Below are 576,716 nucleotides of genomic sequence, written 5' to 3' on the forward strand. Positions count from 1 at the left end.
GGCCTGACCTGATGTCCTTCAGTTGTCCACGGGGCAGGAGAGAGGTGTGAGCCTGGAGGTGGAGTGCCGGGGACATCCGAGAAACATCTTAGTTTGTGTCACCAGTCCCGGAGATTTGGGTGAGGAAGGCAGACGAAGAGAAGTGACCATTCAAGAACTATCAACCCTCACTCACTTTTTGGAAACTCCTAACCAATATTCGTACTGCCAAGATTTTACACCTGAGGTCACCTGCATCTGTGTGGATCCTGGCACCATCGATGGCCCTGAGGCAAGGTAGAGAATGCCCTAGACTAGGACTGTGGTGCCCTCACACAACGGTTCAAAACGGCCCTCAGCCAGCCCAGAAATTTCCTTTTTTTTTTTATTGTTCTTTTTTAACATTTAAATTCAATTGATGAACAAATAGTATTAGTTTCAGAGGTAGAGGTCAGTGATTCATCAATCTTCTATAACACCCAGTGCTCAGAACATCACGTGTCCTCCTTGATGCCCATCACCCAGTTACCCCATCCCCCTACCCTCTCTCCTCCAGCAAACCTGTTTGTTTCCTATGATTAAGAGTCTCTTATGGTTTGTCTCCCTCACTGATTTCGTCTTGCTTTATTTTTAACTCCCCTCCTATGATCCTGTTTTGTTTCTTAAATTTCCACATATGACTGAGATCATATAATTCTCTTCTCAGATGGACTTATTTCACTTAGCATAATGCCTTCTAGTTCTAGTTCTATGTCATTGTAATAGGTGAGATTTTATTTTCCGATGGCCAAGTAGTTTTCCATTATATATATTATATATATACACCATAATATATATAATATATATACCACATCTTCTTTATTAATCCATCTGTTGATGGACATCTGCCACCCAGAAATTTCTGACAGCTTCATGTCTATCCTTACGTTTCTACTTCCGTTGACCCTGATCTGGGGGGAGTGATCTTATGGTGCTTCATGGCACAATGCCTAGATTGGGAGGGGTGATTAAAATTTGCTTTACTCCAACTCCATATAAGATCCTTTGTAGCATTCCAGCACTTCATAAAAATGGTTAACATTTTGTATAGGCCTGCAGCGATAAGATGCTTGATTGCAATGTGCAGATAATTGCAACGTGGAACCTTCAGGCATGTAAATGGTCTTCCATGATAATATATATTAAGGATGCGAGATTGGAGATGGTAAATCAATGCATACCGCCAAAACACGTGGCCGTGTTTATTTATCTCTTCCATCCGACACGCATGATTGTCTTGTTGTTCCGATCCAGAAAGAGAAAGTCCTTTAAGACGGCATCCTACCTATTTGTGAACAACCACAGGCCCACCAAAATCGGGCTGGCGGAAATAGCTTTCGCTGCTCTGATACATAACAGTGCTAACTTCTGGCTTCCCTTATTAGTCAAGACAGCTACACGTATGCTTTAAAAACACTCAACCCTCAAAGCCCAGTCCTTTCACACCACACAAGTTCACATTTCTCTCTCATGTCACATGTCACCATAAAAATTCTCCGCTTTGTGTAGTCATTCAAGGACACAGGCTGATGGATGTTCCAATAAGCCAACTTATGGTGGGAGGAGGACGAGAAGGGACATCATAAATCTGCTCTTCTGTGCCTGGGCAGAGTTGACACCTGCCACCGCCGCTCAAAGCTCATTGGCTAGAACTAGTCAAATTACTGGGTGTGCCTGCAGGAGGGCTGGAATCTGCTGTTTTCCATATGCCTGAAAGGAGAGGAGATTGGATATCGATGAGCACTGGTGTTGTCTACCACAGGTCCTCGGTGCTGTGTCAATATATTTATGATATAAGCTTGATTTCCAAGATGACACCCTGCTCAGATGCACCTCTGAGCTTTTTTACCCTTTTTTCCTGTTTTTCAGTGGATTTACTTCTTCTACATTTTTTATGTTTCCCAAGGTTCAGTTTCTAGCCATATGCTACTTTTCTCATGCACTATTTTTCTTGAAGCTTTAAGAATCATCTATCATGGTGTTTCTCATAGTTCCTTAACTATAGAAGTTCAATAAATAATGAATTATTGATGAACTAATTAAATATCAGCTCATTTATCAGCTAAATGGTGACTATAGGAATTCCGTATTTGGTAGGCATATTCAGTGATCTTTTATACTTCATAGTAGAAATTTTCAACACCCTACCTCTTTTTCCTCATAATACTCTCCTCTATACCTTTATTCACCTTAACACTTTACTATTAAAAAAAAATTATTTGCTCTATAATGAATTCTGGCCTTTGAGAAACCAGAGTTTGTAAATAATAATAGCATGAGGATATTTGAATGATAAAAAGGAAACAAGAAAACCAAGTACTATTTTTTATTTTTTATTTCAAACCATTGACTATCCTCATTTTTAGTTGTCTCTAATCAATGTTAAACAAATAATGCTAACTTCAATGCCAAAATAAGTTTGGAAACAGTATTTAATTTTTTTAGTATCTTCAATTAGAAGCTGTGTAAGAGTAGTGTTTTTCATAAATAGTAGCAACTTTTAGGGCTATGGGGCCAAAAAACCCAATTTTTAAAATATGGAAAGTTAGGGGTACCTGAGTGGCTCAGTCAGTTAAGCATCTGCCTTCCATTCAAGTCATGACCCCAGGGTCCAGCCCGAGCTCCGAGTCTGGTTCTGGTTCCTGGCTCAGTAGGGAACCTGTTTCTCCCTCTGCTGCTCCCCCTGCCTGTGCTCTGTCTCTCTCAAATAAATAAATAAAATCTTTTAAATATATATATTGAAATTTGGGGCGCCTGAGTGGCTCAGTTGGTTGAGCCTTGGAATCTTGATTTTTGGCTCAGGTCATGATCTCAGGGTTGTGAGATCGAGCCCTGCATCAGGCTCTGCATTGGACATGCAGCCTGCTTGAGAATTTCTCTCCCTCTCCTTCTGCTGCTCTCCACTCATGTGCTGCCTCTCTCTCTCAAAAAATACAATGTTGAAAGTTATTTTCATTATGACTTTTGCATGAATACATAATTAAAAAAAGAAGTTCGTTGATTTACTTTTTAAAGGTATCTGTTGAACACAACTGTACTTAAGGCATCTTAATAAATTGACTTTGAAATCTCTGACATTCAAAAAAAAGAAATCTCTGACATTCAGTTACCAATGAATAGGTTTCTAAAAATCTATCTAATCCTCTTAGATGGATTTAAATTTGTACGTTTCTCAGTGTGTAATATGTATGAACATATATAGACACATGTACATATATGTATCTATATCCATATATTTAGAGATGATGTGGCTCTTGTTCTTGCTGTTTTGCCATTGGGTTCCATGGGCCAGAAAAACTCATTTGTTGTGTTGTTTTTCGTTTGTTTAGTTCAAAAATGTATCAGAAGAAAACTGGGATTCTCTATGCAATTAGAAGTAAACCTTTTACCCCATACCAAACATTTTCATTGAAAGATTATTTATAAAACAGATTTGTTTTCAACTAAATTATATTGCATCTCTGCTATAACTGCTAGAGTGCTAAATGCTTTTACATATCTTTCCTACTTTTTATAAGGAGCTAGAAAACAGTACCTGATATACAAAAAAATCGTATCTATTATGAATTTTTATAGATTTATTGGAGTATAATTAAAACAAAACAAATCACACTTATTTAAAAAGTACCATTTGATAAGTACTGATATAGGTACATACTTGTGAAGCCATCGCAACAATCAAGATAACGAAGCTATCCATCAGCTCGAGGGTTGCCTCATGCCTTTGTCATCTTTCTTCCACAGTGATCTGCATCGCTGCCCCACCCCCCACCCAGGCAGCCAGTGATCTGCTCTGTCATTAGATTTGTTTTCATATTTTAATATGTGACATACATGGAATGAGATGTGTGATGTGTGGATCCTTTTTTTTTTTTTTTTGGCCTGGCTTTTTACACTCATCAGTTATATGGAGACTCGTTCCTGTTACTGCGGGCATCTATAGTTTTTTTCTATTTTAATGCTGAATAGTATTCCATGGTATGGATATCACAATCTGTTTATCCCTTCACCTGTTTGTAGACATTACAAATGAAGCTGCTATGAGCACTCAGTTTCAAGACTTTGCATGCACACACTTTCATTTATTGTGGTTGGATATCTAGGAGTGGAAGGACTGGGTCATATGATACGTATGTGTGTATTTTTTAATGCAGGTGTCAAGCTCTTCTCCAGAGTGGCCATAACATTTTACACTCTCACTAGCAGTGGACAGGAGTTTCAGTGGTTCGGTTTCCCTGCCAACACTTAGTACAATCGGTATTTCTAATTTGACTCATTCTAACCAGGGAGTAGTAGTATCTCACTGTGAGTTTAATTTGCTTCTCCTTAAGGACTAATAAATCTGTTTTGCAGTTTTCATATGCTTTTTGCCATCTACACATTTCTTTGCTGAAGTATACAGTGTGATATTTTGCAACTCTCGTATAGGAGTGTTTGTACTTTCACAAATGTTTATACATCTTTTTGTGTTTGCAGTATTGTGAAAGTCTGAAATTATTTCTGAATAAAAAATTAAAAAAGAAAAAATCATTATAAATATGGCCACAAGAATTATACGTGGTAACAAATCATCTCTAAAGATATACTTGAATACACAAATACAATAAATTTTTAAAATATAAATATACACAATATAATATTAAATAAAATATTATATTAAATAATAGTTTAAATTCCAAATGCTGCTAGCGAAGATCAAGAAGTGGAGGAGGACAGGTGTGAAGCAATAGAAACAGAGAAAGCTTCCCAATCATTGAGGTGGGCTGAGTCAACAAATAGTTTCAGTCTTGGCTTGCATAACTAGAGATCCGTTTGTTCACTGCAAGTTCAAGCAAGAAGTGAAAATAGTACAAATCACTGCAGAAGACAAAAGCAAAGGAACCGTATTCCTTATACGGAAAGAGAAAGAACACAGGACATGACACAAAACATAAAATTAAAAAATTAAAGCAACGTGACAGACAAAACAAACATCACAGTTAAAGATTTTTTGAGAAATGCAAAAATGTTCACAACGTGATGTTAAACAAAATGTGTAAGATCCAAAATGTATTCAGAATGACCATAATTACGTTGAACACACACATATATATTCGGCACAGAAAAAAGAATGGAGTTGTTGTCTTTGGGTGGTAAAATTATGCACCATTTTTATTTTATTTATTTTATTTTTATTTTCTTAATCGTAATTTATGTGTTTTCAAACTTGTCTACAGTAAGCATGAATTACTTTTACACTAAAGATATAAGTTATGTGTTTTTAAAAAGAAAAATATAGCTTTCCATCTCTCCCTGTTTCTCGAGCGAAACCTGATTAAATGGTGCATGAAATGGCATCGGGACCTTCTGCCGAACATCTCCCAGGAAAACTCTGAAGTCTGCCCCTCGGGCAACATTGCCGAGGTAACAAGTTTTATCACTTAAGTTGTTTTACCTGGAACGCTGTCCCTCACATGAAATTCAGTTTCATCTTGAGCATATGAAAGGTCATAGCAAGAAGTTACAGGAGTAAACATTAACGCCAGTCAGTTTTGATTAAAGTGGAGAATTTTCTCCCATTTCCGAGGACCTAGAAGGGGAAGGGGGGTTTGGGGGGGATTTTCCCTTTGCACAGGCAGTTGCTGTTCATATTATTAGATGACTTGAGGTTGCCTCCTGCAGGGCCCCATTTGACTTTATGGCCTCACAAAGCAGCACAGAGCAGAGACTAGGAGCTCGGACTGTGAGGACAGGATCTGGCCCTGCGTCCCAGCCCTTGGGGCAAGCTAGTCTCTCTGCCCCTAATTCCCTCATCTGTGAAATGGGCCTGATAACCACAGTGCCCACCTCACAGTGGTGCTGAGAATCTGAGGAGTTCAGATTTGCCACGTGCTGTGCACGGTGCCCGGCACCGGCGAGCGCTATAGAAGCCTTACTGGAATAGATAAATGATTAAAATAGACAACTAAATTGTAGTCTATGGCAGTCCCTTTTGTCTCCCTGAGTAACACAAAGTACTATTTCTGTATCTTGCCACGCACGGGAGCGTGAAGCACACCGCATTCCCCCACCGGGCTCCCGCTCCCTCTTGGCCTCCCCGTCTTCTAGCTACGGTGGTTTGCAGCCCTTCGCCTTCCTTGGCCTCCTCAAAAGCGGCCTCTTCCCAGGGATCCTGCATCCTTGCCGTCCTGCTTTCTGCTTTCCAGAATCCTGGGTGGGGATAATCCACACCGATGCGTTTACACGCTGTTCCTCTGCGCAGGGCCTTTCTGGAGCATAAGGCCTCGATCCTATGCGTCTAGAATGGTTGTGACAAAGAGCATTGGCCAGAGGGATGCTAACAAGTATACTAGGAGAGAAGGAAACTCTGTTCCGAGCTCCTAAAAAGTCAGTAAATACACGCTGGTTTAGCAAAACTAATCTGTGCAAGCTTTGAGGACTCTGACTCTGTGCGTGTCCCGGTGGGGAGGACAAAGCGTGTGCCATTTCTCGAGTGTATTTGCCTGACAGAAGCCTCAGTTCTCTCTCTGGAGTCCTAGTAACCGTCGGAAAAGTGGGTGGAACACCACTTTGAAAAATGCCCTCCGTCTTTACTGGGAGGAGTGACACTGGGCGGTGAAAACTCTCCACAGTCTTGCGGGGAAGAAGTGTTTCTGAAGACACCCTTCGAGTGACGCCATTTTGCTTTGGTGGCCAGAATGGGCTCATCATCACAATCCCAGAGGTAACTCGCCCCCCCCCCGGCCCCAGGCCCCCGGGCCTGTGCTCTCACTCTACACATATTTAGGGAGGCCCCAGCACGGCGGGAGCGCCCTGGATGAGCAGCTCTGACTTTGCCCCTGAGGGAGCACTGCAGAGCCTTGCCTGACAGCTCCCGAGGACTCGGTGCCGAAAGTTAGAAAACGGAATCAGACATTCAGGTAATAGACATTCCCCCTCCTATGGGGCGCTCAAGAACAGAGCCAGCCCCGACGCGTGGATGGAAGGGGAAGGAACAGCGCTGTGAGCTCCCCTCGGTCCATTCTTCCCAGCTCGCCATCTTGGCGTCCTTGGCAATGTTCATTCAACCTTCAGTCATACAAGAGTCCGACAAGTTCTACGGGCTGATAAGAAGAACAGTGATGAAAATGGAAAATATTTACTGCGTTAGGCACTTTATATATGCTAAACCCGCTTTTCCTCTACTTGGAGAGCTAAGTATTTTCCTGTCCCTGGTTGACATGCCAGGCAGATACCATCATTTTTAGAATCGGAACAAAGACATACATCCTCTCTAGTCCCTTCTAGGGGCAAGAACAGTCTCGCTTTAGTAATGAAGATGCTCAGTGCAGTGTACTAAGTAATGTTCCAGACTTTCTTCTAGATCGCACCCTGTCCCAGTGTGGGCCACCCCTCCTGTCCTCACTCCAGGCGTGAAGTAAGGGGCGGAAGAGCTCTACTTGGCTGGCACACATGCGGCCTCTGGGGCTCCCGAGCTGCTGGAGCTCCTCGAGGATACTGCTGCTGGTGCCCTCACGCTGTGAGGCTCACTGCGCCTTGCCCCAACTGCTCACCATCCTCCCTCCCTCCCTGGCCATCTACCTGGTGGCCCATCTCCTTTGTGGTGTTCAAGTAATTAAACAAGGAAGCCATGCGACTGAGGCGGCTGTCATGCCTTGGTAGCCTACATAAGCCAGCAGCAACCTCAGGCTGAGTTGATTCCTGTAAGTGCACTCCTTCAAGGAAAATGAAATGTAAGAACAACCACGCACAGCCAACTGGTTGTTCCTATCACGAGGCAACCACTTAAGCTGTAGCCACTCAGATAATTCCTTTGCTTTCCCTCCAGGTCTCTTCTAGAAAAGCCTTTCCCCTCAAGTCTTGTCCGGGGAGTGCTCCTTGCACGGCTTCATGCCAGTCCACGCCTGCTCAAATAAACTCTTGAAAACCCTAATGGGCCTCCAGCGATCTTTTCACAGTGGGGATCAGATCATCTTTCCAGATAGGGGTTCTTCACATAGTTGGAGTTCACGTCTTGCCCATGAGAAACACTCATGCTTTTCTGCTAGTCAGCAAAGAAATGTACTTTGCGTGCAGTTCAGCTCTCCTCTCTCAGCTCGGCCACCTCAGGCCTAAGCGGCCACGGCCTCTCACATGACCTTAATGTGCTTTGATTTTGGGAGACGGGTGTCAAGCCTTCCCAGTGCTTCTCTCGAAGGTCCCCTTCTCACGTAGGTGACAAGGAATATTGCCCACTCTTCACCGTGGATGCTCAGTCCTCCAGCAACCGTCTCTCTCTCTCAAAACAGTTGATTCGAACAATTCTCAAAACAATAGATTCTCAAAACAATAGATTCTCTCTCAAAACAATTCTTCCTTTAGACACACCCGAGCTCTCTTACATGCTTGTGGTAGATATTGAGCTGAGGCTTGCAGGGCTTGACAACTCTTTGCAGGTACTGTGTCAGTGGCCTCTTGAATATGCAGAGATACGTCGAACCTATGATTTAGTTGTAGGCCTCTGGGGATTTGGTGAAAACAGAGATAGAGAGAGTCTCACCCGAACGGCCTGGTATACAACCAGTGTCTGATCTTAAATGATACAGGTTCTCTGATTATTCACTAGACTCTAGTTACTGGAGAGAGCGTCTCACAGGCAGGATTTTTTGTCCTTTTAAAAAGTGATATATCTGCAGCTGCTAGAACAATGCCTGACACACGGTGGCTCCACAAAATTTTGTCAAATGCATGTATTATTTTACAGATAAGAAAACTGGGGCATAGGAAAGGTAAGTAACTTGTCCAAGCTTATTCGCCTAGTACACCGTGGAACCATGATTTGAATAATTAGTGACAGAAAGCAATTAATGGTCATCGGATGTATTTTATTTAAGCTTTTCTTTTTTTAAAAAGCCCTTCTTTTATATACATATTTATGTGACCGTGTATAAAAGTATTTGCATGGAACCTGTAAATTATTCTTATTTCCACAGAAACCTTCAAGAATTCGGTTACCCTGTAATTCAGGTACTCCCAGGGGTTCACCTGTGGGACTTCTGGGCAACCTGACCTTGGGTGGCCACACTGCCATCTGGTGTTGAATATGTGAATTGCAAGCCTAACATTACACACCTTTTGGATTGTGGTTTCTTAAACTTTATGTCCATTAACTCATTTAATCTTCACAACAACTGCAGGAAAGGGGTACTATTTGTATACCCATTTTACAGATGATTTGTACACCAGCAGGAGGACCAGGACTTGATCCTAGGCTACCTAGCTCCAAACCTCTTATCACATCGTCCTGTTTCTCTAGCAGAGAAATTCCCTAAACTAATTCCCTCTATTTCAGTCACGTTAGAGATCTTAGGCCCTCTGCTTCCTTCCTCTTCTCCAACCTGCATGTTGTCATTTCATGGGGTTATTATGATCTCCACCGGCCATCTAGTTGATGCTAGGAGGAAACTCAAAACCATCATGCTATTTACTTACATAATTTTCTTTTCCTCATTTCTAAGTATTTTACTGCTGATCCAAGTGAGAAAAGTTCTAGTCTGATAGTTCATCAACGGTAATGAAGCTTACTCTTTAACACCTATCATTTCTAGTTCAGTAAGCCCCATGTAAGAATTCACATGTGATACTGTTAAAAAATGACCCATATGGAAACCTTTGCCTCATTAGCTTATAGTTATTTCTCCTAAAGTTAATAATACTTCACTACCTGAATGGTTTGGGAGAGAATAACTCTTCTTTGTTGAATCAGGAAATCTGATCATTTACATATAATTCATCTAATGTCAAAGCACATAAAAAAAAAAAAAAACGAGTGGGTCAGACATTCTTAGAACAACTTTTAATGCTCTACCCATTATTTTTGTGATGTTTTTATATTCAAAATGCCTTGCAATTTACAGGGCACTTTGACACAGTTTTTTTTTTTTCTTTTTTGTTTTTTAATTCTTTTGATGATAGTTTGAAGTATTTTTACTCTTATTTACAGAGGAGGAAATTGAGACCCAGAAAGGTTTTTGTGACATGTCCAGGGACACAGTTAATAAGCAGCTGAGCTAGGACTAGAACTGTCTGATTCTAATCCAGAGCCGACCATTTTAAAGGCCTTCCTAATATCCATGCTGATGTCAATTGGTAACTTATCTTTCCTTCCCAAGAGATGCCTTCATGAGAAAAGAAGTTTAAGGTCAAATGCATTTGGGGAAACACTGTCTATTAAACTCCCCATCAGAATAATCACAAACTTGTTATCATTTTTAAAGGCTCTGAAGGACGCCCGCATTAATGAAGCTCATTTGCCTTTGTTTAATCTAAGCTTATTCCCAGATTTAATTAATCATTGGACTTTTTTCCCCAAGTAATTGCTAATAACATCCAGAGGACCTGCATTAATAACTATCCAGTGTTAAATGAACAGCATATTACCGACCATTCAAAAAGGGCTACTCCTACCAACATTACATGTGGACAGGCTGTATTTTGGGTGAGGTTAGCAAAGATTAGAGCAAGAGAGTAGTCATAAAAGAACAGAAATAGGTGTATGCTTTTGTTTTTTAGTTCTTAGTCACAGGGACTTGCTACACTATAAATACTATGGAAGTAAAACCGTTTCTAAACTTTTTTTGTGAGACATGTAGTGCAATCCACTCTCAAAAAAAATGTGTTTGACGGAGAAAGTGGCATTAATTTCTCACATCAGTTTTATTAATCATAAATAATTGTTCTATCAGAAAATTGAAAAATTAAGCCTATTTTTCTACTTAAGTGGCATGACACAGGGCTATTCTGATCCAGAAAGGTCATTTGCAAAACTGCTAGATGCTTAAGGGACCTCTGAACACTATCATTTAATGACTTGACCAATGTCGCTTATGCAATTTTCTTAAAGGGCCACACTGATGCTAATAATACACTACAGAGTGTTCACATATATTAGAAAATAAGTTATCCTGCCAATGGAAAAACAAATAGTTCCTTCCTATGGCACTTTTTTGACTTAAAAATAATTTCTCTTTCCCTTTCTTCCTCTTTCCTATTCTCTGTTATTCCCCTACTTATTGATCCAAATTTCTGATCTCAGAACGCTCCAGTAAAGGAGCTTCAAACGTCAGGCAGAGTGGGGAGAAATGGCCACTTTGATATATCCTCAGGGCAGTTAAAGCACTGGGACATTTAAACCACCCCAGATACAACCTGCCCTCAGATGCATATTCACTTGGCAGGCTCTGGTCTCCTTTTTCTCCACCCAACTGGAACAGGAAACCTAAATCTAAACTTATATTATACCACATTTAGTTCTTGCCTACATGAGGACCTGCATGCACGCAGATACACACAAACGTAGAGTTGTCTAAATTATTGTTCTTCCAAAAGAATACTCTTTACTTAAGGTACGAGACTTTGAAAATCCAGCAGCCAGATAGAAAGTCTAAAAGCAAGTCGTAAACTACCAAATTACGGTGAACTCAGGTTTAATCTTACAGATTGCTCCCTATTCCTCTCATCCCTAGAGACTGGGAATTCCAACCAGCTCTAACTGGTGTACTTTGGTACTTTGTAAAGAGACGCCCGGCTGATTGTGAACTGCCACCCTTGAATTGCTTTCATGGTGGAGATTTTTACTAAAGGTCAACTTGTATCATTCAAGCAAATAAATCCTACCAACAGCTCAGGCTGAAATGTCTGAAATGGGCTCCCACTTCTGCTCTTCTATGACCTTTGAGGCATCTCTTCACCTGTTCTGTGGCATTGAGGAAAGAACAGCATCTTACCTTGGTGGGGTGCTTTGCAGTCTACCAAGCGTTCCCTCATATTTCATCCTAGTGTTGCTTATCACAAACAGCCTGAGAAGGCAGCAAAAGAAGCTATTATTCTGAGTTTTACCTATGAAGCAACAGAGGTTAGAGGAAGGTGACGAGGGAGGTGCGCTAGTGGAGAACAGGTTTGAGACAGACAGGCCTCCCAGATTGTCCTCCGTTCTCTTCCCGTGACCACTTTGCAGTCAGAGTGGAGATACAGGCTGAATAAATGAAAGACCAGATTGAGCATATCTATTTCTTGAATGAAGGCTCCTGAAACCCAGTCAAGCTACCAGAATTTCCGTGCACTAAAATACTTCTGATTTGAGATATATATGTCTTTTCAATAAATGCATCATGAATTACAAACTGCAGATGAAAGTCCCCGAGAACCTCAGCCACCCAGTGAGGTGAGCAAGTTGAAGCAATGAACAATGAGAGAGATGATCATCAAGAGACGGTTCTGTGCAACAAAAATGCCCAGGAGTTGGGGTGCCTGCATTTTTTTTCCAGCTATGTCACTGACTTACTGTGTTTCCACTGGCCAACTCTCGGGACGTCAACTTCCTTATCTGTCCAGTAAGAACAATCATACATGCTCTGCTAACCTCCCCGGGCTCCTCGAAGAGCTTGGCAAAATAATTTACGATGAAGTTGAAAAGAGTATGTCTCTATTCAAATGAAAGGACTGTAGTTGAATTACTTGACTAGGACTTCTCTCTTTGATCACGTGAATAATATATAGGTTTAGTGTTCTTAAAATTGTGTCGTTCATTTCAGGCAATACGAGTAACATTCAGAAAAATATAATTCAGTTTACATTCCTTTCGGATGCTCTCATGACTACCCCCGTTTGCTCACTTGTGATTTCACTTGTGCTTTTCTTTCTAATAAAGGTGCCAAGTGAAAGCGGAATGTTTACTCAAGGAAACAGTCAATGCTTCATCTGTAGGCTGAGGACAGGGAAGCAAAAACCAAAAACTGGGCGGGCTTCAATCTTAAAAAAAAATGCTATAGTAAACTGGTCTCTTCAAAGTGAAAATGGAAACGGAAAAGCTAGGAACCTATTTTTTTTTTTTTTAATTTATTTGAGAGAGAGATAAAGAACATGAGCAGGGAGGGGGGTAGTGGGAGAGGGAGCAGGAGAGGGAGAAGCAGACTCCCTGCTGAGCAGGGAGCCAGCCGATGTGGGGCTCTATTCCAGGACCCAGGGGTCATGACCTGAGCCACCGAGGGAGCCACCCTCACACCCCGCTAGGAACCTATTCTGTGCAGTCTGAGCAATCAACTTGTCAGTAACACAAGTAGGACAGTGAGGCAAGGAAACCGTCCTCCTGTTCATGCTTACTTTACTCACCTTCTCAGAGCTGGCAAGAGTCCAGAAAGGTATAATCACTTTATATGAATTGCAAAGGCTGTTAGAGAAAGAATTTGTTTTTACTATAATACCACTTGCAAAGGTCTAATTAGGTGCCAAGAACACTGTTCAAATTTCAGATACATGCCTTAGGGAGCCTTGAGGGTGTGCGCGGTTTGATAAAACTTAGAAGTGACTTGATACATAGAAATTGTCAAAATTAGAGACTTTTTAAGAAAGGAAAACAGTCCATAATGGAATTAAATTTGTTAAGGAGGTTATAAGGAGATTAACACCAAGGAGACTACTTTACTTTTTATTTTTAAGCCATATTTATACTTATTTTACATCTTATTTACTTTTATTTTATTTACTATTTACTAGTAAAATACTTTGCAGAGCATTTTGATTTTTGGAATATACATTCTGTCTTAATCTGAATTTGGGTTCTGAGACTCAGGCGGACCAAAACAACAAATCGCTTCTCACACAAATAGCAATGAGCAGAATCAGGAGTTAAACTATAGTTCATATCAAAACCCATACTTTTTGACTGCCCCACAGTGTAGCACTTTACAACTTTCAACCTCATGATTCCACCTTTTGTGTTTTACTGCCAGGAAATAATTTATCAGAAAAAAAAACAAAATAACAACAACAAGCTGACAGGAAAGAAAAGAAAAGGAAGGAGTCTCTATAATAGAGGAGACTCTATAAAAGAGGAGACTCTTTAAAGTCTCTATAATAACAAACATTTAAACAAATTATGGTAGATGGATCTCATAGACTATTAACCTATTGTGAAAATGAGATTTCCTGTTAACGAAAGTCGAACCCTGGCAATGTATCCACACTTCCCTCCCCAACCACCACTCGAAAAGGACAAGAAAGGAAATATATATATATATATATATATATATATATATATATATATATATATAATAAGCTAGAAAGTGCATATGAATGAAAAGAACATCAGGTGAGAGGTGGCAACAGATTTATGGAAAGCAGAAAGCACACCACATTGTGTTGCTGGATTTAAAGAGCAGAGGCAAGGGCAAGTCACTGCAGATGGGGAACCCAAAGCAAACAAGCCACTCCAGGAAGTAGGGAGGGCTTGGGGCACATGGTTCAGGGGGAGGCAAAGAGGGGATGGGGCTGGAGGGAAAGGCTGTGTACAGACCCCGGTGGTTTTCTCTGATACATCTGCTTCTTACTCAGCCCTCTATATTCACCCTTTTTCTTTCCTGGAGGAACTCTGAGTCCTCCGAGAGTGACTGTGCGGCCATGCGATTCATAGAAGGACCCGGGCAAAGAATGTGGGAAACTTAAGAGCTAAGGCAGGGAAGCAGAGGAGGTAGGTTCAAAGAGGAGGGGCCCAGAATGCGGCAAAGGGCAGGGGACTCTGTTAATTGAGCTCTGTAATGTCATCAAGGGCAGCGTGGGAGCACAAGAAAGATCGTTCAGAGAACACTTTGGTTTTTAAAATGCTCAATTGAGGGGATCCCTGGGTGGCTCAGCGGTTTGGCGCCTGCCTTTGGCCCAGGGCATGATCCTGGAGTCCTGGGATTGAGTCCCGTGTCGGGCTCTCGGCATGGAGCTTGTCTCTGCCTCTCTCTCTCTCTTTCTCTCTATGTCTATCATAAATAAATAAAATCTTAAAAAAAAATAAATAAATAAAATGTTCAGTTGAATAAAGTTACAAGTCCGGAATTACCAAGCACTTAAAGCTGACTTATAGATTATAGCATTTGATTGAAATGAGTCAATCGGAGAAGGACAAACATTATATGGTCTCATTCATTTGGGGAATATAAATAATAGTGAAAGGGAATATAAGGGAAGGGAGAAGAAATGGGTAGGAAATATCAGAAAGGGAGACAGAACATGAAAGACTCCTAACTCTGGGAAACAAACTAGGGGTGGTGGAAGGGGAGGAGGGCGGGGAGTGGGGGTGAATGGGTGACGGGCACTGAGGGGGGCACTTGACGGGATGAGCACTGGGTGTTATTCTGTATGTTGTAAATTGAACACCAATAAAAAATAAATTTATTATTAAAAAAAAGATTATAGCATTGTGTGTGTAAACCTAGTAACTTTTAATCACTTTTGAGGGATCCTTTTTATTAATCTTCAGTCCCCTTTAGTAGCTTGGTTCGCAAGACTTGTGTAAGCTTTATAAGCTGCATTTTAAATACTTTAAATGTGTGACAAATATTCCAAGGTTCTCATATAATCCTTATAAATTTAATAATTTCGACGAAAAATCGAATCAACCACATACCTTAAATGAGAACCACAAGGCTGATTTATTAACTCTAATTAGCCAGGTCTTCTCAGATACTAGTTACCTAAAACTCTAAGCTGCAGAGATTTGTTAACAACAACAAAAAGTTACTGTAAGTCTGATTCCTTAAATATTCCTCTACCTTAATTCTAAGTCTTCCCAAGGTTAAGAGATAAATGGTTCTTTCTTACCTAGGCAAAAACTGTTACCCAACAACAAAATATTGAAGCCAGTATCCCATTTTTATGGTCATCTTGTTAGCGTGTTCAAAGTTTCTTTCTGTTCCAAGACCTGGGACTAGGTGAAGATGGGATGATGATGATGCCTTCCACTTTGATGAGCACAGTGGCTATACCCAGTATGCCATGGCCTTAAGAAGGAAGCCTGCATCTCTTAGATTGAAAATACACGTTACCTAATTTTTCTGCCTCTTCAAAGAAGTCTGTGAGTTGGCCACCTCTATGTAATTGGCTATGTGACTTGGGATTTTGAATTTTGTTGGCCCTTCTTCAAGTATAATTATTCCCCTAAATCTAAGAACTGAACTTTATGAATCCTTCCTTCATTTCAAATTTTTCCTGACTGGTAGGACCATCCAACTCTTTGTGACAGTAAGATGTCATCGGATTGACTCCAGAGTATCTGTCATTGTTTTTTGTCTGGTTTTGTGAGCCCAACTTCTAAAGTCATCCTACTGACAAGACACAAGAAGGAGCCGTTCAGGGGTAAAACTGAAAAGTAATTAGTTACCTGATTGTTGAAAATAATATTGAACTCTGCTTTACATAGCCACAGGAGAATTTAAAGGACTCATAATACATCCACTGAATGGAAACCAGTGAAAATTTCAAGAAGAAACAAGTATTTTACAAGAAAGGGAACAATCAGAGCATACTACTTGGCTTAGCAATAAGCAATATTTACGCAGCCACATATGGTATATGCACCGATTAGTGATTTAACAGCATTGTTAGAGAGTAGGAAGGAAAAGTAGAGTTTAGAAAGGTAAATTCTTACTTAACCAGCATAATAAGTCAACAGATAATATCTAAAACTGATGCGATCAAAACACAGTTGTATAAGATCATCAATATAGAAATGTGGAGGTGAATATCTGAAGAAAGAACTGGAAAACTTGTAAGGAGATGTCTTTAGAAAATGAGACTTGGGGTACATGTGGGCAGAGGTCAAAGAAAAAAAGAGGAAGCAAAGTGAAGATTTTTTGTTACATTTAGTAACATTTGACCTAATGGGACCTAATGTGTGTATATATATAATATATACACATATTATATATTACATATATTATAATATATACACAATATATATAAATATATATTATATTTTAATAAAATTTTAAAAAATTAAATGAAGTGAAGATTTTAAAGTGATAATTATGACTGTGATAAATACCATGGCTCATAGGACAAGGTCATGTAATATGGAGTAAAAAACTCAGGAAAAACAAAATTTTCTGTGTGTGGCCCGATAATTACAATTATGCAAAGACACCGAAGAATACTAACTGGAAGAGACAATGAACAAATGAGAACAATCTTACTAGGTTACTGGAATAAAAATGACTTAAAACCTTTTTAAACTTCATGTTACAATGTTAGCTCGACGTCACTTACTTTGAAAAGCTACCACAATGTACAGAATGCCACTTCATCAGAGTTCCCTCTGAGACTGTATTCGCACGGAAAGCGTCCGTCTCCAGTCATTTATACTCCAATGTTAATGAAATTCTTTAAGCCCCCTAAATTAAAGCCTCCCACTCAATGCCACCTCAGGCTCATTTATGAAGCCACCATTGTTTGCCTTTCCTATCTTCCCCTTTAACTATCTCCTCCCGCCTCAGCCTGATTCTGTTCCTTTTAGGCCACAATAACACACCACCATCTACTTCCTCGGATAAAAAGTCTCCTAGGATGCCAAATGTCTCCTGTGGTTTTCTCATGGGATTTGCAAGTTGTTTTTTAATGGTGAGATTCTTTTCAGGGTGATTTCCTATTGTGGGAGTGTGCGTGCCCTGGATTGTGAAAGTGTCCCAATGGTGAGATTCAGCATTTGCATCTTTTTGTGGATTTGCAAGGCTTTTCCAGACAAGGAGTAGTAATGAGAGTTTACAATTCCAGTTTGCACGGCGTTAGAGCCCCTCTTTCCTGCTCTCTTTTATGAATGGAGCCCGGCTCCAGCGACTTGCCGTGCATACAGTTTGCAACCTCAGTCCCTGTCATACTTCCTCAAGAGTACCCTTCGCTATATATAGCTCATGCTGATCGAATAAATTATCCCTGAGAAATCGGGGATTGAGGTACCCTTTGAGTCCCTCAGACAAAAAGACTTCAAGCTTGATTTAGCGGCTGATTTCTTTTGTTTCTGGTACCTCTGGTCTTAACATCTTGCTTTTGAGCTGTTACATGCTTTTCCAAAATAAATATTTTATCCAGAATTTTTAAGTGTTTGGAATTTAAGAGTTAATTACGCATTCTGCCAGTAATTCTCTGTGTAGCTTGAGAGCACTTGGTCCCCAAAAGACAGTAAATTCCTGGACGAATGCTAGCAGGACTTCTCATACCACTGGGGCTTAGCACAGTAATGGGTTTATAATCTGCATGCAGCACACAGTTGGTGAAGAGATGCCTTTCTCAGATGACTGTGAGAAAAGCATTTGATAAATTATGGGGTTAATGGCCAGATTAATGATGTAAGCCTTCCAAGGGTATTTGCATTTTAAAAGAGGCGATCTATGTGTCTGGCAGGGAGTTCACTGAGCTTTCTCAATGATTTTCGCCATATGATCTCCACTGTTGACATTTCAGACACTGTATCTAGCACGTAGGTGAAGATTTTGAGGAGATAAGCTCCTCCCAAATTCCCATCCCTTACTTAGCAACCAACTTTTCTGCGTACGTAGTAGCCTTCTAGCACAACTCAGTAATATGAGGTCATCTGATTACATGGAGTAACTCTAGTTTTTTAGGGATAATTTTTTTTTGTCAAAATGAGTTATAACCATGTTATGATGGTATCAGGTCTACTGTTTCTCATACAACAAGACAGATACATATTTGTGGTTGCAGTATAGGTCAGAATATAGAGGGCAGAGGGTAACAATGAAAAGAACTTTCTTAGAATCGCATCATTATAGACTGTAAAAAGGGCTGAGAACCTCAAAGATCATTTTACAGAATAACTGCAGCTGTCCATTTAAACCACCAGACAAGGTAACAATGCACAGGTAGTAGAAATATAACATATTCCACACACTCAAAGATTTCCTATTAGTCATCTGCTTTCATACGATTGACAGTACTCCAACATCAATAAACTGGGTATAATTTGTTTCTTGTTCTTGCTGTAAAACATTTCTACGACTATATTCCATACTGTTTAGGCTAATATATAGTTTGCATTTACAATATCAACTATTATCTAGGAGTAAATGCACTCAGGGTAATACGTGAAAGCTACTAAATATTCTCAAGGAGATAATTCTAAGATTATAATTACAAGTATTGTAGCATCAACTGCATGAACAGTCAGTTCCTTAAAAGACCATCTGGGGAGCAAGGAGGAGTAATGATGGACATCAGTACCACTAATTCTTATTTTAGTTAGTTATGCCCATCTAAGTACGTTAGTGTTCAAAAGGAGGTAGATGTTGCATATGGCTTATTAGAAACTTTCAAAAGGGTTTCTAAGTGATCAATAAAAAATCAGGTACACAAAACTGTTTTGAGTTATAGCATTTGGGACTCCCAGGTCTTGTTTTCCTATAGGACAAATTAGCCTTTCTACGTACAGTGACAGTCTTTATTATCTGGCCTCCAGTTTCTTCACATCCGCAATGTTGTTTTGGTAATACAGTGGTAAAAACCTATGTTCTTTCATCCTGGCTCACCTCTCCTTAATTTTCTTTTCCTTTCACTTTTCCATCTAGCCATCCATTCACCTTTAGCACTGAGCATTCTATTCAATTTGACCAGTTTGAGAAAAAACTACAGTTTTTTAAAGTAGCAAAACACTTTCAGAAAGCACATTGTTTTTTTTTTGTTGTAGTTTAAATCATCTTTTATATTTCAAGTACTCATGAAGCACGTCACATAGGATGAAAAGTAGCCCACTTTCTTCAAGATACATCCTTGTAAGGGTTTTAAGATGGTTACCTAAACCATACATCCATTATCCTACCAGGATCACACAATTGTGTCATTCACACCACACATGACAGGAGATGGATGGGTGGGAGGGCAGCCCTCATTTTGTTTTGTTAAAACTGTGGGTTTTTTTTTTTTTTTTACACTGCTTTAAGAAGGAATGTTTTGTCTTATTTTAAAGATTTTATAAATGGATAAGATGCCAAAATAACCTTGATTTTTTTTCTTTTCTTTTCTTTCTTTTTTTTTTTTTTTTTTTTGGTTTGTCAGAATGTTACTAGGCAGGCTGTTCCCGTGGCAACAAAAGCAACCATGAAAGACTATTGGGAGCTGTCTTGAACATCCTTGACTGCAAAAATGCTGAAATGCCATTGAAAACAGAGGCCTGGTTGACACTTGGACTATATACAACTCCATTACAACAAAATAACACAAATAACGCTTCAAATTTATTCTTCCTTCTGCAGTTTACCAAATTACCATTTCATTTGATTCTGACAACACTGGACTTTAGGCAAATGGCATTATTAACTTCATTTAAAAATACTGTGTTAAGAAAACAAAAGCTTCTCCTTTTCTTCCTCTTCCTTCTCTTCTTTCTTGTCAAAGGAGAGTAAGAAAAAAAGAAGTGATACTCCATTTGAAAATGGAGAAATCACATAGAACAGAGATATAAACTGTCTTCAACAAAACTAGAAAACACGACTTTATGAGAAAGAGCTGACAAATGAAATACAGGTCTAACAGGAAGATGCCTGGAGAGGCTGCTTCTATCTGCAGCATCTCAAAGTCATTAGACCCAAAGACTCCAACATTGCTGGCATCTTCTGAAGGACACAACCAATTTCTTGTCTGAAACAATGGAAATGGGGTGAGCACCAGCAATTGGCAGTTTTCTGCATCCCGCCTGGTGCCACGGAAAGGCAAGAGAGGCAAGGCCAAAGGAGGAAACACAGACATGTCACTTCCAAGAAGCTGTCTGTGGATGAGACAAGAGTGCAGCAAAGAGGCTCCAAAGGGGCGCGGCTCTGCAGTTGTCAATTATTGTTTGCTGGAGAGAATAAAAGGCTAAAGCAGCTGTCACAGAACCACAGCTCTGTCCTAAGTAGCTCCTCTATTACCCAGGAAGAACTGTTAGTCCAAAATACTGCACTACCTGCCATATGGATGTGTAGCAAAGAGGTCAGCCAGAGAGAAACTTATTTCAAGATGAGTAATAAATGAAAACGAACCTGCATGGTACTTGCACAGACATGCCAAGAAAAGGAGGACAGGAACAGGAGAAACAATAGCAGATGAAACCATTGTTGACAAAACCATTCAACAGCAAAAAATGAATCCACTGAGCGTATTAAATATAGGAATAGATATATACTGTCATAACTCGACTTAGGGCAACAAAAGTTTACCCGGAAGTAAGATGTGATCAGAAACACAACCAAAGGAAATGCAATAGGAGTGAACAGAGTTCAGGAAAGAAATGGAGAAGTCATCCCCCAAAAAGATGCCACATGAGGGAGTACAAAAGAAGCAAGCGAAACTGAGAGAAGGCCAAGAGGGCATGTTGTGGAAATGATTTGATCTTGATTAATCAGGGGTTCAAAATATGGCATTTAAATGGATAACCATGTAATAATGGCATAAAATATTTATGGGTATAAAACTAAACACAAGGAGAACCAAGGTAATAATAAAACTGCTCTAAAGGAAAAGCAGAAAAAAATATACTAATTGGACACTGCTCATAGCAGGGAGTCAATAGCATCTAAAGAATGAAATACATAAATCAAAATTACAGTTAAGAAGAAAACCACTAGTGGAACAAAGGGAACTATTGCAAACACAGATAATATAATGAAATTGCAGTGTAGGGTCTACTGTTGATTACTCACCCTTTATTCATCCCTCAACTCCTCTTTCTTTTCTTTTTTTTTTTTCAACTCCTCTTTCTAACAGAACCTTAATTTTGGGCATATGTCATCCTTTCTTCATATGCTCATGTGCTTAAAGGAGGGCTTCCTAACTGGGAGTGATTCTGCTTCTCCAGGGGATCTGGCAATGTCTAGAGACACTTTTGACTCTGTGTGTGTGTGTGTGGGGGGTAGTTATTGGCCTTTAGGCTAGAGATCAGGATGAGGAGACTGACTTTAGGCCAAAATTCTATGTATAATCTTTCAGGCCTTATCATGGGCAATTACAAAAGCTTTGCCTGGTTGGCTTTATGAGGGAAAGCTATCTTTTCCACATAGTCTTGAAGGGAGTTATAGTCAAGGACTCAGGACACCAAAGGCCACCATGCTCATATTCATATCTGCATTCCTAGCCCTGACACCTCCATCCACAGGCCTCCTTCTCAGGGACCTTGGCTAAGGCCATGTGCAGGTGTCTCCACTGAGACCTTCCTACTGGGCAGAGGTCTTGACCAAGGTACTTGTCTCCATAGTTTTCTGCACTTGTAGCCTTTCTTTCTTTCCCTGTCCCTAGTTCTCTGGGTTCACAAAATCACAGGAACCTTTTGCTCAGGGCTCCTCAGCAGTGAGACAGTTTCCTCCATCTGCATTGCACGGCATTGGATTGACCCTTGCCAAGTGCCGTTCGGTGTGGGGGGTGGGGTGGGGCAAGGGGGAAGGAAGGGCAGTAGGAGCCAGTACTACTTTTCCTTTTGGCCTCTTGCTTATATTACCACAGTAAGTCATCAGAGACTTGATTATTTTGGCCCATTGTCTTAACTGACTACCTCAACTCTTGCAGCTTAACAGAGGAATATCGCGAAACACCCTACTATGCACAGAATAGCCTTCCACAACAAAGCATTAATTGGTCCAAGCTAACCACAGTGCCGAGGTTTTTGGGGGAACTTAACCCCATCATCAGCTCCACAGCCAACAAACCTATGGAATTCTCCTAGAAAATGTTATTCATCCAGGAGTGGATAGATGACCAAATGAGTTTGGCCCCATCACATTGAAATGAAAGATTTACTATGGTTAAGGGAGAATTTTCCTCAAGTTTTGTTGTGCTGGACTCGAACAAGGGAACATATAACTCTGACTACCACAGGCAGCCATTTTGCAAACATGAGGGAAAACAGCTTTGGGACAAAGCTTGTACTATGCTATAGGTGTGAGGGAGAGTACCTGGGTCCCTGATGACAGTATGACTGAGAGTACTGTGGCTGGAGCCCATTCCACCACAGAAACACCTAATAAACTTCCTTATGGGGGATCCCTGGGTGGCTCAGTGGTTTAGCACCTGCTTTCAGCCCAGGGCGCGATCCTGAAGTCCCGGGATCGAGTCCCACCATCAGGCTCCCTGCATAGAGCCTGCTCCTCCCTCTGCCTGTGTCTCTGCCTCTCAGTCTCTCATGAATAAATAAGATCTTTTAAAAAATAAATAAACTTCCTTATGATTTTAAGTTTCAACTGGAGTTTTTCTTTCTTGCAATGAAAAGTATTCTTTTACAAAAAGATTAAAAACAAAAGCAATAAAGATAGAAAGCACTAACCTAAAAGCAAAGATGTATTCCATATAAACAGACTACACTGATGTATGAAATAAGAGGAATCCTAAAATCGAATCACAAAGCAAAACTTACTATATGCTATTTAAAATATTTAAACAAAGTGACAAAAATATTAAAAAAATCCAGGGACGGATAAAGGTGTGTCAAAGCAAATGCAAGCTACAATAAAACGTTAAGTCATATCTTAATATCTGACATTTTAAATTGCAGGGCAAAAATATCCAACGGAACACACAACACCAACAAAAGATGTTAAAGGGATAAACATTGGAAGTCTAGCTAGCGGTCATGAATTCATATGCGACAGAAAACACAGCCACATACAACATAGAAAAAAATAAAAATCAGACAAAAGAGAAGAAAATATCTAGGTGGGAAGTTAACATTTACCTCTCTCTCAAGTCATGAATAAGCATATGGCCTAAAGGAAAGTTACAGAGAATCTAAAAAATAATCGAGAAATAATTTATATATGGTATAAAATAATAGACCTTAAATAGTTCTCCATTCTCTGAAAACAGAGTAGATCTTCAAAAAAAATTGACCCATATAAAGAAAACTTCACAAGGCAACAGTCTGGTACCCATGATTCTATACAAAGGGAGAGCTGTTTCTACTTGGGACTCCTTATGACAAGCGACTCCTTTAAGAAGGAATATAAAAATTGTCCCCATGGGTAAGAATGCTGCTGGTGGTGATGGCTCTAGGGACAGTTTATGAGAATCAGAGGGGATAGAGGGAACTGCTGAGCCATCACAGAAGTGATCCCAACAGTTTATGCTGTCCAGATAAGCCAAGGAGAAAATGATGTCATATTAATGAACACTACATGGAAAGCAAACTTTGATAAGCACAAAAGAAAACACTGAGGACTTTCCATTAAGGTATAAACACAAGACAAAAAAGTAAAATCTCAGGTCAAACTGGCATGAAATTAGGTAAGAGTGGACATGCAGATGAAAGTCAGCAAAACCTGGAAGGGAATCTGGGTAATACTGTTCAAAACAGACTTTGTCTAAAGAGTTTCAATTAAGTATTTCTTGAAGAACTATACATTTAATTTTTCTCTTAATTGCCATTTATTGCCCTTTTGCTGCATGTATATAGTAAGCACCCTGTTACAAGTTCTTTGTCCCTTTATGTCTTCTCTTCTGCCTCCGTTTCCTGGTCAAAGGAAACATGAGATAAGCTGTTTGGCATATTTTTCTCCTTAACCCAAGGCTGGTAAAACACCCCCCAAAATATTTCCTGGTGTTGAAGATGGATTATGAGAACTCAATAGAACCAGAGCAGCAAAAGCTAACAGCACAACTTCAAGGGCAAGGTTAAGTCTGAGTTCAGATGTATGATTAAGGATGGAAAGAATGAATAATGTGCTATGAAGACTAACATCCTAGAATGTCTGGGCCGTTCCCCAAGCTGTGCTTTCTCATCTCCTTGCTGGTTGGAGGACTAGGCCACAAGAAGCAATTTCTTCCAGTATTTAAAACAGATGAAAAACATATCTTCCGGAGATAGAATCATGTGAGAAACAGATGGTTCAAACTTCCACTAAACCATGATAACTATCATTTCTTGCTCTTATGTATAAGGTTTTTTGTTGTTTTAGAAAATGACTCAAAGATTCTTTCAAATCAGACCGTCCAGTCTACACAAAGATATTACTGAGTTTAGTGACTACAGTGAAATCATAGTTCTTATGTAAGAATGGAAAAAGTGAGCTCCGTTGAACTTTTCTAGTTGATTCCTAGTGAATATATTGCAATGTGTGCGGCCAACAGTGAAGTTTTATTTCACATCTAAGATAGCATTATGTTTAATACTCAAATAGTTTTTTCCTTTATTTCTACTTTGAAAGCTAAAAGGAAAGAGATAAGGAATAGGAATAAAAAATAATCTGCCATTTAAGCCATTCTCTGATTCTGGAAATACGATATTTAATTCAGTTCCACTTAAAAAATAAAAGTAGTTTCTTACTCCCACACTGAGCACATTAACATTTTCACATACAGAAAGCTTAGGTACATTCAACTGTTTACAAGACATGTCTCCATATAATACAATTACATTCACGTGAAGTATACAAACTTATATAGTTGTATATAGTTTGTGACTTCTGTATCTGGTACCTCTTAAAACTAACATATAATATGCTTATTTTCTAAAAGTCAATTCATAGATGATGATCTAAAGCTAGGAGAGTCTTCTGAAGAATTTTAATAGTTGTGTTCATACGAGAATTCAGTAATTTCCTAAACGTAAGCTTCAAACTAAAACTTTAGCAATTTAAGGTACCCGACTGGCAATGTATGGAATTCTTATCAGGTTGTACTGTTTGGTTTACAGTTTAAGTCATTTCAAGGGGCTTATAATTATTTGTACATTAGGGGGAAAAAAGCACCAAGTATAATAAATACCTTTTTTTCACATCATGGATGAAATCACAAAACAATGATCTCAATTTCCTTTCAAAATCTAATCATTTGAAAAGAGCATTTACTTCAAATGTTCAGTCTTTAAGCTTTCTTAGTGAGATCAACAGATATACTAGAGATAAGAATGGAAATGCTAAAAAGAGGTGCTATACATAATATCTACTAACTACAGAATTCAGACATTCTTCTTACAATGATGACATTCATTTTTGAACTGATTTCCTTAGATCTAAAAAGAACTCTGAAAATAAGTGTAACATTTATAAACTTGTCAACTGTATCTCTTAAAAAAAAACAACAACAAAACTAAAGATGTCTTTCTCCCCAATACATGAAGCAAAATTTTCCTGATGAGCAAAAGCACCTTATGGCAAGGAAATATATAAAGAAAGTATTTTCTACAAATTAATATAGAAATTTATGTGCATAAAGGTGTAGTTATCCCAGCTGTATATGTAATATTTTAAATAAAAACACAATAAAAAAAATCTCAAAGCACATATTGAAAAAATAACCCATATGCTAATACTCCAGTTATTAAACATTGCAGCATATATGTAATTCCAACAAAAGGAGGAAAAAACTTTCTAATTTCAATGGTCAATGAAATCTCTTTGGAAATATACTTTAAAAATCTGCAGTAGGTAATCCTGACTATCAAATTCTAACCCAAGCTATAGGTTTTTCCAGCTAAGATAAAATTCCATGAAAATGAAAGTGTACAGAGAGATTACCTCACAGATTCTTGAGTAAACAGCATTACTGGTGTGACACTGGTACAAGTTAGCCGGGCTTTTCTGTCTTTGTCTTTACCAGGGGCACATGGTAAACCTAACATTAAGAATGACAGACCTTCATCACCATAACTTTTGCTGCTCATTAAATATTAATAAGCATTGTCTTAAACATTTCATTCAAGATCATGAGAAACGTTCCTTACCCAAATATATACAAAGAATTCTCTGGACTTAACATATTTTAAAATGAATACAGAGATGTATACGGAAAAACATAAATTATTACTTGCTTTGACAGTTTTCAGTCAAGGTTTATTATGTGTCCTTTTCTACTGAACACGTGATTTTTATATGTTTAAGGAGTTCCAGCTTCTGCTAAGGTTTCATTTCTTTTTCCCAGTGTTTTTTTTGTGTTCATGCATTTCTGTTTTGCCAGTTACACTCTTTTTTCGAGATGAGGTATTAGGAACAACTGCATTAGAAGGTCCGCTGGTAGCTACACACAAAAAAAAGAAAACTATTGCTTAGATTTTCACAAGCAATTCATGTTCATTTTATTTAAAGATTTTTTTTTATTTATTCATGAGAGACACACACAGAGAGAGAGAGATAGAGAGAGAGAGAGAGGCGCAGAGACACAGGCAGAGGGAGAAGCAGGCTCCCTGCAGGGAGTCCGATGTGGGACTTGATCCCAGATCACGCCCATATGCCCAACCGCTGAGCCACCCATGCGTCCCAATTCATGTTCAAATAATACTGCTAAGTGACAAAATAATTACTTTATAATTGTGATGTAAATGAAACACTGTTAACATTTAAAGGAGCATTTTTAACCTTTTAACTTTTTAGAATTCAACACTAGTACAGAAAAGTAATGTCAATGGGCTGTGCTCACAAAACAAATTTCTTTTTTCACTCTATAGTCTTTCTGGAAAACTAATTTATTCATCATTTTTAACCACCATCTATTGTGCTAACAATCCTCAAATGTACAGTTCTGTCCTAGGTCTTTCCCCTGTATATCCTGCTAGAAATCTCCATACAGACAACTGACAGGAAACATAAACTTCATATGTTTAAAACTGAACTCATCATTTTCCTATAAGCAGCTATTTTCTCCTCTATCTCTTATGTCTCTAATTAAAAAGTCCAAAGGTTAGGAATCTATAAACATTCTTGACTTAGAATTCATCTTTCTGTATCCAAACCAAAGTCAAGCCATAATGAATCATTAGAAAATTATTCTAAGCCAGGTTACACTTCTGGTCGGATGGGAAGCTTCTGTCAGACCAATTCTGCAAATAACAAGTATAAACTCTGGATAAAATATGAAAAATAACTATTTGAAGACAATGAAGAGTAAACAAAAGGAGGTATATACCAGAGAAAATCAACACTTGGAAGAAGAGAGCCCATGCTCAGTCCTCCCAACACACACTTTAAAAAAAGCTTTTGGCCTTAAAAAATAGGATGGGCTGCTTGAGTAGCTCAGTTACTTGAGTGTCTGATTCTCGTTAGGCCGTGATCTCAGGGTTTGTGATCACATTGGGCCCTGCACTGGGTGCACTCTCTCCCTTTCCCTTTGCTCTTTTCCCCACCCTGCCCCCTTGCTGGCAGCTCACAAGCTCAATCTTTCAAAAAAAAGAAAAAAAAAAAAAAAAAAGCTTTTGGCCTAAGGACAGTATCCAGAGTATCCAATCCACACCATGGGCAATGACTAAAACTCCAACATAAAACTCATTCTTAGTAGCACTAAGAATCAGAAGTATTGGAGCAACTATAGCTGCTGGATAGTTAGGTGGGAGATGCCAGAAAGGGAGAGCCCCCAATTCCTTGCATACACTCTGATCACACTTATGGCATTAGCAGGGTAAGCTCCAAGAAGTCCAGCTGAGGCTAAAAGAAATGAGGTGAAATCTGAGCTGCCAATGACTTTAAGGAACACAGTTTTGCAATCTGAGTTCAGCCAAGGTTAACTCTTTGCTTTAAAAGAACCCAAACAATTCCATACTCTTGGGAGAAACAGAACAAAAATAACAATCTGTAGTTTATAGAACATCTCATTCAAAATGTCTAGGATGCAATCCAAAATTACTCAATGTATGAAACAACAGGGAAACATCTTTCTTCTTGAGAATGGATAAACTGATAGAGACCAATCCTGAGATCAATTACTTACACAAGAATTTTAAAGTACTTGAACTGTACTTTAGAACAAAAGAAAATATTGCTTATAATGAATAATATAGGAAATCTCTGAAGAAAAAAAATTCAAAAAATCAAAAAGAATGTCTAAAACTAAAGAATAAATACCTGAAATAAAAATCCTCTGATAGGTTAACAGCAGAATGAAGAGGTAAGAATGGACATCAATCTAGATTATCACCAAAATAAATAAATAAATAAAATTCCTAAGCATGCTTGCCATACTCAAACTGTTGAAAGTCAAAGATAAAGGAAAATACTAAATATTAAAAAATATTTAAAATATTAAAAGGCAGAAAATAATAATCATTAACCCATTGCATACATCGGGACAGTTCAAATTAACAAAGATTTCCTACTAGAAACAGAGGGAACCAGAAACAGGGGAACAACACCATTAAAGTGCTGATAGAAAAAACTTTTTTCCTAGAATTGTCTATCCAGCAAAACTACCTTTCAGGAATGAAGGTAAAACAATGACTTTTTCAAATACAGCAACAGATCTGCATTATAAGAAATGCTAAAAAGATTCAGGCTGAAAGCAAATAGAATCAGATGGAAACAAAGACTTGTTAGGAAAAGGAATAAAAACTGATGGCTAACGTGTGGATAAATAAAAGACTTTTTTCTCTTCTTAATTTCTTTAAAATACACATGACTGTTTAAAGCGAATATTCTAACACTGTATTGTAGCCTTTATAACATATGTGGAAGTAACACACGTGTGTTAAGGATGAGAGGAGAGGAAGGTAAACGAACCTATAGCTGCAAGGCTTCCACATTTTACTTTGAAAAGTATAAAATTATCTCTAAGTAGGCCATAAAAAGTAAGAGATATATATCTACAGCTACCAATAAAAGAATAGTGCAAAAAGATAAACCTAAAAAGTTAATAAGTAAAATAAAGTGCTAAAAATACAGAATTAATACAAAACAAGGCAGGAAAGAATAAAAGAAAAACAACCAGAAGGTATAAACAGAAAATATAATAAACCAATAGATCTAACCCAACAATATCAATAATTACATTAATGAAATGTAAACGTTGCAACTATAAGGCAGATAGTGTTAGAATGGGTTTCTAAAAAAGCCAAATAAATATATGTTGCCTACAAAAAAATATCCCTTAAATACAAAGACACAGATTGGAAAAATATTCCATGTAAGTGTAAGAAATGTGAAGTAGCAAGATTAAATAAACTTTAAGACAAAGTCTTACTAAGAATCAGAGGGAAATTTCAGGATGATAAATGGGTCAATACATTAAAAAGTCTTATCAAATAAGAAAGACATAAGAAAAAAGCTCCAAAGCACAGAACAAAAACTGACTGAATTAAAGGTCTGCATTTAGACATATAACTCCACAGCTGTGAGTGGAAACTGCTCTGTAAGCAGCTGATACAACCATCAGAACTTCTCCTTCCTTGCACGTGTTCCCACCCCTCAAAACGGTAAAGACAAAGAAGATCTGAATAAGATTATCAGCAATTCTAACCTAATGGGTACTGATAGAACATTATATCAATGAACTATGGAACAAAAGTTCTATTTTTAGTCCCCTTGCTACATTTAAGATGTACCAAGTCCAAACGGAAGCCATAAAAAAAGTTTCACATGTAAAAGACTGAAATCATACAGCGCATGTTTTGTAAATGCCACGCAATGAAATAAAGAATTGTTAACGAGATATTGAGATATTCGAACCTCCACCTCTAAATATTTCAAAATTAACCAGTATGTTTCTAAATGCTCCATCAGTCAAATAATAAATTACAAATTAGAAAATATTTTTAACTGCATGAGAATGAAAATAAAATGTTAACTTTTGCTGAGATGTACTTACAGGGAAACTTGTAGCTTTAATGTTTATATAAGGGAGAAGCAATGTCTAACAAAAAGTGATTTAAGAAACTAGTAATAGAGGATGAAAGTAAACCCAAATTAGTAGAAGGAAGACAATATTAAAGAGCAGAAATCAGTGAAATATAAAACAAACAGAAAAACAAACAGCGAAAATCTAGTTCTTTGAAAACATCAACGGAATGGATAAAACCCTAGTGAGAGTAGTGAAGAAAAAAAATGAAATGTAAACGTTGAACACAACGTTTCATTTGTGTTTCAGAACACAAATTATCAGTACATTCATTAAAAGGATAGTAAAGTAATGAGAAAGTTGACAACCTAGATAAAATGAACACGTTCCTTGAAAAATACAAATTACCAAAGCCATCACTAAAATGAAACAGAAAATTAATTCTATCAAAATTTAAGAAATACCTAACAAAAACTCATTCAGAAAATAGAAGAAAACTTCCCAAATCATTTTATGAGGCCAGCATCAACCTGATACCAAAATCTGGAAGACATTACAAAAACAAAAAAAAAAGAAAACAAACCAAAAATCCAACTACAGACCAATCACTATCTTTCACAAATGCAGGTGCCCAAATCCTCAAAGTCAAATTGAATCCAGCAATATATACATAAATTATTCATCATGACCAAGTAGGGTTTATCCCAGGAATGCAAGACTGGCTTAAGCTGTATTTGAAAAGTCAAATATATTATTATTTCCTCTTTATTATTAAAAAATGCTTATGAAATAATGCATTTATTATGTGTCTAATATATAGAGAACTGTGATTCAAAGCGTATTCAAATCCTAGATCTACCAATTGCTAGCTCTGTGAACAGGGATAAGTCATAACCTGTCTACAACTTTTTCATCCCTAACAGCATGGCCAGGAGGCATGTTTAGAAATATGACTAAAAAAGCACTTTGCGGCATAAAAAAACACTATACAAATGTTAACTTTGAGTTGTGTATGGAATGAATATACCACAACTTATATTTAAGATACTTTTTCAGTTGTCTGTACCTGCATATTCTGATTATTTAGAATGTACTAAGTTTAAATATATTTAAGATATTGCCTGTAACTCATAAGGCCTGATAATCTGACAGAGCTGTAATCAGGTATAAATAATCAAGTCAGCAGTACAGTGTCATCAGAGTTCTTGTTTTGGTAATCATATAAATATATCACCAGTGGAGGGGGCTGGGTTGGGTCTTGAAGATAGGCAGTAAGGGGAGAATATTTTAGAAGAAGAAAAATGACAGGGATTTATTCGGAGAGAAGTAAAGAGAACGGTTTGGCAACACTATAGCAACAACGGCAGCTAACATTTAGTGAGTGTTTACCACATGTGTCAAGTGCTTTATATATATTATTGGATTCATTTCTGATAACCTTTAAGATACACTATTACCCTGATTTTATGACTATGAAACTGACGTTCAGAGAGGTTAAGTAACTTACCCAAGGTTAAATAGCTAATAAGTAGTAGAGCTGAGATTTTAATCTAGGTTCCTCCCACTCTCAAGCACAAACTCTTAACCAAGAGAATATATGAGAGCAGTAACATGAGGAAAAGAATTAAGAAATTTCCAGTGAGGATACAGTCAAAACCTCAGAGCTATCCAGATTCTCTGAAGAATAAAAGTATAGGGTAAGAAAAAAGTCAATGGTTGAGGTTGAATGTCCTTGTTTGGCATAAGAATGTAGGATGAAGAAGGACCATCAAACAAGAGTAGAAGAATCAGATAAATGGAAAGAACATCAAGACAGAGTGCATTGTGGAAGTTATAATGAGATAAGAGAAAAAAAAAAAGAATGAGATAAGATTTCAGGAAGGATCAACAACACAATCAAATATATCAAAAAATAAAAATAGAAAAAAGCTGGGGTGCGTGCCTGGCTCAGTTGGTAGAGCATATGACTCTGGATCTTGGGGTTGTGAGTTCCAAGCCCCGGGTTGGGTGTAAAGATTACTAAAAAAATAAAACCTTAAAAAAAAAAAAAAACAGAAAAAGTTGACAAAAGACAGTTGAATTTGATATTCACATCATTAGACTGAGAATAGAGAAGTAAAAACACTGTAAAGAGGGACGCCTGGGTGGCTCAGCAGTTGAGCATCCGCCCTCGGCTCAGGGCATGATCCTGGGGTCCTGGGGTCGAGTCCCACATTGGGCTCCCTGTGGGAAGCCTGCTTCTCCCTCTGCCTATGTCTCTACCTCTCTCTCCGTATCTTTTATGAATAAATAAAAATAAAATCTTTTAAAAAAAAACATTGTAAAGAAAGAAAAAAAATTCATATGACTAAAATAATGCCTAGGCTCAAAAGAAAAGCAAAAAGAGTTCATAAGTTAGTTTGCAGAAAAGTATGACTATGAAATATATTAAATTAACAGATACAAGGGTGGGGGAGAGAATTAAGAGAAAAAATATAAATACATCAATATACTACAATAACAGTTTTTACCTCTAAGAAGTATAATGATCCTTCTTAAAAACAGATTTTAAACTCAAAACACAAGCTATTATTATTCCTCCAATTGCTATACAGAATCCATAAATTCACACATACTCCTAACCTGGCTTGCTGCTTGCTTTCGTACTCTTTAAGGTAGCTGGTGGTGTTGGGAGGATCTTTGCAGGTGTATATGTATTTAAAGATATTTTTCTTCTCATTACTGGACTGGTACGTGAAGCTGCAGAGGCTGAAAAAAAAAAAAAAACCCAGATATGGCAGTTCAATAATTTCTTGCTAAATCCTTACATTTTAGAAATTTCTAATTACATATTTAGTGGAGTTATGAATATACATTACAGGTGAAAAAAAGACAATGCAAGGTTTATAGAGTAAATTCAGCAAAATCATCTTTCCTATAAAAAATTCTTGTGTGCTCTTATCCAAATAGATGTTCTGTTTATACTGTAAATTATTAATAAGCATTTAGCGGTATTTACTAAAGGTATGCCAACAAGAAATAGAGCAACAAACATAATTTTATCCTGCCCTGATAGAATCTCAGATGCTTAAGGGATGGCAGAGAGCTGATGGCACAAGTTGTACTGCCTGGTTTAAAAAAAAAAAAAAGAAAAGTGTCTCAAATTGTTTTTTTCTTAAAAATATGAAGTAAAGATTCGAGGATAGTTAATTTACAAACACTATGGTCTACTAAACTATTATATTTAAGAATAAACTAATAGATTATAAATAATAAATTAAACTGTCTTCCTATATTACTGTTGGGATTTATCTTAATGCAAGGGAATTTTATAGATTTTTTTTCTTCTTTGTAATCAAGTGGGGCAATTAAGAAGTGTAAAAAGAAAAAGCTGGGATAATTCTTAAGTATGAAGTCCTCTGGGGAAGGACAGGCCAGAGCAGGAAGCTCCTGGCATGAGCTTCTTAGTTCCTAACTGAAGGGAGATGAGGAGTCAAGAAAAAACACATTTGCTAGGATGCCTGGGTGGTTCAGCAGTTGAGTGCACCTGTCTTCGGCTCAGGGCGTGATCCTGGAGTCCCGGGATTGAGTCCCCCATTGGACTCCCTGCATGGAGCCTGCTTCTCCCTCTGCCTGTGTCTCTGCCTTTCTTTCTGTGTCTCTCATTAATAAATAAATAAAATCTTTAAAAAAAAATTAGCTAAAACACATTTGCCTACTTTTGCAATTTTGGGGGAGGATCTGATAGCAATAAACAGCATGTCTCTAAAAAATAAATATGTGGGCCAATTATAGCAAATGTGCCTTAGATGGTTGGTATTTATCTACACTGAATGAATATAAATCCCATTGGCAGAAGCTCCAAGTAGTCATTAATGATACAATATGCAAGCGATGAAAAAAAATCCGTAAAGTACTACGTAAAACACTATACCACTACTAAGCTCCTTCCTGCTAGCATATTTTATCTTGTTAACTTCTATCTCTAACTTGTCCAATTAGCATTTCCACACCTTTCCCCCCAACTGATATGGTTAGTCTCCCATTGTAAGTTACTACTAGTTACCACAAAATTGATTTTTTCCTGAGGAAAAAGCCTTTCTGAATGACAGAGCATTAACAATGTCAGCTTCTTTGTTATAAACAGTACAAAATCAATACAGTTTATATTATAATGCTAATTCCTTGATAATTCAGGGAAGTAAGTATAAATAGTGTAAAAATACTGTGATTACAACCTATTAATTCTACAGTTACAGTATAAAATATAGGACTCAGATAATTTTTATTATAATTGGCATCTATTTTCTTTACTATTCAAAAAGAAGTAAAAAACCATACACTTTAGAAGACCTGGGTTTGCTTGACCACTAACTACTTGATTTCCTCAACGGTATCTAAGCTTTTTTCTTTCAACAGTAAATTTTTCTCAAATGAAATCTTAAATAAAATGATGAAAACTGATAACTCTGGTTGAAGCAGCCACACAGACATAAGGCCTAACCACTCCACATCCTCTTCCTCATGGAACTTCCAAAAGCTCCTGGCAATACAGACCCAAGACCAATGAACTACATGGACTTAAGCTTTATCCAACTCTACGAGCTGCGTTAACTGTATTTATATTCTCATCTAATTCCCTTAGTAAGTAATGAAATAAAATTTTAAGAGAGCTAGAGGCCTTGGGGTACAACTTGCATCCATGATATAGAGAAGAACTAATCTGAACTGGAAAAGGAATTTAATATCCTTCAATTCAACAATATACTTCAATAATACGCTCTGATGAACTGGATTCACTAACCACAGAAATAAAGCCAACATAATGTAATGGAACCACATAATATACCTTCAGAGATGATCTTTTTGTAAATATTTCACAATTTTCTTTCCAAAAGAAACAGATGTTATTACTGCTATTTCCCTTAAGTCATTCACTGAAAATCTTCTAGAGTCTAAATGGCATTGATATCTATCCTAAGTTCTAATTTAATAGAATCTTTCTTTGATCTCTTTTTTTAAGATTATAAATCTTTGCCCCAGGGAAGCAGTGAAACATCAAGTATAAAGGGGGTAAAGGGTAAATGAGAATGCATTCAGGTTCCCTATTGCATGCTGGGGAGAAGCACTATCTATCCTATCAGCTAACAAAGAAAGGGAGCCGAACATGCTTCGTTTTCCTGACTTTGACTTCATACTGCTCAGAGAAGTTATTTCATCTGGTTATTATCGGTTCTCAGAATCAGATATTCATATGCAAATTTGAAATGAAAACCTACTTCATAAAACCATTCCTAAAAGTATTTTAGAATGCCTAGATATCTCTCCATTACCATTAAGGATTCAATGTTGACCTCTGCTATCACAAGTAGGAGAAAAGGGAAGGCTACAAGACTGCAGAAATGCAGGGGGTACCATTCAGACAGCATACAATGTGAACAGAACACTGTATAATAGAATAATACAATGTGGCAGCCCAAAAAAGGAGGATAACAGCAAGGCATGGAAGTGGCTTTCTTTCCAAGACCTTGGCTTTCATTCTTCAGAGAAACAGATTTGCAGAATGTACTTTATGAAAAGGAGATCAGTATACACTGACAGTTTTTGACTTTCCAAAGATATGATTAGTCCCAGCACGATTCTTAACAGAGCAGAGCATGCTCGCCCCAACCTGATGCTTCCTAAACTGGAAAATCCAATGTGCTGAAGGATCCAAAAGAGCTGAGAATGACAGTAGCCACTGGACTTCTCATACCCCAAAACGGTAGCCCTAAAGGTTTCCCAAAATGATGTTCCTCACCACAGCACAAACGAATGTTTAAACGTGTCACCAAAAACGTGTTTTCTCAAAAGGGAAGTTTTGGAAAATCTGGGTTTGCAGCTTTCCTTGCAGAGAAACCTTAGCTGTTTCTACACTAATGCAACTCTCTCAAAAGGGAGGTGGGATATGATACACGGTTTCTAAAACTTACTGAGCCATGAATCTCTTTTCTTCACACAATGAATAAACCTTTTCAGAATATTTTCTAAAGAACTTGAAAACCCTTTTGTCCTAATTTGCTCTCTTTAGTTTTTAGTCAAGGGCTTCATCTTATTCATTTATTCAACACCCAAAGGTGTGGGGATGGGCATGTGTGCATGTGTGGGTTACCGATGAATGATATTTTGTAATTTTTAAGAAGTTTATTATAAAATGACACATGATAAGAATGTGAAAAAAAGGCCATGACTCTATATTGTTGACTTCTATCGTTGGGTCTTAGATTTTTCTTTTTCCTTTTGGGAAGGAAAAAGATTTTGAGGAGGAGTCAAGAAATGTGGCACACTGCAAGTAATGCTCCTTTATACCTCCTTCTGTCCTAAAATTCTATTCATTACCACTACTTGAGTTTGTTGTCATAATTCTTCTTATGTTCAGATAATATCTACTGCCACAAAATAACAACAATAATAATAATAATAATAAAAATAATAAAATAATAATCCTACAGATTTCAGGGCTCTTCCGTGGAACTTCACTTGATGGAGAAGCAATGGAAGCAAGAAATTCATCCACCTGCTTTAAAGACAGGGCATTGTGAAGAGTCTCTAGAGGACAAATAGATGGCACCATGGAATACAATTCAAAGCCTGAAAAAAAAATGAAAAAAATTTGGATATTTAAAAAAAAAAATCATTAACTAAGAAGAAAGAAGACCATTGCTTAGAACTGTATGGGTTAGGTCTTTCCAATCTATTACATGCAAACACATGAGATCTCTGAAGTCATGACACCAGATGCTATGCGATATGGGGTTGGAACAGGATGTGACAAAGATTTCATTTTAAATGTAATCACATAGTACAGCATGCACACAATTTTATACTATATTTTGGTAAAACCTAAGAATGATACTTAAAGAAAAACCCTGGGGGAAAAACAGAAAACATTATATTGTTTCAGTTTTTACTTTAAAAAAAATCAGGTCTACTTGACAGGTGAATTAAGTTGATGCCATGATGTGTCCCTGATGCCAGGATGCTAAAATTAACTTCTTGTTGAAGAATAATTATGTTGTAATTACTTGTGAAGTAGTGATTTAAAATAGCTTTTCTAATCATACCAAGGCCAACAATAACTCCCTTAGTGTGACCTGAAAACAACATTCATTCAATTATGCTGAAAATCAAATTTCAAAACACATTTTACCTACCTTTATTGAATTAACTCAATAATTCTATTGTTGAAATTGCTAGCTGAATAAAGTCAGGCCAAGTAAAAAGCAATACAAAATACAGACAAATTTGCATTCAACAATGGCACAGAAATACAAAAATTTCATGAAACAAACCATGCACATATATATTAATACCATCAGTGAAACAAAAACCCTTAAATATACAGTTTCTTTAAACAAATAGGATATTGGTTATTTGCTTTTTATAAAAATTGCCTATTTATTTAAACTTTATTCAACTGAATGGCTTTTAAAATTGCTTTCATAAACAACTAAAATAACAAGTCCTTCTGTATCTATTCTTTCCAAAATTCAAACTAATTTTCCTCCAAAGGAAATATTTTTAATACTTAAGATTTTATATAAAGGCTAGTATTATTAAATAAAAAGTAAAAATTAATCAAACTCAAATAGACTGTAAACCCTCTGCTTCAATACGCACGTGCTCATTTTAACAGTGACTGGTATTTACTAAATTTGGGGAGGAAATAGTGACCTGAGAACTGCCTAAGTATTGACTGAAGTAGGGAAACTATGGTTAAGAGAGAACCTAATCTTCCTATGAATATAACAAAAAAGTTTATAAAACCAGTATGTTTGATTTTCAGGTGCAAACCAAAGCATGACGGAACATTACATATACTCAAAAACAAAACAAAACAGAAACTATATACCATAACAGCAGCTAAAGCACCTAAAATAAGCATTAAAAAAATTAGGCTTGCACAAGTATTACATTTTTTTAAAGTACAAGATTCATGCAAATACACGCAAACCCTTTCTTTGCATTACACTAAACTTAACAATGTGATTTTTTTTTTTTATCCTCTCCTCAGAATGCTTGCAAGTGTTTTGTGACAACTATTTCCTTGCATTTGCCTGTTAGATATTTTAACAGACAAATAACAACAGAATCAAGTTCTTCTGGACTACATTGTTCCCCCATTTATCTTTAGTAAACTTTGTAATTAATCCACAATGAAAGGGTTAGCGCAGCAATTTAAAAAGCCACCCTGCTGTCATGTTTAGAAGCTATAAAAACATACCACTGGAGCCTAGACATTCCACAGAGGAAACGGACCAGCACCTATAGAGGTGTAGGTGTTCTGCACAGAGGCCCAGAAAATAAGGTAAAGCACTGTCAGAAGATACTTGTTTCACCATGTTCCTTGAACTAAAGATGAAGGGAGGGGTAAGTCCATGATATGTATTAAGATGGAAATAACATAAAAGTTAGGGGAAATAAAAAGTGAAAGAGTCAAATGACAATTCATAGGACAGATAAGACAACACAGAATAAAAGAGAAAAAAATCTTGAAAACTCAAAAGAAACATTTCTAGAGTTGAAAGGAATGCATTTTACATGCATTAAGTCACACGGGTGGAAAACCCACATTTAAAAAAAAAGTCTTAGCCAAAGGAATATAAAGTTACTCTATTTTCTGTTAAATTTAACCATTTTTTTTTAAAGCTTCAGTAAACAACAGATTTCTCCTATATAAAATTTGCAATACTGGCTATAAATACAAAAGCATTCCACACAAAAACTATAGTCAGTCTTAAACCTGCAATGTCTCTTCTTAGAATTTTGTGGCTTCTGTTTTTCTTGTGACTTTGGTTTTTCTTCTAAGAGGTTCTTATGCATGTGGGTTCTTTAGAAGCTGCAGCTGTATCAAATAAGGATCTTTTTCTTCAGAAAGTAGCATTTAAAGAGCTACAAAGGAGGGAAAGCACATCAGGCTTTAAGGGCTAAATTTTCTCTTGTTGAGGATAAGATCTTCTTACTTCACCTCCAGGAAATATTTAGTGCACTGTTATTTAAGTGTACTGTTAAAGGATCCAGAAAGGAGGACAATGACTATAAACTGTGTTTAATCCTTTAGTTTCATATAAGTTTTTCAAAGACTTGACTTGAGTTTTTGAAAGATTTATTTGTAGTTAAAAAGAAATCCAGGGATAAAAGTTATCTTCATTCCAAATAAAAGCAGAAATCTGTATGTTTTCTTTCAAATTCTTTGATCCTCAATTATTTAAAAATGATCTGTAAATACTCCCTCTTGTCCAAGAAGAACAAGTTCTGTGTAAGAAAGCTGTAATAGTGTAACGATTCAGTTTATAAACAATGGCCATGAAACACTTCACTGTTCAGCCTCAGAAATTGAATTGAACTAGCTTTCTAGATTTTTAGCTTAGTCGTCTTCCTATTGTGAGTTCTCCAAATTTTAACAAAAAGCGGTACCAAAAAAAAAAATCGGTTGCTTGACAACAGCAAACCATATTGCTATATGAGAACAAAGTGAATGCTAGATGAAGTTATTGGAGTGCTCCAGACCAAATTGAGTTTTGCTTTAGACAAAGAGCCACAGATAAATGATATTACACAGTGAAATCTGCATCTCCTGGTTCCCAAGAACTTTTCAAAGACACCTCTCTTTTGGTTATTTGACAAGTGTGGCTGTGTATTTTTATTAAGTAACTCAATAAAACAACCATGTGATCAGAAAACAAATTAGGAAGAAAAAACATTAAAATGATTAAGAATTAAAAAGAAAACAATACTAATTGTTGTATTTTTAAAATTTGTGTAGACTGATCACTTGAGAAATTAGAAGGGATTTTTAGGTGCTAATTTAATATTAATACTCATCATTGTGATCATTTAAAACTTTGATGAGTGATGTTAAATGATTGTGTAAATTACAACTGAAAAAGGGAGCTAGACAGTATCAATACTTTGGATGAATAAGTTGGAATTATATGCCAACTGAAATTTAAGAATGGAGAAATGAATGATACTGTATACCCCACAGTTTGAAATAAAAGAAAAATAAAAAAGGATGAAGCAGGGGAGTATCTTTTAAAATAAAAGCAAAACGTACCATTGGTTGGGTGTCGAGCAAATGAGATAGAAAACCTTTTAACAGCAGAACCGCGTGTGGCGTCTGAGAAAGAGAAAAACAGGTACCTGAAATTCGTAACAGCTACCAAAAGAAGGACACTTAAAAAAAGAGGGAAAAAACAAATATATAAGGAGGTTAGAATTAGGTGACATGCAGAAGGGAATGAAAGAGGGTACTGGTTAAAAGTAAAATGGCTTGATGATAGAGGCAAAGTGTTTAATGAAATATACAAAAGAAAGAAAAGCAGGATGAGCCAGCAATTCTGGTAAATCCATGTTTTACTGACTTAAGTAAATTTGTGGATATATGAGAAAAAGTTTTAAATACATCTAATCCAGAAGGGGCTAACAGAAGGCACAGGTTTCCATGAGCCTCAAAAGACAATTTGAATATATACCCTTAAGGTATATTAACAGTGAGAGGCTCTCCAACTAGGGATTCTAAAATATTCTCATCCTATGTTTATTTCTATAAAAATATTACCAGAAGATTGTCTTCTACTTACAAATATTCTGTTCACTTTATTTCGTTTAGATCACTATCGCTAAGTAAAATGAGGGATAACAATGAACAAATGTTTAAAAGATCAAAGATTTATTCTTCATAGTATGGCTTACTGACCGTCTAAAAGACCAGTACACCTGATGCAGTTCTAACTGTCACATTTCGACAAACTGTTCATTGAATGAGTACTGTATGTCTAACTACAATTAACTCTGATGAAACATGGATCCAAGCCATAGGTAAGAGAGCAGTGATTGTCATTTAGGAGCTGGGTGTCACCAAAGGGTGCTACAATTCCAGTTGAATCAGTGGACTTAGGCTTGCCTTTGAGAAGTACCGTATGCTCATGGGTGTGTGCAGGAGTGTGGATATGAATCTGTGTGTGCATGTGTGCACATACCATCTATGCAGCCAGAAGAAGTCAGCTTTTTACGATGAGTACGAGCATAATCCTGTAGGTTAGGTGCGCTTGAAGAACCCCCGAGCACCGAGGTGCTAAACAGGCCCGCACAGTGAGACCCTGATGGGAGTTAGAGAAAATACATACACAACGGGTGTTCTTCCATTCACATTGGGAATTCATGCAGCATGCAATAACATGGCTCTTACCACACTTAGCTGGCAGTGCCTTGAACAGACTCACAATTCATTTGTAATGTAGACTTTAATATAATCACTACCACCACTTATCATATGTACAAATGAGGGTATTTAACACTGGGTAAAATGTTGCCTTTAGAGAAAATAATATGTCTACACCATAATTAGACATACATATATTAAAAGCATTAAAATACTAATACAGAAATTAATTTAGGTTGATAAGGGATACTGTCAGTTTGCATGAACAGTTCATATAAAAAAACATTCCTAGCACAAATGTAGCCATAATAGAGCAATATTTTTTAATGTGTGTCTGTAAATGAAGAATCTTTTCTGATACCCCTGAGTTAAAAATCATTAATGCATGTTACAAAATGAAGCAAATTAAAGCTTACTAATTTGTGAGAAGACCATGTGAGAACAATTCCTTGTAGGTCATCCAGGCCTAAACACCTTAAATTTCTAATACTTAAATGTCTTCAGATCTTAATTAATAAGACCCCATGAAACACATTATTAACAAATAAAACACAGCCAGTATAAACTGACGCTTAATTTGTAGGAAAAGTATTTACACCCAAGCAAAACTTTTACCACTTGGTAAAGATTAAATAAATTTCTATCAAATATGTTATGATACATAAAGTAAGATAATGTGGGAATATTAAAAGCTGTCAACATAAACTATATATAATTAAGGAAGATCTTTAATAGGCATCAACAAATAGTTCATATACTTAGTATGTAGATCAAAGTATATAGTTGAAACTTATTTATGCTTTTATTAAAACTATTTAGACAACTATTTATAGAGAAAATACTATGCCACTTACTCCATATAGTTTATCAACAATGAGCTTAAAACTGATAAGTTTCAGTGTTGCTTTGCAATACTATTTGCAAAGAACCAATTATGTTCTACAGGTCAGTAATGAGTAACAACTGCCCCTATGCATTAGTTTTGCTTTGGTTTTCCTTAGGAGATAATCAAAAGGAAAATTAACACACCAAGAAAGGGCTTAAAACACTCCCCACTTTTTTTATCAGGAAAGAAGAAGGTTCTTTTTTTTTTTTTCTTTTTCTTTTTAGCAGAAGGTTCTTTTTTGTATGCAATGGCATATTTACAATTTTATCAGCCAGGAAAAATGAAATTTCCTTCCTCATTAAAATATTTTGGGATTTTAATGTATAGAATACAAAAACTAGCATTGGTAACTGGACTAAGTAGCTTACACTGCAGACATTCAAAACAGTTATAAATCAAATTAAATGCTGTTTCTTGTTCATTCTATTGAAACCTTACTGTATACTTTGAGTTGTACAACACATTTTTAAATTAATACAGGTTAAATAAAAACTAAAGCATAGCATTTGGTCATGCTTTCATCACTGAAGAGTTTTACATGTGTGCAAAATAGCAAGTTGAAGAAGGTTTGGAATAGAATTTCTTTTAGACCACATACCTACAGTAGGGTTCTGCTTCTGTTCCACAAGAGTTCTTGGTGTTCTCAAATAATTAGCATTTTCAGATACAACCTGTGCAAGGAAAGTAAAATAAATGAGGTAAAACAGTAAAATCAATTCAAAAGTCCATACTTCATTTGCAGCCTGTTCCAGACAGACAAAGGTTAATAAGCTGTATGATAAATATTAGTAGAAATACATAAAACATGAAAGATCATGCAAGATCCCCTTCTGAAGGGAGTCCATTTCATATGAAGTCCTTGCAATGAAGTGGTGCGAAGCAGGCATTCAGAATGAAATATCATGTATGAAACAAGACAGATGAAAAGAAACAATTAATAGATTGATATAATTTCACTCTTAAAAGAAGCCAAATGCCCACTCTTAAACAGCTCCTGTATTTGAAGGGGGGAAAAACAATCACAAACAAAAGAAAAGACAGACAGAGACTGTTGAGGTCACCATACAATTACTGATCCATGCACGGGCTTTATCAGAGTAACCTTTAAATATTCACAGCCTTAATGGATACCATAATCCCTTTTCCTATAATCAAATGCATTATATTTCCAAAAGGAAATTGCTGAAATTCTTGGAAAAGTCATGTATAACAGCAGACCTTCCATTGTTAAGACAGAAAAACCAAAAAAAACCCCTAGTATTTTAAATTTCCAAATGTCATCACAGAAAGTCCTTCTGAAGTCCTTTTATTTTGGCCCATATTGCTGATGGGCACCTATATATTGCATTCTCTTATAAAGAGAGCGTTAAAATATACAACTCAAAAAAACACCAAACTGAATGTATCCTTAAATTAGATACTTCCAGATAATGGAATAGTGAGGGAGAGAACAATTAGTATTAGATGTACCCTGCTAATTAACACAGGACCACATAAATTTTGATACTGTAAAAAATGTTCATATTCTCAGCAAATTCCAAATGGAATCTAATTTTTCAATTATGGGCAAAAAGGCTATTAAATTTTCTTACCATTAAATTAGGTAATCTTGTTTCTGAATGTTTTAAAGGACAACTATGTCAAAAAAGATTTCTTTCCTTTTTAAAGTTTTTTATTAACACGCTAAAGTTCCAGGAGTGTAAAATTTATTGATTTAATTTTTAAATCCTGGATATTTAAAACCCTCCCAGTAAAAATCCTAAACACATGCACTATAAGAGGTTTTTTTTCCTCTTGAATATTGTCCGGTATCACAAACATTATTCAATGATGTAAAAATTAAAATACAGAAGGATTTACTCTGATGTTAAATATAAGGGATTAGATGTCCTCAAAGACAGCTGTTTGTTGCTCTGAATGCGGGTAGGAAAATGTTTAATGAAGTAAAGTTTAAAAACCTGTTGCCATGAGCCAAAAATACTGGATGTGAAAGCCAATGATTTGGGGGAGACAGGGGAAGAAGTGATTTGTTCCCCTGATCTGCGTCTTCGACGCCCAGTACCCACACCACTGGTATAATGCAGCCAGGTACCAGTACCCTCTGGGCTAGACACACTCAGGGGGCTCTCTTCCTGGAAGTGAGAAAGGGGGCAAAAAAAAAAAAAAAAAAAAAAAAAGCAGAGCATGCAAAGTTAGATACAACAGAGCCAAATGATCAGAAAGAAAAAAAAATACAGTTTGTTTGCATTTGTTTACCAATTTTTAAGAAACTATTAAACAGTAATTGGGAGCCAAATATTTCAAATATTTGAGAAACTGACAGGAATGACTTATAAATCTAATTGTATGTGATAACAATGACAAGAATTACCTTATCTTAAATATACAAAATATTGATACTGCTTAATAGTTGTCCCTTCTCCCTTAAATATGGAAAGATTTAACAATTATCTGTTTTAGCAACTTTTAGAATATTAAAGCATTATGCTTAATTTTAAATATTCAAGATGTTCTACGCTATAACTCAGTAACCTTTCAACCCAAAGCACTAAAGAACCGTGCAAAGGGTTAAAGAAATTATATGATGTAGAAGACAACCTGTCTGCCAGACATTAAAAGAGAGATAAGATGGATTCAAATTGCGCTTGCTTCCACTTTCAAGCTATTTATTTGTCTACCCCCTCCAATAATTATTTATAGAGTTCAGTAAGCAAAACATGCAGCAAACATCATCAGTTACATGTTTGCATGTTCAGGTTTCAGACAGTGAGGACAGAGTAAAATCTACTTGCACAAAATGAAGAGAATAGTCTTTTTCTCTGTGTGTCTTTTGGAAGTACAAACTTCTGATATCCATGGAGATGGTGGACGCTGGAAAAAGTCTTCAAGGTTTTACTTGAATAATTTACCTTATGGAAGTAAAAGTTTAGCATGGCATAGAAATAATCTCTTGAAAGCAACTATTTAAGTATTTATGAGAAAAAGGTTTATAAATGTGTTCTGTGTCTTAAAAATTAACAAAGGGCAGTGATTTTGTTGAAGATTTTACAAATACAAATGTGCTGCAAAATGAAGACTCACAACACAGTTGGCTGTATCAGTGTGCTTTGAGAAGGTTTAATGGTGAAATTTCGAACAATCTGATTAATTTACAGATTGCTTTGTTCAACAACATCAAAATCACTGCCCTCACATGATGGTAGTTTAAGTTATATTAATGTCATTTCCCAAATTTCTGAAATTAAAGATACCTGAACATAACCCCAGGTTTCTCATTTTTTAATTAAGCTATACTAAAACATAGATCCAAATTCTAGTTATTAGTCATCCTCTTTTATGATTTACTTAAAATATCACAAATCACAGAAACCCTAACCAGTAATTCTCCATTATAAAATTACCACAATCTATTTATTGATGAGTGTTTTTCCTACATAATTGTTAAATTGGCTCACATATATATTTGAAATTTGAGAGTCATAAAGCACTTTTGTTTATATAATTTGGGGCTACAGAAATGAGCATAATTCTTCTGTTGTTGTTTATGTTCTAACTCACCAAATGCTAGATAAATGTTATACTTAATTATTACAACTCAGCATATTTAATTATCAACAAAAATATTTTTCTAACTTAAAAATTGAGGGCTGTTTCCATCTTAAAATCTTGCTCTATACATTAACTTGAGAATTTAGAAAACATTTTTATAAGCTGGGAGAATCATCCTATAGAGAATATAGATAACTTAAAATAAAGGCATTTAAATTATAAAAATGTATACTGGTGTTAAAGATTTACTTAACAAGCTACATTCCAACTGTTCAGCTTTCCTGTTAAATCTTATTTTGGTAGTTATTTACATGTTATTCTACTAGAGAACATAAGAATTAGCCTTCCTTAATTGTAGATCTTAATACAAAAGCAAATTTTCAACTGAATTTTCAAATTCTTATACTGATTTTTCAATCAGGCTAAAAACTTAAGAGTTTCATCTTAATCTACAGTATCATTGGAATCAGTTGTTGAAGCATTTCCGGCAGTTCCTCTCAACTTTCAGGTAAATATTATTCTCTGCCTATTAAATCAGACTTTTAAAAAAGTTCCTTATTAGAATAACCTAAAGTGACAGGACAGAAAAACAGATCAGTTTTCAAAGGTCTCGTTTTACTCTGTCTATTGAACTTTGTTATGAAAACTATACATAAAGCTCCAGATTCTTAATCCTTTTTTAACAGCCTCTATATTTTAAAAATATTTATTAGAAAAAGAGGCAAAGTTGACAATTAAAAATCTCTTAGGTTTCCACACTCCATAATTAAAGCTGTATTTTCTTTTCTGTTTTATTAAAATATAGTTAGTTTATTTTATGAAAAACATGCTCTGACACATACACTTACTTCATTTGTAGCCATCTTCCTAGATCTTGGAAGTGGAGACTTCCTGTGTATATGAATTGGCTCTGATACCATAGGTTTGAACAGTATCACAGCACGATCAGTCTCATCTTTTTTAGAAGTATGTGGTTCATCATCATTATCAATTTTAAAAGATCTCCTGCCTTCATTCTGTGGGCAAAGAATACAACATTTAAAATTCAGGTAAAGCAAGAGTTTCTTATGATAAATTTAATCACCAATTGGGGAAGTCAGTTGAAGCACATGTACAAGTTTGCTGATTCAAATGAATCAATATTAATTGAATTTTTACAATAGCCTAGTATTATATGGGTACCATAAAACAGATGACAGAGTTCCTGACTTTAAGAAATACACTAAAAACTAAACAGTGACAAAAACAAGGAATATAAAACCAAATGCTTAATTATATTTCATCAAATGCCAACATAAATAAGAAATAATAATAAAGGACACTAATAAAAAACAGAGATGAGCTTTTTTATACAGCAATGTCATTGGCATGAGCACAAAGTAAAACACCATTTTAGGGCAGCCCCGGTGGCGCAGCGGTTTGGCACCGCCTGCAGCCTGGGGTGTGATCCTGGAGACCTGGGATCCAGTCTCACATCGGGGTCCCTGCATGGGGCCTGCTTCCCCCTCTGCCTGTGTCTCTGCCTCTCTCTCTGTGTGTCTATGAATAAATAAATAAAAGGTAAAAAAATAAAAAACCCCACCATTTTAATTTATAAATTTCAGAATATTTAAATTCTATTCCAAATATTCCCAACACATGTGATGACTACATACACAAATAATCTTATGATGACTTACTAAATATTTACTGGGTTTGTACCAAGACAAATAGGATAGAGTCCGAGATAAAAAAACAAATTTGAAAAAGTTATATCAAATATTTATCTATAATAGAATGGGTAAATTGGGGTATAGTCATACATTAAAACATATATTTTAAAGCAATAACAATGAATAGGCTAAAAGTAAGTACAATTACATCAACGAATCTCACAAATATAACATCAGCCAAAAGAAGTCAAGCAGAAGTACAGAAAAACACGCATCAAAATAAGGAGTATAGGAAATAAAGAGGACCTTCTTTAACTGGTTAAAGGATATCTAAAATCTTGACAGAATCATCACAGTTAATGAATCATTGAAATATTACTGAACCCACCATTACTAATTCTACTCAATACCATTTGTCATCATTCATAGGTATGATCATATCTGCAGAAAATCCAAATGACTCTATGGATAAATTACTAGAATGAGTAACAGCATGTTAGTAAGGTCATTAGTTATAAAATCTTCACACAAAAATGAGTTAAAATTCAATACAATAAGAAACAAAATGAAATTCATATTTTTTTTAAAGATTTATTTATTCATGCGAGACATAGACTGAGAGAGAGAGAGAGAGGCAGAGACATAGCCAGAGGGAGAAGCAGGCTCCCTGCAGGGAGCCTGACTGTGGGACTCAATCCTGGATCCCGGGATCATGATCTGAGTCGAAAGCAGGCGCCCGATCACTGAGCCACAGAAAATGAAATTTAAATAAATCCTTTATGATAGCATAAAAACATAAAGAACTAGGAATTAATGTGATAAAGATACAAGACATACAAACCCTTAATTTTATCAAAAAGATACAAAAAAGCTAAATAAATTCAGAGATAAATTGAGTCCTCAGAATAATGGATCTACTATTGCTAAGTGTTATTTCCCTCAAAACTGATCTGCAAAATTTATGTAATCTCAACCGAAATCCCCCAAAAAGTTCTCTTTGGAATATTTTGCTTTAGTTTGAGAATGAAGAAGTATTTACTTTTTTTTGGAGGGGACAGAGAAGGTCAGAGAGTAGCCTTCACACCCAGCCCAGAGACAAACTTAGGATGGATTTCATGACACTGAGATCATGACCTGAGACCAAATCAACAATCGGATGCTTAACTGACTGAGCCACCCAGGTGCCCTGAGAATTAAGTGTTTAGTGTCAACACTTCTACTCAACACCATATTGGTCCAAGCCAGGAGCACTTCATAAAAAAGCACATCCACATGGCCAATAAACATGGAAATTGCTAATCCTTACTGGTCATGAGGATAATGTAAATTTAAAACTACAACAAAATCCCTCAAAATAGCCCCATAGTGATCATACCAAGTGCTGACAAAGATATGGCTGTATCATTAGAAAACTATTTGATTGTATTTTCTAAACTTGAACATATGCATACTCTATGACCTAGTAATTTTACTTTCTAATGTATATCCAAAAGAAATGTGTATACACGTTCACCAAAAGACTTTTACAAAAATGTTCATAAAAGCACTCATCTTCATAGCTTGAACTGGAAATAAATGATTAGAGTGAAAAAGATGAGCACACTGCACTATATTTATTTATATTTGTTGTTGCCATGTAATCCTACATGACAACAAAAGTGAAGAACAGACTGGATAAATCTCATAAACATAATAAAAGAAAGAAGCTAAACCCACCCCACATCCCCCCAAAAGCATGTATTTTGTGATTTCATTTATAAAAAGTTCAAACAATAGGCATAATTAAAATATGGTACTAGGATAGCCTGGGTGGCTCAGCGGTTGAGCATCTGCCTTCGGCTTAGGGCGTGATCCTGGAGTTCTGGGATCGAGTTCCACATCGGGTTCCTGTGAGGAGCCTGCTTCTCTCTCTGCTTGTGTCTCTGCCTCTCTCTGTGTTTCTCATGAATAAATAAATAAAATCTTAAATAAAATAAAATAAAATAAAATAAAATAAAATAAAATAAAATAAAATAATAAAATAAAATAATAAAATAAAATAAAATAAAATAAAATAAAATAAAATAAAATAAAAAATAAAATATGGTGCTAAAGGTCACAATAGTAGGTATCTTTGGGGAGAAGACAGAGGTTGTGATAGGAGGGGCAATCTGGGTGTTTTGGAATGATGATATTATTCTATCTATAACCTAGCTGGCTGTTTTGTAATTGTGTTCATTCTGTAATACATCATTAAGCTATACATCTATGATCCATCAATATGAATTATAACAGTAAAAAGTTTTAAATTGAGTTATGTATTTAACTTCATAAGGTTATTATGAGGATTAAAATACAATAATTTCTGCCAAGTGTTTAGCACAGTGTTTACCACGCACTAGTCCTCAAGTAATACAACAACCAAAACCAGAACTAAAACTATAGTTAAGCATTCTAAATACTGGCCTGAAAAATAGAAAAAATCTAAATAAAATAAAAAAATTTTAGCATGCTTAGGCATATTGTCTGCTCAGGGTGCCTGGATGGCTCAGTCATTTAAGCATCTGCCTTTGGCTCAGGTCATGATTCCAGGGTCCTGCTATTGACCCCATGTTGGGCTCCCTGCTCAGTGGGGAGCCTGCTTCTCCCTCTGCCAGCCTGCCTACTCATGCTTTCTTGCCTTCTCTCTTTAAATAAAAAAAAAAAAAAAAAAAAAAAAAGTTGTCCCAAATCATACATAAAGAAATGATATTATCTTGCTACTTAGTAGTTGGGACAAGAATTGAAGGACATTAATAGGAAATTCTTAAAGGAACCTTATGAAAATCTAGAAAATGAGAGTTGCATCTTTATTACCTCTCTTGAAGCTGGTCTATAGCCATAGCCAGATGGTAAATTTTTGTCTTCTTCGCATCCTTTAGCTCCTGGACTAAAATGTAATTCAACATGAAAACGTTCCTCTGAGGAGAGATCCTAAAAAATATAGAATATTTCCAAAATGAAAAGCTACAGGCTATTTAATTACCCTGGTAAAACACACAAATCAAGAACTCTCGTTACCTTATTAGGATCCTCATAAAGCATGATCACAATCTGAGTCATGTAATTGAGTTCATTGACAACATTTAAGTAATCCATAGCTCGTTTCCACTGTTCATCCTTTGATTCCTAAACAAAAGGTATATGGTAAGCATTTTCTCATATCGCTTTACCTGAAAGTCACTTTATTTTCATTATGGTAGTTTGTTTAATCCTGAGTGACACCACACAAATAAGGTAAATACATACATGTTCAACCTGTCAAAATAACTCAATTATATGTAAGTCTTGGTAAATTACTCATGTTTAGGTAAATTATCTTAAAAATCTTTTACCAGCAGTATTAGAAAGTCTAATGGTATCTTTTTGAATAGCTTTTAGAAAGTAAATATAGAAATCTCTTGAAATACAAACCTGTCATTAAATTCTGAGAGTAAGAGACAGTTAGTTAACCTGAAGTCCCAAAGTCTCTATTGTGGAATCATGCTTTATAAACTGAATACTATCCTCTAAGAGTAGAGCTACTCCCACTCTCATAAGTCAATGTACATTATACAGTAAATATGCCTCATTATTCTGCAGTGGTATCTAAATCAGCAGGATGTGGCATATGTAGGTTCTATCAATCTTACCATCTCCTTCATGTATAGATGACCATTGGTCTTTAAACATAAATCATTTCCATCAGAACTGAAAGGGATCCTACAGAACATGTACTAGAAGCATTCAAAGTGGAAATTTCTATCTGAAAAGGAAAAACTACTCAAAGTCTACAGTCAATGGTCAACAGAGTCTACATCACAGATAACTTTTCTTCATTTCATAGGTCATAAACTTTGGAAATAAATGAACACAACATTTTTTTGGGAGCATACGGTAAGAGTATATGATATTTTGGACTCCAGTACAAAATGTGTGTTACTTTATAAAATGAAATCTAACACACATGTTGATTACTTATTTAAAAAAAACAAACCCAAAACAGCACGTTTTCACATTTAGACATTATCCATCTCTGAGAATGCATTCCCCTTTTGAAGTTTCTGGAAGAGTAAATATACATCATATAATTTGTATTCTTCAGTGTGTGCTTAGCATCATTTTAATAAATGGCTAGCCACACCTCTGAGTGCTCTAATGCCAAGCCATCAAAGTAGCTACTCCTAACCTAAGCAATACTGCAGAGAAAAAACTGCATCTGTGTGTGTTTGTGTGTGTCCGTCTGCCTATGTATTTGGAGGAGGGATAGGTGCTAAGATGTATGTACATGTTTTCTTAAAATAATATTAGCATAGCATTTGAGTTTCACTAAATGTGAATTACTATAAATAATGGATTTAAATATCAAAAAATTTCAATAGGTAAAAAGATGTATTAGACTTCGTGATCCTACATTATTTATAAGAACACCATCTAATATCAAATTCAGTGCTGTCAAACAGGTGTTGCTAGGTCTGTTCTAATGAACATATGAAATTAAATAATATTTAGTAGCATCTTCCTAAACACAATTAACATGCAAGAATCCATAAAAAGCTTTTTTTTTTTTAAAATAAGGCTTATTAAATATATTCTCTGAAATCTTACTTATAATCTTGTTTCCTTAACAAACACCTTTAAAAATAACCTATTGTGGAGAGCTAGATTTTACCCTGTTCACACTGAAAAATCAAAAAATTCAACTGGGAGAGACTGAACAAGGTTTTATTATATTAGTTACAGGGCCTTATAAAGATAACATGAGTTGCAATGAGTTACAGTTCAAATAAATTTTTTAAGTTAGAAAATGAGACATCATGTTGATATTAAAGACTTTACATATACTTACTAATGTAAAAAAATAATTTTTTTTTGAAATTGTGGAAGCAGAGTTTTCAAAGAATGAAGTTGTTCAGCTTCTGTTTTAGAAATGCAGCTGAATGTAATATATACTTAACAAGCTCTAGTTCTACTACCACTACTCCAGTCCAATTATATCATCTTTCTTTAGATCACTGCGAGAGCTTCCTGTTTTCTTATCTACTCCAGCCTATCTGCTGTCCACACAGCAACCAAAGCCATTTATTTCCCTGCTTAAAAATGGTTTCCCAATTCCCTTAGGATTCCCAAGGCACTGGCTCCCCAACCTTATCTGTTGCCAACTCATCCACTGCTCACTATGGCCTGTTCTGTGGAAGCATCGTCCATGGTTTTTCCACCTTCTAAATAAGTGTAAGAGAGCCAAAAAGGAACCACATAAGAGATGTAGTTATCCTCCCCAAAACAATTCCATCATTATGACTCAATATGGAAGTTCTTGACTTGCTGTCATTTTTTTAAAAGATTTCTCTTACTAAAGCTCAACTAATACACATATGTATGCAAGGGATGTCACTTTGCCATTTCTTAATGGGACAAAAAAGAAACCAAAAGTAGAGGGAAGAACATATGAATTAGAAAATTTGATGAAAACAGAGGATAGAAATAACTTGGGTAACTTTAATATTAACTATTCATCAAGGCTAATAATAAAATTAAGAATCAAGAGACATAACAAATCTCCATTATACATCTAACAGCCCTTTATTAAAAAAGTAAAACAAAACTGAATTTTCTTTTAAGAACTACTTTGTCAATAGATGTGTACTGATGTATTCAGCAATATATACATAGAAACTTGAAGGAAAATTCTTATTTTTTGCTATTTTAGAGATGGATGAAAATACATTTTTGACATATAATAGAGTGACATTGTATTCTGGGTAATCTATGGTTTGGGTGTACTGAGAAACAAGATATTAAAATCTCTAAGTCTCTTTGTACATTATCACTTCCGTTGCCAATACTTATGATGTCATTTTATCATTTCAAATGCAAACTTCCTGGGAATCTTACTACTAGCTACCACCTTAGCTGTCATTAATGTGTTGGCTTCCTTACTCTATACTTTTAACTTAAACCTCTATTCTCACATGCGAACATACTCAAGCTGGCTAAAACCAAACTTATTACTTTCCTTCTTAAGATACGATCTTCCCCCCTCAAGTGTTACTTTCATCAGTGAATGGTAGGATCATCTGCTGAATTACCAACATTAGAGATACGGAAATATTTCCTGACTCTTTTCTTTCTCACCCTCCCTACCTGTGAGCATTGGAGGGGTCTCAAGGAGAGTGTTAGTGAAAGCCTAACAGGCTGGAGGAAGTTGTTGGTAAGGGATTATACAAAGGTAAGAAAAATGTTACTGGAAGCTACAGGAAAATCGACTCTTGCTATGTAGGGGCATAAAGTGTAGAAACACTACACTGTAGTCAGTGTACCTAATGAACTAGCTCTGGAGATTTCTAGGAAAAGTACTGAACATGTCACCAAGATTCTTCTCATTGCCTGTGATAAACTAGGAGAGAGATACGCTACAGGAAAATTGTCAATTATAAAGAAGCTTGCTGACTCCAAAAATTAAACTGTTTCTCATTTCCAGACATTTTGGGGACCAAACAATACTGTAATTAAAAAGTGGCTTTCAGGAAGAAAGAAACACAAGACTCTACCATGAAAACATTGTGTGATCATAAAAACACTTGCTAAGACCTCATAAAGATATGAGGTGCTTCACAGACCTTCCAAAGAAACAAAAGACATCCTCAGGACCTTAGGAGTATGCTCTCTCAGATGCTCAGTATTAAGCAATAAGTATTGCTGAGTGTCATCCCTCAGTAACCACAGAGGGAACCCACGGTAGAAAAGGGCTTATCCTTAAGAGATCTTTGGGTGTGATGCGTTTAATACAATATATTCTAAATGACTCCATTTTGTTTTGTTTTTTAAATTATACCACCTTCAACTAAAAATAAACAGACCTTTGGAACCCCAAACTTCTTTGAGCAGGAAGCAGGATGAAGAAAATTACTCAACTGCCAACAAGAGCTACTTTTTATTTTAAAGGAAGGATGACCCATGAAGCAATCAAGAACCCAAATTATGAAGACATGAGCCAAGGGAAACTACTGCCTGGCAGCATGACAGAGTCCCATTTAAAGAATGGGCAACATAGACCTAGGCAGATTTCAAAATTGCTACAGGCTAGTGACTACAGTGTCCCTTCTATTTCAAACTCTTTTGAAAAGTTCACCTACAGCAGTGATGTCTAACCCACCACTGTATGTTGGGCATTTCAAGGACAGATAATTTTTCTCTTCAGTTCATACGTCACTGAATTAAGGTTGAATGCTCTTGAACATTCAAGGAGTTATGTCCAAGGAGTCCCATCTACATCTGGACTTGACTTAGATGAAGAAACCTGGGATGTCAAGTTTATGATATAATAAAATAAGAGGAGTAATACTGGATAAGAGGTTAAGTGAATTTTGCATATGGGAGAAATATGGACTGTATAGACAGCAGACATATGATGGATCCTGTTTTCCAAAGATGGCCACCACAATGTATCTACTCCCAAGTACTCATCTTACAATGTGACAGCGACACTCTACTCATGTAGTAATGTAGATGAATTTCCGCATCCCTCGAACCTGGATGAAACTCTGTGACTGCCTCAATCAATATAGCTCAGTAGAAGTGATATCATGTGACTTCATAAGTTAGGTCATTAAAATATCTTGCACTTGCACCTTGTTCCATTATGAAACTCAATCTTATAACTTAGCTACCCTGTTTTGAGGAAGCAGGTCACAAGAATAGGCCAGATGTAGGTACTGTGGTCAACAACCCCAACTGAAATTCTAGGCAACATACAGCATCAAGCACCATACAGGACAGGAAAGCTTTGAGATGATTCAAGCCCCAGCCACTGTCTTAACCACAACCTCATAAGAGACCCAAAGTGAAACTAAGTATATCACAGTCAATCCTTTAAACTGTGAGAGATACAAGTAACTGTGATTGTTTTAAGCCAAGGTGTAGTATGATTCATTTCTAACAGTAGATGAGAGGTACAATATCCAACCCAACACCAAGTTCTTTCTTATCCCTAAATAACTCAAATTCATCAGCTTCTCTTTATCTTATTAACACCAGCCTATAACATCACCTAAAATATTTTATGTTATTGTTTACTTAAATTAAACTTCTCTAAAGGGAAGAGAACATGTCTTTATCTCCAACATCTAGCACAGTGCTTGGTATATAGTAGACCCTGGAAAAATTATGGCAAATGGTCAATTAGTGAAAATGCACAGTAAAAACCAGTGTTAGTGACTTCATTACAAATTCAAAGAACCATATTTGTTAAGCAGATTGGAATAGCTTTTTCTACTTACATTGCATAAGGCACCATAGCGAAGAATAGATAGTAAAGAATGTACATGACTTTCACTGGTAAAATATAGCCTGGTACGAACATGACGTTCAGGAGACAGAACACCTCTGGAATACCTAAAGTTAGCAGCAGACAATGTTAGAACATGGCCATCTAGTCAAAACTTAAGTTTTGAAATTACTTGGTAAAAATAAAATTTAATCTTACTAGAAGTGAAAGACTGTACTAAGTGAATCTTTCCCTCTTCCAACCACAATGGAGGGGTTATCTTAGTAGATATTCCTCTAACATGAAGATTAACTAGAACTAATTGGGACCTCTGAGATTAGTTAATCTAATCTAAAAGGAGTTAATACTAACCAAGTTCACTGTAAATGGGTCATTTTAGCTTCTCTAATAGCAATGACAAAGGTCATAGCCCTAAAGAAACTCACCAATATTTATGCTGTTGACTAGGGTAAACACTGACAATCCCATGTGAAGAGGACATATATCCCCTTTCCCTGTTCATCTCAGTTTTTCCTCAGTTGGGAGCCCTCAAGAACCTTGGTGGGAAGTCAACTGTTGGAGTACCTAGGTAATCCTTATTTCCACAGTGCACTAAGTGACACATTCCTGATTTCTTCACAGGAACATTAGGTTTGAAATACGAAAAAACAGACGCCTATAGATTTAAATACCAGTACAGTCTCTTACACAGGGTGGAGTTTATTTACAGTGTCATCATCTTGTGTCCTCTGGAGGTCTGAGCGAATTTTTCTAACTAGAGGAGTACAGTAGCCTTTGGCAATCTCCAGTTTTTCAGCTTTAGTTATACCATATTCCTGAGCAGAAAATACATGTTATTAGAAAAAAGATATAATGACAAAGCACTCTAATACATGTACTGCTAAATTAACTCTTACATTCTAGTAAGAGACAAATATCTTTAGAAAACTTTTTATGAACATTACAAAATTCCTACTTTATATTTTTTGCAACTACAGGTATAGTATCCTAAAACTATTACGTATAATTGGAAAATTTTTTTGGTAGAAGTGAAAAAAAAGCAAGTGGTTTTTGAAGGGGAGGATGAATGGATGAATGTAATCTTTATGGATAGTACTTCAACTCAATCCTAAGGTTTTAAATGTAGAAACAATCCTAAAAGAAAGATGGATTAAGGATATAAACACTAAAGCAAAGAAAACATTCAATAAACCTATGAAAAGAAATATAAATGAAACAATGAGATTTTGTTTATTTGAATGTCAAAGACTAAGAAGGCTAACAGATCATTTAAAAGACTTTGGCTAATACTTTTAAAGACTTACCTAGTGGTGAGCAAAAATCTAATGAAATTCATCAAATTTAATGACTTCAATAATAATTATGAGTTAATTAATTTTACAATGAGGAATTACAATATGGAATGTTAAGAAAACATAATCATAGTAATAATTATAATAAAAATTACAGTTCAAAGAGGTAGATTAGAAAATGACCTGATATGTAAAGAGAAAAAGCTGTGATAGGTAAAGAGAAAAAGAGGGAGAAAGGCAAAGAAAGCAGAAAATGGAGAGGGAGTGACAGAGAAAGAAAAGAGAGAGTAGAGATGAGGGTAGAAACAGGCATGCCCTCTTTCTTCAAATTCATTCTAGGATACCTGAATTTAAAGGCTACTTCCTAGTATCAGGTACTTTCTAGACAGCAAAAACTCTATACGGGTAATAGATTTGAAAACTGTCAAATAAAGAAAACACTGACTAATTACAGATGGAAGGCCCATGAAAATAGGACTTCTTGGAGTCATTTACCTTAAACTAAAGCTTGGTTGCTTCAATAATCTTGCCAGTATAGATGACTGTGAAATGGGTATGCAAAAAAGATATATATGTAATTGTATATGTGTAAATTAAAGAAAAATGTTGAAATTAAAAATTATCAGACGGGAATCCTCAGGTGGTTCAGCGGTTTGGTGCCTGCCTTCGGCCCAGGGCGTGACCCGGGAGACCTGGGATTGAGTTCCACATCAGGCTCCTTGCATGGAACCTGCTTCTCCCTCTGCCTCTCCCTCTATCTCTCTGTGTCTCTCATGAATAAATAAATAAAATCTTAAAAAACAATCATCGGACGAAATTTTTTTTGTGTTGTTAGCAAGGAACGAGGAAACGGGTACTCTCAAACACTGTTTAACTGGAAGAAAACTGGTAAAAGATTTCTGGAGCTACAGAAATAGTCTTGAGTATATATAAAGATGTGTAAAAAGAGTGAAAGAAATGAAGAATCCAGATTCTCAAATATGAAATTCTCAAATATAAATTATTTAACCAAATAATTATTTAACCATTTAGCCAGTAGAAGTAATGAGGTACATATAGCTTGAATGATATGGAAAGAAGTTCTTGGTGCTAAGTGAAGGAAAAAAAAAATCAGTTTGTAAAAGAATATAGTATGCTTTTCCCAGTTTCATTTTTGCAAAGAATATATTTGTTACATGTATTGAGAAAAATTCTATCTTCATGAATTTAAAAGAAAAATCCTTTAAGAATTTTCTAAAGCATTAAAATGTTTTTCCCTAGTTAGTAATATCAGTGATTTTTTTTTGTTGCTATTTCTACATTTTCTAATTTTACACAAAGATATATAAATTTTGTAATGAAGGAATTTTTTTCCTTTAACACACTGACGTATTTTGTTCACCTGCCAACACCAACTAGTATCAAATAATTAATTTTTAGATATCCTAGTTCTCCTATGTAATTACACCATTTCTGCCATAAACAGAACTAATTAAAATACCACATGAAGCTATATGAAAGCTTATTATGTGGTTATATTTAATGAGAATATCGATGGACTTTATGTGGCAAATGCTAGTATGAACATTCTTCTCTGCATTTCATAACCCACAAATAACTAAACAAATTGTCTTCAAACTTTCATAAGTGTGATGGCAGTTAAAAGAACCTCAGTACGAGATTTAGTCTTGAGTTCTTATCTACCACCATCCCATCATGTCTATTTTAAAGTATTGTTTGTAAGCCATGACCTTTATTTGATGAAAATTGAGACTGGTTAAAAAGTGGAAAGTTAATTCTATCATAGCAAAAGTATCTGTAATTAATTAAAATTAGTTTAGCCGTTAAATAAAATAATAAACACTGTTCTATTTAAGCTTAACTATGATTAGAATTATATAATTCACATAGTATAGATGTAAGAACTAATCAATTCAATGTAAGCATAGACATTTTTAGAGGCATAACAACACTTGGAAGTATACCAGAGAATATACCCATTTTTCTTGCACAGATAATAATATTTTCTAATTCTAAATTAGTATATTCTAAACAAGTCAAAATTTTCATTATTTGACAGAATCATCAAGTCTCTAAGCTTGAAATATTCTTTATTTCCTTGAGAGTTAAGTAGGCAAAATTTTCATTTTTTCCCATTATAAACTGTACTATCATTATAATTACCATAAATACATTTATAATTTTTAGTTTAAATGATTGAAAATGCCTGCATTTTATCCACAGTTCTGGATTTATGAAGGCTAAAGTAACAAAGCAAAACAATATTTACTGGACTGAATTCAACACTCCATTAAAAGAAGAAGAAATTCCAACTTTTTCCATAGTAAGGAACGACAAACAGAAAAGTTAGGGAGTTAAGCCTAAAGCTGTCCTCTCCTTAAGTTATACTCTCAGAAATACAGGAAAGCATGTAAAAAGATCTCTTACTTTTAAAGTTATAACTTTACTCAAATGTAATTATGAATTTACCAAAAATAAGACTGATGCTTGTAAGCTTGAACAAAATGTTGTCTGAAATATCCTAACATTTCAAAGATAAATAATTTAGCCAAGCAAGAAATTCTGAAGGTGTCTTCAAGTAAGTTCTCAAAATGTTGATATCTAAATTAACTGAATCCAAAGATAATTATTGTAATAAAGACTGAGAACAGTTGAGCATGACAATTACTTTAAAAGATATAAATGATGTTTCAAATCTTCCAAACTCATTATCATTTTTACTGATTGTTCTAATTATACTACTTTAAAAAATTCATTATAAATATTTAAGTTATAAGGAGATAGTAAGAAATTTCTTCAGGGATATAAGCAATAAACCTGAAATACATACAGGATACATAGGAGAAATTAACATCTAAAACCCTATTAACACCTGAGTATATTTTTACGCCCAACTCTTAGAAACCAACTTTTTAGTCCCAATTCTAGAACATTTAGTATCCAGAACTGAGAAACGAGAGATTAAATAATTCATGTAACAAAACAGACAAGATTATATGGTAACAAATCATTTGTGTATTTAGCCACTGAGGTGGAAAGTTAGGATATACTGAAAATCTACTCTGAAGAATACATACAGCCACACTTAATGTTTAAGACTGTCATATTTACAGTTTACCTAAAAAGCATACCTTTAAATAATCTTCATTGAAAGAATGAGTATAACTAACATGCACTGAGCCTGGACTAATGTCAAAGCAATCCAAAACAACGAAAAACACCTGGATCTTATTTGTACTTCCAAGACAAACTAATTATATGGTTAGCAGAATTAATAGCAACCATTCCGGGACACCTGGTTGGCTCAGATGGTTAAGCGTCTGCCTTCAGCTCAGGTTATGATCTCAGGGTCCTCGGATCGAGCCCCACATTGTGGGGGGGTCCCTGCTCAGTGGGGAGTCTGCTTCTCCCTCTCCTGCCCCTTCCCTGCTCATGCTCACTCTCACTCTCTCTCTCTTTCCACCCCCCTCAAATGAATACATAAAATCTTAAAAAAACAAAACAAAAACAAAACAGCAACCACTATTTTCAGAATAGTTAAGAAAAATCTGAATAAATTCTATCTTGAATTTTATTAACAAAGATGAGTCCAACTTAATTAACTTCAGAGTTATAATCAAACCTGTGTTGACTCAATGACTATATATTGCAGCTAAAACTGAGTATGCAGAATTAAGTGTGTTCACTTTGATGATAATCTTAAAATATCTTACTCTATAAAACTTTTTATTCTGTAAAATTATATCTCTCTCTTTTTTAGATTTGTTTATTTCAGAGAGAAAGAGAGAGCACATGCACCTATGGAGAGGGGCAGAAGGAGTGGGAGACAAGCAAACTCCCTGCTAGGAAGTCTGATGTGGGGCTTGATCCTAGGACCTTGAGATCATGACCTGAGCTGAAATCCAGAATGCCTCTAAATTACTTTTGCAGAATAAAACTTCTCTTCCATTTAGTAAAAAGAAGTTGTCAGATAATAATTCCTTGTTTGCTAAGTCAGTGTTTTTTCTAAGTAGATACTTTGATCTACTTTTTAAATAATTCATTTTGCAAATCACCGAATCAAAAAATATACTTAAGATCATCTATATTATACATCTGACCAAACAAATACTGTTCTCAGGCTGAAAGAATAAGCTAATCCTTAACCTGTACACAAATAATTATAGGTAAGTTGTACACTGTCTGAATTTCCAGTTTTTCAACGTCTATAGTTTTTCCTGAATTTTCTGTGAATATTAAGAAAGGGACACTGATACATTAGCTATTTTTATTTGTATTTTTAAGAAAGGCTACTTTGGTTCAGCATCTTCATATTTTTCATGTATTCCATTTTTTTTCTGCTTTTTAACTTCGGTTCATAGTTGGATATCTGATCTACTCCAATCTTCTCTTTACAATATCCAAATAATCTTTAATAGTTGAGTTGAAAACAAGTCCCAAAAGGGAATCTGGAATCATTTTCTGCTATGTTCTGTAACTCACTTGTTTTGTCACTTGTCTTTTCATTATCAAGCTGATTCTCTGCCTAATTACATTTCTATTATTTAAGCTTTGGTTACACCTTTTTTATAAATCTTATAAATGAAAAGACTCATGACTTACAATCTTCCAAAAATAACTTACACTTTGACCTCTAAGTAATTAGTATTTGATTCTTGATTTTGGTTCAGGTCATGATTGCAGGGTCATGAGATTGAGCCCCATGTTGAGTTCCATGTTGGGCATGGAGCCTGCTTAATATTCTCTCTCTTCCTCTCCCTCTGCCCCTCCCTCCTTGCTCTTTCTTAAAAATATTTTTTTTTCAAAATGCTTGTACATAAAATAAAAAGACTTGTAAAATTTACATAGGGCCACAGCTACCTTTTGCTCCCACTCCCCAGATACTTCATAGCACAGAATTGGTACATAATAAGTAGCCAATAAATATTTAAGTAATATATTCCATCCTGTTTTCAGTCGTCTTGTTAGTATATTATTTTTCTTTAGGAATATGAATTCTTAAGTTTTAAAGGCATTATAATCAAACTATTAGAAAATCAAGTAATGATTTAATACAATAAAAAGTCTGATTTAAAAAAACAAACAAACAAACAAACAAACAAACAAAAAAGTCTGATTTATAAATTCATAATTACTTTCCTGTTAAAAGTTATGGGTTTTATAGAGATGAAAACCACTATCTTTTATCCAGTGATAGACATTTTAAAAGAAGCTACAGAACACTGTAAGAAAATTGATCCTAGATTTACTCACCTGAGGGATAACAATATCTGCTAATGCCTTCGAAAGCCTATATAATTCCATTGTATTTTCTAATTTCAAGGAACCATTATGCTGGACATCGTATTTTATACAGTCATATATGTCAGGGATTTTACTAATGTCATATCTTCCATTCTTTGTTTTAAAGTCTTTCTCCAACTTGGACCATCTACGTAGCATAAGCTCTAATGTTTCACTATGGTAAAGCTGAATATCTAAAACAACATAACATATTTAACATATTAAACTTAGAATCAGAGTAAAGGTATATACTTAAAAAAAGGTATATACTAAAAAACTGATAATCAGAATTTTTTAAATGTCAGAGGTAGAACTATTAAGAAGGAAGGGAATGATACTATAGGCATATACCATTAGCAACCATATATTCTGTAGACTTAAATAAAAGATATATATAATTGGCTTAGGACTTCGGTTTATAAAAGGCCTTTCCTTATGTTACACATTTCAATAATCAGAGGAAAAAGAATAACAATTATAACAAAACTCTTTTAAGGCTATTTTCAATTCTGAATTTTAAATACTATTTTCTTACTATATTCACAGAACTAACAGGATAGTCTCTAGCAGAAAAGAACATTAGGAATTAAACAGCTCAGAGGATTTATTTTTATCAGTTAAAATCCTAGATTTCAAAGTTGCCCAAGTTAATCTGAGAGTTAGAGTCCAGATCATCTTCCTATTGCTTGTTTCTTATTATGCTATTTGCTTCTAACTATATGGCAATGCTACAGAATTAATAGTAATATTTTACTATCTTTTTCATGCTATCATGGGGAAAAGAAACTATAACCTATTATAAGCTATTATTCTTTTGTTGCACGTATGTTAACTCATACCTTGAATAGTATGAGGGGCTTAATTTCTTAAGATTGATGCATCTTATTTAAAATGTTTATAGTAATTGGATAATAATTTTCATTTGTTTCACATTCAAAGGAACATATATTTACCTGATGATTTGGGATCTTCCATTCGATGTCTGATTTGAGAAGTCAAACTTTGTATCAAGGAATAAACTTTATCACAAGTCTTCACAGGATTTTTAATTAAATGCATTGATTTGATAAGAGAAATGCTTCCGGATGGAGTAAGCTATAATGAGGAAAGTATAAATTTTACATCTAGTTATGCCTAATTGTCTAAAAGATCAATATACAAAATTTTCCAGTAGCTGGAGACCAATTCCATATCAAAACTGAAAATGACCCCTAAAATATAGTAATAAGATCAAAAAGGAAGTAAAAATCTCAGAATTTAACATTAAAAAATAGTAATTATTAATAATCATGAGAGTACTCACAGAGAAAATTTAACAGAACTACTCTTACAATGAAATTTTATTCTTACAATGACAAATTGCTGACTCAATATGGTTCTAACCATTCGACATATATTTACATGCAATTTCCCTAAGATGCTATTACTATCGCCATCTTCCTTCAGATGAGGTATTTAACACTTGCCTAAGATCAAGCCAATAGTACGTCAAGAGTGGGAGAAAAGAAGCAGGTGGTCCGGCTATAGATCTGGTCCTCTTAAAGATCATGCTAATGCCTTTGTGATGAGATTTTCTTAATAAAATCTATTAACAACAACATAGTTTCAAATTCCAGTTTTGATACTTAGCATGGCGAGTTATTTTATCCCATTAAGTAAGTTTCTTTAAAGTTCATAAAGTGAATTACACCTATTATTACAAACTAGTTAGTTTGGATCAATCTAACCATCAAAGAAAAGTAAAAATTCTGGGCAAAGAACTTCTGTATTTTTGCTGTAAGGTATCCAAGAGATAACACGGTAAGAAACTAGGAGAGCAAATCTTATAGGTTACAGATCCAGAGAATGATCCTGGCATTTAGGTCTACTTTGGCACTGGAGACATTTGTTGATTCTGAATAGACAGAAGAGAAGTAGAGTTTTAACAGTCTTGTTAGGTTAACGGACAAAAGTCAAGTCTAAGGTTCCCAAAAGTAGAACTTGGAAAGCTATGCATATAAGGTTTGAAAAAAAAAAAAGAGGAATCAGATGCAAACCAATCCATGAGCAAACTGCAGACCATGTTCAAGTCAACTCTTGGCTCAGAAAGATCTGTTCTGGGGACGCCTGGGTGGCTCAGCAGTTGAGCGTCTGCCTTCGGCTCAGGGTGTGATCCCAGAGGGCTGGGACCAAGTCCCACATCAGGCTCCCTGCATGGAGCCTGCTTCTCCCTCTGCCTGTGTCTCTGCCTCTTTCTCTGTGTTGCTCATGAATAAATGAAAGGAAGGAAGGAAGGAAGGAAGGAAGGAAGGAAGGAAGGAAGGAGGAAGGAAGGAAGGAAGGAAGGAAGGAAGGAAGGAAGGAAGGAAGGAAGGAAGAAAGAAAGAAAGAAAGAAAGAAAGAAAGAAAGAAAGAAAGAAAGAAAGAAAGAGAGAAAGACCTGTTCTGAAACTGGACTAAGGCAATCTTAGATTGCTATGTCAACAAGGCATGGAGCAGGAACAAATTAAGAAAACTTCACTGGAAGATAGTATAATCTTAAGATAATTTAATTTCCACAAACAAATATGCACCCATTATTCAAGATATTCAGGCACGAAAGAAAACAGGATGGTATATGAATGACAAAAGGCAGACTAAACAACAGAACAGAACCTAGGTATAAGAATGATAAAAAAAAAAAACAAAAAATGAGGAAACCTAATTTAACAGATACATGCAGCCCTATATCTACTGCAGCATTATTTACAATAGCCAAATTAGGAAAGCAGCCCAAGTATAAACATATAGATGTAGACACTGGATAAAAAAAGATATGGTGTATACAGACACACACACACACACACACACACACTCACACACACTCATATTATTCAGCCACGAAAAAGAATAAAATCTTGCCATTTGCAACAACGTGGTTAGATCTAAAGAGTATAATGTTAGGTGAAATAAGTCAGAGAAAGACAACTACCACATGATTTCACTCATATGTGGAAGTGAAGATACAAAACAAATGAAGAAAAAAAAAGGGACAAACCAAAAGAACCACTCTTAGCCACAGAGAATAAATTGATGGTTACCAGGGTAGAGGTGTGTGGGGGGTAAAATAGGTAATGGGGATTAAGAATACACTTATCATGATGAGCACTGAGTGATGCACAGAATTGCTGAATCCCTATATTGTATACCTGAACTAATAAAACAGTGGAATATTGGATTTAAAAAGAAAACAATATCAAAATAAAACAACTGAAAATGAGGAAACTTTCTGTATTCAAAAAAAGTAAACACTAAAAACAAAAAAATGCAAATTACTGAAAAAAATGACAAATTATATATTAAAAAAGCAAAAAGAAACTCTAGGATTGAAAAATGTACTGGCTGAATTAAAAGCACATTGAATACAGCTGAAGAGAGATTTAATAAATTGGAAGACTAGTGAGAAAATTTTATCGGTAATGAAGTATAGAGATCAAAGGACAAAAAAAAAAATTTTAAAGGATAAGAGAAGAGAAAGTTCTAACAAACATGTATTTAAAGACCCAGAAGAAGGTAACAAATGTTACATTAAAGACAAAAACAAAACAAAAGAACAAAAAAAAAAGACCTTCCCCAAACTGAGACTACAAATCCAAGAATCTTAATCAGCTACTAGCAGGATAAATTTTAAAAAGCAAATTACAATCTACAACTAAACATACAAGAGAAAAATTGCTGAAAATCAAAGTTAAAGATGTTCAAAGTGGCCAGGAGTAAAAAAATAAATAAAAGATTATCTTCAAAGGTACAACAATAAGATCAACAAACGACTTCTCAAGGGAAACAGTATAAGCTAAGAAGATGGTGAAGCAGTACCTTCAGTGCAATGAAAGAAAATAAATGTTACCCTAGAACTTTATAACCAGTGAAAATATTCTATGAGAGTAAAGTTGAGGGGCATCTGGGTGGTTCAGTTGGTTAAGTGCCCATCTCTTGATTTCGGCTCAGGTCATCATCTCAGGGTTTTGAGACTGAGCCTCAGGTCAGGCTCCACACTGGGTGTGGAGTCTGCTTAAGATTATTCCTCTTCCTGGACGCCTAGGTGGCTCAGTGGTTGAACACCTGCCTTTGGCTTGGGTTGTGGTCCTGGGGTCCTGGGATTGAGTCCCGCATCAGGTTCCCTAAGGGGAGCCTGCTTCTCCCTCTGCCTCTTGGTCTCTCATGAATAAATAATCTTAAAAAAAAAGATCCTCCTTCTTCCTCTGCTCCTCCTCACACCAACCCCTTTCTTAAAAAAAAAGTAAACTTGAAATAAAAACATCTTCAGATAAACAAAAAAGAATTCACCACCAGAAGACTAATACTGACAATTAATTTGGTTGTTCAGACAGAAGGAAAATGGTCTTAAATGGAAACTATGAACTTCAGAAAGAATGAAAGGTAATTTAAAGGGCATATGTGGGGCACAGTCAGTTAAGTGCCCAATTCCTGATTTCAGTTCAGGTCTTGATTTCAGGGTAGTGAGTTTAAGACGTGCATGGAACCCAAGCCTAGTGTGGAACCTATTAAAACGAAACAAACAAAAAAAACGAAAAAGGGTGAATTAATGGGCAAATCTAAATAAAAAACTCCTTGCATAAAATAATAAAAGTAATATTGTATAGCTTAAAAGATACAAAATTAAAATAATATTAAGAGCATATAAGTTGCAGGCTTAGCTAAATGTTACAAGAATTTTAAAGCTCACTTCTAAATGTGTGGTCTAAGGACTAGCAGGCATTGGCATGAACTGAAAGCTTATTAGAATGGGAATCTTAGTCCCTATCTCAGATGTGAAGAATCAGAATCTGCATTTTTAACCAGACTCCAGATAATTCTTAGGCCAAGTTAACATTTGAATAGTATTTTTCTAGAGTCCTTGTATTGTCCAGGAAGAGTAAGAGCACCATGTATGTAAACATCTAACTTTAAGAAGTCATAGAAACCTACAGTTATCTCTAGGGTTAATGACAAAACAAATAATAAAATCAAATATAATTTTTAAGCTAACAGAGAAATAAGTAAATAAAAAGTACCATCTTCAACAAAGGAAGAGAGAAAAATAAAAAAGGCAGTATAAACATAAAGTACTTGAAAATCTAGTGGATTCATACGTAGATTTATCAATCACTTATAATGTAAATAAAACTGCTCTAAAGATTTTCATAATACATTTTTAAAAATCCTGGCTATATGCAGGTTGTAATAGATACACCTAAAAATGTAATTCCAGGATGATTCAAAGTAAAATGATAAAAAAGATATACAATGTAAAACCAAATAAAAAGGGGGAAGAAACTGTTGTTGCTATATTAACTGCAAACTTTGAGGCAAAAAGTACCGATGGAAATACATCATTTCTAAATTTGTATCTATCCAGTAACAGGCATCAAATATGTAAAGATTAGAAGAAATACAAAGATGGGAAAATCCACAATTAGAGTGCAAAATTTTATTTTATTTTTAAAGATTTTACTTATCTGACAGAGAGGGAGAGAGTGAGCACAAGCAGGGGGAGTGGCAGGCAGAGAAAGAGAAGCAGGGAATGCCTAGCAGGGAGCAGAATGCAGAATGTAGAGCTTAGCAGAAGCAGAATGCTTAGCAGGGAGCCCAATGTAGGGCTTGATCCCAAGACACTGGGATCATGACCTACGCCTAAGGCAGACACTTAACTGACTGAGCCATCCAGATGCCTCAATTTTACAAAACATTTAATTAAAGATATGTACACAAATTCTTTCCCCAAAATAGGACTTCCTATCTAATTTTATTAAACTAGCATAATCCTGATACTGAAAGAGGACTAAGACATAAGAATATAAATGTGAAGGTCAATCTGACTCATGTACATTGATATAAAACTCCTAACCAAAAACAGTAAACCCAAACCAGTGAGATATATTAACAAGAACAACAAAATACGTACACACATATATATAAGTTGAATTTATTCTAGGAACCAAGATAGCTTTACATCTCCCAAAAATCATATGATGCAACAGATGAAAAGGAAATCATGATAAAAATCAGGAACTTTTCATTTAGCAAAACAGGAACAAAATGGAATTTCCTCATTTCAAAAAGGAATAATTATTTAAAAAAAGAATAATTATTAAAAGATCTACAGAAAACATATTTAATGGACAAGTATTAAAGCTTTCTTTGAGAACATGGACAAGAAATGTTACTCCTATTTAACAGTTTTCAGGGTGCTAATTACTGAATTCAGACAAGAAAAATAATAAACAAGATGAGAAAGGAAGAAAAAACTTGGGGGCATGCGCCTTTAAAAGATAAAGAAAAGGGGATCCCTGGGTGGCTCAGCGGTTTAGCGCCTCTATGTCTCTCATGAATAAATAAATAAAATCTTTAAAATAAAAAAAAAAGATAAAGAAAAATCCACAGATAAGTTATTAAAGTAATAAATGAGCTCAATAAGGTTGATGCATTTTATAAAGTCAATATTAAGAAGCTATTTCTACATAGCAAGAGGATAAAATTTTTAGAGGTAGTATTTACAACAGCATTAAAAATACATTAAAAGATGTAAATTTTCAGAAACTACAGATTTGATCCATGTAAGTCAATACTGCAACAGGATTTTTGACAGTTTATTTTAAAATTTATATGGAAATGAATGAAAAGCCCAGATAATCTTGAAAAAGGACCCATATAGGACTCAGGAGATCTTATTCAGTGGCACAGGATCAAGGAAAGAATATAGTGTAGAAATAGACTACACTATATATATTATAAAGACTACTTAATGGGGAAAGCACAGTCTTTCAGTATGTGGTGCTGAAATATCAGCATGTATATACAATTGGGCAAAAATCAACTGTGTCATCCTTTCCTTGTAGCACACACAAAAATCAATTTTAGTGGATTACAGATAAACATGAAGGGCAAAACAGTAAAGGTTACAGAAGATCATACATAAAAACATCTTATGACCTCTAATTAGAAAAAGATATTATAAGCTATACATTAAAATATGCTAATCACAAAGGGGAGTGGGAGATTCAGGCATCCAGTTACTGAACGAGCAAGTCATGGGGATAAACGGTACAACACAGGGAATACAGTCAATGGTATTATAATAGCACTTTATGGTGACAGATGATGGCTACACTTGTGGTGAGCATAACATAACATATAGTCTTATCTGTCTTATCACTGTGTGGTACACTTGATATTAATGCAACATTGTGTGTCAATTATACCTAAATAATTAAAAAAAAAGAAAAAAGATATTAGACAACATAAAAAATGCAGTGACCATAAAGGAAAAAATTAAACTTAGAATTCATGAAAAATAAGAACCTCTGCTTATTGAAAGACACCATAAAGGGTCATAGTAGTATTTAGAACACATATAAAGAGCTTACAACCAAAATAATTTAAGAACATCTACCACTCACTAAGAAAAATGCAGACAAGCAGTAGGAAAAAAAAAAAGGGGGCAAGAGACTTGAAGAGAAGGCCTCATAAAATGGTATCTAAACAGTCAAAAATATTAAAACCACACCAAGCTACTATTACACATCCATCTTCACAGTGGCCAAAACTGAATAGTCTGAGAATACCAAGAAGAGAGATCATTTAGAATAACGATTATTCTCATGGACTTCTGGTGCAAGTGTAATTTGGTTTAATGACTTTGGAAAACAGTTTGACATTGTCTGCTAAAAGTGAAGCATAAGCAAACTGTGAGTCACAATAATTCCAGTCCTAGAATGTGACTAAGATAATGTATGCTCATATGCAGTAGGAGCTATACAGGACAGTCATAACAGTATTAATCATAAGAGCACAAAACTGTAATAACAGTACAAAGTATATACAAATTTTAGTGCATTCATAAAATAGAACATGGGTCATCAAACTATGTCCTACAGGCCAAATGTGGACTGTGGCATAGCCCAAAAGCAAAGAATAGTTTTTACATTTTTAAAAGGTCGTTAAAAAACAAAAAGAATATGCAACAAGAAACCATATGTGACCCACAAAGCCTAAAATTTACTATCTGGTCTTTTACAGAAAAAGTCTGCCAATCCCTCAAATAAAATGTTACATAGGTGTAATGAGTGATTAACCACAGAAATTCTCAAAAATATGAGTGAATATCACAAACACAATATTGAGCAAAAGAAGCCAAACATAAATGAAAACCTACTCTATTGCATGAAGTTTAGACAACAGCCAAAAATGAGATCACAACAGTTGGGTCTAAATCTAAATCTAAATCTAAATAATCTAAATCTAAATAAGTTTTCTTGATATGAGAAGCCTACAAAAAAGAGCAATATAAAGCCAGGATAGTAATTATTTCTAGGATGTTGGAAAGGAGTTTCAATTGAGAAGGGACACACAGGGGTCAGAAGTGTCCCACTGTTCTATTTCTGTATCTGGATGGTACCTACAGGAGTATTTGCTTTAAAATACAATAGGATCTAAGCTTATGTTTTATATACTTTTCTGCATGTGTGTGATATTTCACAATGTAAAAGTTTGCTAAGACCCACCTTTTCATAGTCTTCAGCAGTAAAATCTCTATCTTTCTGAAGTATTTCATGAAGTCTTGCTTTCACACGTTGCTGACAACTGCTCAAAGAGTCACTGTCACTATCCAAAAGACCATTCATATTTGCACTCTTTACCATCTGAACAAGAATGGGTGTAAGCTCTCCTTCTAGAGCTAGGAGCCCCTAAACATATTAAATAAAGGCAACACAGATTTTAACGTTAGTATACAAATTAACAGAAAGTATTATAATAATTACTTTGTTACATGCTGAATTTCACAGGGTATTAGCTAACTATTTGCAATAAACAAACCTTACTAATAATATAGCTAATCTACCATTTCAGGACTAGAGTTCGAAATTTCAAATTCAGAATATTTAAATATTTAAAATATTTGCCTTGGCAAAATATCTTTTAAAATGTAATATTAGACAACATTTCTACTAATTTTTTAAAAAATTATTTATACCTTTGCAAAAGCAGCCGCAGTCATCTGGACTCGTCCCTCATCAGAGGCATATATTTTGAGGTCATGTCGGTAGGTACTATGTAATCTAAGTAAACCACAACCAGGAAATCCTGCATAATCTCCTGAAAATAAATACTCAAATCACTTAAGCTATATTTTTGTCTCACTATATTTCTATAAATATTTAGTAAGATCTCAAAATAAATGAAGATTTGAAAACATAATGCATAGACTTAGCCAAATTAAAGAAACTCCAAATTACCTTGACCTCCAGGATACATACACCTGAAAGCTCTTCCAAGTTCTTCAGCCTGGACCCTGCCTGCAGGAGTTAGTTCTCCTCCCCATTTTAGAACCAAAAGTAAGGATGGTTCTTCTCTTCGGCTGTCTAAGATACATGTGAATGGATAAAAGGCAAATGTCAAGTTTGGTTCTTTTACAAAGACACATTTCAAGATGAATTTTTTCTTTGTTCTATCTTCTGCAGTGGAATATAGCTTTTACATACATTATTTTGTTCCTCTGAACATACCTACCTTTTTAGGCCTTTGCTTCTGTCACGAACACTCTTTGCTAATTTCCTCTACTTGTTAAAATCTTACTAAAACTTCAAAACCTCTTCCATACTTTAGGAAGAAGGCTCTTTCCCAGTTCTCTGAAAGAATTGTTTCTACCTTCCCTGCTTTCATAGTGATATGGCACCAATAGTATTTGCCCAATATATTTAATTTACTTGTGCTAGTGATGCTAGATTAAGAGCTCCTTGACCACGGGATGAGATTTTGTCTTTACATCAAGAATCTCACATAAAAGGTAATGATAGCTGAAGTGAAGATGTATACATTTTTATGATTCACATTTTTATGATGAGGAATCAACGACTTGCATAATTTTTAGGAAGACGTGAGATCAGAAAGCCTAAAATTTGTTACAATTTAAGTTTATGAATGAGATATAGAATAAAATGCAGCCCAAGGGCAACTTTTTTAAATTTGGAATTGTGCAGTCTCTTTATGTCCCTGGCCAAAAAGTTTTTTCTCAGATATTAGGGAACTTCCACACGCAAATGAGTTTCTATACCTAATTTATCTGGCCTTTATCATGTCCTAAGATCTGCATTGGGCTACAGAAACAAAGGTAATTTAAAAACAAACAATATAAGTGCTGAAAAATTTAATGATGATTCATTAAAGTGAGAGAAATCAACTTTTCTCTTGGGACTAAATAGTAGTTGTACGTACTTTTTTATGCAGGCCAATATTAATTTATGGAAGGACAATTAATTAACACACTTCTTCAATCATAGTTATTTACAGAATGTTTTTTGATCACAAACATTAAAATTCAAGGAACTGACCTATCTTGCTATTAATCACTAGTGTGACAAAATAGCAACACTTAAAATTTTAAGATAAATTTATAACATAATCACACCTGTGCTTTATAACATAATCACACCTGTGCTTGCATTTAAGATAATCACTACTTCAATTTATGCTACTATAAATACTGACATTGTGAATATCCCCAAAGATCAATCTTTTCCTGAATGTCTGACCACTTCCTTGGGATATATTCTTACAAGCAGAATTAAGATCGAAGTGTATGACCATTTTTTAAAATTTCTAATATATATTGACAAATTACTTTTCAAAGAGTTAGTCAATTTATTCTCCTACCAATATGACTGAAATCCAATCACATTGCATTCTCATCAACATTCTTCATCATACATTTGACCAATGAATAAAACACTTTACTAGTGTGATAGGCAAAAGTAATTATTACTATTATTATCATTATTTTATCGGGGATCACATTCCTCAATGAAATGGTTTCTCCAACCCTTGCCCATTTTTCTTTTAAAGGGTAAATAGATTTATGGATTTCTATGCTATTTAAATGCTCATTCTGATTTATTCAGTGGAAGAAAATAGCTATATCAGAAACATGTATATTACGTATTTCTTCAAATAGTCTTTTTGTATTTTTTGAGTTTTCTTCCAATATACTCTGTCCTCTTCTACTTAAAAGAGGAAGAAAGGGGCCCATTAAGTAACATTTAGTTATAAATAAACTTTGTGAAACAATCTTAAAAGGGAAGTCCTAAGCAGTTTCCAAAACAATGAAGTCTATCCTTTACTTAAAAAATAAAGAATAAAATCTATCCTTTATTTAAAGGATAGAAGTCAAAGTTAACAGAACTTCATTTTTCAATTATTCAGCATGTTAGTCCCTGAATTATTACACAGATGAGGGTCTAAAGGTAGTAAAATGAGTGGTAGGTCCCTACACATAATTAAAACACAGTAAGTATTAATAGTGATATACCTTCCTCTTCACTAGATGTTTTAGGACAACCATGAGGGAGATAAGTTAATTGAACTTTACGATTTATTCCAGAAAAATGGCCATACCTGAAAAACAAAATGATAAGCAGAATAATATTCAGTAAGTATTCAACGTAACCTCCTAAAGAAAAACTAAAGTCCATCTAGATAAAAACTAAAATCCATCTATAGAAAAACTAAATCTATGTTTAAGTGCCACCTTCTATTTGTAATTAATTGCTGAATTCTCTAACATATCCCAGAAGAAAATCTGTCCTAAGGTAGTCATTCTAATCACATTAAAAATGAAAATACAAAATTTTCTCTATAAAACTTGGACAATTCTGAAGAGATGGCAAAGTACAGAAGTATAAAAAAATATAAATGTATGTATATCTAAAAAATAAAGGAAATAAAATTCTAAGTGGTCAAATATGTAAAGCTTATAATAGGCATACTGGTGTTATCAATTTTACTTTATTTATTTTATTTTATTATTATTATTTTTTTAAAGATTTTACCTATCTATTCATGAGACACATAGAGAGAGAGGCAGAGACACAGGCAGAGGGAGAAGCAGGCTCCATGCAGGGAGCCCAACATGGGACTCGATCCCAGGTCTCCAGGATCACACCCCAGGCTGAATGTGGCACTAAACCGCTGAGTCACCAGGGCTGGCCTCAATTTCACTTTATTAAAACATAGTTCAAAACTGTTTTTTAATAAAACAACATTTAATCCATGGTCTTTTAGCAATTTGGTTTCCATCCTAAATACTACGTCATAAAATATCCAAAATCTTCTCATCAAAATAAAAAGTAAAACTAAAACAATAACCCTCAACACAACAATCTATTTTCTTACAGGTGTAAATAAAAATCTCACTAGACTTTCATTAATTTCTCTTCATCTTTAGCAATAAAGTGCAGAAAGATCAAACTGTGAAAGAAATTTAACAAAGCCAGATAATAAAAAAAGAACACTCTAAGTAGTTATCAAAATTAAAGATTTCAAAAAGATTCTCACATTTCTAATACAGTCTTAAGTTGTTCAAGTTTTGACTTGTTTTCTTCAATTTCAGAATCATTATTTTGCCCCAGCTCCATAAGAAGTTGTCGGGCAATGTCCAGTACTTCCTATAAAATAATAAAGAACTGAATTTTTTATGTGACTTTGCCATTAGTGATTTAAAACCAACAAGATGATGGGCATTAAGGAGGGCGCATGATGAGAGAGCACTGGGTGTTATACTGTATGTTGGCAAACTGAATTTAAATAGAATGAATGAATGAATAAAAAAATAAAACTAATAAGAAAACAAATGTACTTGCCTGTAATTGTTTTGGCTTTTTGAGTTTTAATTTCCCAGATTTGTATCCATCACACTTTTCAAAAAGATCGAAAAATCTTATAAAAAAGACAGCACAGTTAGTTCTTTGCCGTAATTAATATTAACACCATAAACCTACACAAGTCAATTAAAAATGAAGACATGGGACTCAGGGTCTATGGATTTCAGATACTGTGTGTCCTCTTTCACTATACAAGGTGAGTGATCACTACTTTGAGTGATAAAACTTAGTATTCCCCTAACCACATCAAAGTAACAATGACTAGATTGTTTTTAAAAGTTTTCTCATGATGGAAACTGAATATATGATTATAATATTAAATATTATTTTCTGAAGTCACCACATACATATTCATGTTAAAAAATGTTTTAACACTTATTTTATTGGTTCAATTTTTAAATTTTATGATTTCCAAATCAAATACTGAAGAGAAGTAAGACAAACTTACATTCTACTAATTTTCTTCTAGAAGGTTGAGAGGTTAAGGACTCAGAGAAAGTAATGAAGAGAATAACATGCTAAGATTAAACAGAACACCTCTGAATGGTGACACCTTTACAACCGTAAATGAAAGTCAGATCAGACAGACAGTAATTTATAGATACTGCCATAATAATTTTCAGTTGCTGATACAAACATACATGAATTTTGTTTGTATCCAGTGGTTTAAATTAATGGCCAAGAAATAAGAAGCCAGTTTTTCTACATGATGTGTTAATCAAATTAGATCACCTATCAGAAATCTTAAATTATCCCAAGTGTTATATTATTCCCCCTAAAACATACTTTTGATGCCTAACTTCCATTTTCATTTTTTGTTTTGGTGTTCGATCCCCATGCCGTATCACAGCTATGACACATCTAAGTTCCATCCTAAAATAACAAAAAAAAAAGTCTCAATTTTCAAACAAAGATTTGTGTTATGTAATTCAAACTAACACAGCATCTCATCACTTATTTAGAACCATCTTTTACCATTTCAAAATCTTTCCCATGAAGAACACTACATGTAACAACCTGTCGATTTTATCAAATTCAATCTTCAGAAGACTTTAAGAAGCTGGAAGGGGAGTAATACGAAGCTGTATATCAGCTTCCTGTCTAGAGATGGCTATGCTCACACTGGGTTAAGAGTAAACGAATAGCAATCCTGGAACTTCATTAAGTACTTGCCCTGTAGCACAGATCATCACAGACTGAGATTTCATTAAATCAAAGCAAAATAAAGCTTTACTTTATAGCTGCTATATTTATTTTGCCCTTATAAGAATAAGGATGAAATAACAAGTAAAGAATAAGTTTGAAATAACAAGTATTTCAAACACAAATTACTAGAAGATGATATTACTAGGGTATAATTTCACATGTGCCAAATTGTAAGCCATAGAATACAACCCTACAGGATTTTAATAAGCGACCTTAAAAAAAAAATTCTGTTAAATAGTTTGAGAATACTGGCTTAAAAATAAAATTAAATATTTTAATACCAAGACCCCAACTGGGACTTCTCAGAATATTTAACATGCTAATGTAAACATCCAAGCTGTGAATATGAAACATTTGGTCCACTCATCTGAGTAGCAGGTAAGTTTCAAGCAGTTATTTTCACTAGCAGAATGTTATCAGATTCTTTGGCAATACTGGTCTAATTAATTTACCTCAAGATATACCTGTTTTTCTTTACACACTCAGAGAACAGAAGTTGTATGACCACTGAGTATGAACCTTTAAGTGACATACCTACTAGCACCTCCTTTATTTTTATGACTTAATTCAATAGTTCTATAATATCTAAGCATTTTTCAGGATTTTTTTCCAGAATTTTATTTTTACCAATATAAAAGATTTTTAATCTAGGTGGACCCCTCAAAAGCATATAATCAATTTCTCTAACTGCAAAGTTAATCATATGAAAACATACACAGTAACGTGTCCAAAAATCATTAAAAAATTTACTCTCTAATGTAGTAGCAGAGACTGATGTACAAAACACAAGGAATTTCTAAATGAAAATATCCAAACTTACATAGTTCCAGATGTAGTTGGTACAATCGGGATATCTTCAGCTTCTAAGGGTATTGACCAGGGGATATGAAATTGTGGAGCAAGCTCTCGCATTACAATATTGCTTTGATACAAAAAAGAAGAGACTATAAATTAGCTCACTTTAAGACAAAACTTAGTACTTAATGATAAATGATACAGAATCATAAAAGTTTAAGTCAAACTAGTGATTCTATTATAGTGTAATAAAAAGTAACTCAAAGAATCAGTCTTGATTAAAAATTAGATTAGCAGGTCTAAACTGGTGCATTAGAACACACTGAAGAAATGCCATAAATTTGGGATTATTATTTTAGTTCCAAGAAATAAATTACATTAGATGCAAATAAATCATTGTAATTGCATTATATCTACTTACAGATCAATTCTGAAAACCAAGATGGTCTCTTCTTTATGGCCACAGATCATTTCTTCTTTTTTTAAAAAAGATTTTATTATTTATTTATTTAGAGTGTGTGCATGAATGGGGGCAGGGGGAGGAGGAGAAAAAGAGAATCTCTAGCAGACTCCCCACTGAGCATAAGCCAATATGGGGCTCAATCCCATGACCTGAGAGAGTGACCTGAGCCAAAACCAAAAGTTGAATGCTCAAACCAACTGAGCCACCAGGTGCCCCAGGAATCATTTCATACCTGTTTACTGATCATTTTTGAAGTTACTCTAAATACCATGGCTCTTTTTAAACAAATTTCCATTATATTTTACTAATACAGTTAACAATGGAAACATGTTAAGCAATTATAAAACATTTTTATATTGTTTAAACTGAGCATTTATTCATGCTAAAATTTAGTAAGCTCCCCCAAATTTCACCTTAAGGCAAAGTTCACCAATCTCGAAAATATACTATAAAAGCTGATTCCTATTATGACAATACATTTTAAAGTATAAGTTTCCTACAACTTTGTCAAATATACTTTGAACTGGTTTAAAAATATTTGTCTTGTGAATCTTCAAAGTATAAGAAAATAGGTCAAAGGATATAAAAATGGATTTCTCCATGCAGTAATTTCTTTTGTGTTCACTTGATAATCTCATGAGATAATCTTTAAGTGATATATGATAATAGAAAGCATCATGAGATAATCTTTAAGTGATATATGATAATAGAAAGCAGTATTTTTTTTAAGATTTATCTATTTATTTATTTGACAGAGAGAGAACAAGAGAGCACAAGCAGGGGGAACAGCAGAGAGAGAAGAAGCAGGCTCTCTGCCAAGCAGGGAACCAATGTAGGGCTCAGTCCCAGGACACTGGGTTCATGACCTGAGCCAAAGGCAGATGCTTAACTAAATGAGACACCCGAGGCGCCATGAAAGCAGTATCATTCAAAGGAACCCTGAGTTCCAAATATTTCTATTTTACTCTGCTTACTTTCATGAATGTTCATTTTATATCTTAAAAGAAAATGAAGCCTTTTCAACTGTAATCATATTGCAGAACAAAGTAACCTAATAAATTATCTATAATAATCATTATATAACACTTCTAAATCTAAAAGTTAAAATATCGTTAAGCCTTCATCTATACTGGCCACAAATCAATCTGCCTTTGCTAACCCAAAGTATAATTCAGGATTTGGCATGGTTCTTTGAGGATGTCATTTTTATGAACATTGATTTTTATTCTAGAATGCTTATAAGATCCTGATCATTTGATATTTACAATTATTTGGATTCTGAGTAGCTGGTATGCATTAGCTGTAACAAAGATAAAGAGGAGAAACATAAAGAAAAAAAATCCTTACCCAAGTATTTTTGCACAATCATCATAATACTTCATGGAGTTTTTCACAAAACTGAAGCCATTGACATCACAGACATAGGACTGTCCATTGGCCCGTAACAAATCAAAACCACAAACTGTTTGCTATTTAAAATAAATTATAAACTTTAAAGTTACATTGAATTAGGATTCACAGTTTTTCTTATTACAACATATCAAATTTTATAAATGCCTAAAAATGTACTATTGCTTATTAGTTTATTTCATAGTAAGTAATAAATGAAATTATTCATCTGTAACTTGAGTACTCTGAAAATACATAAAATCTACCATATGATCATTTGAGTTCCCTCATGAAATAAATACAGAACAAAAATGATTAAGAGATAAGAGGAGCCAAAAAATAACATACTATGTTATTAACATAATAACAGTAATGTTATACTATTATAAGATGTTCTTCAAGCAACAATTAAAAAATAAGAGTAAAACTTTCTAAAGGCTTTGTTAAATTTTGTGATAGTTGAAATTATATCACTTTAAAACAAAAAAGTATAGGGATCCCTGGGTGGCGCAGCGGTTTAGCGTCTGCCTTTGGCCCAGGGCGCGATCCTGGAGACCCAGGATCGAATCCCACGTCAGGCTCCTGGTGCATGTAGCCTGCTTCTCCCTCTGCCCCTCTCTCTCTCTCTCTCTCTGTGTGTGACTATCATAAATTAAAAAAACAAATTAAAAAACAAAAAAAAACAAAAACAAACAAAAACAAAAACAAAAAAGTATAAAGCAAAAAATAGTCTTAAAGATATGTCCCACAGAAAATGTTCAATTATCTCTATGAATCCTTTTTTAAGAGATTTTATTTTTAAGTAATCTTTACATCCAATGTGGGGTTCAAACTCACGAACCCAAAAATCAAGAGTCACAGGCTCTATCAACTGAGCCAGCCAGACATTCCTCTCTCTGGATCTTTTAAACCCTGACAACTACATCCCTGTGAGCACCTGAAATAAATTTACTTTATTTGGGAGAAGAGAACAATTAGTTGTGAGGTATGAATTTCCTGCTCAGGCTCTAAAAATTTTCTATCTTCTGCATTTTATATTCAAATCCTCATGTTAGTATAATGTGATTTTAAGTCATGTCTTTTGGAATCCTATATTATAAAACTAAAACAATTTATATATAGCTCTTAAAATGTATTTAAAGGCCAATATTCCTTCTACAAAAGTGACTTCAAATTATTAAAACATAAAGTATTTATAATTTAATACCCAGTAACACACTAGTCTTTATGCTATATATCCAAGAAAAGACTTCAAGAGGTAAAATTTATCCTTTAATAGCTGCAAGTTGTACTACTTCTGTATAAGTCTTTACCACAAACATTAGTGGAAGCCTAATATATTTATATAGACTGAGGGAATGAGTCAAATGTTAGAAAAATTTTCTTTAAGAAACATATTTGTATTGCTTTTATGGACACATTTTATAATACACAACAAACAGGCTAAAGGATGTACTGACAAAGGTAGAAGACTGCTAAGGACCTTTTTTATTCAAAAAAGCCATCATTTATCAATTCTGAGTAAATAGTACTAGTACTCTTAACCAGTTGTTTTTACCATGTTAAATAATACCTCTAAACACTGGTTAATGCTATTGTTTTAGTTAAGTTTTCCTCCATCATTTCAATTTCTGAATTGGAAAAATTCCTTTTTATATTAATACAGAAAGAATATAGAGAAACAGTATCTTCTCATTTTACTTCTCCAATTAAATGCCCATATAACATTTCTTCTACTCAAAAAAGAAAATTAGAATTTCTTTTACAGGGGTCTGTATGGCCTGTAAAACATCTTACCTTAAATGCAAGGCAGACTTTCCAGGCAATTAATTTCTCTCGTGCATTAAGAATAACAGGGTATCTAACTTCTTTTCCCTCACTGTCTCGTTCCACCTTGCCATCAAGAGCTGGAGATTTTCGAGCTTCAGCATGTGCGTAATCTGGACCCACTGTATAAACCTTTCATAAATGTTAAAATACGTATATTAAAAATTTTATATATTATTTTAAATGTATTAAATGAAAAAAAACAGCAGACAACAAATCAAAAGATAATCAATAAAAATACTTCAATCTTCAGACTATTCTTTTCACACTTCTATTTCACATGCCAAAATTTTTAATACATTGGAAATGTAATTGATTACATAGCAAAACAGGTAACGTGAAGGATGCCTGAGTGGCTCAGTGGCTGAGCATCTTCCTTTGGCTCAGGCCGGGATCCCAGAGTCCTGGGATGGAGTCCCACGTCGGGCTCCCTGCAAGGAGCCTGCTTCTCTCTCTGCCTATGTCTCTGCCTTTCTCTATGTGTCTCTCATAAATAAATAAATAAAATCTTAAAAAAAGAAAAAGAAAAAAAGCCTGGAAACATGAAGTTCCATTCTCTACAAAGAATGATTATACTATGCATTATAAAGGAACATGAGGTTGTATGGCATGTGATCTTTTCCAAATTTTTTTAGCTTAACCAAAGGGAGGTCCAAATAATTTAAAATATTATAAGTGGAAGTCATGGCCAAAAGAAAGAGTAAAAAATGGGAGGGGTGGTGAGGGACAGTATATACTGAAAGGCAGACACAAGAAAGCAAATAGCACCGTAAGCAAAGGTAATTAACACAGAGGTCAGAGGCATGAAAGAGCATGATGCATTCAGGTAAGTTATCTGGTGTTATTTATACTGTAAGAAATAAGGTCCATAGGGCAGACAGAGGACAGATTGTGAAATATTCTGTATGCCACCCTTATGAACTGCATTATTATTCTATGGTCAACAAAATCCACATGAGAAATTTTTAATGAGGTTCATGATAAGGTTTATACCTTAGAAAAAAAGGACATTGTCGTTAGAGACTTGCTAAAGGCAAAACAATTAAGACCTTATCTGTGACCAAAGGAAATCAAACATATTTTTATATTACGCTACAGTTGCTGCAGATCTCAGATCATTTACACTAATCAATGCTTAGAAACTAGTGGCTATTACACCCTTACCCACTATATTTTATTGTTTAGTGTTCTTTTATTTTTTTATTTTGTTTTAAAAATTTTATTTACTTATTCACGAGAGACACAGAGAAAGGCAGAGACAGGAGAAGCAGGATCCATGTAGGGAGCCCGATATGGGACTCGATCATGGGACTCCGGGATCACACCCTGAGCTGAAGGCAGATGCTCAACTGCTGAGCCACCCAGGTGTCCCTTAATGTCCTTTTAAAAAAGCACATATACATATTATTACATCACAAAGTTGGTTTTTAAATACTTTTCTAACTATATTTTAATAAAATTTGTCTCCTCTGGCAATCCTGCTTTAAACATTTAAGAAAACTATTCTTAAAAAAGGGTCCAAAGGCTTCAGACTGCCAAGGGCATTTATAATACAAAACAGATTAAGAATCCCTAGTCATAAAGAGATCCAGAATAGAGTCTATCCCCGGGGTTAATCACTTTTTCTGATATCACTGGTAAACTAAATACAAAATTAAAATATAGTGTAATCAATCCTACCTTTACATCAGTACCATCTGTGGGCATAAACTCTTCATATATATATGAGCCTGTTTTTCGTACATTGCTTTCTGGGGAATAAACACTACTTCTACTGCCGATCTGAAAAAGAAAGATATCCGTAAATATAAAAACTAAATTATTCATCTCATTTTTATAATATAACCTTCTTACCATGTATTTCCATCTTAGATATTACCAAAAAAATAAAAATAAATGTTTGACATTTATTATATAGTTGACACTGGATTATTTTCTGCTGTAATTATAACTTACATGTAAGTCAAATCGTAAAAAAAATACCAAGAACAGTAAGAATAATGTTCCTAAGAGTGGTTCCAATCAACCATGTTGTTGCATGTAACCCTCATTTGTTCACTTTTACCACTACAGAATTTTCCACTGTATAAGTACACCATAATTCATTCATTCTATTAACAAGTACTTAGGTTGTTTTCTAAGCTTTAGCCAGGAGAAGTGTGTTGCTTTGAACATTCTTGTAAGTGTTCCATGTGCAAGAATATTTCTAAGGTATATGCTACAAGTAGAATTAGCAGGTGACAGAATTACTAAGTGCTCATATTCAACTGACAAAAATAATGCCAAATATTTTATGAACAGTTTTAACAATTCAGCGTCTTCTAGCAATGTATGTAAGCTCCCACCACTCTATATCCTTGTCTATAATTGGTATTGTTAGACATAACACTTGCCACTAATGGATATAAAGTAGTATCTCACCGTGTTCTTACTTTGCATTTCCATGGTTCCTTGTAAATGTACGTGCACTTTTAATCTTACTGCATGGTCAAATTATGTTGCTAAGAGGTAAGAGGCTCTATTAATTTACATCTCTACCAACATTTGGGTTTGTGCTTGTTTTCCAACTATCTCAATGTTTTTGATCCTTGCCAATCCAAAAGGTACTTCAATGTCATTATCTTTTAGACTTCATTTGCATTTATTTGAGCATATTTCACGTATGTAAAAGTTATTGATACTATTTTTGTCTATGAATTTTCTATCTTGGGGGCCATTTTTTTAAAGACTACTGACCTTTACCCAAATTTCTCATAAGCCAGATACATAAGTGGAAAGTAGAGAGAAAAATAATTTTCTTGGTATTTTGTAAGTAGAAATTTTGCATAAACAACAGTAAATAACTAAAATGATGCCTTGTTTTTCTAACAAAGAAGGGTATCAGTTTTAATTTATCCCTGAATGATACAGTCTTATTTAATCTTAGTTCTACTAAATACTTGATTACTTTTAGAAAAATTTGTACAAAGTATGAAGAACAGCATTCCCTAGGATAACAAAGATTTACCTTTCGAAAAAGTCTTTGACTTCCACCACCAGCAGATGTGGGATAGTAAATGTAAACATTGTGATCCTCTGCACTGACTGGCTTTTCTACAAACGGCTTTTGAAAAACTTCACCATTTACTTCTACATGATCTTCCCCTTCAATCAGATTGCATTCTAAAAATCAAACAGTGGGAAAAATTACATATTGCATATTGTCTAGATATAACATTATTTTAAAAGCTTTTACTAGAATAGATTATATAAAGAAAACCTTGGATAATGTACGATTTGATTTTAATTAAACATTTATGCAGGGGCAGCTGGGTGGCTCATTAGTAAAGTGTCTAACTCTTGGTTTGGCTCAGGTCGTGATCTTATAGACTGTGTGAAATAGAGCCTTAGTGTTGGGCTCCACACTGAGGAAGGAGTCTGCCTGAATGAAGATTTGCTCCCTTTGTCCCTCCCCCTATCTCTCCAAAATAAATAAATAATTCTAAAAAAATATTTATGCAAACAACATACCCCACTATTTATGATTCATGACATTAAAAACTATAGTTATTCTTCAAAATCTTACAAACCTGTCATTTCACTTTATCCCACAGAATCAAAGTTACATATGAAATGATACCAACAAAAAAGATTGAAAAATTTTTTTAGATTGCTACCATATTCTGAAAGTTGTATGGAATCAGTTGTATCATAGATACCACAAAACATGAAATTGTTATTAATGTAACCTATATAAGGTAATCCAATCAGGAAGTTAATTTTTTACCTCTAGAAAAATGAGAGAAGTTCCCTGTTACTGATGATAAATGCTATATCTAGTTTTCAACAAAAGTTGCTTTAAGGTACAAAAAAGTCATCAAAATTCTCCAAAATAGTCTTACCAGAATATTAAATAGTAAAGCAGATAAACATTTATCTTGGCTTGTTAGACTGTTATATATAACTTACATGCTATGTTTCAGATAACTAGAAAAATGAAGCAAAGGGTACTTTAAGGTATTAAGTAATATTTCTAAGTTTCTAGTCATCAGAAATTTAATTACGGTATCCTAGCATAAAGTTTCTAATCCTGACTTCAATAGTCATAGATAAATCACTTACTTATCCCCAATCAATACAAGATGATGAAATATGTAATTTAAAAACTCTTCTTGATTCCCAGATGTCAAATGTAGACCACAGAAAAGTAGGATAGATAACTCTTAAATTATTAGTGGGCCTTTCAGTTTATTTATTTATTTTTTATTTTTTTTATTTTTTATTTTTGGCCTTTCAGTTTATAGTGCCAAACTTGAACTGAATGTAATGCTTACTTGGCTTTTTTTTTTTTTTTTTTTTTTAAGTAAGCAGAACTATGAGTTCTCTGAATTCCTTCTACTTAATTATAGAAAAGAAGTGCCTCGAAAGTATGTTGGTGACAAAAGGTAGCTTGCTCAAAATCTCATATTCTTACCTTTGGGATTATTTGGGTCACGGTTCAAAATTGCATAACGAGGAAGTAAAATACCTTCAGCTTGAAGAATACTATACACTTCTCTTCTGAAGAAAAAGAAAACATCTTTTATTGTTTTATTGCTTTACTTTAATGGTACATTATTACTATTGTATTATTTAAAAAGGCATAGATTTCAAGTCTTTTATTTTTTAAATAAACAAATCACGTAAAATATTGAAAATGTCTAAGGGAATGTTCAGCCATATTAGAACAAAAATGGACACACAACACTTTATGTGGCATATTAAAATACTAATGTTTAAAACTGGGAATGTAAATGTATAAAAAAAGAAAGGGTTAAAAACAAAGTTGCTACAGGGCAATGACAGACTATTACCTATTAAAAACTTTATACTCAAAGATTATTTAATGACATAGGAAAATGTTCATAGTATTGTAAGACAGAAGTGACCCTAATTTTGTAAAATGTGAATGTATGTACATATTGCTTTTTATATGAAAAAAAATTATATAGGGACACTGGGTAGCTCAGTGGTTTAGTGCCCGGCTTTGGCCCGGGATCCTGGGGTCCCGGGATCAAGTCCCACACCGGGCTCCCTGCATGGATCATGGATCCTGCTTCTCCCTCTACCTGTGTCTTTGCCTCTCTCTCTCTCTCTCTCTCTCTGTGTCTCTCATAGATAAATAAAATCTTTAAAAAAAAGAAAAAAATATGATATAGTATCAGGGTTAAATGCCTTTAATGCTTTTATTTTTCAAATTTCTTAAATATGTATTATGAATATATTTATAACATAAGCATTTATTAATATGTAAATCTAGGAACAATATTTTAAAGTGTTAGATATTGGGGATCCCTGGGTGGCTCAGCGGTTTAGTGCCTGCCTTCGGCTAGGGCATAATCCTGGAGTCCCAGGATCGAGTCCCACATCAGGTTCCCTGCATGGAGCCTGCTTCTCCCTCTGCCTGTGTCTCTGCTCCAATCTCTCTGTGTATTTATCTCTCATGAATAAATAAATAAAATCTTTAAAAAAAATAAAAAATAAAATGTTGGCTACTAATAATGTTACTACCTGGAGGAACAGGAAAAACCCCAAAACTATAGGGCCTTATACTTTATAAAGCATTTTCACACATGTAATCTCATACTGCAATGCTAACACAAAAGAAAATTGAATGTTGGTGAAATTATAAAGGTAGCCATCAGAGTGAAACATCACTCAAACAAAATATATAAATTTATTTGTATTCCAGTTTCTCTCAGAAATTCATGCTTTTGGCTTATAATATGAGTGCTAAGATATGTAATGAAATATTTTTCAAAAGACTTGCATTTTACCATTAAAAAAAATCTAGTTATATTGAGTATAACCCTAATTTCATCATCAGTCACATGGCAGAGAAGTTGCTCATAATTTTCAATGGTTCAGTAGGCTATGGAAATTAAACAAACCTGGTTTAAGTCCTTGTTCCATTATTGACAGAACTACTTGTGACTTTGGGCAAATTAATTCATCTTCCTGATTCTCAAGTTTCTTCATCTATAAGACTGGGTATAAATACCTATTTCTAAGTATTTTAGAGGATACCACAAATTAATGTATATGAAAACACCTGATGCCAGCTTATAGTAGACACTAAATAAACGTTAATTTTCCTTCCCTTAATTCAGCCATCTTCATCACTCACCTATCTTGTATGAGATACTGCATATTCAAGTCATTGATTACAAATGGATTCCTGAGTTTTGCATAGGCAACTGCTTTGTCCAGTGGAAATCCTAAGAACACATATTATTAACATACTCTGTACAATCTCAAGGTAAGTTGATATCTATAGCTTTATCAATTTGAATTTATGTCACTTCCCATAAAAGGTTAATTTCATTATGCTTATAACTGCTTTCCATATAAATCGTGGAAAAATAAATATATAAAACTTAACTTGTACTATTAGTCTTATTTTTTCCTAGTTAATTTCATTGATAAGGCACAAGTCAGTGGTTATATAACCAAATTCAAACCCACTGACATCTTAGCCAATGACTAATTATTCAAAGTCCCCTAATAAAAGGTTAAGATTATCTCATACACAAAGAGAAATCTGTATATAAGTATATTACAATTACTTGGTGATTTTTTAAAAAATATGTGTAATTTCTTTCATTTTAGTTTGATATTTATACATAAAAATTGCTGATAATTCAAAGAACTGCATCTTTAAAAACAGCAAAAACAAAAGTTAATTTACATACAACAGATATGCCGTAAATATAAAATATATGAGCAGAATCATACTTGCTGTTCCTAGGTCAATGTTAAGGTATCAGAAATTAACTCCCTAAAATTTCTAGACTTTGGTAAAATTACTACTTACATGGACAACAAATCAAATGGCAGATATGGTAAGAGGTCTAAAAAGATTCTAAAGCATTTTAATGATTATACTGTACTCTCTGTATTGACAATTTTATCCATCAATACATACTATTAAGAGACGGTTTGTCAGTATACCAGAGAGTCTAACAAAGCAGGAAAATCCTGGCTCCTTCTTTCATTAGCTATGCAACTCTGGGCGAATTTATTCAATATCTCTAAGCCCCTGATTCTCAGCTGTAAATGAGTATTATACTTGTCTTACCTAGTAGAGTTTTTGAGCAACTTGATAAAGGAATGTATATAAAACACTTAGCATAGGACCTGACAGTAAGCTCCCAATAAATATCATTATTCCTTAAATGACAATATCTTAATGAATAGCTTATCTAAGGAAAAGAGTAAAAATCAGTAAGCATGCACAACTTTAGAATTTAACCTTGCCTATTACAGTATACCTGTGAAGACACTGTTATCTTGTATCATTATCAGAACAGTTGGAGGGGAAGTAAGTACTAAGGCATTAGTTAATAAAACTAAACAAAAAACTATGGTCAGTTAAAAAAGACTTATTCCCTAAATTCCTCTTGGTTTTTAAAATTTAATAAAAGCTCTCTATACCAAGAATCACTTCCACAAATTATAAACCCTTCTAGGTTTGTAAAGACTCTGAGAAGAATTAATCACTTGTCATCAAGATACCTCCAAGTCTATGATTTAAAGCATCCTAACAGAATTCAGCACAGAGGATCCTCTGTAACAGTTCCCTGCTTCCGTGTTGTTAAAGAGGAACATTTTCCTTACAAAGAGACAGTATATGGAATATGACCTTAGACAGCACCTAGTTTTTACAGGCAAAAAATTAGCTTTGGAAGGAAGAACCATGTGGTAGTAAGGCAAGATCACCTTACCCTCAGGGATAAGCCAATTTTAAGATTCCCTGAAATAAAAGACTTAAGTTTAATAAAACAGACCAGGGCCTTGGCTTCTCTTCTCTACAGACTATAGGAGCACATAAAGTCTCAGCCATGCTCCATCCCCTTGCTGAAGGAAAAGTTTCTTGAACACCTAGCTAAAGTGAAACTTTAACACAGCTGGAGATTACATTATTTTGGTAACAAAGTGATTTAATATGAATAAAAATAACTATACACACATCTTTTAAATTACAGTTCTTAGAAATTCACTTAATTCACAGATTCTGAGGTTACAAATTTTCAGATATTCAGTAATGATTTTGATTAGTGGGTCTCATTATGAAGGCATACTATACCATTAAGTAATACTTAAGTGTAATTAATATTTGTTTGATTTACAAAAGAAACCAAGTAAAATTGAAATTTCAAATATTAAGTTCTTTGAAAATAAAATATGAATATTTGCATTTGAGGAAAGATAGATCATTTTATATAGGGCAAAAGTATAGGGCTTAAAATATCCAATAATTCATGAATTCAAAAATCAGGTCTTGGAAGAATGTAATGGAGGGGAAAAAAATTTCTTGGTATAATTGATGAAAAAATGAAATATAAAGTTACATATACACTATAACAATAAATTTGTTTAAAAAATACAGACAAAAAAATGACCAAAAGAAATTTATCAAAATGGTAACATCACTGATCTGTGAGAATGGAGATTAATTTTATTTATTTTATCTAATATTCTACAATTAATATGTATTAGGTCTATTATAAGAGAGGATAAAGGGAGTTCCCATTCTTTAATACCTTTAGAATGGAACGAAATAAGACAATCACATAAAGGCCAGTTTTCTACTGGTTCATTCAAAATAACATCTTCTTCAAATACTACTACTGTGATATATTTAAATAAGGAGATCCGTTCAAGAATTTCCTTCATTGGTTTGGATTTGGACTTCTTTGCCATGGAACATATTCCAACCACAATCTGCCTTTCCGGTGGCTGAAACAGAAAGAAAACAACAAAAAAATTAGGTTGACTTAATACAAACTCTAAATATGTTTTTCAGAAGCAGATGAGTGATGTGATCAATACAAATGACACCTTAACCAAAAAAACTCCCACATTTTTCAAAACTATATTTTTGTTATAATAAATAACAAATAATAGTTGGCTAAAAAGGTCTGGAAAACTTTCACTTTCAGGACATCATTACTATTTTCATTCTAATTTTAAACTTAAACAGATACTCTTTCCTTAATTGTCTCTAGTACTTAATTACCTTCCCCACAACAGAAAGAGGAAAATGAAGACCAAAACCTATCTACTCCAAGTGAAAAGACCAATGAGAGTGAGATAAAGAATTCTCTTGCCTAAAAAAAGATATTCTGACTATATAGCTATGTTATACAGTGTTAAACTATTTTTGTAGCTTGGCTTTGAATTGGTTGATCACCAACGACAACCTGGAAGAAAATTTTGGAGAAAGCCAAACTGCTAACCAAGGTGTCAATGCTCTTTGAAATTCCAATCTTCATACTCAATATTCCTATTTAATGGTGTTGCTCATCTTTGGTACCCGTGCTACAGCTTAAAGGTTATGGTTTGTCCTAAAACTAAAAAAGCAGGATATAGAAATACCTTATGAGTAGCTCGTAGATTTACAAAATTACTCAAGATTCATTCTGAGATCTTTGCATTCAAGTAATTAAGAGTTTTATCAAATAAATAGAGCTGTGCCCAGTTGTTTTTTTTTTTTAGTTCTCCCTCCTCCATATTTTTATATTTCATATATTATAATCTTGAGCTCAAAAGTGTTTTCCTAGACTTTCTCTTGTTATAAATCTTAAAATTGGGTAACATCAGATTTAAACTACTATTCTTCTTTACACCTAAAATTAGATTTCTCCATTGCCTCTTCTGACTCATATGCAATTTAGAGATCAAATTAGTATTGAATTTGATTGTAAATCCTAATCTCCCTGGGATCTATTTTTCCCACCCTGATCATCCACTTTTATGTTCCCTTATTTAATTCTTTCCTGATCAAAAGCCTCTACATAGTTCATGATGTTCCTAAAGAATACTTCCTCAGCTAACAAAAGATATTTGCAAATGGTATATTCATTAAGGGGTCAATTTTTAAAATATAAAAAGAATTCATACAACTCAACACCAAAAAAAATCAAATAATCCAATTAAAAAACAGGCAGAGGACCTTAACAGACATTTCTCCAAAGAAGACATACAGATGGGCAAAAGATTCTTGGAAAGATGCACAAAATCACTAATCATCAGGAAAATGCAAATCAAAACCACAATGAGGCATCACCTCATACTAATAAGAATGGCTAGTATCAAAAAGACAAGAAATAGCCAAGTGTTGGCTAGTATGTGGAGAAAAGGTACCCTTGTGCACTGTTGCTGGGAATGTAAAATGGTGTGACCACTGTAGAAAATAATATGGAGGTTCCTCAAAAAATTAAAAATTGAAATACCACACACATGACCCATTAATTCTACTTCTGGGTATTTACCAAGAAAACAAAAACACTAATTCAAAAAGATATGTTCATTGTATCATGATTTACAAGTGCCAAGATACGGAAGTGACTTTAAGCGTCTGTCAATAAATATGTGGATAAATATGTAGTATATATATATTACTCAGCCATAAAAAAGAATAAAACCTTGCTATTCACAACAACATGAATAGACCTACAGCATGTTATGTTAAGTGAAATAAGTCAGTCAGAAAGACACCCTATGATTTCACTTATATATGGAATCTAAAAACCAAAATGAATTAAAAAAAAAAAAAAACAGACTCTAATACAGAGAACAAAGTGGAAACTGCCAGAGGGAAGAGGGGTGGTGGGATGGGTAAAAATGTTGAAGGGGATTAAGAGGTACAGACTTCCAGTTACCATACAGGTAAGTCACAGGTATGAAAAGTACTGCACAGGGAATATAGTCAATAACGGTAACTTTTTAAGGTGACAATGGTAACTACACTTATCATGGTCCACATTTTTATATAATTGCAGAATCACCACGTTGTATAGGTCAAACTATTATGTCAATTATACTTCAGTAAAAAAAAGCATTCAACCTAACATACCCTATTGCTTTACAATTTAAAAAAAGCTACTAAGTTCCATTTTATTTATTATAGATTTAATTAATATCTACTATTAGCTAAGATGAACTAGAAACTGCCAAGTTTAAAATGCACAAATAAGCCTGCATTATTAAGACAAAATTATAGAATTTTCCTATTAGGTAAAACCTTGGAAGTGAAATAACTCTTTAAAGAGATTTATTTTGTTAGATTTAGTGTCTAAAATGAAATCCATACCTCTTTTTTATTTTATTTTTCTTAAATTCATACTTTTAATCTTAAAAACAGGAGAATGAACTGGAACAAATTATTAATCTATAGGCCAAATAAACCAAATCGAGTTCCTCAAAAGTGACAACTATGCGCCACAAATGTGAACTCAATTTAATTAGTACCAAGGTTCCAAGAATTACACTAAGTGCCTAAAGTTAGATACATAGAAACTACCTAACCTCAAAGTGCTATGAATCGAAAAGATCACAGCAATAATGTAGTATGTTATGGTACATGGAATACAAGTATGTATGTCAAATATAGAAACAGTACTGAGGGGGCACCTGGATGGCTCAGGTCATGATCCTGGGATGGAGCCCCATGTCAGGCTCCCTGCTCAGTGGGGAGTCTGCTTCTCCCTCTCCCCCTGCTCGTGCACTCTCTTTCTCTAATAAATAAATAAAATCTTAAAAAAAGAAAAAAGAAATAGTACTGTGGAAGAAGTATGCAAGTCTACAAGGAGAGGGAGAATAGGGAATATGAGCAAGGTTCTGAAGAATGAAAAACAGTTTACAAAGTAACCCCCAGAAAAGGGCATTTCATAGAGATAAAAGAGTACAACAGCAAAGAGGCATGGTACAACATGGAATAACATGTGAAAAACAAAAATTTGATATTGCCGAAACATAAAAGGTAAAGGAGGAGAGACATGTACAGTTCTAGATATAAGGGACAGACAAAAGTCCTTATGTGTAAGAAATGGACTTGACGTGTCAGTGATGTTTACGGTATGTTCAGATGATAGGGGCAGTAGAGGCTGAGTCAATAGTACTTTCTAGCTTAAGTCAGAGAAAAGCTGCTTTTCTGTTTCATTTACTGGACTTCTAGATAACACTTCAGATGATAGTTTTCTGAAAATCATTTTTTTTTCTGGGGTGAGGTGGGGGTGGGATAGGTTTTCAGATATGTGTAAGCACACTGTGAAGTGTTAAATAGCTATGAAAAAGGATTTAAAGGATCACCCATTAGGTATTTTTGGGTTTTTTTTTTACTACTTTACCAAGTATAACAGGTTTTGGTTTGAAAACAAAATTCTCAGGATGCCTGGGCAATTCAGTCAGTTAAGTGTCCGACTCTTGATTTCGGCTCAGGGTCCTGAGGTCAAGCCCTGCATCAGGGTCTGCGCTCAGCATGGATTCTGCATGGGATTCTCTCTCCCTCTCCTTCTGCCCCTCCCTACAGCTCTCTCTCTCTCTCTTTCTCTCTTTCAAATAAGTAAATAAATCTTTCTTAAAAAAATTATCTTTTCAACTGGAAATACAAGAAAAAACAAACATAAGTCTGTATGTTAAATCAGTTTTCACAGTAAAGCAATCTTAAATCTAAAGGGAAAACAATAAGAAAAATATTGAGCTAATATAACTAGAGTAAAATGAACATAATAAATGTGTTATTCCTAAAGATGCACCTATGGCTATATATCCTAGTAGATCAGATCAAAAAGATAAAATTTGTGCACTTATATACTCCTCTGGATCCTTGAGGTAGCCTCTCCTTCTAGTGACACAGTTATAGGCTTCTGAAGAGTTAATAATAAATAAGACTATATTTGGGTCAACCACCACTTGTACTGACAATGTGACAAACTTAACAAAGTTGGCGAAGTCCTTCTTCAGTACCTTTAAAGTTATTTCTTTCAACTTACTTCTTTATGTTGATGTACTCTTTAGGTACTTCTACATACAAGAAACCCTTTTGGTACGGCCCTGATTATTCTCTCCTTGCCATGTTTTCAACTGAATCTTCTGTTATGCTGGGCCTATCAGTGAACATTTGTGAAAGACACTGAAGTTAACATAATCAAACAAATGAGAAGTCTGACCCCTAACTGGATTTCTTGATGCACACCGTAGGCTCAATAACGTTACTAAAAATATGCTTTTCAGCACAGGCAATTTCCAACAAATTTCCATGTGCAAAAATGTCTTCACAATTTAGAGAGTTTATTAGTTCACCTTACAGTGATTAGTAAGAAGCCTATACGGTATTGGTCTTCTCTCACCAAACAAACAACTTACAGACTCATCCTCTTCCTCCTCATCTTCATCTGCATGGTGGAAGAAATGCCGATAATTTCCCGAGCTTATTTCTGTATCTTCGGGCCCAACAAAGAATCTAGGGGCTTCACTCATTTTTATTTCATTTGATACAGATATAAAGCACTATACTAAAACTGCTTCTAAATAAACCATTCTCTCTAAACTAGCTGACACATAGGCTGCAGCTTGTTTCTGCTTATACAATCACTTGAAATTGTGATGACAGCTAGTTGGCAAATGTTCTTCTGGTCTCAGATACCACTGCTTCGTTCTTGATGTTTAAAAGACAAAGAGCGAGTTTACTGCTTCACTGAGTTGATGCCGTAGTCTTTCTACCTAAAATGCAATGAAAAATTAATTTTGGAGACTGTACTTCAAAAACATTCAAGTAAAAGTAAAATAACACTCGTAAAATCAGGACCAGTAACTTGATGCATACCTTCAAATGAAATAACATTTCTTTCATAAAATTAAAAAATTAGGCTCTGATCTTCAATAATTACATTTTAGCAATTTGACAAACTGATTCAAAATAACAAAAGGAAAAAAAATAACAAAAGGATAGTAACAAGATAATGAAGTAACAATAACAAAAAATACTAAATTCTTTAAGTCCAGAAATATCTAACAAATGAGAAAATCATTCAAATTATAACAAAAGTCCATCGAAAGCTAAACACCTTTCTAGGAATACCTGAACAGAATGGAAAAAAAAAAAAAACAGTAATATGGGTTTAAAACCCACTGACAGCTTTAATCAATTTTTAAAAGAATTTAACTTGAAAGTTCAGTTTGCAAACAGGTTTTATTTTGTTTTTGTTGTTGTTTTGTTTTTTTTCTTAATGGAATAAAACCTTTCTGGATTCTAGTCTCAAAAAAAAAAATCAACTAAACAAGATTAAATATAAGATTTCATTATAACAGCTCTTAAACTTTTACAAGTCAAAAATTCTTTGGCTAACCTAATAAAATCTACAGATCCTCTCCTCAGAAAAAAAATGTACATGTATAATAAATTCTGCACACAATTTTTATGTGATTGACATCCAAGCTTTTCCGTATAAACAAACTGATGCCTATCAACATCAGTTTAAGAACTCTCGTATTAGGGCAGCCCCGGTTGGCTCAGCGGTTTAGCACTGCCTTCAGCCCAGGGCCTGATCCTGGAGTCCTGGAATCGAGTTCCACCTCAAGCTCCCTGCATGGAGCCTGCTTCTCTCTCTGCCTCTCTCTCTCTGTGTCTCAAATGAGTAAATGAATAAAATCTTAAAAAAAAAAAAAAAGAACTCACATAATAATGATATCTCAAAATATTCTTTACCAAAGCTATGTATATTATTGTTCCTTGGTCACATTAAAACTAATTACCTACCAAGATGAAACTACATAACAATCAACTTGATTACTGGTAATATAATTATTTGATCAAATATTCTTAAGAGTTGGATTATAGGTTAGCTAAAACTGCAGTGCATAACACCAAAACTCTTATTCCTAAAGATCTAATTCTAGTTTAACTGGTGGCTCCGTTAAATATTAAAACCCTCATGTACATAGCCAGACTTGACTTTATGGAACTTTCAAATTAAAATTTCACAGTGTTATGAAATATTAAACAGTTGATTTAAAAATTAAAGTAGGAAATACCGATTCAAAAGACAAACACTACTCAATTCTGATTTTTAAATTGGAAAGTACCATGCTACTAAAGCATCTACACTCAAAGAAGTGGTTCTCAAACTTCATACATCAGAATCACCAGGAGGGCTTGTTAAAATACTAAACTAGAAAGTCTTAAAGGAGGACTCAATACTCGAAAAATTCCAACATGCTGCTGCCGCTGCTCTGGAAATCAATCACACATTGAGAACCACTGCTCTAGACCTTGACAAAAGTGAGTTAGAAAGCTTTTCCTGATAGTTGCTCAGTTCTGCGTCCTTCATGCCACCATCTGTAAAATGGGATAAACATCCTAAATTATTCTGAAAATGAAATGACAATGAAGACACAACAGCAACTAGCACAAGGTAAGCATTTAGTAAATGTTAGCTATTTATCTATCTTGTTGGCTTTTATAATTAGGACTGAGATTCCTGACCTAACTTAACTGGCACAGAATAAATACAAACAACTCAACTTAGAAGGGTGCCTACTTACCACCCATGTAATGATGCTATAGAAACTCTTTTTTGCCATTGCTGCTGCTGCTGGAGACCTCATTACATGTTTTCCAGTCTTACCACTACTGGATAGTGCTTGTCACTATCCTGAACACTACTGCCTGGAGTAAAAACACTCCTCTCCTTCACAAACCTACCATGGTCCAAGCTACTCAATCCTTAAAATGACAGCATGGGTCATCCATCAGTCCTACGTGGTATTCAAAACCCTCCTTTTTTTTTTAAATACTTTATTTATTTATTCATAGAGACACAGCTAGAGAGAAAGAGGCAGAGACACAGGCAGAAGGAGAAGCAGGCACCATGCAGGGAGCCTGACGTGGGACTCGATCCCGGGTCCCCAGGATCACGCCCCGGGCTGCAGGCAGCGCTAAACCGCTGCACCACCGGGGCTGCCCAAAACCCTCCTCTCTTGATGAGCTGGAACAGACACATGACCAATTTTCCTGAAATCCTAAAAGCATTTTCCACTGGAAACACTGTTGTCAATGTTGACTCCAGTTCCAGGGCACTATTACTAATAGCTCCATAATAGATTATTAAAAAGGCTTCTGCATGCTGGCAAAGGCAGCCAAGCATCAGTTAAAAGTTCATACAAAAAAGTCCATGCCAAGTTTCACAAAATCCTGGAATTGATGTTTTCCTTCTTTCAACATTCATGCACTATTTTTTTGCTGAGCCCGCTTCTCCTCCTCCTTTTAATTCACTATTGTCCTTGAGAGTTCCAATTTCTCCTTTCATAAACTCCGAAGTCCTCAATAAATGCTTTTCCGACAACTGCCTTTTCCGACAACTGCCGACCCTACGTGCACATCAGCATCTTTCCCACGCTCCATGACCCACAGCATTTGGGATATATCTTTTCAGTGACCTGTTTCCATTAGAGTTAGGGTTTCCCCTCCTCAAATTTTTATTGCGAAAGATTTCAGATACTCAAAGAAGCTGAAAGAATGGCTCACCATACATATGCACTCACACATCCACCACTAGTAGCCTCAACGATGGCTAACGTTTTGCTGTATTTACTTCCTCCTTATACATACGTATACAGGTAATCTTGCTCTATCATTTGAAAGGTACAGACATGGATATACTTCGTTTCTGTATACCCTAGCATGCATCTCCTAAAAATAAGGACATCCTCCAATATAACCAATTATCATTTCCACTTAGGAAATTTAATAGTTCCTTATTAGTAGTAATATGTAGTTGTGTCGGGGGGTTTTGGAGAACAAGGGCCTCCTCTGTATATTCCCAGTACTTGATCGGTTGGTGCACAGCACTTACGTGGGTGACCTACAAATGTCCCACCAATCGTCAAGTGTAATATCCTTCCAGCTACCACGAAAGGCACGAGTTTAAGACTTAAAAGAGCGATATTTGCTGTGCAACTTTGACATCTTCTCCACATCAGTTTCATCACCTGCTTTAAACCAAACCACGCGGCTGTCAGTATTTTGGTTTCTGAACTGTTTGATTCTGTGCCACGACAGGAAAGCTCCAGGAGGACAGACATCATTTCATCAGACCCATACACAGGAATACTGAATTTTTTTTTTTTAATGAATACGTCCAACCACAGAAAAATGTTAGCGAAGAAACTGAAAGCAACGAAGCATCAATGGCAAGACAACAATAGTACAGCAGTTAAGAACACAGATTCTGGAATCTGAAAAATGTGGTTTCTAATCCAGGCTCACGTGTTTACTAGTTTAAAAAAAAAAAAAAGCTTAGGACAAGTTATGTGGCCTAAGCCTCAGGACCTACTTCTTGGAAAATAATCATAATTTAATCTACCTCGTGGGACTGTTATAGGAAAGACATATAGGAGAAAATATGTAAAGCACTTGCCACACTTTAAGAACTCAGTTAACGCCAGTTATTTATTTATTTATTTATTTATTTATTTATTTATTTATTTATTTATTTATTTATTTATTTATTTATGATAGTCACACAGAGAGAGAGAGAGAGAGAGAGAGGCAGAGACACAGGCAGAGGGAGAAGCAGGCTCCATGCACCGGGAGCCCGACGTGGGATTCGATCCCGGGTCTCCAGGATCGCGCCCTGGGCCAAAGGCAGGCGCCAAACCGCTGCGCCACCCAGGGACCCCAACGCCAGTTATTTTTAATATTCAATCGTCCTGGGGCGCCCGGGGGGCAGGGGGGGTAGGTGGGGGCGGGGCTCAGCGGGTGAGCATCTGCCTTGGGCTCAGGGCGGGATCCGGGATCGAGTCCTGCATCCTCCCTGCAGGGAGCCTGCGTCTCCCTGTGTCTGTGCCTCTCTCTCTCTGGGTCTCTCTTCAATAAATAAAACGTTAAAAAAAAAAGTTCAACCTGCCTGAAACAAAAAGTGTGCTTTTCACGGAAGAATTTTCAAGAGCAAAAGCAGATGCGGAGCGAGGATGCCAGCGAGGATGCCAGCCACGCCTTCCTGCTTCCCCCGCCAGTCCTTCCAGCAACCCCAGGGCAACACAAGCATCACCCACAGGAGTGCGAAGGTCGCCACGTCCCAGGAGACAGGCTCCAGGGGCGCCCACTTGCGGTCCTCCCGGGCAGGCAGTCCCCGAGCTTCTGTCCTGTCGGGTCCTTCACACCCGAGGGGGAGGGGGGACGAGGGGGGGAAAGGGGGAGGAGGGGGAGGGGAGGAGGGGAAAGGGGGAGGAGGGGAGGGGAGGAGGATGAAGGAAAGGGAGAAGGGAAGAGGGAAGAGGAGGGAAGTGGGGGGGAGGAGGGAGAGGAGGAGGAAGGGGAGGAAGAGGAGGGAAGAGGGAGGAGGGAGAGGAGGAGGAGGAGGAGTGAGAGGGGGAAGAGGGAGGATGAGGAGGGAAGAGGGAGGAGGAGGGAGGAGGAGGGAAGGAGAAAAGAGAAGAGGGAGGAGGAGGAGGAAAGAGGGAGGAGGGAGGAGGGGGAGGAAGAGGAGGGCAGAGGGAGGAGGAGGGGAGGAGGGAGAGGAGGGAAGAGGGAGGAGGAGGGGAGGAGGGAGAGGAGGGAAGAGGGAGGAGGAGGGAAGAGAGAGGAGGAGAGAGGAGAGAAGAGAGAAGAGGGAGGAGGAGGAGAAGGGGGAAGAGGAAAGAGGGAGGAGGGGGAAGAGGAGGGAAGAGGGAGGAGGGGAAGGTGGGGAGGAGGGAGGAGGAGGAGGGAGGAGGTAAGAAGAGAGAAGAGGGAGGAGTAGGGGGAGGAGGAAAGAGGGAGGAGGAGGGAGGATGGGGAGGAGGAGGAAGAGGAAGGAAGAGGGAGAGAGAAAAGGAGGGAAGAGGGAGGAGAGGGAGGAGGGAGGAGAGAAGAGAGAAGAGGGAGGAGTAGGGGGAGAAGGAAAGAGGGAGGGGGAGGGAGGAGGAGGATGAGGAGGAGGGAGAGGAAGATGAGATGGAGGGAGGAGGAAGAGAAGGAGGGAGGAGGGGGAAGAGAGAATAAGGAGGAGGGAGGAGGAGGAAGGGGAGGAGGGGGAGGAGGAGGGAGGATGGAGGGGGAGCGGCCGCGGAGCCCCTGGGGCCGGGGGTCAGCGCCCCCCCCCCGCCCCCCGCCCCGAGGCTCGGCGGTCCGGACTCCGCGCAGCCCCGAGGACACGGCGGCCCCGCGCTCCGGCAGCTGCTCCGGTGCGTCCCGGGGCTCCGAGCTCACCTGCTGCCGCTGCAGCCGCCGAGCCCGTGCGGCCTTCGGCTCCCCTCGGATGGCCGAGAGGGACGGAAGCGTTCCTGAAGACTGCGGCCGTCCCGCTCCACGGAGCCGCCCCCCGCCCCCCGCCCCGCCGCCTCCAGAAGCCGGGGAAGGGCCACGCCGAGCGGCCGCCGAGCCCGCGGGAGCGCCTCGCTCGCCGCCGCCACGCCTCTCCCCCCGCCCGCCCGGGTCTCACACACAAACCCCACCGGGCGGAACCATTTCCGGCGAGGGCCCCACGGCGCCGCACGGCCCCTCCACCCCGCCCCACCCCATAAAGGCGCCCCACGCTTCAAGACGCCGGCACTTCCGCTTCCGGCAGCACCAGATAAGTCGCGAGAGGACGCTTAAAGGCTGTCGTTTGCGTTTAGGACCACTTTCGGTGAGTGGTCGCTCCACCGTGCTTTGTTGTAGCGGCTGACTTTTTTTAATTTTTTTTATCTTTATTATTATCACGTTAAAGTGAGGCGCCACCTGACAGGAATTTCAAAATGATTTGCATCGACTAGTTTTGAGGACGGGTTTCGCTGAGCGTGGAGAGTGCGCAGGCGCTCTGGCGGCGGGCGGGCCGTGGGCGGGCGTGGCGGCGGCTCCCGCGGCCGCCGGGCGGGAAGGGGGAGCCCCGCGGTCGGGCCGGGCGCGGGCGGCGGCCCCGGCGTCTCCCCGGCGTCTCCCCGGCGTCTCCCCGGCATCTCCCCGGCGGTGGTCGTGCCGAGCGTGGCTGCGTCAGCGCCCTCCGACGTCGACCGACGAGCCGTTAGGAGTCCCCGGGAAAGGAGCGGCCGGACCCTGCCCCGGGCAGGCTGAGGAAAGTTGGCCGCCGCCCTCCGCCGACGCTGAGGCAGCCCCACCCGCCCCCACCCGCCTTAGCGTAGCCGCCCTTTGACCTGAAGTGTCACCCTTTTGCCCCAAACTAAAAGTCTCCCATGTGGGGGAGACGGGCGAACCCAAGGGAGTATCTGGCCCCGTCGTTTTTAAAGGAAACGGGGGAAAAAATGCTACCTCCACGTGGGGTTTCCTTCCATGAGCTTTTCTGAATCAAAGCAGAGAAGTAATTTTTGTGGTTTTTTTTTTTGTTTTTTTTTTTTTTAAGATTTTATTCATGAGAGAGAGAGGTGGAGGAGCAGGCTCCATGCACGGAGCCCGACGTGGGACTCGATCCCGGGTCTCCGGGGTCGTGCCCTGGGCTGCTGAGCCACCCGGGCTGCCCTGTCCTGAGATTTAGAAGTCACAGTTTCTTTTTTAAAGATTTTATTTATTTATTCACGAGAGAGAGAGAGACACACACACAGGCAGACGGAGAAGCAGGCTCCATGCAGGGAGCCCGATGTAGGACTCGATCCCGGGTCAGGTCACGCCCTGGGCTGCTGAGCCACCCGGGCTGCCCCCCAAATCAGTTCTTTTTTTTAAGATTTTATTTATTCATGAAAGACCTAGAACACAGGCAGAGGGAGAAGCAGGCTCCCTGCAGGGAGCCCGAAGTGGGACTCGATCCCCGGTCTCCGGGGTCACGCCCTGGGCTGAAGGTGGCGCCAAACCGCTGAGCCACCAGGGCTGCCCTATCCTGAGATTTAGTTAGGAGTCAGAATTCCTTTCTTTTTTAAATATTTTTTTTTAATTTATTTATTCATGAGAGAGGAAGATTCCATGCAGGGAGCCAGGTGGGACTCGATCCCAGGTCTCCGGGGTCACGCCCTGGGTCGAAGGCAGGCATTGCTAAACCGTTGAGCCACCCTGGCTGCCTGAGAAGTTGATTTTTTTTCAGGTGGAAATGCGTTTTATCACGTGCGGCCGGGGAGGCATCGTCGTTGGTGGCATCTGCAGGTTGAGGAGGAGCGTCGGGGCCGTCGGTTGAGGCTTCGCAGGCCTCGGGGGCCTTGCGTACAGTTTGTGCTCTTTTTTTTTTATTATTTTTGTTTTTTATTTTTCAGAGACGGGAGTAGGCTAATTCAGAAGCGAAAAGTCTGACGACGAGTTAAATCCTTTTGTCGAGCTGTTGCGGATTTTTGAGTCTTCCACTTAAGAGGGGACACGGGCGGGTCACGACCTTCTGGAGACCCGGGTGGTGGGGCTTGCAGGGGTTTTGCCCGGCGCGCCCCTCCCGCGAAGCGATGCCTCCCCGCCTCCCCTCCTGGCGCACGCGAGACCCGAGACCCGAGGTGCGGAGCTGAGTGATCAGTGTCCCCGCAGGTACTGACTGCGGTGTGTGACGTGGGGTCACACCTCCCCCACATTCGACCCTGGCCGCCCCCTGGCTGGCTAAATGAGGACGTGCCATCCGCCACCTTCACCCCACCCCCTTTTTCTCATCCCTACGTGTCATAACACACAAGTACCCGTTTTAACACAAACTCTTAAAAATAAGAGCATGTTGAAGGAAGGCTTGATCTCCGTTTTTTTGTGTGACTTGAGCGACTTACCTCCGCTGTCCAGGATACTTTGGTTCAATGTTTGGATGTAGGAAGACATTGATGTTTGTTTTGATACTACCACAGCGTGAAGTCGTGTCTTATCGCATTAACTACTCAAAAGGTTTTTAGGGATCAAGTCGTGGGTGTGCTTTGAAAAGGAAAAAACAAAACAAAACAAAACAAAACACCTGCTGGTCTTCACAGTATTCCTGCATATTCCTGCATATGAAGGCCGAGTATTAGCGGCCTACTTTAACCTGTGTAGGTGGCTCTCCTGTTTGTGAACTGATTTCTCCTGTTGTACTTAAGCCCGCGGACCCTACTAGACGGGAAACTCGTTATTCAGTGTACAACTTTTTTTTTTAAGATTTTATTTATTTATTCATGAGAGACACAGGCAGAGGGAGAAGCAGGCTCCATGCAGGGAGCCCCATGTGGGACTCGATCCCAGGACCCCAGGGTCATGCCCTGGGCCTAAGGCGGCACAAAACCGCTCAGCCACCCAGGGATCCCCACAATGTACAACTCTTGTCTTCGGAGATTCCTTATTAGCAGTAGAACATAAATAGACATTACGGTAAAACATTGATCATCAGTGAAAAGGAGATCTCCAAATATCTTTCCTGGTAGATAAAGGTTTTGAGAAAAGAAAGTGTTCCGTCTTACTTTGAACAGCTTGGTATGAATAACAACGCCTAAATGTTTTAGTGATAATTGTATATTGAATAACCACTTGCAGAGGACTTCTTTAAAAATATTTTATTTATTTATTCATGAGAGCCACAGAGAGAGAGGCAGAGACACAGGCAGAGGGAGAAGCAGGCCCCATCCCAGGTCTCTAGGGTCACGCCCTGGGCTGAAGGAGGCACAGAGCCACCTGGGGATCCCCTTTTTCGGACCCTTAATCTCGTTCATCCTGTTACTTATGAAAAAAGAGGGATAACTATTATTTTCTTCTTTGAGATGTGGATGTTGAAGCTCAGGTAACTCATCCACTAGCAATTTTGACTCCCAAAAGCCATGGCTTCTTAGGCATACCCTACTTACTCTGCCATGTATATGCGAGTGAGTAATATGTCCCTAAGTGAGATAACAATTATCTTTGGAACGTGTGGTTTTTTTTTTTTTGTTTTTTTTTTTTTTGATTCACTGCCATCTTTCCTATGAGGAAATGGCAAATAATTCTTTGTTCATTTACAAATAGTTGAACGGCCCACTGTATCCCAAACTGTGTGAAACAATGTAAACATTAAAAATTAATAAGACTTTCTCGTTTCTTATATGTGATCTGAATTATTAATTACATAGTCATTTTATAACCTCCTTAGCAGAGGCCTGAACCAAGTATTAGAAATCTGAGGTTGACAATAATTATGTTACCAGTGTAGGGGGGCGGGGAGGGGGGAGCCAGCAGGAAACTGAAGCAAAAAAACAAGGTATAAATGTAAGTGAATGGAGATTCATGTTGTTGCTTTGAGTAAATTTGATGTCTCTGAAACTCTTATTTTCTTGTCTACAAAGTGGATATATGACTAGTATCCACTTTACATGATGTTGTGAGGATCATCACAGTGAAGAACTGTATAAATGTCTGCAATTTTTAAGAATTGCTTTTGCAGTTATTTTAAAGAAAATCTCCTTTAATTAAAAAAATTGTTCCCTGCCGTTGTAGTTTTGGCTTTCCCAGTTGTCCTACAGTAGCACATAGTGTGTAGCCTTTGCTGTCTGACTTTTTTCACTTAGCATAAAAATCATGATTTTTGAGATACTTATCTTTTTGAGATACTATTGTTAAGTATATTTTTAGTTTGTTCCTTATCTGTACTGAGTTGTGTTTCCCCATATGGATCTACCATAGTTTGTTATCCATTCACTAGTTGATGAACATTTGGTTTGTTTTCAGATTTTAGCTGTTAAGAATAAAGCTTCTAGAAACAGTCTCATACACATTTTTGTGTGGACATACACTTTCATTACTCTTGAGTTAAAACTGTTTTCTGACATGTTTATACCACTTTGTATTCTCACCAGCAATGCTCTATATTCTTGGTAGTACTTAGTATTGCCAGGTTTCGTTTCTTTTTTATTGTATTTTGCCTCTTTGATGGATGTGTAATAGTATCTTAGTTTTTACTTGCGTTTTTAAAATTTTTATTTATCTGACAGAGTGTGCACAAGTGTACAAGCAGGGGAAGTGAGAAAGGGAGAAGCAGGCTCCTCACTGAGCAGGGAGCCCAATGCAGGGCTTGATCCCAGGACCCTGGGATCATGACTTGAGCCTAAGGCAGCAGCTAAACTGATTGTGCTACCCGAGCACCCCTTTATTTGGGTTTTTAAATGTCTGATTGTGTTGAGCATGTTTTCATGTGTTTATTTGCCAATCATATCTTCTTTAATGAAAGGTCCATTTAAATCTTTTGCTCATTTTTTAAGTTGGTTTGTTTTTGCTGATTGAGATTTAGGAATTCTTTACAAATTCTTTGCAATGATGGGGATAGAGCTAGAGTGCATTATAGCCAAATTAGAGAAAGACAACCATATGATTTCATTCATGTGGAATTTAAGAAATAAAACATGAACATAGGGGAATCATAGACTCCACTATAGAGGACAAACAAGAGTGAGGATTGATGGAAGGAGGTGGCTGGGGGATGGACTAAATGAATGGGTATTAAGGAGCACATTTGTAACAAGCACTGGATGTTACATATAATTGATGAATCACTGAATTCTGTACCTGAAACCAATTTTACCATATGCTAACTAATTAGAATTTAAATAAAAACTTGAAAAAAACAAGAGTTGTATTTACAAGTTCTAAGACACAAGTTTTTATTGTATATGCACTACAGATATTTTCTCCTAGCTGTGATTGCTCCTTTCACTTTCTTAACATTGCCCTTAAAAAAAACAAGTTGTGAGAGGTGCCTGGGTGGTGTAGTTGGTTAAGCGTCCAACTCTTGATTTTAGCTCAGGTCATGATCTCAGGATCTTGAGATCAAGCTCCTGCAATGGGTTTGGTGCTCAGGGGGGTTTCTGCTTGAGATTCTCTCCCTCTGTCCCTCCCCCTGCTCTCAGTCTTCCTTTCTCTCTCTCTCTCTCTCTCTCTCTCTCTCTCTGAAATAAATCTTAACAAAAAAAGAAAAGTTTTTTGATTCTTTTTTTAATTTATATTCCCATAACCTGGTTCATATAAGGATTTAAGGACTTGGTAAATGAATGAACAAATGATAAGTTGTATGGATGAAAAACCTAGCAACTATAATAGTAAAACAGGAAGTTCTACAAAGGTACAAAGAAAGTCAGGAGAGGTTGAGATCACTTCAGATTCAGGTATTATGGAAGGCTTGCTTCAGTGAGGAGCTAGAGCTTGACCTTGAAAAATGGTTAAGACTTAATCAGAATTAGAAGGATAGGCCATTCATGAGGGAAATGGTGACATAGATCAGGTACAGAGAATAGTTGGAATGTTAACAAAGGTATATAAAGGAGACAAGAGGGGGATCCCTGGGTGGCACAGCGGTTTGGTGCCTGCCTTTGGCCCAGGGCGCGATCCTGGAGACCCGGGATCGAATCCCACGTCGGGCTCCCGGTGCATGGAGCCTGCTTCTCCCTCTGCCTGTGTCTCTGCCCCCCTCTCTCTCACTGTGTGCCTATCATAAATAACTTTAAAAATTAAAAAAAAATAAATAAAGGAGACAAGAGGAGAAACTATAGGACTTGTACAGGTTGTAGGGGCTTGGCTAAGTAGTTTTAGACTTTGTCAGTAAGCAGTGGAGATGACCAGGGGCAGTCAAATAGTGTCTACTCTTAGTAATTCATTTGGAAAGTAAAAATGTGTTGAGGATGATAACAAAAACCAAAAATCTCAAAGAACTCAGTCTCCAAGATTCTGTTTATTAGATTTTTATCTACTACTTGACTTTTATACTATGGGCTTGCTCTGAGGAGAGTGAATTATTCTATTTTGATCTATTTTCAGTTCTTCAAAAGTTAAGGGTTTGAAAGTGGACAGGTTAATTTCAGCCAATAGGCTTTCTGAACATGAATCTTGGTTCATGTATTTTAGATAGGACAGCCAAGGGTATCCTGATAGCACAGATCCTTGAATGTACTGAGGGCTTCACTTACATTGATTAAAGATTTTCTAGTATTCCCAGTGCTATAGACTGAATATGTGTCCCCCCTCATCTGTATGTTGAAAACCTAACCAGTGTGATGGTATTTCAGAAGTGATTAGTTCATGAGGATGTAGCCCTCAACCATGGAATTAGTGCCTTTTTTTTTTTTTTTTTTTTTTTTAAGTAGTTTACATGCCCAGTGTTGAGGCTTGAACTCACAGTCCTGGGATCAAGATCAGGTGCTAATGAGCCACTCAGGCACCCCAGAATTAGTGCTCTTTTTAAAAGAGGTCAAATGCTCCCCAGCACTGTCTGTTGTGTGAGGACAGAGCAAAGAGGTGATCTATGAACCAGGAAGCAAGCTTTCACCAGGCACTGAATCTGCCAGCTTGTGCTTGGGTTTTCAGACTCCAGAAATGTGAGAAATAAATGTTTGTTGTTAGTTAGCCACCCAATCTATTGTAGATTGTTACAGCAACCCAAATGGACTAAGACATCCTAGAGAATCGGGGAGAGCAGTTGGGGGAACTTAGAGAAGTTTTAAAGTAGAAGGACAAAATATGGCTGTCACTGTGGATTATGGAGACATTCATGTTGTCCAACGGCCAGTTTTTTCCTACCAGTTAAAATTGCTCATACCCCATATGTTACGGGACCTGTACTTTCTCTGAGGTGTAAAAGTTTGGTCTTTTGCTCCTGGGGGCTTTTTATAGGCTTGAAAAGGCTTCTTCTCTTTTCTTTTTAAGATCCTTCAGATTTTGCAACCATTACTGATCTCTGAAAGGGAGGCAATAGAGGATTTTATCTTTGTGTAAATCTTTTCTTTTTCTTTGTGTAAATCTTCTCTTCCTCCAGATACCATACTCCCAGATGATTTTCTTTTAGATGATATAGAACATTGTTTGTTCGAAAAGCCATTCATAGAAAACAGTAATTTGGAATCCTCTGTTTTACAGAACACAGACCCTAGTGATTTGATCTAAAAGAGAAAGGGGAGAGGTGCCTGTCTGGCTCTGTGGGTGGAGATTGTGGCTCTTGATCTGGAAGTATGGGTTTGAGTCCCATATGGATGTGGGGGTAGAGATAACCTAAAGGCAAAATCTCTAAAAAGTAAAATTAAATTGAGAAAGGGCAATTCTTTATGGCCTTTGGACTTGGAAGAGCTTGTGTCAGTGTAACCTGGAGTTGAAAATAGGACAAATGATTTTTGCTTGTTGGTTTAAGAGTTGAGGAGATTTAATACAGAGCTCAAGTGACAGGCAGGCAAATGGATAGGTAGACCAGCATTGTCTATTCCCTACCTGATGTCATACAAGTCTTCCTAAAATGGAAATCTATGAAGGGTGGAAGTTTGTCACAGAATCATTTGGCAGGGGAAAAACTAGTGAGGAGACATTAAAGTAAAGAGGTCTAAAGAGGCATCAAGAGGTCTTCTGTGACAGATTGGGTACGTGGTGGAGGTAAAAGAGAATGGTACTTTACCAAAGACAGTTAGAAAGAACTAAGATTTAGAGCATCATGGAACTTAAAAATAGGGCCACAGGACAAGGACTGAGTATATACGTAGTAAATTCTCTCTGTCCTGTTACAATTTCCAGTAGGGGCTATTATGACTATGAAAAGTCTGTGAATGTTCTTGTGCACATCTTCTGATAGTCCTGTCTTCATTTCACTGGGGTATAAACTTGAAAGAATTAAGTCATTAGGGTAGCCAAGTGTTCAATTAGAAGAAACTGTCAGTTTGCTAGGGGAGCTGTAGCCTTTTAAACTCCCACCATGTATAGGGGTTTGATTTGTTACGTGTCCTTACAACTAATGTTGTCGGTGTTTTTAATTTTACCCTTTGTAATGTGTGTAGTTATAAAATCGTGGGTTTTTAATTTGCTTTTTGGAGTAATGATGTTGAGCACATTTTCACTTATTAACCATTTGGATATTTTCTTTTTTGAAGTGCCATGTAAGATTCCTCCCCCCATTTTAAAGGGAGGTTTTATCCTTTTCTTTTTGTAGTTTATATATGCTGAGTACGAGTCCTTTGTTAGATATATATATTAAAGATCTCCTAGTCTTTGAATTACCTTTTCCTTTCCTTAAAGATATCTCTTAAATAGGTTTTAATTTTGATGAAGTAGAATTTGTTACAATCTTTTTCTTTTAAGAATAGTGTTTTTGTGTCCTGTTTAAGAAACCCTTACATATTCCATAAAATAGCTTATACTTTATTGTCAACCCGAGATTAAGAAACATAAATGTGCTGATATTCTCACTGGCTGTTATGTAAAGATCAGAAAGATAGTTATTGAATGTGGAAAGTGCCGTGTCATAGGGGAAGAGAACAGGCTATTTGTTTAAGCCGTATGTTCCTAGGCACAGACTATTCTTTTTTGTTCTAACATTCCCTCTGTAGTAATACTCTTTTATAGCCTCATCCGTACATCTCCTAGTGGTCAGTAAACATTCATATTGTTTTTAGAAATTAAAAATGTTAATTAAGCATTTGTATCAGAATCCTAGCAGGAAATAGAAGATACACTCTCCTGAAAATTTGAAGAAAATTTAATGAAGCTCCTATTTAAAGACATAAGAACAGAGTCAAAGAAATCAACATGGCACCTGGAGATTAGTAACAACAGGGAATAGTGGTGGAATAGTGCCCTCTAATTAGCAAACAGAAGAAATGATGTTATAGACTTCCAATGAAGTTTAGAGACCTGAAAGATGGGCTACTCAACAGAAGCTATAGCTGCAGAGGGTTGTAGCCTAAACTAAGGAAAGACCTGGGAAATAAATACCCTGAACTCTTCTGCATTCTGATTTGCCTGTTGGTACCTCCCACTGGACAAGCCGAATCAGAAAACTAAATGTAGTTCATAAGGATCAGTCTCTGAGGGCACAGGAGCAGAGAAAGAAAGGAAAGGCCAAAAATTTTCTGGATGGGTAGAGGTAGTGGCAAGCAGAATAATCTGCACAGAATAGTTCCTTTCAGTTGAAAATACGAAAAGGGCTTTTTTCTTTTTAATTTAATGGTTTCCCTTATAATTTGTGGTCTAAAATAGACGAATTTTATTTTGTTTTGCTTTTGTCAGTGTAGCCAGAGTTTTCTTCATAACAGAGAAAGTGTGTACAGGACCGAAAATTATTTCTGTTCAAGAATAAGCTTATATGTAGTTGAGAAGAATATATGAGATCTAGCATAGCTAAGTATCTTCTCTGTCATTTATCATTGAAGCATTTCCAAAATAGATCTTTCTCATAAATTATATGAATGGACTATTTTTTTTTTTTGCATTTCACAATGACCATGAATATTTTTAGAAGGAAAAAAACCTATATCTCCCCTTTATAACATATCATGTATTTAAATGTCACATAACAGAACCATCTTTATAAGTAATATTTCATTTGATGATAATGAGAGACTTGAAGCAAAACTTTTTGAAGCGTAATTGTTTATTTTCTTTTTTCCCAGTATGTGGAAAATTTTCAACATTTCTTTTCACATGGAAAGAGCAAGATAATGTGTCATGATGTATCTATCTCAAAAATAGCTTTTGAATATATTAGTTCATATACATCACACAGTTCCTTTTCTGTACTATATTTATCTCCATCACAGATAATATTCCGGGAATGTTCAATTCATATGTAAGCAGAAATATGACAGAAGCCTGAACTAAAATAGCAACTGAATGAGCTTATCATTTAAATTTTATCTTTAAATATCTATTGCCTAGGTACATGATGGTCCGTAGTGGAAAAAATGGTGACCTTCATCTTAAACAGATTGCATATTATAAACGAACTGGTGAATATCATCCAACTACACTACCGAGTGAAAGAAGTGGCATAAGACGAGCAGCAAAAAAATTTATCTTCAAAGGTAACACTGGGGTGCCTGAGTGGCTCAGTTGGTTAAGCATCTGACTCTTGATTTTGGCTCAGGTCGCAATCTCAGGGTCTTGAGATGGAGCCTCTTGTTGAGCTCTGTGCTGGACATGGAGCCTGCTTAAGATTCTCTCTCCCTCTCTCTCTGCCCCTTTTTTTTGCACACACACACCCCCACCTCCACTCATTTTCTTTTTTTTTTTTTTTTTTTTTGGGTCACATTCCTTTTTGGATACCTAATCTCCCTGAATGGATTAAATATTTGAAAGGCAGTAGACAATTTATGTTGAAAGATTATGGTAATTTTTCTCTCTTCTCTTCCTTCAAAGGAAAGAGAAGTTTGCAGTGAAATAAAGCAGAAAAGTCACCAGATGACTAAGTGAATGTTGGTGCTATTAATTAATGGGAGTTTTGCCTCCAGGTACAAAGTTAGGCTTCCCAAAAAACAAGTCAAGAAGACTTTAAAATAATAAATAAATACGTCCTCACATCTCTCTGTGTATATATCTCCTATAACTCTTACATTTCATAAGTATACCTGTTACCTCTTAATAAAGTTGTGATTCATTCATTCATTTATTTAAACATTTATGCAACAAATGTCTATTAAGTTCCTACTGAATATCAGTCACATTTTAGGTCTTAGGAATAATACACTGATGAATAAAGTAGAGAAGGTTTCTGCCCTTAAGTTGCTTACCAAGTAAGGAATGTTTTTCACTCAGCATATGCTTAATTAAACATATTAGTAACTTAATGCTGTATTTTGGAGTTTGTGTAGCAATCTCATCCACACTGGAGAGAGAGAGTGATTCTTTCCCCAACCTCTTGTTTTCTAGCTGTGAATTCTTCTCAGGTGCCTTCCAAGGAAAACAGAGAACTGTCTTAAAGGATTAAGGTTCTCTCACTTTCCTGCTTTACAAACCCCACCTCCTGTTCAAATCTAGAAAAAGTTAACAGTGGCGGTTGCTTACAAAAATGTACTTATGGTGAAATGCTATTTTAGAAAATTCTATTCCAGAAGTTGCTTATCTATACATAATTTATCTGCTAATTCATGCCATTTTTAGGAGGTGCCTACAAGTATTTTTCCAGTTTGAATACTCCCATAGAAAGATATTATACTCCTATAGTTATCACATGTTTTTTGATGAACAAGCTAGCTCCACTGGTATAGATAGCTACAGAAGTATAGCAACTAGTGATCCTTCTACATATCAAGTAAGCATAACAGCTGAGGACCTTTCAGACTGTGTGTGCATTCCAAATAAATATTGTCTTAGAGGCAAAAAAAATTTTAAAGATTGCAATGATTTGAAGATAAGGCTCTGATTAGATTATCTTAAAACTGTAGTGATCTCTAAAAATTGTAATCATATCTTTTGTTATTATTTATTCCAGAAAAAAAGCTGTTTTATGTTGGAAAAGACAGAAAACAAAATCGTTTGGTAATTGTTTCAGAAGAAGAAAAAAAGAAAGTCCTAAGAGAGTGCCATGAAAATGACACTGGAGCCCATCATGGCATATCCAGGACCCTTACTCTAGTGGAATCTAGTTATTATTGGACTTCAGTGACCAATGATGTCAAACAGTGGGTATGGCTTATGTTTTAAGAATATTTTAAATACTATCTTTGTGGTAGATATCCAAAATTCATTATTGCTCCAGATTTACTCTGAATATTATTTCTTGTTAAATACTTTTTGTACTAGTAGTGTTTGTACAGAAACGTTTAAAAGGAGTTTTATTTCCCATCAAAATTCTCCTTTGGAGTGCCTGGGTCACTTAGTCTATTAAGCATCTGAGTCTTAATTGCACCTTAGGTCATGATCTCAGGGTTGTGATACTGAGTCTCACTTTGGGCTATGAACTGTGGGGTGGAGCCTGCTTAAGATTTTCTCTCTTCCTCTCTTCCTCTATCTTTGTCCCTCCTCCCTCCCTCTCTTAAAAAAAAAAAAAAAAAGCTTTTCAAAATTCTCTTTTAAAATTACTGAAGTATAATTTGAACTAAAACATTATTTAAACCTTTGAAAAATAGCATATTTAAATAGATTATTTAGACAGATTTTCATCATTGAACTCTTTTGTATGGGCAGAATTCTAACATTTCATCTTAATGTAGAAAATGTCAAATATGGCAGAGACCCAAAATTAAAGAAGGCAAAATCAAGTTGTAAAAATAATGAAATTAGTCTTAGTTTGAAACTTTACAACCTATTACAACCTTCGGCTTCTTATAGGATATTCATCTAGGAATAAGTCATCTGATCCCTACTCTATGTAGTGTACTCTGTATGACAAATGGTAGGAATTCCTTGGTATGTATGGGAGATCCTTTTAATAATTATAAAAGTACATCAAAAAGACTGTTATTTCAGGTATAAAGAATTAAAACAACATTTAACTAAATAACATTTGAGAGTTACCAGTTTGTAGCCTGTGCATGTATTCTAAGACCTCAGTATTTGTATTTGCCTTTAGAACTTGTCACACATTCCTTTATTCAGTGAAACCTTTGTCAGATCTTTATCATTTGAGAATGGGTATGACCTTTAGAAATAATAAGATTATTTATGATGAAAGCTAGTATGTACATAAATTGGAAGATAAAACTTTTGATTAAGAGTAACTGTAATGCAAATATAGTTTATAAAATTTTGCTCACAAGTTGATTTGAAAGTGGTTTCAAAAGTGGAATTCTAGAAATATATTGAGCATTGGCACCATCCCGTATGTTACTCAGTTCTCATCCCACTCACATTAAAAGCTCTTTGACAACATGGGCTTTGTTTTTGTTCTATTTTCCTGGGACCTTGAGGAATTTCTGGCATCTGCGTTTTTTGAATAAAATTATGTTTTAATAAATACTGTTCTAACAGATTGGTGAATGAATTTATTAGAATGATAACTTTAAAAGAAAAAAATCTTTCGCTTATAGAAATGATTATAAATTCAGACACTGACTTAAAAATATAATGAATTTGATATAACAAATTTGTTTTGAGATTTATTCACATAATGTTTATTGAATGTAAACTAGAATTTTTTTTTCTTTTTGAATGTAAACTAGAATTAATGTTCCATGTGAATAAGACCTCTGAAGGTAGTCACTGGATTGTAATAGCAAGTAATATTTGCTTATTATTCTGAACAGAAGGTTTTATTCTATTCTGAGAATAGTGTAAAAGCTTCTCCTTCAAAACAAAGTACCTATTAACCATTTTAAAATTGAGATTTATAAGACTGCTTTTTTATTATGTTAAATATATTAACATCTCTGTATCTTTTTTTTCTTATTGTGTGCCTGTTTTATAGGTATATGCTTGCCAGCATTGCCAAGTGGCAAAAAATACAGTTATTCTAGCACCTAAACAGCACCTTCTCAAGGTGGAGAATCCATGGAGTATAGTTACTGTTGATCTGATGGGCCCATTTCATGCAAGCAACAGAAGTCATGTTTATACTATAATCATGACAGATTTGTTCACAAAATGGGTTGTGATTTTGCCTCTCTGTGATGTTTCAGCATCAGAAATTTCTAAAGCTATTATCAATATATTTTTCTTATATGGCCCTCCTCAGAAAATAATAATGGACCAAAGAGAAGAGTTCATTCATGAGGTAAGATAAATTAATTAGGTCTAAGAGCATATTTTACTTACTTTCAGTACCTAGCACACTGGTGCATTATAGAGTAATGCATTATAGAGTAAACTTAGTAAGTTTATATAAATTGCTACAGATGTAGAGGTTTAATACTGTAGAGCACAAAGGTAGCTGGACTGGAAATTAAGAGACCAGGATTTTGTATTAATTGTGCAACTAAGTAATTATAAATCTATCTTCAGGTTTCCTAAAACTAAAATGAGGAAGTTGGACCAAATAATCCTTGTTTTCTAGCTTGAAAATTCTGTAATTGGGGACCCGGGGCTGGCTCAGTGAGAGCATCAAGAGCATGTGACTCTTGATCTCGAGGTCATAGGTTCAAACTCATGTTGGATGTAGAGATGACTTAAAAATAAAATCTTTAGAAACATTCTATGATTGACATACAGAAGGAGAATTGACTAAATGGAGAAATACATCATATTTATAAATGAGAATATTCAGTATTGAAAGGTATTGATTTTTCCCAATTCAAAATTAATTTACATAAGTAATTTCTAATCAGCATTAATAAAGAGGGAGCTTTTTTCCTTGCCTTTGACTTTTTCCAGAGTTGACTTGGAATATATGGATATTCTATCTATATATATTCTATATATATAGATATTCTTTATATATATAGAAAGAATTCTTTCATAGAAAGAATATATAGATATTTTTTCTATATATATTCTGTATATATATTCCATGAAAGAATTCTATATTCTTTCATATAGATATATATATATATATATCATTATATAGATCATATATATAGATAGATCATTATATAGATCATCATATATATAGATATATATATATCTATATGAAAGAATATTCTTTCAAGTTAACTTGAATATATATGAAAATCCTAAAAAAGTAATAGTGACAATAACACTTAAGGTATATTTTAAAATTTTCATGATTAAACAGAATACTAGTATAAGAAAAAATCAGAGACAACCAGACATGTTTAATTCTGTCAACAAGGAGTTGTAGCAAACATGTAAAATGTTATCTACCAGGGAAGCTCATTAGAGACTCTGTGTGTAGGATTTTTATTGGGAGCTGTCACATAGGCACCCTCTGCCTGGCTTGTACCAAAATCTTAGATTCCTAAAGGAAAAAAATGTATTCAGCATAAACCACCTTGTTTGTTTAGTTTAGGCACTGTAAGCCACATTTATCAGGAAACAGTGGAAAATCCCCAAATCCAAGTTCCTATACCCTGGGTGGCTCAGTCAGTTAAGTGTTCAACTCTTGATTTCACTCAGGTCATGATCTCAGGGTCTTGGGTTTGAGCCCTGTGTTGGCTCTCTGCTCAGTGCAGTCTGTTGTCCCTCTCCCTCCCTCTTTGTCGTCCCCCCCCCCCCACCATGCTCATGTGCCCTCTCTCTCAAAGAAGTAAATAAATCTTTTTAAAAAATAACAAACATGGAAAAGTGTTCAAATTAAATAGGAATGAATAATGCAAAGTAAGACCATTTTAACTTGTCTAATCAACAAAAATGGTAATAATACCAAGTAGACTACAGGTAGAATGAGACAGCCTTACCTTCCTGGCAGCATTGCAACTTGAAACTAACTCTCTCATAAAATAGTTTTCCAAAGGTCCATTAAAAGCCATATATATATGTGTTTGTGTGTGTGTGTGTGTGTGTCTTTTGGTTAGCAATCCTATTTCTAAGAATTTATTCTAAGGCAATTATCCAAAGTACAGAAAAAAAGCTCTTTTATGACATGATTACCACAGTGCCATTTATATTAGCGAGAGACAGGAAACAACCTAAAATCCCAAAAAAGAGAGTGTTTAAAAAATTGTGTCTGGCCACATGATGAGATTATTTTGTGGCCATTAAAAATGATATTTACCCAAAAAAGTTATATTTACAAAGAAAAGGAATTAACAGGGGCACCTGGGTGGCTCAGTGGTTGAGCATCTGCTTTCATCTCAGGTCGTGATCCTGGGATCAAGTCCCACATCATGCTCCCTGCGGGGAGCCTGGTTCTCTGCCTATACCTCTGCCTCTCTCTGTGTGTCTCTCATGAATAAATAAGTAAAATATTAAAAAAAAGACATGTAAACTGTTTTTAAGATTTTATTTATTTATTCATGAGACACAGAGAGAGAGAGGCAGAGACACAGGCAGAGGGGAGAAGCAGGCGTCATGCAGGGAGCCCGACATGGGACTCAATCCCGGGCCTCCAGGATCAGGCCCCGGGCCAGAGGCGGTGCCAAACCTCTGAGCCACCCAGGCTGCCTGCTCTTAACAGTTTTTCGTGATTAAAATATACACAATCATCTGTTGCTTTTGTAATATAAATTACTAATGCTCAGCAATAACTAGTTCTCCTAGCCTTTCAAATGTAGAAGGCTGTCTTGTCTTCTTGGAGGTTGGCAAGCCCAAGTAACTAGATCTAGCCAAAGAAATTGAATGGATGGATGGATGCCACTTTCAGACTGAGGTAGTGAAAACCATATGCTCCTTTCTTCAGTCTCCCAGTCTTTTACTTTTTCTCTGGGGAATTGACTGAACATTCCAGATACATTATAGGGGGTGAAATTTTCTCATGTAGGATTGCTGAGGCATGTAGTCAAGAATTGTTGCCTTGAAGAGACATACTGACCCATAACCAAGTTTGTAGGAGCAAGCAGTAAAATTACTGCATTAAAGCTGAGACTTGAAAGTGTTTTATAACTACCACATAACCTTGCCTGCCTTGACTGACACAGTGGTCAAAATGAGGTGCGTGAAACAATCCTGTTTATGGGCTAACAATGTTGGAACTTTGCTTATGTTTCTTTTTTATCTAATAAGAAAGAAAAGTTTTGCTAATGTTGTATACAGATGATTAATAGCATTCTGAATCAACAAGGCGGGTGATTGAATGTCACACATGATGTATGAGGGTATGAAAAGAGAAAGAATCCACAACACATAAGAGGTCTATCTACAGTTCCCTTGTTCATTCTTGGTTTTCAGCAGTAGTTGTGTTTATAAATATCACCTAGTTTTCATCAAACTACTCCTCATGGAATAGCCAGATGGCTTAAGTTTCCTACAGTGAAAACAAGGTACTACTAATAACGCAATCATCCATCAACCACAAGAAAATCATAGAGCTGGTACTTCTACTTAACTTCTGTTACTAATTCTTTTATAGACACATTAATGAGATGAAAACAAACATCAACTAATTAAATCTGATAGGAAATTGTTCACCAAAATCCAAAATATCAAGAAACTGATTTGCTTCCACCACAACTAATAAAAAGCCTCATGCTAAGTGCATGTAGTGCTTAGAGATAATAATCATGACAATATGGACTATTATGAGTCACCCATTTTTCCAGTTATGTTTAAAGTCACATAATAATCCAGGACTTTGGAAATTTTACCAAAGATAACAATGTTTATAAGCCTCTTTTGTGAGGTTTAATAGCAAAAAGCTAAAAATCACAGATGATTGAGAAAATTTGTTCTTTTTACTCTGATGTATGTAAATGGCTTAAATATTATACAGTGAGTATAATGGTGACAAAATGAAATGTCTTCTTTTGTTAGCAAACACATACCAAACACTGCTAAAGTGTTGAAATAAGATTACAATGTGGCAATGTGGATGAATTCAGTGTGTGTATTACACAGTTGGATGAAAATATAAATGTTTGAATACAATGCAGGAACTTTTAGTAAAGCTCTGAAGGAAAGAAAACAAACATTTCCAAAGGAAAATCTCCTCCTTTGATTTTAAATACAGGTCTTTAGCAAAACAGAATTGTAACCACTAATAGAAGGGTTTGATGGGAGCAAAAAGGCTCTGGGGTTATGATATCAGGCTAGCATCCCACAAATGAATTCACTGGATCATTCCTAGGCAACCTCTTGAAGCAAAGAAGTTGTTAGACCCTCTTCCAGAGGTCAGTCATTTAAAAGCATTGATTATGACCTCAGATTGAGGCTGACCCAAATAACACCAATTCTCTGAGATTTCTGTCTCTTTTTTAAAAGATTGTATTTTTAAGTAATCTCTACACCCAGCATGGGGCTTGAACTTAAAACCCCAAGATCAAGAGTCGCATGCTTTACCCACTGAGCCGGCTAGGCGTCCCTCTAGGATTTGGTTGTTGTGTTTTTTGTTTTTTGTTTTTTTTTTTTTAAGTATATCTTTTATATTACTTTTTTTTTTTTAATTTTTATTTATTTATGATAGTCACACACAGAGAGAGAGAGAGGCAGAGACATAGGCAGAAGGAGAAGCAGGCTCCATGCACCGGGAGCCCGATGTGGGATTCGATCCCGGGTCTCCAGGATCGCGCCCTGGGCCAAAGGCAGGCGCCAAACCGCTGCGCCACCCAGGGATCCCTATATTACTTTTGAATGAAAAGACTGAAAGGTGGGGGTAGAGCTGGTTAAGCATCCTACTTTTGGTTTTGGCTCAGATCATGATCTCATGGTCATGGGATTGAGCTCCCCATCGGACTCTGCGCTCAGTGCAGAGTATGCTTGGGATTCTCTCTCCCTTTTCTTCTACTGCCCTCTCCCCCCAACTCATGCTCTCTCTTTCTCTCTCTTTCAAATAAATCTTTAAAAAAATTAAAAGGAGGTCGCCAAAATTAGTACATATATCAGCTAGGAACTTTATTAGTTGCAAGGAAGAGAACTGCTGTCTTCTACCCAATATATATTCTGCCCAAAAGTTACAAGAAGGCTAAACTGTCCAAGGTTGAATGTCTTTGGGAATCCAATCTTCCAGTCTTCTGTTCCACCATCTTTGAGATACGACTCTTAGTCTTATGTTCACAAGATGGGTACCAGAGCCTACGCCACAAAGTCTATAATTCAGACAAAAAATGGAGAGGACAACAGACACAAAAAAACCTAGTATGAACTGAGTCTACCCAACAACTTTTAAAAGCCGAACAACTTCCACATTTCCTTTTGACCAAAACAGTATCACATAGCTACTCCTACCTGCAGGGTAGGTTGGGAAATGTGGTTTTGGTTTTGGTGGTTATTAGCTTTACCTTTTTAGTTACTGTGATATGATTTGTCTTCTTACAATTAGGCAACAAGAATACAGTCTTTTAAAAGACCTAGTTTATTAACCAAAAGTTTACCCAGTTAAAAATAATAAGAAAAGATAGTCTGAGGCATAAGATAGGAAACATAAGTTATTTTATGTTTTATAGGCTTATAGTTAGAAGTTTTCTAAACTCATTTTGACTTTTCTTAGGTCCTGCAGATAATAAATATAACTATGATAATAATAGTAACATTACAAGTTACAAAGTGCCTACTACTTGCCAAGAACTGTTGTAGGTGCCTCACAGATATATACTCATAATTCTCAAAAGAATCCTGGGCAGAATTATCCTCATCTTACGCATGAGGAAACTGAGTATACAAGTTTAGTTATTTGCCAGTCTCATAACTGTTAACTGGGTTATGTGACCTAGTATGTGTTTGAGAAATTGTCTGCTGAATTAAAATGTTACATGAACTCAGAGTTAGTGTTAAATTCTGTTCTTCCATTTGCTTGCTGTATATGTATGTTTGGCAAGGCTCCTAGCCTCCCAAAACTTTTATCTTTAAAATGGGGTTAATGGTAACTCATGATTGTTGTAAGGTATAACAACAGCAATGTAAAGCATCTATTGTATTGAACAATGGATAATAAGCACTCAGTAAATGGTAATTGCTGTTTTAAATACAGTATGTGTATTTTTATATATAGAATGGCTATGGTCAATGAAAAAGGCAAGATTCAAATTCTTTGAAACCTTTTGGTCAGGGAAAAGTAAAATACAAATTTTAAAGTCCACTTTGTTTTATATACTTTTCAGATCAATGTTGAACTGTATGGATTGTTTGGCACAAAGCAAATTGTAATTTCTCATAGCTCCCAAACCATTAATCCAACTGAAAGTACACCGAGCACAATAAAGGCATTTCTTTCTAAACACTGTGCTGACCACCCAAACAACTGGGATGATCACCTATCAGCTATTTCATTTGCCTTCAATGTAACTCACTTGGTATGTGTCTTTTTATTATTCTGTACTTTTAAGTTATGACTGTTTCTTGGCTACATAAATAATTACAAATTGTTGTTCATTTTCCTTAAAATAGGAGCCTACTAAAAATATACCGTATTTTCAAATGTTTAATCGAAATCCATACATGACTGAGACTTCAGATATTCTCCATGAAGCAGATGGTAATGATACAAGTATGTTTGCCAAAATTCTAGGTGCAATTAAAGAAGCTGATAAAATAATGGAGAATAAGACAACTTCAGCAGGACAGGTGATTCTATTTAATAGAAAACTCTATAACCTAAAAATCCATGAAGTAATTTTAAAAATTTCACCATGCACACACATACACATGGATGCACACATACATATGTTATATAAGCCAAGTTTGTTTCTATTAAATTCTGCTTGTTTTGATTACATAGTATGCTTACTAACTATAAAGTTCTGAGAGACGGTAATGGGAATACCTTGTTCTTTGGAATTAGGTTGAACTGAATTCACATTCCTGGTCTTGTTGCTTTCTGGTCGTTTGATTTGGGCAAATTACTTAACCTATCTCAGTTTAATTTCTTTGCAAAGTTGGGGTAATGGTACTGGTTTTGAAATATTTTTCAGAATTAAATAGAGATTCATGTCTACATTGTAATAATATCTTAGTAAGTAACCATTTTGTTATTTGCATTTACTTTGGAGAAACTATAACTTTCCTCCCTTTGTTCTCTCTTTTTTATTTTGCTCTTATAGATGGAGAACAACAATCTTGATGAACTAAATAAAAGCAAAATCATTGTTAAAAAGAAACCAAAGCAATTAAATCCATTTCATTTAAAAGTGGGTCATGAAGTTTTAAGACAAAGAAAAAATTGGTGGAAGGATGGTCGTTTCCAGTCAGAATGGGTTGGTCCTTGTGTCATAGACTATATTACAGAAAGTGGATGTGCTGTTCTAAGAGACAACACTGGGACGAGACTTAAAAGACCTATCAAAATGTCCCACCTTAAGCCTTATGTAAGAGAGTCCAGTGAGCAAGGTAAATATCTGTTACTTCTTTACATTTTACTTTTTGTGAATGAGGAGGGAAGTTAAAAGTAATATAAGAATCCACCCTCCACCCAACCAAAACCTCTTTTCTCAGTTAGGTTTTCTTTTACTTTCTCATTTTTATAAAATGTGGTATAATTTTAGATCCCAGGTATTCTGTTCTGTTAGAATGACTCTCTTGAAACTGTCAGGCTTCTAAGAGATACGGTTCTGATTTCTAGTGTACTTTCCATACATTTACCTTATAGTTCATGTAGGAGTTATTGGACCCATTTCACAGAAGGAAGAATTAGGTCTTCTTTATTTTTGCTTTCACAACATTTTGTCACTTTGTGCCTCAGCTTAGCATAAGAAAATATCCACTAAGGTAAATGATGCCAAAACCAAACATACTATCCAGAATTCTGTTGTGCGATAAATATACTAGAGAACTTTTTTATAAGTGTTTTTTTTATGTTATGCCATAGTCAGGTTATGATAGATGCAAGGGAAGGTGCACGGTGGGGTGTAATCAGAATGCAGTAAGGTGCTATGTGGAGAGGTGAAAGCCTGAACATGGTTATGCTTGCCCCCAGATGTGGTTTTGAACAGTCAGAAGGATATCCTGATTTCTTTAACCTTTTCTTTGAGAGATTAAGAGAGAAATGACTTTTTGCTATGGCTTTCAGATTAAATCCCACTTACTTGAGACTGGTTTGTTCTGTCCTATTGTAACCATTCCCTAGAGTTTATATGAGGTGGATAACAGAGGTAGTGAATTGGTACCTCAGCCAGTTTTAATTTGGCTTTTCCTATAAAGAAAAATAAAGCATCAATATTACTTGAAGATAATATTTATACTTATTTATATTATACAGAGTATTTATACTTAACCTTATTTCTTTAGGGTAAAGAAGCCCTTAAGGGCTGTTTGGTAAATAGCTCAACTTTCCTTCTGATCTGGATCAAAACTGTCAAGTTTAAAAACTCTTAGTATCAAAAAAACAAACAAAAAACCTCTTAGTATCTTTCCTTCTGCTTGTAACAGCCTGATTGCTCAATTAGTAAACTTACCCTGCACTGTTCTAATTCTGAAAGCTCAGAGTCTCTTCACTGTCCTTGTTGAAAGATGGTACTTTCATTCTTTGTACTACTTGCCCTTTATGATTTCTTTCTTATGTAAGTTAAGTAGAAAAAAAAAATTATACAGGTACATATTGTCCTTTCTTCTCTAGCAAGATTGTTTCCCTAATCTCAGCATTCAGGACTCTCTCCTTTCTAATATGTTAGCCTTCCTTAGTTAATACAAAATTTACATTTAAAATGTTGCTACATCTGCTTCAACATTTTGCAATTTACTCTTGCCAAAGACTTTCTCAGAAAGGAGGCCAAACATTTTGCTACTCCTGCATATTTCAGAATCCAATTGAGTAGAACAGTTTCTAAACAAAGGCAGTCTAATTTTTCCCTCATGCTTGAATTCTCTGCAGATATTTCTTCTTCCAGTAATATAAGGAAAATTTTAATATTAGTACTAGTGTACATGTAAGAGATCTGAGTTAGATGGGTAAAATTGTGTTTTCTTATTAACCAAAGGAAATGTGATCCAACCATCCTGGAATCTGGTTCTTGATTACTATTTGTTCCTTATTTTGTGTTTCTTTTCTTTATAGAAATTCAAAATAAATGTGATTTCTGCCATCTTTTTCTTCAGTATTACATATTCTCTTGAAAATCTTTACCTCAGAAGCTGATTTTAAAGTGTCCTTGAGCTGAATGTCATGCAAACTAAATGTCTTTGAACATCTTAAATCCTATTCTTTGACATAAATTTAGAAGAGGTATATCCAAAAGACTCTGTCTGTACTTGTCATTGCTACTCTTACCAGGTGTGAGATCGCATAGCTATTTTAAAGACTCACTGTCCAAAGCAGTTAAGCTCTGTTTCCAACTTCTTATCCATTCTTATCTAGAACATAATGTAGAGGGAGCACATTCAGTACTAGGTCAACAATATTTCTCATGGCTATTTTAAGCAGGCCTATGTCATTTTGTCTGGTTCAATGCCAGGTACTTGTTTTTCAAGACTAATTATTTTAGTTAGTTTTATGACATACCTTAGTATCTCTTTATAATCCTAATGTTCCCTTCTGAAAAGAACAATGTTACTGACTCTTCTATCCAGCATAGATTTTGAGTAATTTTATTGTTTCATTTTGGGTAGGAGTTGTGATAGATTTCTGTCTGCTGATTGCTCTTCAAAGTTTATGAAATGGTTTTCATTATTTTATAAGTTTCCTACTGCTGCTATAACATATTACTATAAATTTAATGGTTTAAAACACCTTACAGTTCTTTAGCTTAGAATTCCAACATAGATAGGCCTTACTGGGCTAAAATTAGGCATTGGCAGGGCTTTGTTCCTTTCTGTAGGCTCTAAAAGAGAACCTGTTTCCTTGCCTTTTCCAACTTCTAGGGGCTACCCACACTGCTTGGCTTGTGTTCTCCTACCTCTGTCTTCAAAGCTAGCAATGACAGATAGAGTCCTCCTCACGTCACAGTCACTACAACCTTCTCTCTTCCCTCCCCTTCCATGGTTAAGGACCCTTGTCCTTAGGCCCACCTGGATAATGCAGAATTATCTCCCTGTTTTAAGGTCAGCTGGTTAGCGACCTTAATTCCATCACTTCTCAAATTCTCCTTTGTCATGTAAGGTACTGTACTTACAGGTCCAGGGAGTTTTAGAACATGGACGTCTTTAGGGACCCATTATTCTCCCTCCCACTATTATGGTTTCCATTCATGAAACAAAACAAACTTTAGATCTTTATTAAGCCCATTATATTTACTGTTTTATTAATATAATTTATCCAAAGAACCTCCCTTTGAGCTCTTAGTTGTGTAATCTCTAAACTGAGAGTCATTCAGTTCTCTTTTGTTAGTATTGGTTATTTTTATAAATGTGGCAATTATGTAATACCAAATTACAGTAATCTGTCATGATTTTATCATAAGAAAGGATGGATAATCTATTGTATCAACACATTCTAAAAGTTTTAGAATTATCTGGCTGTATATAGAATTAGTCTGATCACCTCTTCAGAATAAGGAAATTTAGTATTCTAAAACCATGTACTTTTCTTTATGTTTAACGAAATAAATTAATCCAAATCACTCAGACTTTTCTGAGACTTTAATTTCAACTTATTTTTCTCCTTAGAGAAACTTAAAAATTTTTTTCTTAATTCCTTTTTTTTTTTAACTCCTTAAAACTACATAAGGAAAAGTATGTCTAAACTGCTGTGATAACACCTTACCTCCACTTGGAAAAAACTAAAGGCTTACTTACTCAGTCTGGCCAAAGCTGAAATAATGCTTTCATCAAACAGATGTCATAATGATAATTAAATTAATAGAATGAAAATAAAAAAGTTTATCCTTTAATACAGCTGAATAGAAAAATGTTTGAATATGATATGTTTACCTCTGTATCTTGGGGGCAAAACTTGTTCTTTTTTACATCCCTAATTCAGGATTATTTTACACCAGAACTGTCCAATTGATATATATAAAATGCAAAAGTTATATAGTAATGTAATTTTAAATTTTCTAGTAACCACATTAAAGTAGGCAAGAAATATGTGAAAATTTTAAAAATATATTTGATATAACCTGCTCTATCTAGTTATTATTTAATAATATGTGTAGGACCTCAAAAGTCTCTTCTGATAATTCCTGGTAATTTGTTTTGAAGTTAGAGAGCATTTCTGTTGGCTCCAGTAGATCTAGACCATATTGGAGTTGAAACATATTTGACCTTCTGGATAAATGAGAATTGGTTTTGTTTTTTTTTTGTTGTTGTTGTTGTTGTTTTTTCTACACAAACATAGCTTGAAATCTCCAGAGTAATTTTCCATTGCATGTAAAGTGATTTGTGTAGAATTTGCCAAGTATAGTTCTTGTTCTCTACAGTTTTATTACAGTAGGTTTTTTTTTACAATAGGTACTTTAAAATTTATCACTTATTTAAAAGAAAAAATTTGTGTATTGTATAAAGTCATGTACACATATGACACATAGAAGCTCTCCTCTTAGAAACAAGTGCGGTTGGTAAAGTGCATTGGTTTTGAAGTCCAGTATAACTAACAGGTGTTTAAGCTCAAGCTCTCAATGTATATCCAGGACATCAATGTGGCAACTTCTAAGAGCTTCATGTCTATGCTATGTGCATTTTCCCTGCTGATACCATGTTTACTGGACATATTTTTCAAAAAAAAAAAAAAAACTGAGAAAACTGCATCAAAGAATTTTTGCAAGGATCTTTGGAAATACCTTAAATTTATGGTATCTGCAATCACCAATACTTTGAGCACTGTGCAGGCCTTGAAACTGTGGAATTCCCATGGCTTATTTGAAAAATTTCACCAGTGATACATTTATCATACCTAACCTTTGGAAGTTCTAAGTGTCTAGCCTTCTCCAGTATTAAGAGCCTAAGAGTGAACTTTGATGTTGAACCTTTAGCAACACATTCTGAGTGTTTGAAATGCATTGATCATGTTTTTGCTCTTTCTTGCTGTTCTTGGACAATAGCACTTCTCATGAGTTGCACAATTTGGTTTTTATCCTTCAGAATTGTTCACTTGTCCAGCAGTTCATCCCGTGCTAACATACAAAAATCATTTTCTTACCACCTTCAATTATCTATACTTTTGTTTTCATCATAAATACCTATATCTTGCCATCTTTTTCAATCTAATTACTATTTTTGCATGAATAAGAATTGGTGGGAGAAAACTTGGAAAACCTCTCAAAATTAAAATACCAAATATACTTTGCCTAATGAAGAACAAAATGGTCAAAACTAAATGCCCATGCAAACCCAAGTCCACTTATGGGAGAGCATCATGGCTTTGATTTTTTTAAGTTTTTTAAACCAAAGTTCTTAAGTGTGTAAATTTATGGGATTAGAATAGGCCCAGTGAGCTTTTCACATATTAGTAGGAGAATGGGTAGAATAAGATCATGTTCTAGGGTTTATTAGGAAATTTATCTGCTCTGAGAAACTTTCTTCAATCTCTAATCTAATGGGCAATTAGTCTTCCTTTTGCTATTTCTTGAACTTAAAATTTGAGGGCTTTTTAAGCTATTAAAATCTTAGAGATAATCATTAATGCTTTGGGAAAAAATGCAGAAAAAGAAGGCTGGGGTCCATGAAGTTAATCATCTGTGGTAGAAGAGTTCTTTGTTATAATGAATTAAAATATCAGGTAGGGAAAAATCCTTTTATGTACATAAACCTTTTTCATGAAGATGGTACTTGTTTTACCATCAGGTTAACATTCATATTAAGCATTTTTTTTTCTGATAGCGATGATAATTTTGCTCAAAGTAGAATAAAATGCTGACAAGGGAAATTCCTTGTCAGTATTTCGGTATGAATTTAACTACACTTTAGAAGTTCATGAGCATTTTGGTATTAAATTACACTTAAATAAGCTAAGCATTGTAAACTGCCTACTTACACGTAAACCTGCCCACTTAACCTGTATCACATAAGCCTGATTCTAGTAACTGTCATATAAGCCTGATACTATTAACTTCATTTTAGTTTATAATTTCATATTATAAACAACTTGATATTATTGTCCTAATTTTAAACAACTGGACATTATTGTCCTTATATGGATTCTGTGAAGATTAAAGTTATAAATGTAAGGATTTTATTTATTAAATATCTTTCAAGATCCCATTAATTTACTCAGGAGTACCTTGCAGAAGCCTATTAATAAGTGTATCATGAACATCAAAAATAGAGTTTTTATAACTGCTTTTAATCTTTACCATGATCTTTAGCCCTTTCTAACCACTCATGTATACCTGCCAAAGACAGATCAAGGGAACAGGAAAACTTGGCTCTTTTAAAATCTTAGGTCTTTCCTGAATTCTATGTATATGAGCTGTCAAATGTATGTATCATTTTATTCATCCTTTGACATGTGTATTAGTAGATAGGAGAATTCACCAGCAGTTAATCTTAGAGTTAATTTTTATTACTTGGAATTTTGTCCCCATTTAACATTGTTTAATTTTAAAATGATGTTTAATTATTCTAAAAGGTAAACTTACATATTTCTTTTTTCAGATAGTCTTTATCTCTTACAAGGTTCAGTAGTGGCAGATCATGACTACATTGGATTTCCTGAAATTCCAATTGGAGCATACCAAGCGAATATTCTGGTAGAAGATGCAACTATTGGCGTAGTCGATAATGAATTACTGACATCAAGCAAAGATCGTGAACTATTAGAATTTAGAAATGCCAAAATCTCTCCATTGATAGAAGATCATAGTACTCTTGAAAAGCAGACTTTCAGTCTGTTGGACTCTTCAAACCAAGTCCTTGAGTACTTAAGTTAGTAAATATCAAAATTCATTTAAAGTGCTTGTTTAGAAAGTATGACTCCTTGGATCTTTATCTTTTGCATTCAAAAAAAAGTTGTGTAGAAGTGTTTTGATACGCTCAGAATGACTAAATCCTGAAGGTTTATTTTATAACTCTTAATTTATCTAAACTTGTGTAATGTTTGAATGTCAGTATGTATGTGTGTGTGTGTGTGTGTGTGTATGTATATATGGAAAGGAAGCATATAAATGTATAGAGCGTGACTGCTTCTTAGAAAGGAAACTAAATTCTAGCTCAAGACTCTCAGATCTTTCTCTTGTATTGGTACCATATATTTTTTTTTGAATATTTTGCCCCTTTAAAATAAAAGTTTGAACTACCCAGAATGGGATTAATAAATATTTATTCAACTATAACAATGAATTAAGTGAAACTTCTTTCTGTGTCATTGCAACTTTTAAAAATAATACTGTAGGAAAGAATTTGGAGTTGTTTAATGGACTCTTACAGGATATTGATAATTTCACCTTCTAGGCTCATAATTTGTATCTGAATCTATATATTAGTTTGAAAACATTTGTGCATTTCCATAATATATATTAAAGTCAAAAGCACCCACTAATAAGATTTTTTCTGCAATCTTAAAGGAGTAAGTAATAATGATAAAATAACTAATACCAGAGATTTTAAACTATAAGCTCTATGATGTTTATAACTTTATTCAACAAATATTTGTTATAAAGCACTTTGAAAAATTCTGTGGGAAAATTAAAGGATGAGTAAGATGTGTCTCCTCTTCATAAGGGGCTTACAGTCTGATAAGGATTATAGACTGCATAAGCCATGTATAATACAATTACAAATTACGTGGCGAATTCCATTAGAGAAAAGTATAAAGAATACACATAGGGAATCACAAAAGAGAGAAATTACTTCTAGATAGAAAACTTGAGCTTGACCTTGAAGAATGCACAGGATGTGATGAGAATACAAAAGAATTAGAGGAAGAAAAATGAACAGAGACAGAAAAGTAACGACTCACAGAAAGGCAGGGCTTTTTGTTGTCTGCAGTACCTCAGGTATAAGGTGAAGTAGTGAGACAGGGGAGGATAAAGCTGAAAAGAGAAGTAGGAACCTTGTGGAGGGCTTTGAATACTGTCACGGTTTGAATTGTGCACCTCAAAATTGCTGTGTTGAAGTCCTAAACTCTAGTACTTCAGAATGTAACTTTATTTGGAAATAGGGTTATTGCAGGTGTAAACGTTAGTTAAGAAGTAACATTGGAGTAGAATTGGGTCCTAATCCAATATGACTGATGTCCTTATAAAAGGAAGAAATTTGGACACAGACTCAAGGACAGTGCCACGTGAAGAGAAGGCAGGGACTGGGATGATCGTCTACAAGCCAAGGAATGACGAAGATTGCCATCAAACCTCCCAAAACTAAGGAAGAGGTATGCAACAGATTCTTCCTCATAGCCCTCCGAAGAAATCCTCTCTGTCAATAGCTTCATGTCAGATTTGTAGCCTCCAGAACTGTGAGGCAATAAATAACCTTTTATATAAGCAATCCAGTCTGTGGTACTTTGTTATGACAGTCCTAGCAAAGCAATACAATACCTAGCTAAATTATTTTTTTTATTCTCTGAGGGCTATTAAAAGTTTTTATTTGGTTTTGGTTTTGCTTTTTGCTTTTTTTTTTTTTTTTTTTTTTTTTTTTTTATGTAAGCTCTTCCCCCAGCCTGGGGCTTGACCTCACTACTCCAAGATGAAGAGTCACATGCTTCACTGAGCCGGCCAAGAGCTTCTACTGAAGGTTTTTGTATAGGGAAAAGTCATGAGCAGAACTACGTTTTAGGATTTTTAATCTGGCAGCTAATAAAGATTAGAGGAAGAGAAGAAAAGAATGGGGATTAGTTGATATGATTGTGCAATGATGATGAGTAATGGGAACCTAAACTATGCTAGTAGCATTATTAATAGAGCAGGGGCACCTGGATGGCTCAATGGTTGAGCATCTACCTTGGCTTAGGCTGTGATCCTGGAGTCCTGGGATCGAGTCCCACATCGGGCTCCCCACAGGGAGCCTGCTTTACACGTTATATTGTACACTTTAAAAGGATGGATTTTATGATCTGCCTAATGTCTCTGCCTCTCTGTGTGTTTCATGAATAAATAATATCTTTTAAAAACAATAGAACATACCTTAAGATCTACAGAATATCTCATTTTATATGTCAACCATGCTGAACAGTGATGGGATACTGAAAATAGAGACCTGAGATATTGCAATTACTCACTTAAGAAAGATTAAATTATGTTTAACACAGGCTAAAAGATAAACGATTGAAAGAAAAAAAATTCATTCTGGAGTTTTATCTTATGCCAGAGACCAAGTAAATTACAGGTAGGATTCCAAAAGAAACCTTAAAGCATAGTTGTCTCAAATAGTGGTAACTATCACATTCCCATCAGCAGACCAAAATTCGTGATGGAGTTATATTGGATCCTCGATGGTAAATATATTTGGCGAAGTGTCCTTTTCTTAGCTCAGATGAAGTGGCTTTCCTTCAATAATCATTCAAAATCAGCCTCTTTTTCATTGTAAGACGGTAATGAGTAGTGAGTCATTTTCTAATTACAATTTCTAAGCACTTTTGAAAAATTCTCTCTGATTTCTGATCAGATCATTAATCCAGTGCACGTGGGCCATACTATGCTGTGTTTACGGAGAACCCCGAGATCTTAGTGACTCAACACAGTGAAACTCTTAGCCACGTTCTTGGTTTGTTAAGAGCTTGGCTCTGTTTTTATCCTCCAAGATGCAGGCTGATAGAGTCTCGTTTATGGAATACACCACCCACCATGGCAAGGGGAGAATGTGGGGAACCCACCACTAGCTGTGAAAAGACTTGCTGAGCGTGACGCACAACCTTCATACTCAAATTGCAATGGTCAAACCTAGTCATACTTTGCCAACGGGTACCAGTTGCTTTTTGTGACAATGGTACAAAAGTTGTAAAGTTAATGGTGTTACTTGCATAACTGAAAATACTAAAATCTACTGAATTGTACACTTTTAAAAGGATGAATTTTATGATCTGAGAGTTGCATCTCAAAATTATTAGAAGAAGAATCTAAACCAGAGTTTTAACACAACAACAACAACAAAACTAGCTGCATAGCCACAACTGACACCAAGGGATAGGTAAGTACAGTCCTACTCTATTTCCTGGAAGGAGGAAAACTGAAGTAGTGGTAGAAAGCTGCAATAGCTGCTGTACTTAACATTTGTTTACAAATTCCATTGTAGGCCATTTTGATGAAAGTTGTTTTTACCCCCTGATAAATAGCCAATACAAGCCATTCAAATAAGCCACTGATTTTGTTACTGAAATTTCAGAATTCTAATGCAGAGATTCCAAGTACAGATTGTAAGTAAGCAAATATACACAAAAATATCAACAAATTATATACCACAGCCCTGATTCTAATGTTTGCAGGGCCCGGTCACTGAAAATGGAGGTCATAAATAATCAAAATCATCAGAAGTCATAAATCACACTAACAAACTGTTCCTACCTTGGCAAACATGCCTTCTTAAGGTTCCCAGGATTCTTGGACTCCTCAAGCCCTGCACTAAGGAGTTCAAAGCAGGGAGAGATGGACTCCGAGAGCCCTCCTTGTCCCAGTGCCATCTCCCAAGGACAACCCACCCCAGCTCCTGCAGAGGTGCTGCTTGAGCAGTCCAGACTTTTGGAATGTGCTCTTCAGTTTCATCTGTCCTCCTGGGATGGAGCAGAAAGGCAAGGCCTTGGAAGAGGTTTTCCAGGTGTGGAGGGACATGCCCCTGGGCTCTGTGGTGTTCTCACCCTGTAGGTAGGGATGTATGCTAGAGTGGCATAGAACCTAGCCCTCAAGCAAAGGGTCCAGGGCTGGGGGTCTCTTGCCTGGATTTTAGGGAGGTTTTTCTATTAAGTATGTAGTAAAATTTTGACAGAATTTCAGAAATGTCTTTTTGAGGTTTTGTATGCCACCTTGTGGTATTTTGATGAACACTTAATAACATGATATTGTAGAAAAAGGAGATGCTGAGCTACAATTTAAAAAAAATGTATTTTAAATGAGAATAATAATCTTGGCTTGAAAAGGTATTTTTAAATATTACATTTTCAATGTAAAAAAAATTTTCTTATATGACCATCTGAAAAAAAGCAAACCACTAAGATTTATAAAAGACAACTTACTACATATTTAGCTTTGGGATTCATTTATACACTCAGAAAAGGTATGTATCAAATGCCTGCTCTGCTCCAGGTACTGTTCTGGCACTGAGGTTATATTAGTGAAAAACAAAACTCCCTACCCTCCTAGAGTTACATTCCAATAGGATATAATAAAGTAGTAACCCGTAGTTCTTAATGAATACATTTGTTTACTCACATCCAATCTTAAAAATCTTACCATCTCACTGGTAGCCTTTTGCACAGGCATCTTGTCTGGCTCCCTATGTTAAACCTTGAGAAAAAAAAAAGTGTTCTCTTCTGCTTATTTTGGACTGCATAGAAAGTTGTTAACGGTTTTGTTCACAGGTCCTAAAAGGACTATGTCACTTCCAGTGGGAATTTCTGAACAGTATAATTAGTAAATAAAAGAAAAAATAAGCATTTAAAAGGCAAACATATTTCAAACTTTTGTTTTCTGCAAGTGCATTTATTAAGTGGGAAATGCTAGCCTTATGCAGTGTTAACAATTAGCGTTAAGCAGGCAAAGATCAATTCAGTGACATCAAATTAAAAAGTATCTAAATTGGCCTTGAGGCCCAGGCAAAATTCTTTTGCTTCCTCTAATCCCTAAACGTTCTCTTCACCCCCTTTCTTGCTCCCTTATGCCCATTAATGTTACTTCCTTTGTGTACCCACCCATAACTTGTTTAGAAATTAAGCAGCACTGGGACCAGGGGACTTCTCTTATTTGACCACCTCATGGTCCAAACTTTGAAGGTCCTTGTGAGGAGTACACAGGAGGGCCAATTCCTTGGCCTGGTGGGTCACTGGAGGAGACCAGATAGCCAAAGACAACTTCATTCTTCCTCCTCCATAGCCCAAAGAAGCCTCTGTTAGTTCTGAAAGGTCTCAGTAATTGAAGTGGAGAATGGAAAAGAAACTAAAGGAAAAGGAGTCTGACTTTAGTCCTTCCCCTATACCATTTTCATACTGCTGTGGAGGGAAAAATATTAAGTGGAGTGATTCTCTTTCTCCAGAATCACATTTTTCTATTGCATCATAATACAAAAGTTATAGTCTCTGAGCTTATGAGCAGTATTTTGTTCTGGGTTTTGCTCTTTCTATTTAGAATTTCATCCTTACAAATATATACATGTATTATTCATTTTTCAATTTTATGTGGTAAATAATGATAAAATGATCATAGTGGTGGTTTATGTGACTTGGTCATAGCTAGAAATAAATCCATGGCACATATGCCTAGGCTTTCAGAATAGGACTTAGAGTTAGACCTCTGTTAAGCCATACCCATCACAAGTTATGTTTAACAATTTCTAATTTTACCTGAAGTAGTTATGGGTTGAAGAGGTAATGGCTCCTTTATATGTAATATAACGTAAAAAATAATAATATATAAACCCACAATTCAACACTCAAAATGACAACCCAATTTAAGAATATGCAAAGGACTCGATTACACATTTTTCCAAAGAAGATATACAAATTGCCAGAAAGCACAGGAAAAGATACTCAACATAATTAGTCACCGGGGAAAAGCAAATCAAAAGCACAATGCACAATGTCATCACTTCATATCTAGAATGGCCGTAATATTTTTTTGATGGAAAATAGCAAGTATTGAGAATGCAGACAAATTGGAAGCCTTGTGTATTGTTGATAGGAATGTAAAATGGTGCAGTCATGAGGGAAACAGTTTGGTTGGTCTTCAAAACGCTAGTCAGAATTACCAAATGACCCAGTAATTTTATTTCTAGGTATATACCCACAGGAATTGAAAGCTAGAAGACATATTTGTACACCAGTGTTAATTACAGCATTATTCACAATAGCCAATAGGTGGAAACAACCCAAGTATCCACCAGCAGGTGAATAGATAAGCAAAATGTGGTAGATACACACAATGGAATATCATTTAGCCATCAAAAGGAGTTTGATGTACAATGGTGTACTGCTACACCATTGACCCTTAGAGACATTATTCTAAATTAAATAAGTCAAAAAGGACAAATATTGTAAGATTTCATTTAAGAAAATGTAAGAATACACAAATTTATAGAGATAGAAAGTAGATCTGTAGTTACTAGAGTCGGAGGGGGAGAAGAGAGAGTTAATGGTTATTGATTACAAAGCTTCTGTTTAAAGTAATGAAAACATGTTGGAAATAGTGGTGATGATTACACAGCACTGTACATGTAACTAATGTCACTGAACGGTATACTTCAAATGGTTAAAATGACAACTTTTTTTAAAGATCTTATTTACTCATTTGAAACAGAGAAAGAGAGAGACAGAGCAAGCATGAGCAGGAGTGTGGGGCAGAGGCAGAGGGAGAAGCAGACTCCCTGCTCAGCTGGGAGCCCAATGTGGGGCTCTATCCCCGGACCTGGGATCATGACCTGCCCCAAAGGCAGATGCTTAACCATCTGAGCCACCCAGGTACCGCTAAAATGACAACTTCTATATTATATTTTACCATAAAGTTAATCATGTAATATACCAAAGACTCTTAATGTATTCACTTTAACTGGGTAGATTGTACAGTATGTGAACTATGTCTCATTAAAGCTGCTTAAAAAATTTTGTGGGACACAACTCAACTTCTTAGAGGCAAATTTATGACTTATGTGCTTATATTGGAAAAAATAAGGATTATAAAGTAATGAATTAATCTAATTCAATATGATATAAGAAAGAACAAGTGAATAGGCCTATAGAAAATAGGATGATTGCAATTATGAGAATAGAAATTAATGGAATAGAAAGTAAACATATAATGACACGAACTGAGGCAAGAGTTAGTAATTTTACTAAGAAGAAATAAGCCTAGGGAATTTATAAATAAACAATACTGTGAGGTAAAAAGGATCAGAACCTGATATGAGGCATATAATTAAAATATAGAAGATAGGGACACCTGGGTGGTTCAGGGGTTGAGCATCTGCCTTTGACTTATGTTGTGATCCTGGGGTCCTGGGATTGAGTCCCACATGGGGCTCCCTGGGGGAGTTCTCCCTCTGCCTCTCTGTGTGTCTCTCATGAATAAATAACATTAAAAAAAAAAAGATGTTGCAACTTTATTTCAATAAACTTGAAACCTTAACAAAATGGATAAGTTCTTGAAAAATTTAACTTGCAAAAGTGATTCAAAAAGAAAGAATAAGCCAGATGATTTTGCCAAAAAATTATAACAAGTTTTAAAAACACATAATGATATCTAACACAAATTATTGAGTCTAGAAACAAAGAACACTCCTTAAATTTCGGCATGAGTGTAGCATAATCATGATGATCAAAATCTGAAAAAGACAGAATGAGAAAGGAAAATAACAGGTTATTCTCTCATAAATACAAATACAGGGCAGCCTGGGTGACCCAGCGGTTTAGCGCCACCTTCAGCCCAGGGCATGATCCTGGAGACCTGGGATGGAATCCCACATCAGCTCCCTGCATGGAGCCTGCTTTTCCTTCTGCCTGTGTCTCTGTGCTCCCTCTCTCTGTGTGTCTCTCATGAATAAATACATAAAATCTTAAAAAAAAAAATACAACAACTGATGAATTGCTAAACTCTACCTCTGAAACTAATAATACACTCTATGTTAATTAATTGAATTTAAGTAAAATAAAATTTAAAAAATAAAGATAAACACAAAGACCCAAAAGAAAAAAAAGCAAACTGAATATAGTGACCTATAACAATATGCATTATACCAATTGAATAGATCCCCAAAATTAAAGGTTGATTTAGTGTTAGCAATTTGTAGGGGAGCCCAGGTGGCTCAGTGCTTTAGTGCTGCCTTCAGCCCAGGGTGTGATCCTGGAGACCCTGGATGGAGTTCCACATCAGGCTCCCTGCATGGAGCCTGCTTCTTTCTCTCTCTGGATGTGTCTCTGCCTCTGTGTGTGTGTGTGTGTGTGTGTGTGTGTGTGTGTGTCTCATGAATAAAAAAAAGATTAAAAAACAATTTGTGTAATTAATGTCTATATGTAAAAAATTATTTAAATTCATTTTGCCAACATATAGTATTAACACCCAATGCTCATCTCATCATGTCCTTAGTGCCTGTCACCCAGTTACCCCTCCCCCTCCTCCACCTCCCCTTCTGTGACCCTTTGTTTCCCAGAGTTAGGAGGAGTCTTTCATGATTTGTCTTCCTCTAATTTTTCACCACTCAGTTTCTTCCCTTCCCTTATGGTTCCTTTCACTATTTCTTATATTCCATATATGAGTAAAACATATGATAATTGTCTTTCTCTGATTATTTCACTCAGCATAATCCCCTCCAGTTCCATCCATGTCAATGTAATTGGTAGGTATTCATCCTTTCTGATGGCTGAGTAATATTCCATTGTGGATATAAATGTACGTATAACTTTTTATGTATGTATAACATATTATGTCTGTATAATTTGTGGACATTGCTGCTATAAACATTGGGGTGCAGGTGTCTCGGCATTTCACTACATCAACATCTTTGGGGTAAATCCCCAGCAGTGCAATTGCTGGGTCGTAGGGCAGTTCTATTTTTTTTAACTCTTTGAGGAACCTCCACACAGTTTTCCAGAGTGGCTGCACCAGTTCACCTTCCCACCAACAGTGCAGGAGGGTTCCCCTTTCTCCACATCCTCGCCAACATCTGTTGTTTCCTGTCTTGTTGATTTTAGTCATTCTCCCTGGTGTGAGGTGGGATCTCATTGGTTTGGATTTGTATTTCCCTGATGGTACGTGATGCAGAGCATTTTCTCATGTGCTTGTTGGCCATATCTATGTCTTCCTCTGTGAGATTTCTCTTCATGTCTTTTGCCCATTTCATGATTGGATTGTTTGTTTCTTTGGTGTTGAGTTTAAGAAGTTCTTTATAGATCTTGGATACTAGCCCTTTATCTGATATGTCATTTGCAAATATCTTCTCCCATTCTGTAGGTTGTCTTTTAGTTTTGTTGACTGTTTCTTTTACTGTGCAGAAGCTTTTTATCTCAATGAAGTTCCAATAGTTCATTGTTGCTTTTGTTTGTTTCCCTTGCCTTCATAGATGTGTCTTGCAAGAAGTTGCTGTGGAATGGCTACATTTCTAACAGACATAGCAAGAAACAGATGAAACAGAAAAAATAGTTGTAACTGAAGGAAACTTAAGGAACAGCTTAAAGAAGGATTAATGGAACCCATAAGGGATAGTTGGACATCCCTTCGGTGACCAGTAGTAACCAGAAATCTCTAGGAATGAAAGGGCAAGGAAAGGAAATGCTTAGTGAGAGATGGAATTATGGAAGAAGATTTACCCATCAGTATTTGTAGCCATAGAAGAATGCATCCTCTGCCAGAACCATAAGTCCGAACTATGACCAATGAGGGCTGCCACTCTTCCATCTTCTGTTACTGTCTATCATTTGTCAGCCTCCATGAAAAACCAGTGGCAAGGGAACTTGGGGATGCAAGCATAAAAATAGGCCTTATAGGGAATAGAGCAGTAAAGGGCAGAGAATGGATTTGGGTGTTGACTTTGAGAATAGCCAGCTAAACCATATGATCATAAGTAAAAAGGGAAGTTGTATAATCATCTAGTTGGCAAACTTCTACAAAGAACTAACTAGATAGTAAATATTTTTAGCTTTACAGGCCATAGAACTACACATTTTTGCCACTGAGGTAAAAGCATGTGTACTAAACAAGTGTGTGTGGCTGTTTTCCAATAAAGCTATATATATTTTTTAAATGTGGCCTGGATTTGGTCTACGAGGAACCTAATATAAAAATGGGCAAAAGTCTGAAAGAAGTACTTCATAGGATAGAAAAGTGAGCATGACTAGCCCCTGCAAATATCATTTGTTTGTCCTACATACCAACTTTACATTCTTTATCCTGTACTCTGTCTAGGATCCTGGCCTTAGCAGAGTTCCCATTCCCTTTGACTTCCAGTTGGATTTAGCCAGTGAGGATTCCTGACTAAAGATCAGAAGGAGGGGGCGGGGGGAGAATGAAGTTGAGATATTTGTTCTCCTTGATCCCTTCCTCACTCTAGCTGTTTCTTTTAAGCAAAAGTTCCTGCTTTATTCTAGGTTTATTTATTTATTTTTTATTCTCTATTCTAGGTTTCCAGTAACCTTTTCCTCCTCCTGTCCTATTGGATCTAGGAGTGGAAAAAACTCTATTCTGGACAGTCTGGGTTCTCCTACATTCCATGCACATCTTTGTACTTAGTTCCCTTTGACTATCCTAACTTGTCATTTGTTCCCTATTGGAATCCTGATTTAGTCAATCAACATATTAATAGCCAGAAAAAAATGCAGATCAAAATCATTAAAGATGATTTAAAACCTACCATATTGGGAATAATTAAAAATATCAGCAAGGATATAGAGCAGATAATACAGTTATACATGATTGGTGAGTGTATCAATTGATACAACTATTTCAGAAAAACAATTTAGCATTATATAGCAAAGCTGAAAATGCACATGTCCATGATCCCACAATTTTGCACTGGGAGATATGTTAAGGAATGTTTATAAGAGGATTTTGTTTTATAATAGCAAAACATTGGAAACACCATAGATATCCATCAATAGAATGGATAAATAAATTGTGATATTAATATAATGGAATATTAAATAGTGAGAATGAGTAAGTTCTAGCTACATTTAAAAAAAAAACATGGATTAAGTCAGAAACACAATAGGGCACAGAAAATCAACTCACAGAAGAAGGTGACACATGGGCAAAGTTTTGAATAAAGTGAGAAAAGGAGCCATGTGGATACCTGGGGAAGAACATTCCGGAGATAAGACATAGCAAGTGCAAAGATGCTGCAGTGTTTCTGTGTCTGGTGTTTTGAGGAATAGGAAGGGACCCAGGAGACCTAGAACAGAGTAAGGGGGAGTAGAACAGGAGGTCATAGGGGCTCAGGGGTAGAATAAATTATTTCTGGCCATGTAGGCCATTGTATGGACTCTGCTTTAGTCTAATACAGGAGCTCACTGAAAGTGTTTGAGAAAAGTGACATGATCTGACTTATTATTTATTTTTTTAGATAATCACTCTGGGAGCTGGAATAAGAATGGACCGAGAAAGCGCATTAGAAGACTGGTTACGTGACTGTTGTGGTGATTCAGGTGGCAGATGATGGCCCTGAGCAGTGGAGGTGGTGAGAAATGGTTAGTTACCTGTTGTATTTTGAAGGTGCACAGGATCTGCTGACCCTGGAAGTAGAGGTTCAGTGGAAGAGAGGAATCTATGATGACTCTAAACGTTTTAGGCTTGCAGGACTGGAAGCCACTGAGATGAAAAAGACTAGGAAGAACAATTCGGGGAAGAAAAGAAGAGTTCAGTTTGAACACGTCACATTTGAGATGCGTGTTGTACATTCGAGTAGATCTGTTGGGTAGGCATTTGGGTAGAGTCTGGAGTCCAGGGGATAGGAATTCAGCATTCATTTATACACAGCTCAGAACTCTCCAGAATAAACTTTGAATTGATATGTGTCCCTTGGAGAGGCCAGGATATTCTCTTTGCTACAGAGACCTGCACTTGCCATGGACCTGCCCCATTTCTTGGTAATCATTGCTGAGGTAGCAATCCAAAGCATCTGTGACTGATTGTACATACTCTCTGGCGTTATTTATATTACCTGGCAGATCAAACACATGCTCAAGCAAGTTTCCTAGCTTTATGAATGATGGCAGCAGAGCACTTGGCCCCCTTCCCCCTTGTGATGGATATAGCTGATGCTAACAACACATCTAGGGGACTACAAATAAAGCATGCAAGTTCTCAAGAATCTTAGTCTCATCTGCCAGTAGGAACTGAATGAGACAGAGCATAAGTCTGCAGTGACATATTATTTTGTAATCAAATCGCACTTTGTCTCTGCTCAGGAATTGACAATCTGGTGTAATTTATATAGAATATCACTTTCCTATTTTTACCTCCATTTTCAATTTGAAAACTGAAGAGAGAACTCCCCCCCCCCGCCCCCAGAATAAGTATCAGAAATTCTTAGGAATATGTCCTATCCTACCTCACAAACTTGAAGTTATTAGTCTTCAATTCTAAATCTTCCTTTGAATTCCAGTCAGGACATAATAGAACCTGAAAGTCTTAGCATCGTTTATAATTTTACTAAGATACCTACATTGCCAAGGTCATTGGAATACAGGGCTTTGCTGAAGCAGTATGACATTTCAGTTCACTCGGAGAGGAAGCTGTGTTTGGCTTCAGTGGTAAAAGAGTTTTATTCCAACTGTGATGAAGGACTGGTCATATGTAAGTAGGGAAGCCAGAATGGGCACTGAAGGTAGTGAAGGAGCAGAAAGCCGAATGTTTTCTATTCTCCTCCCACACATATTCAGTTCCTTCCATAGCTAGATTCACCTGTTTCCCCATGGGGAGGCCTTCTGTCTTTTAGGTTTTGAATTTCACAGACTGAGGTTCCCTGAGCTGAGGAATCCAAAGTAGGCACTAAATCTATCTGATGGTGAGACAAGACACAGCAAGAGGACAGCACCAGGCAGAGAAATTCTGCTGTGGGGACACAGACTTCCACATACAACAAAAATGTTCCCATATCTGTGGGCCTTTACGTAAGCAAGGAAGGCAGTGTTGCAGGACACCTTGGGGAAGGGTATAGAGCGGGCCATCGATAGGGCATTTTCACAAGTGTGAAGCTAGGGAGTTCATGAGTGAGGTCCCTGGTAGGGAATGATTCATTATTTGAAGGAACGATGACTCCTATTTGGAAGATAAGAAGCCATTTCTAAATGGCCTCTCTCTAACTGGGATTCTTCAGGCTTTGAGGATACATGTGGTTTACCAGGCTTGAATATGATTGTGTGTATGTGTAAGTGTATAGAATTAACATGCCATAAAATCCACTCATTTAAAGTGAAAATTCAATGGCTTTTAGTATTCATTGTGTTATAATTTTGATCAATTAATACAGGAAATTTAATTGTAAACAACTTGACACCAGCCATGCTGCCAGCCACACTCTACTATCCTTCACCTTTTTTGGCCTGTTCTTCTCTTGAATCCTCACAGTCCTCCAGAGCTGCCAGGTTCTCCTGGGCCTCAGAGACCTCTCCTTCCTACAGGTCTTCCTCCCTGGTACTAGTGCATACACATTCACCTTGCTTATGTGAGATCAAACTTATGGTTCAGGGTAGGCCCAGGCCTCAGCCATGGTGTTGCTCAGTACACATACTCTCTCCTCGAGGTGACAACTGGAGGGCTTGTTGTGGTTGATGCCTACTTTGTGTTTCACTTCACCCTGATGCTGGTAAAGGCTGCGTTGACGTTGATGTGTCCCCCTGCCCTCCACCCCGCATACCACATGCTGCAAACCATGTACTTGTGGCAAGGGTCGTACTTGGCCATCTGCCTGGCTGGCTTGAAACAGGCATTGATGATCTTGGCTACAGACAGCTGCTCATCATAGGCCTTCTTAGCTGAGATGCCTGAGGGTCAGTGGCCAGGGGAGAGTGGGTGCGGGGGTAATGGACCAAGTTCCGAGTATTGTCAAATTGCTGAGAGGTGGTGATCTTCCCAATAAAATGATTGAAATTGGTATGTATGATATCCAGCTTACACTGACATATGTCGTAGATGGCTTCCTCAGTGACCATGAAGGAACAGTGAGAATGATCCAGGGTCATATGGGTGATCAGTAAGGAATTGTAGGATTTCACTATGGCTGTGTTTCCTGGAAGACTGGCAAATTGGAGTTTGGACTTCTTCCCATAGACCACCAAGAGCTGTTTCATGAGCAGGGGCACAAACCCAGAGCTAGTGCCGCCCCCAAAGCTGTGCAACATGAGCAATTCCCATAGCCTCATACACTGGATCTGCCAGTTTTCAGATCCAGTCCAGGTCAACAATCTCTTTGCCAATGATACAATGGCCTTTGGCAGAATTATTGCTTATGTCTTCTTTTCCAGGGATCAATACCAAACACCCAATTTATTTTTTATTTATTTTTTAATTTTTTTTACTTTTCTGAACCTAATTTTAATTTTCTCTTATTTCTTAAAATGGCACTAGGTTAACAAAATAGGCAAGTGATTTTGAATTACATTATTTATGTTTATTTTTGACTCCTTAAGGGCTCATGTAAAAAAAAAAAAAAAAGTAGCTAAACAATTTCATGGTTTTCTGTTCTTTGGTTAGAGAATAGTGACTCCAGCGAAGAGGACATGGATACTGTCAGTATCTATCTATGTGATACCTGCTATTATAGATCTTTTCAAGTACCTGAGTGCTTGGCATGATGTAGACATAAAAACTGGATGACTAGCAGCATTTTAAATTATTCTTCTTGAAAACACAGCCATTATTCACTGAGTATCTTCTTATTATGAGTACACAAATCCATGCAAATGTTTACTGTTTTACCACCAGATGTCAGCCATTCACTGCACTGGTAATAACAACCTTGAAGAACTCTGAGAAATCTATGTGGACGTCACCTTCATCTCTCCTTCCCTCTGTCCCTCTTTCACCCCTTCCTGCTATGACTCTCAGTCTATCAATCAATTATCAATTGACCTATTATCTACTTATAATACACATATCTATTCTAATCTATCTAAATAATGAAAGGGATATACTAGATATTTTAAGAAAACTAACACAATATAGAATTTAAATACTGTATACAAATGTGAAAAAGACATTAAAATGTTTTTTAAACTTTGGTCTAGAATTCAGGTTCTTTTCAGTCTAGGAACTTTGGGACCAAGGCAATATTTTGCAGCCTTTGTTTCAGAACATACTTTCAACTGCCACCCAGAACCTTTGCTTTTTGGAATTTTTATTGGATTTTTGTTGTAACTCTGGAATTGTATCCTTACTGAAGAGTTATCAACTACCTATTGAACAAATATGCAATATTTGATTTTTAGAGATGCTTTTATGTGATTAAAAAGCTAACTAACTATGGAAGAACTATGCAGAAAGAATTTTCCTCTACCAACAACTTCTATTTAATTTTTTTCTATTAATAGCTTTTTTGAGCATTAACATATACCTTCTATGTTCCATGACTACAAACTCAAACTTTATCAAGTTCCTGGCTCTACTTCCATCACTGAGCTTAATACAATGAATTTATGCTTTCTTTTTCCTCAATATTGTGAGCTATTTGAGGTTTGGGAGCTTAGCAGGTATCTATTGATAAATGAATTTTATTCTCTAAACTTATTTTTACAGGTAGACTATAGTGGATTGTTGGTTATTTCCTTAGCAACCATTTTCTCCTATCTCTCTTTGTATCTGACTTTGGTTTCAATGTGTAACACTTTTCTTCTGGAGTCATGGAACTTAGAAAGTTCATCCCACCAAGCTTTATGCATGAGCTTGAGTGGTATAAAAATAATCCCATTCCCTTTGTTAATGCTTAGCATGGAAATGACCACGGTCCAAGGAAGACTTTCCTCACTCCTAACAGAGTGGACTACAAGGATGTATCTTTGCAAATCTATTGTCATTTCTGAAAAAGAAAACACTAGTTTTCTTGTGTTTCTGAATCTTTTTGTGGAGGTGGTGATATGGAGAAAATTTTCAGACACCTACCAGAGACATCTTTCATGTCACATAGAAATAATATTCTAGAATATGAAACAACATAGAGGAAAACAGATGCAGATGAGAGAGGGAGGGAGGGAGGGAGGGAGGGAGAGAGAGAGAGAGAGAGAGAGAAATCTCATGTTATTTTTTCTGTCCCTAGATCTTCTTTTGTGAGCCAATGAGCCAATAATGTTCATTCTTATTTTTACACAGTTATACCCAGAGAGGTAAGAATTCTGATAGGGGAAATGTGCTAGGCATCTGAAAACATGTCTAGAGCCTGGAAAGACAGTAAGAGCATGGCAATTTGAGAAAGAAGTGGAATGTGGCTTCTTGGAGTGAGGATGATGAGGTGAGTTGGAGTTGGGGATGGGGCTGTGATGAGGCTGGAGAAGTCAGCAGCCCCTGGGGACTGCTAGTGTTTGCCATCCTTTTCTAAGTTGAAACAAAATTCAGAGCCTTAGTGAAATTCTTTTTTTTTTTTTTTTTTAAGATTTTATTTATTCATTCATTCAGAGAGAGCGAAGAGAGAAGCAGAGACACAGGCAGAGGGAGAAGCAGGCTCCATGCAGGAAGCCCGATGTGGGACTCAATCCCGGGTCTCCAGGATCACACCCCAGGCTGCAGGTGGCGCTAAACCGCTGCGCCACCGGGGCTGCCCCCTTAGTGAAATTCCTAAAGATTTCTGTAAATTTTGTGACCTGTTGGAAAATATAATAAATTACTTCATCACAATTAAAAACCCTTTGAAAAACAAGGTTAAGAGAATGAAAAGTTATAACTCATTTAGTGAGATAAAATATTTGCAAATTGGGGCACCTGAGTGTCTCAGTCAGTTATGCATCTGACTCTTGATTCTGGCTCAGGCCATGATTTTAGGGTCATTAAGACCCAGCCCCGTATCAGGTTCCCCACTCAGTATGGAGTCTGCTTGTCTTTCTCCCTCTATTCCTTCCTCCATTTGCTCTCTCAGTCTCTAAATAACTAACTAACTAACTAAATAAATAAATAAATAAATAAATGAAATTTTTAGAAAAAGTCTTTAAAAAGTATTTGCAAATCAAATATCTGGTAAGGGACATGAATTTGGAATAACTTGAGATTTCATTACAAGTATAATCTGTTTTCTTTGTCCTATTCAATAAGAATGTAATTATTTTTTACTTTTACTAGCAGTCTTGAGTAAATTCATATGTGTAATAAAATCAAGTATATCAAATGTAGTCAAATCCCAATTACTCCTAATGGTTTTGAAACCCTCTGTTGAGCCAGCCTGGCTTCCAGCCCTTCTATCACTGTACCCCTAAACTACTCTAAGCTGTAGCCAATTGCTAATCCCCTAATATAACCAGCATTGTCCTTTAGTTCTCCTCTCTTTACTCAAATTTCACCTTTTTTATGAAAACTCTCTGTTCTTCTGCCAGAAGCTTGATAGCATTTTGCGTACATTCCTCATACGTCTTATACTGCAATTATTGACAGGCTTATTTTAGTTCCCTCTCTAGATTACAAATCCTTAAAGGCCTTTTTTTTATCTTTGCATTTTGCACATACTGAAGCTTAATCAATGCCTGTTGAATGAATTTTTTTGCCTTTTCATTTATTTAATCTTTAATGGATTACTTGGGTACACATTTATGACAACTTGAGAACAATAGTAATATTTTTAAGGAAGGAGCCACTCCTTTTTAATGAAGACCAGACAAGGCTCAGAACAAGGCCCTGGAAATGTGAAACTCTTATTTATTAAAGATTTCTGTGACATCTAGGAAATATAATGGCATAAGAGAAAATAAATGGAAAAAATCAAATTTCCAGGAATTAAATCAATGTAAAGAGGCATTGGGATTAGTATAACTAGACTGGCCAATGCCTTTCTTTGTTTCTTACTAAAAAAAATTATCTATAAATGTATGTGATAGGGTATGTAGCCAGGGATACATTTGTCTTTTTCTCTTCTTCAATAAGAAAAAAGAGAAAACAATGTACACACTACAGTGTAAATTCCAGCAGAGCTGGGATGTTGCCTTTCACCACTGTGTCCTGAGAACTTAAGAGCTGTTTGCTTGTTAGACATTCAAAAGTGCTTACTAATGACAAATAGTTGTCAGAAATTACTTCTGAATCATGGAAGGAAGTTACTCTGGCTAGGTCGGGTTGGGACACTTAAGACTCAGCAGGGAGTCTCTCTTAGAAAGGGATAGATGGCCAACAGTCAGTCCCCATATCTGGTAAAGAAGCTGATGGGTTATTCACAATACCCAAGATGTGGAAACAAATAAATGTGCATCGACTGAAGAAGGGATAAAGAAAATGTGGTATAAATACATAATAGAATACTATTCAGCCTTTAAAAAAAAAAAAAAAAAGGAAATCCTGCCATTTGTAACAACATGAATGAACCTGGAAGACATTATGCTAAGTGAAATAAGCCAGTCATAGAAGGACAAATTTTGAATGATTCCCTGTAAAGAGGTATCTAAAATAGTCAAACTCACAAAGCAGAGTGTAAAATGGCGGTTGTCAGGGGCTAAGGGAGGAGGAAATGATGAGTTGCTACTCAGTGGGTATCTAGTTTCAGTTATGCAAAATGAATAAGTTCTAGAGATCTGTGCAACACCGTGCCTATAGGTAGCAACACTATGTCACGTATGCAAATTTTCTTAAGAGGATAGATCTCATGTTAAGTGTTCTTAGCACATTAAAGAAAAACAAAAGGGCTGATGGAACTCTGTGACTTTGAGAGTTTAAGAGGAAGAACTCCTGACCTCTAGTATGGATTATAGGGAGAGAGGGAGGTGATGGTTCTGTGGCTGTAGGCATAGATAGGAGGATTAGCCCTGACCCAGGACTTGTGGGCCTATCAGCAGCTGGAAAGGTGGCTGTGTGCATGAACTAAAAATGCCCAGCACTAAAAACATGGGCACTCAAAGGCCAACTATAGCAATCTTGGGGTGTGATCTGGATTGGAGCAGCCTTGGGCCAGCTGGGGAGCAACAGCTCTTAGGACTGACATAGAAGACAATATTCTACAGTGACATTATGAGGCAGCAAGAAGCAATTACAGTGTGGACAACTCAGACTTGAATAAGGCTCCGGTACATGTGCAAACCTGCTGATTCCATGCTCCATGTTCTCCTTTTAGGATCTGGATTTTTCTGACCACTTCAGAGAAGGAAAGGAGAGGGAAGCCAATCATCAAAAGGTTGATAGCTTCCTGTTTGTCAATAAGAAAGGTAAGGACCTAAGCAGTTTAAGTAGGATAATGAAAGGTATTTGACTATATTTGTGCCATGAGTTTGGAGAAAGTATCCTATTGATTGTAAGTAAAATGAGGGGATTGTTTTATGTTCTTGAGTAGATACTACCGATATTTATTGAGGTGAGAGTAAGTAAGAGTCATTTACAGAAGAATGCCAGGTAATAAATGAAGACAGAATAATGCAATTAAAAAGTCATTATTTTTAAGAACTCCCCCCAAATTATAAATTCAGAAAAAGATCATCAATGGATACAAAAACCATTGGGTTAAAGTTTGTTGGGGAATAGCTATACACATGGCCTTAAAAGTGTTTTCTCTCAGAAACACTTTCTAAAGGCAAAGTAGAAATGGAACATATATAATGGAGAAATTTGTTGGACATCATTTTATTTTTATTTTTATTTTTTTTTAAAGATTTTATTTATTTGAGAGAGCATGTGTGATGCAGGGCTCTATCCCAGGACACTGGGATCATGACCCGGGCTGAAGGCAGACACTTAGCTAACTGAGCCACCTAGGCACCCTGGACATCATTTTATTTAAGTGATCCAGGGCATCCCAGGTTGCCCAGCGGTTTAGTGCCACCTTCAGCCCAGGGCGTGATTCTGGAGACCCAGGTTCGAGTCCCATTTCGGGCTCCCTGCATGGAGCCTGCTTTTCCTTCTGCTTGTATCTCTCCCTCTCTCTCTGCATCTCTCTGTGTCTCTCATGGATAAATAAAATCTTAAAAAAAAAATTAAGTGATCCAATGTAGCATCACCAATAATGGGGCGAACTGATATTGTGTGCCTCTCAAATATGAGGCAGTGGGAGGTAGGCATTATTGAAGTTATAAATCAATCCTGAGGAAAAAGATGAAGTTACACTGGGAGCCCTTGTGCAAGGTTATTGGCCTACGCTATTAAAAGTGTTGATGTTTTGGAAGAAAAAGAATGGCAAAAGAATTCCTTTAGATTAAAAAGACAAAAGAATTTTAAGAAACAAATGCATCATGTGAATATTAATTGGATCCTGGATCAAAAATAGAGAGCTCCAATGGGTATTTTAGGAACATTGTGGGTCCAAATGTGTATTACATATTGATGGATAGTAAGGAATTAGTGTTGAATTCTTGCACATAAAAAAAAATTCTTGCACATAACAATGGTGGTGTGATTATGTAGGCGAATGCCTAGTTTTTAGGTGATACGTGTTGAAGTATTGAGAGTAAATTTTATGATGTCCTCAACTTACTCTCAAATGGTTCAACAGAGATGAATTAGTGTGAGTGTGTGTGTGGCGCGTGCATGTGTGTGCACCTGCAGGAAAGAGAAAGCAAATATGGCAAAATGTTAATTTCTGGTAACTAAGTGAAGGGTATATGCGTGTTCAATATGATAGTCTTCAGTATTTCTACAGCTTTGAAATTTTCAGAGGACATCATAATTGTTTGTTTCAGAATGAGTAGTATTGACTGAACATCAGTAATTTATCTTTTCTAAGTAAGGCAACTATCCCTTTTATTGATTGAAAGCTACCTGTTTCTATCAACCCAAGATGAGTAAAAATGATAGTATAAAATATAGCTCTTAGGTCTCAAATCTTTGCTCTTGGTTTTTTGTATATTTTTGATTGTCATTGTTATTGTAGCAGGTCAAAATTGAACACTTCTCTTTGTATTCAGTATTGTTTGTTGGAATTTGACACTATCTTCATTTATACATTGGTACAAACAATCACTCAATGGCCCTTTTTAGTAATAATTTAAACACCACACAAATGGCCATTTCTGTAAACCTCTTTATCTAAAAAACATGGTTAAGTGATTTATAGTCTTAATGTAACATTAATGCCTATTTTTTCCTTAACCAGAATCTATCCTTATTCAACTGGCAATAGTATCTGAAGTTATCTTGGGGAAACAAAATTCTCTATAAATCATCACTGTGGTTACTATGGGATGCAACTCTGCCCTAGTTCTATGTATCACACTTTCCCTGCCTAGGGTGATTGGTTCTGAAGTTGCATAGGAATGAAATCATGCCAGTGAGTCAAGGTATTAGAACTCTTTAGAAAGGGAAGATATCACTCTGAGTTAATGCTGGTAGGATTTAAACCCAGAGCTGCTGGTTGCCACCTTTTTTTGCCACATGGGTGGAGAATGCACATTGAAGTGAAATCTTACATGGAAGAAAGACAAACTGTGGAATGAAGGGAGGCAAATTGCTGATAGCATCTTCTGAGTCTCTGGATCTAGGTATGCTTGAGCTTTTTGGTTACGTGAATTAATAAATAATAATACTACATCTTGATAAATTAATTTTTGATCATTATTTTCATTATTATTTATCATTATTATTACTTAGTATGAATTGTTCTTAAAACTGAGTTGCAATTATGACTAAAGAAGCCTGACTAATACAATGGTATGTAATCAAATCTAGTACTTGGAATTTCAGATTTTTCTGATCTTAACCCAGTGCTCTTTTCAAACTCAATATTGGCTAAGACTGGGCTGTGCTATTGAATAACACTACCTCCTTATCTGGAAATTAATTGTAAGAACCAGTGCATTTGTGCTGTTCATCCATTTGCATGCTTACTTCAGTTCCTGGACAATACTTATTTTTAAAGACATAAACAATAATATTAGTATAATAGAGGAGATAAATAGAGCATTCTCAAATGACTGATTTATTCAGGTTATGTATCTACATGTGTAGGACAAAATGCATTTTTGCTTAGAAATGAAAAGTGTTCTCTTCTGTTGTCAAACTTGTTTTTATAAACTTGTCTATTTCATAGTCTTCCTTCATATGTCTGAACTTGAGCACTCTATTATTAAGTCTTCATTGGTAAACCCCTTCCCTATGATGGTACATTGTGTATTCAGTTTTGGAGCATAGAAAATACATGTTTCTTCTGTTGTTCCTTTAGTTTAGATATATGATTGACATCTTTGTGCTTTAGTGTTTCAAAAGTCTTAAGGCTATCAGGAGGAGTCCTTTTTATCATCATTAATATATTCCATAGAATGAATATATTCCCTTAAGTAAATAATGATGCAGGGGGATGTCTGGGTGGCTCAGCAGTTGAGCATTTGCCTTTGGCACAGGGTGTGATCCTGGGGTCCTGGGATTGAGTCCCACATCGGGCTCCCTGCAGGGAGCCTGCTTCTCCCTCTGCCTATGTCTCTGCCTCTCTCTCTGTCTCTCGTGAATAGACAAATAAAATCCTAAAAAAGAGAGAAAATAAGACTAGCATGGTGGCCTGTGGAGGACATCACTTGTATTTTGTCTTTGGGATAATCAGTATTAAGGAAACTGAAGGGAGAAGTTGGTGGTAGGTAAATTCTGGCCATGAAGATAATTTGCACCTGCAGTTTTTGTGATGTGGGTTTGAGGAAGTGGGGTCAATGACTTCTGGGCCTCTCACTCTACAGAGAGACTATATTTGAGAAGATGGTTTTGTGTGCCTAGTAATTGTTTTAAGGCTTACTCTCTATAGGACTCTATTTCCTGGAGATGGTTCATGGAACACCTGGGTCCAAATCACCAGGTGTGCTTCTTAAAAATGCAGAGATATGGGCCCCACCTAATGTAGTGAATCAGAAACTCTGGGAATGAGACCAAGAGTTAGTCCTCTTAGAATAAGTACTCACATTTGATACTTACATTCACTGAAGTCTGAGATGTATGCTATAGGCAACATCAACTTGGGCATCAACTTTGAGTTAATCCCAGACTGTAGATGACAGTCTGGGGAATAAGCCCCAAAACGTAGTCTATGACTTCCCTTGTCATTTAGCTACTTAAATACTCAATTTATATAGCATTCGAGAGAGAGTTTAAAAATGCATGGGAATTTTGAAAAAGAATATGCTGATTTAATAAACTAAGAAGCAAGCTTAGAACGAAAGATTTTATGCATATGGTAATTCAGGGCTAACTCAGTAAATGACAATGCTATTCTTTTACCTCCCAAATAACACTCTCTAGATAAATTAATGTAAAAAAAAAATCAAAGCCCAGCTGTTTGTCTTTGCCTTTTTAATGTCAATATGCCTATCTTAATTATCCAATTTAAAACATTGAATAATTGGGCAGCCCCGGTGGCGCAGCGGTTTAGCGCCACCTGCAGCCTAGCTAGGGCATGATCCTGGAGACCCGGGATCGAGTCCCACGTCAGGCTTCCTGCATGGAGCCTGCTTCTCCTCTGTCTGTGTCTCTGCCTCTCTCTCTCTCTCTGAATAAATAAATAAATCTTTAAAAAAAAAAAAACATTGAATAATTAAGGCACTGCAGATCTTGGTCCTAATGGTCAAATCAAGATACCTCAGACCCTATCTTCTCTCTCCAAACATCTATAAACCATAATTTGTGTGAAAATTTAGCTGTCTACTCATAGAAATTGGCAGAGTAGAATAGCCATTCTCAAAGGCAGTGGTTTTCAATTCTCGATGTGCATTAGAATTACCTAAGAAATGAAAAAGCATGACCTATGCCAATATCCTACTCGAAGTCAACAAAATCAGGATATCTGGAAGGAATGCCCATTTTTTTTCTTAAGTCTCCAGATGATTCTGGTCTGAAGCCAGGGATGGGGTCCACTTCCTTAGGCGTTTCCCAGGCAGTGCAATCCATAAGGGTCTCAATAAGTGAAGTTCAGCTAAGAACAATAGTCAGCAGAGGTCCTGCTTGCAGGCAGATGCAGTTCATTCATTTCTCGTCTAACCATCTTTAATTAAACGTTAGTAGAATAAGGGTAGTGTAGTAGGACAGGATTGTAACGCCCCTGCAGATTTTCTTTTTTTGAATCTTCATTTCTAATCATGCCATTTGTTTATATTAGGCATAAAATGCTTCATGCTATATCGAGGGACATATGTAAAAACAGACCTGCAAAATGTATTCGTCTACTCTATAGCTTTGTTGAAGACTTTAATGACATCTTGCTGCTTTCAAAAGGTACTTGGGGGCAAGTTTTTCTGGCCTTAAAATTAGAAATTCTAAATGTTTAATAGACTCATGAATTATGTAACAAAGTTTTATTTAACGAGCTGCTAGAAAGTTTAGAGCCAAATTCTCTCCCTGAGCAGGTGTAATAGGAAATACTTCTGTATTAATATTTCCATTTTTATCTTTGTTCTTCCTCTTTCTTTCTCACCTCCTCATGACTTATCATTTTTATTCATTTTATGCATCCACTAAGTCACTATAAACTGTTTAGGAACAAGATTAGGTGTAGATAACATTTTAAAAAGTAGCCAGTGGGAGCAGATGGTCAAATATTGCACCACAAAAGATGACCGTAGGGCAAGTCAACTAATTTCCTCTGTGGAAGCACACTTGAATAGCATCAAAGTCAACCTTTGGAACATGTATCTTGGTACTGGACTAATTCTCATGTTAAAATAAAAATATGTGTGATACAATGAACAGGCACATATACCTCAGAATAGTGTTGTCATTCTATATTTACATATTTACCACTGATGTATTGAAAGGGGCATAAAGGAGTGGTCAAGGCAGGAAAATGTATTTCTCATTTGAGAAGGAAGATCATAGGAATGAAAAAAGGGTGAAGTTTCCACTTGGAGGATGCCCAAAGTAAGCTTTAACAAGAAGGTGAATACATGGGAAGTGACAAATATTTCAATCAGATCATCTTTGGTATCAATTATGAGGGGACAAAAATCTAGGCTAAGTTAGATTTTTAAAAATAACATAGCTGAAAGACATCCTAATTGATACACTTTTTTGCAAAGCACTCTGTATTGTCATGATTGGTCAATTGGATCTCTACCAAGCCACATACTGAGATGCCTGAATTGCAAGTAGGCATTTTGAAGAAGGGGTTCTAGGGTCTGATTATCATACAAAGGAAAGTTATCGGTTACTAAACTGCCTAGATGGATTATGAGAAAAGGTGTTATAAAAGCAATTTGTAGTCACTGTAAGCTGAGCATTCCTATGAATACCTGGGAATCTGAATGACATTATTCTTTAAAAAGAAAACTATTAGCACTAACCTAGACTTATGGACTTTTTTGCATACATAATTTGAGACAAAGGTTTCCTCTTATCTAGGTCACCTTTTATTTTTTTATTTTTATTTTATCTTTTAAAGATTTCATTTATTCATGAGAGACACACACAGAGAGAGAGAGAGAGAGAGAGAGAGAAAGTCAGAGACACAGGCAGAGGGAAAAGAAAGCTCCATGCAGGAAGCCCGATGTGGGACTTGATCCTGGGTCTCCAGGATCATGCCCTGAGCCGAAGGCAGGCGCCAAACCACTGAGCCACCCAGGGATTCCCTAGATCACCTTTTATTAAATGATTTACCTCCTGATTGATGTACAGGCAAAAAGTCTCTTTGAATTTTAAAAGAGAGCCTGGTTTACACATGTATGTAAAGTCTGATGCTGGCTTTTAATTTATATCAGCTACATCACAAAATATCATCTTCATTTTAATACAATACAACATATTTCTTTCCGTTGAAGACATTGAGTAGTTCTCACTGTACCTGTGGTCTGTGTAATTATTACAAAAGTTGTCTACAAAACCGTGCAAATATGCAAAAATTGCAAAATACACTCTGACAGCTAATGCTCTGAAAACACTTTATTACACAAATTACATTCAGGTTCTGAAAATAGTGTTCTAACAGTGTAACCATCTAAAAATAAAACATCCCAAAAACACACCAACTGAAGAGGAAAATTTTAAAAAAACAAATTTAAATAGAGACTTTTTTTTCTTTCCCTCGTCGCAATATAATGTTAGTGATTTTAAAAAAATAGAAGGAGATTTAGCAGCTTTGTCCTCACGCAGCACAAAGTTTCTCTTTACTGCCACAGGCTGAGAATGCTGACCAGGAAAGGCACCAAAGACAGACATCAGCAATGAAGTGCTATGGGGAAAATACTGTGTTCAAGCAGAGGAGGTTATTTACATCTACAGAAGAGTCTCGAAAATGTAAATGAGCAAACCTTCCATCAGATTAGTAGTGTGATGGAAGAAGAGGACTGTTTCTCTAGTCTATGTTCATAGAAAGACAATGGCACTGTTATGAACTTTTAAGAAACTCCTCACCTAGAAACAGAAGCCAACTAAATCGAAACAAAGGAAATAAAATGTGTACAGTCCCACATAGACTAGTACAGTTTACAATTAAATACGCAAAACTCTAAACGTGCTAAAGGGAAAGGTATCTGGCATTCTTGGAAATTCTCATCAACCTAAATCAAAGCCCGGTTTTCAGGAGGAAGAAGCTGAGGCTGCAGGCAGGGGTGCTGAGTACTCCTCTTCTGATTCGCTTCCATCATCCTCATCTTTCTCTTGGTCACTTCCCTCTGTGCTAAGGCGGTCAAACCCTTTTCGGCTGTAGCCCTTCCGGCTTGCAAAGAAGTTTCCAAGGTTTAAGCCTCCACTGCCCTTTCCTGAAGAAAGCACACAATGACACAGGACTCAGGTAAAGTTTTGCACAAATGATTCTCTGTCTCCCTGTAAATTCTTAACTGGTAAACAAATTAGAAGTTGTGATGCCAAAGGGTAGATTTAGGGAAAAAAAAAAATAAAAGTGAGAGAGAGAGATACTTCTCCAGAGTCAGCTATGACTCCACACATTTATTTAAATAAATAAGAAAAAAAAAAAAGCTCCCCGGGATTATGTGTTTCTGTAGGATTATTTCAGATTCGCTTTTCAGCTCCTGCTTTTTTTCCAGGCTCTCTGGAACTGGCATCCCTCAAGGGGCTCTTCATTTCAATGACTAGATGAAAAGGTCATCTTCACTATGACAAGTACTGACAGGCCGACCGAGTGGCAGAAAATTTACTGAAGACAAATGAAGCCAGAGAAAAGGCAGGGGAAGAGAATTAGATAATACAGAAAGGCAAAGCAGAAAAAAACCGAAACTGGGAAATCGGCTGCTAGATTGACACTTCGGTTTAGTTTATGGTTTGTATTCTGCTCTTAACGCTGCACCGCACGTGAGGGATTTCATTTTCAGAGAGAAAATAAGAAATATCTCTTTGTTCTGTAAAGGACATGAGCGTGTGTGGGCTTGGAGCCAAATGTGAAGGATTCTGGAGGGCACAGGCATACCTCTAAGTCTTCCGAGCACTCTTCCTGAACTTGCCTCAAGTTTGTGTTCAGAATCTGCTAGAGAAAGATGGCACATTTCAAAACGAGTCCCAATTACCCTCCTCAACCATGGGCTCAACTTTCAGTACAAAATCAGGAATTCAAAAATGATCAAAAACAAGGCCTGGATCTTGTCTGAATGCAGTTCTAAGGAGAAAAGGAGGCAATAGATTCTTGTGATGTATCTGAGGGCCAGAGCTGGGTTTGAGTCCTGCCCGTGTCTCTTACAGGTGGGGCAATCTCAATAATAAGTTGCTTCTCTGAGCCTCATTTAGAGAAAAGAGTGACCAGTGGCAATCCCTACCTATCTTCAAGATTTAGATGGCAGACTGCATGGGATGTGCTGAGAACAGTGCGCCTGGTACATCCGCAGTAAGTGGCCAGTAAGTATCAGTTATCTTTATTAGGACAAAATTAAACTGCCAAAAATTTGAAATCATCTGGAAGCTCTGGTTATTCATCATTTAAGAGTTTTTGTTTTGGATTTTAGTCTTTCTATTAAGAATCAATTGAGAAAGCTTTGGATTCATGTAGATCACTTCTCTTTTGTATAAGACTTGACTGAAGGACCTGAAATGCTGGATATCTTCAGTCATAAAGGTGACCCACATTCTCACCATGGTGCTGCCCATCTCCATGAAGGTCGGACTTTCTTTCTTTATTCGGGAGGCAGAACTCCCAGTGGGCTTTATTTTTTCCCCTTTGCTCTATAGCTCTCTGCACTTTCTGTCTTCCCTTGATGGCTACTCGCCTCAGGGTTATGGTCATGGAAGTGAGGCTTGGGACTCTCCCAGGGCCTCTGACCAGGAGTGGAGGCAGCATCGTGAGAAAAGCTAGCAAGCAGATGAGAGAGGAAAGGTAGGAGAGTCGGTGTGGAGAGAAATAGGCAAGAAGGGAAGGATCTAGGGAGGGCGCCGGAGGGCCAACAAACCAGACTATAAGTTCTATGAGGATATGGGACTGTCCTTAGTTGACCTCTTATCTCCTGTGCCTAGCACAGTGTCTGACGTGGAGCAGACACGAAATAGCTGCACGTGTTGAGTAAATATGGAAGGTCTTTTATGAGGTTGACTAAAAATCCTCATGCAGCGGACAAGAGCAATCCAGAACAAATGCTGAAAATGGGTGAGAGGCTGGTCTACTTTTAGAATCAAATGCATTAGAGAGAACCACATAACACTGCTATTTTCCTAAATTACACATGATTGAATAATGGTAATTTCATACAGTGTGACCTAGGTCTCTGCCTTCCCAACACCTTCCCGTAAACTCGGGGTTCTCTAACGGCGCCACGTCACATGTGCTTAACAACAAACAGGAGAGACTTTTTGACTCCCCAGCCACTCCTCCCAGCGTGGGTGGATTACCAACATTCCTGCTGCCTGCCCTCCCATCTCCCTTCTGCCCCCCCAACCCCCAACCCCATGTGTTCTTGATAACCTGTGTATTTATCACTGCACTTAAACCACCCTCTACTGTTATGTTAATATGTCATCTCTTTCATTATGTGTCACCTATTATGGAAGCTCCATTTATTCATTCAGTCATTTTCCCAACAACTATTTTATCAAATCCCAAGGGCCAGGAACTGTTACTTGTGCTGAGGATACATCAGTAAACAAGCAAACATGAAAGACTCCTGCTTTTTGAAGCTTTCCTCTAACTCCAGGTAGACAATGGCTGTGTTACCTTTTGCCCCTGCTTATTACCACAGTTCCATGCCTATAACAGGGGCTCAAAATTTCTTTTTTGAAGAGTTTACGGTATTTTTTGCAGAGCTTTATCGATTGCAGATCAAAAGCAAACCAGCTAGAAAAATTCCCTTTCACAACTTATTAAATGGAATCCTCTGTTTTATATTTCTGTGTCCTTTTTTGTGTCAGGGCTTTGCCATGGGCACTGAATCCCTGCCATGGCCGCCTTGGCCTGAAACAGAATCAGATGCTATTTCTTGATCAAATGCTGCCTCCCACCCTGGCCCATGGATTCCTTCCCAGACGCAGCTGTGGACTCTTGCCTTAGGACCTGGGGACTCAGCCAAGAGACTGCTCCTGAGAGGTGAGAGTCACGGGTCAGATTATTTCTTCTTTTATGTGAATGTCTTGAAAGGAACTCAGCTCCTGGGTCCTATACAATTATGATTTGATAAAATACTGACTCCATTACTGTACCCTGCCTTGCCTGCTAAAGGAAGGCTGATGGCTTCACAAAAAGTTGTGACTATTTAAACACTACCCAATGATCTATTATAGAAATAGTTGCTTTCCTGAGAAAGTTGAGGTTTAAGACAAGTATCCTCTCCGACTTATGACTTGTATTACTTTATCACCAATGATTGTTCCTCAGAATGATGGGTGGTATTAACTGAGCACATACTATGTGGCAGCTACTGTGATAAATGCTTTATGTTTATTATTTCGTTTAATTCTCACACAACCTTGTGAGTATTTTATGCCCAACTCTATAAATGAGGAAACTGTGTCTTGGGGAGATTAAGTAACTTGCCCAAGGTCATGTAGCTAAGAGCTGAGCCAGGACTAGGAGGGGAAAATATAGCTCCCAAATAACTGACCCAAGTATTTTGACGAGTGAGCTGGTTTCTAACATCAAGGATCTCCTCCTTCCTGACCTAGTTTATACTGCCTACTTATCTATACCGTTTTGTATGGAGATATTAACTGGGCTTATGCCAATTGATAAAAGGCAGTATTAAAGGTTATATTTTTTAATGTAACTATCCAAATTTCTGAGGCTTCATATATCTTTTTCCACTGTGATACTAATTATAGACAATATATGGAACATACACAGTAACACCAAAAAAAGGCAGAGAGCACTTAAAAAAAAAAAAAAAAACACTGAAAAAAATCACGACAAGACTTTGAGGATAATCAGGCCAAACACTCTTTCAAAGGTAGGTTCCAAGTTCAAGGGGCTCATTTTACTTGCCTCCAAAGGCCTTTGATTTTTTCCACCGAATATATAAGGCAATGGCCAGCAGGACAACCACCGGGATAACCAGAAGGGTTGTAATGAGAACAATGGGCACTCCCAAGCCCGGCTCTTTGATCAGTTTCTGTTTCTCTTGCATCTTCTGCAACTCTGTGGAGGCGGGTTTGTTCTCCATTTTGGTTTCAACAACTGCCTCGGATTCTTCAGGGAAAAAAGAGTTCACAATATTCAACTGACTCAACGACTCCAAAACCACCCCACCCACCCCTACCCAGGCAAATCAACAACTGCTCATGAAGAACTTGTTGAGTTTCAGTGCATGTGGGGTTCACATTTCAATATCTGGATCTACCAAGCTACAGTTACTGTTGTGATTAATTATTTCCATCCAGTGGTTTCGTATCTTTACATTGGTTTTCTTGGACTCTGCCCTTTATTCCCTCTTGAGCTATAGTTCTGCAAAAAATATATAGCCTCCTCCTGCATTTTTTTTTTCAAAGTTAAAATACCCAGGCAGCATGGTACAGGGCAAAGGAACTGGTGTGCGTACTGGCATCAAATGAATCTGGGCTAAAATCCCAGTTCTCTTATAGAACTAGCTGTATAACTTTGGGCAAGTTACTTAAATGATCTGGGCCTTAAGAACCTCATCTTTAGAACTGTGATGGTAAAAATAAACATCTCCTTCATAAAATTGTTGAGTGTAAATGTTTATTATACAGAAGGTGCTAAGTATGTTTTGAATATTTAGGTTTTTTTTTTTTAATATTTAGTTTTTGAATCCTGTTAACGTTCAATGGTACATCACATGCATAGTTGCACGCATTAATTCCGGTATTACAAACTGGGAAAAGAACTGCGTTCTTTTCAGGTTCTTTTTATACAGTTCCCAGTAAGCCATTAAGTGTACGTGGATGTGCACTGTATATCATTTTGTTGTTGATGAAAACAGCTTATAGAACAGTTCTCTGATATTGACTGGTATTGGGTAGATATTAGCCCTCAAGTGGCATTTTGCGAACCGAGATAATGAAACCATATAAGCTGCTTCAGGGATCTTAATAACTACAGACTTGAAAATGAAGTTGGGCCTTGAGACATTCTTGCCCTCCAGAAGCACATATGTGTACGTGTACAAAAACCCTAGTGTGCAAAGGCTACAAGTTGCAATCAAATGTTTGCCAAAAGGCTCACAAGGTTTCTAGAACTTCAGTTTCTTGGTGTACTCTCCTGCCCCCTAATACAGAGTGAATCATATGGCCTCAGGGAAACTTTGACCAAATGGCAGGAATAGGTGGTCTAACACAATCAGGAAAATCTCTGGTTAATATGCATGGGCACAGCTTAGTGGCTTGCTGGACATTTCTCCAAGGAAGCATTTCTCAAATTACTTAAGATACTATAAACACAAATTGTGATGCACACAAATGGCAGGTCCCAGCTTTTTGCTTCCATGTTCTGAGCCAGCTTCCTTCGTGGTCTCAGTCATATCTCCTGAGCACTTGTGTTGTTTCAGGCAGTGTGCTCACTTGATCATTACACCAAGCCTATGAGTAGGCACTATTAGTATCACCATTTTACAGATGACCTCATAGTCCTCATTTCCTTCCCTGTACTATGGTTAAGGCCATCATTCCTCTTCTCTGTCCACTGGAGTGGTTCTTCAAACTTCAGGAGAGAAGGAAAGGGATTGGTTGATAGATATAGATGGTTCAAATTTAACCTGTCTACATCTGTTTCCAAGAGGAATGTATGATTCTTACTTTTCCTGCCCACTGTCCTGTCTTTTTCTTCATTACTGTGGAAGAGATATGTAAATTGTTCTGTTTTATTTAAGCTCCTTCTATATTTAAGTAGGAAAATAACAATACATAAGGATAGAATCAAAAATAGACCCAAAAAAACCCACCCAAAAATTAAAAAAAAAATAAAAAAATAGACCAAAGATGTGGATTGGTAGACAAGAACTTGTTGCCATAAGGAAGGATTTGTTTCTATTTGAAGTGACTATAACCGGGGTAATTACACAGCATTTTCTGTCATTTAGTGGGTTTACCTACACCAAAGACAATGGCTGTACCAGCTCGTATCTTGTTTCCTTTATTTTTTTTTTAAATCTTTATTTATTTATGATAGTCACAGAGAGAGAAAAAGAGAGAGGCAGAGACATAGGCAGAGGGAGAAGCAGGCTCCATGCACCGGGAGCCCGACGTGGGACTCGATCCCGGGCCTCCAGGATCGCGCCCTGGGCCAAAGGCAGGCGCCAAACCGCTGCGCCACCCAGGGATCCCCTCTTGTTTCCTTTATAAGGCAGAGCTAGGATTGGGCTCCAGTAAAAGGAAACAAGAACTTGGAAGTAGGTAGCCAACCAACAGAATCAGTTTAGCCTTCAGAGAGTGTGCTGAGAACGAGGTAATCAACTCGCCAAGGTACATACACGCACGGCACTTTAGAAATCCCTGAATTCCATACCCCTTCTGGGACTGTGAGTGTCATCTACTAAAAAAATACGTGAACATTCTCACTTCTGGACCTCACTGAAGTATGCTTAGATTTTAAAAGATACTCTACATTTTAAAGAAACAGGATACAAAATTTAAATTTCTCAGTCTAAAAAAAAGGAATATTGTTGTTCCTTCTGAGGAAACTTTGTAAGTGGAGGAAACAGTTATGATTTAAGACTCTAGGAATTTCATTCAAAAGCATTAATAATTCAGGGACGCCTGGGTGGCTCAATGGTTTAGCACTGCCTTTGGCCCCAGGGTGTGATCCTGGAGACTCAGGATCGAGTCCCACATCGGGCCCCCTGCGTGGAGCCTCCTTCTGTCTCTGCCTCTCTCTCTCTCTCTGTTTCTAATGAATAAATAAATAAAATCTTAAAAAAAAAAAACCCAAAGCATTAATAATTCAAATTCTGCCACTTTTACTCTGAATTCTTTAATTTGGATCATCCCTGATAAAGGAGCGGTGAAGAAGTTCTAACATCGGGTAGAAGCTGGGTCTTCTGGAAGATAGAGGGCACCTCATAGAGTGTTTTCCATCATGTAAGGTGCCAGATGTATTCCATTTAAAACAAAAATGTCTTCAAACAAGCTCATCTGGTATCCCTACAGATACTTGGAAATAAATATAATTAGCACCGATGAGATTTTTCTTTTCTCTTTTCTTTTTCTTCTTCCTTCTTTTCCTTTCCTTTCTTCTTTCTTCCTTCCTTCCCTTTCTTCTTTCTTCCTTCCTTTCCTTTCTTCTTCCTTCCTTTCTTTCTTCTTTTCCTTTCCTTTCCTTCCTCCCTCCCCCCTTCCTTCCTTTCTTTTTAATGCAATGTGCTGCCCCTATAACGTGTTGTTCTCTATAGGGCCTAAGATGCTAACTGTGCTGGAGAGTTTTTCTTTTATTGAGACTGGTTTACCATCACCATCTTTTATTTTGGGGAGGGAGAGTTGAAGGCTATGATTCTGGTGGGACACCAGCATACCTGTTTTGTGCTTAGCGACTTTATTGGAAAATCCCTTTCCTAAGTTTCTTATCACAAATTCTCTTATCCCTGCAACTCCCTGTGAACACAATACTGGTTCCAAAGCGCGGCTCTTACTCATCAGTTATAGGACCATTCACAGTGGGGGCAAGTATCATCAGAGGTTACTCAAAGTTGGAAATTTATAAGGTTGCTAAATCTGGGGTGTTTCTTCTTCTCTTTTGTAAGAAGTGGTGTAAATCAAGCTTCCAGATTTTGATAAAAGACAAACTTTTGGAGATTCAGCATGATTTATATTCCCTTTCTGTAGTAAGAAAATACTCTTTGAAAAAAAGGAAGATTTAAGAGAGTCCTAGGGGTTCAAAGTGGACTAGGAGAGACTTCATTTGCATTTGGCTATTCCTATTAACATGGGACTGTCATGACAAGATATTTCATAACATTTACTATCCTACCACAAGGGTGGGAGGTTTTCTGACCAAATGCAGTCAGTGATGTGCGCTGAGGAAAGAGGAAATGGCCTGGGGAGAGCACTTTTCATCCTTCATTGGCCATTGGCCAGGCAAGAAGAGATCAGTGTGCTTGAGCTGCTCTCAATGAGCCAAGCAGTATAATCTGGATTTTTTTTTTTTTTTTGGTGGGATTTATTTAAACAGAAATGGTCTGAGGCCACTTCGAAATCCCAAAGATTTCAGAATAAACTAGAACCATCCCCAACCTGTATCTCTTGGAAGAATTTATGATAAATGGATTGGTGGTATTCCTTTCTCTTCAGTAGTACAGGAAGAGTGGTTAAGAGCACAGGCTTTGGTGCCAGACAGCTGTGGCTTAACACTTGGCTCAACCACTTTCTATCTTAGTAGTAATTCTGATACTCAATTTCCTCATATGTAAAATGGGGGATAATAGCAATTATCACACGGTTGGTGTAAGGATTTGTTAACTCAGTCATTTTTGTACAGCTCATTGTTTGTGCTCCATAAATGAAAGCCATTACTACTAACAATATCTTTAGAGCAAACAACTCACCAATAGTTCTGTATGTAACAATCATAGAAAAATAAAGGATCAGGAACTCTTCAATAGGGCTGTGGCATGAATGCCACTCAGTAGAGTCACCTGGGTTGAATCTCTACAAATGTCAAACAATTGCTATTTACTTATTGTATAATATTATCTTACCCCTTCCAACCTTGAGCCGGCTATATTCTCTTATCTGCCTACATAAAATCCCTAAACTCCCTCTTGGTTCTTGCTTCTTTGCATCTCTTTCCACCTGCTTTCATGAAAAAGGAAAACAAGTAAGCCTAGGGTTAGGTCTGAATATCTAGGTGAATCATTTGTAAAGTACTAGTAACAGAATCACTTTGCTACTTAAACATTAGGAGCGCCTTTAGTCAGTTCTTGATTTCACATGACCACGTCAAAACCCTGCCAATAGCAGAACATGTACACGTATACACTGGTCCTAAGGAAGGGAGAAAATAATTCGACTGGGATTCCTAATAAAACCAGTGGTTGTTTACTACTAGCTAAATTCCATTTCCCATTCCCAACTGTTCTATACTAGAGCTATACTTACTTGTATATATGCACATACATGCACACGTGTGCGCGCATACACACACACTCTCTCTCTCTCTCTCTCTCTCTCTCTCTCTCCTTATAGGTTGTAAGTGTTCTGAAGTCAGACACAGTTTCATTCCCCCTAAGCCTGTTAGAGTACCTTATCCTTAGATAGCCCTCGGTCTATGCTGGCAGTGAATGGTGCTAAGATTGGAGCTTAGCGAGCAGCTCATCTTTTCAGGCCCCTATCATAGTAACTCACTCATTTAGACTAGAGCCCATTAAGGAAGGCCTTTTCCAATATACTGGAGGGTATTTTTCTGCTTGCCTGACGTTAACGTACTTCTAAAAGTGACTGACGTTTTTTTCTCCCTGAATGTCTTTGGCCCGCTTGTACAGAATCACTTTCTAGCACCTGAAATCGGTGAGTTTGAGCTCATTATTACCACTCCATTTATCAGAGAAAACAGTGGCAACATACAGGTTTAAAGGCTCTGTACACAGTAGAAGTTATGGATAATTTACCAGATTATATTATGTTTTTAGTCTGATCATTTTTTAAGTGAAATCAAGAGCCATGAAAGAATTCAGCACAAATAGCCTTGGGTTTCAGAGTCAGAAGAGACCAACCTTTGATTTCCTGGACCTCGATGCCAGCCTTTTTAACTGATCGATGTTCTATTTCTGTAACATAGCACAGCAAAGGAAAAAGAAAGTCAGAATCTCTGAAAAAAACCTGAAAACTTAATTTTGGCATTACTTCTGCTCAGTAGAAAATATTTCCTTAATTCATCACATGCATTATCATATTACAAAAGAGTTTAAGAGGGGATTCCTGGGTGGCTCAGTGGTTTAGTGCCTGCCTTTGGCCCAGGGCATGATCCTGGAGTCCTGGGATCGAGTCCTGCATCGGGCTCCCGGCATGGAGCCTGCTTCTCCCTCTGCCTGTGTCTCTCTCTCTCTCTCTCTATCATGAATAAATAAATAAAATCTTAAAAAAAAAAAAAAAGAGTTTAAGACAAATCACTAATTAGGTGCCAGGCCCATGAATCCTGGATAAAAATCTCCTAGCAAAAGCTGAAATATTTCTAAACTCTCCCTGTTTAAAATGAGATCTTCCTTCTGGAGTTCATAATAGTTTATTATTCCTGAAATATCAAGTGGTTCTGTTTTCATGTGGACATCTAGACTGATTGCTAAATCTTCCATGTTTGGTCATCAGTCTTCTGGCTGACATAAATAGATTTGACTAGTTAAATACTAGAATGCAAATACTTAAGACATCTGCGTAGCTTCCAATGGCAATCTTGACTGTTCCGAAAGTACTATTTTTGAGATTTATTATTTGGTTTCATTCTGGACTGTACCCAGAGGGTTTTTCTCTTTCAAAGCTGAACACTATGTTGCAGCACTTCTCAACCAAGGGATGTGTCAAAACCACTTGGGAAGCCTTTCCAGAAGACACATATTATTACCCTTCTTCAGTCTATAGATCATGAGTAGGATCTGGCCATGTGTGTTATAAAAGCCCTCTCCAGAGGACTTGGATATACATCTCTGTTGAGTACAGACCACTAGGGTGGTATTAAGATCCTTAGACCAGAATCTTAATGAGTTTAAGCATTATTGCTACCTACAAAATGAAGATGCTGTCTAGATTTCTGAGATCTTTTCTAGCTTGAGAAGTATTTATTCATTTTTTCTTATGCTGAAAAGCCTGGGTTTAGTCTTGAAATTGGGAATTATCCACTCTTCTCCTTACTTTCCTGTCTGCCCATACCCTCTGGTTCCTGTTTGAGGAGACAGGTTGTGAGAAAGCTATACTTGCCAGGGGAATGGGAAGCTATTGCTGAAGTAGAACAGGCCATGCACACCTCTGTGCAATCACCCTTACCTGAGTCCTTACTACAAAATAGCAAAAGTTACTCAAAGGACAATTCTGAAGATTGCAGTTACCAAATTTACTTGGGCTCAAAGATCTGTATGGTATCTGATTAAAGTTTTTGGACCCCCGATTTTACTTTTCTTTGTTATGACTTACATTTTTTTCCCTGTTATAATTGTTATTTATCTTCATCAATTCAAATTCCCTTATTATTTCTCTATCTAAAACTGCCTGTTGCAGCTCCTGATGCCTCACATTTACCATCTTCAATTCCTTTGCTTAACTCCTATCTTCTCCTATGGTTTGGACCCTGCCATATTTTAAGAGCACCTCTGGACTTTGGGTTTTGTGACCTACTAAGCATTTATTACTGTTGAATTTAGAAAGCTTATGTTTTTTAGTATGATAGCAGAGGCTGGGTTAGTATGCTTTTCACGAATTAGAAATAATGTTGGAAATTACAATTAGAAAATCCCCACACTAGCTGGCTTGGTCCCAATAGAGAAGCTCTTCTGTCCCCAGACATACTTTTGAGTTACATGAAATAATAGTTTGGTATTTTGAACAAAGATGAAGTCTAAAGGGAAAACGCAGAGTGCTTCCTGCTTGGGATAATATGTGTCTGACACCAGTACTGGCATGCCTTGATGCTCAGCAGTACTGAGAGCTAAAGAGCCACATGGGGAGTGATACCAATGTGGAAGCCAGTCAGCCCCTCTGCTTTGCCAAAGCCATCATCTCCCTCTGGAACTAAGCGGGAATTAACACTGGCTTTCAATGTAACAGACATTACTCCAGGCATCAAGAATTTCCTGTGGAGTATCTGTGGAAACAAGGGGATAACTGCCAGGAAAAAAAAAAAAATGTTTCTCTCTACTTTTTAAAAATTAATTTAATCCCTGAAATGAAACCAAACAGGTCTTTTAACAACTACGAATTATACTTTGATTTCCCACTCCTATCAATAAAAAGAGAAGGAAATGCAAATATTTTGTCACATGCTTTTAAGCAATAAAACTGAGGGACAGTACAGACAGTAATACTGTGAAAACCATACTTTCGGTCAAGGCAAACTTCCATACGGTGTTGGTGTGAGCATCCCCGACATACACAGTCCCATCTTCAGATGCAGCGATGTCGTGAGGCATGTCAAAGTGCTGCCAAAATAAGAAGCACACATGAGGGTGGTGAGCCTATACCTGAATTCTTCATGAGAGAGCAGAAAAACAAAGCAAAGCACACAATAAGCCTGTTAATCAAACCAAACAAACTATAACTCTGTCACAGCAGCTCTAGGCCAAGAAGAGGTATTCACACATTCACTGGCACCAACTCTAGGGTTCATAATTTGATGTGATGGAAAATGCAAAGGGACCTTCAGCACTGACTTCTAAGTCTTTATTTATTTATTTTAAAAAGATTTTATTTATTTGAGAGAGAGCGCGAACAAGAGAGAGAGCATGAGTGGGGTGAGGGGCACAGGGAGCAGCAGACTCCCTGCTGAGCAGGGAGCCCGCGGCAGGCGCTTGGTCCCAGGACCCCAGGATCATGACCCTGAGCTGAAGGCAGACACTTAACCGACTGAGCCACCCAGGTGCCCCACCTTCAAGTCTTTTAAAAGTGAATGTTTATAAGATTTAGTTTTTCAGTTTTGTATACTGGCGTTTATCTACCTATGTATTTATGTTTTTGCCTTCATGTTTTTTTTTCTTTTAATCACTATCACATTGCCCGTTTTAACCTATGTAAGCAAAAAAGACTCAGTATTACTTTTTGTTATTATTCCCATCAAGCTGTTACGTGTTTCCTGAAAAACTAATTATATATTTCTGATGAGAAGAGTCGGGGCATTCAGACTATTTCTGAAGGGCCCACAAGGAGATGGGCAGCCGTTGTGGGCTTTGGTGACTATGAGGCCCAGGGTCTGCAGCATTTTCAGTCAGCATAAGGAAACAAACTGAGCACCAAGTACTTCCTGGGCTTTCTCACCTACTTCAGATATGCAGTGTTTTGATGTCTTTCTTCATGACATATTTTTTTTAAATTTTTTATTTATTTATGATAGTCACACAGAGAGAGAAAGAGGCAGAGACACAGGCAGAGGGAGAAGCAGGCTCCATGCAGGGAGCCCGACGTGGGATCCGATCCCGGGTCTCCAGGATCGCGCCCTGGGCCAAAGGCAGGCGCCAAACCGCTGCGCCACCCAGGGATCCCTCTTCATGACATATTTCCATTCCCAATCACCACCATCTCAGTCATGAGGACACAAGAGATAAGGGAGCACTTTCTGTGACTTTCTCAAGGTCACCAGACTAGTTCCTGCAAGAGAAGCCTTAAAATGTCATGCTGCTGCCATTTCTTTTCTGGCTACTGAAGCTTTCAAATGTGCCACATGTCCTCCAGTTGGCAGGACATGGATGATTTCTTTCACCTTTGAGGATAGTAGGCCTGAGTATACAGTTCTCAAAAATATGACCAGTGCGTACGAACAGGACCAGATCCCGACTCTGGTCTTGTCAGACCACATCTGCCCACTTCAGTGTGCTTGAGGACAGAGCGCACTAATGAGTCGGGACAGACCACACGCTGTTGGAGATAACTGCGCTACTTTGAAAATCATCAACAGTTTGTCACACTGAGAAGAAAAATGAGACAGCCATGCCAAGGAGGCTCATTCCTTTGTACTTTCAAATGAGCTGCGACAAATGTGCATGAGAAGAACAGAAAGCCAGAAATCAAAATGTTGCCTCGTTGGAATCTCACAAGCCAGTCAATTCAATGTTCATCCTTATTTTGGGTTCAACCAATAGGTGGCAGCAGACTTGCAAATTCTAGGCAGATCCTCCCCTGTACCAAAAACCTGTTCTTAGGAACTGCTTTGTAAAATGGGTGGTTGTAAAGTGCTTCATATTTTCTGATAGGAAACATAGTACAATAGAACAAAGGTAAGGGGCGGAGGAAGTGTGTGAACTACTCTTTGGCTAAGGATTTTCCTTTAAATAAATCGGAGTATGTGGTCAATTCAAGTCTACAGTCACAATAAACCTCTGTCTGTGGTTCTCAAACTGATCCAGGGAGCCAAGGGTTCTGCTGGAAATATTCTGTGGCTGTTAGGGGGCTCCGAGGGAGGACAGTGGATAGGACTTAGGGACCTCTGTTTCTGCTGTAGTCGGAAGCATTCAACTGTAATCTTTCTAATGAACTTTTTTACTGCTTTGTGTCATTTGAAACAGAAAATCACATTGTAAGCTTTAGGATTAAGCTTGAGGATTTCAGAGTTGAATGGATTTAAAGATCTTCCATCCAAGCTTTGTAAACTCTTCTGGGGTTTCTTCTCTCTTCTCTTTCTTCTCCCTGACAAAGTAAAACTGACAAGAATGACGGCATCCCCCTTGGGGCATCTGGTGACCCAGCCCATGGCAACCTGCTCTCAAAATCTTCTATTTTGTCTTAAAAATGCATAAGGGATTTGCGTTCTCTGTAACGTAATTATGTTAGCTTTAACATAATTCTAATTATGTTAGCTTTAACACCAAATAATGTTTAAACTTGACATTAAGTTTTAAAAACAGTTCTCTAAGAAGTTGTACCAAGTTATGCTGTAGTTTATACCAACGTGCAACCTCAGGGGATTAAAAGGTAAGACACATTTTAGGGTCTAAAGACTTGTGTATAAGGTCGAGCTGTGCTATTTACTCTGTAGCTTTGGATACATAATTTTGCTTATGTGAAACTTTGACCTCAAATATTGTCAAATATTATAAATTTTAATCTCCACTGTTAAGGTTGGAGAAGCAACATAAATCTGGGCTCACTGGTTGGAGAAGCAACATAAATCTGGGCTCACTTTTTTTTTTTTTTTTCTTTTCTTTTTGAGATGGAGTGGCAGGGATCATTCCTTTCCAAACAAGCTGCCTTGCAAAAGTAAGAAGGCAAAAAAATGCCAGCCTGCAGGGTGTGCATGCAAGCAGATGTTAGGGACCATAGTCTTTCCTGTGACTATGGGGAGACAAAAGTGGGAAGTGACTATGAATCTTTTGCCCTCATACCTCTGTGATACCATTTGATAGAACCATCCTCCTTATTGTCCTACTGTCTTAGCCTCCCTGCACAGACATAAAAAGGGAGCTCATACATTCAGGTATAAACTTTCCTAAAGAACATAATAGAAAAGGGAGAACTGAAGTGCACACGGAAGTAAGTGGTGGGTGGGCAGGCACAAACAGAGGTGCAGACACAGCATGGAATACTTGACTTTTGTTTTGAAGGAAGAATCTCTTCTTTTGTAGGAGTCGATACACCATGTGATTTCCTTCACCCCAATTAAATCTCTGTGCTGAGAAGGTAACCAAACAGCCGTTCTGAGATTCACAAACGGATTTTAGCTCACTGAGTCAACACAGAAAACATTTCTGCATTTGGCGTAATATCAAGTCTTGTTTATTGAAAGGAAAAGCACATATCACCTTGGAGTTAGACTCCAAGTTTGCTGTACTGACTGACAAATTGTGACTTATTCATCGCTGAGTGCTGAGGGCTAGTGTTCAGGCACAATGCTTTCTGAGGTTTTCATTCATGGCTGTTCATATTTTTATGAGAATAAGGCTCATTTAGAATTTAGCTTCTCGTGTAGCACATCGCTTTGGTTTCTAGATGCATATTTGAATGAAAAGTTAACGTCCTCGTTGACACAGTGTATCACCGTTAAGAGAAAAATCAAGGCAAACAGCATGCCAGGACAAAGCAAAGACCCGAAAGGAAGTTAAGTCTCTCGCTTTATTAATAGGTATGAGGGAGTAAACTTAAAGGGGCACAACAATGAAGATCAGAGAATCAGTAAGGATCTGAAACACTACTGAAGTAAAATATATGTTCTCAATGTGATGAATTTCGTTCAGCAGGGGTACTATGATTAGATACTTGATTCCTCATTGCTTTTTCAGGTGATACAGTGTGAAAAAGTCCTATTTGTTGTGTATGAATAGAAACTCAAAAAAAAAAAAAGGAATTTGTATTGCAATCTTTGGTTCAGATTCAGTTGGGTTCAGTTCAGATCCTCTAACTTTTGCTGAAATTCCATTTGAGGGAGAGGCTGTGCAGGCTACACCTTGACCCAATTCACCGTCATATCCTTAGTGTCTATCTAGCATGGTGCCGGGCACAGAGTAGATACTTAAGAAATCTCTCTAGAATGAATTCTGACAAATCCCAGACTAGCTGTCAGTATTCTAAAGACAGATGTCTCAAATTCTGAGGCATTTTAAAGATTTTTTTTTTTAATTTAGCAGATTTGGTATTTTAAAGAATATTGTAAGAGTCATGAATATGGAGATACAGTTTGTCCCGGGCTTCATTCTAGTTACATTTTGATTCAAGTAAAGCCAATATATCTTTACATGTTTTGAAAAATAACTCTTATTTGCAGCATATTAGCAGGCTGAATTTTCTAAAATGATCTGCCACAAGCACATTTAGGCAGCGTATGCGAACGTTCTCATCACTCTGGCAATCATATTGCACAGAAAGTACACTGAAGAGACAGCGGGCAATGGGCACACCAAACTAGTCAGTGCTTTGTAAAAAGCACTATTAGAATAAGCACCAGTAATCCATTTACGAAGTCAAAACTAGCCTTTAGTCTCTGTCCTAAACCAACCCTTCAGGACTTGAATAAATTCCAGAAAGTGATACTTTCAAGTCTTGTTGCTCAATGCAGTAACAAGCATACAAAAAGCAAACGGGATTTCTGTTGCATCCGAGAGAACTACAAAAGTACAATTTAACATATTGTGGTACCTTCTCTTCTTGGATGTTGGTATTCCAACTCCAGTGAATTTCACCCTGCTCTGGTGTGCAAAGTCTACTAAGAACCTTAGAAATGCAGACACTGTTACTTAGCATCTGAAGAAACTGGTCTAAGAACGGGCAAGGGATTTTATTCTACATAAAACATAGTTACAGGAAGCTCCTACCAACCTAGCTAAGAAAGTTATCACATTTCCTTACAGCTTTAAAAAGTTATCCAAGTACAAATCGAATGCCAAGATTCATATTTTAGTTCATTCCCATGACCACTGATACGTAGGCAATGTGTGTGAATACCTTGCGCACTGGCTTGAAGACATCTATGATTTCCCCACTGGAAAAGTTCATCACAAATCCCTGGACGGGTTCTTGGTCCCCAAAGTAAGGCTTCCCATTCACCGCGAAGAGCAAACCTGTGATGATACATCCAGTTAATCTTTCTATAAAATACGGAGAAGACTGGCCTTCAAATATATGCATGTATATTACACAATTAACTTCAGGTGGTTGGCCTAATCCTTACAATCGAAAACAAAAGTAACAAATAAAACACTAAGCAAATCTATCTTGAGAAATAGGAACGGGGCAAACAGGTTTGATAAGACACAAACCCCCTTATAATAAGAAAACCAGGAGCTGCAAGGCCTTTTCTACCTAAGAAGCCTGTAAAATCAGAAATGCGCAGGTAGTGATATCGATACAGATGATACAGGTTTAGGAACAGATACAGATACAGAGACACATGGATATCACAGACACCCTAGTGAGTCAATCATTGTGGGACAGCAGATTGTTTAAAAAATAAGTGCTATGCTATCGACATGAGGAGAATCAGAGAAAAATACACAAAGGCAGCAAGTGAAGTTACTGTAGAAACAGAATCATCTGATTTCAGATAACTGAAGTTTGAAACTGTGAGATGCATACTTCAGATATTCAAAGACCTATTTTTTCCTAATTAAAAAAAATCAGACCATTAATATTGATTCTGTGAATAGTTTTTGTAGCAAAATTTTATTTCTTAATATAGTAGTGCTTATACAAAATAATAGAAACTGTGATGTGTGGGGTTAAATAAACACTTCGGATGATTGAACATTATGTCTTAAAGACTTAAAACACAATAAAATAAACATCACACTGAACTGCCATCGAAGATCTTTTAATTTTTCTCTTCAGTATTTCAAGAAAAGGTTCTTTAGCATAACATACTAAGAAAAGAAAAATCAGCATTGTCTGCATCAATTACTATTGTGCAAGATTGTAGAGAGAAGCCCAATTGTGTAATACACTTTGTCTTTGCTTAGATTCTGTTTTTAACCAGATTTTCTCTCATCTTCTCTCTTAATGTTTTTCTCCTCATATTTATTTTTATTCACTTATGAACTTGACCACCCTCTTTATTAAATGAATGGTCTTGGGATCCCTGGGTGGCGCCGCGGTTTGGCGCCTGCCTTTGGCCCAGGGCGCGATCCTGGAGACCCAGGATCGAATCCCACGTCGGGCTCCCGGTGCATGGAGCCTGCTTCTCCCTCTGCCTGTGTCTCTGCCTCTCTCTCTGTGTGTGACTATCATAAATAAATAAAAATTAAAAAAAATAAAAAAATAAAATAAATGAATGGTCTTGACAAGCTTATTCTGTAAGTATGAAGTAAAAACCAACAAGAGAATTTCTTTCTCACTGACATTAATGAGAGTCTTTCATTACTTTATAACCTATTCCTTGTGGAAGCCAAACTTGCTCCTTATCTGGTCACCTGAGTCCTTTAAATTCCACTTCCTAAATATCCTGGGGGCTGCTTAGGAAGATTGCAGGCATATGCAACCTTAATAGTATGAGAAACGTAAATATAATAGTGATGACTACAGATAGCCTATGCTCTTTAATAGAGGTGCACTTATATCTATGAAATATATTGTAAAAATTATATGTGCATTTTAGAAATATATTTTCGGTTGTTCAAGTATTCGTGATTTAAAGAAAACTCTTATGCAAGTTATTTTGTAATATGAATCAACTGGAGCCTATAAGTTTATATCATTTTTCTGATTTTCTTCAAATCAAGAAAATCTATTTTGAAAAGGAGAAAAAAATTCCGGGTTTTATTGGTCATTCCTCTTGGCATTTAAATACAAGCTTCATTTACTTTCCATATTTACCTTAAAAAAAAAAAAAAAAAAGAAACTTGGCCACCGCTTTTGAAAAAAATGTGAAGCAGAAGGATTTTGAATGCTGATTTTTTTTCACAGATACACCATCTGTGGATGATGTGTGAAGACATAATATGAATCATTTAATAACTAGAGCAAATGATCATAATTAAGGAAAAGTGAAAATCAATGTTTGGGAACAATTCTTGAATTTATTACAAACAGTTAAGTTTGAGTTCTTTCCCATTCCCATTTAAAGAACGGGGTCTCATGAGTTGAAAATGATTTACAAGGCACTAACAGTTTTAAAATAATTAAGATCTGATATGCATCAGATAAGGCATCTGATAAGGCATCTTCTATCTCTTAGAAAAAAATTCATTAAATGAGCATATATACACAAATAATAAGACAAATAATTTTTAGGGACAGAGTAGTGTAACATGGCAAAACACAAAAAATAAAGATGAAGTACCTGGTATATATGAAATTGCAAATACATTTCTTCCAAATGAGGCATGCTTAATCTCTCGCACAAATTCTTTGGTGTCAGTTTTAAAACACTGGATTCGACCATTTTCCCTGTCCGCTACGCATAATTGGCCCAGGTGAGGCACAAGAGCCAAGCTGTGAGGAACGCTGAACTGGCCTGGTTTAGGATTGCTTCTAGAAGACTCTACAGAACAAAGAAAAACCTCAGATATACAATTTGTAAAATCACCCAGTTTGACTTTAAGGTTTTCTAATTTTCTAAATTCACAGTAGTAAAACCTTGAAATGTCTGGAACCAGGGGGGAAAATAAGGTGAAGCAGTTTATAAGTTTATTCCATAGTATCTCTTACCCACAAACACATTATGGACTTTCTCCCTATTTGGACAACACTTTTGGGTTGAAGCATTCATTTTTCTTCTTGCAAGACTGTGTGTGGGTGTGGGTGTGTATAAGAAAATCGCCAACTGGATGTATACAGAGGCCCTGCTTTTCCCACTGCAGGGGACAGTAGTACAGTTATATCCTCAAGAATGTGAGGGGTGGCCGTCCTTAGTTCTTAGTATAACTGGCGAAGAATAACAATCAGAGATCAAGAGTCTTATTGAGTTACCTTCTCCCCACTGTGTGATGAAGTTTCCAGTTGGTGAAAACTGCACAATCCGACTGTTGCAGTAACCGTCTGAGACATAGATGGTTCCAGTGTCTGGATCCACCGCCACATCAGTGGGTTGACAAAAGTGATTCTGGTCACTGCCTGGTTGCATGCTCCTTCCCAGGGTTAACAGTGGGCCCCCTTTACTGTTTGGATCCAGTTTGAACACCTTTTTTACAAGGAACAAAAATCTTAACCAATTTGCATGGTTATTACAGGTACACACTGACTGGCTTAGACTACTTTCACAGGCGAGTAGAGTGTAAGCTTTCAGGGGATTTATTTAGAAGAAGATACTTCGGAGAACTGGATGGGACTCGGAAAATCATCACTTGGTCTGGTTCCTTCATTCTTTAAGTGAGGCTCTTAGAGCAGAAGTGATCTGCTCAAGGTCATCCAGGTAATTCATGGCAAATGGAACCAGCACTTGGAGGTCTCGCTCTACCCACCTCACACTTCCTTTTTTTTTTTGTCTCTCCTTGGCTAACAGTACAATGCTCTCCAGCTAATACAGGAGCAATTAATGTTCACTGAGATAATGTCTGAAGACCAGTGTAGTTACGCCCTTTCAGTTCCAGGGTTTTTCCCTAGTTTTCATACTCCTTTGCCACCTATTCATAAAATGGATATTAAAGCTCATCTTTTGAGAGGAAGACCTTCTGGCTATTCTGTGGTGGAAACATAACCTCCTTTAAAAACAACAAAAATGTGATGTTTTATATATAGACGTGCATGTACCTGAAGATCTTGCCTGGATTTATAGGAGATTAAGGTGGTTTAGGGAAAAACAACAACAACAACATCCAACACAAGGGATAAAACAGAACTAAGACCTGGGGACACAGAAAAGCAAAGAGAGGGAAGCCTCACATCTGGCCCAAAGCCTCCTGCCAGCCCCACACAGCAGGGTGACTTGATTCTTTACATATTAGCTTCTTCCAGCCCTGAGTTCTAAAAGAAACATTCAGATGTGGCAGTTCCATTTTCTCGTTATCCACTTACTGGGCGACAGAAAAAGGCCCAGACAGCTCCAGAGCGTTTCAAAAGCATAACTCCATTAACTTCTATTTGAATAGCTGCCAAATGGAAGATTACCTGATGCAGAGCCACATCTGTGACCCAGTAGTTTCCATCTTTATCTACACTCAAGCCATGGGGCAAATAAAACCTGAAAAATAAAAACCATTGTCTTAATTATATAATTACTCCCTAAGTATACACGAGAGGAATTTTTTTGCTAATTAATCTATAAAGGTAACGTAAATTTATGAATTGATAAATGTGTACCCACCTTACTAAAGACCAATATAACCAATATAAAATAAATGAAAATACCTGTTATAATAGAAACAGCCCTTGACACGTCTCAGGTGGTATTTATTTAATCTTTGAGAAATCTATAAATGAAGCCTACAATTACAAAGAGTCATTACAAAACATGGTGTGTGTGTGTGTTTGTGTGTGTGTGTGTATTTTTAAAGATTTTATTTATTCATGAGAGAAATACACACAGAGAGGCAGAAACATAGGCAGAGGAAGAAGCAGGCTCCCTGTGGGAGCCTGATGGGGGACTGGATCCCAGGACTCTGGGATCATGACCTGAGCCGAAGGCAGATGCTCAACCCCTGAGCCACCCAGGCGTCCCCAAGGTATGGTATATTAACAACACAAATAACATCAATTTCAAAATGAGTTCAAAAATCATATAAACATTTTTAGAAATGTGTATAAAGCAAATTGTCTAGAAAAATATAAATGGGTTTATATAGTTTGAATAGCTTCAACATACTTCAAGGTAACGTAATGCTGTATTAATATAAAATATTAAATTATTAATATTAAAGACAATAAAACCCAAAGGAAACACCTTCCAGCAGACATGCTCATCTAAGCAGAGTGGTGTGTTGAATAATCATTAGAGAAGGTTAATCTATTTAACAAATTAATTGGGATGATCTGAGTACGAGAATTAACTGTAAACTCACAGGCTTAAGGAACTTAGAATTAACAAACACATGGGCAAGATCTTCATGTGGTTGTGATCAAGTGACATCTGACAATCCACAAGCTGTCTGTCTTCTAGCCTTAACCATGGCGTTGACACCGCAGATTTTTTTCCGCATGAGCCAAGACTGGAACACACTGATCTTGACTAATTAACTGAACTAGATTCTGTGTGTTGGTGACTGGATGCGAGGGTTATGATTTGCTTTCAGCAGACACCCCACCGCTGGGCAGGTTCATTTGGCAGCAGTTGCTCTCCCTTCCTCTGATTCCTTTCTGGAAAGAGAATGCTTCTGATTCATGGGTAAAGCCCCAAGACAGGCTCAGACACACTAAGTGGTAGAGCTCCTATTAGGATTTGGCCCCTGACTCGCCATCCTAGAATCCTATTAAAAAATCTAATTATTATCATCTTCATATGCAGCCGTGCTCAGAGTGGATGACTCCCTGGCTTTTCCTCTGCCTAAGCAGATGGAGCAGGGGATAGTTCCTGAAGCAGCCAGGTTAAAATGGTTGAGGACACTCTGTAAGCAGGTGCCCCATTCAGTGACCATGAATATCAGCCAATATATATATATATTTTTTGGTTGCCAAATGTCATCTAGGAATAAGACCAAATAGTAAGTCTTTCAAAGCCAAATTACCTATGCATGCTAAGGAAAGCTAGAAATAACATTTGTTTAGTTTTCACTTTGAGATCAGAAGAAAGAAGACTTTTTTCTTAATGTCGATTACTTGATGATTTTGGTTATGTCACTTTTATGCTGAAAAAATTTTTTGAATCTTCAGATCTAAGCTGACCAGCAACTCACTTCATTAGCTATGAGTATCTATGGTGCTATGAAGTTTGAGCACATATTTGAATCACCTGGGGGAGGTTTAAAAGTACTAATTTGATGCCTGGGCCCCATCCCAGACCAAATCTCAATCTAGTTTTCTTTTTAAGCTTTCCAGGTGATTCTAATTTCATTTGGGTTTAGAACCATCTATTTAGAAAATGAAAGATGGGAGGGCCCAATCAGTCTCTTGTTTTTCCACCAGCACTGTAGGATACACCCTTTCCAAAACCAGAACCAATGCTACATATTAACAAAATGCATGTAGCACAAGCCTTAATAACAACATAAGTAATTTCACTCACAGATTTTTTCCACTGGACTGAAGTACTGCAGCATTATTTGGATCTATGACAAGGATAGTGTCTTCTTCAATGGGCCCAAGTCCTCTTTGCTGGTAAACAAACATGCTATCAAAAGAGCTTAGAAATGAAAAGAAAAGAAAAAGGCATTAGACTGGAAAATAAGTCAATGAGAAATGTCAACGAACTTGAGAAATGCAGACCATTCACTTGATTGGAAATACAGAATCAAGAGCTTAAACTTTGATTTCATGGTTTGTCCTTCACACTTCTGTTTGGTTACACAAACGTACAGCAATATATATGACAGTCTACATGCTATCACGTAAATACCATTAGCCTGTAGAGCTGTGCCACTCTGAGCGGTCAGTGGAGCGACAACACAAAACTGCCTGGAGATGTAAGGTCTCACACCCACCGAATGTGAAATCCGTACTCTCAAAAGATCCCTAGGGGATTCTTTTTTTTTTTTTCCCCCTAGGGGATTCTTATTCACATGAGAGTTTAAAAAATACTACCAAGAACTCTCAACTATTTTTTTTCAGAGCTCCGCAAAATATTTTAACTCAGTAGCTATTTTCTTCCAAACTACAAAAGAAAGCATAACATACTTTAACTTATACTGTAATAAGGAAAGTGTAAATGATGGTCGTGATCAAAAATATGTTTGCCATTGTACAACGTGCAAATACATATTATATAAAAATGTAGGATACAATGCTCAAAATATTTTAAAAATATAAAACACAACTGATTCTTGAAACAAAAATATGCTTAGAAACATAAAACTTCCATAAAGCAGCTATTCTATAGGTACAAAATGGACAACTATATAATAAAAACTAAAACAAACATGACAATTTCTGCTTTTTAAACTCTATCTTCCAGGTTATAAAATACTATGAACATACATGTTTGTATATTTTTTTAATTTATATTTCTACATGAATTGCTAATATATGTCCTTAAATAGATAATGATCACAGATACTGTACTTATTTCCATTCCTGTTTGCGATAAGTGACAAAGATAAAAATCCTGTAATCTAAGCTTATGGAACAGTGAGAGAAATATACAAAACATCAAGAGACTATATTTCAAAAAACAAAGTTGAATCACATGTATCTGTGCGTCTATAGAAGAATATACATAAAATATTTATATTTTGCAGATGATCAATGAATATTTCTGTAACAGAATTTCCTTTATAGAATGGGACAAAGCTGTGAAAAAAGCTATTACTATTTTCTAGCTCAATTGCATAAGCAAAAGAAGAATCTGAACAATATTAAATATTTATGGAGATACATTTGCAATTTGTAAAGGCAAAAAAGTGACCAAATCTGTCACATACTGATTGATTGGTGGGTTGTGATTTTTGTGGAACTTACACAGAGTCCCGGCGGAAGAATAAAAATTTCAAAATAACATTCTCTTGCCATTAAAAATACACATCACACAATTATTTGAACTTCTTGACTGTTACAGCCTTTTGGGAACATCTTTCATGAAAGATAACAGTAAGTCCCTGAAGTAGTTCTTATTAATGATGCATTCAATTGAAAACAAAATATTGATTCAGCTTTGTCAACCTAAAACTTAAGTAATACTGTTTACATATGCTATTATGTGTAGTTAAAACCACACAGCAATCCCTAGGGAAAAAAAAATACCAGAGTTTATGAAATAGAAGTAGTATCACTGACAAAGCAGATTTCATAGGCTATTCATGGGATCGTTTTTAAATTGAAATGTGAAATTTTACTAGACCCAGTGTAAGAATATACAAGGTCTTATTAAATCCTACGAGACTGAGAAAGGACAAATATGACATAACTCTTTAAAACTATGAAAACTGAGTTTATTTTGTATCTGAAACTATTTTAAACACGAATTTCTGTACTAAAAAAAATAACTATTCTAGAAAACAATGGCACTGCATTCAACCACCAATGTTCTCTTTTTGCCAACTTGTATGTGATACTGGATAACTTGAGTTCTACATATCTAAGACTCATAGTACGCTATAAGGTTCACATTGATGTGTCATAGTCTCCTCTTTCATTATGTTTTAAGGCTTATGCTATATTTCTCATTTTTCAAGAACATTTCAGTACTTTATAATAGCACAATGGCAATCTAAATAATGAGAGGTATGTTTTTAAGGAGTTTAAAACATTTCCTTTTTTTTTTTTTTGAATTGAAATTTTGACATAATTGTGGATTCACAAACAGTTCCAAGAAATAACACAGAGAAGTTTCCTCAAAGGTAGCATTTTGCACAACCACAGTACACCACCACAACCAGGATATTGATACGACTAAAAATCCACTGATCATATTTAGCTTTCTGTTTCCCTGTTGTAGTTCCTAAAATTTTCATTTTTCTTGCAGTTTATGTGCTTGGGCATGGAACATATTAGTATATTGTTTCTGTACTTCACTCCCACTTGGGAGTTAGTAATATGGACAGTTACCAAGTCCTCATAGTTCTTCCCAAGGGCTGTACACTTGATATACTGATAGTGTTCTGACCCACTACTGATAGCTAATAATAGTGGTGTTGTAGCGTGGCAATAGTACCTACTGTATAGCCTGATAAAACTGGAGCATACCATACTTCAGTACCTGGCTCCCACATCAGGACACAGCCATTCAATTGACCGGCTGACCAGTCTTAATCTTTTCCTTTGGGATAGTTGGAGCTTCGTGCAACTCAAAGTAGTTTATAAAGTTCTATAATTCAAAGAAAGATACCCCTTGAACAGTTCATAAATGGATGTCAGATTACAGAGCTGGATATACCGTTGCTATGGTATGCTGTTTATTTCATGTTCTAAAGCAGCTACCCCCACGTTACATGCTGCTGAGAGGTCTTTATTTCAACTACATTTAACTTTTTTACAGAATATAATAGTACCCTGCAAATTTCACACAGTGCCCGCAGCCCTGCTGATTTTTGTTTGCCTCTCTGAAAAAGCACTCAGCCTAAGAGTCTGAACTGCGGCCTATAGGCTGGAATTCATCGGTTCCTTATTTTAGCAGTTTGAATCCCCCCTTAATGATTTTGCACATTAGCAGCTAATCAAACAGTTTAGATAAGGCTGAGAAGAAATGCTTTGCTATATTCACACACAGAAAGAAATGAGAGTAAGGAGAAAATAAACTTTTGTGCCATCAATCAAAATTATGGGAATGCCAAATAAGTAACAGCAACCGAGGAGGAGAGAATAATACAGTGTCGTAATTATATATATTGTATAAAAGAACCATAGGTTTTCTTTTGCTTTTTCTTTATTTTTTAATTTTAATTCCAGGGTAATTACCATGCAGCGCTATATTCATTGCAGGTGTACAATATAGTGATTCAACCCTTCTGTACATTACTCAGTGCTCATCAAGGTAAGTACACTTGTAAGCCCCTTCACCTATTTCACCCATTCCCCCACCACCCACCCTCTCTAATGGTTTGTTAGAATCATAAGTTTTCAAGTGAGGAAATAAGTGGAAAGGTTCCCTCAATGTTAGGAAAGCAAAGATATACTATATAAAGGCCAGAGACTTTAACTGCAATATACTTAAATACTAGGTTAAGAACACTTAGTTCTGGAAATGTACACATTGCAAAAAATCCCTGTCATGAGGAAAAGAGGTAAACAGCAAAGAAACCAGTATGACTTCAGCGCCCAATGGACCCAGCACTGGAGACAAAACAAATAGGGATGAAAAGAACACAGAACTAGGTATTATGGCACTGGGCTTTGCTGGGTCAGTAAAGCCACTGAGGACCGGGTGCTTGACAAAGTGCTTTTTGTTACTCAACAGAATGAGGCACTTATTAAAGACCTCATTTTTTGAAGTAGGGAGCTGCTGGTAAGGGAGTGCAAACATCTCCATGCACATCTCAGAACTAGGAGATGGTAACCAAGATTCAAGCCCAGGTCTCCTGTCTTTAAAAAAAAAATGGTTTTCTCTTCCTAGGATCGATGTCACTAGAATGGGAAATCTCCCTGCCAGTTATCAAATTTAATGTGTGCATGCAGAAGAGATGAAAGAACAGTCACATAACGAAGAACTAGAGAAAGTGACAAAAGCCTGGAAGAAAATGGATTGAGTAATAAGAGGCATATGGCAACGTGAGTGAGAAAGCTAGAATATGGAAACAGTCTTTCTATAGAACTCCTGATAATTTTCTGTCAGCTATGAAGGTACCAAGGTACCGTTCAGTCACTTTGAGTTCTGTTTTCCAGGCTCACTCAATTCTTAAAGTATGAAAGAATTTGCAGATGTAAAAGCAGAACCTCAAGCAGATAACTGAGATTCCAGAAAACTTTAGTTGCCTAAGTAGACCTGTTATACAATACAAAAAATTCCTGTGAATTGAGGTAAAAATATCAAAGTTAAGAAAAATACTTTATAATTGAGGCATTATTTTAAAGTGGGGCAAATCTTGAGCTGATTTTTCTGAAAGTTACGATGCAGACAGATCTCTGAGACAAGAGATCTCAGCAAGATCCCATAAACCACTGGTGAAGGGATGTTTTGTAAGCTGTCTGGGGGGCAAATGGGGACAGATTCCCAGAAGACCACACCTCCAAGAACAAAACTCGCTAAGTCAACCTTTCAACTACTCAAGTCTTATAAACAACGTTTATGAAGATTTCAAAGGCATGCTCCTCAAACAAGACCTGATACAAGGCTGAAGGGGACCGCTCATTCTCAGGGTAATTAAGAATAAAATAATATCTGTAAACTGTTAAATCTAATGAGGTGAAATGTGACTGCAATAAAGTCTTAAATTCAGTATTTAAAAAACACTACGTGAGTTTAAATTTCCAGCAAAAAACTTGAGCACAATTTTATGCAATATATTGGAAGAATTTAGTGGATTCAACACATGGTAATGAGAGTTGAATGAAAGTGAATACAATCCTTTTACACTCATCGATATCTAAAATACACAGTAAGGACAGTAATTGCATTGTGGATCAGGTAATACGTGACGTACTGTGGCTACTTCTCAACCAAACACTTCAAAGGATGATCAATTAGAGAGCCTTCAGATGATGGTATCATGTCAGCACAAAGATTGGTTGAGGACCTGAGGATACTTAGGCTGGAGAAGATAAGACTTCCTTCAGATATGTAAGTAACTGCCGCGGATAAATGGGAGTAAGTTCATTCTGCATTAGTGTCACGACGGTGGAGTTAGAAGACTCAGATTTGAGCCTAACATAGTGTAGAACTTTGTAACACCCAGGTGAGCCCCACAGTTGGAATGTCTTGTAATACGTGGATTTTCCCAGCACTGAGAGCTCAAGCATTGGATGGCTGTGCGGGAAATGGCAGAGGAGCTCTCTGGTACACAGATGCTTTCTGGGTGTCCGGTGGCTACTCCCTCACGTGGTGCTAATGAAACCTCAATGTTTGCGTGGTCAACCCAACATTCTGAGCCTCACTCTCAGCCCGTTTGCTTCCAATGATGTCAACCCTATGCTCACATTCCAGGCACAGAATAAAAAACTTTAGGCTAAACCCAAAGAGTGGATATCATTCTTATGCCACAATGACCCATTTGGAGATGGAGGATGTGTTGACCTAAGGCAGACCAAAAATATGCTAGAAGATTCAATGGAAGGGTTTTCTGTTGACCTGTCAGGGACACAAGTCTCCTCTTCCGTGAGACTAGTCTGATAATGTGATTCTGAAGCTGAAAGCAGAGAGAGGGATCAAATCAGGGCCCAGGAAGGAAGCATTTCTCCCAGGAAGGAGAAAAATGTGTTAAAAAATGGATCTTGGTGATGTCCTTTGGACTACCACACCCTTGAAGTTTTCACTTATACAAATTACAATTACAATAATAAGTACAATTACTTTACAAAATACATTTCCATTTTTCCTAAGCTAGTTTGTGTCGGGGAGTTCCAAGTGGTACAGCTTCCAATATCTTTGGGACCCTTTTGGATGGGTCCAACTCCACGAGAAAAAAAAAATGACATAAAGGAAACAACTCTTAACACCTAAAAATTAAGAGTAAAACCCATGGTTTACTTAAGTGGGTTTGCGATGTGAGTCCTGCATAGTGGAACGACAACCATAGCTGAGAGAAATAAAAGAAAGGCCAAAAAGCAAGACTTGACAGTAGTCATGATTTTAAGACAGAGACCCAGGAACAGCTGGTACTGAGGCAGGAGCTACCCCACTCCTGCTGGGAGGCATTTAAACTTGAAAGTGCTCTAGCTGTGATGCTGCCCTAACACCAGGACAGACCAGAGGCTCTTAAAAGTTTCATTACGCCCTGCTGCTAATAGGCATTTCTTATTTCAGCGAGAAGCAGCTTCTTACAGAAGCCACATTAAAGCAAGGGACAGACCGGAAAGAGAATGGAAATCAAATAAAGAAAGGGAATGACAATCACCTTTCAGGAGGTTAAATTATTTTTATTATTATTGTTTCAGTTTGGTTGCCATGCTTAATTAGTGTGGTCAAACAGAAGAGTATGGGGGTGATCACGGAAAACAGGCAGCAATAGGGAAAGACAGTACTTAAAAATACAGTTGCTACGATGATAGCAAAGAGCGCAGGATACTAAGTATTAATTAGGGATTATTAATGCCAAGCGCTACGTGATAGTTAAAGAATGATCTCATACTAAAAACCAGGGGATACAGAGTGCTTAGATTTGATTTAGAGCAAGCTCTGGCCTTCTAGAATTTTGTGAACATGCGATGCATCAGGATGGGAAAAGTTCTAAGGGAGATTAATACAGGATTTCTCACTACTCTCTTCAAACAGTGGTAGCAACAAGAACGCAATTTCCACCCAATTGTTAACGTCCACTGTCTCTTACCAGCACATTGTAAATTCTTCAGGCAGGCACTTTTTCTTTTTTTACAATCCTTGGATATTTAGTGAGGGAGAACAAAAACTATGTATTTTGTCTGTTTTATATAATGGGCCTTATGTATGCAGGACGGCCACGCGTGTCAGTTCAAAGAGCAGAACCCACAAATCCAAATCTATTTTTCTAAAATGTAACAGAGTCATCCACTTCTAATTCTCCTCATAGAATAATAAAGCAGACAGTGGTTAAAAAGCAGAGAAGTGAGTTCTGGAAGAGGAACTTCCCGGCAACCATGGCTTAAAAAGGCTGCTGGAGGCCAACGGGCAATATAGGAGATGCAAGGAAAGAGAGGTAACAAAATTCTTACATGTGAAAGATACGAACTGAGAAAGAAGAAACAGAGATGTTAATGAGTTAAAGCAGTGCATCTGCTCTGAAGAAGTCTTGTATTTTTAACAAACACCTTTTTGTTGGTGCCATTTATTATTTATTATTGGGATAAACACACCAGGGCTTTGGCAAATGAAACCGGAATCTATTTGCCCATGATATTGGTTCTCTAGATGAAAGCCAGATGCCAGGAAAAAGCAGCTCTTTGGCGAGGACTAACATGGAAGTCACAGAAAATGGTCTATCTGTGGCTCTCACTTCCTACCCCAAGGTCATCATCATCCACCCCGAGCTGGCCTGTCCCGATCTCTTCTCCTATTAGATTGTTCCAGCCTCTGCTGTTGGCTTGGAGGGAGTATCACATGAAAATGGAGAATTGGACTTTATCCAATTCAGCTTTAGCCAGCTGAAACAGTATCAATGGGAGAAAATGACGCTGTAATTTTCTCCTCTGGTAAAATGTGGCTAGAAACCCATGCAGAAAATGTAGCAATATTCATTAAAACGAAGAATATGCTACAATGAATAGAAACAGTTTGCTTTTAAAAAGCACTTGTTAAAATACCATTAGATGTTCAATAATGACTAAGAAGATGTAACAAAGATGTATGAATAGGAATATTGAGTTCGATTGCTTTGAACCCTGAAGTGATTTCTTTCTCAGATTCCATTTTCCAGTGTGACAATGGGAAAGGACAATTAAACAATACCAAAGCTAGCAATCTGTTGTGAGATGCTGACTGCATTCCATCTCCACCTGCACAAAGAAAGCTCCATCCGTGTACAGAGGCAGAGCAGGTTTAGCATTAGCAGAAGTTTAATCAGTATCTCTGAAAATGGAAGGAAAAAAAAAAAAAAACTGAACTCTCTGGAGGTCCTCCGTTTTATGAGTGAGACCCTACAGGCCATACGCTTGAAAGGAGAAGATTCGTTGCAATTAATTGGTATTTTGAGATTTTACCTTCATATGTAAATTTGTGATACAAACAAATAAATAAATGGATATTCACTATTCGGGAGACTTAACACAACCTGCTAAATTGGGGAGCAAGCTTTTAACAAAATAATCATGTGAATGTACTCAGAATCCCATAAAAGGCAGTATCACACAGCGGGTACCGGGGCCCACCCTGGAGTCAGACAGGAAGGGGCCAAAGCATGGCCTTGCCACTAGCTAACTCTGAGATGTGGGGCAAGAAACACTTCCCTTCTCTTGATCTCTTCATCTGGAAAATGTGCATGATGGGGACAGCAACAGTGCCGGGCTGCGTGAGGTGGTTTACGTAAACATTTAGAAGAGTGGCAGGCCCACAGAAGAAAATAAAGGCTAGATAGATGGACATTTTTCCCAAAAATCCTTCCAAGGAGATAGCGGAAGGTAAAATAAAAGCTCGGAAAGAGACACCCAGAAGGAAAAGCAGGGAAATTAGTCCTTCAGTCTTGGGTGCTCTTAAAAAGAGAAAATTTGAGTAATAAAACGAATCTCTGAAAATGTGAAGGCCAAGCTACTCTCTCTCTACACACGTGGTGGCCAAACTGGTTCAAGCATCATCTTCAGAGGGCCAAGTGTCACCACTGCCACGGAGCGGGGTCTGATGGAGAAGGAGAGTCCAATCGTCCTAGAATGCTTCTTGACGTCGCACATACCCAGAAATAGCACAGTGCTGTATTGCAGTCAACTGACAACTTTTCTTGGTGGATCGTTTCTCATGATGCATTTTCTCTGACGTCTTATAATGCCTCAGCAGTGTACTGACTTACCTTCCCTTCTCCCTACGAATCTGAAGGTGGCTCCAAGGAGGAGGGAGTAAAATAAGCAGCAGGCAGGATCACAGACGGTTTGTTATTGCCTTCTTTCCACAAACTAGTTGGCGAAACTATTCTCATTTGTTTTTAAATGCACAGGACCTCCTTTCTCTACTTAGCACAGTCAGGCACTCAAAGAGTAAATGTGGTCTGCTCACAAAAACGAAGCTCAAAAAGAACCCGGGTTAGCTCCCTTAGGATTATGCTTAGCTCCACAAAGAGTGATGCATGCTGTATTTATTGTCAGGTCCCACTCCTTGAAGGAAAAAAATATTACTTACTTTCCATCCCAGACATGATCGCCTCTGTGGAAGATCACCAGGTTGTTCTTAGCGTCCAGAGCCACCCCAGAAACCTGGCCTGGCAGCAGGTATACTCCAGGCCAATCCAGTGCTTCTTCGACATGGAAATCTAAAAGAAAAACCCACACATTTGGTGTAAAAAGGAAAGCTAGTATAATAAGCTCATGAAGATTCACCGGGGGTTGGAAGAAACTCATGCAGTTACGTCACTAGATGCGAGGAAAACAAAAACCAAGCCGTGCTCTGCATAGATACACCACATGCACATGCTGGGCAGCTTCCCGAACCAGGAGCCAAAGTTAGTGCCTGCGAACCCGCGTGGGGACTGCATGTCCGCTGGTCCTGTGGATCAAACATGCCTGCACACACAGCTTCCCCTCAGTTGGTTTCTTGTTAACAGACCAACCTGAGACTCCTTTCTTCTTGACAAGATTCTTCTGTGAAATCCCTATTTTGGGGAAATACGGGAGCATGGACGGCCTCCTTTGAATACAAAGCCTTTACAGTAGGTGAATAAAGAGCAACACGGGCAGGACCCTGTATGCATGTCTAACGTACTCCAGGCCCTACAATACGCCACTGCGGATCATCTCCTGCCCCAGGAACCTGTAAAGGAGACCCACCGCGTTTCTCCGAACGGGAGTGGAATGGGAAGACACTCTTTCCTCGCTTTACTTCACCGTTGCCTAGCAGAAGGCCAGGGGAACACAAAGTCCGTGGCTGGATGATTTGCAAGCTCCTCTCATTTCTGGCCAGGAGACACCCAGGCTTAGAGACCATCTGGGTGCAGGTGTGCGATCTCCCTCTATAAACGTGCTGGTGAATAAAGAGGCGCGCTCTGCGGGTTAGCTGTACTAATGGAGGATGCAAAATTTTGAAGATACTGTGAGATCTACTGTAGCAGAGTCGAAAGCTTCGGCAGGGACCCCGAGAGGTAGAAAGGAAGCTCCTGGAGCCCCGTTCCTCCTTCCCATCTTCCGGAGGACGTGGCAACAGGCCGTGGCATCCCCAGAGGCAGGCACTGCAGACGGCAGGGCCTGTGTCGTCAGCTTCTGAAAGCCGGAGAGGATGCTGCTATGAGAATAAACACTTAGAAGCAATTTCCTCAACTGTACTTAGGGAAATAGTACCGCTTCCCTCGAAGTCTCTTTACCTTTGCACGTGTAATTTTTTTTTCTTCAATAAAAATTAATGAGACAGCACACCCGAATGCCTGGATCAGTTCTGGCTACCACTTTTGCTAGAAGCATCCTCAACAAGCATTCCCTAAGTGTACGGTCTACGTTAAGGCATTATGCTCGACTCTGGGAACTCAAGGAAATAAAATGATGGTTTTTGACCTTGGAGGACATGTAGAATAAAATGAGAAAAAAACAAACAAAACAAAACAAACCAGAAACCAAATACCTAGGACACAGTGTCGTGCTGGAAGACAGGAAAGGGTCTGTAACCCTCGCTGGGGCTTGGGTGGGAGAGGGTAGGGTCAAGGCCAGACCTGGGAGATCCCCTGTTTGCACTCACAGGGGGGTCAGGGCTCACCGGGTACAGAAGCGGGTAGAGAATATTTTGGTCAGAAAGGTCCAAACTGGGGACATTTATGACTGCAGGAAAAGTTTCAAGGCCTTTAGGAAATCTGCAGAGTCACCTGTGTATGGCCAGGCAGGGCTCGGGGGGCAGCAGGCAGGAGATCTAGTTTAGACTGGAAAATGTACCTTAAACCACGGAAGGAGTATGGCTCTAACAACGAATGACTGTGAGTCTGAGCTGTGGGGTCTTGATCTCTACGAGGATTCATCTTGAGGCCCGCTGCAAGTACAGTATTAGTAGCAGGAGAGCACAGAGTTTGAGAATAATTTACGTTTGAAATACATGAGAGCCCACGAGAATGTCATTCTCACTCACGTGTTTTGAGACGCCTTCTTGAGTGGAAGAGAAGGGCGACAGGGTTACAGCGGGCACGCTTACACTTGCAAGCAGTTCTGGGCACAAGCAGTGGACGTGAATGGGGCTGCCCAGATGAATAGCACTCATCATCTATCACACTTGTCATAAAGGGGAAAAAAAGGATGCAAACTGCTGCTACTGGCGGCCGGGAGCCACAGAAAGTTCTTAAGCACGGGCGACAAGGATTAAAACTGTGTTTTCAAAAGAGAACTCTGGAAATAGTGGTACAAGCATGCCAACCAGAGAAGTCTAGAGAGGTCAACCAGTAGCTAAGTCACTGTCCAAAGAAAAGGTCTGAAATTATTTTAAAGTTGCTTGAATCTCAGGTGACAGGTCGCTCATTCACGCCTGTTACAGCTCGCCCACCTGGTGGTCAGGTTCCTGGCAGCAGTCATCAGCTCCTGAAGAGTCTGGATGGGCTTCAAGGGAACCTCGAACCTCATGACAACAGAGACACTTAATGGCTTTCATCTGATTCTCAGAGCCCAGCACCACTGCCACCAGATGGAATTTCTTAAAAGGGCCAGGATCGTGTCATATTTACTATTTTCACCAAGTGTTGCACAGGGCCTGGGGTCCCTGTAGTGGCCTAATCCATGCACTAACCGGTCTCTAGTTAAGTTGTCAACTAGCACTCAAACACCCTTATGATCTTGTCATTCACTTGCACTACCTCTTTTTACCCTCACCACTGTGCTGAAGACACTGATAAGAGGCTCAATAAAAATGGTAATTGGTTAATTATTTTCTTTTTTTTTTTTTTTTTTTTTTTCTTTTTTTTTAAAATCTTTCCCCTCAGTTGCCTGGGTGGCTCAGTCAGTTGAGCATCTGACTCTTTTTTTTTTTTTTATTATTTATTTATGATAGGCACACAGTGAGAGAGAGAGGCAGAGACACAGGCAGAGGGAGAAGCAGGCTCCATGCACTGGGAGCCCGACGTGGGACTCGATCCCGGGTCTCCAGGATCGCGCCCTGGGCCAAAGGCAGGCGCCAAACCGCTGCGCCACCCAGGGATCCCTGGTTAATTATTTTCATTAAAGAAAATAAACAGGGGGGCCTGGTGGCTCAGTCACTTAGGCTGCGGCTCAGGTCATGATCCCAGTGTCCTGGGGTTGAGCCCTGCATCGGGCTCCCTGCTCAGCAAGAAGCCTGCTTCTCCTCCTTCTCCTTACTCGTGCTCTCTCATACTCTCTCTCAAATAAATAAATAAAATCCTTAAAAAAAAAAAAAGAAAGAAAGAAAGAAAAAAAAAGAAAAAAGAAAAGAAACAAACATGTTTCTTAGAACATTTCTATTCAGTGGTTGACCAGCAGGAACTGGATGCTAGGGGCTGATGATAGTTCAGAGATACTAATTCTGATTAAAAAAATATATATGCGCAGTGTCCAAAATAACTACACTGGGGACAAATGTGAGTTTCATAAAATATTGGAAATACTGTGTAAGAAACTTTAATCTGGCTAGGAATGATCCCAATTATCACTGACCTTAGACTGGGAAGCACTCAGAAGTCTGCAAAAAGCACTGAGTGGATGCATTGGGAACAGTCTATCTTATTACATATGAGAATCCCTTTAGGTTGGAACTTTTCAAAAAGGAAAAAGCAGTGTAAATATCTGGAACATACTTATTAAAACGTATACTTTTGGTGAATTTTCAAAACAGTAAAGGTAGTAGGTAAGGAAATATATAAAAAAGCTAACGCTGCGAGCAACCTGGTTCTTCTAGCACTGAGTCGATGCAAAAGAGAACTACTCCGTGCATGGCAAAATTTTTGGAGAGACTCTATTTATATGTTATTTAGATAATACATATTATTTTAAGTGTGATTTTAAAATACTGCTGCACAATTATGAAGATTACCTGCCCAAGACCTCAAACTCCTCAGGGTCTAGGTCTCTGTGTTAACTAGAGATTCTACAGGAGTTAAAGGAAAACTGAGTTCATGTTCTCTTCTGGGAACATTAGCTTGGTTAATTGGTGTTTTTACTTCCAGCGTCACCATCTTTTTCGTCATTAGGGTTTTAAAGGCTGTGCCTGTTAAGACTGAGTGATTGAGAATCAGGGCAGTCACTTAGGGCCGGTGGTACGTGTATATGGAATTAATACTGAGGTACTTCCTTGCCCGGCCTGTCGTTACAGGAGAATCACAGAGTGCCAGTGACGTGCTGGCTCATCCTGGCTCATTTCACAGGAAAGGAACTGGAGGCTTGGGCCAGACTTCAACCATCAATATCGAGGATGACTATTTTCTAATCCCCAATTAAGAAATATTTCAAATCCTTATTAGAGAAATTACACGATAAACCGTATTTGGGTTCTCACTTAAACTTAACATTTTCAATCATGGCAGAGTTAAAAATTAGAGTTCAGATCTCTCTTAGCCTTCTTCATTTATGAAGTGATTCAGGATATGACTAATGTTGGAGAGCCTTACGGTTTTAATTTGAAAATTAATACAAATTTCTTAGACATGACCTTGGGCAAATCATTCCCACATCTAAGTGTCAGTTGCTTTAAATTCAGATGTCAAATAACTGGATTATTTCAGAAGAATTCTTACATGCATTATATAAAGGTAAATGTGCAGTCATATTCTGCTGTATATTTAGGGAAAAAGTTACTACTTTCAGAAAAAAATTCAACATTACTATTAAAATGGTATCAATAAATCACTAAGAATTAATGAATTACACCTCTCTATGAGGGAGATTAATGTTAGTGATCAATGCTGCTTTCATATGAAATTATTAAAAGGCATTTAAAAGGGCATTCATTCATCTGTGTTACAGAAGAACTAACAGAATTAAATAAAGCTGAGAAAAAAAAAATGTAATTTCCGACCCAGAGCTGTGACTTCACTTCAGTGGAACAGGGGCTCTTCACACTTAACCTTAAGTAAAAGACCCTTGATGAATCACTGGACAGCTTCAACAGAAACAGGGAAATTCTCTTCTAGTGAGAAAAGACGCCTTATTTTGGTCAGGGATTGCTATTCACCAGAAGTGCCAGCAGTAACTATAATTAACTGAAACTACAGGAGAAATATTTATACTCAAGTCAGAAAGAAAACAAGAATTAAATTATAATGTTTCATTGAATGGAGATGAAGTGAGGGAGAGAAGTGAGACGTCACGAGGGCTCAACAGCACTAGCAAGAATTTCTTTTTAAGATTTAACTGCAAACGAGATCGTCCACTTGATCAAAATGTTTGGATATTGACTGAGAAAGTACGATCAAAAGTAATCTACACCTGGAGTTACTACAATGAGATGAGACATGATGATGGGACAATTGGACCAAAACCAATCATCAGGCTTCCCTCTGGCCTGCCTGCCTTCTTTCCTCCCTCCTTCGCTCCCTCTCTTCCTATCTACTTATTTATCTACTATTTTATGTCATGGTGAGAGGCAAAATAACGAAGTGATTAAAAACCCAGATTTGGGGGATCCCTGGGTGGCGCAGCGGTTTGGCGCCTGCCTTTGGCCCAGGGCGCGATCCTGGAGACCCGGGATCGAATCCCACATCGGGCTCCCGGTGCATGGAGCCTGCTTCTCCCTCTGCCTGTGTCTCTGCCTCTCTCTCTCTCTCTCTCTGTGACTATCATAAATAAATAAAAATTAAAAAAAAAAAAACCCAGATTTGGAGCAAGTCTGACTGGCTTTGAATCCTGGTTCCTTGAGCTATGGCACTTGAGGCATGTGACTTAACCTTTCTACACTTCAGTGTATTCCCCGATAAAATGGGTTTATAAATAGGGTTGTTACGAGAATTAAATAAGTTAATGCACCTCAAACACCTAGCCTGGCTCACAGGGCTATGTCTCTGTTCTTATAATTCTCCTTCCCTCCAGAGAGAAAATCCAGCCAACTGAATGCTTTATTTTACCCGGGAAATCCTACAAGATGTGAAACTAGAGGTAAGCACATGACTGAAATACGTTTGAAGTGTGGACTCTGTGAGTTGTCCATAGAATTTAAGTAAAATCCAAATATTTGTAAGAATATTGAGAGAGCTTATGAGTTCTTTTAACTGATAAAGAAGCGTCACACAAATGTAGATATTATTTTTGGATGCCCAGAGGTATGCAATTGCATCCTGAATCAGGCTTCCTGATAGCAAACAGTAGTCCAATCGTATCTGCCACTGAGAATAGCAATCCATAGTTTTATTTTTTTATTTTTTATTTTTTTCAATCTGTAGTTTTAAATTGATTTCTCAATGAGTCTGGTTTCCAGAAGAATAGAAACTAAGATTTTACACCTATCCTACGAATATTGTTTCACGCAGATACCAAACTAATGGTAGAACCCAAATGACTGTTAAGTGTAAAAAGGAGTGTATCCGCTCCTCAGTCTACCTAGCTGAAGATTTTCACACGGCCCATCATACATCACAGGCAAACATCAAGGCAGATGGATGTAAGTGATCGGGAGATTTGAAGAGCCACAAACTCCCATTGTGATGGAACACCACGCCAAGTCATTTTCTGATTTTATCAAATTGGGAGCGCCAAATTTTACAGCTTTCCTACACATTCCAAGAAAATTCTCTCATGGATGCTGCTTAAGTTAATTAATATTTAGTTCTATTACTTCGGTGTTTAAAATTTTGAAATCTTAATACAGTATGACATTAATGGTGGCAATTAGAATCATAATTATTGTTAATGTACTACAACATTTATTAAGTATTTTCTGTGCGCCCGAAACTGTTCAAAAAACTTTCCATGTATTATCGGATACATGGAAATATTATTCGACCCTCATTTTCAACCCTATGAGAAATGTACTGTTACGATCTTTATTTTTATAGATGAGAAAACTAAAGCCCAGAGAATTTCTTTTGTAAACCTTCCCAGGGATCGCATAGTTATGGGTGTAGCTAGGATTCAAAGCCAGGAAGCTGGTCTCCAGGGCCTGAAGCGTTCCACATCATATTACCTCCATGGAATGGTTTTCAAATTTTATTTCAGCCAAATGCAGAATCAATCGTTCTGGGGCAAGCTGTATTGTGTGCATGCAGCGCATGCACATGTGTGTGTTGTGTGCGTGCATGTGTGGGGCATGGAGACCGCAACCACTGCTTCCCCTTTGAGGCATGCCCTTTCCAGCAATAGTTGGAAACCTCTGGACTAGTCTAGCTGCACCTCTCCAGGACATTTCTGTGCTTCTAGTGCTGTTTCAGGACTACTGGGAGAAGAGTTTTCAGAACAGACCCGCCAAAGGTCACGAAGGTCGGTGCTATTTGCGGATCTTTGCACTTTTACAGACACACTAAAAACACACTACTTAACCATCTTGTTCTTGGGAATGCTAAAGACTTCACAGCAAAGTTGGAAGACATCATTCACGCAGCTTGTGTCCACTGATCCTCAACCCACTATGCGGTGGGAACTCAATTTTAAAGGGGCAGTTGCCTGGTTGTGGGACCACGTGGAATTCAGACCCATCTAGAAGCGCACAAAATGGTACAGCTTTTGAAACCCTCAGGCAGTCCTGGGCCTACCCCACACAGTCACATCCAGATTTTTGAGCTGATCAGTATGTCACCCTTGACCCCTCAACTCGGCTGATTAGGACCCATTACTGTGTGACAGTTCCAAAATATGGCCCAGTCAATGAGATCTAAAGAGCTGCAGCATAAAATGCCTCTGTACCAGGTTGTGCTAGTGCTATCAACCATGGACATCAGAACACGGTCCCAAGGAGAAGTTTCCAGCTTCTAAGCAGTGATGGTCCAGAGCTCCAGGGAGGTATATCCTAACTGGGCAAGCCAGTTAGCCCAGTATTTCGTGCACGACCATAACGAAGTGTAAAGAACTAGAAGGTGCACATTCTACTTTTAAGTTCAGTCATAGTGTCCAAGTTTTAAATTCAGACTCTGTGACCTCATGGAAACGGGTTAACTTCTCTAGGCTTCCATTTCTTTGTTTGAAAATTAAAATAGGTCTCAAAGAGACATGAAATGAGTATGAGCTATGATATTAAGCAGCATGACAGCCTTACATTTTTGTTTTAGTAATAATCTCAGATGAAAAGCCACCTTCTTCTTTGAAGCTAATGTAATTCCTTACAGCACATTAGGCATTTAGGGAGACAGTTCATTCCTCCGGACCATGAGGGTACCATTTTCAGTTTTGTCTGAAGTATAAAAAAAGGGAATGAGAAAAACAGTGGAAGGTTATCCATCAAATTTATTCCCCTTATTCATCCCCTGGGAAATATACATGAATTAGCCTACTGTTTCACTGGGGTATTGTATCCTACTAACTCCCTACTTTCTTTTTTTGCTGATGGAAGCTTCCTGAGGACAGGTCTTTCTCTGGCTTACAGAAAGAAATGAAATATTTCCAGTTAAGGTTAGCTATTACATTGTGTCATGATGAACAATGAAAGTTGAAAAAAAAAAAAAAAGGAAAGGCTTTCAGAAACAGCTTATCTAAAAATGAGTCTCGCGAGTCTGCATTTAATGTTTAAAAAGGTCTTGAATCAGAGTAGTGAAGCAACACTAAAATAAATCATCTCAGAAAGGAAATACATGCACATTTCCTTTCTATAATTAGGATTTGTGCTGTATGTTTCTATGACTCATTGTTTTATTTCATTCAGTGACCTTTACCCACATATTTAAAATGAAAGGAAATTTCCTGACCAAGATCCTGCGGAAACATTTTCTCCCTGGACACTGCCATTCTGACCACCACGGAAAGTGTACGATCCAGCAAGAAAATGCACTTGGGGTATTTGAAATATTTCTTTCATTAAAAAGCTAAATAAGTTTTAGGAACACCGTGCCTTAAGTTAAACTATGATTTTTACACGGGCACTTACGATACCCATAAATAACCACTACATCATTTCAAATTCAGGAGTAACAAAGAGAAGTCACGGAATAAAGCATGATGCAGCACCAACATTTCACACTTGAATAGAGCTGTGTCCTCACCAGGGAGGCCCTTGTGCCTCGTATATGTTCATTCTGTGTGGGTTCCCACTGACGGTCCCGAATGCAGAGGTTCAGAAAGACACTTGAGCCTATCTATGAAGTGGACAGGGCCACGATGACCTGCAGATTTTCTAGGCACCACACTCGGCAATGTCAATTCGGTTGTTCTTTGGTGGGATTAAGGAGTCGCGATTTTTCCTAAGCCCCACCTTAGGTGATTCTGATGCACTGCAGTCCAGGGGACCCCTCTTGAGAAACACAGTTTCATCCGATAACATCAGGAGTTAGAGCAGGGCTGATCCTATTTAAATATCAAGATGTAAAAATCCAGGTCCCAGTTAACATCCCATGGAAACTACTAGATCAGTCCCAACGGACGGTGCTTGAAACTTCTGTGTGAGCCAAAAAAGGCACCTCATGCTAATTTTTTTTCAATTATAAATAAAAATCAGCTGGGTGTTGAATAATTTATGGCTTCCTGCAAAGCTGTATTTTGAAAACACCAAGCTGGCAGCCTGAGCCATTCCAGCCCACGCGTGGACAGCTGCCATGCACCCATATCCGTTACTTTTTTGGAGATTATCTCCACATGCTGTATCATCTGGCTTTCCACATTAGCAAGGAACATGAAACACAATCGATGGGACAGAGGCCACAGCACAATTAAAGACAAAGATGAGGCATCCATAGCTTGCTGGTACAGAAACCTGAAGGGAATAAGTATTGTCCTCTAAATATGGAAGCCAATCCTGGTTAGAAATAAAGATAAATCTCAAGAGTTTCTGACTTGCTGGAGGTCCCCCCAGAAATAACTACTCAATTTTCCAATTAAGAGTGTAATTGATGATGGAACTTAAGAAACTACAGTCACAAAAATGGTTATTATTATTTTTTTTTTATTTTTTTTATTTTTTACAAGTCAACTGGAAGAGAATGTTGGAAGGATAAGATTCCTTTCATGGGAATTTAACTCCCTTAAAAAAGAAGGTTGCATAAAGGCATTTCATATACTGAGACTGTACGTATCGGGTGTTGAACTTCCCATTTCTTTCCACAGAGCAGAACAGAGAACACCGATTTGGTAAGAATTTGCTGCCCTGAGTTTCATGTGCCGCCCCCTCCCCAACATGATCTAGATCTTCTTGGTCCCGGTAATTCCGGCTCATCGACTGAACGGAAACTGAATTTATGTAGCCTCGGACCAAGACAGAAAGAAAAGCTCAAACCAAAGTGATATCTCATAACCCAGGTCTGAGTAATGTGGTTTTTCATTTTTGGTTGTTTTTTTTTTTTTTTTCCTGCTAAGTTCTTTTGATGGTTATTTTTTCACCCATTCATTTTTATTCCCTTCAGATTCTGCTAATGTGGATTGCAGCGTGTTATAGTTTGTTCTTTAAAAGAAGCCCTACACGCACCTCCTGAGCGGTCTGGTTCCCAGGTGCCTTCAGCAGGCAGGGGCTGCTGTAATGACAGAACTCTGCTCTCTGCTGGCCTCAGAGTAGACTCTAGCCTGTGGAATTTGTGAATTCTGTCTCGAACAAGAACGGCATTGCCCCTGTCCTCACGCTCTGCACTCCCTCTGGCATCAGGAGGACCAACATCCTTCTTCTGGACTACATTTGCAATCTCAGCTACCAGGTCTGACTCTGACTCTGCCTTTTCTGTAGGATTATACTTATGCACATGAACCACATCTTCCCTCTCTCCTAGCAGCTTGGAAAGCAGTGAATAGAAATCACCTGTGGAAAAAAAGAGAAGAGATAAGGGGTGGAGGGTTGATAAGATTGCAAACTTTACAACATTTTGTGCCTTACTAATACCATCTCCTGGTTCGTCGTCGTGAGTGGGAGAGAAGGTTGCTCTCAGATGTTCAAGCGTGAGGGGAAAAAAAGAGGATTTCCCAGAACAAGGAAAAAAAGGACAGGCTTCACATTTCATTTCATAAACCACCTATTTCTTTATCTCAGGAGCCAACAACACGAGATAACCTCTATTTGCATATTAGTGGACACAAGACAATGCACATGTGATTGCGCGGCATGTTTCAATAAATGGTTTTCACGGTAGAGCTGGATTGATTTGGAAGTTCGATTTCTAAAAATATTATTAACAGCTACATCAGAAAACAGCCATCTTTGAGGAAAACGCTTTGGAGTTGTCTCCAGAAGCCTATTAGAGTACAACGTACGAGAAATTAAACGTGTATTTTTCAGCATATGCATAAAACACAAGATACCTAACAGGTATGCGCATCTTCTTGGCAAGTGGAAAACCAAAGTTTTATTATTATTATTAATTATTATTATTATTATTATTTTGTCAGCAGTGCTACTGTAAAGTAGCTCCAGTTGTTCATTTTAAACAAGAAATAAACAAATTCCAGGAAAAGAATTTTGCGAGAAAAGAATAAATTAAATCACTTGCAAACAAAAGAGAAGATTTTAATAAACGATCATTGGAATGATGCATCACTAAGATACATTTCATGTCTATTTTTTTTTTTTTTTACTAAAAAGGAAACTTGGATTTGATAATTTAATTCCATGAAAGCAAATTATTTATAAAGCATTATGACTTCCATAGGACTACGGAAGGTTCATGAAGCACTTTAACCCTCATCATTTACATCTATGGCTTTAAATCCATGTACATCAGCTATGTGAATGGGAAACATGTTTACATTCTCAACAGAAACATAAATCTGCTTTTCTAAGCCAAACCCAGAGGTAACAAACACTCATTTCTTCTTTTTCCTCACTCTAAGTGCTGCTAATGAAATCAGTTAGGACTGCGGAGTCCTATTGCTTAACTTTAATTACATCTACAGCATGATCGGTTAACATTTGTAAAATCTTTTTTATGACCAGTAGGAAATGAAAATGATAACTGGCTTAACGACGACACATTCCTCTAAAGAATATATTATTTAAAAATTGGTGCAAGGGGACATGAAGTCTTTCCAAAATGATGCTAAGAGATCCTGTCATGTTTACAAACAGTCTTGGTTTAATGACTCAAAGTAGGTTTTCCATTCTTGCCCACGAAAGCAGCTTCTCCCAGGTGAAATCTTCAATCAGAAAATAATTGCCAAGTAATAGGGCCAATCTCAGTAAAACGAACAAAGCAAATTACACCTCAACCAAACCTGTTAGGCCACGGTGGCATTTTGCTGCACGGAAACGAATCCATTACCGCTGAATCCTCCTGCACTCCCCGCCCCCCCCAAATATAAATAGCTTACCGTGCTGTTAGACAATGAAACATCCACACAGAAAATGAAATGCAAGATTATTTCGGGAACAAAAATCAGCATCTTAAATCCTGAATCCATGTCATTAGGCTAATAATGTTGGTGGAGGAACGCAGACTTGCCACTATGCGTAGTTTATTCAGGGGGGTCAGTAAAAATCTAAAAGCTGTGATGAAGCATCAAACGCATGATGCTCTGGTTCCTTTGAAATGGTCATTTTCAATCATCATTGGGTTAGGAAAACAACAATTCAGCAAAGTCATGGGCTTGGCTGCACAAAGGTTGCATTGGCCTTAGGAAAACAAAGCTTCAGAGCTGCAGCTCATTTATAGAGATAGAGAGAGAGATAGAGAGAGAGAGAGAGAGAGAGAGAGAGAGGGGAGACCACTAGATGGCTATCTCTCACGTTCTCAGGCACAAACCAAAGAGTTTTCCTTTCTCTTCTGGGGACTGGATTATATGGAATCTTGAAATGTTACGTATTTTTCTGAGCCACATAGATCTAACCTTGAGTGCAGGGGATGGAGGAGAAAATAAACAGGACATCGTATGGTCTCTACCCCAGTTTTAGTTCTCGATATTCCCTTCCTTTTCAGTTTTATGGTAGCGCCATATGGCTTTCCCTTCCTTCAATGTCAATCTAAGAGGTTTCTTCTTCCTGGGACACGCTCTCCCCAGTAACCACCCGGCTCCCAAGTTTTCAGATACTGAAGTGTCACTTACGTCCCAGAAGCCCTCCTTGACCATCCAAGCAGGGGTCTCAGCTCCGTGGCCCTGCAGCACTCAGGTCCTTCCTGGGGTGGTGACCGCCCAAGGTCTGGTGCATGTTTCATACCCATGTTTGAATCCCACCCTGGTGCTTAGTGGCTCTTCTGTGTCTCTAAGCAAGTTGCTTAACATTGTAAAGGTAACGACTACAACCTCTAAGAGTTGTTTTGTGGGTTTCAAAAGTGACTGTGAAAGGCCCCGTCCAGTGCACACGGTAAAGCAGGTGTCACTGAACCGTAGCTATTGTAACTGCCAGCAAAACAGACCTAAACTCTGGTTGCCACATGCACGTGTGTCTGTTTCGATCTGTTGTTTACCTCAAACTAAAAAATTCAATTCTTATTTCGTATTCAAGTGTTGGGATTTTCATAATGAGGGTAAAAAAAAGTCCCTTTAACTTCACAGCCCTATATTTTCTCACCACGTCACTATGGCTGCAGTAGTGACTTGCTTCCTAGCTTTGCCAAAGGAAGTGGTGCTTGCACTCTCTCTCTGTCTCTCTCTCCCTCTGTCTCTCTCTGTCTCTCTCTCTCTCTCTGTCTCAGTCCATTTTTGGAGAAAGCACTATCCCTACTCCAGTGTTCTGGATGCCAGCCCTCCCAGTACCCCCTGGAACCTCTCCTGTTTTCTTTTCTTTTCTAACACAGCTTCTTTGCCCAAGACTTGGCTCCGGTTACAAGCACACCCACTCTGCATTTCTCTTGGGTGGTCGTGGAGGAAAGAGAGACCTTCCTTGACGCAGTTCGTCTTTCCAACTTTACTGCCTCCCCTTCTCCTTCACCAAGTTCCAGCACCGTCCAACGGTGCTCTCTAAGGTAACAGCTGCCCAACACGAAAGCCACCAGACACAGGGGGCTGCGGAGAACTTGTGATGTGGCTAGTGTGACTGAGGGATCTAATGTTTACTCTTACTTGCTTTTAATTAATTTATACCCAAATTCAAATAGCCACTCGTGGCTAGTGTCTACCATACTGGACAGTGCAAGGAGACGTCATCCTTCCTCATATCCTTTCTTGTCTAAGCCAAAGGCATCTGCTTCCACCTCTTCCTTCACTCCTTTATGGCTTCTTCACCAGTTGCTCAAGAGCTCCTAGTTGCCAAAGGCAATAGACCCTTCATCTTTGCCCACTGGTCCCTTCAGAAACTCTTGCCCTTATGGCATTCTTCTTTCCAGACCTTCTCCACCCGTCATCTTTGCTTTCTCTTACTCTTCTCCAACATATAAAAATGCTGGTGTTTTCTGAGATCTATCCCTGGCATCCTTTCTTTCCCCCGGTGAAGGCCTCTTCCTATAAATATCAGCCATTCATGAGGCTTAAGCTGCTGCCTCCAGACAAATGGCCCTCATATCTGGAGTTCTCCTGGGACCAAACTGATGTATAAAACCACTCTCTCAAAACATCCAAACAGACTTGGATGTCTGTTTCATCAGAATTTTGAACTCGACATGCCTAAAACTGAGCTCTTCATCTCCTCCCCATACTTCATCTTTTTTATAGTATCTCTCTTGATGATGAAATGTGTTTTGGGTTAATCAATCCAGAAAACGGGACTTGTCCCTCTCCCACCAGTGAGTCACAAAGTCAACTGATTCATCAATGCTGACGTGTCAACATCACCTTCCCCCTCCCTACCACCAGGACTCATGTGGGATTCTTATCATCTGATCGCATGCTGGAAGACTCTTCCCCTCCTTCCTCAGAAGATTTTCATCCCTGCTTTCAACGTCCAAATCTGCCTCTAATAATATTAAAGCTGCTCTACTTCTGTGGAACTGACTTGTGACTGATCGTAGCCCATGTCCCCTGACACTCCCTGGTTATACCCCACCTTTTCCCCAGCTCTGTCAACATTTGTATTTCACAGTGACATTCTCTAATTTTATTCTGGTTCCCACTGCTAAGATGACCATGTAATTTATTTCCCATACTGGGACATATTTGAGAAGGAAGAGTGTTGTAAATATTTATACTAGGCATAAAGTGGGACAATCTTGGAAAAACTGGGAGATACAGTTACCCTACCTATTGCTGACAGAGATAACAGATAAACAAGTAGTTTATAAACCACACATGATGATAATAGTTAATAGTTAACATCTCTTGTGAGCTTAGCATCACTCAGTTACCTTGCTGAGTTGCTTTATACAATTCAACACATTTATTATCTACAAAACACTCATCGTCCTCATTTTAGATGGGGAAATTAATGGTAAAGGACTAACCTGCACATGCGGTAGGAAGCCGAGCTGGGATGTGAAGGAGCAACCTGAATGAGAGGCCCACCCTCCTCACTGACCACTATACTGGATCCAGGCTTCCCTGCCCCTCTTTTTTCTATAATGGTCAATAAACTCTTTCCTGTGAATTTACCTTGGACCTGTCAATCTTATTATATTTAATTTTTTTCTATGTAAATTAACTGTCCTTTGAGCCCAGTTCCTGCGTGACCTTTTTAACAGAGCAAGTTTCTTTTTGTCTTTTCCGGGCCTGTCTTCTTCATATCATCAGATTCTATAAGATTTTCTCAAAAAACTTTTGTACATTTAAATTATCTGGGAAGGGACAGGTGGAAAGGGATAAATGCTATTTTATATGAAAAAATATAAAAATCCTCATTTCTTACTCACTGTTGTATTCTCAGTGATTAGTACTATTCCTATCACAGCAGATACTCAGTAAATTAATCTGCAAGGAATAATAATTCGTTAAAAATGTCATCCTTCGCTTCTGCCATCAGTAGAAACAAAAACATCTCTTTGATGATTTTAGGCTGCAGTGAGTTCATTTCTTTTTCTCACCCAAACTTTTGATTCTTATAAAATGCAGAAATGTTCTAGTTCTTTAAAGTTATTTGGCTGAGAGCGTCTGGATTTGGAAAACATAACTGCAGTAGCAGCTAATATGCCAGGGAAAAGAACACAGCATAGTATGAGGAAATCTAAAACACTACCAGTTAGACTCCCACTTTGTTAAATTGCGTTCTTGCATTAACTACTTCCCGACTCAATGGACTTTTTTCTTTTTTGTAGGGACCATTTACTATTCCCTGCCATCAACATGAAAATTTCTCTGGTTTTACTTTATCAGGAGATAAACTGAAATAGAAACACACATTGAAAAATTACCCCATGAGTTTTCTTTTTTTAATTGAAATGCCTTAAGATTATTGAATTAAAAAAAATAAGGTTCTCTACTTATTTGTTGAGGCATTTAAAAAAAATGATCAGGAACATTTTGGTAAATCTTCAGAATATGAAGTCCCACTTGCCACACATATCACTAGCTCTTTATTACCTACAGCAAACAGCTTCCACTATTGCTCTGTGATTTCTATGGTACATGGAAAGTAAATAGGAGGTGCCAAGCAGCCAAGCTAATGAGACGGCAACATGGAACATACCTGATTAATGAAAGAGATATGAGGAATGGAAAAATAAAAGCTTTTCTTTTCAGATTTTAACATTTTGGTTTAGAACTGAGTCATGCTTGATTTTTCCCTTCTGGTTAGTTGATTTGGTTTACTTATCACTAACATTGATCCTACTAGTCTTCGTGAAATAAAACACGATCGTGGTGACCAGCTCAAGGATCGCAAATGAAGTCAAAACTTTATTATTATTTTTCCTTTTAGGGAACTGAACAATCAAAACGGGCTTCCCTCTCCTTTTCTTATAGAAATGAGACAAACATAAGACAGAGAAGTTAGCAGATGATGGCTTTTGCAACTACCACGCACACAGATGTGTATCAGCAAGCACAACTGTGTGATAAATGATCATTCTCATCTGCCTATTTTGCTATTAGGAAACCAATTCAAAACAGCACCGACTCCTCCTCCCAGAGCCTCGGGAGGTGTTTAGAATTGTGTTTGATAGATGAGTTCAATATATAAAGACTTGTGAGCTGCTCATAAATCATAACAAACTGATAAATTTTTAGCGAATGGGAATACAAAAAATAACTGTATCCTCTTTCAAACAGCAAAGTGGCGTTGTGGGTGCTTGGAACCAGCCAAGAGGATGCTACTAAAATCATCTGTACTTTACAAGAGAATGAAAGGAGTATTCTATTTTCAACAAAGCAAAGAAACAGAAATTTTAGTTATTAAGCCCGGCCTTTGCTTTAATCCCTTCATAAATGGTTTACCAGCTGTCACTTTAACAAGTTTTTACAGTAGATTATTGTCTTTTTAACTTGCAACCCTGTTCCCTTGATTCTGCTTATTTGATAAAACATGCCAATGGTAATTCATTTTTGTTAGCATAAAACTACTGTGAAATTATTCTGTTTCACAGAAGGTGTCTGAAGACCTTTAACTATCTGGGGTCATGGAGTGTTTTCCCTCTACAAATTGTATTTTTGTCATATTCTCCCTGCCTTGGGAATATAGTCGCTCACACTGACCTTTGAGTAGAAAGATTGATTAGATGGGGGCACGAAGACTAAAATGAGAAGAGTTGGGAGCAAACTGAATAAAACATGTAAAAGGCCCTTTCTGCAGCAAAAGAAACGCTGTCTAGAGCATAATGTAAAATAACAAAGACAACTAGTATTGTAGATTTTGGCTTCCAATTCTTCCATGAGTTTTTTTTTTTTTAAAGACATCAAATCTTCCCAATACAACTAGCATAAATTTCAACACTGCCCCTTTGAATTATAAAGGAAACACTTAAAATCAGGACTCCTAAGTGTCTTTGTATAGATTCTTGCTCGAAGCTGGTAAACCTCTTGGTTTCAGCCCCTAATCCTTATACTCGAAGAATGTTGACAGAAAGCTCAGGTTGTGCCAGCAGTATATATAAGAAATTGTAACACATAAGAAATAAAGAGAACTTAACAAAACACGCTTTACTTTTCCCAAAGTGCCAATCATAAGACATAGGTAAAGGATAGGTTTGTGTGTCTGCTCTGGAAAAACCTTAATGCCACCCTTCTCATTCTGTAGTCTTCGGGGATTGTTTCCTCCACTTAGAATCAATGTCGAATTGAGTCATACTGTTTAGCTTATTGCATTCATGACAGACATAGGTCATTCTTCACTTAAAAATTTTTTCAAAGGATAGTAATGCTTCAGTCCACTGTGACTACCTAGTAGTGTTTTTCTGCCTGGAGGCGAACACAATCAACTCGATCACAGGTTAGCTCACCTACAGATGCACAAGCTAGTCTCAAAGCAGTACAGGCAGGGCACACGCACATATTATGCAGGCAAAACAAATCACACTTGCCAATAACTTTCCAGTTGGATGCGATATTCAATATATGGTGTCGAAAAAAAAAAGATACAAAACTGTGCATACACGATCTATATGTTATTATAATAATGTGCATATAATATACATTTCACACTGAGATGTACATCTATATCCATATTCCTGGGGATTATGGATGATTTTTTTATTTGCGTCTTTGTATTTTTCTGTAGATTCCGTATCTTTTTAAATGAATATTATTCCACACGTCAGTCAAATAAGCATTATGTTTTAAAAACCTCCACAGACTTAATTAAAGCCTCATTAAAATGTGTCCCATTGTTGCATGATAGGTAAAGCTGTCGTATAATGCGGCTCTTCTCTTATCTTCACAATTACACCTTTTGAGATAGCTCTAAGATACAGTTGCCGTTCACCAAATTTTGTTCTTCAGGAAGCAAATATAGACAAGAATACTGAAGGTAAGCGTGTTTAAAGCACAGGCTGGGCAACACTCCATAGATTCATATAACTCAACTGTCTCTTTTAGCAAAATTTCCCATCAAGATTAATATTCTGACAATTAATAGCTAGCTATTTCTGTGATTAGAATTTTAAAAAACCCAAACTTCTATTCCTCCTGGAGAAACAGAGTAGTAGATAAATAACGTGATGGAGGACTCCTGGGAGGCTCAGTCAGTGAAGCATCGGCCTTCATGAAGCTCAGGTCAAGATCCCAGGGTCCTGGGAGCGAGTTCCACATCAGGCTCCCTGCTCCTGGGGAGCCTGCTTCTCCCTCTCCCTTTGCCTGCCCCTCCCCGTGCCTGTGTGTTCTCGCTTTCTCTCCCTGTCAAATAAATAAATAATATCTTAAAAAAAAAAAAAAGCGACACAGCTACATTTCTTTTTTTCAGCCTAGATCGCATTAATCTCTTTCTGTCTTTTTTACTACCTTAATAAAAGTCATCCCTTCATTCCAAAAGAGAATTTATTACATATCTTGACCATTATCTTCCTATATGTTTTCCAACATATTAAGATAGGAAGTAAAAATAATAGTTTGTGTTATCCAGGAAGAACTCTTCTCTATTATTTAGCCACTGATGGGTACAGAACTTGCCTTTGAGTACATGTCCTCTGACGTTTGGGGTCTTTTCATTCCTGCTCCACAACTGTTCTATTTCCAGGGGGGGTTTGAAGTCCTCTGTGTGACCAACATAGTTACGGTCTGTTAACCTGTGGCTAGCACAACCAAAATGATTCACAGCTTTTATTTATTGGGGATTTAAAATATTAAAAGAATCAATACAAGCTGGAGGAGTACCTGAACATAAGTTGTTTTGGCCAGAATACCAAAATAAGGCAAAAGGTTGAGTTGGGGGGCTTCCTTAAAAATCAGCAGATGTGGCATGATTTATTTGAATAATTAGAGCCCTCTTCTTAGCAACCTGGTCAATTTATCTACCCAGGGAATTAATACAAATACATATTTTGTGCAAACAAATATCTCTGAGAAGGATGGGATACTCTCTCAGTAATGAGTAGATGTGCTCTGTGTACTGCAAGGAGATAGATCGATCTCATTGGCGAATCAAATAGACTATGTATAGAAATATGCATTTGTTATATTTCTCTCTTCTCTAAAAGTCTAGGCTGGTGGTCCCCAAAGACCAGCAGAGTAATATGTGGGCTACACTGGACAGTGAAATGGATTTTGGTTGTTATCTGTCTTTACATAACCTAGCAGGTGACATTTTGATGGGCCCGCTAATTTCAACATATGAATGTTATTCTGCAGGATTAAATTTTAGCCTATTTTCTGCAGTATGTAAAGGTAGTCAGAATGCTTTTTTTCTCCCAAGTTAAATCACTTTACAGCATATTTATTCACAAGTAGAATAAAACAGTAACTCTGAGAAAATAATTTCTCCTGTGTCCACAGAATTCTTCTCTGGAAGCAGGAAGGCTCTGGGTATATTTAAACTTCTTACATATTTTTTCTATATATAAAAAATATATATATTTCTATATATATATATACATACATATATATATGTACAGATACTATCAAACATGAAAGGGTGAATGAATTGGCAAAATGTTAAAGTGTTTAAAAGGATTTGTTTTTTAGGTATGTGTGACACCTCCTAAATCTTATTTGGGAAGAACAGATTAAACCTAATAATTAAGGTTCTTCCGCTAATGAAACCTCTGGGTTTCTAATGTTTCAGAAGCTTTGATGTCTCCCTTGATCAACTCAAATAACTTGAAAATGAAAACAGTTCAGCCTCAGTGTCCAGGGGAGCTTACCATTTTATAAGATGCATCTACTAAATGGTGGTCTCATTCTACCCTTTATCACATGTTAGTATTTCAAAATACTAAGTATTTATTAATATTATTAATATTAACTATGTATTTATTTCAAAATAAAATACTAAGACGACTCAAATTATGTGAAAGACATATATCTCAAACAGTGCATTCAATATCAAAATAATTTATTTTAAGTCCGATCAAATTTCAGTACAGGTATAGCAAACACTGTTAATACTGCTATATGTAGTCTATCATTACTGACTTCCTTACAGATGGATTCATTTAGCTGTTTTAAATCATACTCAGTAGTTTAGATTGAACCATTAGTATATAAATGATTTAATATAAAATCATCTCCCTTTTTTTGACTTAACAGAAAAGTAGAAACATTAACTCAGAGTTAATGTTGTTGGTTTTTTTTCCCCAGAGGCCACTTTGTTAGAATGAAATGTTATGGAATTTTGTATAATTTAATTTTTTTTTATATTATAGTTTTCCCTAATCCCCTTTCAGAGAGCATGTCTTCCTTTAAAAAGTCTGGATTCTTTAATTTTGCCAATGCTCTTAATGTAAGAGTGTTATCTTTGACCTAGACCTAATAGAATACATTTTGAAGAATTCCAAGAATAGTTTACAATATCCCAGGGGAGAAATTTCTATCTGTTGCCAACAGAAAAATCCCATCTATTTCCTGTATAGTTCATGTTGTCCTAAGAAGTGTGTTTGCATTAACATTAAACTAATGTTTTAAAATATATCCTATCTAGGCCAAAAAATGACTTGGTAAGATAACATACTCCAACCCCTAACACAAAGTATCATCTTTGAGATAACTGGGAAGAAAGCAAGATTGAGAAGAATAATTTTTCAGTGCCAATACATGCAGTACATGACATACAAGGATCAAGTATTACTACTTCAAAGAAACAGATCAGAGGAAGAATGGTGCTTTCTTAACTCATCAGATGGCAACTTAATACAAAACTACAAATGACCAAGTTGATAATCCCTTCTACTTCACTGAAGGCAGAGAAGCATGGCGCAAGAGAGGCAAGATGAAGGGTAAGTCTTAATTTCTTTCAAATACAGTCAATGAACACACCACCCAAAGTACACAAGATTTTAAATGGTAAAGTCCTTTAGATTTCAAAAGCAGCCCACCGACTGTTTCCAATGATTATATTTGCACTATGCCTGAAAGTCACCATGTTAAAAAAACTAAAACAAAGACAGAAAAACCTAATGGGTCTAAATTACATCAAGGAATTTTACTTTCAAAGCTAAAGCACAACAACCCACCATTTTCTAATGAAGTATGCATTATATAAAAACAGCAATACACAGGGATGGAGGCTGATAAAGATCGAAAATGTCTCGGTAACTTTAAAATTTGGTTACCTAATTAGAACATGAAAACGTTTTCAGGTCTAGTTATAAAGCTATACGTACATACCCTGTTCTAACATTTCTTCTTCTCCTTTTGGTTGCTGTAGTAAAGAAGTCTTCTCTTTGTTCTCTGTTTCTGTAAAGGATCAAGAAAGTTGAGCATAAATTTGTGGGATATGTCATATACGTTAAATTGTTGGCTGGAAATATACCATCAACATAAAAATATTTTTAGGCTCTCATGTTTCATAAAAACAGTAGTAAGAATTCGTGTGGCACAAATGTTCTAATTTACAAAAAGACTCCAGCATAACCACCAATTATCGGACTTCTGACTCAAGAACTAGATCACCTAACCTCTCAGTAATATATATACATGATACAGAATTTTTTTAAATGCATTAATAAAACTGCTTGTATTTCTAAAAATACATTTATAGTGTGTTTTAGTGACATTTTTAGGATACTTTAAGAACACTTTAAGGCACATTCTATAAATATATTAAGATCTTAGTAAGTGACCTAACTGCTATGTAACTTGTTTCATAAAATTTCCAACAGAAAGGCGTAAGAAGCTGCTCTGGCATTTTAAGACTGGATTTGTAAAACTCAGTAAAGTCTCAGCATACTTCAGTCCAATAAAACAGGGCGTGGGTTTTGCAATTTCAAACTAATGAAATGACAATCAGTATGATCATTTTGCAGATGAAGAGTAAGTTCATCAGCAATTCTGAGCATGAGACCAAAAAGGCCAAGATTAGTAATGCCTCATAAATCAAGAACTCTCCTCTGCTTGAGGAGCCCATTAAAATAGATAATTCAGGGTATGGCTGGAGACGATAACCATTTTCAATGGCAAACTGAAGCACTTTTTAGAACACGGTAAAATTCATAAATTGTGTTAAGTCATTACCAGCTATGGAAGGAATCAAGTGGGGGAAACTAGAAAACATGAATTAAATGAAGAAGGAGCTGTATCTATCGAACTGGTCCCACACAAGTTGGTTTTATCGCCAGGTGAGATTCTTCACTTTAACTGCTTTGAGGAGGGCGTGTCAGGAGGGTAGACAGGTTATAAAAGAAGGAAAAAGCAGGAATCAGATTATGTGTACACGTGACTGTTTGGCAGATGGAGGATGATTTTAAATATTGATCACACAGTCAAGCGAGACCCACAAGAAAATGTAAAATGTGCAATTGTATTTCACTTTGAATGAATCCCACTTTTACCTTTGTGATGCCCGTGCATCATAACCATGTCGGGCTTCACAGGAATTGGAATATTGGCCTCTGGAGGAATGGTTCTGAACACATCAGGAGCGACATTCTGTGTACAGGTCATGAAAGAAACTGCATGCTTCGCTTCCATGTAATACATAATGTATAGGTTGCACATTTCATCGCTAGATGTGCCACTGCAAGCAGAAAAAGAAGGAAAAAAAAAAGACATATAACCAACCAGCCACTCACATAAAACACATTTTCCATGCAAGAAAAATACATCCAGTAAATCTGCCAGCAATAGGTTCAGAGGTAGAAATACTGTGCATTTATCTTATAGCTCTCATTAAGACCGACCACAGTTTTCAGCATCGAAAGCGCATTGTCGAAGGCATATTTCCACTTCATGATGCAGCACCCATGTGCACCCATGTCTCCGTGGACATCACCAACACCAGAGATGGAAATGGCACCTAAGTGGCAGCGAGATACTTTCTTTCCGCTTCTAAATGCTTTTATGCTTCGGGCCTTCTTCCATTTGCTAAAACTCGCAGATTGGGCAAAGTCCTTTCCTCACAGAAAGAAATCTTAATTATTTACTTGATTATGGTAACATTCAGAACACTTTAACAGAGACATCATCTATTATTTACAAGTCTGTAAAAAAAATGGCTTTTTCCATTTAAACCCTGAGACTCTAGGATCTTGTTTTTGGTAAGTGGCTCTACCTTCAGGGTCAGATGCACTGGGACACGAAGACCTGGCACCCTGGCTTCTACAGCAGGCAAGAAGAGAGAGCTTCAAGGACAATACAAAATGACTCTCCTAATCTCCTCTAAAGGCTCGGGCCCCAGTAGGGGTAGGGCTGCACAACTGACAGTCAGTTGTTAAAAATAGATTTTAAGACAGTGGGATGGACATTTCTAAGATACAAGTTCCAAATCATACAAGGTAATGCCTTATAGGTTTGTTGTTGTTGTTGTTGTTTTGCCTTATAGTTTTTAACACACGCTTTGCTCTGTCATGTGCTGCATCCTCTTCACTGTCATTTAGAGGGGATTACTTTGGTACACCTTCACAAGGCTTTCATTTCCGAGGTAGTTTGCGCAAACGAGTGTTTTCCTTTCTGGTGGTTCTGACAATTTTTAGCAAGCCTCTGCTAATAAAAAACAAGCTACGAAGGGGACTGTTTGCTGTACAAAAATACGTCAGTGTTGATTTTTCCAGCAATGTCATGTGGCACTCACTTCCTCTCCATAGCAACAGTAATGACATCAGCAGGAGAAGGAAAAAAAAAAAAACATATTTTCCAAACAGGGATGTGGTTTCTGTAAGCTCTGAAAATGTAGAGCCCCTGAGAGACCACGGGAATGAAGCCCTGCCTTGGGGGGCTCTGCTCATGCTTTAAAAGTCATTTGGCTTCTCGTTCTCTGAAGCTGGTCCCCGTCAGGGTAATTGCCTCTCCTGTGAAGTGTGAGCAAAGAGTGAGGTGCAATCCCAAACAAACACCTGTTCACTACACGCGTCTTCACGTGTCAAAACACCACTCCTAGGAACTGCATTTTAACATCACTGGAGTGGGTCAGAAAACTGTGTGCTTGGGATCCCCGGGGGGCTGGCTCAGCGGTTTAGCACCTGCCTTCAGCCCAGGGCTTGACCCTGGAGACCTGGGATCGAGTCCCACGTCGGGCTCCCTGCATGGAGCCTGCTTCTCCCTCTGCCTGTGTCTCTGCCTCTCTCTCTCTCTCTGTGTGTGTCTCTCATGAATAAATAAATAAAATCTTTAAAAAAAAAAAAAAAAGAAAACTGTGTGTTATGAAAGAAATGGCTGGTGCCGGAGTCACAGGCCAGAGGCCCTCACCACATGGTCCACCCTCCCCCTGTTCAAAATGAAGAAAAAACATGTCGATCAAGTGACTGAGATGAGGAAAAAGGAATTTAAGATGTGGCTCTAGCTTAGAGACCTGGGATCATCGTGCAGAGAGGGAAAGCAAAATAATCATGCAAGCTTCTCCCATTAGTGAAAGTTAAAAAAAAAAAAAATCAGTCAATTCATAGAGTGATAAGGGAAACTTGCAGCCAATCCGTACACAGATCCTTCCCCACTTTACCTGTTTGGGAACATCCTCACCCATGTTCATCTCTAGACACGGGACTCTGTGAGAGAGAGTGATCAGCTCCCCAGTACAGTTTATTTAAGGTACTGATTCTATGATACAAAATTGAGCTGATCAAATAATCTCAGAATTGATCACAAAGAAAAATTCACCGAAGAGCTGAAGGAAGAGACAAGAGCCAGGCTTCACGCCTTTCCATTTATAACTGAACTTGTGGTGAAGCTAACGCTGAGTTCCTATCACATCCGAAATGTGTCAGGACTCCAACCTCCTTTCGTAGCAGCGAGCCAGTTTGCTGATTTTATTCCACATCCATGTTTCACTCAAAAAAAAAAAAAAAAAAAAAAAGCTGACTTTAAATCAAACTGCTCTCTGTATTCCTAAGGGAGAATTTTGACACATCCACCTTTATTTTCCAGGAGGTCAACACATGCAGTTCAACGCTGTCAATCTAATGATTATTAATAGGAGAAAATATTGAGGGAGGCTGCATTCACACGTGGGCCCTGGCCCCACTGAATGGACCTCTCGGCGTTTCCTACCGCCGGCGCGATTCCCTAAATGATGCCTGCTGGCATCACTTATAGTCCAAAATTACAGTGGTGCATTTCTTCCATCTTCATGCAAAATAAAGTGCTTATGTGATAACTACTTTTTTTTTGTTTTTTTTGATAACTACTTTTTTTTATATCAGTTAGCTCTAAATGTGACAAGCTGTGATGAGCCTGAAACTAGGTAAGCCCCCAACAAATATTTGTTGAAGGAAGGAAGAAGGAATAAATTATCTTAATAAATGTTCACAACCTGTTATGGCATAACCTGTTACGCCCTAATATATCATACTGCTGAGTCAGGTCGACTTTATGAACTCAGTCTATGGCATGCCAGAAAAATATTTATTTATATCTGTTTATCTGTCTACCTGTTTCTCATCTATCCGTGTTCTCTGAGGGTTTTAGTAAAATGTATTATTTCATTTTATAAAGAAATGTAACCGAGGTTTACAAGAGCACCAAATATTTTTAAATGTACCATTTAAAAAACCCAAATCTTGTTACATGATGACTATGTTTCAGACAGATACTGTCTCCACTCTGTTGATCCCTTCACCCATCGGCCCTTGGCACCTGACAGATGCTGGGCTTAAAAAAAAAAAAAAAAAAAAAAAAAACACAGTGACAGGAGATACTAATTTTGGAATGCAATTTGAACACTTTAAAGGACTTATTTTTCAAAATTTTGAATTGTTTCTTAAGAGGTTTCATGGTGCAGGGCCCCGGAGTGGCTCAGTGGTTGAGTGTTTGCCTTCAGCTCAAGTCATGATCCTGGGGTCCTGGGATCCAGTCCCAAGTCGGGATCCCTGCATGGAGCCTGCTTCTCCCTCTGCCTGTGTCTCTGTCTGTCTCTGTGTCTCTCATGAATTAAAAAAAAAAAAAAAAGGTTTCCTAGTGCTTTTTTTTTTTTTTTTTTTTTCATTTTTTTCCCCTGGAGCTTTAATATATACACTGAGGGGTTTTTTGGCCATAGAACTTTATCTTTGTTTATAATATACTTTGAAATGTTGACTACAGTGGTGTGTTTGGTATCTGAATATTCATTAAACATTCTCATATGTACATGCTCTAACCGTACTTTTACTTTTTCCAAAAGTAAAAATATGACTAACAAAACTGACCAAATAGGTAAATATTATCTACCAACTGAATTAAATTAAGGCTTTAGCAAATTAGCTGACTTAATTAGCTTAATTGGCTGACTTAATAAAATTCTTTTTTTGTTTGTTTGTTTAAACTTAACTAAATGTTTGGAATGAATTTTGAGAGGTGCCATACAGAATATTAAACATATATTGCAGCCAGGCAGGCACAAAACACTGCTTCCACACCGATTAATTAGTACTACGTTGTCAGTACAAACACTAGTGCAACTTTTGTCTAAAACATATTATACATTTACTACCTAAGAAGAAAGTTAATATATCCAGATAAACAATATTTCCGTTAGGTGACTCTATTACCATGTCTGGTCTTAAATCCACCCATCCTTTGATGGTTGTGCTTTGCCATGCGGCCCTGCTATGAAAAAACCAGTCCCTGTGTTTAAAAGCGCTTTTTCTTAGTTAACTATGATTGTCCCAATCAAGCAAGATTTTTCTCCAGGCCTAAGATTTTTAGCTCAATGCAGAGTTAAGGTCGGACTAGTAGAAGGATTACTCGGCTGAAAATCTGCTTGGCAGGCCTCAGATAGAAGTTTCCTGGAAAACCTCGTTTCCAGGTGGCCGCTGAGTAAGAAAGCTGACGGTGGCAGTTCTTCTAGGGCCCGGAGGGGCCCCTCCTGGCCCCCCAGGCCCTGTGCACAAGGGGCTTTGAAACTGGGCAGTTTGCATGCTCAGAGCTCCAACCTGTGCCCAAGGGGGTGGGGGTAAAAGGTGGTGGTGGTGGGGTACACGTTCCTGTATGCGGCTTGGGGGTTAAGCAGGAGGGGTGAAAAAGGAGAGGCGATCTGCAGAGTATCATTTAACAGACTCCTAAAATGCTAGTTTTCTTTTTTTTACTGGTTACCTTCTGCACTGTAATTCTATAGTTCCCCATGGAAGTGGTACCTCTGATTTTATAAAACAGATGCATTGATGCTATAACCTTTCTAGAACTAAAAGGCACTTGAAGTGCTACAGGAATACTGTTCCTTAGTGTGACAATTCTTATTCATATTTAAATTTTACTCAAACCTGTCTTATTAGTTGATCATTCCACTGAGGGGAAAAATGCAACTGTGGTAGAAATTAAATATTCAGAAATGGACTCGTTCAAGAACTTCCCGTGATTTCTTTCTGTTTCATTCGTATTTCAAAATGGCATTCCCTGTAGCTCACATGAGATTTACAGAAAGGGACTGGTACAGTCGTTTCAAGGTTATTTTAAAGCAAAATGCACATTTTTTAAAAGACTGAATTATTCTGGACCTCCTGAAACTGAAAGAGGCTTCCAGAGATTATTTTGGCCTCTCATCACAGCATTCTAAAAAGTCACTAATTTCTATGTTTGATACTGCTTCACAGAGGATACTCAAAGGATACAACTCAGTCAGAGTTACAAGCCCTTCCAAATTGTTAGGGGACTTTTAAGCAAAAAAAAATTCAACTTATTCCACACTTGAACTTGTACACTAATAGTAGGATTTTTTCCCCTACTTTACCTATTTCAAAGATTAATAAAATAACCAATGCACTTATCAGAAAGGGAGACAGAACATGAGAGACTCCTAACTCTGGGAAACGAACTAGGGGTGGGTGGAAGGGGAGATGGGCGGGGGGGTGGGGGTGACTGGGTGACGGGCACTGGGGGGGGGGGCACTTGATGGGATGCGCACTGGGGGTTATTCTATATGTTGGCAAATTGAACACCAATTAAAAATAAATTTATATATAAAAAATAACCAATGCACTTAAGAAAAGTTTAGGAGGGTCTACACTAACATAGAATGGAAAACAGCTAATCAATACCCTGTGACTCATGTATTTAAAGGCTGGTAAGGGGGCATGTTGCTGGCTCAATCAGTGAAGCATGCCACTCGACCTCAGGGTTGTGAGTGTGAGCCTGATGTTGGGTGCAGAGAGCACTTTAAAATAAAATGTTTAAAATTATAATAATAATTATAATAATACTACTAAGTAAATGTTAAGAAGTGAATGTCTGACTCCTTTAAATCTAATTTTGTCTATCTTGTCCTATCTCGTCAAGCTTTTCCTTACAGTTACCATTCATGTAACTCTATAATTTTATTGTTTTCCTCAAGTCTCTTCCCTCACTGACAAACTTTATCCAAAGGCAAAACTCTCAGAAGCTTCTTGTTTAATAGAACTTGATAATTTTTTGTTTATTCTATCTTTAGACTTAAAATTGATGTTTATTAATATAAAAACCCTTTAGAGTGACATAAAAAAAATCCTATTCTGCTGTCTCAAATGCCTTTTTTTCTCTTTTACTTGCTTCAGCATCTTTTCCCTTTCCCCTGACAACCAACAGCTAGTGTTGTCATCCTAAGAATCATCCTTATAATCTAATGCCTATTTTCAGATGCCAACTTTCTGTAACTTCTCTTTGATCAAAGATAAATGGTTTAGGACTCCAGCTTCCAGGTCGCATCAGTAAACATTTTATAACCTAGTTTAACATGGAAAGAAGGCTTCTTGTTCTCTTTTGAGAAAAAAATAAATAAATAAAAACACATGATAAGAGACTTTATCTTTCAGATAATGTCAGAATTAGGCAAACCTTTTTAATTTAGGCAAATCTTTACTGAGAGTTCAGAGTACTTTGAAAATTTTACTTAGTGTTATAAAATAAGCTTATTTAAAGGAGGCTCAGTATTTTAAAAATTACTTAATGTCCAGTGTTCTCTTTTGGAAAAGTGCTGAATATTATCATTCTCACTTGGTAGACCAGACAACTGGAAAACAATGAATACATGGACATTTTAACAGGCAGAAAGAAAAAAACCACAGTTCTGAGTAATTAATGGACACCACTAAATGTGGATTAAATATCTGCCTAAATTTGAACTAGGGCAAAAGGACATTCGAAAAAAGAATTCATAATCAATTATATTTTTCTTTATTAAATGAGCCTGAGGAAGTAATATACACTCTTGTGGGATCTACAATATATTCAAGTGTGATATGGAAGGTTTTGAATAAACAGGAGGAAAGGAAGCATAAAAAAATTAAACACATGTTCCAGAGTTTATAATAATAACAATCATTCAGTTCTAAAGTGGGAAAATGTGATACACAGTTTATTATAATTGCTCATGATGGAAAAAAAAAGTGCAATTCATTCACAAAGATAACTGTCACCTTTAATCATGCCTTGCCCCAATAAAATATTTTTCAATAGTGGAATTTATAAAACCATACCCGATGTGCGTGGCTTCTGTCCTTCCTTCACCAGTGAACACACACCTTGCTGCCAATATGTCTCCAAAACTAACATCGACTGGGTGTTCCACAGGGTAGAAAGCCTGCCAAGAAGATAAACACAATGATTCATTAAAATCACCAACAAAAACCCAGAACCATATGCTTTAATAATGCGAGGCTTGGCCCTCTCTGGGTAGAAATAAGGACACTACATATACAGACACACAATTTACCACCATATTTAGGAATGTTAAGAGAGACCATCAAGTTAAAAGCGGTAAAAAAAAAAAAAAAAGGAGGTTATACACAGTTAGATGACAGAGGTAGACTTACAGATGCTAGGATTCTAGAGAGATTCACAAGGATTCTATGAAAATTTCTAAGATTTCTATCTGCTGATTAATATTTTTTGTCTCAAAATTAAACCAGTTTCTACAGACCTGTGGCAGCTGGGGGCTCTGGCGTCCAATTAATGCCCACTGTCCATTTCTTACCCTGTATCCACTTACTACCTTACCTGGAATGAACATAAATTATAATCATATAATGTCATAAAGTATTAGAAAAATAAAAGGCATTATTTGCTTTTTTTTTTCCAAAATAAAATTTGAGTATTGTCAGAACCCCAAGTGCTAGGTATTTTAATGAAAACAATATGATAAAAAAAAATACAGAATTTCAAGGTATGATGCAAAATCTTCCATTGAAACAGATTTAAGGTCAAATATAATTCACATTTTACATTTATAGCATTAGCAAGCACAAAGGTAAATATTTATGATTTAAGCTGTAGTTTGAAGTTCTTACCTAAATGGTGAGTGTGAACTCTATAAGCAAAGACATGCATTGGATACTTCTTGTAATGACATGAAATGTCGGAATTCACCACTGTTAGAAATAAAACACGGAGAAAAGGTTACTATCCAACTGGAAAATAACATTATTCTTGCCTAAAAGTATGTAATAGTTTATGCACAAGATGCTAGGCATGGGGGTTTCCCTATAAAGTAAACATGCACTCAGGTATTCAGCAGGCATTAAGCGCTTATTACCTGCCAGCCAATTTACGAAGATGAGTTAACAACCTCCTGCCCTCCCATCTAATTTCTTTCATAAACAAAATGACTAGGGCCAAAACAAGATACTCTTGTCAGTGGAAATGTAGGCCTAATTTACTACTTTTATCATGAAATTTATGCAGTTGAAAAGGCTTAACAATTGCTTGCAAACACCTCAGATAACTCCATTGACGACTCCTGTTGAGAAGGAACCACTGCATATACTTCTCTTTCCTTTCAGTCTAAAACACTATATAGCTCTTCAGTAAATAATGTCTTTGATAAGTGAACAGGAACAATGAGACCCTACTTGTCACTAACTTTACAAGATTCCCAGTAAAAACAAACGGGTAATATTTAACACAGCGTTTTCATCAGCTGAACATACAGACTGGTAAATAGTATCATACTTATTACAATAGCTTTTTGTAAGTTTAGATGAATCAGCTATTATCATCTTCATTTTACAAATAGGGAATCAAGCTCAGTCTATCTAAGTTCATGACTGAGTTGGTCTTGGATTTTCTGATCTCTTGATTTTTGAACCGGATAGTCTCTGCAGTATGTTACGAGGTCTGTCTTTCGCATCTAAAGGGTGGGTGACTGGTTTATAAAATACTCAAGATTTTATTCTTTCATTTACATAAACTACTACCTACCCATGGGCCTCAATTATTAGCATCCCATTAAAAGAATGGATGATAATAAACTACTGGCTTGGAATAATAGAAAAATCTATTTAAAAATCTAAGGATAATAAAGAATTGGTTTGGTTTTCAGGGATAGAGGTCATTTCAAAATTTTATAAAAAATATACTGTAAATCCATTCCTATAGGTTAAGTAATGAGATAATGGTTAAATATTAAAAGATAATTACCTTTCTCTCCCGGTGGAATAACAGTGTCAACAGACATCATAAGGTACATGCCAGCAATTAAAGGCTGTCTGCACAAAACAGTAACATTTATATCAACCATTTGAACATCAAAACTACAGCCTTAGAAAAATAAGATATACTTCAATACATTGGTCTATAAACTATGATTCATGTGAAAATGAAAATAAGGAAAAAGAGCTAGAATAGATTTTTTTTCCTTAAAATAACATTTTCTTGGGCAAAATAGCTAAAAAAGACATTTTTATGGCATGGTGCATGTGGACAGCAGTCTCTGAATGGCTCCTGTGATAGCTAATCCTACATGTCAGCGTGTTTAGGTGATAGAGCCCAGCTGTTTGGTCAAACACTGGCCTAGATATTGCTGTGAAGGTATTTTTTAGATCTGACCAAAATTTAAATTACTGACTTCGAGTAAAGCGGACTACCACTCACCGTGTGGGTGGCTCTCATAAGGGAGAAGGCTGAGGTCCCAGGAAGAGGGGGGAATTAGGCCTGCAGACTGTGTTGGACTCAGGACTCCACACGGACTCCTGCCACAATTTCCAGCCTGCCTTGCAGATCGAAGACTTGTCAGCCCCCACAGCTGTGTAAGCCAACTTCTTGAAGTAACTCTCTCTCTGTACGTATGTGTGTTCGTGTGTGTGTGTGTGTGTGTGTGTGTGTGTGTGTTCATTCTACTGGTTCAGTTTCTCTGCAGAATTCTGGCTAATAAAGCTCTCAGTGATTCTCTAGCTCTGACATCCGTGCCCCTGTCTACTCCTCTTCTCTTGGGCATGGTACCTGGACTTAGGGATGGTTATTTCCAACACATAGATTAAGGCAAAAGCAATTTGACTTTTTTCCATAGGAGTCAGAGTATGAAGATTTGTGGCAACTCTTTATCAGATTTCCACATTTTCCACAAACTTCTGGCATCAGGCGACAACAAGGCTGCGGTTTCCATCTTGCATGCCCTCTCTTGCTTCCTCTTGCTGGCTGTGATGGGAACCAGATGCCATATTGTGCGCTGCCCTGGAGAGTCGACAGGGCACAGAATGATGGAGTCCTCCAGCCAACGGCCAACTAGTCAACTGAACCTTGTCAATAGCTGTGTGAATGATCCTGGAAGTGGCTCCACACCAGTGGAGCCCCCAGAGAGACGGCTGCAACCCTGGCTGAGCCTTTGATTGCAGCCTTTGTGTGAGACCGCCAGCCACAGCCTCTAGCTAATGCTTGTGCTCAGAGTATTTGTTGTTTTAAGCCACTAAGTTTAGGGTATTTGTTACACAGCAATAGACAATAAATAGGGTGGATTTCCCACTTATAAGTTCTCAAAGATCTTCAAGTTGTCACTTAGCTATGGTAACTGGAAGTACTTACGGCAGGCGTGTGAGGTGTAAGGACACACCGGAACAGTCTTTGTGATTATCTGAAAACACAGACAAAATACACATCTTAAATATGAAAATGTGAAAAGCGGATTTCAGACTACTAAATTTTAAATGATTATTTAAATTCAGTATTAAAAAAAAAACCCAAAACTATGTTTCACAGTACTTTCATATTCACAAACATACTGAATCTCCAATGCATCATGACGGCAACAACAACTATCACTTCAAGCAGTACGTGGTTTTTTTTCTGGACTCATCAAACTGACTAGTCATCTGCCTTCCTGCAGCCATACTAAGTGCTACCGGTCACAGCTCACAGAAGAAAGCTGTTGCTACTCCCTATGAATGATCTGCATGGTTGAAAGATCCAGAAAAGGCTATTAACTGAATGGTTTGTTTCATGCTGGCTCCAAACAACTAGCTTCTCTACTTTTCAAAAACAGAAGTCGTCCATAGTTTGAGCTTTCAAGACATGACCATGTTTAGAGTCTGAAATGTCTTTGATGTATGTCCAGGGATCACCTTGTTTGGTTTCTGAACCTTGCCCATTCCCACCTTCTAAATAGAAACCTGATGCTAATTTTCACCCCAAATTCAACAGAAAGCCTGTGAGTATCTCTTTATTTTTGCCAAGGACACTTCAGAGACCTCTTACAAATCCTCTCCCTTTTACCTTCCCCAAGTAGAAAGAAGGTAAAAATTTTAATTTTTATTAAAAATTATTAAATTTTTTATTTTTATTATGTTTTATCTCTGTTGAACCTGCTGATCTGTGACCACATTGTTACTGCATGAGCAGTAACTCATGCTTACTCATTCCTTCCATTTCTGTGTATGCTAAATTCTTTCTACTTCACATTTTATTCGAAGTATTTATAAAACATTGTATCTCAATTTTGAGTTTCCTTTAAATTTAAATAACTAGCATGTGTGTGCAAGATTGACAGATTGACACTCAAAATTAAAAAGTGAAGTGTGCTAATAAATAACAGCAGATGGAACGGTTTTAAGGAAATTTCTTTTCTTTCAGCTCTAATTCTTGCGAGGAAAACAAACAAAGGTAGCTTCACACAGTGATGTATAGGAACAGGTAACCTACCAAACAAGATACACGTTTTGATTTACCAGAGATAAAATTTAGAAAGTGTAACAAATCATATTTAATACTTTGGCAATAAAACACAAAGGAAATTTCTGGGTATGGTATTAAGCTTGATTTTAACAAAGATAGGACAGAAATAAACGCAATGATACACATTTTATATTTAATCAGGTTTCTTTGTTTTTGTCATTTTACAAACGGATCTCTTTCCAAACTTCTAAATCAAATTCCAGTGTGGTGTTGTTTTCATAATAATTTCAGTAAGGTGTTTTTTTGTTTTGTTTTGTTTTGGTTTTTAATTTTAAGTGAGTTGGGGTCCCTGCGTGGCATAATCAGTTAAGTATCTGACTCTTGGCCCAGCATCGGGCTCCTTGCTCAGTGAGGAGCCTGCTTCTCCCTCTTCCTGCCACTCCCCCTGACCTCAGGGTCAAGAGATCAAGGCCCGCCTCTGGCTCCATGCTCAGTACTGGGTGGAGCCTACTTGAGATTCTCTCTCCCTCTGCCCTTCCTGCTTGTGCAAGCACACTCACTATCGCTGTCTAAAATAAATTAATCTTAAAAAAAATTTAAAAAATAAAATGAAATTTCAAAATGAGTTTTAAAGAGATGAGAAAGTAATAGTAGTAATAATAACAGGCTTAATTTTTTGTCTATGCTTTCAAATATAGAAAGGATAATTAAGTACTGTTTTTTTAATTTATCAAAAAATTATTTTTAAGAATGAGGTCTCCTAAGTGTACTGCATGAGATATAGTAAATATGCCCAGATTGTACTATTTTTGAAATGATTAGCCAATGAATTATGTAAATATCCACTGATCAAAAATGAATGGTTGAAAGAACACCATTCATTCATGCCAAATGAATTCTAAACTCCAGAGACTGAGTGATTTTGCTTAGTCGATTTAGGAAACATTTCTCAAGTGTATAAAAAAATCATATCTATCTTACAAGGTTGTTTTGAGAAATGGCAGTCATTCATTCAGTTAATATTTATTGAGCAACTGCTATCTCCAGACACTATTCCATACACTGGGAATACAGTGAAAGACAATAGTCAAGTTTCTTGCTCTCATGGCACTTTTTGCTCTAATGCAAATGGAGGGAGGAGAGAGATGGAAAAACAAAACACTGAATATATAAACAAGATAATGTCACACAGTAAACTCAACAGGCAATGTGATGGCGGGCCAGCCATTTTATCTACTGTGGACCCAGAAGGATGGAGCGGCTATGAGACTAGAGATTGTGCACGCCATGCAGAGTGTGTTAAGAGTTTGGGTTTTATTCTCTGGGTAAAAGATGATTTTCATTGGATGGTTTTAAGCAAAGTGGCAGGATCACATAAAGTGTTCACCTGGCACAGTACTTGGCACTTACAGATGACTAATTACTGATTGCTAGGCTTTGTAATCTTTGAATGCCATTACTAATACAGCAGGAGAGAGATTTTTCCCCATACAACATCCATCCAAGCAAAAGGGCCAATGTGAAATGAGAATTGCTTTGGGGTTTCCATTACATCTTTACGTTGAAGGAACCAAGTGAATCACGTTTTGATATCCAACTTGGCTAATATTCGTAACCACGACTTTACAGAAGTTAAATGGGAACAATTAATAAATCAATTAACACATTTCAGCAACTACTGAAGAAGTTTATCCTAAAGACAAACTGTCACCAAATTAAGAGCAGCAGGAATGCTACTAATAGTAACACGTCACCTATTGCCAGCGACATTACAGCGTCTGTCTATTAGATAATGTACTTCATTAGACTTGCCTAAATTGAGTGGCTTTCTACACAAAAGCTCAAAAATAGGCCAAAAACTTATGTATGTTAGTAAATATATCAAATTTTAATATGAAGACTTTTTTAATAACCACACCATAATTTTCTCCAAATTATATAATAGCCATAGCTATGTAATTGTTGTACATGTGCTTCACTCTAGAGTTTTGATTTTTTTAAAAAAAATTTTTTTTTATTTATTCATGAGAGTCACAGAGAGAGAGAGAGGCAGAGGCATAGGCAGACGGCGAAGCGGGCTCCATGCAGGAAGCCCAATGTGGGACTCGATCCCAGGACTCCAGGGTCACGCCCCGAGCCAAAGGCAGATGCTCAACTGCTGAGCCACTTGGTGTCCCTAGAGTTTTAAAAGTGAGTCACAGTCGCACCACTCACTCCACTGGAAAGACAAGGATCTAAAGTAAACATCACGCCTGTTTTATAAAACGCTAAAGAAATAAAAAATATATAGAATGGAAATTAGTTACAAGATCACTTAAAAACCACACTAGATCGAATTTCTGAGTCATTGCTGAAGGAATTTGTTTACATCAAATTCGTCTAGTAGATTTGATCCACTGAATCAGCAAGAAACGAGGCATTTCTAAAAACTATGCTGCGTGTGTGTGTGTGTGTGTGTGTGCGCGCGGGTATGTGTGTAACCATGCAGATATTATACTTTAGGTTATGGACAACTTCAGATTATCATCATTACTTAATCATGGGGTGACAGTTATAATTCTGTGTGACTTTAAGAAATTCTATTACCTAGTAATAGGTAAGTACACATTTTAACAACTCAAGTTGAACAAAATTCTAGAAGTTGTGAAAACGATACTTATAAAGCATATGTATAGACATCTTAGACATTATTAGAGTCAATTGCTTCATATATATTATTTCAGTCAAATTTTATTACCGTAAATGATTGTGACTCCTTGTGTGCAGTACAACTTTTCAGTGTGACCTGAAGAGCACATATGCTTGTGTGTGTGTGTGTATACACACATACACACACACACACACACACACACACAGTGAGAAGCCCCAGGAGAAGGAAAATGATCTCCCTCAAGCAAGGTGGTCTGGGGCCTCGCAGGGCTCCTGGACCCACTGATATTCCTACAGCTAGTAGGAGCTTTGGAGAGAAGCATGTTTCAGCCTAGTATCTGGTGTGAAGATTATGACCTTCTCACTCCCAATGTGATCCTTGCCACAGTGATGCATTATTATTTCCATAGTCTCTACTCTGATCTTGCTTCTGGTGAACTTGGAACTTTCTGCTAGTTTTGCATATTTTACCGATGATTTCCAGTGTGCTCTGACTTTGTCTGCCCTTCTATTGTAACACGGTGCTTCAGCCACAAGATGTGAAGCCTCCTAAGAATTAATTCATTTCAATTCACCAGGCTCTATATGAAATCTGTCTCTAACATGCATCGTCATAAAAACGGATGACAACTTAAAAGGTTCACTGTCATTAAAAATATACATCAATGCCTTTGCTAATATTTTACCATGTAAAACAAAAGAAAATGAAATCGGGGCTGAGATAGTGAAGAAGTGTATAGAAAATGAACTCAGAATATAAAAATCATGCGCCAGCTGAAAAAGCTGGTCGGAAAGGCTGATTCTGTGACTGGAATGAAAGTAAACAGGAGAGAAGAGAGGCGAGGAAATAGATGGGAAGGTTAACACAGGGCAGAAGACCAGAGAAATGGAATTCCATAGCTTAAAAATAGATGGGAACCGTAATGAGTCAAATAACTAAAAAGGCCTGGAATTATGGGACTGAATTTGTCTGAAAGGTAGAACAGGAAACAGACTCTGTCCCCAATTTGTATTTCCATACAAATACTGTACATTTGTACAAGTAAATGTAGGATGTGTTGGGTGGAAAGTCTGAAATTAATCTGTGCATTTTAATCACACAGTTACTTGACCATAATGCCTTATAAGATCATTATCAGTTTCAGCTAGGTGCTTACTGAGTTCCTCTGCCTAAAATGAGTAGGATCTGGAAGGTTACCGATTCTAACACTGAGTAAATTAGTATTTGTGATCAATACGGGTGCCACTAAGAAACCAAAGTCTACAAATGAAATAATCTATGTAAAGAATATAGCACTCTAAATGGAGCATAGTAAAAATCCAATACATATCAGTTATTACTATTCTTTTTATTGGTAGATTCCAAAGTTTTCAACATATGAATATTTTCTTTTAAGAAATATATTTTCAGTCATGGGTATGGAATTTCTTTAATCGAAGAAACTGGAACACATAAAATTTCTTCAACCAGTAACACAGGGATAGAAGAAAAGGAGAGAGAACATGGGAATATTAAATGAGTAAAGAGATGGTGAAAAAAGGGAATCAGAATTGACATGGTATTTTAAAGACATCACACAAAATAGGGATACTCTCAAAGTGGGAATAGAAATGCTGATTCATCAGGGTCTGTACCAGATAGATACACAGTCATTAGTGAAATACAGAAATACTAGTAAGTCGTAAGTACCACAGTCTGATAAAACAAAATTTTTGGATTGGGTACCACAGGACCGTGAAAAAGCTGATAAAGCATTGTTTTAAGGTCTCTCCACAACTTTTAATAATAAAGCTCCCCTTGATCAGACCCAAGACAATTTGCTTCTTTCTGCGGTCCAGAGTAGAGGTCAGTTCAACAGATCCTACATTTGTAGAAAAAAGAGAGTGAGGCCTTTTTATCCTGATACTGAAATTGTTGTTTTAAATCTACATTTACTTATCCCGCACAACTGTCTTCATCCAAAAATCTTGACAGCTCTTCCTTCCAGCTAGCTTCATTTACCTTATTTTACTTTTCTTATTCCAAAGTAAATCATTCTCTTCTTCACTGGATTGTGCTATAGGTTCACTCTTTCTTCAAGGTTCACTGGTGAACACTTAACTCTTAGCTATTAATGTTCTGTACTCACTGAGGATTGAACCCAAGACATCCAGGTTAAAGAGATCTTTTGGGATGCCTGTTTTCTTTTAGTAAGACATCATTATAGCCTAATGGATTTCAAGATATGGCGATGAAACTTCATTCACTAGATAGGTATCAGATGACATGGCAAATGATTTCATTACATGTCATTATATTCCACTATAATGGCATCTGTATGAACTAGAAGCTTTTATAATGGTGAAGGTATTAACAGTGGAGAAATTAGAATTATTTTTAGGAAGAGATACAAATCAAGAACGTCGAATCATGTCTCAGAAGCACCTCGCAGCATAGGACTGTAATGTAGTACTGGTAGTTGAGTGGTAAGACTTCTACAGAGTAGTCTGATAACAGAAGAAACAAGTATTTCCAGACATTGGATGAGACTTGAAAATAGCATTCAATCAGAATCTAATCTTGAGCAAGATGAAAACTGGATGACCACTCCACAAGGGTCTCAAGCTTGCCTTTTTTTGAGAAATTGCTCTCCTCTGCTGAGGCAGAGATGTATAACCACAGCAAGGTACTTTATCAAATATACAGACTCAGAATTTCAGAATTGAAAGGAACCCTGAAGATGATGGAGTTCAATTCTTACTTTTTTCTTTACAGATAGGGAAAAAGAGGCTACCGGGATTAAGAGCATTGGCCAAAGTAATTCAGCTAACTGGGACACACCTGGCTATCAAAACTAATGCTCCAATGTTAATATTCAGTAAACCTTACTTACTTGAAAGAAAAAAGAGTTCTATTTCTACAATACTTCCAAAGCACTTTATCTATGAAATACCCTAAAGCTAAGATAAAGGAATTAAGCAAGAAGGGATAAGTAACCAGTGGTACTTAAGGACCTCCACTTAAGCAGGAAGTTCATTTCTCTTAATGGGAGGTTGAATGCATGGGATATGAGGTTATCCATTCCAAACTATTTAGCTTGCTTTTCTAATAATAGCTTGTCCTTCCTGCTTGGATACATGGCTAAGTAGTAAAGTAACGATGTGGAATAATGCATGATAATAACCTATTAGATTGTAGGTCCTTAGAAGACTACTGGTCTCTCCTAATCTTTCCCTCTAGAGATAGCCTTCTACACTTCATGAGCTCATCTTGTCCTGGTTGTTTCCTGCTTCTATTAAAAAAAATAAAAAATAAAAAATAAAAAAAAAGGTTAACCATCAATCCTGGGGGAACCAACGTATTGTTATAAACTACATTCCATTAATTGGAAAAGTCCTTCCGAAAGACAGTCGTAGAGTGAATTTCAATTCACTGCACTCTCCTAGGAAGGTAAAGGATAAAGCATACCCATTATCTCCTATTCCAAACACAGTTTTGGCTAATGGATCCTTTCCTTATGGAAGCACTGACAAAGCATGCCTGGAACCATTGCCAGATCTTATAGAAAACAAAACCGAGAAATAACATGTTTAATGATAAAGACATATTCCACAAAAATCTGTAAGCAAGTAGTCAACTGCATCATAAGCTTCCGTGCCCTCGGAGTGTTCTGAACATAAGTTAAAGGCCACCTTCCCAACTTTCTGTCTTGAACCGATAAAAATGAATCAAGGAGACCACAGTACACACCAATAATTTTGCAATAATGCATGTACATAGATAGTGTAATGAGTATTTGCCTATTAAGCTGGCTTGATCTTTACCTTATGGTTCTTTGCTCTAAATGAACAATATTAAGTTAATGGGACAGATGAGGTTTTGCTGGGATTACATCACGGCTCCCAAGGTGACCAACAATGGGAGACTACTTGGGGATTCATTTCTAAAGTCAGGGAAATTTTCATGTAGTCAAAATTACTTGGAAATTCCTTTGGGAGAGTGGAGCATGCAGTCTCTTAATAGATTCAACACAGCCAGTTTCCTTTGCCTTGGAACAGAGTGCTGTCAGTTTTGTCAGCTGCGCCACATTGTTAAAAAAAAAAAAAGTTATTTCTATCCATTTGGACTGTGTGGTTATATAAAAAGGTTATTTCTGTACATTTGAGATGCTGCAGCAGAAGCACTGCACACAAGCACAAAAGGCAAATAGGGAAGGGCAGAGGGAACGGCAGGCTGGGGTCTTCTCTTACGTTTGCTTTGGTTTTAATGAGGCTAAGACACAGCTCCTTTATGTTGTGTGTGTGCGTGTGGGGGGGTACCACCTGCATTATAAATACAGGTCTTTTTCTTTTAAGATTGATTGATTTAAAAGAGAGACAGAGAGAGGGACAGAGAGAGAGCACAGCAGGGTAATAGCAGGGAGAGGGAAAAAGCAGGCTCCCCGCAGACCAGGGAAGCAGGGAGCCCAACCTGGGGTTGCATGCAGGCCCAGACCTGAGCGGAAGGCAGATGCTTAAGCAACTGAGTCACCCAGGTGCCCCATAAAGGCACGTCTTCAAGTTACTTGACAGTAAACAGTAAAAACACGACCCTCCAAATTAACCAGAAAATGCAGACCCGGGAGTTTTTGATTAGAGTTCCTTCCAAACAAAATCCGAGTCACCAAATTTCCCCTAGAGAATTCGTAGTTCCTTGAAATCAGCATCTCCGAGTATCAGGGCTCTCCAGTTAATCTCCACTCAAAGAGCACTCACACCTTGAGCTGTCATGGCAAATGTGTGTCTGCTTAGCAAATATCACTGGAAGAGGGGCACCGCTAATGCAGACACAGCCTGTACAGAGGGTTTCCTGGAGGCTGTGGAAAGCTGGCTGAGCAGACAAGCTCCAGCGCTAAATAAACCAGCACTACAAAAAAAAAAAAAAAAAAAAAAAAAAAAAAAAAACTTCAAAAAGGAATTCCTTTTGAAGCTGTCACTGCGGCAAGTTAGCCTCTTTTGATTTTGTATTCATTTCACTGCTATGGGACTAGAAATTACTAGCTTCCATTTGTCCTGTGGCAAGGAAGAGAAAATGCATTTATCCATCTTGCAAGAAGACGACTTTCACAAAGGATGGCCTGTTCTGTTCCCAAAAGAGATCAAATGGAAGGCAGGCAGGCCAGCTCACCAATGTGCTTTTATGATCATTCTGTGCGGAGGGTGTGACTAATGTCAGAGCACCTTCCTGTTTCCATCTTTCACGAATGCAAAAACAAAAACAAACAAAAACAAAAACAAAAAACAAAAAAACAGAACTAAACTACAGTAAAGTTTAGGATTTAAAAAATCCTTCCCTCAATTATGAACCGCTCCAGAATCATACTTCTAAGGAAGTAAAAGATACCCCCCCAGTCCTAGGTAAATACAATATATTTTTTAATGGCCCTGAGTTTTTAAATTATTGATTGGTTTTTGAGCTTTTTGCTGAACTATAAAATACAGAAGGTACAGCTAGCTTCAGGAATTAAAACATATATACACCCTTGTAAACACACCCAGATCAAGAGGCAAAACCTTCCATTTGTGTTCCACTCCTGAGGCATTAAGTTTTAAATCTTTACGTTATGGATATGCTCTATGTAAACATTTGTTTGTCCTTCTGGAGTTGCCTTTTAGCTAAAAACAGGCACCTTTAACCAGTTGTCCACTAGCTTCATGGGCTTTGGTTGGACTATTTTAGATATCACACCTGGTTACTACGAAATATTTTTTCCCCTTTCTCTCAGTGAAAGTCCTTCAACTTTTGCTATTTCTGTATCTCTATTTTTTATATTCATTTTAAAAATGATAATCTAAGTTTTCTTCTGCAGTCTCCCAGTAATTATTGTCTGTTCTCCCCACTGAGGGCTGAATGCACCTGCAAAAGCCTAGGAGTCATACAAAAAGTGTTAGGTAAATTAAATAATGGAATGAAAAGGTATTTTAATATTTATAGTCAAAGATGCTGTTTTACATTTTTCTTTTTTAAAAGATTTTATTTATTTGAGAGAGAGAGAACATGAGTGTGTGTGGGGTGGGGGAGGGTTAGGGGCAGAGGGAGATGGAAAAGCAGACTCCCCACTGAGTAGAGAGCTGGATGCAGGGCTCGATCCCAGGGATCATGACCTGAGCTGAAGGCAGACACTTAACTGACTGAACCACGCAGGTGCCTCAAAGATACTGCTTTAAATTCAATTTGAAACATAAAGCTAAAAGTGTTTCTCACATAAAACTATTATGGATTTTAAATCATTTTGAGAGTATTTTTATGTATGTAACCTTTCACTCCTTCTGGAATTCTCAACCCTTTTGTGCAACATGTTCTCCCTCTTTTATTTAACTTAAACCTTTACTGCTCACGAATGACACACAAAAAGAGGCAACACTAGCCTTCTTTGTTTTGAAATCAGGAAGTTTATATTCTGCAAAAGCAGTAATTTAACCGCAATATATGCCTTTGAAGCTCAATCTAAAATCAGTGTCTGCATTTTCCACCCAATTGTCTTCATCAACTTAAAATACTATTGTGTATTGTGCTCAGTTCTTCAATGAAAAAATTAATCTAAAGTATCTAATTTACATGTAATTATGCATGTATGTAGTCTGTGGTATTAATTAGGGAATACACTTTGAACATTATAGCTCATATATTTGATTTAGCATTAATTTTCAGTCATTCAGTATGTTTATGTTGTAATGTGAATAGAATAACATTTATAAAGCACTTTCGAGTTCAGAGGTACTATATAAGTGCTAAGTATCCCTCCCACATTAATGAAAAAAACACTGAAAGCCCTTGATGACTCAAGTTATCTCTCAAAATTCCTTCAGTCCTTAAGCAAGTCTTTTCACTGTAAGATAAAGGGGGAGTGTAGAAGGAACTGTGGTTACTGACCAGATTTTATCCTCCTTTCAGTTATTTATAGGAGGTATACTACACTTAAGTCGGGGAAACAAGAATAAGAAATTCTTGCCCCAAAACATGGGGCTTAAGAAGTGTGGGGGCGAGAAATATTCCTACAATAAGAAAATCTCCTAAAGGTTTTCAAAGACAGAGAAAATGAGAATTAATATGTAATGAAAAGAAATGGAGAGCAGGATGAAGAGTTTCCAAATTGGATAAAGAGGAGACTAATGTTCCTGTTGGCAGAAATAGGGGGTTAGTGGGGTCTCCTCTAGGCCCAGGGTAGGTTGGATTACATTCTTCTAATAGAATATTTTGTAAATATCACTAAATATTATAATTGAATCATTTTCATCAAATGCTTTTTTGATCATGGATTTATTTAGGGTCATCTTCCCCATTTTATAAGTAAGACGGTCAACTCCCGTAAAAGAGAATTAAGAGCAAATGGGAAATGGAATATACAAATTCTTGCATAGCTCTTTAAGAACTTCTATCTTTTGCTGGAATTCCTAGAACGTAGTAAACAAACATAAACATGCTACGGCAATGGAGGGGAGCAGTGAGGGACAGGGTGAGGGGTAGGAAACCAGCTGGAATATGGATGAAATATGAGAAAAATGTCTTAGAGAGTGTCAATGCCCTGAACTAGATGTCACTGAAACTTAACTGCATCTTCTAATTTTTATGTGAGCTGATGGCAAGTAACTTTATTCCTCCTCTTGATTTCTTTTGGTTAAAAAATGAAATGTTATCTGCTGTTAATTTAAAGGGAATTAATTAGTTGGGACTATGCAGTGTTACTAACTTTGAAATAGGAGTTAATAATTAACGAGTGATTACAAAAGCATGAGTTGCGAAGGAGTAAATGGAGGCAAAGTATAAGGTTTTCTTGAAAAACCACCAGAAAATAAATTTGAAATACGACAAACTAAATGGTATTAGGGAACGTTCTTTTTTCCTAAAAAAGACATCACTTAAGCTAAATATTATATTGTTCACTGTTAAATTGCTTTATTTTTTTTTAATTTTATTTTTTTTTAAATTGCTTTAAAAATACATTTTGGGGACAAGAAACATTCTGAATATATCCTTTAAAAAAGAAATAATGCTGCAGTGCTTTACAGGCCTTCCCGTAACCAAATGAATGAAAATGTAATTTCTGACCCTTAATGGCCATATTTAGGTATTAAAATAAACAGGTGTCCCATGGAATGAATGAAATGAATAAGGATCATTAGTCTTCCATACTGAGGATGATTAACAAAGTTGCAATGCAGGAAGCTAGGGAAGCAGGGAGCTCACATTTATGTGAAGAGATTGGCGAGAGCAAAAAAAAAAAAAAATATTGCAGGATAATAGGCTTCTTTTGGATCATTTGAGAGGTACTGAATAGACCTAAAATCATTCCCATGACTCACATCAAGCTGCTTGTGTATAATGAAGGGTACACAAGAACGTGAAGAACATCCGATTTCAATTCTTCTGAAATCAGTGGGATTATCAAGCAATCTGATTTAGATACATCCCTGCTTGATAAAGGGAAGTGGATTACTTCATCCATCAGGAAGAAAAGGCAAAAATGAGAAGAGGTAAACAACTCCGTCTTTATTCATATGTATTCTGTTGTGCACGAATGAGCTCATTCCTCCCGGTTGCTGGTGGTTCAAGGACTATTAGAAACCCTGACTCCATTATTTGTTTTATAGAGTCAAGACATGAACTGTGGCTCATATACAAATGAGAAATCCAACACAAATTAATTTATTTTTTTTGGTTTTTAATAGCATTGGTCTAGTAGCTACATCACCTTAGGCAAATCACTTAACCTTTCTGAGCATCGATCCCCATTTCTGTAAAATGGAGGGGTTGGGCTAGATGAGCCCTTCAGGGCATTGCTCCTACTGCATCACCCTGAAGACTCCGTCTCTGGCATTAAAAACAAGCACTTTAAAAACATGTTAGGACACAACACTTAAAGATCTATGGCTTTTACTCCCTTCTTCTCAGAAGAAAAGGAGGTGATGCTTTTCTTTTCAACAACCCTTCTCGGTCATATTTCCATCTCTTCTCTTTATCTGAAAAGGTCTAAGAAGCTACAGGATTTTAGGTAAGTGGAATGTGACCTGCGTGCCTATCATTTCTCTCTCAGAATTGGTCTCAAGGTCTCTGCCTTTCTCTCACTTCCTCGTCCCTGTCACTTCACACATTCCACTTAAAAATAAAAATGTAAAAAATAGGTGGGGGGAAATATAACTTATTTTTGCTCACCCTTCACATAGGTTCATCTAGATTTAAAGAAGGAACATTTGCCCACCTATATATAGGGAGGGGATATCCAGTAGTCATCTATGCATTGTAAGGGGCTTCTACTATTACACCCTTTTGAAATGCAAACACCAAATTTTGTGAAAAAGTTAAGAATAAACTCTCCTTCAAATTTCTAAGTGAAATCAAGAAAGTGCTAGAATACCAGGCAGTAATTAAATGCATTTTTCTCTTTCAAAGCTCCTCCTTTCTTAAGAGAATTGAGATTTAATTATACTTATTTTGGTAAGTGCAAATTATTCCGCTCATGTCCCAAGCCCCAGGAGATGGCCCTGACACACCCGCAGTACTGGGGAAAAAATGCAGAAGTAACTTCAATTCTTACTAGGAAAATCTGAGCCTTGATTTTTATTTTGTTTTTTTATTTTTATTTATTTTTTAAATATTTTATTTATTTATTTATTCATGAGAGAGAGAGAGAGGGGCAGGCAGAGACACAGGCAGAGGGAGAAGCAGGCTCCATGCAGGGAGCCCGACGTGGGACTCGATCCCGGGACTCCAGGATCACGTCCTGGGCCGAAGGCGGATGCTAAACCCCTGAGCCACTTGGGGTGCCCTGAGCCTTGATTTTTAAAGTTTAGTTTGCATCAAAATCAACAGGGCAGCTCATTAAAATTTCAAATTCTGGACTCACTGGTGTACTGGTAACACATTGTGTCTGGGGAAAAGAATGCATATGTGCGTGCACATATGAATCGATTATAGTTTTTGTTAATATGAATGATGTGTACCACACAATTAATAATAATAATATAATATTCTTTACTGTAAACTCCCCATCACCAGTTGAATGTCACAGAATTCTTTCCTTAATTTTTGCCGAGCTTTTTCCATGGCCGAAGTATGGTTTTAAACGATGAGTAGTAATTCAGCTAAGAATGTTTGTTGATGTTCTTATTTATTGGAACAACAAAGATACATGTTGGGACTGCATTTGCTTGTCAGTGATGTGGGCAAAATCTCTGCTGTCCTGGTTAGGAGTTTTTAATACTGGAAAAATGCTTCCTCAAACTTTTGGACTCTTCACAGTAATATGCATCACTAACAACTTCTCCGTAATTTTCTCTTTTTTAAAGAAATATTTATTTATTTTAGAAAGAGTCAGGGAGAGAGCAAGCATGAGGGGGAGGGGTGGGGGAGAGGGAGGGAGAATCTCCAGCAGACTCCAGGCCGAGTGTGGAGCCCGTCTTGGGGTTCAATCTCACAACCCTGAGATCATGACTTGAACTGAAACCAAGAGTCTGACATTTAACAGACTGTGCCATCCAGGCACCCCTCTATCTTTTTTTAAAGTCTAAACAATCCACAAAATAATTTCTCAAGCACTGATCTGCAGCATTTGTCAATTTCCACAATGTAAATTTTCCCACTGTGGTCGATTTCAGGCAATGGCTGCAATGCGTCATCACTGAACATTTTACAGTATTTCCACCATATTGATACAAGAGAAATAATAAATGACTCAAGGGCAGTGATAATAAAATGTAGCAAAATAATTAGGAGATGAAAATTTTTGAGTATTGCCTTCATTTCTAATGATGGTTATAATTAGCAAACAGCTCAAAAAAAAAAATCTGAAAATTAACAAGTGGGCATTGTTGAGTCCATATGAGCCAGCTCCAGTACACCAGTGCCTCACCTCTACCTTTTTTGAATCTGATTCAATATCTGGTTCGAACCAGGAATTTTCCGTTTAAAAAGCACCGCAGGGAGATTCTGGTGCAAGTCCTCAGATCAGATTCTGAGAAATCCTGACTTTCCCAGAATTTAGTAAAGAGGATGTACTTTAGAGGTAATTCTATTAAGACCTTTCAGCTAATTCCAATCCTTTTAATGAAATAATAAGAGGAGTTTCTTTGTTTTAAGTAAACAATGGGTAAAATTTTTCAAGTGTGAAAACATCTAGTGGAGGTAAGGATATGAGGCTCACTCACTCCCTTGGACTGTAAATTGGAAAAACTGTTTTGTCGGGTAATTGGGTGGAAATCTGTTAAGGCTTAAACACTACACGAACCAAAAATCCCATTTCTAGAACTTTACCCTGCAGTAGCAAAACATCGTTACTTAAAACACTGCTTACATTAAAGTTCACTGCAGCATCGCTTGTGATAGCACAAAAATCTCAGAACTTAAATGTCTTTAATAGGGAGCGGGCTATATACATCATAGTATGTCTGCACCACAGAACACTAGGCAGCCGTTATAAATAATGGAAGAGCTTTACATGGTCTGCCCTAGAAATATGCTCAGGGCACACTGGTAAATGCAAAACAACAGCAGATGCAGATCTGTGAAGCGAGTGGTCCGATTTTTGTCCAAAAAAAGAAAAAGTGCATATATCCACCTCCGTGGTTTCTGTGTTTATACAGAAACATTAGTCAGGATAAGCATTATGAAAAGTTAGGCAGATATAAATGATAGTTACCTGGCAGGGGGCGGGGGGGGGGGTGTCCAGGGAGAAAGGGAGCTGGAAATGAAGAGGGTGCTATAGATTCTTTTTTGTGATCTATATGCCTTTTCTTCAATAGCTTCACTGAGACATAATCTACATACCATACAATTTACCCCTTTAAAGTGTATAATCCATTGGTTTTTAGTATTTTCATAGAGATGTACAGCCATCACCTCATAGGATTTTTCAATAGTAAGGTATTGTGGGTGATTTTTGTTTTAAACTTTTCTTTTTAATGTTTTCCTGTATTTTCTAAAAGATGAAAAATGAAAGTTTGGGAGAGAATGTTTTAATGGGAAAATATTCAGCTATATCCAGAGTCCTCCAATCCTTGTTATTATTTTAACTGATGACTCAGGTTTCTTTGTTCTAATAGAACTTATTGCAACTCTGAAATCTGAAAAGCTCTGGAAGCCTAAGGTGGTGGTGGTTGTTGTAGTTTAAATAATGTTTGGTAGGGATCCCTGGGTGGCGCAGTGGTTTGGCGCCTGCCTTTGGCCCAGGGCGCGATCCTGGAGACCCGGGATCGAATCCCATGTCGGGCTCCCGGTGCATGGAGCCTGCTTCTCCTTCTGCCTATGTCTCTGCCTCTCTCTCTCTCTCTCTGTGACTATCATAAATAAATAAAAAAATTAAAAAAAAAACGTTTGGCAGCAAAATTTGGTCTGAACGGATGTGATGCTATTTATGGTCTTTATCCCTTGCAGTGTGACTATTTGAACATTTTTCCATAGGAACACAAGCATATATGATTAGGGCTGCTGCTCCAGAATCCCAAAGGTGATATCACGTAATACGTAACTTTTGCGTTGGAGTACCTTTCTATCAGGTTGAAAGTCCTTACTTCCAAACCACATGTGGCCCAAAGCATTTGGGTAGAAGTTTGTGCCCTTATATCAAGGAATAATAGAGAAATAAAAAATGGACATGGGGGAGGGAAGAAAGGAGGAGACCTGCTGAGTGGCATGGGAATCGCAGCCTTGGGAGAGCAGAGAGAAACTGAGGCAAAGCGTATCCTTCTTGGAACCACATTTCTGTATGTGCTGAGGATAAGCTTGTTTAAGCAGGGCTGCTGTCCCTGGTGGTGAGACTTGGACACCTTATCTGCACCCTGGAATGAAAGACCGTGCTGAGAACTAACCTCGTGTGTGTGTGTCCACAAACATATATTTTTTTTAGGATTTTATTTGAGAGAGAGACAGCAAGAGAGAGCATGAGCAGGGTGGGGGAGAGGGAGAAGTGGACTCCCTGCTGAGCAGGGAGCCCAAAGTGGGGCTCGATTCCAGGACCTGTATTCTGGAAGGCAATTAGGCTTCCCGACGTACGTGTACATCAGAGGCCTATTCAGGAAAGGCCAGGCTGAGTGCTAGTAAGGTGCCACTAGGTCTCCCTGTCAGTGAGGAGGCTCCTGGCCATCTGGAATGCTAGAAGCTACGTGGGATTCGAACACCCCACCCACGGCATCTTTCACTTTGCAGAGGAGTAAAAGCAGGCATGGGGCATCTCGCTGGCGAGCGCACAGGAGGAAGGCCCTGAGTGGGATTTAGAGGAGACAGCAGAGGAGGTGGTGGGGCGTGACCGTCCCCACAGTTTCCCACTGTCTCCCCCAGCAGGTAGCGGGGAGTCAGGAGCACTCTCAGGCTTGCACTGGAGCCACAGAGACCTGCTGGACACCAGGACCATAGAATTTTGAGTGTACCTGCCCTGCCACTGACCTACACTCCATCCTGCACAAAAATGCATCAACAAGGGGTCTTCTCCTGGGCTCACAATGCCAAAGCTTTCTCCAACAGCTTCTGGGCAGTGGTCTTGTAGGAGACGGAGATGTAACAGAAGTCACAGTGGAGTCAGAATCCCTGTCTTCCCTCCTGCCTGCCGCTGTTCCCATCCCGCACGCTCTTCCCACTGTTCCCGCAGTGGTGGTGAGCCGGGCACCCTCAAGGGGGAAATGTGGACCAGTGTAGAGGGTGCGGGCTTGACCTCACACCCGGTGTCTAGGGACACCCACCTGCCTGGAACTAAGCTGTTCAGAGGCCACACCTAACGGATCACAGGATGGAATAACACAAGGACGACAAGGAGAAGTAAATCGCAATGTCACCAGGTCCAGGCACTGGTGTCCTCACCATTTTATTCAAAAAGTTCCCTGTAAGGGCTTTAATTCTGAGTCATGAAGTGGAGCCACCCAGATTCCGCATCTAACTCAGCAACTTAGAACAAGGGAGAACAAGGCCTATTTGGAATCAATCTCTGTCTAAACTGGGTAGGGTCTTGCCTGCCTCTCCATCCCCTCTAACCCCAAGGGCTGTGTATTGACTCACATGATTATTGCTATTTTTTATTTTTATTTGCCGCCACTGGCTGGTGAGCTCCACGAGGGCAGAGTTTTGAGCTTACCCCTCAGGGCCTCCACACGGTGCTCTGTTTGAATTAAAGGGAGCTGAAATGGTAGCTTGGCAAAGAGGAACATACAGAAAACAGAAAAGCAGAGAGACGAAGGCCACAGCCCCAGTACCAGAAAAACTCCATGCAGTCCTAAAATTCTGAGGGAAATCAGTGTGCAGTCATTGACATTCAGGAAGATATCCCCAAATTGGGAATCTGGTGGGGGGGACTGGGGGGGGGGGGGCGGGTAGAGAGGGAAACTAATGTTTAAGGCCCGTCAGCGATGCTGGACACAGCTACTACAGGCATTCAGCACCTGCCGCCTGTTTTAATTTCAAAAGACATGTAATATCTTTGGGAAAGATTTCTGTCCAAAATGTTGTAAAGCTACGGTACTTGCAGAGTTAAAAGCTTAAGCTTTCTGGAAAGTGTGCCTATCGAAACGGATTTATCAATTCTCTAAGGCTACTACTAACGTGAATTTCATGATCTGATTTTACTTATGATCCCAGCAATTGGGAGGCTACATTTCCAAGAGTCCACATAAGGAAGAGTTGCAAACAGGATCCCCGGGGTTTCATTCAGCTGATTTAGAATTAAAGATTACACACCCCCCTCTAAGGAAAATGAATCTTTCAGCAACACTGCAGGGAACATCCTAAAATATATGTGTGTTTTGAGGGCTGGAGCCAAGCCCTGGACGTGGGTGTACGTGAGCACGTGTCGGGGGGTAGGGGGCCCGTATCTTTGACAATACCCGGTATAGTTTTCCTATAAGCAACAAGAACTGAAGGACAGTAAGTGGTTTCCAGCTCGGAAACTCGGCCAACCCAAAGGGAGTCGGAACTCATGCACTTGGGCGGACGTCCTTACCTCCACTTCAAGGATATCAGTTCCAACTTCAGCTGGTGAGTAAATGGGTTTTCCCAGTTTGAGAAGTGAGCTAACGCTGAAACCCAGTAAGCTAATACCAGTAACTCTGCAAAGGAAAAGCTGGTTTTCTTAAGATTCCCCCAGGGGCCAAAATATCCAGAAGAAATATAGTTTCTGCAACAATCTCAGGAGTTTTGTTTCTCTTTGGAACAAGACTTTATTGAAAAAATTTGGGGGGGGGGGCGGGGAAAGAGGACCAGAAGGAATCTCTAGCTCCCATTATTCTAATTTCCTTGAAGGCAGGGACAGTCTTGTAGTTTATCTTCTCATAAATGAACTATGAATAATAAAAACTGCCATGGAGAACAGGAAACAGCAGAACTAGGAAACTTCTAGCAGCAACGTGACTGCTATGAACAGCTCTGTCTCAAAATATAACCAGGAATTCTAACCCCCTGAAAAAGCAACCAACATACTCTTTATATTATGGGCAACAATGACCAAAAGGTTGCATTTAGGGCAATTTAGGTCCGCTTAAAGCCTTTTATAGGGACTATAATGATGCCTGTTAACATGTACTGAGCACTTACCAGATATCTTTTTATAAACCATCATGATTCCATTTTATCAATGAGGAAGAAGGCAAAGAGGTCCAGAAACTTTGTGAGGGTGACAAAACTAGCAAGTGCCATCTCCAGGCCATCAAGCTTTAGGGTCTGATCACCTAACCCCTGCACGAGGCTACTACTTATATGGGATATTCATTTCTTTTTTTTTTATATTTGATTTTTTTTTTTTTAGATTTTGTTTATTTATTTATTCATGAGAGACACAGACAGAAAGAGAGGCAGAGACACAGGCAGAGGTAGAGGCAGGCTCCATGCAGGGAGCCGGACGTGGGACTCGATCCCGGGTCTCCAGGATCAGGCCCTGGGCTGAAGGCAGCGCTAAACCGTTGAGCCACAAGCAACCCCGACACCCAATGTGGAGCTCGAACTCACAACCCCAAGATCAAGAATAGCATGCTCCACCATCCAGGCCAGCCAGCCTCCTTGGGACAATCATTTCTAATTATATTATATTATTTTCTCCACGGATTATTAATTTATACAAAGTTAGGAACTCATTCTGGCTTTCCGGAGCCTCAGCCCTGGGTCACCCTGGCCTGCAAAAGCCCCGATCTTTTCTTCAAAGGCTAGTAGTTTCTCCATGCAGTCAAGCCTAGGATGGAAGCCCAGGTTACTGCCCAGCTAATAAGCACTCGGAGTGCTTTTCAGGATGATAAAGTCCTAACAAAGCTCTGCATGGCCCGGCCCCCACCCTTCACCAATGTTCTCGTTTCTTGCCACCTCTCTCTTTGCATTTCACACTCCAGTAGTACCAAATTATTGAAAGTTCCTTGTGGACATGAGGCTTTTTCACTTCCCTGTGTCTATGCACATGCTTTTACCTTTGTTTGGGACGTGTCTTCCCCTCCCTCTGCCCACCTGGGGACTCTGATCACTATTCAAATCCTGGTTCAGTTTCCATCTTCTAAGAAGCCTTCCCCAGACATGGCCCTCCCTGCTCCACCTCTCCATGGCCCCCATATCGGGTATGCAGTTCTAGTACTGTCTATAAAGGCAGATTTGGTGCTTGTCTCTCCAGCTAGCATATACAAAATGCCAGTGGGCAGGAAGGTTAGACCACCCAGCCCCCCAGCATGGGTCTGATAACTGTGATTGGCATGGCATTTAATAAAGATGGGTGTTTATAAATGATGCTTTAGTGGCTTCACATGCTGCACAATTTCCAAAACAAACAAGGACCAAACCAAAACAAATATTTCATGCGATCCCACAGAACCCCCTCGAAAATCACGCTCAATTTTTTTTCCTACTAATCTAGATCACGGTCCAAGACACACTCATCTGGCTTCTGATACTTTATCATATTCCAACAAATTTTACCTTCACTGTTGGCATTTTATTAAGGAGAAGTCCTAGGCTTCTTATGTAAGGAGAAACACTCTCTGTAAGGAAAAATACCCACAACACCTGTAAGCCAAACATTTTCCTACTTTTCATAAGTGCCATAACTTTCTTCTGGTGTTCTTCTGATGTTTAATTTCTTTTTTTTTAAATTAATTAATTTATTTATTTATGATAGTCACAGAGAGAGAGAGAGAGAGAGAGGGGCAGAGACATAGGCAGAGGGAGAAGCAGGCTCCACGCACCGGGAGCCCGACGTGGGATTCGATCCCGGGTCTCCAGGATCGTGCCCTGGGCCAAAGGCAGGCACCAAACCGCTGCGCCACCCAGGGATCCCTGATGTTTAATTTCTATACTTAAAAATATCAATAGTTTGGGATCCCTGGGTGGCTCAGCAGTTTAGCGTCTGCCTTTGGCCCAGGGCACAATCCTGGAGTCCGGGGATCGAGTCCCACATCGGGCTCCCTACATGGAGCCTGCTTCTCCCTCTGCCTGTGTCTCTGCCTCTCTCTCTCTCTGTGTGTGTCTCTCGTGAATAAATAAATAAAACCATTAAAAAAAAAATCAACAGTTTTAACATCAAGTTCAAACTGTGCCCGACACTAATATGATTTGGCTATGTGTGTATGTGTAGATAAAGTATGTAAGACATATGTATGATATGCAATAAAATATATAATTTATAATCACTAGAAGGTATGATGGCATGATTATTTTTCACTTCTAGGTGCTTCTAGCGGCAAGTGTGCCATCACAATATAGAACCTTTATACAGTCTAAGTCACTCCTTGCAAACCAGGCGTGTAGAGAGTTATACTGAGCTTTTTGTCAAGAGGGTATAATTGGGAATGTAGCATATTAACTGGTAGGTACTGAAAGACTTAACATACTACTTCTACTTGTAGGATTTATTTATTTATTTTTTTTAATTTTTTTTTTAATTTTTATTTATTTATGATAGTCACAGAGAGAGAGAGAGAGAGAGGCAGAGACACAGGCAGAGGGAGAAGCAGGCTCCATGCACCGGGAGCCCGACGTGGGATTCGATCCCGGGTCTCCAGGATCGCGCCCTGGGCCAAAGGCAGGCGCTAAACCGCTGCGCCACCTAGGGATCCCTACTTGTAGGATTTAAAAACATCAAGATAATATTACAACATTTGGAAAGAAAAAAAAATCACTCAATTCTGACTTTCATGTTATTGACTATTTTTTTTCTTGTTCTTTATAATACTTGGAAACATGTGAGCATACATAGAGTTTTATGATTTGTTATTACATACTCTATATAAATTTTTATGACTTGTTATTATACCATTTATTTAACTAGTCCCCTATTAAGGGACCTTTGTTAACTTTCCAGTTTTTCATATCAATAGTTAATGGGGCGTAAACAACCATGGGTAGGTAGCTCGTTTAAAAACAACAACTCTTTCTTTAGGACAAAAGCCCTGAGTGAGATTTTAATGTTCTGTATAAAATGCATATAATATGACAAGCTTGCTTTTCAAAATACTGCACTCATTTAAAAAAGCTCCCAAACTGTGCCCAATTAGTTCAAACCCTGGCAGTTCTGGTTTTATAATGCAATCTCCACTCACCCCTGATTTAATAAATGTAAAATGCTCTCTAATTTTAGTGAGATTTGATATTTTCCCATGTGTTTATTTTGTAAGTCATGTGTGGTTTAAGGCACAAGACCATATCTAATACTACCGAAAAAATTACACGGGTGAGATTTTTTTGTTCACATTTTTGTTATATTACAACAGGGTCCTTGGAATTATAGCACGAGTAATCCTTCTAACTCATGCCTCATATATACCTTCTTTAAGAAAAATGGTTCTCAAAAAAAATGAAAAATGCAAAATTCCTATGAAAGTTGCTCATCGGTCTCTTACAGTAAAGAATAACTATGTATTTACATATTAAATCTCAGAACTTCTAAATTGTCCCTAGATTAAACATAAATTACAAAACAAAATGAATTCCTCTCCAGTGATAAATTAAATCGTGACAGTAATAGATTTTAAAACTAGTCTGTATCATCCATCTTCCCTAGGGTGTCGAGGTGGTATCTGTTAGGATGTACTACAAAGCTAGGAGGAATCCGGTTGAAAAGGGAAGTCCAGGGGGCTCTTTGGAGGGATGGGGGGTGGGGGGGGGGCAGTGAGCATGGGTACAACCGGGACTTCCCTTGTGGTGGTCAGGGAAGGCCTTCCTTGTCTCCTAGACTGTCGCCAATGCTTTGCAAGTCAGCAGTGTTGGCACCTGTCTGTTCCAATGACACCAATCCAATGTGTTAAATTTTTAGAGCAGAGAATTTCTGTCTTTGTTCCTCCAACGCAAACATTTATTCCATTGTTTTCAACGAAACTGCCTTCACACTACAGCGAACAAGGTTTCAGGTTCGGTTCCCAAGATGGACAGCTGTTTGTATACTATAACTCAGAGTGTTATTTTTATTTTATTTTATATTTTATTATTTTTTAGTATTATTTTTAAAAAGATTTTATTTATTTATTCACGAGAGACACACACACACACAGAGAGAGGCAGAGACACAGGCAGAGGGAAAAACAGGCTACATGCAGGGAGCCCGATGTGGGACTTGATCCTGGGATCCAGGATCACGTCCTGGGTGGAAGGCAGGAGTGAAACTGCTGAGCCACCCAGGGATCCCTTTTACTCTTATTTTCAATATAGAAACAGGTTTTATTTGGAAGTTGGGTTCATGGGCTGGTCCACAGGGACTTGTTTAATTGATAACATATCTGATTGCAGTGCTCAGAATAATCTTTCTATCATATGAAATGATTCTAATATATTTTTCCAGAGGAGGACTGTATTTACTGCCCCAGTCCTGAATACTGAGAATCTGTGGAGCCCCCATCACCACATGAGGCACTCTCCGCAAAGGCCCCAGAGGATACTTTATAGGCAGAGATGGACTCGTGCTTCAAGACCTAGTTGCCGGATGGAAAGCTAATGTGTCTGGAGAGGAAAATGTATCAGGTTGGTTAGCAGAAATCTAATGTTAGAGAACTCGGGGCAATACATGTAAGTCAGCAAAACACAGTGGAAAAGCTGATAAGCCAAAGAGAAGATTGCTTAATATTTACACTCCTGTGAACACCGCAGTGTGAACCTGGGAGGCGGTTGGAATTTGACTAAATACAGCAGGAAGACCAAGTACCAGTGTGGGTTGCCTTGGGAACAGGGCCCCTTTCTCATGCTAATGATTCTATAATAAGAAGAGGAGGACTTAAAGGGAGTAGTACGTAGTACAAACTTCCAGTTATAAAATCAAGTCATGGGGATTAATGTACAGCATAGGGAACACTGTCAATAGTATTGTAATGACTGTGTATAGTGACAGATGGTAACTAGACTTATCATGGGGATCATTTTAGAGTATATAAAAATATTGAATCACTGTGATGCACACCTGAAACTAACAGGATATTGTATGTTGGCTGTACGTCAATTAAAAAAAATATGAAGTGCATATGGTAATCATGGGCAGACCAGTGAGTTGTTGGGGGTGGGGAGGGTGTTTAGCAGTTTCAAAGGAGTAGGCAGGGTGTGTGCATCAGTCAGTGGACGATGGAAGAGTCCACGGAGCGGTCAGCGTAGATCACAGATGAAGCACTGACACGGGCCTGAGTGTTTGAGAAGTTCCCCGGTACTGCAAAACAGGTTGACTCTCCCCGTGCCTTGCTTATAGTAACGGAAATACATTGCTAAATCCCTATTCCTCTGATAACATTCCTTGGAAGCAATCCCCCAGTAGAAGGAGGTAGATAAGGCGACACATTGGAAAGCAAAAGAACCCTGACGTCAGAATAAGAGAAAGCAGCACACGGGACGGATAAGAGAATATAACTTTCGAAGTAAAAGTTGTTTCTTCAACGGTCCCCCAATTAAAGGAAACAAAAGCAATTGTCATTTCCAGGTGGGCAGGAAGTGAGGTCTATAGTATGTACATTTTGCATTTTTCACATATAGTTTATATGTTTGTAGTATTTAAAGTTGTGCTTAGTTCCAACATTTCAAAACTTACCTCTGAAAGCACTAATATCCCCATAGTGCACTTGGAGTACAAAGTATTTACTGCCGGTCTCTCCTCCAACTCTGAAGCCAACACCTAAAGATCCATAAAGAAGGTAAATCAGAATTTTAGAAATCAGTCTCAAGTAGAGCATTTAATCTCAGGTCGTGGATCTATGAAATCCAAAGGGAAGTAAAATAGCATATAACACACGAAGCTATGTTCTATGAAAACGAACATGAGTCAGGCATTCAACACATAATTTCTAATATAATCTATCATTCCTTCTCAAAGCTCTGATACAATTCTATTCCTACTTCCCATTTCGGAACCAGAGGCACCACATACACTTTAAGGGGGAAATCGAAGAAAGCAGCATTCTATCCTTGTTGATTAGGTAACAGACATACAGAAGCCCATTCTTTCATTTTGCTTTGGACATATTCACATTCCTTTTTATTTTCTGATTCAATACAGAAAACAGACTTCTTAGGAGCATCTAGGGGGACATGCTTTTATTTCCATATGAAAACATATATCTGCAAAAATGTTACTGAGAGGGGCAATTTGGGTGGCTCAGCGGCTTAGGGCCGCCTTCAGCCCAGGGCGTGATCCTGGAGACCAGGGATCGAGTCCCTCCTCGGGCTCCCTGCATGGAGCCTGCTTCTCCCTCCAAGTTTCTGCCTCTCTCTCTCTGTGTCTCTCATGAATAAATAAATAAAAATATAAATTAAAAAAATGTTATTGTAGAAATCGGTTATCAGTGAGATTACAAAGTGCAGCGTGTCAATATGTTTTTGGAATCCAAAGGGTTTCTATAGAGTTATCTAGAAAGCTAAAAAAAAAAAAATCTAGAGAGAAAATATTTACAAGCAGAGAAACATTTTTTTCCTGCCTCAACTAATGAATCTTAAAAATGTCAATGAATCTGTAACAGCCTTTCCCCATCGCCCTGCCACCCCACCACCCCAATAGTTTCTAAATTTGTTTAGCAGCAGCTGCCTGCTAAACTGTTGAGAGGATTCAGAAGCTCATTTGAAGCAAAGCAAAACATATCGATGAGAACTTGCAAAGGTAGGGAGGCAAAAGAGGGCCACGTGCATCACAAGACGCCAGCCTCGGACCAAGGCAGACGTATCCTGGGACAGAACTGCACATTCCCTCTGACGTTAAGAGCCAGCGAGGTGATAAAAGAGTCTGGTAATTCATGCACTCATTGGAAGCTGAGGAACAGATTCAAGTGATGTCAGAAAGCCAGCTGAGGTCTGGCATTACATCAAATACCCAAGTACCAAGGCTATTAAAAAAAAAAAAAAATCTGGGGTAGCCCTGGTGGCGCAGCGGTTTAGCACTGCCTACAGCCCAGGGCGTGATCCTGGAGACCTGGGATCGAGTCCCACGTCGGGCTTCCTGCATGGAGCCTGCTTCTCCCTCTGCCTGTATCTCTGCCTTTCTCTCTGTGTGTCTCTATGTATAAATAAATTTAAAAAAAAATCTGTTTGCTGAAACAGCAATTTACTTAATTCCTAGCTCTCTTGGCTCACGAGATGCTCCTGCTGTCGAGAACCAATGTGCCATAGGCCAAAGGTGGCTCGAGGTGTACTTGTCCATCTTCGAATTCTCTCTAAGCTGTTGTGGGGGCAAGTTACTTAGCGGAGAGAGGCAGCCAAAGAGTTAACTACCTAAGCCAAACCTTTTCTATACAGAGCGAGCAATACAGGTAATTTTTAGCGTGAAATTACAAAACGGAACGCTGTCGACGACTGTGGAAAGGACAGATGATAAAGAGTAGTTTCGAGTCAGAAACTAAACAGCTGTAGAGAAGGCCACGCAAGAGGCCTCAGACATACCTTTGGGGAGTCTGGTGGGGGGAGCATTTCTTGCCCAGGCGTATAGAATATTGGCTTTGTCTGTACAGGTTCCTTCATCACAAAACCTGAAGACAAAAAAAAAAAAAAAAAGTGGCATAAACGAAGAATCAAACAGCAAAATGCAAACAGTGTTCACTGGGGGCCTGGAGGAGAGACTAGGGGAGGGAGAAAAAGGTAGATCCATCAGTCGCCGGGTCCCGATCGTAGCCACACCAGCTTTAAGATCCCAACGACAAATACCCCCCATTTGCTTTGACGTGGATGGAACTGGAGGGTATTATGCTGAGTGAAGTAAGTCAGTCGGAGAAGGACAAACATTGTATGTTCTCATTCATTTGGGGAATATAAATAATAGTGAAAGGGAATATAAGGGAAGGGAGAAGAAATGTGTGGGAAATATCAGAAAGGGAGACAGAACATAAAGACTCCTAACTCTGGGAAATGAACTAGGGGTGGTGGAAGGGGAGGAGGGCGGGGGGTGGGGGTGACTGGGTGACGGGCACTGGGGGGGCACTTGACGGGATGAGCGCTGGGTGTTACTCTGTATACTGACAAATTGAACACCAATAAAACTGATAAACCAATAAAAATAAATCTATTATAAAAAAAAAGACCCCAACGAGGCCTAGAGCAGAGAAGGACTGTGTATATGGGAGAAGAGGAGACGCCAAGGGAGACCGTCCTGTGGGGCCGACCTGCAGCGGCTCCGATCGGCCGTGCTCCCCCGCGGACCGGGCTCTGCGCACTCGGGTGGGATGGGGGCGGCACAGGAACCAACGCTGACACCGTGGTGGTCTGCAAGTGGCCTGAAGGACACGCCATCGGCATCTCCCTCTGGGCATCCGCACGGCCGCCTGTGACCCCGCCTGCGCCGCTTCCGAGGGGTCTCTCATCAAGCCAGTCCCTTCATCTACCGAGCCTCAGTTTCCTCTCTTGTACAAACAGGGCTACCTCCACTTACCTCACGGTCATTCTGTAAACCGAGGGAGGTGCAAGTGGTGGGGGCGCTTCACAAACCTCCAAGCGCCCTGAAAGCATTCGCTTCGCCTAGAGATTCACTACGCAGAAGCGGGGTTGTGCGGTCAGAGGATCCCAGGCAGACAGACAGACGCAGCTGGACCGGACCCCAGAACCCCCCGCAGCCCCCTGCCCCGTGGACAGGCCCCGGACGGAAGCCGACCTGCCCGGGCCGCGGCGACGGGCACGCTGGCACCTGCACCGGGGGAGCCCATTTCAGGAACGGCAGCTTCCTCAGTCCAAGCCGTACCGCTTTTTTTTTTTTTCCTTTCCCCATTACTCTAGATCTCTTAGTTTGCTCTGTTCTAGAACTGGGTTTGCTCAAAACACCATTCGGTGATGTTTCTATGTTGCACCTCCTTGCTTGTGTTTGGGGAAAGTGGCAGCGAGCAAGGTTGGGGGCAGGAGTTTGGGAAGGCTTGAAAGGTCTGAGCGCTACCAAGGACAAGGACAGGGACAAACAGCTTCTTGGGCAGGAGGCTGGCTCATGCAGGAGAAAGAGGACACTGCCCACAGCCATGGAAGCTTCCTGAACAGGTTAGGGACTGAGGCCGGAAACCTGGACACCACCCGGGTCACAGAGAAGAAAATCACCGGTAAAACGTACCTTCCAATTCAGAGGCACGGACCCCTAACATGTTTTCTGCTCACAGCCAGAAATGGGTGGGGGCACAGGCGGTAGGACAGACAACTGTCTTACGTCTGCATGAAGGGGGAGGGGGGACCAGGAGCCAGGAGGTCCCCATAAGGTCATATTTAGCAAATGCTTCTGCTTCTATCACTCAGGATGTGGAAGGAAACTGGGTCCTGCGCAGTGTAAAACCCATGGACCAGGGGCTCCTTCGTGCTCACTGTCAAGAACGATACACTCATGGTGAAGGATCATTATCCTGGGACACTTGTGCGTGGGAGCAAATGTCTGCGACACCCTTGTGCCAATCGCGCTGCACGGCTTAGGGTACTGGACAGCGCCCCACAGCCAGGTTCTCCTCCCGGGCCTCGTGCCACGATTGTTTAAGAAAGACTGTCCGATGGGATGAACGTTGCATCGCACTACTGTGAGCTACGAAGACTTCAAGATCTGGGCAGCAATTTTCACAGCTTTCAAACAAAGATCATAAATATACAAGAGGGCCTCACACCAATGTGATGACAGTCTTGGGTTAAACAAGGTAATTGTTTCCTCTGATATGGAAGTCAACTCAGGGTATGACTAGAAGGAACCAGAGTGAAACACAACAGAGAAAACTGCTTTAGTAAGTTTTTCGAAGCTGCATGCTGGATTAGGTCATTTGCTGGCACAAGGTCTTTGCAGTGCCTCCCAAAAATAACATGAGAATAAAATCCAAACATTGTAGCATAACACATAAGGCTTTTCATTATCTGGGACCTTTTATAGATCAGAAAAAAAAAAATCCCATTTTAGTCGTGCCAAGTTTCTGCCAGTTTTTAAAGTCTCTCTTCCAAAAATAAAAAAAAATAATAAAAAATAAAAAATAAAGTCTCTCTTCCATATTATTCCCTTTGCCTGCAACACCCCTTCCTCAACTCTCTGCCTGACAAACCTGTATTTACTTTCCCCTTCGAGATACCCTTCAAGGGGTGCCCGGGTGGCTCAGCGGTTGAGCATCTGCCTTCGGCTCAGGCTGTGATCTCGGGGTCCTGGGATCGAGTCCTACATCGGGCTCCCTGCAGGGAGCCTGCTTCTCCTGCCTGTGTCTCTGCCTCTCTAATAAATAAATCTTAAAATAAAAAAATAAATAAATAAATCTTAAAATAAATAAATCTTTTAAAATAATAAAATCTTAAAATAATAAAGTAAATAAAATCTTAAAATAAATAATTAAAGTAAATAATAAATAAATAAAATCTTAAAAAAAAAAAAAAAAGAAAGAAAAGATTCCCTTTAGGCTTCCTCTTCAGGGAAACTTTCTCTGCCCCTCATCCCAGCCACTTTCCACTCCTTAACCAGAGGGCTCATCTTACGTTTCAGCTTCCTTATCTCCTCTCCAACCAGACTGTGCGTATTTTGTGGTTTAATACACTCCCGGCACCTGCACGCCTGCCTGGCTTTAGTATATATTCAAGAAATGTCTGGGGAAGTTAACTTCCAAGTAGGTCTTAAACTTTTCAATATACAAACACTTAAAGATTTGAATTGGCCTAAATTTTATTGTGCTGCCAAGTATAATAAAAAGGTTTTTTTTGTTTTTAATTTCCTCAAGAAGTTTTAACTAAAATATCTAAATAACAGTGAGCCTGAATGATTATTTGCCTGGTATTCCGTAGGAATCAGCTTTCACAAGAACACTGCAAATAGGTTGTGCTTTACAGCTGAATAGGCTCAGAGAGTTTAACTTCCAAAGGTCACCTATTCAAGTTATGAGTCAAAGCTCGGCCTGTCACACTCCCTTCTGTCTCAATTCATGAGATTGATTTATGGGCAGAAAATGATATCCTATGAAGATAAGCTTTGATGACTACACTACTATACCATCTCAACTAAGCTGCAATAAGTGTACACAATTTTAAATCAAATTCCAGATAATTAAAAAAAAACAAATTCTAGATAATTGTTTTCATTTATTCACAAAGAGGAGACGATGATTTTACATTTTATTTTCTTATCAGCTCTGGTCAAAGAAGAGCTCCAAAGGCAAACTTTGATTTTCTTTAAAATCCTATTTTATAATTTTTAAGAAAGTTATTCAACTCAAGACAGTAAAGAATGACTCACAGGAAGGCACTGGGATATTGAAACTAATCCTAAAACTTATTATGTGAGAGGATGAGGAGAGGAACAAAAAAGAAGAGGCTCAGAGAAATGGGTTCTAGAACAGATAGTAGTACAATGGGAAAATACTACAAAGTGGCAAAGAGCATTTGAACAAATTCCCTGCACTTTTTTTTTTTTCCCTGCACCTTTTCATTTTCAGATTCCTATTTTTCCTTTTAAGTGAAAAATAACATCATATTTTCTCTACATAATGTGACCAACAGGAGGGGATCCTGGCTGGCTTCATCAGTCAAGTGTATGATTCTTGATCTTGGGGTGGTAGGTTCAAGCCCCAAGTTGGGTATAGAGATTACTTTAAAAAAAAAAAAAAAAAAGGACTACAGGGACAAAGGGATAAAGATGGTATTTTGTTTTTTCAAAGGGTACTATAAAAATAGAGAGGATTTTTACCACTCTTTTTTTTTTTTTTTTTTTTTTTTATGATAGTCACACAGAGAGAGAGAGAGGCAGAGACACAGGCAGAGGGAGAAGCAGGCTCCATGCACCGGGAGCCCGACGTGGGATTCGATCCCGGGTCTCCAGGATCACGCCCTGGGCCAAAGGCAGGCACCAAACCGCTGCACCACCCAGGGATCCCACAACTCTTATTAATAAGAAAAGTCTTCAGGCTAGGAAGCAATGTAACCCTTGATCAATGGCTGCTGTGATTTCAGGCCTCATCAACCAAGTTTCTTAGTCCTATAATTCTAGCAGCTTCTCCTAAAGGCTCCTCCAGATTAAGCCAATTAATTGTGAGAAGATTCACACAGCTCCCTGTGGTTTCTTAGTTTTTGCAGTAAAAGTGATGAGAATTAACTTTTAAAAGGAAAAATATTCTGGATTCTTGGAATTTTGTTTTAGAACCTTTTCACCTATAATCTATGGGGAAACCACTCAGATGGCATGAATATTTTCAAACTATGCCAAGCACTGAAAAATGCTAAACTGTCATTTTGAATTATCCAAATAAACCATGATTGACTGTTAAAGTACTCTCTAGTTGTATCAGTTAAAGGCTATTTAAAATCCACGGTTACTCAGGGAAGATCAGAACTGACAAGTCATTTCTTCTTTGGTCTAAAAAAAATTTTTTTTTAAAACAAAATTGTCATGCCCTCAAGTTAAGTCTATACAGCCTTAAATTCCAATTTTAATAAATTAAGTATCAGGACCCCAGGAAAATTAATCCAAAGTGAGAACATTTCTTTAAGAAACACAATATATAATCAGCGGCATATATGGAATATCTTTATCATTCAAAACTGCATCAGGAATGGGTCAGGAATTCAAATTTCATTAACTCTCCATAAACCCACAGAACATGCTTCCCAATTCAGACAAATCTTATATGAATGTCAGTGCAATGGGTATGCAATAGGTATTACTATTAACATAGTAATTACAAGGATACTTAATGGGAAAGGTAAGTAAGAGTGGTGATTAAAAGGCACCAGCCTGATAAACATCCCTATGATGTCCACACTCCACTTGTCCACACTCCACTTTCTTGATTTTTTTTTTAAGATTTTATTTATTTATTCATGAGAGACACAGAGAGAGAGGCAGAGACACAGGCAGAGGGAGAAGCAGGCTCCCTACAGGGAGCCATCCCCGGAAGCTGGGACCACACGCTGGGCCAAAGGCAGATGCTCAACTGCTGAGCCACCTGGGGGGTCCCCACACTCCACTTTCCCAGTGAGATTAAAGAAGCTATAAAGTTCATAAAAAAGAGGGTGTGTCTGTTTTGCTCACACCAAATTTTTAGTGCCTAACAAAGTGCTTGGCACATGGTCAATGGTTAAGAAATATTATACTAATTAAACAAGTGTAACAACTACCATGTACTAAGCACATCTACGTGCTAGGCACTGCGCCATTATCTACATCCCTCCGCTCACTCTTCACGATGGCCCCATTAGGTGGGATTAGTGGCCCCATTTTACAGATGAGGAAACAGACCAATGCAGGATAAATAATTTGACCAATGTTTATTACAACTGGCTCTATGCTACATGTTACAGCACTATGCTAGAATATTGCTATTCTGTTTAACATAAATACTAGTCTGCCAGGAAAGAGCCAGTGTTCAAAGATGTTTGTTTCCGTTGGAACTGTCAAAATGGTTCCAGTCGGGCAGCCCGGGTGGCTCAGCAGTTAAGCATCTGCTTCCAGCCCAGGGTGTGATCCTGGAGACCCTGGATCGAGTCCCACATTGGGGTCCCTGCATGGAGCCTGCCTCTCCCTCTGCGTGGGTCTCTCTCTCTCTGTGCATCTTTCATGAAAAAATAAATAAAATCTTAAAAAAAAAATGGTTACAGTCATGCCACTTTAAAAGTTGACCCTAATCTACTAAGAATTGGTCAGTTGTGGGATCCCTGGGTGGCGCAGCGGTTTGGCGCCTGCCTTTGGCCCAGGGCGCGATCCTGGAGACCCGGGATCGAATCCCACGTCGGGCTCCCGGTGCATGGAGCCTGCTTCTCCCTCTGCCTGTGTCTCTGCCTCATTCTCTCTCTGTGTGACTATCACAAATAAATAAAAAAAAAAAAAATTAAAAAAATTATTAAAAAAAAAAAAAGAATTGGTCAGTTGCTAAGGAATCTCTACCAATGGTGCTAATGCAGGTTTCTATAAATTAGGCAAGAAGGGGCACCTGGGCAGCTCCATCAGGTAAGTGTCTGCCTTCAGCTCAGGTGGTGATCCTGGGGACCTAGGATCGGTTGGGGGGATGGTGGTGTCTCTGCATAGCGGAGAGTCAGCTTCACCCCCTCCCTCTCCCTGCCCCCCACTTGTTCTCTCTCTTTCATAAATAAATAAAGACAAAAAAAAAAAACTAGCCAAGGATTTAGGGGAATAAGTACCAAGTGTATCTCATTTAAACAAAGATCCCTCATACTACCATGATGCAGACTGTCCTATGACTGTATTATAATATTACAGTAGAAAAAGAAAATGGATACAATCAATTTCAGCCTAGCAGGAATTTATACCTAAAATTTGCTACTATAGGGACGCCTGGGCGTCTGCCTTCGTCTCAGGGCCAGATCCTGGAGTCCCCCATCGGGCTCCCTGCACAGAGCCCGCTTCTGTCTCTGCCCCTCTCTCTGTGTCTCTCATGAATAAATAAATACAGCCTTTAAAAAGAAAAAAATAAAATTTTCTACTATAATCAAAGGCACATTTTATAGCGTTCAGAACAAGGTAAAGCACAGGTTTTGGAGATTGTGTTATTTTTATTTATACCAACAAGGCTGTTGGTATGTTTGACTTTAGAAGTCTGGCTGTGGCAGAAGAAACAGAGGGGGCTGCAGAAGATAAACTGGGTAGGGATGACAGGTAGCTCGGTGGTGATGGAGAGGGTGCATGAAGGCAGCATATGCAAATACCATTCTCAACCAAAGAATCGTTATCATCATGAGGGAGGCAGCAAAGCTGCAGACGTAATCTCACCCTAAAAAAAACAGTCATTTAAATGAGTAACCAAGCAGGGTGTCTCACATACTGGCTGCTATGTAGATATATTGATATGTTTTAGCTCCTCTTCTCTTTCCCCTCATCAGCATCTGTAACTCTGTGGAGACGGTGGCATTTAAAAAGACACAGCAGGTGGTTAATAAATAGAAGCAGTTGAAAGGGATTTAAGCTAAAGCTTCATAGGATGGTAAAGCAGGACTGCTTTAGCTTGAGAATGATTCCACATTGGAACAGCTGGAGAGAGCCTCATTTAACCAGCTGGGATTCCTCTTTTCCAAAAAAGATCAAACAACCTGTGGAAGCCATCCTTGATTTGTAAAAAGTAGCCGGTCACAAGCATCATTAGAAAGAGTGCTCGGTCAAATATTAATTGCTTAGACTGAACATAATAATGTTAGTTATGCACAGAAGATGATGCCTAAGTACAAGGCAGGCTACATAAGAAGCCCAACCGCTTTAATCACCCAATATTGCAGGCGCACAATCTTGCAGTTGGCAGTCATAAATTGCTTTAAACCCTAAGTCCGGCGTTCAGCAGATAAAAGTGCACACAGCCTGTACAAACTCATGTTACAAAAAGCGGTGCTCCCGAATCACCCCAAATGTCAAAGAACTTGTGTGAACAAAACATCCTGATTTTCAAAGCCTGAAATACTCTCCATGGCCAACCATGCATTATTTTTTTTTAAACTGATGGTTAGAATAAAAATAAAGCTGTTCATAGAATAAACAAAAGCAGCATGTCGGTTTCTAAGCTCTCCTAAACTGTATTTTTTTTTTTTTTTTTAGTGAGGAGCTGTCGTATGTTTTATGTCTAAATTACCCAGTTTTCAGCACCTCATTTCCTTACCCTAAAAAAGCCCCCCAAAGCATCTACTACTCACTTATGGCTCATAGTCAGCCAAGAAATCTGGGGAACTTAGAACTGCTATGCTTTGAATTAAGTCTGCAAGCACCAATGGAATCCAACAAATCATCCTATTGCTATGCTCTCTCCATTCTTGGTACTCTTACTTTCTGTGCACCCCGCCCCCCCAGACAGTTAAGCGTCTCCTCCTATAAAGGCCTGGGAAAGAAGGTTTGAGGGTTACATCTGACAGGTACTGCTGCCTTCTTCACATGGGCCAGCAGAGCTGCTGCTTTTCCATCCAGCTGGTCCTTATTTGCATCCTCGAGAGGTATGTTAATTTGGAACTGAGCACCAGGCCCACTCTAACTATAAAGGGACCACCCCATAGTATATTAAAAGGTTCACATCAATGTATGCAATTTAAATGCACATGCATATAATTAACTAGACACATTACCAGTGTGAGCTGCTAATTTGGAATGAGACACAAAAGACTGGAATATGTGTAGGGGAAAAAAAAAAACCTTCAAAATTAAAATGACTACATAATGAAAACTGCTTCATGCTGTGTCTACTATTTTCATGTAAACTTAATATAACTGTAAATATATTTTAATGAACAGTAGAAAGAGGCAATTACAAAGAGCAAAGGAGGGCAGCACAACAGTGAAACATCATCAGAAGAGCTCTCTGCTTTCAAATTAAAAGTGCTGCCTGAAGACAGGGGAAGAATTATAACTTCATAATTTCAGGGGGAAAATGTTTACTTTATTAGAGACACATACCTATTTGCCAACCTGCTGGCAATGAAAATAGAACACTCGAGTGAAGACAGGGGGGCAATCCTTGCTAACAAACAGAAAAAAGAGGAACTCTAAGCTTGACGTTTTGGTGTTAAGATATCCTATTAGCTTTTTCGTCTTTCGCTAGAACAGCTTTGTATTCCCGCAAAGATTTCCCCAGAGCGTGAACGAGTTCTTGATATTCTCAGGCATCAAAAAACATTATACGTATCACAGCCAAAAATATATGTGAAAGTTTGAGGATCTTAATTTAACTACTGTCTACATTTTGGAGCAGCTGAAGAATAGATTTGCAGCTGTAAAATGAGTGTGATAAATTTCATGACTCAAACCTCTTCAAAAAATAACGCAAGCCTTTGACACTGATAGATTTTTGTTATTAGCATCGTAATTCAGGTGGGAGGATAAGAGGCCGAGCGGTTGGAAAACATCCGCTGACTGTTTCCACGGCTGAGCCTGTGTGGCTTTGGGGCCAGGGAGCACGAGATGTTTCGGTGAAGTAACTGAAAAGTTTAGTCCATGAAAGATCCTGTTGAGCTCCAATGCTTTAAAGAAGCACGGGTCTTGCCAAATAGTGGGGGGCTAAAAAGGTCTATACCATCGCTAAATAGAGACGAAGACTGGATGGGAGATGTCAGAGTCACTAGAATGTCAGAGTCACTAGAACAGTCTCACTGCATACCTCTCAGTTTACGTATTGAAAAGACATGATACGTACATATTAAAAAGATGCTACTTTTCAATGTTAGTTGACTGCTTTGGGTTTGGCTAAAAGGAGATAAATATCACCATCAATCACTGTCCTGGTTGGTACGGTTATAAAGTCCTTCAGAACAAACCTAGAGATGAAGTGGGAACATGTGCTGCGAGGCAGATTTTAAAAATCCATTTAAAATGACACACAGATCATGCCGTTTAGAGCTCGAACCACTCAGGGATGCCAATGAACGGCAAAATGCAGCGGGCTGCCTGCTTGAGGCGAGTCCACCAGTGCACGTATCTTATAATGACGACTTTCCAGTCTGACTCAGCATCTGCATGGAATTTGTATTCATGGAATTATGGAATTTTAGAGCCTGGAGGAGTTCTATACAGGATCTAGGGGTAGGCCCTTGCTAAAATGAAGAAACTGAGGCTGGTTCACATGAAATAAGTAATTTACCCAGGGAGTCTGGCTGGTTAGTTCACGACTCTTTCACTCTACTATGTTGCCTTTCAAGTAATAAGAATACGTGTAGCAATGACTTTACTCAAAATTGCTATTTCCACGTTCATTTACATTCTCTTTGAATTCTCTCTTTCCCCTATTTGGAAGTCTTTTGAAAAACAGATTTTAACTAGACTTAATCTCAAAACGGTATATTTAAGAATATTAATAAATATTTTTATGGGCCCAAAAGAATGTTTGCTCTGATGTTCCCTCGATGTGAGAACAGTGAACGAGGCTTTGTTCATTTTATAATAAGATTTTTCTTAAAACCATAATATCATGTAGTGATATTTTATTTTTTCACTCATTCTCTTTAGCCAAGCTAAAGGTAAAGCAGGTTTTAAAAGCTTACATCCCTTCTAGCTACTTTCACTAATTCTAATCTAGAAATAAATATTACTAATTTCAGAAGAAATATTTTTAAAACATAAAGCCAGAGAACGTGATTTGGTGAATAAGAGTCAGAAAAGGCTGTCACAGAATAATCTTTTAATCCCAAATTTTATTTACAAAAATTTACCAAAGAGCCAAAACTGGAATGTTGATAGCAAGAGGTATTAATTGTGATTTTCCTGGCTGCATTTTTACATAAGCCCAGTCATGTGCACTGGATTCCTATGTGATGGGCTCCTTTCATCAAATAACTTAAGCCTATTAACAAATGCTTTGATGCTACTTGGTCCCTGGAGACTTCCACTAATTGCCCTGTGCTTTTAACAGTTCCAAATATATATTACAATTGTTTGTTATAAAAACAACTAGATTGCAGTTGCTGTGTGCCTTGTGCCAGCCTGACTAACATGGGGATGCACGGAGAAAGGATTATCTGGGTATGTGGTTATGCAGGGACAGGAGCACCAAACAGACCCTTCTCCAATGCAAGCAAACACTAGTCATTCTGGACTGTTCCATACCTAACCGGGATGCTGGCTCTTGCTGCAAAATGGGAGGCTTAAAATGCATGGCTATTTTCAAAACTCACCAATCTTCGTGAACGCCAAGGAACAAAATGAAAGGACAGATCTTAAGCCATAATTATGCTGTGAGCTTCTGGAGACAAATAAAGCACATCTATCTATTCCAGAATCTTCAAGAGCCTCTGCTATCATTCTGGCATGGAACAGGCATTCAGTCGATGTTTACTGACCATTCATAACATGATCTTAAGACTCATCCCAGTGATTAAAATAAATTTGAAGACCACAACGGTTACCTGAATCAATGGGAGGCAGCGTGGTGAAACGGAAATAAATTTGGATTTGGAACGTGACAACTCAAGGCTCTGGTCTGACACCAACCAGCCAAGTTTAGCTGAAGCCTGATACTGATTCTCTGAGGCTCAGGCTCCTTGTTTGCCAAGTGGGGACAGTGGTAACTGCTCTGCAAAAACTTTAGGAATAAATGAGATGGCATATACAGATCACCTAGCACAGTGTCTGGGATAAAAGAGTGCTCGGTGAACAGAGCCATGGTGCTCTTTGGATCGAAGTATGATCTTCCAAAAGTAAACATTGGAGCATCCATTATCTAAATTGTCAGTCTTTTTTTTATAAACTGTACCTTGCTACGCTATGACAACAGACATAAATTTATTAAGTCAGCGTCAAAGACTGATGGATGTGCTCCCTAGCAGACTAAATAATGGTGATAATCAGGCTGTGCAGGTAACCACGTGATGCAGAAGAACCGTGTTCTTCCCTGATAAGTAAATATTCTTCCTGTTTATCTATCAGCTATAAAATACTCGCACAGATGCAATCCGCGCTTATAAAAACAAACAAACAAAAAGACATTTTCTACACCCCTTTTGACTGTGGGCCCAGTATCCCTTACCAGTAACTTCCAGTGGAGGAAGGCATATTGCATCCAAAAAGTAACATATGATGGACGGTATCCATGCTGGCACGAGGTTTGAAGTCAACTGTTAAGAGAAAAGGACACGGGGATGTGAACACAAGTTACACTTCTGTGCACACACTGTCACAAGAGGCCACATCTTTCAACAGTTCCAACAGCTGTATGACAAAGAAGTTCTGTTGCTCTTATGATAGAAGGCCCTGATGACGTATAGATGATCTAATTCCTTAAGATGAGCATGACTTGACAATTTGTATAATGAAAAGAGCAGGTAATAATAGGCTGAAACTCCACATATGGCCACACACGTTTTAAGGGAAGACCCCTTTAAAAAAAAAAAAGTGTTGTGAGCAGTATGCGGGTACAGAATGAAAGCTCCCGGCTATGTGTCCACAATACATTCCCTTCCAGATTTCAGGAGGATGCCGAGTGCCATAAAACACCGCGGAACAGAAACCACAGTGAGTGGTCTGAACGTGAGCAAAAGGATGCATAACACAAATGAATTACCATCTCTAAATAACAGTAGCCACTAGGATACAGTATGATGATTCACTAGAAAATAAAATAAAAATGGAAAATGCATCTTTTTTTTTTTTTTTAAATGTGTCTTTACAAAAGTACCGGAGAGAGAAAACCACTGTCCTCGATGAGCACTGTGCATTTGTTAGAGGGATCTAGAACTTATGAAATGTCATTTCTTCATTTTTCTCTCCTAATAATAGTGGCTGAAAGATAGTAAAATAAACAAAAATGAGTTCGGAGAGAAAACAAAGAAAAAATTATGGAGAAGTTATACTAGTATGTGTGGTCAATATTCAGCATGAGCTCCCCTTTCCTGGTTTGAGTTTGGCTCACCTACTTTTGCCTGCATTCAAAATGCCGTGCTATGAGGGCAGTTTCCGAATCACCTTCACATAGAAAAATGCTGAACAGTCTAAAAATGATCTTAAGTTTCTGTGGCGTGCAGAGCTGCATCTTTTAGCTCTTTCCGTCTGATAAAATTAACAGAACATCATTTACTGCTAAAATGTGTGCCTGAGCACGTGAGTATTCATAAAATACAAGATGGGTCTACATCAAACTACAGTGCAAAGTGTGGCTGATTAGAAAACACAGGGAGCCTGTTATGAGCCACTGTGACTCCCAACTTTCAGGGGAAATAAAGTCTTTCACTTCCTGCACTGAAAATTAGAATTAATTTTAGAAAAATTAGAATTTAAAGCCTAAAAATCCCATCATAAGATGTTTATGTCACCATTTCAAAGGCTAATAATAGAGAGAGAGAGGACGGCTGGAAAATGGACCTGCAAAAAAAAAAGGACCTGCAATAACCTGAGGCTTTGTCTTCAACCGTCAGAGAATACAGTAAGCCTACGAGGTTGAAGGAGATACTCTGGAAGGAAAAGAATCAATTGGGAGTAACAGCAGATCACAAATCCTAGGAAATCCTACTGTTAACAAGCCTAAATTTGTTACCAAGAGAAATAGAAGGAACAAGAAGGATTTTATCTCCAAAGACTGACTCTCAAGTGCAGGATTTCCTTCCTCCCTTCCAGAATCCTCCCATGGTATCATCCCTTGCAGAAGAAAATTTGAAAAAAACTCTAAGGTGGGAGTACCAGGCTTCTGTTTTTTAATCACTTTACATTTATTTTAGTATGTGATGCAAAATTGTTATATTTGTTTTTATCAAATGGCTTTTTATCACTGCACGGACATCTAACTTTTTGATCTGACTATATTCCCCTCCCACTCTCTATTTACAATATCCCTCAATCCCTTGTGGAGGGTTTCAATATCCACAAAGGGTTTGTCAGACAAGAGGATAACTCCTCTGCCTTTTCAGAACCTATGCAGATGATCATATGGTTCCCATTCCCCTTAAATTCATTTGTTACGAGTGACATATTAGTGGACTAATATTATATTATACTAGTGGACTTCTTCCTACGTTCGAGTCATTCTGGGAATTTTGATAATAAGCCAACATGGCCAAGTGCATTTTGTCAAGAATTAAACTGCTGGGTTTAAAGCAACATGGATTTCAAGTGCCAGCTCAAAATCCAGGTGGAAATACCGAGCAGGAAATTGAGATTCTGTTACTCTTGTTCAAGAAAGAGGCCAGAGAACTGGGCATCTGGGAATCACTCAAAAATTGAACCCTGAAGCCAGGAGGGTGAACAAAAGACTCGGGACACAGTGTCAGGGAAAGCTCAGCATGCAGGAGGCCCCAGCAATTTGTTAAAATATTAATGCTGTGTGTGTAGTGCTGTGGAACAAGGCAAAAAAAAAAAAAAAAAAGAGTGGGCTGTCATTAAATTTGTAAAATGAAGTATCAAGCAAAAGACTCAGGGAAGGACAGGGAGGAGACCTGTTGAGACAAAAATAGATCATGAAGACATACAATCTCTGTGGCTCTTCATTCGGAAGGAAAGCCAAATGTTTTGCCGGGGCCCCTGCTTATTCAAGAGGATCTTCTAACCGTCCTCCATAAAGGGCAAAAGTTATTCAACGTGTAACTTCTCTATCCATTTTCTGATTTTTTTTTTCTCCTTCTGACATACTGTTTTTAAAACCACTTATTCGCTCCACATTGAACTCTCAACAGTTAAGCATTTAATTGTAGTTTCTATAATTAGAAACAAGCCAGTATCTTGAAGAGGTAGTAAAAGAACATTCCTGGGAGTTCCCTCTCTTAGAAACTACTCTCGGTGACTCACGCATTCCTCCAGAATCTCAAGATCTAACTGGAATGCTGAGTAAATCACTGGTACACAGAGGTAGAGAACCATCTTTCTCACATCTTAAAGCGGGTATAATATCCAAGTATTTATATAATTACAGCTCCAGGTAAAATCCACTGTGAGCTGAAAAAGACTGCCTGCAGAAGGAAGGTCATATCAAAATGTAAATCTACAACAAATAGCAGGTGCCATAAAACAAAGCAGGCCTTGGACCAGTTCACTGAAGGGCCTGTTGCCAGTGGTGGGGAGGGAGGGGCCAACTGGGAAAAGATTAGGCTGATGGGTTCGTCCCATTCCGACTTATTACCCCCTAGCTTGGCCAAACAAGATCCCACCCCTGGTGAATAAAGAATGAAGTCTGTTGGGCACAAGCTGCACCTGTGACCACGCTGGAGAACTCTACGCTACGCAAAAAGAATACGGGCAAGTATCTCCAAGTCACATCTTAAAAGAAATTCTCCCCCTACTTTCTTTTTCCCCCATCATACACCAAAGACATAAAGGATCCAAGGGGAGAGAGCCAGGGGATAATAATGAAAACAACTGACAGGCTGAGTAAACAAAGGCAGCCTTGGGATGGCGACCAACGCGCAGAAGCACAGTCTTGTGAGAACGCGTGGGAATATTACATCCTATAGGATTAAAAAGTGCCACCGACTCTTCCAACTCAGTAAGAGGATGGCAGCTGCTTATGTGGAAATGGAACTTGAGTATCAGTGGGCTGCCTGGTGTATAAGATCGGGGAAAAGTTTATGGGCACCTAAGTCTAAGTCCTGGGAATCAAATATTGTTGAAGGACCAAGACTCCAGAAATGGTAACTCAGGCACATTAATTAAAGGGATGTAAGGGCGCTGAAAGTGCACGGGTTGGAGGATTTCTCAAAGGATAATGTCATCTGAAATGAAAGACCTGAAAGGGTCCGTGTGGGTGACATACTGGGCAGAGGTACTGAGGTCTATTTTCTGGAGTTCTAAGGAAAATTTGTACTAATTGCATGAGGTTGTTTGAAATGTATGGCTTTTTTTAGGTAACATTAGACTACAATGAGGGCCATAAAATTCTCTAAGAATGTGACCTAGGATAGAATTTCATTTAGCATTTGGCTTTCTCTCCATTTTTCCTCTTCAAGTGGATATCCAGGTCTGCATGTCAAATTTTGATATATCTGCCAGATGCAGGATGTGGAAAGATTTTGAAGAACCCACGTAGCCAAGTGTAGGAACTAGAGATTTAGGAGATATCCATGCATATACAATCAACCCAAAATTACCACTGCACATGAGAGAAACACCCTTTTTAGCTAAATATATTGCCCTAGAGGAATACTACAGACCATGAATAATTAACCTATCAGATAAAAAAAGAACAGACTTGTAAATCCAAGTTTAGATCTTCAGAACTTAGGCATTCTGGAATTATTGCCCATATATATCATTAGGGATCATTACTGTTGGCTTTGTTTCCTTTTTCTCCCAGTAGAATCATATTATACCTAGTAAACGGTTTATTTCCTATGCTGTGGATATTTTTATATGTTATTAAACAATTTTGTCAGTGGTTCTTTCTCATCTAGTGCTGTGCATTAGAATTACCCTATGCAGCTTATTAAAAATACAGATGCTTAAGGTCAATCCCGGATCAGTCCTAGACCTTCCTCCATCAATATTTCATGTAAATCTCGGTGGTCATTCCAGGCAAGTGCACATGTGAAAAGTTTCACAGATGAAACCCAGTTTGATTCTGACGCCAGTCAACATTTTTATTGGCTGAATACGTATCACGTGAGTGTGCTTAGAGCTCAGTTACCTCATCTTAGTTAGCTTGGATTGCATTGCTCTCTTAAACATACAGGACAAACAGTAAAACCAAAGGTTCTTTTAAAATAAATTTATAAAAACGTTTTCTGAGGGTAAAACTGGTTGATCCATCAGAATCGTTTTAAGGAAAGAGATCAGTGGAATTCTGCATCATCGTGCAGCTTTCCTATTTATCACCTCAAGTCATTTTAAGGCTGAGGTTGGAAGCAGGCTCCCCGGGTAAGCCTGGGTGCTTACGCTTATGTCTGTGCAGTGTCCGTGTTGACTAGTGCTTTGCAGCCAAACACAATATTGAGAGGCCAGAGAGATGTAAGGTTTAAGACATAATTATGTAAAAGAGTTGCTATCATTTAAAAAAAAAAAAAAATGACAGGCCCCAGATCTTAGTATCACTTCTGTCAACATTTCTTTGTCTTCCCCAAAATGAAGATTATCTTTCAAAAATCCACCCAAAGAAATTGAAGATAATGCTGTAAATTGTCATGTAAGTGGAGGATAGGATCATCCTCAGTGTTCGTCTTCGAGCAGCGGGGTCCGAAATGTTCAGATACATGTGAAGCTCACAGCAGCAAAGCCCATTTAGCGGCATGTTAAAAATCCACAGCAATCCTGCATATTGTGTTCTCTTCTGCTGGCTGCCTGCAAAACCATGAAGCAATCCTACACTAAAATAAAGACCTCCGGCTTGAACATTGTTAATCAGAAAGTTTCATAGAGAAATTGTAGTTAATTCTCGCTAGCATAGACAATGATACACGCTTCGGAAAGAGTCTTTCACACAGTTTATGAGGGCTTGATGCCACTGTTGCCAAATTAACCAAGACGTAAGACACCCGAGCAAGCCTTTAAGAGAAACACAAGTTTGAAATGAAGTAACCTTTGCCTCCGAATAAAGGAATTGAAGCACAAACAAGAGTTAAACTTCTGGGCGACGTACCTCTTAAAATGGAACTTCTTGGTATATGTCAGAACCAACTACGTAATCAATACATAGACTTTTTTTATCAGCCAGGCTGTGCAAGATAAAATAGCATAAGCTTCATTAAGCCTTGCATTTGTAATGTCATCCCTGTAGTAGTCCCCTATTAATTTCCTACAGAATGAAATCCATTGCCCCTTCTTGCCTCTCCGGGCCCTGTGTAACAGTGAGCGTCTCCCAGCCCACCACGTTTCCACATGACAGCTCCCTACACCCACTCTGCACCCCGGTGGGCGGCCCTCTCCACTTAGTAACCCACATCTCCACATCCCAAACCATTCACATGTATGAGGGCTTACCCCATGCCAGGCTCCCTACTACTCACAGTGACCCTAGGGGTCTGGTCCTTTCCTCTCAAACAGCCCAGCCTTGAGGACAGAAGCTGAGCAACATGCATATGGCCATGTGGCCAGCAGGTGGGAAGGCTCACGCTTGAGCCCAATGTGCTTCTTCACTGATCATACTGTTGACTACTGGAATATTCTCCTTCCCCCTGCAGATCCAAATAGATCATCTTCCCAGATGTAGACAGAGTTCCTCCCTGTCTCTCACATGATGTTTTTGTGTGACCAGAACTGTTCATGACTCACTTTTTTAGAGCTGGCCCCTGAAGTCGGCCCCACTGAAATGACTACTTCAGAATGACTGTCAAAATGCCATGAACCCCTGGCTAATAAAAAGCATCATTCACGCATCAAATCAGACTCAGACCTGGGCTTTCCGAATTGGCCATTTTCCTCGGAGAGTTGGGGGGGCTCGTGGCATTCTGACCCCACTACTGTAAAACAGCGCTGTCAGCGTGTCACTGACTTTCTGGTGATCTCCAAATGTACCTAACTGAAGGCATTCCTAACTCTCAGCTTTATAAAATATAATGAGATGGTTCCTACTCCTCCCTCTCCCTTTGTTTTTTATCACCTGAAAATACCCTGGGGGTTTACAGGGGTTGTCATGTTGGAAATGTGGCATTTGATTGACCAAACCACAGAGGGCATCCTAGAAATACTCTTGAGACAAGCCAGACAGCAACAGCGTCTCCTTCCCAATTATGACCAAGCAAATCAGATTTTATCCGCTCATCATCTGTAAGTGTAGCCCTTATTTGTGCTCTCTGTCCAAGTAACTTTCACTAAGAAATTAGAAAAGCTTCCGAGGGGATCCAATGGGGGGGAGGTATCCAATGGTCCTGTGGAGAGACAGGCTACCTTTCTCACGTTGGAGAAAATCCTAGGTGAAGAGAGAAAGGAAAGGATGTGCAGTCAACTAATGGGGAGCAGAAAGGTGACAGAGTGCCTGCATGGGGATGGAGGCTCACGGCATGTACACGGGCACATGCACCCAACTCACACCCTTCGATTTACTGCTGTCGAGCCACAGAATGTGATTATCCGAGCACTGGATCCTGCCAGACCTTGGTCTTTACAGTCACATAATGACTTTATGTAATGACCCATAAGCATGATCCAAATGAGATTGTTCCTGTATTTTCTGAAGTAACCCAATATCACATGAACATGTGCTTTGTTTAGGAAAGGTCACATTTGGAAATGCTCAAGTCTAACTGGGCTGTGCTGCAGTAGACATTGTTCTACATTCAAGAGAGAAGCCCAAGAAAATGAAAAGCAATGAATCATTAGATTAATTTCATCTATTTCTAAATTCAATGGCTTCTATCTCATTTGTATAGTGCAATTTGATAGATAGGGACCTGCCATCATTCACTAAGGAAAAGACACATTTATTTACTGGTCATCCATGTGAGGGAAAGCAAGTGGATGAAGATGACAGTCAAATTTCTTGGCTGAGTGGGCTGCTGTCAGAGTCAATTCCTCTGAGTGTCTGTAAAACACCTTTTAGACAGCATCACAGTTCAGTGGTCAAATGCAGATTTTATCATACCTTCACCCACTTCAATCTGCGATTTCTTATTAAAACAATAAACAAAAGCAATGCTCTAGGGAAAGCTATGATTTCGTTCAAAATACAAAAATTATATTTAACTTCATCAGAGTATTTCCCCAAACAACAACTTTAATTCACATTTAATAATTCAGTAGAGACACACAGATGCATCAAAGATGTCGCGTATGCTCATACGTAGATATGGCATGCGTATGCACGTATAAATTCTACGACAACTGTGATGGTCTCTTCTCAAAATTAAGAAGTGTGTTTATCTAAAATGAATTACCTAACTAGTCACACAAGCAGAGAGCCAAAGCTATGAATTATTCAAATGCAATTTTGGCTTTTAACACCATCAAGAGGGTTTGTTTTAGTCCTAATAAGCAGTCTGAATTGTACTCTGCCTTTTGTGATTTTCTTCAGAAATTTGAAAAGCCAAAGGAGAAAGTTCTTTTCAGACATTATAATATTTGTATTCTTGTCTTCTAGAATCCTGCCAGGCTATAATTTCTTTGATTTTGTATCAGACCTCACATCCCCACTGCCTTGCCCAAGAACTGGCACACAGCAGAATTTTTAAAGTTTGCTGAAATTACGAACAAGTGGCTTTTGTTAAAAAATAATTATTCCTTTATATTCAAATAAGAGCATAATTAAAGGCAAAAAGGTAAATTGTCTACTATATGATATACTGCCATAAAATTGGCCAAGCAAAACACTTGTTTAGTGTTCACTCAGGTATTAAGCTAACGATATTGAGTCCCCACCATACCCAGGTGCACACGTCCTGCTGGCATTCAAAAACTGAAAAGGCACAGATAATGAAAGCAGAAAGTATAAAATTGATACACGTCTCAAAAAAAAAAAAAAGATAAAGTATTAAAGGCTTCACAAGACCTCATTTTTAACCATATCTAATCTTACAGTGAGGCATCCTGAGACCTAGAAATTGGGACAACTCATATTCTTCATTCATTGGTGAATTCTCGGTTACCACTAGCGAAACTTTCACTTTGGGAATCTGGTTATGCCTTATCACCCCCCGCCCCCCAACATACAACCTATGCATCCAAACCCTCTTCCTTCTGCATATCTTTAATCTTCATGCGTACTGGATTTCATTTTGTAAGATGGTTTGAGCTTTGGTCTTTTTTTGTCAAAACTGACCAGAGTGTCCTCAGTAGGGAGCGAAGGTAAGGGAATGGAAGAATAATTGAATTTGATGTGAGGAAGGCGGACGTGTGCTCCTGCTGTACTCTGGCTCCATCTATCCATTTGATGACTTCTTTCATTTCTTCCTTTATTCACTATCCCCACATCCAAATCTACTGTGATTTTATAACAGCATACAGGTAGAGTAACACATAGCTAGTAAAAAGTGTGGGCAAGTTCCTTGATCTCTCTCACCCTCTGTTTCCTCTTCTACAAGACGGCTTTCTTACAGAGAGAGCTCTAAGTATCTTAGTGTCTGGTAGCCCTTAGTAAACAGGTAGCAATGAGCTGATGATATGAGCAAGGATTCTGTATAAACTATTGCCCTACTATTTGATTAAATCAAAGAAAGAGATGTTCCTGTCTTTGTTTCTCTAACTATAAAATGGGACTACCTGCAGGCTTGTTCTAACAATGAGACAGTACACGCAAACTTCCCCTTACCTATTCCCTTATATAAGTGATTGGTATTTCTCTTTTTTTTTTTTTTTTTTTTTTTTTTTTTTGCAATTTTCCAGTTCTTATTTGCTTACACCTAAACACCTGTGGTTGCTGGCTTACGCAGACTGATGGTAACCACACGTCGCCTGGGGCTGGTACCAAAAAGGACTTGAACAAGTGACAAAATCTTTAGTATTCATGCAATCCTCCCAGCAATAAAGAAAAGGAAAAAAAAAAACACTGGAAATAATTATTAATCTTACAAGCTCCGTTAAGGACCTTAGAACTGGGAACAGTTCGATCGTAGAAGGGAAGTGCCTGAGAAAACGCAGAGACGTTTAGTCCCCTAGTTCTAATGCAGCCCTTCATGAGTTTCCTATGAATATTTTCCTTGACTGAATATATTCACTTGTGCTTTTCAATTTTAATTTATGTGAAAGCAAACACATTTATATTAGGAGAGCAATAATGCTTTCCGGGATATATATTTACAGTCCTTAGAGTCACCGGCTCTGAAACCATATGCTACCATCACTCTTGTTTTCATCAAGAAAACAAATCAGTAACCTATTAATATGAGACCTGTAATGTTTCTGTGAGACACGACTGTCATATTTATACAGGGATGGAGACTGGCCTTCTCTTCCAAGCACATGTGAAACAGGAGCAATCAAGACTCTCTTGGAACTTGGAAAGAAAATATAAAGTCAGTGAAGAAAAAAACTTCATGTAAAAACGCCTTTCAGTGAGTAAATATTATTTTCTCCTAAGCTGCCAAAAATGTGGATATGAAACTGAGGAAAGCTTTACCGTTGGTATTTTAATGATGAATTTGTATCCTAAATCACACTTAGCATTACGTGAGGCACTACAATCAGGAATTTAGTTTTCTGTCTTTAAAGTTCAGGATCTGGGAGCAACTGTCTTTTCTACTTTTTTTCCCTCGGTAATATTCAATTGTTATACAAAATAAGGACATGCAGGCAACACTCCAACTTCCCAAGGTCTGACTTTCAATCTTAGGAATTAACTATGGGAACAAATTTTCAGAGGGCTGTTAGAAGTTGTATTTTCTGGTGAGGTTGCCACTAAAGTATGGAGGGGGAAAAAATGCACATTGCTCCGGTTTTTCAGGTCTATAATGTATATTCCTGTGGGAACACCTCATGAAAATTCATTCTCGGATGGCCCTAAAGAGACTGTACACATTGTATAATTCACATAATAGCCATTTCAGACAGCCCACTTGAAGATTAGTTTCATGGGACCAACGCACAGCTCTCATTACCATTACTTTCTCCAAAATCAACATCTCAAACCAGACAAGTAAAGCAGTGGGAGAAAAAAAAACAACAACAACAAATCCACGAATAATTTGCCAATCACACCTCCTCCCGAAATAGCTAAAAGTCTGTCATAGGGTTATTTCAATGAAAGCAACCTAGATGAAAACAGATGGCAGGCTGTCACTTCTCCTATCTCATATAAAGTCTCAGCCGGGGAAGGGCCTCTTATCCTATAATAAAAAAAAACAGATAGGACCAATGTTCCTTCCTTGGCCCCCCTCTCTCCCTCCTTCTCTCAATCTCTCCTTCCTTCCTTTCTATCCGTCTACTGTTTGGCAGGTAAAATCTGAAATTCCCTGATGTTGAGTCTAAGTACAGTCGATTTATAGCATGAACCAGCAGGTAAATAAACAGTCTGTTGAGTGGAGCGGAATTAAGCATCGAGCCACAGACAGAAAGCCGATACTATACAAACGGGACCACATGGTATTGGCAACCATCGACATCTGCATGCAACTCCTTAACTACTATTACTCATGAATCTCTCCAGATACAGTTTGTAATCTTGTCTCTGAGCGGCTCTCTCTAGTTTGTTTCTGCATTAGGCATGATAAATGCATTTTAGAGACTGTCAGTAAAAGATTAATATGCTCATAACCATCACAGAGAACCTTTCACTGACTTCAAATAGCTGCCCTCCCTTCAACCGCCCACCCCAGCACACCATCCAATTAATACTTACTCACGAAGGCTTCCTCATCCACCGGCAGACGCATTGACATGCAGAGGTATGTATCAGACTATTAGAGAAAGAAAGGTACAAAATCCGAATTAATCTGCTGCTAGTCAAACGAAGAAAAAAAAAAAAAAAACTAGTAAAGCATGGGTTGTATGACTGAAAAAGAACTACTGGCCCAGGGAGGTGAAGTTCTCTGCCAACTGGGTATGACCAAGTTAATGGACAGGCCCAGTTTATAAAACTTAGGTACCCCAAACAGTTTTCTAAGATTCTTTCCTAATTGACTTCAAATATTATATCTAAGACCAGTTGTCACGGGTGACATTTCTAGTACTACCGTATGAAAAGGTAACATTTTCACATGATTCTATAAAAAGAGGGAAACACTTCAATGCGCTTGACTTAAAAATGGGACGAGTTAGTATTGACCATCTTTGCTATATACATAATTAAATACTTAATTTCCTGAATCATTTTACAACTGCTCAAATATTAATTAGAGAAGTACAGTGAATAAAAGTTGGTCTTAAAATATAATATTTGGCTGTTCTCTCTTACTTTAATATTTTTAGGCAGTACACTGAAGAAATCAACTTTAACTCAAGTTACTCTTTCTTTTCCAGCAGTCTTTTATCTAAATGGGCATTTTTCCACCATCAAATATTTTTTGAAACATTAAGATTTTTGACAATGGGCTTCTGTTGATCTCTGCATTCCACTTCCTTAGAGGAAGACCCTATGCAGTGAAGTACATGCCATGGTTGGTAACATACGCAATACAAATATAGACTAAACTCATTTAATAATTCACACTTCATGGATTATTACTGTACAGTGCCAGAATCAAGAGATTCCATAAACACGGATGGAGATCATCTGCATTATCTCTAAACCTACTACTGGTTGGCACTGAAAAATTGCGAAGTTTGTACCTCTTTTAAAATTCTATGTTGGGTGCGAGGTTCAAATACACCTCAAACCATCTTAAATTTTGAAAAGTTAGAGAAATAAGATTCAGTCTTCATTACTACCTTTACATATGCCATTTTTTCTCAATTGAGCAAATTGTTTTGTTTCTTAAAAGACTTCATAATTATTTAGATTCACATTTGGTAAGAAGGAAATGTGCTGGAAAATGTTTCAGATTGTGCAGTAAGGAGGTTGAGGTACATAAAAAAATGGAAATGTGGACCGTGTATCCAGAACCTGGGAAATCCAATGGCAAAATAATGCTTAAAGATCTTATAATCATGTACAAGATTGTTCATAAATATTTTTCCAATCTCTGAATTACCACTGTCACAAAGCTCCAGTGTGACATAAAAAAAAATAATAATAAGTTTAAGATTCTTTTCTATTTGGCCATCCTGAGTTACAAGTAATTCAGAACTAGAAGATATTTAGTGCCACTAATGGCTGCTGTTGCTACCGTTACTATCGCTAAGCCAACAGCTACTCAATGCTTATTATGTGCCAGGCATAGTTCTCAACGTATTATATCATTTAATAACTAAAACATTCAAACATGGTAGATACTCTTACAAACTCCACTCTAAAGACAGTAAGAATAAGAGCTAACATTTATTGAGAGCTTACTATGTGCCAGCACTGTTCTAAACGCTTCATGGGTATTAACTTCTTTAATCCTCAAAACACAGCTTTATGATATAATACTATTGTTCTCCCCATTTTACGGATGGGGAAATCAAGGTTAAGTAACTTTTCTGCTTGTTCTAGCCCAAACCTGGCAACAGGGAGGTAGGCTGTTGAATCCCCTCTAGTGCAGTTGCTTCAGAAAGCTGCCGCCTGCAAATCTTTGCTCTGCCTCTGTGAGATGTAAATCTTCTATAACCCAGAACTGTCTTCTCACATTCAGTGAGATCGTTCTGCCCTGGGTCCCAGCCAGTGGATGCCTTGCTCTAACTTACATCACTGCTTCCTGTCATAAAGATGCGAGGAGCCTGTTTTTCCTCTGGGTAGGTGCCAACGAACAAACCCAGACGGCCTAGTAGAGGCACCAAGCCCCTGAACACTCCTCAGTGCTTTCCCCTGAGCACCTCCCAGACTTCAAAGGTCTTCGGTCCTGTGTTTTGGCAGAACTGAGTTCAATTCACACTAGGCTCCCTTCGCTATTAAGATGGTTATTTTGTTTTTTAAAGATTTTATTTATTTATTCATGAGACACACACAGAGAGAGAGAGAGAGAGGCAGAGACACAAGCAGAGGGAGAAGCAGGCTCCATGTACCAGGAGCCCGACGTGGGACTCGATCCCAGGTCTCCAGGATCACGCCCTGGGCTGCAGGCGGCGCTAAACTGCTAAGCCACCCAGGCTGCCCATGATGGCTATTTTTTTTTATAAATTTATTTTTTATTGTTCTTTTTTTATCTTTAATTAATTTATTTTTTATTGGTGTTCAATTTGCCAACTTCTAGAATAAACACCCAGTGCTCATCCCATCAAGATGGTTATTTCTGAAGAACATCTGTCTTTAACTCAGGTCCGCCTGGTTTGCCATCTGACACTAACAAGCGCAGAGGTCTGACTAATGCATTACCGATCAAAGCAATACGGACAATTAATGACTTAAAAGGACATATAAAAACAAAAATCAATTTAAAGTAGCTAAGTACATATTTACAATAAGAAAGGATCAAAGGTTGAAATGAAATGCAAGCCAAACAAAAGTTCTTTTGTATTTGGACTTGAGTTTTCAGTTTTATTTTCTCTCTCATTTTGTTACAAGTCACCTCAAGTTGTTCTTGGAATGGTTAAGTTATAGTAATGAACACACATATGAAATTCAAAAAGTTGGTTCTTTTGATTAAAAAGAAATAACTAAGCACAATATACAGAATATAGGAAACTACTGTTAGACTCAGAATGATCAGATCCATATTGTATTCTTACTCTTAGCAGCAGCTGCACAATGTAAAAGGACAGAGTAACTTGGGAATGTCTTCTTCTTTTTTTTTTTTTTTTTTACGATTTTATTTATTTGACAGAGAGCAAGAGAGAGCACCAGCAGGGGGAGTGGCAGGGAGAGCGAGGTGGAGAAGCAGGCTCCCCACGGAGCTGCGAGCGTGATCTGGAGCTCCATCCCAAGACTCTGGGATCACGACCTGAGCCAAAGGCAGACGCTTAACTGACTGAGCCACCCAGGCGCTTGGGAATGTCTTCCTTCTACCAATTTTTATTTCTTGGCTCATAACTTCTCTGATAAAGCAAATATATTCAGATTTCAATGATTTTCTGTTCTGTTGAAGCCAGTTTAGAAAAAACAAATGAGGGCAGCCCGGTGGCTCAGCAGTTTAGTGCCTGCCTTTGACCCAGGGTGTGATCCTGGAGACCCTGCAGGGAGCCTGCTTCTCCCTCTGCCTGTGTGTCTCTCTCTCTCTGTGTCTCTCATGAATAAATAAATAAAATCTTAAAAAAGAAAAAAAGAAAAAAAAGAAGAAGAGATCTCCTTCAGAAGGAGGAGATCCTCTGCAGAATAAATAGTATTTGGCAAAATTATTTTGGGAAAACAAAGTCTGTATTAGATATCACATCAATGATGTCCCATCATACTCTGACTTAGGACTTTACTGATGCCCCATTTTTCAAGATAATAATTCTGTCAGAAGAAAAGAAGGTAAAATATTTCTTTTTCTAAAAATGAGCACCTTAAAAAAATATGGTGTGTAGCCAATCAACGGCCTTCAGCTGGAAGCTCTGAGGGCTTCAGCAGAACAGAGAAGAACAAGAAGGAATTTAACTCTTTTCTCTCCAAGTGTAAGAGGTGTCAGGGCTTTTGTTCTACAGTATTCTGGTAAAACAGCTTGGTTCCTGCAATTAAGTTGAGAGCTCAAGATCTATGTAAGGGAGGTATGACCCCAAGGATCATTTACAGGGTTTACCTGGAGAAGCCACATCTTGAAGAGGTCTCAGCCAAGCTCTGTCTCCCTTAGGCTGGCTGAGCAGCACTGTTTTGTGTGTGTGTGTGTTTGTGTGTGTGTGTGTGCGTGTTACTTCATTTTCTTCTCACAATTATGCTGTGAATAGAACTAACAGGCACTGGATTTTTTTTTTTTTTTTTTTTTTTACAGAAATGGAAACTGATTCATAGAAAGATTATGGGTCTACCTAAGGCCATTCAGGTAGTCGGTGTCACAATAAGGATTAAAAGTTCTCAAGTTTACACCTTCATGATGATTAGAGATAACCATGTATCTTCCCTGTCACTTTCTGGCCATTAATCTAGTTTCTTGCCATTTTAATTTAGTTAAACTGTGATCCTGGAGAGTCCTTTGAACCCTCAGACCTCTTTTTCTCTATGATACTAAATCCTATATTTTAAATTAAATGTAAGGCTTTTCATAAGTAAATGAATAACTTTTTCTTTTTTTACAAGACAGGTAATTTGCTGAAGAATAGATCAGACAATGGCCTTTGCCAAACTATTATGAACTCATTATAGCACAGGGAAAGGAAGATTATTTAGATGACTACAAATTACCATTTCATCAATATAGGTTAATTTCTATAGCAGGTCACCAAGAAGAGACAGTTACTTTAAATTTAAACTCCATGCTGTAAGCAGTAGCCAATGTAAGAATTTAAGGCTGTAAAAACATGTAATCACATGGTAACTACCACTAACACTGTGATCAAGAAAGTATTTAAAGAAAAAAAAAAAAAACAAAAACAAAGCCTCCTGAGACAACAATATTAAGAAAACTGGCACAACACATTTCTCAAAGTAATAAAACCATGATATCACTGATACGAACAAGTTTAACCAGTTATGTTTTTCCTTTTTGCAGGTAACCACTGAGAACACTACTTATCAGTATCCTGATATCCCACCCCCATCACTCAACAATACCAAACAAATTCAAGGGACTTAAACATACGATCAATACTAAGCATATGCTACTTTGTCAAAGGGAAAGCACTTACTGAGCCTCCTACTTTATTCTAGAAGCTTTCCATCATAGTTATTTCCCACGAGAACATGCCAGGTGGGTGTTAGAGACACTGTTTTACAGGTGTAAAACTGAAGTCCAAACAGATAAGTCATTTGTTTATGATTAAACAAAATTCTCAAAACTGATGAAATGGAATTTGAACACAGCCCATTAACACGCTTCTCTGTCCACAACTAGAAGACTATTAAAAAAAAGGCTTTTTTTTTTCCCCAAATCTCTCTAGTATTTGAAAAGAAAACATCAGTTCTTAGACACAACGTTAGTTGTCTACTCGATTAAGGGGAGAAATAAAGGAATCAAAGGCACACAAAATTTAATGAGAAGTTTTAGTCCACGTCCCCTCCATTTCCAATAGCGTCTGAGAGCATCTCACGAAAGCTTGTTGACAAACTGCAAAGAACTAGACTAGAACCGCAGCAGTGTAATTTTGCCATTATTTTGTTTCTGCAAAGTAAAGCTATTTGAAAGCATATACATAACTCAGATCAACATTTCTCCCTAACACATTCTGAAGACACAAAAACAGCGCCTTACTGTCCGTTATAATAGTTTCTTCATTTGAACACACCGTCCCAGAAAGGAGGCTTCCCATAATTCAACCCAAACTACCAGTACAACCTTTCACAATTTTCCATATATCATCATCATGAATCCTCTTTTTCTCTCTGTGGGAAGAACATCATATCTGAGCTTGGTGCCAGGGGACTGTCTGTAAAATAGTGTGGATTCAAACTGCTAACGGAAGGCTCAGATGTACAAAAAGGGAGAAATAATGTGAATCTACATAGCCATGCTTCCCAGGGCTCTGTTATGGCGCATCAGCCAAATCTGAATCAAGAGGGATAGGATAGTGCTGATGCCTCTTTACTGCTGCTACTGGGAACTATCCAAGAAAAGCACATTTTTTTTTCCGACAAAAGAAGTATGCTAGACATGAGAGAAAAGGGTTTATTGCTAAAGAACTCCTATTATATTCTATTACTACCCATTTTTAAAAAGATTTTATTTATTTATTTGAGAGAGAGCGAGGGGAAGGGGCAGAGGGAGAGGGGGAAGCAGACTCCCTGCTGAGCAGGGAGCTCGATGCCAGGACCCCAAGACCATGACCCGAGCTGACGGCAAATGCTTAACTGACTGAGCCACCCAGGCGTCCCTATTATTACCCACATTAAACCCAGAGTTCTCATGTAGACAATAGGGTTCAGTAACACCTTGCTTATTTAAAAGGGGTTCTCTGTTTCCATTTAGTTGTTTGTGAGACAGAGAGGCAGTGGTTTCCATGGGACAAGCAGCTAATAAAATCAACTGCTTATTTTAATTAATATGGGACAAGCAAAACCATCTGTTTGCAGGACACCAGTCATTTTTGTTTTGGGGAAGCCAGAGGTACCATTCGGATTCTAGTGCTGAACACTAGGATTTTATCTGGATTAGATAACATCCTCCCTGCCCTCATACTGACTTACAGGATTCCCGGCAGACCACCCTTCTCAAGGAGACCCTCCTATGTGGTGACACAAATAGACAACACAACCCAGTTTTACCCGGATATAGTGATTTCTGCGGCTATTAGCAAATTGGCTGTTTTCTGTCAATAGGCCACAACCTGTAGAGATATTACATTGTGTATGGCGTGGTTTCTGGCAACTTTTCGCAGCCATCCCTTGTCCAGTAATCAGAGCAGAGAAACCATCTCACGGCAGCAACTGTGACATTGTGCCTCTGAGTCATTGCTTGCAGAGCAAGGAGTAATCTCTTCATCAGCCCAGATCACGCACAGTTTAAATCTGGTCCAGACCAACTGTGGAGGATCCACAAAGCCCTTCATCTGCAGACAGTACCCACTTTGGGTTTAAATAACTTGAGTTCTGCAAAGAACTGGTGGAAACCCTCTTTGGCAAGGAGTTTGAATTAGGAGAGAAAGAAAGCAATCGGAAAATTGTTTTCCAAAGTTTTTCTTTGAATTGATCTGGTTGGAAAATGGAATCCAGTTGCTATTTCCCAAAGTGATTTTAATGCATTCTTATGAAGCTTAAATGGACACCGTGGTCTGTATTTGCAACACCATCATAATATAAAAGAACGCTAAAGCAAAGGGAAATTATAGCCGAGCACAAATGCTTTCTAGGAGCAAAAACGTCAGGTTTCAAAAGTCTACCTCTCGGGGTGCCTGGGTGGTTCAGCGGGTTAGGTGTCTGACTCTTAATTTCAGCTGAGGTCATGGTCTCAGGGTCCTGGGATAGAGCCCCATGTTGGGCTCTAGGATCCACACTCAGTGGAGAGTCTGCTTGAGATTCTCTCGCTCTGTCCCTCCCCCCACATGGGCACACTCACTCACTAAGAAATAAATAAAATCTTAAAAAAATAAAATAAAAAGTCTACCTCTCTAGACAAACCAAAAAAATAAACACTTAACTATAGAGAAGAAACTGAGGGTTTCTGGAGGGGGAACGTGGGTGGAGGATAGGCTAAATGGGTGATGGAGATTAAGGAGGGCACTGGATGTGATGTATGTAAGGGATGCATCACAACATTCTACACCAGAAACCACTATTACACTGCATGTGAACTAACTGGAATTTAAATATTCTGAGGAAAAAAAATAACCTGAAAGAAGAAAAGAATCAAGAAACAAAATAAGACTTTCTATTTTAGATGTTGTATTCTATAAGCGTAACAGGCTATTAAACTTCTTCAGCAATACATAATTATGCTCCGAAGGTGGGAGAAAATGAGGAACAAAAAGTATTTTAATTCCAAAAAAAAAAAAAAAAAAAGGCCTACCTCTCTAAAACCAGGACTTAAGATACTTACAGATAAAATCCCTTAAATTGTCACTTTGCATGTAGTTTATCCTAATTTTCCCTCTGCTGTTGTCTTTCCCTTAACAAATATATAAACAATACATACCTATGTTTATATTCATTAGGCTCTGGAAGAAATCATTATAGTTAAGATTTTACAATAAAACATTCTTAAATTGACTAAAAAAATAAGTATTCTCCAAAACACTCCACTCTTGTCCTAACCATTAAGCTATAAGCTCCAGCCCCACCAATTTTTTGGATGTTTAGCCCAATCTAGAATGTAATCTTGTAATAACGTCTGTCTTGCATTTTACGCATTTAGAATAATGCCTAGCACATACCGGGAGCTCTCTAAATATTTGCTGAACTTTGCATGTGCCTTCCTCCTTTGGTGGCAAAACACTGACAATTTCAGAAAGGCCGAACTGAAACCTGTATTATAGACGCTACCTAATGAGGGTTTTATACAGCATCCCTTTCTCATATGAATTTTATCCTTCAGTTGATTCATCCCAGAATCCCATTTGCATTTTTAAACTATAATCACACTGTGGCTGATGATGACAAGATTCTTAATGCCAAGTAGCTCAAGTGGAAGCTACTTCCTGGCAAGGGCTCTTCCTTGGGAATTACAAATCTGTATGAGCAAATGATGAAGGAAAAAAATATTTTGGTGAGTGAACATCTGTCTTAGAGCTTTCACACACTTTAAGAAAAGGCAGAAAGGGACATTCTAATAACAGTCTATAATGAATCACCTATGGCACAACAAGTGGTGACAGTGGAGGGATCCTCCTTGGATTCTTGATTATGGGGAAGCAATAGGAGAGGAAACTACTGTTCTGAACAGGGAGAGGTTGCTGATGACCTCTACTATGTACCTTCCCCAAGCTTTCATGCCTTTCATCAAGTGACCCTGGGCCACCTGGGTGGCTCAGTGGTTGAGTGTCTACCTTTGGCTCAGGTTGTGATCCTGGGGTCCTGAGATCAAGTCCCACATCAGTCTTTCCCCCTGCTTCTCCCTCTGTCTATGTCTCTGCTTCTCTGTGTCTCTCCTGAATAAATAAATAAAATCATTAAAAAAAAGTTTCCCCAAAATGAAAGCTTTCTGAACCTTGTGCAAATGTTCACTAGTCACACCCATATTCCTTCCTCTCTTTTAGCAGCAGATTGGAAAATGACTACATCAAATCTGTTTGGAGATACTTCAGAACAGTAAAGTCCCCACAACCCATACCCTCAAGCACCGTATTTCTATGCTAAGTGGCTTACATTTGATTCTGGGACAATATGGCATCGTGGGAGAAAAGCTCCAGAATTGAACAAGTCTGTCAACTAACTTTACTAGTTGAGCTGCATTCTACTCTCTTGAAATTAAAAATGAACCATCAGAAAACAAAGTGGTCTACACAATTTCCATTCCTCCTGGGGCTGTTCCTTTCATGTCTTGTCGTAGTCATCTCATTAATACTTGCCTACCTCTAAATCTCTTTTAATGTCTGGGTAGAAATCCATTCTTCCACCCAGCCATTCATTCATTCATATTTGTTGGGCAACTCTCATAAAACTGTGAGCAAAAATGGTTTCTCTCCTCACAGAGCTTGCAGTCTGCCAGCAGAACGGACAAATAATCACACAAATAAATGTCAAATTCTTGCTGTTTAATAATACATGGGAGAAGTAAAGGTTGCTGTAGGAGCCAGGAATTCAGGGGAAACAGCCAAGATGAAGGAGGATTAGCAAAGTTTTAGGCATAGGAAATAGTATTGAAAATAAAAGTCCTATAATTGGAGAGAATTTGATGTGGCTGAGAAAACAAAAGTCAGAGTGTATAGACAGGGGAAATGAAATGAGTTAAGTTCGACTGGAAAAGACGACGCAGTACACACTGCTAAACCTTGTAGTGCATGTTAAGGACTCTGGTTGTTTGGTTTTGTTTCCTTTTTTCTTTTTCTTAAGTTTATTTATTTTTGTAATCTCTGCACCCAACACGCTGTTTGAACTCACAACCCCACTGGGATCAAGAGTTCAACGCTCTCCCAAATGAGCCAGTCAGGTGCCCCTATTTTGTTTTTCTTGAGAGCAACAGAAAGCCAGTGGAATTTTTTTGTAGGAAACTGACATGGAGGAAAAAATTAATTAGAGAGGGGAGTAAAAGGGCCATGTAGTTATTCAGAAAACTGCTATCAGCTTGAAACTGGGTGTTGGCACTAAAGGAGGAGAAAAGAGATCAGATTTTAGAGATAGTTAAAAGGTAACATGGGGGCCCCTGGGTGGCTCAGTTAGTTAAGTGTTCAACTCCTGATTTTGGCTCCGGTCATGATCTCAGAGTCCTCGGAGGGAGTCCTGCATCTGGCTCCCAGCTCGGTGGGGGTCTGCTTGTCTCTTCCCATCCCCCTGCTGGTGCTCGCTCTTTCTCAAATTAAAAAACAAAAAACAAAAAACAAAACAAAACACACCTTAAATAAATAAATAAGTAAACAAATGGTATAACAGACATGACTTGGGAGTGGATTTGAATGGAAGGGAAGGAGGCAGTGCCAAGGATGATTCCTAGATTTCTGGTGTGCATAACGGAATGCCCGGGTAGTAGCAGTCGACATAAAACACAAGACCAGGTTTGAAGAAGACAGATTTGGCACTGGACATGTTGAACTTAAGAAGTTTTTGAAAAATCTATAAGTAAATGTCAAATAGGAAGTTGGGCCAAAATTCCTTTGAGAGGAAAGGCCTAGAAGTGTAAATTCATGCCACATGTAAGGTAAATGGTGTGGACGAAGCTCTTTTGTGAGAGTAGAAAACAGAAGAGACAAGCAACTGAGCTGCCAAGTGGCTGGCCAAAGAAAGAGCACCCACGGAGGTTAGAGAAAAACCAGGAGTGTGTGCTATCCAGAAGCTGAAAAAGGGGAAGGTTTCAAGGAGGAGGAAGTGGTGGACAATGTCCCTACTTAAAATCCATATATTAGCAGTGTTCTCACAGGGATGCTTACAAGTCAATAGTTACACATTCGGACAGGTCCTCTTTTGTGTGTTAATATTCTAACTTACTTTAAGGAACCCAGATCTGTCTAGTAGTTCCTCCTACAAGGACGATGACTCTGGATACTCTGGTCTCATGACTTGAGGTCTTCTCAGGACTATATAAAGCTCCCACCACACTCACAATCCAAATTCCCCAGACCCTCTAGTGCTGGCCAGCTACACTGCCTCCCAATAAAGAAATGCCCACAGCAACAGGACACAGTAGAGTCACCACGAAGTTGTCCCACCAGCTCCACTGGTGATGGTCACAGGGCCTAGACCAACTTGGGAAACGAGAAAGGACATCAGTGACAAGGAAAATGAAAAAAAACAAACAGGGGCACCTGGCCGGCTCAGTTGGAAGAGCGCAAGACTCTTGATCTCAAGGTCATGGATTTGAGCCCCACGTTGAGTACAGAGATTACTAAAAAATAAAATAAACCTTAAGAAAAAGAAAGAAAAAAAGTAACAACAGCAACAAAAAACATAGATTTAGAAGGCTGAAGAAAAAGATGGGTCAATAAAGTCAACTTAAAACCTCCAAATATTCAAAATAAAACAATATAAGGGAAATTATTTGAAGCAATACTGGCATTACATAAGTTCAACCGAGTATACTACCACCAAGTAATGAATCTCTCGACACCTGCTTGATTTCCACCCAAGAAACGACTTCTATTCCACAGACTAGTGATGTTAACAAAACCTAGGACTCTGAATGCCTGATTTAATCTGAATGCCTCTTCAGCACGCTGACCTTAATTTCTTGTCATCTAGTAAGGACTAGTTAGATGATATAATGTAAAAGTACATACTTTGTACATAAGAAAAAATTAGAGAAGTACAAGCATTATAATATTAAAATAGGCAACTTTTAGTAATAATCCAGCACACTTGTATAAATGTATAAATGTTCTGAGTCGTCCAGTATCATATATTTGTAATGAGACTAATACTGTGAAAATATGAAGCTGTTGTAGTCACATTTCTCTCCCAAATAAATCACATTTGGTTCCCAAGAAGCCATTCTATTAGTATGGCTCCAAAGAAGGAGGCAGGGTTAAGGCTGGCTAGGAAAGAGAGAGAACATTCTTCTAGACAGGAGGAGGAAATGAAAACACATCTCTGGCCAAGAGAAAGTTAACACCATAGTCAGAAATGAGATGTCTGAGTTGTTAACAATGGAGAGAACTGAGCCCAAGAACTCCATTCATTTGAAAGCCTTTCCAGTGCCCAAGGCTACTCATGTTAAGACCACTCCTTCTCATATACCCAGATATTATCTCGACAAATAAAAAAGGAAGGAAGAAGGGGAAAAGTTTAATCAAAAGTTGGGGTGACTGCTTGAACCTAAAAGGAGCAGGATGCCCTCAACTGATATGTTTAAAGTTTTCTTCCCTTACTACTCAGAGGGCCAGGAGTCTAAGAAGCTAAATTGGATCAGTTTTTTAAAAGTAAAATCTTTATTTTTCTTTGCATACTTGAAGAGTAGTGTGTGAATTGTGACTCTGCTACATACATAAAGACCAATTTGTAAATGAATGTTATCAATTTATTATTTGTACTTTTTGGTATTTGTTATGCATTAATAAATGGCATCTGTATGGTATACCAGTACCTGATAAATTTCCTATGGAAGAGGTGTAAAATATGCAAATAATATCGTAAGGCTCAAATATATTTATGTACTCATGGCAATGATTAGCAGAATTTCTGACCTGAAAGATGAATGGTTTTTTATTTCATTGATGCTAGTACTTAAAATTGGTACAAACATTTCAAAAAAGCAAAATGGCAATGCATGGTAAGGGCTATGGAAGTGTTGATCAGAAACAGCCCTTTTCTCCTTATGATGAGAAACCCACCAGGACCTATCACAAAGACCATATTAAATGCATACTATCTACCATATGTAAGAGGTTTAAGAACATGTTTGTGATCACTAAGAGGACATTGGGTTGCAAACTTCAGGACGACAACTCAAAATGGCTTTAAACAGAGATGTCTCTCACATAAGGTGGGGTGTGAAGTCCAAAAGTAGGAGAGATGCAGGAACTGTTATTTCATCCAGCAACTCAGGGATGTCATCAAGGGCTTAGGTTCTTTCCATCTATCAGCTTTACCATATTCAGTATATTGCCTTTCAACTGTAGGATTCCTCCATCATGATTACTGAATGGTTGCAGGAGCAACCACAGTCTCAGAAACTAATTCCCAGTATCATAGTCTCAGAAACTAATTCCCAAAGGCCAAAGGAAGTAAAGTCTCTTCCTTCAGTTCCATTTAAATAGTGAAGCTTTCCCAGAAGCACTTGTTTCCAGCAGAATTTCCTTCAACCCAAATGGCCAGAACTGTATCACATGCCATCTCTAACCCAATCATATTAAGGTTAAAGGAATCACCATGATTGGCTTAGTCTAACCAAGGTCACTTTCTGGGCTAGGGAAGGTCAACAAAGAAAGGGAGAAAAATGCTTGTGATGTAGGCAACCAACAGGTCCTGACACAATATTCCTAGGAACAAAACCCAAAACCCTCATAATTCTAAATTTAATCAGTGGTGGACAATCCATCCCAATGTATCGATCTGTGATGTTCAGAATTTTTTAAATCCTTGCCTTCTTTTCTAGTGAAATAATTATGTCAACTAAATGTATACTCAATTAGACATTTTCTGCTCCATCTCTTAACTAGATGTCAAAATACATTAAGATTTAGAGGCCACGAGTGGGTAAAATGCCAAATTCCCAGTTTGGCAAACCTGATGATCTTGAGGGAAATAAGAGATAGAAAGTCAATTTAATCCTAAGTTTAAGAAAAGACAATTGTGCCTTCTGAAAAATGCGCTTTTTTTTTTTCTTCAAAAGAAGAGGTACCGCAGGCATGGGGTACTTAGGTTTAATGATGAAGTCATCTATTTAACTATAATGATCAAGGGCAAAGTCATTCTCTCTCCACGTCCCTCACAGTGATTTTGCAACCTATTCATTTTCCTTAGACTTCCAGCTCATAAAGAAAACATTACAATGGATTTGCATCCTTTGCCTCGAACTTCTAAGACGAACTATAAAATCAAATATAAAAATATTCTTTGGAATGCTCTTTGTTTTTCCTTTGCACGTCATAAACATCTCTATTTCAACATTAGGCAGTTAGAACAAAGCTCCTTGTTTGCTAGTCTGTCTCTTGTTACTAGATTGTGTTTTAAAGGCTGAAGCCTTGATTTGTTCTTGTTTATATTCCCAAAGACCACTTGGCATCAGAACTGGGTATGCAGTGAATGTTGGTTGAATTTGCTTGTTGAATTTCTTTTAAACTACATGACTAATACCCTTTCATAAAGGGCCTATTCCTACAAAAATAGCTCCAGAGCACTGAGTCATTTTTTTCCTTTTAGGATTTTATTTATGCTTTTTTTTTTTTTTTAAAGACTATCAAACCAAATTTATCCCACTGTAATTTTCCAACTTCCACTGAAAGACAATATTAATAATTCAAGAAAAGGAATGACTCTACAAAGGTTGTCTTCTCTTTGTGTCTCAACTCCCAGGGGTGGACACTTGTCATATAGTTAATGGAGTTATTATTATAATGAACCAAATAGCTGTAGAATGTCCATTTTCCAGATATGTTTTTACTTGTCATCAGTAGATTTTGCATTATAAACATAAACACTGCACTTCATTATTATTGTCCTTCTTTCAAGCCAGCTTGGAAATTAGAGAAATACCTAATTCTAAATGAAAGAGTAAACTCAGTATTTTAAAATCAGCTTCAGTTTTTGACATTTTTTTAGACTTACACACGCACACACACACAGCATAGTAAGAACAAAATGGAACAATCTCAAATTGTCATCATTATATAATTAGGTTTATGTACTCAGTATTCCTTGGTAGGTATTACAAGAAAATTTGACCTTTTCTATCCAGCAGTTATAAAACATAACCTGTATAAACATCATAAACTGAATTTAAGAGTGATCAAATGGTTTGGGGGGAAAGCTTTCTTACTATTATTGTTGAAGTATAATCAACATGCAATACTGTGTTAATTTCAAGTGTACAGCATATTGGTCCAACAATTCTACAAGTTACTCTGTGCTCCCCACTGTAAGCGTAGTCATCATCTGTCACATAGTACCTTATCGTAATACTACTGACTACATCCTCGATGCTGAACTTTGCATCTCCGTGACTTACTTACTTTTATTTTTAAAAATATTTTATTTATTTATTTGAGATAGAGAGTGAGTGCATGATGGAGGGATTGGGAGGAGAAAGTAGACTCCCTGATGAGCAGGAAGCCCAATGCAGAGCTTGATCCAGGACCGCAAGAGCTGAAGGCAGATGCTTAACTGACTGAGCCACTCAGGCACCCCATGACTTACTTATTTTAAGCTGGAAGTTTGTACCTTTTAATTCTTCTTTATCTATTTAGTTCGCCTCCTCTCCCCTCTGGCAACCACCAGTTTGTTCTTTGCATTTAAAAGTCTGTTTGCTTGCTTTGTATTTTAGATTCCACATATAAGTAAAATGATACGGCACTTTTCTCTAACTTACTTCACTTAGCATGATACTCTCTAGTCCCATCCACCATGTTGTCTCAAATGGCAAGATCTCATTATTTTTTATGGCCGAGTAATATTTTATGGTATATATATATACATATGCCATAGGTATATGTATCACATCCTTTTTATCCATTTATCTATTGATGGACACTTGGGTTGTTTGCACAACCTGGCTATTGTAAAAAAAAAAAAATGTTACAATAAACTTAAGGGTGCATGTATCTTTTCCAATTGGTGCCTTCATTTTCTTTGGGTAAATACCCAGTAGTGGAATTACTGGATCATATGGTATATTTATTGTTAATTTTTAAAGGAACCCCCATACCTTTTTCCATAGCCATTATACCAATTTACACTCCCACCAACAATGCACGAGAGAGTTTGTCTGGAGGAAAGTTTCTTTCTATAAAAGTATTTCCACTGACAAATTTGGAAGAAATGAATACTCATTGTATGCAACTTCTAATGAATCTAGGCAATGGTAAACACTCATGGCTGCTAAAACCAATAGGTGAAAGGCTAATAAGAAACTTTGGGTCAATTAATTTCCTAATTCTTAATAAGTAGGATTTACATCATAAGAAGAAAGACAATCAGAGGTTATATGTTTCCTATGGTTTAATAGGACAAATACTGTTTTCTTCACAAATAAATTACAAGGGAAAAAAGAGACAAAAGGAATCTCAAGAGTCCCTATAAAAGAAATATATCAACAAGATGTACCATGGGGACTCTGTTGCAAACAAACCAACATTTAAAAAATATAACAGAGAAACTTGACACTGACTAGATATAATGGTACTTGTGCTTGTCTTTAAAAATACACACTGAAAGATACACTGAAATGAAATGATGTCTAGCAGATGCCTCAAAATAACTCAGTGTGTGTGCTGGGGGAGGAATGCAGTGTGTGTTGGGGGACTACAGATAAAAGAAACCTGACCATGAGCTTATCATCGCGAATGGGTATGTGGGGGTTCATTATACGAGCCGTTTAATTTTGTGCATATTAGAAGTTTTCCATTGAAAATGTTCAAAATATTAAAAAGATACAGTTTGTCACTGAGAATCTGCTACCAACCTATCAACCAACTTAACACAATAACCAACAAACTGAACTACAAACGTATCTTACACAATAACCAACAAACTGAACTACAAACGTATCTTAATTCCAAAATGTTTTGATCCTAGGACGTAAAAAGAGATAATCATAATTCTCAAAAAAAAATCATAATTCTCTCTTCCTTCAGAAACTCTGAAATCTAATGAGGAAGACAAAACCCACCCTTAGGAAAGAGTGTAGTGTCAAGGTTACTGCTAAGGGTGAGAAGAGTGATAGGGGAGCCCAGAGAAGGGGAAGCCTGCCAAGTGATGCCTTGATCCTAGACAGACCAGTCCAGGGACAGGGAGGAGGGCCTCTAGCTGGGACTAACATTTGGAGCACCTTTTCTCCTAGCAAGATTATGCAGAGAGACAGAGAGACAGACAGAGAGAGAGAGAGAGAGAGACAGAGAGAGAGAGAGAGAAAAGACGGCATTTACCTTTCAAATTTCAGCTTGTCCACCACTTAAAATTCACAGACTTAACATATTTTACAAATCCTTACAAATCTTGTCATTTTCTTGTGGGTGGCACTGTACCATTTCTATACTAAACGTTCTAATTTGCTATATTTAATATTAAAATAGATCAGTCAAGTTTCCTTTAGGAGACAGAAGGCAAAATAAAGGGGACAACTGAGGAAAATGTAACCAAGGGACCAAGAATAAAGCTGTGGGCTGGGTTAGAGGAAGCATGGAGGTGATGTGGAAACACTCTAGGGGTCTGCTGAGTAGCAAGCTGTTACCACCCGAGGACACAGAAGGCCAGAAGAGGAGGACTTGTCAACCCAGAAACTGCTTTAGCCCTGAGAGATAATAGCAACTATGGCAGAGGGAGACAAAGTCTGTCACTGCCAACCTGCTGCCCAACAGAGAAAGAGCCAAGGAAATAAATTCCCTGCCTTCACCTTCCTGCTGCTTTCCAGGCTTCTGGGCTGGACAGAGAAGCTGAGTCGCTGTGGACGAAGGGAAGAACTCAGATGAACAAAAGTAAGAGGAAGACCCTGTAAGCTGTCAATTAGTTTGACCAAAACCCCGAGATGGGACCAAGTGTGGCGGAAGCAGAAGCAGCGTGGTGAACTGGATGAAGAGGCATGTAGGGGACATTTCAGGGAATTCTGCGAAAGGAAGCTGGATAATGTGAGTGCAGTTAGGAAAGGGCCTATGCAAAGGAAAGGGCCTGGGAGACGAGGTGAATTTCGATTTGATCTGTTTAGATGTGATGTTAGTTGTGGCAAGTGAGTGAGGGGTGAGGGTATGAAATCAGGAGCACTGTCCTTTAGGAAGAACATGGTGACGGAACCATGTTGACCATAAGCAATGAGGAGACAATGGCAGGGGAAGGCAGTGGCGTCTGGACACAAACCAGGGCATGCTGCTCTCAACCCAGGTCAAGTCTATAACAGGACAGTAGCAGTGACATCTGTCCCTTCATCTGGCCATTGCATCCCATGTATCTATCTATCCCACAAACATATATTGAGTCTACTAGGGCCAGACTGGTGAGTATTACAGACGTGCACACAGGGGCAGGTGGGCAGTAGTGACACGAGCAAGTGTAAAACTGAAGCTGGGACGCAGCTCCTAAAAAGGCACGAGGAACTACGAGAGCTATGGCGGCCCTCTGGAAGGTGGGGTAGGGTTGTAGGAGGGGTGGAGGGAATGCAAGATGGTCAGGAAAAGCTCCTCGGAAAGAGTGATGATCAGGCCAAGATACGTAGGTGGGAAGTTGGGAGGATGTTATCCGAGGTAAAGAGAGAGGAAGAAGCAAGCAGGGTAGGGCACAGCAAAGCACAAAGATGGAAGAGGGAAGCACAAGCAATGAAGGAAACCAGTGTCACTGGGACAGAGAGGCAAAGGGACAAATCTCAAAGACATTTCAAAGGAAGACATGAAAAGAACCACAGATGTCTAGACCAACCATTTTTAACCAAGGAGATGAGATGTTTAACTGCCTCGTCAGTCTATATTTGCTAATGCGCTCCGTGCCTTGACCAAAGAACGCAACAAATAAATCTCTCTTCTGAAGAAATATTTATCAGGCACTCTGCAAGGCACTGGGAATAGAGCCTTAACCAGACAGACTATCTCTATTACATCCTATGAGTCATCAGCCAACCTGCTTTCCTACATGGACCCAAGAGCAGAATAGCTGGGCACAGATTCAAGGGAGATTTATCAACCAACAAATATTCAACAAGTACCTTGTAGGTGCAAGACACAATACAAAACATTGCAAAAAAAAAAAAAATATCTGGTCTACACAACAGGGATGAGCTGGTTTCTCTTAAATACAGACTGTGATGTGTGTCTGTTCAGCCTGGGCATGACAAAAATATGCACAATGATGAATAAGATGCAGTCACTGGTTTCAAAGACCCTTCAGTGGGAGAGATTTGAAATGTGAGAATGAGTCACTGTGACAATACAAGAGGTCTACGAGAGGTGGTCTACAGAATTATGGCACTCACATCAGATGGGCTTGAGGGAAGGGGGTAGGTAGGGTCACAGGGAGAGGTGCTGGTACTCTTGTAACTTAATAAGGGATGATTTCAATAGGTGAGGATGAGAAGGGCAAAGGCAGAAAGAACAGCATCAGTTGGAGGGCATCTTCTTGTAGGAATGGCAAACAGGCTCAGTGTGGCAGAAAATGGGAAAAGTCAGGAAGGAGCATTGCAGGGGATAAGAATTCAGGTGGCATGGATGGGGACCCCAGGACAGAGAATTTAAGAACCTGGATATGGACCAGGAAACACATTTGCTCAGAATGAGGAGTCGCTGTAGAGTTTTGAGCAAGAGAACAGCATTATCAGAGAGGAGTGTTAAGATTATATGGACTGAAAAACATCCTAACAGTTAAAAGCACAGGATCTGGAGCCGGCCTGCCTGAGTCAAGACTCCAGACTCCCTCATGGCTATGCCTCGCCATCAAAAGGAACAAACTATGTATAAACACAATGTCACAGATGAGTCGCTGATGTGTCATGCTGCGTGAAAGAAGCCAGACGCCAAAGACTCCGTACTGTTGTGATTACATTTATATGTAAATCTACAGAAGGCCAAACCTTAGTGACAGAGAGACTAGGAGGTGCCAGAGGCTGGGGACAGGGAAGGAATGGGAGGGAGCCCACAGGGATCATCACCCATGGGGGTGATGAAAATGTTCTTTACCATGACTCAGGGGGCAATTACACCACTGCAGTATGTTTGTCAGCACTCACTGAATTGTACGCTTTAAATCAGTGAATGTTTTTTTAATTTTTAAGTAAATTATATCTCAAGTAAGCGGATAAAAATGGGGAAAAAAATCATGCAAGGGTAAAACGTTAGATAACAGTTGAAAAAAAAATTGAGCTGAAGAATATTTCTTACATATTAAGAACCTGGCAGCAGGAGCCTCACATGAGGCAGGGGACATATGATCCAGGTAGAGGCATAGACAATAGGCAGTCACGGGTACGGGTGTGTGTGTGTGTGTGTGTGTGTGTGTGTGTGTGTGTGAATTTTTTTTTCCTAAGGTTCGAGAGTGCTTTAATGGGGAGCGCTCCCGGGTGAGGTTCCATGACTCGGAGGGTGGCCTGAGTCAGGGAAGTCGCCAGCAGGGAATATTCTTAGTGTGAAGGTAACTAGATCCTCTTTTGGAAAAAAAAATATGTATTCAACTAATCTTTATTGGACACTTGGCATGGTCTTGGGCCCAGGGGATGCAAGAGGGAACAAGACAGAGAGGTCTCTTCTCTCAAGGCACTTCTATTCTCTTCAACAGATGGACATGAAGTGGAGATTGGCTCCTTGAGTGGTGGCCACTCAGATGGAATTCAGACTTCTGCCCCCGACCCATGGAAGGAATTGTGTGAAGAGCGGCGAGCTAGCAGGACAATCGTATTCACAGGAATATCTACAATATTAGGTATGTTAAACCTACCAGACACAATAGGTATATTGTAACGACAGGTGGATGCTGCTGTCACGGTGGTTTTACAGGGGATTATTTTATAAAGAGCCTGGGGGAGAAATGGTTGGGCACACGGATATAGAAAGAATTGGCAAAATCTCGTCGGTCTTGTCTACATTTCAAAACTACTTAAAACATTTTCAGACACGTTTCTGAATTAATCCTACGAATGTGTATAGGAGCATATGTTTGGAATTTACTAGCTCTGAACACACCTCAAAGAAAAAAATCACTGGCAGTCGATGATTTCTCCTAAGCTGACTGTCACAATGGGGTGACAAGATTGTCCTCTAATTAACGTTCTCCTTCCTAACACGGTGTTTCACAGGTTTGCATATTTCTGTTCTCTATGAAGTTCTTTTTTTTCTCTCTCTCTATGAAGTTCTTAATGATAAATGGGTTCTGGAAGGTTTCTTTTGTTGTTGTTTTAAAGGCAAGGAAACAACTTCTGATTCATGTATTTGTAAACTTCTTTTGGGCAAGCTGACATTTTTGAATCTTGGGGAAAACATGTTGAGGAAGTGATGCAAGTGGAAATAAATGATACACGGTCTTCCAACAAACTTAGGGTCCTTCCCCAGCAGCAGCCTCGAAGGCATTTAAAAAAGAGCTAGATTTGGCTTTTATTTGCTTCTGCGGTACTTCAAATCTCTTTGGCTATTATAGGAGGTTTTCAGGTCATCACAAACCAAAGTGAAAAGGGACTATTGTGGGCAGGAACCGCACGAAATACCTTGTTTATCTCAACTGACTCCCACCATAATTGATGGAGGGACTGAAAGTCCCCTTACACCCAACACAGCGTGGGCTTCTAGGCCCAAACTCGCTGTGCTGATTGAACCAATGACAGGTGTAAGATAGAACAGGCTCAACCTCTGGCAGAGCCAAAGAACTCCTGTTGAGTAAGATGAATTTTTTACCCTGAGCTCTGAGCTATTTAGGGCAGGAGCTTAATTTCCTCACCCCTGAGCACAGTTTTTCCATTTTATATAACAGAGTTGGTTACGACAGTGGAAAAACAATACCGAGACTATTTGTTAACTTCTAAACTCGTCTGACCCCACTCCAGTCACCTCTGTAATATTTGCATTTACCCAGGCTACCCATCCATCTGCTTCTTACAGCTCCCGTGTCTGCCTTCGAAGTGTGAGGCAAGTGGATGAAACCACAACAGTGAAATATCTGGGAATACTGCCTTAGCATTTACGAAAAACACATTAAGGGAGATAATATTAATATTTTAACATGTCCAAACGGCAGAGGCTAAATATTATAACTAACAACATCAATTATAGGAAGGGAGGTAAACAGATAATTTGCATTTTCATAGCAAAATGTTCATTCGGTTGCAAGCAGATGATTTACCCATAGCTCAGCACGGCCTCCTGCGTGAAATAATTTTGGTTTCCGCAAAGAGCGAAAGCCGCAATAGTTCAGTGGTATCTTCCAGCTTGTCTTTAACTTGCTGTCAGTTCTTGTTGAGAGTTTATTGTTTTTGTTTTAGATTCTATTTCCAAATTAGGACATGTAAAAATCCTCACGTAAGGCTTTTTCAGTTACACATAAAAATTATTAAATAAGGATGTTTAAGTGTTAACTTGCGCGCACATCTGCAGTCTACGGAAGGAAACACTCCAACCTCTCAGAAACATCATTTGCCCTTTGTAAATCGATGTTGCCATGGCAAATGTTTTCATTTAATACTGGATAAGCTGAGGGCGGGAGTACGACACAAGGTACAGCAGAAATGTACTGGCTATTTTTATACACCTTCCTCTTTAAAAATGCACTGAGGTTTGCTGGATGAGGTGACTTTTGCACGCTAAGACAAGGCTCTCCCTTTCATGGGTGCCTCAGATTTGTCCCTTTATGTATGCTTAAGTAGAATACATTATCTGTGAAAAGCAATCTGTGCCTGGAAAGACTGTGTTCTGCACTTTTGCTTTAAGAACACAACATTCACGTGGAATGGTTCCAAATGCTCCTCTTGAACGGGGTTATTGAAATATTAATCCAGACTACACAAAGCTGAAAATAAGTGAAACAAAGAGGATTTTTCTGGTGGCTAATAAGTGCAAAGAGAATCACTTTTCTTGCTAATGTGGAAAGATGCATGACTGCCTTCCACAAATATCTTCAGATCAACCAAAAGAATGCCCCCCCCCTTACAAATCTGGCTCTATTTGTTTCTAAAAGTGTACCAATTTCCTAAATTCTTAATTAATAAGGCTCTCTTAATAGCACTGTTGCAAAGCAGAGGAAAAGGAATTAAAAATTTATCAATTAGAGGCATTGTGTGGAAAACTCCTCTGGAGATTTCTAGAACATTAGAGTTTATGTCAGAAAGGTAGATCTTTTTGTTGTTGTCGTTTTGTATTCTTTTTGTGGGTGATGCTGCTTATTTGTTTCTTTATTAATTTTTATCCGTAACAAAATAATAAATGATTTTTTAATGACAAAACAACTTTTGATGCATGTGAAAGAAAATCTGTTGTCATCCTCCTTCACTGCTACTTCTCTGAGGGAGCCTGTGTTTACAGCTTAATGTGCCTCGTAACCTCCTCCATGGCTGCACAAAAATATGTAACCAGACACACACTTATATAAGGATTTTGTTATTACTAATTTTTATGAAGATGGGATCTCACTCTGCATATGGCTACAGCTTGCTTCTCCCATTTAACATGCAAGGACAATACTTTTAGGGCAACGCACGTGGACCTAGCTCCATCTTTCACTTACTGCACAATGTTCTATAGAATGATATCGCATGATGTCTGCCAGATGGGGCACAGACTCTAGGACTCAAGGGTACGAGAAGACCAGTTAGGAGAGCTACGGTAAAATAATTCAGGAAAGAGAGAACAGTGCATGGGTCAGAGTAGGAAAGGTGGATGTGGTGAGAAAGGATTGGATTCTGGATATATTTGGAAGGAGGACCAACAGAGGTCGTTGGCATATGGCCCACGGGGTGTGTGAAGGAGGGACCAGGAAAGACTCCAGGCTGTTTGGCCCAGAGGAACTATATTAACACAGGGACTGCTATTCACTGGGATGGAGAAGACTAACTCACAGTCTTCCAAACAAGAAAGCCCTTGTGCATGACCGTTTACCTCATGAAAACTAAATAGGTAACTAAGGAACAAAGATCAAAGCTCGGCTCACCTTGCATCGGTATTTTTATTCTCCTTGTTCTGTAAGTCAGAAGACAGGGTTCATGAGATGTCAAAGGTTAAATCCATTTATTAGCCTAACTGGCATATGCAATGGTTTCAGATCAGGGATCAGGAAACTACAGCGCATGGGTGGCTGCCTGTTTTAGTAAATAAATTTTTTTACTGGAACATAGCCAAGCCGCTCATTTCCATATTGTCTAGGGCTGCTTTCTAACTATAGCAGTTATGACTGGGGCCGGATGGCTGGCAAGTTGAAAATATTTACTGTCTGATGCTGTGAGAAATCATTTGCTCATCTCTTAGATTTAGGGAAGGATAAGCCAAAATTGGGTTAAACTGAAGGAGGCTGACTACAAACCAGGTGTCTTTTAACAGCCAGGTGATCAGAAATACGTGATCAGAACTCAGATTAGTGACATTTCCTTCTGGATGGACATGAGGAAATATAAGAAAAAAGTCAAAAAAAAAAAAAAAAGAAAAAAGTCATTCAAGGGTTTAGGATGGAACCAGGGATCTATATTTCGTTTGTATAACAAAAGGAAGCTTGTATTTTATGATATATGTAATAAAAAATATAGGTTTGAGTGCACAGACATATGCAAACATAAAAAATATGCAGAAATGTTTTCTGGAAAATGCATATAGACCGTTAACAGTTTGGCAGCACAGAACTATGAAGTAAATATGGTCTCAGATACAAGTAATCCTGTATTTAAGTCCATGTTCTTCTATTTACCGGCTACATGGCAATACACTGGTTATTTAATATCTCTGAGTTTCAATATCTCATATAAAAAATGAGAATACTAGTATCCTAAACACAAAGTTTTTATGAGAATTCAAAAGATAATGTTTGTAAAGTGTCTAGTACGATGTTGTTATATAATGAGTACTCAACAAATATAGTTTCTCCTTTGAAATATTTACTAGAAAACAAAACAAAAAGAATTCAAAATCTTATTGAGAAAATAGGTGATCATAAGGGATTCTCTTGGACTGTAGTTACCTTTTACTTTTTAGGTTTTATTTTATGTAAATTCTATTAATTTAGTGTTTTAGTAGCTTCCGAAAGAGTTCACTGATTCATCAGTTGCATTTAACGCCCAGTGCTCATTCCATCATGCACCCTCCTTAATGCCTGTCACCCAGTTACCCCATCCCCCTATATTTACTTTTCAAATTATTTTCAAGTATCATATTGATATAAAAATGTCAAAAAATAATCAAAAACAAAAAAGTCCCTTCTGTTTCTCATTTTCAACAAAGAAAGAAAAAAAATGGTCGATGTGCATTTACAGCTCTGAACCCAGATTTATATGACATGCTTAGATTATTCTCGTGGAAGAAAACACTCTTAATAGCTCAATCATAACTTCCCTAAGTGGGCATTACATAGGTCTTAGTAAAAATAAAGAGGAAATGTCATGATTTAAATCTAAACAATTAGCAATGAACTACATATGACTTTAATTTGCAGTTTACAAGTCCATTTAATGTTTTTGTATTCTGTTTAATTCACATAATTGAGCCTTGCTGATGAAGCAAGGGGGTAATTGTACAAATAAATAACCAATGAACGTGACATGTAGCATCTTAAAAGACAGCAATCCCGAACTTTCAAAAAAAGAAAGTGGGAAAAACAATTTGGGTTACTAAATAAATAAAACAAGGGTCTGGTGACCATTCTTTTTAGTAATCACTGAATTTTCTTCGCTATTAGCCTCTCGTTGGGATATTACTCCCTTGGTCTGGGGAAGGGGAAGGGTATAGCATTTTAATCTGTTTTGTTGCTCTTCCTCTAAATCTTGAAATTTTACATACATTGCCTAAGTCTTCCTGAATAAAAAGCAAATACTAGTCCAGAATTAGGATATTTTTCGATTTTCCTTCTTCAATCGCAAGACCACCATATTCCTTTAATCTTTTTGTGGAGGGAGAAAAAAACTAAGAACTAAAACATGCTAAAAGCCATGACTCATGTTCTTTTCATCGTAAGACAATGACTTAATGCAATCAACCTTTACCCTTGATCCATTTTTTTTTTTCTAGCAAAGAAATGTGCTGGTACAGAACCAGCTACTAGAGCCACTACTACTGTCTTTTACACTCATGGCCTCACTATTCTTAACATTTTTCTAGGCAGCTCCTCTCAATCAACCGGAATTGCCTCAAAAAGAAACCCATTTGCCATTTGTCCTATTGTACAGACTGAGTCAGAAGAGAATGAGCATGCAGCAACAGAAAGGCAGATGACTAGAGAAGGTAGGATAGGACATGGCCACTGACCACACACAGGTGGTCAGGGAATCTATGGGGGTTCCAGACACACAAACTCTAGAGTCGGGTAGAGATCTATCTGGGCAGTTCCCAGCAATCACCCAGCTGCTCTGGGCAGAGCCTGAATCCATTCTCCCCAATGAGTATAACAGATAACCTACCGCTGGTGCCCAGAAGGTCGCCAGTACCCAGGGATTAATTTTCTGCCCTTACACAATAAGGCTTAATTTGAAAGTCAAACTAATCTTAAAATGGGATATGGGGTATCTCCCTTCCTTTTAGTCTCATGCGAAAGAAAGAAAAGAAAGAAAAGAAAGAAAGAAAGTAAATCACAACCCCCAAAGAATTAAAAACTATTCCAGTAAAAACCCATTTGCGGGGGAAGTATCCTTGCTAATTCTGTCCTGAATTTTTAAGCACTGGTTGGGATTTCTTCTCCACCCCCCCCCACTGTAATGATTAGATTAAAAATATTGTAACATTATAAATGTTATGCATTTATAACATTATAAGTATTTAACATAATATCCTCCAAATAGGCCATAAGCCTAACTTTGTACAGCTAACCAACTACAAGAAAAAGTCTAATTTAATCAGCATTTTGAACTTAAGAAAATCAAGGCACCATAGCAACTCCGCATTCACCTCATATACTACTTCTGATAAACAGGTTCCAGAAGCAAATGCCACTAATGAGTGAAGTTATGATAGTGGCTTGATCTTTTAAACAGGTGCAGTAGGAAACACGTGTGAAAGCTGGGTTCTTCTTACATGTTTATATGCGCAGGGAAAGCAAGGGGAATCTCTTCCTTTTGATGTCAGAAAATGAAAAGTTAAAATTTATCAGTAAACATTTTCTAACAGTTGTCCATTTTTTGAGAAAAAGCAAAGAGAAACACTGTGGGAAGCTTTTGAGAAAATGTCATAGGAGTACTTTGTTCCTATGGTTAAATTTCCAAGCTACATTCTTTCAGGGTTATTGTAAAATAAGTGAGAACTTAAGACTCTAATTCAAGGTATTTCAACTTGCTGTTCAGGGATATCTGATGTGATCTTTAAACTCAGAATGGTTCCATTTCCTGGTGTTCCTGGGGATAGACGCTTGTGCTCAGGAACACAGGGGAAGGGCAGCTTTCTGATTTCAAAGCATAATCTGTGACTCTTCAAAAGACAAATACAGAATGAGACAAGAATCTGCAAGAGGTTCAAAAAAGGAAAAGGCATATTCCTTTATAGTTCTCAAAATGCTCCCAAAATAAAGGAGGGAAACCCCACATGAACGACAGCCTAACACACCCTAATGGAAACACATTCAATTGTTACACGATTTCGAGTTATTGGGCTCAGAGAAAATATTTGATTCTATAAAATTCTATTTTTTACCAATTCGTTTACATTAGTAAGTCCTTGAGCCAAGACAGAAGAGGATCTCAGTGGTACAAATAACAAATAAAACGCTATATAAACGTAGGATCTGGGGATCCCTGGGTGGCTCAGCAGTGTGGCGCCTGCCTTTGGCCCAGGGCGCGATCCTGGAGTCCCGGGATCGAGTCCCACGTCAGGCTCCGGGCACGGAGCTTACTTCTCCCTCCTCCTGTGTCTGCCTCTCTCTTTCTTTCTGTGTCTATCATAAATAATAAATAAATAAATAAATCCTTAAAAAAAAACTAGGATCTTTAAAGACTTACGTTAGATGAGAATTTTTTAATAAGGCTATTATACAAAGTTCCCAGCAAAGTGGAGAAATCCAGGTTAATTTCAAACTAATGTTAAAAAAAAAAAAAAAAAAACCACTAACGCTTTCGACTGATGAAACGACTTTTGATACTTTCTTTTCTAAGCAGGTTGAAAGACATGTAGTAGCTTTGAGAAAAAACAACCATTCTCAATGTCCCTTCATTATCTGATTAGGAGAGTCATTTTTAATAGGAATTACTGAGGAATGAGCACATTCCCTGCTTACTTTCTCCAGGTTTCTCTTGCCCAGGTTCTTACTGTCAATCGTTCTTCATTTGGCTAAATTCCCTCTCTTCCAAAATTATTACGATGTCTTACCTTCTCCAGGAAGTTATTTCTGAAAGCATGAAGGTGGGCCATTTCTTTTTCATCCTACGGCTCATTCACATTGTCCTCAGCACACAAAATAACAATAATGATACGAGTTCACATCTCACGAGAACTTCTCACGTTCAGGGCAACTCAACGTGCCATTGGGATGACCCGGCCCAGGCCCCAACACAGTCCCAGGTGGGTGCTATTATCATTCTGTCCACAGATGAAGGAGCACAACCAGCTGGTTCAAAACGATACCCGAGTTGACACTGCAAGAGCTAGGCCACGAATGCTCTCAATTTGGCCCTGAAGCCCATACAACCCACCAGATTTGGCTTAGATTTAGACAATAGACTTTATGTAAAAATCATCATAATTACACCTCGTTCATTTTAAGATCAAACGTCCACAGGATAGTTAACACATCAAACTGATGATTGCACCTTATGAAGACCAGGAACTGGCGGTTTATCCAATTGTTTTGTTCGTTGAAATGAACTGGTGATAGCAAAAGCTCACAGGGCCTCTGATGAAGAAGGGAATCGAATGAGGAAGAAAAAGTGAGGCTATGAGCCTCAAGATACCAGCAGTCCGTGGCTTGGCTGGATTTGAAGCCCGTGCCATCTGACACAAGATTCTGTTTCCTTTACGTCTACTCTACTTAGCTGCTTCCTCTTCTCCCTGTCTTCCCAAAGCCTGAGAAAACACTGATTAAGGAGAAATTTATTAAAGAGGACAGAAATTACTTTTTGAAATTTCAAGTCACTGAAGAGAGTGAGCTTACTTTGAATATAAAACTGATATTACAAGAGATAATTATGCTACCTTCCCCAGACTCTCCAGAGCTGGCTTAATGAGAGCAATTGTTAAAGGCTGCTCTGAAGTCTGTGATATAGCAGAATGGACTGCAGCGCCGAGGCCTGACATGACTGGATACCCGGTGGTAAGACACTGATTTAGACCTGGATCCCACCAGCAAAATTAGCTCCTCGTACTGCATCTGGACGAGAGCGACATGCTCTCCACCTCTGTCCTCCATCTGCTTATTTCTCTTTTCAAGCCTACCTAACAATCTCACGTCTCCGGATCCCTGGGTGGCGCAGCGGTTTAGCACCTGCCTTTGGCCCAGGGCACGATCCTGGAGACCCGGGATCGAATCCCACGTCGGGCTCCCTGCATGGAGCCTGCTTCTCCCTCTGCCTGTGTCTCTGTCTCTCTCTCTCTCTCTGTGTGACTATCATGAACAAATAAATAAAATCTTAAAAAAAAAAAAAAACAATCTCACATCTCCCAAGGCAAGGACTCAGAGCAGATTCACTGTTGTGCCTCGTTATTGCCAAAACTTAACGATATGTGTTAGAAAAAAACTCTGTTGAGTGAACCTATCTCTTTGACCAACGTGTCTGCCTCAACTACTAACTCAGTTCCTTCCTTCTTGACCTCCTGCCGTTACAAAAAAAAATAACAAAAAAAAAAACAAACAAACAAAAAACATTTTAACTCAGTGCCTTTACTTGATTTTAGGTTTTCTTACTCCTGGTTTTCTTGCAAGATTTTTAAAAATTGATCTTTTATTGATTTATTTTTAAAGACCCATTTATTCATTTTTAGAGAGAAAAAGAGTGTGTGTGAGCAAGGGGAGGGGCAGAGGGGGAGGGGGGGAGAGAGAGAATCTCAAGCAGACTTGACCTGAGCCCAGAGCCCCACATGGGGCTCCACCTCACAACCCCAAGATCATGACCTGAGCCGAAAACAAGAGTTGGATGCTCAACTGACTGAGCCACCTAGGTGCCCCTTTATACGATTTTTTAAATATTCTATTCTTCAGATTATAGTTATTTTTTTCTTTTGCTCTTTATTTTTGTCCTTGATCATTCTCTTCTCCTGGATTTAGGGGGAGAGGGGTTGGAGGAGAACCACTTCATTTTATTTCCCTTCTATCTTTTATTTCTTTCCTCTAATATGTCTCATTTTTCTTTTCTTGTCTTGCGTTCTCTGTTCCTCTTTGGGATCTGTGTTAAATTTGGTTTCATCTGCGCTCTGCAAAAAGAATACTTTCTTCCCCCAAAGTCCTCACACTCTACCACAGCTCTGCATCTTCGTCACCAAGGATGCCAAGTTCAGGAGGGAAGTGGGTTTCCGAGTCCCATCTCTTCCTGGCTGTACCCCACAGGCAGTATGACTATCATTTCTCATGAAGGTTTCTGAGCTATAGACGGGCTGGATCAGGTCAGTAAATTACTCCTGGCACTTACGTGATGGAGGAAACAACAGTTTGAGCTGACAAGGCCGCACAACTGAATCATGTACCCAGTTAGGTAGTTTCAGTTACAAGTCAGGGAAAACCCAACTCACCCTGGTGGAGACAAAAAAGCCTAACATAAGTGAAAACTCCCTAGGTAGCAAGGCCACCAAGAACATCTGTTCTTTCAGTGTCTCTACACTGCCTTGTACAGTATTTAGTTTTATCCTCATGAACATGGCAGGACCCGGGGACTACATGCCTTGTGCACACATGCAACAGAACAACGCATTCCTAGCAAAAGTCCTAAGATTTAATGGTACTGGTCTAGGTCACACACCTTCCTCTGAACCCATGGGCATGGAAGGGGAGGTGGGGGCAGTGATTCCTAATCCTCATCCACGTGCGTCACCTCCAGATCCTGGCTAGGAAGCTCCTAGAAACCACCTGTTTTAAAGAGAAGGAGCAATGAGGAAGTGTCTGCTGGGAAGGCAACAGGCAAATGTCCATTGCGTGAGGCAAAGCTGTATGCAGATGGCGGAAAATAACGAGCTGTAACTTCATGGGGGTTCTTTTTGCCATGGAGTTGTTTTGGTAATTATAAAATCATAAAAAATTTTAATTCATGAACATTTTAAGCACATTTTAATTTATGAAAATTGAGCTTCTCTATTTTTTTAATAATCAATTCCTCTAGGAACTCTTTCTGAAAATACTGGCTCCAACACAGTTACCTATTATTATTACTGTTAAATAACTTAAATATTATTACTGCAAAATAACTAGAAGAAAAAATAACAGAATAATAATGAACCCTGACAAATGACTATTCGAAAAAATATTAACATTCCTGTGGGAAAAGTGTTTAATGACATATTAGCAGAATTCTTTTTTTTTAAGATTTTATTTATTTATTCATGAGAGACACAGAAAGAGAGAGGCAGAGACACAGGCAGAGGGAGAAGCAGACTCCATGCAGGGGGCCCAATGTGGGACTCGATCCCAGGACCCCAAGATCATGACCTGAGCCAAAGGCAGACATTTAACTACTGAGGCATCCCAGATTTTTTTTTTTTTTAAAAGCGTTATAATGTCAGTTTTAACATAAAGCAAATATAGGTGAAAAAAACCACTTGTAAAAAGTGAGAAGAGATGAGAAGAAGCACATTTCACAGGTGAGGAACCATCACTGGTCTCTCCCACTCTCAATCTCATTACACCTCTTCTGACTAAATACTGAATCCAGAGCTTATGGAAGTAAAGGCCAGAATAGTAAACAACTGAATGTACAGAAAAGTCATCGCCTGATTATTTGGGAATTCACTACAACAGTGAAGTAGTTATTTATAGATAGCTAGATAATACCCAGGTTTTCAGAGAAATGAATGTCCATCCTTAGTCCCCACAAAAGGACCATGTGTATTTTCTTAGAGCATCTGGATGTCAATTTCCAAGGAATTCTCTACAATAAGTAGAATACTTTTGTCTTTGAAAGAAAGAAAGAAAGAAAGAAAGAAAGAAAGAAAGAAAGAAAGAAAGAAGAAAGAAAGAAAGAAAGAAAATACAATGTTATTTGCAACAATGACATCAGCCACTGCAGCTCTACAACACCCGGTCTTCCCCTGTCTCCACAGCCCTTCAAAAGGAGAAGACTATCTTTTAATGACACACATAAATCCCTGCAGTGCCTGGCTGCAAAGCGTAATTAATTCTGGCCTTTTTATGCTTAATGAAACACCTTGCACACATGACAGCAGTGAGTTCGAGCTTCTTCTAAGACAGGGAAAGCCTTAGCAACAACCTAGTTCTCCTCAAAATGCTCTGTAGGTCACAACTGTATGAGCTCTGCCAATTATTTCTTCAAAATAGACCTCTTATATATAACAAGCAAAACACACCAAAGAAAACTCACAATCGACCACCTGTCTGAAGAGTTTTTCATAAGTTTTAAAAGTGTGCAATGTTTTGTTTGTCAAATTCTTGGCAGTAAACACGTGCTTTTATTTCTCAATTTGTGACTGCGATAGAAGGGTATTTCTCAGATGCAGCTGCTCAATATCATTTCCCTTTATTAGAATAATTTTTCATATTTTAATACATCCTTACGCTCCGTATTACAAAGGCTATTAGTCCACTGAGAGTTCCAAAACATGGATTTCCAAGGTTCCATTTCAAAACACAAATAATAGTATGAGTAAATGTTTTAACAAGAAATTTAAAAGGAAAGATTTACCTTGAAAGAGTTACTCCTCTTTATAGAAATTCAATTATTCTGGTCCTATCTGAGGAGTCCTGAAAGCAAGTGCGTACTTTCAAAGAAGTTACTACCCCGGTAAATGCAGTTTCCCCACTTCAATCACAGTACACAGAACAAGGGATAAGGAAATAGAAAATTCCTCTCACCTGTTTAGGTGTAACTCCAGGCATGTGAATATCCAATGCAAAATCTGATGAATCAATAGGAATTACTGGTCTGGTGGTACCAAGACATTCATTGGAAAATGACCTGGTATTTTCCTTAAACCTTAAAAAAGAGGAACGTTTCAATATCCTTGAACTTACATAATGGAATCTTAACACGAGAAGGAAAAAAAAAAAAGAATCCTAAGACCTTTAGATGAAAGATTATTGCTTTAGATCCAAACACATCTCTACAAGATACAATGACTATATAATGTTCTAAACCCTCAGAATTGCATTTTCTAGTCTAGGAGCCACGTATGCCCAACTTGGAAGCAAAATATCACCAAAGCAAGCAGGCAGGCTCTATTTAAAACTCGATTCAGTAAAAGCTTGTCCACATCTATTTGATGAAAATGCAATATTGGTAAATTAGAAATTAACACAGGCATGCCAGTTTTCTAATGGCATAAACCTTAACCAAAGCCCAGGGAGATTTTTATAACTATTTCCTAAGTGTCCAGCATCACTAACCAGAAACAAAACACCCACAATATCGCTAGGAGGCAGAGCTGGGGGGGCGGGGGGGCGGGGGCCTGCTGTGTGAATTACAAATGTCCAAGCACATGAATACTTAATAGGGTGCTTAGGAGGAGCGTGCGCCCCGCTCAGGGGTCCCTCCCAGCTCTCCCGGGCCCCCCATCGCCTTCCCCCACCGCGTATCGGTGTCGCTGTTTCATCCCTGGAGCTGCTTCGGGCCTGAAGGACCCAGCAGGGAGCGGACAGCGCGGGAAACCGCAACTTTAATGGGAGTTTTCGGGACGGCCGGGCAGCTGGGCTCCGCAGGGCGGGCCGCTCTGCAAGGGGCTCCCCACGGGGTACGGGGTACGGGGTACGGCTCCGCGGGGCGCCAGGGGGAGCCCCGAAAGTCCAGGATGCTGGCGCCGGCCGCAGGACGCGGCTGGGGGCGGGGCGGGCTCCTCGGGGTCGGGGTCGGGGTCGGGGTCGGGGTCCGGGCTCCTCCGGGTCCCGGGTTGGTCGGGGGGGTGGGTCAGGGTCTGGGCTCCTCGGGCTCGGGCTCGGGGTCGAGGTCGGGGGTCTGCTCGGGGTCCAGGTCGGGGCCCAGGCTCCTCCGGGTCCCGGGTTCGGTCGGGGGGTGGGGGGCGGGGTCGGGGTCTGGGCTCCTCGGGGTCGGGGTCTGTCCGGGCTCGGGCTCGGCTCGGGGTTCGGGGTGGGCTCGGGGTTGGGGTCCGGGGTCGGGCTCGGGGTCGGCTCGGGGTCCGGGCTCGGGGTGTGCTCGGGCTCGGAGTCCGGGGTGGGCTCGGGGTCGGGGTCCGGGGTCAGGCTCGGGCTCGAGGTCTGCTCGGGGTCCGGGCTCGGGGTCGGGGTCCGCTCGGGCTCGGGGTCCTGCTCGGGGTCGGGGGTCCAGGGTCTGCTCGGGGTCGGGGTCGGGGTCGGGGTCGGGGTCTGCTCGGGCTCGGGCTCGGGGTCCGAGATCTGCTCGGGGTCGGGGGTCCAGGGTCTGCTCGGCGTCAGGGTCCGGGCTCAAGGTCTGCTCGGGCTCGGGCTCGGGGTCTGCTCGGGGTCGGGGTCGGGGGTCCAGGGTCTGCTCGGGGTCGGGGGTCCAGGGTCTGCTCGGCGTCAGGGTCCGGGCTCGAGGTCTGCTCGGGCTCGGGGTCGGGGTCCGGGGTCGGGGGTGCGCCGGGGTGGGGGGTGTCGGGGGAGCCGCGGGCACCCACCTCTTCCACACGGAGAGCGGGCCCCGGAAGCCGAGGGCGCGGGCGAGGCCGAGGAGCAGGAGCAGCAGCAGCAGCAGCAGCAGCGGGCGCGGGGGGCGGCCCATGGCGGCGGCGGGGGCGCGGGGCGCGGGGCGCGGGGTCCGGGGCCGGGGCCGGGGCCGCCTCCGGGGCCGCGCGCCACCCTCAGGGCTCAGGCCCGCCGGGGAGCGCGCGGGCTCTCGCTCCCACCCGCGTCGGGCATCGCTCGGAACCTGCAAAACAGAAGCGGATAACGGATGGCTACCACGCGGCGCCTCTGCGCCTCTGCGCCCCGCGCCCCGCGCCCCCCGCGCTCCACTGCCCGGCTCCCCGCTCCCGCCCTCCCGCTCCTCCTCCCCCTCCTCCTCCCTCCCCCCTCCCGGCACCCAAACCGCACTCAGGACCTCCGCTCAATGCAAAGTTCTGCACGCGAGAGACTCAGGCGCGGGGGCGGGGGGGGACCCCACAACCAAGGGGGGCAGAGACGGAGCCCTTGCGCTCAACAGTGACCAAACCGAAAAAGACTGAACACAGGCGGGTTCACACTCGTGCACCGGCCGCGCCGCAGATTTAAGGAGAAAGGCCCCTCCCCCGGTCAAGGATCATCACCCAAGAAGTGGTCTCTGGGATTCTCAGGATGATTTTAAAACAGGTCCAGGACCTACAGCTAATGTGGTATCTGGCATGTAAATGCCTACTTAAAAATCCTTATTGGATACCCAAAAGTAATAATTTCTTGCACATGCATCCCCAAAGAGAGTCTTTGCTGAAAAAAGTTTGGAGATTCCGGATGCAATGCAATTACAAACAGTGGGGAGCAAGCAGCTCGGCCGGCCCCCAAACGAATTTTTTATCTACAAAAGGTATGATCAAGAATTTAATATACATGAGAAGCCATGCAGAACTCAGGATTTTAGAAGATTCAAGGAAGCTAAATTTTGAAATAGGCTCGCTTTGACTTGACTATTTTTCGGAATATGCTTCAGGCTACTTATCAAGTTTGTGACTTTTAGTTACAAAATATTATTTTAAGATGTATCATTCATAATATGAAAATAGTTTCAAAGAACCATATGTCTGAAAGTTTTATTTCAATCACTAATGATAATTAACCATGATTTGAGGAAATCTCAAATAAATGCCTTAGCCAGGGGAATAAAAGTAAAAACCAAAAATCAGGAAGATCATACAGAAGTGCATCATAATAATACATTAGCCTCTAAAATATCTTTTGGAATTCACAGTATATTGAGGCTAATCTAAAATAAACAAATATGCAAAAAAAAAAAAAAAGCATGAACATTAAATTAAATTAAAAAAACTTCATGGTCAATGCTTTCTAGGAGAAACAAGCCTTACATCAAATACAAATAACACATGACTGACTATCCAACCAATCCAAGGGTGCTTGGGCCCACCAGCTCCCAAAGACCACAGTTAATTTACATAAGCAATGGCATTTTTAAAAGACTGATGATATCTGTTTGAATTTTGTCTTTGGCTTGCTCTTTGAGCTTCCAGCAACAAAAACCTTCAACTTTGTCTGAATCCTGTGGGTAAAGGAAAGAAGTCCTTGTAGGGGAAGAGAAACAACTGGCCTGAAGGCTATATATACTATTGCCTTTGTGACAAAATATAATCCTGTCTCATGACAATACCTCACATTCCCTGAAGTTCTTTTCCTTTTTTTTTCCAATATATGTGAAGAAGGGATTATATTTTATTATTTCATGCAGAACAGGATTCAAGGACAGTCCTTCCAGTTGGCAGGGAGATACGGTATTAGACCAAACACTTGAAACAAATTTAGTATTAAAATTCTCTAACAGGAACACATCCTTAAGCACTAGCCTTTGAAAAAAATATCCCACTTATCTCGGATTGATTTTATTACCTTTGATGTCCCTAAAACACCCACTAAGAGATAAAGAACTGAAGTTGTGGGTAGAAGCAAAGTTGATATTTACAGCCATGAGCTGAACAGAAGGTCCTATGAAATGAAATGAAAGCTAATTTTGCTTCTTGGTGCTCCATGCCTTGTAAACTAAAGACAAAATACCAATCACCATAGGAAAAAAAAATCATGAGTCACCATTTCATTTGTTATAGTTCTTGATCATTGTGGAATATGCAATATTCAAATCTTAGTGGCCAATTGACTCAGGATTTTAAAAATTCAAAATACAGTTCCTTGAGATAATCCACTCCCTCACCCAAAAAAACCTATTTCGTCGTATCGTATTCTGTTCAAAATATTGTTGGGTTTTAGAAAATGAATTAAACTGAAAGGGAATATAGTCTATTAAGGGAGATGAGGACTTAACACAATTAATAGAAACTATGTTTAGAATGTAGTATTCCTACACTCCAGTACTATATAAAGGACTTGGGATTTTGAGGAAGAAAAGATCATTTTAACCTTCAAGAGGAAAGTAAGAAAAAGAAAATGGTAAAGTGGTTGTCAGTGGAAGCAGGAGGGTTGGGTTTTCACCATGGGAGATGAGCAGTGTATACTTCAGGTTCAGGGAACGGCAGGGGCAGAGGAGCCCAAGTGATAGAGCCCAAGTGGTGGGCAAGTGCAGATTTACTATTTCATTTGTAATACAAAGCAAAAATTGTTTCTACATCCACAAATTCTTAGGAAGGATGATGTATAGTTGATAGCAGTACAGGTATTATTTTCAGGAACAGTAATATTACGTAGTAAGTACAGCCTAGTACAGAGGACCGTAAAACTAATTTGGCTTTCATGAAGCAAGCATTCCATTCCTCTCAATTTTCGTTTTGTTTTTTTTTTTTAAAAAGAAGGTAGTTGAAATTTGTAATTGATCAAAGAATCAAATAACTATATTGGTCACTAATTCATAAATTCATTTATTCAACTAGAGAGAATCAAGATAGCATAGTGGCTGAGAGCTTGTAAGCCAAAGAAAAACTGCCCGGACGCCTGGCTCCATCCCTGAATAGCCCTGTGAAACTGGGCAAGTGCCTCGCCTCCCTTTGCCTCAATTTCCTCAAAAGTAAAATGAATGATCCCACCACCTGTAGGGCTGTTACAAGAAGTGCATGCATTCATATCCTTAGAACAGTATCAGACACATAATACATGTTCGCTATTACTATTCTTGCAACAAGTATTTATTGAGTGCCTAAGTGTATATTAATGCTAGGGATGGTGATGAGCAAGAGAGAGAGTTCTCAGTCTTTACTTTCTAGTGGGAGGGAAAAAAAAAAAAAAACAATGGAAATAACTACCAAATGATAAATTTCATCTTCCTTTAAGGCGATTTTATGTGGTTTCCTACAATGACTTATGATTAAACCGATGAAAGGCTGCATATCATAGCGATTCAACTCTAGGGATTTATTCTTAGGCAAAAATTGATAAAGTGTTTAAAGTGATATTTACTGACACTGTTTATAATAATAAAGAACCATTTGTTCATAATAGCAAAGAACTGGAATCAATTGAGATGCTCATCAATGGGAGATTGGCAAGAAATTTTTTTTGGATATAAAAACTTGAATCCTATGCATCGCTTTAAAAAAGGACAAGATGCGTCTCTTTTCTGTAGGAAAGGTCATATTCGAGGACATAATGTTTTTTCTTCTTCCATAATTAAAAAAAAAAACATGTTTAAACTATCTCAAACTTACAGAAATGTTCCAAGTACAAAGGATTTTTTTTCTGTAACTATTTGAGAGTAAGTTGCTGATGTGGTGCTTCATCATCCCTGAACACTTCAGTGTGCATTTCCTAAATTATATTCCACTACACAATCATAAGATAGCCATCAAAATAAACGTATTTCCATTAACACATTACTACCATCCAATCCTCAGGCTCCAAACTTTGCCAACTAGCCTTACAATATCCCTTATAGCAAAAGAATCTAGTTCAGAATCCAGCGTTGTGTGTAAAGTTGTTGCGTGTCTAGTTGCCTTCATTCCAAGTTTCTCGTTCCGTCTTTATCTTTTCTGACCTTGACTCTAAGACTGCAGGCCAGTTGTTTCTGTAGAATGCCTCTTAATTAGTATTTGTTTTCTGTTTCATAAGGACTAGATTCAGGGTATGCCTCTCTGGGAGGAATATCACAGAAGTAATGCTATGTTCTTCTCAATTTTCTGTATTCGTTGTCCTTTGCCACATATCAAATCATCCCAAAACATAGTAGTTGAAAACAACAAAGATTACCTCAAATGGTCTCTGTGCATGTGGACAAGAAAAAGGTTGGCTGGGTGATTCTCTCATGAGGTTGCAATCAAGATGTTGGCAAGGGCTACGGTCATCTGAAGGCTTGACTGGGGCTGAAGGATCTGCTTGCAAGGTGGCCTACTCACAGGGCTGGTGAGTCAGCGCTGGCTGTTGCCAGAAACAGCTTCTCTTCACTCTGTAGCCCTCTCTCTAAGTCGACTTAAGGACCCTCACAGCACGGCAGCTGCCTTCCCTCAGAGTGAGCAAGGTCTTTTAGCCTCTAGCATCTGTAGTCATATGCCATCACTTCTATAACATGCTGTGTTACCAGGTCAGCCCCACTAGCGTGGACAAAGGCGACCCAAGGGCAGGAAAACCGAGAGGCAAGGATTATCTTCTCAAAGCCTGGCTACAACAGCATCTCATGAGGTGGCATGCAATTCTGATTTGTTCCATTACTGATGTTAATTTTAATCTTTTGATTAAGGTGGTGTCTTCCAGGCTTTTCCACTATAAAGATATCATTTTTCCCTTGGTAGCTAATGTTTTTGTGATGGAAAAGTCATTTTTGACTTAATAAATATTCTAATTCTTTTTTTTTTTAATGTTTCACTTTTTTTTTTTAAGATTTTATTTACTCATGAGAGACACACAGAGAGAAGCAGAGGCACAGGGAGAGGGAGAAGCAGGCTCCCTGCAGGGAGCCCGCTATGGGACTCAATCCCAGGACCCTGGGATCACAACCTGAGCCGCCAGCAGACACTCAACCACTGAGCCACCCAGGCGCCCCTAAATATCCCTAAATATTCTAATTCTTAGTCGACTTTCATTTTATTCAGTTATTTATTACACCATTAGGGACTCATTGTTTCTTTATTCAGTGGGTTTTAATCTCTTACTAACTCCATGTATTTACACTATTTATTTTGATGCTCCAACTGTCTCAGTTGCGGCCTCTTGAAGGTAGCTTCTGCATCTTTCTGACACATCCCATCATCCCTTCAGCACTTTCTGGCTTTTTTGGCCCTTTCTCCCATCTGGGTTCAAAACCCCACATGAGGCTTTTGTCTTTGTGCTCCTCATTCCCCCTTGGACTTTGCTGACATCCTACAGTGGGCTGTCCCCACACACGGATGCCTTCTTTACCTCATTTGGACTATGACACATCCCGTCCCATGCTCCACACTGATGCCCTCCTAACCCGAGGTGCGTTCCACACCCTATGCCCGGCTGCCCTTCCTGAATGCCTATCCTGCTCAGCCCCACATAACAGCTGTAGGACTGGAATGTCCAGAAAGAGAAAAGAAATCACATTATAAAACAGTATACACATATATTTATAAATCTGAAGTAGTATGACTCCGTTGGATTTCCAATGGTTTTTCTACGGGGATAAGTGGGGGGGAAAGGTAAACTTTCACTTTCCATTTATATGCTTTTGCTGTCTTTTAATTTTTACAAGCTTGTATTACTTTTTGTAATCAGAAAAATACAGATACACATATGGATGTAGATACGCATTATAAAATATTTTATTGGATGTGAAGCTATATATTTCAATTTACATGTTAATTTCTATCTGAGCTAGGTGATGCTTTGAAAAACAAATGACTCTCCTTTCTTGGCAATCACCTTACGAACTAAATTTTATGGTGGTTTTATAGCTGTAATGCAGGGTTTCTCCAGCTCAGTACCAGCAACAGTTTGGGCCAAATACTTCTTTGTTGCAGGGGACTGGCCTGTGCATTACAGGACATTCAGCAGCATCTCTAGACTCTACCCACTATATTCCAGCTGTACTTCCTTCAGTCGTGGACAAGAAAAATGTCTCGAACACTACCAAGTGTCTTCTGGAAGGTAAAAATCACCTAGGTTGAGGATCAGTGTTGTCATATGGCTCATTAAGATGAAGCTTAATTTGTAAATCAAATGTCATGCAATTCCCTTCAAATATATATGAGGCATAAATTGCCAAAAAACTTGCAGATATGGAACTTCGAAAATAACAATCAAAAAAGCAAGTAATGTTTATTGACCTATGTGCCAGGGGTTGATTTTATACATATTATCTCACTGAATTCTTATGACTTTGAAGCACAGGCTACTATTCCCATTTTATGGATGATGGACCTAAGCCTTAGAAAAATAATTAACTTGTTCTGGTTCCTCAGCAGTAGAGTAAGGATTCAGATCCTGGCTTGTTGACTCCGGAATATATTCTCTCAGCCCCTGTTTTTCAACATAAAAAAGACTCTCTCTATTCACAGGTGGTGTTTTCTTCAAGTGCAAAAGGGCAAGTCCTCTGAATATCATTTTATTATAAAATAATAGCCAATGTTTCTTGAGTAACTATTACATGACAGGCACTGTGCTAATAATAAAGCTCAACTGAATCCTCAAATGAAGTTCACACCATTATCATTCCCATTCTACAAAGTAGAAGCTGGACACAAAGAGAACTGGTAATTTGCCCAGGGTACGTAGCTGGGATTTAACACGGGCAATTTGACGCCACACTTAACTATTCAGTTATCAAGGTAACCTAGTCTTTTTTTTTTTTTCATTCACATATTAGGAAGCATTCATATTTCCTCTGCAAGCCTACTAATATTACTCAGCTAATTCAGGAAGGACAAATTGAAGATTTATGACTAACGTCCAAATCTGGCCCCAGTGTAGGTTTTGTTTGGCTTGCATGAACTTTTCCCAACTGAATCTGAATTCTGAGAAAACATTTCAAAATGAAAAGCTTTCACGTAAAAAGTGTCTTCTGAAGAACTGTAAAATCTGGCATCATTGGACCCACATTTCCATATGGCAACAATTAACTGAGCCAAGTAGTGTCTTCCTTTTTAGGCAGGGCCAGCAGTCTGCAGATTGCCACAGTCCCCACTGCTCCCTATTATCCCAGATCCTGAGGACAAGAGTAGTTATTTTTTTAATTTTATTTTTATTTTTTTATTTTATTTTTTTTACATATTTTTTAATTGGAGTTCAATTTGCCAACATATAGCATAACACCCAGTGCTCATCCCTTCAAGTGCCCCCCTCAGTGCCCATCACCCAGTCACCCCCACCCCCCACCCACCTCCCTTTCCACCACCCCTTGTTTGTTTTCCAGAGTTAGGAGTGGTTATTTTAACTGCCACCCAGCACAAGGTACAGTTGTTGTCTGTGTATTCATTGAGGTCTTTATTTTGTTTTGTTTTTAACACCTGTCCAGCCTTGCTCATTATCATTACTAACGGTACCCTCAAATCGTCTGTGTTGGCGCCCCAGAGGTATACCCTTTCTCTGCAAGAAGGTACACCTCACCCTACACATAGCATAGATTTTGCCATTTTCTGATATACACATAGTAGTTGCTTTTTTCTTTTCCTTCCTTTCTTTCTTTTTCTTTCTTTTCCTTCCTTCCTTCCTTCCTTCCTTCCTTCCTTCCTTCCTTCCTTCCTTCCTTCCTTCCTTCTTTTTTAAGGATCTCTTCATTACCAAGGCATACCAAATTGAGTGGTATTTTCTGCACGTGGATTTATTTGGGACTCATTTTTTTAATATGTAGCCAATTTGAAGTATTTTCCCCTTGCAAGTGAAAATTGGCTGGGTAACTATAGAATATTTATGTTAAAAAAATCTCAGGAGTACCATTCAGCATATGATTCTACTGGAATAGCAAGTTGCCAACAGGAACAAATTTTACTTTATTTTTTGGTTTCCATGATCAGTACCAGATGCCCTTTAAATATGTTCATTAGTCATCAAATCGCTCAGTCCTGTAAATACTTCCATGGGGAAAAAAAAAACAAGAGACATTATTCTTAATTAAATTTCTCAGCTTTGACTAATACAAATGTTACTTCATAACACATGTATCTGAAGTCAGTGCTGGCATGCTTTAATATAAGATAAAACAGATCCCTGAGTTCCAATCAGCACACATCTTTTAGTTCTAAGGACTGAACTGGGAAGTTCTTAAGACACTAGTGCCCCGCAGAGCAAGGCATTGCTGATGATGCCAGAGACGTACAACAGCTCCTTTGTATGCTACTCATTGGCCTAGCAGGTATCTTACTTATTTATGAGCTCAGAACAGCATGTAGAATTTAGTTTCAGAAAAAGAGCACAAAGCACTTCTGCAGCTATCACCACTTTTTTCCTTTAGACATTCCTGCTGAGTGACAGGGAACAGGGTGTCAGCCTTGTCTTGCAGAGACACTTAGCAAGGTGAAGAGCCCTCAGTGATTTCTGTCCGAACTCCTGGTGTAAATCAGAGATGCAGGCCTAAGATTACAGGCTATCTCCACAGTAGGTCACTTCAAAAATTAACAAACTCTCTTCTTCCTCTTCAGCGAAGTTTCTCAGAAACTAGTTTGAAATGAATACCCAAGACCGACTAAATCTCCACTGTCTGGTGTTTTTCAATAAAGTGTGGATCACCGAAAGACCCGCTGATTTTGCTTCTGAAAAGTGTTTTGCCCCTACTCTTGTACTGCTTCCTTTGTGGGTCTTTGCACTATTATTTTCTCACCTTCTTAAGAGGAAGCTGGCATAGAATGGGGGTTGGGAGGGTAGCCCTAGTTAAGTGCAAATATCTAGTGCTGGGCTTTGGGCTTAGAAGGAATTGGTCTCAAGGTTGGGATCTGCCTCTCCTCCTGTCTTTCTTGCAATAATCAACACATTTTTTTAATGAGATGTCCTCTTTTGTAGGGATTTTTTTTTTTTTTTTTTTTTTTTGCCCTCTTTGATTCCACATCCTTAAGCCTGCTTATTTCGAAAGCGCTTTACTACATATTTTGTTAAATGCTTCCTGATGACTTCAGAGGCAGGAGCTATTAACTACTCATGAAGTCTGGCTCAGAGCCAGAACATGCTAAAAATACATTTAAATTAAGTATTCTTTTTTCTTGATAAGTAAAAAATCTACAGGAAAATATCCAGATCCTCATTCAAAAAATACACTTAACTTTATCTTTCTGCTTCTTGTGATACTCACACAGAAGCATTTTCTCCCAGAGCACAACCAAATTTCCAAATGATTCTCATGTTTTCCATTTCAAATGTCCAAGTCCTCACAATAAAATACCCACAAACATATCCTGTTCCCTTCCGTAAGTCTGGCTATCTTTCTCTTCAAGCCTCTCAGCTCTATAATTACAATATTGAAAAAGTGGACTCTGTAATCATATAATGCTATTATACGATTGAAAAACTTATGGGAATTTTTCATAAAGATTATAAAACAATGCCAAAACATTCTCTCATTTATATAATTCTGCTCAATTGAGTTTACAATAACCTGGAGGGATTCTATCAAATCTCCACTGCACACTGCCCCCGTCAGCCCATCTCAACTATGTAACTGGAAAGCCACTAACAAGAGGAACACAGTTGCTTAAAAACATTTTAGTGGTTTTTTTTTTATATTATGGCATAGAAGTCACAATAACATTTAACTTAATCATAAGCAGGGCCTTTGAATTTTTAAATATGCAATTCACCATTGAAAGAAGTATAATGTACCGAAGTAGCTTATATTCAGGTTATTTTAATTTCCAGTCTATAATAATAGTTTTCTTTGATCAGTGTCCCCAAACTCCCCATGAACTATCAATGAAGAGCTTCATAATTTTCTTCTGGTTGCAAAGGATCAAAGCATTCTTATGTTTGCTAGAACTCTTTGATTCTGCTGTACAAACAGGTGGTGAATTTATTTCAATGCTCTTAAACTCTTTCTTGCTGTCTTGAGCTTAGGAAGAAGTGGTTTATTTTAGCAAGATGCTTAGAGGCCAGTTTGCTCTTCCCCCATTTTTAATCTTCTTTACAAGATTTCCCATAGTGATTTGCACTACACTCTGGACCTGAAAATGAAAGCTAAAAAAGGATGAGGCCCATGATCTTCCAGGCTGCAGAGAACACTCTGGGTGGAGTCCTGGTGGTCCTACTCCAAGGATGTGAGGCCTGAGCACACCCATTTGATTTTGTTTGCCTTCTCTCTCCATTGTGGAAGTCCTATGTTCTAATCTCGAGTCATGTTGTAACTTAAAGTTGAGTTTTTAAGTCACAGAAAAATGTGAAATAGTATTGGCCAATTTTAACCAAAATAATGAGGCCCACAACAGTATCAGAAGGAAAACTGGTTCCCATCTTTGAAGTAAGAAAACCTCTTTCTAAAATCACAACATTCTATGGACCTACCCATGATCATAATGACACTTTTAATGATAAAAATAATATTTAACAATTACTGAGCACTTGCTATATGCTAGACAGTGTTTTAAGTACTTCTCATGTATTATTTATTTCACTTAATTTTCACAATATGCTTTGAACTAGAGCATTATCTCCATTTTACAGATGAGGAAATAGAGGCATGGAGAGGTCAAGGAACTTGCTTGACATCGACAATGGCTGATTTCAGAGATAGCAGCTATTAAACTCCAGGCTACACTTGATAGAGACAGTAAGTCTGGTATTTGTTTATTAAGAAAATACATAAAGGCTAAGTAAACCATTACTGATTCAGTAATGCTTCTCAGTGAATTTGTATTTTATCCCCCATATAACTAAAACCAATAGTACACATAAGACATGAAATGTCACATCACACAATGCCTGCTTCCAAACAGTGATTCCAGGCTCCACCCCAATCTCCCTCCTCCAGTGGATTCTGAGTCAAAAGGTGGAAACCACTGGTGTAAAATTGGGAGTAGAGACTTGCACTTGAAATCAGAAGTTGTGGTTTTAAGTCCCATTTTAGGGATTCATTTCACATTTCTGAATTTTGGTTTCTTCCTGTACCAATAAGGGGTAATTGATAAACGCATTATCAAATGGCTACCTTGAGAAACACAATAATCTGAGCAAATTCTGAAATGACAAAAGCGCCATAGAGACATAAGTCCTTGTTAGTGTTTCAGGTTCAGCTTTATCAATGGATAAACTTAAAATTCTTTCTTAAATTTTTCTAATATTGCACTGTTCATTCTGAATGTACTTATACATCATCTTTGAGTAAAGTTTCAGAGTACTAGAACATCTTCAGATGGCAGACACTGTGAAATTATACTTGGAAAGTCAGGGGAAAAATAGGGCTAAAAGATTCAAATTTAAACACTCTTCCCAACAAGAAAAATAAGAGCAAAAATAGTAACTCTGTCATTCAGCAAAAAAAGAACTAAAATCTTAACCTAAATCATTTGAAATGGGCTCCAGTAATCAGGAAGAACATTTATGTTTCAAGGGAATTACCAATATTCTGTCGAGATTATTAGGAATCATTTACTGGGTACAGGCTCTGACAGGTACAGTATGTCATGGCCTTTGAGTTTGTGTCGCATGACTTAGGAAACCACACAGAGGCAGGCTTGCAGAACCAGCTGTCCAAAGAAATCAGTGGTGGAGGTAAATAACATGAATTTTTATTACACAAGCAGTTAGATTTTCTTCTGGGAACAAATAAATATAAAATGGTAGACCCAAATAGGTGCTAGGGATTTAAGTGAGACAGATTCCTGTTAGTAATGCTTGCCTATCTCTTTATAGGAGTATTGACAAGAAACCTTACTTACTGTTGCTAAGGCATTTTGACGATGAAATGTGCTGCATAACTACTAAGCACTACACAAGTATTAAATGCTTTATGTGTTATCAAGTTTACTACTATTTACTTGATTCTACTGAATTCAATATTTATTCCTAAATAGAGGGATTATGTGAATTACTTTCTGGAAGATGGCTCTTTTGAAACAATTTTTTTCAGCATTTGAAATGGAATTTTAACAGCTGGAATACAGGCACAAATTTTATTTTCTTAAGAATCTGCTTCCCATTATAATGAATTTCTATGACCATAAGGTTAAGTCTCTCTTTCAAATAGCAAAGAAATCATGTAGATAAAAAAAAAAAAGAAAAGAAAAAAAAAAAAACTGGTCATAATACAACTCAGGACAATATGGAAAACTCTATCGATATAGCAAACAATGTACTGCCAGTCAAGCAATCCCACCAAAATATTTATCTCTCTTGAAATAGCACACTCCTAAAGATTTAGTAAAAATAGAAGCCAACTTAAAGAAAAACAAACCGGACCTTAGGCCTTTAAATACACTATTCATAAAGGTATAGTAGTTACAGATTTAGAGTGATCATATTTATTATTACCTTAAAATACATTAAGGGCATCATCAAACCTTTTAACAAAATAAAACTATAAACTAATCAGTGGTTCACATAATCAGTCCTGAGGTATATCAGAATATACTTAAAAGAAGCTGACCATTTTATCTTTCAATATGATTTCCCGGGAAATTTATGTCTCTATCAATGTGTTCAAAGTTAATGGCCTATGCTTGACCAGCTGGTCATTCCCACTATCATAATGGCCAGCTAGATAACTGCTTCATTGATACAGGGATGGATACCAACTGGAAGGCAGTTCCCAGGCTGGTCCTGCTGGTATACACCTAGGAAAAAACTGTACTGATTCCTGCTCTTTGGGTATAACAGAATTAGCATTTTATTTCATGATATCCTTATCTATGATGAAAGAGAAGTTGAATGACAGAAGCAAAAGAATAGTATTATTAAACATGAGCGGAGTTCATTCAAACAATGGGAAAATACACTTTAAAATATTTGATCAATGAAGTCAAGGTTAAGAAAGAAAAGCTGAAATTTCTCCCTCCATAAATAATAATAGCACTCACATGCACTGGCTTTTCTTGATCTTAAGACCACAGAATTGTTTTAAGATATTAAAAAATATATTATAAACTGTTTCATTCTGGTTTAGCCAAATTAACATTTTCAGATGGCCTGCTTTAGTCCTTGTTCCTGAAACTTGGTAATTGTCTTGTTATCTTCTCATAAAATATCAAAAATTTGCTTGTTATCAAAGAGGTCAACGTATTTTTTTATCAGTAGGCTTTATCTTAACCAAACGCTAGTATTAAAACTAGAAAAGTAAATGGATTAAGCAGTATTCATTTGCCTGAAAGAATAAAACTGTGATAAAATTTCCCTTTCATTTTGATATTTAAATCACTATTGGCATTACATTATAATGAGATAAAGGTTCATTTAGGCAGCCTTTGTTATGTAAAAAAAAAAACACACTGGAGGGGAAATTCTTTACTGAGTTACAATTATCCCCCTAGGATATAGCAAATAAGATAATATTAAAATTTTTAGGTTTAATTATGCAATATGTTCCAATACATAATCAAAATACATACATACACACAAGTATTTCATTCACTCCTGAAACCTTCTGAATTCTTCTCCTAAGGAGAAAGTCCACATTAATAAAATTATGGAAAAATTCTAAGGAGAAGCAATTGTACCTTTATGCATATAATAAACTGGAGAATGCATCTGACTGCGGGGAGTTCTCCGTACATACTTATTGTCAAGTTCTCTCCATCCCACATTCCTACTTCTCCACACTGATCCGAACAGTAAATTATCCTGCCTTTTGCTTTCCCAAAATGGGACTTACTAATTTAAGTTCCTGTCCCCTCATATTTGCCCCACAAATTAATTTTTGTGAACCCAAGACCTAACGGTAGTCCTTGGCTACTGCCGCTCTTTTATCTACACTTGCAATTCTTTTTTCTCAATTCTTCATATCAAAATTTCCTGAGTCGGAATTTTGTAGAAACCACACCTGCTCTAAAGGAGACACACCGCAGCTCCCCACAGCTGGGTAGCTTATAGCTCTTAGTTCTTAGAGTCAGCATCAACAAACATTGGGTTGTGGTAACCAAAAACCATAGGTTAGCTAAAAGATCATGATACAATTGTTTTAGTAAATCATGGTTATTAACAAATGAAACCAGACTTGTCTAACAGATTTTCATCTACAAATACTGTTATGTGCAAAAAGTAGCGTCTATGGTATTTTTCACACCACTGCATTTACTAGAACTGCTGAGAGGACTGTATATATGATTTCAAACCTAAGTTGATTTCTTTTTTCTCACTCTTTAAAAGGGTTACTTCTTTGTGAAACCAGTTCTTACAGCTTTGTTTTCAACCAGCTAAAAATGTTTTATATATAACTCTAACCTGTCGCCCTACACATTCTATTGTCCGAATTGTACTGTTTTCTGATCCATATTTATGTCTTGAGACAGTAACTTTGAATAAAAATAAACCTATAGTTAAAAAAAAAAAAAAAGCCATAAATAGGGATAAGTAGATACCAGTAGCCATAAGGGGAAATCACCCAGGACTGGTCACCAAATGGGCATGTGACTTCCTTTAACCAATGAAAGGGGAATAAGCAGTGAATTGTGTTAACCCAAACTCAAGTTTTAAAAGCCATTGTGGTAATTCACCACTCTCTTTCCCTCTTTTCCTTCTGTGTTACCTACTGAGAGAAATACTCACAGCCCTTCTACTCAGTGACAAGTGGTGTCAGAGGGAGGCTTCCCCAACAGCCTGAACCAAGATCCTCCTTGAGGGAGGTTGAGGGCAATAAAAGGAACAGCTACCCTTATAGAGACTTGGATTTAGAAATTACCCAAATATTTACATATAAATAGAAAGCTGAAGAACCAGGTAATTTCAATGGGCTAATTTAATTCCTTCCCAGCTACCCAGTAGGGTAGATGTTAAGACCTGTATCTGAGTTACAGAGAAGAAAGGGTGTGATTTTCAATCACACTCCCATGCCTACTCCTACCCAATGCGTTATGTTTGCTAAGGCCTCATACTCATCTCCAGGTAGAAAAAAGTGTGTTGGGTTTTTTTGTTTTTGTTTTGTTTTGTTTTCCCAATCCCCTCAGACTGGAACTTCCTCCTACCTGTTCCAACATTGACAAACTCAATAAATGTTAAGCAAATGAATGGGAACAAGGGATACAAAGAAATACATCACACAGTTCTCTAGGGTCTCATAGTAAAGTTTGAGAAAAATTATCATACTTAAATTTGGTTATATATTAAGTTTCAGAAAATTGGAAATAAACTTTAATTTTTAAAATCAAAGTAGTAGACATACATAGTTAAAAGTCGAACTAGTACTGAAATCCTACAATGAAAATAGCAGTCACCTGCCCAGCTACCTCAAGTCCTACTCCTCAGATGCTACTCTTTTTCAACTCTTAGAAGGCTATTCTGGTATTCTGGTATTTAGCCACATTTTTCCAAATGTGTTAATGTTCTGGTTTAATGATTCACAGTTCTATTATCTACTTACTTCGGAAGACAAGGATTTAAGACTCATATACCCCCTCTTCTTGTACCACCAGCTTTACAATAAACTAACACAATTTTATTTCCTTATGGTAAGTGTATTCTTTAATCCTCATCTATTTCACTCATCTTTCAACCCACCTTCCCTCCGGCAACCATCAGTTCATTCTTTATAGTTCACAGTTTCTTGGTTTGTCTCTCTTTGTTCCTTTGCTCATTTGTTTTGTTTCTTAAATTTCACATATGAGTGAGCTCATATAGTATTTGTCTTTCTCTGACTCCGATTAGCATAATACACTCTTGCTTTATCCATATTGTTGCAAAGGACAAGATTTCATTCTTTTTTATGGCTGGCTATGTTCCATTGTGTGTGTGTGTGTGTGTGTGTGTGTGTCTACATCTCCTTTATTCATTCATCTATGATGGACACCTGGACTGCTTCCATAGTTTGGTTATTATAAATAATGCTGCAATAAATGTATGCGTGCATGTATCCCTTTGAATTAGGGATTCGGTATTTTGGGGGTAAATACCTAGTAGTGTGATGACTGATCGTAAGGTACTATTTTTAATTTTTTTTTGAGAAACTTCTATATTGAGGAACAAGAGGCTACAACAGTTTGCATTCCTATCAACAATACAACAGGGTTCCTTTCTCTCAATATCCTCTCCAGCGCTTGTTCTTTCTTGTGTTGTTGATTTTAGCCAATCTGATAGGTGTAAGATGATATCTCATTATGGTTTTGATTTGCATTTCCCTGATGATGAGTGATGTTGAGCATCTTTTCATGTGTCTGTTGGCCATCTGGATGTCTTCTTGGGAGAAATGTCTGTTCTTGCCTTCTGCCATTTTTAGTTGGATTTTTTAAATCAATTTTTAGTTAGATTATTTGTTTTTAGGTATTGAGTTGTATCAGTTTTTTATATATTTTGGATATTAACCATTTATCAGATATATCATTTGCCAGTATCTTCTCCCATTCAGTAGGTTGCCTTATAGTTTTGTTGCTTTTTTCCTTCGCTGTGCAAAACGTCTTTAGAGTAAACAAATGAGCAAAGAGGGGGAAAAAAGAGAGAAAGACAAACCAAGAAACAGACTCTTAACCATACAGAACAAACATAGTCACCACAGGGGAGGCGGGTGGGGCAATAACCGAAATAGAGGATGAGGATTAAAGAGCACATTCATCAGGATGAAAAAAATTAAATTCAATTTAAAAAATGCATCACAATAGTGTCTGTTTGGCTTCAAGTAGTATATACAAATATTTTTTTAAATTAAGTAAACTGTGGGTAAATTAATTTTGAGAATTTGATATCATTAAAAAATTTTTAAAGAAAAAAAAGTTGCCACTGATTATTTTTTTGTAATTAAATTCCTTGTTCTCAATAAGATTATTTTTAAAATGTAGATTCCAGAGCACACATTTACTGATCCAGATTTAACAGTTTTTGGTAAGGCCCTGAAATGTGTATTCTGATGCAGGTGGGGTGAGGATCAATTTTGAAACCATAGCCTGGGAGTTTTGATCACTCGGCAGCAGGCATGGCATTCCAGGATCTTGCAGAAAACTGACCATCATCTTAAATCTGCTGCATGACAAGCTACCATAATGGTGAGATCCCAAAACCAACAGGCTCCCCTCAGAGCCATTTAGGATCAAGATCTGACTGTTATTTCCACGAATCTCTCTCTCTTTGACTTTTCTTCCTTAGGGCTTCACTTTGTTGGGTCAACCACATCTAGATTGACCTATAACACACAGGGTGTGGGGCGTGTATGGGAAAACCATTCCACTTGCACTAATCTAGGATTCTACATCTTGTTTCTAAATATGGGATATAGACGAAAATAAAAAGCTCAGAGGCTACCATGAGGGCACAGGTGGGCTTTTGATGTATGAGGGAAAGCAGACAACTGGATAGTCTTCTACTCACAGTCCACTATACCCACTCCCCTGCCCTTCCAATAACGATACACTGAAATCTCTTGATGTCAGTGGCTGCGATTGAAACAGAGCGAGATGACAAGAGAAGGCCTCATGTGCACTTCAGTTCCATCTGACCTCTCCTTAGTCCAGATCACAGTATCTTCAAGGATGAGTAGAGCCTTTGTAGCTCTCTCTCCACTCTTGGGAAGAGCAGAGGCTCCACATGGACCACAAGAAACATGAGATGTCAGGGAGTACGCCAGCTTGCAGAATTACAAAAAAGCCACCATTTGTTTTTCACACTTTTAAAAAAAAATTTTCCATTCAGTATTTTTGTTCCCGGAAGGCAGGAAATTCTTCTATTAGTCAAATGACCATAAGGTAAACTTGGATATTTGTCTAACAATCTCAAATGTTAAAAACAGATCAGTATAAGTCCAAATAGGTCTTCTGACAGCTGATAAGTACAGAGGGGTGGACTACTGACAAAGGACCTTTTAATTAGAAGCTAATGTACAGGGATCCCTGGGTGGCGCAGCGGTTTGGCGCCTGCCTTTGGCCCAGGGCGCGATCCTGGAGACCCGGGATCGAATCCCACGTCGTGCTCCCGGTGCATGGAGCCTGCTTCTCCCTCTGCCTGTCTCTCTGCCTCTCTCTCTCTCTCTCTGTGTGTGTGACTGTCATAAATAAATAAAAAAAAAAAAAAAAAAAAAAAAAAAAAAAAAAAAAAGAAGCTAATGTACATATGTCTACTCTGAAGGCAACACTTTTTTTTCCTAATAAATAGTGTGTATATTAGTGACTCTAATTTGATAAAAATGGATTTAAATTTCTATCCCAAACTGAAACTATGTTAAGGAGAAGAAAATTGTTTCTCCAAATAAATGACTAAAAATAGAACTAAAAAAGAGAATTCTTATTTTTGAAAGCAGTAAATATCTTTAGTGTAGCATCTACACCATCAATAAACTGCACAAACAGCACTAATTTTCACAAAAGCTCAGTGCTAATCCTCAGCTTTGCTAATTTATGAAGACAGCACGCACTTGTGCTCAACAACAATGCCTCTAAAATATAACAATGGCATCTCTCTTCCTGCCATCTTAACGTTCCTGCCTGCTTCTCTTGACTATTTCTGTTATCACAACACTTTTGACAAGGAGTAACTGGCTTTTGGGTACTTTGCCAAAACCCTGATGCAAGGTTTTGATGCGCTATCAATGCGTGTATACAAAGAGGGTCTCCAGCAAAATAAATAAGCAATAGACTGAGACTAGGAACAAAACTGTCAGCACAATCTATTAATATGTTAATCTTGATCATAATGAACAGGTTGTTGACCAACTGTAGCTAATGAGAATGAAGTCAAGGTGGTATATACCCTTACTCCTGTCCTCTCCTTCCTCTTCCTTATCAATGCCCTGCCTTCAAAACATACATACGCACATCATGGGGACTTGTTAAATTTATCATATCCTAGGGTCAATGATTACAAGTCTAACTACCACAAACTGCTTCAAAATTTGAGCCTTGGCTCACAAGAAGGATTTAATAGGAGCATGTACTCAGATCACACAGTGATCAATCAATCACTACTTCTAGAAAAAAATAAATGATGGTACACACTTCCAGTGCATCAACAGCTACCGAATGTGTATACAACGAGCAACATCAACAACATCCCACAGGAGTTCTGGTGCTCCTTTCAGCTCCGACCTATGATTTTGATTCTGTGGCCCCTGCGCCTAATAATGGCTCTCATTTCTTGAGCACTGACTATATGGCAGTGTTCTGCTTCTCCTGCCTTCTTCTGCTTTGTTCACTGCTACATCCCGAGCATCCAGAACAATGCCTGACAGATAGCAGGTGCTCAAAAATGCTTGTTGAATGAATGAATGAGTGCTTTACTACCTCACAACAATCCTATGAGTTAGGGTTTGTTTTTGTTTTAGTTTTAATTATTCTTACTATATAAACATGAAAACTGACAAAATGCTCAAAAATGCTTGTTGAATGAATGAATGAGTGCTTTACTGCCTCACAACAATCCTATGAGTTAGGGTTTTTTTTTTTTTTTTTAATTATTCTTAGTATATAAACATGAAAACTGACATGTTCCAGGTCCCTCAGCTCTTCAATGAAAATGCAGGATTTGAAACACTGTCTTGTAGAACCAGGAGATCCCAAAGCCTACCCACGAAACCTGCTGCACACATCAGGCTTCATAGTGACAGGCCAGCAGAAGGAACTCCTCTCTCCTTCCCAAGTGGAAACAAGCTCCTCTTCCCACTGCTCTCAATTGCCAGGACCCTTTCATTTGTACTTTCATTCAGGTTCTATCAATTCTTTCTTCATTTTGTGGAAAGGAAGGAGAGCTACCATTCACTAAGCACCTATCAAATCATGTTCTAAGTACCATGTGGGCACCTTCAGGAATGTCCCCTTATTCATACTCCATCACAATCTTTGGGGTAGGCATTTCTTCCCTCATTTCATGAATTTAGGAAATGAGAGTCAAATCTTGCCTCAGTAGTTCCCAAACCTATCCAATAATAAGAATCATCTGAGGCAGGAGGAGGGGGCTTACAATGGTAGCAGATCCTACTCCAAATCCTTAGACTCTTGTTTGGATGAGGAGACTAGATTTGCCTGACTCCCAAGCTAATTGCTAACCCTTGAGGTAGGGGCCACATGTCAGGCATCTTTGTTCCCCCCACTGCACATACTAGACCCTGACAGTGTCTCACCTTTCTACAACATAACGGTTTATAAGGTACATGCCCATGACCCTCCAAAATAATCATGATAAGTAAAGATGACAGGCATCAACAGCCTCTTCTTATAGGTGAGAAAAACAAGGCACGTGCAGGTTCTATGGCTCCCGGATAAAGAATAAAAGAGAGAGAGAGAGAAGGAAAGTAATGGAGAGAGAAAAAGAGAACATATTTTATAATTCAAAAAATTATACCCAATTCTTCTTCTCCTCCTTCTGACACTCCCAGTGGGAAATCACTCTATATATTTTTCAAGTCCCAGCATGAAGTAAGAGGTTTGTCAAGAGGATCACACAGGCTATTTGGAATAAACCCCTCAAAAACAGTTATTTTTCTTGCCAATAATCAATAAAATCTTCACCATGTTCTTATCTTCCCCATTATAGAACCGGTATTCTGTAAGACAAATTCTCAAAATGGGGCATTATGGAAGAATGTGTAGGATGCGGTGTGTATTTAAAGAGAAAACTCCATAATTCTCTGAGTGATTTCAGCTTTAATTGAGTTTCTTTAGGATATTTCCACTTAAATAAGTTCCCAGAAAAACTTTGCCCCTTATCATCTAAAGCACTCTCGCTGGAATAGTCAGGAAGTTTAGAGAGCTGAATGATATTAACCTAAATGTAATTTTGCTATCTTTAGCTCCCTCAAGTAGATACATTTTCATAGCGCAAGAGATCAAAAAAAAAAGAAAAATCTCTCTTTTAAATTTAATTGTAATTGCTCCCCCAAATAAACACAATTGAGTCCCCTGCACTGCCAGCACCACCAGATTTTAGATAATATCAGTGAGAGCATGCACCCAGTCCAAAAAGTCAACTTCTTCTTTGTACTTGGCAAGAAAACCATGAGAGGGTAAAACCACCCTAGAATTTGAACCAGGGCTTCTTCATATGAATTGAAATGCTAGGCCCAAAAAGCTCAGAACCATATACCCTTTGAGTGAAAGGGAAGTCAAACTGTGTGTAAGAGCTCACAAAGTGGGACTTGGGTGAAAGAGGAAGGGCCATTTGCCACTGAGTGGTGGAACCAGAGCAGCAGGACCAGGACACCCCCACCCCCAGCCCTGAAATGTGGGACCCATTCTTCAGCTGTTGCTTATTAGCCACTTGACTTAACTGGGCCAATCTAGACATCTCTTCCTGAAAATGATTTTGCAAAAAATGAGATATTAGCTGAAGGGCCAAAACGACATCAGGAGAAGCCACAGCAAAGCCCTTAGCAAGCTGAAGTGACAGGAAAGAGAAGCCAGAACATGACTTCACAAATCAGAAGAGAAGAATGGAGCAGACACAGAAGTGACGGGAACCAGGCAACACCACAGGAGCAACCTTGGGTCCTAACTGGGTTCTATCTCAAAATCCTAGCACATTTCCTTCTCTGTTCAGGAAAACGTGAAGTGGTCTACTTTTCTCAACTTATATAAACACTTCTGTCTGTGATCACCTCAGTGGGTTTCTATTCCTTGAAACCAAACAGCCTTGACTGAGGCAGGCTCACGGAGGAAGTGACTGAGCTAGCATCAACCGTCCATCAGGTGGCCACGAGAGAATAAACATCCCAAATAGAGAACAGAGCTTATAGGTCAACCCTGAGGCCGGTGAGCAAGCTGAGTTCTAAGAACTACAAGTAGTTTAGTATAGCCAGAGCTCGAGGAACACTGGAAGGGTGGGAGGGTCGGAAAATGAGGCAGGCGAGAAAGGTAGGGACCAATTCACAAGAGGACCTGGGATCCATGCCAAGATATCTGGTCTTTATCCTGTAGGTGATGGGATCAGAGGTGTCGTAGACTGTTCTGGCTGTGGGGTGGAGGCTGAAGTGGAGGAAACTGGAGACAAGAGACTACCGAGAAAGTGAGCTTCTCAAGGGCATCTTTGTGTGTCATTATTTCCACCATCAGGGACTGTTCTAGGGAGGAGGAAAAAAGAAAAAGGCATCAACTTGTTCCTCAGAAGCAAGTCAGCACAACACTCCATGAAATGAAAGAGTCCTGGCCAGCGTTGCAGCTGCACAGAGCTCTACCCTTCAGGCCCTGATGTTTTAAAGAAACAACTAGAGCCTCCAGGCCTGCTGACCAATGAGCAAACGCATGAGCAAATGTGACCTAGTATGTGATAAAATATAGATCACAAAAGCAGCTCACACTTTGAAATACCACACAATTTCACACTTCATTTCCTCAGTTCTCATACTCATTTATTAATTTCCCATCATAACGTAAAGCCACATCAAGCTTTAGTTACTTCAGGAAACATGGCACCTTTCAGAAAGCCTGATAAAAGCATCAATAATTAAAGACTGACTTTGAAAGAAGGGCATCTCAAAGCCTTTGGCACAATTTTATTTATTTGTGCTATTCAGTAACAACAACAACAACAAAAAGTTAAAAATGCATACCCTGGAATAAATGGAAGCTTTGGACGTTTTAATCTTAATTAGCTTAGATAACAGGACAAATTAAATCCCAAAACACTTAAGTGGATGGCACTGGAGCTGTCGGGTCTGATGACGGCCCAGGCTGTGGGCACAATAAGCTTCCTGCATTATCAATAATTTCTCTTACACACAAATGTACAAAGTAGACAACCTCAGTTTTAGCAGCACCTGGAGCTTATCAGAAATGGTCTCAGGCCCCACTCCAGACTGCCTCCATTTGAATCTGTCTTTTATCAAGATCCCTAGGTGGTCCTGAAATACTCAGAGGCACTGCCAGGGATTTTTGGGGGGAAACACAATCGAGGGGAGTTTGACTACAACCTAACACCTGACCCTAATTTTCTCTGAATTTCTTTAATTTCAATTTTTCTTTTGTCCTTTCTCCATTTCTTCCTTTGGAGAAATGGCCACCAAGGCCTGCATGTAAAAATTACTGCTGTCAACCTTGAGTGAGACCAGGAAGGGGGCATGGGCTGTAGAAACAGAGGCAAGCTTTAAAGTCCGCTCTCTCAGTTCAAGTCTAAGCTTTGCTACCCACAGGCTGTGGGATCCTGGGCAGGTGACTTAACTACAAGCTGGAGACTTTTGTCTTTTTTCCCTCGGGTTGAAGGAACCATTTAGTTTTTTGTTTGTTTGCTTTTAAGATCATCATAGATTCACCCAAAAGTGGAGGAAATAATACAGCGAGATCCCATATACCCTTCACCCAATTCCTCCCTATGGTAACATCCTGCACAATTACAGTTCACAACACAGTGAGGAAATCTGTTCTCCATCTCCTCTGTTTGTCATTTCTAGAATGTTTTATAAACAGAATCATACAGTGGGTTATCTTCTGCGATTGGCTTCTCACTCAGCACAATCCCCTGGAGACCCATCCAACTTGTATGTATCAATAATTCATTGCTTTTTACTGCTGAATCTTATTTCGTGGTATAGATGTACCATAGTTTAACTATTCACCTTTTGAAGGACAGTTGGAGTGTTTCCAGTTCGAGGCTTCTATAAATTATGCTGCTATGAAGAGGCATGTGCAGGTTTTTGTGTGAACATAAATTTCTGTTTCTCTGGGATAAACGCTCAAGAATGCAATTGCTGGGTGATATGGCCATTTTGTGGGAAACAGTCATACTCTTTTCCAGAGTTGCTATGTCATTTTTAGATTCCTAGGGGCAATGTATGGGTGATCCAGTTCTCCACATGCTGGCTATCATTTGGTGTTATTACTAGTTGTACATTTTAGCAAGTATGATAGGGATTCATGTTCTAATAGGATTGCTTGGGGTTTTTCACTGTTACATTTTGAAAGCTTATAATATATTCGAGATAGGAATGCGTGGGTGGTTCAGTGGTTGAGCGTCTGCCTTCAGTTTAGGGCAGGATCCCAGAGTCCCAAGATTGAGTCCCACGTCGGGCTCCCTGCATGGAGCCTGTTTCTCCCTCTGCCTGTGTCTCTCCTCTTTCTCTCTCTCTGTGTTTCATGAATAAATAAATAAAATCTTATATATATATATATATATATATATATATATATATATATATATACACACACACACACATATATATTTGAGATATAAGGCCTTTGTCAGATATGTAGTTTGCAAATATATCTTTCCATCTATGCCTGTCTTCATATACTCTTCACAGGGGTTTTTTTGGAGAAAAAGTTCTTAGTTTTGAGGATTCCAATGATCAATTTTTCCTTTTATGGATCACACTTTTAGTTCAAGTCTAAGAACTTGTCACCTAGCCATAGGTCCTGATGATTTTCTCCTATGTTTTTTCCTAAAAGTTTTGTAATTTTATGTTTTACATTTAACTGTGATCCAATTTAAGTTCACTTTTGTATAAATTGTGAGGTTTAAGGGGCAGCCCAGGTGGCTCAGCAGTTTGGCGCCTGCCTTCGGCCCAGGGTGTGATCCTGGAGACCTGGGATCGAGTCCCACATCGGGCTCCCTGCGTGGAGCCTGCTTCTCCCTCTGCCTGTGTCTCTGCCTCTCTCTCTGTGTCTCTCTCATGAATAAATAAAGAAAATATTTAAAAAAAATAAAATAAACTGAGGTTTAGGGATGCCTGGGTGGCTCAGCGGTTGAGTGTCTGCCTTTGGCTCAGGGCCTGATCCCGGAGTCCCAGGATCGAGTCCCACGTCGGGCTCCCTGCAGGGAGCCTGCTTCTCCCTCTGCCTGTGTCTCTGCCTCTCTTTTTGTGTCTCTCATGAATAAAAAAATAAATCTTTCTAAAAAATAAAAAAATAAAAATAAAAAACTGTGAGGTTTAGGTTGAAGTTTTGTTTTGTTTTGTTTTGCCTTTGAATTTCTATCTGCTTGGACCAACCATCAGTTATTAAGTATACCCTCAACTTAAGAGAAACTTCACAAGGAGAAAAAAAAACAAGTCATCAGACTAAATGTACATATCAAATGTAAGAAAGCACAGTTCTAGAAACATTAAAATGTTTTATCATGTGCTAGAACACATACAGTGGTACATCTGCTCATGGATCAGCAAGCCCTTAGGCTGTACTGGTTTCTTTAAAACATCAGGCCTGAGGGCAGAACACTGTACAACAATACCATGACTAAGCTGTAAGACCTATCCCCAGGCATTGCGCTGACTTGCTTCTTAGAACCATATGAATGCACTATCCCCTCCCCACCTTCCTCCACCCTTAGAACAGCCCTTGATGGTGGAATAAGAATGTTTCTGGATTCTGGAACTACCCAAATCCTCGTATCACTGTGCATAGCCAATGGAGAAATTATGTCATGCTCCAAGTCTGGCTCATAAAGTTATTCAAAGCAGCCTGTATGTTAATTGTTTGCTTTTTCTCCAATCTTGAGAAAGAAAAACAAAGCCAGAGGGATCTTTCAGATCTCAAGACATACTACAAAGCTGTAGTAATCAAAACAGTATGGTACTGGCACAAAAAAATAGACACGTAGCTCACTGGAATAGAATACGGAACCTGGAAATAAACCCACACTTTTATAGTCAATGAATATATGGCAAAGGAGGCAAGAATATACAATGGGGAGAAGACAATCTTCAATAAAGGATACTGGGAAAACCGACACTTACATGTAAAAGAACGAAACTGGATCGCTTTCTTACCTCATACACAAAAATAGACTCAAAATGAATTAAAGACCTAAATGTGAGACCTGAAACCACAAAAATTCTAGAAGAAAACACAGGCAGTTATTTCTCAGACATCACATAGCGGTATTTTTCTAGATAAGTCTCCTAAGAACAAGGGAAACAAAAGTGAAAATAAACTATTGGGACTACCATCAAAATAGAATACTTTTGCACAGCAAAGAAAACTATCAATAAAACAAAAAGGCAATTCTTGAATGGGAGTTCTCCTATATATTTGCAAATGATAAGGGGTTAACACACAAAATATATAAAGAACATACACAACTCAACACCAAAAAAAAACCAACCTGATTAAAAATTGGGCAAAGAACCAAAAGAGACATTTTTTTAAAAGAAGACATACAGCTAGCCAACAGACACATGGAAAGACGCTCAACATCACTAATCATCAGGAAAATAAGAATTGGGGCACCTGGGTGGCTCAGGTCGTGATCCTGGGGTCCTGGATCGAGTCCCGCATCAGGCTCCCCATAGGGAGCCTGCTTCTCCCTCTGCCTATGTCTCTGCCTCTCTCTCTATGTCTCTCATGAATAAATAAATAAAATCTTAAAAAAAGAGGGAAAATGAAAATCAAAATCACAATGAACTATCACCTTACACCCGACAGAATGGTAAGATAATAAACACAATAAATAACAAGTATGGGTGAGGATGTGGGAAAAAAGAAATCCTGGTACACCGTTGGTGGAAAAGTAAATTGGTATAGCCACTGTGAAAAAGAGTATGGAGGTTCTTCAAAAAATTAAAAATAGAAATACCATATAATCCATTAATTTCACTACTGAGGACTTAACCAAAGAAAACAAAAACCCTATTTTGAAAGGCTATATGCACCCCTATGTTTATTGCAGCACTATTTACAATATCCATGAAATGGAAGTAACATAAGGGTCCCTAGATAAATTAAGTGATAAGGAAGATGTGGAGCGCATATAATGAAATACTACACAGCCATAAAAAGGATGAGATCATGTCCTTTGTTGTATGGCTAGACCTGGAGGGTATTATGCTAAGTGACATAAACAGAAAGACAAATACCATATGATGTCACAATATGTGGAATCTAAAAAACAAAACAAAAGAATACACAAACAAAATCAGAATCAGATCAGAAACAGAGAGAACACATTCTCGCCAGAGCGGAAGAGAGCTAGAGTATGGCAAAATGAGCAAAGGGAATGCGAGATACAGGTTTCTAGTTTTGGACCAAATAAGACATGGGAATAAATAGGCACAGCATATGGAATATAGTCAATGATACTGTAGTAGCCACATATGGTGACAGATGGTAGCTATCCTTGTGGTGAGCACAGCATAGCATATAGAATTCTCCAATTATTTTGTGGTCATGAGACCAGCCCCACAACAGGCTCTGCACTCAGCACAGAGTCTGCTGGAGATTCTCTCCCACTTTGCCTCTCCCTCCCACACTCTCGCATGCACTTTCTCTTTCTCTCAAATCAATCAATCAATCAATCATCTAAAAAAAGAGTTAAAGCAACATAGGAGGAGCACTTGGCTGGCTCAGAGGAGCATGTGACTCTTGATCTCAGGGTCATGAGTTCACACCTCGTGTTGGGTGTAGAGATTACTTAAAAAAATAAATAAACTTAAAGAGAAACACAGCAAAGCGTACTACCTCACAGGACACCCCGTCATTAATTTCACTTCCTTAAATAATGTAACTTCAAATAACTATTTTGTGTGTATTCTCAAATCTCTCTGTTCTATGCACTTACACTGTGTGATATAAATAAATCTATGTTATATTTTGTGAAATCAAATATTTTTTCCTTTGTGTTTTTCTCTCATTTTTAAGTCCTTCACCAAACCTGAGATTAGGTGAGCCTTGCTTTCATTTTTGTCAATAACTTTTGAATCCATCTGAAATATATTTTTGTGTATGACATGTAATAGGAATCAACTTTTATTTTTCATTATTAGCCAATTTTGTGTATGGCCATATTAAATGCTACCCTAGACAGTCTAGACACATACTAGTACCTATATAAATTTAAACACATCTTCAGATGTTTATTCTGTTTTACTCTTTTAACTATTTTTTTTTTTTTTTGGTCAGATTTTAACCTTATAAGTTCCTTTTGACATATGACAAAGTTCCCTTTGACTTGTCAATACTTTACTGGCTATTATCTCCAGCTAATTTTTCAAGGCAAATTAATGAATCTGTATTTTCAAGCTCAAAATAACAGTCCTAAGGGATCCCTGGGTGGCTCAGCGGTTTAGAGCCTGCCTTCGGCCCAGGGTGTGATCCTGGAGTCCCAGGATGGAGTCCCGCATCGAGCTCTCTGCATGAAGCCTGCTTCTCCCTCTGTCTGTCCCTCTGCCTCTCTCTCTGTGTCTCTTGTGAATAAATAAATAAAATCTTAAAAATAAATAAATAAAAATAACAGTCCTAGTGAGATTCTGACCAAATTCATAAATATTTGTAAGGAATGCTCTATATTTTTGCAAATGTTCATTTTTGCCCCTCGGTAAAGTCAAGAAATGCCAAGTGAGAGAAATACTTGGGAATACTCTCTAAATTTACTTGAAGCACTAAAATTCGCACCTCCCACTCTTAACCTTTAAAGTTGTTGAAGTCTTTATGTACACACAACAAAACTGCCATGATCTTTAAAGGGCAGAAAACACAGGCTGCACATGTTCTGATGACTACTTAGTCTTGATTTTTTTTTTTAATAATGAGGAAATAATGATGCTTGCACTACAAAGTACAGAAACAACAGTCTCACTGTGTGTGTTTATAACAGTTTGACTATCATAAATAAACAAAAATTAAAAAAAAAAATAAAAATAAAAATAAAAGGGATCCCTGGGTGGCGCAGCAGTTTAGCGCCTGCCTTTGGCCCAGGGCGCGATCCTGGAGACCTGCGATCGAATCCCACGTCGGGCTCCCGGTGCATGGAGCCTGCTTCTCCCTCTGCCTATGTCTCTGCCTCTCTGTGTGTGTGACTATCATAAATAAATAAAAATTTTAAAAAATATATAACAGTTTGAGAGTGAGCAGGTGGAAATGGTAGAAAAAACAAGACTTGGTTCTGTGTCCTAGAATATATAAATAAACAGTGTGCTATTACTCCAAGAGCAGGGGACAACTGCCATAATAAATGTGAATCAAAAATATTTAATCTGGAAAAAGAGATAGTATTAACCCAGCAATTATGCTAAGTAGAATTTGTTAGCATGAGTTGTCCGAAAGAATTAGGCAATTTCACTCCAAATAACTGAATTTTAATGAAGCTTATTATGGTGTGTTATTTCCGATTTCTATGCAAGTTTGTTTACTATTCCCAATGACAAAATTGTCTTAAACAGCTCAATGACACACTTATTCCTACACTGAAAGGGACAAGGTGAAATTAAATAATGAGTATATCTCCTCTAATCTTCCAACAATTAAACCAGCTTTATTTGAAGTCAAATAGCCACCTGTAACAGGGACCACTAGGCTTACAATATCCCTTTTTACCTTCCTCCTTCATCACAAGAACCCTAATTGTAGCTGGTTACACTACTGCTCAATTAGAGGATGACATGTCTCAAACTCAACTGCCGATAGGTAAAACCAAAATATTATTCGTGTGCCTTCTTTGCCCGTTCTTCTAGCCTGCTGGCTAAGGAGGGCATGTGGCAGCTGGAGGTTTAACAGCTGTTCTGAACCGTGAGGACAAGGGTTATACCTAAAGATGTAAGAGTGGTAGCCTGGAGGGAGCCTGGGTCCCTGCTGAGTATATGGAAAAGCCAGACCACCTAATCTCCAAAACAGATAAATCTCTAGCCTTTATGAAAGAAATTAACTTCCATCTTATTGAAAACATTTTCATTTCTTTTGTTACATGCAGCTGAAAGCCACTCGCAAATCATATACCATTACTGCCCAGCAAGATTAAAGTCTGTGGGACCCAACGTATTAAACTATTTCTCATACAGAAATTTCTCTTTAAATTATCATTGTTACAAAAATATACTATATCTAAGTCAAAACATTTTAATTGAAGAATTTTTATGTCAAAGACTCTTTAGACTTTGGCCCATGTTTTTTTTTTTTTCCATTAATATCAACACTTCTCAATAGAAACAAAAAATATATTTGTAAAACCCATACATGACAAATAAAGATAATCTAATTTTCTTCAGTCTTTATGCATCATTTAAAAACATTTTGGATCAGTGTTGCTTCAAAGAAAAGACTGTATACTGGTTTTATTGTATATTCATCTAACTGTAAATTTATATATAACATAAATATATTAATTTTAATTTATATATGTATATGATACTTCCATTTTCATTTCTCTTGTTTTACTGCTCTGGTTAGGACATCTAGTACAACAGTGAATAGAAGTAGTGAGAGTAGGCATGTCTCGTTTCTCATGTAAAGGAAACACTTCTCATGTTTCAGCATCAAGTATGACATTTGCTGTGGGTCTTGGTAGACTCCCCTTTATCTAGTCAGAAATAGGTGCTTTGTATTTCTGGTTTGCTAAGAGTTTTTATTACAATAAGACACTGTATTTTATCGAAGTTTTTGTGTGAAATTATTAAGCAAATTTTTTTCCCTTTACTATTAATGTGGGGAATTACCTTAATAAATTTTCTGATGTCAAGCCACTCTTTAACTTGTTGGATAAAACATCTTCAGACATGATACATTATTTTAAATACGTGGCAGGGTTCAGTTTTCATTATTTTACTGAGGATTTTTGCATCTAATTTTACAAGTAAGATTTACCTTTCATCTTCCCTTATCATACTCTCTTCTCTGGTTTGACATAAAGATTATCCAAGCCTTACAAAATGACTTGGGAATAAAATATTCTCCTAAGACTCTATTTTGTGCAGTTTGTATATGCTTGAAACTGTTCATAGAACTTTCATACAAAAATGTTTCAGCCTTTTGAGATATTTTTATAAATAAGTTTTTAACAAGTGATTGAATCGCTTTAATGGTTAGAGACCTTCTCAAGTTTTTTTATTTCTTCTTGAGCTAGTTCTGTCAAAATATTTTCCCAAGACTGTGTCCATTTGAAAGTTTCATTGATAATTTCTATTTAGTAAAAAAGAGCAATATAAATTTTCTGTATAGTTGATATGAGTTCACTTAGAGAGTTAAGGGGGATTAAATGAAATACATTAGCAGTGCCTAGGCAGTATACTTCCCAGATAGCTCATCCCTCTTCCTTCATTTACTACTCTGACCAACATTCTTGGAAAGAGTTCCCATTTATCCAAATCCCTCTTAACACGTGGTTTCCAAAAGTGAAAAATCCTAGGAAATGTCCCTGTATGTACCCTGAGTGTTCATTAAAATAGTACATCTTCACATCAGACTTTTTTTCTGGTAGCTACTAGAATTCTAATGATCCCTGTATACTATATAGCTTTACCATCCTTTGATTATGCAGTTGCCTTTTTTTTTTTTTTTTTGGACTAAAGAGAGAAGTCCTCAACAACTGTATTAAACTGTATTTGTTTTGCTCCAACCCATCTCAAATGTTTGGGACCTTGATTCTCTAATCAAATATCCTGGCTGTCCCTTCCAGCTTTTTAGTGTATGACACTGTGATCTGTTTGTGGGGTAAAACTGAACTAAAGGATTCCTCTTTTCATTGATTAGCATTTGTTAAAATTTTTCAGCCAAAGCTTGGTAAAATTTTTAATCCACCTTTTGTTCTAGCACCCAACCGATACTTCCACTACATTTTCTGTGGATCTATATTTTTCATTAATTTATATGGGATCTTGACCCTTTCATTCAGAACCCATATTGTCTTCAAATGTTATCCTGTGAGCTCTCCCAGACTATTTTAATATACCAACCTAAATAATGATTCTTTACAACTAGGCCATGATATGTACAGTGGTTGCTTTTAAAAAAAATATATATATATATTGCCAGAAATGAATTTTTTCATGTTTTTGTGGATTTTAATGCCAAACTTCCTCCAAAAACTTTCCTTCTTTAATCTTCATATAGCTTTATTTCTAAATCTGGCAATAGAGAGGCACTCTAGACAGAAAGTTTGTGTCCCTCCTTAAAATTCAGATGTTTGAAATCCTAACCCTCAATGTGAGGACACTAGGAGGTGGGACCCTTGATAGATGATTAGGTGGTGGTGGTAGATGAAGAGGACATGGTGTCCTTATAAGAGACCCTGGAGAGCTCCTTTGTCCCTTCCATGTAAGGATGCAATGTGAAGATGGCCATCTATGGATCAGGAAGCAGGTTCTTACCAGACACTAAAACTGCTGGTGTCTTGATGTTAGACTTCCCAGCCCGCAGAACTGAGAGTAATAATTTTCTGTTGTTTATAAGCCACCCAGTCTATGGTATTTTGTTTTAACAGCCTAAATAGACTAAGAAAATTAGACAATGATCTATTTTCTTATCTGATCCTATTCTGCACTTATTCCAAGATTCTCATTCCTCACTCCCATCTATAAATATGTTTTATTTATTTATTCATGAGAGACACAGGGGGAGAGAGAGAGAAAGAGAGAGAGAGAGAGAGAGAGAGAGAGAGGCAGAGACACAGGCCCTGGGCCAAAGGCGGCGCTAAACCGCTAAGCCACCTGGGCTGCCCGGATTCTTGTTTTTTTTGTTTGTTTGTTTGTTTGTTTTGTTTTTTTAAAGATGTTTTATTTAAGACACACAGAGAGAGAGAGAGAGAGAGAGAGAGAGAGAGAAAGAGGCAGAGACACAGGCAGAGGACCATCTAGAAATTAAGTCACATAGCTATAAAGAAGGATTTAAATCTATACTGAAAATTTCTCCTTTTCCTTCACAATATTTTAGAACCAGAAGAGAAAATGAAGGTTTGTAGATTTGAGAGAGACAAAAATAAGGATGTTAGGTCACTTAAAAAGAATCAAGTTACTTGCCTTTTACAATTTTGGTTCTAATATTTGGTTTGGGATGTTGCATCTAAGAGAGCTCACTAAGATGCCACCCATTTGTCCAATTACAGATAAGCGTAGCTGTGAGATTCTGGAAGGAAGAAACATGATAAGAACCAGCAGGGGGTATACCAATCATTTATCTTACAGATACCTACTCATTTATTCAATACATGATTTCTAAGTACTTAAAATACACCACTGACAAGGTGAAGATCTCAGCCCTCATGCAGCTCACATTCTAGCAGAAAAATGGATAATAAACATACAGTAAGTTAATAATTTTACATTTTAGGAAATGATGTTCATAACAGAGAAAGAAAAGTAAAGCAGAGTAATAGAGAGTGAGAATGCTTGGGTAAGGTGTGCAATAAGTTGTGAGACTATAAAGGTGACACTTGACCAGACTCATAGGTGGACAAGAGTGAGCACAGTAGCTGCAGTAGCTGTCTGTAGATGTGTCCACGCAGATGAAAGAGCTGGAGGTAAGCACCCACGAGAAGGCAAAAGTGCTTGAATCAAGTCAGGGGAGGAGCTCAGATGAGTGGATGAGTAGAGCTCTATGGGTCTCTATTAAGGACTATGGCTTGTAGTCAAACAGAGTCACTGAAGTCTGAGGAGAATGACAAGATTGGACTTAACATTTGGAACTAATCATTTTGGCTCTTTTATTGAGATTGGACTGGGGGGAGAATAGGGCAGCAAAAGTATAAAGCAAGGAAAGTATATTCTTCTTATATGTTATATTATTAAAAATGCAATTATTATAAATTCATTTTATTAATTTATGAAGTCATTATAAATTTATTTTATTATAAATTATTATGTTATTATTTATATAGTATTTTTATATAATTTTATCTTTTTCTGTCTAATCCCAGTATTCAGTTCAAGGTGGTAGCAGTTGAGGTAACAAGTGGTTAGTAGATTCTGAGTATATTTTAAAGGTAGAGAAAGTGGAAAACCCTAATGGATTGTGCGTGAGATGTGAGAGACTTTAACTAGAAAAGCTCTCAAGCAGAAGTAAAGGAAAAACAGGAAACATATAGGGTGGTAAGAAACCCAGAGACAGATCTACGGAAGAATATTGATTAGTTCTTGCTCTTTGCCCCAGCTAGTGATAATAAAACCTCTGATCCTTAAACATGTTACAGAATATACCCTAACAACAACAAAAAAAATGGAACGCTCCATTCAGAGACACCTCTGAAGCCAGACAAGTTGCTTCAAAATTGATATATAGTATAGTGAATCCCTTTGGTTTTCCTTTCAAAATATAAGAGGAGGAGGCAAAAAAAAAAAAAAAAATACAGTAATAAAACACAGGGCAAACCATGAAGATTGATATCATCCAGAACTATTGGCTGAAGATATTTTGTGTAGTGATATTTTTTACAATAGCATCTATGTTTTATAGGTCAAAATAAAAAAGACCTGTTCTGTCTCACACCAAATTTAATGTCCTCTGTGTCCTAGAATGCCAAACATCTCTCTTTGTGAATTGTCACATCTCTGGCTGATGGCAGGTCTGTGCTGGCAGCAATGATTATTAAATGGATCTGCTACAGGGCATAGAAATAAACAGGAGGGTAAGGGAAAATTAAAATAAAGAAACAAAGTTAGATGTAATATTAAATCTGACAAGTATTTTTACACCCTTTAATTATAATAAATATATTTAAAAGTGTTGGGTGCTTTTCTCTTTTTAGAAAAAAAATATATGTAGACTTCCGTATGGTTAATTTACTTTTCCTTCCTTTTTTTCTTTCTGTTCCAGTAATCTAATGGCAGGTTGTTACACTTTGCCAACAGCTATCCCAGGGGAAAATATTCAAAAACAAAAACAAAAAACTGCAGAAATCAGCACCCATCTGCTCAACACCAACACCATTTCAATGGTATTTATAACTTCTTTTAACAGTAATAAAGTGTCTGCTCACTGATCAATAATCCAAAATACGGTAAGACAAAACCAAACAAATGGCCCAACGTAAGAAAGTGGCATAAGAAATAAGTTTGGACATAATGTTGCACATATCAAAATGAAGAAAAGCAACATTTTTATGGGCAGAGCATTGAGGTGTGTATTTAAAGATCTAGTGTCTAGTCAAGAATGGCAGTACAATTTTTTTTTTCTTCTGAAATACTTGATTACTGTGAAATCATTTGTCTGATCTTAACTGAAAATTGCCTTCTGGTAGCCACTTTCTACCCTGCTATTTCAACTGGTTATAGTACCACTGGATTCGTTACAGCATCAGGAAAGATGGAATTAATTGGTGTCAATCCAAGAGTCTCTTCCCAACCCCATCCACCCAAACCTCTAACAACGTTTCTTCATCTTAAGCCTCTTCATTTCAAAGACAGAGAAAAGGATGCTCTCCACAGCTAATTTGACAAACATCACCCGGCACAATTACCTAAATGATACAATTTTGTTTTCAGCCACTAGATGCATTTTTAAAGTACCGGAAATAGAAATACTTCTGGTCTAGACAGGGTCTCTGTGGAGTTTAACTCTTTCCAGTAATGAATTCCTGACACTGGGGGAGGGGGGAAAGCCAAACCCAGTGATTCTACATGTAATCTCTGAACACAATTTTGAAAATTGGAGCCAGTTTTGATAGAAAAGTAGATGCAACTTCACATAGAGAGGACTTCTGGGGCAAGGGTAATGTTCTATTTCTTGCGGTGGGTGGTGGTCCTATAGGAATTTATGGCTGTTCTTTACATTGTTTAAGCTTTACGTATGCATCTGTATGTATGATCTATATCACAATAAAAAAAGTAATGAAATTTTCTTCAAAGACCTTTAGGAGGTCAAATCCTTTGGCGTACTACTTCTGAGATTCAGGGAGTAGGAGGTGATTATTATTCCAGACCTCTGATTATTCCAAAGATTATTCCAGACCTCTGATTCTATATTTATTACATATTAGTCCATCCATCACTGCCGGCTCTCTATATTAGGGAATGTTTAAAGGTTAAAAAAAAAAAAAAACAGAAACCCTTTCATCTTAATCAATATTTTCAACCAAGAATTAAGAATATTCACGACATATATGTTATCGTAACAGGTTATCAAATGAAGCAGAAGCTGCAACTCTGGGCTCTGCTCACTATTTTCTTGTTATTTTTTATGTGCTGATCATAGACACTCGTGATGAAACAACTCTTCCTTCTGAACTCACAATAAATTAAAACAAAAGCAAACATCCACTTTGACAGTATAATTACAATGATGCTACGCTTCTCTTATAAATAATAATTATCATTCAACTAAAACTTAATGAATTTACCTAAGTTTCTCTGCCACATAGGAAGAAAACAGAAGTTAAGAAATTATTTAAAAAAAAAGAAATTATTAACTCAGAGTTGCATTTCTTCTTCCCTCCTCTCCTTTATATTCAGCTGAATTTATCATTTTACCATCTACTAATAGACATTTCAGAAGAACAACATAAAAGGATCTTGAAATGTACCTATTTTAACAAAAAAAAAAAATAGACTTCAGTATTTGTGTTGTTTATATTCTTACCCTTTTGGGGGCAATAATTTGTGTCCAAGGAACCTAATGACCATTCTTTAAAACTGCTATGACTAAAGAGGGTAAAAACATACATAGACTTAAGAAGGCTGTACTAAAATACAAAAATGCCATGATGTTTAAAGTCGATGACCACTAAACTGGATGATACTCATTTATTTATTTTTTTAAACTATTGGAAAAGATGGCAAACAGTTTTAAAACCTTAAGAATGAACTTGATAAAATCATTTTCTTTTCATCTTAGAAGTGGGCAAATAAAAACGTGTCACTATTGAAAATGTAAACTTTTAAAAATGTTTAAAAATCTTCCCATGAAAACTTCTAAATATCTATACTTATTCCTTCAAATCTATGATGACACCACCCATATAAAATATTTTAGAGCCACGGCATGTTTTTTCAGTGATACAGTATAATTTAAGGTGAGCCACATAATGGATTGCATTATCATGAATCATACAGCTCTTCAAATGACTTATCTAATTTCACTTTCCAGTGCATATATAAAACCACATATATAATTATGTTGTTTTTCTGTATGCCTGTTAGGTTTCTTCTGATTAATTCTAAATGTGGTTCAGAATCCTGCTCTCTTCGGCTGTGAAAAATATAAATAGTAAAACAGAGGAAACCAGTTATTAATGTACTTTTCACATGTTATTTAACTGACAAGAATGCATTTAGTTTCTTAAATGAATCCCCTACTATGTTACCTTTTATGCTTTCATTTAATCAGTCATGTCTTAGAAGAGAAGTACATTAGAGGCTTGAAATTACTGTAAGAGCAAGTACTGTAAGATTAAACAATTCATTAATTTGGTTAAAAAAAAAATCTAAAGTAAGTCATTGAAACTTATCTTCTCCAGACACTGTGTTAGCCTCTGGAAAAACAAAGATAAACAGAATCATGCTGACCTGGCTTTCACTGGAGCAGTCGGGGGTGGCATAGTAAGGGATGGAAGACAAACCTTACAAGGCAATGTGAGAAGGTCTATAATCATAGCAAATCCAGCATGTGTGGTCTGCAGAGGATGAAGCAAGGGCGTGATGGAAGGATCAGGAAAGCCTTCTGATATGCGTAATCCTGAGTGAATTCTTAATAGGAAATAAGAAAGTGAAAGCATGTTAGGGACAGCCCATCTGTATCTGGAAGATCTCTGAGTGGGTGGAAGAGGAATAATGTGGCATTGGCCTCACCTCTGTGTACATGAAAGTTGTGAGTGCAGCCAGGCTCCCAGGGATCAGGGAGAGAGTCAATGGGAAAAGGCACAAGAAGGAAGGCTCAGCTCTTTCCTCATGAAGTGAGTGGCCTTCACCCCCTACCTCAGTGGTGCACCCACGGCTCTCTCACTACTTGCTAGTTGGGCTTATTCAGACTGAATGCTTTCATTTGTTCCAGTTGTTTCTTGTTCACCTTTTTCACAAGAAGGTAAGTTTCAAGAGCACAAGGAGCTGTATTTCCAGGTCCTGGAATAATGAATGCCTGGCATATCATATCGTAGGCACTTGATAATATAGTTGAACAGAGGCATTAAATCAGTGAGAAAAGAGAAGAGGAGGGAGGAAGAAGGAATGTGAAGAGTGGTCCACACAGAAAAGAACAGGATCAGGGAACAATGAGCCACTGTCTCAGATGGTACCCAGGGCACCGATCCCTAGGCAAATTGGGAAACCATTACCCAGCAGAATGTTCAAAAAGAACATTTTGAAAAGGCTATACCTATCATGTACTGCAAAAGCTTGTCAGATCAGAAGCCAGAACGTCAACTGCATTTTACACATACTGCTATTTCAAGTGCAAAGTAAAAAAAAAGAAAAAAAAAAAAAAAACTTTAATGGGGAGTATTATAATTGAGAGCTTATTCAAATAAGTAGCTTTTCCAACATAAAATATTAATCCTTTCAATAATCATATTTGTAAGAAAGAAATAGAGCACTATTGTGTGAACCATAAGTTCAAATTCCTTCCCTGAGCACTTAAGTTTTTTCAGTCATCACTATATTAATCTGCCTTCTTTGCATTTTACTGCTGTTATATTCAAAAATTCAATTTCCTAGACAAATGGCAATTCAGGAACACAATTCAAGTGATATATTATTCCCTTTGACTACAAAGGTATATTTTCCCATTCAGAGGTTTTTTTCATTCAAATCTGGCAAAAGCTGTTACATCACACAACATACACACTCTGCTTTCTCAACTACTATAACGTAGAGCAATTTCTACAATTCCCTCGTCCTTTGTCTGAAACGCTGAAAATGTCTTTGAAATTCAAATTAAATCACAGAGAGAAGTTACTTGTTATTTTCTTTGACATTAACTTGAATATTTTAATTGTATTCGATGTATCTTGCAGGTTAAAAGTAAAATGTCACGAGCCTTATTATTTAAATTCCATATATGAAAACCATCTCTGCCTGAAATATTTTGACATACACAAGGTAACACTGTACCTAGTAACACTGCTTAGCAAAAATTAAGTATCTTTGGGTATTATAATTCTTCCTGGGGTTTTTTTGTGGGGAGATTGGGGGTTTCCCCCAGTTTTAGTACACTTTTTTCTACTTCACCGTTAGATATATGAATCCTGCCAAAAGAAATGCTGGATTTAAAAGGAGAAAATGGTGTGTGTTCTTGTTTGATGAAGAATCTCGTCTGAACGATTTACAGACCCGATTCCAATAACAAGGAAGGTTTTTCAGCCTGACAACCTAGCCACCACCAATGATAGATATACTCTTTAATGAGCCGGCAGCTGAGTAAATTTCTTTAAGTGTACCCAAACCCCATCTTCCATGAATAGATGGTTATTGGTTATTGCTTAGCTTATACATATTCACAGAAGCCAATATGCACCCTCCTGAAAAGAGAAGGAACCAGCTGGATGCCTCTAGCCATGGCCTATAAACCTGGGGACTGCTACCCTTTCAAAATAGGCTATAGTGAGGGCTACGTGTGGCAAAATAGACATACAAGAATGCTTTGAAAACTATAAAAATGCTGCACACACATACACAGGATTCATATGATCACAGTCATGACTCAAACAGTATGACGGATGTCACTGATTCCTCTTTCCCTTTCACGTAAGATCTGAGCTACAAGGGGAAAAATGCAGAGGCTGAAAAATATACAGAAGTGGTCCCTTTGCACGGGGGGGAGGGAGGGCTCTGTATACACTACAGGCAGCACTGAGCGCACAGTAAGTAGTTAGCTACCATCTTCTCATGCCTGGGTCACTGCAACTGCCTCCTAACTCAGCACCCTGCTTTTGCCCCCGCCACCTTATAATCTGTTCTCAATGCACAGCAATCATAGGGAGCCTTTAGGAAAGCAGCTCGTATCTTGCTGCTTAACACCCCTTCATTTGGGTCGGAATAAAAGTAAGAGTCACCATCCTGGCATGCCAGGCCTTACAAATCCAGCCTCTCTAACCCTCACCCCTCCTCATGGGTCCCTCCCCGCTGCACCCTTTCCCCTGCTCCATGTCACCCAGGCACACTGGCCTTGCTATTCTTTACACAGGCGTCCTCCCACTTGCTCTTTCCCCTGCCTAGAATACTCTCACACCACATGTGTATCCATGGGGTTTCCTCCCTTGCTCAGTCCAGGTCTTTGCTCAATTGCCACCTTCTCCGTGAGCTCTTCGTTGACCTTGATATTTAGAATTGCAACCTTCCCATGCTCCTGGGATGACCCACCATTCTTACTACTCCAAAGTATTCCATCTCATTACAATATGACCTATTTTTCTTATCACTTTAATTTCTGACTGTAAGCTCTATAAGAGCGGAGATTTTTGTATGCTTTCACTACTGTACCCCCAATATCTAGCATAGTGCCTGGCACATAGCAAGACATCAGCAAATATTTGTAACAGATAACACGACTTTCACAGATAGACATGCTTCAGCTACCTGTAAACCATTACAGTATTATAACAAACTCTTAGGAACTAAGGTTCAAGGGAAATGTTCCAAAAAAGAAGGGCTGCTCACTTTGGCAGCACATATACCAAAATTGGAATGATACAGAGAAGATTAGCATGGCCCTTGTGAAAGGATGACACCCCAAAAGCAGGGGAAAAACCTATACAAAAAATGAGGGACAAAAGTGAGATTTTAAAAAATCATCCAAAACAAATTAATTGGCCTTAAACTCATGAGAGTTCCAACATACGCATAAGACATTTTACCTAATGAAACGGTCAATACAGAATTAAAAAACGAACACATAACAAAGCTTCTATTTCAGCCATTACTCTATAATGGCTTCTTGGATAATCATAAATTTAATGTAGGATGTGTTCTCAGAAAATGTGAGCCCCTGGGGACAGGTGTGGGAACCCAGTAACCTTCACCCCATTAACTCTTGCCTCCACTCACTGGAATGTGAAGAAGCCAAGCTGCAAATTAGATACTCTTACAAGAAATGCTCATTTCTTCTATGAAACCAAATCCTGAAAACAAGATTTGACAAAAACTATGATTTTTACAGGACTAACCTTCCTGTGTCCTGGCATCAAACATACTTTTATGCCATTTACCTAAATGGCCACACCACCAGAAAAGTGGAGCTGTTGTTCCTATGGTGTTGGATTCCCCACAGTGTGTTCTTACCCTCCCCAACATCTGTAGCACGGGTGACCTTTTATAACAAGCTTGGTACTTTAACGATTTCTTGCGTGTCCATCTTGTTTCTACATGAGAGAGGCGTGAGGGCAGAAATCCTCGATTAATGAATACTCAGGGTAATGAGGATGGATCCAGTTATGACATCATCAAAGAAAAACAAGCAAAAAAAAAAATGCATCTACATAACAAGTAGCACAGCAGTAAGCAAGCAACAGGGCCCCTACATTTTCTCAACTCCTAGAAGTCAACACAAAGGACTCCTGGCAAAGATACAATCCCCGCAACATGGGCCTGTAGGGACCTCAGCCTCCCATTTATTCATCTACAGTCGATGGAACATTATCATCTTCAGTTTACACTGTGAAGAAACAGTGGTCTGAGTGAGGTGACAAATGTTAAGTTGTGCAAGGCGACAAAATGTCTCAAAAGAAAGAAAAGACTTGGGATCTCTGGGTGGCGCAGCAGTTTAGCGCCTGCCTTTGGCCCAGGGCGTGATCCTGGAGACCCAGGATTGAATCCCACGTCGGGCTCCCGGTGCATGGAGCCTGCTTCTCCCTCTGCCTATGTCTCTGCCTCTCTCTCTCTCTGTGTGACTATCATAAATAAATAAATAAATAAATAAATAAAAAAAGAAAGAAAAGACTTAATTCCAGGGCCCTCTGACTCAAAGCTTGTGCTCCTTTTGACTTAGCTCTGCCTCCCACTGGTCGAGAAGTGGTTATGTAGGCAGTTCTGTGGTTTGTGCACTTTCCTGTGAATGAGTTCCCCACAACTTATCCCTCCAAACTGTTCTTGCAAAGAAGCTGTATGTCTAATTATAGAATAAAGAGCAGGATGTAAGAATAAAAGAAAAGGAGGATAATATTTGGGAGGGAGAGGACATGCAAGCCCCTGAAACTATACTAGACTAGTTTGGCCCTGCCCTGGCTATGGGCATGGGTCAGTGTCAGGCCTGCCTTAAAACGATGTTAGCTCTGATAATATTTCAGTATTCTTGTTTTGTTTTGTTTTTAAGATTTTATTTATTCATGAAAGAGAGAGAGAGAGAGAGTGAGAGAGGCAGAGACACAGGCAGAGGGAGAAGCAAGCTCCATGCAGGGAGCCCAATGTGGGACTCGATCCCGGGTCTCCAGGATCACGACCTGAGCTGAAGGCAGGTGCTAAAGTGCTGAGCCACCCAGGGATCCCTCAATATTCTTGTTAAAAGAAATTACTGTATATCCCCAAATAATCAGTACATTGCTAGGTAGGTAAAGGAGGACTCAATTATCAAGACAGAGAGAAGTTTGGCAAGTTGTAATCATGGTTCAATTCAGACATTTATCAACCTTTCAGGTTATAAAGAACTACTGGACAAAAGAAGTAAAGGGAACAGCCCTGAGCCCATCTTTAAAGCCTGGGTTTCAAGGTAATGTAGAACTTTAAGCCCACTGGCTACTAAGGCAGAAAGAGGAAAACACAGCGCACGCCACAGGAAAGGTGGATGACTGGAAGGAAGGGTAGTGTGTGTATAAGAAGAAGAAAGAGAGAGAGAAAGAGAGACAGATTAGTTCCTATAAAAAAATGATAGTTATATCAAAATGCCTGAATTTCACTTAGCATCTTAACATAACTTACGAACTGTACCATATTAGCATAGCAATTGATTTTTTCCAGTTAGAGTGAAGACTACATGGGGGAAGAGTTACCATATTGTTAGATATTTACTGTGTGCTAACATTGCTACCCAGGGAAAAACACACACTACATCCACTGGTCTCAAAAACTGTATGAAATAGGGATGCCTGGGTGGTTCAGTGGTTCAGCTCAGGTCGTAATCCCAGGGTCCTGGGATCGAGTCCCACGTCAGGCTCCCCACATGGAACCTGCTTCTCCCTCTGCCTGTGTCTCTGCCTCTCTCTCTCTCTGTGTCTCTCATGAATAAATAAATACAAGCTTTAAAAAAAAGAAAAAAACTGTATGAAATATAATCACATTATTCATAATATCACAATCACTTTTAGCTATTGATAATGTATTTTCTACTTCACACATACAGATACATACATGTTTTGGCCATTAGCTGAAAATAATTCAAGCTAATTCTCTAAAAATGTAATCCATGTTGAAATGTGTCCTTAAAAAAGGCTGATGGCATACTTTGTAAAACGGCGCAGTAACAAAGGGTCACACTTAAAAAATATGCATATGAAGCTACATTTCTCTTTCACACATCTTGTCTGCAGTTTCAAAATTGAATAATAAGCATGATATTTTTAACAAGGTAATGTTCACTTCCTTTGCATATAATAAAAATGTCAGAATCTTAACTTTTCATGCCTACATAATGGATTAGAAGGTTATAAAGACATATTCAATATAAAGGTTTCCATGAGTTTTACAATAAAATGACCAGGAGAAATGAAAATGAGATTAGAAACCGAAAGAACTAGGTTCTAGTTCCAGCTCTGCCACAAACTATCTGTGTGATCTTGATCTAACTGAAGAATGTCAAATCTATGGCCTCCAAACAGCCACAACACCAATTGACCAGAGTTGACACAGAAGTTAATGGGCAGCCCGGGTGGCCCAGCGGTTTAGCGCCGCCTGCAGCCCAGGGCGTGATCCTGGAGACCTGGGATCGAGTCCCACATCAGGCTCTCTGTGTGGTGCCTGCTTCTCCCTCTGCCTGTGTCTCTGCCTCTCTCTCTCTCTCTGTCTCTATGAATAAATAAAATAAAATCTTAAAAAAAAAAAAAGAAGTTAAAACTGACCCATCCCTAGGCCAATACCTTAACTACCCTGAGCTTCATATTCTAAACTATAAATTGAGATAGTTGGCTTCTGAGTTCCCTTGCGACCCCGACACTCAGATTATCAAAAAAAGCAGAGTCAGAAGTCTCACAACTGATGAGCATCATTCCTCTAAAATCTGTGAGACTGCTTTAGGCCCTCCATTTTTTTCAAAGCAAAAATGCTTAATTTGTTATGTACAGTATTTTTAATTAGTAGAAGATGAGTGTATGCCAACTGGACATAAGCCTGGGTTACATGCAAATATTTACCACCAGATTGAAAGAACTCTATATATGTTGCTAGACCAGTGGGCTACTGACATGATATAAGGCCAGGACCCAGAAAGAGGGACCAAGTAAATTCTTTCTAGATTCTAGATTTCTAAAGGGAATATACACACACAATCTGCATACATTTGGATAAGATATAAGATATATTTAGAATTATTTCTCCCAGGTATGATTTTCTAAAAACAAAACAAAACAAAACAAAACAAAAAAAATACCTGTCTGCTAATTTTTGACTCTTTTAAAGACTATACATAAAAAACCCAAAAGGGATTGTTTGTTTGAATAAATATATATACAAATATATTCCCAAAATTTAGCAACTTTAATTGTTAATTATAACCATTAAAAGCTTAGCCTTAAAAAAATGAAATAAAGATTAGCTTATATTGAGATACACAGAAAATGCTTTACACATATGATTTTCAGCCAAAATTCAGAGTTCCTAACCTCCATCACAGGAGTCACATCTTTATATTAGTAATAGCTTACTTCTACTGAGCACTTAGCATGTGCTAAAGCTCTTTGAATTGCTATATATCTTTGAGTCTTTAAAATAATCCTATGAGGTAGGAATTTCTTATCTGCAAATGTAGTTGATTTAAGTCATACATATTTTCAGCCGATGCCGACAGCCATATTATACTACCTTGGAGATTACATAGCTTCATTCTTCTTTGTCTTCTTCTTTTTAATAAAAAGCAAACAAAGAAATAACCAATGATGAATATCAAGGCCACGGCTGCAGTCAGCATGTACACATGAAGCTGACCAAACCCAAACCCCAACTCAAACCCAAACCCAATCATCTGCATTTCCATCTCTGGCTACTATGACCTAGGAACTAAACTTACTAAACTAGGAAATGCCTTCTCCATGCCACACACTGTTAGATGCAATTCCATCTCATGAAACCCTTACCACTACCCTAGATCTGTATTACCAGCCCCACCTTACAGATGAGAAGATTGAGGCTCAGAATGGTCAAGGAACTTACACCAGGCAGTCAGAGAGCGAGTAGTAAATCAGGACTCTGATGCCAAAGTCCTTATTCCCAACAGTGTACCCCAGGATTTCTCCAGCACAGTCACAACTCATATACAAGGTTATGATCAGAAGCCATCAGGACAAGGTAAAGAAAGCTATAGTCAACACCATATATTGAAGATGAAAGGGAAATTAACAGAACATTTTTGAAAAAAATTGAGCACAATTTCAAAAGAAAAATATTACAACAATTATCAGGTCAAAGTTTGCTATACAATAATACTTGCTGTCTAATCTAAATTTCTCAATGTAGTACAAGGCTAGTATTTATATTAAACTCAAGTGATCTTCAAAAGATATTGTAATTCAAATTTTATAGTTCACTGGAATCCTAGCTATTAAAAAATATGCTTCACAAAACAGACTTGGTATATTTTTATTTTTAGGCATTTTCTCAAAGTAATAATATTTGTTTACAATGTTCAGTCATTATTCATGTTATGATATAATTAACAGTAAAAGGGAATAAAAACATTAGAATTTGATCAGGAATATGTTATACAGCAAGTTTACTAAGATTTTATCTTGTTTTATTTTCCAAGGATCATAATGTCTCAATATACCTGTATTATCCTTCTGGGGAAGTAAAAGATGGCTTGCTGAAAGAGGATAGGGAAGAGAAGAACCCAATACTTCTTGACTTTTATTCCTTTTTTTTTTTTAAAGACTTTATTTATTTATTCATGAGAGACACAGAAGGAGAGAGAGAGGAAGAAACACAGGCAGAGGGAGAAGCAGGCTCCATGCAGGGAGCCCGGTGTGGGACTCGATCCCGGGTCTCCAGGATCACACCCTGGGCTGAAGGCAATGCTAAACCTCTGAGCCACGGGGCTGCCCAACTTTTATTCCTTTTATATTAAAACTAACTGGCTCAGAAGGTTTTTAAAGTATCAAGCGCTATGCTTAAACTGAAAATATTTCTTAATATATTTTTATCTTGAAATAATAAAAATTAAGGACATTAAAAGGAAATTTCTTCATGTATGGTTGAACAGCTTATAAAAGCATCTATGGATCACTGTATTCTAAATTCAGCTTACTCATCACTTTCCTTCAATGACACTATCATTGAAGAACAAAGACCAGGAGCAACTAATTTTAACTTCCTCCAGAGTACTTTCTGTTAAAGCCTCTGAATTTCCTGATCCAGTAGAAAGAAGTCTGCCATCTATGTTTTCCATTCCAAGAGTGTCAATTACATTATAAAACCTGTTAAAGAGCATAGGATTACTAGCTAGGACATTTAGAAACAAATTTGTATCTGTAAGGATTGCAGTCCCAACAGAGTGCTAATCCCATTACCTAAGGAAAGGTTTGAGGTTGACTCTCTAAATGGATTGTAAGAGGCAGGCAATCACTGGTGCCTCTCAAACATGTTCTCTGCAAAGGGCACCAAGAGCTCGCAGTGGCTTCAAATGTTTTCTCATTGCAGAATTTCTTTTTAAAAATTGACCTTATATCTATAGAGTCAAAAAAGCTTCCCTTATTTTATGCCAAATACACCAACAAAACAATTTAAATTGTAATTAATTATGGCACACTGTAAATGATGAAAAAATCCTGGACATCCATTCCTCTTTTAAAGTCTCCTGCATCAGAGAGCTAAAAAATTACATACAGAGGGGACATTATGTCTTCAGGAAGAAAGCTGCTCATTCTACATAAATTCTTAGTTTAAAAATTACTCTAATTTACAAGGAAGTGTGAGCAGTAACAAATCTTCAAGTGAAAATAAGGACCTACTAGAATAGACTTCAAATATCTTAAAATAAAATTTTATGACATTATTTTAAATCTCCAGAGGACAATAGATTTGTAGACACTTAGCAAAAATAGTAAGTTATAACAGCAAGTAACATTTCTGAAGCTTCCTACTTTGTAATAGTTTGCAAATACTGGATTTTTTTCTTTATTTTAAATCATGAAAAACATGGTTTTATTGGGTTAAGTAATTTATCCAAAACTACAATTCCAGAAAGCACTAAAGTGAGAATTCAAATCCAGGCTTTGCTATTCATAAATCATTTTCACAATCTCATCTCTCATAAGACTCTAACCCTAGAAAGTGGTTTATTCCCATATTTACCCTTATTACCTGTGGTGTGAAATTGAGACTCAAAGAAGTTCCATGACTTGGTCAAGTTCACACAGCCTATACTCTTGGAACTTGAATTCTGGGCTACATTAAACGGGTCTCCTGGCACCACTTTAGATGGTCTTTCTAGCATATCATGCTGCTGTTAAAATCTGGCATTAGATATTTGATCTCTTACAAAAGCAAACAGTAAATGGCCAGGTTCCTATTAAACATGCCATTGATTCTCTTCTGATTCTGTTCTCTTAAACTATTAAGGATATATTTAATTTAGGTAATATTTAATTCCTTACCCAAGGCTTAGATCTAAATTTTGCAATGTTGAACAAAAGATAACAGCATTACAGAATCTAAAAACCACTTGTATCTAGGGAGATCCATTATCTGAGGTTTCTTCTCAGAAGTCCTATACGGGAAGGTTTGATATTTAAAATAAAATTATTAGCCATTTAATTCACATATTTGAGGATGGCTTAAATTAGATCCTTACATTTTCTGTTAACTTGCACAAGAGGCTGACATGTTACCAGTCGGGAGCCTGAGGGCTCCCAAAGAGCATCATTGCTCAAGAAGAAAAAGCATTTGCTCTCCAGCTGTTGAGCTTCTTGAGCCTTAGAAAGCCCACAGAGGCCTTCTGTCAAATAGGTACCCGTATCGGTAGTGGGTAATTTCTTATTCCTGACCATTTCAGCATCTGACGCAGTCTGAAGAAGTCTAACTTGCCATCCAGACATAGGTTTTTAGATCAGCAACAATATGCTAACTATATTTAACTACATGGACTAGAACACAAAAGTGTTTGTTTTTAAAAAGCCCTTATTCCATAAAGTTTATATTTCTTAATAAAAGGATAAGGTCAAAAGGGCTCATAAAATTTTAAGCATTTATTTCAACTCCCATAAAACTGTATTTAACAATTCTAAAGCTTCCTTTTCCTTGTGGAAGATAAAAAAAACATTTAGCAGGTATTAAGCAGGAAGCATTCCGACTTCACCGATACAGTGGTTACAGCAAAACGGTAAACTTAATAACAGGAAAAGTATCCAGATGCCAGCTATCACAGTTATATATGGCACCAATTAATTACACTCAGCTTTTTAATATCGTAAGTGTTGGGAAAATATTTAAAGACTAAAACTTGGAGGATTCTATATTTGGTGTGAGGGAGTTTAAATACACAGTGACTATTCATCCTAGTGACTATAACAAATGACAACTTCCATTTGGGCAGAAAATGAATAAGATAAAGCACTGTAGCTAGAAAGTTTTGCCTGGATTCATTATAAAGTTCTATTCTCCATAGGTCTATTAAAATGGTGTAAGAATAAATACTACATATTTGGAAATGTTTGCAGAACCCCTCTCCAATGGAATATCTATTGGGTTTCACAAGCTATGCTCATGAACACTTGTCTCTTATTTTCCTAAATATTTATGAATAACATAGTCTTTAACTCAATAGCATTTTTCTTGGCATCGCACTTCTTCCAGATGCAGCAACAAGTATGGTCTTGAATTAAGGATCAAGTAGCATTTTTAATGCTGCTTTTCTAAACCATCTGCTAGTTTTGTAAGGTTTTAATAAACCAAATGTCATCTTAAATGTTCCCATTTCCAATGCTCCTAACCACAATAAGATAAAGTGTTAAGTTAAATTAATGCCTAATAGACTAGGAAAACACAAAGAAAAAACTAAGTAATGAAAGTTTAAGTATTTTTCTTCTAAACAGAGAAGGGGAGCAGAACTGCTATCTTGTTCATGGTCAGGGTCTATTGGATATATAGTTAGTTCCCTTTCAGTAACTGGATTACCCCGAATTTAGACTCTGCTCTATAAAGTATATGTGAGAATAGGTCTATTAAAAACTAACCTACAAGCATGGAATATAAAGATTTATGGTAAATTTAAACTCAGGGTCATTGGAGTTTAAAGCTTGATTCTGGATCATTCAGTTTCTTTCTTCATGGCCACTCTTAGAAAAAAAAAAAAATGCCCATTGAAAAAGAAAGGATCCATATGCTCTAAGACTACTTGGTTTTAATTGTTCTCTAAGATTGTAGTTTGACATCTGCTCCAATGCTCCTTCCAGGAAGCAAGTCTCAGATGTAAGAAAGAATCAATCAACCAGTTGTTCAGTCTTTCCTGTCTAATTATTTCCCACATGAAAGTTATAAGTGATGGTCATATACTTAAAATGAAATGTTCTAAAGAGAAAACAAATATTTTAGGCCTTGATTTTAAAATTAGGGGATTGATATACCATTAATTTCTACATATATATATAATATATATATATATACACATATATATGCATATTTTAGAGACAGAGAGAGAGAGAGAGAGAAGCAGGCTCCACATCCAGCTTGAAGTCCAAAAGCAGGGCTCAATCTCATAACCCTAAGAGCATGACTTGAACCAAAATCAAGAGTCAGATGCCCAAATGACTGAGCCACCCAGGAGCCCCACTACTTACATTTTTAAAAATATATTTTTTAATTTTCCTGTAACTCTCGTCCCTAAAGTCAGGTAAGATTTTGTAGCAACTTGTGACTGTTTCAATCCAATGCTGCTAAATATACATCATGATTTTATTCTGATCTGTAACAACCTCCCATATTCCTAAAACTCTCTGATTTGACAACATAAGTTTGAGAGATCTAATTCTAAAGTAGCTAATGCTTTTTCCTTATATCCTCTCTATCTCCTCTGTAATTCTACACTTGTCATTGATTCTCTTCTCCACCAAAGTTTTCTATTTCAAAGAGATAACTTTTGAGAATTTTTTTATTCTCCATATCGTACAATTCTGTGGAAATATTCTCTATAACATCCATTTGGAAAAGTTTAAGTATTCATTAGTCAGAAAGTACACAAGGATAGCAATGGGAAAACAGCAATTTGGCTAACCGAACAATAAATTCAGTAAATTCAAAAACAGAAAAACAGTAAATTCAAACTACTAATGTGTCCTTAAATTATATTATACATACAATCCACTGTATTTTGTGACTGTGTTAAGAGAAGCTTAACAAATTAAATGTAAATATTGACGATACACTACAGCTTTTGTAACCTGGTTTTGGCATTCAGATTTTAATCGATGAGCCTAAAAAAATTGGAAGTGATTCTGGGCTTCTGTTCACTGCAGAGAGACCCTGGTGTTAATGCCCACTTGGGGATTCATTCACCTTGGGGCTTAGAATCTAATCTGGCCTCCCGCTGAACTACAAAGAATGGAGCTTTTGAAATTTTTACAGGGTCCCTTAGACACGTTTATTTTCTTCATAAAGTTTTCTAATCCTACTTCTTTCATCCCCATGACTTTAGACACTACTGTGGTCAACTACGTATTCTTGCTCTATCAAAACTCTTAGACTGGACATCTTTCGATAGTGAAATGAGTTCAAAGGAAGCCTGCTGGACAGTTTGAGTTAGACTCTCCTGGGAGCCAGGGAACCTTCTAGGGTCAGTTTTGTCTTTTGGAGTTTGGAAACAATTAACATTGGCATGGACTTTAAGCACTTAGGGGACTGAGGAAGAAAAGCAAAAGACCAAAAATAACCAGGAGTAAATCAGAATGAATTCCAACCAGCAAAAATCTAGGTTGGCTAACTCAGATAATGGCACTGGGATAGTATAGAGACTAAGGAGCATCAGGAGTGGGGCAGGAGCTGTGGCCTTCCCTTATCTTATGCTTTTTCCATGCCTAATACTTTTATCTTTTAAGCTAAGCATTAATCTAACTTCTTTCATGTGCTCCTCCTTCAAGCTTCTCATCTTGCTTAAATGCAAGACATTTTAGTAGAATGTAGTTTTAATTATATTATCTTTTAATCCCTGTGTCATCTCACAGCAGATTGTACATCACCAACCACTTTTTTAACTTTCAGACTGGACATAACAACAACAAAAAATTTCAATCAGTGTCGCTCAATTTGCTGTTTGCACATATGGGTAAGCTAGGTGAAAGAAGATGGTGGAATAATAGTTTAGGATTGTGACCAAAGATTAAAAGAAATTTTCTGCTAAAATTTTTAAAACAAAATTTTAAATAAGAAAGGTACAGTCCAACAGAGATCACATCATCTCTATAGAAAAAGGGTGAAAATGTAGGGAAATATTTAATTGGTTAAACGCAAAATCACATAGCATCCTAAGACACAAATATATAAGGATATAAACTCAACAGTTCTGTGTAACTAATATTTATGGGGTGTTAACTATGTGGAAGGAACTGCCCAGACAGGTAAGCCTCACACATAATAGATTAAAAAAAAAAAAAAAACGACAACCTAAGGAGGCAAATTTGAAGAAATAGTAGAGCTAATTTTTTAAAGAAAGAATAAAGGAAAATGTGATGCAACTTAAAAAAGACAAGGAAAAAGAAAATATCCCAAAGTCTCAAAACTATCTTAAGAAATTAAATGGCTGGGATGCTTGGCTGGCTCAGTCTGCAGAGCATGCAACTCTTGATCTGAGGGTTGTCAGTTCAAGGCCCACACTGGATAGAGAGGCTACTTAAAAATAATACAAAGTAAAAAAAAAAAGTCTTAAAAAATGAAATGAAAATAGTTATGGGAAGCAAAATAGTATTTTATCATATGCAAAAATGCAGGGTTTATTATGAGGCTACCTTCAATCTGTCACATTTATCCTTTATACATTTATCCTGTACCTTTATCACATTTTCATCCTCCACCTTCCTGATACATAGCACCTCTCTAAAAATGTTTAGACCACACTTACAGAGTTTGTTATATGGAAACTCTACACTGATTTGAGGTACCTTAAAAAAATTATATCACTTAACTCTTTTATCTTTGCTGTGTGCTTGAATGATATGTGCATCCTAAATATACAAATTTAATGAATTTTAAGGATTTGTGCACCATGTCCGTAGGCAACTTCCACTCCAACCAATCTCCACACCACCATAGGCAACCAATGGTTTCTATTTATTTCCCTATATTTAAGTTTTCCCTGTATTTAACTTTTTACAGACACTCCTCATGCCTGCTCACACTGAAAGCTCCTTATCATCACAAACTTTTCTTAGAGCTCGTAGGGATTCTAGAACTACTGGCCCAAGTTCCTTAAATTGCCCATAGGGAAACAAAGAACAAGGGAAAGTTAGTGTGAATCCTGGAACTAAGACAAGGGAACTCACGTTCTCTCAGACCAGTATAGTTTCTATCATATTTGAAGCAAGAGATTCACTTTTCCACATCCCATTCAATACCTTGTCCAGGTGCTCGGAGATCCCTTTCAACTGGGAAAAAAAAATAATTAATAAAATGTTACTTCTCTTCCACTAAGAAGAACTTTTCCTCACCTTGTCTCTCAGTTGTCTATCAGCCTCTGGACTGGCCCTGGATGGAGGGGCATGTGCTGGGATGAGGAGGAAGCTAGGTGGACAAGTGTGACAGGAAGTTTGTTCCCAGCCAAGGTGGCTATGTGCCAGCGTGGGTGCATGTCCAGAGAAGTCTGCTCTCCACCCAGCCTCTCCTGATGAAATCCCCTTCTCAGGAGTACCTGGGTGGCTCAGTGGTTGAGCATCTGCCTTTGGATCCTGGAGTCCTGGGATCGAGTCCTGCGTTGGGCCTGCTTCTCCCTCCGCCTGTCTCTCTGCCTCTTTCTGTGTCTCTCATGAATAAATAAATAAAATCTTTAAAAAAAATCCCCTTTTCAGCTCCTCTTCCCTCTTTTTAGTTTAACTTCTCATTGTGACACGATCTTCTCAGTCTCCCTCTGCTGCCCCTTCCTTGGGTTTCATCTGGAGAGGATGAGGTTGGCGGGGACATAGACTCTCCACACTCAAGACAGTTCCAGGAGCTAGGTGGATTTAGACGGCACAAGGGAACAGCAATCTGGCACCTGTCTGCCCAGAGTAATCCCCATCCTTCTACTAGATTAGCTGGATTATTGGTTTCTTCATTTGCAAAATAAAGTAATAAAGACAGAACTTTCCTCACAAGGCTGCTGTGAGAGTGAACTATGAATGTACTCAGGAAACTGGCACACAGGAAGTCCTCAATAAGTGTTAGGTTGTTATTAGCCAACTGACATCTGCCAAAGTTCCCTGGAGATCCACACTAGGTATATAATCATAAAATGGGTATTTGTAAATGCAAATAATATAGACAATACTGACACAGAATAAAACTGACACAGAAAGGAGAAATAGGTTGGAAAAGAAGACAACTTAAGGAAGAGAAGGAGAGCTTCAGCAAAGGAGTGTATGTATGTCCAGGTGCCCTATCAATTTGGGAACTCCCTTCTCTGCATTTCCACGGCACTTTGCTTATGGTACTTATCCTAATCTGCTCTGTTGTATGCAAATTATTCCCATCGAGAATGTAGGCTCCTGGGGATAAACGTTTGCGACAGAAACTAAAATGCATCTTAAGTAACTGAAATTAACACTCTTCTCATCCTTCCCACCCCTACTCCTTGGCTTGAACAACACCAAGCTTGAATAGAGGTGATTATATATTTAAACAAAATGAGAAACTAATTCAACGACTTATCTTCAAAAATGTCTGGTAATAGAAGATGATAAATTTCTAAACATTCATAATTATTTTCCTTCTTTTCTGTTGGTTCTCTTCCAGAACTCATCAGAATTTTTCACTCCAACTGGGAAGTGATTAGCTTTACGAATTTAATCTTCAAAGTCTTGCCAACGTGCCAAAAGCCACTCTTGCCCTGTACCGTAAGTGGGTTTCTACAGGAATCATAAGCAAGGAGTGTATTTCGGGTTCTTCAGAATGTCTTTCAACCCAATTTCTTCATTCTTTGTTCTAACATTCTGTGAGCAATTGTCTCATTCATTGCTTTCCCCCCAAATACTGTAAAGCATGTTTTCATTTGGCAATCATAACTATTTGTCCATTTAGACTGGGAATGGGAAACTCCAATCAGTTCTCCTTATTTAACTATATATAGAATTCATGTCATTATGCATAATACATGTGTATTCTTTACAAATCTAGACTATATGTTTGCACAAGTATCACTGATTTCAAAATACATTTCCAGGAATATGAAATAACTATCTTATTCTTCTTTTTAAATATGTCCTTGTTTCAGGGCTTCCAGTATCTAAAATGTGTGTTTTTCTACATAATAATCAACCCCATTCATTTATCTGCATCAAAATCAGATGAGCATAAATTTCTATCCATTTCTTACCCTGATATGTAAATAAGTACCATTCATCATAATCTGTTTCTAACAGTTATAAATATACAAATTTTTTAAAATTAGCATATTCTTCTAAACTATTTTAGTGTTGGGTTTAGGAGACAGCATACTGGAGGTTTTTCTTTATTCGTAACTAGTGCTGGCGCTAAGGGTTCAAAACACAAGACCCTGATTTAAAACCATCTCTAATAACCTTGTTAAAAACAAAATGCCCCATCAGCTCAATTTGTTTAGGAACTTTAACTTTTAAAGATGTGGGCACTACTTTATGCTATGCTCTAAATATTGTAATAGGAGAAAGGAAGTGGTGGAATTAAAAAATATATATATCAATTAATGAATATTCCAACAAGCTGCAGACCCACTGTCATGAAAACCCTTATAGGTTACATGTAATTTTATATAAATCATTTGATGGCTTCAGCAAGAGGAATACATTCAATTTGAGCAGGCTCATGTGATGATCAGGAAATTTTGCTGCGACCACCCTCTCCACGCTGACTGAAGGCAGATGGTGCCGACATGTTCAGCTGAGGGAAGCGTTGATCACAGAGTAGCTGCCAATCAAACACTTGGGAAAGAAATGAGCTCCATCTGTGTTTTAATTACTACAGCAAAACCATCCAGTGTAACTGCCAGAGCTGCACATTTTCATGGAGTACAAGAGACATAACACGTACTTTCTTTCAAAAACCAAAGTAGAAATTGCCATATACAGTAGTAGCCAAAAAAAAAAAAAAAAAAGAGCACTGTCAATTAAGAACACAATCTAGTGACAGTAGGAATATCCTCTCAAAAATATTTCTATTTCACGGCAGCTCTATTTCACTCTTCCTCTAAGGCAATTCTAATGTGGATGAGAGAATCCTATACAAAAACACAAAGAGGTCCTTGAAAAGTAAAATACTATCCAACTATCTAGACACCAAAGAGTAAAATCCAATCAAATGGGAAAATGTATACATATACAAATTTCTGTTATTGTATTTTTGTAATTACGTAGTATATATATATTATATTCGTTAATATACCCTTATGTTATAAAAATTCATGTCATTAAAAGAAATACCTAAGCTTTCAAAACTTTTCTGGCAAGTGCCAAGTGTTCAGTTCCTCCCTGATGATATTAGGTTGGTTGGTTGGTTGTTCTATTATTCTCAGAGGTGAATTTATCCTGGGACCCGCCTCATTTCATCACGGTGTGGACAGGGAGTGTGGGAGTACCGACGTTATCTGGTCTATACTCCCACCCAGGAGGCTTTCAGGGGATCTCTAGGACTGGGGTGTGCAAGGAAGCAGGAGGAGTTCAGGGAGGGAGTAAAAGGAAAGAGCTCTCCTTTGTCTTTTCGTTTTATACTCTTCCAACTCAGTCTTCCCTGACACCCTTTCAAGAGCACTGAATATTCGACATCAGGGATTACAGAGGAAGTTCAGAGATTCACAGTGATCTCAGGGTTTCAGTTACAGTTTGAAGTTTGAGAAGAAATACTGAGCAGATGCAAATACTGACAGTAAAAGGCTTTCTAAACTCTAAACGTGCATAATAACAAAATAATTTCATTCATCCAATAAGCATTTATCAAGTGCCTATTATTATGTGAGTTGGAGTAAAGATGAATAAAAGATGGTCCCTGCCCTAAAGGATCTCAGCGCCTAGCTAAGTGGCCAACCCCATAAGTAACTGAATGCAAGACAAGAAACACATATAATAAGACATGTGACTAAAGTGCAGGCCTGGTGGAGGAGGGAAGGATTAATTTTGCTGGGATTCAAGGAGACTTTCAGAGGGTAAGTGGGCTTTCACTGAGACAAAGCAAAGGTGGGCGAAGCACATTCCAGATGGAGGACAGCATGCAGAAAGGCAGGGACCCTTGACAGTGCATAGGGTCTCCTCACGCCAGCTTATCTCTTGGGAAGTCATCTACAGGATCAAATACTACCAAGAGGTTATTTGGAATAAGATCTAAAAGGGGCATATTACATTTAGCCATTTGAAAGTTATTGGTGACTTTTTATAGCATAGTTTTAGGTTTGAAGCAGGTTTCAAAATAAATGGGAAGTGAAGAAGTGGGTAGCAGTTCAGCAGCGAGGGGGGAAGAGAAGAGGAAAAGGAGATGGAGGGAGAGGGGTATTTTGCAGAGGAGACAGAGTGGAAAGAAGTGTGAAGACCTAATCATGCTGAAATAGGACAGAAATGGCTGCTCTTAGTGGGACTATGTAGAGTTTGCTTTATTTTTATAATTAATCAAAGAATTTGGTTCCTTCAAAATTATTTACTGAATTAGTCTCTGCTAAAGAATGATTTCTTTTTACATTAAATAATCAAAAAAGTTGGGGATCCCTGGGTGGCTCAGCGGTTTGGCGCCTGCTTTTGGCCCAGGGCACGATCCTGGAGTCCCGGGATCAAGTCCCGCATCGGGCTCCCTGCATGGAGCCTGCTTCTCCCTCTGTCTGTGTCTCTGCCTCTCTCTCTCTCTCTCTCTCTGTGTCTATCATAAGTAAGTAAATAAATAAATCTTTAAAAAAAAATCAAAAAGGTTTATACAATCATAAACAAAATGCCCACCTTTTGCCAACCCAGTTTATTTTTTCTTGTCCAAATTGTCCTTATGATACCTACCTTCTCATAAGTTTATTTCTCAATTTTATCCTCAGAACATGCAGTGACAAGATAGTTACTGTGAGCCACCTTTTCATAGCATGGGTAAAAAAATTAGTCCTGTCTTGAGTCAATGTTCCTATTTGTTATGGAATTCAGATTATCAATTCATTATCAGACTCTCCATAACTTGGATGATTTAAGAACTGAGCATATAAGAGAGACACTTTCAAAATGTTTTTAAAAGAAAAAACTTTTAGAAATAGGTCACATTACCATTATAACCTTAAAATCACCCCATTTTGTAATTATCAGAACCTTGATCCTCAATAAAATGCTACCTCATCCACCTATAAAAGTTAATTAAGTTACCAATCTAATATAAAACAATGAGACTTTTTAACAACTAGATGCCTTTTTTTTCCTTTTTTTTTTTTTTTTTAACTTTAAACTCTTACAAAACTAGAAGCCACATCACCCAACTCCTTTTCCCTGCTCAAAAAATCATGGCTATTTTTGAAAGTAAATGTGTTCTCCATATAAGAAGTTATTTATTAGACCAAATTACTAAATTTGGAGTAGAACAAAATACATTATAATCTTTGCTATACTACTATGTTGAAGGTTTTTTCCCCACACACACAAGGAAATGTACATGGCTTGATAGATTTATAACTGCAGCCAGTCATCCAAGTAAATAAAATGGTGAGGAGGCAGCTATAGTCCACTACAGCAATGGGTAAAAGGTTCAGGAAAGAGAAGATTCTTTACATGGGGAAAGGTGAAAATTTTGAATTTAGAATAAAAAAGAAAACTCTTAAGGAGTGACAGGTGACTGAAAGGAAATTCTTCGATATTCATAACCCTTGGAAACTAAGAAATGACTGCAGAGGTTACCAAAAAACCAACCAAGTAAACTAATTTATGTGTCATTGCAAACAATCAGGAAACATCACAGAATGTTTTATAACTGGCTATATACATTCTCTATCTTGTCGGTTGTTCAGGCCAAAAAACTGGAGTTCTCCTCCGACTCCCTCTTTCATACCCAATCCTTCCTCTCTACTCCACCTTCAACGTATATCCAAAATATCTCTCTACTACTACCTGGCCCCTGTCACCTTTCACCAAGGTCCCCACAGTTCCTCCCAACGGATCACCCCATTTCCATTCCTGGCCCAAACCTCCCAGTGGTTTCTGCTCTTGCAAAGACAGAGAGGGCCCTGTGCCATCTGGACCCCACTACCTGTCTGATCTCATCTCCAACTCATCCTCATTCACTCCATTCCAGACACAGTGACTTCCTAGTTGTTACTCAAATACATCTGCACAACCTGCCCCAAGGCCTGGGCCTTTGCTCTTCTTCCCTGTGGCTGAAACACTCTTTACACAGCCCTCTCCATGGCTTGCTTTTTCATCTGTCACCTCCAAAGTCTTTGTTCAAATGTGACTCTCAGTGAGTCATTCTTTGACCACCCAAACTAAAATTGCAAACCCAACCACAAACCTCACTTCTTAACTCTACATCCTGCTTTATATTTCTACTTGGTGCTAACCGTCCTTTATCAGTCAGAATATTTTAGCTATTTACATATTGTCAGTTTTACACAACTAGAATATACAAACTCCATAAAGGGAGGAATTTTCATTTGTGAATTAACAGTACTTGACACATAGCTGATTCACAAAAAATATCTGCTGAATGGTTGAATCAAATCAGATAGCTCCAGGAACAGATAGTTGCTAATGATACATAAATCTCTTCATTTCTTGGACAGTGGTAAAAGTTTAGCCTGGTGTTAGTCGTCGTTGTCGTCTTCTTCTTCTTCTTCTTCTTCTTCTTCTTCTTCTTCTTCTTCTTTCTCCTTCTCTTTCTCCTTCTCCTTCTCCTTCTCCATCTCCTTCTCCATCTCCTTCTCCTTCTTTTTCTTCAAGATTTTATTTATCAATTTGACAGAGAGCACAAGCAGGGGGAGCGGGAGACGGAGAAGCAGGCTCAACGTGGGGGTCAATCCCAGGACCCTGGGATCATGACCTGAGCCAAAGACACCCCTGCTGTAAGTTTTCTTAACTTAAAACATAAATCTTGGGTGAAAAATCACATAACAAGCTACCTCTGAGGTAGAGTCATCATCTTAAATAAAGACCTGGCACCAATAATCAAAAATAAGAGATAAAGTCAATGGTGAGGTCAATAATTTGAATCTATCCTTAAATAACCAAAAGATATTGATGAGATTATCTTTGATGATAAAGGTTTCACAGAGAAGCAAATACCCAAAAGAGGTGAAGGACCCGGCCCTACAGATAAATGGCCATAAACACTGGCCAAGCATTTAAGACACCTTTATTTAAGGCTTCTTGATGTCATTACAGAAAGCTTCTAAATGAACAAGGACATTCAAACTTCGGTTCCTAGAGACTATATGAAATCAGAAAATGTATTTCATAACCGAAGTAATTCGTAATGCATTCTGTGATTTTCTTTGCAAACACAACTAAAATAATAGTTTGAGTCCTAATGACTGCTCCATATATGCCAATCCCAACATAGCTAATTAGCAGCAAGCAAACACTCTACACTTGACATTATCTCTTTCACCAATGCTCCAGGTTGTTGTTAGGCCCAGATTGATTTGGGAGCAATTAATGTTTTTGCAGTATGCAAATCTAGAGTTGAGTTCACTAGATTTCTACTGGCAAATACTAGCTAAAGCAGGGTCCTCTGTCTATTATCTTTCCCAGAACACCTTCATAGCATGAATTTAAGAAACAGCAAGCTCCCAAGTTGGGTTAAATGTGCACTTATTATTGAAGAGACTTGAAATGCCTTGAAAACACTACATGAATTCATCTCTCTTCAAGCTACAGACTTCCCAAGACTGAAATCTTCAACTTCCCTCCAAACTTGCCTCCTTCAGTCTTCCCTAGTTCTTCTCATCTCCCTTTGGGGATTGGAGAACAGTCATCTTTATCTATTTATCCCTCCCTTCTCACATACAATTGATCATCAACACCTATAGATTGCTAAAGTAAATCCTTAGTTCTCAACTGCATGAATGCATTACCCATTCAACTGGCCTTCTTGCCTCTGGTCTTCCCATGATTGGATCAATTATTCTTTTATGCACTGTTATCAACCGTCTCTCCGTCCTTTAGCTCTATCCTTTTAGCTATAAGATTAAAGAAAACCCCAATCTGTTGTGCTTCTGTTTAAAGAATTTCAATGGCTCTTTATTTTCCACTGAATTAAATGTAAATCCCTCAGGCTAAGATTTAAGGTCCTCTCTAACCATGCCCCCACCCTGACTACCCAGTCTTACCTTCTCTTAGTTCACTTCAGTATAGAAAGCAGCAGGTGTCGTATCTACTAAACACCTGTAATCTTCCTCTTTAAGTCCACAGAGCACGTGTGGTATTAATAAATTCATTTATTCATTTATTTGACAAATAGTCATTTATTGCATAATATGTGCTAAACATTGTTTTCAGAGCTGGAGGTACAGCAGCGAAAAAAACAAAGGCTCCTGTCCTCGTGGAACTTATGTTCTTGTGGGGACAGAAAATAAATTCAATCAACAAGACAAATATGTTAGCTACTGATAAGCACTAAGAAGATGAGAAAAGCGAGAAAGAGAATTATGGATTATTGGGGTACAGTTGGCTGGGGTGAGCTCATAATTTCAAATAGGATGTTCAGAAAAGTTTCACAGAGAAGCAAATGCCCAAAAGAGGTGAAGGACCGGGCCCTAGAGATAAAAGGATGAAGAGCACTCGAGGTGGGGGGAGAGCAAATGCCAAGACTTCAAGTGAGACACTGTTTGGCTTACCACAGTGAGACTGTAGAAATATAGTGAAAGGGGTAGATGGAGACCCCTTGTTTTAGGACTAAACTTTTACTCTGAACACAAGGAGAAGCCACTGGAGTGTTTTCAGGAGAGGAGAGGCATGATCTGACATGTTTTAAGACAATCACCTGGATCAATATATTAAAATTAGACTGCAAGAATCAAAGCGAGAATTGATAATGATGGCTTGGACCAGCATGGGTCCAAGTGGGGTAGTGCTGGTGGGAAAAGTAGTCAGCCTCTTGGTACCACTAACAGGATATGGAACATAAGAGAGAAGGAAAGGGTGACTCCAAGGTTTTTGACCTGAGCAACTAGAACACTGCTGTCCAATAGAAGAAATACAGTGGAAGCCACACAAGTAACTTCTAATTTTCTTACAATCACATTTACAAATGTAAAAGGACAAAGATGAACCCAACTCTTAAAATATAGCTTATTTAGCCCAAAAAAACAAACTATTATTCCACAATTAAGCAACATAAAAATTATTAGTAAGAGATTTTACATTTTTTTCAAACTCTCTGAAATCTGGTGCGTATTTTACATTTACGGCACATTTAGTTCAGTCTAGTCACATTTAAGTGCTCAACAACCACATATGGTTAGTGGCTACCATACCGCGATTGTGCAAAACTAGAATGATGAAGTGTTTCTTTCTTTTTTGTAACAGGAATACTAAAAGTAATGGGGATATTACTTATAGCTTAAATTATAATAGCAAGTCATGGGTGGCAATCCAATATTCACTCATAAGGAGAGTTAACAAATTATGGTATAACCAAGTAGCTCCTAAAAGCTATGTTCCTGAAGAGTATTTAAGAGTATGCGAAACATATCCATAAATACTGGGTAGAGAGGGGTTTGGGGGAGGGCCAGAAGAAGAAACAGTGTTCACAAAATGATCTCATGATTAAAGAAGAGAAATAAGTGTGCACACATAAACGTGGAAACACATATGTCAAAGTGTTAATATCGATCATTTCTGGAATAACTGATGGAGGAAAAACTGTAGGAAGAGTAGCTTTGACAGAGGAAGACAATGAGTTTTGAACGTACTACATTCAGGATGCCTATTACATACCCCAAGTAGATATGTTGCCTAGAGTCAAGAGAGAGATTCTGATCAGTAATAGGAATCTGGGAACTGTCAATGTACAGATGGAATTTAAAGGCAAGAGATCACATGAGATCACAAAGAAAGTAGCTTTCAACCCACAAAAAAAAAAACAAAAAACGGGACCAAAGACCGCGTGCTACAGTATCCAACTTTCAGACTAAAGAAGATGATGACGAACCAACAAACAAGACAGGGAAGAAAAGCAAGTTGGGTTGAAAGACAACCAGAAGAATGTGCTACATGTAGAAGCAGAGAATGACCACCTCTTTCCAAGAATGCAGCAAGTCACATCCAGGGAGAACTGAGAACTGACCAAGATACTGGCACTTCTGAAAGCCAGTCATGGTTCTAGTATGAGCAGTTTGGGTGAAGAAGTGGGTTCTGGAAGAAGTGGATTCAAGACAGAGTGAGAGAAAATGAACTGCAGAAAAAAAATCATGGATCACACTTGAGCACTCTGCTATGAAAGGGGGTGAAGAAATGCAGTGTTTGTATCAGTGTGGAATTGTATTTCTGCGTTCTCATCTTATCTCTCCCACTCTAATGTGAGTTTCTTAAAACAAGGGAATGCCTTGATTCTCCCAGCCCAGTACTACTTTTGCGGCAAAGAATTAAAAATAGGTGCCTAGGAGTAATTATCATCATTTAACACAGGCTGGCATACTGAACGCTGAGGTAAACCAATGGATTACATCAGAGTTAATTCACGATTCAGATCATCAAATGGCGAAAACCTTGACTCAGGGTAAACACCTCTGAAAAGTAACTGCAATCTGATAATTACTGGCTGTCACAAAGCCTAAGTATGAATTTCTTGGTGAAAGCTTTTATCAAAAAAAAAAAAAAGCTTTCATGAAGAATGCTCTTTTTCTTTTTGCCAAATCCCAAGTTTAAAACTGACCACTCATTTCTTTGACATTACTGCAATGATGACAAAATCCCAAATACCAAAACCTCAGGCAGATAACCAATGAGTTATCTGCTATGACACAAAAAGACCGTAGACTGTAAACCAAATCAATATGGGAGACTGTTACAATGAAGAATATGGTGACTACAAAAATCCATTATCCTTTAAACTTCCAACATTTTACTAAGTCTGGGCAAATTCCAAGCTATTGTTTCTAAACAATCAGCCTTTCAACAATAGTTCAGTCTTCCTGGAAAATCCTCATAGAGCCAACATATTAGGAGGTAATTCTAGACAACTATTAATCAAGTTTAATATATGCTGCTTATTAGCATAAAAGTATCTGCCTCCTTAAGTTCCATTTAGAAAACACAAGTCCTTTCTAAATAGGAAGTAGAGAATTCATTCTATGACGCTAGCACCTGGGATTGAGAAGAATGATGGGCAGAGAATGAACAGGCCAAAGGAATAGTTGCGGTGATCTCGAAGACATGTCAGGTCCAGAGGTTTTTAAACTCGGGTTTCAGCCATTTCAGAAGCTACACCGGGAACTCAGTGCAGAAATTTCAATGTGTGAATACGACAGTCTGTTTTGCTCACCACAAAATGCCTTAGGAAACCCTCGAAGTAATTCTGTTGGTGCTGCTTCTTTACCTCATCCTATTGACGTCACAAGACTCCAATTTCTCAACACAATCACAGTGCTCTAGTTCAGTGCCCCTTTTCCTGGTTTACAAATTCTAGCTTCAATTTCTTCCCACTGTTACCACCCATGTCCCTTCCTTCCTTACCACTCTGTCCTTTAATTTCACCTGCCTTCCACCCCCAGAAGGAGATTCTGAGAAGCAGACAACCAAGGCTCCGCCGTAGGAGCCAAGGAGGGGCATAGGCCTAGGTGTGCAGCACCACGCTTTACACTCCAAGGGCTTCAAGAAACAGGAGTGCGGCTGCTTACACTGAGTTAGAGGGAAACTAAAGGAAGATGCAAACCGCAGTAAAGAGAAGAACTAACCTCTGGAGTGTCCAGTGTCAAGTGATTCCCTGTGTGTCTGTGTGTGCATGTTGCACGTGTAGGTGTATGGGAAAGACAGCCTACGACAGGAGAAATACAGAGAAAGTAGAGTTTTGAAAGTCAGGCAAGTAGGACTAAGAAAGGGAGGGGCAGATAAAAATCTTAACAGCTTAACAATAGGTCTGCCACCAAGTAAATGCATCAATTCATTTCGTATTTTAGGAAAAATGTGCTCTTCGGTAGAACGTAAATAAGATGACTTTATCAAATTCCAACTGGACTTTGCCACTTGGCAAAAATTACCATGAAAATAAAACCACGAGAGTTATTAAATGATAAGAAAGTTCCTTTCCGTAAGTAATTCCTCTCTGAGCTGAAAACTCCTTGAAATCCAAGGTCACGTCGTCCTTCATTAATCCGGCATTGTGTTTAGTGCACCATCATGCACGTGAAGGCATTCAATAGTAATTACTGAGATTGCATTTTGATTGAAGAGGACACGAGTGACCTTTGCCAATAAAGGGAAGCAAGGCCGCCTGACTTCTAGCATACTCCAATATTCCAACTGGTAAGTCGTATTCATCTGTCACTTTTCTCTAAGACTCTTGGAAAAATGTTGAGCTTAAATTGCGGCATGTACTTGTTATCAGGTTTCAATTTCACAAAATCATTGGTGAGCTCATTCCCTTACTTACGACTACTGAGGCTGCAGGCCGGTCTGCAGTGGCCTCCCCTCCCCTGCATCTTTGGTGTGGCAAAGAAGCACCTGAGAGCAGCTCTATTTCCCATCACTAATGGAAGATGGAAGGCAGGGGCAATGGGGCCCCATCCTATGAGCACACTACTGTGAAAAGGAAGTCCCCATCCTGTCATTCTAGGCTTTATCCAGCACCCCAGCTTGAAGTCCTCCTACTGGGAGGACCTACAACTTGTTTGTGACAGAAAGGAAGGGTTGGGCCTTGAGTGTCCTAACCCAGGCCCGGGGTAGGGGGTGAGGAGGGCAGCTCAACAGCAGTAGGATGTATAAACAAAGACTGATTTTGATTTGGTGGCCTGGGCAGGCCAGACAGGCCTCAGGGCAGTGGTGGCTGCAAGCCTCTTGATCAGGGAGGCTATGAAATACAGCCTTTCCCGCGTGAACAACCACTAGATAGGAAAATCAGCACGTAGGGGCAGCCCCGTGGCTCAGCGGTTTAGCGCCGGCTTCAGCCTGGGGTGTGGTCCTGGAGACCTGGGATCGAGTCCCACGTCAGGCTCCCTGCGTGGAGCCTGCTTCTCCCTCTGCCTCTCTCTCTCTGTGTGTGTGTGTGTGTCTCTCATAAATAAATAAATAAAATCTTGAAAGAAAGAAAGAAAGAAAGAAAGAAAGAAAGAAAGAAAGAAAGAAAGAAAATGAGCATGTGGACAAAAACCTGATTGGGTTACAGGAACAAGGAGAGTCAATCAGATTAATACAGCCCGCACCAAAGAGCCATAACTGCCACCCACCTAGATTTTAAGGCCCAAATGGCGACCCTCTCGGGCCCCCTCCCCCTTCAGGATCTTTGTACTATGGCGAATAAACTATGTTTTGCTGCCCACCACTCTGCGTCTGTCTGGCCTACCTCTTCCTTCTTGGAAGCAACGTGACCAAGAACCGTGGGCACTAAAGGAAGAGAGAGCCTGTCACATCATGACTGTGGCTGAAACCCAGGGAACCAACCCCCTGCCCCCAACATAGGCTTACTCTTTGTGAAGTCATCTAGGACACAGTAAGCACCAAGTATGGGGAATGGTTCCCTCCCTGCCTTCCCACCTCCTGGCTGGTCCTGCACTGCAGTGCTCACAACAGCCCCCGACAGAAGATGCCAAGCCTCTGTCCCTGTGTCTCAGTGCCCTTGAACTACTGCGGCTCCACCTTGGTTCTCCCTATCTGCCCCAGGCCACAGACTGGGTGCCCTCTGCTCCCATCAATACTCACTCTAAAGCAGGAGTTGATGAAAAAGACTGGTGGGCCAGTTACATAAAATCTTGCTTCCATAGCAGTAGTTGAGAGAAATGGGGGCATCCCACACATTAAAATAACAGAACTTTCTTCATAGATACTTCAATAATTGCTTTTCTTTTTGCAAGTCTTGCCCATTTTAAGTCAGATTAGCACAGCAATAAATTAAAGGAAAACAAGGGAATGCAAGGTCAGTGAGAAAGTGAGTAGAGCTTGAGGTGGTTCTCTGATCTACAAAGCCTTCAGAGAAACAAAGGTTTGCGATAACTTTCTAGTTCCATCATTTCTTTGCTGATTGCCTTTACTCCCTTTCCCTGCAAACATCCCCCTAGCAATAAAAATGAGCTAGTTTTCAAAACAGCCCATGAGAAATCATAACAATCTTTGAAGTTTTCATTTTGAAGTCTCCTTCCACCTTATCCACCATTCACTGACCACATATGATTCAGAACCTCAGAACTCTCATCTCCATTAATTAGCTCCTTTATCTCTGATTTCTCTCAAAGATAAGCTTCTAAGATAATTTTTGACAAAGTTAAAGGATCAGTAAAGCAACTGAGCCAGTTCAAAATGATTTAAAGATTAAATAGTCTTCTATCAGAGAAGACAGCTGCTCCGTGATTTTTTTTTCAAGGAAACAGAGAGATTTAATCTCTAATTTACTGTAGCTGGGGAAATTCAGTATTAAATCGAATACTGTGTGTGTGTGTGTGTATATACATATATTTTTTAATATTTAAAAGTTTGGATTTCCTTCATCTATATTAGCACTTAAAAAACACATACTCTTGATAAAAGAAACTAAACATTGAAGTGAGTTTAATATGTACATAAAGGAAGAAACTACCAACTAAATATATATTTTTGTTTATAGAGGCATTTCCTACAAATGCACAGTTATTTTGTTGTTTATCAAATTGTCTAGCTGATTTTGATTTGCAACTTCATTGTCAACCAACATCTTCCTTTTGGTAATGATATTTTTATTGACAAATAAATTCCATGATGGCATAAAATGAGATTATGCTTTTAAATAGAATCTTAAGGTTCTTGTACCTCTTTAGTGCCAAAAGGACCAACAGTTACTTTATTTTTTTTAAAGGTTATTTATTTATTTATTCATTCATGAGAGACACAGAGAAAGAGAGAGGCAGAGACGCATGCAGTGGGAGAAAGCTCCATGCAGGGAGCCGGACATGGGACTCGATCCCAGGTCTCCAGGATCACACCCTGGGCTGAAGGCAGCGCTAAACCGCTGAGCCACCTGGGCTGCCCTCAACAGTTACTTTAAAAAAAAAAAAAAAAAAAAAAAGATTGTGTTTATTTATTGGAGAGCCCACAAGCAGGGGGAGTGGCAGAGACTGAGTAGGGAGCCGGACCCTGGGATCATGACCTGAGCTGAAGGCAGGTACGCCCCCCCACCCCCATAGTTACTTCTTGCAAAGAAATGTGCCTTCCACAAGCTCTTGTCTTCTAAGCAAGGGTCCTAAAGTACTGTTCAATTTTCCTTAGAAAATGATTCCAAAAATAAAAGGAATATGAGCAAGAAAACACTTGGTTTTCCTTCCGTTCCCCCCCCCCCCCACCCGCCCTTGGTTCCTTCCTTTTTTTCTTTTTTTCCTTCAGAGAACCACAGCAAAAATAATTTCTGGTTTTCTGTCCAAAAGTAATAGGCTGGAGTTGTTTCTCCTCTACATCTTTTATCATTAGTGTTTAGCAAAGAAGTCTTTAAGACTACTGCTAGGAATCTGGAAGATCCATGTGCCATGAACTGGCTCAAATCTGTGATAAAGACAAGAGGTGAACAAGAAAAGAAACTATCTTTGCAGCTGTTGACCTCAAGCCTAGTGTTATTGATGATGCTAACATTGTGCCTTTCCTAGGAAACCACGCACCCCCCAAATTCACGGCTGGGTCTTTTGACGGAGATGGCTTCAGGCCAGATCGATGAATGATAGTGTTATTCAAACCTCAGGGTTACTAGTGCCCACCTCTGGGTCTCTTCAGTTTCTAAGGAAACCCAGGCTGATTCACAAACGAGTTAACTAATGGAATTTTCACATTCCCAAATCAGCTTTGTTTAATTAACTTCATTTGACGTGAGCCTCTCACTAAAAATATTAAACTGAGAATACTGTCACTTTATAAGGCTCACATCTGTACCTTGGAGTTTTTTAAATGTTTGAGTTGGTGAAACATTTCTTTCTCATCTCTTTTTCCCTGATTAATTATGCAAGGGGCTGGCTGCACCCACCAAATTAGGTCAAAATTTCATAGGGTCTGTTGGCAATTACCAGTTTAACTTCCAGGTCTCGGTAAAAATATCTGATTTGTGGGGAGACCTGAGTGGTTCAGTGGTTGGTTGAGCGTCTGCCTTGGGCTCAGGTCATGATCCCAGGGTCCTGGGATCGAGTCCCACATCGGGCTTCCTGCAGGGAGCCTGCTTCTTCCTCTGCCTATGTCTCTGCCTCTCTCTGTGTGTCTCTCATGAATAAATAAATAAAATCTAAAAAAAAATACATATATATATATATATATATATATATATATATATATATATATTAGTCTGACTTGAGGATGTAATGTTGATAAAACCAGCCAGGCATTTTGTCATCTTTCTTTGGTTGGTAGAATAATGGTCTCTAAGATGCCTCTTTCCTAATCCCCAGAACCTGTGGATATGTTGCTCTACATGACAGAAAGGACTTTGCAGGTGCGATTAAGGTTAAGGACCTTAAAATGGGTTATAGGACTGTCCTGGGTTATAAAAACTGAGTTCTTGAAAAGTGGAGAATCTTTCTCGGTAGCAGAGAGCCAGAGAGGGCTGCACGAGGCCTCGGTCAGCACCTGCTAGCTGTAAAGAGGAAGGAAAGAGGCCATGGGCCGAGGAGTACAGGGCAGCCTGGAAGGTGGAAAAGACAGGGAAATGGGCTCTACGCTGTTCCTCCAGAAAGGAACCTAGCCCTCCTGACACTTTGACCCCGTGGTCCACGGAGACCTGTGCCAAGAGGTCAAGAGACGTCTAACCAACAGAGCTACAAAACACTGACTCCCTATTCATTAAGCCACCGAGTTTGCAGTCATGTATTACAGCAACAAATGAAAACTAATACACTTTCTAGCTGTTGGATTGTTTTAATCCTTCCTGTTGTAGGAGGAAAGTAAACTGAAAGGCTGATTAGGAAAAAGCACTCATTATGCTTTATGTTGGCAAATCGAACTCCAATAAAAAAAAATAATAAAATAAAAAATAAAAAGGAAAAAGCACTCAGCTCCAACTAGGGAGTAGGCTGCCGTGAAAGTGCAAAGGGGCCTGTGAAGGTGTGAGGGTCCAGGCTCCACGCCCAGCTTGGCCAGGACCCAAACAGAGCTGGGCAAAGCCCTTAACCAATCCCTCGCAAGCGGAGCCTCTTTCCTCTCACCAGAAAAAATGTTCACTTCCAGGTCTATGTTCTCCATACGGCTTCCTCTAATTCTTGTGGACACTATCTTGATCTAGCTTGTGGTCTTTCTAGTGAGAACCAAAGTGATGCTTTCTCTGCCATGTTTCATCGGTTCCTACTGGTCAACTCTACCGACTTGCCATTTCCATATTTCAAGCAGGCACAAGTTTAAGTATCTGTAAGACTTAAAACATTCTTATTACGACATGAGAGCAAAATGAAAGCTCCCCTAAGCCAATTTTTAAAATCTCTGTGTTTCAAACTGCTTAGAAGTCCTTCTTGACTCCGGCATGAAAGAAACTGTAATCTTTACAGTCCCCCCTACATAAACTGCCACCTGCATCAGTTAAGTCAGCAGGAGAATATTTTCATGGATATCTTGAGGGTTAAAATATACAGAAGTATTTTTTTAATTATGCAGAGTTAGCTACTCAATAGATTAAATTATATCATCCAAAACGTTAATATAACGAGGTACAAGAATGTGACGGAACATAGCCTCGAATATAGCAGTTTTCTTTCCAACACAAGCATTTTAAAAGTGTTTCAATAAAAGGATTTTCAAAAGTATGGAAACTGTTTACACTGACTTAATTCTTTTTAATATTTAACCTACCATAATCTAAGTCACATAATATATATAGTAATGTGATTAGGTAATATGTAATATACATATTAATATGTAAGTATATCATAGTATCTCTACTTTCCAGGAACTTTTTAAAATACCAATTAACTAGCAAATTTTCAAACACGTAAATAGGCTTAAGTATTCTAAATATAGAGTAATTAAAAGTCAAAGTATCTTAGCATATTTTCAGAGTAGAAGAAACTCACAAATAAGCACTTATGATATTTAAGACAGATATTCTTCGGCAGCCCAGGTGGCTCAGTGGTTTAGCGCCTCCTTCAGCCCAGGGTGTGATCCTCGGGTCCTGGGATCGAGTCCCACATCAGGCTCCCTGCATGGAGCCTGCTTCTCCCTCTGCCTGTGTCTCTGCCTCTCTCTCTCTCTCTCACTGCGTGCCTATCATAAATAAATAAATAAATATATATATATATGTATATATATATTTTATTTATTTATTCATGAGAGACACACACACACAGAGAGAGAGAGAGAGGCAGAGACACAGGCAGAGGGAGAAGCAGGCTCCGTGCACCGGGAGCCCGACGTGGGATTCGATCCCGGGTCTCCAGGATCGTGCCCTGAGCCAAAGGCAGGCGCCAAACCACTGCGCCACCCAGGGATCCCAATAAAATATTTTTTAAAAAAGACATATTCTTCACATACAAGTAACTAAATTTAAATTTTTTAATCTTTTTTTTACACTCTCTCACAACTGTATTTCTTACTGATTCTCTGTAGAAAGGTGAGTGAAGAGTATCACCATTCCATTAAGTTTCCCACTAAAACAAAGGAGGGTATATTCTAGAAGAGTCCAAAAATACAAGAAACAAAAATGCCACTTTTAATGGTCTCTCTAGAAATGGACAGACTAAACCATCTACCCACATCTCAAAAGAGCCAGATATTTACCTCCAACACAATAAAGGTTCAGTTACTTAAAAACTGGGGGGGGGGGGGAGGGGGGGATGGGATTCCCTACTCCATCCATTCTACCCTTAATCTTTTCTTCTCTTGCAAACCTATCCATTAATGAATTAATTAGAAACTGCTCTCACCTACCAACTTCATTTATACACAGCAGCATGTTCTGCATAGACACACTCAAGCAGTCAGGTGGGAATCCAGAAGAGGAAATAAATGCAAGATTAATATGGTCATATGGGCAGCACTCTCCTATTGCAGTGAGACTGAGAAGCAGGCTGCTAGGGAGAAACCTGGCTTGTGGGCCTCATCATTACTGTCTACTGATGAGGCATACTGTAGTAGAAGAATTGAGATAGAAAACTAACTTTAAAAAGGAAATATCTGTTCATGGATCTTCTATGTGAATGTTTGTAAGTGGTTCTAAAGTATTCTTGTCATAAAGCTGAACTCAGCTTGCTCATCTTTAAGAAGCATGAATATGTATTAAAAGAAAACTTTTTTTTTAAAGATTTTTAAATTTTATTTATTCATGAGAGACACAGAGAGGCAGAGACACAGGCAGAGGGAGAAGCAGGCTCTGTGCAGGGAGCCTGATGTGGGGTTTGATCCCTGGACCCCAGGATCACGCCCTGGGCCGAAGGCAGGCACTAAACTGCTGAGCCATCCAGGGATCCCAAAAGAAAACTTTTATAAAGCACTAATTTCATTTATCACAATAACGGGAGCAAATTGTAAGATATTTTGAAAAGCATTAAAAGTACAAAATAAGTATGAAATGACAGTTATTTATATACTTTAAACTTCATACATCTCCCTGTAACTGAATCCTTGTCCTATTATAATCTAAGTTTTAATTTCTCTAACATGCAAATTCTCCACGTAGCTTGGAGCTCTTTTCTAACATCTGCCCATGTCATCTTGACCTTTAAAATGTTAATATTTCCACTGGATGAAATATATAAAGTATCAATAAAAAATATCTAATTTGCACACTAAAAAAAAAGCCCCATTTGTCCTGTGACACTTGTCAAAATATTTTAAGGATTTTATATATTTCAAATAATTTGAAATAAAAAGCTCTACTGTGTTTGCTAATGCTGCTTATCAAGGAAAGTAGCAAGCATTACATTGTGCATTCACAGTTATTTTTATAAGCCTGTCTCACACGCATACAGACACACACACACACACACTTTAGGTACAAACTGTAAGTCTATTTTCTAGGTAATGGGATGCAGTGCTCCCATGCACTAGGATTTCAGTTATTAGTGTATCTTAGAAAGAAGAAACCATTCATACACCTAAAACAAAATAACAGAGGCATTTGGTAATTCTCTGATATGCAAAACAAGGCACTTACCTCCCCTTTCTAGGGACGTCTGAAACTGAGCTGGAAACCGAGCAACGGGGAAGAGGGGCTTTATTGCGGGGTGAATCATCCCCACGTAGATGCTCTGAACAACCCCTGTATGCATACTGACATCATCAGGAGAGACTTGGAGGAAGAGGATACTATGGTAACCAAGCAATGTGCTGGGAGACAGAAGCCTTTAATTGCTTTGACAACTTCCTGGGGCTCCAGCTACCAGGCTTGGATTTGCTAAGTAGGAAGTGAAGGTTGTCACCAAAGTCACCAGAGTGTGACACACAGCAAGGGGACTGAATGAATTCTGAATCTTTCCATTGCGATGTGACTTTTTAATGACAAGCGTCATTATATGATTCCATCAGCAATATTCCTCTCACAGCTGAAGCTCTGACAAAGTCACAGGTCAGTAGAGGATGCTCCCAGGTAGCAACAGTGTCAGTGTTCAGAGAGGGCTCTTCTCCTTTAACAAGCAGTAATATTATGGCATTACGAACCTCCTCCTCCTTGAGGAGGAATACTTGATTCCCTTTGAAAAGAAAGCAAGAAAGCTCACATCTGTGCCTTCGGAGGTCAGGGAACTGATGACAATGAAAACGGATTCCATCTACTTCTCCAGGAGGCAGCAGCTGCCCGCTGCATCTATCTCCAAGCTCCAGTAAAGCCCAGCCAATACAGCACTTACCCAGCAAACACCTCCAGCGAAATGCCTAATTATGACACCCAGATAAAAATCAGAAGAAATCTGCTGTCTTGCTGCCACACGGTCTTTTTGACGATGAAGTCTCTTCTATCACAAGTGGAATTACTTCTACTTCTAACAACCCCTAAAACTACACATAATTGAAATCCCCCCTCTGAACTATATGTCCTCCCCTGCGTCTGTCACCCACGTTCATAGGAATACCACCCCTTTGAAAAATACCAGGTTTCCGGTCATTGCTTCCAAGAACAATGCTTCAGCATCAGACTGAGTCTGTGATGATATACCACGCTTATCCGATCAGCTGTGATGCTCTAATAAGTATATAATTTTTCATCTGTGCTGTAAAAACCATTGTTTTCTTCTCCATGAATATTGGATTGACATGTTTTTTAAACCACACCGTGGTCTAATTTTTCTAGTGCAAATACTGTAATTGTAAAGATAAGCAAGGAATTTGGCGGATCCTCTTTAAGATATTCATAACACAATAAAAAATGAAGGTTGTCATTCTGTACAGTATACTTAGATCTAAGCTATTTCAAAGAAACTATTATTATCTCTGTTTCAATTTAGATGAAGCTATAGGCCTGCCTTTTAATGTTTCCCTTGTGAGTAAACAGTGTACAAATGTGTAACGATAGTACTGCTTACAAAAATTGCAAAATAGGATACAGCAACACCAGCTTGCAGTCTGGAAAAAAAAAAACTGGAGAATTTGAACATAATTGACAAGTTGGACTCTCCACTACTGCAAAGGTGAGGGACATTCGTGAGGGAAAAACAGTCAGCCCTCACAAAAACACAAAATTCAGGGTACCTTCACTTTGGTAAGAGGTAAAAGCTTTCCAACAAAATGGAATTATGCCTTCCCTCTCATGTGTTCTTCCCAAGATCCTCAGTTGGGAGAGGAAAAATATGCACATTTTATAAACATGAGAATATAAGTATATATGCAACATGTATATACATTATACGTGATAATATAGAGTGTATACGTATTATATAGGATTCAAATTTTAAAATAAATTTGTTTATGTGCCTTAATATGCACTGAAAAATGTCTGGAAGATACACACCCAACTGCAGACTGAGAGAGCACTCCGATTTTTATTTTATATTATAGTTTTAATACTTCTAAAAGATTTTTTCTTTTTTTTTTAAGATTTTTTTCTTAACCATGGATATGAACTACTATTGTAAGTCAAAAAATGGGAATTCATCTCAATGTGCCTGAACTTGCCATTCTGGTTTCCTTGTTCTCAGAGAAGATCAGTGACCACTTCAGTGAACTACATCCCAACAGTCTAGCCAGATTACTTTAAGGTTGTTTTAAACAATGCTCAGAAGGGAGATGATCCACCTGTCTAAACAGAATTAGGATGGGAAAAGCAAATAAAGGTTATCTGGACAACACACACAAAAGCGAAAAGGTGTAGGACTCTTGCAGAGATGTGACAGTCATAAAGGAATAGTTCCACGGTAAAGCTAATTTGTTACTTTTTTTTTTTTTTTTTTGGTAAAGGTACAGTTGAACAAAGAGCCTATTCAAAAAATAAGGCCAAACCAAGAGATCTCTGACCAAAGGGCTAAGCGGAATATGGAAGACCACCAACAGGAACAGGAGCCAAGTGTCACGAGACAAATGGCCCCAGGTGGCCAGATTATGAGCCCTGTTAAAGATCCCTGCTTTAGAGAAAAGAAGCCTGAGCTCCCCAGCCTCCACTCCCTAATTCTGAGCTACACGGAGTTTTGTTCTCCCCTGAATCTATAAATCACATGCTCATCAGTATTCTATTTCCTCTTGCCACTCCAATACATTTTGTGATCAGTGCAGTCTCACCACCTCTTAGAGAAGACCATAAACTCCCTCCTAAATTGATGACTTTGTACAAAAATTGCCACCTCTTCCTTTGATCCCTAAGGATGGCACAGAGAGGGCCTGCGAGGTAAGCAGCACAGCACCTTGAGGAGGGGGAAGAAACCAACCAATAACACCACTCCACCAAGCTCTGATGTAGTCTTGCTAGATAACTGTACACTCTCAAACTTCAGAAGATCCACTTATTCCCCAGTAGATCCCAAGGCTTCAGATATCCAAACAATAGTCTAATTTCTCAAACTGAAAGACAACCGAAGTTAGATGAAAAATACTCTTTCATAAGGAAAACAGCATCTTTCCCAGAGAAGTCACCCCTTGACTACAAAGGATTATCAATCTAATCTAATCCCCACACAACCACCTGAATCCTTGAAGTTTTTAGGGTTCAACAAGGCCCTGGGCTTACCTTGTTTCTTAAACTAAAGTAAATTCGTGTTGGCAAGTACTGATTCGGAAGCAAACGGGAGTCAAAGTGCCACTTCTGAGGGGCTATTTGGCCAGGATTTCTAGAGCCTTGATAGTCGGCTACTGTGCCAGCCTACCTCCTCCCCCTAAGTCACTTTTCTGATGATAAGGAGAAAGGTTCTTAATCCTCTAAACCAGCTTTGCCTCATAATTTACATTAAATTTCTCCCTAGCCCAGATGAGCAACATTCTTGCCTCCTCTGGTCTTAACCCAACACTTTTCCTAATTCCAGTTAAGCATAATATAAGTACAAAAAACAATGAAAAATGGCAGTGGCATATGGGATTTTATTAGCATTTGGGTTTAAATTTGTTCATTAAAACAAATTCACACTGATTTAATTAAAAAAAAAAAAGTATCACAAGAACTTCCAAATCCAATAAGTGGCCAAATTTCAGTGATCTACCCCCTTTTTGTTCCAGAGATGCTCCCCTAGCTCAGTCTTCTGCATCGGTCATCCCAAAATGCTGTGGTCTCTGGTCTCCCTGACTGCAGCGTCTTGCTCACTCTTTTAATCATTCTATGCATCACTTTGTCCTTCATGAGTCATCACAAAACATTTTCTTACTATGATACCACAAAAAAAATCCAAAATCCTAAAAGGCTCCCCTGTGAGCCACTGAATCAAGTGCAGATTTCACAGCTCCGAAATAAACCCGTTTTTGCCAAAAAACAAAACAAAACAAAACAAAATTTTTTTTTTTTGCTTACCTCCTTGAGCTACATGGAGCCAATAAGACAATCTGATACACTAATATGCCCTTGTCCTTTCCCTCCTGCAGGCCTCTGCTCTTACCCTCTCCTCTCCCTCCTCCTCCTTAAATCCCACGACCTACCTCCCTAATCCTCCCCCCACACACCACTCCTCCCGTCTCTCCTATCAAACCTAAACCCTACCAATCCTCCACAAACCCCTTCCACCTGGCATGGGTTCTTCCTCAGAAATACCAGTGTCCTCTACCTTACTAACTACATTTAAAACATTCGGTGGCCCAAATTATTAGCATGTATCTTATTTTCCTGCCCCATGGAATCTTCCGAAAGGTAGAGACAACGTCTACATTTGCTTCTTATTCTCTTTACAGCACTGTAACTTGCATTTGGCATTCAGTCAATAAATACTTCCGGGATAAATGAACAAAAAAAAATTATGTCCCAATTTTATTCATTTTCCAGAGTGTTTATGATTAAGTTATATCACTTAATTTTTGAAACAAGCTAGTAAAGGAGAAATTTGAATTTCACTTTTAGAAATGAAAATAAAAAGCAGAAGCTCAAAAAGGACAGCATGAGTTCTCCTGTGTCACACAGTCTCCAGGTTCCCTGATTCCCCAGCATGTCCCTCACCTGGACACCCACGGCTTCTCATGGCAGCCAGAAAGGGGGTGCCATCATCTTCCCTTTCCGTGAATCCACTGTTTCTGAGGAATTCGGGCCAAAATGGCCTTAATTTTTCTCTTCTACCAATGACCCATGGCACAGTCATTCATATGACCATAATATTCTCAAGTCAACCTATGAGGCTTGGGAGAAACACGTCTTGTTCTCTTCTTGGTATCTGGCTGCCACCAGAGAGGCTTCTGCTCCTGCTTCACCCCTCCTCAGAGTAGCTCATACTCTGGGCAAGACCCAGACTGTGCTAAACATCAGTTCCTCATTTTCAAAAGGGGAAGAACAATAGTACCACTTCACACTGTAGTTATGAAGACAGAGATAGGGCATAGACATCACAAATACTCGATAAAAAGCGGTTATTAAAATTAATGACAATGAACAAAACCACAGAGAATCAGATGATACCACCAACTCTGAAAGGCTTCCTTTGTATTCCAGAAAAGCGCTGTAATTTGGTCATGAGGAAGCAGAAACGAACCAACGCCAGTTTAAGAGCTTGAATAACCAAGTGGGGGGTGGGAGAGGGGGCTTAGTTTTTTTGGTGTTTAAAATGAGGGTGCTGGTCTTTCCCAGGCTAACATCCTATGTGCTATGAAGCATTCCGTAGCAGGTTTTTCATTTTTCTCCCCCACACAAATATTGGCCCTCTTTGGCAACCAAGCCCAGCGGAGTGCCCAATATGGGGATACTTTTCTCAGTTCATGTAACAGGCTGAAATTATTCAAAGTTTTGCCCAGAAATAATTTTAATTTTGCTTCCATTTAAAGATCCCAGACTAGATCTTTATACTACCTCTGAACTCACTCAAGAGTCAATTACTGTTTTCCCAAAGCCAAACACAGATTATAAAGCCTTCAATGTTTTGAATCTAAAAGTCAAAGGAATTATGGATGATGGCTTACTTTAATACCAAAAAGTTATTTCAACATTTCATGATTCTAATTTTGATTATAATTCCCGGAGGAAGCACTGGATTAAGTTCTAATAGACTTCTTCTAAAGAAGCCAGTTTAAAATAAATTCCCATTTTAGTCTCTCAATTAGTGGAACTTTAAATTACCTTTTCCCTAGAACAAATAAAGAACTTTGAAGGAAATGTAGAGCATTTGTATGAAGCACAGCACAGATATTGTTTTCATGAAATAAAAGGGAGCCTAAGAGGGGTTAAAGACGCCGCTGCAGCCTAAGAAGACCAACAGAGCTGAAAGGGTCTGATGGCAGGATGTGGGTTATAACGCTCCTGAATGAAATCCTTTTGTGCAAGGGTCTTGCAAAGGGCAACCAGGCAGGACTGTGTGTTTGGATTTAAATTAATCAACTGGTCAGTTCCACAATGCTAAGATTCCTTCTGTTTAACTGATTTAGGCAGGTTTACAGGCAGTTCCCAAATGATGTCAATAGCTTCTAAAAGGTCAAATGCAGCCGCACACACCAGATGCCCTAGAATGAAAAGCACCAATAACTTCGATCTCTATAATTTGCTGGGTGTGACTTATTATACTGTGGGCTATCCTTTTTTAATCAACTACCCTGGTTTTCTTTTTCTTTTTTTTTTTTGCCCCTAAAGCTGAAACAGATTTATACATTTTAATGATATACCTATCTATCTACATTATAAGACTGCCTGCCTGATTCTACAGCATTTCTGGCTAAAAACAAACTAAATAGTCCAGCTTCGGCACCACATTTTTGCACAGGGAGTGGTAGGGGATGGGGCAGGAAAAAGGACAGCAGCGGAACTATTCCCGTCTGGTCAGTAGGAGGCAAGGACAACCAAAGCATTAGCGGTGCTATTAACACAAACTCACACACAAAAAACTATAGCTGTAACAATGCCACTGTCAGGTAATAAATGTTTAGAAAATAGCATTTATGAAAAAAGGAAGACCCACATCAGGTGGAAAATTCTATCTACCCACACCAAGTGGAAAATTCAAAACAATCAATGGGAGCCCTTTGGGAGCTTCTTTAAAATCCAGTGTTTCATTGTTTTTCCCAAGCAGGAAGGGGTTGAATGCATTCTTGTGAAATATTAATCATGCATGTCTTGGGCACTGAGTTGAGAAGGAAAAGGGAAGAGGTCAGCCAGGGATACTAGAGTTTAGCGATCAGGACCAGGTCTTGCCTAAAAATGCCATAGGAACAAGGACTGTGACCTAGAGACTTGAAGGACAGTCCAAGAACTCAGGAAAACCCCCTCCCGCCCATTAATGCCCCTGACCTTCAGGGGTGAAAAGGGAGGCATTCATTGTTGGACAGCTTCTTAGAGCACAGCATTTGTCTGAATCCCAGCTCTGTCACTCCCATTCCCTGTGATCTTGGGCAAGCTTTTCACCCTATCCTCCCTGGGCCTCACTTTTGTTATCTACCAATTAAGGAAAGAACATTCCTACCTCTGAAAGTTGCTGAGAGCACTTCCATGAACCAGTCTCAGTTTTAGGTAGTGAGAATACAGTGCTAAACAACGCCTACAAGGCCACTGCTCTCAGGAAGCGTGCATCTGGGTTGGGAGATAAAACAATAAAAAATTATATAAGTAATATAATTTTATACACATGAAAAGGGGCTCTGAAGAAACTTACAGGACGATGAGACAAGAAACTGACCGGATGGGAGGATGACTTAAGGACACATTTCTCAGAGAAACCTCAACCTCCAAAGAAACAATGTTCGAATCAGGAGAAGAAGCAAGATGCATCAAATAAATGGACAGAGGCTTCCAGGCCTCGAGAACAGGAAGAACAAAGGTCCTGAGACAGAAACGAGCTTATAATGTTCGAAGAAGACAAACTAGCCCCAACGTGGCTGGAGGACAGTGAGCAGTGAGCAGTCAGTTTAGATACGTGTCAGACAATTAAGGGAAGGAGCCAAGTAATAAATGAACTCATGAGTGGAGCTTGGGGCAAAGGACAGAGCTGGAAACGTAAATTTGGGACTCACCTACTTAACACAAATGGGAAACACCTACTTAACACCCAGCATGGTGCCTGAACATTAGATTATGGATAACTAATCTCTCTCTTCCCACTTTTTAAGCAACTGAATTGACATTTGCATTAGGGAGACTGTCAGCAAAACAGAAAGAGAGGGGACTGGTAGGATGGGATTAATTTAGGAAGAATGAATATACTTTACATTGACTGCCAGCTTCTACAAAATAGTAGGAGCTTCCTGGCGTTCCGTGTTGAGCAGGTTTCTGAGGCCAAGTATGAGCCTGTACAACAATGTGTTCCAATATATGCAAAATACATAAATGGTAGCATATTTCCAAGGCTCTAAAGAATTGGTAGTTTTTGTTCACTGTAAGTTTTATTTAAATTTTTAAATTTGGGTACTTTTTTCCTATAATGATATAAATTAGACAACATGACTATTTCCATTTTATAGTTAATAAACCTGAGGCTCAGAGAGAATAATTTGTTTGCCCAAAGTGACCAGCCTTCAAAGTCAAAACCGAGAAAATCTGGCCATCTCTAATTCTTGAGACCATGCTCCTACCCACGGTAACATATACATGTAAATTTGCTAAATAAGCTCCTTATTTGTATTCCCCTAACTGCACTTTAAGGGTCTTTCCAGCTGAGCTTAGTACATCTGGCTCCAGGATGGAAAGTCTTGTTCAATCATCTCTGTGGTTCGGGCATGTTCGCTGGTTTCTAAATTCATGTGTCACGTTCTGAAGGAATCATCTAGGCACAATTCTTTTCCACGTCCATGTTCATGGAAAAAATCCTAGTTGTAAAGATACCAAATCCCATTTGATTCAGTTATTAGGTAATTTTATAAGCAAAATGACTTGATTTTAGCACCTGTCAGGATTCCAAGATCTTTTAGGAATCACCTACCTATTCTTCATCACTTACCCTATTCTTCAGGTGATGGCTTCTCATCTGATTACATGTAAAAGCCCCTCCACACACATTATCAAATTAAGTCACTGCTACTGATACTGTCCAAATCCTCACACACAAAAGCAGATCCATGCACTTTGACTGAAGAATAGAAATTTTTAGGAATTTTACTGCTAAGTTATGGGAATTTTAATTTTAAGGATTCTAGGGCACCAGGCAGTAAAAACTCTGATATGGGTTACAGACTAACCACAACATAGGCAGAAAAGTGAAAATAAGTATATTTAACCCTGAATTGCCTTATCTTTTCTCTTCACCACCATGCTTCCCCCCACACACACCTATTTTCTGTGAGAGGGCTTCCTAAGAGGAAAAAAGTATGCTGCATATACCACATTGATTTGATTCCAGCAAACTAACCAGAATTTGAATTTTTATTAGCAAGAGCCACAGGCAAAAGCAATAATGCACTATACCTAACAGAGTGGTTGGTTTTATTCATGATCCCATGCTGGGTTAAGGGGAAAAAAAAAAAAAAAAAAAGGAGAAGAAAAGCCAACTTCAAAGCACTACTGAAAGATGATTAACTCTCTAGCCACAGATGAGAATCACGAGCTACTTTGATGTGTGAGAATTTTTAACGCCTAAATGTAAAGAACCGACATCTACAATACAAGTTTAACCCTTTGGAATAAAAAAATCCAATGATATACTTCTTTTGCATCTTGAAAAACCAGTAATTACCTGAGGGAATAAATAAGATTAGAACTCCGAAATTAAGGCTTAAATGCAAAGCACACAAACAATATTCCTCCCTCAACACACCGTTCAGGGGCAAAATGCCAACCCCAATACGCTCATACAGGAAAGAGAACTCTTTATGTTGTCATTTCCCGAGTCACCACTCCACAAGCTAGTCTGGGCATTAATCAAGCTGCATGCACAACTTCATATCAAAAATTCAACAAAGTTTAAATCAGAGTGTCACTCAACATACAAACTACGTGGCAAATGACTGCAAAGACTATGGTTGTATCAAAACTTGTGCTCCCACTTAAACTGAGACTAACATTGACCATGATCTAAAATTGCTAATCCTAGGGTCCTAAGCAATCTGTATCATTTATATAGCATATGTGGTGGTCTATTTTCACACAAAAATTGAGAATTGTTATTTAATATGTATAATTCTCAAAGGCTGTGTGAAAATAGGCCATGGAATATCCTGCATAAATTTCAAGAGAAAATGTAAATTACTAAAAAAGGGAAGCGAGTGGATTAAAATATGTGATTTTTCTTCACAATGGTTCAAAGATATGGGAAAAGTGGAAGGCCGATACCATGAACTTTAAATGGCTTTTAACACGTAAATATGTTAGTCCTGGTATTATTTATTAAGATACTTCTGTTTACCAATGCGAACAGATGTAAATAATGTTAAACCTAAATGTTGTAACATTACAATTTTCTCCTTCCTATCAAACTGACACATCTCTATCAATAACTACCTGGAAAAATATATATGCAAAATTATCTTAAGAAGAATTCCTGTGCTCATTATGCAAGATGAAAATGCAGACTTTAAAAAATATTCTATCTGACATTCAGTTCTGTATGCTGCTAGAGCAGGTCAAAAGCCATTAGCCACCTGCTGAAAATACATACTAGGAAATAAAATGTCCTTCAAGATTATTTTGCATACAATATTCTCAGTGTAAAATGAGTAAAGTTAGATTCTAAGTGTTCAAAAAATGTGATGCCTCAAAAAGAAATATACTCACCATGCCAGAAGTTAATTTCAAAATAAGATTTAATAAGGGTCATATAATTTAGAATATTCACATTAGGTAATGAAAGCATCATGTCTACTATGAGGGAAATGAGTACATAAATGAAAACATAAAATAACCAACTAGCTCGACACAGTGGCCACTGCTGTCTCCTCTTCCAATAAAAGTGACAGACTCAATACGATGCCTGGGATTCCTAGGACATTATCTCTCGCCATTCGGTAGTCTTCTGGGGACTAACCCAACCATCCGTTTGTATCAAGAAGACATTCTACAAATCTATTGAAATAAAAGAAGCAAAACACCAGCCTCTGTGCCACTGCACATAAAGAATTCACAACCCTGCCTCGTGTAACATTTTGAAACTTGGCAATGAAGTATATAGCTTGCTATCATTAATCTATTCATAGATTCTATCAGTAATTATTAGATGACTGTTTACATGGCACTTTGTACATCCAGGTACGAAGCTAAATGCGTGACACATCTTAATGTACTTAATCCCCACAACAGCTTTATGGATGTAGGTGATATCCTATCAGTATTTCACAAGTAAGGAAATCAAGGCACAAAGAGGTGACGCAATTGGCTCATAGTTATGCAGGCAGCAGATGGCTACATTTCAATGAGGGAAACTGACCCTCATTTTATAAAATGTGAAGTCCTGATGCAATGGGCAAGCACAGGAAAGAAAACGAAGGACGCCCAAGTCAAGGCCAGTCAAAAGAAAGGATGGAATAGAAACAAAGGCGTCTTCTTTTTCTTGATTTTGTTTCTTTCTGTTTGCTATCCTCTCTAGTCTTACTGACTGCGGCGTGCTTAATAAACAATATAAAGAGGCAACAGAATTGTAATCCAGTTTGCAAGGGCAAGATGACTTCTCCTTAAACCCTAGGAAGTCACCTTTTCTCATCTTGCTTAAAGATGGATTTCTACTGTGTGGGCTGCAAACACCCAAACTCACCGCTCAAGCTCGGAGATGACATCTGATGGGCAAATACACATTTTGGTATCATGTCAGATTCACAAGCTATAGAGGCAGAGATGAGTTTCCAAGAGTCCTATACGTTCAACGATAAACCTGCTGCCGAAGAGGACCAAGGGCAACCTTGGAGGGTCAGTGGGGTCCCCAGGCTGTCAGCTATCGAGATCTCAGCTCCAGTGGTCTTACCCTCATTGACGAGAGCCATGCTAAATTTGTTTGTAAGAAATCTTAAACTGGTTCCCAAATATATATATGCCCAGTGTCCCTTCCAGGGGCCCTAATCCAAAAGCTATCATCAGATCATGAGAGATTTTGTTGGTGCCACTACGTATTTGGATTTTCTTTTATTATTTCATAATAAAAAATAAAAAAAAATTCTCCTTCAAACACAACATTGGAGGGCTCTAAATCTTCAAATATAAACAAGATACCTCCTTGTTAGTAAAACATTAACTCAAACAAAAATGCTTCTGTCAAAATGAAGATTCTAAAAATATTTCAGGAAAAAATTCCTTAAACCGTCTGATAATAAGGTCGGAAAAGATTCTGTTTTCCACGCCCAAAACAAAGGAAGCTGACTTCCTGCTTTAACTGGAGACTGTTGCTATTTGGTTTATGGATAAAGGCCAAATTATGCATATTTTTGTGACTTCAGTCAAGAATCAAGGTCAATCACCAGATTTTCCCCCATACCAACAACACAGCAGCAGCGTGAATACAGATGTTCCTTATCCCTGTCACCAGGAGTTTTTAAATTCAGTTTTTCTTTTCTGTTTCTTTTTTTTAATTCAGTTTTTCTTGGCAGAGCAGCTAAGATTTCTTTTTGTCAAAAGGGTAGCCATTAAGAAAATCACTTAGCTAATAAACAAGGAAATTAGCTAGCAAGCCTTGATAAGAGGCAGAGTCGCAGCACTAACAGCAATCTGTACACGCAAATTAAGGCAGTAAAGAGTTGCTCTGATAAGCACTTTTAAACTCTCAGTGGTAGTCAAAAAACTGAGTGTCGCTAGTACTTGGGGGTCAAGCAGCAGTTGGACAATTTTTTTCTTGTCTCACTTGGCTGCCACAACAATTTCAATAGTATTGAAGTATTGAGTTCGATGGAAGGATGTGCAGAGAAAGAGGGCGGTAGACAGAGGAAAGGGAAAACCTATCAGGCGATGTAACTCCTCTTCCTTTCTAACCACTTTTCTATTCTTTTATTTTTCCCTGTTTGAGGAACTGGCTGACGTCTGTTTAATTTTGTGAAGAGCCACAGGACCTACAAGAATTAACACAGTGGAAATGTGAACCTGGGCCTCTCGTGAAAAATGGTGTCAGATTAGGAAGCACATGGTTATTAAGCAAAAACTCAACATCAGTATTTTCATGGTTACACTTTACACGTTCAATTGATATGTATTTTTAAAGCTGATTATCTTTATCTTTAATAATTTATTAATTTATATAATAATTCTTTGGTGAGGAATAACTGGACTAAATAATTGTAAATTTCACTAAATTTCGTGTTTAATCAAAAATGTCTTCAGTTTTCTACAAAAGTCAAATTTTTAGGCCAAGTTTCCATTGGAAGTACTACAAATTAAGAAGAATCTGCTAATGTAATAATACTAATATCTTCTCTCTGACGTTAAGTAGGACAGAAAAATCCCCCTAATCTAATCACTTCTTATAAAATGCTTGTAATGCTTTGCTCAATCCTGGATTTAAGAATTCCTCCGTTTAGTTGGTTGAAAATATATCCAAATCCAAATTAGTTAAGAACCTACCTCTGTCAACTCATTCCAGGAAAATAGTCATTTCCACCTGCCAAATCGCACCTCTGCTTCAGGGGGGGGTCATTCCTGGCCTTTATTAAGGTGAGTATCCTGTCTCCACTCCCATCTTCATGGGATCTGTTGATCATAGGCAGTCCTCATGACCCTCAATATACCAGAAATAGAATATAACCAGTAACAGTAAAACACGTTTAAACGGTCTTTTAAACCAGCCTTATAAAAAAGAAAGTTAAGAGTCTGAAGGACTAACTGGCCAAGGATAAATTAAACCATTTTGAGGATGTTATAAATTCAAAAGTGTTAGATAAGTAATAAATTTTATTTAAAATTCCTCAATAGAGATCAGTGAATGATGATGTTTAATAAATTTTTTAAAAAGAAAGAAATTTGCATTTAATTTGGTAAACTAGGAAGTCTCAGGTAAATACAACGACATATAGTCAATATGTTTCACATACTGCTGAATTTAAGTTTTTAATTCTTTTTTTTAAGTTTTTAATTCTTAATGTAAAAATAATCTACTCTGTGATCAATTTACAAAATTCATGAATTTATTTTGTATATAAGTCTAGGATAAAATTGTTGCTATAATTAACACATTTGATATTTCCAAAATGTTTAAAAATCTTTTATTAGTTCAAATGAGAAAAGATATTACTCTATCACTGAATCTGACCTTTAAAATAAAATCAGTATTTACTATACTTAATCTACTTAAATATATTATATATATATAATATGTTTAAAATACTGCATTGAACCAGCAACAACTGTTTTGAAGATTTTGCAGTAATTTCAAAGTTTTAAAAATTTCCACGTACAAAAAGATTTTGACTTAAATATTAAAAATGAAAAAGTAGGGGCAGTCCCAGTGGCTCAATGGTTTAGCGCCGCCGTCAGCCCAGGGTATGATCCTGGAGACCCGGGATCAAGTTCCGTATCGGGCTCCCTGCATGGAGCCTGCTTCTCCCTCTGCCTGTGCCTCTGCCTCTCTCTCTCTCTCTCTCTCTCCCTCTCTCCCTCTCTCTGAGTCTCTCATGAATAAATAAATAAAATCTTAAAAAAAAATGAAAAAGCCTAGATACTTCAGACATAATTTATACAGATATTCAAATACGTATCTAGGTGTTTCCTCTAAGAATTTTAAAAGCAAAGAATAGGGGTGCCTGGGTGGCTCAGTGGTTGAGCATATGCCTTTGGCTCAGGTCGTGATCCCAGGGTCCTGGGATCAAGTCTTACATCGGGCTCCCCAGAGGGAGGCTGCTTCTCCTCTGCCTGTGTCCCTGCCTCTCTTTCTGCATTTCTCATGAATAAATAAATAAAATCTTAAAAAAATAAAAGAATCAGGTGTTCTACAAAAATCCACAAATTCATAGAAGCTATCTTACATAATCTATAAAGGAAAAAGTCGAATTAAAACATTATTTGAGTGTAGAATGAAAAGAATTGTATTCTGCTCTTATGAGGACCAAGATGACCTAACCAACCATGATGGCAAAGGGCAGATTTTTTAAGAGAAATTAAATTATTTCTGTATTCTTGATTAACATTAAACTCCACTTGGCAGCACTACTAACTTACTTGCTACCTGTGACTTCCATTTTACTTTCTTTCTCTAAGATGGCTATAGAAAATACTTTTTCCTGTTCATGATCAAATTAAGACTACCATAAACCTCATAAACTGTGAAGCTACACTCTGATTCGCAAGAAGGTTAAACCAATGGTAATTAGATATTACAAATTCTTCACTTGACAAAATTATGGTTTGCAGGGCTCCTTTAAATAGAGAGTACCTCTAATGTACTTATATTTTTTTTAGATTTATTTATTAATTTTCAGAGAAAGAGCAAGAATAGGGTGGAGGTGGCAGAAGGAGAGAGAATCTCAAGCAGACTCCTTCCTGAGTGCAGAGCCTGACATGAAGCTCTATTTCATGATCCTGAGATCATAACCTGAGCCAAAATCAAGAGTTGGACACTTAACCAACCAAGCCATGCAGGTGCCCCTACCTCTAATGTATTTAGAAGAGATTTCAGCAAGTTGTATACCTGATAAAGGGTTAGTATCCAAAATCTATAAAGAACTTACCAAACTCAATAGTCAACCCCCCAAAATAATCCAGTTAAGAAATGGGTAGAAGACATGAATAATACACATTTTTCCAAAAATATCCAGATGGCCAAAAGACACATGAAAAGATGCTCAGCATCATTCATCATCAGGGAACCACAAATGAAAACCCTGATGAGGTATCACCTCTCACCTGTCAAATGGCTAAAATTAACAACACAGGAAACAATAGATGTTGGCAAGGATGTGGAGAAAGGGGAACCCCCTTTCACTACTGGTTGGAATGCAAACTGGTGCAACAGTATGGAGGCTTCCCAAAAGTTAAAAATAGAACTATTTTATAATCCATCAATTGCACTACTGGGTATTTACCCAAAGGATACAAAAATACTGATTTGAAGGGGCACATGCACCCTGATGTTTATAAGCAGCTTTATCAGCAATGGTCAAATTATGGAAAGAGCCCAAATGTCCATCAACTGATGAATGAAGAAAGAAGACATGGTGTGTGTGTGTGTGTGTGTGTGTGTGTGTGTGTGTATATATACACACACACACAACTCAGCCATCAAAAAGAATGAAATCTTGCCATTTGCAACGACATGAATGGAGCTAGAGTGTACTTTGCTAAGCAAAATAAGTCAGAGAAAAACAAATACCATATGATTTCACTCATATGTAGAATTTAAGAAACAAAACAGATGAATATAGAAGGGGAAAAAAAGAGGGAAGTAAACGGACTCTTCACTAACTAAACAAAGCGAGGCTGTTAGAGGGAAGGTGGGTGGGGATGGGCTCAGTGGGTGATGAGTATTAAGGAAGGCACTTGTTATGTTGAGCACTGAGTGATGGATCATGTAATTCTACTTCTAAAATCAGTATTACACTATATGCTCACTAACTAGAATATCTGAGAAATATCTGAGAAAAAATACAATTGATTTCAAATTACAAAAATGTAATTTGCCATCAAAGTAGGCTATTACACTGCCCCTAGTCTAACTCTTCATAATGCCAGTCAGCAGGAAGTAGGTGCTCATGTATCATGTTTTTGAAAGCTTAAGAGCCTGCATATCAAGTGCCCCAGCACAACCAAAGAGACCTTAACGGTCAACTGTTTGATAAACAGATAAAGAAAAAAACTTACGTAATTGCCAAGTGCGTTTTATGCAAACACATTCATTTCCTGAAAACTGGTAAATATTTTTTTCAAAGTGACATTACAGTCTTTTCACGTGCACTTTATCACTACTGGATTGGAGAGCAATTTATGAAAATAAAGATTTGATTTACCTTTCATATTTTTCTCAACATTATGATTTTGGCATTACTTTTGTCACCCTGGATCCTCTCCGACATACACACAAACCCATGTGTGCGTGTGTGCACGTGTGTATACACATACCAATGTTAACTTTCACATATCTGAAATGAATTTCTTAAATTCCATACATATCATGTTTAAATATAAATTATACCCCCCAAATAATAAGTAGCTTTAATCTCCTTCATGGAAAAAAGAGTCAGAGCATTGTTTAAACATTCTGTTGGAAGAAACATGATTCTGTGCAAGTCAAATTCTCTTTCTTATTAGCATGACTACACCTTCCCTCAATGTTTGCATATTACCCAGCAAAAATGTCAACTGCTGTTGTGTTTCAGCAATACTTGGTGTAATGGAGCATACCCAAATGGAAATTCATTGTAGCTGCACTTTCCTTCAAGAAATTCCTAGCACCTAGATAAAAACCCTTTCCCAGAGACGAAGCCCTTCAGAGACAAACTATCTGAAGCTATCTGGTTATTTTAAGACTGAAGGCTTTACAACTAATTGACAGGGGAAGTTTTTCTCATCTGGGGTTGAAGGAAAGGAATTCACTTCTATCTTGCATCCAGAAACAAAACTCAAAGTTAAGTAATCTATCTAAAGGGATTTTTTTTAATTTATTTTTTTCCTTGTTAACACTTGGCAAAGTGTTGAAAACAGAAAAATCCACTAGAGAAAAATTGGGTTAATGTCTTATATACATAAATAAGTCTTATTAATAGAAAAGAGGAACACATAGGATTAACCACAACATGGAGAAAAATATACGCTCAAATCAGATAAAAAATGCTCAAGTCACCAATGAAAATCAAAATAAATGATTATGATTCTTTACTTCTCTAATTGGCAGTTAAAAACAAAACAAAACAAAACACAAAACCAATTCCAGGATGGGCAATGGCTGTTCTCATATAGAGTGTTAGGGAAGTATAAACCAGTAATCTTTCTGAAGGACGATTTGGCGTATCAGATCAAATGCCTTTTAAAATGTTCATACGTCTTTACTTAATTTACTTCTAGGAATTTATTTAAAAAAAAATAGAAGTAGGCAAAAGATTAATCCAAGTATTTCCATCATAGCGCCATTTATAATAACATCAACAAAAAAAAAGTAATATTCTAAAAGCCCAGTAACAGAGAATTGGTATAAGTATAATATAAAAGGCAATGTGGTTACTTGGAAAGAAGCTGTACAAGAAAAGTCAGTGACATGAGAAAGTGCTCACTATCCAATGCTCAATGGAAAAAAATTGCAGGTTACATAAAACAGAGTGATCATTACAATCCTAATTTTATGTCTCCCAGTGTTGAATCTCTGTTCATGCGTGCGCATATGCGCAGTACAGAATTGTTGACATGTAAACAAACAGCATCCCTGTTTATCTTTGAATGGTAAAATATGGGTAATTTAAAAAATATTGTCACCTTTGTGTTTTTTTCTTTCTTTTTTTTTTTTTTGGATTTGCCAATGCTCCCTAATGAATTAATGTAATTCAAGAAACAATGGAGGGGGGAACATTATTACTCAGAAAAATAAAACTCTAAGTTCCTATGTATGTGATAGTTTCTGTTAACTAGAATAATACTGTTCAGAATGATGAAAAAAATGTTCCTGTAAAAGACTAAAATCGACTCTTTGCCCACAGAAATGAAAAGGGTGGTATAACTCTCTACCTGGCAAAAACAGCCATATGCAGTGTCCTATAACCCAATACCGCACTATTTAGACAGGTTTCCTGTACTACCACTTAGCTTCCTTCCCAGGAAAATAATCAAGTCACCCTCATAAGAACCACAGGCTTAAATGAAGCTATTGTCTTAGTAAAAGAAGCACCAAAATGGCTTCAGGACCCACAGTGATTTTTGCACATCTATAAAATGAAGATAATAGCACTATCGATCCTAGAGGCAGTCTTTCAGGCAGAGAACTCTCCATTCTGCAAGATAATAATACTAAAACTGTTTTTAATATCAACAAAAATTCATGGCATATTTTATAATAACTAACATACATTAGTCCCCAGAACCTAGTATTTTGTACACTCCATTTTTTATTGTCTAGATTTTAAAGGCTATATTTTCTATCTGTTCACTGAGCTTATAAGTAGGCTTTACAAGTAACAGTTATGCTGATTATTTTGCACATGAAGATACGACTATAATTTCCTGAATAAACAAATATCCATCAACAAATATTTACTGAGCATCTTCCATGTTCCATGAATCTTGCCAAGTACTGAAAGAAAATATTTTTAGGTATGAGCAAATCATTCCCTAGATCATATAAAAGACAAAGAGTTTACTTCCCCAAATTCAGTCTAATAATGACTACTGAATATTTATGAATATGAATAATTAGCTAACCCTTATACATTTATTGTTAGTTTATTCTCTAACTGGAACTGTGTTATTACTTTATGATAACCATTTTAGTAAGTTTTGCTTTTGTTATTACAGTAAAATATGCATAACAAAATTTACCTTTTTGCCAATTTCAGATGTACGGTTCAGTCGCACTGAATACATTCACATTATTGTGCAACCATCACCACTATCCATCTCCAGAACTTTTTCTTCTTCCCAAACCAAAATTCTGTATCATTAAACAATTATTCTCCATTCTCTGCCCCCATTCCACCCAGCCCTTGGCAACTACTATTCTATTTTCTGTTTCTATGAATTTGACTACCTAAGTACCTCATCTAAGTGAAATCATACAGTATTTGTCCTTTTATGTCTGGCTTCTTTCGGTTAGCATCATGTCTTCAATGTTAATCCATGTTAGCATGTCTCAGAATTTCATTTCTTTCTTAACACTGAGTAATATGCATTGCATATCTCACTTTATCCATTCATCCATCAATGGATATTCAGTTTACTTCCACCTTTTGGCTATTGTGAATAATGCTGCTAAGCACACCAATGTACAAATATGTATTCAAGTCCCTGATTTCTAATCTTTTGAGAATATACATAGAAGTGGAATTGCTAGACAAGTTTTGCTTTCAGAAATTCCAACTTGCAATAAACATATCTTTTGATTTTTTTAAAAAGATTTTTATTTGAGAGAGAGAGAGAACATGCAGGGGGAGGAGCAAAAGGGGAAGGAGAGGCAGGGGAAAGAATTTCAAACAGACTCCACCCTGAGGAGGGAGCGGTAGGAAGGGCTGCAAGATCCTGAGATCATGACCTGAGCCGAAACAAGGGTCAGAGGCTTAACCAACTGAGCCACCCAAATGTCCCTATTTCTCAATTAAAAAAAAAAAAAAAATCAGTATCATCAAATTTGGTACCTAGACAGAATTTTTTTTTTTTTTTTTTAAGTAGGCTCCACACTGGGCCTGATCTCCCTGAGATTGTGAGATCAAGACCTGAGCTGAGATGAAGTCAGACACTTAGCGAACTGAGCCACCCAAGCACCCCTCTATACTGAATTTTTAACCGCAAAAATAGCTATTTTGTTGTCTTACATTGTATACTTTAAAAACACAAACTAAAAATAAAAGTGCTTTTCACACTTAGGACTTAAAGGTAAATCTCCTGGTAATACCAGTGTTAGCCAACTTTTCTGTAGCAAAATGCATCACTTTGGTGATGTCGCCTATAAATACCCTTATTTCCCCACACCTTGGATCCTCTGCCTTTCAGGGTCAACTATCAGCACACTTAGCCACCAAGCCCTTCTGTTCTTGTAGCTGACACGTTCCCCTTCAACTATTAACACAGTCTCATCTCCCACTTCCAAATAACACATACATATTTTAATAATACCACCACAATGCTCACAATTTTAAGCTAATAGTTAATTAACAGGAAGAATTCCAGTATCCAAATGGAGCAAGAACAAAGTAGTATGTTTCAGATCAAACTGTGACTCTCCCTCAACACAATATTTCATTTCATACCACCAAAAAAAACCAGATGTAACACAGCTGGCCCATAATACAAATATTACTATCCAGTCTTCAGTGGTGTTACAAAAGGATTCCGCTATATATAAAAAAAAATTAATATGCAAGAATTCTACTCACATTAGTATGTGAGTGGTTTTTAGATTTATGAAAATATAAGTAAAGCACTTCATCACTATTGTGAATGGAAATATAATCTAGAGATACAAAGCCATTTTTGAATTCCTGTGAATTACTGACCACTTGAGAAGAGAAATGTAGTTTCTATCAAAAAGAAAGAGAGTTATTATGCCTTGCATACAATCCATAATTTTAAGACACCAGTGGCATGATGAAGTTATTAAAGTCCTTCTGACAAGGTAAAGACCATCATAACTCACTGCCACCTTCATCAAAGCTGGTGAATTATGGAGTATATGAAGGGTAATTACCCTTCAAGTAAAGTATGTGGGCAGTTCCTTATTATAAATTTTTATCTTTAATACATAAATTGTCACACTTTGTTAACAAACAATATGAAGCAAGCTGAATTATGTGATTAAGTTATAAAAGAAAATTATTTCATATCTGTTCATTTCTCATTCAAGACATTAAATATATGATTTTTGTTACTAGGGTCCAGTGATTGGCACTAAAGTCAGTCAGAGCTGTGGAAATACAAAGTAACTGAAATAGGATAAGACTTTCCTCAAATATTTTTACAGCAAGGAAGGACAAAAAATTTTCAAAGATGTGATACAATTTTAGTTCTTAAATCAACAAAGAACCCATTTTGCCAAACTGGTCATCAATGATAGTAATAACCTTGAAATATCTGTAACACATCCATCATTTAATAAATCCCAACTATGCACTCACTATCTGCGCCAAATCAGGACTTAAGAGAACTCCAATTCCTTAGATGGGAGGCTATAAATAAATATTGGAAATAACCAATATTTCCTGAGAATATCCAACATTAGTTTTAATTGCAAAGCTCTATATGTTTCCATTTATTCACCAAAGAAGCCATACTCTACTGGCCCCCCAAGAGCACCAGGAGTTTGGATTTCCTTGATTAGAGTTGCACAATAGTTCTCTTCTAGAAGTAAAGGTGAGTGGGATCTGGTCCAGTCTGACTTTAGGCGCTTAGACCATAATGTGGCATTTCTCCCGTAGTTTTTACTGAGCCTAGGAAGTCTGTCCAACCATGGGCAATTCCAAAAGCACAAGAACTCCAAGTATCACAGGTTAGTGAGAGCTATATTTAGGATCTACTTGGGCATATGGCCAAGTCACAAGAGCTCTGTGGGTCTGGTAGGGCCTGGACAAACAAATACCCAGCACTATATCTATTCTTCTCCTGCCAGCTCCCTACCTCAAATGGATTGAAAAATGTAAATCATAAAACTATTTTTGAGAAGGATAAGTAAAACGTTGAAGATGAAGCATTTCTCTCTGGCCTTCCCATCAGCAGAATGATTTCAAAACTAAGGGCAGATTTTAAGGGAAATTCAGATTATAATTCAAGAGTGGTGATGAGCAGCCTTAATTTACAAATCTCAGATGTAAGAGTAAGATGATTTTCTGTTTCCAGAGGTGCTGCCTTCTTCTCACTGTGCTGTAAGGGTCAAATGTTGCAGCAGGGAATTATCATTATTATGCCTAATTATAATCACACTCTGCTTGGTAGCTTTCTCTCACATAACTTTCGATGTAGAAATTATTACAATATATTCTTGACCTTTATACCATGCACTGAAAGACTAGTAATTTACTTATTCCTGTTCAGAGTGAATTATTGATTTGCTACTGACTACTCAGAATGAAGATTAATGAAATACATTTAAAATTGTAAAGAATGTGGAGCCTAGGTCCTCCTGACCCTCAACTTGTAGGTAACAAACTTAAATGTGTCTAACCTGAAACGCAAGTTCTAGTGTCCATATATATAGAAATTACACTACGTTATCGGGATACTTCTACATTGTCCCCATGAATGATTCAGAATTTAATTGCTAGCAATTTGCTCATTTGTAACCATTTCCTTCAATGTTCCGAAGTTCATAAAATTGACAGAAATAAGACTCAGAAACTGTCCATAGCAACAATCTAGAAAGTACAAAGTAAGACTAAATAGAGAGTGAGGAAATTCGTTTTCAAGATTAGTAAGAGCTTACATTTGATGATTGCTAGCTAAATGCTTGCCACTTTCCAAAATATTTTTACAAGTATGAATTCATTAAATGCTTATTACAAAAACCCTACAAAAAGGGTACTATCAGGGATCCCTGGGTGGCGCAGCGGTTTAGCGCCTGCCTTTGGCCCAGGGTGCGATCCTGGAGACCCGGGATTGAATCCCACATCGGGCTCCCAGTGCATGGAGCCTGCTTCTCCCTCTGCCTGTGTCTCTGCCTCTCTCTCTCTCTCTCTCTCTCCCTCTCTCTCTCTCTCTCTGTGACTATCATAAATAAAAATTAAAAAAAAAAAAGGGGGGTACTATCAACCAGCTAAGCCATTCTGCAGATGAGGAAACTGAAGCTCAGGGAGTTTAAGTATCCAAGGTCATACCTCCTGTCAGTGGGTGGAACACAGTCTGGCTCCAGAACCTCTGGGCTTCCTCATGACACCAACCACCTCCTTGCATTAAGAGCTGCAAAAAGAATTCTGTTTTTCCTATCTTAGTTCTTTCTCTGAAAATGAACGTTTCATGTATGCCTGACCCATCAATTTGGAATAATGTAAACTTATAAAAAGTAACTTTTGCTTTATTATAATTTTGCTAATATAATCTACAGATTCCATTTTTTAAGATGAATTATTTATTTATAGAAAAGTGTGTATGAGCAGGGCAAGGCCAGAGGGAGAGAGAGAGAATCTTAAGCAGACACCCCCCTGAAAGTGGAGCCCAACACAGGACTGGATCCCACCATCCTGAGATCATAACCTGAGCAGAAATCAAGAGCCAGACTCAACTCACTGAGCCATCCAGGTGCCCTGTAATGTATTAATGATTAAAAATAACTTCATGTAAATAATCCAAATATAAGAGTTTATAGATGTGTTTAAAATTCATCATCTTTGGTTCAATCTGAAATGAAATGGACATGTTTAAAAATAATTTAGTACATATGTAACTTTCTAAATGAATGAGTTTAAAAATGTAACTACCATGGTAAAAACTCCCAACATCACCCTAATTTCCATTGGTGTTCAAAGTTCTGGAGCCAAATTTTCGACTAGGTAAGACATCTCTTGAATGGTTAAGGTTGCCTCATATTCAATAATTTTATCTTTTCCCTCAAGCTTATACTTTCTAAACACATTTCTATTTGCCTCATATTCAATAGTTTTATCTTTTCTCTCAAGCTTACGCTTTCTAAACACATTTCTACCTTATTTAATTACATACCATCTCATCAACTCAAAAAGAAACTTTATATTTTTTCACTCCACTCTTCCCTTCAATCACCTCAGTACAATAATTCATCACAAAATTCCACTAATTCTGCCTCTGACATGTGTCCTGCATCTGTCACCTGCCTTCATCCCTATATTCATTGCTCCAGTTCTTAGTCCCATTTTCTTACCCCCTGAACCTGTACCTCAGAGGCTAAAGGACCCATCCCCCTTTCCGATTCAACAGGACTCAAAAAGCATCCAAGAATCTGCATTTCCTACAAGTTCCCAGGTGGTGCTAATGCTGCGGGGCCAGAGACCACATTTTAGTGTTTCAACCTTACTGTGCAAAACCACATGGGGAGGTTTTATAAAACGCCCTGCCACACCCTAAACCAAATAAATGCAGGGCTTGATTGCTTTGTTTTTTTTTTTTTGTTTTTTTTTGTTTTTTTTTTTTTTCAGTTCTGTAGGTGATTCCTGATTTGCAAAGTACTGTGACTGGTATTCTTGAAATTTGCTTATAGGATAGATATTAAGTGTTCTTACCACGAGCGCGTGCACACACACACACACAAAGTATATGGCCTGATGGAAACTTTAGTTGGCTTGACTGTGTGATCATTTCTCAATGTACCCATAGAGTAAAACTTCAGGTTGTACATTTTAAACATACACAGTTTTCATTTGTCAATTATACCTCATAACACTGGAAAAAGAAAAATGTAGCCAAATGTCCTCTATTTTTATTTGCTAAATCTGGCAACCCAACCCATATTCTCATCTCAAACTGGGCTCTGCATATTGTGGGACCCCTCTTGATCATGACAACAAATTTAAACATTAACTTCATAAGGCAAATGAAGAAGCTGAGTAATATACACCACCAGCTGAGACCTTACTGAATGAAAATCTTTCTTATTTTTTATTTGAGCATCTTCCTTTCCTGCCCTCAAATCCCCCAAAGAAACAAACTCTGATGTGCAACTTTCCTGCCACGTTTTTATCTGCACGAAGGTATAAAAGGGCTGCTGCCAACTAGGAAATAAAAACCTGGAAATGAAAGCCCTTTGGGGATTTAGACACACCGACAATATGAAGAGTGTAACAAAGAATGAAAATTTTGGAAATATTTTTCACAAATTTCTTAAAGAAAAAAAAAGGTAAGTGGAAAAAAAGGAGCCAATGTGTTGTCCATACCAGTATTACCACTAATAAATAAAATCGAGGAGAAAGAGAGAGAGCATTGGGAATATAAGACTTAATTGATTGTGCCTTTTTCCTACCTGGCACTTACAAACCTAATATTGACTTTGGAAATAGTTCTAAACCCTGTGATGCTATTTTGATTTTTAAATATTATGTTTGAAAGGTTTGCATTCACTTCTCAATAAACATAGATGTTTTTCCTTCAGGTGTCTTACCGAAGTGAAGGGCAGATTTTTCTTTTTTTTTTTTTTTTTTATAGCTGTCAATCACATATATTATTTGCGTCTACTTCAAACTCATTTTGCAATAAAGGTTTTCAAAATCCTCTCTCCTTCCTCTGGGGGAATAACAAGGGGCGAAACCAACAAGGAAGATGACTTTATATAATCCTTTCATTTCAGATCCTCATTCCTTCCTGCTCTGAACTTCAGGCCAGAGTTCTGCTTTACTGTGCTCCAGATATGGACACGATGAAAGAAGCCCTTAGAGTCTATAAGGAGGAAGTTCACCTTTGGTGTACATGTTGGAGAAGCATGAAGAATGATTTAATCTTGGAAGAAAACATAATGTGTCCTGAACGTGCTCAGGTTTGAAATTCTCCAAACGTTTAGCTCCTAAGAATATCGATTTCACAAGCCGGATGGGACACTTCTCTCTACTTCCTTGGGTCAGGGCTTAAGGCTTGAAGCCAGTGGTAGCTGGAGAGGGGAGCAGACAAGAGCATGGTCGTGGGGGCAGCAGGTGCCTGGCTTCAGATCCCCACATGGCCACTTACGAACCCTAAGACCCTGCACAGGTTTCTTGGGCTCTTGGCACCTCACCTACACCAGGGGGATGCTACTGGCAGTGTCTAGTTCATAGGGCTGCTGTAAGCATCAAAAGGTACAGTTCTTGGAAGAAGGCCTTGTCCAAAAACAAAAAAACAAAAAAACAAAACATGGAAGTGTTGTTATTAACATTGATATTAAAAATACTGATGGTTATGGGGATCCCTGGGTGGCTCAGCAGTTTAGCACCTGCCTTTGGCCCAGGGCGCGATCCTGGAGTCCCGGGATCGAGTCCCACATCGGGCTCCCTGCATGGAGCCTGCTTCTCCCTCCTCCTGTGTCTCTGCCTCTCTCTCTCTCTATGTCTATCATGAATAAATAAATAAATAAATATTTTAATAAAATAAAATAATAAAATAAAATAAAATAAAATAAAACAAAACAAAACAAAACAAAATAAAATAAAATAAAATAAAATAAAATAAAATAAAATAAAAATACTGATGGTTAATCTAGGAAAACCAGCCCCTGTATGCCCTGTATGTAACAGCTAACCTTCTCACTTATTTTTCCTGGCATTCATGATGGATATCGAGGCTGTAAAGAAAAGTATTATTTTTGTCTTTTTTTCCCCATCAAGAGACAGACCTTGCAAAAAAGCCAGAACTATTTTACAAACAGAGCCTGGTTGAGAGACATGGCAATGTACAAAGAACGGCGGGGAGACACCCAAGAGATTTATTAAAGTCCTGGTTCAACCTCAACTGTAACTGCACTTTAGCTTTTAGTCCTTTTTTCATGTGCAAGATGAGTAGGTACCCAGAGAATATCTAATATTTCTTGCAGAACGAAAATTCTAGTTTTGTAACCTTTCACATCAATGTCAAACTTGTCAGAAAGGAATTCTACGAACTTCTACTTATCAAAGGGCTTTCTTAAGGTAGTTTTTCTTGAAATTCTCCTTCTCTCATACTATGAAATCTATCATCCTCTACTGTACATACTTCCCACCCCTCTAAAGACAGGCAATAAAATCATCCCTCTGTTAAGTGACCAGAAAAATAAGAATGAGAAATTGGCAAAAGCCTCCATTTCTATCTGAGTCTGACAGAAAAACTAATGATACCTTTTAGTGTGGTATGCAATGTTTTTTATCCACAGTAACGAATATTGTATTAATAGATTTTTTTTAAAGATTTTATTGATTTATTCACGAGAGACACACAGGGAGAGGCAGAAACACAGGCAGAGGAAAAAGCAGGCTCCCTACAGGGATGTGGGACTTGATATGGGACTAGATCCCAGGACCCCGGGGTCATGACCTGAGCTGAAGGCAGACACTCAACCACTGAGCCACCCAGACATACCAATATATTATTTTAATGACAGATATTTGGAACAGGTAAAAACCTCAGGGTAGGGCTTCACAACCTGGGGTAATCTTACCCCCCAACAGATACTGGTAATGTCAGAAGTCATTTTTGGTGATCACAACTAGGGGAAGGCACTGGTGTCAAGTAGGTAGGAGCCAGGGATGCTGCTAAATATCCTCCAATACAGCCCCACACAACAAGGAATTACCTGACCCAAAATGTTAAAAGTACAGAGGTTAAGAATCCCTGTCCTTGAGCATGGGGACAATACAGTCCCCTAGAGGGCAATGCAGATATCTGGTCATCAGGGCTGGGGTGAGAAGTGGGCTACCAGCATTACTAGCAGGCCAGGTCCAGAAATACATCATGCAATGCAATGCATAAGACATTACCTCTTAATGAAGGACTGCACCATATCCTACTCAACCTTCAAATGTCCCATGAACCACAATGGTGACAAACTTGTTTATGATTGTCTAAGCCTAGAACCTCATTCCGGTTTCTATACAGACACACAACATTTTTTGTATGGGTTAAAAACTTCTGTGTTTAGAACTGAAACTACATAAATCAAGAGAAGACATTATTTTGTTTGATCTGGAACTCTGCCAAGAGTTGCTCATCATTCCGGAAAAATAACATCACCAACGATGCCATTCATAGTATCTGAGTGCCCAAGACAACAAAAACATCAATCTTTGTGTACAGCCACCACATACCCTGTTATTTTACAGACAGGCACAGGCTTCTGGATACTTCCTATGTCTTCCTGCACAACTGAAACTAAACATTTACATATTAAAATGTATAGTATTTCAATACAAATTATTTAATTCGCATTGTTTTTTTATAGGACAGGGATTTTATCTATATATTTTTTAATTACACATGCAGGCAGGTTATGATATATATGAATTTCATTTCATGGTACTAAAGAGGGTACTACAAAATGTTATTTAAAAAAAAAAAGAGGCCCTGGGTATTATAGGGTTGAGCATCTTGGCTTTACAGATTACCTCATTTGACTCCTTCATTTTATGGAAGTCAAGCTGGAGGCCCAGAAAGGAGCAAGGTTCTTCTCGTGACAAGTCCACAACACATAAATCTGATCTTGGATCCATGCTATCAAAAGATCTCTGGGTAGAAGGGACTGCCTGATTCAAATTCCCACAAACGATTCCCTCCACGCATACACTATAAACCTGCCCTGTACCGCATCCACTCACAAAATATTACTACGGGAACCAGGACAAGGACAAACTATGAAAACTGTCAGTGCCAACCCATCAGAAAGCAAAGCTTCATTCATTCGGGTCAGTTGCCTGTGTGATCTTTCATATGAAAACAAAGTGGATGAAAATGAGAATGACTCATTTCAGAGGTTTCTCATTTGGCAAGATTAAATCACCACAGGACTAGAATTTCCTCTGGAACAAAAATGCCACAGACCAGGCTTTGGAAGGAAACGATCACAGTAATCTACTTGAGCAGTCCCCAAACTCATTTTACCCATTCATATGGAGCCCGGTTTTCATCTCCCTCTAAATGCCAGAGAGACCAAATGCCTGTTTTGATTATTGTAACTCCTTAATATAATTTTTGGTCATACTACAATCTCCTTCCTGAAACCTTAATTTTCCCTCTTTTTTACTTGTGAGGCAAACATTAATTGAGTGCTTCTTGTTTAAAACACTGCACAGAATGCTCTGGGGCATTATGAAGTAGAAGACAAGCTGTGTGCCACAGAAAACATTATCATCTAACATAAACATGAACACAAGTATAGGGCAAAATCAAGGAGCCTGCTGAGGAGTGATAGGCAAGAATTAAAGGGGAAGACAAATCAAATCTTTTTTTTTTTTTAAGATTTTATTTATTTATTCATGAGAGAGAAAGAGAGAGAGAGGGAGAAGCAGGCTCCATGCAGGGAGCCTGATGGGGGACTCTATCCCAGGACTCCAGGATCATGCCCTGGGCTGAAGGCAGGGGCTAAACCGCTGAGCCACCCAGGAATCCCCAACAAATCAAATCTTAAAAAACAAACAAACCAAAAAAACCTGTGGCAGCTGAGAAGCTAAAAGGCAATCCTCTTAAGTCTCCTTTTTAATTTTCTGTGATGTGGGCTTTCTTCCTTGAACTTTTCCCATCTGGTGGTGGTGGTGGGGGGTGTCCAAGAGGTGCTTCCGAACACTTCATTCCATCTTCTCCTTAAGTGTAACTAAGCTTTTACGTACTGAAATGTTATTTTTTATTATAAGCTGCTTGATTTGTATTGCTGTTTTATATTTACTACCAGGAGAGAAACGGTAATACACACATATACACGTATATAAAGCAGATATCCAGTCTGCTCATCCCAAGATGGCACGATGCCCTTCAAGTGGCTGAGTCACAATTAACACAGTTCCTCCTGCAGACGAGAGGACTGCAGGTCTCCCAAGGGCAGACAGAAATGTGGCAGATGACCTTTCACTGATAGGCCCACAGAAGAAATAAACAGAACTGTTCCACATTCATCTCTAATCTGGCAAAACAACTTTTCTCACCCACTTATTTTCATCTTTAAAAATGGAGAAAGATAACTTCAATGACCTCTCTCTTGTAGGGGAAATGAAAGAGGAGCTAAGCTTCTTGGCCATTTCTGAAAGAAAACAGAAGGCCTCTACATGCTAAACAGGGCCTGGGCATGAAAAACAGCATCCCCAGTTCCTCACATATTCAAATATAAATCACTGACCTCTCAGCTGAAGGGCTGCTTTCTTACTGCACATTATACCTACAGAATCCTCTGCAAAGAAAAAGCCTCATTTGGCTAAGTTTTAAACTCTCCAGCAGAACAGATTTCTCACCGTTACTCAGACAACTAGGTCACTATTTTCAGAAACCCTCACTTAAATACTTGACTTTACTCCAACTAAAGTTTTATCCATTCAACGAAAATTTATAGAACACTTGCCACGTTCCAGGCACTGTTCTAAAAATCCCAGCCCAGTGAAGCTTCAATTCTGGTGGGCTCAGACAATGAGGGGGAACTATTTAAGTAAGATATTTGATATGTGAGACAATAAGAAGTTCTATGGGGAAAAAAAAAAAAAAGGAGCAGGGCAAAGGATCAGGAATTATAGGGAAAGGTCTGCAAATTTAGATCACATAGTTAAGGTAGGTTTCAATGAGAAAGTAAATTGAACAGTCTTCAATTCACAGAAAATCCCCTGTCTCTCTAGATCTTAAGTCAATTCATGTGTTGCCTCACTTTTTCCATTTTTTGTATTACTATTTTTATTACTACAAGGTGATTTTGAAAAAGGCCCATTTCAACTAAGATAAAGTTCCAGAAACTTTGTCAAGAACGCTGCCCTACAATTAAAACATTCCTTCCCTCTCTCCCACAAAAACTTTTCTGCACACCCACAAAAACAAAAAAATATGAGGAAGCAAACAGGAAGCCATGCCCATTCACAAAGCAAAAGAAAACAAACCTAAATATGTAGGAATAACTCTAATAAAAAATGTGTGGGAGGGGTGGTTGGGTGGCTCAGTTGGATAAGCATCTGCCTCGGCCTCAGGTCATGATCCCAGACTCTTGGGATGGAGCCCCGGGTGGGGCTCCTTGCTCAGTGGGAAGCCTGCTTCTCCCTTGGCCTGCCTCTACCCCTGCTTGTGCTCTCTCTCTGTCAAATAAATAAATAAGATATTTTTTAAATGTATGGGATAGACAAAGAAAAACAACAAAAGTTTTCCGAGAGCAGTAAGTACAATTATGCAACAATGGGAAATAAATGTTGTTACCCAGTATGACAAGACTAAATACCATAAAAATGTTTTCTTCTAAAATTAATTGGTGGACTTAATGCAATTCTACTAAAAATTTCAAGGTAGAGCAGAATTGAGTGGAACAATGCTAATGCCACTGAACAGTGGTTCTTAAACGTGGACATATATCAGAATCCATCAGAGTTTTCTCAGGGCACATGCGTGCATCTCACCTTACACTTACTAAAATAGCTTACAAAGGCTGCATACGTGTAGCCAAAGCTTCCCAGATAATTCTGAGGCATGACACTGGTTAAGAATCATCGGCTGGGAATAATAAATCATAGGAAAGCTAACTGAAAGCAAAAGAAAGACTAGAAAGTATGACTTATCAGTCCTTATAACCTATCTTCAAGCTAAAAAAATAAGATCAATGTGGTACTTGAAGAATAGATACATCTTCTCAAGGATAAACTTATCAACTTCCCAGGAAGTAATGTTCTGTATACATACATGATAAAACAAAAATCACAAATCAATGGAGAAGAAATAGACTGTTTTCTAAATTATTTTAAGAAAACTGGGGAAGGGGCCAACTTACAATTATACCTCACACACACACACACACACACACACACACAAATTCACACAACCAGGCGGATTAAAAAACTGAAGGGAATTTTGTGGTTTTAGGTCCTACCTTCAAATACTTAATCTATTTCAAGTTAATTTTTGTGTGGGATGTAAGTTAGCGGTCTAGTTTCATTCTTTTGCCGGGAGTTGTCCGGCTTCCCAACACCATTTATGAAAGAATATCCTTTCTCCATTGCATGTTCTTAGCTCCTTTGTCATAAATTGTTCATACATGTGTGAGTTTATTTCTGGGATTTCAATTCTGTTCCAGTAATTCATGTGTCTGGTTTTATGCCAATACCATGCTGCTTGGACTACTCTAACTCTGTAGCATAGTTGGAAATCAGAGAGCAGGGTACCTCCAGTTCTGTTCTTCTTTCTCAAGACTGCTTTGGCTATTTGGGATCATTTGTGGATCAGTACAAATTTTAGAATTATTTGTTCTAGTTCTGTGAAAAATGCCTTTGGAATTTTGATAAGGGTTGCATTTAATCTGTAGATTGCTTTGGGTAGTATAGATATTCCAGTAATATTGATTCTTCCAACCTATGAGCACAAAATATCTTTCCCTTTATTTGTGTCTTCTTCAATGTCTTTCATCAGCATCTTATAGTTTTCAGTGTACTGGTCTTTTAACTCCCTGGTTAAATTTATTCCTAGGTATTTTACTCTTTTTGATGTAATTGTAAATGCATCAATTTTAAATGTTAATTTCTCTTTCTGATAATTTGTTATTATTGTTTAGAAATACCAGATTACTATATGTTGACTTTTGTATCCTACTTTACTGAATTCATTTATTAGTTCTAACAGCTTTATGGTGGAGTCTCTAGCTTTTCTACATATAGAAAATGTGGTGGTAAGCTCCTCAACGTCAGTCTTAGTGATATTCTTGTAGATCTGACTCTAAAGGCAAAAGAAACAAAAGCAAAAATAAACAAATGGGCTTACATCAAACTATCAAGTTTCTGCACACCAAAAGAAACCATCATCAAAATGAAAAGGTAACCAACTGAAAGGGATATTTTTGCCAGTCATGTATTCAAAAAGAGATTAGTATTCAAAGTATATGACGAATTCACACAACAACAAAAAACCAAACAACCTAATTAAAAAATGCACAGAGGATCTGAATAGACATTTTTTCAAAGAGGACAAAGACGGCCAACAGACACATGAAAAGATACTCAACATCACTAATTATTATGGAAATCCAAACCAAAACCACAATGGACATCACCTCACGCCAGTTAGAATGGCTCTTATAAAAAAGACAAGAAATAACAAGTGTTGGCAAGGATGTGGAGAAAAGGGAGCCCCTGTGCATGGCTGATGGGAGTATAAATAGGTGTAGCCACTGTGGAAAACAGTATGGTGATCCCTCAAAAACTTAATACTAGAACTACCATATGATCCAGCAATTCCACTTCCAGATATTTACCCAAAGAACACAAAAATGCTAATTCAAAAAGATATATGTACTCCTATGTTCACTGCAGCATTATTTACAATAGCCAAGAAATGGAAACAACCTAAAAGTCCACAGGTGGACAAATCGATGAAGAACATGTAGTATATACACACAAAGGAATAGCATTCAGTCATAAAAAAGAGTGAAATCTTGCCGTTTGCAAACACATGAATGGACCTTGCAGGTATCGTGCAAAGTGAAATAAATCAGACAAAGACAAATATCATGTGATTTCACTAATATGTAGAATCTTTAAAAATGAAGCAAATGAACAAAGAAAACATAAATAAAGTCATAGACACAGAGAACGAATGTGTACCAGAGAGGAAGGAGATGGTAAGAGGCGGGTGAAGCGGATTAAGGGGGTCACCTATATGGAAAGGATGGTAACTAGACTTGTAGTGGTGATCACTTTGTAGTACCCACTGATGCCGAATTATAATGTTGTACATCTGGACAAAAAAATTTAAATTATCTTAACCATACCAAACCCAACCCAAAACTCTCAAGGTGGGGGATGGAGAGACAGCAAAATGAATTATTGAAAAAGAGAAAAAGAAGAAGAAAATTTAGTTGATTTTTACCAAATCACTAGAGAGGAAGAAAAAGGGGCAAGAGACATGGATCCACAAGTTAGATGAGAACACAAAGAATGATAAACAGGTAAGAGGTTACAGAGCAGTAAGTACAGAATGATTCTATTTTATATTTACCAACACACATATTTGTAAAGCTATCTACTCATATGTTAACAATAGTTGACTCTGGCTAATTTTTTTTCCCTTTTAGTTTGTGTTCAGTTTCCTGATGTTATACAATGAATTTGTATGTTTTAATTTTTTAAAACTGGTATCTATTTTTCAAAGCTATGTAGTTAATGTGTTCTTTGATTCCTTTCACATAATGGGAAATTGGGCACATGAGAGGATAGGTTTAAAACTCTTTATATGTGTTTTTAAGTGTTTTGTTCATCTTAAAAAGTGTTTTATCCTAATTATGGCTTTGCTTTTTCTTATTAATTTCGGTTTGCTGAAAATTCCTGCTCAAGCAGATCATATCTTTTTTTCAAAAGTTGGAATAATTAAATGTCCAATCACAGCAATATGTTGCAACAATTAAAAGTACTTGATAAAAGTGGTTGTTAGATTAAACCAAATTTTGATAACAGGATAATCAGATTTGGTACTCTGCTGGGTTACCCAGAGAAGACCTGGTAAGCAACGGTTGTATCAGTGAGCCAGAAAAGGGTTGTCGATCAGCTAGCTGCAGGTCCAACCACAAGACATCAGCAGAAACAGCCTGAATGACCAACAGTATTCTTGCAAGCATCTTTTTCCTACAAAATATATGTATGCTTTTTAAGTTAAATATGAAAGCTACAAGGCATAAAGCACATCCATAATCCCATCAGATCAAGAGACTAGATTTTAAAACATTTCACCCAGAATTAGCAAGATACAAAAAAAAAAAAAAAAGGAGGGGGGGACAAGAATGTTTTTAAGAAGTTCCAAAGATGGGACATTATCCTAGGTTAAACAAAGCCAGTCACAAAAAGACTAATGCTGTGTGATTCCATTTATATGAGTTATCTAACGTGTCAAGTTCATAGAAACATAAAGTAGAATGGTGGTTACCAGAGCAAGGGGAGGAGGAAGTGGAGAGTTGTTGTCTAATGGGTACAGAGCTTCTGATTTGTAGGATGAAAAAAGGTTCTGGAGATCCATTACTCAACAAATGAATATACTTAGCTCTACTGAGAAATGGTTAAGATGATAAACTTCATGCTGTGTTTTTTTTATCACAATTAAAAGATAGATAAAAATCCTTAAAGTAATATAAAATGAATGCTTCATATTGTGACAAAGTACTAATACTGAAGGCCAGAGATTAGTGTCATATTGACAGCCTTGTTGAAAAACAAAATTATTTTAAAGATTTTATTTTTAAGTAATCTCTACACCCAACATGGGGCTCAGAGGCACAACCCTGAGATCAAGAGTTACAGGCTCTACAAACTGAGCCAACCAAGTGCCCCTAAAAAATGTTCTTCTGGGATCCCTGGTGGCGCAGCGGTTTGGCGCCTGCCTTTGGCCCGGGGCACGATCCTGGAGACCCAGGATCGAATCCCACGTCGGGCTCCCGGTGCATGGAGCCTGCTTCTCCCTCTGCCTGTGTCTCTGCCTCTCACTCTCTCTCTGTGACTATCATAAATAAATAAAAATTTAAAAAAAAAATGTTTTTCTGACCCAATTCCATGCAACCAAATTACTAAGAGTCTGATAAAAGTGGCACTTGAAAGCAGTGGGGAGGAAAGAACTATTCAATTAACATGGAACTGATTTGTAAAAATCTATATAAAAAATACATTTAGAAGTTTATATCATGTCATATATAAAATATAATTCCAAAATTAAATAGTTCAGATGTGAAATGACAAAACAACCAGATTGAAAATATAGGAAAATATCATCTGACCTTAGTATGAGAACATTTTTATAAAAATGAAAACAATGGAGAAGATAAATATATTGAATTTAACCTCAATAACTGAGATAATTGAAATAGTTTCTTCAATAACTGAAATACATAAAACTGAAGATCATTTTGTTTTTTAAAAAACCCACCGCTACAAAACCAGAAGGCAAACAGATGAACAAACTAAATCACTAAACATCTGGCAATAGGTTGATAACCTTAATACATAAAGTACTGCATCAAAATATAAGTAATAATAAATATGATTGTGGAAGTCCTAAAAGAACAAGTAAAATATTAAAATGGCCAATGAGCACATGAAGAAACTGTGTGACCTCATCAGTAATTAAAGAAATAACAAGAGCTAAAAGCTACGGACTACATGTTACATGTTCTACATCCAGTTTCTTAGTTCATCTCCTGAAGGTGAGGTACAAAGAAAAAAAATTCCCTTATTTTTCATATGAGGAAACTAAGTCAACAAAAAGGTCATTCATGTCCCAAGGGCAAGTGGTCCCACTGGACTGCCCCTCTGTTAATCACCACATTCCACTAAAGGAAAAATGGGATACGTTTGACTCCATCGAATGTCATCTGGGGCAGGCTGGGACAAACTAGGTTCTCAAGTCAAATGCGCTGCTGCCCATTTTGGCATGGTCTGCAAAGCCAAAGAATGAATGGGTTTTGTATTTTTCAGTTGTTGGGGGGTGGGAGGGATTATATAACGTGACAATTTTGTGATGTGAACATTATATGAGGTTGAATTTCAACGTCCACAAAACAACAGGAGAGTTAAGCAGCTGCAACCGGGACCGCAAGTGGCCTGCAGGGCCTAAAACAGTCCCCTCATCTGGCCCTTTGCAGAAAGAGTCTATTGTCTCCCAACATGGGATGCGGTAAACCGGGCTCTCTTCTACGCTGTCACTGTAAATTTAGGCAATCAAGTACAAAGCAAAGGAAAATATATGTATCTTCATACTAGTTGACTCAGTAATTTTAGGGTATCATGAAAAATGTAAAATTTACCTTCAGTTTTATGTAAAAAACACTGTTGCGGCAATGTCAACCCAGGAAGGCTGACTCCAGGCCCCAATCTCAGGGCCAGGACTAGGGTCAAGGCTACACTTAAATACTGACTCCGAAGGGAAGAAAACAGCTTTTCAGGTCTGTCGAGTAACACCCAAGAAAGCTGGGCCTCCTGAAGTCCCATTAATCCAAACTGTCAAACACCACCTTGAAATTACTACCAAATCATAAAACATTCATTTAAAAAGACATTGTTTCTTGAGCTGGAACACATGAAACTGTAGATATTCAAGGGTTTATGATACATTAATAGTATTAAATCAAAAGGTAGACAGGGATTAAACATAAAATCCATCTTGAGTATGGATAAACCCCAAATCCCCAGTTTACTTTCAGCGGAATAACACATCTGTCACATAAATTAATGTCATCATTTGGATTTTATTGGCTTTGGAGTTTGTTGGCATTTAATTTGTAAATCTGCTTTATTTTTTTCTAGCTGTATAAATGCTATAAGCTAAGACATTTATTCCATGCTGGGATATATTTACATAACATTATGACAAACATAATTAAGTCAAACTGGAAGAGAGGATGTTTTCCTTTGAAAAAGGCCTCTTTATATGTCGCAAGTTTGAGAATGCTGTACCTTGTAGGTTCCATACCCAACCTAGCACATAATTTTGAGAAAAAAACAATCGCAATCCCCTTCTGCTCGGTCTCACAAGCTTGGTACTGAAGGGCAACAGCAGAGCAAACCAAGGGATGAAAAGGAGTGCAAAGGAAAGCCCATTTTCACATGACTCCACGTTCAAAACAGAACACTTGACCTTTGTGAACTTGGATTTCCTCCTCTGTAAAATGGGGATAATAGTTTGCACTGCAAGACTACAGAAAGAAAGTGTGAGAGGTACTCGAGGTAAGGTATAGAAAATAATAATAATACTAATAATAGCTAATATTTCCTAAGCAGTTAACCATGTGCCAGGCATTCTGTATGCATTTTACACACACATAACATTTTATATGCATCACCTCAAAGAATGATTATAACCCCACACTGTATGGAACATGTACCAGCATATCTCTGTTTTAAGAAGATAAAACCGAGGCACGGAGAGGTTCGGTGATTTGCTCAAGGTCACGTAGCTAGTAAAAAGCTGAGCCAAGACCTGACCATAATGTTTCATGCCACGAAGCTGGTTTTCTTCTCCTTTACACAAAACTACCTCGATAAATGGGAGCAATTATTATGATCCTTATGTCCACAGAAACATTCTTCTTTGAAACCCAGCCACAGACCCTCGAGTGAGCTCGGCCTCTGAAGGGGCCTCCAGCCACTCCCCTAGTAACCCTTTCCAGAATGCTCTTTTCCCTCTGGCCTAAGTCTTTCTACAGAATCTGGGACATACGATGCAACTTTATTTTTGAAAAGCTTCAAAATTCTAGCCAACAGCACTGTAAACAACAATTTCCTCTTCTTAGGATTCTCCAGGGTCCCTCCCCCAGTCTTTCCTCCCTTTGTATTCCTGTGGTAGAAAACTGTAGACTAAGCCACTAGGCCTAAGTACACAGTGCTTGTGGGAAGGACATCACCACCAAGGCTTTTGTACTGAAAAAAAAAAAAAACAAAAAACAGAAAGGCTTGGTTAACATCACAAAGTTGGTGAGCTTAAACCCTAGAAAGGGTCATACTTTAAAAAATACAACTACTTTCTTGACATTTTCTGTTTCCCCAGCTTAGAATGTAGCACTAATGACAAAAATCTTCAATTACATTCCCAACTGGCAAATGGGTTTTATTTTCACTGTTATAAGGCATCCTAGGAGCGCCTGGCTGGTTCAGCCGGGATACCAGACAACTCTTGATCTCGGAGTCAGTGGGTTTGAGCCCCACACTGGGGGTAGAGATTACTTAAGAAAATAAAAGAAAAGCATCCAACATGATTACAACAGAATTCTAATTTTTACAAATGGGAGAAAAAAAGGTTATTAGAAGATTTAGCTCCCAACTAGCCTCAGATCTTAAGCCCCACACCCCAGCCCCGAATCAAGTATACATTACACTGAAATATAAAGGTTTTAAATTGCTACGGGGCCTAACTTCTTCGAAGAGAATCTAAAATGGGTATCAAGAGTTTATAACAGCCAAGAGCTTAACCAAAACCCTGTGGCTTTTTTTTTCCCTTCATAGCCCTTAATCTTCAAATGGTTCCACTGTAAAAAAAAAAAAAAAAAAAAAATGCTTTTATTATATGGACATGTTAAAATATTAGGTCTAAGCACAAATATAAACTCCTTTGAGAATGAAAGCCTTGAAAATAACCCAAAAATAAAAAAAATAAAAATAACAGAGACACCACTAAAGCCATTTTTCAGTCTGTAGAGTGTTTGGGAAAATGATCATTGCTGAAATGTAGCCAGGCATGAATGAGAGCGGGCAATGTGGGCAGGAGGGGTAGTGGTTCTAAGAGGCGATGAGCAGTAGGACAGGGTTCGAGGTGTGCCGGACTCCAGGCTACCTGAGCGCAGGAGTATCTCGTTTGTTCCACGGTGACACAGGTCCCCAAGCCGAGAATCCCTGGATTCAAATACTGGCCCCACCACTTAACTCATAGCTGTGTGACCTTGGGCAAATCACTTTGACCACTGTGTACTTACTTCATTTTCCTTATTTATGACTGGAGATAATACCTACACTATCTCATTAGGTTGCTGTGAGAATTAAATGTGTTAAAAATATGTGGCAGGTTTAGAACAATGTGTGGCACATAATCAATATCACAAGGGCTTGTGAATTACTGTTATTATTATTTCATTTCAGAGATGAGGAAACTGAGGCATAGAGAAGTCATTTGTCTGAACTCATCCGCTTTGGAAATGTCAGAACTGGGGTCTGAATTTAAGGCCTTGTGACTCTCAAGTCCATCCTCTTAACCATCTCAAAAAAAAGCGCAAAAAACTGCAGTTTTCAAGTGTAGAGAATTCATTAAATAATACAACTGGTATCGGTGAAGTTGTGGATGCCCTGGGATGACGGCCCTAGAACATAGCGACTAAATACCCCTTGGGTCAAATATCTCTACGGGATGCTGAGATTACATGAAACACGAGATGGTCCCAGGTATGGCTTAAAGCTCATGTCTTACAGAGAAAGAATATACATATAAATATTTTTAAACTGGAATGACACTGGAAAATTGCAAAAACATAAGTAGTAAAAGAAAAAAAAATTAATAAAATAAAATGACCAGAAAAAGGTCTTTCCTAACTCCAGGAACAAATACACTTCCTTAAAATGTCCTGCCCTCAGGGATTATAAGGGACAAAAGGGAAATTGAGTGGAGAAAATTCGAGACAGAGACAAACCATGAGAGACCCTTAACTCTGGGAAACGAACAAAGGGTTGCAGAAGACAGGAGGCAAGGGGATGGGGTGACTGGGTGACAGGCACTGGGGAGGGCACTCGATGGGGTGAGGACTGGGTGTTATACTATATGTTGGAAAATTGAATTTAAATTTAAAAATTTAAAAAGAAAATAAAAGAAAATGTCCTGCTCTGCCTGCCCCACTCCTCAATCCATGAAATTTTCTATTCAACATGTTCTCTATTTCCATTTTTGTTTGATGTTATCATTTCAGTCATTGTTTTGACCTGCTGGTATCCATGTTTAGGAAGGAAAATATAAGACAAAAACTTGACTTATGAACAAAGAAAAATCAAAATTTCCAAATGATGAAGATTAAAGTAGCAATAAATTTAAACTCTTGCAATTATCTTATCCTTCTCCTATGATTTTGCAATCTTTCCTAGCTTCAGAAAGAAGGTATTCTATTAGATTTTTGAAGATTAAGATCAAACTTTTTTTTTTTTTTTCCTCCTGGTAACATCTACTTGATTGGGTACCAGGAGGATATTTATTTCTGCAGTTAACAGTGAAATCTGAAATTCATTGTTTCCCTTTAAATTTTTTTTTTTTTTTTTTTTTTTTACAAAAGACTATAACCAGAAATAACTGATGGCTGTTTTTTTCTTTGGTGAAAATCTCAATGCAGCAATAATAGTGAACCAAAGTAATTAAAGTGCAACAATTAAAACCGTTCTCTACGACATAATTATTTGGAATGTAAGAGTTGCACTAAGAAAGCTCCTCTGGTTGACTGAAAAACAGCCACTTTGGTAGGTAAAGGTCAAGTATTCAATTTCTATTCACTAAACGTGAATGGCTTCCTACAATAGTCTTCGTGGATGTGACCTCCATGCTAGACTGTTAGGAAATAGAAGATGGTTAGACTTTTAAACTGGTTAGCCAGGGACACAGGAAAATACCACCACATCAGCTTCAGGGACCTTCCCTCAGTGTCCCTAAAACAAACACGAGAAGAGGCCACTGGAAGATTAACGCATAAAATGGAACACGTTAATGCCAAATCTGATAAAACTCTGCAAGAGTAGCCCTTAGGTATACTCCAACATCAACAGGTAGAAACGTATTAAACTCTTCTCTATGCTATCAAAATAAATAAATGAACAAAAGCAAACAAAAAGGACACTGGTGAGAAAACAAATAACATGAGACTTTTTCAGGCTAAGAGATAAGTGAGTTTTTAATCAACCGAGGCTGAGGCATCTCATAAGATAAAAAGCACAGACTTCTCTGGGCATTTAGCAGAGAGTGGTTAGTCGGTGTCAGGGGACCACAGGTGGTCGTCCAGAAAGTCAAAGGAAGCGTGCTGGGCAAAAAAAAAAAAAAAAAAAAAAACCCAGCAATTGAAGTGATAAAACTCTTCACACATAAAAAAAGTCTACATAAAGATTATATGAATATGAATAAGTATAAGGATTACATATTTTTCTCATTAACATCAGTACAATATCTGAATGTACTGTTGAAAGAAAAAGAATGTACTATTAAAAAGAAAAGTGACAGGCACCTGGGGGGCTCAGTGCCTTTAGCTCAGGTCGTGCCCCTGGGGTCCTGGGATCGAATCCCCACATCATGCTCCCCGCATGAAGCCTGCTTCTCCCTCCGCTTGTGTCTCTGCCTCCCTCTGTGTCTCTCATGAATGAATGAATGAATGAATGCATGAAAAGAAAAGGAAAGAAAAGGAAAGGAAAGGAAAGGAAAGGAAAGGAAAGGAGAAAGAGAAAAGAAAAGAAAAGAAAGAAAAGAAAAGAAAATCAAAGAAAAGAAAAGAAAAGAAAATCAAAGAAAAGAAAAGAAAAGAAAAGAAAAAAGAAAAGGAGAAAGAAAGGTGACTGGGTTCTTCTGTTCCTTCTTTTGTCTGGCCCTCTCTGTTCTTATATATACAAATTAGAAATTAATAGGACTTGCAGAATTCTAAAGTAAGCATATATGTAGGTCCAGAATTTCACCTGTGACTTTAATCGGGTATTTCACTTATTTTGCCCTCTGTCATACAGAAGATTAGCTCTCACAGACCTAATCCACGTCCTCTGTGAGTCATTCTAGTGATACACACCTAATTCCTGATGTTTGTGATTGCCATTTCTTAATGTGTGCTGAATCACAGTGATATGGGTGGAGCCGCATCCCCTAAAAAGATGTTAAAGTCTTAACCTTTAATACCTGTGAACGTCCTTTGATTTGGGAAATAGGATATTTCCAAGTGATCAAGCTAAGATCAGGACATAAGCAGAGGCTGTAACCCAATGACTGTGTCCTTATAAAATGAGGAAACGGACACAGTGACACAGAGGAATGGCAATGCGAAGACACAAGGAGAATTCCACCTGCAAGCAGAGGAAAGCCAAGGACCACCAGACGCTGAGAGAGAGGAAGGGAAGAGATGCTCCCTCACAACCCAGAGGGAATGAGTCCTACCAATATACTGATCTCAGGGCCTCCAGAACCATGGGACAATGTATTTCTGTGGTTCTAAGCCACTCAGTTTATGGTGTTTTGTTACAGCAGGCCCAGGACACTATTCCACAGGCCATGGACTGAGTTGCCCCAAGCTTGGGGAGTGTGGCCAGAAGCTCAAGAAGCCTCACAGAACTCCTGTAAACACAGGAGGTTCCCACCGTGGAAACCGGTGTAAAAAACCTACAATTTAGACAGAATGAACTACTCCCGTCTAAAATATTTAAAATAATGACACATTTGTTTAAAACACATTTCCTGCGTCTTACTTCATTTTACTACTCAGAACCACACCGGGAATGAAATAGGGAGGCTTCCTATCTTCATCTCCCTGACGAAGAACCTGAACCTCACAGGGTTGAGTGTTTTGGCCAAATCATAGACGCAGACGGTAGAGCTAGTATTGGTGCCCAGTCTTTTCTAGGAAGAAAAAATGTGATCATCAGTATTTTAACTTGGAACAACAGGAGCGCTTTAAGGCAGTGCCTCTTCCGATGACTCAAGGAAGAAAGGAAAAAACAGGATCACACGGACTGAGTTGGGTGAGGGGCTCAGAGACCCAGGACAGATGGACTAAATCTGAAAAAAACCTGGTATGAAAGGTAACTGCTAACTTGTGAACCTGGCCTTGAAGGGAGAAATGGAAACAGACTTAGAAAAGAAAAGAAAGGCCCAGGTGAATAAAAGGCGAGCAACCATAAATTATGTGAAAGCCCTTCAACTGACTAATTGGAGAAGTCCAGGGAGGATCGTAATGGAAAATGGGGTTAAAATAAGAAAGGGGCCCTTCCACTGGGCCAAAAGGTTATCATCGACATGATGGGGACAAGCAGTTACCACCATGAGGCTCTTAGCAAGGGTGCGATGCACTAAAGGAGCCATCCCCGTAGCATTCTTTTTTTTTTTTTTTTAAGATTTATTTATTATTTATGATAGACATAGAGAGAGAGAGGCAGAGACAAAAGGAAGAGGGAGAAGCAGGCTCCATGCCAGGAGCCTGATGCAGGACTCGATCCTCGGACTCCAGGATCGCGCCCTGGGCCAAAGTCAGGTGCCAAACCGCTGAGCCACCCAGGGATCCCTCCCTGTAGCATTCTTAACAACAGTTCAGTGGCAAAGCAATCTGGGATTGTGAATGCTACTGTGTACAGCCTGGAAAAAGTGGTCACGACTGAAGACATGATAATGAATCTATCTGGATGCTTCTAGCAAGACACCTTGGACAGCTGCCTCTCTTCCCACCCTCCCACACTCCTAGACAAACTGGCCTTCTTGGTATTCTTTGGGGGGAGGGGGGTGTCCTTGCTCCAGCCTCGGGACCAAGTACTTGTGATTCCCTCTGCCTGGCTAGAGGATTTTTTTTTTTTTTTTTTTGGCTAGGGGATTTTTGCATAGTTAGAATGCTCTCTCTTCAGAAAGGTCTTCCTCGATCACTCTTTCATGAGAAGACAATCCCCCGTTGTTCTCCATTCCCTTACGTGACTTCATTTCTCTTCGTTAAGGCTTACTGTTACCGAAAACTATATTTATTTTACTTATCGATTAGCCATTACTCTCATTAATACATAAACTCCGCAAGTACAGGGATGTTGCACGTCTCACCAGGCCACGGTTGTGTTCTCAGAGCCTGCACAAATCTTGGCATAAGGCAGGGCCCCACGAAGTATGTGTTGCGTGAATAAAAGAATCTTATTCCCAAACAAGGCTGAGGTTATCCTCCAAAACACTCTTTAATCCCTCTTCCCTGCCGCTTCACTCCCAGTAGACACAACAGGCCTGGTACACACTGCCACTTCTACCTGGATTAAAGCAGCAGCCACCCAACTTCTCCCCAACGCCACCCTGTGTCCTCCTCCAAAGAATCCCCCTGGCAGGTGATTTTATCAAAACACGGCTCTCATGGAGCCACCAGCTCCTATTTAAAGCCTTCTCCATGGTTCTTAAGATAAAGACCAAATTCTTACTGGGGCCAGTAAGACACGGTATGGACTGGCTTCAGCCTTGGCATGCGGCCTCATCTCACTCCACCGGCCTCTTGATGTTCCCCCACCGCTTGGTTTCACTGTCCCCTTCTGTCGCCAGGCCTCTGCACAAACGTCCTCTGCTGTCCGGCCTGCTCGCCTCCTCACCGTCCCTCAAACTCTCCACCTCCTGCTTCAGATACCAAGCAGGTGTCACTTCCTGGGGTTCCCGTCACCCACGCCCATAACACTGGGTGGCTCCACTCGGGAACATTTACCTTTAAGTGTAATTCTGTAATCAGCAGTCCTGGTGGGTTTTTGGAAATGAATGATTGTCCTCATTTGGGGGACTCTTCACTCCAAGACAGCACAGATCATGCACTGGCAAATCTCTGGGGGCAAGACTAGTGCTTGGGCCCGGCTGGCACTGAGGAAATACTTGCTGAGTGAGTGAAAAAGGCGGCACCTTGTTAGGAAGCAAAGAGCTAGAAGTTGGCATCAAATCCACGTAGCAAGACTGCCCACACGTACTTGAAGAAGAGCTGAAGACAAAGATACGGGTGAAAATCTGCAAGATACGAATGATAAACCGCTATTTAAACAGAAGGAAACCCAGGGAAGCTCAGGGCAATGCAAACCCTGGAAGGGCACTGCCTGCAGACTGGAAAAGAATGGGACGAAGACAGTCTGTGTCATTAAGGAACTAGACCAGAACCAGTCAAACAATTGGCTAAAACTACAGAGTTATGACTTAGGGAATGATGGTAACTAGGTGAAAGGTTACACCTCCATATCCTATTAAGGACTCCTTGACTCATCGGTCTTTCTGGAAACATTTGCCTCTGCAAAGAAACTCTTCAGGCTTGCCTTCTTCTTGGCGTTTTCATTTATAAAAATTCTCCCAAAGAGTCCTCAGCACCCCCCCCCCCGCCCCGGAAAATGTTTTAAATACATTTTACTGTGGTCCGATAGGTGTACACCAATAGCTCAGTGAGGCAAGGGCCAGGGAGGGGATGCCATATAACAGAAAGAACCCACTTTTGCTCCTGATTAAAGTCACTCATGTATGACTTCAGGAGCCGTACACACTAAAAATTCTGGAACAACGCAGGAAATTAGGGGTTACGGGACGAGGCCTGATTTGCAAGCCTCCACTGTTGTCCTTTTAATCACCTGAAGCCAGAATCTGTGTCACCCTAAGTTCTCCGAGGTTCAGGAAGAGGGCATTTGTCTATTTTGCTTTATCCCAGGGTTCTTTCAAAAGGTGATGTAACACTGGCGTGCATGAAAAGCAAGCTGACTTTGGCACCTGATCCCTGGGTGGCTCAGCGGTTTGGCACCTGCCTTTGGCCCAGGGCGCGATCCTGGAGACCCGGGATCGAATCCCACGTCGGGCTCCCGGTGCATGGAGCCTGCTTCTCCCTCTGCCTGTGTCTCTGCCTCTCTCTCTCCCTCTTTCATGAATAAATAAATAAAATCTTTAAAAAATCAAAAAAAAAAAAAAAAGAAAAGAAAAAGAAAAGCTGCTATCACCTCCTTTCATTTGAACCCATCAATGACTCATGCTATAAACAGCAAGTCTCCTGGATTTGTTTCTGAGAAGGACACCACCACAGTTTCAACTGCGTCCACCAGGTTTACTGGAGCCAGTTTTCCAAAGATGATTCACCACACCCTGCCTGAGAAAGGGCAGCATGAAACAGGGGAGAATTCTGATCTTCAGAAATACAACAGACGATGATTATTTCCAATTTCATGCTGCTTATACGAGGAGAATGGGGGCACAAGGAAGCACAAGCCTGCAGCGTGTGTAAGAACTGTGGCAAACAAAACAGAAAGGGGAAAATGAAAGCAGGCTAAAAAACAGACAGTAACAGACTGATGGGAGGGGGTAAGGAGACTATAGGGAGGATAACTAACCTTTTTCATCCCTACAGAATTAAGATGTCAAAATTCACAATAAAAAAAAGGGGGGGGGCGCGGCTGGGTGGCTCAGTGGTTGAATGTGTCTGCCTTTGGCTCAGGTCGTGATCCCAGGGTCCCGGGATCGAGTCCCACATCAGGCTCCCTGCATGGAGCCTGCTTCTCCCTCTGCCTGTGTCTCTGCCTCTCTTTGTGTGTCTCTCATGAATAAATAACTAAAATCTTAAAAAAAAAAAAAAAGAGGACATTTAGCAAAGGAACACCAAAACCCCAAAATGAGTAAAATCTCACTAGGTGGGCCACATATGCAAGGCCCCTGACAGCCCCTGACCTGGCTCTCCCGAGGCTCACCAGAACTTGGGGAGCACCCGGGAAAATGAGGGTCGGCCAACAAATTGAGCTGTGTAAGCAAGAGGGGTATGTGCAGCCATCACAAATTTCCTTTCAACGGTGCAGAAGCCCCCCAGTTGTATGCAAACCGTCACCCTGTCGTCAGGCTACTTCAGCATGAACACGTCTCTCAAGGCATGTTGTGTTCAGAAAGGGTTCCAAGAGGTAGGACTATCCACGGCTTGGGCCAGACTGTGTACGTAAGCGCTTGCGAAGGATACGTTCACTTTTGAAAACATGCTAAAACTCAAATTTTTAAACATCTGCATTAGTCCTCATCTACGTACAGCCTAGAAACGTGCAGCATTTTAAAGTGAGTTTCTTCTGACACGGGTGGATGAAATTCCCAGTCTCTGAAATTGTTAGTAGGGCATCTCATCCAGGGAAAGAGCAGGTGGTAATATGGTTCTTCCACAAGGGCCTTGACTTTCACTCTTTTTTTGTTTTTAATATTTTATTTATTTATTCATGAGAGAGAGAGAGGCAGAGACACAGGCAGAGGGAGAAGCAGGCTCCATGCAGGGAGCCTGACGTGGGACTCGATCCTGGGACCCCAGGAACACTTCCCTGGGCTGAAGGCTGAGCCACCCAGGCCGCCCTTGACTTTCACTTTTTAAGATTCCTCCCACCATCCTTTGTTTTGCTCACCCTGTACCTACATGGTCAAGGCACCCGCACACTCAGTGTGGGTTAAAAACAAAACAAAACCCTGTCCTTTGTGGCTGCAGCGGCTGTTGGCTGGGCCTGTGGAATGGCAGAAAGAATGACAGAAATAATGTCGCACTTTCACTTCCCAGCCCTTGTGGTCCAGGAGCTCCGCAGGATGAACTTCCCTCATCTGAGAACCAAGGGCACCTGCTGTTTTTATTGTTTCCTGGCATTTTCCCCCCAACCCCTGTCGTGTCACTTAATGTTATGCTGTCAATTAACTAAGCCAACCCACCTCCCCCGACTTTTTGGAGGCCAGCTCCCTTTTCTCCAGGCTGTCCTCTTAATTTCCCTGAACAAGAGCAGTTGGGAAATCTTCCTGCTGCCCTCCATCCTCCACCCTCCACGGGAGTCCAGGAGGCACAGCTGGGTTGCAGCAGGTCCTGCCCGGGTGTCGGTGGGCTGGCTGTGCTCGGGACCTCCATGCAAACGTGCAGCTCTTGTCCCTTCCATGGCCAGCATGGCTGATAGATGAAGCCGAAGCCAGCTCCTTTGGGCACAGATCCTATTCTCCATGTGATACTGAGCAATGCCCCACGGACGCAGAATTTCTATTGCCACGTGGTCCTGGTCTGTCCGGTCTCCAAAGGGACACTGCAGATAGTTTTCTACTTTTATTGTCCCAAGAAGCCTAAACACTGTATTGATGATCCAAAACTGGAATATTCCCTTTGTATAAAGGAACTCCTTTATACAGAATTTAGCAGGTATCATTTCTATGCTGTCCAGATCAACAACTTCTTGCCTCTACCCACCCAAGAACACAAAAAAACTCTGAAGCTTGAAACCAGCCCCACCTGACAGGACTTTCTGTACGGATGGAAATGCTCTGTGTCTGCTCTCCCCACAACAGTAGCCACTGCCCACAGACGGCTATCCAACACTTAAAACGGGGCTAGTGTGACTGGGGTATTAACATTTTTTATTTTAATGAACTAAAATGTAAATGTAAACGTACCTAGTGGCTTTAAAGAATTGTAAAGTATCTCAGATCTTGCCCTACTTGCAAGCTAACAAATAAGCGTGCCACAGTTCCAGGGATGCTGGGAGAAGACCTGAGACTTCTAAGTATGGACAAGGGGCTACACTTCTCACAAAACGAGCAGAAGCAGGAGTATTAACCTAGTTGTACCAGCTCTTTGAAGCCCAGCTCCCACAGTATGATGCACACAGGGTAAAGGGATACCTATAGACTTAATGATTTGCATTACAGAAGGGGAACCTTGAGTTCAGAGTACCCCAATCTCTTACACTAGACAGTTAGCTTTTCTTAAAAAAAAAAAAAAAAAAAAAAAAACAGGGCATCTGGTGATACATGGTCTGCATCCCAACCTGATACCACTTGGCTGGAGCTGAGTATCACTGTTTTATTTAAACAAAGCCTGGGCTCTCGGGGTTCCATACCTCTCCTTCCTGCTCTCATGTGTTTATTCTTTTACATTACCTGCCTGACTTCCATTTTAACGCATCAGGCTCTGTTCCCCTTGGTCTGGAACATGCTTCAATCCCCAACTTCTGCAGTTGCCAACTATCGCTCATTCTTCAGGTCTTATTGCAGTCATGGGAAGTCTTCCCTGACCACCACCAACCCGTTACGATGGGGTGATGCACTGTAGGGCCCTCACCAGCCTAGGCCCCCAGCATCCCATCTTCTGTGGTTCTCTGCATTACTTCTATCATGGCGTGAATGACACAAGATTCTAATTTTCTGTGTAACAGTCTGGATGCCTCCCCAGGCTTTTAAGGTCATGAGAGAGCGACTGTGACTATTTTGTACGCCAGTGCCTAGGAAAAGGTCCAACACATACAAGTTCAATAAACAGAGGTGCCTGGGTGCCTCAGTTGGTTAAGTGCCTTCAGCTCAGGTCATGATCCCAGGGTCCCAGGATCAAGCCCGGCATCGGGCTCCCTGCTCCCTGGGAAACCTGCTTCTCCCTCTCCCTCTCCATCTCCCTCTCCCCCTACTTCTCCCTCTCCCTCTCCATCTCCCTCTCCCCCTACTTGTGCGTGCGCTCTCTCTCTTCTCTGTCAAATAAATGAATAAAATCTTTAAAAAAGAGAGAAGTTCAATAAACACTGCTGACTAAATACACTTTCAACTGAGGGCCTTTTTTAAAAAAGCTATTTGGTGTAGTTTTAACAATTAGCTTTTACTGGTTAAAGGAGTTAAAAGGTTGAAGAAAGTTCTTACATAAGAAGATTTCTGGCTTGAGACTCATGGCTACTTACCAAACCACACAGCTTCCAGGGCAGTGACAGATCTTTAATCTCAATTCACATATACAAAAACAAAGGTACTAAGCAAAAAAAGCCAAGTGTTTTAAAGTTAACTTCACCTCTCTCAGGATCTCCCTCAACCTGGCTTGCCTCACTGACTGAGCTGACTCAAAGCTCTCAGAGCTCAGGACCGGTATTATGAAACTCTACCCACGGCCAGCAGATGGATGCATTCCTCCTAGGAGCAGGAAGTCAGAGATGTCATTGATGTTGCACCAAATGCACCTAGTCAGTCTTTTCCTGATGGAAATCTTGCCCGTCCTTCATGCCAAGCCAAAAACTTTTAAATCTTGAAAAACAAACAAAAAAAAAACCAAAAAAACAAAAAACCTCTCATTAAGAATCTTGTAGCTGTTGCAGTCAAATTTCCAGAGATTTGGAATTGCCAAGGCCCATGAGGCTTCAAGTGTTCAAGCGTCAAGTTATTTAAAAATAAATAAATAAAAATAAATAAAAAAAAATGTTAAAAATAACATTCAGGGGTGCCCAAGTGATTCAGTCATCTTAAGTACCTGCCTTGGCTCAGGTCGTGATCTCAAGGGTCCTGGGATCCAGTCTGCATAGGCCTCCCTGCTCCCTGAGGACTTTGCTTCTCCTTTTGCCCCTCCCCGTCTTGTGTTCTTTCTAACAAAGTCTTTAAAAAATATTACATTCGATCTCTGTACTTTTTTCTAGGCATTACAATATATTTTCCTTTCTCAAAGAGCCAAGAAAAACATGCCATAAATGGACTTCTTCACTGAAGAAAAGTGAATTAGAACGGAAATTTCTATAGCTTTTTTTTTTCTATAGCTTTTAACATTTGATGATCAAATCACACATGTACAGATGCTCTTCTGAGTTTTCACCCAAAAAATGCAGAATTTACTTAATTACCAAGAACGCCTCCCATTTGAAGGAGCCTTTCAGATTTCACTTCAGAAAACACTTGTTTAGCCAAACTTTTTCTTTCAATCTGTTAGGCAGATTCACCAAATAATGATCTTTTTTTTTTTTTCCAAATAATGATCTTTTTTTTTTTTTTTAATTTTATTTATTTATGATAGGCACACAGTGAGAGAGAGAGAGAGAGAGAGAGGCAGAGACAGAAACAGGCTCCATGCACCGGGAGCCCGACGTGGGATTCGATCCCGGGTCTCCAGGATCATGCCCTGGGCCAAAGGCAGGCACTAAACCGCTGCGCCACCCAGGGATCCCCCAAATAATGATCTTAAAGGGCCTCCCGTAACATATTCCTGCTATCATTCCACCCATCGTACGTCATCATTAGACTCTATGCAATGTTCATATGAGAGCATGAAATAAAAACATTATTCTCTAATTTAGATTGGAAGCCTCTTTACCACAAGGAATATAGTTTACATTTGTCTTTGAAAGCACCTGGCACAACATATTGTACAATACAGGAACTTATGAAATTTCTATTAAATGAGGAATTCAGGAATGACAGGACTCACCATTTACAACCAAGTCTAGGGGATCCCTGGGTGGCTCAGGGGTTGAGCGCCTGCCTTGGGCCCAGGGTCTGACCCTGGAGACCTGGGATCGAGTCCCGCATTGGGCTCCCTCCATGGAGCCTGCTTCTCCCTCTGCCTGTGTCTCTCATGAATAAATAAATAAAATCTTTTAAAAAATAATAAAATAAAACCAAGTCTAAAGCTGACTTTCTTAGCCCTTTTAGTCGCTTTCTTCACACGGTACTTAGAACGGTGCTAACACAGCTTCTGGTGCCTGTGATTTTATTTTCTTTTATTTTTTTACCCCCTCCCTCTCCCCTAGGATTTTAAACTGAAAATTTGCAAACGATGGGGCACAGCTCGTTTGTCGGAGCTCAACGTCTCAACTTACTCACGAGCATGAAGGTCTGCTTCCTGAACTGTTAAAATCAGGAGAAAACATTTAAATTTCAGGAGAAGAGATTGAGAAGGCTGGCGACCATCGGAAGCACCCAGGCTGTCCCCGACGCGGCGCGGGCCGGGCCGGGCTTCTGCCGGGTGAACCCCAGGCCCACCCGCAGCCGGGGGCGCGCTTGGCCCTCTGGGTCCCGCGGGGAAGAAACCACTTGGTCTCTGAGACGCTAGTGAGCAGGTGCGGACCCGGGAGCCCTGATGCCAACCGACTCCCCGCCGAACCACCCCGGGGCCCAACGCCAGCTCAGCCCACGCCTGAGCTCGGGCGGCGCACGGGACCGGCCCCCGCCGAGGGACCCCCGGGGCCGCCCTCGGGGTCCTCCCAAGGGACAGGTGCAGGCGCGGCGAGCGCCCAGAGCCCAGAGCCCAGCGCCCAGCGCCCGAGGCTCGTCCCGGGGCCGCGCCAGCAGCGGGGCGGGGGGGGGGGGCGGGCAGACTCGCGTCCCCGTCCCCGTCCCCGTCCCCGTCCCCGCGCAACTCCAGCCGCGGGCCGGGCGGGGTCCCCCCGGGGGCGCCGGGGCGGGAAGGGGCGCGGGTCACCCCCCTCACGGGCACCCGGGCGGGAAGGGGCGCGGGTCCCCCCGGGGGCGCGGGCGGGGCGCACGGAGGGTATCTCCCCACCGACCTCGGGGCACCGGGTCGCTCCCCGGCTCCAGCGCCCCTCCCCGCGCGGCGGGCCCAGGTCTCCCCCTTTCCTCTCCCCGAGACTAGTCCTCGGGGGCCCGCGGGGCCGCGACTTCCCCAACTTGGCACAGACGTAGCCGGGGGGCGAGGGTCCCCTCCCGAGGCGGCCGCGGGGGCGGGGGAGGCGGGTGGGACCCGGGTGGGACCCGCCACCCTCCCGGGCCGAGGCGCGCGGCTGCCGGCGCTCCAGCCGGGGGATCCACAGCCGCCTCGGGCGCCGGGACGCGGGGGACGCGCCGGGAAGCCGGGGGGAGGCAGGGACGCGGGGAGAAGCGGAGGGACACGGGGGGACGCGGGGGGGGGGCGCGCACCCGGCCGGGCCAGCAGCTGCCCAACTTCGCGAGCCCCTCGCGCCCCCACCCCACCCGCCCACCCCGCGCGGCGGCCAGGGCGCCGGCACCCACCTGGCGGCCGCGGGCGCAGTCCGGGACGGAAGCCGGAGCCTGCGGGCGGCGGAGCGGCGGGCGGAGCTAGGGGGCGCGGGCTCCCGGGGCGGGGACGGGCTGAGCACGCGGAGCGGCGGCGGCGGCGGCGGCGGGGCGCCTTCCTCCCGGCGCGCGGGCCCGGCCGGGTCCGCCGCTCGCCCTCTGCTCCCGGGCGCGGCTCGCAGGCCCTCCCGCGGGGCGGCTCCGCGCTCCCGGCCGCCCGCGCCCCGCCCCCGCGCCCCGCCCGCGCCCCGCCCCCCGCGCGCCCCGCCCCCGCCCCGCCCCCTCGGGCTCGCGGGGGGTGGGAGCGGGTCCCCCCGCACGGCGACCTCCGGGGCGCGCGCGCGGCTCCCGGGGCTCCTGCGGGCGGACCGGCCGGGCAGCCCGGGCCGGGGGGAAGTGTCCTCTGGCTCCGCCCGAGCCCCGGGCCCCTCACGCAGCCCTGCCCGGCGGCCACCCCGGCTGCCGCGAGCGAGGCCGAGGAAAATGTCCGACTGTCGTCCTCCGGCGCGAGCAGGGGAGGACCCTCCCGGGGGACCGGGGACCCCCCCCCGCGCTCGGGAACCCCGCGGGGACCGCGCGCACCGTGCAGACGGGCCGGGGTTGACCTGCGGGAAGGGGCAGCCCCGGCCCCTGCATCCAGGCGGCCTCGCCCAGGGCTTCGCGGGGCTTCCCTGCCCGCACCCCAGCCCGGGGGCCCCCGCGTCCCCGCCGAGCTCCTCCCGTCCGCCGGCGCATCCTCCCGCACCCCCAAAGCTTCCTCCGACACCCGCAGCGCGCCCAGCGCGCGCCCTCCGACTTCTTCGCCCCGAGAATGCGGGTGCGGAACTCCGGGGCCAACTCCCCCCGAGCCTCACCCGAAAGCGGGAGAAGACAGGGTGCCGGGAATCTGGGAAGTTCCAGCTGGAAGGTTCTCGACCCGCGGGCGGCGTGCTGCGTGTGACTGACCCCACGCGCGAACGGGGCGCGCCCCGCCCGAGGGCAGCGCTTGGCGCCGTGCGCCCCCGGCAGGTCGCTCCCCGGTGGCCCCGGGTGGTGCTCTCCCCAGCGCCAGCCGCGTGTCTCCTCCCCAGATCCCAGCCTCCCTCCCCCGACCTCTCCCATCCCTGCTAACAGCGCGGATCCCGACCCGGGTTCTGGTTCCTCCGGATAGCCGAGCGCCCCCGGGGGCCTCGGGTTGGGGGGCTGGCGAGCTGGGGAGCGAAGGGCGAGCTGCGAGGACAAACCATAAGGAAGGTGAAGGAGAAGCCAGTGCACGAGGGCAGCGCAGGGAAGTGCAAACCCAATGAACATGCCCGAAAAATGCTGGAAGGACTGGAGGCCAAGGCTTCTGGCCAGAGGGGAACTCCCAGAAAGGAAAACCCAGCTCTCCGTGGGGACCCCACCACTGCCTGCAGTGGGTAGACTGGAAAGTTTGGAGCACCTGCCACCAGACTCCCCCCAGGAAGCGGTGGACAGGGACAGTCACTGATAAAGGTCAGGACCTAGCGCATGCCTTCCCCAGTCCCACTTCCCAACCTAAATTCCTGGGAAGGCCGATGACCCCAAGCTCTCAGCCATCCTGGAAAGTGACTGGTCATTGAGGAGTCGCTGGAAAGTAGAGCTGAGTCAGTTTACAGCTGGCCTGGCTGCCGTTTCCCTCTAGGCACCGTCTGGCTCCCTCACCCCTCCCTCCCGGCCTGGCCTATTAACTAAAGCCAGCCCTTGGAACCCTCCCTTAAATTAGTAAGTCACTTTGGATGAGACAAGAAGGAAGTGGGGAGGGACAGAAGTCCTAAGACTGTGGTTGTTGTTATTTTTAAGTTCAATTTGATGTGTTTTTTTTTTTAAAGATTTTATTTATTTGTCCATGAGAGACACAGAGGGGGCGGGGAGGCAGAAACATAGGCAGAGGGAGAAGCAGGCTCCATGCGGGACTCCATCTGGGGACTCCAGGATCATGCCCTGGGACGAAGGTGGCGCTAAACCTCTGAGCCACCCGGCCTGCCCAATTTGATGTATTTTTAGGTCAAGATAAAAATTTTCTGTTCAGTGAGTGGCCACGTTTTTGGCCTAAAATGTGGGAGAACGGCTGGGACAACACTTTCAATATTATCTGCTGGCAACCTTCTCTCACACTCTGGAGGTTCTGGTGGGCACGGCCACAGCTTCAGCGGCGCTGACGTAGAACCAGTCTGCGTGAGGAAGCCCCCACAAGGCCAGAAGTCAGACATTACAGCCTTAGGGTGTTCTAGTCTGTGTGCAGTCAGGCCACCCGGCACACACGAGCTTAGCATGTCTTTCTGGAGGGGAGCCAACCACCCACCCACACTTGGTAGGTGAAAAGACTCCTTTCTCCTGACCTCAGGGCTCCACCTCACTGAGGTTGGCTCCACACTCCAGAAGTGTCCTTACAGAAGCAGTCCCCAGTGTCCCACTTTGGGTTTTGGAGAGGCTGCGTCAAGTTTAATGATTAAATAAATAAATAAATAAAAGTTTAATGATAAAAATCTCCTTTCCTTCCCTTAATTCTTCTAAGACACAAAAGGCTAAGCTACTGGAAGGTCAAGCAGCTAGTAGAGACCTGCCCCAATGAGAAGTTTCTCCTTGTCTGCTCATTAAAAGAAAAATGACCTGTGAAATGGAACCTTGTTAAACTTAACATCCTTTCTGAAAATGGTAATCCCTCTGTAGGTGTTAGTCATTTTGATTTTAACTAAATGGTACAATCTCATGACAAAAAAAGTGTCCACTCACCCGGTGAGGATAAAAGGTCCAGTTTTTCCCCCTGAAAAGTTCTTGTAGCTAAAAAGAATGGGAGAGTGTATTTAAAGGAAGCAGAGTTGGTCTCAGGCAGGATTACAGAGCGGGTGGAGTGGACATTCTCTATAAATCTTTCCTGTTTTCGATTTGCCTTCCCAGCAGCCTCATCCACCTAATATCGCCGGTTTCCAAGCCAGTCCACCTCAACCAAATCAGATACCGTTGCCTACCAGAGTTGGTCTTGGAAAAGAGTGGCATTTTGATCGAAAGTGGCAGCGTAAAGGGAGACCCATGGAGAATCTTTCCTGCACTCCTTTAGTTTACACCTTTCTGATAGCCGTTTTGTTGTGAAGGTGAGTCTGCACAGAGCTTATCCTGGGTGGATGGGGAATGTGCAGGCCTACGGGCTTCACTGAAAAGAAAGAAAACTATATCCTTCCACATTCTGTAGCGCTTCAAGCAAGATCTAAGGGCACCCAGCCTTGATTGAGAACAGAAGGTTACATTCCCTAATGGAATAAGCTTCAAATTGGCCATATCAAATAGTCAAATTTGCTTCTGCATATACAGAATGGCAAGAGAAAATATTAATTTCAATTTTCAAGTCATCGAAAAGCACCTTGTGGACCACGTAATGGATAGAGCCATGTTAAAGTAATATGTGTGTGTGCTTTCACAAATAAATTTTCCCCAGAAATACAGACATCTGTCACGGAGTCAATTATCTTGCACAGCATGTGCTATAAAAGCACATAAAAGAAATAATATACTACATTGCTTATTTGAAAGTGATCAGGAATATGCAGCTTCATGCTGGCATGTCTTTAATTTCATGGTGTTAAGAAAAAACTATAGGAGTATGAAATAGCAAACCCTTTCCTACTGGAGTACTAATTCAATTACCTATCATGATATATGGAGGAGGGAAAATGTTCCCCGTTAACTGGCAGAAACACTATGGAACTATTTTCTTGTCTTCCTCTACTAACCCCTGTAGAGAGAACGTGAACATGAAGTTTCCTTTGAAAACAAAGGGATCACCACAGTCTGATCAGCTCCAGGGGTGTGCAGAAGAACAAGGCTGGAAATGGCATTCTAAGGACGTAAATTATCATTTAAATGAGGCTAGACTTTTAATGAAATTTATGCATCGAATAGACCTCAAGATATGAAAAGTGCAATAAGAGATAGTTAGGCCAAATCAAACTTTCTTGATGTAATGCAAATGTGGAACCTCTTTTTCATTTCTCTGGAAAACTCCCATTCTCCCTTCTTCCGCTGCATGATGCACACATAAATAAAAAAGCCAAATATTTTGCCGAAAGCCCTGCCAGGTTAAGTACACAGAGCTTTCTTGAATACCTCATATTACTTGAGACCCTTTAAAATAGATTTTTTAAAAAAATTCTGAAGAGAAATATCTTAATAGCTTCTCAGAGAGTAGAATGTATTATCATTGCAGTACAAAGGGCATCATTCATTTCTAATCCTCGGCTCCACAGGTGTTCCCTGCCCAGACTGTGGTTGACACTTAGAGGGCCTAATTATGATTCATATATCCCACATTCCCCAGGAACTGGTCCCTCTAATTTCACGCAATCCCTTTATTCGGAGGAGAAAAATACATTTCAGTCTTCCTACCTTGACATAGTGATTCTCAGCCCTGACTGCACATTAAAATTACCTGGGGAGCTTTAAAAATCCTGTTGCCTCAAACTTGCCTCGGGCCACATAATCAAGACTCTCTGGGGGTGGAGCCTGAGGACAGGCGTTCAGGTAAATCCCTAAGTGGTTTTTATTTGCAGCCCGGCAGCCCTTGGTAGAGTGTAAACACCTAGCAAATAAAAAGAAAGCTATTGTTTTTAAATAAACTATTTAATATGAACTGATCTCCCAGATAGGTGCAGCTGTTCACTTTTCTTTTCTTTTCTTTTTTTTTTTTTCAACTCAAAGTTGTTAACCTGGCTCGACAAGGTAAGTTTTTCTTACCAAGTTATGTTGTCTCTACCTGTTTCTGGCTAAGATGGCGAGGCCAGCTCAAGGTGAAAAGTCCCTGACCTACCCTGGTTTTGGTGAGTTTGTTCCTGGCATCAAAGCCATAGATCACTGTAAGAAAATAGACTTGGGGGAAATTGAATCCTACAAGTCTGAAATTCCCACAAGTAATCCCCTTGAGCTATTAAACCATTATCCAATTTAGCCATTAAAAAACAGATACATGGTATAATTAATTCTTTCTGTAAAATCCAGGGTTTGGAAACAAGGACAGCCAGGATCATCAATTTTAAGTAGATTCAGCACTAATGAAGAACAAAATATTTGATTCTGAAAAAGGAGTGTTAAAATGCTGCCAGCAATCTCCTGTAAGTAGTTTAGTATCTTAAATATGCTTATGGAATTAAAATAGTTTAACCTGGAAGAAAATACACAATGGGTTTTATATACAGCATCATATTTAAGCCATAGAAACTTTCCCCTCACAATTCAGCCTGTTGGCATAAGAGAGAGCAAGGCACAATAAGCGGATGTTGGGAGGAGATCAGTTGATAGGAAATTGATATACTGGGGCAGTTAAATAAACTCATAGTATTTGACTGGACACTAGAGATTATAGCGTCAAGTAAAATCTAAGCCAATACTGCTTTTCTTCAAAGCCTTATTTGGAATGGTTACTAGCTGTATAGAAAGGTGGTATGGTAGAGATGAAAGCTGGAATAACCACTGAGTCACTAGTAATTTCTGGAAAATAATAATTCCAAATGACTCCACCAGCTTAGATGTTTCTAAATAAGAAATTCAGTTAATTTCTCACCTGATGGACTAATTCAATTTCTTAATTTAAAAAAGTGGGAATCCCACATATTTTTCAGGTAGAAGATATACCAAGGGTTATTAGTACATGTAAATGAAATTAAAAGACTGAGAGATTCTTTGAAAATATGAGTATACGATCTCACTTTTACCGAATTAAAAAAAGATGCATTATACTTTTCTGAACTTTTCAAAAGAAGCATGTAATATTGTTGGGAAAAGATCAATATTATTTTCAAAAGGCATAGTCTGCATCCTTTGTTAAGCATTTTGGTTCTTTTCAGTGACTTCAAAACTGAACATGAAATATATTTACTACACGAATAGTTTTCTTTCCCAAATTTGTATTTTCTTTTCATTTTGCACCTGTAGATTTGCATCTTTATTTTAGGTTCCTAGTGAGATGGCATTGGAGATCTGGTTCCCATAAGAAAAATCCCCATGTATGTAAAGAATGCCATAGATTTTCCAGTCTGATTTAACAGCAAGAAAACCACAGAGGGTGTTAATTTTTTTTGTTTTTATCCTGAACAGAAGAAAACAAAAAACAAAAAACCCAACTTTTCAAAGTAGAATTCAGGAAGTCAGAATACCTGATTCTCATTTTGTGCATTATTGCTCCTGAGTTGTGTGACATGCACATCAGTTCCCCTCTCTGGGTCTTTTTCTGGTACACAGTGAGGGGTTAGCCAAGACTGCAAGTTTTCTTTGAAAATATCACGAGGTTATTAAAAAAAGTGCACAAATTCATTCAAGGAAGTACTTTGGGTTCAGCCCCCTATGTTTCTAAAATATTGATGGCTACCAAAACCAAGTTTTTTTTTTTTAAGATTTTATTTATTTATTCATGAGAGACAGAGAGAGAGAGAGGCAGAGACACAGGCAGAGGGAGACGCAGGCTCCATGCAGGTAGCCCGATGTGGGACTCGATCCCGGGTCTCCAGGACCATACCCCGGGCTGAAGGCAGCGCTAAACCGCTGAGCCACCCAGGCTGCCCCAAAACCAAGTATTTTTAAATGCCAGCATTTTCTTGAGGCCTGGGCAGGCAGACACTCTGCCTTTGCCCTTTGTGGAAGCCTTTGCTGTTGGGAAGAGGCATCAATGGGTATTTTATTCTCCTGAGATCAAGGCCTGAACCTCCTCAGGAAAGGACAGTTGAAACACTGAATGCCTGGACCCCTGAAGCAGGGAGGGAAGGATTGGTCGAAGTGGCAGTCACTTTGGGCCCAGAAGCAAAGCAACCAAAGGGAGATGGTCAGGAGGTGGATGATCGTGTAGTTGTACAGGTAATGGATCCAGTTATGAGTTTCCCTGTCTGCAGTGTATCCATTTCCTCATCTCCATGTCCTAACTTTGCTGAGTTTTGGAGAATGAAGGGGTTAATGCTTAGGAAACAGCTATGAGAGACATCTGTAAGAGCTACAGAAGCAGGGAAATGATGGTGGTGTGACCTGCAGAGCACCCCGGGGTGGCAGTGCAGAGGGAGAGGCAAGAAGGAATCTGAGGAATGAGTGTGGAATACTGAATAACCATTAAATTGTCTGGGAAGGGAAACATAGTAAAAGGCAGCCAGCCCTTCCTACCATTCCAGTGAGATGGGGGATTGGCCAACCATTTGAGTACTAAAAAGAAGGCATCTGAGGATGGGATTTGACAGCATTGGGTCACAAGAGATCACCTATTTGTTGAAGGCTTACTATGTGTCAGGCACTGTGCTCTGCCCCTCACTTAATTGCACTTAATTGCATTGTTCTGTCTTCCTGCCAAAAAAAAAAAAAAAAAAAAGAAAAGAAAAGAAAAGAAAAATGTACTGAATCAAATGATAGTTCTTATCCTTTCTTACCATGGTTGCACCATTAATCACTAGTTCATGGCTACACATTGGGAAGTATGTGGCTTTTGGTTTTCATTTTATAATTTTTTAAAAATCCATTGTGGTAGGCACAATAATGGCTTCCAAAAATGTCCACACCATAAACCCTGGAGGCTGTTACCTTACATGGCAAGAAACTTGCACATATGATTAAGACAGGGAGATTTTCCTGGGATACCTGAGTTGGCCCAGTCTAATCACATGAGTCCTTCAAAGTGGATGAGGAAGGCAAGAGAGCTGGAGAGATTCCAGGATGGAAGAGGAGGCCAGCGAGATGAGCCATGACAAAGACTTAACTGCCATTTCGGACTTCAAAGATGAAGGGAGCAATAAGCCAAAGAGTGCACATGGATTTAGAAGCTGAGAATGAGCCCTGGCCAACAGCCAGCAAGGAAATATGATCCCCAGTCCTACAACCTCAAGAAACTGAAGTCTGTCAATAACCTAGAGGAGCAAGAAGATGGATACACCGCTAAGCCTTCAAAAAGGATCTCAGCCTTGCCACATTTTGATTTGGGCTGAGACCCGCTTTGGATTTCTGACCTATAAAACTATAAGATAAAAATAATTTTGTATTGCAGGGTCCTAAGCTTGTGGTAATTCGTTATAACCAATGATGGAAAAGCAATACATCCACTGGATCTTGAATGAAAGCTAAGACCCATGTCCCTTTACCTTTGGCTCCCAGTACCTTGTATGGAATCGATATTTAGTTTGAATAAATATTGGATGAAGAAAATAACATTAAGAGGGAGAGAGAGAAGGAAAGAGCATATTAGGTTCCTGGACCCCCAAATTCAACTTGTGTATGTGGAGTCCTCCCCATACCAACAAACAATTCTCAACAAGTGTCTGAAAATTCAGCCCCGTTCAACTCAATTCTGACTCTGTCTACCTGGAGTTAGCATCTGATTCCAAAAATAAAGGGCTCATTCTCACAAGACCACCTTCTAGTTCAGATGCCAATCACAAGTCCATATTGGCCTGTGCTTCTGATCAACTGGTTGTAAATCAGAGAGGTTCTAGTGACCCCCAGCTTGGATTCACTTAATTTGCAAGAACTCAGGAAATCTAATTACTCGCTATAGTGCTGACTTATTACAAAGTATATTAACAAATACAAATCAACAGTCTGATGAAGAGGTATATAGGGTGAATCCCAAACAAAGGAGCTTCTGTCCTTGAGACCTGGCAACGTGGCACAAGGAAACATTCTGGCTCCCCAACAAGGAAGCTCTCTGAAGCCCTTCCTTTTAGGGTTTTACGGAGGCTTCATTACATAGGCATGGTTGATTTAACTGATTGGTCACTGGTGACTGATTGAACCTCCATCCCCTCTCCCATCCCAGAAGTTAAGCAGTGGGACTCAAAGTTCCAACCCTCTAATCATGGTTGGTCCTCCTGGCAACCAGCCCCCATCCTGAAGTACTTTCCAAACATCACTGAATTAACATAAACTCAGTTGTGGTGAAAGGGGCTTGTTGTGAGTGACAAGACACCTATTTCACCTTCATGGCTCTGCAGCATCTTCAGGAACTGAGGACGAGAGATCAAATATTACAAGATGTTCTCATTGCTGTTATTGCTCAGAAAATTCTTGAGGGTTTGGGGAGCTGTGAGCCAGGAATTGTGGATGAAGACTACACATACACATATGAGAATATGAGAAATATATTTTGGTCACCTGAGAGACAGTATATATGTTTATTATATATATACACACACATATATATAATATTTATATATAATGTGTACTTATTATACAATATGTACAAATATACATATATTGTACGTATATACATACATTATATGTATACATACAATACATATATTGTATATTGTACAATATGTACAATATATATAATATGTACATATAATATATATATTTCTTATTGCAAACCACAATATCACAGGGAAACATAAATCTTCCTTTTTCAGAAATATTTCTGTCATGTTTTCAATAATTTGGAAAAGTGAAAGAGAATGTTTATAACTAGTCGATAATAGGTATCAGCAATTGGTGAGACAGAAGAGGAGTAGAATGGAAAGCCAACATGTTGCAGCTCATGTTTGGAGAACCTTCTTGCATCATACTTCAGAGTGGATGACAATGTTTGAGCCTGCCTCAACAGTTCATGACTTCTATCCCATCTGCCAAGCCACCCTTTGACAGAAAACCCAAAACAGACTTTGAGAATTATTATTCATTCACTCCAAATCCAGGTGTAATAGTGTTACAGCATCGTTTGCATGATTTATCCTCTGCACTGGTGTTAGTAGTACAAAATTAACTCTTGTTGTAATCCTACAAATGAATAGTGAATCTCATCATGCACGTATTTCTTTACATACTCACTATGATCACCCTAGACCAAATCCCTATTATTTGTGTTCAAGTTTTCAACTTGTGAAATATAGCACAACCGCTGAAGGATGCCTAAAATATACCTATACTGTTAAATAATAACAAATTAACTCAGATATACATACCCACATTAAGAAACAATATTGCCAGAACCTCAGGAAGGCCCTCCTCAGCCATACTCTCCTGTCTCCAGAGGTAAATAATATCCTGAACTTTATTATCATTCTTCTACCATCCCTTATAGGTATTCCATGCTTTTATGCATTCCTAAACAAAATATAGCTGCTTTATATGTTTTTTTAAATTTATAAAAACTCACAAACAGTTCAGAAAAGAATTTATGCATGTATACACACATAACCACATATTTAAATATGTGTATATATAATAAACAAGGTAATATATAAAATTTTCACAAGAGAATTTATGTACACGCATGTGGATATATAAATACATATGTATATATAATCAGCAAGATAATCTATAAAATTCTCTTGTGAATTATTTTTTCCAGTCTATATTGTATTTTGGTGGTACTTACCACCAAAATTGTATTGAAGCTATCGTTCACTCCTTTTCATTGCTCTGATGAATATGCTAAGATGCATTTATTCTACTCTTAATGAATATTTGAGAGGTTTCCGGGATTTTACTGATACAAATGATACTGCAGCAAACATTCATTTACATATTATCTGGTGCATATGTGAAGTTTCTCTAGGGACTATACCAAGGAGCAGAAACACTGGGCCGTGCAGCTTCACCAAATAATGCCAAATTGTTTTCCAAAGTGCTTATGCTAATTTCATCCTTACTGCTTTTCTAGTTAGAAAGACTCTTAAATGGTGTTTCTGTGCCTCCAGTTTTTCTCTAAATCCGTCTATCGTGTCCACTACCATTAACTTGGTCTTCCTAAAAATGCTACTTTCAGCCTGTTTCCCTCACATTCTAAGTGCTAATTTTACTCAAGAACTTACCATAGTGACTTATTGTCTACATCAACAAATCCAAACTCTTCTGACATCTTTTTTAGAGTCAAAAATTTTACCACTTCTCACTGAAAAATCTAGGCTAAAATAGGGCTAATCTTTGCAGTTTTTTCTCCCTAATATATGTTCTTTTTTGCCCTGGAACTTTTGCTCCTAATATCTTCCTGCCTAGAATCCATCCCCTTCCTCTCTGCTTCCTAAGTACTACCCATTTTTCAAAGCCCACTGATGTCCTCCTTTCCTGGCTATCTCCATTTCCATTCCCTGAAGTCTTCTAGCACCAAGAGTATGTTATTCAGTCATATTAGAACACAATTTGGGAGTTCACAGTGTATGAATTCATAATATGTGCAAGGGGTAATGACCAGAGACTTAAGAAAGTTAAGGAGTCGGGACCCCTGGGTGGCTCAGAGGTTATGTGTCTGCCTTCAGCTCAGGGCATGATCCTGGGTCTGGGGATCGAGTCCCATATCAGGCTCCCTGTGAGGTTTCTGCTTCTTTCTCTATGTCTCTGCCTCTCTCTGTGTGTCTCTCATGAATAAATAAAATCTTTAAAAAAATAAAAGTTAAGGAGTTCAATTTCAGAACAATATGGCCATCAATTTTTCATCATTCTTCAAGCAGAGGCTGGATGACAATTTGCCATGGGTGCTTGGAGAGGCAATCAAGAGTTACGTGGTAAGTTTAGACCTGATGAACACCACTGTGCCCTTCCAATTATAATTCTTTAGATCTATAGCTTGGCATGAGAGATCTGGCCAGAGAGACTGCCTCATTCTAATCCCAACCTTCCTTTCCTCCTTGATCTGATAGGATCCTTTTTTGTAGTCCCAATTATAATTCTTTAGATCTATAGCTTGGCATGAGAGATCTGGCCAGAGAGACTGCCTCATTCTAATCCCAACCTTCCTTTCCTCCTTGATCTGATAGGATCCTTTTTTGTAGTCCCTTCGGTCTTCTACCTATCTTCAAACTCACTCTTCTTTCCTGTTTCCAAGTCTTTGCTCAGGTATTTCCCACTATACACAGGACCTCAACATTCTACTCTGCTGAGGTAAATGCTCTTCATCCTTCAAGAACTGTTTAGGAAGCCTTTCCTTCTTAATTTACTATGATCCTCCTCTTTCAAAGAATTTTTGATGTTCAACATATATTGCCTTATATAGTTAGCTATCTTTTTATATATAAACATCAAAATCAGGAAACTCAGCTGAACACACCGAGAACACTGGTGTTATTCAAATACTAGTTTGATTGACAGATGATGGATACTGCTGAAATAACTGATTTGGGTTTCTATTTTGGTTTTATAGATGGCAGATACATTTTGCATTCAAAAAAGATGATATTTCCTAAGCTGTATTTACTCACATCAGCAAGATTTATGCTTGAATTCTTAACTGGAATAGTGTTTTGTGGTGGTTATTTTTGTTGTGCTTTGTCTTATTCTTTGCCAGTCTACTAGTATTATATACAGAATGAAAAATCATGATTTGGGACACATACAATCCATGGATGTTGCCAGACTTTTATGTTTATCCATAGTAGGAATACTCGGCATCTGGGATATTTCAATATGATGTAGATCCCCTCTATCTGACCTAAGCTTTAAGCTTTTTGAACATTTTCTATTGTTATTTTCTTTGTGTTAGACTGAAGAAAGACCTACTTCTAATGTAAGGTGGTTTGACCTAGGATTACTGAAAAAGTGTATCTTAGTTTTCAGATTTTAGTAGTTTTTGATGCATAAATTTTCTTTTAAGCCTAGCCTTATTTAAATGCTAATGCCAGTTTTCATTCAGCCAGCTTCTTGTTCTCCTCTATATATCCTCAGAGCTGATCTGAGGGGGGATATTCCATTCACTTCAAAGGAAACATCACGCTTGGATCCTCTCCACAGGGGTGCTCAGACTAAGACAAGAAATGATCCCTATAGCCTTTTTCTCCTGCATTTGTGAGGCAAATAAAATAAAAGCAAAGATTTCCAATGCATTTGACATCCTAAGTAATTGCAACAGCACTGTATTTGGAGCATTCATAGACTATTGCTAATTCACGATCTTCTAGACCTTTTTTTTTTAAACACTGGACATTAAAAAGTATGTCGGTATGACAGACTCCTCTAGTGTACCTATTACTTTCAAATAAACAGTATACTATGTTATTACTCTCATGTGCATATGTTAAGAATTATCTCATGCTGTGGAAGATAATTAAGTGGAAGATAGATATACTTTACATGCAAAGGATATTTTAAAGGGAGAATAAAATGGATTACCTTAATGTGGTCATATTTAGTAGGTAGTTATTAAATGTCCAATAGGTGTTTTTTCCCAGTGGCTTGTAAATTGCAATTAATCCTTTCTTCATCTGCTATCATGATTTTTACTATTCTCTTTTCCTCTTTTGATTAGAAGCCTTAGAACATGCATGATTTAGAGCTCATCAGTTTGGAGATAGGAAATGATTACTTAAATTGTCAGTATACTTTATTATCAAAGATAAGAGACATTTCCCTCTAGGTTAATATTCATAATTAAAACCTTTTCTCTTTTCTGATATTGCTATGACTTAAGAGGATTGGTTAAGTACAACCACACTTAATTTGAGTTGGAAAAATAGTTATAAACAATACTATCAATTGATTTTTCCTTACAATTTGTAGGCCACTTTCACATCCATGACTTCGTTGGAAATTCACAAAAGTTCTTTGAAATGAAATTAATTTTGTGATCTCCCTTCTATATATGAGGGAACTCAGGATTAGATTAAAAAAAAACAAAAACAAAAACAACAACAACAACAAAACCTCACCCAAGGACTTAGAGAGCTGGAAAAGAATGGTGCTGGGATTCAATTCTGATTTCATTCCTTCTAACCCCAAACTCTTGACTATATCCTGCTGCCTCTGAATGATAGATGACTATTCAAAGGAGAAGATTTTGAATCCTGCTTTTTATTCTTTTTTTCCCCTGTTTTTTATTCTTATAGCTACTTTATGTAACTGACTTACCCTATGTTTTAGGTGAAGAAGTGGCATGTTTTATAATAAAAATATGAGCAAAATTTATTAAAGAATAAAATATCATGCAGTGCTGTTTATTGGCATTTAATCTATAACAAAAATAAAGATATTCATAATAATTGTATTCAAAGTTTGAGTAATCATCCCAAAGGAATACTGTTATGAATATTCTCTTTCTTTCTCCCCTGAAATGATCTGGTTTAACAGATTCTTGTAAAGTAACCATAAAGCCCATGTTTTTAATAATGAACTTATCATCTGGTTCACCTTAATATAAAAGTGTTATTACCATCTCCCTTTGGGTTTGCATGGAAGTTTGAGATAAGAAAAAACCCCCACCATTTCTATGATTCCTTGTGGATATATCTGTTTTGTATTCGTATTATATATACTTCTTTATCTGCATCCAACTTTATAGACTAGAGCTCAAACTAGAACTATTTCTTCTTTCTCCTTTCAGGGATTAGTCACTATTTAAAAAGATAAATTAGTTAATTTATGGATGAATTATTAGTCTTTGTATGTTTCTAGAGTGGTAAAGAAATTTCAACCAAATGTCTACAGGATAATTCATTCATCCATTCATCCTTTCTCCAGCAAATATTTATTGATTACCTACTATGTGCTGGTTACTGTTCTAACAGCTTGGAAACACTAGTTAAACTAAAGAAGCAAAATATATCTGTTCTAACAGAGCAGGGGCTGTCAAGAATGTGGTCCCTAGAATCCTGACCATCTCTTACCTTTTCACAGGGTTCATGAAGTCAAAACTAATAAATAATACTAAGAGATTATTTGCCCTTTTCACTGTGTTGCCATTTGTATTGATGGCACAAAAGAAATCATAAATAAAACTGCTGGTTTTAACTTCATTGATATGAATAAAGGAACCAAATTGTATTAATAATCATTGTCTTTTTTATAGCCATACACTCACAGTATAAAAATTTTAATGCCATTTTTACTTAAGAATGTCACAGATTATCAATAAAAATAACTTTATTACATTTGATATTTGAAAACCCATTTTTTCACGTTCTGTGTGACCAAATGCAAAGCACTCATGAAGCACTTCTGCAAACTCAAATATTATTGTCATGTGGAAAAGCACTTGTGCAATTGTTCAAGTTGTGAGCTGAAATTGCTGTTTTCCATGCAACTCCCTTTTTACTTGAAAAAAAATTACTGGCAGAGAAAATGTGGTTATTTAGACTTAGGTATTTGGCAGATATTTTCTAGAAAATGAACAATGTGGGGCTGTGATTTCAAGGAGAATAAATAACAGTATTTGTTGCCAGTAATAAATAACAACATTTGAAGCAAAATTACAATTTTGGAAAATGTATCTTTGCCAGAGCTTAAAGACTTTGCTTAAAGGTTGGGGTTGATAATAACAAATGTAATTTTTTCTGTTGCACAATGAAATGTATCAACATTTGGAAGATTTGGATAACTCAATGAATCAACATTTTTCAAATGTTTTCCATGATGTTATGGAATCACTCTTCAGTGAAAGATTAATTAATATAAAATGCAAAATAGACCAGTTGATTTTAATATGAAGAATTATTATTGTATTTTATACAATAATTTATACAAGAGTGTTTTTTGTTTTTTTTTTAATTTTTTTAATTTTTATTTATTTATGATAGTCACAGAGAGAGAGAGAGAGAGGCAGAGACACAGGCAGAGGGAGAAGCAGGCTCCATGCACCGGGAGCCCGACGTGGGATTCGATCCTGGGTCTCCAGGATCGCGCCCTGGGCCAAAGGCAGGCGCCAAACCGCTGCGCCACCCAGGGATCCCCTACAAGAGTGTTTTATACCTGTTAATTAGATCCTTTTAACTGGTTATGCTGTTGAATTCTTTCTTATTTGTGCTGATTTTTTTGTCTACTTATTCTATTAATTGTTGAAAGGGTGTTGAAGTCTGCAGCTATTGTTGCAGATTTGACTGTTTCTCCTGCAATATTTCTTTTTTTAAATCTGACTACTCCACATCCTGCCAAGTCTGTGAGCCAACAAATTACCTTATTGATGTGCCACTTCCCATTGCATTTCTACCACTTACAATTAATTTAAGTCCTAGATTACAGTGACGGTCCAACCAGTCGTTTTTTGATAACATTTTTCTCAAACTGGAGTCTACAGACATATTTTCAGAATGTTCAGAAAACTATATACAAATTTTAAAATGTTCACTTTCATTTCAATTCTAACTTAAAATAATTATCATAAAAATAGTCTGGTTTATCTGGATGACCCCCTTATTAATTGAGGACTGCCTTGAAATTTCATTTCTTTTTTTTTTGCCTCAAGTTATTTTTGTGAGTTAAAAAGAATTAATGCTGGTTGTAATTAAAGAACATGCTCTGGAACCCAACTGCCTTGATTTGAATCCTGGCGATATCTCATAGAACTCATTCTAACTTTTAATTGCTAGTGTCCTTGTTTAAAAAATAGAGAAAATGATACTACCAAACTCATAAGGTTGGTGTGACTATTGAAGGAGTTGATATGTGTTGAGATATTAGAAAATTGTCTGCCTTTTAATAAATGCTCAATAAATCTCTACTCTTTATTATATAAATGTTTTTGAGCCAAATGAAGAGGATGTAACATCAGACATGCTATAATTTTGCTCTTATTTGAATAGTGAAAAATGGTAGTAGGAGATGTGAATAAGAATGTTCAAAGCAGTACTGTTCTTGATAGTGAGGATACTGGAAATAAGCCAATACCTGTCAATATAAAAGTGGGTGGATAAACTGCTGTGAAATTCATACAATAGAATATTATACAGTAGTTAAAATGAATAATGTGCAGCACCATGCAGCAAAAATCCATCCACATAATATGGATGGATATTAGCAATATAACATTAAAGGAGAAAATGTCTCCAAATATTATATGTATATCGTATTTCCCCTTCTATGAAATTAAAAACAATAAGAAATAAAATATGTAGTTTTTAGAAATACATAAACCTCTTTAGAAATATATAAAACTATGCATATGAAATAAAACCATCTTTTAAAAGGCAAAAATGATCATAAGTACAGAAATTTGGATGATGGTTGCCACAGGTAGGAGGAGCCTAGGAAATAAGCACAGGAGGTTGTATTGTCAGAGTAAACTGTTAGAATCCTAGGTTTTCTTTTGAGTGAGGGGTTTACTCTCGTTTGTAACACTGTGGAAATGAAACGCCTAACTAAATAAAAGAGGGCTAGGAATGGATCAATGATGAGAATGTGCACTGAACTAATGATGTGATTTATCCAATTTTGTGCGCTGTGAGAGAGAGAGGGGAGGATGTTACACACGGCACATGATAGGACATACGTGCGGACAAACATTGCTGCTGGAACAGTGAGTATTATAGTTGTGTGAGAAGGGATGATTTTGTCTCAGCAAAAATCATCTGTCACATTAAGTCAGTGTTAAGAATTTTAATTTTATTTTTTGTTTATATTTCCTTTGTAATCTTAAATTTCAATTTAATAGTTGTCCATGTGCTTATGCAATGAAGTTTCCACTGACTTTTTGGTTTTTCTCTTTTTTTTTTTTTTTTTTTAATTTTTATTTATTTATGATAGTCACACAGAGAGAGAGAGAGAGAGAGAGGCAGAGACATAGGCAGAAGGAGAAGCAGGCTCCATGCACCGGGAGCCCGACGTGGGATTCGATCCCGGGTCTCCAGGATCGCGCCCTGGGCCAAAGGCAGGCGCCAAACCGCTGCGCCACCCAGGGATCCCGACTTTTTGGTTTTTATTTACACTATATTGGAGATAATTTAAGTAATCCTTGAAGAGTCCCTGAAATTATTTTTACTTCGGAAGAATTCTGTTTTTCACCTTTAGGAGGCATTGCACTGTACTCTCATTGGTTCCTTTCTCAGGGTCTTTATTCTAGAAACTCCTACAATGAAATCCAGGGATGGCTGAGGGATGCTGAGATGTTTTCACAGTTACGCCACACAAAGTATAAAAGAACCCACAATCAGTGAGGTTAAATTGTGAGACCATATTCTCCTTTCACTTTCACTCATAAGCACATAGTGTTTTCCAGAATCTGTATGACAAGTGATATCACAAGCGATTAACTGCAGAAGCAGGGAAGAGAATCAAGAAGTTACATTTAATTTTGGCTTTTGAATCAGACATTAAACCTTTTTGCCAAATTGCAAACAATGGCATTCTTCTCACTAAATTTCTTTCACGGTGGAAAAATGTAATATATCTTCTTCACAAATATATTATTAATGTTACCAGGTATGGGTTTACAATGGTTATCTTTGAAATGAATCAATAAATATTTTAAACATTTCTTAGTTTTACTTTCCAATCCAAAAAAAAAATCAGTAGATATTATTCACATAAATAAAAAGCTCTTTGGGATCCTCAGCAGGTTTTTAAGAGTGGGGAGGGGTACAGAACCCAAACCTTTGAGAACTGCTGCTTTAACCTGTATCCTTGTTTTTTTTTTTGTTTTTTTTTTTAATATTCTCACTAGGACTACGCTGAAATTCGTACAACATGAAATACTGTCATCCCTCACATTGTATTGAGCAGCTGGGAATTTATACGAAACTGGGAAGGAACAGGGGAGGCACAGAAGGTTGTCAAGGTGACAGGCTCATGAGAGACAGAAGGCAGCATCTTCGTTGTAAGGAAGTAGGTGAGCAGGTGTACGCTATTGGAGAGGGAGATGATTAAAAACCTGTGGAATTTCTGGAAGAATAAGCCCAAAATTTTTACATGAATGGCATCAAAGGATGCCTAAGACAGCAGGAGAGGGGGAAACAAGAGTATGTGGTCATGGGTGTCTGCTTTCTGATTGTCAAGTCACCATGCTTTACATGGCCTCACGTGGCCTGCTGAGTGATGTCTAGACAGTGGAGGAGCTCTGGTCAGTTTGCCTGAGGCTCAGGACATTGAAAGTAGGACAGCATTGTGGTTAAAATAGGTGCAAATATATAAACACACACAAATGGAAGGATGCGCAGATAGCTGTCACATACATACAGATCACTTCCCATAAGCTCCTAGAAAAAAAATTGCATTTACTAGATAATCTCTATTTCAATATTTGATGAAAAATGCAATATCTGGCTCTCTTTTTTTGGCATTCATGTCACTGTAGTAAGATGAACCATATTTTAGGCATTAATAAAATTTCTCAGCCTTTGCTCAAATCCCATGGGGATATAAATCTGAATAATAAACTCAACAAAAACCCATTTCCCAAGAGATTTTATTTATTTATTTGACAGAGAGTGTGAGCATGAGCAGGGGGAGGGGAAGCGGGGGCAGGGGGAGAGGGAGAGGGAGAGGGAGAAGCAGACTTCCCTCCCACCTGCAGGGAGCCTGATGCAGGATCCTGGGATTGTGAACTGAAGGCAGATGCTTAACCGATTGAGCCACCCAGGTGCCTCTCAATTTTTAAAGAAAATTATACCATATGAGGAAGTTTGAATAATGAAATCTGTGAAATATATATTTACATGCATAAATATATAAAATCTAAGTCTATATAGATAGATTAAATATATTTAAAATCTTATATAAGGTTAAAGCTTCTTATTTCATGAAACTAGTTAGCAACATCATCATTTCATGCCCTGCCCTGCTTTTTTTGGTCTTTCAACTCTGTTTCTTCAGACGACAGTAGACATTATTATTCATTTTATGAAAACTTGGAAAATTTTTGTACCCATGTACTATTCTTCATATAATTGGCAAATTACTTCTAATCAGAAATTCGTAAAAGAAATTCTGCTCCCTTAGGTATTTCGTCAGTAAACTCTGGTTACCTTTATTGTGTTTTTGTAATTGTTGCACACAGATATTTGTTTAAAGCATATAGACTGCATCCATATAACTGAATATATGCCAGAATATCTGAGGCCATGGCATGTGCAAAGCTTGCTACGTTTCTCTGTCCTTAACTCAGGCTGTCATTCTGTTTAATTTGGTATGTTAGAAAAAATGTGCTAATGTCTGTATTTTTTCTCCTCTTGCTTTTCTGAAGTACACAATTACAGAAATTATCTCATTTCAACAGAAAAACACTGCTGGCAACAAGAAAGCATGGAAATCTTCAAAGATCTCTTTTAAGTTTGGAAATTATCCCATAAATTCCTGCAGGCTTAAGAGCCCTTCATGATATTTTTTTCTGGAAATCCCTTACCCTTGCCCTCCATGCTCCCCTGGACCACCCCCCACCCCCAATCGTAATAGCTCATCCCACATTTCAATGCTTCTAGCAAAAAGAAAATCCTGCTGAGATCCAGACTCTCTATCCATCAGGGCACAGTTCTCTTAAATTGATGTGCTGAGCTACTAATATTAAGGAAAGGAACAAATTGATTTTAAAAAGTCAATAAAATACAAACCATATGAATTCAAAAGCAGTGTTTAGGATTTCTATATTGTATTGCATTTTTGTATCTGCATAAGTAAGGCTCAGTAGAAAAAGTTCAGTGGTATTGGAACAAGCTAAAGAAAAGCATGTAATACCTCACATCTTTTACATCTACTATAAATCAGAACAAAATTTTTTACTGTGCAGCAGCTAGTAGGGTAGTATTCACAATTTCAGTCTTGCTTTAAAATGCACTCAAAGGAAAACAAAAACAATTACGTGGAAACAATTGGGATATGAGAAGTTATTTAAAAATATTTGATATTGAATTATAATAGCCCATCCAATAAAATACTTTACTGCCTCTCATTTATATATATTTTATATTCTAGCCTCATAAGTTGAATTTAGGTGGAAGGACTTGACAGCTACCGTCTTGGTATTATGTACATTCCTAGTTAGCTGAGGAAGAAAAATTCAGTTGGTCCTGGAATCTTTGTGTTCAAAGACATGGCGAGTTTCACTAACAATTTGGTCCTGCCTGGATACAACTTGTTTTTCATATTGTCCATCAAAAATCGGTATTATATTTTATTTTTGTTAGAAAAAATAATTTATTTCGTATTAGCCAACAGGAGGGCATTCACCAAGAATGTCACATTACGTATAATTCATTTCAAAGATATAGCTCTAAGTTAACTTAGAAAAACTTGAAAAGCAAGTAGTATGGAGAGCACTGCTATTTACTGTTAGGGTTAAAAAAATGGTGACATGTTTATGGTAACAGTCTGTTCAACCAGACTTGGTTACATAACTTAGTTGTGCAAGAATATGTGTGTAAAGAAAATGTAAGTGGCTTCACATGGTCTCTTGGTTTTTATTTACTATTTTCCCTTAAAAAGTTTTAAAACAAAGTCCAATAACTCTCATGTTGATATCCCAAATGAACCCAAACCAAACCTTTTCCTGTAAATTGTATGAGTTGAGGTCTTTGATTTGAGCTTTTTGATATACTTTATTTTTAAAGTTCAATTCTTTCTTTCTCATGTAATACAGTTGAGAGCCAAAGCTTATTTTGCTTTAAATGGAAGAACCAATTCAATACTAAAATCAACCTGCATTTATGGAGTGCTTTTAAGTGAAAGGGATTGTCGTGGCGGGTCATGTAAGAGGCAAGACCAAGATCACTGGAGTTAAGTGCTTACCCATAAAGCCTGGCTCAATCCTTACTATCTGTGGGAATTTGGGCAAGTTATCAAATCTCTTTTTGCCTATTCTTCATTTATAAAATGGAGCTAATAAGAGAATCTATTTCTTGAGGTTATGGTGAAGATTAAATGAGATAACACTTTGAAAGTGCTTAGCACCCCATCTGATACATAGGTGACCAGAATGCCATAGACTCTCTAACCGTGTCCTCCAAAAACTCACATGTTGAAACCTAATCTCCAATGTGATGGTATTTGGAGGTGGGACCTTTGGATGGTGATTAGATCATGAGGGCACTAATGGGATTATAAAAGAAATCTTATAAAAACCCTTATAAAAAGAAACCTCAGAGAGCTCCCTTGCTCCTTCCTCCAGGTGAGGATACAGTGAGAAAACACCTATAAATCTTGAATCAAGTCCTCACAGACACAGACTCTGATGGCCCTTTGATCTTGGACTTTCCAACCTCCAGATCTGTAGAAATAAATTCCTGTTGTTTATAAGCTACCCAATCTATAGTATTTTTGTTAGAGCAGCCTAAAGGGACTAAGACAAGTAATTATAAATTATTATTATTTTTAAATCTTTTTTTTAAAGATTTTATTTATTTATTCATGAGAGACACATAGAGAGGGAGAGAGAGAGAGAGAGAGAGAGAGAGAGAGAGAGAGAGAGGCAGAGACACAGGCAGAGGGAGAAGCAGGCTCCATGCAAGGAACCCAATGTGGGACTCGATCCTGTGTCTCCAGGATCACACCCTGGGCTGCAGGTGGCGCTAAACCGCTGCACCACTGGGGCTGCCCAGCAATTATAAAGTATAAGAATAAATTAAATGGAATTCTTGATATCATGAAAAAGATTTCTTACTATCAAGAGTTCAGTCCAGTGAAAGGGGCAGCCATATACATGACTAACAAACATCCTATGAGCCAAGAGTCATCTATATTAGAGGAAAAACAAATAGGTGCAATTAGGGAAAAGGAGGATCATGGAGGAAATGAAAGTTGGAATTGTGTTAAGGAATGGATAGATAATTCACAGAAGGGGAAGCAGAAGAAATATACTCCAGGAACAAAGAGAGTATAAATCAGGTTAGGGAAGGTATTTATGGAACTTGAGCAAAAATTTCATGTAGCTAGAACACATTGTAATTGTCATGGTAGAGTGGACATTCCTAGTGTCCATCCTAAGAAGAAAAGAAAAGAAAACTCTGACGGTGGCCCCCAGGAAGCCAAGAAAAGAAATACTTATCACTCTTTGCATCCCACTGTTTTGGCCTCTTGCTGAGGAGGACATCTATCCAGATGTGTGCTCCTGCATGTTGTTAATTTCTGTGTAGGCAGTTGAGGAAGCCAAGAAGATAGGATCCTCTAGTGAGCCATAAACTGAAGATGAGATAATTGTATTGCAAATCAGATCTTCCAGTTACACATACTTCTTTGGAATGTTTTCACTTGCATTACCCTCTAGTCTTCAGAAAAGTCAGGTTTAAATATTTCAGCCTTGGGATGCCTGGGTGGCTTAGTTGGTTAAGCATCTGACCCTTGATTTCAGCTCAGGTTATGATCTCAATAGTGTGAGATCCAGCCCCCCCTCAGGCTCCGCACTGGGCTCTGCACTGGGCATGGAGCCTGCTGAAGAGTCTCTCTCTCCCTGTCCCTCTGCCCCCCTTCTTGGCTTACTCTCTTTCTCCCTCTTTCTCTCTCTGTCAAAAAAAAAAAAAAAATCAACCTTGTTTCTGGTGTGCTATGGGGTGAAATTGGGGGGATCTACTTGGTAGTACAGGGTAAATATTATAAATGAAACTGTTTTTTCCTATGTAGGGGAAGATTTAATCTTGGAAGAGAATGACATTCCTGCCTTCAGACCACAGAAGAATCAGAAATAATACATTTCCAAGAAAATTTCAAATGATGGATATATGCCAGACCAGGAATTTCCTTCTGAGGGCTTTGGTCGTCTTCGTGATTTAGGTAGATGGCAAAATTATTTACTGAAAGTAAGGATGACAGGTGTGGGTTAGGAGCCTTGAGATGCATTTTCAAACAGTTGCTGTGGCAAGTGCAATAGGGAATCAATTAGAGTTAAATAAAAGAATTGCTGAGTAGCACTTGGGGCCCAGCTGAGGAATGCAATCCAATGCAATTAAGAAAGAAAGGAAAGAAAGAAAAAGAAAGAAGAAAGAAAGCTCTATTCTTTACATTACTAATAAAAAAGATGAAGATACAAGAGAGGCTTTCCTGGAGGAGCTCAGTTTAAAACCTAAAAAGAGAAAAATGTTATCAACAGTAATCAAGGTTGATGTCGAAGAGGTATAATAACAGTATGGTTTCCACTTGAAATCAAGCAGAGCACTTTAGGTGTTGGCAGTACATCTAAGTGAATTTTTAAAATAGGATAATCTAAAGTAAACTGGCAAAGTCCATTGAACAAACAATTAAGTAACTTAATGGTCTGTGCCTTTGTTTAATTGGCTAATTTCTGAAGATACTGTAGGTTATAGGCAATTTCAAGAGGATAATAGATATAATGAAACAAGTAGCAGGAATATGAAAAAAAATTTAAATACAATTAACCAATTGAGCCATAAGTGTGATAATGAAAATCAGTCATGGAATTTAAAGGTGGGATAAAAGTTTTATACGCTATTGTTCCTATTCATTATGTTTTACTTTTCCTAAAATTTCAGAAGCAGTGCTGGGGACTGTGAACATACCTGTGAATCCAAAGATATGGGAATAATTAGAAAACGATAGTCTCCTTTACAGTTCCTACTTGATTTCTCTTATTAACCAGCTAGCAGGAGCTATTCACCATGTATAGGTTGCCGTGCTAACCTCACAAACTGATTCTGGAAGCAAGCCCAGCTTTATCTTTTGGAGATTCACAGATACTCTGTGGCATGTCACAGGGCTTGGAAATCTGCCATTATTTATTCATTCACTGTAGGCACTAAAAGCACTAAAAATTTTGAGAGAAGCCTGCTAAAACAAAACCATCTTGGTACAGAACAACCTAGGTGTTGATTTTCCAACTCTGATCTGGAGCACATCCCTGGGTAGAGAGGCAGTAAGAGGGAGACGTGAGGAGAGCGGGTAATGGTGGAAAGGTGGAAGAGAATTACAGGCAGATTTCTGCTTCACGTGTTTCCCCAGGACTGGAAAATATTAAGGTCATTTTAGAATTCTTTTGCTGACATCAGAATGGCAACAAGCATAATCTTCAGTACATGTTGTTAAATTACGCTTGTGATTCTTTTACCATCTTAAAAGTCATTCTCTAATAAAAAGATATTCTTAATGAAGAAAGAGAACTAGTTTTCCATTCAAGTTTTCTTCTTTATATCTGTATAAAAACCTCATAAATGAAAATGAGGGCTAATATGAAAATTGTCATTTAACCCAATTACACAGTACGAGCCATGCAGGGGCTTCTGGTTTTGGAGAGCCATTTGGCTAAAGGCTTATTTTTTCTTTTAAAGAATGACATTGTCTCTGTCTTAATGGTGTCAAAATTGCATCATTACCACCTTCCTAATATTGTATTACGAAATGTTAAAAGAATGTATAGGAATGTCGAAAGGAAACGTATGCAGCCAATACCCATATACCTACCTCATCGATTCTATAACTAGCATGTTGCTATTTTTGCTTTGTTATATACCTATATACCTATACGATTGACCCATCCTTCTATCCGGCTATTGTTCCATCTTTTTTTTTCTTAGCTCTGCATCTTTTTATAAAATAAGAATGGAATTACTAGTATGTGTATATATCTGGAGACTAACCAGAAGGAGTGTAAAAAATATTTTGTATTTTTCGGACTGTGTTTCTTAGAAGGATTATATTAGTTTCTTATTTGCTGCTGTAAAAAAGAAAAGCCACATAAACTTGCAGGCTTAAAATAACATAAATGTATTTATCTTATGGTTCTGGAGGTCAAAAATCTGAAATCTTGCAGGCTAACATCGAGGTGTCAGCACAGTTAAATTTTTTCTGAAGGCTTTAGAGAAAAATCTGGTTTGCTTATTTTTTTTCTAGCTTCTAAAGGATCCTTTCATTCCTCGGTTTATGGCCCCTTCCTCCTGCTTCAACATGCATCACTCCAAACTCTTCTTCTGTCCTTAAATCTTTCCCTATGATCCTCCTGCCTTCCCGTTATAAGAACCCTTATGATTACGTTAGGCCTGCCCAGATAATGCAAGATAATAAGGCGCTTAAAATGTAATCACATCTGAAAATTCCTTTTGTCATGTTAGGCAACATGGTTACAGATTCTGGGCTTCTGGATGTGGACATCCTTGAAGACATTCTTCAGGTCACCAGAGGATGATGTTATGGTCTTTACTATGTGCTTTGCTTTTAGCTTCCCTTAGTGTCTGCAGAAAACACATGCGGATTTAATGCCTTACTTATTTGGCCCGTTCCAAGAAATAAGTAATGCTCTCTTATGAATGGCTCTTATCATATGAGACAACAAAAGTATCAGTAATTTACCATTCTTCATGATCATGGAGTTGCATCGTTATTTTATGTACCAATGAAAAGGAAAACACTGCCAGTTAAATTGATTCACTACTTAATGTAAGGTGCATTAAAAAAAAAAAGATTTATATATTTATTTGTGAGTGAGAGAGGGGGAGGGAGGTGCAGAGGGAGAGGAGACAGGGAATACACAAGCAGACTCCCCAGCTGAGCCAGAGCCTGATTCTGGGTTCAATCCCAGGATGCTGAGACCATGACCTGAGCCCAAATCAAGAGCTGGCTGCTTAACCGACTGAGCCACCCAGGTGCCCTGTAAGATGGGTTTTGATTTGATAAATGATTAAATGTGATAAAACGTGTCTCAAAATAGGTGAAATGTTTAAAATTGTGGTTTCAGTGGACCACATGGCACAGAGACGGCCCAAGAAATTTCTTCCTTTTCCATTAACAATATGACTATGATAAGGTTCTTATTTCAGGTAAATTTGGTTGTATTAAAATGCAGCATTGAGAGAAATACCTAAATGGACTTAGTGCTTGCAGTGACTAAAATATATACACGTTTCTGCTTTCTGTTATAGTTAATGATTTTCTTTATTCTAGTAACTGGATCCTAAAAGTAAAAAAAAAAAAAAAACAAAAACAAAAAACAAAACTAGTCCTGTTAAGGCCACATCTTTTGAAGGTGGACCTATTATTTTGTACTTCCCAGTGATAAAATGACAGAGCAATCATCTATAGCGTGCATTAGATACCTAAAGGGCACAAAAGTAATTAAGTGCACATTTTTTAACTGGAGCTTCTAGATCTCTGGGTTGACAATTACTTCATAGCTGGGATGGATAGGAATGGAATGGAAACACAATTTTCTTTAAATAAAAAAAAAAAAAGCAAATACATTGCATCTTGACGGTCCTTATCTGCATTTCACCTTTATCGTCTCAGGAGCAATTTTTCCAGCAAACAGCACAAGCCCTTGTGTTTTCATTATTTCCTACCAACCATCTCTCTTTCCTGGGAGAAACATCTAAAGTTAATAAAGAGATAAAGCCTATTTTCTTTGAGCTGTTTTGTTTTGTTCTCAGATTTTTCAATATTCGGTTAAGGAAGGGCAAAAGTTGCAGACCACCTTAGAGGAACACTGTTAGACTACTTTGATTTTTTTTTTTCCATGTGTTATTTCTCAACTTAGATTGTAGAAAGAAGCCTTATATTGTTCAGCTGAGCTATGAAACAATGAGGATGCTTCTGAATTTCAGGAAGTTCTGGAACAAAAGATTCATATCTCTCAGAGCTCTGCATTGTAGAGGGCTCCCATACATTCAAGAACATGTTTCTGACAATTTTTCTTGGCAGAAAGTATCCTTAGATTTTCTTGTCTATTATGGAAAGTAGCATGATTTGAGATGTTGGTCTCAGACTAAGGACCACCTGAAAATGCAGCTTTGTTTCCTGGCCCAACCAAGAGGAGGGGGAATCAGAATGCTTAAGGCAGGAAGAGCTATAGGCTCAATCTAATCCCAACTCCTGAATTTTACTTATTAAAGAACCAATGCAGAACTGGTGCTATAAATCAATTTTTCTGGGCAGCCTGGGTGGCTCAACGGTTTAGCGCCGCCTTCGGCCCAGGGCGTGATCCTGGAGACCCGGGATCGAGCTCCCTGCATGGAGCCTACTTCTCCCTCTGCCTGTGTGTCTCTGCCTCTCTCTCTTTTTGTGCCTCTCATGAATAAATAAATAAAATCTTTAAACAAAATCAATTTTTCCATTGGGTTGGGGGCAAATTCACAGTTATTTACTTCTTTATGTATTTCCACAGTTCAATTTCCTTTAGGTTTTGGATTTACAGAGCTAAGCTAATTTGTAACTCTAAGACAGCCTAGAATTGAAGCCGCCAAACACATTGCAACAGGTTTTGTTTATTTATTTGATGCTTTCTAGAGGAAAATGCCTGCTGCAGAAATGTCACCAGCTGAGAGCTGTATAAGCAGAGTTGAAGGTGCTTGTTCTCTGGGATTAATATACAAGCAACTTCCATGAGAAATTATTCTTTTCCTCTCCCTCAGAATGTATATGGACACGAGACTGAAAACAAAAATTATGGAACTTTAGGGTTTCAAATGTAAATATCCTTCTTACTAAAAAGAAAAAAAATATATTTCCAAAGAGCTGGACTTCTGTGTCTTAGACTTTCAGAACCCAAGCAAAAGGGAACTGGGCAGCCTTCTTGGGTTCCGGGTAATGTATTGATAAGTGCTTATACTTCCTGTGTTGATAGTAGAAATTCCTAGGAATTGTCTCTCACGTTTTAACAGCGTGAGACAAATAAATTTGATATTTCTAGTTTAAGTATTTTATTTTTTTGCATCCCAGAACAGCATTTGCTGAGTGAGTTGCTTCTCTGAGATAGAATGTGACCATAGTATTCACCTGTGAGTCCTGTGTAAATGTGCCCTGGAGCCAGTTTGCAGCAGCAAGTAGTCTATCTGCAGTTTCACTTTCTGAGATTTCCTGCAGCCAACTGGTAAACCGCAGTTGGACATCAGATGATCCTTCGGATGTATAGTAGCCTAACTTTACGTCGCAATGCCTTCATCATTCGCATTGCCTCATTTCATCATCTAGGGATTTTATTCTCTTGTGTCATCGTAAGAAAGGTGAGTACAATAAGTTTTTTTTTAAGATTTTTTATTTATTTATTCACGAGAGATACAGAGAGAGAGGCAAAGACACAGGCAGAGGGAGAAGCAGGCTCCATGCAGGGAGCCGATGTGGGACTCGATCCTGGGATTCCAGGATCAGGCCCTGAGCCAAAGGCAGACGCTCAACCATTGAGCCACCCAGGCATCCCTACAATAAGATATTTTGAAAGAGAGAGACCACATGCCCATTACTTTTGTTGTAGCATCTTGTTAAAATAGTTCGATTTTATTGATTTTATTATTTGTTATTGTTGTTAATGTCTTACTGTGCCTAACTTATAAATTAGACTTTGTCATACAGACATATGTATAGGGAAAAAAAAAAAACATAATGTAATCTAGGGGTTGGTACTGTCCTTGGTTTCAGGCATCCACTGGGGGTCTTGGGAAGGATCCCCTGTGCATAAAGGCAGGACTACTGTACTGCGCTTCCAAATTCCCAGCAAGCAGTTATAACTTCTATTTCTCTCCTATTCAAGGATGCACATTGGATATTAAGTGCATGAGAGTATTGGGAAAAACATTGGCTCTACTATAATTTATTTTAAAAAAATCATTCCTAACCTTGATATTTTAGTATACAGAATACTTCACCTCTGATAGAGACAAAATGGTTCAGAGCATTATGGCTGAGAACAGCTTTCCTGCAGCATTCAGTGATTTAATCATGAAAAAGGTTAGTACAAACAATAAATTTTATTTCATTTTTCTTTCAATACTCTTACTTTTTTAATAGCTAACATGGTTAAATTATTTAAAAATCAGAATGATTTTTGTATAAAAAGATATACACTGAGAAGTCTCATAGTCATATCTTTTCCCTTTCTGGCCCCTTTTGGTAAGTATTAGCTTTTAATTTCCTTTTTTTTTTTTTTTTTTTTTTTTTTTTAGCTTTTAATTTCCAACTTGCATTTCTTCATGTAAATATAAATGTGTATATATATATATATCTTATTTCCCTCCTCCCTTTTCTTTCACAAGTGAAAGCTACTATATTCATTGTCCTGCACCATGTTTCTTTTAAATTTGAAACCTATCCTAGGGTAGTCTATATGTGTAGTATAATATATCACCACACAGAATATATATATGTATATATATATATGTGCATATATTTCTTTTTTACAACTACATCGTCTATACCATGAGCTATGAATCAGTCCAGCATCGATGGATACTTAAGATAGGTTCTCATCTTTTGCTGTTATAAAGAATGCTGCAACAAATAACCTTGCATATATGTTATCTTGTGAGTGATATAAATACCTTCTAATTAAAAAATAAATGTTTCAAATGACATAGAGGTTTTGAGTCCAAGAAGTTCAGAATCTGAAAAGCAAAATAAACAAAATATTAAGAAAAAAAAGAAAAGGAATCCTGAAAGACCAAACCCTTCTTAAATTCAGGATGAGATAAACTCCAGAAGTGGGATTGTTCAAAGGGTAAATAAATTTATAGAATGTACATATTGCAAATTTTCCTCCTTTAAGGTTGTGACAGTAACATAAAAGTTCAAAGTTGCCAAACTTCTGCATTTTTTGACGATCTGATGAGTGAAAACAAGTATCTCTGAATATCCTCATTTGCATATCTCTTGTTATGAGTTATTTTCTTCGTATGTGTTGGTTTATTTGCTTTCCAGTGAACTGGCTGCCTTTATCACAGGGCTATTTTTATTGATTGTTGGTCATATTTTACAGAGTTCGAGGAGCCCTATATGTGTATTGGGAGATTAGCTGTCTATAAGATGAAGTATAAATATTCTTCTCCAGTACGTCGGTTTAATGACTTAGTTTGTGGCTTAACTCACCCACATTTATTTCAGAGGCCCTTCTTTCCCAGCTTTTCCTAATTGCTCCATCTTTGCTCTGGACATCATAATCCCCAAAATCCTACATCAGTCATCTCCTTTCTCCATTTCAAATGTCCCTTGTTATAGGGAGTTACTAAGTTATCCTCAGTTCAGAAACATATTTACCTAACTTCTATCTAAAGACGTAAAATATCTTTATATCTTTCCTTTACCTTATGTTGCCCTTGCTTCTGTATTTTTCCCTTTAGAGCCAAGCTCCTTGACAGTTTTCATGCCATGTCTCCATTGTTACTTTTTTAAAAAAAGATTGTATTTAAATTTCAGTTAATTGACATACAGTGTAATATTAGTTTCAGGTGACACGATTTAGTGATTCAACACTTCTATACAACAACACTCAGCGCTCATCACGACAGGTGCCTTCTATAATCCCCATCACCTATTTAACCAGACCCCTGTCCCCCTCACCCATAACCATCAGTTTGTTCTCTACAGTTAAAAGTCTGTTTCTTAGTTTTCTTCTCTCTTCTTTCCCCCCTGTGCTTATTTGTTTCTGAAATTCCACATATGAGTGAAATCATATAGTATTTGTCTTTTTCTAACCGATTTATTACACTTAGCATAATGTTCTCTAGTTCCGTCTACGTCATTGCAAATGGCAACAGTTCATTCTTTTTCATGGCCGAGTAATATTCCATTGTATGTATGTACCACCTCTTCTGTATCCACTCATCAGTCAATGAACACTAGGGTGGTTTCCACAGTTTGGCTGCTATAAACATTGGGGTGCATGTGCCTTTTGTTTCTTTTCAGAGCTCTAAGCCTTGTCTGTTGCCCCATCACATGCTCAATTCTGAGCATTACGAATTCTGAGTATTATGAATACTCCCCCACCCAAGTTCTCAAATGATTGTGCACTTTCCCTTTTCATCCTACTTTATCTCTCCTGCAGAATCTAACACTTTGGTCACTCTTTCTTGACATCACTTCCTCCTTTGTTTTCATAATACTCTCCCTCTGATATTTTTCTTTGTTGTCCTCTTTATACATGTGCAAGCATTTGACTGCCACATACAAGTCAAGGACTCCTAAATCTATGTCTACAACTCAGACCCCTGTCTGCCAAAATCCATGCCTCATACATAGTGATGGGCCACAGACAGCTCTCTTTCTCTCCTTCATTTACCGCTCTGCACCTATGTATTTCTATTTCTTGGATGAATTTGATCAAGTAAATACCCTGATACTAACACTTAAAAAAATTTTTTTTTATTAATTTATTTGTCAGAGAGAGAGAGAACAAGCTAGGAGAGTGGCAGTCAGGGGAGAGGACAAAGCAGGCTCCCCACTGAGCAGAAAGCCTGACATGGGGCTCAATTCTCAGGACAGATGTTTAACCAACTAAGCCACCCAGGTGCCTCTTGATGCTAACACTTTTGCATCTTGACTTTCTAATGTATAAAATGTGATCCATGATGTTACCTCCTTTGTAGAGTTATAAGTGGAAAAATAAACAGAACATACTGGTGATTAGCAATCCCTTCCTATTGCCCCTTCTCCTTTTTCTCTTTTTTCCTAATATTGTAATTATTATTAATATTATAATTACCATTAGTGGTTCTCAGAATTTTGTTCAAGTATCTTCTTCTCTGGGGAGTTGTTGCTGGCAAGAATTCTACTGACAGTATTTGGCTTTCAAAGAATATAAGTCTGTTTGAAAAAAGAGATAAGAGAATGAATCATTTTTTTAAAGATTTTTATTTATTTATTCATAAGAGACAGAGAGAGAGAGAGAGAGAGAGGCAGAGACACAGGCAGAGGAGAAAGCAGGCTTCCTGTGGGGAGCCCAATGTGAAACTCAATACCGGGGACCTTGGGATCACACCCTGGGCCAAAGGCAGACACTCAACCACTGAGACACCCAGGCATTCTGAGAATCACTTTTGTAATGTATGAAAAGTACTGGGTTAGAGGTAAGCCATGCTCTGCTAAGACTACCAATATGTCCAACACATATTGTAGGTGTTTTATCAATGTTTGTGGAAGGAGTGTTTATAAGCTGGTAACTATTACAATAGCAATACATGTGAAAAGAATATACTTAAAATTACATGGACTTGGGGAGGTGGGGGGGGTGGGGTAACTGGATATTATGGAAGGCATTAAGGAGGGCACATGATGTGATGAGCACTAGGTGTTATATGCAACAGATGGATTACTGAACTCTACATCTGAAACTAATGATGTAATGTATGTTGGCTAATTGAATTTATTTTTTAAAAAGTCAAGAAATTTTTAAAAAAATTACACGAGTGATTTAGAAATCTATTTAATTTCTGTGGTAGTAAGATGTGCTAGTGTTGAGCTTTATTACTTTGTTTCATACTAGTGCTTGTGGTGGGGGGGTATGTTAGAGGCAGTGATTTATGTCATTTTGTAGAATTAAAAAAGTCTATCCTTTACAGTCAGAACCTTTGCATTTGTGCTAAGTGATGAATTAACTTAAGCAACCAGACACTTTTTTTTCTTATTATCCCTTAAATTATTTCTTTAGCCTTAGAATTAGTGTCAAAAATCTTTAGGGGCTTATGGGTGGCTCAGTGGTTGAGCGTCTGCCTTCCGCTCAGGTCGTGATCCTGGAGCCGTGGGATTGAGTCCCGCATTGGGCTCCCTGCAGGGAGCCTGGTTCTCCCTCTCTCCATGTCTCTGCCCTTCACTGTGTCTCTCATGAACAAATAAAATCTTTTTTAAAAAATCATTAATCCTGTAAATTGTTAGAACAAGAGATTTTATATTATCTTGAATAAATGGCATTTCTTCTTCCCCTCATCATATCCTTTATATTCATCTACTTTTCATGCCACTAGGTCAAGGAAACAAAAGACATTCTATAGCAAAGACTCACAGAATCTCATAAACAGGATCTTATGAAAAACCAAATAAACTGGAGCAGAAAAAAAAGACACAGATAAAATGTTCTAAAGCTGTCTGAATTTCTCTTTAAGTCCTAGGGTTTATTTTTTCATGTCTGTAACATAATCTAAATAGAGAAATAGAGAAATATGGCTTTCTGACCACTACCTTATTGTTATTTCACATTTCCCAACACTGGGAAGCAAAATCTATGTGTTGATAATTTATCTTTGAAGTATAAATCTTTCAATATTTTCAGGGTAGAAGTCATATGGCTTCGAGTCACAAGAAAATCACATCAGCATTCCATCTTTATAATGAACGACTGGGGTTTATTATTCCATTGACCTATGGAGACACTTGGGAGAATTAATGTACTGTACTGCATGCGTTATATACTAGGCCTGACATGTATAAATATTCTGAAAAATTAGTCATTTATTTAGCTGGGTCACTTAACAGTTTAACAAATGATAATCTTTTTAGCAAATATTGGTTACTATTGGCTAAATATTTGTTTAAATCTTTGTTAAATATGTATGAAATTTGTATACAGTGGTATCTGAAAAAAAGATTAGAACACTCGTGTTTCTGTAGCAGGTTATCACAGTTCCAGTTTCTAGTATATGTGAAGTGATTCTTATCTCCCTTAATCTCTAATATTCCATTAAATCTATTGGAATATGTCCAAAACCAATATTTTCAGAATGAAAATATGATGCCTGACACTGTATCATATTTAATGCTGGACTGAAGTTCAGAAACAAATTAGGCCCTTGTATTAAAGTTCAAATGCTACCTTTTTTTTTTTTGGAGACTTAACCTGAGGAATCATATAATCTGCCTGAGTTGAAGATAACACTATTTCAAGGGATATGGTGCTTTCTTTCCTATTTTTTTTTCAAGTAGGCTTAGCAAATTTATTTCATATTGTTAAGTAATATTCAAAATTAAAAATAAAATGGAAGTATACATTTTCCTCTAATTACAAATGGAAAAAAAAAGAGAGAAACCAAATGTCCCTATTACTTCTTAGTTCTAAAATTCTGAAGTTAGGCAACAGAAACACATGTAACATAAAAAAATTGGATCTTAGTGAGGGTCATGAGGGTAGTAATTTGCGGTTTAAGCAATATGCTGAGAAATAGCAATAATTCTAGGTTTGCGTGTGTGTGTGTGGTTTCAAATCCACCATATCCAATATAAAATGTGTCATCTCCCTTCAATATTCCCAAGAGGAAAACAATGGACTCCAGATTTTAAATAAGGAAAAGGGTGTAATTAGGTATTAGTGAATTGCACATAAAAAATGTCTAATAAACTATAACTACTTTTATTGTTGCACTTTTATTATTAATAAATTATAAAACTATTCACTTTCAAAATCTGAAGTACCACCCACACTCTGTAATTATTTGCAATAGCACTTTGTTTTCTTTGTCATGGGTCCTTGGGCCCACCTAGGAATATTTAAGTGTTCTAACCAGCTGACTCACTAATGAAGTTAAGCTGCCTTTCCTCTATTCAGTGACAAATAGAAAATGGAAGAAAGTCCATTAAGAACACAATAGGGTTTTTTTCCCCATGGTAGTTTTCCTATAAATTCATTGGATTTAAGATAGAGAATTCAAAAAAAAAAAAAAAAAAAGATAGAGAATTCAGCTTTCTAGAAATATTTTCTAATTTCTTCAGCTACTTGGGATGGCCTTAGAACTATTGTGGATAACCCATACTCAGATCTTTTAACTGGTTGAGCCTGACATATAGTAAAGGCTCAATAAATATTTGCTGGTGACTGAACATATGATTGACTATTCTAAGACATCTGATTTAAAAGTAAAGAAATTTCATACCCACTTAATGGCAGATGTAATATTTTACCATTCATTTCTATGTCAGAGTATTATTAATTAATGGAGGTTAGGTCGCTAACGGCGGGGTGAAAAGAATTCATGGGCTTTGTTTGGCCTCATTACCTTTTTAATTTCCATTTACTGCATAATAACATGTATTAGTCACTGTTGGAAGTGGGGTGGGGGATAGGTGATATATACAGAAGCAATAGTCATTTCTGAATGTTGTTTCTCAGTACAAGTGAAAGCAAACTTGCTACAAACCTTTATTGAGTGATGGCCATAAATTAATTTTCCTAAAGGAATAATCAAAGTGTAAAACAAGTCTACTCTTTGTCACTCAGTATATAAAAGCATGTGAGACTGTACTTCAGAAGAAAGAATACTGTTTTATATGGAAGAGAAGTGTACATACACATTTTCTTTAGGAAAGCATAGGTCATGGAAGCAACCTAAGGTGTCCTTTAATAGAAATGTTATTCTAAAAAAAAAAAAAGATATATTATTCTAGATGTGTTCTTAAATCAATTAACACTTTTCCTTTACATCTTATTTTTTGGAAAAAGTACCAAAGTTTATGTTTGTGTGTGTGTGTGTGTGTGTGTGTGTATTCTAGGATTTTTCTCTCTAAATTTCCTAGTTTTCTTCTGTAAGCCTTACTACCAGTTAAATGAAATCAATGTGAAAGAATATGGTAAGAGGCTCTACCCTCAACTATTTCACAAAATAGTCATAAGGATTAAAAAATTGCAGGTTTTTTTTCTTTTTTTGTCTTGTTCTGGCACAATGTAGGAAATATTAATAGCACGTCAATGTAGTCCTGCCCTTTCACTGTGATTGCACCCTCTCCGCAGAGAGAATACTGAAAGGAAATCCAAGACAAATCCAAGAAATTTGACTCTGTTTATGTGGCCAAAGAGGAAGCATAGTTTCAGAAACTCGTACTCCTTCCTGGCTTAATGTTTTTTTTTTTCCCCTGTCGTTATCTCAACCTTCATTACTTCACCTGAACTATAGGAACAAGAGAGCGGAAAGAGTCCACTTTTAATAAAACATGTTTCTATTTCATTACATGGAACATCAAAATAGAAAAACCAATAATGAAAAGAATCTAAGCATAAGGAGGGCACTCAGTCCTTCCATGCGGACGTCGCAAACTTTGGTCCTGGTGGTGGCAGGCATGCCATTGCTCAGCCGACTGTCCTCAATGGCCCACTTGAGAGTTCACTTGGGGATGTGTGGAGTATATGTTTCATGTGTATAGATACAGTGGGAGATTATTTATTTATTTATTATTTATTTATTAAAATGTAATTATTTATTTGAGAAAAAGAGAGAGCATGCACACCGCACAGAGGGATAGAGGAGGAGGGAGAAACAGACTCTCTGCTGAGCCCAATGTGAGGCTTGATTCCAGAACCCTAATCACGACCTGAGCCAAAAGCAGATGCCTTTTTTTTTTTTTTCAAAGGCAGATGCTTAAGCAACTGGACCACCCAGTTGTTCCCAACACAGTGGGAGTTTAAAACAAGGACCATTTCCTTTACTACATTTCTTTTTTCCTAACTACTGTTAAGGAATTTATTGTAAGATAAGTTTTCGTGAATAGCTTTGCATGCTTCTTTCTAGCCTTTGGTAGTCCTTCCTAGCTTTTCCCCCCTCCTGTTGCACACCAATACAAGGCAAGGCCCAAAGCCAAGACCTAATTGATCTGACCCTAATTTGACAACAAGCCACTTCTGATTTTTTTTTTCTGAGTTAATTACTCACATAGTCAAAGTAAGAGTAATTAAGGCTGCCAACTGTCAGGTCCTATTCCCACATGCCAAAAAAGATGTTCCCAAAACCACAGGGGTTGAATGGAGTGCATGTCCTGGGATACCTGGCTGTTGAGCTGCCCATTCTAGACTGTAGCTAAGTGGTTTCATGGTCTGCGACTATACTTTGGGGGAGGTCGGCCCGAAATCTCATACTTCAGCAGAGGCCATGAGAAGCTGTCTCATGACAGTCTCCTGGGGGAGGTAGAAAAGCAAATGCGAGATGGTTCCAGACCATCCCCAGCCTCCCAGGTGATCGCCTCTGCTCTCTGAGGATCACGCTGCCTCCTGTCATGACTCAGAGAGCCTATGGTTCAAGCCTTTGCCCATGGGGCCCATGTGGATCTGTGCCAGGGCACCAGGGAGGAGCCATTACCCTACATTTTCTAATTCTTTTTCTCCAGACCTTTTCCCATTACCTATTAGGATATTTCCTTAATATTCTTCTTTCCTTATATACACATAAAGTCAGATGATAGTCTTTGGCTTGTTGTGTGAGCAGTGGGTACACATTTTACCATCCTCAAAACTTGGATAGGAAAATTTTACAATCCTTCATTTTTCAAAGTAAAATTATATTTTATTCAGGGAGAGCTAGACATTCAATCTCAGTCATGAACGTGACTCCTTTTTATTCAGGTCCATGCTAAAGGGAGAGGGCTTGAGGGAGTCCAGAGGAGGAGAGAGGGTTCTTACCTTGGTTCCCCCCCCCCCCATCATCGTGAATGCCCTTACTCTCAGCTGCTTTTGGCTCCTTACCTGCCCTCCTTACCTCCCTTGCTTGTGCATGGGATCTGTGATGAGGCTGTTAGTTTCAGCCTAGTTTGCAGCTTTTCTGGTGGCATGAGGGGGAGATACCCAACACTTCTTCAGGGCCCCGCCAGCTACCCTGAGTAGGAACCATGCAACTTCCCTAAACCCATGTCAGACGAACCTCCCCATACCTTTTCTTTTTGCAACTGACTCCCCAGCCTTTCTATTCATAAGCTAATCAATGCAATTTGTGGTAAAAGGACTTTTAGGGAACACTGGGTTCTCCTTTTGGGAGTGAGTAGTAATGAACTACAAACTAAAACCAGTTTTGTTTTTTTTTTTTTAAACTAACTCACACTGTTAAATCATCACCAGATCAGTGGATGCAGGAGCAATATAGTTACAGGGACTTGACCTCATCCCAAGAGTTTCTGATGTTTTTCCAGCATTTGCTTAAATAGGTGAACATTTCTAGACCTCATAACTTATGATTATGAGTCATTTTTAGAGTATGCTGATGACTCATGGAAATGTTATTCAATCCACTGGTTTTATCTCCAGATTTTTCTATTCTTCTCTAATTACTTGAAAAGAAAATGGTGATTGTGACGTCTTAAAGCAAGTTGTCACCCTAATTTATTCCTATTTACTGGTAGTTGTGTCAGGTTAGTGGTTACGCTAGATATTTAATTATATTCATGCTGAGAGTGGGGTCAGTATAATTATGGACTGAGAGCTGGGATGGGGATGATGGGTAACTTTGTAAGTACAGTCCTCTCAGTTGTGTGTATAGATTTAGTCAGAACTCTCAAATTGAAAAAATACAACACATTTTAACTTGGAGAATGGTGGCTGAGTACCAAGAATGAGGAGATAAAGAAAGACCTAGGTCAAGGGCAATAGGCTCGTGGGAAGAGAGATCCGGGAACAAGGTTTACCAGATGCCAGTCCTTGCCTTTCCACACCCTGCTCAGTAGCATTCATCGAAGGCTGTAGACAGGTTCAAATCGCCCAGTTCCTGAACCAAGACTAGCTAGGTATATACTGCGAATATATACAACAGGATATTTCTGCCTCCTACAGAGGATTTGTAATGATCTTGTGTCAGCGTAGAAGCTGGAGACTCCTGAGATGAGCCCCCAGTCACCTGATCACGTTGTGGCAGCTTTCTTCTCTAACTACACAGTGAACTACTTAGCTTATCAGATACTCTTGTCCACATGACAAGTACATACCTAACATCAACTCACTTACTTGGAGCCTGAATGTCTTGGTCATCTCTGAGTGTTCCTTGCTTTCTGCACCTGCGATTGCTGGTTCCGATCTTTTTCTCAACCAGAATTGGCACCCACAACCTAAAAATTCCTGTCTCCTATGTCACTTCCCTGGTAGGTGTGAGTTCTGGTCTGGTTGGCGTTTGCTCTGACACTTGGGCAGCCATGGTTCAGACTGTTGGTCGCTCTTTGAGCCACCAACTCTTGACTTCCTCTCCCCAACAGCCATTTATTTAAAAAAATTTTTTTTTAAATTTTATTTATTTATTTGGCAATGAGTGAGAGCACACGCAGGGGGAGCATCAGGCAGAGGGAGAGGGAGCCCAATGCGGGGCTTAATCTCAGGACCCTGGGATCATGACCTGAGCCAAAGGCAGATGCTTAACCGACTGAGCCACCCACGTGCACCTCCAGCAGCTATTATTAACTGAAGTCCTAGCATGCCTCGTGGTTAAGCCCACCTAGACGGTGTCTCCTTTGTTCGCTGGCTGGCTACCATTCTATCTGTCCAATTTGCTCCGGGTGAACATGCCAGTTTTCTTCAGAATTCTTCAGCCAGCCTTCTCAACAGACCTACACTCAGGAATCACGCTGAGGGTACCAACCTGTTTCAATTTGTGTAGAAGTAGAGAGTTTTGATTAAAAAAATTTTTTTATTTGTGGTTCACAAAACCTTCTATCATAAACACTTTTTTCTTTAGAGACTATTTCAGGGGAAGATTTTGAAATACTGTCCATGCTGAGATAATTCATTGTTTTCACCACGGAGAAAGGTGAAGAAAGATCAGGACAAGGACAAGGCTCACTGATTCTCAGCTTCCTCCCACGCTCCCCGTAAGACACTAACAAGTGAAAAGATCCAAGAATCATCTCAGAGATGTTTTCACAGCTTTAAACGACCCTCAAGTGACCCCGGTGCTTGCAGTGAATGCTAAGATATGAAGACATCAATTTTAGGGGTTTCACAGGCACAGTTTTTATGTGAAGGACATTGAGAGTCTCCCTTGCATATATCTCCAGACTTAGTTAACTGTTTAATTTTCATCAAGTCTGGCTGGTACAGATGTTCCCCTCGTACTGGCAGCACTACTGACAGTTAACAAAGCAGCTCAACTCATGATTCTCTCCTGCCGCTCACCCTGACAAGTTGGAGCGGAAAGGCCGCCTGCAGATGGTGTTTCAAGTGTGTGCTATACAGTGGGTCCAAACACATGGGGGCTTTGTTCAGGTTGCCAAACCCACTGTGCTCTCACACATGGTAGCATGCATCTCATAAGAGGAGATCAATTCATAAGCAATGTTTCATGATGAGAGGGGAAAATATTGGCTTTCTGGATTAAGGAGCAAATTTAAACAGGCCTATGGAGAGGAGAGGGGGAAAGAGTTCCTAATTTTAAAGAATCTCCTTGTCTCAGATCCTCCTTTTTGATACTTGTTTTCATGAGCAAGGAGTTCTCAGGAGTGGGCTCTTTCATCAATAATGGCACCAAAATCCTGTAGAATCGCCTGGGTCTTGGTTTTCTCTAACTCTGCAGGCTTTTCATTGGTTCTCGCTATCGTTTCTTCACCACTGCCAAAGGGACAAATGCTAATCTCCACATTGGGTGAGGGACTCAAAGTTGGAACACAGATTTATATCACATGGAACACGAATTTGTATCAAACACCTGTTTTTTTTTATAAATTTATTTTTTATTGGTGTTCAATTTGCCAACATATAGAATAACACCCAGTGCTCATCCTGTCAGGTGCCCACCTCAGTGCCCGTCACCCAGTCACCACCCCCCGCGCCCACCTCCCCTTCCACCACCCCTAGTTCGTTTCCCAGAGTTAGGAGTCTTTCTTTTTTTTTTTTTTTTTTTTTTTGGAGTCTTTCATTCAAACATCTGATCTGTTTTGAGAAAGGTTCTATTATTAAAGTTGAAGATAGCGGGGCAAGCAGAAATTTCATTTTGGGGGAAAAACAGATATTCCTGGTTTCTCTGCAGGGCTAGGAGCTCCTCAGAGATACTGCCCATGTTTACACAGTGCCTTGTTTACAGTAGGCACTCAGTAAATGTTTGTGTAAGTAAAGGACCGGATGGCATTCCCGAACACTAGGAGTAGAGCTGCATTTAAAATAGGTGAATTTTACATTTCTTCACTAATGTCCTCTCTGGAGCATACAATCATGAAGGTAAAATTGCAAAGTCTTAGAGGAGGAATGAGGGGGCCATTCAGACTGATAATCTTATTTTAGAGATTATAATGATTACATTGATTTCACAGGTACCGTGCCAGGCATTGTGCTAGGGGTTGAACATGGTATGTTTTATTTAATCCTTACAACAACTATAAGTAGGTGCTAGCCCGTTGAATAGATAAGGAGATTGAGGCATAGAAAGCTCACACAGCTAATAAGTGGGATTAAACCCAGGCTGTCTGATTTACTCATCCTCATTTGCTACTTTGACTGTCACTCAACCCTAAGGAGGTTGAATGATACACCCAAGGCCTGCACAGGGTGGAGTCTCAAACTTCATCTCATGATTTCCTATTCCATTGTTCTCTCTCCTACAACACATTTTCTGAGTAAGGAAAAAAATAGTAAAAATAGTAAAAAAAAAAAAAAAGAAAAAAAGAAAAAATTATATATACCCCTCGAACTACTACCTAAATTGCAGAGATAATGGCTGAACTGGTAGAGGTAGTGGGGTACATAAGTTAGGGTGTTGTCAGCAGCAAGTAATAAAAAATCCTGACTCAGCTGTCTTAGACAATAAATAAAATGTATTGTTCTCAAAAGAAGCAGCCTTATGGTGGGTCATGTTGCAAAAAAGTCTTAAGTACAGTGACGCTGCTCCGGATAGTTACTGTACTAAATGTTTATTAGTGGGCAAGTGAATGAAAAGAGTTCATATCATCTGTTGTCTAGGGTTGAGGAAGTCCCACCTTCTTATCTTTTCAGAGTCTCAAACCATCTTGTAGGAAACGGTCACTGAAGGCAATCACTAAGATTCCTGAGATAAGATTCTGCTGTCCCCACAGCCGGCTGCGGGCTAACAGGTCGGTGGATTCCATGGCCAGTGACTCTCTGGTTCAGGTATTTAGCCTGGTGCAACATCTCGAACAGCATGGGCTTATTATCTTGCTTCCTTCTTATTCTCTATTCATGCAAGAGTAAGAAGTATCTAGAAAATGATTTTAGCAAATCCATACAACTTGAATACCTTCAATTTCACCAGCGAGAGCCCGATTTTAACATTCATCATGCCAGTCAACCGGCTGCTATTTTTGTCACTAAAAGCCCTTTTCTGACATTTAGTATGCTAATTAGCAAAGTGCAGGTTATTGAGCAAAACACAGGTAACGGAAGTGCCTTTCTGAAGTACAGATGTCCTGATGAGAATGCCAGCAGACCACTCCTGTGTTCTTGATTGCCATAGTCATTGATCACTCTGGGAGAGGGAACCTTTAATTACAACGCGTAGAGCTCAACCCAAGTTACACTCACATAATATCACAATGTATATGCTGAAGTATTTTCAAGTAAATTATAATAATTTTACCAGTGGGTTCCAGATTGGTTAATTCAGCAATTAAATGAAATCCTCAAGAATGTAGCCTCCCCTGGTGTCTGTCCTGCCATCTGACTCTGTCTTTGACTAGCACTCTTCATGGGAGTGAGATGAGAGCTGCTCAAGATCTAGGTGTGATCCCAATCCAGACTTGACACCATTTCAAAGAACATGGGGAGCAGGGTAATGGGCATCCTTTTGTGTGTTCCTCTTCACAGCAGCAAGGAAACTTCACCCAGAGACCATTCAGCAGACTTTTGTTCACCTAGTTAGCCAGAATTATATAGCATATTCATTTTTAAGCCAATCCCTGGGAAGAACAATGGGATTTTTTTCTTGACGTTGGTAAACTCTATTAAGACTTAACTTTAGGTCATCTGATGAGAAATGGAAAAAAATAGAGTTCTGTGAACCATGATAAATAAGGAAAAGATAGGAGGGCAAATCTGCTAATGTGTAATCTTTCTTTCTTTCTTTCTTTCTTTCTTTCTTTCTTTCTTTCTTTCTTTCTTTCTTTCTTTCTTTCTTTCTTTCTTTTTTATGTGACCACTTTATCTTTAAGGACAGCATTTGGCTTTATTTGATCCTTTATCTCACCTTCTACCTCAGTCCCAGCCCTCTTTCTTCCTGTCATGGTTGACTTGTCTTTGCTGCTGCTGTACTCCCATTCACTGAGCCTTCAGTTAATACCCCAGCATCTTGAGTTAGAGGAAGGGAGTTACAGCTTTAACGAGTATTTTTAGCTTTGATAGTTAACTAAGAGTCACTTCAGGTTCCCTGATGCATCCTCATCTCAGTGCATGTTGTTTATCATGTTAAATCTGGTGTGAGTTCTTCAGGGAATATGCCTGATTTGAGGAATGTAGAGGCCAAAATAAAAGAATTGCTTGGGTATTATCAGCATTGAGGCCCTCCCATAAGAGTGCTGTTGTCAGGTTATTTGCTTCCCTTTTCTGTCCACCTAGAATCTCAAAACAAGTGCTTAGCATTTTCCAAAAAATGATGTTGTCTTTTTTTTTTAAAAGATTTTATTTATTTATTCATGACAGACACAGAGAGAGAGAGGCAGAGACACAGGCAGAGGAAGAAACAGGCTCCCTGCAGGGAGCCTGACGTTGGACTTGATCCAGGGTCTCCAGGGTCTCCAGGGTCTCCAGGGTCATGCCCTGGGCTGAAGGCAGTGCTAAACCGCTGGGCCACCCAGGCTGCCCAAAAAATGATGTTTGATTTCAAGCAATCACCTCCAACTTCTTCCTTTCCCCCTGGCTAGTTTTAAAATGAAAGAATTGCAGGTATTTTAAAAGCAGACTAGAGAACTTGTGTCAGAGGAAAAGGGGATATTCACTAAATATTTACTTCTCCAATGTCTTTAGAGAAAAGAAACTGGAGACTGTGCAAGAATCAGTTTTCTGAAAATGACAGAAAATGACCTAAACTTTGTACAGATTAAGGAATCGGTTCTTAAAAGCTTAGGCTTCCTTAATGTAAAAAGAAGCAAATCTCCATGGCAAGGGTTCAGGATTATTCGTAAGGTACAGTCAGGGAAATAAAGACCAATTTAGCTGATATTTTTCAAACTTTCATTTGCTATGAGTCTGATTCAGAGTTAGGGACTAGAGATCATAAATGACATTTTAAAAGTCTAAATATATCAAATTATGTCTTAACATGCACACCCTATGGTTGTCTCCTTCTCTTGCATCCTACCATTCTTCCAATCATGGGTTTATTTCCTCTCTGCTGGGAAGTCATTCTTCACCCTTTCCCCATGTACCTTCTGCTCCACTCTACTCATTTGCACAAATCAGATACACACACACAAACCCGCTTCCTCTCTGTGACCTCTAGCTTTATTAATGGCATCACCATTCTCCTAAGTTCCCAGGTCTTGACATTTTAAAAAATCTCTTCTTTCAATTCTCACAAACTGGTTATTGACCAGTTCTCTGGATTCTATTCCAAACTATTTCTTGCTTCAATTTCTCATTTCTTTCCTTTGTTACTTCCTTCATTTCCAGTGCTATTCCACTCAGAATTTTGCCATAAACTCTCAGTGGGATTCCATGCCTCTGGTTCATTTCCTCCGATCTATCCCTGACACGTTTACAGCCAGAATGTTCTTTCTGTAGGACAACTCTATTGGCCCTGCACGGGATCCCTGGGTGGCACAGCGGTTTAGCGCCTGCCTTTGGCCCAGGGCACAATCCTGGAGACCCGGGATCGAATCCCACGTTGGGCTCCCTGCATGGAGCCTGCTTCTCCCTCTGCCTGTGTCTCTGCCTCTCTCTCTCTCTCTCTCTATCATAAATAAATAAAATTAAAAAAAAAAACTCATGACACTCTGCAGATAACTGAAGATCTTTAGTTGAATGTCTTTGCCTGAAGAATTTAACCCCCCAATATGGCCTTCATACAGTTTTCATCAACTACTTTTATAACCTCATCTTCTTTTATAATTCTTTCAAGAGTTTTGGTTTCACATCTCTAGACACTACTTTCACCCTCTTTCTCTTTGTTCTCTTACCATTAGTTACTGTTCCCATCAATTTTCACATCAAGATGCTTCCCATCTTTCAGGGCCTAGTGAAGATGCCACTTCTTCCATGGTGGCTTCTTCTGGGACCTTCTGTCCCTCTTTAATAACCTCTAACTGAAAAAAAAAAAAAAATAACCTCTAACTGTTCCCTCCCCCCCCTCCCCCACCAAAGAACTTTGTCAGAATTTCTTTTATAGTACTTCCCATGGTCTATTTTGAGTTGTAGTTGGTTATGAGTCTGTCTTTTTCATCAGTCTGTTATGGCTTAACACAGAACTTCACAGATAGCTTGGCTGTTGCGCTGGATTAGATTTGGGAGCCAGCGCTATATCCTGTTAGCTTATTTAATGCAGAATCCGGTTGGATGTAGTCTTTTACTTCCCATAGAGCCTGGGTATTAGGGCAAGGCTCAATACGCAATTAAAGTCATAATAAAAGTTAAACCCCATTGTGATTTTCTTACGTGCGTAATGAGAAGAACAGTTTTACACTCTATTCCTTTTCTTTTCTCTCTTATATGCTTTTCTTTACCTCCTCAAGGACCTTTCTCACCTGAGCTCCCTTCAGGACTGTTTTATGATTTCTATCTTGTTCAGTTCATTTTTGCACTTATTTCTATGATTTGGCAGACAGCTTTGACTTTTACTGTCCTAGTGTCATTTTCCCTTCATCTAGTAACAGAAACTGATTTTTTTGGAGGATGATTAGCATTAGGAATATAGCATATGACCTAGTTTGGGTGAATCCTATTCTAGCTCCATGGCTGCAGTGATGGGAGTGGGCCTAATTTGATGGGCATCAGTTCAGTGAAACTCCAGCATCGTAAGATGATTTTGATGAGTGGAATGGAAAAGTTCTAGTTTTGATGGGATTGCTAAAGTGATGAGATCTGAAGTGTGGTGCTGTTGTTGATTCTCTCTAGCCCTCCAGGGAGAAATGACCTGAATGAAACCATCACAGACGAAAGCAAACACAAAAAGATGGGAAGAGACCAAATGCTGAGGACACCATTTGAGCCCCTGGATCCACCAGCTTTTGGTTTATGTAAACCAATAAATCTCCATTTTAATCACACCACTGTAAGCTGGATTTTCTTCTCATGTAGCCAAAAGAGTCCTTGCCAGAAATAGGCTTTCTCATCAAGGTTACTTTCTTACTCTTTCTCTTTTTCATTGATCTTATAAAAGTCCACCCTCCGTATACACCTAAGCCTTTTATGAAAGAAGTTTTTATTTTTATTTATTTTTTATGTATTTTTTTTTGAAAGAAGTTTTTAAAATGGGTAATAATAGTACCTGTTTTATATGGCTTTTCCAAGGATCAAATAAATGTAAAATGCTTGAAAAGGTGGCTAGCATTTTGTGCCATGTTAATGGTAACTGTTCTCATCTCATGGAGATGTTCTCATCTCCATCATCATCATCATCACCATCATCATCATCATCAATGTTTCGTGTTACTCATTACAACAATCACATTATACAATTAGAGACTTAAACTGACTGAAATTTTAATTTCTAGACATATTTATTTCTGAATTGACTTTTATTTGGACAGGCTATTACCTCTTGGTTTGTTCTACATTGCTATTTGCCTGAATGACTTTCTATATGTTTGGCAGTGCATTCCATTTTTGAAAATATATGAAGATTGTTCCTATCAACTCTGCTTCTGGGAGATGCATATCAAAGAACATCGCAGAATATCACTTGGGACTATTGCTGGTCCATAATATTTGTACTGTGAATTTTTATATCCCTTTAAGGTGTTTGAGAAGAGAATTTCTTTCATTTTGCATATAAAATAAATACATAACAAAAGAAGATCTGATTTCCCAGTGGTAATCTATTAATGGGGATGGGGCATTGGTGTCTGGATTTCTAATTTAATAAATGAATAATTAATTGTTCCTTAAAACATTTCATAAGATCCTCCCCTTAGTACAACATTGTTTTGATTCGGAATTAAGTTCTCTGGGTCCTAGTTTTTGCTCTGACATTAACTGAGTAATTCTGAGCCGATCATGGAATCTCTGTAGACCACAGTTTCCTCCTCTGTAAAATGAAGAGTTTACACTTTACATTTAATGTGCATTCCTATTAGCAAATTCCCTAAATTCCTTTCAAAGACGATTTATCACAAACACATTTTGGAATCACTATTATCCACAAGACAGGAGAGCTGCAGAGAGAGGAACTGAAATTCTTCTTTCAAGTATGCAGATGATATCCAATTTGTAAAACTCAGTTGGAAAAAACAGAGAGGAATAGCATGTAAAATGCAAACGAGTTTAGATCAATTTAAAGTGAGAGCTTAAAGGTGACAAGTTCAGTTCATTCTAGTAAAACATAAGCTAATTAAAGTGAGAGCTAAAGCCCAAATTGGGGAAAAGGTGATGAACCTGTACAATCATACAGCACAGCCATTGGGAAACAGGTTTGGAGACTGGGACAGAGGTCACTGAAATGATCATCTTGTGCTAGAGAAAGATGAGAAGAGGCACATTTACTTCTACCAAGAATTCCTGCTGGTGCCTTTCTTAGTCATTGCACACTTTTCCAGAACTGGTAAGAGCTCTGAGACACAGACGAGGATGTTTTTGCTTGAATCTGACTCCGGAGGTGTACCCAAGCTATATAATGTGGCAACCATTCTGAGTCAGAGCTCCTATTTCAAAATTAGCTCTTCGACAAACATACACAAAAGATATCTTTCTTTTGGGTCTGTGTTAATTAAATGCAGTCAAGGTGAAATCAATTCCCTCTCAAAGTGACAGGCCTGATGTCTATCAGAAGAGCTCCGACAATTAGCTTGGACCCAGCAATTCAAAGCACTTACTCCCCTATTGAGCTACCTGTAGCCAGCAGTTTAGAAGATGAAGGTTCGTACATAAATACAGATATAGGTACACAGGCACTGAGAGATCTACATTGCTGTGGACTGAATTTTGTCTCCTCAAAAGTCATATGTTGAAGCTCTAATCTAAGCTCAATGTGACTGTACTGGAGAAAGGGACTTTCGAGGGGGTAATTAAGGTTAAATGAGGTCATAAGGGTGGCGCTTTCATCTGAAAGGCTGGTGTCCCTATAAGGAGAGGAAGAGACTCGGGAGATCTCTCCTCTCTTCTTCTTCCTCCTCTCCCTCCCCTCCTCCTCCCCTCCCCTCTCCCTCTCCCTCTCCCCTCCCTCTCCCTCTCCCCTCCCTCTCCCTCTCCCCTCCCTCTCCCTCTCCCCTCCCTCTCCCTCTCCCTCTCCCTCTCCCTCTCTTCTCTCCCCTCTCTCTCCTCTCTCTCTTTTTCTCCACACAGAGAAGATGCCACATGACACCACGCTCAGAAAGCAGCCAGACCGTGGGGGAGCAGGGGCTCACCCCGCCGGCTCCTCAGCCCGGCGCACCCCCACTCCCCGCCTCCCGGACGCCCGGCAGCGCACCTGAGCAGCAGGAGGACGCCCCGACGCCACACGGACGGGGTCGCCGCCAACAAGGGAGGAGCGCGGGCAAAATGGATAAATGAGAAGCAAGCGGGGAGGGGCCCCGAGGAGCCGGCGGGGGGGCGTCGGCAGGAGGCCGGGCCGGGCCGCGGGGGCTCTAACAATCCTCCCGGCTCTTCCCCGACGGAACAGTGCTCAGCGGGGAAATGGGGGGGCCCAGGAGGGGGTGACGCCTCCAGCCCCGGGTCACCAGGGGAGGAGGGCGCGGGGGGAGCGCACCCACCCCGCGGGGTCTCGGTGAAGGGCTGGAGCGCGGCCCCGGGCCCCCGGGGAGAAGTGGGGGGCTTCGGGCGGAGGGGGCTGAGCCCTGATCCCTGGGGGGGCTCCGGGTGGAGGGGGCTGAGCCCCGATCCCTGGGGAGGGCTCCGGGTGGAGGGGGCTGAGCCCCGATCCCTGGGGGGGCTCCGGGCGGAGGGGGCTGAGCCCCGATCCTGCGGGAGAGGGGGCCTGGAGCGGGTCCAGCGGCACAGGGCCCGGATCTCAGGGCACCCGGGGGACACAGCCAGGATTCTGTGCTCCCCTGGGAGTGGGAGGAGGCAGGGAGGGTGCGGGTTGGGGAGGACCCCCCTGCTGCGAGGTGGGGGGGGAGGGGAGGCAGCAAGGGCATAGGATGGCAAGGACCCTCCTGCGGTGGGGGAGGCGGGGCGGGCACAGGCCGGGGAGGACCCTCCCCCCACGGGGCGCCCCCACGCTGTGCGGAGCAGCACCCCGGCCCCCAGCACCAGGCCAGGGCGTTACTGGCGGGGAGCTGTCCCCGGAGCTGGAGCCCGGGCTGGTGTGGTCGCTCCTCGCGTTCCAGGAGGGCGGGGCCCCAGGGCTCAGGGCCTCCCGCGTCCACAGCTCACCTGAGCGGCACCCCAGGGGCGGGGCATCTCCCCAGGTGCACACACCTGAGCATCCGCGGCAGCCCCTCCCCCAGAGACCCGCTGGGAGGTCGGGGAGGAGCAAGTTCCCGACCCAGCAGCGCTGAGAAGCTCCGGGACCCAGGGAAAACCAGGGAAACGAGTGTACAGAACTAGAGGGTCCTTTTTTCTTTCCGTTTTCCATTACAACTCCTTTTTATATCAGACTAAACATTTCCAATATTATTTTTCTTTTCACACCTTAACTACAATATTTTACTGCCTCTTCATTTTTAAGTTTCCTCCTTTTTGACTTTCATATTTCGACAATTACAGATCCTAGATATATTTTCCACTTCTAGATTCCCTTCAACACAGTCAATTTCATTTTGGGAGATTAGGAGACATGGGATTTTGTTTTGTGTTTGTTTTCTCTGCCTTACTTTGTTCTACGATGGGGGAAGTTAATACCTTCTAAAACATGACCAGCAGCACCCAGAACCAGGGGGAACACCGGGCCGGTTCATTCTGTGAGGTTATATTCTCTCTTCCTTCCCATCCTTCCCCCCTCTTTTATCTCCTGTATGTTCTGATGGTCAGTGGTGGGGCTCTCTACAAGTATTGCTGGTTTATATAAATTTGGAACTGTCTTCTAACATACAGAACTGAATACACTCAGAACCAAGAGGATCACCCTCTAGGACCCCAAAGGTAGACTACTTTCTCCCTCCACTATAACTTCCTCACCACCACCATCTCCCAGTCCCCAACTGTTTTTTTTTTTTTTTTTTTTTTGCTTTTACTTTGTTTTCTTTTACTTTTTTCCTTTTTCTGTTTTTCTTCTTCTTTGGGGTTTTTAGCCTTTTATTTTTTACTACTTTGTTTTACAATTTATTTTTCACTCTAGTGGTACTTTTGTTTTATTTTGTTCTGATCTTCGTTTTCACTTTCTGGTCTCTGACCTTGTCCGAATCATCTAGGGGGAAATTTACTAAGGTTGAGGTTAATATTCTTGACTCAGCCCGCTCATACAGCCACTCTGCACTGAGCAAAATGACTAGAAAGAAGAACTCATCACAAAAGAAAGAAGCAGAAACAGTACTCTCTGCCACAGAGTTACAGAATATGGATTACAATTCAATGTCAGAAAGCCAATTCAGAAGCACAATTATAAAGCTACTAGTGGCTCTGGAAAAAAGCATAAAGGCTTCTAGAGACTTCATGACTGCAGAATTTAGATCTAATCAGGCCGAAATTAAAAATCAATTCCATGAGATACAGTCCAAATTGGAGGTCCTAACGATGGGGGTTAATGAAGTGGAAGAAACAATGAGCAACACAGAAGACAAGTTGAAGGCAAGGAAGGAAGCTGAAGGAAAAAAAGAGAAAAACAATTAAAAGACCATGAGGAAAGGTTAAGGGAAATAAATGACAGCTTCAGAAGGAAGAATCTATATATACTTGGGGTTCCAGAAAATGCCAAGAGGGCTAGAGGGCCAGAAAGCATATTTGAACAAATCATAGCTGAGAACTTCCCTAACTTGGGGAGGGAAATAGGCATCCAGATCCAGGAGATAGAGGTCCCCTCCCCCTAAAATCAATAAAAACCATTTAACACCTTGACATTTAATAGTGAAACTTGCAAATTCCAAAGATAAAGAGAAGATCCTTAAAGCAGCAGGAGACAAGAAATCCCTAACATTTATGGGGAGAAGTATTAGGTTAACAGCAGCCCTCTCCACAGAGACCTGGCAGGCCAGAAACGGCTGGCAGGATATATTCAGGGTCCTAAATGAGATGAACATGCATTCAAGAATACTCTATCCAGCAAGGCTGTCATTCAGAATAGAAGGAGAGATAAAGAGCTTCCAGGATAGGCAGAAACAGAGAATATGTGACCACCAAACCAGCTCTGCAAAAAATATTAAGGGGGCCTCTGTAAAAGTAAGAGGAAGCCAAAGAAACAATCCACAAAAACAGGGACTGAATAGGTATTATGATGACACTAAATTCATATCTTTCAATAGTTACTCAGATTGTGAATGAGCTAAATGATCCCATCAAAAGACTCAGGGTTTCTGACTGGATAAAAAAGCAAGACCCATCTATTTGCTGTCTACAAGAGACTCATTTTAGATGTAAGGAAACCTTCAGCCTGAAAATGAATGGGTGGAGAACCATTTATCATTCAAATGGTCCTCAAAAGAAAGCAAGGGTAGCAATCCTCATATTAGATAAATTAAAGTTTATCCCAAACACTGTAGTAAAAGATGAAGGGGAACACTCTATCATACTTAAAGGGTCTATCCAACAAGAAGACCTAATAATCATGAATATTTATGCCCTTAATGTGGGAACTGCCAAGTATATCAATCAATTAATAACCAAAGTAAAAACTTAGGTAATAATACCCTAAGTGTAGGAGACTTCAACACGGCACTTTCTGCAAATGTCAGATCTTCTAAGCACAACATCACCAAAGAAACAAGGGCCTTAAATGATACACTGGACCAGATGGATTTCACAGATATATACAGAACTTTGCATCCGAACGCAGCTGAATACACATTCTTCTCAAGTGCACATGGAACTTTCTCCAGAATAGACCACATACTGGGTCACAAATCAGTTTGCAACCAATACCAAAAGATTGGGATTGTCCCCTGCATATTTTCAGACCACAATGCTTTAAACTAGAACTCAATCACAAGAAGAAATTTGGAAGAAACTTAAACACATGGAGGTTAAAGAACATCCTACTAAAAAGATGAATGGGTCAACCCGGAAATTAGAGAAGAATTAAAAAGATTCATGGAAATTAATAAAAATGAAGATTCAACCATTCAAAATCTTTGGGATACAGCAAAAGCAGTCCTAAGAGGGAAATACAATATGAGCATCCCTCAGAAAAATTGGAAAAAAACTCAAATACACAAGGTAACCTTATACCTAAAGGAACTGGAGAAAGAACAGCAAATAAAACCTACACCCAGCAGAAAAAGAGAGTTAGTAAAGATACGAGCAGAGCTCAATAAAATAGAGACCAGAAGAACTGTGGAACAGATCAACAAAACCAGGAGTTGGTTCTTTGAAAGAATTGATAAGATAGATAAACCATTAGCCAGCCTTATTAAAAAGAAAAAAAGACTCAAATTAATAAAATCATGAATGAAAGAGGAGAGATCACAACAAATACCAAGGAAATACAAAGATTTTTAAAATGTATTATGAACATCTACACGCTGATAAATTAGGTAATCTAGAAGAAATGGACACATTTCTGGAAAACCACAAATTCCCAAAATGGAACAGGAATAAATAGAAAACCTGAACAGGCTGATAACCAGGGAGGAAATTGAAACAGTCATCAAAAACCTCCCAAGACACAAAAGTCCAGGGCCAGATGGCTTCCCAGGGGAATTCTATCAAATGATGATATATATATATATATATATATATATATATATATATATATATTAAAGATTTTATTGTTTTATTCATGAAAGACACAGAGAGAGAAAGGCAGAGACATAGGCAGAGGGAGAAGCAGGCTCCAGGCAAGGATCCTGATGTGGGACTTGATCCTGAGACCGTGGGATCATGCCCTGAGCCAAGGGCAGTTACTCAATGGCTGAGCCACCCAGGCGTCCCTCTATCAAATGTTTATTTTTTTTTTATTTTTTTATTTTTTTTATTTTTTTTTTTTTAAAGAAGAAATAATACCTATTCTAAAGCTGTTCCGAAGGATAGAAAGGGAGGGAATACTTCCAAACTCGTTCTATGAGGCCAGCATCACCTTCATTCCAAAGCCAAAGACTCCACCAAAGAGGAGAATTATAGACCAATATCCCTGATGAACATGGATGCAAAAATTCTCAACAAGATACTAGCCAATAGGATCCAACAGTACATTAAGAAGATTATTCACCATGACCAAGTGGGATTTATCCCTAGGATGCAAGGTTGGTTCAATACTCGTAAAACAATCAACGTGATAGATCACGTCAACAAGAGAAAAAATAAGAACCATGTGATCCTCTCAATAGATGCAGAGAAAGCATTTCACAAAACACAGCATCCATTCCTGATCAAAACTCTTCAGAGTGTAGGGATAGAGAGAACATTCCTCAGCATCTTAAAAGCCATCTATGAAAATACCACAGCAAATATCATTCTCAATGGGGGAAACACTGGGACCCTTTCCCCTAAGATCAGGAACAGGACAGGGATGTCCACTCTCACCACTGCTATTCAACATAGTACTAGAAGTCCTAGCCTCAGCAATCAGACAACAAAAAGAAATAAAAGGCATTCACATTGGCAAAGAAGAAGTCAAACTCTCCCTCTTCACAGATGACATGATAGTGTACATAGAAAACCCAAAAGACTCCACCCCAAGATTGCTAGAACTCATACAGCAATTTGGCAGTGTGGCAGGATACAAAATCGATGCCCAGAAATCAGTGGCATTTCTATACACTAACAACGAGACTGAAGAAAGAGAAGTTAAGGAGTCAATCCCATTTATAATCACCAAAAGCCTAAGATACCTAGGAATAAACCTAACCAAAGAGGCAAAGAATCCATACCGTAAAAACTACAGAACACTTCTGAAAGAAATTGAGGAAGACACAAAGAGATGGAAAAACATTCCATGCTCATGAATTGGAAGAATAAATATTGTGAAAATGTCAATGTTACCCAGGGCAATTTACACACTCAATGCAATCCCTATCAAAATACCACAGACTTTCTTCACAGAGTTGGAACAAATAATCTCAAGATTTGTGTGGAATCAGAAAAGACACCGAATAGGCAGGGGAATATTAAAAAAGAAAACCAGGGGATCCCTGGGTGGCGCAGCGGTTTAGCTCCTGCCTTTGGCCCAGGGCGCGATCCTGGAGACCGGGGATCGAGTCCCACGTTGGGCTCCCGGTGCATGGAGCCTGCTTCTCCCTCTGCCTGTGTCTCTGCCTCTCTCTCTCTCTCTCTCTCTCTCTCTGTGACTATCATAAATGATAAAAAGAAAAAATTAAAAAAAAAGAAAAAAGAAAACCAGAGCCGGAGCATCAGAATGCCAGATTTCAGGTTGTACTACAAAGCTATGGTCATCAAGACAGTGTGGTACTGGCACAGAAACAGACACATAGATCAGTGGAACAGAATAGAGAATCCAGAAATGGGCCCTCAACTCTATGGTCAACTAATATTCGACAAAGTAGGAAAGACTATCCACTGGAAAAAGTACGGTCTCTTCAATAAATGGTGCTGGGAAAATTGGACAGCCATGTGCAGAAGAATGAAACTGGACCGTTCTCTTACACCAGACACAAAGATACACTCAAAATGGATGAAAGATCTAAATGCGAGACAAGAATCCATCAAAAGCTTAGAGGAGAACACAGGCAACGCCCTTTTTGAACTCGGCCACAGCAACTTCTTGCAAGACACATCTATGAAGACAAAAGAAACAAAAGCAAAAATGAACTATTGGGACTTCATCAAGATAAAAAGCTTCTGCACAGTGAGGGAAACAGTCAACAACACTAAAAGACAACCTACAGAATGGAGAAGATATTTGCAAATGACCTATCAGATAAAGGGCTAGTCTCCAAGATCTATAAAGCACTTATTAAACTAAACACCCAAGAAACAAAAAAATCTAATGAAATGGGCAGAAGACCTGAACAGAAATTTCAGCAAAGAAGACCTATACATGGCCAACAAGCACATGGTAAAATGCTTCGCATCACTGGCCATCAGGGAAATACAAATCAAAACCACAATGAGATCCCACCTCACCCCAGTGAGAATGGGGAAAATTAACAAGACAGGAAACAACAGATGTTGGAGAGGGTGTGAAGAAAATGGAACCCTTTTGCACTGTTGGTGGGAATGTGAACTGGTGCAGCCACTCTGGAAAACTGTGTGGAGGTTCCTCAAAGAGTTAAAAATAGGGCTACCCTGTGACCCAGCAATTGCACTGCTGGGGATTTACCCCAAAGATACAGATGCAGTGAAATGGCAGGACACCTGCACCCCAATATTCACAGCAGCAACGTCTACAATAGCCAAACTGTGGAAGGAGCCTTGATGTCCGTTGACAGATGAATGGATAAAGAAGAGGTGGTCTATGTATACAATGGAATATTCCTCAGCCATCAGAAAGGACGAATACCCACCATTTGCTTTGATGTGGTTGGAACTGGAGGGTATTATGCTGAGTGAAATAAGTCAATTGGAGAAGGACAATCATTATATGGTTTCACTCATACGGGGAATATAAGAAACTGGAAGGGATTATAAGGGAAAGGAGGGAAAATGAGTGAGAAAAAATCAGAGAGGGTGACAAAACATGAGAGACTCCTAAATCTGTGAAATGGGAACAAGGGATAGTGAAAGGGGAGGCCGCTGAAGGGATGGGGTGACTGGCTGACGGGCACTGAGGAGGGCACCTGATGGGATGAGCCCTGGGTATTATACTATATGTTGGCAAATCGAACTCCAATAAAAAAATATACATAAAAAGTAGAAAGCAGCCACATACAAGCCAGGAAATGAGTTCTTACCAGAAATGAGCACTGCAGGCACCTTGATCTTGCACTTTTGGCCTCCAGAACTGTAGGGATATAAATGTTAGTTAAGCCACCCAGTATGTGGTACCTTCTTATGGCAGCCCAAGCAAACTAATACATTTATAGTTGACCATTGAACAATGGAGGGGTTAGGGTCGTCACCCCAGTGCAGCTGAAAATCCATGTAGCACTTTAGACTCCCCCCGAGATCTAATTACTAATAGCCTATTGTTGACTGGAAGTTTCTAATATTAGACAGTTAACACATAGTTTGTAAGTTATGTGTCCTATATTCTGCATTCTTACAGTAAGGTTAGCTACAGGAGAGGAAATCTTATGAAACAAATCATAAGGATGAAGAAATATATTTGCAGTTGTGCATATATTTTATTGAAAAAAAAATCCCCGTGTAAGTGGGCCTACACAGTTTAAATCTGTGTTATTCAAGGGTCATCTCTGTCATCTCCATTTCTCTATCTCTCTGGTTGCATTTCCTTATACAATTGAAAACTTTATTCAAGCCATTTTCTTTGCCTATTTTCTTCCACGTTTTTCTACAATTGGCACCTCATGGTCGGGTTTAACTGTGCACTGATTTTTAATTCTGAAACAAGGAACACAAGTCCCAGAAGAATATCCCATAATTCAATGTGCTGTCACTTTGGTCGGTGCTTCTCAACCTAAGGGCTAACATTTGAATCACCAAAGAGGTTTTACAAACTTTAAAACTAGACACACTTTTTTTTTGGGGGGGGGGGTTATTGGAAGTTTCAGAAGAGAAATGGGATATGAGATGTTTGAACTCAGCTGATGCTGTCTCCCCAGAATGCCTTTTCTTGTTCTTCCTCTAACATCAGGAGAATCACCCACCAGGATGAATCATTCATAATCTTTGAGGATTTATTATTTGTTACATAAAGAGACGTTCCATCTCTCTAATCAAATTTCTTGAGTTTAGTGTATGGTTTCAATATTCTATTTCTAGAACCTAGCACAGTGCTATAGAAAATAAGTACTAATGTCTTGGGGGTGTGGAACAAACCCATTAGGCTTCTCTTGACACCACCTATTCCAGGACCTGACAGACGTATCCTGGATCAGGGTGGATTGACACACCATGTACGCTAGAGCAGTGCTCTCTGGACTTGTAGAGTCTATGCTTCTATCACCTCAATTAGCATCTATGGTGTGTTTTTATACCTGCCCTACTACAGTCGAATCTCAACATAGCAGCAGGGACAACTTCTTTAAAAATATCTGCGATGGCTCTCCATTTTACTCTCAGTAAAAGCCAAAGTCCTTACATTGTCCTACAAGTAGGGTGACCCTATGTTCCAGTTCGCCTGTGACAACTCCCATTGTACACATGCCATTTTGGTATCATTATTAAACAAACACATCTTCTTGATTCCATAAGTGTCCCAGATTGTATGATAAGTTCTACAGTCACCCACCTAGAATGTACTGTGTGATCTGGTTCCCCAGAATCTTCTGGCCTCCTCTCTTTCTCTTCTCTAGCCACACTGGCCTCTTACTATTCCTCCCATATGTCAGTCTTTCCTACTTTAGGGCATCTGTTCTAACTTCTCTCTGCATGGAACACGTCTCCAGTATCTACGTGGCTCACTCTTTTACCTTCTCCAAGTCCGCTCACATCGCTTATCCAAGAGGTCAGCACTGACCACCTGCTTAATACTTGTGGAATGAACAACTGAGTACTGGATATTTTTCTTCAAATTGATCACTGTTTTATCTTAAACACCTCCTTTAAGCTTAATCTTAACAAATAGCCATTGAAATGTATGATATGTGTTGTATTTTATCCAATATATTAATAATTGTAATGTGTATATTAAAGTAAATGTCTTAAAAGTTGAGTGAAAATAAGAGGAAATGTTCCATGAAACATCTAAACTGTTCACATGACCACTGGGTTTTATGAAATAGTGCCTGAAGATTTCATGAAAACTCTGCTCTACACTACTCTGAGATATGGGCTCTGTGGTTACACTGAAATATCATATGGTCCCCCACCAATATGGAGTAAGTTTCAGTTTATTATTTGTGGTTGAACAAGTCTCCACAGATCTTTCTAGCAGGCATATTGCATTTGGCTCAAGAGAGTACATTGTCGTACATGTGCACTTTCAAGTTTATTTTATCACCAGGCTTTATTCTTTCAAAATTCAAGGGTTTCGTTCCAGCTACTAGGTAATTTGATTCTTTTTACTTGCTTGGCACAATCACTAACCCCTTATCTGGCTAGTTATTTTTATTGTTGAATTGGCCAATCAATCTTAATTACATTCAGCTGTCTGACCCAGTCTAAGTTTTTATGCTACTAGGTTCAAAACTGGGAATCTAATCTATGTCTTAAGAAATTAAAATAGCAGATCTGGGAAGTTAGACGCTATGCATTGAATTCTGCTTGGAAGACAAGTGAAGAAAGTAAGGAATGAATAGCTCATGGCATTGAAAAAATGGGAGTGAAGGGCATTGTAGGAAATAAAAGTAATGGAACTGATTTTCACTCATTTGAGTCAATTCCAATTTGAACTTGAATAGGAATTGCCACTTAAAAGGCTAAAATTATCTACAAGTACATTTTCCCCCTAAACCATGGAAGTAGGTTAGTTTGAGCAAGACATTTTGATTGTAACAATAAGAAAGAAATGCCTTCTAAGAAGCGATCTGTCTAAACTTATTAGAAGCACTTCAAAAGAAATCTATGGTCACTGTAAAGGGTTTAAAGAAATAGGCTGTACTAGAAATGGCCAAATCTCTAATATGTTACTCTTAATGATGATATTTTAAGCACTTTTTTGGTGATTACACAACTATCATTGTAATAGCTAAGTATTGTAACACTGTTGTTGAGGTTAAATAATCATTAAAAATTTTATAGAATACAAAATCAAATAATAACCCCAGATATTGTTCTATTATTTTCAATCACTAGTAATGTACTTTGTATTAGAATAGCAAAACAAATTAAAATCCTTTATCAATAACAAATGAACATATACTCTTCAAAGGAACTACAAAGCTTTGATTAAAAGCCAATCACAAGAGCATGAAATATTTGAAGATATCTAAGCCACGTTTGAATTCATTAATTACCTGTATGTCTAGCATTCCTCTTTTTGGAATTCTTCTTTTCCTCCCTGTGCTCCCCCATCCCAGCTGTCACCACATGGTCTCAATTGGAGCTTCCTTTCTTCCCGCCTGACACGGCCTCACTGGCTTTAGTGAGAAGTCAGAACTGCACACTTCCATTGTCCATTTTAGAGAGGCTTTAGACTAAGATTGGGGTGAGAAAGAATTGAGAATGGAGGAAAAGAGCTTCTTCTTCTTTTTTTTTTTTTTTTTAATTTCTTTCTGAGAGTGAATCTGGAATGATTTGAATCCAGACTTGCTGCCAACATTCAAGTCCTTCACAGCATGGAAAGCTCTGCATGCCCCAGGAGAAATTAAGCAGTGACTAACATACAGAAGAGAGCAGAGTTATGAGGACAAGAGTCCTGAAGATGTAGGAGTCCCTTGTTCCAGCTGCTCTTGCCCATTCCTTTGTTATGAGTTAACGATGTCTCTATTTCTGCCCTAGTTCAAAATGAGTCTTCCCTTGAAGTCAAGTCCAACAACACACCCTGAACTTCTATCTACAATTATATGAGTGTGTGTGTGTGTGTGTGTGTGTGTGTGTGTGTAAGTTCCCCTAAGTGGGAACTTGATTGACTAATGGTCTGTTTGCGTACTTGAATTTTTCAGCAAGATTTTAGTCAATCAAGAAAAAGTGGTTTAAAAGAATCTTTTGTGCAAAAAAAAAAAAAAAAATCCAGTATAACAAGGGTGATAACAAAATACTTATTTCTTTATAAGAATAAACTTCCAATATTTAGTCAATGACCCCCTTATCCAAAGTCTAAAAGTAACAAAATAATTTGAATGATATCTATATGCTTCATAGTAGAATTTGATCTATCTTTCTTTTCACAGAATGATTGGTAGAAAGTTTTCTCCTGTTTCCTATGCTGGGGCCGGAAAATATTCCTCCCAGTTTATATGAATGAAATTCTCATAAATAAGATCAGCAGCAGGTCTTGACTCCTCACTTACAGACTTTTATAATAGCTCTTTGAGTGCATCCCCTGTCTTGCATGAGAGCTAGGACTTTTTAATTGTGCAAGTGTATTTTTAATTTGGCCTAATGCACTGGGCTATGTGCCATGTCCTAGTAGTTAGTGACATGTACTTGTTAAATGAACAAATGAATAGAAGATTGGCAGAAATCAGACAACTCATTTTTCTCCCTCCCAAAATTTAAATTCTCTCATCCTACTGTATGTGTAATTCCTTCTGTAGGAGGCATATTTATTATTCAGTTTATAAATGGTACAAATAGACTTTTTCTGTTTTCTGTGCTCCTCCCTTCTTGCTATGAAAAACAAACAGAAATAAAGGCAGCAAAAAAGAAAGAGAGAAATAAAAAAAGAAAAGGAAAAGGCATGCTCTGCACTGTGGGTTTATTTACAGTCTCTTGGTGAGCTGGAAGGAGACACAACATCGTGGGGTTGATGGATTGGTGAGAGCTAGTGCCAGATGTTGACCACGACAGGTGCATAATAAAAACACCCTTTGTGGTTTTTCCCCGAGAATTCTAAATATATTTGGAAATAAGGAAAACATCTGCTTGGTATTTCTTTCATTGACAGGCTGGTATAGCTTTTTGAACTGTGATTTAAAAAGAAAACACATTGAGGGAGCATTATGTTTGTGACATTGTGAGAGCTTCCTCTAAGTGTTGGTCACAAGCAAAATTCGAGCACACATTTTGATACCATTTCATTTATTCAGTGGCTCCATTGTTTCTTACATTTCAGTCCATCTGTCTTTTGGTTCACAGCTAAAGTCACGAATGCTTAAGAAAAATGGATCCACCCTATTTATTAGGATTTGAAGATTGAAAAGTTGTGCTGCAGAGTCGCCACATAGTTAGCCTTCCTTTTCCTACAGCCTGGCCTCTGGTTACCATGGTTGTGCCAGCCTGTAGCTCAGTTTTTGGTGGCTAAGTTAAGGATAGGTAGGAAAGCCATATGAAGAATAATATGCTATATTTGGGATCAGTAGCTTCACCATAACCCTCAATGGTGCTCCCTAGACAAGCACCATGACCTGATGTTGAAATGTTGAGTAGTTCCTGTCTCAAACTATTCAGTTTTGAAGTCTCTAAGCAAGACTGTATGAAAAGAAGCTAGCAGCATCTTCTCACGGCATATGTACTCAGTTTGCCCAGTGGAACGAATGGATAAATGGAGATCTTTCTCAGGATTCAGAGTGCACAGAGCAGTACAGAAGAGTGAGTCATTGGCCCCTCATGGCTGGCAATAATGTAGCAGGTGCAGCCTGAAACGGGCTCGTCTCATGGTGAGAGGGCTCCATCGCCCCTTTCCGTTAACCGAGAAAACCCTGATGCTTCTTTCCTATTTTCTAGACAATCAATATTTGTAACCCCCAACCCAGTGCTATACTCCCTTTCCTTGGCTTCATCAGAATGTGTTGCACGTGGTCAAGAAAGCCTTGTTTACAACAAATTCTGCTCCACCTTTTAGAGCATGGTGAAATGAGTGCTAAGGGCTGTGCTAAGTGCTTACTGCTTAATGTTTTAGGCCATTAATTCTTTTTTTTCTTAAAAATTTTACCTTTTTATTTGAGAGAGGGAGAGAGAGAGAGAGAACGAGAGCACAAGCAAGGGGAGCAGCAGGCAAAGGGAGAAGGAGAAACAGGCTCCCTGCTGAGCAAGGAGCCCAACGCGGAGCCCAGGATCATGACCTGAGCTGAAGGCAGACTGAGCCACCCAGGTGCCCCAGGCCATTAGTTCTTAAACTAGAGATAATGTGGAAAACTTGGAGGCCTCTCAAAATTAACAGAAGAGAGTGTGACATCAGCAGTACATCTATGAGGTACGGAAACAGCTTGTATTGGCCTCCTTGATATTTTTTAATCCTTCCTTTCCTCATATTGGTCTCGGATGCAAAATCATTGTGTTGGCCTCATTGGCCCTCAGCCAGAGATCTTTGAGCTGAAATCTAGGTTTGGGCTTTGTGGATTGTGAATTCTCTGACAAGACGTTCAAAAGTTGGAATGAATGAGTGTGTACACAGTTGAGCATGTTTCTGAAAAGGTTTTTATGGCTTCTAGCAAATCAACAGAAATGCCCCCGCCCCCAATAGGTTAGAAAACAACTACTTTGGTATTAAAAATTGCTTTTCACTTTTTTTCTGCCTTTAGCAGTAATTTGGTACACTCCCCACATTCCTTTGTTGCTTTATACTGAGATTGCTCTTAGGAAAGGACTTCGTATTTGTCATCAACACCTTAGTGTCAATTTTAACATGTCTCTTCTCAGGAATAATCTTTTCTTTGTTTGACTTCTGACTGTGGAACTAAACGTGTTAATGCCTGTTCTGGGACTATCAAGCTTTAGGAAGTGAGAGATGTGGTACTTTTGGGTCGGAAATTCTTCTAGATTGCTTGAAATCATGGAGTCACATTCCAGAAGACCATAGAATGTATAAAAGCCACACTCAAATTCTATTTTTCCTGGGGTATTGAGAAAGCATCTTGGTGTTGTGAAAAAGGGCTGGTCTTTTTCTAACCAGCTGGCCAGTTTTGGCTTTATTTCCTGGATCCACCACTTACAAATGATGTGACTGTGGGTAATAAATTTAATCTTTCCGAGCTTTAATATCGCCATCCATAAAATGTCAACTAACAATACTTCCGTTATAGTGCTGCAAGGATTAGTAGTAATTTATGTAGTCTGTTTTATTACTCAGTAGCTGGTTGCTCCAATGGATGGAAATAACACATGGCGAAAACAACATGGTGAGGGAGGTGGAAAGGGTACAATAGTGATAGTAATAAGCTCTAATAAGTGTTTTACATATATTGTCTTAGGACTCAATTAATGCAGTTTTTGGTCCCATTTGACAGATGAGGAACTGAGGGAAAAGTAGCTCAGTAATTTACACAAGGCTCTGCAGGGGCAGTTGGTGGAGCAGATGAAATCAATGAGCAGTCTCCTGAGCCTAATCCTAGCTTCTAGTCCAGACTACCTCCCCAGGTGATGACAACAGTTACAGGTGTGTGGTATACACGTTTGAGAATCTTCAGCTTTGATGATATTTCTTTTTGAATTTTTATGTTGCCTAGAAATAGAACTCTATAGAATTTCGTTAATGTGCTCACCATTATCTTATTCACAAGTTTTGCCCTGATATCAAAATAGGATTTTTCCCTTAATGCTTGCTTTTCAGTTTAGTAAGCAAACAGAAAACCAACTTGTTTGGAGTCTGTTGTTATATTCTAGGCATTGTACTTAGCTTACTAGCTTTGAAGCGTTGACAGGCTAGATGAAGAAACACAGGCATACACAGATGACTGAAATATAAATATGGCAGGAGGAAAAAAAAGTAGATGTACTGGGATGCTGTGGGACTATAAAGAAGGAGGTCTTTGGCCAACCTGGGAAAATAGGGTGCTTCCTAGAGGAGATGACCACAGTAAGTCTTGATAAGCAGGAAAACCCAGCGAGACCCAGGAAGGTGAAGAGGGGATTCCTGTCAGATGGAAGAGCAGGAGCTAAAGCATGGAGGCAGAAAACAGCATGGGGTGTGGGAGGAGAGAATTGCAAGAGAATTGTAAGATGCTCAGGGTTGCAAGCAGTTGGACTTTGCTGGATGTAGATGGACGTGGGTCGGAGCTGTAACAGGAGCAGACAAAGGGGCTCTGGGCATGCACGGCCACCCGCCCCTTCATGGAGGAGTTTGGGCTGTGGGCTGTCATTTTGTAGATGGTGGGGACTTTGGAAGGGTTTACGAAGAAGTGAAATGGTCAGCTCTCCCTGCAGTTCTCTTGTGGAGCAGAGACAGGGGTTGGATTTATCTCCTGGATTTCCTTCTATCAAACAATATCCCTTATGGAAGCTTTTCAATCACTTATTTTTTTCCCTTTCTTTTCTCTCTCTGCTTTTCGTTTCTACAATCCAAAGGGGTGATTAGAATTTCATACCCTAGAATGTGGTAACTTATGATAGCTTCTGTCCCTTGGTTCTTTTTTTCAATCCTCCCTCCTTATGTTTAATCTGATTCAGACTTCTATTTTACAGTAATGTCTGAGTGGGCCTCCTTCTCTGTCTAGCCACCAGAGAACTGGCTTATGTAAACTTAGGGGTCCTGGGCTTTACCAGATATTCTGTTGGATTTCTCCCCAAGGTGAAATAAGAATCCACAAATCCCAAATCTCAAAATTATATTGTTTGCAGTAATGCCTAGAAAAAAAAATGAAAGCAAAGAACTTGGGAGAGTAATGTGTGGAGATAAGAGAGGGAAACTGCTCTTCATAAATAGAAAGCCTATGCTCCCTGGAGTGGAGAGGCTGAAGTGGGCCAATTTATACATAAAGCTCATAGTCAGCTTCTCAGTTGTCTTAGTTATACATGGGGTACATATGGAAACTCATCCCCCGTGCACGGTTCAACTCTGCATGGCGAAGCACTGATTCTCAAGGGTGGGGGCAGGATGAAGGGCACCATGAAGGCCACTGACACCTCCCCATTGAGAGTTACTGCCAAAGTGAGTTTTACAATTGCTGGTAAGAATGTGTCACATCCCTTGGGTGCCTGCGAGTTGAGAACCACAGTAGGCATCCTCCGGTGGTGTATGCTGTGGCGTGCAGGGAAACCCACCAGAAGCCAGGCATGATTCTGTGAAGTTGGCAGCCATGTTTCTCTCAGTTCCCCACTGTCAGCTGTGTTTTCTTTTGTGACAAAGGAGTGACTTATAGTAAGTCATAAATCAAAGGCTGTTCTCTCACTTTCACTAGTGTCTAGAAGGCAAGGACCATGTCTTATTTATCTCACTCTTCCCACCACCTCTCACAGGGCCTGGTACAGAACAATCGCCCAGCAAATGTACTGCAAAATGAATAAGAAATGATCTTGGGAGGGTGGTGAGCAAAAAAGACAAAGATTGTGTAAACTTCTAATTATTTAAAACACTGCATTTTTCTACCCAAATGTTTGAATTGGGCCTTTTATACATTAAGCATGTGGCTTATTTGGTAATTATTATTCTGTTACCTCACACTTAGAAAACCTAGCATTATGAATGAAACTAATTTGAGGTCTCTCAGCAACTGTTGATTTTCAAATACTTTTTTCTTCCCTACAACAAATAATACTCTTTCGGGCATATTTCCCCCTATTTGGGTTCTTTTTTTTTTTTTTTAATTTATCTTGATGAACTTAACAACAATAATCTGACAGTGAAGACGTTTAAATCACGCACTTTAGTGCAATTCCCAGAGCTAGAGAAGACAGGCCACTGTGATTGAAGCAATGGATTGAATCTCTGCGGCCAGATGGCAGTTGAAATATAATGGGCTTACAGCCGTCAGCCACAGCTAGAGATTTGCACGCAAAGGGTAAGCCTTTCAGTGATGGAAAATGGAAAGCTGGGTGGTTACTTAAAATTCGTGCATTGTTCCTAGTGGTTTATAAAGGCTAAAAGGAAAACTCCATCCATGCAAATTCTGTTTAGGATAGTATTTGTAATGGAACTGCATAAAAATGTACTGCTCGCACCCTGGTACTATTGCTATTTTATATATATATATATATATATATATATATATATATATATACAGTGTTTGATCTTTAAACACATACATCTGAAATGAGAACCAGCATTATGGTTCTAAATCTATGATGTTTACATGATTTTGTTCTGATTGTTCTTGACAAACACACAATCAGTGAGAAATGGCTTCCCGCATCCCCAAAGCTGTAAAGCATAGGATTTCAAAATTTTCTCTGATTGATTTGATGTTCCCTATTGTGCTGTGTGCTACAACTGGTTCAGGGCAAAAGTACTTTGAATTTCCTACTCCATGTCAAAATAGCCCTGGAATAATGTAATTCTCGATAGGACGAAGCTGTTCTCCATGTTTCTATAACTTCTGTTCGAGACTGCATCTGGATCTGTTCAACCATGGTCAATGTTTTTGAATGCCAGATGAGAGCTTCAGAAGAGCCCCTTGGGGAGGGAGAGATGACATTAGCCATGCTCGGCTAATATCAGCTCAGGAAGAAGAATATATCTGGCAACACATTTATCCTGATAAACATGATGATAGGGAAAATTTTTGTTTAAGCATTGGCAGCATGTATTTCCTGCTACATCTGTATATGGCTGTCAGGTCACATAAAACAGGCCATAACAGAAGACAGTTGCAGGGAATAGGTTATGTAATGAGATTAAGCCAATGAAAGTCTGGCATCCAGCTGTAATTCCACTAACAGTGTGGAGAGTCTGCTTATCCACCCAAGTCAAGGGTATTTTTTTTTTCTCTTTGGTCACTGTTCCTGAAATTACATTGTTATCCCCTTCAGCTGTTCAATGAGCTACTGGAAAGAAGAATAAAATGTATAAAAACGGGAGGAAAAGGAGAAAGGCCTCAGGCTATGGGATTCATGGCTGGAGAACTCAAGATTTTTATGCAGGTGAATTTCCTAAATAGAAAAAGACCACAGAGTCTTAAGCCATTCAGAAATAAATATGCCATTCTAAGTTTATGATGTTCACAAAATCCTATAGGGTTGCAACTCTCATTCTCACAAATATGGGACACTCGTCTTTAGAACAGCCTGAAAAATCATTCAAATGAGGGAGATATCAAAAACTACTGAAGCAGGGATTCCGTAAGTGTAAGTTAGTAGGTTTTCCATCACTTTAGTTTTACAATTTGACATTATTAAGGCTTATATATAGGTGCCTGCCAGCACAGCTACCACTAAGGATCTATCAGTATTTCCATTATAAATCCCATTTTTCAGGGGTTAATAACTTGGTCATAAAAATTCGCTGCAGGCTGAAATCAAGTCTTGAGGGGAAGTCTTTTTTCTTAATCTCAACAGAAGAGTTTGTTCATATTTCTGAGACTAAGATGGTCAGAGGCCAGGAAAGGTAGATTATGTATAAGATTATTTTTTAATGTATAAAATTTTCATTTCTGAAAATTTACCACCAATCCTGGGGTTGTTGGTATTTTATTTGTTTGTTGACTTGCCTTTTCTTCTTCTTTTACCTCCTCCTCCCACCCCCCGCACCCCCTCTCATCCTACTCCCCTCTCTTTTTCCTACTGTATTGTGGTCCTCCTGGAAATTAATCCTTCTAACGCGATCAACATATGGACGTTGCTCAGTGGAGAAGGAGCAAAGAAGTCAGATTTGTAGGAACATTCATCAGAAAAAAAGCTCTGGGCTCCTTTTCATTCTGGCTCTTTATAATCTTCATTACTGACACATTCTTTGCAGAAACAGTATAAAGTTACCTAGTAGTTGGGAAAACTGTAACCTCTTACTCTGTGGCTAAGTGAGAAAACGGATCATCTCGCAATCTTTTTTGCCAAACCAGCAAGCAATTTATCAACTTTCTCTGCATTTATCAAATGCATTGTAACTACGAAAAAGTGCCATGTTCGAATGAAAATGGTAAGGAATGAAACAATTCTAAATTTTTGTCATCACCCGAGATCTTTTAGCTCTAGTTTAATTTCTTCCAGGGCCTAATTCTCTGGGCATATTTTAATAGGCAAAGTCTAGTCTACTTTTGGAGCAAACTATTTTTTCTACAGTTATGCAGGACTGAAACTCCCTTTTCTCTTTTCCTAGAGGAGAAACAGTCAACCCACCCTTCATCAGAAACCACCGAGCTATTAAAAATGTAGGGCTACTTTCCATGCAGTCTTAACTGCAATGAGTAGAAGAGAAAGGACAAGTGCTCAGATGTAACTGTGAGATATAGGGGCAGGACAGTTTCAAACCTTCTGTATTATTTTGGTGAATTTGACGATGGGGGAATTAAGGAAGTGCTGACACATACTGATTTCTAGAAGCATAAATATTCTCAGTTCCAATTCAAAGCTCTCCATTGGTGTGCAGGTCATTTTGACCTGTTTATTTCCACCCTCTCCTACTTCTAGTGCCTTGTCTTGACTTTCCAGGTTCTTCCTTTTTACATATCTGTTGCTACCCTGCCTCCTGTTGCCCCTCCACACTTCCTTGGCTAACCTGGCAGTCCCTCAAGTTTCAGACACTGAGGGATCTGGGGTGCCTTGCTGCCCCCTACTGGTTACAAAAGACTTGGGTTTGGGCTTTTAAGACCATCCTACATTTTTTAAATTAGTGCCAACTTCTGAGAAGTACTTCCTCCAGTGAAGCTTTCTATAAAATAATTTTTTCAATGTATGTCAATATTACGTAGTGATTGATGCTACTTTATAATTAGTGAGTTTAAAAAAATGTTTACTTTGACTTTGTTTTCCTTTAGAAATTTATACATTTCTCAGTTCTTTTCATGCTCTTTTGCTAAAACTGGCACCCCATTAGTGAAAATGAGGGAAAAGTTTTTACACCAGAATTGTATTAGGATTTTCTTTCATTGTACAGTTACACCAAATAATTGATTTCTTTAATAACAAACAAACAAAAAGGTTTATTTGAGAGAGGGGGGTGGGAGGAAGAGAATCTCAAGCAGACTCTGTGCTGAGTGGAGCCTGACACAGGGCTCGATCTCACAAACTTGAGATCGTGACCTCAGCTGAAATCAAGAGTCAGATGCTCAACCAACTGAGTAACTGAGTTACTGGTAACTGAGTCATCCAGGTGCCCCCAAAGAATTGATTTCTTATGGCTTTGAATGTAGTTCTTTCTCTAAATTGAAAGCACACATATGGAACCTGCATACTGCTTCCTCAAAACAGTTTATTCGACTAGTGGATTAGTCTATTTGAGCTGCCCTAACAAAATACAAGACTGGGTGGCTTACACATACACATGTATTTTCATAGTTCTGGAGGCTGGAAGGGTTGGCTTCTGATGAGAGCTCTCTTCTTGGCTGGAGACGGCTGGCTTCTAGCTAAGGAATTTTGGTGTCTCTTTCTCCTCTAATAAGAACAGTAAGTGAGGACTCTACCTATGACCTTGTTTAACCTCTTATCACCCTTTCAAAAGCTCTATTTCCAAATGCGACTGCATAAAGGATAGGGGCTTCAACATATACATTTGGACGGGGTGTACAGACACAAACATAGCAAATGTTGATATGTGGATTTTAACAATTTAACTGATTTTCAACTAATACATCAAATTACTTTTTAGAAAAATCTCATACCAAGGGTCAAGAATAAAAGGGAAAGGGATTAGTATTAGAATGATAAGAAGTGATCCTTACCGCGGTGAACAGATAACACAACTGAGAAAATGAAATAAAATCAAGGCTGAAACAAGGAGAAACAGTAAGAGTTCAAAGTACTAAATCATTATACAGCCTTTAATCATGAAAGAAGTTCCAAGTGTGGACTGGAATAACCAGAGAAAGCTTCTAGGAAGAAATTGTATTTAGCCTCCTACTGAAAGATATGTGGAGTTTTATTAACTTCAAGGGAGGGGTAAGAGTAAGAGCATTTTACCACAAGGAAGGCTCTGGCTTCAGAATGAATACAAAATATGCAGTACCGTTCGAGGAGCCTGGCCTGACTGTCAGAGAGGACATTTAAAGGCCTTCTACATAAAGTGTTATTATTTAACATTCCCTGAGTATCCATGGAGTGCTAGTTCAGAATATACATGACATGGTCTTTGTTCTTTGGAAGTTTGCTATCAAAGACCATAATACTCAAGTCTGACAACTTAGTGGTTCCAGAATTTGCTTAAACTTCTCTTATTTTCCCACCACTCCTAAGGCAGCGGGTTAGGTGTCTTGGGCTGAAGCATACTGCAAAGTCATTCATGTTAAGTTTAGGGAAAAAAACAAAACAAAGAAACCTCTTCCTCCCTTTGTTTTTTCCTTTGATTGGTTGCGAGGTCCAGAATCGTTTCAGAGCATCCAGTGGAGCCCTTAGCCATTCCAGAGGGCGAAGGGTTGGAAACACCAATTGGTTTGAAAACCTTGATATTTAATACTTCCTATAGCTTCTCTGTAAGTTCCACTCAACAGTTCACTCATTCATTCCTCCACCCATTGGGAAAACAGGGCTGAAAAACAATTCATAACACTAAATTATGAATGTTAAAGACACACGCAGCTCTACCTACTAGCATCACCTGTGGGCAGAGCCTATCACCCTGTGGACACTGACATATTTCTAATTACAACATCTCTGATCATATACATGCCCTGGGCTTATCAGTAATAACAGAAAATATCACCATGATCAAAATAAGTCTATAATTTAAACTGGATTTTCTATCACCATCAGCATCAGGCAAAAGTTTTTTGTTTTTTTTTTTTAAAGAAATTGTGATGTAAATCCTATCTCCTTTTGCAGGATCTGGTCTAGAGGAACAACTGTGTGGTTGAAATTTGTTTTTGATTTTGTCTCTTATTCCTCCCTTTTCCTCCCTTCGCAGAGCCTCTTCCCAGGCCAGATTACTGCATTTCCCTGTACTCTCACTCTGGCTCTCCCTATTCATCAAAGAAAATGTTTGTTATCAGTCATGTAGAACCTGGTATGAATTTAAGTCATGGTGCTATCTCTCTCTGGGGGATTTATATTTTTGGATTTATCTATAATTCTGGAATAAATGCCTTTGTCTTCTATAAAATTTAGAAGCTTTAGGCATGAGCATAGCAAAGGATCTGTTTTTGAAGTTAAGGAGATTTTCTGTTGCTGTTGAACTCTTTATTGAGAAGATTGGTATCTAAATTGCAAAAGTTTCCCAAAATTAGGGATTTATGTAAGATGAGAGGTCAGAACTGCAATTAAGGGACAGATTAGTAAGGTATCTTGGAGATGTGAAAATCAAACTAATATGTATTGGGTGTCCATTATATGCCAGGCAATGTGCCAGGCATCCTCACATTTCGTGAGCTTATTTAAGGCTGCCAGCAATTCTGTAAACTCTTCACCCCACTTTGCCATCGAGGAAATACAGTTCTGGAGGTTAACTAAGTTTCACAAATATCCTGCAGTGAGGAAATGAGGAAGCCATGTCCCTCTGGCTTTGAAGTCCATCATCTTGGTGCAGGGGAGACAAAAGTTGTCAGAGTACATGACATTTGAATGTCTGATTTAGTTTGTTCTATTAAAAATTTGCTTTGAACATTTTGAATTAAATTCCTGTGATCACAGAATGGCATGTACTTTGCACCACACACAGCACCTTGCTGGTCTTTGTTATGCAGAACCAAGATGAGTTGCCTTCAGAAAAATTTGCAATTCATTTCTTTGGTCAGAAACCGTCTATATCAGGATGGAGAGGCTATAATACAGAAATCATAAGGTTGTTCAAGAACTCCCTCATACATAGTTGGCATATGCTTTTTTCTCACAGATTTTATTTTTATGTGCAACACTACTGTCCATTCCAGATAGTCATTTGATTCTCATAGAATACTTTCATTGTTTTCTTTTTTTAAATTGAAGTATGATTAACATACAGTATTATATTGGTTTCAGGTGTACAATATAATGATTCAACAATTCTATACATTACTCAGTGCTCATCAAGGTTTCACCTCCTCCCCTACTTCCTCTCTGGCAACCAGCATATAGTTGGCATTTGTAACATTCCAACTAACCCCTGGAAATGAATAGTTTTGCACTAATTCAAAGTAAGCCAGCCAAAGTCAACCCACACAGTCATATGGTTGGAGTAATCATACATCTTCGACCAAAAATTGGGACACACCAATGGACCAAATATTTGAAATTATGGCTGTCCCATTATCCCAGAATATATGATTATCCAGTTATGTGTTAGAGGATAATTTTGTATTTCTTCTCAATTAAACTTAACTGTAGATTCACTTGAGGATGTGAAACGTAATGTAGATGTACTTGAGGATATGTAAAACATAATGTTTTACTGAATGACTCTGCCCATTTTTAAATTTGAGAAATAAAGAGAAAATCAGGTGACCAATTGACAGAAACTATTACTTTATCAGTTGTAGAATAAAAATTCATTTAGTGACTCCTGTGCTAAGTTAATTTTCTTAGGAAATATGTAGACCGTCTTGGAATTCTTAACAGTAAGAATGCCTAAGCAGTATACTGAAGGGAAGGAAAAACAAATCTTGCTGAAATCAGCAAATGCCCTGACTTATTTTCTAAATTAAAATCATCTATGTGAACCAAGACCAGTTTGAATCCCCATTTTGGTGCAGAGAAGCCCATTTTGTATATCACTTTCAAAAAAGCTTAAAATAGAAAGTGTGATTGTTTTTCCAAGTTACATTAAATTAATGTGAATAATAACAATAAAGCTTAATAACTTAAAAATGTGTTTTCTTTAGATGTGTGCTTTAGAAAGCATTGTTATTTTCTTCGAAATGCTAATCTAGAAAAGCAATAAGAAATATATTGTTAATTCTTGATTATTCACTTATTCAGCATGAATGCCCTAATATGAAGATACTATAAGTTCTTTGCTCTGCCTATTTTCCTTCTGGTTACCTGCCCTTGAGTAATCCTCTCTGTTTATAGTGGTGGAGAACAGAAATAGGTAGGGAAATGAAATAGGAATGCAGTCAGGGCTTACCTTGTTCTTGCACATGATGGTGGTAGGGAAACAAGTGGAAACAGGTACATAATATTGGATTTGGGTTTTCTAAGCGTTCATGCGGTTTGTGTTTTCAACTTGGCATAAATAAAATCTAGGCTCTGACAATGTAATTTATAAATTTATCCATACCATTACAAATGTTGGCCCTATTAAATGTATTTTTAAATGTTATGACAAAATATTCCTGCCATCTTTAAAAAACAGACTTTGATTGATTTGCAAGTGCCCAGGTCACTTTAAAAAGAATCTCCAGTAGTCTATAGAAAGTAACATTTATGACAGCGTGAAACTCAAAGAAAGAGAATTTGGGGGAAGCACGTTCAATAACTTCCAGGGTAATGTGGCTGCCTACTGTGTGTGCTTCTTTCATCTCATTTCTTACTGCCATAGCCTTTCAAGGAAGAAGATAATGTATTTTTGATGGAAATAAAAGGAGAGAAGGCAGTGTAAGAAAGATGTACTTTGAGAACTAATTGAAGTGCTCTTGAGACAAGTTTGTGCTTTTCTGCCAATAACTTGTGAGCAGATTTTCAACTCCCCTCTCAAACTGGGATACATCGAACAAAAATTGTTGTGGTATTTTTAAATATCAAAAATATTTTACACGAGCTACCTTTTAATCAGCAAGGTAGAGGAAACTCAAGATGAATGAGTGAGCCTGTAGTCACATCAGAAGCTGAGTGTGAGGAGTGCAGTGTGAGGGGCACCATGGCCAGTGGAAGACGATATCCTGGAAAGGCCGTGCCCGAAGGGTGGCTTTAAACTCACTTGTGCCATGGTGCAGTTGTTGCGGACCAGAGAGCTGAGAGAGCCAATAGAGAGGGGGAAATCATCACTAGGATCAAGAGAGATCAGAACAGGGGAACCTTGGAAACTTTTGGGGCAAGGTCAAGAATAAGAGGGCAGGTCTCTGAGCTGGGAAGCTGGTCATGAAGAAGAGAACAGCATGCCATTAAGGATTTAATCAGGAATGAATAACTTTTGGCAATTTACATACACAGTGACTCTCACAGCCTCTGGGCCATGGTACTCTTGTATGAACCACCGAGAAATCTCATTACAAAATATGAAATACATTTTTTTAAAAAGGAAGAAAAATGAAGTTGAAAAGATTTGTGCCACGTATATAGGTGGAAGTGGTATACAGCTTGTTTACCAGTGAGATTGAAAACTTTCCACAGCTGTTTCAATTAATCTTATTTTTTCCCCCTCAGGAAATATTATTTACCTCCTGTTTACTGATCACGTATTACATGTAAAGTAGGGTGCCAATGTTCTGGAGGTGGCAGTGGAGAAATGAAAAGTATGACAAATCTCTTCTCTTAAAGCCATGCACTTGGGTGTATGTGCAACAGAATAATGTGAAGGAGGGAAGGACGAGTCTGAGGAAGAGGGTAGGGAGTGCTAAATGCAGACACACTTCAAAGCAGCTAGCCTCAAGTTTCTAAATGGAACCACTGGTGAGTGGAACTCATATATCTCTTTTGAATTCTGTCCCAGGGGTCAATATTGGAAAATTATCTCTGGGTGTAGGGGCAGAAGAGCAGGCCAGATGGAAGATCCAAGAAGCCCTTGGAGACTCAGTGAATGCTTTATAACATGCTTATCTGCTGGCTCATCAATTAAAAGTGTCAAGAAAATTTCAAGTTTGACTTGTGATGAGATGAAACAGTGCTCTGCCAAGGAGGCCCTGTAAAGGGCTCACTGAGGGCTCCTACCTTCATTTAGGAGATGTGCTCACAGTGGCTACACCTAGGGCCGCTCGCTGAGGGTCTTCCCATGGTAGGGAAAGCAAGTTCTGCATTGAGTAGAGGAGACATTTTACCCTGTGTTGTACCCTCCCTCTGGGCTTTGACAGTGTGCCCAGCCTTCTGTGGGATGAATCAAGTTTGGTTACTTTCCCACAGTCTTTGATTAATGAGCAGGACCATTCATCCCTTTCATGATCGTGTTAGTGACTTTCTCAAGGGCTCTCAATTGGAGAAGTCAGCAGATGGCTGGGAAATACCCACCTGCTGTTTGCAGCCCTTATGAGGCTTGTTAAGCTGGTTATTTCAGGAACCTCATGTGGACAAGAGTAACCACCATGCTACCTTAAGCATATTTTCTAAATCCCATTTTTTGCTCTTGGTTCAACAATCAAGTGGTTGAATAGGTTGAGTGAAATATTTTGCAGTTCCCTCTCTGAGGTAAACCTGGTTCGACACTTACTATATGAAGACAGAATTATATTACAGGCTTAGTAGTGATAATGTGGATATGAGACTTGATGCATCTGCCCGAATATGAAGTTAACCCATCAATCAATCATTCTCTGAATTAAGAATTGTATAGTGGAGACAGCGCCTAGATTCTTTTACTGAAAATCTCATTTATTTATTGCCAGGGTGCTTCTGGGTTTTCCAATGAACTAAATCATAGTTTCCTTTAATCTGCAAAATGGGGACTAAAAACAGCAAGCCGGCTTACTTCACTGGGTTATTGTGAATATCTAAGAACATTGCACAAATGAAAGAATTTACAAACTTAAACATCATACAGGTGTGAAGACTTATTGTCAATAAGTGGCACACACAGATGACCTGGGGTGTTTCTAACACAGCTCTAGGTGCTTTGGAAGCTACTAAAGAGAGAAATGTGGCTGCTGTCTTCAATGTTTGAATGGTCCAGAAAATTGAGAGCAGCATAAGATACTATCTAATCAAGACCTAAGGGGGCTGCTGCAAAAGAAGTGCCGTCAGAGTTTAGAGGAGAATGAAAGGGGGAAAGGGTTAATGTGCAGACTGATGACATTAGGAAGGAGGTAGGCATTGAGCTGCACCTTGAAGAAGGGAAATGGTGGAGTTGAGAGAACTGACGTTCAAAGAAGCTGAAAAGAATTTAAAATTCTAAGTTCAACCTTTTCCCCAAAATGTCCTTTACCTGCTATATTCACTGTCAAACTCCTTATTTTTAAGTTAACCTCTTTCTGAACCTTAGGAACTCTTCTCTGTTCTCGAATGGAAATGATCACTCTCTCCCTTAGTGGTTCCTATTCTTAAAAATATATATATTTGCATTATTGAAGGTATCTCTTTGTGTGGAAACACTGGGGTGATTAAGTATCGTTTCTGAAAGGAGACAGATCTAGGTTCTAGTCTCAGTTTTACTGCTGACTGGCTCTCTGACTTTAGGTGAATCATTTATACTTGACCGTTTGAACAAGGTCTCAGGTCTTTCATCTGTTAGCTGGAGATGGTAATATCAAGATTCTGGACAGTAAATAGGGAATAGTGTCTCAGTGCATCCTACATGTAGTGAACATTTCAAAAATGATGTCCATTGTTAATTTTTATGGATCTGTTGCCCTTGTTAGATAGTATGGTGCTCTCATCATGCTTTCCTTCACATACAAGCACGTAATATGGGGCCAGGCACATGGTAGGTACCTGATAAATATTTGAACCAAAATGAGCATTCGAGATAGAGACGGCATTTTAGGAAATGGCAGCAACAAAGACACAGAAATGGAAGTAGGGATCATCAGTGTGAACGGCAGTGGAGGAGGCAGTGGGAAGGAAGAGTCTATGAGAGATTCCTCTCATCTGATCAGAGGAAAGATTTATATAGGGGAATAAGTTATGCTGGATGGATTGTTAGGGCACAGGAAGAGGAGGACCAGGAGAAGGAGTTTGGATTTGATGTGATGGGCAACAGGGAGTCATAGTTTTTGTGAAGACGAGTGACATCACGAAAACAATGAGAAAATCGGTTAAGACTTTCATGATCCAATAGCAAATTATTTTAGATATTCCATTTAATATGACCATTTATGACTACAGTTTGCTGCCATCTTACTTGATTATAAGAGAGACAAATCAGTATTTTTCTCTTCTTCCTGAGTTTTTAAAGAAAAAATAAGCATTATTCTTTGTACTATAAATGGCCATGTGATAAGGACTCCTTTAAAGCAGTGAAAGTACTCCTTCCGAAGACATTGAAGTGTGTCTCAATGATAATGATTAATGACTTTAAAACACCCATAAATCTTTGAGGAATGAGCAAACTACTATTAGAACCATATGTTGCTCTCATTCTTCACATGGAACTTCTATGAAAGTCACCAGGAGTTCAGGGGAATGATGAAGACAAGCATATGGCACTAGATCTGAACTAAATTAATAACAGTATGAAAACACAGCTAAATTGTGATAATCCCCCTTGTTATCCAGCTTTTTTCTTTTCCAGACAGCCTCATGGTGTATAGTTAGCACCGAAAAGACACTTGTTAAATGGGGAGAACCGATGTGCGAGAAGAAGCCATGTGGCATATCTTTTGAAGCAAGCTGAAGAGGCAGTGATTTGGGGCTTCTTTGCTCAGGACCGCTATGGAGTCAGTCAGAGATCAAAAAGGAGCCTAAACCTGACTATGCTTTAGGCACTGCATCTGGCTCCATCCCACACTGTTGCCATAGTCACCCATCTCCTAGCAACAATGAACAGCATTTTCATGTCTCTTAAGTGACAAAGCATGTGAGTAAAACACATAAATGTAATTACAATAGGCTAATAATTGGAGAGGTTACCTCGTGGTTAAAGTTCACTGCGAAAATCCATACGAATCTTTGGTTTCATGATTTGATCTCTCCTGTGATGGGTTTTAATAAGAAAACACCTTGGCTCGAATTGAGGCAGCTCAACAGCGTGCTTTTGAATCTAATGACTGCAAATATCCCTATATAGACTGTGATAAAAGGGAACTTTGTTTTAAAAAGTGAAAAAGCACTTAGTTTGAATAACCTGACCGTCATTATCTAGAACTGAATAGAATGTCCTGGAGGTGGAAAAACCCTGGCCTTGGGGCTGGGAAGAAGGAATATTCCATCCTAACACACTCAGGCTCAAACAATCCATTAGCAGCCTTTGCCATGAGCAATGAGTCTCAATTGAGGTCACTAATCAGAAGCAGTAAAGACAAAATAGAGATAAAAGGGAAAGGCTACATGCGTCATGCTTGTCCTTGAGGCAAAGTTAAAAACAAACAGTGTGGCACTTCTTAGGGGATCTTTAGTTGTTTACTTCTAAATGTTTGTGTCATATTTCTAATAATCTCTATCTAAATATTCTGTCCAAAGAAATCCATTGAGATACCAGCCTCGTCTTTAAAAAAAATGTCATAGCCTTGAATCCTAATAAACCTCGCTGTTAGGCTGACCTACGTGCGTACAATGAAAATTTAGGAGAGTTTAGACTTCCCCAGAGAAGTTGCAAACAAAGAAGTCAACGCCCATTTTCATTTTAAAAAGGCATCTTGTGTATTATTGACAAGATCTATTGGCCACATCCCATGACCCACTTCCTCAGAAATAAGAATGTACATGTCATGGTATGAACACTGCTTTGCCTGATTTTTGTATCAGAGCCTGTGCATTTGGTAAATGTCAACCAAAGAGACCCCCTGTGGGAAGTAGATTCTGGAATGTCACCGAGAGATTGCACTGGAGGGGGAGTAGAGCAAGGGGACACTGCCTCCCAGATGGACACACAATCCCCACACCTCGGCGGGCCACGAGAACGTGTTTCCACGTTGCATGCAGAGCAAGCTTAGCTGTGCTAACTGCTTTGTGAAAGGAAAATCCTCCTGAAATTAAATAATCAAAGAAGATAGGTGAGTGCTGATTTTGTGAAATAAACAGTGATTGAGGAAAGAAGAAAACCCAGCAGGACTCAGCGTGAAGCAAATTAATTCATGTTGGAGATTTACTCTCCTGAAGAAATTAAATTGCCCACTTCCTAATCAGCACAGTTCTTGGCATGCTGTTTCCCTCTCTTTCTTCCTAAATTTGTTTCATGTTAGAGCTCCTTAATTTTTCACTCCATTATTTTTAAACTTAACAATTTGAAGCTCCGATTCTTTGTGTGGTTCTCTGAAGCTGGGCATTCAGTGGGTCCCTTTGCCATTTATTTGTTTCGGAAAAGGAAATGCCTTTCCAGTCATCTCATTTTGTTTATTCCATTTGCCTCTGTTCCAGAAGAGAATAGAAGGAGACACCAGGGCTACTGCGTCTCTTCTGCATTGTGCACCTGAATGGCTTGGGGGAGAAGCATGCTTCATCATACTAATTTGGAATTCCTGAAGGAAAACCATATCTCAGTGTTCATTCAGCGTATATAGCTGCTCAATGTAAATACAGATTGCTGGGTTCTTTCCCCATTCTTCTCATCCTGCAGCAAAAGAAAAAAAAAAGCACAAACTGTTGTTCTTCCAGTTAAATCTGCACACAGAGGAAGATGTCAACACACATTAAAACTGAAACCACATTTGAGAAGACACGCAGAACTTTGCAAATGCCACTGCTGTTTATAGAGCTCGGAGCTGGAGGGGATATCATATGTTTTTCAATCTGTTTTTTTTTTTTTTTTTTTTTTTTACTCTTCTGCTGTCTTAAAATAAACCATATAATTCTTGTTCTTGGCCTTAGAACGTGAGTTATGCCATCAGTCTGGTGTGATTCATTTGCTAAAATATTCCGGTGATGAAGGTCTCTCCCTCCCTGTAATAACTGTTGTGGTACTGCTGGTGCCTGTGGAAGTCATTGTGTCCCTTGGAGGGCTGACAAGCAGGAAAGGGCAGCTATGTGGCACAGGCACTGGAGGATAATCAAAGCTGGTGAGATTTCATTTGAATCCTGTCTTCCTTACAGGCACAGTTGGCTGGTGGGAAAACTTTGTTGGCACCACCTGCATACCAACTTTGATTTCAAACGGTGAGGCCAGATTTCTAAAAGCAAGGTATTGGAACATGACCGTGCCTTAGAGTGGAAGCCAATATTCTACTTTGGTCTCTAAGTTGTGTATGCGAAAGCAAGTTTTGGTGAGGACTAACACGTCCAAGTGGTCTTCTTCCGCCTGTCGTATCTGGATTTGACTATTTTGCAGAAAGGCCTATTTGTGCGATATTAATACCTTTGGAGGCATTAATTACAGCTTCTTGTAACCACCAGAAGACAAAAGTGCCACCCTGAATAGCTAAAGAGCTAGGTTCCTGCCAGATATTGAAATTCTTAAAGGCAAGGGTGACACTCTTTTTGTCTCTTCATGGAAATTGAATCTGTTGCTGCTACTGTGGCTTGAAGGTGTTTTCATATTGTAAAAGATCATCCTCCAGACAAGGGATGGCTAGGAGGAGGCATCACTCAAGGAATGAACGAGGGGTGGTGAAATAAAAAAAAAAAAAAAAAAACTAAGTCAGAAAAGACTTGGTCAGCATTACCAGAAAGGTTTTATATATTGGGAGGAATACCTAAATGTGTAAGACAGGAATTTGTGATCTTTTGCAGGGTTATCTAAAAAGGGAAAGATCTCTGATTTGAAATGGTGTCTGGCTTGAGTCACTTGATGCAGTTTCCCCCATAGACCTGCTAAATGTTGTTAGAGACCCAGAAGAACTTTCTACCAAAAGCTAAGATGTCAGAAAAGCTAATGTCAGAATCGCAGATATGTTTCTAACCAATAAGAAGAAGCTAGAGCTGGATGGAGAAAAAAATAGCAAGGTTACACACTGATCCCGGCCTCCACCCACCAGAAAGTAGTTCAGGTGCTCCTCTAATGTGGGGAATTCTGTTTTTTTTTTAATTTTTTTTAATTTTTTTTTATTTTTATGACTCTAATGCTCGTCCCTTTTTCACATTTCCATCCAGAAAGAGACAGAGGAACTAGCAGCACCCATTGAATCTGCTGATGAGGACAAGTGGAACATGGAACAAAAAGCTTTGGCAGAAAAAAAAAAAAAACTTTGGCAGCAATCCATGCTGGATGCTGGTATTTTTATAAACTTTATTAAATCAGAACCAGGCAGGAGAGGAGGTAGAGAATTTTACTTTGGTAGAGGAGCTCTGCTTTACAAAAATACCTCTGAGGCACTAGGATTGAGCTAACCCCATGCACATCAAAACGCTTCCCCACTGTGGATCTGAGAAGGAATGCAATCAGCATCTATGGTCTCCTTGAGGCAACAACCCTGGGCGATGTCTCCTTGTTTAATGAGGAGGAGTGTGGAGAGAGAGAAAGTTTTACTGCTTAGAGGAGAATTCCTGGGTCATGACTGATGCCAGTATGCACACGTTCAGCTTTAGTAAGTACCACCAACCGATTTCCCCATGTAGCTGTACTCCCACCAGGAGTGTATGAGAGTAGCACTTGCTCTATATTCTTGTTGACTTTTGGTATTTTCTGTCTTTTGCATGTTAACCATTCTGTAGGATGGGTAGTGGTATCTCCTTGTAGTCTTAATTTGTTTTTCCTCGGTGATTAATGAAGTGGAGCATATCTGGTGAATTAATAGGACAATTTCTGAGACCATGGAGCCAGCTAACAGCCTAGTTCACCCAGAGGTAATTTCAAAATATTTAACCACCAGTAAGACAAAACATTGGCCAATCAGAGTGAACACTGGCTTAGAGTGATGTTGTATGGTCTTGTATGCACTGGTTGTGCCATATGCTAGCTCCCAGTTGATGGATTTGTGCCAGGGTTGAGGGGTCCAAGAAGGACGGCTGGGGAGGCAGGAGAAAGTGCTCAGGGTCATAGGGCAGCAGCTATATGGAACCCATGAAGATCGTTTCAATATTTAATCAATTGCACGACCATAATGGCACGTACTAGCTAAATATCAGCCATAGGTAATATATTTATATTATACCCATGTTACATATAAATATAAAATAGATGATATAAAACCATATTTTATAGGGGATGGCATGTTTTTCACAGAGACGGTTTTGCTCCAGGTCACACAACTAGTACATGCCTAAGTGCCAATCGTTTCTTTGGGCTTAGAGATGTTGCAGATCTAATGTATATTTCAAGTCCATGTCACATGTTATGTATCTGGGTTTCCATGTTTTCATGTTACGTCAACATCCCCCAATAATCAAATGAAATTTTGCCTTCTATTCCATCAGTTTTCTTTTGTGAACAGCATCTTCTGGAATCCAGGGCAGGGATTGGATATCCTGGAGTCCACCAGTCATATTCTACCAAGTAGTCTCAAAACTTTATCACAGTCCTCAACAGATTACTTGACTCCCCAAGTCCCTGCCCATGGGAGGCAACTGTGAGAAAATAAGTACAGATCCCACGTCCTCATCCATAAATCCTGGAACTACATGTGTTTTTAGAATTAAAAAATTTTTTTAATTAAAAAATTAATTCTGAAAAACCTCTCATGGGATTTGTGCAACATCTTAAATTCAAATGCTTAATATTTCCACAATAAAATGTATGAATATTCATACTAAGTGAGATCAATTAAATTTATAAATAGCCTCATGTCAGTTCCAGCTAAGCTCAGTTGCCAAATGAGTTTTGATGCCAAATAATAAACATATCTTTAAGGTTTCAGAATTTTTCGAATTTCATCATTGAGATAAGGGCTTTTGGAACGCTGATGGCCTGAGCCCATTTTCCCAAAAGTCAGTCATGTTCTATCCAGTAGACTAGGTAAATCAATGCCTTTGCAGTTGGTTTAATTCAATGGCAGATGCAAGTTTTGTGCAGCCTGCAACTTCATTTGCTGAGAAAAGAAAAAGAATATGAAATTACAAATAGAAAATTAGGCATGAACATGAATATTTATTTAGAATGATAAATCACAATGAATTAAATATTTTTTTAAAAACCAGAGAACAAATATCACAAAGACATTTTTAGGTTTATGGTTTTTGCTTCTACTTGGATGGATACTTTTTTCTTAATACATTTAAATTTTGGTATGAACAGTAATTCTGAAAAAAATAATAAAAGGAGTCTGAAATTATGGAATGCACAAGAGCAAGCCGAATGTATGCTAGATTTAGTGCTATGTTGTAATGGGCCACATAATTTTGTAATCAAATTACTCATAGAATATACATTAAATAAATAAAGGTAGGTGCTTGGTCATAGAAACATTTTGCATCTTCAGGGCATTTTGTTGCCTTCATAGCATTTTTGCATGCCATTTCGTCTGGAACCTCTGGTCTTATCAGGACAATGAATTATAAATACTAATATGTGATCTAATACATCAAAATTAATAAAATGTGACTTTACATATAGCTATATTTATATTTTGAAGTATTGCTTCAGGTTTGTCCATTACAAAGTCAGAAATTCTGATAAGTTCTTTTTTGGACCATTCTATAAAAATGTGCATTTATAATAGTATAGGCTGTATTATTGATTATTTTTTCTGAGAAGAGAAAATTTCAGTTTTCATCAGTCATTGATGAGAATTGCTTCTTATTGCAGTTCTACATGTCTGATGATGAGAAGAATTTTCTGTAGGCTAGTTTCTGGGTCTGGATTTTCAAACTTCACTTCTCAACAACTTATCTACTTAAATGACAATAAAACCTTTGTCCCTGTACCTTCCTGGAGATGAATCATCATTTAGTCATTCCTGGAAGCCATTCCTGCGTCAGAATGACTAGCAATGCCCAAACCTATGTACAGAAGTCATTGGGGGCCAGGCTAAACCCATGTTAAGTGATTTTGCACCTCAAATTTCCTTTAGCTGGATCTCACTATGCTCATGGCTACTCCAGTGCCACCAAACACCCAGGACATGTGATGGAGAGGAAGTTGGAGTGGAAAGGGACAACAGTATTAATTGGTTGTGGTTAAAATTATTTTGCAAAATTTCAAATACAAGGCTTTACTGAAACCTGTCAGGGTCACGATGGTACCCACAAAAATGAAGGGCTCTGAAGATCGAAGTTTCATTAGCTTTACAAATATCTTCCCATCTTTCTCCTAAGGAATAGCTTAGACTGCTAGGCTGGAGGGGTTCACGTATGCGTAACGAAACATCCTAGTTGTTTCTTCTCCTTCTTCTTCTCCTTCTTCTCCTTCTTCTCCTTCTTCTCCTTCTCCTTCTCCTTCTCCTTCTCCTTCTCCTTCTCCTTCTCCTTCTCCTTCTCCTTCTCCTTCTCCTCCTTCTTCTTCTTCTCCTTCTTCTTCTTCTTCTTCTTCTTCTTCTTCTTCTTCTTCTTCTTCTTCTTCTTCTTCTTCTTCTTCCTTTTTAGGTCATGAGAAATATGAACAGCTGGAGTTGAACAAATCCTTTCACAGCTATTCAGAGTTGAAATGAGTTAAATGGGTCTACCCAAAGCTTAATGCCAAACACTACACAAAGCTCTTCTGTGGGATACTGCGAAGCATTATTATTTCACTAAGAGAATGGTGCAGAGGACTTTGGGAAGTTTTTATACAATCTGTACCTTCACTCTGATTACAGTGTTCCTGTGGCAGCTACTGCCTCAGGAGAGGGGCAGTACCCACAAAGCCACTGCTTGTCCTGCCATCTCTGTCTCTGTCCACATATTACTGTATCGCACAGCAATCCTTGTAGAAAAGAAGCTAAAATGTGAGGGTACTAATGCTACAGTCCTTTTCCTTTCTGATTCTTTCAAATAGGCTTCCTGACAACAGTGCTGAAATAATTCTGTTAAAACTTCTCATTCTTTCTGTTACCAGAAGAGCTGCCTCTGTGGTTGGATCACGTGGCAAAGGCAGGTTTAGAAATACTTTACATATCATTTACATACAGCTCTTCAAAGATCAGGAAGGTGGTAGGGGAATCAGTGTCTTCCCTTGTAGACCTTGTACCTAAATCCCGCACTTTAAACCATAAAATGATGGTCCAAATACTCACTGGAAACTTGGTAAATATATCATGATTTTCAAAAAGTCTTGCATATATTAAAGTCTTTCCCTAATAAGATCCAATTACAGAAGAAGCATTTATCAGGTTATGGTTGAGAGGTCGATAAAGAAGCACAACCTCTAAAGATTTATATTTAGGTTGAGTAATAGACAACTGAAGTGTAGTTGCATAATATTCCACAATCACAGATTTAAGAAAGTTCTAAATTATGATATCAAGTTATCAAAATTATTTTGTATATAATTATACATTTAAAATAATTAACATCAATTATTAATTTATAAATCAAGAAATTAAGAAAAAGTACTTTTAGATACTTATGCAACACGTTCTGTTTTTACAGATCAAGAAGCCATGCTTAGAGCTATTTGGGCACTGCTTAATGAACCGATGGGTTCATTCAGCAAACTTTAAAGTTAGCAAGTTTTTTTTTTTAAGATTTATTTATTTTTTAATTCTGAGAGACACAGAGAGACGCAGAGACACAGGCAGAGGGAGAAGCAGGTTCCCTGTGGGGAGCCCGATGCAGGACTTGATCCCAGGTCCTCAGGATCACGACCTGAGCTGAAGGCAGATGCTCAACCACTGAGGCACCCAGATACCCCAAGGTCAGCAAGTTTTAAGCCAGTTGTCTCTTGTCCATTATAATTATTGAGGAAAATACATTAGTTTTATTCTGTGGCAAAGCCAAGTATGGAGTGTTTGCTCTCAAGCCTGTATTAGTGGAACAGAAAGAGAAGAGTAAACCAGAGCTCTGCATCCTGTGAGCTTTATCTACAGTCAATATGCAAAGCGTTTATTGACACACTCTGATCTTTAGAGGGAGAAGTCGGCTCCAGCCTCCATTCTTTCCTCCTTCGCTACCTCCTAACCACAGAGTTGGAATTGCAATTTCTGAGAATGGGGTGTGGAAGAGAAGTTAAACCTTCTCTCTTCTGCAGGTCCCTTTTTCATCTGTGTCTCTTGAGTGATCCCTTTTTGGGGCCTTTTTTCTCTGCTCCTTCCCATGAGGTGCAGCGAGGTGATTCTGTACTGCTTCACCTTGGGACCTTCCCTTCCCAGCACTGGGAGTCCACTCATTGAGTGACTTGTAGAACCAAGGTAGAAGTGGCTTGGAGCATGCTGTGTACCAGGAGGGTCAAAAAGAGGCTTCAATGCTCTGGGCTTGCTGAGATGTGAGATCACCCAGAGGCTTGACACTGTAGTCTTAGCTGATAATTCAGAATTCATTTTCCTTAAGTGTCTTCCATGCACGTGCTTCTGGGGCACCCATGGTGCCAGGATTTGGGGTTTGGAGATCCTGGCCACACGTCTCTTCACTAGCACCACAGCTAATCTGGGGTGGGCATATTATTTTGGCTTTGGCAGCCCAACCTCTCCTTTCTCCTCTTTTTGTGACCAACAGCCACTTTGGTGACCAACATTCTCAGGGTCTCTTCTTGAGTCAATAATACCAACTTTTAGATAAGAATCTGGGAACTTAGGAACTCTGAGTTATAAATGGTAAGGCAATATCCTGTTGAGAGGTTTTTGTAACAGGTCATGGCTTAACACTCCTGATTTTTCTTGAAATTTATGTGTAGTGCACAAAATAACAAATTTCAAGATTTTAAGCATCTGCAACTATGGTGTAGGAGTTTTGGAAGCCTCATCTCACTTCATAGGAGCCTCCTCAACCATGGATCGGGCTGCAGAGTGTAACACTAGGCTGCTGCTGCTGGTATAAATTATTCTGTTGCTCAGGGCTCAGGGCAACATTTTATGTAGGAGAGAATTTCATAAATGCTGTATGAAGCATGAAGGACAATGGAAAATCTACCTCCTACCTTCATCAGACATGCCATGCTGGCTATAAGCAATGTTATTGAGTAAATATCTCACCACTTACCAGTGCCTTTGTAATAAAAACACTTTGTAGCAAGCTGGAAACAAATAATTTACCTTCCTCCCTGTGGTTATTTGGTACCAGTCTGCAGAGATACAGTCATAGTGTGGAAGTGTGGAAATTACTTGTAGTCCTCAATACATTGTGGTCCTATTCTTGGGGTCCACCAGAACTTGTCTGGTTTTGCAGGATACCTAGCCTGTATTGGAATTCTTTGTTCTCGATGTAAAACAATCTTGCCACTTCCAAGCAGCTCTGCAATATTAGTTGCTGAGATAAGAATGACTCCATTTGGAATATTCCGTAAAGTGTTGCAGTCTGTCTGAAATCATGACTTAAATTTCTGGCAAAATGTGAGGGCAGCCTGGCCATAACATCTGTTACTCCTCTGATGGCCAGGATTGATTCAACCAGTTTTAGTTTGGGTGACTCTTCCTGGATTTACCCAATCTAGAATTACCTCAAGGTGTGGGTTTCATGGAGAACAATGAAAATGAAGTAATTTCCCCTATATCATGGCTCCTTGAAGGTAGACCTTTGTGTGGAGAACATGAAGAACATGAACCCAGATGTGGGAAATTTCTCTATCTGTTGTTGACTTAATTGGCTGTATCCCTTCTCTACATTGCCTCGGCAGGGTTGAGTAATGTGGTCTTATAGGCTCTGTACCTACTTGCAGAAGCTCGTCAGTCAAGTCCATGTAGTCGTCAGCTCCCAGGTAAAGTCCCCCACCAGACATACCAGAGTCCTATTTACCGCCATTGCAGCAGGTCTATGGTCCTTCACCGTGGGCACTCCACTGACTGATGGTGCTATGCAGCAAGTGCCTGTGAGGCAGGCCCTCACAGAACCTGGGCTTAGGGGAACAAGAATGGTTTGGGAAAAGAATCACCTCACAGGGAATCTTTTAACTGAGTCTTAGAGTAAGTTCACTGATTGATTTGTTGATTTGTACATTTATTCACCAAATAAATATTTCTCATGTGTCACCATGCTTTAGTGTATCTAGAAGTATTATGTATGAACACTCACCCTTTTGTGGCTTCATTCTGAATTGAGAGCCCAAGTTTTCTATAACAGTGTCCATGATTAAAATGTATAAGCCATCTCTAAAACACTCATGGGTTTAAATTTGGACTTAAGCATGAAGGATTAGCCTTTCAGCTATGCTCACACTCTCCGAGCTTTGATTTTATGCCTCCAACTAACATATGGATGGTCATGAATATCAACTCCACATTCTCATTACTTGCCTGGGAATGAATCAGTGTGTGTGGGGAGAGGCCTTTAAAAATTATGATGATGACAGGTGAGGGAGAAAAGTTGAATGATCAAGTTTGTATTTAACACATTTGAAAAGACTTGGAAATCACTAGGGAATATTTCTGCTCTCAGCTCTACTTCTAGGTAAGTACAAGATGTGTCTTGGGTATGGGTGAGGTAATTGCTCTAGAAGATCAGGGCATTGCTCTGTGCATTGTAGCATTCAGAGCTATGATATGCTTCAGTAAGCTGAAATTGTAAAGAAAATTGTTAAAGGGAACCAAACGCTTGGCCCCTGGAATCAGATAATCACATTGGTATGAAGGATGGATAAACTAAAAAAAAAGAGAAGAATTAGAATGATTTTGAACTATTACTTGCTGGATGCAACATTCCCCAGCTATTTCAGCTTGCTTCTAGCCCCCTCCGTATGCCCTTGCTCCGTCATGAATTCTAGTCTCTCAATCTGCCTGAAAAAGGGTAGAACATGATGTGTATCTAAGTACAGCACGAGGTACTAATAACAGCTTTCAACTAGACGTTTGTTTTGCTGTACATCTTTTGGTGGCGGAGGCTTAGAAGTTTTAAAGCACCAGGCAAATGTGACTAACTAATATGTGTAAACATGTGAAATTTCTTGAGACTTTGGCAAGGCACCATAACTGCTGTAGATCTCCTGCCCCATGTGTGAATGAATTTAATGAATGAGAGGAGGCTTAAACTAAAGTGCCACCAGGGACCTAGCATTTGATTGAATCTGGCTTAAAATAAGAATAGGGGATGGTGGGGAGTGTGGTAAACCAGAAATATGCATTTTAAACTACCCATTTGGATTCAACAGATACGTGATTAGGTTGCCAAATTGCTATAAAAGTTTCTAAAAGCTGAAGCTCAAATTCTGTAGTTTTTGCCAACCAATACCACCAGTTCATGGGCTGACAACTAGCCTGTTGGTGAAACTAATTGCTAAGAATATTGAAATTTGGAAGTTTTTTTTTTTTTAAAGATTTTTATTTTTTATTCATGAGAGACAGAGAGAGAGAGGCAGAGACACAGGCAGAGGGAGAAGCAGGCTCCATGCAGGGAGCCCGACATGGGACTCAATCCTGGGACCCCAGGATCACGCCCTGGGCTGAAGGCAGGTGCTAAACCACTGAGCTACCCAGGCATCCCTGGAAGGTTTTTTTTCTTTTAAAGATTTTATTTATTTATTTATTTATTTATTTATTTATTTATTTATTTGAGAGAGAGAGAGAGAGAGAGAATGAGAGCACAAGTGGAATTAGGGGGCTGGGGAGAAAGCACAGAGGAAGAGGGACAAGCAGGCTCCCTGCTCAACAGGAAGTCTGGACATGAGGCTCTGTTTCAGGATCCCTGAACCAAAGGCAGACACTTGACAAACTGAGCCACCCAGGTACTCCTGAAATGTAGAAATTTTAAAAATATGTACAGACCAGATGGACTCTAAATTCGGGCAAAATTTGAGCTGCAGTCTCCAGTTGTGACCTCTGAGTTAGGTAATGACTGGGGAACTTGTACTTTCTTATGCTCCTTACTTTGGTCTGTCTTTCCTGCACTGTGAAAACCTGGCCGAAGTCTTCATGCTAAATCTCCCTTATGGCCTGTATTCAACACCTCATGCCACTCCAGACTAATCTTGTATTTTTTAAATAATTCATTTAACTTTTTCCATCTTGTAAAATCTGAAAATACAGTGACATAATTTCCTAACTTACTGGCATTTATTTATTTAAGCACTCATATATAAACATTCTTCTAGGAAATCTCTTCAAATGGAATCTCCATAACTCTTAAAATCCAATACGGTGGGTAGAACTGTACTTTTACTGTATAATTTTAGGTCATTGTTTTAATATAATCTAGCCATGTCCTAAGGGGCTGATACATAGGGCTGGTTATCAGTCAGTTTTCAAGAAAATGGTCTCAGATTACTTCTGAGGTAAAGATTCTGGATTTTTGTCTTGGAGGCAGTAAGGAGCCATTGCAAGGTTTTAAGCAAGACCATTAGAGAATCAGATTTATTTTGTAGAAAAGGTCATTATGGCAGCCATTTGGGCCATGGACTTTTGAGGGGTGGGGAGATAAGAAACCAGGTACCGTAAGAAATAAAACATTGATAGTTTGATGGAAGTATAAATGTATACAGTGTATACAGTCTAAGAATAATAGGTAAAAGAAAAGAATTTTAAGATTTCACTTAAAACACTTGAAATCTAGCAATAATACAGTTGTGTTCACTGTATTTAGCTTATGAAATCAAATCAGAAAATTTGCTTGTCCCAATTCGCTTTCAGGGTTTAAGAGATGGAGGCATCTACATGAGGAGTTAAACAGATTTTTATAAAGTACAGGCTAAGTCTAGAGTGGCATTAGAATCTTGGACACTGTTGCAATAAAGTAGGCAAAATAAGGTGCTGGCAGTGGAGATGGAGGGGAGAGAATGGGGTTGACAGTTCAAGTACCATTAAAGAGATAGAATCAATAGGATTCAGGTTTTAATTGGATGTGAGGGTTGAAGGAGAGGGAATGTCAAGCATACATTCTGGCATGGGCAACTACGTGTATAATATTGCCCATTAGGAAGATAAGGACTGGAGGTGGAGGAACAGATATGGGGAGGGGCTGGAGAAGATGAAGTATTAATTTGGGATACGTTAAACTAGAGGTAACTGTTGGACGCTGAAGTAAGAATGTCCTGGGGCAGTAAGATATACAGCTTTAGAACTCAGAAAAGAAATTTGAACTGGAAGATTATTCTAGGAGTCATTAGCTTCTGATGATGGTCACCGCCATAAATTTGGATGAGATCACTTATTTTATGAGTAAATGTTGCGTGAGAAAAGCAGAAGGCTAAAGATGCAACCCTGAGGAACATAAATAATACTCTTGTTCAGGAAGGCTGTGCACTATGGTAGCTCTTTGGAGCCTAGATTCCCCCCTACTAGCTTGGGTGAGTTACATAACTTCTCTCTCTTGGTTTCTCATCTATAAAATGAGGGTAAATATTATCTACCCTTAGGATAGTTAAAATGATTATAGGGATAATTAGAAATAATGTAATGTTCCTATGTTAGTGCCAAGGCTATCTATCATCATTATCTTCTAAATGATTGTCATCACTACTAATCGAGATCTTTAGAACTGGGTGGCGAGATAGACCAAAGAGCCTGTGAGTGAAGACAAAGATCCTGACTAGAGGAGACTCTTGAGTTTTGGTGTTTGAACCCTGGAGTATCCATTTTGGGCACTCAAAACTTCTTCTTCCACTAATTACTATTTTCCGACCAGTTTAGGATAGTTAAAGTGACAGGATTTATATATATATTTGCAAGGATTTTATTTTCTTTTATTTTGTATATTTCTTTTTGGAGTTCAATTAGCCAGCATATAGCATATCACCCAGTGCTCATCCCGTCAAGTGCCCCCCTCAGTGCCCGTCACACAGTCACCCCAACCCCCGCCCACCTCCCCTTCCACTACCCCTTGTTTGTTTCCCAGAGTTAGGAGTCTCTCATGTTCTGTCTCATTCCCTGACATTTCCCACTCATTTCCCCTCCTTTCTCCTTTATTCCCTTTCTCTATTTTTTTGTTTTTATTTTTTTATTATTTTATTTTATTTTTTTAATTTATTTTTTATTGGTGTTCAATTTGCCAATATATAAAATATCACCCAGTGCTCATCCCATTAAGTGCCCACCTCAGTGCCCGCCACCCAGTCACCCCCACTCCCCGCCCACCTCCCCTTCCACCACCCCTAGTTCGTTTCCCAGAGTTAGGAGTCTTTCATGTTCTGTCTCCCTTTCTGATATTTCCCACTCATTTTTCTCCTATCCCCTTTATTCCCTTTCATTATTTTTTATACTCCCCAAATGAATGGGACCATATAATGTTTGTCCTTCTCCAATTGACTTATTTCACTCAGCATCATACCCTCCAGTTGACAGGAAATATATTATCACACTTTCATCTACATAGTTTCCAAGAAAGACAAAAAATTTCCTGGAGATCATCACAGGACAAGTATTATTTATCGAGGACAGAAAAGCATTCTCTCTACATAGGATACAAAAGAACGTACAGGGTAGAGAACTTGTTTAACTTCTTTTTCTTGGCAAGTTGGGGACAGCCCCCCAATCAATATTCTCCTTTCTTCTGATATTTATCATATCAATGAATAAATATTCATTCATTATTCTCCTAGACATACAAGCGAGAAACCTTAGAGTCATCCTTAGAGTATGGGCAGTAAAGAGAAATAATCTAACAAATTTAAGAACAGCCTCCCGAACAAAACCATGGCATGGTTCTTGGTCAGGATCCTTGTGAACCTTGTGAATTTATAGCTGAATACATAAGCTACAACTCGATATTGTGGTAGACAGCATTCTTCTTGCTTACCCTCACCTTTTAGGCAGTCTGCGACTTTGTGGACCTGTCATAGCATGTCTCTAGGAAAAAAAAAATAGGCAAAATTTATATTTTCTTCTATCATATTAAAACAAAGGCTTGTGGACGTGCGATGATGTAATTCACTGAAATGAAAAGTTCTAGGAAAAATGACCAGCCTTATCAATCAAATATCTCGCTTGATGCACAGAATTTTGAATGCTTCCTAATAGAAGGCACTGGCTTTGTATTGGAGCCTGATGAAGTCACTTTTCACAAACCAGCCCTTGTAGTACCTGACAGATAGAGAGAGGGTAAGCGCATGCTTGGGCACTTCTTCAGGGGCAAGCCAGTCAATTTCACATGCAGGAGTCAGGAACATTTATGAATATTTTAAAAATGTAGTAATCAGACTTAGGTGGATTGAGTCATGCAAACGTTTTCACTACTCAAGAATATCTGAAAAACTTGTTGGAGATTCAGGGATAAACCCCACAGTTGTTTAGAAAATAAGACCTTTAGGAAGATGAACAGTATTGGATTTATTCTGCCTAAAGCATGAAAAGCTACTGAGAAGTTTAATAACTATCTGTTTCTATTTTCATTGCTTCTACAGGTCAAAAGTGTGATAGATGCCTGTATGAAAAAATTCAAGTAATAAATGTATATGTGGACAGGAGCCCCTATTGTCCCCCAGCAACAATCATCAATAATATATATATTATTTCACACTGCCTCACCATGCCCCACCATCCATATATTAATAAAGCTCTTCATTAGTACTGATATTCAAATCCAAAGCTTTTCATATTGGTAAGGGAGGAAGGGAAAGGAGAAAAAAAAAGGTGTTTTAATTCCTCCAGAGCTGGAGATAACAGTAAACTTCCATGACCAAAGACATACTGGGTCAGCAATGAGGACAAAAATTTGCGTCTCTAAGCATGTGAAGAATGCAGATTCCTTCCTATTCCTTACATTTCCACATTTAGTGCAGAGGGAAGGGTAGCGTTCATACCAACTGGTAGATTCCAAGTCACACCTTGGCACATGTTTTGTTGGCTAACCCCACCCCAATCCAAACCCCCATCTCTACTGTTCCCCTGTCAGAGGCTAGAAAACCACATACTCATTTTGGTCAAAGGGGGCCAAAAACTGTATTTTAAAGTTTGCTTCTAAAAATTAAAATAAAATAAAATAAAATAAAATAAAATAAAATAAAATTTGCTTCTCTATAGGTTAAATGCATTTTGTATAAGCTACTTTTCCTCTTCTTCCTATATTGAACACAGCACGATCTGAAACTGGAGGGTCTCTCTTGAGATCATGGTGGAGACCAACACATTCAAGATACACAGCCAGGAGACAGGAAGAGCCTGGACCCTGGACAATATTTTTGAGTAGCAAAAAATAATGCCAGAACAACATAACCCTGGGTGTGTGGGTTGTGGAAAAATAACACTAATTTGTTTAATCCACTGTCATTTGGGATTTCTGATACTGGTAGCTGAAAGCTCTCCTAACTGATACCATGTTAGACCCATTTCTGTTATTTGCCTGGACAATAAGGGTTAGATAAAATCCCAGTGTCAGTATCTTTAGGGATTGGTATCAGGTTTCTTATAGGTCCAAGAAACAACAAGTAAAATCTACAGTTAGAAACCTGTTAGAGAGTGGTGACAATTCTTTTCTTAGATATCCTGCCACCTTACGGACACGCCTCAAAGACAAAATTATCTTAGAGCTATCTCAGAATACATATCAGAGATGCAAGGGCCAGTATTTGTTCAGGGAACCGGAATGGCACCCATTCTAGGTTGGGAAGTGCTAGGTTGGAACTGGCACCAAAAATCACTATTTCTAACAGAAGCATTCACCTAATGAACATAAAATGGAAGAATTTTGGCTTTTGTTTATAGTATGAGTCTATTCTGTAGTGGTTAAGAAAAGCAGATTATGAGATTACATTGCTTGGTTTTTTATTCTATCACTTCCCAGCTATGAGTCCTTGGGTGAACTAAATCTCTTTGTATCTCTGTTTCCTAACATGCAAATTGAGCAGAATAATAGTACCTACTTCACAGGATTTTCACAAGGATTAAATGAAGTTGATAAGGGAGAGCTTGGTTCTTGTCTCACGGAGTCGAAGAATGAATCTCGTGGACAACAGAGAGTGAGCAAAGCGATAGAAGTTTATTAAGCAGAGATACAGAGAAAGCTCTCAGGAGTGAGAGGGGTCCCACCAGGGTGGCCACTGAGGGCTTTTATGGTCTTTTGTAGGAAACTGACTGGGGAACTTGGTAAATTTCTGTCAATATCAGGGTGGATATTTAGAACAAACATGGTGGACTGGTAACTCTCCCAATAACAAACAAGATGTCCTTCTACATATCATGAGCCCAAACAAGGTGCACCCTTCTCTCTGGATAACATCTCCTCCATAATGTTTCCCACATCTGGGATTTCTGTGGGCCTACTCAGGGAGCCCATGGCCTTGAAATTCTTGTGCCATCTTGGTTTGAGCAGGGACTATTGATAACACCTTAATGACATATTTCTTTGTTGTCTGGTGCTTTCTGTGATTACTTAGGAGCCACTGAAGGGGGCAACTCCCTAATATTTTGCAGCTAGGAAGCCAGGTATATATTTTTCTGTTTTTATCTCTTATCTCTGTTTTTTTGGGATGAGTAGGAGCCTGACTCTGGGCCTTTCCCTTATCCTTCCCTGCCTAGCTCTATCTGCCCCTAACTCATTCCTACCTCAAAGTGATACATATAAATTTCTTAGAAAAAATGCCAGATCCTCTGAAACTGGTGGATCTACATATAAGACTGTTGTTGCTTAGTGTGGTGTCTGTCACATAAAAAGTTCCCCAAACATGAGCTGTTACTCCATTTAATGTATTCTCCCCAAATTTTCCATATAGTATTGTGGGAGGTCGTATATAAAAATATTTAAAAATCATGCCAAGGCTATTTTTTGGAGTGCTCTTCTTACATTTTTGCAGTAAGCTGAATTAATACTTTTATAGATAATTGCTTCTGCTCTGTCTTCATATAATCTCTTTGTTCTTTTAAAACATATCTACAATATAGTTTAGAGGGTACCCTGGATATCTTTCTACTTTAGACAATTTCAGCCTGAACTCGATTTACTCTGACTTCCTTACCCAAGGGCTTAGCCATAGGTGCTTTGTGGGCAGCCAGTAAATAGGAGAGCCATATAAATTGTCTAAACTAGGACATTCTTGATAGATAAAGAGAATGCTAGTAATAAAGGATCAGGATTATAGGAATAAACCTGGTTATGTGGTCCTTAAATGACTCCCTCCTTTCAGATTTAGTTGTTTTAGGGAATCCCTCTAAGCTCTGTCCACCCACAATCTTACAGACACTTCTGTTAGCTTCCAGCTTCTGAAGGACAAATTTATTTCGCCTGGGTTTAGGAAGTTTCAGAATAGGGATCATTTGGCGGAGACAGAAGCAAAGCTTCGTACTGCACCACAGGGAATGTCCTTTCTGGAAAGACATAACAAAACAGCTAAAAAATATATATACATAGTAATATTTTCATTTGCTTTGTAAACTTTTCAAAGTGTTTTAACTCCCCGTTTGCAAGGTCCCCTTGAAGCTGTTGTTCAATTTGGTCTACTATAACAAATACTGCAGACTGGGTGGCTTAAACACCTTACATTACTTCTCTCAGTTCTGGAAGCTGGGAATTCCAAGATCAAGTGCTGGTAGATCCTGTGTCTGGTGAGGACCACCTTCCTGGTTTGCAAATGGCTGTTCTTCCCATTCTCCCTGCACTCTCACATGGTGGGGCGAGAGAGAGAGGGAAAGCTCTGTTGGGTATCTTTTTATAAGGGCATTAACCCCATTCATAGGGCTCCATACTTATGATGTAATCATCTCCCAAGGGCCCATTTCCTAATTCCTTCACCTTGAGGGTGAGGATTTCAGCATATAAATTTGGGGAGGACCCAAACAATCAGTCCACAACGTTGGCCTTATTTACTTCTTGATTATTCTATGCACAAACACCTTGACCCAATCCAAAATATTTTATTTATTGTTCTGCTAACACAGTGCTTGTATTTCTATTTCTAACCTTATAGACATGTGCTGTCTGTGTGCAATACCCTCTCCCATAAAATATGCTATTCTCATAAACTTATGTATATGAAACACAGAAATAATACATTGCCACTATTTGTCATCATAATTAAATCATATGGCAACATAAAGGCTCTCCCAAATGACCAAATTAGGTTAAGATTTCTTCATCTCTCATAGTAAGTCAAACTTATCGTATAATTTCTTAAGTTTTCTTAGCAAATTGGGTTATGATCCTATAACTATAAACACGATGGTGTCTTCTCCTTTCTTCTTGCAGAAGATTACATTTCAGAAATTTTTGATGTCTTTATGTTGGAATTTATTATTCAGAAGGCAAAAGTAAAGATGTTGTTACTATTGAGATAGTGAGTAGGCAGTGATAAAAATAATCTGTGTGATTTTACCTCATTAAGAGTATTCAGTATAGTTATGTGTATATATTATATGATTTCAATAGCAACAATAAATCTTATCATATAATTGAATGGATGTGAGGCCAAAAAAAGGAAGAGGAGAGAGGAGAGCCTGGAGCTCATAACTATTCTATTAAACTGAAGCCCTGGGGGTTGGAAACTGACTTACGATGGAAAGGAGAGCTTTTTTTGACTGTACAGACTCACAGAGTGCTACATGATTGCATGTAATAATTTATTTAGTCAGGTTTCCCCTGTCATTAACTCTGTTAATGAATCCCCTGTCATTAACTCTGTTTCATTTTAAGGTTTCTCAAAATGTTATTATAATCATGTGTTGAATCTTAGATTTTTTTTTCTCTGCCTATTGAGATGACCAGATGGTTTTTCTTCTTTAATATGTTGATATGTTCAATTGCAATACTAGGCTTTCTAAATCAAACCATCTTTGCACTTGTGGAATAAGCCTAATTTAGTCACGAGTATTTTTTTTTTGTCAGTTTGCTAATGTTTATATATCCATGTTTATAAAGGAGATTATCTTGTAACTTTGTTTCTTGTGCTGTCCTTATCTCGATTTTTTTAAAATTAATCACTGATTCTTCTCCAGGTATTTGCAGTGGTTTTAATATCATCGATTAGGCCAACGACTTTAACTTCTAACTATATAACATTTGAGAAACTGTTCTTAGAATTCAGAATGTCACAGGAGTGATTAGAATGTGTTATTATATTGCTATTAATTAATAAGGAAGAGTCAAAGAGCCCCAGATCTAAGAGAACTAAAAATTAAAACGCCCAGCCTCTCTGATTCTCACTCTGACACTTGTTTATTAATTGTGTGGGCTTGAGTATAACAGAATTTTTAAAAAAGATTTGCCTATTTACTTGAAAGAGAGAAAGAGAGAGAGAGAGAGTGAATGCACAAGTGGGAGGAGGAGCAGAGGGAGAGGGATAGAGAGAATCCCATGTAGACTTCCTGCGTAACACAAATCCCAGTGTGGGGCTTGATCCCATGACCTATAAGATGATGGCCTGAGCCAAAATCATGAGCCTTAACTGGCTGAGCCACTCAGGCACTCCTATAACTGGAGAATTTTATGATGATTTATGCATTTAAAAATATAATTCTGTTGAATAAAGAATATATATAAATGAATATATGTAAAAGAATATATATAAAGAATACATATGTATGAAGTTTCTATTATATCTGTATATAATAGAACATGAACCATAAAAAAGAATGAAATATTGCCATTTGCAACAACATGGATGGATAGAGAGAATAATGCTATAAGTGAAATAAGTCTGTCAGAGAAAGACAAATACCATATGATTTCACTCAAATGTGGAATTTAAGAAACAAAACAAAGACAAAAAGAGACAGGCCAGAAAACAGACTCTTATCTGTAGAGAACAAACTGAGAGCTACCAGAGGGGAGGCGGGTGAGAGGCTGGGTGAAGTAGGTGTGGGGATTAAGAGTCCACTTAACCCAATGAGTCATATATAGAAGTGTTGAGGCCTTATATTTTACACTGAAACTAATGTCACACTTACATTAATTATACTGGAATTAATAAAAATGATTCTGTTGTAAGCGTAGAAGACGGACTGGGAGGGGAAGGTACCAAACTGTGAAGAAACTGTTGGAATAGTCTAAACAACAAGAAGATCTGGAACAAAGACCATTGTAATGGAGGTGAAAGAGGGTGCAGATGCAGATCTTTTCACTGCAGTGAATCTTCTCAATCTGCCCCTTCTGGTGGAATTTAGACAGACATAGATCTAGGTGGTGGCTGTGTCAGTTATGAGGTGCTCGAGTTTATGCTGCACATAATTCAATGTCACTGAGCATGACTTTAACTCGTGCAGTACAGATATAACAGTACTTGTCTCATTGAAGTCACTGTGAAATTAAATGGTAAATTCTAGATAAAGTTCCTACTATCATGCTGGAAACATAGCTTGTACTCCATAAACTAAAAAGGTAATTACTTTTTTAAACAGGAAATTATTTTTAATTACGAGAAAACTGTTCAGTTCCTAGATGTACTTTAGCATGATGGAATGAAAAGGGAACTGAGGCAGGAGGGAGGACATTTCGATTCTAATCCAGCTCTGTCACTAAACAGGAATTTATCTTGCGAAACTGGAGGATGAGTTTTCTAGCTTGTGAAAGGAAGGTTTTTTTCCCTGCGTGGATGGGTCTTGACTCTAAGCAGTGCCAATCCCATGAGTGGGTCCCAGCAGTTGTCTAGGTGGAAGCCGTACTTCTCAGAGGAATCAGTCAACAGTCACTCCTCTTTAATATCTATGGTTTGCCATCACTTTTTATTTCTGCCTCTGACAATTTATCCGTCTTCGAGTTGCTAGTCATAACCTTGAATTGTTTCAGTTAATCAGGGTTCTTTCCTGCACCTATGTAAACTTTTCAGATGTTTTCCATTTTGTCTTTTTGCGTGAACTGGGCTAATCCCTGGTTTATCTGAACCTCCACCAACCAGGGAGTAAGGCCACACTGATGACTCCATGGAAGACATTCTGGAGGTGCAAACCAAGACGAGGGCCATGCCAACAGACTAGCATGTCCTGGCCCTTAGTCACTCAGAGCTCTGTGTCCTTGATTTTCTTGTGGTTTACAAAAACAAAAACACAGTGGTTTTGGTTCTTTGGCTTCTTGTCAACTCTTCCTTGCTCTTTAGTATTTTTCCACCCCGATAAATAGCTGGTTGAATTTATAATATGAAAGGGTAAGTCATACTGGAAATGTTAATCCTGAATTGTCTCCAAACCTAAGAACCTTATTCGAAAATCATTCAGGAAAACTCCTTCTATAATTAAAATAATATGGTTGGCATAATGTTTAATTATAGAATTGATCCTTCTTCATAAAAAGAAAGAAAATGCTTTCAAAAGCGGAAATAAAGTCATGTTTGTTATTATGAAAGGTATCTCTGAGATTTGAGGAACTAAGATTAAGGAGGTTATAATTGTTCTTAAAGCAGGAATAATTAATTATTAAAAATGTATTTGTCTTATAGGCAAATGGTTCTTTAAAAAAATTAAAAAAATAAACATTTTGTAAAGATGAGAAGCTAAGGTGAAGATGAAGGCTTGATTGACCCTTGAGTGCTGAGACATCCTTTTATCATTCTTTTAAGAAAGTTGCTGATATTCTTGTAGGGTACTGCGCATAAACAGTTTAAAAACTGGTTCTGAGAGCCGGGTGTTACAGAATGAACACGTTATCGTTGGGTTATGAGCGTCAGCCACATCTCTTATTTCAATTAAACACCTCACTAACCCTGCTGGCAGAGCCTGAGCCACTTCATCAACAGACTCGTCCTCTCACAAGTAATCCCAGCAAATGGCACCCTGCTCATCCTCAAGAGGTGTGAGAGAGGTCTGAGAGGGTGCACATGCTGTGTGCTTCCCATCTGAGGAATGGCATGCGAGGATGGGCTGTGGAAATTCACAGGTTTGGGGTAGGCTGGGTCAAGAGCATGCAATATATACACAAAACACTCTCTTAGGCAAGAATAAAATATGCTGGAAAGTTGTAGAACAGGAAGGAGGGTGAGCTTTTGCTACAGTGATCAACAAAACATATTACTAGGTATTTTTGGCAGGGGAATATTAAACTTCCCAGGCCTCAAAGCACTTAGTCAATCGATAGCGGTTTATGACACCGATGGTGATTCTACTGGAGTGACATGATATGTTAGGCAGACCAGCAATTCATTCCTCTTGGACCCACTGCAAACCCTACATGGTTGTAATTTTCTCTTCACATTTACCATGACCCAGGGTTGAACAGCACTCCCGATTTCATTTTCCTCAGTATTAACCATTCAAACGTTAACATTCTGATAATGGACAGAGAATGGTTCTTAAGAATTACAAGGTTATGAAATTTCATTGCTGAATATAAGATAAGTAGGCCCAAGTATCTGAATACTAGTGTGGTCTATTAAGCATAGAATTTATGGAGAGTGTTTTTACTGTTGCTATTTACAAGAAAAAATAGTTTCTATTATAATCATCCAATTTAATACTAACAGGCAATAAGATACTGAATATGATATAGTATGTTACACATATTTTAATTATTCACTTAAAAAGTATATCTGTCTCCCCAGTAGACTGTTAGCTCCTGAAGGCCAGGAGAAAGATTGTATTTTATTCACCACAGTCTAGCAATAAACAGATGCTCAATAAATGTTAATTGAATAAGGGAATGAAATAGTTCCAGATTCCTTTTTAATGACCATGAAAACTTACTATGTGTTGAGCTGTACAAAGCTTACTTCATGTAGGGCCACTGTAAAGCCTAGGGAGTTTTATTATTTTTAACTGAGGGGGAGAAGAAATGGAGGCCAAGAGGGGTAAATAAGGTGCCTAGTGTCACAGTTAGTGAGAGTTGCAGTCAGAATTTGAACTCGGGTCTTGCTAACATCATAGTTAGAGAAGAGATTTTTTTTCAGTTACAATAAACAGTTTAAAAAATGTCCTTTGAGAAAGTGTGTTTTATTAATCAAAAAAGAAAGACTTCGTGATACCACTTTTTTGTACAGAAGCAAAGGCAAGATTTAGACTAATCGCTCTTGGGAACTTGGTACTTTGAAAATCCTGTGGCCCTCAGGCAGTGAAGATCCTTAGTTATTTAGTTGAAGCTATTGTTCTGTATAAAACAGGTTTGGGCAGAAGTAACTGCTGATTCTAAATGTGAGCCATCGAGCGTAGTAGGATAAGTTGAGTCAGAACTCGCTGACCTCAAAATGGTCTGGGAACGCTTTCTGCCTTCTAGACTGCATGGCCAGTCATGGGGTGGGGGGGAATCACCCACTCTGTTTTAATGGAAAATTTGTCATTCTGGTTTTAATTGAAGGATCAAAAGGGAGAAATGAGAATATTTCAGACTTGAATTCCTATGTGATTTAGGCTGCCAGGCTTCAAAGATTTCTCCCAGACAGACAAAGAAGGCCAGGCCTGGTCAAGAGTTACTGCCTTTGTTTGCGATTCTAGTGTAAGTGGTTGATTCAAGGTCATCCCAGGAAATAGCAGCAGGGGAGTGGGCAAGTCAGGCAGGGAAGGAAAAGAAACCAATAGAGTTTTTCACCAAGCAAGTGACTACCATGGTGACACTGGTGCTCATTCCCTCTGGGCCACTCTGGGAGGTCCTGGAGAACATATACCTCAAACTGCTCCAGCAGAGGGGCATCTCCTTCATCATTGGTTGATGGCGATTCCCAAGATCAGTAACTGGTACTTCTTGGGTGTGCAGAGTGGGCCAAGCTTTGTCCATGGCTGAAGAATCACCGGGGTTTTCAGTCAGCAGCCTTGGGCATGAAGCAACTGGAGATGAGGCGCTGTGGAGCCACATACCTCAACACCAGCTACAGGCATTGAGGTCAAAATAGTAATGCTCACCTACCCCTGTCGCACTTTGTGGTTTAACAGAATTTTCAGAAGCAACACCTGGTCTTAGTTTTTGATTCTGTCAACCATCCTGTGAAGTCAGGACACATCCCGTCATTCTTATTTTACAGAAGAGGAAATGGAGGCACAGAGAGTCCAAGTATGTTGCTCATGGTCACACACAGTGTAAGTAACAGGGCTGGAGTAACAGGTCGTCTGCTGACCCCAGAGTTCGTTTCGCTTTCCATCCCACTGTGTTCCAATGCAGTGGCAGATAAATTTATGTCTTATATGTCATCAAATTGTAAGAATCTCTTCCTTCAGGGGTATTTAGTAAGATATGGAAACTTTCAGCCAAAGGAAGTTGAACTTTATTTATTTATTTGTTTGTTTGTTTGTTTTTTAAAAAATAGAATGGATACTCTGTACTTCCTATACCCCACTGGGATTTTGTGGAGACTTGTACAATTAAAGTTCGCATTTGGAGTGGTGTTGTATATCTTTGTGTTGGAGGGAATCACGGGTAAATGAGAAATTAGGGAAGCTGGATTTGTGGGTACCCAGCTTGAATGAAAAAGAAATGGAGACGTATAGGAAGAAAACAGAACAAAGAAAGGAAAAGGCACCAAGGCAAGTGCTATCAACATGAATTAGCTGTTTTCATTGCTAACCTTTTTCTTTTTCTTCTTTATTAACTTTAATATGTGTATCACATGGTCAATTAATTCACTAGTAATTGAAGTGTTTTTTTTTAAAGATTTTATTTATTTATCACACACACACACACACACACACACACACACACATACACACACACAGAATGAGTGGGGGAAAGGGGCAGAGGGAGAAGGAGAAGCAGACTACCTGCTGAGCAGGAAGCTTGACTCAAGGCTCCATCCCAACACCCTGAAATCATGACCTAAGCCAAAGGCAGAGGCTTAACTGGCTGAGCCACCCAGGCACCCCTAACTGAAGTTTACTAAATTACTTCACCTACTGAATAAAACATCAAACCCTCTATTCCTCTTTTCACACATGGTCATAGACACAGCACAACAGTGTTTATTCATTCTTTGTATAGAACAAACATAGACATTATTTAAAGTCTTGAACAAATATCCAGTTTCAGGTGGCATATACCATCACCTACTGTGAACATTTTTGAGGTCTCCATGATTATTAATTTTAGAAATACAATGTAATATTAATTGCATAGATTACTAAAAATCCATTGGCAACATGAGTAACATTTGGAAAGATATTAATGTAATTTTTCTATTGTTTTTCCTAAGAGGGATTTTTCCAACTGGTCTACCTGAGGCATCCATCTCTCAGGAGATTAAGATATCCAGATAACATTCAGCTTTTGACGTGCAAAATGAGATTACACAGCAATTAATATCATTGAGAACTTCTAAACTTTCTAAACTCCTTCCTCTGTTGCCATATAAACCACAGAATTTCTTGTATCATGTTGTTAATATGCTACCGTGTTAACAACAGAGCTGGAGGCCTCAGCCTTTGTCCATCATGGGGCTTAAATTGTGCCTAGGAGAAGGAGGCAATGACATAAAATGACATTTACATTTCATGTAAATGAAAGCTGTGTCTCTCTGGCCCTACAAAGTTATAAGGAGAATAAGACAGACAAGCCAGGAGCAGACACATTTAGATGTCTGCCCAGATTTTCACTTATTTGGAGTTGGCCTAGAGAAGGATGGGTACATTTGGAAGAGGACTCTTTTTTCCCCATGTCATCTAGCAGATGGCTCGTATTGACCTAGTTAGATTCAGTTAAATTTGATGGTCTCTGCCATGACACTCAGTCACTCAGGTCCTGATGCTGAGGACCCAGCATTTTGTTTTCCCAGCCTATCCTTGTTTTCCTCAAGGTAAAAATAAGAGCCTAAGATAGCAGCTTTCCAGGGAGTTTTGGTACAGCAGAGGCAAGGTGGCTCATAAGAAGGCTGAGTGGACAGCCTGAGCTAGGGGTGCATGGGACTGCATGGGGGTACAAGGCAGACATCCCCTGGGTTTATAGTGGAAGCTTAGGGGAGATCGGCATAGCCAGGAACCATTACCTGGAGCATGACTTGAGCCAAGAGGATTAGATCCAAATTCAAATTTTCCTGGGCTTCTGCACTGGGGGTCTGCAGGGCACAAGACAAAACAGACCAGAGGCTTCACCCAAAGACCAGAGGACTAAAAGATAGCGTAGGGTCCCATAATTTCTCAACACTACAAAGTCATGTAACAAGGTCTTTTTACTCCTTCACTCATACATCCATTCACCACTTATGGATTAAAGAAGAGAGTTAAGTGAGATTATCTAAGAGAAAGAACACTTAAAAAAAATCCTATGGAGCATGTGTACCACCTAAAAGGACTATTTAAATTACTGGATTTTATTAAGCTTTAAACAATTGTCTATTTAGTTCACCTGTTTCCTAGTTAACAAAGGAATGGGTGGGTGAGGAATAAAAAGAAAGGACTATATCATTTAAAGACAAAATTAAGAGATTATTATTTTTCTGTACTTCCAAAATGTAGCGTGATGGAACATTTTCTACTCTGATACATTCATGTTCTTTAACATGTCAAATCTCTTAACTTGGAGATGGGGACATCAAATTGGCCTTTACTAATTCCTCTTCATTTGATTTGTGCAATGTTTCTAAGTGCCCTTTGTCTGTCTTTCCTACTACCAACCTATTCCTCATCTCCTTTTACCTCACTTAGACTGAGCCTTCTAACTTGTATTCTCAACTCATGTCTTCCCACCGCAGTCCATCGAGTCTGCTGCCGTATGAATTTTACTGAAGAACATCATACACTTTGCCATTACTCCGAAATCTTCTTGCCTAAAAAACAAATTCCATGCCCCTCCAACTGGGATTTGAAATTTTCTTAGGGTCTCGCCCTATCAACAGATCCCCTCAGGATCTCTGGAACACAGTACATGTTCCCTTGTTGTGTCTTTGTACTGTTCCTATTTCCCCAGACATCCTTCTTTCCCATCTGTTCCCTGTAGACTGCAAATTCAAGCTTTAGAACAAATGCCATCTTTTCCAGAAAATCTTTTCTGATATGGTCAGGCAAAAATCATTTTTATTACTTGATGTCAGCATTATTTGCATGCATGTTAAATCAGCGTATGAGTCTTATCCCACCTATTAGACGAAATCCTTTATATGCCTTGCTCATGGCAGTTGTTCAAAATATGTTGATTTTCTTGAATTATTAAAGGGAGGCAATAAATCTCTTTAACTATAACACTGAATTAGTAATGTTAAATACCTTTGTATTATTTACTGTGCATGGACACTGAATGATTTTTAAGAGGTACAAATTAAGTAAAAATAATTTCTTATGCCATGTAACACATCTCTATTGTTGCTGATAAGTTAAACAGGAATGTGTGAAAAGTCACTGCAAACACTAACAGTTGGAGCTTATCCCAAGGTCTATAAATACCTAAAGAGGACTCCTAAAGATTGAGGGTGGTTTTAATGGAACACATTGTTCCATGAAGATTATATAAACACATTGTTTTAAAACTACAAAATTAGAATCATGTTTGTAGTTCTCTACCCACTGGATCTTAATAGTCTTTATTTTTAAACCACTTGAAAAGAAACAAATGAAAACTTATATAACATGAATGAATTTTAATATTTTTGCTCCCATGTATTTTTTCCCCATGTATTTTTTTTTAATACAAAAGTGTTCTTCCTTTGATTCATCACAGGTAATATTTACCCTGAGGATGAACATGTTTCCAACATAACTAATATCCTATAATTTTAAATTGGAGAAGCAATATTGGATTTCACATATTAAAATAGTTTGATTTTTCCATCTCTTTAAAATTTATTTGAAATGTGGACATTCTCATTGATTTTTGTCTCTATACTCTGTTCCAAGGATACTGCATATTTTGGATTCAAACAGTGTTTCCTTTCCTTTTAATTCTTGCCTTGTGGAATAAGAAAGTTTAGATGGCCAATAAAATGGGACTTTTAGGCATCCCTCTAAATTGTAAAAATAGGATCAATGAACTGAATAAATATTCCTTAGACACTTGAGATCTTTTATAGACTCAGAATTCTTTATGTCAGGGAAATCTTTAGTATAGGGGGTGTACTTAGGGAGAGGAGAATAATTCTTTCCCTATCGCCTGTTTCTTCTTCAAATTAAATGTGAAAACATGAAACTTGATTAAATAATCTAATTTGAAAATTATAACATGAACACAAAAAAAGGAAATCTCTCTATTTCAAATGGAATTAATTCTTGGCATCAGAGACACCCCAAAGGGAATCAACTTTAATCAGATGAGCCAGTTCAAGAGAAGTACTACACTTTGGCAGACTGAATTACACTTTAGCAGAGTAAACTAAGTAGAAAATGACCTGTCCTGAAAATATGTGTGCCTGTGAGTGTTTTTGAAGACAGATTGGGATCCTGGGCTATCATGATGTGCACTTAACTATAACCCAGCAGTGATGTTCCTTGCCCTTCGTGCTCTGGTGGAAGGAGACACAGGGAGGAGTGTCACTTCCTGAAATCTCCACCTTCCTCTCATCCTGAAGACACATTGATTGACAGCCCCTCATATCTCGGTTCCCTCCATTTGGTTTATATACACAAGGTGACAGTTTTTTGGGCTACATGAGTGGGTATGTTTGTTTGGTAGAATTGATGAGCCCTGACCTCATAAAAACTGTATGGGAATGATACAAAACACAGTCATTTTCAAATCCAGTAATTTTACAGCCAATTAAAAGACTCTTTAGAGAAAACATAATGCATTTGATCAAGCTGAAAAAGTCAGTGATTCGTATGAATGCATGTGCATGTCCCTCTTTTGTTGTTAGTTTTTAAAGCTTCCATCTTATAAGCATGGCCCACCAGCCAAGGATACATTTGCAAAGCAAATAATATAGACTTATACTCTATAGTGTTTTTATTACATGGTTAGTTTAGATATCTTTCCTTTCCCTAGTGTAGCATTTTGATAATTGGTTGCTTGCTTTCTGAAATTTAGATTCTAATTCACTCTTTAAATCTAACTAGGAGGAAATTTAAGTTAAAATGATAAACATGGTATCTAACATACACTAATGAAATTGTCTTAAAAAAAAGATGGCTTGCATATGTATCTGTTTAACATGTTTCATCAAAACTGTTGCAGTGGTATGTAATTTTAATGTAAAATTGCCCTCTTTGCAGGGAATTGAGCCTGCTGCTGGATCTTTAAATTTTCAGTGTCTGTTGTCATAGCAACCAGAATTGACTCTGGTACCCACTGTGTTCAACATAAATTAATTTAAAGACATAGCATTTGAAACAGTTTAGTCAATTTTAAGTCTGTATCTGGCTAGGCTTGAGATTCCAATGCTGTTTTATATTTAAAATGTCATTAAATTGTGTTCATTTTATGTTAATTAGACTTATTTGTAGGATTTAGTGCCTTAAATGTAATATAAGAAAAATGTGGAAAACTAGTTCATGAATTATTTGTGAGCTGCAAGCTTCTAATAATGTGAGTATTTCCTTTTAAAAACACTGGAATGTTTGTCCACCCCAAATGCCCTAGTATTATCTGAATAGATAGGCTTGATGTTACCAAAATAAATCCTCATTTTGAATGTGTTAGTCAAAGATCCCTCAGGCTCTGCACTCTGATAATCTTTTAAGAAGAAAAAAGCTGGCTATCTTCCGGCACTTTTTATGCCTAATCAGTCCCTATTACCTTGAAGAGACATGGATTTTCACATTTAATAATTCTAAACAGCTTTAACATATTTTTGTAACGTAAGTTTTAGGGGATTTGGTTTTCAATGTAGGCAGTTAAGAGACCAAAAAGTAATACATGTATATGCTAATAATATATATCAATATATATAATAACAATATATTATATGTAATAATATATTAATATAATATATATATTAGTAATATAGATGTATGGCTATTTTCCTGAGGTTCAAATCTGTCATGCTTTCTCTTTCTGACTATGCAATTTTTAGAGCTGACCCTATAACCTTTGTCCAATAAATATTTTATGTTTTTCATACTTTATTATTGTAAAAGTAAACATATGGAAGTAGATTACACATTATGATTGATGTAAAACCTTAAGGAAGACAGAAACTGTATATATATTAAAAATTATGTGCATGTCCCTCTTTTGTACTTAGGGACATGTATTTTGTACTTAAATATTAACATTTAATAACATTAACATTTTTACACAATATAATATATTTATTTGAAATTATCTTATTAATTACTATATTAACTTTATATTAATTTTATTATAGGAAAATATTTCTAATATTTTCTAATAATTCTAAGTTGTCCAAGAAAAAATATCACACCTCATTTCTGAGGAATGAATTTGTTTTTCCTAGTGTTATTAAGCTTTATGTCATGCTTTCCTGATCATGGAAAATATTATGGCTACCATTTAGAAAATAAAATACACATTTAAAAATTTCATCTTTTCCTTCCAGAAAAAAATGTGGTTTTCTCTGAAGTGGTTTTATTTTTTCTGAACTATCTAATGGTAACTTAAAGTCATTTGAACCATAATCCTTCACTTTTGGAAATGAAATGATAGACTAGCTTGTGGGATTTCGGGAACACTGCCTTCACATTTCTTCTGAAATTAGAAAGAACTCTGTACATTAATATTTAGAACTTTAGTTGTACACATAAAACTCAGATGCTACATCAGCCTAAGGTCTATATGTGTGATTTGTTTTCTACCTTGCTGTATTGATATAAACTAGAATAAGATATTTAAGGAAAGGCAGGAATCTGTTACAGCCCTTGTGTGACTCATTAATGCCCACTAGACAGTGTTATTAATAAACCAGTAGAGACAACACACTTGAAATTCACTGCTCCTGAAGGGATTTGTTCTTCACAGGACAAATATGTATACATACATACATATACTCATATATATGTATTCAAAATGTGGAAGTCTGAAAACTTTCCTGTTTGAATTAAATTGCATGAACACCTGTCTCCAGATGAATATGCCATTGATCATTACACTAAATCTTTTGTTGATTGTCACAAGTATATTTGGAAGTTTATCACTAGATTTAACTGAAAAATTTTTGTTTTTATTTATTTTTATTTATTTTTTTGAAAACATATTTTTAAAAGAAGATTGAGAATTCCTTAAGTAATAAACACACAATTGGGGATTAAAACCAACTGTAATTTAATGTGATAATTGACCCATAATCCAAAGCTTGATACAAATGGAATCTGATGCAGTTTATAATGACCCAGAGGAGATAAAATGAACGATAGAGAAAAGAATCAACTTGGGACTTTCTGGGCTGAGATATTGTTTTCTCAGAAATTACTCTTATGTCTATCCTGAGAACCTTAAATTTGATATGGTGACACACATTTGGAGACTTTGGAAAACAAGAGTCACTTTTATAAAGCATTACTATGAGGCTTGTGACCAGAACTACAACCTTCCCTAATCTGACCATCCACACTAACAAACTCTGTCTGAAATGAAGAGGCTTCTAGACTCACAGGACTCTCAAAGTTACCCCAAAATGGATATATATCTTCAGCTCTGTCCATAGTGCATGGTCATAAATAAAATAAATTATGGAGTAATACTATAATACTTTGAAAAATATGACTGTACCCCACCCCTTTCTGTTCTAGTCAGCTTCAACAGTCCAAATGTCTAGGGAAAGATCAAAGTCAGCTGAAAAGGAATGCAAAAACAAAGAAGAAGAAGCTTCTGCTTTGTCAAATAAGATTATAAAGGAACACGATAGCCAGGCAACTGATGTAAAACAGAATTTTCCAATTTTCTTTATTCTCTTCATGTTCTTAATACTAGGGTATTAAGGTTGTAGGAGTCTGTTTAGAGTATTCTTCTGTAGAATAGAGCAGTATCTCCTTTTGCCTTTGACAACAGAGCTATAAGATGGTTCTTAGCAACAGAAGAAGTATATAAACTACAAGAGATTACCCTTTCCTGGTCTGGAAATTTTGTTAGAGATTGCCGAGAAAACAAGAAGGATTTCTTCTCTCCAAGTCCAGAGGGTGTGAGATGAGTCAGAGAGTACCCATAGGTTTGGGAGTGGAGAGTTAAGAGGGGATGGGGAATAAGGGAAAGTATCATCTTGCTTCCCACATGGAACTCTGGAAAGTGATCACCTCTGGGGTTGACTCTGTATTGTTTTGGAAGCTAGGCCACATCAGTGAGACTTCTCAGCAGTGAGGAAAGAGACTGTAAAGCTCAGGATTCCAATGTGGCTTTAATGCAGAATTAAGGCAACGAGTCTATTATAGTCACAGAAGCGAGGATTGAGCCAATGGACTTAGAGGTTGGAAGAAAAATGTGACAGACACTTGAGAATTGGTAGGAATGGGAGCTAAGATGAAGTCCAGTCAGGCCTTGTCTGAGCTCCACCAAACGCAAGTTTTAGTTGTGAGTGCCAGGAGGGGCAGCCGCTTTCAGGTAGATAAGGACCCAGAGATCAGAAGACTTTGTGCCTGAGGACTCAGATGCTTCTCCTGAGAAGTTCAACCAACTGCTCCCAGCATACATTAGGCATCTCCTTCGGAAAAGAACCTGCAGAAAGGGTGAATGTTTGCAAAGTGAAGCATTTTTGCCCAAGAGACAAAACAAGCTGCTACCTATAGAAACTAGATTTTCAGATTGGACTGAGTTTAAAAATTGAATTGAACCACTTCTGCCTTCTTCCTCTCTGTCTGCCCCATTCTCCCTCATTTTTCTTTCTTTGGAACTCCAATTACTATATGTTTCAAGGTAATGATGGCTTTGTTCATTATTTTGTCAATCATTCTTCCCTCTGTGCTTTCATAGAGGTGACTTCTTTGGACTGTCTCCAAGTTCAGAGATTTTTTCTCTTATTGTACCCAATCTACTATGAATTTTATCCATTGTACTTTTTTTATTTTGGATTTTTTTTCCATTTCAAGATTTTATTTAGTTATTATTAGTTAATATCTCATAGTCTCCACATCTTTTCTGAAATTCCCCGACTCTTCATCTCTTATATCCAATTTTTCTCATAGATTCTCCAACATAGGGATCCCTGGGTGGCGCAGCGGTTTGGCGCCTGCCTTTGGCCCAGGGCGCTATCCTGGAGACCCCGGATCGAATCCCACATCGGGCTCCCTGCATGGAGCCTGCTTCTCCCTCTGCCTATGTCTCTGCCTCTCTCTCTCTCTGTGACTATCATGAATAAATAAATAAAATCTTTAAAACGCAGGTAGCGTGGCCGAGCGGTCTAAAATCTTTAAAAAAAAAAAAAAGATTCTCCAACATATTTGCTATGGTTCCTTATCTATTAATTCTAATATTTGGTTTTGTCTTCATCTAGTAACTGTGTTTTTTCTTCCTGTTAATCATGAGTCATATTTTTAAATGTGTTCATATTGGTTGCATACTGATAATTATTGATACACTATAGAGGCTTTGGATTCCATTATCTTTCTCTGAACAGTGTAGTGTTTTTTTTCCCCATCAGGTAGTTAACTTGTTGGTAAATCATTTAGTTCTTGTTTGTAGTTGTTTTTTTTTAAGTTTATTTCTTTATTTATTTGAGAGGGAACAAAAGAGAGTGAAAAAGAGAGAGAGAGAGAGAGAGAGAGAGAGAGGGAGAACTCAGGGGGGGAGGGTGAGAGGGAGAAAGAGAATCTCCAGCAGACTCCGGCTATGCGCAGAGCCTGATGTGGGGCTTGACGTAGGGCTCCATTCCATGACTCTGAGATCATGACCTCAGCTGAAATCAAGAGTTGAACACTTAACTGACTTAGCCACCCAGGCACTCCCTGGCTTGAAGTTTTTAATCCTAGAGTATGTTCCGTCTGGGACTTTAATGGGAATCCTGATATATTTATGAACTCTAATTCCAAAATCTGACTTCTCTACAGTGTGCATTCACTGAATTTTTATGCTGATTTTGTCACTCTGCCTGCCTTCAGACAGTAGTACTTCCCCCCAGACTTTCTAATTGTTACGAGCAGGAAGGCTAGTCCAAAACAAGCTACTTTACCATTATTCAAAACCCAACATTTCTAAAGTAGAAATGAGTTGCAATATAGAGCCCAAGGAAGAATGGTAGGAGATAAGGTTGAAAATATAAACAAGAATTTAATCATGCAGGGTTTTGTAGGCCTTAGCAAGGATATCAAAAGTTTTTTCTAAGCATTAAATAGGCACTAGAGAATTTTAAGGAGTTATTTCATTTTATTTAAAGACGCAGTGGTAGTTCTTTGTGAACATATGGTAAATAATAGTACTGGTAGTTCTACATGGAAATAGATGGCAAATAGTAATATTGGATAAGATATTAATCATAAAAGATATGTCTGGGGCAGTAATAAGTGACATAACAAAAAACTTAAGAGTGGATAATAATACTGATGACTTAATCACCAAGCAAGGATGCTCACCAGGTGACTAAGAAAATAAAAGAGGGATAGTCATGGCTTTCAAAACTGAGATTCTTCTGATAACTCAGGCACAGTTCCTTGTTTACTCATCTATGGAGCACTTCCAAGCTACTATTCTAGGTGCTAGGGACCCAACAGTGAAGAGAGAACATTCTTTGGAGAAACATAAGATAAGTCTACATAGTTTTGACATTTCATCTCTGTCATATTCCAAACACATTTACTTTCTTAGTGAGACCTGATTATTGAACTTTCTGTTTCTTTAGCTCTCTCTGCTAGTGATCAAATTTTAACCCTAAATTACAGAAAAAAAGAACATATAATAGAAAGAAACCCTTTGAACCATGGATGCAGTGTGGTAATAAAAATTTCTTTTAATTTAAGCTCCAATTTGGGGTACCTGGGGGACTCACTCGGTTAAGTGTCTGCCTTTGGCTCAGATCATGATCCCAGGATCCTGGGATCAAATCCCATCAGGCTCCCTGCTCAGCGGGGAGCCTGCTTCTCCTTCTTCTCCCTCTACCCCTGCTTGTGCTCCCTCCTTCTCTCTCTGTCAAAAAAGAAATAAAATCTTTTAAAAAATAATTTGAGCTCCAATTTGACTAAATTAAGTGCCATTTTTACATTATCAAAGCTTTTTTTTTTTCTGATGGCTTAGACTACTTCATATTTCTTTTGGCAAACTGATGAGCTAGGGTTGTAGTTTATTTGTTAATGTTTTAGTCTCACTAAGGAGACTGTAAAAATGATTTAAATTAAGAAGAGATCCTGCTGTCAGTTCCAGAATGAAAACCATGTGCCTTCTAAGGAAAATCTCTGAGGCTTCTTTTTGTGTGTGTGAGTGTGGGCAGCTCAAAAGCCAGCAGCCAAATAATAAAACTAAAAGGAATATTTACAGATCCATTGCATGCAAGTCTGTTCTTTAGGTTTGTGAGGGAGTTCTACTTAACTTTTTTATTTCAGGGCTTTTGGCGCAATTTTAAATAAACAGCACACATCCATGTGGGAGCAATGAGGAGGAACTGTAGCATCTGGTATGACTTTAAAAATAACTTCCTACTTATATAACTGAGATTTCAGTAAAGATCAATGAGATTTTTCAAGGCTGAGACCTGAGGTTGGATAGCATGAAATAGTTCCTTTGGAAGCTGTTGATTCATGTAGCAGTGCTATTTTGAAAGAAAAACATTCTTATCCAACAAGCAGATGTTAACAGACCATGGCCCTAGAGTCGTAACTCTAGGTTACCGAGATCCAAGTTTGTGTTCTCAGCTTCATTTACAATCATTAAGAGCCTTTTACTTTTAATTACTTCTTTATTGATCTCATAGCACACATTTCTCCCAGTCTGTACAAAATGTCAACTTAAGTGGAATAGGCAAGGTCTGCATTCACGATCCACAATCAAGCTAGCCTGCTTCCCTACCACACGGAGTGGTGGCCACTGGTTCATTGCTTCTGGATGGCAACGTTATTCACGATGTCCTATGCTTCTGAGACAAAAACCACTTTACATCTTTAGCAGCTAGGGCCTGTGCTGCTTTGGAAATATGATATTGTAGAACTCTCTTTAGTTTTTCACGTCTCGGGAGCTGTGGAACATGTTGAAATCAAAACTTACTTGTCGCCAATCCAAAAAATATTCATTGGGTTATCTTCTAAACTTTCATTACTCCCCTAAAGAATTCTGAGCTTTGACAAGTCACAGTAAGTGTCTTACTATCTCTGATGATTAAGAGCTGTCTAAATATTGGGTTATAGAGCCCAGTGTGTAATACTGGATATAATCCTAGGTCCTTATGCAAAACTTTTTTAGGGGCGTGGATAGGATTAAAAAGTGGGTGCCCATATTCACTTCCTGACAAACTATAAATTCCTTCTATGACTTATTTATCTTGTGTTCCCTTTTTTAATTCTCTATTTTTTTTAAAAAAAAGATTTTATTTATTTATTCATGAGAGACACACACATAAACGGGGGTGGGGGGTGGGGGCAGAGACACAGGCAGAGGGAGAAGCAGGCTCCATGCAGGGAGCCTGATGTGGGACTCGATCCTGGGTCTCCAGGATCAGGCCCCGGGCTGAAGGTGGTACTAAACCACTGAACCACTGGGGCTGCCCAATTCTCTATTTTCAATGGCATATGAACTTGCTGCTCCCATGAAATGAATATGAGGTTCAGGGGAAACTAAATTATTGGAACTGATGTATATTTTAAAAAGAAAGGTTTATAAAGGTGTACCTGCACATAGCATCCAAAAGAAGGAAGGACAGGAGGAGAGCACATGCTTTGAAGGCTGCAGGGATGCCCAGCCCATGTTTATGGTCTGTCATTCTATCATCTGGTTATTAGCAGTTCATTTTGCTCTTATGGTTGTTTTTAATAAGTCCTATCTCTTTTGAGTTCCAGGAAAATAATTTGTGTATCCTAATCAGCCATCTCTGCCTTATTTAGTTTAATTATGCACATTTTAGTCATTCTTCTACCTCAAATAATCAAATTACTGTGCTAATAAAAAGAGACTGCATTTACATAGGCCACAGACTCTACTATCATGTGCTATAAGAAACACTGTTGCTTTCCTAAAGTCATATTAAATGTAATAAAGATTTTTTTTCATGGAGAAGGAAATGGGCGCTGAAAAATTTTAGAGAAGCATTATCAATGTGGAAAAAATTAAGGGAAAGAATCATGGAGAAAGGTTTAATAAAATACTTAGAAGACTTACACCTCTTTTAGATGAATATATACAAATATATATTTTAAATATATATAATATAAAAATATATTATAAAAATATATTATATAGATATATAAAATTTAAGTAAATATAAATTTAAATATTTCAATAAAACTCAAATAATACTGGTTTACTTTTAGCTATTTATTATACCCCTAACATGTGCACAGAACTCTGCTGGGGCCCACAATGTGGCATTTAAACTGGTGCCCAAATTTATGTGTTCTCCAGGTGACTGCCTGTGCCAAGTATTGTTTGGTTTGTCAGATTCCCTTCAAGTTCTCTCTTAGAACCTTGGTAATAGCTAAAGGATGGGATGTAGCTGTTAGCCATCTATGATGCTGACTCTGAGGTTACTGTAATGGAAACTAAGTCCTAGGAAAGGACTTGCAATGACCTTGTTGTTAAATTGCACCTGAGGACTGAAATTCTCCATGCTGACCCGATCCCAATCTTTGTGTGGCCTCTTTACCTACTACATCGTCTTCCTGCCCCATCTTTTTCATCATTTTCTGATACCTGCTCTCAAAGCAGGCCTCCCAGCCTTCCAAAGCAATCTTTTATATTCCTGGTGTATGTAAGGCCTCCTGGTTTATTTTGAATCTATCATTTCCATTTGTGCCTTTATGGACAGAAAAATTGGAGACACAGTGAGTTCTTTTTTTATACCTTATTGTGTTTTATATTTCCCTCCTCTGTTGAAAATTTGCCATCCCATCCCATAAAATGCAATACAGTTACAAAGACAAACCAAGCCCAGCATATTCACATTTGGTCATTTCTTTCTGAGTATTTCTTTCATCCTGCAATCTGTTAACGGGCTGTTCTGGTTGAGTCAGTGCTGAGACTTATCAATGCTATTCGTATGAGGTTTGACAAACTTTCTCTAGCACCTATTCCAAAAGTAATTTTTGTTTTTTCTTTGTGCTCTGTGCAGGCAAAGCCTTTTTAACTGTCACTGAATCCTTGGGGATGCTCTCGGCTGCTTGAGAGAAATATTCCTTTCCGGAAAAAAATGATCTGTCAGGGTAGGCTAGACTCATCAACAAGTCCTTGTAGTTTTCAACCCATCACATCTAGACTGTTAGCAGCACCTGTAGGCATTGGCAAGGAGGGGAAGGGGAAAATGTGAAACAACTGTGTTACTAGGGTCTCTTGCCTCTATGTTCCTGTACTAAAAGGAGATTAGATGAGAAGCACCAGGAGACAGTAATATAGTGAAGGGACATGCTCTAAGGGGGTGCTTTTCAAACTTCAGAAAGCAGGAGAATCACCTGGAGAGCTTGTAAAAACAGGATTCTGAGACTCAGGTTCTGTAAGTTTAGAATGTGGCCAGAGATTTTGAATTTTGATAAACTCTCAGTTCATCTAATGCTGTAGATCTAAGGACCACACTTTGAGCAGTTCTGTTCTAAAGTGGTGAGTCTCAAATTTTATTGAGCATCACAATCAACTAGGATTTTTGTCTTTCTGACTTATTTCACTTAGTGTAATATCTCTAGCTCCATCCACATCATTGCAAATGGCAATATTTCATTCTTTTTTTATGACTAATACTCCATTGTACATATATACTACGTCTTCTTTATCCATTCATTACTCGAGGGACATTTGGGCTCTTTCCATAATTGGCTATTGTAGATAATGATGCTATAGACGTTGGGGTGCATGTATCTTTGAATCAGTAATTTTGTATCCTTTGGGTAAATACCTAGTGGTATAATTGCTGGATCTTAGGGTAGTTCAAATTTTAACTTTTTGAGGATCCTCCATAATGTTTTCCAGAGCGGCTGCATCAATGTGGTTTCCCAACAACGGTGTAAAAAGTGTTCCTCTTTCTCTGCATCTCTTGCTAACATCTGTTGTTTCCTCTGTTGTTAACTTTAGTCATTCTGACTGGTGGGGTGATACCTCATAGTTTTGATGATTTGATGTAGACTTTTTTTTCTTTTTGTAGAGTTGATGATCACATGCGGAATTTAAAAAACAAAAATAGGGGAAAAAAGAAAGGAAAACCAGGAAACAGGCTCTTAACTATAGAGAACAAACTAAGGATTGTTGGAAGGGGGATGGGTGGGGAATGGGCTAAATGGGTGATGGGGATCAAGGAGAACACTGGTTGTGATGAGCCCTGGGGTTGTATACAAGTGATGAGTCACTAAATTGTACACCTGAAACTAACATTACACTGCATGTCAACTAACTGGAATTTAAATAAAAACTTGGAGAAAAAAAGAATCAACTAGGAGTTTTAAAAACATACATTGCTGGGCTCTGCCCTTAGGTATTTTGACTCAGTAGTCTGGGTGAGGGCCAAAGAATTTGCATTTCTAACAAGTTCCCTGGTCCTGCTGATGCTGTTGGTGCTGGACCACACTTTGAGAACCACTGCTCTGAAGAATGGTGTTAAAGGAGAGTCACCAGCACTGTGTAAGGAGTCCATGGAGTCTGTCAGTCAGGGCTTTGGGACATAGCCAATTTGCAGACAGACTGAGGTACTCTTAAACAACAACAGTGACAGTTCTAGCAGTCCACAGGATCACTGGAGACATTTGGAGACATGTTCTATTTTGTTCAAACCACGTTTTATTTGAATCTCAAAGAGCAAGATAACTTTGCCTGACATTTGGCTTATAAAATTTAGAAAAAAAACAAAAACAAAAACAGTGTCCAGGCATGACTCATTATATGTAAGATAATCTCTCTTTTGAGGACTTGCAGGAAGGCATCAGAAGATAAAAGGCTGAGTAGGACGCTGTCTTCACCCGTTTGGGTGACTAAATGGTGTCTGGGGACACACTATTACCTGACTTAGGCTCTGTGAGTAAAGGAAAAGAAGGAAGGCATTTGGTTGTGACATTTAATGAGGGTAGTTAAAACAGCCCAAAGAACCCCATCTTGGTTGTGTTTTGGAATGGAATACTTATCTGTTTTAACCAAAATGTGGAGGCTGAAGTATTTTCAGCATCTCAGGAGAGTTATTCTCAGAATACCTCAAAGTAAATCTCTTGGTAGTAATTATTCATATACATTTCAGTTCAATCTCAGAAATGAATCTCTCTAAGGGAACTCTGTATTCAAATCCTCCTTTGGAATAAAACCTGTGAGAAGGATCTTCTCAGCAGGAGGTTGGGAATTAATCCATCATGGGAAAGATTGATTAGAATCACATGGTTGATACAATTCATGTGATCCCAATCACATTAGAACCAAATGCTACACATCCTCCTGTTATTCTGTTGTGGCTCTTAGGTGAGTCTCTCTCCCGCCCCAACTCCCTTTCCTTCCATGTTGAAAATTGTAGCCAACCTTGTGGATGAAAATATATGGGATTCCTTCAGGATGTCAGGGTAGAGAAAAGGTAATTAAATACTGGATTTGAGCCTGGTGTATTAAGATTACATTCATAGATTTTATCCACTGAGGGTTTTTATCAAGTCAGGCTGTGTCTTTCCCTCAGGCCATGTTTTTATCTCGTGGGAATCTTGGGGAGACAGTTAAGTGGTTGAGCACAAATTGTTTCTCCTTGCTGGAAATAACTCAAAGTGCATATATGCCTTATCAACTATAGGTACATTAGGTCACCTTTCCATACACGAAGAAAACACATATCTTCATCAAAAGCTTATAGAGGAAGACAATTACAATAGACTCCATCTGTGAAAATCCTTTGGGACATGGAGAGGAGATGCCAACTGTAGCTTAAATATGTTTGCTTGCCAAGTCAAAAATTCTCTCCCAAATTTGGGCTTCTTCCTGCTAAGTCAGGAATTGGAGTTTTGGAAGCTGGAGAACTAATATTATGCTTCTCAAATTATGCCCAGAGATGATTGCTTGAATTAACTACATCACTATTAAAGTGATGGCAATCCTAACTTTTGGCTCATTACCCTTTTGGAAGGTAGTGAATTTGAAAAACATCACATTGAACTTCTCTTTAATGATCCAACTGAAGATAAATTTAGATAAATATCAAGAATTAGTCAATGAAAAGAAGATAGAGCAGTATCGAATAACACGGATGTGATTTGCATTTATAACACAGTTCAGCTCAGCTCAACAAACACACTGAATGTATATTATATTCCAAGTACTGGTGATACAAAGATGAATAAAACATTGTTTATGTTTTGCTTAATCCCAGTTAAGGGGTTGAGGGAACTGATCTAACAAATAATATGTGTAGAAATAGGGGTGGAATGTAGCAGGGATAATGAATATAGACATTGGAGCCAGATAGACTTTGGTTATTTACAATCCCAGGTCTTGCTTTGATTTTGTGGCTTTAAGTCAACTAGTTTACTTTTCCTAACCAATCTTTGTTTTATCATCTGTGGTACAAAATAGGCATTCAACAAATGGAAGCTAATGTTAATAATTAGAACTATGTATTGGTACAGAGATAATAAAGGAGAGAGAATGCTTCCAAGTGGAGATTGTTTTGGTAGGAATAGGAATTCTCTAGGTAGATATTTGTGAATGGACTCTGGGTAGAGCAAATAAGACTTCCAAATGCCTATGCAGGGGAAACTGTAAAAATCAGTTTAATGTTTTTTTTTTTTAAAGATTTTATTTATTTATTCATGAGAAACACAGAGAAAGAGAGGCAGAGACATAGGCAAAGGGAGAAGCAGGCTCCATGCAGGGAGCCCGATGTGGGCCTTGATCCCGGGTCTCCAGGCTCACACCCTGGGCTGAAGGCAGACGCTTAACTGCTGAGCCACCCAGGCATCCCAAGTTTAATATTGTTCATTCACTATTTGTGCACAGCAATTAGAGATGGTGCTTGAGAGGAGGCAGGAGTTGGCTCCTCATCACAGCCTGGACTCTGTTAAGTTTGGACTTGATCCTTTAGGTCAGAGATTGAAGATGTACTTTTCTATAATTTTTTTTCTGTTTCAGTTTTGTTTTATTTTTATGTCCCCCAGTGTTTAAAAATAGATTTCACTTAAAACCTCAGATTTATTCTGACTTCTTTTGGAGATTTACCACAAAGAATCTGCATTTGCTCATGGCAACGACTGGTTGAAGCTGAGTGAAGGCTGCTCCCTCAAAGAGATATATGCCGTCTTGATGAGCAGTGAGGAAACATGGAGGTTTTAAGCAGGTTGGTTTTGTAGCAGGGAATGTCATAGAACTGTCCTTATCTGCAGTTGTGGGAGAGGAGGCCAGAAATTGAGAGCGGTATTGAGCATGACACCTTTCAGGACTAGGTTAATGGAGGAAGGACTTGTACTGTTATTCAGGTTGGTAGATAGTTGTGGGTTGTTTTTGTTTTGTTTTTTAAGCAAAATGAGATTAAAGATTAGGAGAGGGGATAGGAATGTCATATATGGACTCAGTGATTGTTATTGGTTGGACAATAACCCTAGCAGAATAAGATATTTGATTTTTTAAAATATATCTCTTAAGAAAAACAAAAAGTAAAATTAAGTGGCAATATAAAATAGGCAGCCATTCCCAATGTCTTTTCTCACCTCTTCTCAAAACTGGAAACTCCCCTTATCCCCTTAACCAGCAAGAGTGGATGGAGAGAGAATGTCTATGGTGGATAAAGAACTCACAACCAGCAAACCTCAGCATACAACTTGGACACCATAAAGATATCCAAGACCCAAAAAAGAGCCCAGAGGCTTGATAATTGTTGGGTGAATGCCCGCTACCCAAGAAGGGAGGAGGAAGTAGTAAAAGCTCTAAGCACAGGGAAGGCAAGAAGAAGATAATATTAGGAAAGGAGAGGAAGGGGTCCATGAGGAGACCCTACCGTTGGAGGGAACATCCATGTGTAGACATGCAGCACATCTAGGAAGGGACTTTGAAGGATGGGAATTAGATAAAGTAGGGATACAAAGCTATTCCAAGTCCACCCTCCCACTCTATACAATTTGCATTTTATCCTCTGAAACCTTATGTAAAGATCTGTCTGTATCCTTGTGTCATGCATTTAGGTTCACCAGTCAGAAGGAACGAAAATACTATCCCCCACCCCCTGCATCATCCTGGAATGGCAGGCATCTATAATTTTCCTGTTAGAAATCAGGCAGCAAAAGGAGAACCTGGTGGATGTCATACAACCAGGGACGGTGGCAGCGTGCTTCCCTGACCTCCTTTTCTTTTTCCCAGAGGAGCACTATGCACCACTCCCACTGTGGGTTGAAGATAAAGTGCCTGGGTTGTAGATAGATAAGTCACTGACTACAAAGTACAGAGTGAATTGAGACATGCACATATAAGACTGGGGATGGAAGTGGGGGCATCAGTTTTTGTACTAGTTTGAGGGAGGAGGAGGACGTGAACTCAAGCTTGGGTGTATGGATAGAAAGGAGATGGCTTCATGGTATCTCATGTCTCTGGGGTTTTGCATATTCTTGCTTCACCTGGACTGGATAGGGTGCCCTCACTCATGTATCCACTCGAATTCAATGTTACCTCCACAGTGGAATCTTCCATGAGAAGATTCAAGTATTCTTTTTTGTATACTTTTTATCTTATAATTTTCATAAGGAGGTAGTTTCATAAAATAGGTAGTCCTGTCTGACTGCTCACAGGAATTTAAGTTTCTTAGATTTAGGGCACAATGTCTTGGAGAACTGTGATCACCTACATGAACGTGACATAGTTACCTGGACTAGGAACAGAAACCACCTGTGTCAATGTGAATTAGGGTTTTGTTCCAGGACACATTTGCCCAAAAAAGATGAGACTGCAAACTAATAAGTAGTCTCACTATTTGTGTCAGGTAATACCTGCAAATCAGTGTATCTGAGACAGCAGTTTGCTCATCCAGGCAAATGGCTCACTTATCAACAGCAAGGACCTTCATCTTGCTGTAATGACTAATTGTAAACTCTTCTGTCATGACCACTGCTCAATCCCAATAGGTTTTTGTTTTGAAAAGACACTTCCTGAACCATTTCTGCCTAGATCCCTAACTTCTATGAAGATCTGCTCTTTGGTGACCATGGCTAAGACTCTATCAAGGTGATGTTCTCCTTTAGAATAGGAAAGGACGTTGTCTGGTGGTGATGTTTTGAGCTATTAAACATCTTTTAGTCTTAATGCTGCCTAGACTAGCATACAGTGGTGCTTAAAATTTGTAGAAATAGGCAGTGAGAGAAAATCAACATGACACGGTGCTCTCATCGGATGAGGGCAGATGAGTAAAGAGTCAGGGATGCTTCCAAAGTACTAAGAGTGAACTTGTGCCATCATTTAGGATGGAAAATGCAACAGCAGATTTTCAATGAGAAGATACTGATTTCAATTCTAGACTGAGAGTTGAGTTGAGTTTGAGATTTCTGCGATGTGAAAATAAAGATGTCTAATTCCGTGCTTAATGATGGGAGGCCCCAGGTATGACATTTGTCAGGGAGGTTGGGCACTTGTTTTTTTCATCAGTGGCTTCCAAGTTAGGTCTTGAGACACAGAGCATCAGCACCACAGGGGAATTTTACTTGGAAATGCAAATTTTGAGGCCTTAAGGACCAACCCATTGAATTGAAAACCCTCTGGGTGGGGTTGAGCTATTTGTGTTTTAATAATCTTTCCAGGTGATCTGTTGTATTCTTTTTGACCTGTGTGTCTTAAGGAGTCAGTTGCTTAGCCTTTCTCACCCTGGGTTCCTCAACTGTAAAACAGGAATACTAACAGCACCTACCTCCTTGAGTTCTCATGGTGATTAAGTGAATTAATATATGGAAAGTGCTTATATCTGTATTTGTTTGCTGCTTTAATTTTTTTTAATCTCTTTACAAATTCATTGCTCTTTTATTTGCCTGACTAAATATTTCCTGTCTTTACGAGTCTCTCCTATGTTTCTACCAGTGAGCTGTAGCATTAGTTATCACATTGCTTGGCCTACAGGACATATTCAGTAAATATATTAATTGAGTGAATGCACACTCCAGTTTTCATTTCCTTATTTCTTGTCTGAGTTTTATAGCTTTTATTATCAGTATCACTTGTTTTGGCACTAAATTAGACATTGTTATATTTATGCCTTGTTTCCTAATTGTATTATAAGTGCTTGAAGGGGCAGTATTATGCTGTACTTATCTTTTCCACCTACACAGCACCTGGCACAGTGTTGACAATATAAAGGGAATTCAGTAATAATCTGTGTAAAATAAAAGAGAAGACTTGATGTTTTTTTCCTCTCAAATTCATCTACCCTGTTAAATTTCTGCAATTTCTTATCCTCACCCCCGCAATGGCAGCAATTTCAAAATCCTAAATCTCTACTGCCACTTTCTCCTGAGAGTCACAAGATGAAAAGAACAGCGATTCTTTTCTTATTTCTGGTGTCATCTGGTAAGATGGCTTTTATTATTTTGAGCCTCCATGTCAATCTTATAAATTCAGCCTAATATTTCTAAAATTATTTCTTGAGTCAAAAGCTAGGGGATTGTGAATGACCTGTTACTTTTAACCAGAATAATGATGTGCCATCTGTATCTCTCTAGAAATATACCTTTAAGGCTAAGGTATGATGTTACTTATACTTGATACAGCCTTATTTTTACCAGCATTTTGCTTCAGCTTTTCCTTAGCTCTTCGATAAGCTCCCTGCTTTGTGCAGTGCTGAGTTGAAATTCTGCTAGCACAGAGGATTGAAAATATCTCTTATGTAGTTAAGCTCCTTTAAGAATATAGAAAATTAATGTAATGTGTATAGTGAAAAAGGCCAGCTTTGGAGACCTACAGATCTGAGATCAAAATTTGAGGTCTGTTATAATTTTTTGTATGGCCTTCAGTAAGCTATTCAACATGTCTACTTACTCATTTTTAATTAGGGATATAAATTTCACCTTATGATGTTATATGAGGCAATTAAATAACACAAGTTATGTATTGTACCCAGCACATGGAGGATATTCAATAAATGGTGGATATGATTATAAAACAGAAGAAGAGAGCAACACACTGTATATCTCAGAGACAGAGGCCACTCTAGAGTCTGCATGGTATCATTATAAAATAGCAACTCTGGTATTGTGGACACTATTTCTAGTCTAAAATTCTATTTAAATTCTGTTTAAGAATGTCCCCATCAAAGCTCAGATCACTTTAGATAATCTTCAAATAGCATCTCCTAATTAATTATATAACTGGAGGGTCTTTTCATACAATGGAAATCTCTCACACTTTTCCCCTAGAAACTCCATCCACTGGTCACCTGTGACTCAGTTATTGGGGAATTTTCCGACCCTTAGGGAAAGTCTGCTACAGCTAACTGGTTGTTCACTAAGCCCATCTCGGTACCTCCTCCGGAAACCTTGGGTGTCACTCCTCTAGGGTCTGTGAGAAATAGTTGCTGTCTGCAAGGGCTTTCTCAATTTTTTAATAAAACTCTAGCAAGATCAGTGAGGAATAGGAATCTAGTGGCAAGTTTTTTTCTAATCCATAAAGACGTATGTATTCAAGAGGAAAACAGAAAACTCCTCCAGGTAGGCAAGATCTAGGTAGTCCTGGATGGCTGAGGGACTTCTGAAGTTTTTTGTGGAGACAACAACATAGTGAAATACAAACATGTTACGTAGTTTGTAAGGAGATAAAGATATATATATGTATTTCCCTGAAAATTACTTGAAATAAAATTGCTGATTAACCAGCATCATTTATAGGTGCCAGTGGTTTACTGAATACAGTTGTACCACTGACTCACACATGAGAACAGCTGCTACCATTTCTGCCTCCCTCCATCATCTCCTGCAGGGCCCAGAGCTACCTGGGGGAGTAGTAGGGAGGAAATGGCATTCTTGGACAACCTGAGGTTCATAAGTGGAGGCAGGGAGGAGCTAGGGCCAGTTTACAGAAGTCAACTTTACAGGACTCCTATCTAGCCAAAGGGCAGACTTGGCTCCAGACCTTCACATTTCTTTATCACATTGCCAAATGGGGCTTCATTTACATTAATAGGCTTTCTCTATTTTAATTTTTAATTGATAATTAAAGATTTATTTATTTGAGGGGGGGAAGAGAGAGAGAGAGCAGAGAGGAGGGGCAGAGGGAAGGCATCCCAAGCAGACTCCCCACTGAGTGTCCCTGCCTCAATGTGGAGCTTGATGTGGGGCTTGATCTCACAACCCTGAGATCATAACCTGAGCCCAAATCAAGAGTCGGACACCTAACCGACTGAGCCATCCAGGTGCCCCGATAGGCTTTCTCTATTTTAAAAGGCAAATCTCTCTAAGGGATCTAGAAACTCAGGTCATGCACATGTTGGCATGGATTGCTTATTTGAATTCGGTCAGTTATTACTGCCTGTTTGTCTAGATTATGAAACCTATCAGAGATGTGTGATGGATTGAATAGAAGAGTAAACCACTGGCACCTATAAATGATGCTTACGGCAATGCAAATTCTAGCTAAACATACTTTGTGCTGTAATTAATGTTCATTCTCTATCCTCCTCAGGAGAAAAGTAACGGAGTGTTCTTCATTCTTGTATAAGGATTGTTCCCAATCCTTTCCCTTAGGACTATAAAAGAGTATGTGTGGAGTCAGAATAGTCAGATTGTTGTCGCTATCAAATTTGTGTTTGATTTATGAAGCTCCTTCTAGCTTCTGTGCTTCCTAGTTATTTCAGTGCTCTTTCTCTGTCATGGTGTCAGTGTTTTGTTTCATCAACTCTTTTACTATCTTGAAAAATTAGTCTACATTTACTTTTATGTCCTGTCTCCCATTCACTTTTCAAATTTTGCAATCCAAATTTTGTCCCCATCATTTTACTAATACGCTTCTCAAAGCAGTAACGTCTCCTCTTATTAGTCAAATTTGAAGGTCTCCTCCCTATTCTCACTCATTCAATTTCACAGCAGAATTGAATCATCTTCTACTCATTATCTTTGATTCAGTGGGGTTTTTCCCATTTCTCAGAATGCTTGATAGAGTCCCTTCTCTTCTAATGCCCATATTCAAAAGTGAGAATTCCTTCAAGATTTTTCTATTGCCCAAACCAGTGGTTTCCAGCCTTGGCTGTACATTAGAATCACCCGGGAAAGCTTTAAAAACTGATGACTGGGTCCCACTCTCAGAGGTTCTGAGTTAATTGTTCTGGGGTGTATCTTGAGTACTGGGAGTTTTTCTTAGTAGCTCCCCAGGTAATTCCAACACTTTGCCAAGATTGAGAATTGTGTTAAACTATAAGAATTCAGATTTTTTTTTGGGGGGGGTTTCTATTATTTTCTTTGAAATTCAAACAAAATTGTCTAGAGTTCCCATCTCATGGGAAGGCCCAGATTCTTTTTCAAGTAACTGCAAATTCTGAGGGGTAACATTGTCACTGGTCCCCTCTGGTTCCAAGTTCCTAACTTTCTGAACATTTAGTATTATTTGCAAGTATTATCTGCATCTAGTTTCCTAAAGCAATTGGTTCTCTTGCCTCTGGCTCTACAGAAGTCACTGTGTAGAACTTGGGCCCCTTTCCGTCTATCCCTGAGCCACATACAGAAGGCAGTTTTATGATGGCTGCCTTTATTGAAGATTTGGATCAATATAAAGGTTTTGGGTCAATGTAAGAGTTTTATATTAAAGCAAATAGATAAGGGCAGTTTCTATATAGACTCCCAACTTCTGGCCACATACATGAGCCTGCTTTTGCCTCGAAACTTTTCCTGCACCTTAATTATCCTCATATTCTAAGTAACTTAGATTTCCATCCCTTTGACACCTCTTAGAAGCAGTCTTTTTAAACTACTGTCTTAAAAATGGAATAGGATAGTATGTAGATTAATTTTTTTCCTCTGGCATAAATTGCGTCTCCTCATGCCTCTTTCCTTTCCCCTACTGCCCTTAGAAGACAGAAGTTCCTACATTCAATTCTGGTTTTCAACAACATTTTTTTTTTCATCCTATTACATCCTTTCTTCAGTCATCAGTTGCTGTGGTAGGTAGCATCCAAAAATGTCCCCTAGAGATTCCCATCCTCTAATTATTCAATCAAACACTTATACAGGTACCACTGTGAAGGAATTTTCCAGACGTAATTAGTGTTGTGGAGCTTAAAATAGGAAGGTTATACTGGATTATCCAAGTGGGCCCAAAATAATTACATGAGATCTGAAAAACAGAGGTCAATGGAATAGAAAGTCCTGCCAAAGACCCAAGAATATGAAGGATCTTGATGTGGGACGAAGACATTTTGACCAATGACATTCTGTACTTTTAGCCCAAGTAGCATGGTAAATGTATGTCTTGCTCACTCCCTGTGGCCCAAACATATAGGAACAAAAGAATATAAAAGTAAGGAGGGAAAGAACCCATTTCAAAAATGAAATAATCATCTCTATGAACCAAGAAGGTAATAGAAGTGTGATTCAGTGAATAGGGCTGAATCATCCATTCATTGGTCCCTGAGTCATTTGTGCATGAGATTTGCCTGAGATCTTGCAGGTTAAAGGATGGGAGAAGGGAAGTCAGAAGCCAGAGATTGGGGTAGGACTGCCTCCCTTTATTTTTATTTATTTATTTATCTATTTATTTATTTTAAAGATTTTATTTATTCATGAGACACACACACACACACACACACACACACACACACAGAGGGAGCAGAGACACAGGCAAAGGGAGAAGCAGGCTCCCTGCTGGGAGCCCGACATGGGACTTGATCCTGGGTCTCCAGAATCACCCACTGGGTCCAAGGCAGCCACTTAACCGCTGAGCCACCCAGGGATCCCCTGACTGCCTCCCTTTAAAAAGGAAGATTAAAAATAAAAATGGACACACTTTACCTTTGGGCTTTGACAAAGCTCTGGGCTTAGTGCAGCAGACGGTAACAGACACAACCATAGAACCAGTAACTTAACCAAGGGATCCTTTGTTCTGTGACCAAATCTACAAAATTTACAGTATCCCTTATAGAGACCCCAAATCATTGTGATAAGGTTCTGGTCTGGGGTTTTGGAGGGCTGCATGAAGCAAATGAAAAATCAGTAGATTGATAGGGATATGGTGGGGGAGCAGCATTGAAAAATGAAAAAAGGAAATGCCTCTTACAATGTATTTATAATCTGCCCATCCCCCCTCCCTTAATCATCCTGAAGAAATCTAATGTCAGAATAGACAGACAACAAAATCAATGGTCAAAGCAAGAATTTATTCCAATGAAAAGACTTAAAATGAGTGTGCTTGGGATTCAAAGAAATGAATAAGGCATGGTTTCCATTTTAAAAAGGCAATAATTAGGGTTACCTAGGTGGCTCAGTCAGCCTTCCACTCAGGTCATGATCCTGGAGTCCCAGGATCAAGCCCTGCACTAGGCTCCCTACTCAGTGGGGAGGCTGCTTCTTCCTCCGACCCTCTTCCCTCTCATGCTCTATCTCACTCTCTCTCTCTCAAGTAAATAAATAAAATCTTTAAAAAAAGGCAACAATTACTAATCAACACCAGCCCAAAACAAAATAGATATGAAATAGAATTGATTATAATTCTTAGAAATGAAAAATACAGTTATTGAAATAAGAAAATAATTATTTCAGTTACATATTATGATCTTTAAAAAACATGCCAAAACTTAGTGGTTTAAATCAACAGCTCTCCCAGCATTCTGGTTCAGGACCTTAGGTAGTACTTAATTAGTAGCACTGGCAAGGATGACTTGATTATAGTCAGCTGGGCTAGAAGGTTCTAGAAGTCTTCATTCATAAGTCTCAGGGGTTTACCATGTGTGGCTCTTTTCTATCCACATTGTAACTTATTCATTAGTCTGGTTCATGGTTTGTTAAAGCATGGTGGCTAGTTTTCTTCAGAGAGTTTAAAAACAGATGTGGTTGGCCTTTTAAAGAACTGGAACTGGCACAGTGTCACTTCCGCTATGGTCAGACAAGCCATAGGGCTAACCCAGGTTCATGGGGTTAGACATAGATTCAGTCTATTTCTTTCAAGAATAGCAAAGTCTCATGGCAAAAAACATGTGGGATGGAAGATAGTGTGTGGTAATCTCTGGAAACACAATCTACCACAATAGTTGACTGAATAAACTTTATAGAAAAACAGTGAATTGGAAGATGGGATTGAGAAATTAACCAGAAACAACATGAAGAAAAGATACAAACCAAATTAAAGGGCCGTTAAGAGAATAGATTGATAGGTACAATTGAGTGAAGGACAAAGAAGCAATATTTGGTGAGATAACTGCTAAAAATTTTTCCAAAACTGAAGAAATGATGTGTCCTAAGATCACAGTAACTCTGGATAGCATGTAACACAAATAGTAATCTAGACCTAGGAATACTATAATGAAATTGCAAATGTCAAAGTAAAAAAGAATTATTTAAAGCTCTTAGTTACCCATCAATGGAATGAGAAATAAAACCTGGACAGATACATTCCAGAATGAAATACAATATTGTCAGTGTATTTCTCAGTGTAACTGAGAATATTATCTTCAATCTAGAACTTCTATCTAAGACATAAATCAAGGTTGTTGGCAAATATAAGACATTTTCAGTCATTGTAAGCCTTAAATGTATGGAGTCCAGTTAACTTTTCAAGACAAAAAAAATCAACTGAAAGAGAGGGATACAAGAAATAGTGTCAAATACCAAAATTTGTTAAAATTACAGTACAGTTAAAAAAGATTACCCAACAATTCTGTTTTGAAAGTTGTTGATCCTAGGATTTTAAACAAAATAATTAGATGAGAGTGGTTGACATAAAAGACTGCTAAGATCCTTGTCATTGTCAGGAGGAAGAAGAAATTGTGGAATAACTATAGGTTTTGCGAGAAGAATTTATGGTTGATTATATGTGTTAAATTTTTTTAAATACATTTATTTCTTATTCGTGTTCAATTTGTCAACATACAGAATAACACCCAGTGCTCATCCCATCAAGTGCCCACCTCAGTGCCCATCACCCCCAGTCACCGCCACCTACCTCCCCTTCCACCACCCCTAGTTCGTTTCCCAGAGTTAGGATTAGGAGTCTTTCATGTTCTGTCTCCCTTTCTCATATTTCCCTATGTGTTAAAATCTAAGGTTAAGACGTAAGATTAAAAACCAGCAGAAGTTTATGTAGAAAATAAAGAATACTTTATCAAATCACCCAAAGGCAAAGGATGAAAAAGAAAAGAACAGGAAAGTAACAGAATGTAAAATAAAGATGTCAGAAATAAGTTCAAATATGCCTGAAATCATATATGGTTTAAGCTCCTCTATTAAAGATAAATGGTTGGATTAGATTTTTTAAAAATCAGGTATATGCTACTTTACAAAAAGAGAGCTGCATAGCATACAAAAAATATAATTTAAAGCAAAAAGCATGATTAGGAACATGGCACTATATAATAATACAATGAATAGCCTATCAAGAAGATCTAATAATTATTATGATTTTTTTCTTTCACAACGTAGCCTCTAGATATATGAAACCCAAGTTGACAGAATTTGAGACGACTGGGTAGGTCCACAATCATAGTAAGAGATTCAAAGGTATTTTATCATAAGTGTGTAACGTCTGCTAGTGTGTAACAGACCAAAAGTTGATGATGGTGTATAGCAGAACTTTTGTGAATTCCATGGGCTGTGTACAGGTGTGCTAAAGTACTGTCCTCACCCTTGTGATTGCTGGGTGGGCAAGGAGATCTCTGGAACATTCCTCCATCCTTAGCAGTTGGGAGCTGCCTCAGACATTTATAAAACAAATCATGTGCCGGCTCAGACTGGTGAGCAGACTCAAAACAAAATAAAACACCAAAAAATTAATAATACCTAGCACAGGGAACAGTCAGAAATTAGTATATTCATACATAGATTCAAGCTGTTGAAATTGGTATAGACTCTCTTCACTATAATTTGGGAACATTTTAAAAAATCTTTGGATTTTTTTCATATATTTTGGTAATATGGAGTAATAACAATTATGGAGATTTTTGTTGAGTAGAGTTACACAAATGGGTAAGAATATACATCTAAGGACGTTCATCATGGGGTTATATGTAACATAGAATAATTGAAAATAACTTGAGTGTCTAAATAGATAGAACTGATTAAAATATCATACAATTATATGATATAATAACACATGGTATTAAGAGTGATATAGGAACAAACCAGAAATTTATGGGGTTTGTAGCACAGCTTCCCTAATCTGAACTTGTGAGACATTGCTAAATGAATTGAAACAGTTCTTCTCGCTTAGAACATGGTCTCAGAATCCTTTTAATATCAAGCTCTAAGCAGCTATAATCAGGATCAGAAATAAAAGGAAACGTGAAACTTATGAGCCATACCTATCCTTAGAGGAATAGCTAATGACATAGAAAAATGTTCTTTATGTATTGTTAAGGGAAAAAAGTAGATTACCAAGGAGTACACACCGATGATTACATTTTCTTTAAAGAGCATTCATGCTTACCTATGTCTAGATAAAAATGTTGAATGTGAAAAGGAATTATTTTCAGGTGATAGGATTGCATGTGATTTTCATTTTCATTTATTTTCTATTGTGAGGCTGTATTACTTTTGAAGTAAGAAAAATGAAAAGGATCTTGACTCGTTCATTAAGCCCTAGCATCTAAAAATCCTTTCTCATGTTGAATCCCTTTCTACCTTGACTCCCTGAGGGGTCCGAGACTCTCTCCTCCCACTTACCAGAGTTTGACCTCTGTTGACATGATCTGTGTCTGTGCATCTTTCTCCTCAACTAGATTGAAGGCTCTGGAGTGTAGTGACTTGTGACTCAACACAAGTGGTTTGCTCTTCACAGATGCGAGGACACATTTTGTTGAATCGAATGGACCTAGTTGGACAGCATCAACTCCATGCACCCTATGCCTGAGTACAGAGCCCGCAAGCAAACATTCTGATTCCAAGTGTCTATGGAACTTGGAGAGAAAAGACACTGGTGAGTCAGACTCAGTGGACTTGAGTCCCCTTGCAGAACTCTCCCCGTGTGACATTTTCATTTTGTGCAGGTAAAGGCACATATTTCAGTTCTGCTTTGTGGACCTCAGTAGCGTGGATATTTAGGCAATACTTTTCCAGTTTTCTGTCTGTAGAAAGTCTTAGAAGTTCTTGCAAGACAGCAGAGGAGGACTGTTTTCACCTCTGAACCCTCAAGGCTATGATGTGCTCTTGTTAGAAAGGCTGAGCTGGAGTAATTTCTCCACGGGACAGAATAGATTCAGTGATCTGGGAAAGCAGTTCCCGAACTCTGATGCCTTTGTGTCCTCAGGACTAATCTGGTGGAAGGCACATGAAAGCAAGGAATCTAAACTCAGGACCAGAAGTGGAGTGGAAGAGAGAAACTTCTGGGACCTAATTAATGGAACACACAGAGAACTTGAGAAGCACACCCGGCCTGGGAAAACAAAAACAAAAACAACAAACAACAAACAAAACAAAACAACAACAAAAAAACTCTGGAGCTGAAGAATAGGAATATCATTATTTCCAGGTGAATTAAATGAAAGATTACCATCACTTAATTTTTTTTTCCCCTTAAGTTAAAGCTTCGACAACAGCAGCAAATCCCAATGCTGAAGTCACTCTTGTTTTCATTGCTTTGCTTTTATAGGTCCTTACCACATCCTTGCAGGAAAGCAAGAGCGCCTTCTTTTTAATGATCCTCCAAGAAGGAGAGCACAGACCCTTTCTTGGCACACCAATCCCGAGTTGAGTGACATGTGCTTTAAACAGAGAAAGATGGACATTGCGCATGTACCTGGCCGTGAAATTAAAGACCAGGCCCTTTTGTTCTATACTTCATAGATGTGAGACTAATGGCCCTGGTTCTCGTTATAAAACTTGGTGTATGTGACAACTGCTACCAGCAGTGGAGTTATAAGCATTAGAAGATTTAGATTTTGCCTAAAGTTGACTGCAGTCTTTCCAATGGCTGGTGGGCGGTGAAAGTGGTCATTTGGGGGGCAGTATGGTTAGGTCTCTATCTGCATATGAAATTTTTTGAGGTTCATGAAGAATTGGATAAACCACATCCATGCAACCAGAGTACCAATCTCATTACAAATTTTCCGGTGTTCTCTTCCCCAGAGCCAATCATGTAGCCCCCCTCCCCTTTTTTTTTCTTCAGAAATCTTTATTTTTAAATCTTTAGTTGTAGACAAGGAACATTCTAGAGCTAAACTCATCTGGATATCTGACAGTTCTCCAGGTGAGAAAACTGGAGGGTTGGAATTTTGTTAGTAAATGAGCTGATCTAGAACATAAGCCTCCCGACTTGCTGGGCCTTTCTCACCACATGGTTTTGCTGCCCTGTGGTTTGTGGATCTGTGTAGATTCACGGCTGAGTGTTGCTGGTCCGTGATGGGACAAGTAAAAAAAGTGAAAGCAAACATTTAGAAACTTTTGTAAATATCTTGACACATGAGCAGACTAATTTGTTCAATGTAGTAATAAAATGCTTTGGACTTATGATTTCTTTTGTTCATGTAGGAAAGTTAAATTTCAGAAAATTTTATTAAAGTATGCTTGACTTACAATGTTAGAGTAGTTTCAGGTTACAGCATAGCGATTCAGTAATTCTATACACCGCACAGTGCTCACCGGGTGGTCCCCCTCTGTCATCGCACAACATTATTGCAATATTTTTGACTATATTCCCATGCTGTACTGTTTGTCCCTCTGACTGTTTTATACTAGAAATTTGGATTTCTTAATCCCCTTCATCCATTCTTTCACTCTCCTCCCATCTGGAAATCACCAGTTTGTTCTTGGTATTTATGAGTCTGTTTTGGTTTGTTTATTCTGTTTCTTAGATTCCACGTATAAATGAAATTATATGGCATTTTGTCTTTCTCTTTCTAACTAATTTCACTTAGCAGAATACCCCGTAGGTCCATCCATGTTGTTGCAAATGGCAAGATTTCATTCTTTTTATAACTAATATTCCATGGTGTGTGTGTTTGTGTATACAACATCTTTTTTATTTAATCGTCTATCGGTGAACACTTGGATTGCTTGCACATTTTGGCTGTTGTAAATGAGCCACAGTGAACATGGGATTGCATAAATGTCTTTGAGTTAGTGTTTTCCTGTCTTTAGAAGATACCCAGCAGTGGAATCGTTAGATTATATAATATTTATGTTTTATATTTTTTTTGAGGAAGCTCCGTTATTGTTTTCCATTGTAGCTGCACCAATTTCCATTTTGGTCAACAATGAACAAGGGTTCCCTTTTCTCCACTTCCTACCAATGCATGTTATTTCTTATCTGGCTGATTGTTGCTATCCTAACAGATGGGAGGTGAGGTATCACTGTGGTTTTGGTTTGGATTTCTCAGATAAGTGATGTTGAGCATCTTTTCATGTGTCTGTGGCTAGCAGAATGTCTCCTTTGGAAAAATGTCTTTTCAGGTCTTCTGCCCATTAATTTTTTTTATTTTATTTTAGTCACCCAGTGCTCATCACAACAAGTGCCCTCCTTAATGCCCATCACGTATTTCACCCATCCCCATGCTCATTTTCCTTCTGGTGACCATTAGGTTCTTCTCTATAGTTATGAGTCTCTTTCTTGGTTTGTTTCTTTCTTTTTTTAAAAGATTTTATTTATTCATGAGAGAGGGAGTCAGAAACACAGGCAGAGGGAGAAACAGGCTCCCCACAGGGATCCTGAAAGGGGACTTGATCCCCGGACCTTAGGATCATGACCTGAGCCAAAGGCAGATGCTCAACCACTGAGTCACCCAGATGCCCCATTGATTTGTCTCTCTAACCCTCTATTTTTCCCTTTGCTTGTTTGTTTTCTTTTTTGTTTTCCACATATGAGTGAAACCCTGTAGTATTGGTCTTTCTCTGAATGACTTACTTCACTTAGCCTTGTACTCAGTACCTCCCTTTATATTGTTGCTAATGGCAAGATTCCATTCTTTTCCATGGCTGTATATTACTCTAATGTGTGTGTGCTAGCGTGCATGTGTGTGTGTGTGTGTGTGTGCGCGCTCGTGTGGTATGTGTACCACTCTTCTTTATCTTCTCATCAATCATTGGAGACTTGGGCTCTTTCTATAATTTGGCTATTGTTTTTTTTTTTTAAGAATTTTTTTTTTAAATTTTTGTTTATTTATGATAGTCACAGAGAGAGAGAGAGGCAGAGACATAGGCAGAGGGAGAAGCAGGCTCCATGCACCGGGATCCCAATGTGGGATTCGATCCCGGGTCTCTAGGATCGCGCCCTGGGCCAAAGGCAGGCGCCAAACCGCTGCGCCACCCAGGGATCCCTATAATTTGGCTATTGTAACGAATGCTGCTATAAACATAGGGGTTCAGGGATCCCTTTGAATTTGAATTAATATTTCTGTATTCTTTGGATAAATACCCAGAGTGTGATTGCTGGATTATGGGGCAGTTATATTTTTAACTTTCTAAGGAATCTTCATACTATTTTCCACAGTGGCTGCACCAGCTTACATTCCCAACTGTACAAGAGCATTCTCCTTTCTCCATATCCTTGCCAACACTTGTTCGTTCTTGTGTTTTTGATTTTAGCCATTCTGACAGGTGTGAGGTCATATCTCATTGTAGTTTTGATTTGCCTTTCCCTGATGGTAAGTGATGAAGAACATCTTCTCATATATCTGTTGACCATCTGTATGTCTTTGGGGAAACGTTTGTTCATTTCTTCTGCCCAATTTTAGTTGGCTTATTTATTTTTGCGTGTTGAGTTTTATAAGTTCTTTATATATTTTGGATACTAACACTTTATTATATGTGTCATTTGCAAATACCTTCTCCCATTGTATTGTTTTATTTTTGCTGAGTGTTGTGCAGAACCTTTTTATTTTGTTGTAGTACCAAAAGGTCTGTTGTTGTTGTTTGCTTTTGTTTTTCTTGCCTAAGGGGACCTCTCTAGAAAAAGTTGCTATGGCCAGTGTCAGAGAAATAACTGCCTGCACTCGTTCCTAGGATTTTAATGGTTTCAGGTCTTGCATTCAGGTCTCTAATCCATTTTGAATTTATTTGTGTATGGTGAAAGAAAGTGATCCACTTTGATTCTTTTTCATGTTGCTGTCCAGTTTTCCCAATACCATTTGTTGAAGATACTGTCCTTTTTTTTAAAAAAAAAAATTTATTTACTCATGAGACACACACACACACACACACACACACACACACACACACACACAGAGGCAGAGACACAGGCAGACAGAGAAGCAGGCTCCCTGCAGGGAGCCCGATGTGGGACTCCAACCTGGGACTCCAGGATCACACCCTGAGACGAAGGTAGATGCTCAATCGCTGAGCCCCCAGATGTCCCGAGACTGTCTTTCCTACTGCATAGTCTTTCCTACTTTGTTGAAGATTAATTGGAGATATAATTGTGAGTTTATTTCTAGTTTTTTTCTGTTCCATTGATCTATGTGTCAATTTTTGTGTCAATGCCATACTAGTTTTGATCACTGTGGTTTTATTTTTATTTTTAAAAAAGATTATATTTATTCATTCATGATAGACATAGAAAGAGAGGGGGGGGGAGCAGAGACACAGGCAGAGGGAGAAGCAGGCTCCATGCTTGGAGCCTGACCCTGGACTTGATCCCAGGACTCCAGGATCACGCCCTTGACCAGAGGCTAAACCACTGAGCCACCCAGGGATCCCCGATCACTGTGGTTTTATAATATAACTTGAAGTCCATATTGTGATGCCTCTAGCTTTGCTTTTCTTTTTCAAAGTTTCTTTGGCTTTGGTGGTCTTTTGTGGTTCCACACAAATTTTAGTCCTGTGAAAAATGCTGTTGATATTTTGGTAGGGATTGCATTAAATGTGTAGATTGCTTTGGGTAGTGTAGACACTTTAACAGAATTTGTTCTTCTGATCCATGACCATGGAAGTCTTTCCATTTCTTAGTGTCATCTTCAGTTTCTTATATCAGTGTTTTATAGTTTTCAGAGCATAAGTCTTTCATGTCTTTGGTTAAGTTGATTCAGGGTATCTTATTATTTTTGGTGCAATTTTAAATGAGATTGTTGATTAATTTCTCTTTCTGCTGCTTCATTATTGGTGTATAGAAATGCAAAAGATTTTTGTAGTTTGATTTTTGTATCCGACTTCACTGAATTTATGAGTTTTAGCAGTTTTATGATGGAGTCTTTCAAATTTTCTATATATACTATTATGTCATCTGCACACAGTGAGACTTCTTCCTTACTGATTTGGATTCCTTTTATTTCTTTTTGTCATCATTGTGCGTAGGACTTCAGTACTATGTTGACTACAAGTGGTGAGAGTGGACATCCTTGTCCTGTTCCTGATCTTAGGGGAAAAGCTCTCTCATTCTTTCCCCATTGAGGATGATGTTCACACTGGGTTTTTCATATAAGGCCTTTACTATGTCGGGGTATGTTCTCTCTAAATCTAGTTTGTCGGGCTTTTTAAAATCAGAAATGCATGTTGTACCTTGTCAGCTGTTTTTTCTGCATCTATTGAAATGATCATATGGTTCTTATCCTTTCTTTTATTAATGTGATGTATCCTATTGACTGATTTGTGAAGATTGAACCACCCTGGCAGTCCAGGAATAAATATCACTTAATCATAGTGAATATTTTTATAAATGTATCATGCAATTTGGTTTGTTAGTATTTTGTTGAAGATTTTTGCATCTATGTTCACCAAAGGTATTGGCTTGTATTCTTGTTTTTTGTGGTGTCTCTATCTAGTTTTGGCATTAGGGTAGTGCTGGCCTCATAGAATGAATTTGGTAGTTTTCCTTTCTTTTCTATTTTTTTGGGATATTTTGAGAATAATGGGAATGAACTCTTCTTTATATATTAAATAGAATTCTGTAAAGCCATCTAACCCTGGACTTTTCTTTGTTGGGAATTTTTTGATTACTGATTTAATTTCTTTGCTAGTAATCAGTCTGCTCAAATTTTCTAATTCTTCTTGTTTCAGTTTTGGTAGGTTATGTGTTTCTAGGAATTTATCCATTTCTTCTAGGTTGTACAATTTTTTGGCATCTAGTTTTTCATAATATTCTCATAATTGTATTTCTGTGATGTTTGTTGTTATTTCTCCTCTCTCATTTGTGATTTTATTTATTTGGGTCCTTTCTCCTTTTTTCTTGATAAGCCTGGCTAGAGGTTTATCAATTTTATTGATTCCCCCCCCCCCCCAAAAGAACCAGGTCCTGGTTTCAATGATCTCTTCTGTTTTTTGTTTTTTTTTAGTTTCTATTTCACTTATTTCTACTATGATCTTTATTTTTCCTTTCTCCTGCTGATTTTAGGTCTTGTTTGTTTGTTTGTTTGTTTTCTGTCTCCTTTAGGTATAAGATTAGGTTGTTTATTTGCGATTTTTCTTGCTTCTTGTAGTATGCCCGTGTTCATATAAACTTCTATCTTAGAACTGCTTTTGCTGCGTCTCAAAGGTTTTGAACTATTGTGTTTTTATTTTTATTGTTTCTATTTGCTTTCTAATTCTTTTATTTCCTGGTTGACTGATTCATTGTTTAGTAGTATATTACATAACTTCCATGTATTGTGGTCTTTCCAGATTTTTTTCCTATGTTTGAATTCTAGTTTCATAGCATTGTGGTCAGAAAAGATGAATGATATGACTTCTGTCTTTTTAACTTGTTGGGGCTTGTTTTGTGGCCTGACATGTGATCTCTTCTGGAGAATGTTCCATGTACACTTAAAAAAGAATGTATTCTGTTTTAGGATGGAATGTTCTGAGTATATCTGTTAAATCTATTTGGTCTAGTGTGTCATTCAAAACCATTGTTTCTTTGTTGATTTTCTGCTTAGATGATCTATCCATTGCTGTAGGTGAGGTGTTAAAGTCCCCTACTATTATTCTATTACTGTCAGTTCCTTTGTGCCTGTTGCTAACTGCAAATGTATTTGGGTGTTGCCAAGTTGGGTGCATAATGCACATATTTGCAATTGTTATATCTTCTTGTTGGATTGTCCCTTTTATTATATAGTGTCTTATTTGGTCTGTTGTTACAGTCTTTGTTTTAAAGTCCAGTTTGTCTGATGTAAGTATTACTACTCCAGTTTTTTTTTTTTTTAAGATTTAATTAATTAATTTATTTTAGAGAAAAAAAGAGAGAGAGAGAATGAGAGAGAGAGAGCAGGGGCAGGAGCAGAGAGGGAGAAGAGGGACAAGCAGATTCTGTACTGAGCATGGGGCCTGACTGTGGGTTCCATCCCATGACCCAGAGATCATGACCTGAGCCAGAAGCCAAGGCATCCATTTGCATGATAAATGTTTTTCCATCTCCTCACTTTCAGCCTACACATGACTTTAGGTCTAAAATGAATCTTTTGTAGGCAGCATATAGATGGGTCTTGTTTTCTCTTTTATACATTCTATCACCCTTTGTCTTCTGATTGGAGCATTTAGTCCATTTATATTCAAAGTGATTATTGATAGATTTTATTGTTTTGTGGTTGTTTCTGAAGATTTTCTCAGATCCTTTCTCTTTCATGATTTGCTGGTTTTCTTTAGTGATATATTTGGATTTCTCTCTCTTTCTCTTTATTCTTTGTATATTTATTAATGGTTTTGGATTATGGTTACCATTAGATTTGTATAAAAATCTTCTGCATATAAAAGTCTCCGTTAAGTTGATGGTCATTTAAGTTTGAACTCATTCTTTACTCCTCTCCTACCCATGTTTTAGGTTTATAGTGTCATGTTTTAAAGCCTGTTATTTTGTGAGTTCCTTGATTTATTTTATTTTGATTTAATTTAATTTAATTTAATTTAATTTTGTTTTATTTTATTTTATTTTATTTTATGTATTGATTGATTGATTTTTATTTATTCATGAGAGACACACAGAGAGAGAAAGAGGCAGAGAAACAGGCAGAGGGAGAAGCAGGCTCCATGCAGGGAGCCTGACATGGGACTCGATCCTGGGTCTCCAGGATCATGCCCTGGGCTGAAGGCAGGGGCTAAACCGCTGAGCCACACAGGCTGCCCTGATTTTTTTGTTGTTGTTGTTTTTACAGAAATATTCATTTTTACTGGTTTTGTATTTCCCACCTTCATACTGTCATCTTTGGTCTCTCCTTCCCACTCACAGAGTCCCCTTTAATATTTCTGTAGGGCTGGTTTAGGGGTCATGGAACTCTTTCGATTTTTGTTTGGGAAAGTCTTTATTTCTCCTTTTATTCTGAATAATAGCCTTGCTGAATAGATTATTTTGGCTGCAGGTTTTTCCCATTCAGCACTTTGAATATATCATGCTACTCCTTTCTGGCCTGGATATTTCTGCTGAAAAATCTGCTGATAGCCTTATGAGGTCCTTTGTATGTAACTGTCTTCTTTTGTCTTGCTATTAATTAATCAATCAATCAATTAAATAAATAAATATATATATATGGAGAGAGAGCGAGAGAGGGAGGGATGGAGGTGGGGGGGAGAGGCAGAGGCACAAAGAGAATCTTAAGCAGGTTCCATACCCAGTGTGGAACCCAACACAGGGCTTGATCTTAGGACTATGAGATCATGACCTGAGCCAAAGTTAAGTTGGACAGTTAACCAACTAAGCCATCCAGGCACCCTTTTAAATATGTTTTTTCACTATAGTTGGCCTTTAATGGATTAAAAATGAAAATCAATTTGTCAACACAGCCACCTGGTTAGAAAGCACTGGTTTAAGTGGGACACTGGGCTTTTATAACAATTGACAGAAAATTAACAGGAAACAATGCTTATAAACATTAAGAGTATGACTCCGCTACATTTTCCACCATATTTTTTAATACACAATCAAGTCTAGCTTCTTTTTACTTAATTTGAATTTTCTTCCTAAGTATGTTATTACCTGCCCCTACCTAGTAGCCATGTTTATTCTAATCACTAGTCAGATTTTATCATGACTGTAAAAGGTCTAATTCAGTCCTGTGGGCTCTCTTTCACCTCTAGATTCATTAAGCACAATTATTTCCATTATCCAAATCAACATAAAATGCAAGCATGCTTGAATGCAGCATTAGTCACAATGAAATACTCCTTCAGGACTGGTCGTTTCTCCAGGGTTGATAATGACCTACTGATAACTATCCCCTTGGACATTCCAGCCATTTGTTAACCCATATAATACAATGATGACAGCCTCTCAGTATCCTCAACTACCTGACACAGCTTAAATTTGAAAGTGCAGAAAACCTCAGTGAGCAGTGACTGAGAGGTACCATAAAAGCTATATATGGTTCTAAATATCAGGTTGGAGCATGGAGCTGTACTAGGTCAGAGTGGACAATGTTGTCATTGTGTGGGGACTCAGGTCAGTGACTGATGCTATTCCTTTTGCTCTGAATAGCCTCACCACCCTGTATACTGACACTCCAAACACCATTCCCTCTTTAAAATCGACTCTAAGACCTTCATTCTCAGTGTACTGACAAGAACTTGCATATATATATATATAAATACACATAGCTTCAATCTAACTTTATTGTACTATTTTGTTTACACGTCTGCCTATCAGCCCATCTCAACAAAAAGGTAGAAGTCAAGGACTGTGTTTTAGGTCTTATTTGTGTCCTTAACATCCTGTACATAAGTATTCCACAGTGTTGAAGGGATGAGTAAATGGTTATTTGAATTCACCTTCAGTTCTTCTGAAGTATGAAAATGCCCAGGCACTTATATTTCCCAGCAGCTTTTTCATTCCTTCTTGTGAGTATGTATGATTTCAACCCCATGCATAAAAGAAGCTGGAGTAGAAGGTGCTTGTGTTAAGAATAGGGCTCGTGACTACCTTCCTGCCTCTGGTGCCATCTTAATAATCTACTTGCTGGGATGGCTGACTCCAATGTCTTACTTGCCTTGACCAACGGAGAGCTGATCAGCCCTTTCCTCCAGTCAGACCAGGCATATTTCTTCACTTCCTGCCCCCTCCAGACTGTCTCATGTCCAGCATGCACTGTCCTATTTTTTCTTCTTTATCCTTACTTAGAATATCTGCCCCATGGAAATGGCTGACTATAAAATATGAATACTAAATATGAAATATTGAATTTATCAAAAGTCCACTCACTGTTTAGGCTTCCTATTATATACAGTAGACACATATAAGAGCAAGGTGTAATTCTTGTTCTTAAGGATCTCGCAATTAAGTAGGAAAAATAGATAAGTCGATCGATTATTAAATTTCCTAGAACTATCATTAGTTGAATAGTTTCGCTAACAAGTCTTTTATTTTTATAAACTCATTTTCTTTTCATAAGATGATGCTACTATTATTCCATTTCAAAGATAAGGAAAGTGAATCTTGGGGAGATTGTGTAAGTTGCCCAAGATCTCATTACTTTTAAGAAATAGGATAAAGATTTAAACTTAAGGTGTTTGAATAGCAAGTCTACACATGTAACTGTGCCATAATGTCTGTGAACACTTGGATCCCTTCCCAGTATCCTTTCCTATCTTATCTAGAAAATTCACAGGGGGTGGGGAGGGAGTAGGTCTCATTTTCCAGTTATGTTTGGTAAATTAGCAGGTACTATAACTGTCATGTGTGGACTTATTTTCCTGTAATGCTAATAGAGACTATCATGCAAAATCTTAAATAAATTTGTAAGAGATTAAAATCTGTAGCTCTTCCTTAACATACCAGGGCTGTTACCTTAGCATAGATTAAATTACTGTCTTAAAACTTATTTAAGAAAACAAACTGGTTAATACCCATTACCTTGTCCTCTGTAAAAATCTTGCAAAGCATTTTGGCCTCCATTTCTTCTTGGTATTCTTTCTGTGCCAGTAATTTTTTTGCTCTAATTATCCAAATTTTCCTCTCTAAAATAGAATCACCTTTCTTGTCTTCCGAAACCTGCTCAAATTCTCAAAAACAACAGCTAGTTGACCCACATGGACCCTGATAATTTTATAAATGCCTTGGTATGAGAATAATCAGACATTTTAGACTTAAACCCACTGAATTTACTCCCAGGTATCTTTCTATTGTGGCTTGATGTCTTGTCCTTCCATCTTCTGCGAGACCTTTCTTGTTTTCAGTTGCAGTTCATTTTATTAACATAATCTTTGAGTGTTACCTGTGATCACATTTCTATTGCACTATAGCAAAGAAAAAAAAAAACAATATGTCTTTTGACCTTCCTACAGTGAGAAAGTGAATTATATTGAGCCAGAGTCATGATTTTCTATTATATAGCAAATCTTTGTCTTTCTTATGCTGCTGGTGACTGGCACTAAGTAGTGAAAAAAATGTCTTCTCACCCTTATGTGTTAATGCTGCTCTGATCCTTTGCCCCCACAAATACAAAATAGAAACCCTATAATATGTTGGGAAAAAATAGGTATCGGTGACTCACAGGCGAATGAATTATAGATGAGTGCTAGGTGTCAATTTTGAGTTTTATTTTTATGTAAATTACTTCCTGCAATATTTGAAACTCTCTACTTGTCTTGAGAATTCCACTCCCCAATGGGAAACAACAGTCAACTTAATGTATTTAAATGGAGCCAACACACTGAATTTTGCCAAATATTTGATTTTAAGGCCATGATTAGTATTTTATATTTCTAGTGGCATTTAAATAATGAGAATTACTTTGATATACTAAGCAAACCAAGCAGCAGATTGTTTCTTGGAGTATTCATAACAAGAGATGTTTCTGCATCAAAGACCTTTATTTTATGGTATTGGTTTACTCGTATAATCTAGCACAGTGCATTAGCCAGGATTCTCCAGAGAAGCAGAACCAATAGGATGTGTGCATAGATATAAAGAGATTTATTTTTCAGGAATTGGCTCACATGGTTATGAGTACTGGTTAAGTCCCAGTTCTGTAGGGCAAACTGGTAGACTGGCAGCCTGGAGACTCAGGGAAGAGTTGATGTTGTAGCTCTGGTTCAAAGGCCTTGTAGAGGCAGCATTTCTCCTTCCTTGGAAGGTCTCAGTGTTTTTTTTTTTTTTTTTTTTTTTTTCCTTAAGGTCTTCAATGGATTAGATGAGACTCACCCATGGTATGGGGAATAATCTGCTTTACTCAAAGTCTGTGGATTTAAATGTTAATCACATCTTAAAAAAAAATACTTTCATAGCAACATCTAGACTGGTGTTTGACCAAACATCTGGCCCCACAACTTAGCCAAATTGACACATCAAATTAACCACAAATGATAATATTTTTAACCAGTTGTGAATTATTTCCAAATCCACTACAAAATTTAAAGACAGTGCTCATAATAATTAAAGCAAGGATAACTTTCCAGAATGGATGCAAGACAATTTTTTAAGATCTCATATGAAAAGAAAACCAAACTGAGGTACTGAGGTCATGTTAATCCTCCCACTTCAGGTAGTGGAAATGGAGTTTGAAATTAGGGGGACAGATGACTGGAAAAGCAGACTATGTTGTCTCTGAGCTAAATTGAGACAAAAATTATTGTCACTTATCTGAAGAAGTAAGAGAAGCATCCACACAAGAATTTCTTGCCTCCTATATTAAGTTGTTAACTGTTTATGGGCAGGGATTGCATATTACTTTTCTTCTGCACCTCATTGATCTTAGCATATTTTTGGGTACTTAGGTGGAAAAGTGAATCTTCAAAAAAGTTCGCTCACAGATTCAGTTCACAAAGGGATCAAATAAAGCCAAAAGGGCATCAAAATTTGGGAGAAGTGTAGGGAACTGAGTGATTATAGAGCTGGTAAGGAAATAAGAGATGTTTGGGAAAGAGGCTACTGTTGAAAAAGAAAGCAGGGAGCTAGATACTTGGGTCATAGAGTGGTACATTTTGATAATGTGGTCCTCCTGAAATCTAGGGGTCCTGTGGTAGAAGTAGATGTACGCTCCTGGTATAGGAAGGGCAAAAATAGTATGATGTAGAGGTGATTCTTCATTCGTGTATATATTATATATTACTTAGGATGATGGCAAAGGAATATAGATGGGAGGAAAAATGTGAGCCAAGTACCATGTGATTTAGTAAGGTGAAAGAAGTTTGTGAAAATTAAATATGAAGGCAACATTGTCATTACAAAGGTAATTGATGGATGTTTGGGAAAGATCAAGAAAAAACTGTGCTGTTAGAAGGCTTTGAGGTGAAATTTCAAGAATGAGAAGTCTGAAGAAGGTAGTTTTTCATGACTTTTAAATGGCCCTGGGAATGGAAAATTGTGTTGAGGACTGGTTTGGGCAAAAATAGGACAAGGGTAAACTGTATGTGGACTGACTCAGAGAAGTATTTAGGGAAAGCAACTGAGGTAAAAAGTTTGGGTCAAGAATAACTGGTTTAGAGAACAGCATTGAAGAAGCTGTGGATCAGGAATAAGCAGAGGTCATATATATAACATATATAATTTTTTAATAATATAAATTATAAGTTATATAAAGTACATGAAATTATAAAAATATATAAAAATTATAAATAAATAATAAATAAATAAATCCCCGGGAATACTGTATTTCTGGGGGATTTAATGCATTATGAATCTTTAGACACACATACACATGTGCATGTGTATATACAGCAATACCTCAGATTCTACAGGTAGCATGAGTGATGTTAAAATTCTGAAAAACAGTAGAATTTCTCATTGTCTAAGGGCATTGATGTCGAACAATGTATGTACACAAAAATAATTAAAAATTTAAATCTTAGCTGAAAGAGTTCCAAAGAATGTTATAAAATGCTAAAATATATAGAGTTTTATACAGACTTTAGAATCAAATTTCCTATCCAGTGGATTAGAAATATTGCCAATGAGATATAAGACTCAGGAAGTAGGTTACATAGTAAAACTGAAAATGAAGTGGAATAAAGAGTAACCTCCAACCTAATATGGTGGATGGACCAAAACACTACCAGGTTATTATTTACACATGAATGATGAATTTACAGTGTTGAAATAAAGCCAAGTGGTAATTTACCTATTAGGTACTCTGTTTCCAATACTGTTTCAGATCCAAAAATGTATGAATACAAATGCCAGGCACTGAGTTCATTAATGTTGACACATCTACCTTTCACCATGTGACTCAGTTCCAAAGGCAAATGTGGGTAGAACCTGGCCTCAGTTCAGAGAACGGCTTCTAAAGGAGAGCTAAGGACTCTCCAAGGCTTCGGAGTTCTTTGATAGGCTTCTGGCATTTTCTGCCTATGCTCTTGCCTTTCATGGGGAAGCTTTTGTCTTCTCTGGAGGTTTGTTCTAAGGAGTAGGCTTAGAGAAACATTTCCACATAGCTGGCTATGCCAGTTGCTCCATCACATTTGGGGTACCATTACCTTTGAGAATCCACCCATCTCATTATTGCACAAAGAACAATCAGCTCACTTTTCCCCTTCTTATTCTGCAGACTGTGGCCAACATGTCCTCTGTGGGGGGTGGGGGTGGGGGTGGGGGAGAGCATAAAAACTCTCTGTTTCATCCTGAGGGAGGAAGCTTTTTTATTCTCTTTCCCCTACATGAACTTGACAAGAACATGCTTCAGTGGCACACTTTTAACCCATGGGTAGCAGAACTGGACTAAATAACTCTGAGCACCATGCAAAAGTCCTCTGCGAGATGTCTCTTCCAAGACCGTGTGTCGTCCTTGGAAATGTACATAGGAAAAATTTAGAGCCTAATGTGAAAAGACATGATTTTGAATCTCATCTCCCAACTTAATAACTGTTTAAAATTTGGCAAGTTTTCTTTGAGTCTCCTTATAAAATGAGAATAATAAGGTTTATTTACTCTCAGGCTGCTGTGGAGAAATGAGGTGGAATATGAGCAATAACCTGGCAAAGATCCTGGTCCAAAAAAACCCTGCTCAATAAATGCTAATCCTATCATGTTCTTAGTAGGCTACTGATAGAGGCCAGACATTGTGCTAAGTGCTTTCCAGATACCATTTTATTTTATCCTTCAGCCATCTGGTGAGGGAGCTATTGTTTATCCCCATGAATCAGATAAGGAAATGAATGCTGAGAGAATCAGATAACAGTAGGTATCAGTCTTGGGATTTGAACTCATCCGAAGAAACACTCTTTCCTTTAGCCTGCATTGGCTCTGGGTTTGAGGTAGAAAGTTAAGGAGCCATAAGCAAGGACTAGATTGGAGCTCTCCTGGACTCTTGTCCTCATATCCAGGTTACTTAACACACCCCTTGCTTGATGCTTGTTACCTGCTGGTTCCCCAAGAGTCATTGGAATATAAGCTTTGTTATTATTGTTTCTGGAAAGGAAAGTTCTATTAAAATTGTTTTAGCTTGAAAAAAAAATATAAGCTTTGGGGAGATCTGTTTTATTCTTTATTCTTCTTATTTTTAATGTATGAAGCGCAGTGCCTGGTACATATTAGAACTTCACTAAAAGGTTTTTGAATGATTAATGATTCCATGTGCAGGTGGGCAGTGAGGATTTGGGAATTGCAGGGAGGGAATAGGGCCTACAACTGCCCAAGAGATGAAGAATGAGTACTGACCATGGGATCAAACATGACTCTCCAAAAATTCCTAAGAACTTAACAAGAGAGTTCAGAACTGCTAGGTCATTCCGAAGATTCCTTATACCAGGAGTCAGCCTAGAAACTAGCTTATATCTGAAGCAGATTTTGTGATGTGTTGGGTTTCTTTGATATCTCTTGTCAAACTGCTACTGATTCTCTGATGCATGTGACTCCTCTGGTTTCCATGGTACAAGTTAGTCCCAGGCCAATAATGCCATGAGCAAGCTGTGGAGATGCGCTCAGAATTGTACCTATATCAGAAATAAAGAGAAAGAGTAGATAAAACAGTTTATGGGGAAATACCGTATTGCTCTCCTGAAATTTCATTGTAGGAGGGGATCTGTGGATCAAGAAAAAGAAATCCTAATACTTTTCCAAAATACTGAGAGAAATTCTAATGGAAAGTGGTAAGAAGTTCATCAAGGGCGCTGCCTAAGAGAAGACTTTCTGCTTGGACATAGATTCTGAAAAAGTCCTATCATATTTCCCCTTGAAACATCTTATAATCCCTACCCAGTAAAGCAGAAGAAACACAGAGACAGTGATTGATGGCTGCTGTCATCATCTGGAGACATTCTTGATAGGTAGTTTTGCAGGAGGGGAAAGTAGGGCTGGAATAAAAAAGTTGGAAGCAGCCAAAAATGGAAGAAGAGATCATGGATGCAAGGATCCACTCAGAAGTAAAAGAAGAAAGGAGGGGAGGGTGCTCAGATCTCATCTACTAATTAGTGGTAGGCCCTTACCACTCCTAGTTTCTGCTTTTTGATATACAATTCTCAAATATAATACAGTATGGAATGCAAGTTTTAAGCTAACTTCCTCTAAAATACATTTTTAACTTATTTAAAAGACTTCCTTCCCAGGTGGGCATATTTTTATCAGATTACAATTTCTCAGTAAACAGGTTTTTCAAAAACTACGTTTCTCCCTAGGCTACCATGTTAAAAAGTTATGCTTTTAAGTTGCAGGATTTCTTAGAAAACAAGAGTATTTTAGATTTCTTTAATATTTACAAGACTTTGGATTCTAGAAAGGAGTTGGCATAGTGTCAGTAAGAAAAAAACCCAAAAGTATCTTCTGATTTAATCATCAGATACTATATATATATATATATATATTTTTTTTTTAAGATTTTATTTATTCATGAGAGAGAGACAGAGAGACATAGGCAGAGACACAGGCAGAAGGAGAAGCAGGCTTCATGCAGGGAGCCCGACGTGGGACTCGATCCCCAGTCCCCAGGATCACACCCTGAGCTGAAGGCAGGCTCCAAACCACTGAGCCACCCAGGGATCCAAACTGCTGAGCCACCCAGGGATCCCCAGATACCTTACGTTCTGCTTCACATTCTATATAAATAACTCATCCCCATCTCAATCCGCATGTTAAAAACTATCTGATACATAGGGAAGTGTTCTTGGGTTTGAATTTCTGTAACAGATATTTCCAAGTTCCTCTACCTTGCTTCCCTGCCAGCTCAGACA

At 38.5% G+C, this 576,716-nt stretch overlaps 3 protein-coding genes, 7 long non-coding RNA genes, 1 other non-coding gene and 1 pseudogene across 66 annotated transcripts; 8 read left to right on the top strand and 4 right to left on the bottom strand.

Moving 5' to 3' along the window:
- Positions 1-1,188: 1,188 nt before the first annotated feature.
- PPIP5K2 (diphosphoinositol pentakisphosphate kinase 2) lies at positions 1,189-99,988 on the bottom strand. 39 transcript variants are annotated; one of them, XM_072789057.1, is made up of 33 exons: positions 99,783-99,988; positions 93,959-94,315; positions 89,353-89,548; positions 86,937-87,027; positions 85,245-85,330; positions 83,799-83,953; positions 82,472-82,573; positions 80,762-80,923; positions 78,923-79,044; positions 77,138-77,239; positions 75,898-75,984; positions 75,091-75,166; positions 74,786-74,895; positions 73,761-73,846; positions 71,692-71,817; positions 71,430-71,551; positions 70,960-71,142; positions 63,391-63,532; positions 62,408-62,631; positions 56,550-56,677; positions 55,855-55,969; positions 50,618-50,725; positions 50,414-50,530; positions 46,775-46,942; positions 45,170-45,286; positions 44,336-44,509; positions 42,976-43,048; positions 41,310-41,429; positions 40,385-40,447; positions 38,552-38,611; positions 36,778-36,918; positions 32,932-33,057; positions 1,189-1,728 (listed from the first exon to the last, which is right to left on the bottom strand). In XM_072789057.1, exons 2-33 carry the CDS (start codon positions 94,070-94,072, stop codon positions 1,658-1,660), a joined length of 3,867 nt encoding a protein of 1,288 aa, XP_072645158.1. In that variant the 5' UTR covers positions 94,073-94,315; positions 99,783-99,988; the 3' UTR covers positions 1,189-1,657. The 39 variants fall into 39 exon arrangements, with proteins under 39 accessions (XP_072645158.1, XP_072645196.1, XP_072645308.1 ...); XM_072789054.1 differs by lacking the exon at positions 1,189-1,728 and adding an exon at positions 25,032-26,787 and having other exon boundaries at positions 71,430-71,548; XM_072789040.1 differs by lacking the exon at positions 1,189-1,728 and adding an exon at positions 25,032-26,787.
- Positions 18,556-26,789, top strand: LOC140612137 (uncharacterized). The gene is made up of 2 exons (XR_012013456.1): positions 18,556-18,663; positions 19,867-26,789. It is a non-coding gene; the product is annotated as an uncharacterized lncRNA (long non-coding RNA).
- Positions 99,989-100,043: 55 nt separating the features above from the next.
- On the top strand, positions 100,044-127,772 carry GIN1 (gypsy retrotransposon integrase 1). Of its 5 annotated transcripts, none has more exons than XM_072789248.1 (9): positions 100,059-100,200; positions 101,750-102,008; positions 110,085-110,230; positions 111,637-111,830; positions 113,551-113,856; positions 119,729-119,920; positions 120,015-120,191; positions 120,668-120,953; positions 127,089-127,772. In XM_072789248.1, exons 3-9 carry the CDS (start codon positions 110,089-110,091, stop codon positions 127,361-127,363), a joined length of 1,572 nt encoding a protein of 523 aa, XP_072645349.1. In that variant the 5' UTR covers positions 100,059-100,200; positions 101,750-102,008; positions 110,085-110,088; the 3' UTR covers positions 127,364-127,772. The 5 variants fall into 5 exon arrangements, with proteins under 5 accessions (XP_072645350.1, XP_072645349.1, XP_072645351.1 ...); XM_072789250.1 differs by having other exon boundaries at positions 101,750-101,977; XM_072789252.1 differs by having other exon boundaries at positions 100,060-100,200; positions 111,637-111,826.
- Positions 127,773-140,625: 12,853 nt separating this feature from the next.
- On the bottom strand, positions 140,626-141,523 carry LOC140609833 (tubulin alpha-3 chain-like; annotated as a pseudogene).
- Positions 141,524-152,998: 11,475 nt separating this feature from the next.
- PAM (peptidylglycine alpha-amidating monooxygenase) lies at positions 152,999-382,326 on the bottom strand. Of its 13 annotated transcripts, none has more exons than XM_072789317.1 (27): positions 382,267-382,326; positions 355,628-355,657; positions 303,373-303,623; positions 301,637-301,757; positions 269,063-269,120; positions 257,909-257,996; positions 245,928-246,013; positions 244,090-244,173; positions 219,386-219,434; positions 218,006-218,073; positions 216,877-216,957; positions 216,510-216,586; positions 216,067-216,170; positions 209,044-209,228; positions 207,881-207,949; positions 196,311-196,634; positions 185,982-186,111; positions 176,664-176,780; positions 174,614-174,686; positions 173,477-173,687; positions 172,848-173,048; positions 170,519-170,634; positions 165,474-165,573; positions 163,162-163,215; positions 157,488-157,691; positions 154,500-154,556; positions 152,999-153,834 (listed from the first exon to the last, which is right to left on the bottom strand). In XM_072789317.1, the coding sequence occupies exons 3-27, from the start codon at positions 303,474-303,476 to the stop codon at positions 153,653-153,655; spliced, it is 2,943 nt and encodes a 980-aa protein (XP_072645418.1). In that variant the 5' UTR covers positions 303,477-303,623; positions 355,628-355,657; positions 382,267-382,326; the 3' UTR covers positions 152,999-153,652. The 13 variants fall into 13 exon arrangements, with proteins under 13 accessions (XP_072645418.1, XP_072645391.1, XP_072645368.1 ...); XM_072789290.1 differs by lacking the exons at positions 355,628-355,657; positions 382,267-382,326 and adding exons at positions 340,517-340,643; positions 375,423-375,532; XM_072789267.1 differs by lacking the exons at positions 355,628-355,657; positions 382,267-382,326 and adding an exon at positions 340,517-340,564 and having other exon boundaries at positions 154,500-154,553.
- On the top strand, positions 153,958-158,149 carry LOC140612235 (uncharacterized). The gene is made up of 2 exons (XR_012013529.1): positions 153,958-154,921; positions 156,422-158,149. It is a non-coding gene; the product is annotated as an uncharacterized lncRNA (long non-coding RNA).
- LOC140624151 (U6 spliceosomal RNA) lies at positions 343,540-343,646 on the top strand. The gene has a single exon (XR_012023679.1). It is a non-coding gene; the product is annotated as a U6 spliceosomal RNA (small nuclear RNA).
- An 11,427-nt stretch (positions 382,327-393,753) lies between the features above and the next one.
- On the bottom strand, positions 393,754-428,005 carry LOC140612230 (uncharacterized). Its single transcript, XR_012013520.1, has 3 exons — positions 427,815-428,005; positions 419,797-420,086; positions 393,754-419,711 (listed from the first exon to the last, which is right to left on the bottom strand). It is a non-coding gene; the product is annotated as an uncharacterized lncRNA (long non-coding RNA).
- A 435-nt stretch (positions 428,006-428,440) lies between these two features.
- On the top strand, positions 428,441-431,278 carry LOC140612233 (uncharacterized). The gene is made up of 2 exons (XR_012013522.1): positions 428,441-429,311; positions 430,737-431,278. It is a non-coding gene; the product is annotated as an uncharacterized lncRNA (long non-coding RNA).
- Positions 431,279-444,564: 13,286 nt separating this feature from the next.
- Positions 444,565-452,449, top strand: LOC140609835 (uncharacterized). The gene is made up of 3 exons (XR_012011564.1): positions 444,565-445,008; positions 446,152-446,316; positions 451,035-452,449. It is a non-coding gene; the product is annotated as an uncharacterized lncRNA (long non-coding RNA).
- A 53,196-nt stretch (positions 452,450-505,645) lies between these two features.
- Positions 505,646-506,705, top strand: LOC140609837 (uncharacterized). The gene is made up of 2 exons (XR_012011565.1): positions 505,646-506,099; positions 506,464-506,705. It is a non-coding gene; the product is annotated as an uncharacterized lncRNA (long non-coding RNA).
- A 264-nt stretch (positions 506,706-506,969) lies between these two features.
- LOC140612240 (uncharacterized) lies at positions 506,970-561,385 on the top strand. 2 transcript variants are annotated; one of them, XR_012013535.1, is made up of 4 exons: positions 506,970-507,101; positions 559,570-559,707; positions 560,038-560,259; positions 560,380-561,385. It is a non-coding gene; the product is annotated as an uncharacterized lncRNA (long non-coding RNA). The 2 variants fall into 2 exon arrangements; XR_012013534.1 differs by having other exon boundaries at positions 559,570-560,259.
- Positions 561,386-576,716: the final 15,331 nt, after the last annotated feature.

This window comes from Canis lupus, chromosome 2 (genome assembly GCF_048164855.1).
Source record: "Canis lupus baileyi chromosome 2, mCanLup2.hap1, whole genome shotgun sequence".
Taxonomy (NCBI): domain Eukaryota; kingdom Metazoa; phylum Chordata; class Mammalia; order Carnivora; family Canidae; genus Canis; species Canis lupus.

What these genes read in the sequence shown, in the direction of transcription:
- PPIP5K2 (XM_072789040.1), bottom strand. Translation starts at nt 94,072, where the DNA reads ATGAGTGAAGCCCCTAGATTCTTTGTTGGGCCCGAAGATACAGAAATA. An exon ending in GCTATGGTGCCTTATGCAAT is followed by an intron (nt 50,726 to 55,854) that starts GTAAGTAGAAAA and finishes CCTTTTGTTTAG; the next exon opens with GAATCAAAGGATGAACAGTG. An exon ending in TGCTCGACACCCAACCAATG is followed by an intron (nt 38,612 to 40,384) that starts GTACGTTTTGCT and finishes GCCTCTGTGCAG; the next exon opens with AACACCTACACCTCTATAGG.
- GIN1 (XM_072789249.1), top strand. Translation starts at nt 110,089, where the DNA reads ATGATGGTCCGTAGTGGAAAAAATGGTGACCTTCATCTTAAACAGATT. An exon ending in GAGAAGAGTTCATTCATGAG is followed by an intron (nt 113,857 to 119,728) that starts GTAAGATAAATT and finishes TATACTTTTCAG; the next exon opens with ATCAATGTTGAACTGTATGG. An exon ending in CCTTCAATGTAACTCACTTG is followed by an intron (nt 119,921 to 120,014) that starts GTATGTGTCTTT and finishes TCCTTAAAATAG; the next exon opens with GAGCCTACTAAAAATATACC.
- PAM (XM_072789290.1), bottom strand. Translation starts at nt 340,549, where the DNA reads ATGATTATAGACCTTCTCACATTGCCTTGTAAG. An exon ending in GATGCACGGGCATCACAAAG is followed by an intron (nt 207,950 to 209,043) that starts GTAAAAGTGGGA and finishes GATCCTTTACAG; the next exon opens with AAACAGAGAACAAAGAGAAG. An exon ending in TCTTCAAGCCAGTGCGCAAG is followed by an intron (nt 165,574 to 170,518) that starts GTATTCACACAC and finishes TTATTTTGGCAG; the next exon opens with CACTTTGACATGCCTCACGA.